The sequence below is a fragment of the Hemitrygon akajei genome, chromosome 5 (assembly GCF_048418815.1).
Source record: "Hemitrygon akajei chromosome 5, sHemAka1.3, whole genome shotgun sequence".
Taxonomy (NCBI): Eukaryota; Metazoa; Chordata; class Chondrichthyes; order Myliobatiformes; family Dasyatidae; genus Hemitrygon; species Hemitrygon akajei.
The window spans coordinates 69,627,225-70,203,940 of NC_133128.1; the positions used below are offsets into that span (position 1 = coordinate 69,627,225).

General features: G+C 41.0%; 1 protein-coding gene and 1 pseudogene across 6 annotated transcripts; one reads left to right on the top strand and one right to left on the bottom strand.

Moving 5' to 3' along the window:
* The first annotated feature begins 61,297 nt into the window (after window positions 1-61,297).
* grik1a (glutamate receptor, ionotropic, kainate 1a) lies at window positions 61,298-424,301 on the top strand. Of its 6 annotated transcripts, XM_073045692.1 has the most exons (18): window positions 61,298-61,701; window positions 269,770-269,937; window positions 271,938-272,195; window positions 285,242-285,423; window positions 296,756-296,809; window positions 302,689-302,862; window positions 326,378-326,521; window positions 331,767-331,874; window positions 338,663-338,707; window positions 339,907-340,020; window positions 340,384-340,587; window positions 346,495-346,718; window positions 365,216-365,334; window positions 370,456-370,673; window positions 393,638-393,863; window positions 410,138-410,388; window positions 413,520-413,684; window positions 423,285-423,421. In XM_073045692.1, the coding sequence occupies exons 1-17, from the start codon at window positions 61,581-61,583 to the stop codon at window positions 413,667-413,669; spliced, it is 2,760 nt and encodes a 919-aa protein (XP_072901793.1). In that variant the 5' UTR covers window positions 61,298-61,580; the 3' UTR covers window positions 413,670-413,684; window positions 423,285-423,421. The 6 variants fall into 6 exon arrangements, with proteins under 6 accessions (XP_072901793.1, XP_072901791.1, XP_072901795.1 ...); XM_073045690.1 differs by lacking the exon at window positions 413,520-413,684 and having other exon boundaries at window positions 423,285-424,301; XM_073045694.1 differs by lacking the exon at window positions 338,663-338,707.
* Window positions 421,812-421,930, bottom strand: LOC140728631 (5S ribosomal RNA; annotated as a pseudogene).
* Window positions 424,302-576,716: the final 152,415 nt, after the last annotated feature.

Sequence of the window (576,716 nt, forward strand, 5' to 3'; positions counted from 1 at the left end):
CATTCAATACCATCAACCTCTCAAAACTAATCAATAAGCTTTGAGATCTTGGCCTCAATACCACTTTGTGCAATTGGATCCTCAATTTCCTCACTTGCAGAACCCAGTTAGTTCAGATTGGCAACAACATCCCCTCCACAATCTCCATCAGGACAGGAGACCACAAGGCTGTGTGCTTAGCCACCTGCTCTACTCACTTTACACTTATGACTGTGTAGCTAAGCACAGCTCCAATGCCATATTCAAGTTTGCTGACAACACCACTGCCTTAGGCCAAGTCAAAGGTGGTGATAAATCAGCATATAGGAGGGAGACTGAAAATCTGGTTGAGTGGTGTCATAACGACAACCTTTTACTCAATGTCAGCAAGACCAAGAGTTGCTTATTAACTTTGGGAGGAGGAAACCAGAGAACATGAGCCAGTCCTAATCTGAGGATCAGAGGTGGAAAGGGTCAGCAACTTCAAATTCCTCAGTGTTATTATTTCAGACGATCTGTTCTGGGCCCAGCACATACGAGGAACTATGAAGAAAGCATAGCAGTACCTCTATTTCCTTTGGAGATTGTAGAAATTTGGCTCAGTAACTAAAACTTTGACAAACTTCTATAGATGTGTAGTGGAGAGTGTATTAACTGGTTGCATCACAGCCTGGTACGGAAACACCCTTGAATGGAAAATCCTACAAAAGTAGTGGATAAGGCCCTGTCAATCATAGACAAAGTCCTCCCCACCATTGAGCACATCTACATGAAGCAATGTCCCAGGAAAGCAGCATCAAGGACCCCCACCATCCAGGCCATGCTGGCTTCCCACTGTTGCCATCAGGAAGAAGGTACAAGAGCTTTGGGACCAGCAGGTTCAGGAGCAATGATTATCCCTCAACCATCCGGCTCTTGAATTAAAGTGGATAACTTCACTCAATTTCACTTGCCCCATCACTGAAATGTTTCCACAGCCTATGGACCTAACTTCCAAAGTCTCTTAATCTCATGCTCTCAATCTCATGTATTGTTCATTTATTTATTGATATATTAATTTGTTAATTATAATTATTTATTTCTTTTTGTATTTGCACAGTTTATTATCCTTTGTATACCAGTTGAACACTCAAGTTGGTATGGTCTTTCATTGATTCTATTATGGTTATTATTCTATTATAATTTATAATAGTCTGCAAGAAAATAAATCTCAGGGCTATATATGGTGACGTACATGTACTTTGATAATAGTTTGATAAACTTTAAAATCTCTCTCATTCTCCTTTGTTCCAGGGACTAAAATCCTAACCTGTTCAATCTTCCCCTATTACATATTTTATGGATATGTAGAATATTTCTATTATATTCTAAGATATCTTACTAACTCCCATCAGGAGTCTGTTTGTTGTTCATTTAAGTCAAAATTCAAGTAGTGTGCTTGTTATCTAGAAACAATCAGAGGAGATGGCAGCAGTGATCAAGAGGTAGCAAGCCGCTAGCTTTAGTAAGTGAAGTATTTCTTAAATGAAGTCAGTTGAAAGAAGGATGCACAATTTGGTTATGAATTCAAATTATCTGCAAGAAAGTGGTACTTGCAATAAAAGAGTGTCTTTAATCAGAAGGTCATGTCCATATCCTTGCTGAAAATTCAGTGTTTTGACTGCAATATCAAAGGCAACTTTATAGCCAAATGTCAAGGCTAATTAGTATGTTCACACTGCAGAGACAAGTACTGTGCACTGCATGCCACAGCTAACATAGCAGCAGATACTCTACCACCTGGATAACCTGCTCAATTATCGACACACGCCTGCCTTCTCATCAGCTTTCACATCAGCATTCCCTAAAACTTAGAAATTTTCCATTCGGAAAGTGGATGACCTCTGAAGTTTTGAAGCAGTGAACAATAATTTTTTGGTTCAGTTGACAAAATTACTCATAATGTAAACTCAAGAAACTATAATGTAATTGACTATCAAGTGACAAAGACTATAGTGGGAGAAACAGTGGCATCGACACCTAAGAGCATGTAATGGTGATAGAAAGGAAATGTCCAAACAGTCTAAAAGGGTTTCCCCAAACCATGATGGCTGGTAAGATCTGATGAAATATTTTCACCCTCTTCTCCACACTCCCTGCAGCCAAGTCACGTTGAGTCACCAAAACATCCTCACTGCCCATCAGCAGTTTTTATACTTCTGAACTCTGCAGAAAATCAATGATTTGTAATTTAGAATGTGCTTTCCTGTGATTTGCAGTTTAGCATGTCCTAAAGACCCCAGTTCACATCCATGTGAACTCTGCTGAATTGCTTCTTCACACAGCAAGACCTGTGTGTGATCTGTGTAGAACCTATTCAGCATGCTTTATTGTTGGTGCGGAGGTTAACAGACTATAGGTTGTATGACATGAACTGGTTTGGTGATGGCAGCCTTTTTCCTCAGGCCAGGAATTCACTGTGTTGTCTTGAATTAAATTGTGGTCGATGTGGTTATGGTGAATGTATAGCAGGTGGTTTTGAAGGATTGTTATGCTGCAGCAGGCTGAAATGGAATGGACCTACCCTAATAACTTTCTGGTGGCAATTTTCTGTTACGTCAGGAAGAAAAGTGGAAGCCATTATATAAGGGTTAACTGAAGATATCCCAAGATGATGCACATCACAGAATATAATTATATGCCATTGGCCCAGTCAGCTGGCTGGAGGTTTATGTCTTGTGGTTTTCATCTTATGGTATTGCATTAGTAGCAACTTACTGTATATATTAATGTATGGGTGTCAGGGAAAATTATGGCCATTGGTGTGGAAATGTGAAAACCAGGCACAGGAGGGACTAATCTTTGTTATTTGGTTCCATTGTTTAACTTGCTTTGCTGCAGTTGTAACAAGAACTTGCATTTAAGATAACTAATTTAATTTTTAAAATAATTACTACTATCTGGAGGTGGGGTGGTCAAGATGGCGCTAAACAGCGACTCCTTTGCTTGCATCTTTGGAAGCAGCTCTATTTTTATCTTTGATATCTCCTTTTCCCTTTTGAAGACCCTGACCTAGAGTTACACTCTGACTTCAGTTCTGTGTGGGAATGGGACCCGCTCTCAGGGCCTCACGTCTGGCTGCTTCTTGATATCCCAAGGACGTGGCCTGGAAGACTAGCACACCTTCAGGGTGCCGGATTTTCATGGCTCTGGAGACGGGCTGATCCTAGGCCGGTGCCCCTGATTGGGGCATCGTGGGAGAACACGGAACATTGGGAGCAGCGAGTTAGTTGCCGTGGGTTGTGCATTCAGAGACCTGAGCCTTTCTGGGGCCGCCTCGCTGGGTGCAGAGCTCAGAAAAAGTGATGCAACAGACTTTTAACATCATATCAGCGAGTTGCTTGTTATGTCTCCCCTCTTGCTGTGAAACAGGGACACCTCATTTTCCCTTATTAGGGAGAGAGAGAGAGAGAGCCTGTGGTGAATTACTGGGTGAACGAGTAGTCTTTGGGGCACTGCAAGTCTGTGTCTTTATTGATGTTTTGCTGGACGTTTGAGTGCTCGGTGGGGGCCCCCGATGCTTTTTCACTGGTGGGGGGAGGGGTGGTTGCCTTGTTGCTGATGCATGGGTGGGGGGGGGAGCTGGGGGGAGCTTTGGGGTTCTAACATTTGACTGTCATTCATTCTTTGGGGCACTTTTCTGTTTTCGTGGATGTTTGCAAAGAAAAAGAATTTCAGGATGTATATTGTATACATTTCTCTGACATTAAATGTACCTTTGAAACCTACTGAACTTCAATCAGTGTAAAAATTGCTAATATCTGTGTTATCCAGCCTGCACACATTTCTGGCTTGCCCATATACTGAATGGAAGGACTAGTTCATCTACTGCTTTTGCAGCATTTTTAATGCATGCCCTCAAATCCTTTTGTTCCCCGGATCTGGAGTAGCTTGTACTGCTATGTAGACCTTTCTGGCTGTCTGGAGAGCTCACCAGCTGTGTATATCCCACCACAGGCCGATACTGATCTTGCTCTTAAGGAACTGTACGAGACCATCAGCACCCTGGAGGCTGTACCCCCAGAGACTGCTTTCATTGTTGCCGGTAACTTTAATCAAGCGTCGCTGACTAATGTCTCTCCGAAGTTTTGCCAACACATCTAGGTGAGCACACAGGGAGATAGCATACTCGACCACTGCTACGCTCCCTTTTTAGGCATCAAGAAACCTCACCTTAGGCATCAAGAGGGCAAAGACCAGCTATACACAAAAAATTCAGGGACACCTGTCCGATAACGATCCCCGGCTCATGTGGCTGAGCATCTAGGGCCTTACTGACTAGGCAAGGGAAAACAGTGTTGACCGTACCAGTGATGCCTCTCTCCCTGTTACTCTAAACAACCTGTACACAGGCTTCGAGCCACTCAACACAATGCCGGCACAAAAGCTACCCCCTCTTCCAGGTGAGTCTGCACCAGCAGCAGGTGTGAGAAGGACCCTGCAGGGAGTCAGTCCCAATAAGGCAGCCGGGCCAGACAACATCCCAGACCGAGTACTCTGGGAATGTGCACAGCAGCTCACTGACATCTTCACGGCCATCGTCAACACTTCACTCATCCAGGGTGCTGCCCTCACATGCCTCAAATCAGGCACCATCACCCCCGTAGCAAAGAACTCCACACCTTCAGAACTAAGTGACCACCACCCAGCGGCACTGACACTAATCATCGTGATGTGCTTTGAATGGCTAGTAATGGCACATCTCAAAAACTCCATCGTTGCCACATCGGACACTCACCAATATGATTACCGACAGAAGCTTACCTGGCCCTGACACACCTATAAAACACTTACATCAGAATGCTGCTTCTGGATTTCAGTTCAACATCCAATAATATTGTCCCCCAGACCTTGGTAAACAAACTCCTATTACTTGGTCTTAATACAACACTGTGCAACTGGGTGTTGGCCTTCCTAACGAACAGACCTCAGATAGTCAAGATGCAGACACACTCCTCTCTCTCCTCATCATCTTAAACACGAGTAATCACCAGGGCTGGGTACTGAGCCCCTTGCTGTACACTCTGCTCACACGACTGCGTGGCCAAACACCCAGGCAATCACATTGTCAAGTTTTCTGTTGACATGAGAGTGGTGGGGCTCATCACCAACAATGAGGAGATGGCCTTCAGAGAGGAAGTGGAGGAACTCAAAGTCTAGTGCCAGGCAAAGAAGGGTAGGGAAGGGAAGAGGATGGCAGCAGTGATAGGGGACTCTATAGTTAGGGGGTCAGACAGGCAATTCTGTGGATGCAGGAAAGAAACGCGGATGGTAGTTTGTGTCCTAGGTGCCTGGGTCCGGGAATTTTCTGATCGCATCCACGATATCCTGAAGTGAGAAGGAGAACAGCCAGAGGTCATGGTGCATATTGGTACCAACAACATAAGTAGGAAAAGGGAAGAGGTGCTGAAAACAGACTACAGGGAGTTAGGAAGAAAGTTGAGAAGCAGGACCACAAAGGTAGTAATCTCAGGATTGCTGCCTGTGCCACACGACAGTGAGTACAGGAATAGAATGAGGTGGAGGATAAATGCATGGCTGAGGGATTGGAGCAGGGGGCAGGGATTCAGACTTCTGGATCATTGAGACCTCTTTTGGAGCAGGTGAGACCCCTGTACAAAAAGGATGGGTTGCACTTGAATCCCAGGGAGACCAATAGCCTGGCGGGGAGGTTTGCAAAGGCTACTGGGGAGAGTTTAAACTAGAATTGCTGGGGGGTGGGAACCAAACTGAAGAGAGAGAGGAAGAGGTGGTTGGCTTACAAATAGAGAAAGCTTAGAGTCAGTGCGAGAGGGAATACAGGCAGGTGATAGAGAAGGGACGCACTCAGACCAATGGTTAGAGATGTATCTATTTTAATGCAAAGAGTATTATGGCCAAAGTGGATGACCTTAGAATGTGGATCAGTACTTGGAGTTATGATGTTATGGTCTTTACAAAGACTTGGATGGCTCAGGGGCAGGAATGGTTACTTCAAGTGCCAGGTTTTTGATGTTTCAGTAAGGACAGGGAGGGATGCAAAAGAGGTGGGGGCATGGCACTGTTGATCAGAGATAGTGTCAGGGCTGCAGAAAAGGAGGAAGACATGGAGGGATAGTTTACGGAGACCCTGTGGGTGGAAGTTAGGAACAGAAAAAGGTCAATAACTCTACTGGGTGTTTTTTATAGACCACCCAATAGTAACAGGGACATCGAGGAGCAGATGGGGAGACAGATTCTCGAAAAGTGTAATAATAACAGGGTTGTTGTGGTGGGAGATTTTAATTTCCCAAATATTGATTAGCATCTTGCTAGAGTGAGGGGTTTAGATGGAGTGGAGTTTGTTAGGTGTGTTCAGGAAGGTTTCTTGACACAGTATGTAGATAAGCCTACAAGAGGAGAGGCTGTACTTGATCTGGTATTGGGTAATGAAGCTGGTCAGGTGTCAGATCTCAGTGGGAGAACATTTTGGAGATAGTGATCACAATTCTATCTCCTTTACCATAGCATTGGAAAGGGATAGGAACAGACAGATTAGGAAAGCGTTTAATTGGAGTAAGGGGAAATATGAGGCCATCAGGCAGGAACTTGGAAGCATAAATTGGGAACAGGTGTTCTCAGAGAAAGGTACAGAAGAAATGTGGAAATGTTCAGGGGATATTTGCGTGGAATTCTGCATAGGTACGTTCCAATGAGATGGAAAGGATGATGAGGTACAGGAACCGTGGTGTACAAAGGCTGTTGTAAATCTAGTCAAGAAGAAAAGAAAAGTTTATGAAAGGTTCAAATAACTAGGTAATGACAGAGATTTAGAAGATTATAAGGCTAGCAGGACGGAGCTTAAGAAAGAAATTAGGAGAGTCAGAAGGGACCAAGAGAAGGCCTTGGCAGACAGGATTAAGGAAAACCCCAAGGCATTCTACAAGTATGTGAAGGGCAAGAGGATAAGATGTGAGAGAATAGGACCAATCAAGTATGACAGTGGAAAATTTTGTCTGGAACCGGAGGAGATAACGGAAGTAATTAATGGATACTTTGCTTCAGTATTCACTTTAGAAAAGGATCTTGGCAATTGTAGGGATGATTTACAGTGGACTGAAAAGCTTGAGCATGTAGATATTAAGAAAAAAGACATGCTGGAGCTTTTGGAAAGCACCAAGTTGGGTAAGTCACCGGGATCAGATTAGATGTTGCCCAGGCTACTGTGGGAGACAAGGCAGGAGATTGCTGACCCTCTGTCGATGATCTTTGCATCTTCAATGGGGATGGGAGAGGTTGTGGATGTTGTTCCCTTATTCAAGAAAGGGAGTAGAGATAGCCTAGGAATTTATAAACCAGTGAGTCTTACTTCAGTGGTTGGTAAGTTGATGGAGAAGATCCTGAGAGACAGGATTTATGAACATTTGGAGAGGCATAATATGATTATGAATAGTCAGTGTGGCTTTGTCAAAGGCCGATCGAGCCTTACGAGCCTGATTGAATTTTTGAGGATGTGATTAAACACATTGATGAAGGAAGAGCAGTGGATGTAGTGTATATGGATTTCAGCAAGGTATTTGATAAGGTACCCCATGCAAGGCTTATTGAGAAAGTAAGGAGGCATGGGATCCAAGGGGACATTGCTTTGTGGATCCAGAACTGGCTTGCCCACAGAAGGCAAAGAGAGGTTGTAGATGGGTCATATTCTGCATAGAGGCCGGTGACCAGTGGTGTGCTTCAGGGATCTGCTCTGGGACCCCTACGCTTTGTGATTTTTATAAATGACCTGGATGAGGAAGTGGACGGATGTTTTAGTAAATTTACTGAGGACACAAAGGTTGGGGGTATTGTGGATAGTATGAAGGGCTGTCAGAGGTTACAGCGGGACATTGATGGAATGCAAAACTGGGCTGAGAAGTGGCAGATGGAGTTCAACCCAGGTAAATGTGAGATGGTTCATTTTGGTAGGTCAAATATGATGGCAGAATATAGTATTAATGGCAGGACTCTTGGCAGTGTGGAGGATCGGAGGGATCTTGGCATCCGAGTCCATAAGACGCTCAAAGCTGCTGTGCAGATTGACTCTGTGGTTAAGAAGGCATACAGTGCACTGGCCTTTATCAATCGTGGAATTGAGTTTAAGAGCTGAGAGGTAATGTTGCAGCTATATAGGACCCTGGTCAGACTCCACTTGGAGTACTGAGCTCAGTTCTGGTTGCCTCACTACAGGAAGGATGTGGAAACCATAGAAAGGGTGCAGGGGAGATTTACAAGGATGTTGCCTGGATTGGGGAGCATGCCTTATGAGAATAGGTTGAGTGAACTCGACATTTTCTCCTTGGAGTGACAGAGGATGAGAGGTGACCTGATAGAGGTGTACAAGATGACAAGAGGAATGGATTGTGTGGATAGTCAGAGGCTTTTTCCCAGGGCAGAGAGTGATGAGTGCGTGCAATGGGTTGCCGGCGACGGTGGTGGAGGTGGATACGATAGGGTCTTTTAAGGGACTCCTGGATAGGTACATGGAGCTTAGAAAAATAGAGGGCTATGGGTAACCGTAGGTAATTTCTAAGGTAAGGACATATTCGGCATAGCATTGTGGGCTGAAGGGCCTGTATTGTGCTGTAGGTTTTCTCTGTTTCTATGTTTCTAAATAGACAAAGGAGATAGTTAGTGACATTAGGAGAATTTGCATAACTCACAACACCCCTCCCTTACATCGGTGGCACAGCAGTGGAAGCTGCAAGCAGTTTCAAACTCCTGGAAGTGCACATCACACACAACCTCTCATGGTCCCAGAACACATCCAACACAGTCAGGAAAGTTCACCAACACCTCTAGTTTCCAAGGAGGCTGAAGTGAGCTTGTCTCTGCACATTCATACTCATGTCATTCTACAGAGGCGCAGTGGAGAGCACCCTAACAAGCAGCATCACTGTTCGGTATGGAAATTGCTCTGCGATGGGCAGGAAGGCTCCACAACAAGTAATCAAAACTGCCCAGTGTTTCACTGGCACCAGCCTGCCCGTCATTAAGGACATATATACAGGAAAGGGCTGGGAAAGGGCCAGTAACATTATGAAGGATTCCAGACACCCTGTTCATGGACAGTTTGTCCCTTGCCCATCAGGGACAAGGCTGCATTGCACCCACACCAGGACCAACAGACTCAGAAACAGTTACTTTCCCAAAGCAGTATGGTTGATCAACAATTCCACCCATTAACTCCACCAATACTTCATTATTTCCCGTCAGCTACCTTATGTATATTTTAGCATCACTCTATGAACATACAATCAATCTATGAATATGAGCTATCTTATATATTTATATTTATTGTGTATTTTATTTATTTTTATTGGGTTCTTTATCTTTTGTGTCTTTTTGTACTGCACCCAATTATTTTATTCTCAGTACCCTTGTGTACAGAAACTAACACCTTGAATCTTCAGTTACCCGGCATTAAAGCTGAGGTAATAATTTGGATTAGATATTGTCTTCCTGGAAGAAACCAAAGAGTGGTAATAGATGGTTGTCTCTCTGAATGGAAGTCTGTGACTAGTGGTGTGCTGCAGGGGTCGGTGCTAGGTTCATTGTTGTTTGTCATCTATATCAATGATCTGGATGATAATGTGATTAACTGAATCAGCAAATTTTGGATGACACCAAGATAAGGATTGTAGTGGACTGTCAAAGCTTCAGAGGGATCTGGAACAGCTGGAAAAATGGGCTGAAAAACAGGAGCTGGAATTTAATGCAGACCAGTGTGAGGTGTTGCACTTTGGGAGGACAAACCAAAGTAGGACTTACACATTGGATGTACACATTGGGCAGTGAGGAGTGATGCAGAAGAGAGGGATCTGGGAATACAGATCCATAATGCCTTGAAAGTGGCATTGCCAATAGATGGGGTCATAAAGAATGCATTTGGTACATTGGCCTTCAAAGTATTGAGTACAGGAGATGGGATGTTATGTTGAAGTTGTACAAGACATTTGTGAGGTCTAATCTGGAGTATTGTGTGCTGCTTTGGTCATCTAACTACAGCAAAGATGTCAATTAGGTTGAAAGAGTACAGCGAAAATTTACAAGGATGTTACCAAGACCTGAGGGCCTATGTTATAGGGAAAGGTTGAATAGGTTAGGACTTTATAATAATAATAATAATAATAATAATAAGTACTTTATTGATCCTGAGTGGGGAAATTATTTTGATACAGCAGCAAAATTTAAAAACATTAGCTACAATAATAAACATAATAATATTAACTAATAATAAAGTACAGAATAATAACAAACACAATAATAAATTTCCAATGTGTAATAATGTGTAATACTGTTCAATAATAATGTACAACATTATAAAACAGAGACTATTGAACAATGATATGGAGAATGAGGGGAGATTGGATAGAGGTATACAAAATTATGAGGGCTATAGATAAGGTAAATTCAACCAGGCTTTTTCCACTGAGGTTGGGGGAGACTAGAACTAGAGGTCATAGATTAAGGGTGAATGGTGAAATGTTTAAAGGGAACATGAGGGGGGAATTTCTTCACTCAGAGGGCAGTGGGAGTACAGCATGACCTGCCAGTGGAAGGGGTGGATGTGGGTTTGATTTCAACATTTAAGAGATATTTGGTTAGGTATATGGATGGGAGGGGTATGGAGGGCTATGGTTTGGGTGCAGTTGAATGGGACTAGGCAGATTCATTGTTCAGCTTGCTCTACATGGGCCAAAGGCCCTGCTTCTGTGCTGCAGTGTTCTATGACTCTTTGACTCTATGATGTTGTGCCAACCTTTTAACCTACTCTAAGATCAATCTAACCTTTCCCTCCCACACACACACAACCCTCCATTTTTCTATCATTCGTGTGCTTTACAATGCATCTGCCTCTATCACCGCCCCTTAAGAAAACAAAGCACAGATTTTTAAATGACAGATAATGTTTATTATGAAGTAGGTGAGAAAGACATGCAAGTTGATGATGCCTGTATGCATTTAAAGAAAGTAGTTGATAAAGCATGACACAGAAGACTGGTTAACAAAACTGAGGTGAGTGAAATAGGTGGGTCAATGTTAATTTAGGTTAAAAAAAAGGCCCAATGGCAGCAAGAAGAGATTTGTGCTGAATAGTAATTGTTTGAACAGGGATGGTACACTGTTACATTCCCTACGAGTTCATGTCCAAAAATCTTTAGCCAAGAGGACATATGAAGCAAGTCTTTAGTAGAGGATGTGGAACACTGAACTTTATAAATAGAGATATTGAGTACAAAAATATGGAAGTCATGCTGAAGCTTTATTAACCTCTATAATCTAGATGCTTAGGCTATAAATAGATACGTATATCCTATTCAGGTCACCATGCTTCAGGAAGAATGTGAAGATCCGTGAGGGAGTGCAGAGGAGATTGACCATAATGGTTCTAGGAATGAGGGATTTTAGTTAGGTTGAAAAGCTGGTCTCATTCTCACTGGAGAAGAAATTGAGGGGACATTTAATAAGATACATTAAAGATTAAATGGTTCAGACAGGAAAAGCTATTCACTTTAGCTGATGGTACAATAGGGGAGACAGATTCAAGAGAAACTGAAAAACAGGGAGAACTTTTTTTACATAGCAAGTAATAAGGATCTGCCTAACACAACTGCGGACATGAAGTTGGTCAATGATTTCTAAAGGAAATTGGGAAGAGGCTTAGGGAACACTAATGTGTGAGTCTATGGGGATAAAGCTTAGGAGTGAATTGCCTCTCTGCCACTATACTGTAGCTATGAATCTGGATGTGCAGTTGAGGTGGAGTGTGAAGAGAATGAGGATTTCAAATGAAAAGTGAAAAGGGTGGAAAGAGGTCAGAGGTTTGAAGAAAGAGTTGTTTGGGAGCAGGAGTAAGATCTAGATGTGACAGGGTAATGTGGAATCTGCTGTTTGGATGGTTGTTGAAAAGTTAGACCAGAAGGCTTTCTGAAGGGAAAATATGAACCACTCCTGAACCAAAGATAAATCATTGAATATTAAGTTTTACTTAATATAAATGCAACATTTAACTCTTTGAATATTTAAAATATATTCATTTTAAGTCATTATTTTAAAATAGTTTTGTTCAGTATCTTAGATTTAGGATACAGACCAATAAACAGATTGTGAAGGAACTAGCCAGAGGTAATTGTTTTTGTTTATTTCTCTGTAGTGAGGCAGGGCCAAGTTTGTCATCTTACAGCTACCTACACAAAAGTGTACTGGCATGGCTATAAAGATCTGAGTTGAAATAAAATCAAAATTAAAACAAAGCAGATGGAAGAGCAAAGTGTATCAGTCAGCTTTTAAGATGAAGGTTAGATTAACATTTTTAGTGTACAGTGTGCAAAAGTATTGCTTTAAAATACTGTTGGGAGACATATGCTTACTTCTGAGGTGTTAGAAATGGCAGTACCTGCTTAGCAAATGCAAAGTCCCATGGCTCTCTTAGTGACCTAGTTAACTTTGTGATGATTGAACAGAATTATATACTCTGAAGTTCTTTTCTGAAGTATACAGTGAAGTTCAATCAACTCATCCTTAACTCTGGCAGCAGAGAAGCAGAACAGCAGACTGGAAGACAGAAAATAGACAAGTTAATCAGCATGCAAAATGAAAAGATAAATAGATATCTTTTATAACTCTATGTTATATGTTATATAACTCTATGTTATACATAACTATATGTTTTATAACTCTAAAGCATAAAAACTAATTGAACGGAAACAAGGGAGACAGGAGATAACTCGTGTACATTTGTTTTTACTTTAAGTTAGACATGTGCATATCATGTGGTAGCATCATAATATGTGCAATGCCTATAACCCATAATAAATAATTTAAACAAATAAAGAATGCTTATTCATACAATATATTTACAATATTACTCAAATATTAACTACACAACACTGCTTAGTGATAAACTCCAACCCAATAGAGAATGCATCTCAACTAGATACAGAGTATGTTATATAATACAACTACAATATACAGACATCCAAGCATAGTAAATTTTAAACTGTCCCATTCAGGCCTAAATATTTAATCCCCGTGAAGGATTTCTCACTCTGTGGGATAATGTCTTTCGTGACCAGGGAGGTTACTCTGCCTGTGAAACCATCTCAGGTTCTGGTGCCTCCTCTGTGGTGTTTGCGCGAGTTGACTCTGGGACTGCAGGAAGGGGTTCGGACAGCTCTGGAGTTGACTATTCTTTTGGATGTGTTGGAATCCTGAACAGTGCATGGCAAGCTTCACTGAATGATGTACTGTAGATCATAATGTGTGAGTACAGTGTCTGACATCACCAATTACTTTACCTTTTGGAGCAGCACCTCACACTGCTTTCCCCATTGCCATTTCTTCCTGATCTGTAGAAATAAGTTCAAGGGGAGGAGCACAGTAATCAGGTTTGGCTGGGACATGTTATGGTAAATAACAAATCCCAAAAAAGGATCTCAACTGTAGCACATTCTTTGGCCTTGGAAAAATCTACCACTGCTTGAATTTTCTCAATACACTTGTGCAATCCTTGAGTGTCTGTGGCATGACCACAGTAAAGTTTAAAGAATTCACACTTGTTGTATCGTGCACTGAGCAAATAATCTTCTAATCTTTTTAACACTGGCTTGAGTATTTGGAGATCTTCCTTGTCAACCTTACCAGTAGCAATGAAGTCACCCAGGTTACACTGTGTGCCTGGGCAGCCTTGCGACACCTGGTCCACAGCTTTCTGCCAGTGTACAGCTGTAGATGCTACTCCAAAAATAAACCTGTTATAGTGATAAAGCCCTTTGTGAGTGTTTATGGTGAGAAACACTTTGGAATCTTCTTCCATCTCCATCTGTAGCTAGGCCTCAGCTAAGCACACTTTGCAGAGGTATCCTGGGCAGAGGGTATTAATCTACTGACCGTACTGGGTTAATGTTGCCTTACAGTCATCACAGATCCTGACTGACCCCTTCTTCTTGGTTATTGGGACCATAGACATTACCCATGGGCTCCACTAAACCTTGGAAAGAAGTCCTCCATACGATCTAGCTCACTGGCTACATTGTCAGGGATGGTATAAGGAACCAGACAAAATTTGCAAAATTTGGGTATGGCATTTTTCATTTAGTAGTATTTTACCATTGATATTTTTGATTTTTCCAATGCCATCCTTGAATACTGCTGTGGTGTCATCCAGTACCTTTTCAATTCACCTTCAGTTGACTTTTTTGCAGTGGACATGGCATGCAAGTTGTAGTTGTCTCAGCCAGTCACAACACCACAACGCTGGCCCTCCTGTTTTAACCATGTGCAAGCCCAATGTGGCTTATTGGTTGTTGTATTTCATTGTTACGAATGTTGTTCCCACAGGAATTATTGCGGTTATTATATGCGGTTGGGAGACTGTAGGTCTGACACGGTGGTCAGCAGCACAGGAGCGCCGCAGGGAACCGTACTCTCTCCGGTCCTGTTCACCCTGTACACATCAGACTTCCAATATAACTCGGAGTCCTGCCATGTGCAGAAGTTCGCTGATGACACGGCCATAGTGGGGTGTGTCAGGAATGGACAGGAGGAGGAGTATAGGAAACTGATACAGGACTTTGTGATATGGTGCAACTCAAACTACCTGCGTCTCAATATCACCAAGACCAAGGAAATGGTGGTGGACTTTAGGAGAACTAGGCCTCATATGGAGCCAGTGATCATTAATGGAGAATGTGTGGAGCAGGTTAAGACCTACAAGTATCTGGGAGTACAGTTAGACGAGAAGCTAGACTGGACTGCCAACACAGATGCCTTGTGCAGGAAGGCACAGAGTCGACTGTACTTCCTTAGAAGGTTGGCATCATTCAATGTCTGTAGTGAGATGCTGAAGATGTTCTATAGGTCAGTTGTGGAGAGCGCCCTCTTCTTTGTGGTGGCGTGTTGGGGAGGAAGCATTAAGAAGAGGGACGCCTCACGTCTTAATAAGCTGGTAAGGAAGGCGGGCTCTGTCATGGGCAAAGTACTGGAGAGTTTAACATCGGTAGCTGAGCGAAGGGCGCTGAGTAGGCTACGGTCAATTATGGAAAACTCTGAACATCCTCTACATAGCACCATCCTGAGACAGAGAAGCAGTTTCAGCGACAGGTTACTATCGATGCAATGCTCCTCAGACAGGATGAAGAGGTCAATACTCCCCAATGCCATTAGGCTTTACAATTCAACCGCCAGGACTTAAGAACTTTTTAAAAGCTATTATTAATGCTTTTTGAGATAGTGATTTAGATGCATATCATATTTTTTACTGAGTTAAGTATTGTATGTAATTAGTTTTGCTACAACAAGTGTATGGGACATTGGAAAAAAAGTTGAATTTCCCCATGGGGATGAATAAAGTATCTATCTATCTATCTATCTATCTATCTATTTTTTCTCCAGTATAAGGTTGTAGCTGAATATCTGCAGGCTTCAGTTCAGTATTTTTGAAATGCTTATTTTGTTGAATGACTGGAACAGCTGAGTTAGTGTCCGATTCCATTTTAATTAATTTGCCATTCACATCTGTTGTAAGCCATTGTGTATGTCTATTGTTAGTTTTCACATATAAATCTCAAGGCTACTCAGTCCAATGTCACTTCAATCATTATAAGATTTTTTTTGTGAACAGCATGCACAGTAGTTCTCCTTTTGAAACTGTAATTTGACTTTTACATTATTTTTCTCTTCCTTGTGCAGTCCATTTACTTTTGTCTGTCCAAAATGCTCTTTGTATGTGTCTTCTTTTGTTGCATATCCTGCAAGTTTCACCTTTAAACCTACAATGGTTTGAGGTATGTGAGCCCCTGCCATAATGGTAACACAATTTGGGCAGGCTGGTTTCTGTTTTGACGTTACTATTTTGTGCATATGTACTTTCATTCCTGACCGTAACTCTATTGTGTCTCTGTCTACTGATTCCATTGATACATTTATTTCAACTGCTCTTTTAAATGTCAGTTGTGCTTCCATTAGGAGCTATTTTTGAATGCTTTCTTGTAAGGTTCCACAAACTAAATGATCTCTCAGTGATCCCACTGCCCCCAATCATCCTGAAACTTCAGTCTTTGAGGCAGACGTGAGAGCATCCGTCAGGAGGGTGAACCCATAGAAAGCATTCAGTCCAGATTGGGTACCTGGCCGAGTACTAAAGGCCTGTATTGTTCAACTGGCTAGAGTGTTTGCTAAGATCTATAACCTCTTGCTTTGGCAGTCTGAGGTACCCGACTGCTTCAAGTAAGCTTCATTTATACTGGTCCCTAAGAAGGACATGGTAACCTGCCTCATCCAGTAGCACTTACATCCACAGTGATTGAGTATTTTGAGAGGTTGGTGATGAAATATATCAAGTCCTGCCTGAGAAGCTGCTTTGATCTGCCTCAATTTGCCTACGGGCACAGTGGGTCCACAGTAGATGCCAGCTCATTGGTTCACTCAACCCTGGAACATCTTGACAGCAAAGATGCATACATGGGGATCCTCTTCATCAACTACTACTTGACATTCAACACTATCATCTGCTCAAAATGAAACAATAAGATTTCAGATCTTAAGACCTTAGCTCAATACCTTCTTGTGCAATTGGAACTTCGATTTCCTCAGTGTAGACCCCAATCAGTTTAGATTGGCAACAACATTTCCTCCAAAATCTCCATCAGCACAGATTCACCACAAGGCTGTGTGCTTTACCCCTTTCTCTACTTGCTTTACACAGTTCCAATGCCATATTTAAGTTGGCTGACAACACCCCTGTCACTGGCTGAATCAAAGGTGGTGACATATCAACATATAGGAGGGAGATTGAAAATGTGGCTAAGTGGTGACATAACAACCTTTTCCTCAATGTCAATATGAACAAGGAGCTGATTATTGACTTCAGGGGGAGGAAATTGAAGTTTCATGAGCCAGTCCTCATCAGAGATGGAGAGTGTCAGCAGCTTTAAATTCCTTGCTGCTCTTCAACAGGTAGGTAGTTGTCTTGGGTTCATTTTGGAAAAATCCCATCCTCATCACTATTGTTAGGTGATATAACTCTAAAACATAAAAACTAATTGAAAGGAAGACAAGGGAGCCGGGGGATAACTCATGGTACATTCATTTTTCCTTTATGAAGCACAAGGAGATGGTTGGGGCTACCCAGCTAGGCCGCTAGGGTCTTGGATGGACAACCCACAAGTGGTCGTCATCTTCTGCAGGTAAGGAGCATCATGAGCTTGCAATGCATGAAATACGAGAGGTAGAAGAAGAGAAGAGGTTAGCTAAAGCAGCTGGCCTGACCAAACAAGGGGCTTGGATCTGGTCGGAAAGTGTTGAACAATGACATCTATCTTGGAATGTCCTGTGGCAGATCGAACTGCTCCTCATTTCTTTTCTATATAGAGCAGTGTATGACCTGCTCCCAACACCTGCCCACCTCAACACCTGGTATGAAGATAAGACAGACAGGTGTGCTGTTTGTGGCGAGAAGGGAACACTTCAGCATATTTTGAGTGCATGCAGAGTCAATCTTTCCAGCGGCATGTATACTTGGAGACATAACAACATTCTCAAAGTTGTAATAGAAGCAGTTGAGCAGAGAGTACTGCAGCACAACTTATCTCATGCCCCATGCTGCACAGAACATCGCATATCATTTGTGAAAGAAGGCTCCAAGTCAAGGGTGTACAGCGCAGGCCCACAATCAAGCATACTTTTTTAAGCCAATGATTGGTGTGTAAAGGCCGACCTGGATGGGAAAGGCCGTTTCCCAGAGCAAATAGTTTTCACCACATTGCGTCCAGATATAATCGTCTGGTCTGACACCAGTAGAGAAGTGGTTATTGGTGAACTCATAGTCTCCTGGGAAGACAACATCGATGAAGCCCATGAGCGCAAGTTAACCAAGTATGCAGAATTAAGATCAGAGTGCAGAGGCAGAGGGTGGAAGGTCTCATTCTATCCATTCGAAGTAGGGTGCCGTGGCTTTATTGCGTTCACTTTCCAGAAGTGGCTGCATGACCTTGGCTTTACTAGAAGAGAGATCAAGTCAACCAGCAGGGCTGTAGCTGATGCAGCAGAGACAAGATCATCATGGGTGTGGACAAAATACATCCAGAGGGACAGATAGCCAGACAGTGTATCCATCTTTTGTAAACTCTTCAGTAGCTGCATAGACACCTGAAGAGTAGAATATCTGTTGGATGGAAGCGACCAACAACTCTGATAGAGGCAGATGCCAAGTTGTTAAGCTCATCAGTGGGAGGTGGTGCTTTAGTACTGCTGGCCCTCCACCTTGAGGGAGTCTTGATCATAAGCGGGCGGAAACTCCTGAGGACAGGTGGCAGGTCAACTGATGATCCCACTGATGATAGCACAGGACAGTTAACATCTTAGTACACATGTATTTTCAATTCTTTGACTTCAGGGGGAGGAAATTGAAGTTTCATGAGCCAGTCCTCATCAGAGATGGAGAGTGTCAGCAACTTTAAATTCCTTGATGCTCTTCAACTGGTAGGTAGTTGTCTTGGGTTCATTTTGAAAAATCCCATTCTCATCTGTATTGTTATGTTATGTAACTCTAAAACATAAAAACTAATTGACAGGAAGACAAGGGATCGGGGGATAACTCATGGTACATTCATTTTTCCTTTATGCGGGGTGTGCGAATATCACGTAGTAGCATTATGACAAACGCAATTCACATACTTTTACATATGATCCACAATGATTTATTTATACAAATAAAATTACTTACTCAAGCAATATATTTAAATATACAGAAATATTAAATATACAGAAGATATCACAGTTATATTTTACCATTACTGCTTGGAATCAGGTTGCTGAAGATATGATCACAGATAGGTTTCTCAATATTTTTTCATTAAGAAGATTTCTCCAAAAAGAACATTGTGTCCAAAGATCCACGAGGCTAGTAAATGCTTTTCTAAAAGCCTTATATTTCAAAGTAAGTATGTTTTATTGATGTGCAATCTTGCCTTGTGCATTTCTATCACGTGCAATTTTGTCTTTTGTTTCCTGCACTATAACAGGGGTTACACTGCTAAAGATACAAAACATTCAGGAAAATTCACAGCAATATCCTGGATCAGGTAAAGTGCTAAATAAATGCAAGCTGCTAAATTTAATAAATTGAGGGTCATGAGTGAGATACCTGTGATTTCCCAAGATGGAGTCTCTGTTAACATAGTCCCATTTGGCTTCAGATCCCAGGGTCACCCTTTTTATTCAAGACATAATTAATATCAGAATCTCTATAGGTTAAGCAGAAAAAAATTTCCTCAAAAACCATCAGGATAGGAAATGCATTTCTGAAGAAAATAATAATGTCATAAATTAGGTCAGTCCTGTTATCTGAGATTGCTGGAAGCCTGGGATACTAATGTGCACTTGGTGAAAGATGACTAGTGACTTTGTGGGACTTGGATAACAATTGTTATTTGCTTTCAATTGCTTCCAAAATATTTTGGAAACTATATTTGAAATAATTTCTCAAAAGAACAAGGTTCCCTGATAACAGAGAAAGCAACTGCTTTGAAAAAGATGGAAAGAATAACTGTATTACGGTGGTGACATTTAAACTAAATTCTTTAAATGCACAGGAAAATGGTGACTATCACTGAGGAAAATAAAAAATATATAAGAATTTGCTGTGAAACTAATGGGAAGACCTATTGTGAATGTTGTCACTAGTGTGTAAATCATTCACCAGTTTATAACAAGTAAAGATCGCGCTATATATATATTCACACACTCACTCACTCTCTCACTCTCACTCTGTTGGAGTTGTGAGTTTGCCTTCCATCCCATGAAGTTGTTGAATTTCACATTATTTTTATACTAATCTGATACAGAAATTTAAGTCTGATACTTATACTGTAAGGACTATTTCAAATCCGAGATTCATATTCTTCCAATGAAATTTAAACCCCTGACCGTGAAGGGTAGTAGCTAAAGTTGTGAATTATTACTCAGGTAGTCAATGAACTATTTCCAGAATTTTTTAAATCAATTTTTTTTAGTTTTTATTATTTTTAATTATTTCTCTTTTCTCTGTCCTTTTTGAAATCACTATTTCTTCCCTGTTTTATTTTTATTTCAGAAACTAATTTAACTCACTACTAATTTATATCCTTCTCTATCATTCCTTCTATAGTTTTGGTTAAGAAGTTGGGCTGCTGGTGTGTCAACTTCACTGCAATACTGTCAGTTCCTACTTCAGTCATTTGTGGCCAGAAAATCTCTTAACAGATTAAGTAAAATGTCACAGTGTGTGATACTATCTTTGGTATATTCTACATTTGTATAACTTCTGGCTTTGCACCTCTTCATCAGATCTCTGTGAATTGTTGCATGAAATTTAGAAGGTCTTTAGAAGAACAAACAGATTTAGTTGGGTAATTTTATGAGGCTAGTCTTTTGTCAACAGTGGCATTGGTATTACAGCTATATACTATATACCCACTAGGATGCAACAATCCATGTGACATGCAACTTGTGCATCTTAACATTAAATTCAAGCTTGCATAAATCACAGTACCTCTATTAGTCAGCAGCAGTAATCGTGCAAGCAGAGGAGTTAATCACATGAAGAGATGGCAAGAACACTTCCATGAGCTGCTGAACAGACCAGGAACCATCACCGATGAAGCGCTGGGCAGAGTACACCCTCGACCCATACTGTTCAAGCTTGATGCTCCCCCTACTCTTCACGAGGTCATCAAAGCCATCAAACAGCTAAAACCCAACAAGTACCAGGGTCTGACGGTATCGCAGCCGAGATCTACCACTGTGGTGGTAACTCACTGACATCATGCCTGAACTAGCTGTTCACAAAGTTGTGGGGAGCTTCGAACTACCACAAGACTTCGAAGACACATCAATCATGACCATCTACAAGAACAAGGCAGACAAGAGAGACTGCAACAATTACCGTGGCATCTCTCTTCTGTCAGTTGCGGGAAAATGCCTCGCGAAGATCATCCTTAGACGCTTGGTGTCCAACATCAGTGACAACATCCTTCCAGAAAGCCAGTGTAGTTTTCGAAAAGGCTGTAGTACAGTGGACATGATCTTCCCACTGAGGGAGCTCCAAGAGAAATGTGTTGAACAGCAGAGAAGTCTCTATGTCACATTTGTTGATCTAACCAAAGCATTTGACACTGTTGGTAGAGATGGAAGCTCCTATCAAAATTCGGTTGCCCCCCCCCCCCCCACGCCTAACCAACATCATCTGTCAGTTCCACGAAAGCATGAAAGGCCGCATCAACATGTGTGGTGAGTTGTCAGACACATTTCCCATCAGCAACCGTGTAAAACAGGGTTGTGTTTTGGCTCCTACTCTGTTTGGACTATTCTTCGCTGCTGTTCTTCAGGATGCCACATCAGACCTGAAGTCAGGGGTCTTTCTACAAACGAGGGTTGATGGTGGGCTCCTCAACCTCGCAAGACTGAGAGCAAAAGCAAAAGTCAGGGACATGGTGGTGCATGAGCTACAGTTTGCTGATGACTGTGCACTGGTTGCCCACTCTCTCGAAGACTTACAGGAGATTGCCAGTCACTTTGCCAGTGCAGCCAAAAGCTTCGGACTGACAATCAGCCTGAAAAAGACAGAAGTTTTGTACCATCTGGCTCCTGGTTCAAGCTACGAAGAACCAACTGTCCTCATTGATGACACTTGTCTCAATGCTGTCAACAAGTTTAACTACCTGGGCAGCAAAATAACATCCTCAGTTTCTCTGGATGTAGAGATTGAGTCAAGAACCAGAAAAGTCTGCTTTGCCTTTGGTCAGCTGAAAGATCGAGTTTGGTCACAGAACATCAGGTTGGCCACCAAGTGCAAGGTATACAGGGCCGTTGTCATATCAGCCTTGCTATACAGATGTGAGACATGGTGCCCATATCAGAGACACTTACGCCAGCTTGACCAACTGTAGCAGCATCACCAATGTTCTCTGATGAAGATCACCAGGCAAGGCAAGGTCTCCAATACCGAGGTCCTCTCTCGAGCCGGAATGCCAGCAGTTTCAACCTTGGTGATGTCAGCCAAACTGCGCTGGGCAGGATATGTTGTCAGAGTGCCTGACGGAAGACTGCCCAAGGACATCTTGTACGACCAACTGTCCAGTGGTACCTGAAAATGAGGAGGCCAGCGACTACGGTACAAGGATGTTCTGCACAGGAACCTCAAGAAAGCTGACATTGTGCCATCAACATAGGAGGATCTGGCTCAAGATCGCTCACAGTGGAGGGGCGCCATCAGAAAAGGTGTGGATGCTACTGTGAACAAGCTCATAGAGGCAACAGAGGAAGGGCACAGGAAGCGCCACAACAGAGCTTCTGCCCCTGCTGCCCTTCCAGGCCGCACCTGCCAAGTATGTGGCAAGCAGCGCCTGTCAGGGATCGGTCTGTACAGCCACTCCAGGACGCACATATCAAACCCCACTAACTGACTGAAAGGAACTGTGTGTGTGTGTGTGTGTGTGTGTGTGTGTGTGTGTGTGTGTGTGTGTGTGTGTGTGTGTGTGTGTGTGTGTGTGTGTGTGTGTGTGTGTGTGTGTGTGTGTGTGTGTGTGTGTGTGTGTGTGAGAGAGAGAGAGAATGCAACAATCCATGTGACATGCAACTTGTGCATCTTAACATTAAATTCAAGCTTGCATAAATCGTAGTACAGTACCTCTCTCAGTCAGCAGCAGTAATCATGCAAGCAGAGGAGTTAATCACATTGGAACACTTTCACAGAAAGAAAAATCCAACAAATGAGATCAAATCAAAAGTTGGAAGTACTATAAGCCTACTTTAAGAAATAGCCATCACTTTCTTATTTCATCATGTTTTAAATAAAGCAAATTTAGAAATAATTCATCTGAGAGCATGAAATTCCACACATAAATTTAGATGAGGCTAGGGAGATAGTTTGAAATTTATTATGACTAGGTATGCCACTTAAAAACTCAAATGCATCTCATTGGTTTTAAAAGTAAGAACATTTATAAAGTACTAACTTCTTTTTTAATTAAAGCTTTCAGATTAATTCTATTAGGAATGCAACAAAGCATTATTTGAGTAAGTATGGTTATCATATACAATAACTTTCAGCAATAGGATGTTTAATTGTGTGATACCAGAATCTAAAAATGTTGTCAATATATCAGAGTGAAAATAACAAATGCTGACACTTCTTCCATTTTTCAGGATTGACTTAATGCCGTTAAATCTGTTTATTGAGTTAGGCGAGCTCAGTGGAGATTGGATGCTGACTTCAGCATACATAGTCTAAGGAAGGAAAAATCCCTCAAAGTTCATGTTCTTATTTACTGTCCAGTTATTTTTTTAGCACGTTTGATGTATGTTGACATCCAGAGAGAAGAATGCTAGGTTAGGTTTGTTGCAGTCTGTGTTAAAACAAAGACAGTATCAACCTGAATATTAATTATTGCGACACCTGTCCACCAGTTCACCTTATTATACTGTGTTACTCTTAAGCTCATAATTGATCTACACTTTAAATAGCACAGAATATAAGAAATGTGAGAATATAAGAAATAGGAGCTGACTGGTCAGCCTATTGTGCTTGTCTTTCCATTCAGTGAGGTAATAGATGAGTCACTGTTAGCTTCAAAGTCAATTTCCTGCTCTTTCTCCATGCCATTTGCCATTTATTTTAAATGTCAATCAGTTTCTGCCTTGAATCCACTTTTCTTTCTGGGTAGTGATTTCCAAAGATTCCTAACCTTCCAAGAGAGGAACTTCTACCCATCTCCATGTGAATTGGGTGGCATAATTTTTCTGAAATTAATCCTCTAGTGCTAGATAACCCTATTGGGGGAGCATTCTCAGTACCCATGTTGTCAATCTCCCTAGAGCTATGCACTGCAGTAAGATCAGCTTACTTTAATAAGCACCAATGAATATGGACCCAATCTGAACCTTTCTTCCCATGTCATCCCTTCCATTCCAGGAATCAAACTAGTGAACCTTCTTTGTATCACCTTCACCGCATGCACAATTTTCCTTAAATATGGAGAGCAAAAATGTATGCAGTGCTCTGTGGGTGACCTTATTTGACATCTGTAGACATACACCAAAATTCCCCAACTGTTACAGTCCATGTCCTTTGCAATAACATTTAATATTCTACCAGCGTCTCTAGTTAATTGATACACCTGTACACTAACGTTTTACATTCCATATTCCAAGACTGCTAGATCTTTCTGTACCATGATATTTGTAGCTTTGATCCACATAAGTATTAATTGGTCTTTTCATTCTTCCTTCCAAAGTGGATAACTTCAATTTTCTCATGTAATACTCCATCTGCCAACTTTTTCCCCGCTTAAATAACCTATATATCGCTGAGGAAGATTGAAAACTTTGAAGTGAGCACAGAAGGCAAGTGAGCATTCAGTGCCATCTACCAGCCTCTTGCTTGCTGCTGCCAGAGAAGGTGTCTGCGTTTGATGCTCGCGCTCTCTCTCTCACTGCTCGCAAAGGAGGATCCCTGCATTCGAATGATCTCTCTCGATGCTGTCAGAGGATGGTGCTGGAGCAAGGTTTAATTGACGCAGTTTCTGACGTGGACTAGTTCACGTTAAGATGCGATTTCTAGTTTCTCTTTCTGCTGCTATTTGAGGTGACCTTGAATCGGGCTGCCTGCAGATAATGAACACTGAGCTGAATTCAATATGGACTTTTTAGTTTTTTTCTGTTTTTGTTTTTGCTCGTTCTTTTTTTGTTGCTCTTTGTGCTATATGTGCATGGGGCAGAGGGTGGTGTTCGATATTTTTCTGTGAACAGATTCCATGGCTTGCTTTGTTTCACGGCTCTCTGTGCAGAAGACAAATTTCCGAGTTGTATACTGCATACATACTTTGATAATAAACATAATTTGAATCTTTGGATGGCGGTTCCTTGTGCCCTCTTTGTAACATGCTGAACCACCTATTTTCTATATCAGCAGCAGCTTTTGACTACAGTACTCTCAATCTTTTCATCCAAGTCAACTATATAGATGATAAATAGTTGAGGCCCACCATTTCTACCCTGTGGCACCCTCGTAGTAATTGATTGCCAACCCAGATCTGACCTATTCATCCCATCCACGTTAGTTACAAGTACAAAAGTAGGAGAAAAAAGAATCACAGGTTGTTAAAGTAATTCTAAATTATTTCCCTGTGTTGCTAGAGTTTAAATATATTTGAATGAAGCAATCTGTAAACAAAGAACCAACAAACTTGCACTTGTCCGTGCACTAAGAAAACAAGACATTACAGAAAAATAAATTGCATTAACCATAGAACACAAGTCTTCACTCAACACCATAATTTAGTTTGAGAAGTGCACTCCAAATTATAGGAGACTTTTTCCCTAAAATAGAGCACTACTCTTCAATTTGTATCTTAGAATTATTTTTATGAAACCTGGTAGTTAGACAATGAAGATGGAATCATTATGATTTCCTGTAATATCAGGAGAGAAAACTGACATATGCCATAACCAATGTATTTTTTATCAATCAGCTATGGGGAGTAGAGGACATAAAAATGTTTTCAATTTCTTTATACTCATAAATATTATCAATATTCCAAAAAAATTCTATCAAAGAAGACTTTTTTGTAGTTCTCTTTACCTCTATTACTCTATCTAAGTAGACTTATTTTAATTCATTGATACAATTGAACATATAAAGGTACAGCACAGTTATAGGCACTTTGGCGTACAACGTTGTGTCAAACTAATTAAATTAATAACTAAATGCCTAACTAACCTAAAAAAAACTTCCTGACTGCAAATTGTCCATATCCCAATACAAAATGCTTCTTCTATAGCAAAATTGCAGTTTAGATTTCTTAGCAGAAGAAGCAAATGGTAAACCAGTGAGTGAATTAAGGATGAAGTCTCGTTCTAAAAAACTTAACTCCTCTTCGGTATCTAACTTAATCATCAATGTAATATCTCCCTACTTTTATTCCTGTGTTATCCAGCACAAGGTTCGGGTACAGAAATAGAGTCATCTTGCTTTCTTTTGTACTTTCTCTATGAGAATATTTTTCCTTTTGGTGAGGAAATTAAGATGGGTATCTTTCACTTTTTGTGATGGTTTTCACTGTCCACAAAGCCCTAAAATCAAAAGGAATTTTAAGCCTTATTCAACATAGGTATTTACAAGTACCCTCATTATATGGAAGTTATACTGCATCAACCTACTCTTCAAAGACTAGCTTATTTTCCTGTTTAGTCTCTGTGGCAAGGTCTAGCTGCCAATACCTACTGTTTGAGTGGTGTATCCCCCTCCTTACAAAGAGCAGATACTTCTAGTTGTGAAATAGTTTAAGTACAGTTAATTTTATGTTTATTGATGTATGTTTACATTTAGTCAAATAGTTCCTAATACTCATTTAAAGCTCAGAGGGTTTCTGATTAATAAAAGATTTCCAAATTACAAAAGATTTAACTGGAGCCTCAGCTCAGAAGGGAAGGAGGGAAAAAAGGAGAGCAGTAGTGATAGGGGATTTGATAGTTCAGGGGACAGATAAGAGGTTCTGTGGAAGAGATCGAGAATCCCAGATGGTCTGTTGTCTTCCTGGTGCCAGGGTCTGCGATATCTTGGATCAAGTTCTCAATATTCTCAAGAGGGAGGGTGAGCAGCCAGATGTTGTGGTCCATGTAGGGACCAATGACATGGGTAGAAAGAGTGAGGAGGTCCTGAAAGGTGAGTTTAGGGTGTTAGGCATCAAGTTAAAGGACAGGACCACCAAGATAGCAATCTCAGGATTGCTACCAGTGCCACGTGCAGGCAGGTTTAGAAATAGTAAGGTAGTGCAGATCAACATGTGGCTGAAGACATGGTGCAGGAGGGCGGTCTTCGGATTTATAGATAATTGGGCAGTTTTCCAGGGAAGGTGGGACCTGTTCTGGCAGAATGGTTTACATCTGAACTGGAGAGGTACAAATATTCTTGCAGGTAAGTTTGCTAGAGAGGCTCCAGTGGATTTAAACTAGATACAAGGGGGGAGGGGAACCAGAGTGTAGGAACAGATGTATGAGAGAAGGAAGAAAAAGATAGTAAAGTTGTTTCAACCTTTAGTGATAAACAGAGTAAGAAGTGGAGAATTTTTAAAATTTGTTTATTTTAATGTTAGATTTCTTAAATGATTTTTTTAAATGCTAGGAGCATTGTAAGAAAAGTGGATGAGCTTAGAGCATGGATTGATACCTGGAAATATGATGTTGTAGCTATTAGTGAAACATGGTTGCAGGAGGGGTGTGATTGGCAACTAAATATTCCTGGATTTCGTTGCTTCAGGTGTGATAGAATCAGAGGAACAAGAGGGGGAGGTGTTGCATTGCTTGTCAGAGAAAATATTACAGCAGTGCTCTGGCAGGATAGATTAGAGGACTCATCTAGGAAGGCTATTTGGGTGGAACTGAGGAATGGGAAAGGTATAGTAACACTTATAGAGATGTTTTATATACCACCAAATGGGGAGCGAGAATTGGAGGAGCAAATTTGTAAGGAGATAGCAGATATTTGTAGTAAGCACAGGGTGGTGATTGTGTGAGATTTTAATTTTCCACACATAGACTGGGAAGCCAATACTGTAATAGGGCTGGATGGTTTGGAGTTTGTAAAATGTGTGCAGGATAGTTTTTTGCAGCAATACATAAAGGTACCAACTAGAGAAGGGGCAGTGTTGGATCTCCTGTTAGGGAATGAGATAGACCAGGTGATGGAGGTATGTGTTGGGGAGCACTTCGGGTCCAGTGATCACAATGCTATTTGTTTCAATATAATTATGGAGAAGGATAGGACTGGACCCAGGGTTGAGATTTTTGATTGGAGAAAGGTTAACTTTGAGGAGATGTGGAAGGATTTAGGAGTGGATTGGGACAATTTGTTTTATGGGAAGGTTATAAGACAGAAATGGAGGTAATTTAAAAGTGAAATTTTGAGGGTACAGAATCTTTATGTTCCTGTTATGTTGAAAGGAAAGGTTAAAAATTTGAGAGAGCCATGGTTTTCAAGGGATATTGGAAACTTGGTTCAGAAAAAGAGAGATATCTACAATAAATATAGGCAGCATGGAGTAAATGAGGTGCTTGAGGAATATAAAGAATGTAAAAAGAATCTTAAGAAAGAAATTAGAAAAGCTAAAAGAAGATATGAGGTTGCTTTGGAAAGTAAGGTGAAAATAAATCCAAAGGGTTTCTACAGTTATATTAATAGCAAAGGGATAGAGAGGAATAAAATTGGTCTCTTAGAGAATCAGAGTGGACAGCTATGTGTGGAGCCAAAAGAAATGGGGGAGATTTTGAACAATTTCTTTTCTTCGGTATTCACTAAAGAGAAGGATATTGAATTGTGTAAGGTAAGGGAAACAAGTAGGGAAGTTATGGAAACTATGATGATTAAAGAAGAGGAAGTACTGGCACTTTTAAGGAATATAAAAGTGGATAAATCTCCAGGTCCTGACAGGATTTTCCCTAGGACCTTGAGGGAAGTTAGTGTAGAAATAGCAGGGGCTCTGACAGAAATATTTCAAATGTCATTTGAAACGGGGATGGTGCCAGAGGATTGGCATATTACTCATGTTGTTCCATTGTTTAAAAAGGGTTCTAAGAGTAAACCTAGCAATTATAGGCTTGTAAGTTTGACATCAGTGGTGGGTAAATTAATGGAAAGTTTTCTTACAGATGGTATATATAATTATCTGGATAGACAGGGTCTGATTAGGAACAGTCAACATGGATTTGTGCGTGGAAGGTCTTGTTTGACAAATCTTATTGAATTTTTTGAAGAGTTTACGAGGAAAGTTGGCAAGGGTAAAGCAGTAGATGTTGTCTATATGGACTTCAGTAAGGCCTTTGACAACCTTCCACACGGAAGGTTAGTTAGGAAGGTTCAATCGTTAGGTATTAATATTGAAGTAGTAAAAGGGATTCAACAGTGGCTGGATGGGAGATGCCAGAGAGTAGTGGTGATAACTGTTTGTCATATTGGAGGCCGGTGACTAGTGGTGTGCCTCAGGGATCTGTACTGGGTCCAATGTTGTTTGTCATATACATTAATGATCTGGATGATGGGGTGGAAAACTGGATTAGTAAGTATGCAGATGATACTAAGATAGGTGGTGTTGTGGATAATGAAGTAGGTTTTCAAAGCTTGCAGAGAGATTTGGGCCAGTTAGAAGAGTGGGCTGAAAAATGGCAGTTGGAGTTTAACGCTGATAAATGTGAGGTGATACATTTTAGTAGGACTAATCAAAATAGGACATACATGGTAAATGGTAGGGCATTGAAGAATACAGTAGAACAGCGTGATCTAGGAATAATAGTGCATAGTTCTCTGAAGGTGGAATCTCATGTGAATAGGGTGGTGAAGAAAGCTTTTGGTATGCTGGCCTTTATAAATCAGAGCATTGAGTATAGGAGTTGGGATGTAATGTTAAAATTGTACAAGGCATTGGTAAGGCCAAATTTGGAGTATTGTGTACAGTTCTGGTCACTGAATTATAGGAAAGATGTCAACAAAATAGAGAGAGTACAGAGAAGATTTACTAGAATGTTACCTGGGTTTCAGCACCTAAGTTACAGAGAAAGGTTGAACAAGTTAGGTCTTTATTCTTTGGGCCATAGAAGGTTGAGGGGGGACTTGATAGAGGTATTTAAAATTATGAGGGGGATAGATAGAGTTGATGTGGATAGGCTTTTTCCATTGAGAGTAGGGGATATTCACACAAGAGGACATGAGTTGAGAGTTAGGGGGCAGAAGTTTAGGGGTAACACGAGGGGGAACTTTTTTACTCAGAGAGTGGTAGCTGTGTGGAATGAGCTTCCAGTAGAAGTGGTAGAGGCAGGTTCAAAATTGTCATTTAAAGTAAAATTGGATAGGTATATGGACAGGAAAAGAATGCAGGGTTATGGGCTGAGTGCTGGTCGGTGTGACTAGGAGAGAGTAAGCGTTCAGCATGGACTAGAAGGGCCAAGATGGCTTGTTTCCGTGCTGTAATTGTTATATGGTTATATGGTTATAAACTACAAAAGAGTTCCAAGCACAGTTTGTAACTAAAAGAAGATACCAATCAATTATAGACAAATAAGTTATCCATTCCAGAATCCAAAGATTGAGAAACGAAATCTGTTTTTCTTTCTTGTCACCACATTGTTCTATCATTCTTCTTGTCATTCCAAACAATCACCAATGCTTTCTACTAGTTGACATTATTTGCATGTGATATGTTTCAGATAACATTTGTGGGACAAAGTAACTTATATAGAGAATCTAAAATCTTTGGGGACTGAGATCCCAGACACCCAAAATTAGAGCAGTGAAGTCTGGTTCTTTAAGTAAGCAAATATCACAAGTATTAGTTGATCAACTATACTTTGACCATGTTTCATGTGCTAAGTGGCAAAATCAGTCTGGTCCATAAACTTACTTGAACTCAGTCACAATGGTGCAAATAACAGCCAGTGTTGGCTCATTTGATGCAGGCCAATTAACATAACCCCATTGTCCTACATTGATTATATATGGGCCTGCAAGAGCTCACTGTTTACTTGTTTACAACCAGAAGCTGAGCAAGGAATATTGGTTAGAAGTTTAATTTTACCAAAGCCAACTCTAAACTTTTGGAAAGATCATTTGCTGTGCTAAAAAATCGAGACTAGAAATAAGGCTTTCTGGTCCTGGAAAGTGTATATTCATCACATTTTAAAATACTTTCCCTGAATTTCCTATCCTCAATTTCATTTGCCAGTGTAATTAGAATAAATGAGGTTTCTGAAAATGCAGAGCAAACTGGATCAGGGCCAGGATGAATGGTCTTTACTGACACCAGCAAATTAAGGAGAGGCACTTGGTTATGAAATTAGTACGTGATAGGTGCTGGAACATCATACCCAAATAGAAGCTAGTAACTCTAGGATTAGAAGGGAGAGAATATTTCCATTGAATATGCAGAGAATAATTACTAATACTACAATTTTAATAAAGTGTGATTTGAATCTATTTTAAGACGTTAAATGGAATTTTCAAATGTTTTATTCACGTTCATCTTCAGTTCCAATTTTGTCCATGTCAAAAGTCTGATTAAAGGATGAGTTTTGGAAGGAACCTCAGGGCTGTACTTACTCTTTCACTCTCTTTATCTATCAGAATTTTAGTATGGTGTTAAGTTACTTAAGGGGAATTTGAGTTACAATGGTTAAAATTTGAGTTAAAATGGTTTTTGAGTTACAACGTTTAAATCTTTAAAAATGCAGGGGAATTAAATGTTAATATGTGTGACTCCTTGTGTAAAGCCTTCAGATATAGAAGGGAATGATGCAAGATGGTAGCTCATAGTCATTCTGGTTATAATATAGTCCTTAGAATCTATGATAAAGTGTGTAAGCCCTTCAGTCTTGTTGTAAAATGGATGGAACCATTTATCAGGGTAAAATTGTGTAAATATGAACGCGAGCAAAATGGTGCCCACTTATAACAAAGCCAGCTGAAATCTCAAGAAAGCAATCTTACTAACATAGACAGGTTTAGATATGCATGCTACTCTGGCAGACCTTCTAGTACCATGAAAGGGGAAAAAAAAGTCTCGTTTGATGAAGTAGAGAATGATTATTGAATCACTTTAATCCAGCTAATTTGTAGACCATAGAAAATTACAAGTTCTGCCTCAGAAACCAAAGGCCAGGTGAGGCCATTAGTAATTATATAGTAGTGTTGGTGATTCTGTTACAGCATTGTAATTTTGGCTCATTCTGTACTGTATTTGTTTGCTGTTTTAACAGGCAGGTAAATTCAATCCAAATAATTGAATTTGCCATGTTTGACATCTGTGCCTGCAAGAAATAGCCACAATAATGGGGGTGGCTTCTAAAAATACCAAAGGATTTCAGGACTCTGCATAAAGTATGTGCAAATGGCAGTGTTACTAGCAGGTGCTTCAACACTAAGCCAAAGCAATAAGAGAAAAATGTGGCATAAAAAGCAAGAAAAAGCTGGCATCATTGCAATAGAGATCAACCATCAACCAGAGTGTGGAATAACCTCAGTGCGTAAAGCTAGATTCAGGATGGCAAACCAGAAGGATATCATCCATGTAAGCTTGCAGCATAAGGGCAGCACTGATAACAGAAAGCCACAGAGGAAAGGCTCAATAACAGAGGCTGATAACAGCTTGAACAATGAAACTTAAACAGCATATATATCACTACTGACAATAATGGAAAATACAATCATTTTAGAAATAAAAAGTGAGTTAATAATTAGCATACACAGTATATTGATGTGAACATCAATACAGCTGCTGTCTGCTTATGCATATCACAGTGCCATTGATGCAACACATGGTTGTCCCTACTCTCAGAGCACACTGAAAGCACTAAATGTGCTCTGAAGTGCAGTTTCCCATAATGGTCAAAAATTAAGCTATCAATCACAGTAGCCAACATCACAAACATACCAATTTCACAAGAAAAATAATGGCTGAAACAATTAAATGTGGACTGGAAGAATGCATTCAGTGTGTGAGCACTTTGCAAACAGTTCTAAGCAAGATTCCAGATAAATTTGCTTCTAGATTGATAATTAAACTTTTAAATCAAGCAGAAAGGATTCATACACTAATATACAGGGACAAAATATTCCATGTGCATTGAGGCTGACAATTTACTGTAGACTTAAACCAGTACCTTACACATAAAAATTAAGCATAGGAGGAGCTGAACAACCAAGAGCACCGTGCTATTGGTCAAAGCTACAACGGAATGGCAGCCAATGCTGCAGTGAACAAAGAGGACAGACCATCTTGCTTTGTTGGGATTATAAAGTAACCCTCAACCAAGTCATGGAAGATGAAGATACCTTTTGCCAGACTGTAGGATCTATATGCTTCATCTGGCAGGAGAGAATGGTAGGTATTAGGGGTGTCGATGAGAATGTGGGGAGAATAAAGCAGGATTAGTGTAATCCTATGAGAATAATGAGAGTATATCCCGAAAATGAGTCCTACAGCTGTTGAAGAAAAGTTAACATAGATCATGATGAATGGATGACAGGAAGTGACAGCTTCCATGTGTCCAGCAAAGGTTGTTAACAACACCCAACAACTGTTGAGACACTAAGATCCACAAAAGTAACATCAGAAGAACAAAAGAAACTTGAAGCTCAATGATTTGGTACAAAGTTCAAATATACATTTGATTAAATTAGTTCTGCTCTTTAACGGAAGAGGCCGTATAATATATGTAACATTCAGTGTTGTCTTTGTGTGACAACTGTGATCATTGCGTGTAATTGTACACAGACTAAGAAGAACCTTGAATAAATTAAATACATGAAGATGGATCTAGAGCTTTCCATGTGTATATGATGAGTAAATACTTCTCGGGCTTCCAGCCAGGTACAGGTGACTTGCACCCATCTGGAAGCCTGACATGGTACAGGTTCAGGAACTCTTTGGCCTTCCTATGTACACTTAGCTATTGACTTGGCTCAAGATCCAAAGGCCAGATACATTACAGAAATCTCAGATTTCAAAGTAAATTTTATTACCGAAGTACATATATGTCACCATATACAACCCGAAGATTCATTTTCTTGTGGGCATACTCAATAAATCTATAGAATAATAAACATAACAATCAATGAAAGACCACCCAACTAGGGCATTCAGCCAGAGTGTAGAAGTCAACAAACTGTGCAAATACAACTGGCACTTAAGGTCCTGGGCCGACCCAGATGGGTTTGGTGGATCTCCTTCAAAATGAAACTGGATGGCACCCAAGACTTCTCCTCCAGGCCATACCTTTTCCAGTCAACCAGGTACCGCACACCCCATCCATGATGATGTGAATCCATCAACTGGTGAATTGTACCCACTGGACCAACTTCCACCATCCTAGGTTCTGGAGATGCAAGCTCAGATGAGTTGAGTGGTCCATGGACAATGGACTTGAGGAAGAACATATGGCAGGTAGTGATCCAGAGGGATGGTGTGTAATGTGAAGAGTTAATTGAGTCACCGGTAGAAAGCTGTTTCCACTATGTCATCATTGTTTGGCCTGTTTGCATTGGCTGACTTTCACTCCACAGCACTGGCTTCCAGTTCCGGGCACAACAGAGGTATAAGAATAATGTGTTTGAGAGCCTCTCCTTCTTTTTGCTGGAGGCTCCTGTTCAGACTGGGTCACGCCCAGGGCTAAAGATCCATTGGGAAAACGTGCTGCAGAGAGATACTTGTTTGTTGAATGTTCTGTGTTGTCGTTGTGTAACTTGGGTGGGCTTAATAAATACCTGTTTGAGTTAGAAGTGTTATTGAATGTTTGGTGTTGTAGTTTTGTAACTTAGAACTTGTTTGACTTAGATGCTTGGTTGAGTGTTTTACACTTTGTTTGTAAATAAATAATTAATGTGTTTATTTGCGACCCGTGTCTTCTGCCCCACTCACTGAACCTGTGAATTTGCTTCCATGTAACATTTGGCGTAGTCAGCAGGATTCAGTGACTGTAACAGGAGTTCAAAATGTTCAGGGGTAGGTGCAAGGAGAGAACCCCTCATGTGAGAAGTGCTGAGTCCCAGGGTGGACTGACAACAGTGCTGGGTTTGGCAGTCTCACCAATCTACCGGCAAGCCACTGGATTGGTTAGGTAAGTTTGACTCCCTTGGCGAGAAGAATGGACACCACCTTGAGTATGAGCTAAATAAGGTAGTGTTTGCAAACAAGAGGAGGAACCAAAGGGGAGCCTTTCGGCTGTTGGCAGCCATTGTAAAGTACCAGCATGAGACAGTCACACAGAGAGGACAGGAGGTGTAAGTCTAAAGAGTGAGCTGGAGGTGCTGTACTACCGTAAGTCAAGCTGCCTAAGAGCTAGAAACAAGGGTATGGAGATAACTTGTCAGTTAGTAAAGATGCTGCAAATAGAGGTTGGCCAACAGGCTAATTGGCAACCAGATCCTGTTAAGGTCCGAGCCTTGACGCTGTGGAGAGATGATTTCAACACATGGAGGGAGGTGGGGATATCTGGCTGGATGGTGAGGATGGGGAAGAGAGAGGAACTCCCTCGGAATTATCAATCTCCCCCTGCTCACCCGGGACAGTACAGGCCAAAGCGGTGACCACACCGTCCCATACGTGGCATAGGAGGGCTTTACCCTGTTGCCCCGCTGACCCTCATGAGACAGGAAGAGGATGATGAACATGCAGGGATTAGTACAATGGACCCCTCTGAGACAACAGAGATGAGTCAGGGAGTTCTCTGCCAAGGACATGGTGGGATAGGGGCAGAATACAGACGGAAACTGGGACAGCCTCTGGCCATATGGTTTTTTGAGGATATGGGATAAGGGAGTCTGAAGTGAATTGAGGGATGGGTGCCCTGGGGGGGGGGGGCTGTTGTCCCGATACATGGTCAAAAACTCCCTGAATAGAGCGATGGGTGCCCTAGGGAGTGATGTCTTCCCAACACCCAGTAAATAATGCCCTGAGGAAGCTGCCCACTCCCCATGAGGGTAATAAATCTTTGTAGGATCAGGTAGTAGTGGTGATCAAGGTCAGGTACCACTCCCTTCTTGAGTGGGATCTAAAGCCTTGGGCAGAGTGGAGCACAGTAGAGGAAGGCACCAGAGGTCTCTATTTACAGGTTTATTCAGTGATAGTGATATTCCATTGGAGGATTCTGAACTAAACTTGGCCATGGTAGGGCATTTGGTTAAGACAGCATCTCCCCACTTAAAAGGGGTGGTGCAGCCTTCAATGGGCCCAGCAGTTGGGGGTATTGTAAATGTAGCGATCCGGTTTCTGGACGGGTTGGAGTATGTGGGAGAAGGAACGCGTAGCTGGGTCCGGAAGCTGGATAAGCGGATGGGTAGTCGAAGATCCCCCATGACTCATAAGGAAATGACTTTGGACCTTGCTACACACACAAAATGCAGGAGGAACTCAGCAGGCCAGGCAGTATCTACGGGAACGCACACATTCACTGACTCGGGTCGAGACCCTTCTTCAGGCAAAAGATAGATGAGGAGTCAGAGTAAGAAAGTGGGTGGAGGGGAGGAACAACATCAAAGTGATAGGGGAAACTGGAGTGGGTGGGGGAAGGGTGAAGTAAAGGGCTGGGAAGTTGATTGGTGAAAGAGATACAGGGCTGGAGAGGGGGGAATCCGATAGGAGAGGACAGGAGAACAAAGAAAAGGGGGAGGAGCATCAGAGGGAGGTGAAAGGCAGGTAAGGAGATAAGATGAGAGAGGGAAGTGGGAATGGAGAATGGTGAAGGAAAGGGCGGGGGCATTACCGGAAGTTTGAGAAGTCTTATGTTCATCCCATCAGGTTGGAGGCTACCGAGACAGAATATTCCTCCAAGGTGAGGTGGCTTCATCACGACAGTAGAGGAGACTATGGATGGATATGTCAGAATAGGACAATAGGGAAGTGGAATTAAAATGGGTGGCCATTGGGAGATTCTGCTTTTTCTCAGCATAGGTGTTCAGTGAAGCAGTCTCCCAATCTACGCCGGGTTCCCTCAATATACAGGAGGCCACACTGGGAACACTGGATACAGTAGATAACCCCAACAGACTCATATGTGAACTGTCGTCTCACCCGAAAGGACTTTTTGGGGCCCTGAATGGTAGTAAGGGAGAAGGTGTAGGGGTAGATGTAGCACTTGTTCCACTTGCAAGGATAAGTGCCAGGGGGGTGGTTAGTGGGGAGGGACAAATGGACAAGGGAGTCATGTAGGGAGTGATGCCTACAGAAAGTGGTGGGGGGGATGTGTTTGATGGTGGGATCATGCTGGAGATGGTGGAAGTTATGGAAAATTATGCGCTGGACGTGGAGGCTGGTGGGGTGGTAGGTGAGGACAAGAGGAACCCAGGTGGGGTGGCAGTAGGATGGGGTGAGGGCAGATGTGCATGAAATGGGAGAGATGTGGTTGAGGGCAGCATTGATGGTGGAGGGACCTATGAGGTTGGTGGCAGTGGATGAGTGATCCCCAGAGTTAATAATATTGGTGATGGTGTGAGAGACAATGGCCTGGTATTCCTAAGTGGGGTCCTGTTTGAGGAGTAAGTAAGAGGAAGTTGTTGCTGGACATCAGCAAGGTAGAGATCTGTGGGCTTGATGGTGAGGTTAGGGTTAGTGCAGAGGGAGTGGAGAGCAAAACGTTCAGAAAGAATGAGGTTGGAATTGGAGAGAAGAGAATTGAAGTCAAGATGGTTGATGAATGAGTTAGCAATGAAAAGATCCAGAGCAGGCAGAAGACCAGAGCAGGGGTCCAGGAAGAGGAGGAGGGTTGAAGACAGGAGAAGAGGGTAATCGGTGTGGGGTGGTGAGTTCTTGCCAAAGAAGGAGGCCTGGAGACTGAGGCGGCTGAGGAAGAGCTCAGTGATAATGACGGGCACAGAACTCACTGAGGTGGGGGTGCAGGGGGACAAAGGTGAGGCCCTTACTGAGGACAGGACATTCTGCCTCAGAGAGGGGAAGGTTGGAGGGAATGCTGAAGACTCGGCACTGAGGAGAACTGGGCTCAGGGCGGGGAAGGCTGTTGGTAGTGTCAGAAGAGAGGTGAAGGTTGGGGTGATCAGGGAAAGTGGGGTGTGAGGAAGATGGAGTCTCCGAGGACCCAAGAGCTATTGGTGAGGCTTGAGAGAGACGGGATTGCAGAATGGTGGTGAGGAAAGGAGAGATGGGGGTTCCAGCAGCAGTGGGTATTTTTCCAGAAAGAAACAGAGGGCTTTGAGGCCTTCCTGGTAGGGGATTTTTCTGGAAAGAAATAGAGAGCTTTGAGGCCCTCCTGGCCTGCTGAGTTTCTCCAGCAATTTGTGTGTGTTGCTTGGATTTCCAGCATCTGCAGATAATCTCTTGTTTGTATTTAGTGCTGCTTAGGGCAGGGATATTGAAGAAGCAGGTCAGTGGGGTTTCTCTTCCACCCTCTTTGTGATGTGGATGGAACACTGCGAGGGGAAGTCGAGCAAGGGAACTGTTAAGGGAGGGGAGCCATTTTCTAAGTCCTCTCCGGTTAAAGGTTTGATCCCAACCCGGATTCCTTGTCTTGCGAACAAGTTCCCCTATATCTCTGACTGGGGGTGGGCCCTACAATGGGAACTAGCAGACCCCTAGTGGCAGCAGGGGTTGGGGGATTGGGTGGGTGTGGCCCTCCTTCCCCACTCAAGTAGGGATATGCATGGTAACCCTTTGAGGTGCAATGGGGGGAAGGGACTTTATAGCGTTAAGTGGCACTACTGGTCAGCAGTGCTGAGATACCATCGTTCAAGGGAACCCCAACAGTCGGCAGGGTCCCCGCTCTACAATAGAAGCTCTTCCCACCTGGGAGGTTATTCTGCAGAAGCCCATTGGACCGGGATGGCTAGTAGCCATGGCTCTCTTGGCAGCATCTCCTGATTGCATTCTGTGTAAGAATGTGCTGAGGGGTAGATCCCTGCAAGCAAGTAAGGGTAATTTTATCTTTGGGGTGGCTCGGGCGAAAGTACCGGTGGGATTGGCCAAGTGGGAGCCTTTGGTGATTCTGCTCCCCTTGAGGGTGGTCAACACTAAACAGTGCCTGATCCCAGGAGGCACCAAAGACATTGAGGAGACTGTAGATGCTCTGATGCAGAAGGGAGTCACTCACCCTGCCACCTCGCCCTATAACAGGCCAGTGAGGTCGGTGCAGAAGGGGGCACGACAGTTGACTATCAATAGCTGAGTAAGTATATACCACCCCTCACATGAGCTGACCATTATTGAGGACACAGGGGGTAGGGAGGGGAAGCATTGGTATGTTGTAGTGAACCTGGTCATTGCCTCCTTCTCCATTCCCCTGAGCCCAGAGTCACAGGACTGCTTGCTTTCATGTGGAAGGGTTGGCAGTACACCCTTTGCCACCAATTCCAGGGGTATGAACACTGTCCCACATTGTGCCACGGCATGGTAGTTCGAAATTTACAGAGGATACTGCGAGACCCTAGCATCTCTGTATCCGACTATATAGATGATGTGCTGTCACAGGACATAGTGAGGCAGGCGCCGGATGAAGGGGTTACCTCTCTGAGGAAGCAGGTTGGTCTGTCTTTGTTTTTGGAATACATCTATCCTAGAAACAAATGCCACTGCTGCTCTGCTCTCATCCCTGGTAACAACTCCTTCCTGCTTACTTTGGCCAACTCCTCTCTCATACCACTGTAATTTCCCTTACTCCACTGAAATACTGCTATATCAGACTTTACTTTCTCCCTATCAAATTTCAAGTTGAACTAAAATTGTGATCACCGTCTCCTAAGGGTTCTTTTAGCTTAAGCTCCCTAATTGCCTCCAGTTCATTACATAACATCCAATCCAGTATAGCTGATCCCTTAGTAGGCTCAATGTCAAACTACTCTAAAAAAACCATCTTGTAAGCATTCAACAAGCTCACTCTCCTGAGATCCATTACCAACCTAATTTTCCAACTCTGGAGGCAGAGGTGGAGGCTGATGGACTTTGTGGGGGGGGGGGGTGCTATGAGTTTGGTGGTCTACCCTAGTAACTATTAGACTGAAAGCACTGAGTACTGTAATTTTGCATTTTAGATGTGATTAGTGGGGTGTTCGCGTAGGTTATACTAGCCCAAGGGTCCAACATCACAGTGTCGCTGCTTTTGAGAGGTGAAATGTAACATGAAGAGTTAATTTACATGACAGTCGAAAGCCACTTTATCATGCCAGCTGCTGATTTGGCCAGTTCAAAGGATGTGGCAGCTCTCTCCCATTGGTTGGCTTTTGGTTCTGGGTACCCCAGAGTTATAAGAATAACACATGCGAGAGACTCGGTCTCTTTTCGCTTTTCAGACTGGGTCACAAGCAGGGCTGAAGGACCATTGAAAAAGTGCGCAGTAGAAAGGAGGGCCCACTTAGACAAATACCTGTCTGTTGACTGTTTAGTGTTGTAGTTGTGTAACTTGTGGGTCTGTAATAGGTAATAGTTTGACTTAGATGCTTGTTTGAGTCATTCACACAAATAGTTCACGTGCCTGCTCACAATCAATGTCTTCTGTTCTCTCACCTAATCCATGAATCTGCTTCTGCGTAACACGTTGGCAGCTGAAAACAGTAAGTGACTGGATTGATGCGATGGGTAATCTTGAAGGGATCAGTGAAGTGGGGTGTGAGCTTGCAAGAGTCTCACCAATATACAGGTTCAGATTCCAGCCAGGCATGATCTTCAAGGCAGAGTAATCTGGCTAAGCGCCACCAGCAGTGGGGCTGGTGGCAGCTTGGATTGCCCTCCGTGCCCTCTTCCAAACATTCTGGCAGCAGTGAACCAGTTAACTGTTGGCTCCTCTGTTTCTTACATTGGAGTTGGTAGCCATGAAGCACTTCAAAAGGTGACATATCCATGACAGAAGAGGTGTGTAGATCATGGGACAGCTCGACCAAGAACAGGTACTTCCTGCGTATGGAGAAGGGTTAAAGAAGGCTGCTGACTGGCTTCTTCTGATTAACCATTGGTCTGCAGGTGATAAGTAAAGGACAACTCACTGTGGTGTGGAGGAGACAGCAGAAGGCTCACCAGAAATGGGAAATGAAAAGTGGTCCCTGGTCTGACACAATGTCCTGAGAAAAAACATGGAGGCGAACTACATTTGGAGAACCATGTTCATCACTGTCATGATCACTGTGGCCCCATTGTGAGGTGGCAAATGAGTGGAGAAATGCTTGACAATGTGGGACCAAGGGTGTTGGGGGACTGGTAGGGGCTGCAGAGGGCCAGAGGGCTGCTGGTTGGAGGAACTGGATTGGGCGTATAGAGGGCAGGCAGCGAAGAACTGTCATACATCTGTGATAATGTTGGGCCATCAGAATCAGCATTGCAGAAAATCCAGAATCCGTTGTGCGTCTGGATGGCTGGAGAAGGGTGAGGTGTGGGCCCACTGGACTGTCTCAGAGCATACAGCCACTGGCACATACATGCAGTTGTCAGGTAGTCAGTCAAAGATCCCAGATGACTGGGGTGAGGATTTGCAAGGTTGGAATGAAGGGATGGGGGTCACTCTCCATTTCAGTTGGGTTGAACTGTCATGACAGGATGTCCACCTTAGTGTGCTTGGAGTTGGATCAATAGGAGATGGTGAAATTGAATTGCTTGAAGGAGAAGACCTGGCAGGCCTGATAGATAGATAGATAGATAGATAGATACTTTATTCATCCCCATGGGGAAATTCAACTTTTTTTTCCAATGTCCCATACACTTGTTGTAGCAAAACTAATTACATACAATACTTAACTCAGTAAAAAATATGATATGCATCTAAATCACTATCTCAAAAAGCATTAATAATAGCTTTTAAAAAGTTCTTAAGTCCTGGCGGTAGAATTGTAAAGCCTAATGGCATTGGGGAGTATTGACCTCTTCATCCTGTCTGAGGAGCATTGTATCGATAGTAACCTGTCGCTGAAACTGCTTCTCTGTCTCTGGATGGTGCTATGTAGAGGATGTTCAGAGTTATCCATAATTGACCGTAGCCTACTCAGCGCCCTTCGCTCAGCTACCAATGTTAAACTCTCCAGTACTTTGCCCACGACAGAGCCCGCCTTCCTTACCAGCTTATTAAGACGTGAGTTGGCGGATCTGTTGTATGGATATGAGGTTATGGTGGTCAGACCAGCTCAGGAAGGCCTTAGTGTTTCTCATCATACTCCAATCCTCCATTGTGAAGTGCTCCCTGTTTCCTACTCCACAACATCACTGTGCAGAGCGGAACTTGTGCAAGAAGAAAGCACAAAGGTGTGTCTTCACCTCTGGTCTTCGCTGGGAGAGCATGGCTCCTGTGCCTGCATCAGATGCATCCACCTCCACCACAAAAGGGCTGGATGGATTCAAATGGCAGAGAGCAGGTGCGGTGGTGAGGCATTTCTTGAGCTCCTCGAAAACATGGTCTGTGCCAGCAGAGCAGCTTATCCATGACGTAGGTGACCTGGTGAGGGAGGTGACAAGGGCAGCAATTTGACTGTAGTTCCTGATCAAACAGTGGCAGAAGTTGGATAAGTTGGAGAAGTGTTGTAGCAGTGCGAGGGAGCGTGGTCGGGACTGTTCAATTACGGCATGCACTTTCTCTGGGTCTATGGGTTGAAAGGGCGTAATCCAGGAAGGAAATGACTGTGGCGTGACATTTCTCTAACTTGCAGTACAGTTGGTTTTTGAAAAGATGCTGAAGGATGGAATGAATCCTCGGAGAAGATGAGAATGTCATTGAAGTAGATGAGCACATACCTATGTAGCATGTCTGAGAGGATTTTGTTAATGAAGCCTCGGAAAATGGCCAGATTGTTGGAAGTCTGGAGGGTATTGCCAAGCATTTGCAGTGGCTAGAGGGCATTATGAATGCTGTCTTACACTCATCCCTGTGGATCAGGGGGCACATACACTTTAGGTCGTTTGGTGAAGGTCTTGACCCTGCGGAATGTTTCAAATGCACTATCCATCAAGGGAAGAAGGTAGTGGTTCTTAATGGTGACTTTGTTGAGTCTACAGTATTTGATGCAGGGATGGAGACCTTCATCTTTCTTTTCGATGAAGAAGAATCCTGCACCAGCTGAGGACAAGGCTGTTTGAATGAAGCTGTGCTGTCGCGTTTCGGTGAGGTAGTTATTTATGGCTTGTATCTGAATGGCTAAGTCATGGCATTCATGTGGGAGTTTGGTGAGGTTGAGGGTTCCCCCCATCTCCACGGATTTTGCAGGGTGAAGTCAACTGAGGTTGCTGGCAGGCGGTCCAACAGGTGGGCCCCCAACTTAGCAGTGAACTGCACGATGAGGTGAAGTGAGAGTCGTGAGTGGAGATCCAGGAGAAACCCAAGACGAGCAGAGTATTGGGTGAGTCAATAAGGAGGAATTGTATGGACTTGCGGTGTTCTCCAATGCTCATGCACGCAGGCCATGTGCATGCCCTGGACATGCCAGACCCCTAGGGATGTCTGACAATGGCTGCGATGCCGAAGGGTGAGAGGTAGGCTTAGTAAATACACAAGTTATTTCTCCAATGATGTTCATGCCCTTGGGGAGAGGGGTTGGTTAGGGGAGCTCTCACTAACTGCACTGCTTCTAGTGTTGTTGCTGATGAGGGTGTTGCATTCTGAAATAGTTCTGGGAATGGAACTGGAGTTCTGGCCAGAGATCTGTCGGGTCACTCTGTAAGATGCTTGTCAATACGGAGGGCCAGAGTGATGAGGCTTCTGAGGTTGGAGAGTGTCTTTCAGGTAGACAGCTTGTCTTTCAAGCATTTTAGAGGTCATGATGGTAATGGGCCAGTGGAGTTTCTGCATTCTAACCATACTTTGCTGCGAGGGTCCTGAATTCCATGGTATAATCCAGCACTGAGCGTGAGTCATGATGCAGGTGACGTATCCAATCCGCTGCCTCCCTTCCACTTCCTGTATGGTCAAAAACCCAGTGCACCTCAGCAGTGAAATCTACATTTTTGCTGCAAATGGTGGTTTTATTGTCCTAGTTAGTGGTGGCCCAGGTCAGAGTTCGCCCAGTCAAGAGAGAGATGATGGAGGCAATCTAGGCTTGGCCCATGCAATACAGAGGTGGCTGTATCTCGAAGTTAAGACGTACTGGGACAGGAAGCTGTGGCATTGAGTTGGGAATCAGTAGAAGCATTCAGGCACTGGAATCCAGGGCTCCGGGTGAGGAGGTTGCTGAATCAGGACAGAGTTGGTTGACGGTGGTGAGCAGATGGCCAGTGGTTTCCTGCTGCTTCTGGATCATGTGCTCATGTCAAGAGAGGAGTTCCTTTAGGCAAGCAAACTTTGTAGGGTTAATCGCTAGTTCATCCATCCTGTTAGGTAATGTTGAGGAGGCCTGATCCAAAAGCAGAGCAGTGGAGATGATTTAGCAGTGAGTAATAACTTTTATAATAAACTGTGGGAGTGGCACAGTGAATTAAAGTGGCAGACAATGACGATTTGCATCACTTCTGAACTCTGAAAAGTCTTTGGTTAATCAGTGTTTGGTTTCTCCAACGTAGAGAAGTCAACATTGTGCAACAAAAGCACCAGGCAATAGCCATTTTCATCAAATGAGAATATATCAGTGACATTACCACCACAGAATCTTTGCTGTCAATATCCTAGGGGTGGTGTTACGGAGATCACAATTGTCCACAAACTGTAATGAACCAGCTACATAATGAAGGGGAAGGTAACAGGTGCATGCAAACATGACCATCTGCTGACCCTCCTCCAAGATGCACTATCATCCTGATTGGAAGTTTATCACTGGTCCAGCATTGCTGGGTTTTAAACCTGGAACTCTCTATCTAATAGCCATGTGGGAGTTCCTTCACTACAAGGACTGCAGTAATACAAGAGGATAACTTGTCAATAACTTCTCAAGGACAATTAAGATTAGGCAACGAATGCTGACCTTGCAAATGGTCCCATGATTGCAAAAACTGAACTATAAAATGCAGAGTGACTGAAACTGATGCTGAACACTCAGTTGTTTGCTGTGATCCATCCAGATGCAGCACTCAAGATCACATCAAAGTGAAAGCATTATAGATACCTTTCAGGAGGTTTCTATTAATTATATTGTTTTCCAGCAGGAATTATGTGCTATTTGCATGTTTATGAGGTAATAACGTATTTTATTTAGTTATGCAATACAATTATTCATTGGTGCATGAATCCTACATGAAAGTTGTAATTATGTCCTTAAGAAAACCAACAAGTTGAGTTGATGGGTTAATTGATCACTATAAGTTGTCTCTAATGTCTAGGTGAATGATAGAATCTGGATAGATGCTATTAATATAGGGAGAATAAAATAGGGCCTGTGTAGGATTAAATGTGTAGGTGTAAATGGGTGCTTGATGGTCAGCCCAGACTCAATGGGCCTTTTCTGTACATGCATAGAAACGTGATTCTATGATTCTCTGTTCAGATTGAAAATAGCTTTAGCTGCCATTTACACTGTTGGTATGAATGGATCCTGACCCATAGTAAGAGATTTGTACTTTTGGGGAAAAGACAAGTTCTGGAATGCCTGGATCATTATGCGGGGTAGAAACTGAGTGGGAGAGTTACCCTCATGCAATGAAGATGGTGTAATGTCCCTGTAGAACTTATTTTCAAATTAGTATTTCTGTAATTTTGTTTTTATTTTCTTCTCTCCAGGCAGCTGATTTAGTCTCTCTGTTAAACAATGGGATACTTCGAGATAGCTGCTATCACCCTGCCTTGGGATTAAAGGGTTTGCACATTACTCCCTTCTCATTATTGTTCTAGTCCAGCAAAAAACTTGTGTTGATTAAGTTCTTTATTATCATGATTGCCCTTCAACAAATATAATTTTTCAATATCTTTCACAGCTACATAATCCCAGAGATATATATTAAAGAATTGTGTCTTAGTTAAGAACAAGGATAAAAAGATAATTTTAGCAAATTAATATTTATGAAGTAATTTTGGATTAATTGTATGTACTATTAGGTGCCCATTAGAGATTCTATAGCACTTCTTAAAGTCAGAGGAAAGTTCTTGCTCACTTTAGCCAACAAAAACAGTGGAGTAGCTAAAGATTCCCGTTTTGTTCAATAGATCTTGCTGGACAGAAATTGCCTTACATGCCTAATATTTTAAAAATGATGATTGCATTTCAAGCATGCTTGTTTGGAACTCAGGAATATCTGAGAGCTTGATAAAAGCTAAATATTGGATATAAATTTTACAGAGCTTTTGGGAATAAGCAAAAGAGTGGAATTAATTAGATAGCAAAGTACTGCCACAGGCACAATAGGCCAAAAGGCATTTTTCTGTATTGTATCTCTCCCCAGCATTATGATTCTATGATATTAATTATTTCTTTATTTTTGGTTAATGCATTTCCATATGAGATTAAGGATCCTCACCATTTTGAACTACTATAAAATTCTTGAAGCTATACAGCCATTTTTTCTGTATTATGTGTAAACTGTCTCTTCATTTACTTCAATTATTATTTTTATCTCTAGGACAACTCCCAAAGATTTTCTGGATTTCCTAACAATATCACCTTTATCACTGATTCTACAGAGCACAGCTTTGGAATTTATCACGTTCCATTTATCATCATTGGTGGAATCACTGTCACTTCTGTCTAGATGTATTAAGTAAAAACTCATCTCCAATCTGTTCATCAATTCATTCAAATGTAACTTTGAAAAGTTGATACTTTGACAGGCTTCAAATTACTCAGACCTGAAATAAGGTTGTTGAGATCATTTATTCATTTCCATGGGATTAATATACTGGACATATCTGGTTTATCTTTAATTTGTATGTTGCATAGCTTAGAGAGAACACTTTGAAGTGCTGAGAAAAACAAGGGAGAAGGCAGCCAGCTTCTGCAGGATGGTCCACTAAAACATGATTGAGGAGGTAGAAAGATAAAGAGAGAATGAGAGGAGTCTGTCTGGGAGATTAATCTGTGCTGTGATAAGACAATAATACCATAAGACATAGAGGCAGAATTAGGCCATTCAGCCCATCGATTCTGCTCTGCCAATACCTCATGGCTGATTCCCAGATCCTACTCAATCCCATACACCTGTTTTCTTGCCACATTCTTTATTGCCCTGACTGTTCAGGAAACTATCAACTTCCATCTTAAATATATGCATGGGCTTGGCCTCCACTGCAGCCTGTGGCAGAGCAAGCCACAGGTTCACTGCTCTCTGGCTAAAAGAATTCCTCCTTACCTCTGTTCTAAAAGGTTGCCCCTCAGTTTTGAGGCTGTGCCCTCTAGCTCTGGATACTCCACCATAGGAAACGTACTCTCCACATCCACCCTATATAGTCCTTTCAACATTTGGTAGGTTTCAGTGAGACCCCCCTGCATTCTTCTAATTTCCACTGTGTACTGGCCCAAAGCTGCCAAACACTCTTCATACATTAACCTCTTCATTCCCAGAATCATCTTTGTGAACCTCCTTTGGACTCTCTCCAATGACAACACATCCTTTCTGAGATATGGAACCCAAAATTGTTGACAATACTCTTTAAGTGAAGCCTGACTAGTGGTGTATCTAAGGGATGGCAGGCATGGCACGTGCCCTGGGCACCACTTGAAGGAGGCAGCCACTCAGCAGTTCCTATTAAAGTCAGACAAGCCATCCTCAGATAGTGAAAAAATAATTTTCTTCAGATGTATGATCTGTCTTTGATTATCATGGGTGAGAAGCACTAGGATGGCCTTATTTCAGAGTATTGTGTAAGAAGACCATGAAACGTTTCTTCACGAAGAAGAAGGAAAGTGGAGTTGAAGGACGGAAGAGACGAAAGTTGGAGGCGGTGGAAGCCAAAAAGTCGAGCAAGTTCTCCATGCCCTTCTTTAAAAAGCCCAGAACAAGTAGTTCGACATGTTCCATGGAGTTGCCTGCACCTGCTACAAGTTTGTTAGAGTCCGAAGATGGATCAAGTACAAATGCGTCACATGCTGAGGAGGAAATCAAGTCAGATAAATCCAAGTACGATGAGACTAAGAGTGAGGCTGCCACAGAGAACACGGACATGACAGGAGGGGGAGATGATGATGATGGTGGTGAATTTGAGTTTATTGATGAGATTTTACCTGATGAGATTGAACCTGACGTCACTGAGCCTAGTGAACTGGATGGTGTCAAAGAGCCTCGAACTGTCATATCAGAAGTGATTGAACAGCATGACATTGGACTTCTGAAGTTCGACAAGGATACTGGAAAAGCAATTCTTCCTGACGTGTTGACAACAGAAATAATAAAGCTGGGTTTGAAGTATTTCCAGAACAGTGTGGGGCTTTTCCTATCAACACATAACCGCTCAATGAACAAAACTTGGTTCAAGAGGAAATTGGGAAATGGTTGTGGTGAGGAAGTGACTCGCTCATGGCTGGTCTACTCCCCTTCTAAAAAGTCTGCATTTTGTATCTGTTGTCTTCTCTATTCCCAGTCATACCATTAATCCTCACTGGAGCAGGAAAGTGAGCACCTGAAAGGATTAGTGTTCATGAAAATGCCAAGAATCATCGGGAATGCTTCACAAAGTGGAAAGAAATGGAAAGAAATTTAGCTGGAAACAGAGGAGTTATTGACGCGGTATTTCAGTCACAGATTGAGAAGGAAAAGCAGAAGTGGCATGATATCTTGACGAGAATCCTTCACTGCATAAAATTCCTTGCGATTCAGAACCTGGCTTTGTGAGGACACAGGGAGTCACTTCAGCTAGACGATGACTCCAATGTGGGAAATTTCCTTGGCTTACTGAAACTACTGGCCATCTTTGACCCTGTCATAAAAGAACATTTCACTCATTTGGACAGTCATCCTGGATCCACGTCTTATCTTTCACTGGGTGTCCAGAACAAATTCATCCACATGATGGCATCCACTGTTCGCCAGAGTTTACTGAGAAGCATTCGTAAAGCAAAGTACTATGGTCTCATGTTTGACTCAGCTCCTGATCAGGCATACCATGAGCAGTTGTCAGAAGTAGTGAGGTATGTGGAAGTTGATTTTGAGAGGAAAACAGTCTGTTAGAGAGTCCTTCCTTGGTTTTATCCAGATAAGATAAAAGGATGCTGAGAGCTTGGTTGAAGACATCTTGAAACAGCTAGAGAAGGACGAAATGGAGCTACAAGATTGTCGGTCACAGTGCTATGACAACACTGCTGGCTGGACACGGAAGTGGTGTTCATCAAAGAATAAGTGAGATAAACAACCTGGCAGTGTTTGTGAATTGCGACAATCACTTACTCAACTTGGTGGGCCTAGCAGGATACAATGATGGTCACATTTTTTTGGAACCATCGAAGCTCTCTATGTGTTTTTCTCTCATTCAACACAGTGCTGCGAAAAACTCAAAAACGCCGTGCCTGTGGTTGTTAAGTTGGAGTCCGAAACCAGGTGGAGTGCAAGGACAGAAGCAGTGAAGCCCGTCAACAAGTACCTTGAGGAGATACTTCAAGTTCTCCAGGACATAATAGACAACGAAAACGAGACCAGTAAAACAAGAAGTGATGCAGGGCAGCTGCACAACTGCATGTTGAGTTATGATTTTCTGATTTTGCTGGAATTTTGGAACAAAGTACTCATTCACATTGACCATATTCAAAAGAGGCTGTAGGATCCTAGCATGAACTTCCACGATGCTACCCTGGATTTGAAAGCCCTCCAAGATCATTTTAATGATGAAAGAGAAGTGTTAGTCAGTGAGTCACTCGAAGAAGGAGTCAGTCAATTACTTATTTAAAACCTTAGAAAATTTTAATTTTGGGCATGATTTTATTCAATGGATTAAATTAATTTATTTATCTCCTTCTGCTTGGGTTCTTACTAACTCTCAGAATTCCAAACAATTTAAACTTCAACATGGAACTAGACAAGGTTGTCCCTTGAGCCCTTTGCTTTATGATCTGGCTTTAGAGCCCTTAGCTATTGCTTTCCGAGAATCTAATGATATCACTGGTATTTTAAGGAGAGGTATTACTCACAAAGTTTCACCTTATGCTGATGACCTTTTGCTTTATATTTCTAATGTTGAGACTTCATTACCTTCCGTACTTTCCTTACTCTCCTGTTTTAGTCAGTTTTCAGGATATAAACTAAATTTTCACAAGAGTGAACTTTTTCGTTTGAATAATTTGGTATCAATTAATACTAACCTTCCTTTTAAAATTGTAAGAAATCAGTTTACTTATTTGGTGTAACAATTACCAAGAATTATAAATACTTATTTAAAGAAATATTTTTTTACCCTGCTGAATTATGTAAAAAGGGCACTATCAAAATGAGTTTTTGAGTTTTCCCCTTTCATTATCGTTGATTGGCCGAATTAATTCTATTAAAATTAATATCTTGCCTAAATTTCTATACCTTTTTCAGGCCTTACCCATTTTTAATCCTAAATCCTTTTTTGATTCTCTTGATTCTATCGTATCTTCATATATATGAAAAAATAAACACTCTCGACTAAATAAAGTTCATCTTCAAAAAGCTAAAAAAAATGTAAGTTTAGTTTTGCCAGATTTTAGATTTTATTACTGGGCAGTCAATATACAGAATCTCACGTTTTGGTTATATTATATTAACCGACAGGACTGTCTGGTTTGGGTTTCTTTAGAAGCTAACTGTGTTCATAAATTTTCTATCATCTCTCTTCTCGGATCCTCAATTCCTTTATTTTTAAGTAAGCTAACTGATATTTTTTGTAGTTAAACATACTTTGAGGATTTGGGTACAATTTAGAAAATATTTTGGTTTATTGAAATTTTCTCTTTCAAGTCCTATTTTTTCTAACTATTTTTTTAAACCTTCTATGATTGATGTAATTTTTAAAGATTGGGATAGACTGGGTATTAAATGCTTCCAGGATTTATTTGTTGGAGGAAGTCTCTTTTCGTTTGAGCATTTGTCAGCTAAATATAGTCTACCAAAAACCCACTTTTTTCAATATTTACAAATTAGAGACTTTCTGTGATCTCAATTACATATATTTCCTATATGTCCTGATAAGAATTTATTAGATGTAATTTTTAATTTGAAACTTTTCATAATGGATCAATTTCTAATATTTACTGTATGTTGTTGGGAATGAGAAACGTTCCTTTAGACAAAATTGAAAATCTCTAAGAACAAGATTTACAGACTTCAATTTCTGAGGAAACTTGGAATAACATTTTTAAATTGGTTAATACCTCATCGTTGTGTTCCCATCACTCCTTCCTACAATTTAAAGTGCCCACATGACTAAAGATAAACTGTCTCATTTTTATTCAGATATATCTCCCTATTGTGACAGATGTAACAATGGAGAGGCTTCATTAATTCATATGTTTTGGACATGTCCAAGTCCTGAAAAATACTGGATGGAAGTATTTCAAACTTTTTCTGTACTTTTTAAAGTAAATTTTAAACCAAACCCTTTGACTGCCTTATTCGGTATTGTTGGAGGATAAGATATTATCTTGGAGACACCTGATTTGCACATTTTGGCTTTTATTTCTCTTACAGCTAGGAGGGCATTGTTGCTTAGGTGGAAGGATGTTGCTGTGCCTACTCGTGCTCAATGGCTAAGTGATGTTATGTCATGCTTAAATTTAGAGAAGATTCGTTGTTCAATTTCTGAATCAAGACAAGACTTCCTAACATTGTGGGGACCTTTAATGAATTATTTTCAAAATCTTTGATTTGTTATCATGTACAGATGTTGGCTATTAATATGTTTCACTATATGATAAGGATTTTTTTCCCTTTTTCTTTTTTTACCAAACATCTTTTCTTGGTAGTGGGTAAAATTATTATTTTTCAATATTACGATTCAATTTAATTTACATGAACATGGAGTATTGAGACTATAAGTGTGATTCAAATATATTGTAATTGATATATGATATATGTTTTCCTGTACTCTGTATTCATTTTTGTAAGAAAATAAAAATATGAAAATATGAAAATATGAAAAAAGAAAAGAAGTAGGAGTCGGTCTCTGTCAAGAATGGAATATTGAAGTTGAAAGACGTCAGACATGAAAGAAACGAATGGCTGGTGAGAACTCGACAGATGCTGGGTTAACAACTAAGGAGAAAATGGAAAGAGTCATGATGGGAACACTCGATCGTCTTCACAGAGAAATGGACGAAAGGGTCGCTTGTTTGCATGACACTGACGCCAAGTTTGGGTTCCTTCTCGATGTTGATGGACTGTGTTACGGCACTGACAGTAACGACCTAAAGAAGAAGTGCAAAAATTTGGGCGAATTGTACAGCTCTGATGTTGATAGACAGCAGCTATATAAAGAAATTTTGGATTGCAGAATGTTGTTATCAAGGCGGGTCAACATGAAAATATCAAGACCTGAAGAGCTTCTTGAATTTATTGTTCGGTATGGAGATGAGAGCATCTTCCCCAATCTTTGCATTGCTATTCAGATAATGCTAACCATCGCAGTTTCCATCGCCAGCTGTGAGAGATCATTCAGCAAGTTAAAACTCATACTTTCATATTTGAGAGCCTCCATGGTTCAAGGCAGACTCTGTGAACTTTCTTTGCTGAGTGTAGAAACTGAAAAAAACTGACTTTGATCACATCATAGACCAATTTGCATCAGTGAAAGCAAGGAAGGTACAATTATAATTTTCATGTTGTGCCATAATTTGTTAATTAAAATATTAACAAGCTTGACTTGTAGTTTTTTAGTATATTTGTTGACATGCCAAATCACTTCAAACTCCTAATAAAGTATAGCTGCTGTCTTGCCTTTTTTATGACTACATCAATATGTTGGGACCAAGATCCTCAGAGATCTTGACACCCAGCAACTTGAAACTGCTCACTCTCTTCACTTCTGATCCCTCTGTGAGGATTGGTATGTGTTCCTTCATTTTAACCTTCCTGAAGTCCACAATCAGCTCTTTTGTCTTACTGACGTTGAGTACCAGGTTGTTGCTGTGACAACACTCCACTAGTTGGCATATCTCACTCCTGTACATCCTCTCATCACCATCTGAGGTTCTACCAACAATGGTTGTATCATCAGCAAAATTGTATATGGTATTTGAGCTATGCCTAGCCACACAGTCATGGGTATATAGAGAGTAGAGCAGTGGGCTCAGCACACACCCCTGAGGTGCACCAGTGTTGATTGTCAATGAAGAGGATATGTTATCACCAATTCCCACAGACTGTGGTCTTCCAGTTAGGAAGTCGAGGATCCAATTATAGAGGGAAGTACAGAAGCCCAGATTTGGCAACTTCTCAATCAGGATTGTGGGAATGATGGTATTAAATGCTGAGCTATAGTTGATGAACAGTATCCTGACGTAGGTGTTGGTGTTGTCTAAGGTGGTCTAAAGCTGTGTGAAGAGCCATGGAGATTGAGTCTGCCATTGACCTATTGTGACGATAGGCAAATTGCAATGGGTCCAGGTCCTTGCTGAGGCAGGAGTTCAATCTAGTCATAATCAACTCTCAAAGCATTTCATCACTGTCGATGTCAGTGCTACTGGGCAATAGTCGTTAAGGAAGCCCACATTATTCATCTTAGGCACTGGTATAATTGTTGCCTTTTGAAGCAAGTGGGAAGTTCTGCCCGTAGCAGTGAGAGGTTGAAAATGTCCTTGAATACTCCCACTAGTTGGTTGGCACAGGTTTTCAGAGCCTTAACAGGTACTCCATCGGGACCTTCTGCCTTGCGAGGGTTCACTCTCTTTAAAGACAGTCTAACATCAGCCGCAGAGACAGATATCACAGAGACATCAGGTGCAGCAGGGATCTCATTCCCAAATGTCAGTCCATGGTCACGATGAGGCCACTCTTATGTTGGAGGAACAATGTTTCATATACCGTGTGGGTAACCTCCAACATGATGGAGTCTAAAGGAGAAGTATTCATTAAAAATGTTTTTTTTTCACAGTGTTCTAGTCTAACGGTTTCAATGTCATGTTCCTTTCAATGTGAAGTGGGATCTTTCATTGACATAACAATGTCTACACATTTCTTTAAGTGTAGAGGAATCCATATCGAGGGATTCCTTTATTAGTTTATCTTCATTTTCTGGGCTGGAGTCTTTCAGTTTTGCTTGGGTGCTTTTAATAATTTCTGCAAGTGATTTTTTGCCTTCCTATGTATCAACATTCATTTCATCTGCAAAGCTTAAGTGGACAGGAACAATCACTTTGCCAGAGGCAAGGATTGCGGGTTCCAGTGTAGTAGTTCACAAATGACTAAGAGGTAAGAGTGATATTTAAATTAGAGTCATCATTGTTTGCAGATCCCCATAATCTTATATCCTCCAAGTCATTAAGTTTTAGAGGTGTAGGAGCCAGAAGAGACAATTTCTGTACAAAATATGATCTTGTCTGCAAGAAAGCAGCACTGAACAATGTTATTATAAGTACAAATATGAAAATTAAACTACAGAAAAAGCAACATTTCTTCCTGGATTTTGAGTTTGCTTTAGCCTGAAAACAGCAATGCCTTCTGGATATATTATAATGGGGTGATGTATCTATGAGATCTTCCCCAAGTGAAAAGGATTTTTTTTCATTGCTTTTCAGATCCTAACTAGTGTTTTATTTTTTGAATGCATCTCAGCCGCCTTCCAGTCAGGGTGTGGAGGTTCCCCGGTGGACCCATGTACTTGTCTAATATAGGGGTTCCACTCATTCTGAGGAAAAAATTCTGCTGGAGCAGGTTTGATGTTATTTATAAAGAAAACTTTACTTACAGGCTTGTTTCCCCTCCCAGTCTCGATTTCCACAGTCCTATTGTTGATAACCTGGTTAATGTGACAAGGAGGTTCCCATCCAGGACAGAAACTAGGATCAGAATTATTTTTATGGTAATTATTTTCTTGAACTGCGTCCCCTTTTAGTGGGCTCCAAGCTGTCTTGTTGGGTACCTTTGATTTATCTTGAATTCCCATAAACTCTCTGAATTCTTAGAGGAGAGTTGTATCAGGTGTAGGCGATGGTTGGCCTGAGTTAGCGATCGAGGTTGCATTTAGGTGGACATTGTGCATTAAGAAATAAGGTGTAACAATCTTGTGTACTCCTATTTTTGCGATTGGCACTTTATTTATGGACATGTGTACTTCACAGACAAGTGTAGCCTACTTTGCCTCGAGAGTACAGCCGTTTTGCCAGGCCTCCTTAATCCCTTGATTTCTTCACTCCACAATGCCACTCGATTATGGCTGGAATGAAATGCTGTACTCTACTAGGTTGGCATGAATACAGGCAGGGATGCCAGCATATGGGAATATGGAGTTTTGGAGTGAAGTGGTGTTTGCAGTCTCACTAAAAGAAGTTGTAGAGACTAACCACATATATCCCATACAAAGACCAATTATCACAAGAATATAACTATCAGTTTCTTATAAGTTGGACTGCCTTAAGCTGCCAGAAATTGGCCTATGTAATCGATTTGCATTTGTATTGGTGTAGTTGGTTTTGTTTGTCTTATAGGAGGTGGTCTTGTGACTGTTCTTTGATTATGGGACAGACATTGTTTGCAATTGCAATGAATTGCTTGTAATTACTCAACATGTAACAGCACCAGTATAACATGGTAAATTTCACATGAGTGGCTTATCCACCACCATGATTGTGTCCAAATCCTGGGTGGGCTTCTTGAATCAGTGCTTCCAACTTGTGGGCAGGAGGGATTTCCTCCTCATCTTTATTTCGGATGGCATATGCAAACCTTAGCTCTTACCTGTGGCTCAAAGCAGCTGTTTGGAAGCGACAGCGGCCACACCCCAGTGTACCAGGTGAGGTTAGCCGGTGAGTTTGGGACATGCCTGTCCCAGCATGCGAAGTCAGCTTCGGCAGACGGGGCAGATGAGGTCTACAGTGGGATCCAGCAGCTCTGAGGAGAGCAAAGGGCATGGCAAGGCACAGAAGGTGTCACGGTCATCCTCTGCAACCAAGGAAGACCCCAGTTTGTGATACTTGTTCACACTACTGTACTCGGACTTCTGAGGTCGTGAAAGTGGAACTGATCCAGTGCAACAGCTTTACCACTTTAAAAACACTCTTGCACACGTTTCCTGTCATCGCTGGACATGACAAACAAATCCACCCAAACCTTACCTTCACCGTCACCTTCGTATTTGTACCGTGCTGGAAATCCTTTGGAATTGGGTTGAGTCGTACCTAGGAGAATTCTCAAAACATCATCCTAGTTATTTAGTTATTTGTTATTACTTACTATTATTATTATTTGTTATTATTTATTATGCTTACTTACTAACAAAGCCCGGCCTCCCTTATCGTAGTATGGTCTATCTTGACAGCTTGTTAACTTGTTCATCGGATAGTTACTGCCATAGCAGTGCAGGAAGCCAGCAGTATCTGTAATATCTGTACTCGTGATCAATAATAATTCATCAATATTCTTCCATGTGGACAAATGTGGAAGCAATTTACCTCTGTGTGTTCTCCATCTGGCAGTTGAGCAGCTGGGAAGATCTCTTTTTATCGTATTTCTAACAAAATCAAAATCAGTAAATATCAAGACTGGTTATGTCTTATTTACTTGTTTTAAATATTTTTTCTGGGGCTTTGCCTTTGCAAATTGAGCTGCATGATTCCCATGAGGCACTTGCAACTCATGTGATTCAAATTCAGTTTCTGATAAAAAATTTCCTTTTATAATCAGGAGCTGGGATTATAACTGAATGGATCTATCTTTCCAGAAATTCATTGATAATAGATCACTGTATCATATTTGAGAATAGTTATCTGAAGGATGTTGTGCTTTATTGGGTCATGGAGAATATGCTTCTGCATCTTCTATGACAGGTAAGAATTGTAAGTCATAGCCCTCAGGAATATAATCCCACTTTAAGATGTCATCTTGTAAAAGTATTTGCTATTCCCCATGTCTAACTATGGTCGTTCTCCATTCACTTGTTGGTAATTTGCTTTCATTTTGTAAAGCTGCAAAACCTGTTTGTATAGTAATTGGTTTGTCCTCTTGCAGTGGTCTTACTTCAATAAGTGTATGGAATACCATACTAAGGCAGTAGTTTCCTGTTCTGTTAGGGTGAAATTCTTTGAGGCTTAGTGGATGGGGGCTTGTGTTTCTTCTCCCTCATTATATAGCTGATAGCTACAGCGGTTTTTGAAGAAATACAAATTTGAAAAAGGAGAGAGTTTGTTAGGTCTCTTGTCCTGAGGTCTGTTGCTTGCTGAACCACATTCATCAATTTCTCTGGTGCCTCATAATCCTCTGGGGGTAAAAACAAAAGGATTTTCATTTTCCTGTGTACTTTCATTCATTCATTATATGCCATGCTGTATGACACAGGCGGTCATGGTCCCATGACCATGATTGTTCTGGGCAGAGTTTTCTACAGAAGTGGTTTGCCATTGCCTTCTTCTGGGCAGTGTCTTTACAAGACGGTGAGCCCAGCCATTATCAATACTCTTCAGAGATAGTCTGCTTGGCATTACCAGGACTTGTGATGTGCACCAGCTGCTCATGTGACCCTGATTGGCGGGGGGGGCTAAGTCGGTGCTGCACTTTACCGAAGGGTGACCTGCAGGCTAGCAGAGGGAAGGAGCACCTCACCCTCTTTTGGTAGAGATGTTATCTTCACCCCACCACCCTTTTGGTGTACATACTATAAGGGCTTTGACAATTGACTATAGTCAGTTATGAAACCTCTAGCATAATTCAATAGGTCTAGGGTTGATTGTAAGGCTTTTAGGGTCTTTGGATATCCTAATCAAGCAATTTTTGTCTAAATTTAGGGACTAAACAATGTCTCTGATTGGTAATTGTTGTGCCTAGGAAATTCATTCAGTATGACAAAGTTGCGGTTTTTTATGTTAATTGCATAGCCTCTATCCCAGAAGAAATATCTTTCTAAGACTTCCTTCCATAAAGAAAAGGGGTGGAGCTAAAGGTTGTGGCCTACACCTAGTGCTTAGCCATCTAGGTTGTGGGTGAAAATTTCTTCCTGAGGCAAGCCATCTCCAGGAAACTCCTTTGATTTGTTGATTACATCTTCTCTGCCACAGGGCTGGTGTAGAAGAATGCTGTGAATGTGATCGACCCGAGGGTTGTGGTTGGTTTGCTAACTTTGTTACTGACCCTCCGTTACCTTCAGGGGGAAAAGGGGACGATCCTGCGCCAGCTCCTCATTGTGCTCCTGTGGGAAAAAGCCACCACCACGTGGGTGTGTAGGGTCCCTTCAACAACCTGACGTTGTTTATATATCAAGTGTTGATTAACGGCTATTCTAAACATGATGTGGAGATTTTCACTAGGATAAAGAGATAACATTATAGAACTAGAACTAGGTCCCAATCTGCCCTTGCTATTTGTTCTCCAATCTTATAAACTGTTACTAAGCCCTGGCTTTTGACTACTTTACTCAATACAGTACTGAGTCCGCTACGTACATCTCCACCATTTATTTGTTTATAAATCCGCGCATATATCTGATATGGATTTCCACACTCGTTTGGGGGAGCTACCGAGGCTATGGGAATAACATTAATTGCTGAATATGTTGGGGAGTATCACTGGCCCAGAAGGACTGTAACCTCCCGGCATTCTGAAGTAGCGAATTCAGAATTACTTCCACATCAGCTGGAAGTAGCACATGCTACTTGCAACTTCTGAGTAGCCAAAGGTCTAAGAAGTTGCTAAGAAGTTTCTACTGGGGAAGCTACAGTGGCTTTTTAGGAACCTGTCCCGGTATTCTCCTTTTACTGGCTATAGTCAACCTTTTTGCTAATTCTAGTGCACATTCCCAAGCCTTCTGTTCTCCGGGCTTCATTTGTATCTCCATGGTTTACTGCTATGGGGGCTACCTCAAATGTGCCTGGAAAATATGTACAATATCCCCATGCATCAGGATTAAGATATGGGTCATCAGGTTCTGTCACAAAAACACTTGGGTGCTTAGTTTCTATCTAAAAAGAGGCCAATTTGTTGTATCCAGGTATGAATTATTGCTGCATTGTTGGGATCTGGTACAAATTGTGATGGCCTGAGACCAGCAGGTTGTACAGCTGGGTTTGGTCTGTCTAATCTGCATTCCACTCTATGTTCTATCCCTTCATCATTCTAGTCTCTGACTTGAAGAATAAAATATTTATCATGTTGAATTTCAGGAGCATTCGGGGTATTAGCTCATATTTCTGCTACACCATTAATTCCTAATATCAACCAGCATTTGCCTTTGTAGTTGTGGAAAGCCAGGATGTCAATCATTTGATAGTACTGGGGGTGCCATAGCACTTGTTGATAGTTCTACGAGTTGGAATACTGCTAAGTAATAATTCTATCTAAATAACTTTTGATATATCGTAACCACATTGGTCACCAGCTGTGATAGTATTATTTTTGCTGACCACAAAGTTCGAAACTCAGATAAAGACCTTAACCCCTTTTCCAATATAAATAGCCATGAGTACTCACACTAAAGGGTGATTATAATGTAACTACCCAATCTTCAAAGACTAGTTCTCTTCCCTGTTTATTCTCCATGGTGAGTCTAGCTGCCAATACCCTCTACTCAAGCTATGGATCCCCTCTCCCTATGAAACAGAAGATACTTCCAGCTAACTAAGTAGTTAAACCACAGTTCATTTATTTTATTGTTGCACATTTAAATCCAAACAACATTCATGAAACACATTTCTATCTTAAGCATTTCCAAATTACAAACTACTTCTAAAACACAAATCATTTCCGAAACACTGATACAATTCCTATAAACTAAAAAGGCATACCAGCAATGGGGTAATAAATTGTCCATCGCTGAACTGAAGCCAGAGGAATGGACTCTGGTTCACCCTGTGTTTCTTTCATGCTTCTTGATGTTCCTTTCCCCATTCCTGATGAGCCCGAACTGCATCTACATTTATACAATGCCTTTGCCACTTGGGGGACTTCACCTGCATATAGTTCCTCAGGTACCTTTTTTACACAAAAAAGTCTAAAAGCTGTTTTGGAGACACAGATTCCAGCTATCCATAATTAATACTGTGAAGCTAACTCCCCTGAATATATAACCTCCTGACTATAAACACATCAGTTATTCGATATGCTAAATGATATTATCCATCTGCTCTGCAAGCTTCTTGAACAAAGCAACTTAATAAGAGTTGTCCGTTTTGAAACAAGACAAATTAACTAACTTAAATGGCTCTGAATAAGCCATTGTGCTATACTACACCTCTTGAGCAGCAAGACTGGATGCTATGAGCCAGCAAGTCTGAGCTATAAACAGAGCTTGTCTGCAAAGCTGCTCTGTAGACAGTACTTTGTTTTAACTTCAAGCTGATTACTGATTTCCAGTTACATTATAAGAACTGAAGACTAGCTCTGAATTACGCCCAGAAGCTAAACAATTGTAGTTTGAAGTTTACTGACAACTGTTTGAACTTGAACAGTGACAGCTGCTGTGTTTGGGAAGTAGTCTTAGCAAAACATGAGGCCCCCGGCCCAGGAAACAAATATCCATCACAATGGCATGAACATCGATTTCTCTAACTTCCAGTAATTTCTCCCCTCTCTCTTTTTCAATTTCCCATTCTGGCTCCCCACTTCTTCCCTACCAATTACCACCCCCTAGAGACTTTCATCTTCCTTTATCCTCATGGTCTACTCTCCTCTCCTATCAGATTCCTTCTTTTTCAACCTTATACCTTTTCCACCTATCACCTTCCAGCGTCTCACTTCATTCACCCCCCCCCCCCAACCATCCATCTTCCTCCTCACCTGGTTTCACCTATCACCTGGCGGTTTGTACGCCTTTCCGTCCCCCTAACTTTTTTAAATTCTGGATTCTTCCCCCTTCTTTTCCAGTGCTGATGAAAGGTCTTGACCTGAAACCTCCAGTCCTTTCCTCTCCATAGATGCTACCTGGCTTGCTGAGTTTCTCCAGCATTGTGTGCGTGTTGCTCTGGATTTTCAACATCTGCAGAACTTCATGTGCTAAGTTGTTCCATGTGGATGGCAAACAAACCAAACTCATCGAATCTGTAACTTATATAAAAAACCTGGAATGTGGTGTCCAGCAGACGCATTTTAGCACGTTCTTTGGTTTAGATTGATTTCCGCACTACAATAACTAAACACCGAACTTCGGGAATACATTCTGAAACCGCTACCTGATGCACTGCTGAATTCAATGGTGCAGAGCTTACTGCTGCAAGGATACATTATAATTCTGAAGTTCATTGCAGCTGGCCATGTTCTCTAAGTGACCACCTCATCGCACAGCCCGATTAAGCAGGGTGTGAAAATCCAAAGAAAGGAGTCTTTGACAGGGGTGGGCTAGAAAGGAGAAGTGGCATCACGACTTCCTTATAAGGTTCCGGACTGCTGCTGCAGACGCCGAGTTCTTCGACCTGGTTCGAAGACCGGTGCAATGATTTGGTGTCTTTCCCGTTCTTACAACGACCCTGTGGTGTTCAGTTGGGAAACTAGTAAATATCATAGTAAAATAAACTATTACTTAATCAGTAAAGGTTTTAACACAAAACAATAAAACAATAAATCCGAAGTATTTCCAGCATTTTCATTGCAAAGTTCACATCTCCAGTTTATAATATCATTATCTGACCGGACATGTGAAAGCCCTGGCATCGCCGGTAAAAATGAGGATTAGATACGAGTTTGGGATTTATCTCTCACTTGCTGGCTGCTTTCTTCGCGTTGCTGCTGTAAGGCTGCTGAGCTTGGACGCAGCGACGAGAAGAATGCTTTCCGACCGTGTGGTGTATCTCTCTCTCTCTCTCTCTCTCTCACACACACACACACTGACAAGAATCAGCCACCGATTCGTGCCGCTACCCAGAGCTCAGCTCTGAGCCAACGGGACACGGCGCTGTCTAACTCCCGCCCCGGGAGAGCTAGAGAGCTGGTGCGTGTGTATTTAATTCTGCCGACTCAGACCGAATGTGTTGTGTTTGGTGCATTAAGGAGGGGACAGGCGGCGAAATAGTCTGGGATTGCTCGGCACTGTAACCTGCCATGGAATGGGGAAAGAGCCGCCGAGTGCTGGATCCCAACAAGCCCTGTCACTTGATTTAGTGGGAAGGGGAGAACGTGAGGACGATGGTAACCACCATGTGCTGCGACTCGACCGTGTTGCCGAGGGATAGGACGCCTGCACTTTGGCTCCTCTTGTATATATTCATCGTGACCTCGCAGAGTTCTCAACAAGTCCTCAGAATCGGTAAGTTTCGTCCCACCTATCTTCACTGGCTGTCGGTGTACATTGCACCCCCTCCCCCGTCAATATCCGCAGAGAGGCTTTCGGTAACTTAAATGTTTTTTTTGTCTCATAGGTAAGTATGCGCGTGTATGGTTTGGTTGGAAACCGATATAAAGTGTGTTGGTGAAACCTCGAGAGCTTGAATTGAGCGCGCAGTATAGGCGGCAAAGCGCTGACTCAGATCTCGAGTGTGCTTTTTGGAAAGTTGGGATCAGAACTATAGTTTTCGTTGTATTTTATTTCCGAACTTGGTTCCGAAACCACCACTTACGATTGGTCAATACTGAGAACCATGGAAATGGGAAATTCAAACAGAAAATGTTCGTAGAGCCTGGGCGAGGCAACAGCTAAAGTTTCAAGTCGATGACCTTTCAATAGAATTGGGTGCAACTTATTTTAAGCCCGGTTCTGATGAACGATCCTCGGACAGAAACATTAACTGCCTTCGCCCCTCTGCAGCCGCTGATCGTCTCGTTGAGCATTTTTAGCGTTTTTCATCCCATGAGAATGCGAATCATGGGGAAAACACCTCGATCAAAGCTTGTATTAGTTCCAGAATTAAAAAAAAAACACTTCCAGGGTGAGAACAGGCCAGTACTGGCCGCATTCCACGGTAGTCCGGCTTTATTTTTAACATTTATGTTTCTCTGTGCGTGACAGCTTCTGGTTCTCGAGCGGGTATTAATAAATATCTGCGATATTCCACACACTGTATTAGCACTGAAGCCGGAATTTAGTGTTCTTTTATAAAAGAACCTTTTTGTGCCTTTTATGAACTGTGCAATCCTCCAGAGGTTAAGAATTAGTACATGCGTACGAGCCACTAGTCAACGTGGACACACATTTCAATTAGACGAATGAAGCCGCAATATTTACCGCTCAAGCAACTCGCCCAGGTGGCAGCGGTAACTCTCTTGCACCACACCTGCTAAGATTGGCAGCCGCCAGAGAAAAAATGCCGAGAATGTGTCTCAATTAAAGCTCTGTGTTTTCTTAATCACTTACCCGCGTGGATTTTTCATTAGTGAAATCCGCTAAATATGTCACATCTCCTGAAACACGTCCCAGATGGCACCGATTCGAATGATCATGTCCTACTTAGTAATTTCAGACTCTACTTTTGATCTTGGTAGATAACATGATTAAATATTTCTCCAAGCTGCCTGTGCAGTGTGCGTTATCTCCTTTCGCCGAATGTCTGATGTGACTAGAAACTCTTTGTGTCCTAAGTTTGACATGAATGAGAGGTCCGTCAGCACAGACCGGGAAGATTGTTCCCATTCAATTCAAGGCATCTGCGATCCCAAACCAATTAAACCGAACTCCCAAATGATACAAGTGTGTTTTCTGTGAGTTTGATGACTTAGCACTTATTTCATAATTAAGATCAGGAGAACTAGTAGCTTTAGTGTGCTCTTCACTGGAATGGAAAATATTGAAGTGGTGGACTGAGGCAGTGTTACCTTATCAAAATAAATACTAGGATTTCAGTAAAGTCTTTTGATCAGTATTCAATCCCTAGTGTATGTGGTGAATGGAAATTGAACAATTTCTCTTTTATTCTTATTTGCATTATACTGTTTTTCAAAGAGGTGACACATTGAACAGATGTGAGTTTTCCTCTTATGAACCTTGTATTAAACATGATAGCCAAAGAAACTGACGATAAAAAGATCAAACATCACTGCTTTAGGTTTAAGTTGGAACTCTGAGTGTTGCTGTCACTATTTTTATTTAAGATTTAAAAGTACATAACCTGGCACTCAGTTCTCATGTGGAAAGGTCGTTCATTTCAAATATATTAGATTTACGGACCCAATCCTGAGTTAGTTCACTTCCGATCTTCTCACATCTACACTCAGCTAGATTGGCAGATCCCTTATTTTACCTGCTTGCTCTTCGGAGATGGACAGTGTAGAATGGCTGGGTAGTATGAGCTATCTGGTTCAGCGTTTGAAAAGCGGGCTGTGATTAATGGCATTGAATAAAGCCCTGTGAATTTGCATTGCTTATGAGAGCTGTTGGTAGGTTGCACGGTAGGCTACAAGTCATTCCTGCCTTCACCACTGCTGATCTTTTATGCGGAGGATCATAGGCAGAATTAAAAAATGGTGCTGCCATCACGATCAGTTCAGCATATGGACCTCCTGATCTCAACAGATTTTGGCAAGAGGTGGGCTGGAAGTGATTGTGATTGCTTCCTCGGGTATGGGAAGGAAGGGGATTGCTGGAGAGATATGATGATATTGGATCGGGTAAAGGAATTGGTTAAGAAATCCGGCAGTAGTAACTTCCCAGCTGTTGATACAAAAAGGTCGCAGCAGACATCTGCGGGCAGATCAGCTTTCTATCTGTTCATTTGCAAAACAACTGAAGATCAGGAAGAAGAATGAAACAAAATATATTGGTGAGCATTGTAGAGTGTATGAAGTTCACTGGAGATGATTGTGCAGTTGGAATGGATGGCCACAACGGAGAGAACCACGATCTGTCTTAGAACTGCGGCCTGCAGATTTCATCTGGTGGAGGAAAGTCCTTCCCCACTGGATTAGTAAAAAGATTTGGCAGAAAGCTATTGGGAACCTAGGTTAATCATATGCTGGAGGCAGATTATAGAACTAGGAAATAATGGAGGGAATAATCTTCTAAAAATAAGCTTTTAGGTATTGGCAGATGTTAATAAAATAGAAAGTAATCAAACCTCAGCAAATAGTTTTCCAGGAAATTGCAACATATTTCTTTCAATAGTGCTTACTGATGTGGTCAATTTGCTATTTCAGTGAAGTAAATTTTAAGTCTCATCCTTTCACTGTTTAATTGTAAATTTAGCAAAAAGGTCAGTGTCACCTTCTGTTATATTTTATGCCCCTTTTCATTTCTTGTTTGCTTTTGTTCCTACAGGCAAAGGCAGATGGCTGATAGTCATGAATCAAAATTCTGGACAATAGCTCTGAATTCATAGTGCATTTAATTATATTTCTACCTTTCCTTTCTTGTGTTAGCGTTACCCAGTGAAAGGCAGTTCAGAAAAGGACATTTACTGATTTTAGCAATAAATTTTTATCCTGCCAGAATGAAATATTATTCCCATTTATACCTCCCCTGGACTCTTTTTATTTCTTTACCACCCACTTCTACCTTGCCACATCATTTCTTCTGTGAATAAGTATTTCTGGCCTTTCACCATATAACAGGCCTAATTTTTTTTCTTCAAGTATTCTCCATTCCTCTTCATTGAAATTTTGTTTCATTTTTAATTTTTTCTAGTTCTGATGAAAGCCTTTTTCCTGATGCACTGTGTATTTTCAGTTTTTTACTGTTTTGATTTTCAATAGCAAATTTGATTCTGCTTTTGGTAGAAATTTTACTTAATCATTTGAAGAATTAAATTAAACATTTTTCCACTTAGTATGATTTTGCTTGCGTCCCCATTTAAAGTCCCACTTTCAAACTTTCTCAATTCAGTTGTCTTTTCTCTCAGGTTGTCTTCTTATTTGATACGACCATACAACCATTAGATATAGGAGCAGAATTAGGCATTCAACCCATTAAGTCTGCTCTACCATTCCATCATGGGTGATTCATTAACCCTCTCAACCCCATTCTCCAGCACTTTTCCTGTAACCATTAACACCCTTACTAATAAAAAATCTATCAACCTCCACTTTAAATATACCCAGTGGATTGGCCTCCACAGCCATCCATGGCAATGAATTCCACAGATTCACCACCCTCTGGCTAAAGAGCTTTCTCATCATTTCAGTTCTAAAGGGATGTCCTTCTATTCTGATGCTGTCCCCTCTGGTGCTAAACTCTCCCTCTATAGGAAACATCCTCTCCACTTCCACTCTATTTAGGCCTTTCATTATTTGATAGGTTTCAATGAGATACCCGCCCCCACCAGTTTCTTCTAAACACCAGCAAACACAGACCCATAACCATCCAAACACTCATATGTTAACTTTTTAATTCCCAGGATTACTCTTGTGAATTTCCTCTGGACCCTCTCCAATGCCAGCACATCTTTTCTTAGATAAGAGCACAAAACTGATCACAAGACTACAAGTGTGGTCTTAAAGCCTCAAACTCTTTGGTCAGGACACTTTTGGAGTATTATAATTGTGTCTTCCTGGTGGCTTCTTCTGAGTTCTGTTTTTGCTGGATTTGCATTCATTGCTAATCATAATGAATGTTAATTTCAATCTGTTCTTGCCTGTAATGGCAAAAACTGAGATAAAATAGAAGAAAAATGCAGACTAAAATTAGCTTTGTACTCAGACTAAAGAGAAGGATGAGCAGAAAGGAAATGGTTTTAAAAACAAAATGATTTTTTGCCACCTGTGCTTCTTGTACATTTTAGTTCGGAAAAAATAAAAGTAGTAAGTCCTGCTAAGAGAGGTAAATGTATTAGATTGAGTCAAAATATGTTTTGGGTTATTCTCTTGATTGAATTAGATTACATTGATTTTATGCTGTCATGGTTAAATTGCAAAGTCACTGATAAATATAGAAGATTTCATTTACCCGGTATTTTAAATGGAGTTTGTGTCATTAATTAGAAATTTTAAAATAATATCTTGGGTAAAACAATTTCTCACAGTTAGCAACCATTTTACATAACTGGATTCATTTGCCTCCTTTCCCTTTAAAGAGAAACAGTGGAAAATAAATAGTTTCACGATCTCATAAATATTTAATGGTGATTGTGATCACTGGGATTGACCTCACACTGCCACCATTCACTGTCTTCTCATTTTGGCCCTTAAACTTTTAAGAATTGATCTTGCCACATTCATGGATTTACACAGGATAGACTCCATGATCTTTCCAGGCCTAATAACTCAATTTTTATGAGGGAACAAAGAAATTATTTTTATTAAAAATTACCTGTCATCAAGCCTTCTACTCATGCTTTGCTCAGCTGTTAAATGAGTTATCCTGATCAAAAAAATAATATCATGCATGGTTACAATCAATTCAGTCGCATGGAAGAATGCAAATCTGAAAAGCTTGCTCCTTTTAATTCCTCATCATTTAGGTCTACTGGCAAGATCAGCATTTATTTACTTAGAAATACAGCATAGTAACCAGCCCGAAGAGTCTGCACTGCCCAATTACATGCATGTGACCAATTAGTCCAATTAATCCATGTGTCTTTGAAATGTGGGAGGCAATTGGAGCACCCGGAGGAAACCCATGCAGTCTTGCGAGAATGTACAAGCTACTTATGTCTTGCCCATCTCTTAATAAAGGTGCAGGTGAGCAACCTTAACTCTTGGCAGAGCTTCTTGGCCACACTGAACGGACTAACAGCCAGCAGTTCCATGGAGAGCAGCTTGTTGTCTGCAGGTTGTCCACAGTACATCTGCGACTTCTGCACTTCCAAATGTGGAAGTCCAAGATGAGCTGGAGGTCATCCACCCAGTGTACGAATAGTGAACTCATTTATTGAAATGGAATTGTCAAACCTGGGAAACAGTTGATTCAAACAAGATTTTGAGTTCTTTTAATTTGACTTGCTTTCAATATTTTTATTGTTTTTTATTTAAATGTTTCAGTTACTTAAATTTATATATCTGTTTTGGTAATTGGATTGTTATTGTAGCGAAGTACAGTAATGAACTTTGTTCTGCATGCTTTACATACAGATTATTTCATCATATCAGTATATTGAGGTAGTACAAAGGAAAAATAATAATGCAGAAAAAAGTTTTATAGTTACAAAGAGTGCATTGCAGGCAGCCATTAAAGTATATGACCATTACAAAGTAGATTATGAGGTCAAGATTTCATCTTATTTTACAAGAGGTCTGTTCAATAGTCCTCTAACAGGATAGAAGCTGTCCTTGGACGTATCAGTAAAGGCTTTCAGATATTTGCATCTTCTGCCCAATGGGAGGGGAAAAGCGAAGAAGTCTGGGGTAGGTGAGGTCTTTGATCCTGTTGTCTGCTTTGCCGATGCAGTAAAGGGTACCCAGAGCTCACGGGGAAAGCTGGTTTATGTGAATTGGATACATCTTTCTGTAGTTTCTTGTAGGGCATTTGCCATACCAAATTGTGATGCATCCAGCTAGGAGGCTTTCTGTGGTGCACCTGTTAAACTTGGTGAAACCAAGTGTAACAGGCTTCTTCATCCTGCTGAGGAAGTAAAGACACATAAGAACACAAGAAATTGGAGTAGGAGGAGGCCATCTGGCCCGTCGAGCCTGCTCTGCCATTCAATAAGGTCATGGCTGATCTGGCCATGGACTCATCTCCACCTACCTGCCTTTTCCCCATAACCCTTAGTTCCCCTACCATGCAAAAATCTATCCACCCGAAGGGATTCCTTGGCCATAATGTCTCTGTGATTGAACCAAGACAAGTGACAGGTGATGTTTACACCTGGGAACTTAAAGCTCTCAAGCATCTCAATCTCATCACTATTGATGTAAACAGGAGTGTGTGCAACTCCCCACTTCCTGAGGTCAATGATCAGCTCTTTTGTTTTACTGAGTTGAGGATAAGGTTTTGTCATGACACTGGACCACTAGACTCTCTATCTCCTTCCTGGATTTCAATTTATCATTATTGAAATTCAGCCCAACAAAAAAAATTAAAAAAGAATTCAAACTTGGAATTGATATAAATATTGGAAAGAAGTTACTAAAGTAAATAATTTGAGTTAACACAACAGAATTTTCCAGTTTGATTTGGTATGTATATTTAAATTGGTTTATTATTATACAGTGAAAAACTTAATGTCCATACTGTCCATACAGATCAACTCATTACAACAGTATACTAAGGTAGTAAAATGTAAAGCAAATACAGAGGGCAGAATCAAGTGTTACAGTAGAAAGTGCAGTGTAGGTAGACAGTTAGGTGTAAGGTCACAACAAGGTAGATGATGAGATCAAAGGGTCTATTTGGTCGTACTCATGACATTGTACATCGTGGGATAGAAGCTGTCCTTGAATCTAGTAGTACAAGCTTTCAAGCTGCTGTATCTTCTGCCAGATGGAAGAGGGGAGAAGAATATCTAGAGCAGGCGGGATCTTTGATTATGCTGGCTACTTCACCCAGGTCTAGAGAAGTATAGACAGATTCTGTGGAGGGGAGGCTATTTCCATGATGAGTTGAGTGGTGTCCACAAGCTGAGATGCATCCAGGTAGTGTGCCTTCTATGGTGCGTTGATATAAATTGGTGAGGTTCAATGGATTATGCCAAATCTCTTCAGCCTCATGAGGAAGCAGAGGGACTGGTGAGTTTTCTTGGCTGTGGTGTGGTTAGACAGTACAAACTATTGGTGATCTCACATGGGAACTTGAAATTCTTAAGACTCTTAGCCTTAGCACCAGTGATGTAAATATCAGTAAGACTACTGCACCCCTTTCATGAATTCTGTTTAGACACTTAGTTGAAAGCCACTGTATGGATTTTGTTAGGATCTTTTGATAATTGTTGACATGGGATATGAATGGTATATATTGGCAAACATTTCCATATTCTATTGGTTAGAATTTAACAAAAGTGTACTGTACATAGTATCCATCGACTTGAACCACTACAATTAAGAAAGCAGGTTATTCAGTTCCTTGAGCCTGCAATTTTAAGTTGAACACATTTGATCTGCCACTGAATGCTAGGTCCAAGGATGAGGAGAATAACTGGGGTTAAAAAAATTTGAAAAGAGGCTGAATAAATGGGGAAGGCAACCAGACTGAGCTTTTGGAGCCCAGAAAGTACAAGAGGAAAATATTAACCTTGTAACACTGTGGAGCATCTCTTTAAAAAGATGTTGTGTTGGATTGAAGTTGGGAGTAGGATTGTATACTGAATAACAATATTACATATCTAGGGTTGTGTGAGAGGAGTTTAGTTTCCTTTGACAGAAAAAATGGCACTTAACTGTTGAAAAGCCGTAAGAATTTAGCTCTGAAGTGCAAAATGCATTTTGCTGGAAAGTGGAAGCTTCACTGACAATGAGTTTTAAGTTAAATCAATAGAGATTGAGAGGCAAAGATTATCACATGATCAGTAAGGAGGCACTATCAAAGGGGTGAGACCATAAGACATAGGAGCAGAAGAAGGCCATTTGGCCCATCAAGACTACTACACCATTCCGTCATGGTTGATTTATTATTCCTTTCAGTCTCATTCTCTTGCCTTCTCTTCATAACCATTGATGTCCTGAGAGACGTTAGTTACTGAATAAACTAGAGAAATGAACCTGAGAAACTTCAAGTATTAGTTGGCAAAGTGGCAATATTAATTACTGTATTCAGACAATTTATATTAAATGACAGTGATTCATCGATGTTATTCTTATTTATTATGGAATCACAATGTGATTCCCTCTTTATTGCCTTTTTAATGGTTGAGTAAACCATTCTGAGTACAGATGGGCAATAAATGTCAACCTTGCCAGCAATTATTTCATGGCAGGAATTAAACTTTTATTTAATGATCTTTGTTCTTTGAACTTGGTATAAATAATGGAAAGAGGTAATTAAAGTAAATAACTTGATTAAATCATTAAAAATGTTTGGCTGTTGACACATTATGTAATAATGATTCTACTTACAGAAATTGTTATTTTCTGAGAATTACATTTGAATACTGCAACACCTACCTTATTGATCTCGTTTGTACCTTTTGATGCAGGGTATCAGGAGAATATATCAAACACTGACAGGTTCTATTGGCTGGATATCAATGACAATTTAAAATACATTATTTGCATAGCCCTGAACCATTTTAGTATTAAATATCCTACGTTTGTAGACCAAGATGTTTACTCCCCAGTCAAGGAAACAGTGGAGAAACAAAAAGAAATGCCTTTCTCTAAAGATGGCATTGCCATTCCACAATCCTGTCTGGCTCTAGAGAATAATTGTAACTTTATGAATTGTACATTTTAATTCAACATTTGCTTTAAAGAGTGTGTTACATTTAGAAATGTTGTCAAGTCAAAACTTTTTGTATAAAGGTAAAACTTAAAACAGCATATCTTATTCAAAACAAGTTTGGATTGGATTAAATTACTTTTGGGAGAGGAAAGTAAAAACAAACAGTCCTGTTTAACCTTAAAATTGTTCTCCCAAGTAGTTTCATGTGTACCCGGTGATGCCACAACAATCCATGAGTGTACCATCAATCTTTTAACTTCTGATTCTCTGAAATAAATTATGCAATTTGAATAATTAATGCTGCTTTTGATGAGCAGGTCAGCCAGAAACTTGTTTTGATGATGAAATGCTCTGTGAACTTGAATTGCCACAAATTAATTGTTGATTTGTGTGGCTCCAAGGTTGCCTTTATTGAAACAACATTTTACATTGTATGTTACCATGACTTTCATGAAGTTGCTCAATTTGCACAGTAATTGTCCATTAAACACAAGACAGAAATTTAACTCTGATAATTATCAGTCTAAGTACATTTTAAATGATGTGAAAATTGTTAATGACGAGCAATAAACCTCTCTTATCCAGAAAGTGAATGATTATTGTAATTCATTCAGTTGCAAGTTGTTTTAAAATTATATTATCAACTTTTACACTCACTCTCTTCCTATTTCATCCATTATTGTCTTAAGATTAAACGTTTGAGCAATTTGTTTGCTAACTCTCAGATGTTCTTTTACCATTTAATAAACTGTTTTATGGAAAAGATTCAGAAGTCTACATGTGCGAGGGGAATGGATTCCTCATGATATCTAAATCTGGAGCCTTTTGTTTTGCAGTGTAACAACATGAGAAGTTTAAGATTCTTGGGCAAATATGCTCAGATCTAATTTACCAGAACTTCAAATGCTGTGAAATCCATGGCTTTAATTTGCATAATCCCTCAACCATTTTGTTATAAATAAGCAAAACAATATAATAGAAATTAGTGTTGGTATTTTGCTCTTAGTATGATGCTGGTGAACCACGGTGATGTTCTGTGGACTGCGGACAATATTTCTCAATATATTTTTAAATATACCTCTTTTGAGTTATCTGCAACATGCAATTTCCCTCTAAGCAATGTACTTTTAAGTCATTTTAATGAATAATCTACAGATTTTGTGACTTTCTGAAGGTCTCGCTGGACCAGGCAGGTATGGCACCATTAAGGAGACGGAAGTTCATCCCCATGTTCGAAAGCGAGGTGGGGGTATTTTTCGAACCAGGCTGAAATGCAGAGGATGAGGCCCCCTCTGCCCAAGATCTTGTTAGTGAACGTGCAGTTGCTGGAGAACAAAATGGAGGATCTAAGGGCAAGGTTGCTGCATTGGGTGAACATGAGGGACTGTTGTATTCTATGTCCGAGCAAGACGTGGCTTCCTGCCAGCATGAACAGATGGGGTACCTGGTCAAGTACTAAAGGCCTGTGCTGATCAACTAGCTGTAGTACTCACTGAGATCTTTAACCTTTCACTTTGGCAGTCTTATTATTTTGGAGGACCTGTCCTGGGCCCAGCACATAAATGCAATTATAAAGAAAGCATGGTAGCCCCTTTACTTCCTCAGGAGTTGTGAAGATTCAGGATGACATCTAAAACCTCAATAAACATGTAGTGGAGAGTATATTAACTGGCTGCGTCATAACCTGGTATGGAAACACCAATGCCCTTGAAAGAAAATGCTACAAAATGTAGTGGACAGAGCCCGGACCATCATGGGTAGAGCTTTCCCCACCATTGAGCACATCTGCAAGGAGTATTATCACAGGAAAGCAACATCCATCATCAAAGGACCCTCACTTCACTGGACCTGCTCTCTTCTCGCTACTGCCATCTGGTGGGAGGTACAGGAGCCTCAGGACTCGCATCACCAGGTTCAGGAACTGTTCTTAATCCTTAAATATCAGGCTGTTGAACCAGTGGGGAGAACTTCAGTTAACTTCACTTGTACCATCATTGAAATGTTCCCACAGCCAATTGACTCACTTTCACGGACTCTTCATCACATGTTCTCGATATATTGAATTGACTTTATTACTTACATCCTTTATATACATTAGGAGTAAAAATCTTTATATTATGTCTGTCTAAATGTGAAATTTATAGTAATTTATATTAAATAGTATGTACAACAGGATAGCCAATATAACATAGAAATACAGTGTGTCAGCATGAGTTCATCAGTCTGATGGCCTGGTGGAAGAAGCTGTCCCCATCCCTGTTGATACTGGCTTTTGTGCTGTGATACCATTTCCCAGATGGTAGTAGCTGGAACAGTTTGTGATTAGGGTGATCTGGGTCCCCAATGATCCTTCAGACCCTTTTTACACACCTGTCTTTGTAAATGTCCTGAATAGTGGGAAGTTCACATCTACAGATGAGCTGGGCTGTCTGCACCACTCTCTGCAGAGTCCTGAGATTGAGGGAAGTACAGTTCCCATTCCAGGCAGTGATGCAGCCAGTCAGGATGCTCTCAATTCTGCCCCTGTAGAAAGTTCCCAGGATTTGGGGGGCCCATACCAAACTTCTTCAGCCGTCTGGTGAGAAAGAGGCACTGTTGTGCCTTTTTCACTACAGCTTTTATGTATAGACCACATGAGATCTTCAGTGATGTTTATGCCAAAGAACTTAAAGCTGTTCACCCTCTCAAACCCAGATCCATTGATGTCAGTAGGAGCTATTTTGTCTCCGTTCCTCCTGTAGTCCTTATTCCTCCTTCCCCCTATATTCCTCCTTATTTATTTATTATTATTTTTCCTTTCTTTTTGTATTTGTAGTTTGTTGTCTTTTGCACACTGGTTGAACACCCAAGTGTGTTCAGATTTTCCTTGATTCTGTTACATTTATGGTTATTATTTAATGGTTTTATTGAGTATGGCGACATGAAAATGAATCTCAGGGCTATATATGGTGACATATATGTACTTGGATAATACACTTACTTTGAACTTTGTTCATGATGGTTGATGCACTTGGAAGTCTCAGTTGTTAATTCTTTTTATCTCTAAGCTAATGCTACCAACTATGTGTTTTAGGACTGAGTATGTTCTGAGTTTGAACAGCACCAAAAAACCTGAGCACAAATATCTTTACAGATACTTCAGTGCAATAGAAGTGGAATTTTTGGAAATGCTGTTTTCCAAATAGGATCTTAAATAAGGCTCTATCTCAAAAGATTGTCAAATGGAATGAATATAATATAATTAATGAGTGCGCAAGTGCATCTTTCTAATACAAATAATGCTAAGTATTTAGAGAAACGTGAAGTGGTCTGGGGAGCTGCTGGAACTAGTGCAGCTCTCTGCTCCATGTGTGTGTTATTCACATCTGTCATACATATGCCAAACAGTTTTCCATACCTATTCCAGCAAACTTCCCCTGGAGTGATTGATAGGGAAACCAATCAGTGGTAACTATGATTCTGAAACTAAACTGCAGAATGCAAACCCTGCTACGTGCCTCTGGTGAAGAGTAAATCTGCAACCTTGAGGGCAATGAGGAAATGGTCGGGGGAGGCTTATGAGGCAACCCTGGAGTGGGTTGTTTTGAGGTGACAGACTGGCAGGCACTCTGTGAGCCACATGGAGGGGTATTGATGGGCTCACAGAGTGCATCACTGGTTACATCAACTTCCGTGTGGACTGCAATGTTCCGGCAAGAACTGTCCTTTGTTATTCAAATAACAAGCCATGGGTAACAAAGGACATTAAGGACATCCTGAACGCTAAAAAGAGGGTGTTTAGAGATGGAAATAGGGAGGAGCTGAGGACAATACAGAGGGACCTGAAAGCCAAGATCAGGGAGGCTAAAGACAGGTATAGGAGGAAGCTTGAGTGGAAACTTCAGCAGAACAACATGAGAGAGGTCTGGAGTGGGATGAGGACCATCACTGGGTTCCGGCAAACTAGCAACAGAGGAGCTGAAGGCAGTGTGGACAGGGCCAATGAACTTAACCTGTTCTTCAACAGATTTGACACTGTGGCCCCTGCCCATCCCCCACATGATTCATCTGTTGTCGGCCCCCAACCAACACATACTCCACTGTCCCCTCCTACCCCTCCTCACAGCCCCCCCACCCTGCTCTCGTGACTATACTCCTCCCTCACCTGAAACCACCACGATGGGCTTCACAGCTGAACAGGTGAGAAGACAGCTGAAATGTCTCCACCCAAGCAATGCTGCAGGCCTGGATAATGTCAGCCCCAGGGTGCTCAAAGCCTGTGCCCCCCAGCTATGTGGAGTAGTTCACCATGTCTTCAACCTGAGCCTGAGTCTCCAGAGGGTTCCTGTGCTGTGGAAGACGTCCTGCCTCATCCCTGTACTGAAGACGCCGCGCCCCAGTGGCTCCAATGACTACAGACCTGTGGCATTGACTTCCCACATCATGAAGACCCTGGAGAGACTTGTTCTAGAGCACCTCCAGCCTATGGTTAGGCCACACTTAGACCCCCTCCAGTTTGCCTACCAGCCCCGACTAGGAGTTGAGGATGCCATCGTCTACCTGCTGAACTGTGTCTACGCCCACCTGGACAAGCCGGCGAGCACTGTCAGGGTCATGTTTTTTGACTTCTCCAGTGCATTCAACACCATCCGCCCTGCTCTGCTGGGTGAGAAGCTGACAGTGATGCTGGTGGATGCTTCCCTGGTGTCATGGATTATTGATTACCTGACTGGCAGACCACAATACGTGCGCTTGCAACACTGTGTGTCAGACAGAGTGGTCAGCAACACTGGGGCTCCACAGGGAACTGCCCTGTCTCCCTTTCTCTTCACCATCTACACCTCGGGCTCCAACTACTGCACAGAGTTTTGCCATCTTCAGAAGTTTTCTGATGACTCTGCCATAGTTGGATGCATCAGCAAGGGAGATGAGGCTGAGTACAGGGCTACGGTGGGAAATGTGAAAAAGTCTAAGGAGCTGGTGGTGGACCTGAGGAGGGCTAAGGCACCGGTGAACCCTGTTTCCATCCAAGGGGTCAGTGTGGACATGGTGGAGGATTACAAATACCTGGGGATATGAATTGACAATAAACAGGACTGGTCAAAGAACACTGAGACTGTCTACAAGAAGGGTCAGAGCCGTCTCTATTTCCTGAGGAGACTGAGGTCCTTTAACATCTGCTGGATGATGCTGAGGATGTTCTACGAGCCTGTGGTGGCCAGTGCTATCATGTTTGCTGTTGTGTGCTGGGAATGCAGGCTGAGGGTAGCAGACACCAACAGAATCAACAAACTCATTCGTAAGGCCAGTGATGTTGTGGGGGTGGAACTGGACTCTCTGATGGTGGTGTCTGAAAAGAGGATGCTGTCCAGGTTGCATGCCATCTTGGAAAATGTCTCCCATCCACTCCATCATGTACTGGTTAGGCTCAGGAATACATTCAGCCAGAGACTCATTCCACTGAGATGTAACACTGAGCGTCATAGGAAGTCATTCCTGCCTGTGGCCATCAAACTCTACAACTCCTCCCTCGGAGTGTCAGACACCCTGAGCCAATAGGCTGGTCCTGGACTAATTTCCACTTGGCATTATTTACTTATTATTTAATTATTTATGGTTTTATATTGCTATATTTCTGCACTATGCTTGGTTGGTGCGACTGTAACGAAACCCAATTTCCCTCGGGATCAATAAAGTATGTCTGTCTGTCAATCAATGCTGATGTGTGTGTGTATACTTGGAAGTCAAGGCCCCATGACTTGTTCAAAAAACACATGAAAGTTTGAGCCTTACTCACAACCTCTGCAAAACCAATCTGCACCTGCTGCACAATATTGTTCTCCTATAATAAAGGTTCATAGTAGGAACTTGGAAAAGATCTGCCTTTCCATACCTTAGGAAGGATCTCTTGCCAATGTTGATGGTGAAATTTATCACTGCCTTTAATGAACCAGCACTATCTTTGGTCAATGAGAGAAAGGGTTTAAAGATCAAGACTTTGACCTGGTATAGAATTTCATCATGAAGTGTTTCGAGAGGCTCATCATGAGGCATATCAAGACCCTGCTGCCTCCCTCACTGGACCCCCTGCAGTTTGCGTACTGTCCCAACCGCTCAACAGATGACGCCATTGCCACCACTCTCCACCTGGCCCTAACCCACCTGGACAAAAAAGACACATACGTTCGGATGCTGTTCATAGACTTCAGTTCAGCATTCAGCACAATCATCCATCAGAAACTGATTGGAAAGCTGAGCCTACTGGGCCTGAACACCTCCCTCTGCAACTGGATCCTAGACTTCCTGACTGGGAGATCTCAGTCAGTCCGGATCGGGAGCAGCACCTCCAACACCATCACACTGAGCACGGGGGCCCCCCAGGGTTGTGTGCTCAGTCCACTGCTGTTCACTCTGCTGACCCACGACTGTGCTGCAACACACAGCTCGAACCATATCATCAAGTTTGCCGATGACACCACCGTGGTGGGTCTCATCAGCAAGAACGACAAGTCAGTTTACAGAGAGGAGGTGCAGCGGCTAACTGACTGGCGCAGAGCCAACAACCGGTCTCTTAATGTGAACAAAACAAAAGAGATGGTTGTTGACTTCAGGAGGGCACGGAGCAACCACTCCCCGCTGAACATCGACGGCTCCTCGGTAGAGATCGTAAAGAGCACCAAATTTCTTGGTGTTCACCTGACGGAGAATATCACCTGGTCCCTCAACACCAGCTCCATAAGCAAATAAAGCCCAGCAGTGTCTCTACTTTTTGTGAAGGCTGAGGAAAGTCCATCTCCCACCCCCCATCCTCATCACATTCTACAGGGGTTGTATTGAGAGCATCCTGAGCAGCTGCACCACTGCCTGGTTTAGAAATTGCACCATCTTGGATCGCAAGACCCTGCAGCGGATAGTGAGGTCAGCTGAGAAGATCATCGGGGTCTCTCTTCCCGCCATCATGGACACTTACACTACACGTTGCATCCACAAAGGAAACAGCATTATGAAGGATCCCACACACCCCTCATATAATCTCTTCTCCATCCTGCCATCTGGGAAAAGGCTCTGAAGCATTTGGGCTCTCGCGACCAGACTATGTAACAGTTTCTTCCCCCAAGCTATCAGACTCCTCAATACCCGAAGCCTGGACTGACATCTTGCCCTACTGTCTTGTTTATTATTTATTGTGATGCCTGCACTGTTTTTGTGCACTTTATGCAGTCCTGGGTAGGTCTGTAGTCTAGTGTAGATTTCTCTGTTTTTTTAAATTACGTAGTTCAGTCTAGTTTTTTGTACTGTGTCATGTAACACCGTGGTCCTGAAAAACGTCTCATTTTTACTATGCACTGTACCAGCAGTTATGGTCGAAATGACAATAAAAGTGACTTGACTTGAATTTATAGTCCACTTGATCGTGGTATCCCCGCCCTTACAAATGCCTAGACTACCTACGTTTGTCATCTCAAGGCACCACCTGATAGACTCCAAATCTGTTGTTAGGGATAAGCAAGCCAATGGATGCCTTCTTTCCTAAGTCAACATTTCCACCATTGAAACTTCAGTTATTCTCAATTGAGTACGCATAAATACTCTTTTCTGAGCAGAACGAGGAGGAAAAACAAAGATGTGCTCAAAATTTCTTCAAAGAAATGTATCATCCCCAACGTCTGGCCAATGCAATTAAAGCAGAAAAAGAGCATTCAGTGTGCTAAGGAGAACAATAAAGTCATACACTGTGAGCACACCGAAGTCCTAAACAAAGAATAGAAGGAGTGCAGTGCCTCATAAACTCCTATCTGCCCACTCTGTCAGCTACTCCCTTTCCTGTCTGTGGATAACTCTCCATTCCCACATTGGGTGCATTAGTCACCTCAGAGCTCACAAAACCAGACTGGAATCATATCAGTTTTGATTCTCAGGCACTGCTGAAGAAAAGGAAAAGACACTCATTTAACCTTTTGACAATTTTTTTCAAAGGTATTGATCTACTCAGAAGAACTTGCGTTGTATCTGTTTCTTGTCCTGAAGAAAGTATCATAATTTGGTTGAATTATGTGGCACTTCTGGTAGATATCTTTTGTAATCTTATCCACTGATTCTTCTGATTGGCCAGCACCAAGAGTTCTATTTTCTTAATGTTTGTGATATTAGAATGTTCACTCTCAAGTCCTTCCAAAATGTATCTTTTATAAGACAATTCTGTTGATACACTCCCCATTTAAAGTAATTTTGTTCAGTTGACAATTCATGCTGTTGGTTGAAGCAGTTTGTCATTTCTTTATATGAACATTTTGTATGCAATCCAGCTTTTTAGTTTTCAAAAACATGTTTCAGAACATCTTATGTCCCTTAAGTTTTCTCATTTACTATAATTGTAAAATCATCCTTTCCAGATTGTCTACATCTAAATTCTTATGCAGTTCCATGACTACATATTTGCAATAGCATACAATTGTAAACTTTTATGTGGCCCATCTTTACATTCTCAATGCCACTATTATCGGTACAGCAAATTCAGATCAAGAATTCCTAACAAAAGTTTATGGTTTGTGGCTGCAATAAAATCTCTTCTCAATGGATTTGATAATCTTTTTTCAATCCAAAGACAATTCCTGATTGAGCATCGTCTCCTTTATTCTTCATAAATACACAATGATGCAAATATCTTTATTGTTCTTCTCGCTGTTAGAGCTTAAAGCTCCCAATGAATTTAAAGCATTGAATGCAAGTTTCAATGTACATGTTCTTTTGTGGTGAATTAACAAAGATACATTTCCTAGGCTTTCTCATATTCCATTTGTTAATCTTTGACCCAATGCATTTTTTTCACTTTTCAATAATTAATGTAATGACACAAGTACTGTTGCCAGATTGGGTAAGAGTCTAGTATAAAACTGTGCCATGTCTCACAATGACCAATGTCCTGTAATGCTTTCCTGCTTCCATGCCTTCCCAATTGCTTAGCTATTGCTTTAATTAGTTGCCATCAATTTGCATCTACTTTTAACCTGAGATGAACTAATACTCTCTGCATAAATACACAGTTCTTCTTTTGAGCTTGACATTGTGCTTGTGTAGCCATCTGAACACCTCCATTATCTGAAGATTTTCTTCTTCAGTACGAATTTAGGTGCATCGTGTTGATTACACAGACAATGATCTATATCCTGTGATACCTTGACCATGGTAGCTTGAAAGACTTTCTGTGATGGTTTCACCAAAATGTACTTTTTATGTTTTTATATGTATGGGTTGTCAAATGTTGCTGCTGTATATATATTTGAATATGTATATATGTGTGCAGAAAGCTTCTGAAATCTTTGCAAGCATTTCCTGTGAAAGGACAATGGTTAGCAGCTCTCACCTCAGACTTGCTACAACCCGTTCACTTGGTTCACTGGGAAATCTATTGCACAACTATGTATCTTTTAAAAAAAAGATGAATTCTAAGACCATAAGACTAAGAAGCAGAATTAGGCCATTCAGCCCATTGAGTGTGCTTTGCCATTCCATCATGGCTGATGGAATTTACTATCTCTTTAAACCCAGTTCTCCAGCCTTTTCTCAGTACCTTTGATGCCCTTACTAATAAAGAACCAATAAAACTCTGCTTTAAATATACCTAATGACTTGGCCTCCACAGTCAGCTGTGGCAATGAATTCCACAGATTCACCACCCTCTGGCCAGAGAAATTCCTGCTCATCTCTGTTTTTAAGGAATGCCCCTCTATTTTGAGGATGTGCCCTCTGGTTCTAGATGCCCCCATTATAAGAAACATCTTCTTCACATCTACTTTATATCAGATTTTCAATATTTGATAGATTTCAATCGGATACCCCCTCATTCAAAACTGCAGTGAACACAGGCCCAGAGCCATCAAATGCTCATCATACATTAACCCTTTCATTCCTGGAATTATTTTTACAGGACTCCTCTAGACCCACTCCAATGCCAGCAGATCTTTTAGATAAGGGGCCTAAAATTGCTCACAATACCCCAAGTGCATTCTGACTAATGGCTTTAAAGCCTCTGTATCATATCTTTGCTTTTATTTTAGACCTCTTGAAATAAATGCTAACTTACATTTGCCTTCCTTGCCACTGACTCATCTTGTAAGTTAACCTCTAGGGAATCCTGCTCGAGGACCCCCAAGTCCCTTTGCACCTCTGATTCTGAACTTCCTCCCCATTTAGAAAATAACTTATACCTTTATTTATCTGTATCTCGGGGACAGACGTAAGTGTAGATGCTATTACTAAGGAGAAGGTACTTGGGAAGCTGAAAGGTCTCAATGTAGATAAGTCATCTAGACGAGGTGGACTACACTCAAAGATTCTGAAAGTGGTAGCTGAAGAGATTGTGGAGGCATTAGTAATGGTCTTCCAAAGATCTCTAGATTCTGGAATAGTTCTGGAGGACTGGAATATTGCAGATGTTACTCTATGCTTTAAGAAGGAAGGGAGGCAGAAGAAAAGGCATTGTAGGCCAGTTAGCCTGACATCAGTGGTTAGGAAGATGTTGGAGCCCATTTATTAAGGATGAGGTTTCGGGATAGTTGGAGGCACAGGTTAAAATAGGCCAAAGTCAGTATGATTTCTTTAAGGGGGAATCTTGCCTGACAAATCTTTTAGAATTTTTTGAGGAAATAACAGGCAAGATAGACAAAGGAGAGTCAATGTATGCTGTTTACTTGGATTTTCAGAAGGCCTTTGACAAGGTGCCACACACGAGTCTCCCGAGCATGATAGGAGCCCATGGTATTACAGAAAAGATACTAGCTTGGATAGAAGATTTGCTGACTGTCAGGGAGCAAAGAAAGGGAATAAAGGGGTCCCCTTTTCTGTGTGGCTACTGGTAACTAGTGGTGTTCCACAGGGGTTGGTATTGGGACTGCTTCTTTCCACATTGTATGTCAATGATTTGGATGGTGGAGTTGATGTTTGCGGATGACACAAAGTTGGGTGTAGGGGCAGGTAGTGTTGAGGAAGTGTGGTGGGGTGGGTTACAGAGCACTTAGATTGGGGGGTGGGAAATAAAGTGGCAGATGAAATACAGTGCAAGGAACTGTATGGTCATACACTTTGGTAGAAGAAATATAAATGTAGACTATTTTCTAAATGGGTAGAAAATTTTAAAAAATCAAAGGTGCAAAGAGACTTGCTAGTCCTCTTGCAGGATTCCCCACAGTTAAGTACTTGTTGAGTCGATGGTAAGGAATGCAAATGCAATGTTAGCATTCTTTTTGAGAGGACGAGAATATATAAGCAAGAATGCAGTGCTGAGGCTTTGTACACATTGGTCAGAATGCAGTTTTGAGCCCCTTATGTAAGAGAAGATGAGCGGCATTGAAGGGTATCCAGAGGAGGTTAAAGAGTCATAGAACACTACAGCACAGGAACAGCCTCTTTGGCCCATCTAGTCGATGCTGAACCTTTAATCTGCTTAGCCCCATCGATCTGTTCACAAACCATAGCACTCCATACCCCTCCCATCCATGTACCTATCCAAATTTCTCATAAATGTTGTAATTGACCCTGCATTTACCACATGCAGATAGCTTGTTGCACCCTCTAAGTCAAGGGTTCCCAATATGTGGTCCATTGATCCCTTGATTATTAGTATTGGTCCATGACATAAAAGAAGTTGGGAACCCCTGCTCCATGTGAAGAAGTTCCTCTTAAATGTTTCACCTTTCATCGTTAACCCATGACCTCCAGTTCCAAATTCACCCAATCTCAGTGGAAAAATTCTGCTTTTATTTACCCTATCTGTAACCTTCATAATTTTGTATACCACTATAAAATCTCCCCTCTATTTTCTATGTTGAAATTCTTAACTTATTCAACCTTTCTCTATATTTCAGGTCCTGAAGTCCCAACAACATGCAGCATTTCTCTGAATTCTGTCAATATTATGTACGTCTTTCCTCTAGGTAGGTGACCAAAACTGCACACAATACTCCAAATTAGGCTTCACCAATAACATATACAATTCTAACATACCATCCCAACTCCATAACTCAATACGTTGGTTTATGAGGAGTGACTTGGATCTGCTTCAATTTGCCTCCTGGTACAAGAGGTCCACAGCAGAATCCATCTCATTGGCTCTTCACTCCACCTGGAACATCTGGACAGCAAAGAAGCATACATCAGGATTCTCTTTATCGACCACAGCTCAGCATTCAATACCACCATCCCCTCAATTAATCAATTAGCTTCAAGACCTTGGCCTCACTAACTCCTTGTGCAATTGGATCCTCAATATCCTCAAATGCAGACACCAGACATTTCAGATTGGCACCAACATCTCTTCCACAATTACTTTCAGCACTGAATTGACTTTATTTCTTACATCCTTCACATACATGTTATGTCTCCATCTAAATGTGCAATGTGCAATCATAGTAATTTATGATACATAGAACAGTCAATGTAATAGAGTACACTAAAGTCAGCGCGAGTTCATCAGTCTGATGGCCTGGTGGAAGAAGCTGTCCTGGAGCCTGTTGGTCCTGGCTTTTATGCTGCGGTACCGCTTCCCGGATGGTAGCAGCTGGAGTAGATCATGGTTGGGATGACTTGGGTCCCCATTGATCCTTTTTGCACAGGTGCATCACAAGGCTGTGTGCTTAGCCCCCTGGTCTATTTGCTTTACACTTATGAATGTGTGTCTAAACACAGTTCTAATGCCATATTCAAGTTTCCTGATGACACCAGTGTCACCAGGCTGAATCAAAGGTGGTGATGAATCAGCATACAGGAGGGAGATTGAGACTCTTGCTGAGCGGTGCCACAACGACATCCTTTTACTCAATGTCAGCAAGACCAAGAGCTAATTGACTTTAGGAGAAGAAAACCAGAGGTCCATGAGCTAGACTTCATTGGAGGATCAGAGGTGCAGGGGTCAGCAGCTTTAAATTCCTCGGTGTTATTATTTTGAGGACCTGTCCTCAGCCCAGTACGTAAATGTAATTACAAAGAAAGCACAGCAGAGCCACTACTTCCTTTGGAGCTTGTGAAGATTCGGCATGACATCTACAACTTCTATAGATGTGCAGCGGAGAGTATATTGACTTGCTGCATCGCAGCCTAGTTCAGAAACGCCAGTGCCCTTGAATGGAAAATCCTAGTAGATACGACCCAGTCTATCACAGGTAAAGCCCTCCCTATCATTGCCACCATTGAGCATATCTACATCAAACACTGTCGCTGGAAAACAGCATCTATCCTCGGGCTCACACCACTCATTACACATTCTCTTCTCACCGCTGTTGTTCGTCCATCGAAGATGTCGATGAAGACCTTGACACCATTAGTCACTTTGAGACTGGATGCGGTGTGTCTGAAGAAGACTGGTCAGGCCAATTTGGGCGTGGAATGTCCTGGCACATGTTGGGCAGACACGTGTAGGCACTGCAGTTGTTGCGCTGGTGGCTCTGGACTTGCGCAGCTCGTGCTTATGTTGTGCTTCAGCAGTGCGCCTTGCTTCGTAAGCTTGACAGCCCTTGTGGATGAGGCCGCAACAGGTAGGGCAGTTTTGTGCCAGCGTTTCCCAGGAGGTGGTGTTTATGTCAAGTGACTTCAGGGAGGCCTTTAGTGTGCCTTTGTAACGTTTCTTCTGCCCTCCATGAGAGCGTCTGATGCACCATCAATAACTCACGCTGAGACTTAGGAAGTGAGATATCGGCTTTTATTGACTGGAAGAATAAACAGCACTACATCCTGGGGAAAATGAGGGAGAGCAGCAGCCCACAGTCGCCTTTATACAGGGGTCTGTGGGAGGAGCCACAGGAGCAGTCAGCAGGGTCTGTGGGAGGAGCCACAGGAGCAGTCAGACAGGTATATCTAGTTCACCACAGCGTCTTCCTGCAGAGAGTTCTCCAAAAAGGAGCTGCTTGGGTATGCGCTCGTCTGGCATACAGATGACGTGACCTGCCCACCGGGTCTGTGCTCTCATCAGCGGTGAGTGGAGTGATGGTAGACTTGCTCTAGAGGGAACTTCAGTGTCTGGTGCTTTGTCTTGCCTTCTGATGCCTAATATTCTGCGAAGACAAGTCATGTGGAAATGGTTGAGCTGTCTTGCATGCCTTTGATACACAGTCCACGTTTCACAGGCATACAGGAGGGTAGTGAGTACCATGGCTCTGTAGACCTTCAGTTTTGTTGCTGGGCTGATTCCTGATGTTCCCATACAGTGGAGTGCAGTCTACCGAAAGCAGAGCTTGCCTTTGCTATTCTGCAGTTAACTTCTGCATCAGTAGTCACTGCTCGGGAGAGGGTGCTGCCAAGGTAAGTAAACTGGTCAACTGCCTGTAGATTCTGTCCTTTGATTGTGATTTTGGGTTCTGTGTACGGTGCATGAGGAGCAGGCTGGTGCATGACTTTGGTCTCTTTGATGCTGATGGTGAGTCCAAAGTTGTCACAAGCTGTGAAGAATTTGTCAATATTGACTTGCATCTCTGGCTGTGAGCCAGCATACAGGGTGCAGTCATCGGCAAAGAGGAAGTCTCTCAAAATAGTCTCCTTCACTTTGGCAATAATTTGAGGTATCCTCAGGTTGAAGAGCTTCCCATCCACTCTGTATTTGAGGCTGATTCCAGCATCACCATCAAGAAGAAGGTACAGGAGCCTCAGAACTCTCATCAGCAGGTTCAGGAACAGTTCTTATCCCTCAGCCATCAGGCTCTTGGATAACTTCACCCAACTTTACTTGTTCTATCACTGACTTGTTCCCACAACCTGTGAACTCATGTTCTCGATATTTACTGCTTATTTATTTGTTATTAATATTTCTTTTTTCTTTTGCACTTGCATCATTTGTAGTCTTTTGCACTTTGGTTGTTTGTCTCGTGTGTTCTTTCGCAGATTCTATTATGCTTCTTGGATTTACTGACTATACCCACAAGAAAATGAATCTCAGGGTTGTATATGGTGACATACATGTACTTAGATAATAAATTTACTTTGAATTTTGAATGAAGGCCATTATGCAAAAAAAGCTTTCTTTATGACCCTATCTACCTGAAATGCCACTTTCAAGCAATTATGAATCTATATTCCCAGATCCCTCTGTTTAACATTCTCCTCAGTGTATTACTGCTCAATGCATAAGAACAACCTTGGTTGGTCCTCCCAAAATGCATCACCTCACATTTGTCTGCATTAAGTTCCATCTGCCATTTTTCTGCTAATTTTCTAGCGGCACTGAACCGCACTGCAAGATTTGATAGCCTTGTTCACTGTTCACTATGCTGTCAATCATGGTGTCATCTGCAAATTTGCTGATCCAGTTCACCACATTATCATACAGGTCGTGGATATAGATGACAAACAGTAATGGACCCAGCATCGATCCCTGCAGCACACCACCAGTTACAGGTCCCCACTCAGAGAGGCAACTATCTGCTACCACCCTCTGCTTTCTTCCACGAAGCCAATGTCTAATCTAATTTGCTACATCATCCTGAATGCCATGTAACTGTACCTTCTTGGCCACTATCCCATCTGGGACCTTGTCAGAGATCTTGTTAAAGTCCACGTAGACAACTTACACTGCCTTTCCTTCATCAACTTTCCCGATTACCTCCTTGTAAAATGCCATAATATTGGTTAGACGTGATCTACAATGCATAAAACCATGCTGACTTATCCCTACTCAGTACCCATCTATCCAAATACTTATATATCTAGTCTCCTAATAACTTTACCATAACTGATGTCAGGTTCACTGGCCTATAATTTTCTGGCTTATTCTTAGTTCTTAAACAAGGAAACAATATTAGCTATTGTCCAATCCTCTAGCACCTCCCCTTGTGGCTAAGGATGTTTGAAGTATCTCTCCTAGGACACCTGCAATTCCAAAGGATCATGAGAATGGATCCAGGAATGAAAGAATTTGATGGCTCTGGGTCTGTACTCCTTGAAGTTTCCCTCATTATAGAAGAATGAGGGAAGATCTTATTGAAACCTATTGAATATTTTGACAGCTTATATAGAGTGGATGTTTCCTATGCTGGGGGAGATTGGGAAAATTAGCCGCGATGGAATGGCAGAGAAAACAATGGGCCGAATGGACTAATTCTGTTCCTATGGCCTGTGGTCCTGATTTCACCAAAGTGCGTGACCATACACTTCCCAACATTATATTCCATCTGTCACTTCTTTGCCCATTCTGCTAATCTGTCTAAGTCCTTTTGCAAACATCCTGTTTCCTCAACACTCCCTGTTGCTCCACCTATCTTCATATGGTCTGCAAGCTTGGTCACAAAGCCATCAAATCTGTCTCCAACTCATCGACATCTATAACATGAAAAGAAGTGGTCCCAACACCAATTCTGTGAAATACCACTAGTCACTGGCAGCCAAACAGAATAGTCCCCTTTTATTCACACTCTTTGCTTCTTGTTGTTCAGCCAATCTCCAATTCATTCTAGTATCTTCCCTGTAATACCATGTGATCCTATCTAGTTCAGCAGCCTAATGTGCAGCACCTTGTTAAAGACCTTCTGAAAATCCAAATAAGCAGCATCCACTGACTCTCCGTTTTCTATCCTGCCTGTTACTTTCTTAAAGAATTTCAACAGATTTATCAGACAAATTCCCGTTAAGGAAACCATACTGACTGTGGCCTATTTATCATGTGCTTCAACAAACCTTGAAACGTCATCCTTAATAATGGATTCCAGCATCTTCCCAGCTACTGAAGTCAGGCTAACTGGCTCGTAATTTCCTTTACTTTTGCCTCCCTCCCTTCTTAAAATGTAGTGACATTTATAAGTGTGTTGATATATCAGAAGGAGCAATCAGTGTGAACATGGAAAATCTGCTAATCTGGCACCACAAGAATCCAGTGATTGCTAGATTGTTGGAGTTTTATTTTGCTTTGCCAATAGAATAACAAAACTGCATTTTTGAAATACCCGTGCTGATCATACTGTATTTTTCTGCCTAGCTTCAATGTTCTTTGTTCATTAATATAGTTCAATCAATTTTACTCAGCCGCAATAATTGGTAGTTCAATAGCAAACATTTCAGATGGATTAATAGTCTTTTAGAGATCATCAAAGTATTTTTATGTTCCTATCCTCTTCGGCAGTGGAACTCAGCTGAATTGACTTAGATGTGTATCTTTGCCAATAATCAAGGAGTGTGCTGCTGTGATATTGATTGCAACTTTTTAACTTGAAGCTATTCTGCTGCCCACCATTTCTGGTGCTGCAAATGCTGTCCAAGCCCAATACAACATTGTTCACTCTGGACTTGCTCCCTGTAGCTTCTTGCTGTGTAAACATTTTTCTTTGTGTTAAAATTGTACCACTAGAAAGGCTTGTATTCACTAACTTGCCTTAGCACTTGCATGTTGAAATATGCATTCATCTGGTATATAAAACATTTTCCTTTTACAATTTGGCATGCATGCATGCAAATAGCTTCTATTGCATCTATAACGGCAATTCATGTCTATTTTACCTTTGTACTTTAGCCCTTGGTATTGGTCTGTAATAATAAATTGTCATTACACTTTGGTATTTTGTATGACACAGCATGCCTCAATATTCTATCTCTGTCTCTCTTTGCAGATACTTATTACCACCATCAGTTATCATCAATTTCTGCCGTGTATGCTACATACATAAAAATTCCATCTACTCTTTTTATGAAATGAATCGTAAACACAAGAGATTCTGCAGATGCTGGATATCCAGAGCAGGTCAGGCAGCATCTGTGAAAATGAATAAACAAACTACATTTTGGGCTGAGACCTTTAGTGTTGGTTGAGTTCCTCCAGCATTTTGTGTGTACTGCTCAAGCTCCCAATCATTTGTACTTCAGATATTTTAATCTCAACAGCATTTGTCCTGCTTTCACTCTTACAGTTACACTGTTTTTAGTTAAGGACTGTTTGGCATTATTTTGCCATTTTTCCTGTACTTTTTATCCAATCACCATCCCTCCTGACTCACAGTGACATCCAGGCTTCCAGGCTCATCCCACAACCTCTTTGCTTGCACTTGTTGTCTGAGAAAGAGATGTTACCTTATTCTGATAGATAGATAGATAGATAGATAGATAGATAGATACTTTATTCATCCCCATGGGGAAATTCAACTTTTTTTCCAATGTCCCATACACTTGCTGTAGCAAGTAACTTGATGAGCATATTGTTGATGCTGTGTTCCTGTCACTCACTTGTATCTGCCTGGAGATATGGTTCCTCAAACCCGAGTACATGAGAAAATATGTTGACACATCAGACTGCAAGAAATATGTAATTGCTTTATTCAGCTCTCTTGCCACATGTAGGTACAAAGTTCAAAGTAAAATTTATTATCAATATACTAGATTGAGATTAATTTTCTTGGAGACATTTAGAGTCATAGAGTGATACAGCACAGAGACAGGTCCTTCAGCCCATCTGGTTTGTGCTGGGCTTCCATTTTGCCTGGTACCGTGGAACAATGCCTGGACCATAGTCCTCCATACCCATCCTATCCATGAATTTATCAAAATTTCTCTTAAATGTTGAAATCGAACCCCCATCCACCACTTCCGACAACCGCTTGTTCCACACTCTCACCACCCTCTGAGTGAAAAAGTTCCCCCTTAGGTTCCTCTTAAAAATTTTGCCTCTCAGCCTTAACCTATGACCTGTAGTTCTAGTCTGACATAACCTCAGTGGAAAAAGCCTGTTTGCATTTGCAGCAAAATAAAGAAATGCAATAAAATTTATGAAAAACTATACATAAACTAAGACCGTCAAACCCCCTGTGACAGAGCAGGTTTGCCACAAGTAATTTCTTCCTTCCTCCCCCATTCCTACCCCCACTTATAGTCCCATCAATCCACTATCCCTGCCTATCTGGCAGTGCTGACATTATACTTGCTGGGTACACACACTTGCCTAATGCACACAGCAAGGACCCTTTTGTTTGTACGTGCACACTCCAGGACAGTGGCATTCTATGATGTGCCCTGTTCGTTGTGGCTTCCAGTTTCAGGGCGAGGACTCCAACAGGGTGGGGTGCCTTAAGAAAGGTGCCCGTTTGTGATGGCACAGGCTCTGTGCTGGCTCAGTGGAGGAGTTCATTTCAGGGGATGGGGATAGTGCTGGCTCCTTGAAAATGGTTGGTTGTTGATGGATTTTGGTTGTGCACCGTCTTTGTGATCTTATTGTGATGAACGTATGTGTGGCCATTTGTGATTGATAGATAGATAGATACTTTATTCATCCCCATGGGGAAATTCAACATTTTTTCCAATGTCCCATACACTTGTTGTAGCAAAACTAATTACATACAATACTTAACTCAATAAAAATATGATATGCATCTAAATCACTCTCTCAAAAAGCATTAATAATAGCTTTTAAAAAGTTCTTAAGTAGTTTACTTAGATACATTAAATACAATCAACCCCGGCACTTTAACATATCTTACTCCTGGCGGTTGAATTGTAAAGCCTAATAGCATTGGGGAGTATTGACCTCTTCATCCTGTCTGAGGAGCATTGCATCGATAGCAACCTGTCGCTGAAACTGCTTCTCTGTCTCTGGATGGTGCTATGTAGAGGATGTTCAGGGTTTTCCATAATTGTGAAGAAAGGATATGAATTCCTTTTTGTGTAATTGCTCAGGCTCCAACTCCACCCCCCCCCCCGCACAACATTCCAAAGGACAGACTATCCTTTTTTCTCCTAGAGGAAGGAGATTCTTACTTAAAGGCTCATTTTGGTGTAAGTGAGGGGGTGGGAGAGAAGGTGTATTACTTCTGAATGATATTTTGGAGCCATAGTCCTAAAGTTCTTATGGCATATATCTGCATTTTCTTTGTCATTTTTTTTCTATTTTGCCATTTTTTGCACTCTTTCTAAACGTTTTTACCTCAGGCATATCATAAACCCTGAATGTGCTGTTGTGGCCTGCTGTCTGATTTTAAAGTCCACTCCTTAATAAGGGCACATGACCCTCATCAAAATACAATGGCGTGACACAACCAATGTGCAGAAGAAGCCAAATTGTGCAAATAAAAAAAAAATACTAAGGGTATAAGTGAGTAGAATCAGTTTAGAGTTGTGGTGAGTGAAGTTATCCACACTGGTTCAATTTCTTGAGCCTGGTCATGGGGGACTTGGGGCCTCTGTTCCTCTTGCTCGATGTTAGTAGTGAGGCGAGAGCATGGCATTGGATGGTGGGAGTCTTTGATGATCGATGCTGTGTTCGTGTGGTAGTGCTCCATGGAAATGTGCTCAATGGTGGGGAGGGATTTACCTGTGATGGGTTGTGCTGTATCTACCACTTTCTGCAGTCTTTTCCATTTCTGGGTAATGGTGCTCCCATTAACCAGGCTGTGATGCAACCAGTCAGTATACTGTGCATCTATAGAAGTGAGTAATATGTTTTTGATGACTTGCTGAATTTTCTAAGACATGCAAACGTCTAAGAAATTAGAGTTGCTCTCATGCCTTCTTTGTGATGGCACTTGTATATGCTGGTCCCAGGACAGATTTTCAGATATGACACCAAGGAATTTAAAGCTACTGACACTCTCCATCCCCAATAATCAGCTCTTTGGTTATGCTAATATTGAGTTGAGAGGTTATTATACATCACTCAGCTAGATTTTCAATCTCCCTCCTAAATGTTGATTAGTTACCACCTTTGGTTCAGCCAACAACTGCTGTTGTCAGTGAGCTTAATATGGCATTGAAGGTACATGTAACCTAACCGTCATAAGTATCAAGTGAACAGAGCAGGGGCTAAGCACACAGCCTTGTGGTGCGCCTGTGCTGGTACTAATTGCGGAGAAGTTGTTGCCAATCTGTATTTACTGGGGCCTGCTATAGAGGAAAATGAAAATCCGGTTTTATAGGGATGTATTGAGGCCCAGGTCTTGGAGCTTAGTGATGAGTTCTGAGGGGATGTTAGTGTTGAATGCTGGGCTGTAGTCAATGAAGAGCATCGTGATATGTTTATCTTCGTTCTCCAGGTGTTCCAGAGTTAAGTGAAGGGTTAATGAAATAGTATCTGCTGTTGACTTGTTGTGATAGGGGGCACATTGGAACCAGCACAGATCAATCCTTGGGCAGGAACTGATCAGTTTCATGACCGAAGTCTTGAATCACTTTATCACAGTGGATTAAGTGCTACTGGATGATGGTCATTGAGGCATGTTCTTTTTAGACATGATTGAAGCTTGTTCAAGTAGGTTTGTGCTTCCGACTGCTGAAACGAGACGTTAATGATGTCTGTAAACATTCCAGCCAGTTGATTAGCACAGGTCTTTAGTACTCAGTCAAATACATTGTCTGGGCCAGGTGTTTCCCATGGATTCACCTCTCTGAAGGATGCTCGTGTTTTGTATTTAATATTTCAGTAATATTTGAGTAACATTGTAAATATGTTGATTCAGCATTCTTTATTTGTTTAAATAATCCATTATGGGTTATAGAACATAGAATAGTACAGCACATTACAGGCCCTTCAGCCCACAATGTTGTGCCGACCCTCAAACCTTGCCTCCCATATAATCCCCCACCTTAAATTCCTCCATATATCTGTCTAGTAGTCTCTTAAACTTCACTAGTGTATCTGCCTCCACCACTGACTCAGGCAGTGCATTCCACGCACCAACCACTCTGAGTGAAAAACCTTCCTCTAATATCCCCCTTGAACTTCCCTCTCCTTACCTGAAAGCCATGTCCTCTTGTACAGAGCAGTGGTGCCCTGGGGAAGAGGCGCTGGCTGTCCACTCTGTCTATTCCTCTTAATATCTTGTACACCTCTATCATGTCTCCTCTCATCCTCCTTCTCCCCAAAGAGTAAAGCTCTAGCTCCCCTAATCTCTGATCATAATCCATACTCTCTAAACCAGGCAGCATCCTGGTAAATCTCCTCTGTACCCTTTCCAATGCTTCCACATCCTTCCTATAGTGAGGCGACCAGAACTGGACACAGTACTCCAAGTGTGGCCTAACTAGAGTTTTATAGAGCTGCATCATTACATCGTGTCTCTTAAACTCCATCCCTCGACTTATGAAAGCTAACACCCCATAAGCTTTCATAACTACCCTATCTACCTGTGAGGAAACTTTCAGGGATCTGTGGACATGTACCCCCAGATCTCTCTGCTCCTCCACACTACCAAATATCCTGCCATTTACTTTGTACTCTGCCTTGGAGTTTGTCCTTCCAAAGTGTACCACCTCACACTTCTCCGGGTCGAACTCCATCTGCCACTTCTCAGCCCACTTCTGCATCCTATCAATGTCTCTCTGCAATCTTCTACAACACCACCAACCTTTGTGTCATCTTCAAACTTGCCAACCCACCCTTCTACCCCCACATCCAGGTCTCTAATACAAATCACAAAAAGTAGAGGTCCCAGAACAGATCCTTGTGGGACACCACTAGTCACAACCCTCCAATCTGAATGTACCCCCTCTGCCTTCTGCAGGCAAGCCAATTCTGAATCCACCTGGCCAAACTTCCCTGGATCCCATGCCTTCGGACTTTCTGAATAAGCCTACCATGTGGAACCTTGTCAAATGCCTTACTAAAATTCATGTAGATCACATCCACTGCACTACCCTCATCTATATGCCTGGTCACCTCCTCAAAGAACCCTATCAGGCTTGTTAGGCACGATCTGCCCTTCACAAAGCCATGCTGACTGTCCCTGGTCAGACCATGATTCTCTAAATGCCCATAGATCCTATCTCTAAGGATCTTTTCCAACAGCTTTCCCACCACAGACGTAAGGCTCACTGGTCTGTAATTACCTGGGCTATCTCTACTACCTTTTTTGAACGAAGGGACAACATTCGCCTCCCTCCAATCCTCTGGTACCATTCCCGTGGACAACGAGGACATAAAAATCCTAGCCAGAGGTTCAGCAATCTCTTCCCTTGCCTCGTGGAGCAGCCTGGGGAATATTCCGTCAGGCCCTGGAGACTTAACCGTCCTAATGCATTTTAACAACTCCAACACCTCCTCTCCCTTAATATCAACATGCTCCAGAACATCAACCTCACTCATATTGTCCTCACCGTCATCAAGTTCCCTCTCAGTGGTGAATACCGAAGAGAAGTATTCATTGAGGACCTCGCTCACTTCCAGAGCCTCCAGGCACATCTTCCCACTTTTATCTCTAATCGGTCCTACCTTCACTCCTGTCATCCTTTTGTTCTTCACATAATTGAAGAATGCCTTGGGGTTTTCCTTTACCCTACTCACCAAGGCCTTCTCATGCAACCTTCTTGCTCTTCTCAGCCCCTTCTTAAGCTCCTTTCTTGCTACCCTATATTCCTCAATAGACCCATCTGATCCTTGTTTCCTAAACCTCATGTATGCTGCCTTCTTCCACCTGACTAGATTTTCCACTTCACTTGTCACCCATGGTTCCTTCACCCTACCATTCTTTATCTTCCTCACCGGGACAAATTTATCCCTAACATCCTGCAAGAGATCCTTAAACATCGACCACGTGTCCATAGTACATTTCCCTGCAAAAACATCATCCCAGTTCACACCCGCAAGTTCTAGCCTTATAGCCTCATAATTTGCCCTTCCCCAATTAAAGATTTTCCTGTCCTCTCTGATTCTATCTTTTTCCATGATAATGCTAAAGGTCAGGGAGCGGTGATCACTGTCCCCCAGATGCTCACCCACTGAGAGATCTGTGACCTGACCCGGTTCGTTACCTAATACTAGATCTAGTATGGCATTCCCCCTAGTCTGCCTGTCAACATACTGTAATCAGGAATCCATCCTGGACGCACTTAACAAACTCCGCCCCATCTAAACCCTTGGAACTAATCAAGTGCCAATCAATATTAGGGAAATTAAAGTCACCCATGATAACAACCCTGTTATTTTTGCACCTTTCCAAAATCTGCCTCCCAATCTGCTCCTTGGTATCTCTGCTGCTACCAGGGGGCCTATAGAATACTCCCAGCAGAGTAACTGCTCCCTTCCTGTTCCTGACTTCCACCCATACTGACTCAAAAGAGGATCCTGCTACATTACCCACCCTTTCTGCAGCTGTAATAGTATCCCTGACCAGTAACGCACTGAAATCCAGGAATATTGAGAATACATCATAATTCCATGTATGTATCCAAGCTCTCAGTTCATCACCTTTGTTCCTGATGCTTCTTGCATTGAAGTACACACACTTTAGCCCTTCTACCTTACTACCTTTATACCCTTTATTCTGCTGCTCTTTCCTCAAAGCCTCTCTATATGTTAGATCTGGCTTTACTCCATGCACTTCTTTCACTGCTCTATCGCTCCGGGTCCCATCCCCCTTGCAAATTAGTTTAAACCCTCAATATATACAAAAATATGTGAATTGCATATGTTATAATGCTATCACATGATACGTGCGCTCCTCACTTAAAGTAAAATGGCTAAATTTAAGACTCGCATGTCTTGGCTCCCTTGTTTCCTTTAGCTGTAGTGTTTTGAAGTCACAAAACATAACAGCTGTCACATCAGCCTCAGGGATTGAGGTTACTGGATCATCGGGGGCTGCGAGGGTTTGTGAAAGTGCCTCATTCTGGCAGACAAAGCAAGCATGAAAGGTGTTATACAGTTATGTTATACATACAGTTTTCTAGGCATTCATGTACACGACAGTTAATCTTAATGGTTAAAATAGTCTACAGATTATCTGGTCATTATTAATTTGTTATTTGTGGGAGGTTTCTGTGTGCAAACTGATTGCTACAACTGTGACTGGAAAGGACTTTCAGATAAGAATGATAAGATAAGAGTAAGATAAATACAAGTTTTCATTCATGTTTTAAGTTTTTGGCAATTGACAGGTTACTGCCACACATTTGCCACTTGCCAATTATCAGTTCTGTGGGGAAGGAGCTTGCCCCACTGTTTTTCAGGAGTGTGTCATACATTGTTGAGAGTGAAATTGTGCCCTTAGTTCATTGTATTCAAAAGTCTACAACTCCGTAATGCCTGGCGAGCTCGTATCTCTCAAATAAACTTGTTCTTGGTTGATTCAGAGGCATGATTACTGTCATTGTCCCATAAATTGCAATTTTTGCATCTAATTGAGCTTGACTCCATTATTAAGAGAAGTATTTGGATTGCTTAATCACCACATCTCCTTCAGAACAAAAATATTTAACTTTCCATCACCAAACGTCATGCGGTGATGAATTATTCTGTTTGCATAGTTGAGTGCAACTGCAACAAAACTCATGGAAAATCAACACTTAACAAACATTCTTTTTGAAACTCCACATCTAACAATGACTTTTCTCTACTGCACAAAATGAAAACAAGTAAAAAGCCTTGCCCTCACCTTCTTGAGAGACTTTGGGATGAGAAATAAATGCTGTCATGGCCAATTTGCCAACTTCCAAGTATTAACCATAAAAAACCTTACGTAACCATTCATTTAAAATCTACTTGATAGTTCCTCAAAATATTCATATCATTACAAAGGATATCTCGATACTTAATAAAAATATTTACATAGCATTTTATCCAAAATTGGAACCAATTTATCATGTCTTGCTGTTGTCTTTTTCATTTATCCCTTTACACTTGGCTGTAAATAGGGTTCTAAAACTGTTGGTCTCTAATCTATTGAAGAGGAGAGGTTTAGTCAGGCATTGATTTCTTAATTTTGTTTTATTTTCTTTCCCTGATCTGGTGCTAGCTCTACTAATTAAGAGAGAAATGTTTCTGAGCGAGAAGGATGCAGGCTTAAGAATTGCACAGCAGAGCTGAGCAAATAAATCTCAGCTGGATATGGAGGGATATACTGAGGGAGTATTGCACTTAAGGATCAGACCATTAAATAACTTGAGTGAACATTTCACTCCTACCCATTGACCTGGCATATGCTTATCCAACAGTCTATTAAAATGTTGTAATTGCTTGGTAGCATTTGAGAACATGCGTCATGGAAGTTGCTTACTGTACCTCCCACAGTGAATATATTTCAACAGTACTCCACAAGTATTTGAAATACTTACAAATTTACTGTTGATATAAAAGAAACTTTTATTGATTATCATTCACACAAGTAAAGTCGTAAAGTTTATCCAAATTTAACAGAGCACACATGTTCCAGTTGATCAGTCATTACAAGCCACAAGGAGAAAAATATCTAAAATTCAGTATGTTATACTTAGCTTTAGTCATGGTTCATGATTTAAAAGTCTACAAATAATGTAAGAAGACAGGCCTTGGAAAATTCACAAATGTTAAAATTATGCTTTTATGCAAGGAGATATGTCAGGTCCCCATTGAAAATCAATTTGTAAGAAGGAACTGAAGGCCCTGGAAAGGCTCAGTGAAATAACTATTTAAAATAAAAATAGCAGCTAGACAAATTTTCTAACTTGAAGGCCAGAGAGAGGTGGGATTTGTTCCTTTAAATTTCCATTAGGCAAGTCTTGATCTTGCCCACAGGTTTTGAAATGCTCTTTCCTTCAAGTACAAAGAATTGGAATCCTTACTGTGAACAGAATGAAGATATTACTTTATTGTAATTAGTGTGTAGCACTCTACAGCAACAAAACAGGCCCTTTGGCCCACTTAGCACATGCTGAAATATTATTTTGCTTAGTCACTTTGATCTGCACTTCCCTACTCCTCCCATCTATGTACCTTTCCTAATTTCTCTTAAATATTGAAATCAAAACTGCTGGTAGTTTAACACTCGTACCACCCTCAAGTAAAGAAGTTCCCCTCAGGTTCAGCTTAAATATTTCACCTTTCATGCTTAACCTATAACCTCCAGTTCTGGTCTCACCAAACCTTACTGGAAAATACCCGCTTGCATTTACCATATCTATATTGTATACATCTCTCTAAGCTTCCCACATTCTCATATGCTCCTGGGAATAAAGTTCAAAACGTTCAAGGTAAAATTTATTATCGGAGTACATGCATGTCACCACATACAACTCTGAGATTCTTTTTTCAGGGTTATATGGAGTGACATGTACAGTATGTACTCTGATAATAAGTTTTGCTTTCCTATCCAATTTCGATCCTATTTGACTTTTCCCCATCAACTCAAGTCTTGGTAACATCCTTATAATTTTTTTCTGTACTCTTTCCATCCTATTGATATCTTTCCTGTAGGTAAGTGATCAGAACGGCACACAATACCCAAAATTAGGTCTGACCAAGCATCTTGTACAACGTCAACATAACAGCCCAACTCCTGGACTCATACTTTGATTTATAAAGTCAAATGTGGCAAAATCTTTCTTTACAACCCTCTCTACCTTTGGTGCCACTTTCAAGGAATTATGAATCTGTATTCCCAGATTCCTGCATTCTACTGCACTTCTCAGTGACCTAATGCTCATTGTACACATTCTACCTCGGTTTGTCTTCCCAAAGTACAACACCTTACAATTGTCTGCTTTAAGTTCCATCTACCATTTTACCAGCCAGTCCAGATCCTGCTGCAAACTTTGATAGACCTCTTTGTTGTCCACTACACCCACAGTCTTGGTGTCATCCATATATTTGTTGATCCAGTTTACCACATTATTATCCAGATGGTTGATATAGGTGACAAACAACAATGGGCCCAGCACCAATTCCAGTGGCATACTCCTAATCACGGACCTCCAGGTCACACACCACTAGGCAGAGAGGCAACTATGTACTTCCACTTTCAGGCTTCTCCCACAAAGCTAATGTCTAATCCAATTTGCTACCGCATCATGAATGTCAAGTGACTTGACCTTCCTGACCAGCCTTGGATGTGGATCCTTGCTAAAGTCCATGTAGGCAACGTCCACTTCTTTGTCTTCATCAACCTTTCTGGTAACTTCCTTGAAAAACTCTATAATATTGGTTATAGATGACCAACCAAGCACAAAACTAAGTTGGCTATCCATTATCAGTCCCTGTCTATCAAAATACTTGTATATCCCATCCCTCAGAATACCTTCCAATAACCTTCCCACTACTGATGTCAGGCTCAGGAGGTTACAACTTCCTTGCATGTTCTTAGAATCCTTCTTAAATAAGGGAACAACATTAGCTATCCTCCAATCCTCTAGCACCTCACCCATGACTAAGTACATTTTAAATATCTCTGTTGGGGCCCCTGCATTAGCCTCCCACAAAGTCTGAGGGGACACTCTGTCAGGCCCTGGGAATTTATCCATCCCAATTTGCCTCAAGCCAGCAAGCACCTTCTCCTGTGTAGTCTATACATGGCTGATTACCTCACTGCTGCAGACTCTTTGTCCATCTCCCACATAAATGCAGGTGCAAAGAAATCCATTTAAGATCTCCCCCATCTGATTTGATTGAACTTAATATTCATTTAAGTAGAATTTCAGTGTATTGAACAGCAGAACCATTTATATTTAAACAGAGTCGGACTGGGTGAATATGTTCTTCATAAATTATAATGTGTTAAAAAATTGACAGTCTCTAATATATTATGAAACTCTGCTTGATATTCATCAAATGATAAAATGAAAGGTGCTGAATTTCTGCTTTTTACTCTCTCCAATTACTGTCATAATTCTAATAGAACTGGTAAAATCCCAGAAAATTAGCATAAGCAGGATAAATGGAATTTTTAGGAGACCAGTGAGATTCCAAGCAGTCTCACCTACAGTAAATGTGTGTGTGTTTTAAGTAACATCAGCTCAGAGTAGCTAACTTGAGCGTGAACTTGAGTGCAGCACCAGGGAAGGTTCGTGGCAAACCTAATCCAGGAGATAGTCACACTACTTTAGTAGCTTGTACCTGGTCAGAGCTCAGGGGATTACATTTTGATTGGATGAGTAAGGATACTGAGGATGTAGTGATGAAGGAATTTTTTGACCTTGTGCAGATGGAAATAAGGACGATGATATGAATAGGGCAGGTGACTGTGGCATTCTGGACTGGAGACCATACAGATAGGCTGTATAAGCAGCTCTTGTTCTCTGCTCCCATGCTGGTAGCCAGACTTACCTGGAATCATTCCTGCAGTTTGCCTGATAATCTCAGAATATAAATGTATTGTGTCTTTATCCTTGGTAAATTACTGAAGAATGGTTATATCCAATGCCATTCTCGAAATTGGATAGAATAAAACTGAGAATATTTTTCTTATCTAATTTTATTGTCCATATTTTGCTGCAATAAAAGATGATAAGAGCAAAAGTTGATAAAAGTTTAGCTTCAGTTGTATTCTAGGTGCCATCTGGCCATTTCCAATGTTGACCTATCATCAACAGATCTAGGTTAGGCAGTTACTATGCAAATGTTAATTAATCAAAGTTTGCACTTTGTCTCCACACAAGTATCAAGTAAACTATGTTAGAGTCAGGCCAATGACTTAAAAACATGAATTCTATTGTTCTTCTGTACCAGTACTTACTCATACCACGTTTCCAATTTATAGTACTGAAATGGGGGATCTCTTGTTTGCCAAATGATTTATCCTCCTCCTTCCAGCCCCTGGGATGGGGGGGGGGGTCTTCCTTACAACAGTTAGTCTCTAGAGGTCTCGCTCACTTTACATTCAAAACAGTGTTCTTATTCTCTTATTCAGTTCAAATGTTGTGTTGTGTTTCTTGTTGGTTCTGGCCTTATCTGGCTAATGTGTGACAGCTTCCCATTGGCTCTGGTTCAAGGCAACATCATTTTATTGCTCTTCTTGCAAGGAGCAACTTGTAATTGATGTCTCTGTTCTGAATCAGAGCAGACCAGCCCGTTGCTAGGCTCGGGCTACTCAGGTCAAACACAAACTCCCATTCATAAACCCACCGTTCTATCTTGCATAGAAAATCTCACAAATAATTTCTTATTTGGAAATTATATCTAGTTCAGCAGATTATTGGGAGCCTTGTGTCTACTTTTAAGTGCTTTGGTACAGCTATTCCTGAGCAAAACCAGTCACGAGACAGTTCACAAAATGGAAGTTTCAGAGCAAGTTCACAAAGTTGTGATCTCCATTCCTTCAACCGCACGGCAAGAATGAAGTCTTCTGGTCTGTCTGTTTCCTTTGTCTTTGACTCATTGATGTTTTCTTCCATACTTTAATTCCTTTATGGGCACCATCAATATTTGTGAGCATCCTTATGTTTTTGTAATGATTCCATTGAAGTTCACTTATGATCATTGTAAATCTGATTTCCATTTCTGTTCCTTAAGTGATTTTAAAGTTTTCAATGCTGATAAAAAGTTTGTGATTTCTTTTTTGTGACATGATCTTGCTGTTGTTATGATCTACCAAGTCACCACATTTGAACTCCATGTGATTTCTGTGAGAAAATAGAGGCTATTACTCATTCTGCTCCAGACAGTGCCACCATGATCACTTGTACTTATTTCTGTCACAAGTGCCACTCAAATAAATAAAATAATAGATGTTTTAGTGTTTTTTTGTGGATTCAAACCATGCATTTACCTTTATGTAATGATTTGTGGATGTGTGCAGCTGTCAGTGGGGCAGACAAATCTTCATGATTTCTCTGTTCTTATTATTGAAAACTTTCAGTGCAATCACTTCTATGAAGAAAATGGAAATGTCACAGGTCTGCAGTGCCAATTGATCTACGGTGCTCAAAGTGAAAACAAACTACTGAAAACACTAAGCAGATCAACAAGAACACGCTATCTTAATGTGCTTCTTTTGACATTATAAAATATCATGAGGCACTTCTCATTAACATTATCAAATCAAATTTAACACGGGGTCGTAGAGGAGATATTCAGCAATGTAACCGAGGGGTTTCTGAAAGGAGGAGAAGGAGAAGCAGCATGGAGAGCCTCAGGAAAGGAGTGCCAGAGACATTCATCGGGAAGCATGTCTGCCAGGGTATGGCTACTAAAATCAGGACATGGATATAAAAGCAGAGGGAAAAGAGATGTGGCAGAAATCTGAAACAACCTGGGAACGTTCAGCAGGTTCAGAAACACTCTTGAAGAGAGATCAGAGTTAATGCTTCAAATTCATTATGTTTCCAAAGTGCAAGGAGTTCAGTATCCTACTGTTCTTCAGACCTCTCATCCCATCTTTATTTTAAACATGCTAATCTCTAACTTGCTGCTGCAGTAAAAAAAATCTTTCCTATCCTTGGATCTTGAATGCCTCCATTCAGCCTGCAAATCTGACCTTTCAGTTGCCTGTCACTTGAACTCTCCATCCAACTTTGCACACTGACTGCTGAATCCATTGCCTAAAAGACTCTTTCATTGAAAGTCAATTTAAGTTTAAATTCGAAGTAAATTTATTATCAAGGTACATATATGGTCTGCATCCCAGAGTGCTTAAGGGAGTAGCCCAAGAAATAGTGGATGCATTAGTGATAATTTTTCAAAACTCCTTAGATTCTGGATTAGTTCCTGAGGATTGGAGGGTGGCTAATGTAACCCCACTTTTTAAAAAAGGAGGGAGAGAGAAACCAGGGAATTATAGACCGGTTAGTCTGACATCGGTGGTGGGGAAAATGCTGGAGTCGGTTATCAAAGATGTGATAACAGCACATTTGGAAAGAGGTGAAATAATCGGACAAAGTCAGCATGGATTTGTGAAAGAAAAATCATGTCTGACGAATGTTATAGAATTTTTTGAAGATGTAACTAGTAGAGTGGATAGGGGAGAGCCAGTGGATGTGGTATATTTAGATTTTCAAAAGGCTTTTGACAAAGTCCCACACAGGAGATTAGTGTGCAAACTTAAAGCACACCATATTGGGGGTATGGTATTGATGTGGATAGAGAATTGGTTGACAGACAGGAAGCAAAGAGTGGGAGTAAACGGGACATTTTCAGAATGGCAGGCAGTGACTAGTGGGGTACCGGAAGGCTCAGTGCTGGGACCCCAGTTGTTTACAATCTATATTAATGATTTAGACGAGGGAATTAAATGCAGCATCTCCAAGTTTGCGGATGACACGAAGCTGGGCGGCGGTGTTAGCTGTGAGGAGGATGCTAAGAGGATGCAGGGTGACTTGGATAGGTTAGGTGAGTGGGCAAATTCATGGCAGATGCAATTTAATGTGGATAAATGTGAGGTTATCCACTTTGGTTGCAAGAGCAGGAAAACAGATTATTATCTGAACGGTGGCCGATTAGGAAAAGGGGAGATGCAACAAGACCTGGGTGTCATTGTACACCAGTCATTGAAGGTGGGCATGCAGGTACAGCAGGCGGTGAAGAAGGCAAATGATATGTTGGCATTCATAGCAAAAGGATTTGAGTACAGGAGCAGGGAGGTTCTACTGCAGTTGTACAAGGCCTTGGTGAGACCGCACCTAGAATATTGTGTGCAGTTTTGGTCCCCTAATCTGAGGAAAGACATTCTTGCCATAAAGGGAGTACAAAGAAGGTTCACCAGGTTGATTCCTGGGATGGCAGGACTTTCATATGAAGAAAGACTGGATCGACTAGGCTTATACTCACTGGAATTTAGAAGATTGAGGGGGGATCTTATTGAAACGTATAAAATTCTAAAGGGATTGGACAGGCTAGATGCAGGAAGATTGTTTCCGATGTTGGGGAAGTCCAGAACGAAGGGTCACAGTTTAAGGATAAAGGGGAAGCCTTTTAGGACTGAGATGAGGAAAAACTTCTTCACACAGAGAGTGGTGAATCTGTGGAATTCTCTGCCACAGGAAACAGTTGAGGCTGGTTCATTGGCTATATTTAAGAGGAAGTTAGATATGGCCCTTGTGGCTAAAGGGATCAGGGGGTATGGAGAGAAAGCAGGTACAGGGTTCTGAGTTGGATGATCAGCCATGATCATACTGAATGGCGGTGCAGGCTCAAAGGGCCGAATGACCTACTCCTGCACCTATTTTCTATGTTTCTATATGTCACCATATAGTACCCTGAGATTCATTTGCTTGCAGGCAATAAAGCAAAATTAATGAAAAACCACACACAACAAGTCAGCCAAACAACCAATGTGCAAATGACAACAAACTGTGCAAAATCAAAAATAAAAAAACAAACAAAATAACAATAAGTAAATAAGCAATAAGTATTCAGACCATGAGATGAAGAGTCCTTGATTGTGGACAAATGAAGTTATGATAACGTCAAGGAATCTAAAGCTACTTACGCTGTCTACCTCTGATCCCCTAATGAGGACTGGCTTATGGACTTTCTTCCTCCTGCAGACAATAATCAGCTCTTCAGTTGCACAAGGAGGTCTTGAAGCCTTGGTTTTGGAGCTTATTGATTAGTTTTGAAGAATGAAGATATTGAGTGCCAAATTGTAGTCAATGAAGAGCATCTTCACTGCCCAGATGTTCCAAGGTTGAGTGAAGAGCCATCGAAGTGGCATCTGCTGTTGACCTTTTGTGATGGTGGTCATATTGGAATGGATCCAAGTTGCTCTTCAGGCAGTAATTGCTGTGTTTCATCACCAACCTCTCAAAGCACTTCATCACAGTGGATATAAGTGCTACGGGATCTTAGTTATTGATGCAGGTTATCATGTTCTTCTTGCGCAAGGTTAAGAAGCAGCATTTCTTCTGCTTTCTGGAATTAGCAAATAATCAACATTTGATTCAGATAGCCAGAATTCACGTTTTGTTTTCTTATGCTAATTTAAAATAATTATTGTTTCCCCCTTCCTACTCTTCCTTCAGACTTACCACTCACTTTCCTTATGACACCTTTTTCCATTTTGCCCCATCACTTCACTGCTTTTGTTTTTACCACATCACATGCTTTTCTTATTCTTTCCCTCTCTCTTTTTATCTTCAATTTAAAATCAGTTTACTTCTCAAATTTTATCCTGTTCACTGACATGTTGTTCGTGTTTCTCCCTGCAGAAAGGCTGCTTTATCTATCAACTATTTATGCCGTTTTCAGTTTTTATTTCAAATTTCTCACTACCCACAGAATTTTGCACTTGTGACCTCTTTAATACACTTGTTCTTTATTGACAATATCTAAAAAGTATTATTATAAAACAATTATTATTAAAGACTTAAAAACTTGGTATAAATAATGTAATCGTATTACATTGAAAGAATGTGGTCATTATTTTTGTCTATTCAAATATAGATGTTGTCAATTGAAATACCTTGGATTTTGAATAAGAATCTGCCATTTGAGGAAGGTGAAATAAATCAGGAAAATAAATAATGGGTTGGAGTAGTTATAACCTTGTCTGGCTAATAAACAAGTCCTCAACCACATTGTTCCAAGGTTCTAGTGAGAAGTGCAATTCAAGTAGTGTCATTTAGGATGTCAATACTTGTCCTAAGAATAGTTATTGCGTGAAGTGGAAAACGTCAAACAATTGTAGAAGGCCAAGTTATGTTGAGAGTGGGGTTCCAGTATATTCTTAGGGATTGCTCTATCCAAGGTGCAATTCTTGCCCAGAATAGACCAATTTCCTGTAAGCAATATTTACTTCACTAACCCTGGCCGTAAAATAATTAATAATATACATTTGGAATTAGTTATTTCTGAGTTTTATCACAAACTCTCTACCTAAGTAGTAATGAACTATTATTGGGGAAATCATGACAGTTTAAATATTCATTATCAATCCATCATGGTAAAATGATTACATAATTTTCTATTTCATAACTAAGGATCATAGACAAACTGTGCTTTTACATGAAAATGAAAACTGCAGATGCTGGAAATCTAAAATAAACACAAAAATTTTTTGAAACACTCAAGGTCAAGGAGCACACCTAGAAAGTGAATCAGCAGTAATGTTTCACATTGAAGATCACTTTACTTGAACCAAGAGCAAGTTTGTTTTAAGTTGCAAAGAAATGCAGACCAATGCTGCAGGAAATGCTGAGCAGATCAGGCAGTTTCAGTGATACAAGCTGAGAAGCAGATTAATTTGATATTGATTCCAAAAAGTTGCACATGGTCAGATGAAAGATGAGGTGCTATTCTGCAAGCTTAATTTGAAAATGGGTGATGAAAAGTTAGATAAAAATGGGAGTGGGATGGAGAATTAAAGTGACAAGCACCTTCGAGGACTAATTGTAGTTGCTCTGCAGAATCCTCCAATGCAGTGTTGTTCCTGTTTAAGAATTGCACTTGTCCAAAATAGAACCTTTCTAAAGCTTTATAACGTCTGGCTGTGAGAGTGTATGAGAGCATATTTGATTATACAAGAAACAAAGGCTTGACTTCTGTAATTGATAGTTCATTGTGGCATTTATTTTACAAGCCACTTGATGCAATATTGTAGCCTGTTATCATGGTTAATTACTAGCCAATACTTTAGTGTGAAAAGTATGGATCGAAGTTTAGGAAATTGCTTATTAATGGAAACATTCAATAGTAGCTTCATATTATTTCCCTTCATGTCAGTTACATCAACTCAATAGCTGTGGATGAGAAAAGAATGCTGATTGTCAGTCATAGGAGCAGAACAGATGTATTGAAAGGGTGTGTGATTTCCATGGAGAAAGAGGCACACCAATAGCATTGGCAGTGTATTGCTGTGAAACCATTTGTTGGGGTGCTCAAAAATTCCCTTGATTTTTTTTCACTATTGTTTATTCATGAACACTGGTGTAAATTTAGGTAAGGAAGATCCACAATACTGAAATCCAAATAGGGTTCCAAATACACTACTTTTTAGTTAGTTTCAAGAAAATAAACCTCCCTTTCTGGTTCATTGGTGAAATAGGCTGGATGGAGTCAAGTTGATGCACTTGTATGTCACTGAGCCCGTGTGCCACACACGCAAGCACGCACACACTCACATGCTATTCAGAGATGAGGAAAAGATGAGTTTTTTTTTTGCTAGAGGTTTTGAGTTAGACTTTCAATATTTCGTGAGGATGTGTTGCAGGGTTTAGGCCCCGGAGCCACGAGAGGTAAGACTGCAGGGCATGAGTTTGTGCTGAGTGGTCGTACGCGACTGTATTCGGCCTGGTGTCTATTTCAGTCCATGCCCTTTAAACAGTGTGCATGGTTTTCTGGTGGTAATTATCACCTACCTGGTAATGAAACGTGTGATGTCTCAGCTCTTCAGGTTTGACGTAGTTTTAAGAAGTAAAGGATGGTTTTTATTTCTCACTTCATTTCTAATAACTTTTTTTCTGTGCTTACTGTGAGATTGCACTTATTTGTTCTTTCTCAATCCCATCTTCTGTAAGTTTCACAGTTCTTGAATGGTTTGGCGAGGAGCTCATAAAAGAGTGAGAGCAGGAAAGGCTATCTGGCTCCTCAAACCTGTCCTGCCATTTCAATGGTTAATCGACTCCTGGCCAAAACACCTCCTCTGAGTCAGTTTTATATATTCTTCAACTCTCAATTTTTCTTGCAGCAAGCTACCATCCTCCTCTTTGTGCTTCCATAGTGTTCTTGCCTTAACTTTTTGGAGCTGAGAATTCCAGATATTCACAGTGGTGGTCATGTTCACTCAGGAGCTTGAGGCCAATTTTTGAAATTTATATGTGCAATGTCAAAACTCAGTATTAGATTTGATATATGAGATAAAATTTGATATCCTGGTTCATCAAACTAAGAGCAACAGGTTCACTAAAACTATTATTGTACCATAGGAAGGAAAGCCATTTTCTAGACTAGCCAGTGACAGCACTAGCAAACTGGGAGATTACCATACGTGGAATTAATTCCAGTATTTCTACAGTTAATGTATTATCTCTGCTCAAATGGGTTTATTGCTGCATTCTGACTTTAGTGCCATTTTGTGACTAATGCAATTTGTGCCTTGGAGTATACTCCATATGCCAGGGAGTGAATATTTCATTTATACATTATTATGCTGTGGCAGGCAAAAAGACCCAGGAACACTTTGTTTTTTGGATTAGCTTCTCATCACATCAAAGCAGAGGGACAGCCAGGAGACGAGAAGTGTTTTTGGCAGCTAATGCATGCATGGGGAACAGTACCAGATGATGACAGTATTTCCATGTGAACACAGGACTAAAAACTGAGACCACTAATAAAGGTTTTATAGGCTGTTCAAACTATTGCATTAATGCAATGCTTTGTAGCACCAGCTGTAAGATCAGGGTTCGATTCTCGCCACTGTCTGTGAGGAGTTTGTACGTTCTTAATCAAATGATTAATTATGCTTAATCAAACAACATACTTACAATATTACTCAAATATTATTGAAATATTAAGTACACTCAGCGATTCAGGAACAGCTTCTTCCCGTCTGCCATCCAATTGTTAAATGGACTTGGAAGCTTTGGATACTACCTCACTTTTTTTAATATACACTATTTCTGTTTTTGCACATTTTAAAATAATCTATTCAATATATGTAATTGATTTGTTTATTATTTATTTTTTCTCTCTCTGCTAGATTATGTGTTGCATTGAACTGCTGCTGCTAAGTTAACAAATTTCACATCACACGCCAGTGATGATAAACCTGATTCTGACTACAGTCCTCCCTGCTTTAGCTATAAGCTCAAATTCAATATGTGTACTGCATTGTGATTTATAAGGAGGAAGTTGGTGACCTTCTGATTCAGTGTCAGTGTAGTGTGTCCTGTGATACAGCTCACAGTGCATTCTTTAGACTCTGGACAAACCTTTCTACCAAGCCAAGATGATACAATGCAGATGAAATGTGTTTTATTCCATTCATTTGCAGAAATAACTGGAAGTGTTCTGCGATAAACTGTGGTTAATTGTCACTAAGTATACTGGAACACCAGTCCTTGAGAAGAAGTTTCTCAGCACATCAGCAGTGTGTGAGGCTGTAGTGGAGGCTATTGGGAACACATCTGCCCTCTTTGTAGGTGCATCCAAGAAATTTGTGTCCATGAATGGTCCTGCAAAATCCACATGAATCCTCTGGCAAGGTAATGCACACCATCCCAGGGATGGAGAGGTACTGCTGTTGGTATCTTCCGGACAATGTTGGCATCCCAAACAATGCATGGCAAGCTGATCAATCTGCTGATCTATACCAGGCCACCAGACAAAGCTTTGAGCCAATGCTTTAATTTTTAACATGCTTCGATGACCGGCATGTAGCTCCTCCAACATTTCAGCTCTCAGCTTGAATGGTACAACGACTCTCAATCCCCACATAAGGCAACCCCTATCAGGGGCAAGTTCATCCCAGCAATGGTAAAAATGTGGGAACTGGAATTCCTGCTGTGCATTTTCACCTTTTTGTTTTGCCATGTAGACATCACATAGTGTGCGATATTTTCTGGTTTCCCTTTGGATCTTCTCTGCTGTAATACGAAGACTTCCAATTTGCATTGAGAAGAACAGTTTAGAAGCGTGTCCTCTTTTGTAAATTTTTCACGTATTTTCTTTTCCAAGGGCTAATGGGACAATTCATCGGCATTCCTATGATAAGTTGTCCTCTTGAATTTGATCTTGTAATTGTGTCCTCCAAGGAAAAGAGCCCATCTCTGCATTCATGCTGCTGCTGTTAGTGGAATACCCTTCTGCGGATTGAAAATTGACACTAGTGAATGATGATCAGTAATGAGGGTAAACTCCCTCCCATACACGTGCTGTTTGAAATGTTTTACACCCTAAACCAGACTCAAGCCTTCTCTGTCAATCTGTGCTTAATTTTTATCTGCAGCATTAAGGGAACATGAGACAAAGGCTGTGGGAGGTCACTTCCATCACTCTAACATGTGACATAACTGCACCTAACTGCACTGCATAAGGCGAGCTGTCACAGACAAGCATCACTGGCAATATGGATCATAATGTGTCAGCAGTGTATGAAGTTACCATTTCCTTTGACTTTTGAAAAGCTGCCTGGCACCGCTTTGCCCATTGCTATTTCTTCCCAAACTGTAGTAATGAGTTCAGGGGCTGGGCTTGGTAGGAACTTGTTATAATAATTGACAAATTCTAAAAAGGACACAACTGTGGCACAATCTTTGGCCTTGGGGCATCCACCACTGCTTGAAATTTCTCAGCACACTCATGTATTTCTTGTGCATCAGTGGTATGACCACAGTAAGTGATGTTTGTTTAAAGATCACCGATGTTGCTCATGGACCTCACTGAACCTGAGAAAGAATTCCTTCAATGTCCATGTGATCTAGCAGACTGGCTACTTTATCATGGATGTTTAAGAAACTGGGCGGGCTTTGTAAAAATTGCGGCATTTTCACTTAACACTATTTTTCCCTTGATATGTTTGCGTTTTTCAATTTCATCCTTGACCACTGCTGTGACATCATCCAGTACCTTTTAAAATTTGTTTTCATATGCCTCTATTGCAGGGGATGCTGCATGCAAATGGTGGATGGATCTCCAGTGAAGTTGTACTTATCTCAGCCAGTCATGGTTGTACAATGCTGGCCCTTCTGTTTATACCACATGTGGGGCCAATGTGGGTTATTGGTTGTTGTATTTCATTGTTACCAATGTCATTCTCGCAGTAGTTATCTTGTCTCCAGTACAAGTTCTTAGTTCGATACCTGCAGGCTTCAGTATCTTTGAAATGCCAATCAAACTCATTTTGTGGAATAACTGAAACAGTCAAGCCAGTGTCCAATTCCATTTTAATTAATTTGCTATTCACTTGTGGTTTAAGCTATATTGCTTGTCTCTTGTTAGTTTTCACAATGTAAATCTCAAGGCTACGCAGTTCTGCATCACATTCTTCATAATCCGATTTTTCACCAGCAGCATGCAGATTAGTGCTCTTGTTGAAACTGCAAATTGACTTTTTAACTTTATCTCTTCCCTTTACATTCCATTTATTTTTGTCTGCTCAACTTGCTTTTTGTATGTCCCAATTTGTTGCATTTTCTGAGTTGTGCTTCATTTAGAGCCATTTTGAGTGCTGTCTTGTAAGATTCCACAATGTAAAGGATCTCTCAGAGCATCATTAAGCCCATCACTAAACTGACAATGGTTGGGCAATTTCTTGAATTTAGCCACGTAAGCTGAAATGGATTCCCTTCCTCTGATTCTGCTTCTGAAACCTAAAGCATTGTTCAATCAACAATGGTTTTGGTTCTAAGTGTTCCTGCATTACATTCATGATATCAGCAAAGCTCATTTCGTTAGGTCTGTTTGGAGCTTTTAAGCTTCTAAGCAAATTGTATGCTTTTTCCAAATATTTCACTCAGCAAAACTGGCATTAATTTCTTATCAGCTTTTCCATTTGTTTTAAAGTACTGCTGAATTCATTCAGTAAGCACCTTCCAGTACAATGCAACACATTTATCTTTCCAATGTAGCATGTTATTTTTGCATTTTTATTATTATTGTTGTCACCTGGTACTCACTGTTTATGAACCTGTGAATTTTGTCTGTTTTCTGCCATTGTTTTAACTCTAACGGCCTCTCTCCCCTTCCAAAGAAAGAGAAGCATGCTGCATTACAACAGATGGGTGGTTGTTTTGGATTCATTTTAAAACCATCTCATCAACACTATTATGTTTTGTAACTCCAGAAACTACTGGGGGAAAAGAAACAAGAACTGGAATATGTTTAGACTACTCTGTTTTAGTTTAGTGAGGAGCTCTCACATATAACATAATGATGAATGCCATGCCGTCTACATACTTCTTACATTTAATTCATAAACAGAATGCTTAATCAAATAATAAATTTACAATATTTCTCATATTATGGAAATATTACACTACAGTAGTGTTACTTTTGTGTTCTCTACATTGTGTTACTACACAACTGTGCAACACATTTTCAGAGCAGTTGTGGATATTTTAAATATGGTGCAATAAGTCTTAAAGCTACGTTAAGTTTGTTAACCTTTGCCACACTTACTTAGTTATTTGAGATTTATTCTTAAGTTCGGGCGGAAAAAGTGAAAAACATTGGAAAATTGTTTACACTTGGTGCTATGTCATCTATTAAAACAAATAACTTAAGCAGCATTGATGTTTAATACTTAAAGAAGTCTCATATGCAATATCTCCTAATTTGAGTAAATAACCTTCCATGTATGGTAATCTCCCCGTTTACAAGTGGCTGCCTACAAAAAGAAACAATTTTCAGTTTCTGGAGTATGATGAGTTTGAGAATTAAATTTATTTGGAATCTTTTCCAAAAGAATTGTTGTTTAGAAATACAGCTGATAATAACTGTCCATTAACATTGATTCAAGTTCAGTTTCTGCTTCTAAAATAAAATATAATTTTTCTTACAGTTCGGTTGGACTGCTCTAATTAAGAAGTTTATTTCAGGATTTTAGCAGCCTCGGGAATTAAGGGTGAATGCAGTACTACTAGTTACAGCAGTGAGTTACTTCTTAAGCACTTGCTATGTTAGCAGTCCCTCAGGAATGAAGATGATTTCAATTTGAGTTCTAATCTGGCTGATGAGCCCACTTAAAGACTGTGCCATAGGTGGGGCAGGAGATGCTTGATGGAATGGTGGGGATTAGTCCGTGAGGCAATATGGTACTTCCACAGGGATTCTGTGTACGAAGTATCTTTGTTGGGTTACTATCTATGAGAATGAAACGTCGTGACATGTTATAGTGTAACTCAAAACACCTGGATTAAGGTTGATAAGCCAATGCTATCTCTGAAGCAAATGCACTTCAGGTGCAATGCAAGTTTAATTTGGAAGAAGAATCACATTTGGTGGTCTAATTCAGCATCTAATCTATTCATACAGTTATAATCTATTTTTAATCTGCTGTATTATTTTATAGAATCATAGACAAGTGCAGCATCTAGTCTAGTCCATGCTGAAACCATTTAAACTACCTCCTCCCATCGACCTGCACTGGGACCATGGCCCTTGATATTCCTACTATCCGTGTACTTTTCCAAACTTCTTTTAAGCATTGAGATCGAGCTCACGTGCACCACTTATGCTGGCAGCTCATTCCACACTCTCATAACCCTCTTAATTAAGAAGTTTCCCCTCATGTTCTCACCTTTCACCCTTAACTCATGACCTCTGGTTGTAGCCCCACCCAACCTCTGTGGAAAAAGCCTGCTTGCATTTGCCTTACCTATACCCCTCATAATTTTGTGTACCCTTATCAAATTTCCTCTCAACCTACTATGTTCTAAAGAATACAATCCTAACCTAATCAATCTATAACTTATAACTCAGGTTCTCCAGACCTGGCATTATCCTTGTAAATTTTTTCTGCACTCTTTCAACATTGTTTACATTTCATAAATAGGTGACCAAAATTATATACAATGCTCTAAATGAGGCATTACCAATGTCTTGTACAACTTCAACATGACAGTCCATCTTCTTTACTCAGTACATTGATTTATGAAGGCCAGTGTTCCAAATGCATCCTTTACGACCCTATCTACCTGTGACACCACTTACAAGGAATCATAGATCTGTATTCCCAGATCCCTTTGTTTTTCCAGACAACTCAGTGCCCTATTGTTCACTGTGTAAGACGTACCTTGGTTAGTCCGACAGAAGTGCAAAATCTTACACTTGTCTGCATTAAATTCCACCTGCAAATTTTCAGCCCATTTTTCTAGCTGATGCAGATCACATTGTGAGCCATGATAGCCTTCCTCACTGTCCAAAACACCTCTAATTTTTGTGACATCTGCAAATTTGCTGACCCAGTTAACCGTATTATCATACAGATCATTGATATAGATAGCAAATAACAAATTATGAGTTCAGGTTAATGTTACAGAACTGGTTTTATGTCTGTCACTATAAATGTTTGTATCTGAACCAACATAATTAGCAGAAGATGTGTGCATGTTCCACATGTGCATTTTAGTGAAGTGTGCACGTAAGATTGAGCCACATACAGTTATTTCTAATATATAAATATCAAAATTTATTTGTGGTCTTGGGATGAGGCAGAATATAATCATTCAAAAAGAATAGATTGTGGGCACAGTTCTATTAAGGGCTGGTTCTGCATTGAAGACAGTGATTTTGAATCTCTCTAGAGCTCTAATGAAGGGATTTTTTTTGCTGTATTCTGTCAACAACCATTTTGTGTTTTACTTTTATTGGTCATGTTGTTTCACTCATTCAGTAACACAGAATGGTTCTCTAATTTGGATGGGAGGCCATGTTAGATTCTGTCATCTGAAACAAATCCTTGTACAGATTCAAACACTGTTAAGCATTTAGGTAGTGAGTTCAATGTCTTTCCTCTGCACATTCTTGTCAGTAAAACAATAGAGAACCATTTGTATGTGACAGTATATCTAGCCTGAGCCAACATTGTTTGCAGAAGCACTGAAGGGAGCAGGGTTGGGCATGAATCACAAGTAAGTGGAGGTGGCAGCAAAGGAGCGGGAAGTAGCTGGTACAGTGTCCCATGCAACCTGAATGTATCTGTATTCAGAAGTAGTTAACAGGTGTGCACACCGATTTGTGATATCTACTTAGGCTGCGTGGAGCATTCTCCAGGGCTTGTTGACTGTAGTATTCGTGCAGCATCATGTAGCACGAATTTATAAAAACAGCAGTGTATCTGAATTATGTTAGCTCCACAACCTCCGGCAGGGTCATCTCCAAGGGCAGAGAAACTCGAAGCTTTGTTCAATATCTTATATTTAAAGACAGCTCCCTCAGTTCTGAGATTCGGTACATTATTGGGTTGTTTAAATGTGCCCATGTGTATGAAGTGTTAAAATAGCAAATTACAGGAAGCATGCCTCTCAGTTCAATGATGTGATTGCAGATTTTAACCTTTTACCTGAAGAAAGGCAGTTCATTTGTGGTAAAGGCTTCTTACCAGATGCTTAAGTGTATGTTTGGCAGCTTTTCCTTTTTGTCAACTTTAAAAAATGCTTAATTATTTTCATACATTTGAGTTTATTCATCATGTACTTTCAGATCAGAATGTACCTCCAGACAGAAATAATCAGATCAAATGGCTTCTTTAAAGAGGCAGAAGAGGAAGATGGTTGGTGTGTTACTAATATTTTGAAACATGCATTTGAAAATTATTTAGTGTTGTTTGTAGGATTTGAGACCTGAAAAATACACTCAGTGGCCACTTTATTAGGTATACTGTATACCTTGTTAATCCAGATATCTAATCAGCCAATCATGTGGCAGCAACTGAATGCATAAAAGCATGCAGACGTAGTGAAGAGGTTCAAGCAACACATACAAAATGCTGGAGGAACTCAGCAGGCCAGGCAGCATCTATGGAAATAAGTAGAGTTGACGTAACCATTTTGGATTTCCAGCATCTGCAGATTTTCCCTCGTTTGTGAAGAGGTTCAGTTGTTTTTCAAAACAAACATCAAAATAAGGAGGAAATGTGATCTAAGTGTCTTTGACCATGGAATGACTGTTGGTGCCTGATGGGGTGGTTTGAGTATCTCACAAACTGTTGATATCCTGGGATTTTCACTCACAATAGCCCCTGGAGTTTATAGAGAATGGTGTTAAAAAATCAGTGGGTGGTAGTTCTATGGGTGACAATGCATTTTTAATGAGAGAAGTCAGAAGAGAATGGCCAGACTGTTTCAAGCTGACAGGAAGGCGACAGTTACAGCATCTCTGAACTCACAACATGTTGAATCTTGATGTGGATAGGCTACAACAGCAGAAGAACATGAACATACAGTCAGTGGCCACTTTATTAGGTACAGGAGGTACTAATTGAGAAACCAAAGGCAAAGTCGTGTTCTGGTGCAGAGTTCTGTGTTTGAAGGGTCACTTGAGATTGCTATCCCAACAGGATTTTCTGTTTCTTGACAACTTGCACATTTACCCAGAAATGTGGCCAAGTGCAAAAATATTCTGTGAATCACGAAGTTTGGGCTGCCTTCCAAGATTAATTAGAAAATGTGGAAACAAAAATGACTTGAGTAAAGAATATTTGCAGAACAGTTCTGACTCATTTGGGATTGATTTTCTCCTTCTGCTTTTATGAGGTTAGCGGCGAGGAGAGTGATTGAAATATGGTTCCCAAATTGATTGTATTGATGCACTTCCTGTTGCTTTGATAGACAATCTCTTGGAGTCGCAACGAATGGTCCAGTTTGAAGGGAAATGGCTGGACAAAGTTTATGTGGGTGGGTAAGGCATCTGGGGGTAGCTTCAGTGTTGAAAGAAGCATTGGTCTAGTGGAGGGGGATGATGACCAAGAAAAAAAATGTATGGTTAAACCCCTGCCACCAAGTTGTCTGGTACATTCATTTTTAACATTATGTTGCTTGGCAACCTTTGTGATGCTTATCCTGTCTATTTCTTGTTCCATGTGGTGCAGTGTGTTTTAGCTCAAGGCACAGTTACAGATAGAGAAGAGGTAAAAAAAATACACGAGTAACTGAAAAGGTGTGTATTCTCCCACTCCAATGATGCATTGACTTTATAATGAAGTGCAGCTTTCATGTAAACACGCTGCAAATATAGATGGCTTGATTTCTGCACTTAGCAGCAGCTGCAAGAAGGGACTTGAAAAAGCCTACTCATTCATCCGTCTTCCACTCAAACTTGTTGTTTACCCTCACTTCAAAATTGGGCTACTTTTCTCTGCACAATACTCCTGACATATATAGAAAATATTCGTTTTCATCTAAAGGGCAGAGCTAAGAGTGAAGCCAGTCAGGTGTACTACAGGTGCACATGATGCCCACAGAATAAAGGTTCAAATAGTGCTGAGTGTGGTCTATTTTGATGGACAATAGGACTGGTATGATAGGACTGGTATGGCTGATATCACATTGGATCCCTGCTCAAAAGTGTAAAATTGATCAAAAAATATCTTTAACTAACAGCAAAATATAGCTTTGCACCTCAACCTATATGGTGAAACATAATCGTTCCCACAGCGAATTCCATGTAAAGCTTGAACTTTTACCTTTCTAAAGATGGGAATAGTGCCACAGAAATGATGGAAAATATTGGCAAAGGGTCTTGTTGTCATCTTCTCTTTCTGTGGGCATCCCTCAGGCAACCATCTTCCTTGATTGAGTCCCATGTTGACAGTGGTGTCACAGCACTGGAGGGGATGGGATAATCATGGGTTTGGGGAGTACAAAACTACAACATACAGCTTTAAAGAGAATTGTATGAAAAGGCTACAACTGAGCAGGTAGCATTGAGTTTTCTGTTATTCCAAGCACTGGAAAATGAGAGTGTAGTTGCTGAGTGACTTAATGAGCAATCTCGTCAGAATGAGTTCTGAGGTTTTTTTGTAAGTGTGCAAAGAAAGTCAGAGATTGGGAATTCTGTTGGCAATTTGTACTGCAAAGGAAGAAAAGTGCAGTGTGTAATTTGGGCATGAGGTGCATGGAAGATGGCAAGAGAACATTGAATGTTCTTAGCTAAATTGTTCATGAAACTACATGGGCCATTTTTTCCTGGTAGGCTCAATTGCAACATGATTATTTGTTAGCATGATTTAACCTGGATAAAATCACATTTATGGTCAAGTCGTACATGAAAAAATGGGAAAAAGTAATAAAATTTCTAGGTTAACTTGCATCAACAGAAACAAAAGAAACCTTTACAACTAAACAGTTATTTCGCTTAAGTCATTTAAAAAATAATATCTGTCATCTCCTATGGGATCTTAATACTAAGTACATGTTTCCCTCCCCCCTCTCTGTTTTCTAAAGGGATCACGCTCTATGTGACTCCCTTGTCCAGTTGTCTCTCCCCACTGATCTTCTTCCTGGCATTTATCCTAACAAACATGACAAGTGATACACCTGCCCCTAAACCACCTTCATCAAAATTCAGGACCTCAAACAGTCTGTCTTTGTGAGGTGACATTTCAGATGTGAATCTACTGGGGTCATTTATGCATCTGGTAGTCCCAGTATAGCCTCCTTTACATTGATGAGACCCAACACAGATTGGGGGACCACTTTCTTGAGCACTTTCACGCTGTCTGGCACAATAGGCAGGATCTCTTGGTGGTTAACTGTTTCAATCCAAAGTCTCATTTCCATTTGGAAATGTCAGCCCATGGTACCCTCTACTATCATGATGAGGCCAAATTCAGGTTGGAGGCACAACAGCTTATGTTCCGTCTGGGTAGCCTCCAACTTGATGTCATGAAAATCGATTTCAAGGTACATTTATTAACAAAATATGTATAAAAGTGTGTATCCAACCTTGAGATCAGTCTTCCCCACAGACAGCTATGAAAAACAGAAAACAATGGAACCCATTTACAGCCAAAGATCAAATTCCCTAACACGCAAAAAAAGAACAAATTTCTTCTCACTCCCTCTTCTCTTTTTCCATTACTCATTCTGGTTACTCTTTCCCCTTCATTTCTTCTCCTCACTTACCTATCTCCTCCCTCTGGTTCTCTTCCTCCTTCCTTTTCTTTCATTGTCCACTGTTCTCTCCTAATTAGTTTCCTTCTAATTCAGCCCTTTGCCTCTTCCACCTTCCGCCACTCAGCTCCTTGCTTCATCCCCCCTCCTCCTACATCCTTTGTTGTTTATATAATTCATTACGAGTTGTATGTAGAAGTACAAGAATGGCGTTGTGGCGGAGCTGGTCCGCCACAAGTAATTTCTCTTCCCACACCCTCCCCCCACTACTTGTAATTCTCATTATCTCTGGCGATTATCGGCTGCACATGCTCAGTGGAAGAGTTCAGCTTGGGGATGAGGAAGAGTGCGGTCTCCTGGAACATGGCTAGTTGATTCTATTGAGCAATGTCATTGAGAGTTTATTGTGATGAAGGTATTTGTGGAGGTTTGTGATTGTGAAGAGGGATGTGAATTCCTGTACTTTGGTTTTTGTGTAATTGTTCAGGCTTATGGTGACAACTTCCCCATAACCCCACACTCCAAAGAATGGACTACCCCTTTTCTCCTGTTATGATACCAGCCCCCTCCTTTGCGAGAATTGCAAGAGCCCTAGTGAAGGGGGGGGGGTCAATGACCCGAGAGAGAGAGACGTGCTGAATAGACACAGGAAATGGGAGAGAGAGGGAGACGTGCTGAAGACCACATTCCCCCGGGAAGCAGAATAAAGCGACCCTGAATATTGTCTCATGAAGACCACGTGTAAAGCCCTCGGGCAACGTGGGCTGGTTGAGAGAGAGATTGACACTGGCGATCCCGTGAGGAAGTATAAAGGAGGGTCTGGGGGGGACGACCCCTTCAGATGCACCAGAAGACACGCTAGGAATCCTGCGACAGCGTTTTGATAGCGACAGCCGGTGGTGGGGTTCGTGTGCGTCTTTTCCTTGCCTGGGATTGGCGACCTCACCACGGAAGAATGGCTTAGCTACAGGGGAGGCCACAAATGAGCGTCCATTTCCCAACGAGACTCCGACGAACCGAACTCCTAAAAGTTGGAAAACCTGTTGGGTAACTGTTTCATTCAATCTCTATCTCTCTCTCTTTCTAACAAAAGTGCACCAACGCGACACCACAACAGACGGCAGCTGGTGGAACTGCAGTGACCGCAAGAGACTTTCAGATATACAGCGGACAATATATACATTACCCCTAGACAATGATAGAGTTTATTTCTTATTGGTTATTACTATACCTGCGCTTTAGATTGAGTATTGACGACTTATGGTATCTGAATGTTTGTATTAACCTTACTTTTGTGCCCCTTTATAAATAAAAACATTTGAAAATGGTACCATCAGACTTCAGCGGACCTCTCTATCTTTGCTGGTAAGTGATCCAGTTACGGGATACGTAACACTACTAACACTCCGTATCAGGATACGAAGACTCCTGATTACATTTTGCTTTTTGTAAGTGAAGAGAGAAAGAGAGGGTGGTGAGGTATATCACTTTCAGACTGAACCTAAAGGTCTGATGGTATTTTTCTCTTTTGACATTTTTGCTATTTTGCTGTTTTCTCTACTGTAAATATTTTTGCACTTTGTCAAAATGTTTTCCACCTGTTGGCCCACAATGAACACTCTTGCACTGAATGGGCTTTTGTGCCCTGTCGTCTGAGTTTTTAAAGTCTACACCTTCATACAACCTTCACCAAAACCTGACAGTGTTACAGGCATACTTTATCACACCACCACAGTATAAGTGTATTGAAAGTAAAAATGAAGTTTGCAAGTATCTTTCAAGCTCCCATGTTTTCCTTTCAATTAGCCATATGTTTTGGAATTGCAAAACATAACAGTGGCATTGATGAAGTTTTAAACAAACCTGAGATGACTACCAACCTGTTGAAGTATGGTGAGGTTCGAGTTTAAAAAAACAAGACGAGATGAGTGAAGAAACAGTATAATATGTGCTTCTTCAGGAAGGTACAGAGACGGTCAAGTTAAAAAAAGGTAGAAAATGGATGAAAGTCTCAGATTCTTAAACAGTGAGTGATAGTACCAGGTGATAATAATCATAAATTTTAAAAAAAGAGCAGAAATGGCTGGCTGCATCAGGAAGATAAACGTGTTTAACTGCACAGGGGATAACTGGATTTTGTATACTCAGTGAATTGAGTAGTTTTTTGAAACAAATTAAATGGTCAATGAAAAGCAAGTGCCAGTTTTGCTGAGTGCATTGGGATTGAAGGCATACAGTTTAGAAGTTTGACTGCTCCAACCAAGCAAGCTGAAATGAGCTTTACTGATACTGTGAAAGTAACGCAGGAACATTTAGAAGTGAAACCCTTGTTAATTGCAGAATGCTTTAGGTTTCATAAGTAGAATCAAAAGGAAGGGTGCCTACTTCAGCATACGTGGCTGAATTGAAGAGATTTTCTAAGCATTGTTTGTTTGGTGATGGGCTTGGTGATGAACTGAGTGACAGTTTAGTTTGTGGAATCTTATGAGAAAGCATTCAAAAGTGGCTCCTAACTGAAGCACAATGTAGATTTAAAAGAGCAGTTCAAACAGCTGTGTGTGACAGCAAATAGAGTTTTTAGCTGGTCAGGAATGAAAATGAGCATGATCAAAATTACAATGTCTTTAAAGAAAAGGTCCTGGCTTAACAAATTGTGTTACCATTGTGGCAGCGGCTCTCATACATAAGACTAGTGAAGCTTGCAGAAAATGCAACAAAGAGGGCATGAAGGGCAGACAAAAATAAATGGACTGCACAAGGAAGAGAAAAAGCTAAAATCTAATTGCAGTTTCAAAAGGAGTACTAATCTGTATGCTGATAATGAAAAGTCTGATAATGATGAGAGTGACACAGAAATGGGTAGCCTTGAGATTTACAACGTAAAAACTAGCAGTAGACAAGCAATATGGCTTGCTCTAAAAGTGAATGGCTGATTAATCAAAATGGTATTCGAAACTGGCCCAGTATTTCAGTTATTCCATAAAATGAATTTGAATGGAATTTCGAAGATACGAAAATGAAGCCTGCAGGTATCTAACTAAGAATTTATTCTGGAGAAAAGATAATCCCTATGGGAATGACATCGGTGATGTGAAATGCAATGACCAATAAACTACATTGGGCTTGTATGTGGTAAAAACAGGAGAGCCAGCATTATAGGGATGTGATTGGCTGAGACAATTACAATTTGACTGGAGATCCATCCAAAATTTGCATGCCACATCTCCTGCAATGGAGTGAACTGAAAGTGAATTATGAAAGGTACTAAATGATGCCACAGCAGTGTTCAAGGATGACACTGGAAAACTCAAACATATTATGGGTAAATAGTATTAAATGAAAATGCCACACCCAAGTTTTACAAAGCTTTCCAGTTCCTTGTACCGTCTGTGATAAAGTAGCCATTGAACTAATATGCATGGAGTCTGAAGGAATTCGTTCCAAGTTTGAGTGGAGTCCATGGGCAATTTCAGTTGTCTCAGTAGCCAAGAAGAATGGGTCTGTCAGGATCTGTGGTCATTTTAAAGTCACCATCATCCAATACTGAAAGTAGAACAATAGCTTCTGCTCAGGATAGAAGATATCTTTGTAAACCTTTCTGGAGGAAAGCACTTCAGCAAAGTAGGCTTAGCTGATCCTACCTACAGATGGAGATGAAGAGTCCAAAGTCAACATAAACACTCACAGAGGGCTTTATAGCTATAATAGACATTCTTGGAGTAGCATCTGCACCTGCACTCTGAGAGAAGACTATGGGCTGGACACTGCAAGGCTGCCCAAGCACTCAGAGTAACCTGGATAAGACTATTGTTACTGATATGGATAAAAGAAACTTCTCCAAAATCTCAAGACAATTTTAAAAAGATTAGAAGATTATGTGGTCAGTGCACAATGCAACAGGTGTGAATTTGTTAAAGCAAGCATCACTTACTGTGGTCACACTATCGACATACAGGGATTACACAAGTGTGCTGAGAAAATTGAAGCAGAGGTGAATGTCACATGGCCAATGGACGTGCAGTCCTTTTTAGGATTTGCTAATTACTGTAACAGGTTCCTGCCAAATCTGGCTACTGTGCTTCACTCCTTGAACTCATTACTACAAATCAGGAAGAAATGTACCTTGGGGTGGCACAGTAGCTTAGTGACTAGCAGAGCACTCTTCAGTACCAGCGATCCAGGTTCATTACCCACCACTATCTGTAAGGAGTTTGTACGTTCTCCTTGTGACCTGGTGCATTTCCCCGGTGCGGTGCTCTGATTTCCTCCCACAGTCCAAAGATGTACCAGTTTATAGGTTAATTGGTCATTGTAATTTGTCCCATCATTAGTCTAGGAGTAAATTGGCGGATTGCTGGGTGGCATAGCTCGAAGGGCTGGGAGGGCATATTCTGCACTGTATTCCAATAAATAAATAAATAAGTAAATTACGAGGGGTGATTGATAAGTTTGTGGCCTAAGGTAGAAGGAGTCAATTTTAGAAAACCTAGCACATTTATTTTTCAACATACTCCCCTCCTATGTTTACACACTTAGTCCAGCGGTTGTGGAGCATACGGAATTTGGACCTCCAGAAAGTGTCCACGGCAGCGGTCATTGATAAGTTTGTGGCCTAAGGTAGAAGATGAGTTATACAGCTCTTGTTACGCGCACATGCAGTTCAACCCTTTGAGTGATTATGCAGAAAGTTTAAAGTTAATAACTCATCAGTTGTGATTGATAAGTTTGTGGCCTAAGGTAGAAGGCGATGAGTTAATAATTTCAAACTTTCTGCATAATGACTCAAAGAGTTGAACCGCATGAGCATGTAAAGAGAGCTGTTTAACTCATCTCTTTCTACCTTAGGCCACAAACTTATCAATCACCCAATGTGAACACTTTCTTGAGGTCCAAGATCCGTATGTTCCATGACTGCTGGACTAAGTGTGTAAATGTAGGAGGGGACTATGTTGAAAAATAAATGTGCTAGGTTTTCTAAAATTGACTCCTTCTACCTTAGGCCCTGAACTTATCAATCACCCCCTGTAAAAAAAAAAATGTAAATAACAAAGCAATGTGAGGTGGCTTTCAAAATGCTAATCCATATTGTCCAGTGAAGCTTGTCTGTGATGTTTCACCTATGGTACAGGTGCAGTCATGTCAGATGTTATGAGTGATGACGTGAACACTTCATAGCCTTTCCCTTATCGCTGCAGTGAAAAATTATACACAGATTACCAGAGGTCTTGAGTCTGGTTTAAGGTGTAAATATTTCAACCAGTACACGCATGGGAGAGAGTTTATCCTCGTTACTGGTGATTAAACACTATTGTGCATTTTCATTCCACAAAAGGGTTTTCCACCAACTGCAGCAGCATGAATGCAGAAGTGGGCTGTTTCTTGGGGGACACGATTCAAGAAGATGACTAATCATGGAAATATTGACGGATTGTCTCGTTTACCCTTGGAAAAGGAAATACTTGAAAAATTTACAAAAGAGAGCATATTCTCCCCAATGCAAATCGAAATTCTCCCTATTACGGCAGAAATAATCCAAAGTGATACCAGAAAAAAAACTCTCAGATCCACATGGCCACCAAAAATGGCTGAAGTGTGCAGCAGGAATTCCAGTTCCCAGAATTTTACCAGTGCTGGATGAAGTTGCCCTCGACAGAGGTTGTTATATGTGGGGATTGAGAGTTGTTGTACCATCCAAGCTGAGAACTAAATGTTGGAGGAGCTACATGCCGCTTATCTAGGCGCTGCCTGGGATTGATCAGCAGATTGAGCAGTGTGTCATGCACTCTATGGGGTGCTATCATGTCCAGAAGATGCTGAGAGAAGTGCTTCTCTGTATCTGAGAATGGCCTGCATTGCCCTGGCAGAGGATTCCTGTGGCTTCTCCTGTATCTTTCATGGGCGCACATTTCTTCGTATGCTGGACTCCCAGTAGCTTCTACTACAGTCTCACACTCTGATGTGTTAAGAAGCCTCTTCTCAATGAATAGTGTTCTAGAACACTTGGTTAGTGACATTGGACCACAGCTTGTTACAGAACAGTTTTGGTTAGTCCTGGAAATGAATGGAATAAGATGTATTACATCTACACCATACCAGCCAGTTACAAATGGCTTGGTGCAAAGATTGGTCCAAAGCTTAAAGAACGCAAGGAAAAGTTTGTGTGGTCCTGAGATCCTGAGAGCAATGCTGTCTGGAGCTATGCTGCTGGTAGGGTCATCCATGGCGGTAAGGTCAAGGGTGAGGTCCCTGACAAAGAACAATCCAACCAACACCTCAACGGTGGATTAGGAGGATGAAGTTGTTTCGACCTCAATGGCTGTGAGGGCGGATGAAGGCTGCAACAAATCCATCAGCTCCAATCATTGTGGTTTCCATGCTATTGGAATCAGTTGCTTGATTGTGTGCTTCTTGGAGTGTAACATCAAGTACACATTAAACAAACACACGCACAAGCGTCTTCGCCCTGTGGAAACAGAATGAAGACCATCATCCTCGACCTGGAGGGATAGCCACGACAACGATGATGAAAGAATGCACAGCGAGCAATGCCAGCAGAACACACTACACTATCACTGAGTCAGAACCTCGCCAATTTCCTCCTTGCATATTGCTTTGCAGCACACTTTATAACCAACAACTCACCAGTTATGCTCTTCCTGGGTCGGGTCTCGTGTTCGCGCTTGAATCTGCTCAAACCCTGTCTCAGAAAGAATATGCAGGACATACATCTGAGACAAACAAAGAGCTTCACTGTTTCACTCCTGGACAAACAGTCTTGGTGAGAAACTGCAGAGGTGATCAAAAGTGGGTACTTGGAAAGATTAGACAGAACTGGACCACTCTCCTATGCAGTAAAGATTGTGTTATCTCCAGACAACATCTCATGCATCGATCGGTTGAGGGGAGCAGAGTCAATCATTAGAGAAGAGAGGTGTTCCGAGCTGTCAGAGTCACTTCCTGCAGTCCCAGAGTCAACTCCTCCAGCCACCACTGAGGAGGCCCCTGTACCTACGCTGTTTCACAGCTACAAATCTCACCGGCCAAACAGAGTGACGACCTTCTTCCTCCCCAAATCAGGAAACGTAACTCCTCAAGGGTAAGAAACACTCCACAGCAATCAAATCTTTAGGCCTGAATGGGCCATCTTGCAGTTTAGTATTCTGTGGACATCTATATAATTACTGTGTTAGATAGTACAGTATACCCAATATACTATATATAGATGTAGAGACTATATTTATATACTAAAAGATCCTGTAGGACTTCCAAATATAGACTGATAAGCAGGTACTGGCCAATCAACCAGACAGTGTAATACTGGACGAGGAACAGAAGAAAGCAATAGTAATAGATGTGGCAATCCCGAATGACAGTAACATCAGGAATAAAGAATTAGAAACATAGAAAACCTACAGCACAATATTGTGCCAAACATGTCCCTACCTTAGAAATTACTAGGCTTACCTATAGCCCTCTATTTTACTAAGCTTCATGTACCTATCTAAAAGCCTCTTAAAAGACTCTATCGTATCCGCCTCCACCACCGTTACCGGCAGCCCATTCCACACACTCACCACTCTGAGTAACAAAATTTACCCCTGACATCTCCTCTGTACCTACTCCCCAGCACCTTAAACCTGTGTCCTCTTGTAGCAACCATTTCAGCCCTGGGAAAAAGCCTCTGACTGTCCACACGATCAATGCCACTCGTCATCTTGTAAATCTCTATCAGGTCGTTTCTCATCCTCCTTCGCTCCAAGGAGAAAAGGCTGAGTTCACTTAACCTATTCTCATAAGGCATGCTCCCCAATCCAGGCAACATCATTGTCAATCTCCTCTGCACCCTTTCTATGGCTTCCACATTCTTCCTGTAGTGAGGTGACCAGTACTGAGCACAGTACTCCAAGTGGGGTCTGACCAGAGTCCTATATAGCTGCAACATTACCACTCGGCTCCTAAATTCAGTTCCATGATTGATGAAGGCCAATGCACCATATGCTTTCTTAACCACAGAGTCAACCTGCGCAGCTGCTTTGAGTGTCCTATGGACCCGGACCCCAAAATCCCTTTGATCCTACACACTGCCAAGAGTCTTACCATTAACACTATATTCTACCATCATATTTGACCTACCAAAATGAACCACTTCACACTTATCTGGGTTGAACTCCATCTGCCACTTCTCAGCACAGTTTTGCATCCTATCAGTGTCCCACTGTAACCTCTGACAGCCTTCCACACTACCTCCAACCTTTGTGTCATCAGCAGACTTACTAACCCATCCCTTCACTTTCTCATCCAGGTCATTTATAAAAATCACGAAGAGTAAGGGTCCCAGAACAGATCCCTGAGGCACCCCACTGGTGACTGACCTCTATGCAGAATATGACCCAACTACAACCACTCTTTGCCTTCTGTGGGCAAGCCAGTTCTGGATCCACAAAGCAATGTCCCCTTAGATCCCATGCCTCCTTACTTTCTCAGTAAGCCTGACGTGGAGTACCTTATCAAATGCCTGAAATCCATATACACTACATCTACTGCTCTTCCTTCATCAATGTGTTTAGTCACATCCTCAAAAAATTCAAAAATTCAATCAGGCCCTTTACAAAGCCATGTTGACTACTCCTAATCATATTATACCTCTCCAAATGTTCATAAATCCTGCCTCTCGGGATCTTCTCCATCAACTTAACAACCACTGAAGTAAGACTCACTGGTCTATAACTTCCTGGGCTATCTCTACTCCCTTTCTTGAATAAAGGAAAAAAACATCCGCAACCTCCAATCCTCCGGAACCTCTCCTGTCCCCATTGATGATGCAAAGATCATTTCCAGAGGCTCAGCAATCTCCTCCCTCACCTCCCACAGTAGCCTGGGGTACATATTATCCGGTTCTGGTGACTTATCCAACTTGATGCTTTCCAAAAGCTCCAGCACATCCTCTTTCTTAATATCTACATGCTCAAGCTTATCAGTCTGCTGTAAGTCATCCCTACAATCACTAAGATCCTTTTCCATAGTGAATACTGAAGTAAAGTATTCATTAAGTACCTCCACTATTTCCTCCAGTTCCATAGACACTTATCCACTGGTACACTTGATTCTTTCACGTCTTTCACATTCTTTCATGTCTTCTCCTCTTGCTGTTCACATACTTGTAGAATGCCTTTGGGTTTTCCTTAGTCTTGCCCGCCAAGGCCTTCTCATGGCCCTTTCTGGCTCTCCTAATTTCCTTTTTAAGCTCCTTCCTATTAGCCTTATAATCTTCTAGATCTCTAACATTACCTAGCTCTCTAAACCTTTTGTAAGCTTTTCTTCTTGACTAGATTTATTACAGCCTTTGTACACCACGGTTCCTGTACCTTACCATAACTTCCCTGTCTCATTGGAACGTACCTATACAGAACTCGACACAAATATCCCCTGAATATTTGCCACAGTTCTTCCGTACTTTTCCCTGAGAACATCTGTTTCCAATTTAAGCCTCCAATTTCCTGCCTGATAGCCTCATAATTCCCCTTACTGCAATTAAACGCTTTTCTAACTTATCTGTTCCTATCTCTCTCCAATGCTATTGTAAAGGAGATAGAATTATGATCACTATCTCCAAAATGTTCTCCCACTGAGAGATCTGACACCTGACCAGGTTCATTTCCCAATACCAAATCAAGTACAACCTCTTCTCTTGTAGGATTATCTACACATTGTGTCAAGAAACCTTCCTGAACACTCCTAACAAACTCCACCCCATCTAAACCCCTCACTCTGGGGAGATGCCAATCGATATTTTGGAAATTAAAATCTCCCAACACGACAACTCTGTTGTTATTACAGCTTTCCACGATGTTTCCCTATCTGCTCCTTGATATTCCTGTTACTATTGGGCAGCCTATAAAATACATCCAGTGAAGTTATTGACCCCTTCCTGTTCCTAACCTCCACCCACAGAGACTCCGTAGACAATCCCTCCATGGCGCCCACCTTTTCTGCAGCTGTGACATTATCTCTGATCAACAGTGCCACACCCCCACCTCTTTTGCCTCTCTCCCTTTCCTTTCTGAAACATCTAAAACCCGGCACTTGAAGTAACCACTCCTGTCCCTGAGCCATCCAAGTCTCTGCAATGGCCACCATATCATATCTCCAAGTACTGATTGACGCTCTAAGCTCATCTGCTTTGTTCACAACACTCCTTGCATTAAAATACACACATCTCAAGCCTTCGATCTGAGCATATCCCTTCTCTATCACCTGCCTATCCGTCTCGCACTGTCTACAAGCTTTCGCTATTTGTGAGCTACCTCCTCTTCCCCAGTCTCTTCAGTTCAGTTCCCACCCCCCAACAGTTCTAGTTTAAACTCTCCCCAGTAGCCTTAGCAAACCTCTCCACCAGGATATTTGTCCCCCTGGGATTCAAGTGCAACCCATCCTTTTTGTACAGGTCACACCTGCCACAAAAGAGGTCCCAATGATCCAGAAATCTGAAACCCTGCCCCCAGCTCCAATCCCTCAGCCACGCATTTATCCTCCACCTCATTCTATTCCTATTCTCACTGTCGCATGGCATAGGCGGTAATCCCGAGATTACTACCTTTGTGGTCCTGCTTCTCAACTTCCTTCCTAACTCCCTGTAGTATTTTTTCAGGACCTCTTCCCTTTTCCTGCCCATGTCATTGGTACCAATATGTACCACAACCTCTCCCTCCCACCGCAGGATATCTTGGACGCAATCCGAACCATCCTGGACCCTGGCACCTGGGAGGCAAACCACCATCCAAATATCTTTCCTGCGTCCACAGAATCACCTGTCTGGCCTCCCTAACTATAGTGTCCACTATCACTACTGCCTTCCTCTTCCCTTCCCTACCCTTCTGAGCCACAGGGCCAGACTCTGTGCCAGAGGTGCGGCCACTGTTGCTTCCTCCAGGTAGGCTGTCCCCTGGAACAATACTCAAACAGTATTGTCAAGGGGTACAGCCACAGGAGTACCTTGTACCTGACTCTTGTACCTGACTCTTCCCCATTCCCCCCTGACTATGACCCACTTGTCCGTCTCCTGTGGCCCCAGTGTGACCACCTGCCTGTAACTTCTCTCTATCACCTCCTTGCTCTCCCTGACTAGGCAAAGGTCATTGAACTGCACCTCCAGTTCCCTAACACAGTCCCTCAGGAACTGCAGCTCAACACACCTGGTGCAGATATGGCCGTCCGGGAGGCTGGGAGACTCCAGTACCCCCGGATCTGACACTGAGCACAGAAAACTGGCTTCACACACATACTTCCTACTTCTCCTCATCCCGTTACTGCCTAAGCCCGTTGAGCCAAAGCCCTACCACTCTGCTGCCCGCTGGATATGGCTGCCTTCTTTTCAAACCTTTCGTGCTCTGCTGGAGAAGGTGGAGTAATACCAGGGCTTGAAAGAGCAGATAGAAAGGATGTGGAAGGGCAAGGCCAGAGTAATCCCGGTGGGGATAGGAGCTCTTGGAGCTGTGACACTTGGACTGGGAGAGTGGCTCCAACATATCCCGGGATCAACATCTGAGATCTTGTCCCAGCAGAGCACAATAGCAAGAACAGCAAGGATACTGCACCAAAGCCTCAAGCTCCCAGGCCTCTGGTACCGGACCCAAGATTGAGGGAAAAATATACACACCAACACCCATAAGGGGGAGAAAAATACATAATCAGGAAGCAATACATTACACATTTGTGTTGAGATGCATTCTATATTAAGTTGGAGTTTTCAGCTAAGGTATGAAGAGTATTGTGTATTTAATATTTCAGTGATATTTGAAAAATATTGTAAAGATATTGTTTGATTAAGCATTCTTTGTTTACATAATTTTTTATGGGTTGTATGTAAAAGAATGTGAATGGCACACGTCATCACACCACCAAGTCACAAGTGCATACCTTGCTAAAAGTAAAATGAAAGTTGTTGCACATTTCTTGGGTTCCCTTGCTTTTCTTTTGATTAGATTTACATTTTGGAGTTCCAAAACAAAACAGTCCACTGTTCTCCCCTAATTAGATTTCTTCATATTCAGCCCTTTGTCTCTTCCACCTACCACATCAACCCCTCCCCCCCCCCCGCCCACCTATCTTCCCCCTCACCTGGTTCCACCTATCACCTACCAGCATGTTCTCCTTCCCCTCTCCCCTCCTCCTTATCCTGGCTTCTGCCCCCTTTCTTTCTAGTAACGATGACATTTTTTTGCCTGAAGCATCAACTATGTATTCCCCTCCATAGATGCTGCTTGACTTGCTGAGTTCCTCCAGCATTTTGTGTGTGTGTTGCTCAAGATTTCCTGCATCTGTAGAATCTATTCTGTTCATAAACAGTTATATTGTCATCTGCTTCCTGCAGAGCTCTCATATTTACAAAAGCATCAGAGAATGTACTACATTGTTACATGAAGGGTTATTAATTTTGTATTTGAGTTCTTTTTCAGTTTGCAGTGAAGATTACATAGTCTGTAATTACCTGCATTATCTCAGCATTTTAACCCAGTTGTGATGCAGTCTCAACACCACTGCAGTGATCCACTGGCTAAAACTGTCCTGATGGATTAAACAGTTGAATTGCTGTGCTGCATTATAATTGGCATATGTTTGTTACTGTTTGCATTTCAGTCCAGTGGATTAGTTGATGTTTGAAGACAGATTAATTGATTCTTTTTAAAGTTGAAGATGTGACAGCACTGACAAGTAGAGTATTTTATAAAATAGACTGAATACATTTTGGGAAGGTTTGGGGAACATAACTTAGTAGCCAAGCATAATACATTGATCAGTCAGTGCAGACTGCACCTCGCTCTGCAATTTAATTCAAAGTTTACTGCTCCAAGACACCATTGCAACTAAACCTTCAAATCTGTTCGATAATTCAAAGTGTTTGCTTTGTGTTCTTGGTGCTTACAATTATGTTAGTAACTATATTCCTCCAAGATGCTAATTTGTTCACTGGATTATAAAGAATGATGTCCTGAACTTAACCCAGTGGATTCTAATTTCTGTTTAAATGTGCCATGTTGCTGTTTCAGTTGTGACAGGATTTTAAGAAGGAAGGTTATGTATCCAGCAGAGTTGGCGATTCAGCCCACCAACCTTTCTCCAGTTCACTGCCAGCAACAGCAGTATTTTAATCCCCCAATTTACCACTCTTGCTCATCACAAAATCTCATCAATTCACTCACATCCATCAATCAATAAACATCTCTTTTGATTCTTTTTTTAATGGTCCTCTGGGACAATGTTTCAGCCCAAGATGCCAGCTCTACTACATCAACTGCTAGTTTTCCTTCTCTGCATGTGCTGTTGTTTTCCAAAAATCTATTCTGATTAAAAATGCAAGGCTCAGCAAGAGGTATTGCCTTGTGTGTCTCGATATCCTTGTCCATTTATGGTGTGGTTGCAGGGCAAGGCAACGAAGACATTGAAAAGGCATTGTGAGACTTTTAAGCCACACACTCCCTGGTTTTCCTGCCTTTAAAACATGTCAAGCTCTTTCACTCTTTCCAAAATTGGAAGCATTCAAAATGATTAAAAATTAATTATTTAAATATTTAAAGTATTTTAAAATAGCTTAAAAGACTGAAGCAAACCAAACCGATGTAAGCAACCTTGTCCTTATCCCTGCAGTCCGTCATGAATACAGCACAGATTTCCAAATGAACTACAGGAGAGTCAGTGTCAGCAACTTGCCAGCAGGAAAAGTTAAGATGTCCTATGTTAATGTTGAAAATTTGATCATGGCGGCACATGTTGATGCCCGCAGATCTCAGCTTGTTACTGCAATCACACTACTAGTAGTATACTGTTGACCTTCATGGAGTCAGCAGAACAAACATTTAGGTTAATTCCTGAAGCATGAAAATAAGTGGAGAAGTTGCAGCAGAGTATTTCAACCACTCTGATAATAACTAGGAGTCAAAGGTGACTCAAAGGAATTGTTGAAATGAAGTCCAGCAAAATTTAACAACATGCAGACTCATTGAGATGGGGAGGAACACTAGACTTTTGGGGTCATACAGTGTGGAAGCAGGCTGTTTGGCTCACAAAGTTTCTGTGGGTCATTGAGTACCCATTTAATATTAATCCTACACTGATCAGTTTATTATGTCACATCACCAATATGGAGTGAAAACCTTTTAAGACACAAGACATAGGAGCAGAATTAGGTCATTTGGCCAATTGAGTCTGCTTCACCATTTCATCATGGCTGATCCATTTTTCTCTCAGCCCCAATCTCCTACCTTCTCCCCATATCTCTTCATGCCCTGACTAATCTATCAACCTCCACCATAAATATACATGAAGACTTGGCTTCCACAGCTGCCTGTAGCAACAAATTTCACAGTTTCACCACTCTCTGACTAATGAAATCCCTCTGTTCTGAAAAGATGCCCCTCTGTTCTGAGCTGTGTCCTTTGGTCTTAGACATTCCCACCACAGGAAGCATCCTCTCCACATCCACTCTTTCAATACCTTTCGATGAAGTCGCCCCTCATTCTTCTGAATTCTAGTGAATGCTGGCCCTGAGCCATCAAAGATTCTTCATTTGACAAGCTGTTCAAACCTGAAATCATTTTTGTGAACCTCATTTGAATTCTCTCCAATTTTAGCACATCCTTTTAAGATAAGGGGCCCAAAACTGTTCACAATATACCAAGTGAGGTCTCACCAGTACTTTATAAAGACTCAACATTACATTCTTGCTTTTATATTCTAGTCCTCTTGAAATGAATGTTAACATCACATTTGCCTTCCTCACCACAGACTCAACCTGCAAATTAACCTTTAGGGAATCCTGCACAAGGACTCCCTTTGCACCTTCGTTTTTTTTCTTGTATTTTCTCTCCATTTAGAAAATGATAAACCCTTTCATTTCGTCTACCAAAGTACATGACTGTACACTTCCCGACACTGTATTCCATCTGCCACTTCTTTGCCCATTCTCCTCATCTATCTAGGTCCTTCTGTAGCCTCTCTACTTCCTCAAAACTACCTGCCCCTCCACCTATCTTTGTATTGTCTGCAAACTTCGCACCAAAGTCATCAATTCCATCATCCAAATCATTAACATAAAATGTAAAAAAAATTGGACCCAAATCAGACCCTGTGGAACACCGGCAGCCAGCCAGAAAAGACTCCCTTTCTTCCCACTCTTTGCCTCCTGCCAGTCAGCCACTGCTAGAATCTTCCGTGTAGTTTGAGTGACATCCAGACATCATGTCCGACTGAAGGACATAGAGGTAATAAATGAAAAACAGAGTGCAGAATAAGGAGTTGCAGTTACAAAGGAAAATGCAACTGTTTCAGCTGTTTCCATCTGGCAAACAGTACTGTAGCTTTAAGGCCAGGTTCAGGGACAGCTTCTTTCACCAGGCCATTAGATTTATCAATGCACACTGATCTTATGGCATATCTGACTGTACAGACATGTACACAAAACAATTACGTATACGATCTTAGTGTTTGGACCATACCCTTCCACATTTCCCTTCCTTATTGCTTGTACATAGCAACTAAGAAGCAACATAAAGGTTTTTATTCCCTCGTGTTGTGAGATGGATGTAAGAAATAAAATTAATTCTAATTCGGTGCTGGGCCTCGATTTCTTGCGGTCTTGGGCAGAGTGGTTGGAAAACAAGCTGCAATGCATCTGGATGATCCTGTTTTTATTTTCTCCACATTGCCTTCAGCTCAATGCAGATACTACCATTTACCTGCTGACCAGGGGCGGTGTATATTGGTGAGGTAACCCATCAACACTCATGATGAAAGGGATAATGTACAGACTTCACATAGCCAGCACTGAAGGTCAGAACTGAATCTGGTTTTCTACAGCTATGAGACAGCAGCTTTATTCTGTCAATGTACCACCAGAAAATAGGGAATGAAATGAATAGAAGAAGGATTGGTCAGAGAAGCATTTGGTTGTAGTGCTTTTAAATCACATCATGGTTATGGAAAATGACAAAGATAAAACAGAAATAAAACTTCTGCACATGGCCGATACCTTCAGGTCTTGCCCATTCCTGTTCAGTATCCTTCTATTCCCCATCTATTCATGTCTAAATGCCTCTTAATCACTACCAGTCCCTGTGCAAGTGTAAAACATGCCTCACAAATCTTCTTTAAACTCTTTCCCTCTCTTATCTTAAATCTATGCTTATTTCCGCCCTGGGATAAAAACTCTGACGACCAATCCTCTATGCCTCTTCTAAAGTTTCATTCTTCTGTCAGGATGCCCCCAATCTTTGACGCTGCAGAGAAACCTTCTCTAATCCAGCCAATCTCCTGACGAACCTCCTTTGTACCATTTCCAAAGCCTCTATAGCATTCCTGTAAGGAGTTGACCAGAAGGGCACACAATGCTCCATATATGGCCTAAATCAAGTTTTCTACTGCTACAAGATGATTTGCAAAGTTTTATTGTCAGTGCCCTGATTGACGAAGGCATTATGTCATATATGGCATTTACTACCCAACCTATTTTGAGTTTTTTTTTATTGCCAAGTGTACCAAGATGTAGTGAAAAGCTTGTTTAGCATCCAATTCATACAGATCATATCGTTACACAGTGCTTTGAGGTAGAATATGGGAATACAATAACAATGTTAAATAATGTGTGAAAGTTAGCAGAAAGTGCAGAGAATGATAAAGTGCAAGATTATAATGAGGTAGATTATGAGCTCATCCTGTTGTACATGAGACTGGAGCAAGTGGGACCAAATGTGCCCTCGACCCTGGTGGTGTATGCTTTCATGCTTTTGTTTCTTTAGCCAGAGGGGAGAAGACAGAATGTTCACGGTGGTTTGGAAGTTTGACCCTGCTGGCTGCTGTGCTGAGACAGTGAGAAGTATAGACCATAGAGGGGAGGATATTTCTCTTGTTGCACTAAGCTGTGTGCACAACTCTCTGCAGTTTCTTGCGGTCATGTGTAGAGCAGTTAACATATCACGCAGCCAGTCAGAATACTTTCTATGGTGCATCGATAACACTTGGTAAGGGTCGATTTATTTGGCCTCCTGAGAAAGTAGAGGCATTGGTAAGCTTTCTTGACTGAGACATCAATGTAGATGGGCCAGACAGGTTACTGGTGATGTTCATACCTCAGAACTTGAAGCTGCCAGCACTTTCAATCTCAGCATAGTTAATATAGACAGGAGCATGTGTACCACCCCCTCCCCTCCTGAAGTCAATGACCAGCTCTTTTGTTAGGTTGACATTGAAGCAAAGGTTGCTGTCATGACACTATGTCAGTAAGCTCTCAATCTCCTTCCTGTACTCCGACTTATCGTTATTTGAGATATGGTATCACCTGCAAACTTCTAGAAAGAGTTAGAGCAAAACCTGGCCAATCACTCATGAGTGTAGAAGGAATAGAGTAGGGGCTGAGGATGGAAGCTTGTGGAGCACCGGTGTTGTGTGGGGTGTTGGTGCCTATCCTCCTGATTGTGCTCTGCTGGTCAGTGAGTCAAGAATCCTGTTGTAGAGGTAAGCATTGACTCCCAGAGTCCAGAGATTTGTGTTGCATTTACTTGGAATAGCAGTATTGAAGGCAGCAGTAGTTAATAAATAGTAGTGTTACTAACTGTAGGTGTTTTCACTGTCTGGATGCTTCAGGGATAATTGTAGAGCCAGGGAGACAGAGTCCACTGTAAACCAGTTTCCATAGTAGACAAGTTGAAGCGGGTTGAGGTTGTCACTATTTTTGTAGACATTTTTGGGGATTTATGATATTTCTCTGTTCGTCCATACACCTAAGGCTCCTGTCATTTACTGTATACCTTCCTCTTACATTTGACCTTCCGAAGTACCAAATCTCATGCTTGTCTCGATTAAGCTTCATAGTCAGAAAGGAAAGATTAATGTTTAGCATTGCTCTGAGCAGATGAAGTTAAAAGTAAATTTACTGTCAAAGTATGTATGCATTATACAGCCTGGAGATTTGTCTCCTTACAGGCAGCCACAAAACAAAGAAACGGAGAAGAGACCATAAAAAAGACTATCAAAGACCCCATTCTGCAGGCAGAAACAATAAATTGTGCAAGCAATACGAGTAAGCAAATAGCATTCTGAACAAAAGTGAATCCATAGACACAAAGCCCAGAGCAGCCCCAGCCTCGGTTCAACACGGAGCCAAGCAAATGCCTCACAGCAGCAAGCAGAACCGGCTCTCACCTTGCCTCTTGTCCTGACACCCTGCCTTTTCAATTAATCTAGCCCAACGTTGAAATTGTCCAATCATCGGATCTGGAAGAAATGTACCTTGTGCTGTTAATAGAAGCAAATGAACAAATAACATGTTCTAATCCTCCTTTTCTAATGGTCTCTGAAGACAAGATTAATGCCAGCAAGCAGGGTTATGCTAGATTTGTACTGCTGTTGAAAGCATAGGGAACAGAGGAGTAGGCGGAATGTCCCCATTTAAGATGTTTGTTATTATGATCAGATGATTAACTAAGTCACCAAAATATTTCACAAGTTTTCATACAGAACACAGTAATTAATTTTTGTTTGAATAAAAGTGTAGCTAAAGTCTGGAGTTATATACTTTTAAGGGAAGCAGCAATTAAGCTAAGTAACATATAGGGATTTAACGATTTTCCTAATTGAATCCTAATGATCAATTACCAGCAGTTTGGAGATTTAAAGAGGTGATCAGTATTCATTCAGAGTTCAAATTATGATGTTGCCACTTTTGAAATAAGTAATTTCCACCAAGTTTCTTCTTTCCTGGTAGCTTTTGCTTGTATAGGTGTTGTTGTCGTCAGCATCTTCAAGTGAGACACTGAAGAGCTTGTGTCTGTGGAATGTGTAGGACCCTACAAAGTGAGTTTTGTCGAAGTGCTTGCCCAAAAAGCAATGAAGAGGGAAAAGATGAAGGATACTAAAAGATTTTTTTCCAGATATATAAAGAGTAAAAGAGAGGTGAAAGTAGGTATCAGACGACTGGAAATAATACTGGAGCGTTAGTAACGGGGGACAAGGAAATGGCAGATGAACTAAATAGGTATTTTGCATTCGTCTTCACTGTGGAAGACACCAGCCAGATGTTCAAGTGTGTCCAGGGGAAGAAGTGAGTGCAGTTGCTATTATTAGGGAGAAATTGCTTTGGAAAGGTCTGATGGTGAATAAATCACCTGGACTAGATGGACTACACCCCAAGGTTCTGAAAGAGGTGGCTGGAGATATTGTGGAAGGATTGGTAATGATCTTTCAAGAATCACTAGATTCTGGCATGGTTCTGGACGTCTGGAAAATTGCAAATGTCACTCCACTCAAGAGGGGAGAGAGATAGAAGAAAGGAAATTTTAGGTCAGTTAGCCAGGCCTCAGTGGTTGGGAAGACATTGGATTGTTAAGATGAGGTCTCAGGGTTCTTGGAGAAACATGATAAAATAGGCCATGTCAGCATGGTTTCCTTAAGGGAAAAATTTGCCTGACAAATCTGTTGGAATTCTTTGAGGAAATAGTAAGCAGGATAGACAAAGGAAACTCAGTGGATTTTGTATTCTTGGATTTTCAGGAAGCCTTTGACAAGGTGCTGCACATGAAGCTGCTTAACAAGATAGGAGCCCATGGTATTACAGGAAAGATACTAGCATGGATAGAGGATTGGCTGATCGGCAGGAGGCAAAGAATGGGAATATAGGGAGCCTTTCCTGGTTGGCTTCTGGGTGTTTTGCAGGTTTCGGTGTTGGGACTGCTTTTAGATTATATGTCAGTGATTTGGATGATGGAATTGATGGCTTTGTGGTCAAATTTGCGGATGATGCGAAAATAAGTGGAGGGGCAGGTGGTGTTGAGGAAGCAAAAGGATGCAGAGGGACTTAGACAGATTAGGAGAATGGGCAAAGCAGTGGCAGATGGAACACAGTGTTAAGAAGTATACGGTCATGCACTTTGGTAGAAGGAATAAAGGAATATAGGTTATTTTGTAAACTGGGAGAAGATTCAAAAATCTGAGGTGCAAAGGGACTTGGGAGTTGTTGGGCAGAATTACCTGAAGGTTAGCTTCCATGTTGAGGAAGACAAACACAATGTTAGCATTCATTTTGAGAGGACCAGAATATAAAAGCAAAGACATAAGGCTGAAGATTTTTAAGGCACTGGTGAAGCCTCACTTGGAGTATTATGAACAGTTTTGGGTACCTTATCTAAGAAAGGATATACTAACATTGGAGTGGTTTCAGAGGAAGTTCATGGGAATGATTCCAGGAATGAAAGGGTTATCATGCATCTCAATGTCACCAAGACCAAGGAGATGGTGGTGGACTTTAGGAGATCTAGGCCTCATATGGAGCCAGTGATCATTAATGGAGAATGTGTGGAGCAGGTTAAGACCTACAAGTATCTGGGAGTACAGTTGGACGAGAAGCTAGACTGGACTGCCAACACAGATGCCTTGTGCAGGAAGGCACAGAGTCGACTGTACTTCCTTAGAAGGTTGGCGTCATTCAATGTCTGCAGTGAGATGCTGAAGATGTTCTATAGGTCAGTTGTTGAGAGCGCCCTCTTCTTTGTGGTGGCGTGTTGGGGAGGAAGCATTAAGAAGAAGGACGCCTCACGTCTTAATAAGCTGATAAGGAAGGCGGGCTCTGTCGTGGGCAAAGTACTGGAGAGTTTAACATCGGTAGCTGAGCGAAGGGCGCTGAGTAGGCTACGGTCAATTATGGAAAACCCTGAACATCCTCTACATAGCACCATCCAGAGACAGAGAAGCAGTTTCAGCGACAGGTTACTGTCGATGCAATGCTCCTCAGACAGGATGAAGAGGTCAATACTCCCCAATGCCATTAGGCTTTACAATTCAACTGCCAGGACTTAAGAACTTTTTTTTAAAAGCTATTATTAATGCTTTTTGAGTTAGTGATTTAGATGCATATCATATTATGACTGAGTTAAGTATTGTATGTAATGAGTTTTTGCTACAACAAGTGTATGGGACATTGGAAAAAATGTTGAATTTCCCCATGGGGATGAATAAAGTATCTATCTATCTATCTATCTATCTATCTATCTATCATTTAAGGAGAATTTGATGGCTCTCGGCCTATACCTGTTGGAATTTAGAGGAATGAGGGGGTTCTCACTGAAACCTATTGAATGTTGAAAGGCCTAGATGGAGTGGATGTGGAGAGGCTGTTTCCTATGGTGGAGGAGTCTAGAAACAGAGGATAGAGCCTCAGAATAGAGGGCCATCCATTTAGAACAGATGTGGAGGCCAGGTCATTGGGTATATAGATCATTAGAAGTTGATAGGTTCTTGATTAGTCAGGGCAGGAAAGGTTACAGGGAGTAGGAAGGAGAATGGGGTTGAGAGGGGAAATGGATAAGCCATAATGATATCTCAGAGCAGACTCAATGGGCCAAATGGCCTAAATTTGCTCCTATATTTTATGGTTTTGTAGTCTTTGGAAGATTGAGCTCGTCAGCCTGGGAAGGCAGTCCATTTAAGAGAGGGAAAACTCTGATTTCAAACCCCCGCTGCCCTGTGGCCATACCCACTCATGGGAAAGGCTTCGGGAGTAAACCCTGAGGACAAATCCGGAGCTGGAGTCCCTAAGGCAGTCTGACGTTGCCTTCAACTTCGTCCTGGCAACTCCTGCTACGACACTGGTGCCAAGCTGTATCGGCCCTTGCCCTTCCCTTGGACAACATTGGTGTCGTGGAGAGGGGAGATTTGCTGCATGGACAACTGCTGGTCTTCCATACAACCTTGCCCAGACCTGCGCCCTGGAAACCATTCCAGGCGTAGATCCATGGTCTCACGAGACTAATGGATGCCACCAGTCTTTGGAAGATATTCTAAAGTGGTCAAACCATACTTAATAGGAATCACAAAAGATCAGGAATTGGAATCCTAGGAAATTTGTTGGTTTGACCATGCAGAAGTTTTGAATGTAATCAACTAAACGAGAACTGACTGAAAATCAAATGTGTCAAACTGGTGACTGATTACCTTGAGAAAAACAATGAACGGGACACAAAATCAATAACCAAAGTAATACATATCTTGTACAAATTGCATTAAAGATATCCCATGAAGAAAGCTGAGCACATTGATGCTCTGAAAATGTAAGTAAGCATTATATTCTGAAATTTTCAACATCCCAACAATGACCATTTCAGATGTAGTTAGACTGTAAAGTGCATTGGGGTGACTAATAGTAATGAAAGGTGATTTATTTAATGCAAGTCATTTTTGTTAAATCACATCTCTTCATAAGCAATTACTTAAGCTTTACTTCTCTGATGATATCCTAACATGTGGTTATAGTATTTTTCTCCGCTGTGCTGTTCTCTCCAAGAGCACATGGATCAAGATGGATGGAAGGCTGTGGTTTAAATGAACTTTGTGGGATTGGCTTCTTGTGCATTGTTGGTCACCTTTGTAAAAGGAGAGTTCCCAGTGAACAGTTTGGATATACAGTATTTCAATTTCACTCATAACCTTTAAAATTTGGATGTACGATACTTTATCTGAAGAGCATTAGTGTCCTGAAATTTGCGCTAGAAATAAGGGTGAGGCCATCTGCATTCATTATCATCAAATCTAAGTGGTAATCTCTGGCATCCATTAAGTACATTTAAGAATGGAAATCAGGAAATTCCCTGATCCTCAACTGTCTTTGCTGCACGGATGCCTTGTCAAGAGACTCAGCACTTACAGAAACTGAGAAGCACAAAGATGTGGTTTTTAACTGATTAATGTCCACTTAACATAACTGGAAAGGTTTCTTCATTTTTGATATGTGTCTTTACTGCAAAATCTCTCTGGCAGCAAGTATTCACTTAAAAGTGCAGTATCTCATCCTTTAGGTTATTGCAATTAAAGGTTTGCTTTCCTTTTTACTTCTATTGATTTTCTCTCTGTCAGTCCAATCTTTCTTTTCCTGTCTTTGCTTTCAAAGTCAAAGTAAATTTATTATCAAAGAACATATGAGGCCCTCCATTGGTAGGGGCTGACCATGGATGTTGTATCCCAATTGTCTGTGATTGGCAAGCTAGTATGCAAACCAGAATAATTATGATATGGAGAGCAAGCTGTTGCCCATGTAGCAGGCTTCTCCTCTCCACGCAGCTGATGAATCCAAAGGAATGGCAGAAACTGATATAGTTTGACACCAGTGGTGTCGTAGGAGTTGCCAATCAGTGTTGAACTCAATGCAGGACTCAGGCTCTGGATTTTCCCTTGGGGTTTACTTGCGAAGCCTTCCCCATTAGTGAGCATAGCTGTAAAACTCCCGAGGTTGAGATCAGAGTTTTCTTTCTCCTAGATGAGCTGCCAACCACGGCTGACTAGCCCATCTGCCTGAAGCCAAAGTGACTGGTTTTAAGGTACCAGGAACCCACCTTTCCTCATTCCCCTGTCAGTAGAAATGCGTCCTCTGGGCTTGGGAGCCAAGCCACACCTGAAGGCCAGGAGGTAGACTTGGTTGTCAGAGGCTATTTGAGATGCACACCATTGGGAGCATTTAGTAGGTAGTGGGAGTTTATTTCCACTGCCCCCCCCCCATCCCCAGCTATAACAACCTTACGGGACCATATAAAGTATACATCTATCTATGTCATCATATACAACCCTGAGATTTATTTTCTTACGGGCAGTCACAGTAAATATAAAGAAACAAAATAATAATAAATAAATAAGCAATAAATATCAAGAAAATGAGATGAAGAGTCCTTGAAAGAAAGTCCATAGGTTGTGGGAACTGTTCAGTATTGGGGTGAGTGAAATTGAGTGAAGTTATCCCCTTTGGTTCAAGAACCTGATCATGGGTAAATACTGTTCCTAAAACTACTAGTGTGGGTTCTGAAGCTTCTGTACCTCCTTTACTCTTCACCACCCATCTCTAGAACTTTGTCAAAGTTTTATAAGACATGCCAAATCTTTGCAAACTCCTAAGGAAGTAGAGTCACTGCCATATTTTCTTCATAATTGCACTTACGTGAGGGGCTCAGAACAGATCCTCTGAAATGATAACACCAAGGAATTTAAAATTACTGACCCTCCCCACCTCTGATCCTCAAAGGACTGGCTCATGGATCTTCTCTTTACTCCTCCTGTAGTCAATAATCAGTTCCTCGGTCTTGCTGACATTGAGTGAGAGGTTGCCGTGGCACCACTCAGCCAGATTTTCAATCCCCCTCCTATATGGTGATTCGTCACCACTTTTGATTCAGCCAATGACAGTGGTGTTGTCAGAAAACTTCAATATGGCATTGGAGCTGTGCTTAGCTTCACAGTCTTAAGTGTAAAGTGAGTAGAGCAGGGGGTTTAAATACACAGCATTGTGCATGATTGAAATAATTATCTTAATTTTCCTGATTTAGAATCTACGTCAGATTTGTCAGTTCATTTGCTTAGGATGATAGGCAGTGTTTCTTTTCATGCCACATAAACCCTGATTATTTCCCCTTCCAAGTTCCGTGTAAAAGCCGACTGAAATTGTGCGTGCCTTTTTATTCACGGTGGTTGCGTTTGGGATTGCATTTCACTCACTGTCAAATTACATGGTTTAAAAATTGTCTTTTAAATAAGGTGAGATTTTTAAAAAGCTCAATTGGACATTTCTACTGCAACTGGTAAACATATCACATTTTAATTTTTCCACTTAACTTCTTAAAATCTCTTGCGTTATTTCTTTATAGAGACCAGTCTCTTAACTCATCAACAAATCACAAAATAGAAATTGAAAACAAATTTGCACCAATTTGTTTAAAAACTGTCAATGTATTATAATTGTTGTTGAGATATAGCAAAGATAGAAATAATAAATAAATTATTGTTTAAAAAGAAGTATCATGATTGGGAGCCAAAACTCAATCAGGTATTGATGTAACTGTCAATTTATAGGGGTTTAAGAATATTAAGTGTAAACCTTAAAAAAGATACAGCTTACTTTAGCTTGTATTTAGTTAACTCTAATTACTGTAAACATTGAAGGGTTCTTTAACATTTCTCTCCCTGCTTGAATAAGGTTGCACTGAAATTCCTGAAAATACTTTTGTTTGAACTGGCTTGTTCGCATGCAGATACAAATGTATTCCAGGATAAGTGTTCTCTTTTCCCAGTCAGTAAATAAGATTAAAGCTGCCAAGGGCAGCTAGTTCAATAATAAGACAAGCATTCATATAAATTGGAAAGTCTGCGAATTCTTGCAACTAAGTGTGAGCAAAACTGCGTCTACATTTATATCACAGGGACATATTTAAACCAGCATGGGTGTGGTGGAAGTGAATAACTGCTGAGTAGTATAGTTGTTATTGTTTTTGAGAATAACAATAATACAGGGATTCCCAACCCTCTCTATTTCGTGGAGCCTTACCATTAACTGAGGCGTCCGTGGACCCCAGGTTGGGAACCCCGGCTCTAATATGTAAAGATAGCCTGAAATCACAGTACAATGTTCACATAGCATGACTCTTTACTTCAGTAGTCAGTCAAATAAGCTGCCTTATTAAATCTATTTTAATGCAATACAGGAAATACAGTGGATTCTGGTTAATTGGGACACATCGGGCCCAGTACATTTTGCCCCAACTAAGCAGGTGCCCCAGTTAGCCAAAGTTTCATGGAAATAGTTTAAAATATATAAAGACAAACTACTATTTAATTGAGTAACAATTACGTGTTTAAATGAAGTACAGAACAAACTAGAACTCTATCAATGCTACTGCAGTACTATAAAACTATTAATTCCTAATATTTGATTTAGTGGTTGTCCGATGTACCCAACAATGGCAGGAAACCTGTGCGGGAGTGTTTTTAAGGTGGAAACGCTGTGGCACTTGGGCGGTTCCACTCTCTAGCTCTCGGAAGTCCAGGTTCAGAGGTACGAAGGTCGTCACACCGGGAGTTCCTTGGTTGCAGTGGTTGATTGTGAATTCTTCTGTGCCTTGTCATGCCCCTCATTCTCCACAGAGCATTGCAGAACTGTTGGATCTCACTGGAGATCTCATCTGCCCAGTCAGCCGGAACTGATTTTGCACGCTAGGTAGGCATGACCCTATCTCACCGGGGTATAAGTCCCACCCGCTACTCTCACTTGGTTTAGCCCGTCTGTTGAAGTGGAGTACTGGGGTGTGTCTGCTGTCACAGGTGAGAGCCGAGTGTACACTGTCGTGTTCTTCTGATCGACTGTAAGCGAACAAAGTCAGCTCAGACACCTAGTGCAGATAATGGTCTGCTTTCATTTCAGTTTTTGATGATTGCACCCTCCAAATCTTCACCTTAGTTGTAATAGTCAAGATGATTTTTGATTGTTGTTTTCCACTTTTGGAGCTCGCTGAACATTTTCGATATCTCTAGGAGCGACCTGGAAGACTTGCACCTTTTGGGCATGGCTCTGCAGCCCTATGGACAACCTGATTTCTCGCCAGTGTCACCAGCTGAAGCGTTGTGGGAGATCGGAACATCGAGATAGTGGGTGCGGCTGTCAGAGGTCTCTGCACGCGAGCAATTGCACGCTCTCGAGTTTGTTCCTGATTCTGGAGTTGGGGAAACTCGAAAGTGACACTGCAGGCTGTAACATTGAAACAACGAGGTGTTGGCCTGTCCTCTCACTGTGGAGGGAGTGACACCTCTCTCTCCCTCATTAGTGACAGAGAGAGACCTTGTGGGATGTTGGGGACAGTGGTTTTTGATGGATTGCAGATAATGGTCTCTTTGGGGGGTTTGTTGTTGCTTGCATGGTGGGTGATGGGGAGGGTGATGCTTTCTGCTGGAGCAAATAGGGTTGGGGGAGAGGGGAGGGTCGATACTTTGTTGCTGTTTGAGCATGGGAGGGGGTGGGGCTTTGGGAGTTCTACGTTTGTCTGTCATTCATTCTTTGAGGGGTTTTTCTTCCGTTTCATGGATGTCTGAGAAGGGTAAGAATTTCAGGTTGTATACTGTATACATTCTCTGATTTGAACCATTGACACCTTCAAATTCTTCATAGTCCCTAACTTGTTGGAGTAGAGAATTACTTTCATTTTCACTCCTGGTCATTTCTGGCATCTCTGCGACTGAATGCTTGATACTGCGGAGAGCAAAACAGATTTGAATTGTCTTGCTGCTTATTTCAAGCCAACTATCAGTGACAAAAATATCTGGTTTTAAACAGAAGCATATGCAATTGATGATAGTTAAAAATTGCTCACTCTCAGCATAGTGTAGTGTCTAACAGCCACACAAGTACACGCATCTGATGTTAGTTAGAAACTGTTCGAAAGCAGTCCCCTGTCCTAATTAAGCTGCATCGTGTCACAACTAAAAGAAGGGAATTCCAGCTATTTTCTTCATTAGTTTTTGTTCTTTCAGAGTTGTCCCAAATAAGTGGCTGTCCCGATTAACCAATGGCCCTATTAACCAGAATCCTATTAACACTCAACAGGTCAAGCAGTATCTCTGGAAAGCGAAATTAGGTTAATGTTTCATTTACTGCCTCATTATGGATTTATCAATCATTTCCTTTTTCCTTACATACGAACATATTTCTCTGCTGAAACCCAGTCCAGTAATTGAATTTTACAGGATGCTGGAAACTCATAGGTAAAGTCAATTTTTAACTGTTCTGGATACTACTTTAATGATTTATTGAGATTGAACTTGCTCTGAACTGTTTGTTTCAGAAGCATGTTAAAGGTTACAGTTGTTTGTTAGTGAGTAATCGTTTTCATAAAATATCAGTTGATCCCTTGTGTGTTCAGTAAATAGCATGCACGTTGAAAAGTCAGTGCTCAGTTAGAATCCCTGTTGTTACAAACCAAGCCAGAAATCGTGGTGTTGTGATGGACTCTGGCTTAAATTTACCTGCCACATTAGACAATTGCAAAGTCAGCCTACTACCATCTTAAAAATATAGCGACGGTTAAAGGGCTTGTGTCTCAGCAAGATCTAGTAAAACTCATCCATACGTTTATTTTTAGTAGGTGTTTTTTGCAGGTCTCTGTTAAATATTCCTCAGACGGCTATAGCTCATTCAGTACACTAATGCTAGAGTCCTCAATATGACCAAGAAAGCAGAACATATCACTCCATTTCTCAGATCACTACACTGGCTTCCTGTCCGTCAGAGGATTGACTTTAAAATATTACTACTGGTTTATAAAGCACTGAATGGTCTAGGGCCAAAATACATCCCCGATCTCTTGCTGCACTGTGAACCACCCCAAGCTCTCAGGCCGTCTGGGGTGGGTCTGCCTACCATCCCTGGGTCAAAGCTAAACATAGTGAAGCAGATTTTACTTACTATGCTCCACATGTCTGGAATAACCTTCCAGAGGATCTGAAGTCTGCCCCACCTTTAAGCTCTTTTAAGTCAAGACTTAAAACTTTTCTTTTTGCTGTAGCTTTTAATTATGATCTCCTGTACTGTAACTTCTATTTATCATATCTATTTTTGTGTGATTTTATTCTCTTGTATGTTGTCTGAAATTTGATTTTGTATTTTTATATCTTGTTCTATGTAAAACCCTTTGAATTGCCTTGAGTTTGAAAAGTGCTCTACAAATAAACTTGCTTGCTTGCTCAGTACTCTAGCAGGTACATGGGAACAGAAGGATAAAAAGATCATAAGATGGCAAGGAGCATTGAAGGCTTGGATGGGGCAGCAGAATTGGACCAGTTGGATGAAATGGTCTTTTTCTGGGCTGGAAATTCAGTAGACTGAATTTTAATATCTAAAAGTGGGTGAGAAGTGGGGGAAAATGTTGGGCATTGACAGTACTTTGAATAGCCATCTCAAACCTATACTCTTGTTTTTGGCTGGCTTTTCATGGGGCTCTGTGCCATATATCTCTCAGAGGTAGGTTGTTCAAGATTTGTTGGTCTGATTTTACTTGGAAATTTTTTTTAAAATATATATTTAAATGTCTGATGTTACAATTAAAAATTGTTTTTAAAAATATACTTCTATGTTGTCAGTTTGGAACCAATATTTCAAGAGCTTTAAGGACTTGTATAGAAGATCCACTGCCTGAAAGACTCAATGACCCTTCTTTGACAACTGGTAATGACAGTCACTATTACACTTTGTTGGCCTTCACCAGGTACCTATATAGGATTGCACTGAGTAACCTACATCTACATATGGAAGGTGATTGATAGCTTGTTTAATCTGGGCAGACTGTGATGCACATTCTCTCTTCAACAACTTGAGTTAGAATGAGTGAGCACTCCGGTTTCCATTTCCGGCAGCAGCAGAGCACTATAGCCTTCATGGATGTGATCAATTACAAGAATTTGCTCTCTGTCAATGTGCAGTTGGTGTGAATATACTTCCGCCACTTCACAACGTTCACTTGGTATAAACAACCAATTATCCTTTTCACAATTCTCATCAATTCCCATTTTACCATTTCTCACGTGAAATGCTTGCTTGCTAGCCTGCTACCAAAAACAGAAAGCGGGTGTAGTTCAATAATATTTATATAATTAGAGAGTATAATAGAAATTTGACAAGGCAAAGTTGTGCCTATTGTGAATGACTTCTAAGATCTGCTTCAAACTCTGGCACAACTTCTACCTATCCTAACTGCTGAGTTGCCTTGACCACCATTCTCTGCGGTTCAGCCTCTGAAGAAGCTCTCTTTGCGCTTGTGTACAGCTGGACATGGACATCATTTGCTGACTGGAGAGGGGTGGCAACATGTAAGGAGTAGAAGTACTCACTTCTTTCCCTTAATAATGATAATCAATGCTGTTATGATTCACCTTTTGTTCCCTGGTAGCAATAGCTGGTACCATTTGCAGGGTGATTGCTTGACTGATGGTTGATCATCCAGATTGGCCATTGCATGGTGTGCAAGCACACATTGGAGGCTGAATCGAATTTGTTTGATACTTCATGCAGTGAAATAGTCATTCCTTGAATGGAGATGTTATTGCAAAAGCCTTTGATGGTAGTTATGCTCAGCATTCAAATTCATTTTGTTTATCACATGTACATCAAAGCATACAGTGAAATTTGTTGTTTGCATTAACAAGCAACACAATCTAAGGATGTGCCAGGGGCAGCTTACAAGTTTTACAACTCATTCCAGAGCCAACATAGCAGGCCCACATGCAGAACAATACAGGACACAACATAACAGAATATAGCAACAAACAAACAAAAAACAACCAAACAAGCCCTGTTCCTCCCCACACACTTACACAGATCTCCATCCCCAGAACAGACGGTCTGCAATCCAGCCTCCAGTGGACATTTGAGCTTCAACTTCCCCAGTGGACTCGGGGCTCTGATCATCAGGCCTCTACTTCCGGACTTTGGGCTTTGATCTTTGGTATTGACCCCAGACCTGCCAATGATGACAAATTGAGGACTCTGGATGGGTGACTGACAGACTCCTCTAGTATGTCTGCAAGAGTACAGTGTGTTTGGAATGTTTACCCGTATAGCACACTTCCCTAGCTGCTGCAACAGGATGAAACAAGATTAACAAAGGTCCATTTCATCATGGCTGGTGACTTCAACCAGGCTAATTTCAAGAATGTGCTACCAAAATACTAATACCAGCACTCTCCTGTCCTCGAGGGCTGAACTCCCTTGAACATTATCATATAACTATCAAAGATGACTACTGAGCAACCCCACACCCCGTCTGCTCTTTGGTAAATCGGACCACCGGACTGTGCCCTACTCCATGCATGCAAACTGAAGCTGAAATGAGAGGTACAGTACAGAAAATTGTACGGTGCTGGTCTGAGGAAACAGACGAGCTTCTCCATAATGGCTCTGAATCGGTAGACAGGTCCGTGTCCAAAGACTCAACTGCCAGTGTAGATGAGTATGTCACTACTTTCAGGGATTTTATCAGCACATGTTGAGGATCCTGTGTACTGAAGAATAAAATCTAGGTGTTCCCAAATCAGAAACCATGGCTGAACCAAGAGATGAGGTCTGGGTCCAAAGTGTTCAAATCAGGTGAGCCTGATGTTTTATCAGAAATCGAGAAATGATCTCCATAAAGCTATATGAGTCAGTACCAGTCCAAAATAGAGTCCTAGACCAGTTGTCATTCTTGGCAGGGCTTACATGGTATAATAGACTACACAACAAAGTTAGGCAGCAGCATCACTGACAACACTTCCCATACATTATATGTATGAACAAGGTAAATCTAGGTATTTCATAATATATGTTTTTAAAAAAACAGAAAAAAGAAAAAAAAAAGATTGCAAAATTGACTAAACTACTAATCTAATCTGTATGGTCCATGTTTTGGGAAAACTCATTTATACTGTAATCATTGCTTATGTATTCTTTCATGTGTAATGGGAATTTGTATGTTTGTAATCCCTTTATTAATATATCAATTGTATTTTGTTCATAATATTATTAATAATAATAAAGAGATTGAAAAAGAAAAAAGACAACACTTCCCTTCCCAATGAGCTGAATGCATTCTATCCAATTTTTTAAACAGAAGAGAATGGATATGTCACCACTCAATAGCCTCTTGTATACCTGAACCCACTGTCGCCATTGTGGATGTAAGATCAGTAAGATTGGGAGTGAACCTGTGAAACCTGGCCCAAATGGTGTCCTTGGCCACATCCTTAGATCCTGTGCAGATCAGCTGGTGTGGGAATTCGCAGATATTTTTAACCTTTCCTTGCTAGTTCTACCTGCTTTAGAAAGACTGCTATCACCCTAGTTCCTAAGGGAAAACAAGGTAATGTGCCTGAACAACTACCTTAACCAGGGTCTCTGACATCTAACATCATGAAATGCTTTAAGGGGCTGATCATGTGATCATCAACACTAACCTTCCAGGCAATCTCAACCCACTGCAATCTGTCTATCACTGAAAGTGGTCTATGGTGAATACCATCTCCCTGGCCCTACATTCATCTCTGGAGCATTCCGACAGTAAAGACACTTACATCAGACTATTGTTTATTGACCACATCAACCTCATAAATATGAAAATTCCAAGCAAACTCATCACTGAACTCCAGACTCTAGGAGTCAATGGTTCCCTCTGCAAGTGGATTCTTGACTTCATGACCAACAGACCTCAATCAGTAAAGACAGGTGGCAACACGGCAACACAATTATTCTATGTTGTGTCCTTACCCCACTATTGTAACTCCCTATACACTCACAAATGTGTAGTCAGATTCTGCTCTAGCTCCATCTACAAATTTGCAGGTGTATCGCAAATAATAACGAGCCAGAGTACAGCAAGGAGATAGAGAGCCTGGTGACATACCAACATGATAATAACCTTTCCCTCAGTGCTAGCAAAACAAAGCAGCTGGTCATTGACTTCAGGAAGGGGAACAGTGGACATGCTCCTGTTTACATCAATGGTGCTGAGGTCAAGAGGGTTGAAAGTTTCGAGTTCCTAGGAGTGAACATCACCAATAGCCTGTTCTGGTCCAACCATATCAACACCATGGTCAAGAAAGCTCACGAGTGCCTTTACTTCCTCAAGAGTCTAATGAAATTTGGTAGGTCCCCTTTGACCCTCACCAATATTTATTAATGCACTATAAAAGGCATCCTATCCAGATGGGGCACAGCTTGGTATGGACTAAGCCTACAAAAAGTAGTGGATTTGGCCTGGTGCATCATGGATAAACCCCTCCCAACCATTGAGCGCATCTACATGAAACACTGTCATAGGAAAGCAGCATCCATCATCAGAGATCCTCACCACCCAGGTCACGCTCTCTTTTTGCTGCTGCTATCACATAGAAGGTACAAGAACAACGAGACTCACACCACTGGGTTTAAGAACAGTTTCTACCCCTCAACCTTCAGGCTCTTGGATAAAAGGGGATAACTACACTCACTTGACCCATCATTGAATTGTTCCCACAATCAATGATCTCACTTTAAGGGCTCTTTATCTCATTATCTCATGTTCCTGTTATATATTGCTATTTATTTATATTTGCTTTTGCACAGTTCTGTGCTCTGGTTGATCTTTCATTGATGCTGTTGTAGTTACTATTCTATAGATTTGCTGAGTACGCCTGCAGGAAAATGAATCTCGCGGTTGTTTATGTTGACATACATGTACTTCGATAATAAATTTACTTTGAACTTTTCAAACTTTGACCTGCTTTGCCTGTCACTGCAAGAAACTACAGAGAGTGAGAACATAGCTCAGACATCACAGAAACCAGCCTCCCCTCTATGAACTCTGTACACACTTCCTGTAGCCTCAGTAAAGCTGTCAGCACGATCAAAGGCCTCACCCACCCTAGGTATTCTCTCTTCTACCTCTCCTATTGAGCAGAAGATACAAAAGCCTGAAAGCACGTACCACCAGGCTCAAGGACAGCTTCTGTGCTGCTGTAATAAGACTACTGCCCTTGTACACTAAGATGGACCCCGGACTTCACAATCTACCTTGTTATGATCTTGTGCTTTATTGCTTACCTGCACTTTCCAGTTAGTTCTGCATTGTTACTATTACCAAGTCCTTTTGGTAACTGGGAGTATGTGTTCTCCATTCAGAGCTTGGATGCGTTATGCTTTGGAGGCTCACTCTCCACTGTACTTAGTAATGATACTGTAAATCTTCTCAGTTACTCATCTGGTCACCAGTGTTCTTAAGGGAAGGAAATCTACCATGCTTACTTGGTTAGGTATGAAGGTTGACTTGGAACAGCCATTCAAGGGTAAATACAGGTATATGGTAGGAATTATTGAACACAGTGTACCTGCAAATTCTTTCTGCCTGGATGTGCCACCTTGGTTTTACCAGAGTGTTTAATCCTCCCATTCTCTCTTTATGGAGTTTAAGAATTCCCAGCATCACTTCAGTGTTGCAACATGACTTCCCCCTCGGTCCACAAATTTGGCCTGAACTGTTGAGCATTCCCAGCACTCTCTGATTTACTATAGGCTCCCACCATCTGTAGTGTTCTATTTTTGTTTATTCTATTTTTATTTCAACAGAGCACAAAAAGATTGTCTTCTTTAATTAGGAGGAGCAGCGGTGATTGGGTAATTTCCTTGTTAATCAAGCTTGATGACGGATCGAGATGGGTTCTGTGCACATAGTTTATATGCAACAGTTGTCCTCTTGCTGCATTTGCTGTGGAACTGGCTCTGTTCTTATTGGAAGAAATTGATGCAGTTCCCATTCCCTTTGTTCATTAAATGTTTTCTTAGTAGATTGACTCATATGGTGTACAATGGATTGTTTATTGTGTGTTTATTAATGGACTATGATCTCAGTGTTTCACCTCCAAATCATTGATTGGCACAGTATTGTTAAGAATTGCATATGTCTGCAAATAAAGTTAGGCAGAACTTGCTTCAGTTCACCAGTAAGTTATTTAAAACTAGCTGAAGATTGGTACTACTGGGTTTCAACAGGCTAAAAACATGTGTCATAAAGACTTCTCTAAAACAATACAGGAAAATAAAGAGAACAGGAAAACTAGTAACTTTGCTTTGAATTTTCACATTTTATAGGTTCCAAAACACAAACAGTATTGTGTTTGTTACATTATTTAAAAGGAAGGTGAAGGATAAAAGAGTTTGAAAGAAATATGTTTATGCCCAACCTCCCTGAGAGATTTTATTATTGTTTTATGATTGTCCATGTAAATAAATTAGTCTTTCAACTATTACTAGAACTGAGAGCAGTTTATTTTATTCTTTATTCTCCTTTTAGGTTTTGAGAGGTAATTGGGACTGGGCAGCGAGCTATTGACAGTGAGAGTTTTATGGGACTCGACAAACCTATCAGAAAACCCAATAGTATGCAGCTCTCCTCATCTTGTGCTGATTTATCACAAAGAGCAATGCACCTATTCTGTATTATGTTTTCTGGCTGTCAGATGTTCCCTTTGCGGTAAAATACATCTAAATAATTTCTATGCAGGCAAACAAACAATACAAGTTGTTTAGAGTTTGTGGAGCATTTGAAACAGAGGTGGCATTTTGTGGAGAACAATAATATTTTGCTTGTCTCACTGGATATCAGTGGAGTCTTTCGTTTGCAATGGAATATAAATTTTTGCTCCCTGATTATTCAGTCAATTTGCTGAGCTTTTTGCACCTGAGCTACAATGGCAGAAGGGCCCCAGAGTTCGATTCCCATCAGGCTGAATTGAAGAGAGCCCTCCAAGTACGTATGTTGTGATGGAAAATAACTGGTTCTTTGAGTCTCAACAGTAGAGGCCTGGACACACACAGTTTTAATAATAAGGAATTTATTTACAAGGGGAAGTCGGGTCACACAAGCAACTACAATATTCTAACAAAAAAACGTTTAGGGTTAACACGTGTGGGGAAGGTCGGGTCGGCTGTACAATACACAGGAAGCGGTGTGGGGACAGGGTACGGTTACACAAACAAAGAACAAGGGAAAAGCACTACGACAGCTATCCCCCTTGACCTTAGATAGCTGCGGCTCCCTTACCAGGACCAACGATAGACCTTCCCAAACATAAATCAATGCACTTACCTTCAATGAGATGGTCTGTGAGAGAGACCGAGCCAGGCACATGTCTCACCTTTTACAGCATGGGGCTGGGCGAGATAATCCAATTAAGGTGACCAATAATTTAGGTGTGCATTGAATACTTGGGAGGGACCAAATGTTGATTCGCGTGTGGTGTGTCCTCCGACCAGCCAGGTGGCAGTGCATCTGTCACGTGGCCGGTATCTCTGGATACAACGTATGTGTATCGTGTGTGTGTGTGTGTGTGTGCATGTGTGCGTGGTGGGGGTGGGAGCAAGATTGCTGACATTTTGGGTTGATCCTGGACCAAGATCAAGAGTGGAGAGGGAAGACGGACAGTAAGAAAGGGAAAGGGGGAAGATGGGACCGATGATAGTTGAACCAAGAAGGCTGATGAGCACATGAAGCCAAGAGGAGGAGGGGTGGAGGTGAAAAATACAAGTGGGAGAGTGATAGGTGTTAGTGCTGGATATGCAGCTAACTACTGATTTTTAGACTTGATTTAGGTAGCTCATCAAGTTTTGGCTGCCTATGTTTTATAATAATTTTGAAGTCTCACTATTTGCTTTGTGCATTGGCTTATAGCCTCAGTGAGGTCTGATTTTGGACAAGAGTTGTAATGGTTATATTTCTGTACTTTACGATGTAGGTGTGGTTTAAGGGGACTTGCAGAGGGCTACAAGAGCTGCTGGCAGGTAGTTTAGAATTGGAATTGCCCTGGAATGATGATACATAAAGGAAGCTTAATCTATGGTTCTCCATTGCTGCACTGGAGACCTTGGTGCAGGATGCAGACAGGAGAAGAGCTGTTCTATTTCTGCAGGGGCTTTGTCACAAAGCGGAGACAGCTGGCTCAGTCAGTACAAACAGCTGAGCCCCAGTAGTATGTCATGAAGTACAGTGACCTTATGCTGTCATTGACCAGTAGATGTATCTTCCAATGAAGTATCACATTTACCACAATATTGACCATACTCAATGTACAACTTGCAAGCAGCCCTATGAAACCATACCAAACTAAATGTGACTCCAAGCCAAACAGAAATATAATGTGACTTACACACACTACTAGTATTCAGCCACAGATATCTATTTAGCTGATGCGTTGGAATACTACCTGCTTTTCCCCAGGGTGCTCTGGAGTTTCTTGACATCAAGATGAGTAAATGAAATTGGCTGAAACTTGGAGTTTAAAAATATTGGTTTTCAATTTAACCACCCACTATGCTAACATAATTTGTTCTGGAAAATAAAAAAAATCTACGAGTTTGTTAAATGTGTCCAGGATGGATCCCTGTCACAGTATGTTGACAGGCTGACTAGGGGGAATGCCATACTAGATCTAGTATTAGGTAATGAACCGGGTCAGGTCACAGATCTCTCAGTGGGTGAGCATCTGGGGGACAGTGACCACTGCTCCCTGGCCTTTAGCATTATCATGGAAAAGGATAGAATCAGAGAGGACAGGAAAATTTTTAACTGGGGAAGGGCAAATTGAGGCTATAAGGCTAGAACTTGTGGGTGTGAACTCGGATGATGTTTTTGCAGGGAAATGTACTAAGGACATCTGGTCGATGTTGAGGGATCTCTTGCAGGATGTTAGGGATAAATTTGTCCCAGTGAGGAAGATAAAGAATGATAGGGTGAAGGAACCATGGGTGACAAGTGAAGTGGAAAATCTAGTCAGGTGGAAGAAGACAGCATACATGAGGTTTAGGAAGCAATGATCAGATGGGTCTATTGAGGAATATAGGGTAGCAAGAAAAGAGCTTAAGAAAGGGTTGAGGAGAGCAAGAAGGGGGCATGAGAAGGCCTTGGCGAGTAGGGTAAAGGAAAACCCCAAGGCATTCTTCAATTATGTGAAGAACAAAAGGATGACAGGAGTGAAGGTAGGACCGATTAGAGATAAAAGTGGGAGGCTGTGGAAGTGAGCAAGGTCCTCAATGAATACATCTCTTTGATATTCACCAATGAGAGGGAACTTGATGACGGTGAGGACAATATGAGTGAGGTTGATGTTCTGGAGCATGTTGATATTAAGGAAAAGGAGGTGTTGGAATTTTTAAAATGCATTAGGACAGATAAGTCCCCGGGGCCTGAGGGAATATTCCCCAGGCTACTCCACGAGGCGAGGGAAGAGATTGCTGAGCCTCTGGCTAGGATCTTTATGTCCTCGTTGTCCACGGGATGGTACCGGAGGATTGGAGGGAGGCGAATGTTGTCCCCTTGTTCAAAAAAGCTAGTAGGGATAGTCCGGGTAATTATAGACCAGTGAGCCTTAAATCTGTGGTGGGAAAGCTGTTGGAAAGATTCTTAGAGATGGGATCTATGGGCATTTAGAGAATCATGGTCTGAGCAGGGACAGTCAGCATGGCTTTGTGAAGGGCAGATCGTGTCTAACAAGTCTGATAGAGTTCTTTGAGGAGGTGACCAGGCATATAGATGAGGATAGTGCAGTGGATGTGATCTACATGGATTTTAGTAAGGCATTTGACAAGGTTCCACACGGTAGGCTTATTTAGAAAGTCAGAAGGCATGGGATCCAGGGAGGTTTGGCCAGGTGGATTCAGAATTGGCTTGCCTGCAGAAAGCAGAGGGTTGTGGTGGAGGGAGTACATTTGGATTGGAGGGTTGTGACTAGTTGTGCCCCACAAGGATCAGTTCTGGGACCTCTACTTTTCATGATTTTTATTAACGACCAGGATGTGAGGGTAGAAGGGTGGGTTGGCAAGTTTACAGATGAGACACAAATGTTGGTGGTGTTGTGGATAGTTAAGAAAGCTTATGGGGTGTTAGCTTTCATAAGTCGAAGGATAGTGTTTAAGAGACGCAATGTAATAATGCAGCTCTATAAAACTCTAGTTAGGCCACACTTGGAGTACTGTGTCCAGTTCTGGTTGCCTCACTATAGGAAGGATGTGGAAGCATTGGAAAAGGTACAGAGGAGATTTTCCTTGACGCTGCCTGGTTTAGAGAGTACGAATTATGATCACAGATTAAGGGAGCTAGGGCTTTACTCTTTGGAGAGAAGGAGGATGAGAGGAGATATGATAGAGATGTACAAGATATTAAGAGGAATAGACAGAGTGGACAGCCAGCACCTCTTTCCCAAGGCACCACTGCTCAGTACAAGAGGACGTGGCTTTAAGGTAAGGGGTAGGAAGTTCAAGGGGGATATTAGAGGAAGGTTTTTTACTCAGAGAGTGGTTGGTGCGTGGAATGCACTGCCTGAGTCTGTGGTGGTGGCAGACACACTAGTGAAATTTAAGAGACTACTAGACAGGTATATGAAGGAATTTAAGGTGGGGGATTATATGGGAGGCAGGGTTTGAGGGTCGGCACAACATTGTGGGCCGAAGGGCCTGTACTGTGCAGTACTATTCTATGTTCTATGTATCAATATTTGTAGTAGCTGCCAAAACTTTCATGATATCACATTAGATTCTTAATCTGAACAGATCTCTTCATACTTAAAATAAACAGAGATTTTGTGTGTAAAAAAAAGTCACCATGAAATGCATGAAGATCGAAATCAAAGTCTCATGGTTTGTTCAAATTGGATTTCTAAAGCTATGAAATTTAAGGAGTTTATCAAAAGGAATCTTATTTATTTTTTGGTAATACAAACTTTTTTTTTCAGTTTGTCTGTCTGAGTTCTTATCTCCATTCATCAGAACAATAAATCTATATAAAAAAAAACAATCTCAATTGCATCTTATTCAATCTGGAACAAAAGCAAAATACTCCTTTTGTTGGAAAGAGCAAAAACTGCTGGAAACATCTAGCAGGTCTGGTAACTTCAGCTGATGAGGCGTATGGGTAGAGAGGTGAAAGTGGTGAGAATGATGGAGGAAATAATGTGTCAATTAAGGGCACTTAAAATCAGATTAATTTCTTTGTCTGTGTAATGTGTCAGTGACATTGCAAAACCTGGACTTCTTGGACCTGTTCAGCAGGCATATCTATGTAGAAAAGAAAAAGGGGGAAAATGGCAGGTAAAAGTGGTCAATTTTCAGAAAATGAGGAAGAAGGAGTAATCTAAAGTTAGAAGAATTGATATTGAGTCCTACAGGAGGCAATGGGTCTAGACAGAAGATGAGGTGTTGTGTCCCTGCACTTGGATTAGGCTTCTTTGTAATAGCAGAAGAGACCAAAGACCGAAAGGTGATGATAAACTAAAATCCATCATGCATTTTAAAGGAATTTTTAAGCAAAAATCTTGTCACAAAGGGTTTATAAATATTGCAGGTAGCAATATTCATGTACTTACAAGTGTGAGTTTTAGACTGTGAAAAGTTTGTTCTTGTCCATTATCAAATGCCATTTTTGGAATCTGCCCAAGCTTTGAGGCGGTGGTGGAACACTGGAGCTTTGTTTGCTGAGTGTATGCATGGAATGTGATCCTGTACATGTATAGTGCTATGCTTGGAAGACATTGTCTGGTCAACATGAGGAAGGATGCATCTTTGGTTTTGTTCAATGATAATGGTGCAACGGTAGAAAGAAAGACCATTTTTAGTAATGCTTTGCGTAATACAGAGCAAGTAATAGTGGAAGTGTGTGATGAATGCTTAATTGCCTTGGAACCTAAAGGAAAGGCAGGTCAACTATGTCTCAGGTGATAAGATGGGCATGGCAATGCAGAAATGGATACAGCTCTGCCACAGCTCTCGGGTCCTAAGTTCAATTCTGACCTGGGATCCTACCCCCGTGGCTAGTATAGTTTTCCTCCACGTGCTCCAATTTCCTCCCACCTGCCACAGGGAGTAATTGACCTTGTGAGTGGGAGTAGTTTCATTGGATATCATTGGATGAGTGGGATTTATGGGGTTGCTCTAAGGGGCAGCATAGATTCAGTGCAATGAATGGCCTCCTGTGCCATGAGAAATATGATTTTTGAGGGAAGTGAGGCAATTCCAATCATATTGGGTACAACCTGTAATTTATGACAAGGGCTTTTCCAGTGATTTTCTAGAGAGGGAAGTATGATTGGTGAGTCTCAGTTGGGATATTACAGCAAAGATGGATGTAGATTAGGGTGACAACAATTCATTCAAGAACTCTGAAGAGGAAAGGAAAGTTGACATTGGTAGAATGGTATTATCTGGTCATTCTCACAGGAGTTTGGTATAAAGCAGTGTTAGTAGAGAGTAGCATAATCTGCCACTAAACCAATTTGTACAATAAAATATGATGCACTTTGATCTAATAACATGGTAAATCTCATTGATGAGATTTGTCACCAGGCTTGAGGTGATAAAATTATGTGCATGGATTATATATAAAAATTCATTGCATGAGGCTGAATCATGCTGGCTGTGGCACCACTAGGTAACAGATGTTAGTGCATTTATCTCTCTGCTCCAAATGTGTATTCAACATGATGTTCAAAAATTTAATTTTTTTCAATTATTCTGGATCTTAACAGGATATAAATATTCTAACATTAGAGACATTTAAATGTCATTGCAGCTCCTGGACTGCTTTAGCAAAAGAGGAGACCATGCCCTCATTCCTGTCTCCTGAAAAAAGGCTTTTACAGCATAGCAAAATGCTGCCAGAGGCCTCTTTGCAACTGATGCCTCACTACATGTCCCTGAAATAACCCCCTTCCCCAAATCTTACCAGGTGCAGCTTGTACAGGTGAGTCTGTAGATATGATCGGTCAACTCACATCCATCCTAGATAACATGGGCAAATGTATCTGCATGTCTGATCAGCTCGTAGGCAATTTAACAGGAAAGACACAAGGACCTTCATCTTGTTTAGAAATGTAAAAAGATGATATAACAAACTTAAGTTGTTTTATGTGTTTATGCTCGAACATTTTGTAAGGATGAGCAACTGGACCATGGCATTGCCCAAAGTTGATTGGAAGGGAACACTAGCAGGGATGATGGTACAGCAGCAATGCCTGGAGTTTCTGGGAGTAATTCAGAAAATGCCAGACCAGTTCATCCCAAAGAAGAAGAAGCATTCTAAAGGGATGATGAGGCAACTAAGGCTGACAAGGAATGTCAAACACAGCATAAAAACAAAAGAGAGGGCATACAATGTACTAAAAAATTAGTGGGAATTTGGAGGATTGGACAGCTTTTAAAAACCAACAGAAGGCAACTAAAAAGGAAATAAAGCAACAAAAGGTGAAATGTAAAGGTAGGAAGTGTATTTAGGTGCAGTCCTTACAGAACTAGAGCTGGAACTGGATGACCTTTGGCTCATTCTGGAGAATGAGGAGATGATAGATAAGAGCTACAGGAAGGTGGTCACAGTTGCTGAAGGCAGATCGTTTCAGGAGGCAGGTATCTGGGTGACTGTCAAGAACAGAAAAATTGTGCAGTGTACAAATGTTTCTGCCAATACATCTCACTCTGTGGTTCGGAAGGGAAGTAGGGAGAATTGGAGAGTGGTGGTGATATGGAATACAATAGACAAGGGGAACAGACAAGAAATTATGTGGATGTGAAAGAGACTCAGATACTATGTTACCTCCCAGGTATCAGGGCCAGGGACATCTCTGACTGGGTCTACAGCTATCTTAAAAATTGTGATGAACAGCCAGATGTCATAGTACATGTTGGTACCAAGGACAAAAGGTAAGAAAATAGATGAGGTCCTGAAGAGAGAAAATAGGAAGGAGAAACGCACAACTTCAAGGGTAGTAATCTCTGATTTGCTGTCTGTGCCATCCGCCAGTGAGAGTAAGAATGGGATGATTTGGCAGATGAATCTGGGCCGGAAGATCCTTCAAGAATCACTAGACTCTGAAATAGTTCCAGAGGGCCAGAAATCATAAATGTCACTCTACTTTAAGAAGGGAGGGAAAGAGGCAAAACACAGGAAACTATAGGTCAGTTACCCTGACTTCAGTTGTTGGGAAGATTTTGGAGTTCATTGTTAAGGATGAGTTTTGGGGGTTCTTGGAGGCACCTGATAAAATAGGTGAAATCATACCTGACAAATCTGTTGGAATTCTTTGAAAAAATAACAAGCAGGATAGACAAAGGGGGGAGTCAGTGGTTGTTGTTTACTTGGATTTTTAGAAGGCATTTGACAAGATGCCACACATGAGGCTGCTAAGCAAGTTAAGAGCCCGTGGTATACAGGAGATACTATTATGAACAGCAGGCAAAGGGTGGGAATAAAGACAACCTTTTCTGGTTGGCTCTAGATGACTAGTTGTGTTCCACAAGGGTTGATGCTGGTTCTGCTACTTTTTGCGTTGTATATTAATGATCTTGATGGCAGAACTGATGGCTTTGTGGCCAAGTTTATGGACAATACAAGGATAAGTTGAAGGGCAGATATATGGTGTTGAGGAAGCAGGAAGTCTACAGAAGGATTTGGATCAAATAGGAGAAAGGACAAAGTAGTGGCCGATGGAATATAGTGTAGGGAAGTGAATGGTTATGCATTTTGGTTGAAGAAATAAAGGAATAGACTGTTCTAAAAATGAGGAGCAATTGCAGAAATCAACACGTACAAACAAGCTGGATGAGCTCAGCAGGTCGGGCAGCATCCCTTGAAATGAGCAGTCAACGTTTCGGGCCGAGACCCTTTGTCAGGACTGAAACGTTGACTGCTCATTTCAACGGATGCTGCCTGACCTGCTGAGTTCATCCAGCTTGTTTGTACGTGTTGATTTGAACACAGTACCTGCAGTGTACTTTGTGCTTACTAATTGCAGAAATCAGATGCGCAAAGGGACCTAGGCGTCCTCGCGCAGGATTCCCTTCAAGATAGCTTCAAGATGAGTCAGTAATAAGGAAGGCAGATGCAATGTTGTCATTCATTTCTCAAGGACTGGAATATAAAAGCAAGGATGTCATGTTGAGTCTTTATAAGGCATTGCTTAGACCCTATTTGGAGTATTGTGAGCTGGTTTGGGCTCCATATCTAAAAAGGATGTGCTGACATTGGAGATGGTCCAGAGGAAGTTCATGAGAATGATCATGGGAATGAAAGGGTTATCATATGAGCTGAGCAGTGTTTAATGATTCTGGTCCTGTACTTGCTGAAGTTTAGAAGAATGAAGGGGGATTCATTAAAACCTACTGAACTTTGAAAGGCCTAGATAGATGGATTGGAGAGGATGCTTCCAGTGTGGTAGAGTCTAGGACCAGAGTGCACAGCCTCAGAATAGAAGTGAAGAGGAATTTCTTTAGCCGGAGAGTGTTGAATCTATGAAATTCATTGCCACAGACGGTTGTGGAGACCAAGTCATTGAGTGCATGTAAAGTGGAGGTTAATAGCTTCTTGATTAGTAAGGGTGTCAAAGGTTAGAGGGAGAAGGCAGGAGATTAGGGTTGAAAGGAAAAATAAATCAACCTTGATTGAATGGTGGAGCAGAATTGAAGGGTCAAATGGACTAATTCTGCTCATATGTCTTACGGTCTTTAGATAAATTATGGCCACCCAGTAGCTCGAGTGTTCTGCATTAACAGAATTAAATTGCTACTTCTATAACTCTATATCCTGATTCATCCTTTAAAAAACTGTTGAATGGATACTTGTCACTTCTCCTGCTTAGATTGAAAAGGTTCCTCTGTGTAGAATGGAATTTGACTGCACTGCTAAAAGCTGAGTAATGTCCATGGAATTGTACTCCAATCCAGTACACGTTCAAACTGTTCTGGCAAAAAAAAACACGTAATTGAGATTTCCAGTTTAAATAAATGTTGAATTACATGTAATGGAAGGTATAACAGATTGAATAAAGAGAAATAGAAATATTATCACGTGTGAAACCCCCAGCAAATTGTCAAAATGGGGGGGGGGGGGGGAGAAGGAATGTGGAGTGCCAGAAAGAAAGAAAACACGTGGAGATCCGTGAAGATATCGTCATATTTCAGGGATCCCCAGAAATAGAAAGTAAAACTGAACGGAATCCGTGAATGCAAGCATAGCCATTCCTAGTCGAGAAGTAGGGGAAATTTAAGAAAGACTGAAGTTTATTTTTAAACAGAATCATTGCAGGATAATTCTCTTAAAATTACATAGAATCACTCTTGGTGTACAGTAAATATCAACAGCATCATACAGTGTACGTATTCAATTACCATTATAACATGTGGCTTCAGCTTGCAGTCGGGACTGAGTTGCCCACGCTGATCTCTGATTGAAGATCCCTCTATTTTTCACATTCTTTCGAGAGCTTGCTGGGCGAAGATGGTTCCAGCCTCTGCAGTGAGATCCTCTGTGTGAATACTGTTGTGTAGTGGGTGGGAGCCTGACAGAGGATGTAATGAGCAGGTTAAAAACAGATTTTTTTCTTTGACATGGAATAGTCAATTCACAATACTTATAATAAGCAGGAGTGTTTGTTAAAAAGATGAGTAAAACATAAGATCTTTATTCATGAGGCCCTAGAAGCTTTGAAGCATACAGATGTAAACTATTAAGGGATATGACAACTTGTTTTTTGGAGATGAGTGAAACCATTTTGGTTGCAAAGTCTTGCTGATAAGATAATTAGAAACAAGTGAGACTAGTTGACATACTGCGTGCAATGTTTCCCGAGGAGACATTGGATTGAATATGGGAGAGAGAGTTCAAAAGAAGCGAGCAGGAGCATGGGTTATAATGTGTAAAACAGTTCCTGAGAAGAAGTTGGATTGTGTAGGAAGAGAGAGAGTTCAAAGGAAGTGAGTGAGAGTAGTCAGAACATTCTGTACAGCACAGTTCTGAGGAGAGATTAGACAGTGCATGATTAGACACTCGGAAAAGGCTAAGAAAGAGAAGTTTAAGCTGAGTGGTTATTATGGGAGTGGCTTTTGTGTGAGTAGGCCAGTGTTAGAGTGGAGAGTTCAGGCTTTGGCTCATAGAGGCTTCAGTGAAGAGAGGCGAAGGCTGTAGATAGATTTTTTATCATTTGATTTTTCTTTCTTTCTTTCTTTCTTTCTTTCTTTCCTTCTTTCCTTCTTTCCTTCTTTCCTTCTTTCCTTCTTTCCTTCTTTCCTTCTTTCCTTCTTTCCTTCTTTCCTTCTTTCCTTCTTTCCTTCTTTCCTTCTTTCCTTCTTTCTTTCTTTCCTTCTTTCTTTCCTTCTTTCTTTCCTTCTTTCTTTCCTTCTTTCCTTCTTTCTTTCTTTCCTTCTTTCTTTCTTTCCTTCTTTCTTTCTTTCCTTCTTTCTTTCCTTCTTTCTTTCCTTCTTTCTTTCCTTCTTTCCTTCTTTCTTTCTTTCTTTCCAGTTAGAGCAGTGGCAATGCCTGGCAGTATTGTGGAATCCCCTGCTGTGGGATGTGAGAAGGCAGGGAGATCTCCAGTGTTCCTGACAACTGCACCTACAAAAAGTGCATCCAGCTATAGTTACTTTCAGACTGTATTAAGAAACTGGAGATTGAGGGGCTGAGGGGTTGATTGATAAGAAATACAGGGAGGTAGTAAAACGCAGGGAGCAGGACACAGGTAACTGGGTGATTTTCAGTGGACAAAAGGGACAGCCAGGACAGAGTACCCCTGTGGTTGTTGCCTCAACAAAAGCTTTGGATTATATTAGTGGGCCTGACCTAGCAGAGGAATGTCAGAGCTGTCAGGTCTCTGGAAATGAGTGAGAGAAGAAACTAACTATAGTGATAGGAGACACACTGATTAGAGGAACAGACAGGAGGTTCTGTGGACGAAAACAAGTTTCCAGAATGGTATGTTGCTTCACAGGTGCCAGGGTCAGCGGCTTCTTGGATCAAATTCACAGCATTCTTAAGTGGGAGGGTGAGCAGCTAGAGGTTGTGGTGCACATCGGTACCAATGACATGGGTAGAAAGGGTGACAGGTCCTGCAAAGTCAATTCAGGTTGTGAGGTGTTAAGTTAAAGGACAGGACCTCCAGGGTTGAGATCTCGGGATTGCTAACTGTGCCATGTGCTAGTGAAGCCAGAAATAGGAAGATCACACAGTTAGCATGTGGCTAAGGAGATGTTGCAGGAAGGCTTCAGACTTTTGGCAATGGGAAGGTCTGATCTGTACAGAAGGAACTGTTTGCACCTGAACTGGAAGGAACTACTATCCTTGAAAGAAGGTTTGCGAGGGGTGGGGGGTGGGTTAAACTAGAGTTTCAGGGGATCCACTGTGTTAGAGCAGATACTGTTGTGGTTGTGGGCTAAGATATTGTTAAGTCTGTGTACAAAGTCAGGAATGGAAAGGTTGAGTGTGGTGGAAATATTGTTCTAAGTTGTGTACATTTCAATGCAAGGAGTATTGTAGGAAAGGCAGTTGAGTGTAGGGCATGGATCAGTATTTGGAATTGGGACATTCGCCATTAGTGAGACCTGGTGGTATGAAGGGAAAGACTGGCTGCTCAGTGTTCTAGGATTCTGTTGTTTTAGACGTGATAGAGTGGGAAGGATTAAAGGGGGAGGGGTGTCATTACTGGTCTGGGAAAATATCATGGCAGTGCTCAGAAAGGACAGACTGGAGAGTTCATCTAGTGAGGTTATATGTGTGGAATAGAGGAATGAGAATGGGATGGCCATATTAATTGAGATTATATTATAGACTACCCAATGTACACAGGATTTAGAGGAGCAAATTTGTAGAGAGATCACAGACTCTTGCAAGAATCATAAGATTGCGATAGTGGGTGATTTTAACTTTCCACATATTGTCTGGGTTTCCCATACTTGTGGTGAACTAGATATACCTGTCTGACTGCTCCTGTGGCTCCTCCCACAGACCCTGCTGACTGCTCCTGTGGCTCCTCCCACAGACCCCTGTATAAAGGCGACTGTGGGCTGCTGCTCTCCCTCATTTTCCCCAGGATGTAGTGCTGTTTATTCTTCCAGTCAATAAAAGCCGATATCTCGCTTCCTAAGTCTCAGCGTGAGTTATTGATGGTGCATCAATTTTATTGACTGGAAGTTAAAACATGGAAACCGTTTTACGCCCAGAATGCTTAGATTTGGACCCCCAAGACCCTGAAGCAGCTCTTGCCTTTGAACACTGGCTTGTATGCTTCCAATCATACTTGGAGGAGGTTCGTGCCACCGACTCAGCTGTTAGGCTCAGACTTCTTCTCTCGAGGGTCGCCCCAAAAGTTTATTCATTCATCAGGGACCTCTCGACCTACGAGGGGGCGCTTGACGCCCTCAAAAGACAGTACCTGCGGCCGGTGAACGCAGTTTATGCCCAGCATCGCTTGGCAACACGAAAACAGCGGCCTACGGAGTCGACTGCTGAATTTCTCCGAGCTCTACAGGCACTCGTGCGGACTTGTGACTGCCAAACGCTCACAGCGGAACAGCATACGGAACTCGCTCCGCACCAGCTCGCAAGGTCGATGATGGACATCCTGGTGGAGGGGCACAGGACTAGCTGCCTGTTTGACACGGGCAGCACTGAGAGTTTTATTGACCCGGCCACAGTGAAACGCTGTGGACTCGTGACACGGCCGGCACGTCAGAAGATCACCTTGGCTTCTGGGTCGCATTCCACAGACATCCGGGTGGGTTGTGTAGCGACATTGGTGGTGCAGGTCACAGAATATCGGAACTTTGCGTTCCTGGTCATGCCTCGACTGTGCGCACCTGTGCTGTTGGGGCTCGACTTCCAGAGCCATCTCAAAAGTGTGACTATGGCATATGACGGGCCCCTCCCACCACTCACTGTCAGGAATCCTCAGTTTGGTGGGACTTCGCCATATACTCCGTTACCACACGCACATACACACCGAACCACACATCCTGCCCAGCACCATGCCGATAGCTGTGCTACTGACACTACTTGCAGCCTCTCCACCCTCAAGATCCCTCCCCCATCGCTGTTCACCAACCTGACCCCCGACTGTAAACCGGTGGCGACTAAAAGCAGGAGGTACAGCGCAGGGGACAGGGCCTTTATTCATTCAGAGGTGCAGCGGCTGCTCGGGGAGGGGATCATTGAGCCGAGCACAAGCCCTTGGCGGTCCCAAGTGGTTGTTGTTCGGACTGGGCAGAAAAATAGGATGGTTGTGGACTATAGCCAGACCATCAATAGATTCACGCAGCTTGACGCGTACCCCCTACCCCGCATCGCGGATATCGTCAACCAGTTAGCTCAGTACAAGGTGTACTCGACAATAGATCTGAAATCCGCTTATCACCAGCTCCCCATCCGCCCAGAGGACCGCCCCTACACCGCCTTCGAGGCGGGTGGCAGGCTCTACCACTTCCTGCGCGTCCCATTTAGTGTCACAAATGGGGTCTCAGTCTTCCAGAGGGAGATGGACCGGATGGTGGACCAGTACAAACTGAAGGCCACATTTCCCTATCTAGATAACATCACCATCTGTGGTCGCGACTGGTCGGATCACGACGCCAACCTCCAACGATTTTTCCAAGTGGCCGAAGCTTTGAACCTTACCTATAACAGGGACAAGTGTGTTTTCAGAACCACCCGACTCGCTATCCTTGGGTATGTCATGGAGAACGGGGTCATTGGCCCTGACCCCGACCGTATGCGCCCCCTGTTAGAACTCCCTCTTCCCACCACTCTCAAGGCCCTCCGGCGGTGCCTGGGTTTTTTTTCCTATTACGCCCAATGGGTCCCCCATTACGCAGACAAGGCCCGCCCCCTGGTCAGGTCTACCACTTTTCCCCTCTCTGCCGAGGCCCGCGCGGCCTTCAGCTGCATTAAAGGGGACATTGCCAAAGCAACGATGCATGCGGTGGACGAGACCATTCCCTTCCAAGTAGAGAGTGACGCCTCTGACGTCGCGCTGGCTGCTACCCTCAATCAGGAAGGCAGACCAGTGGCGTTTTTTTCTCGTACCCTTCAAGGCTCTGAACTTCGGCACTCCGCGGTGGAGAAAGAAGCCCAGGCCATAGTGGAAGCTATTAGGCACTGGAGGCACTATCTCGCCGGCAAAAGTTTCACCTTGCTGACCGACCAGCGCTCGGTTGCGTTCATGTTCAGCAACCAACAGCGGGGCAAAATCAAAAATGATAAAATTTTGCGATGGAGAATAGAACTCTCCACCTACAACTATGATATCCTGTACCGGCCTGGCAGGCTCAATGAACCCTCTGATGCCCTATCCCGGGGAACGTGTGCTAGTGCACAGCTCGACCAGCTGTATGCCCTTCATGCACATCTTTGCCATCCGGGGGTCACCCGATTTTACCATTTCATTAAAGCCCGGAACCTGCCGTACTCCCTGGAGGACATCAGGACGATGACCAGGGACTGCCAAGTCTGCGCTGAGTGCAAACCGCACTTCTACCGTCCTGACACTGCGCAGCTTGTCAAGGCCACCCGCCCTTTTGAGCGACTGAGTGTTGACTTTAAGGGCCCCCTTCCCTCCACCGACCGCAATGTCTATTTTCTCAGTATTATTGACGAGTACTCGCGATTCCCCTTTGCCGTTCCCTGCCCCGACACTACTACCACGTCGGTCATAAAAGCCCTGCGCCAGCTCTTCACTCTGTTCGGATATCCCTGCTATGTCCACAGTGATAGAGGGTCCTCCTTTATGAGTGACGAGTTGCGCCGGTTCCTGCTAGCTAGGGGCATTGCTACTAGTCGAACCACGAGTTATAATCCCCGGGGGAATGGCCAGGTGGAGAGGGAGAATGCCACAGTGTGGAAGGCCACACTTTTAGCCCTTAAGTCAAAAGGGTTGCCGGTCTCCCGATGGCAGGAGGTCCTCCCTGAGGCACTCCACTCTATCCGCTCCCTGTTGTGTACGTCCACTAATGCCACCCCTCACGAACGCCTATTCTCTTTTCCCAGGAAGTCTGTCACTGGGACCACCCTACCAGTTTGGCTGACGTCCCCGGGGCCAGTGCTGCTACGTAAACATGCGAGGAGTAATAAGTACTCCCCGCTGGTCGAGAGGGTTCACCTCCTGCATGCTAATCCCCAGTATGCCTACGTGGTCTTGCCTGATGGGCGGGAGGACACGGTCTCTGTCCGCGACCTGGCGCCCGCAGGAGCAGCAGACCACTACCCCGAACATTCCACGGTAACTATGAACCCTGTACCCGAGGTGACACCGCACACACCGTGCCACACCCAGACTCCTCACGACGCTCATGTACCGGGCATCTTGTACGCGTCTATTCCAGGGACCTCGCTCACGCGCGAGGGATCCCTGACAGCTCCAGTTGGGACAGAACCAACCCACTCTCGGCCTCCGGTGCAAACACCACCTCTGGCACCTGTGCCATCACCACCTCCGGCACCTGTGCAATTGCAGCCAGAGCTACGTAGATCGCAGCGAACGATTCAACCACCTGATAGACTTAACCTGTAAATATACTTGGGGACTTTTTTTTTTCTTAAAACAAAGGGGGGGTGAATGTGTGAACTAGATATACCTGTCTGACTGCTCCTGTGGCTCCTCCCACAGACCCCTGTATAAAGGCGACTGTGGGCTGCTGCTCTCCCTCATTTTCCCCAGGATGTAGTGCTGTTTATTCTTCCAGTCAATAAAAGCCGATATCTCGCTTCCTAAGTCTCAGCGTGAGTTACTGATGGTGCATCAATACTGTAAAAGGACTGGATGGAATTGAGTTTGTAAAATGTGTTCAAAAAATTTTCTTTAGTCGGTACATAGACGTCCCAGTGAGAGAGTGTGCAATGCTTGATCTCCTACAAGGGAATTAGACAGGGTAGGAAGTTTATTTATGAGAACACTTTGCATCTAGTGCTCGTAATGCCATTAGTTTCAGAATAATTATGCCGAAGGATAGGTCTGGTCCTTGGGTTGAGATTTTAAATTGGAGAAAGGCCAAATTGAATGGTAACAAAAAGATCTGGCAAAAGTGTGAATTGGGACAGAGAGTTTTCTAGCAAATGTGTACTTGGTGTGTTGGAGGCCTTCTAAAGTGAGATTTTGAGACTAGTGTTTGTATTGTTACGTACCCCGTAACTGGGTCACTTACCAGCAAAGATAGAGAAGTCCGTTGTAGTCTGATGGTACTGTTTTTAAAAGTATTTATTGATAAAGGGGCACAAAAATAAGATTAATGCAAACATACAGATAATATATGTCGTCAATACTAAATCTAAAAGTGCGGGTATAATAATAATCAATAAGAAATAGCTCTATCGTTGTCTAGGGGATAATGTATTGTCCGATGGAAATATAAAAGTCACTGTCATTCAAGCTTTGGGTTTAAGAGAGACAGTTTTAAACTTGCCCGGGTCTTTTATGATGCCAGTCCTTTGAGTCAGGGGAGTTGATTTCCCCGTTGCTAGCTAAAAGCCGTTTTCCGTGGTTCCAGCCACCAGTACCAAGCAACGGAACTGAACGCATGTGGCCTCCTTCAAATGGCTTCCCGCTATTACGGGATCTCTAGCGTTTCTTCTGGTGCGTCTGAGGGGCTGTTCCTACAGACCCTCTTTTATCCTGACTCGCAGGGTCGAAGATGTCAATCAGGTTGGGGTGATGCAGTCTCTTTCTCACCCAGCCCACTTTGCCTGAGGGCGTTCACGTAGCATAGTATTTCAATCCACAAATGTGTCTCCAAGAGACAATGGCCATGTCCCGTAGTTTTACATCGCCGGGGAACGAGGCATTCTGCACGTCTCTCTCTCATTTCCTGGGTCCACTGACCCAACCCACTAGTGATCTTGCGATTCTCACAAAGGATGGGGCTGCAGGCATAACAGTATGTTCCTCTCAGAATTGAGAGCAAGGATAACAGGTTTAGGGAACCTTGGTTTTCAAGCGATATTGAGGCCCTAGTTATGAAAAATGAGGTGAACAGCAGGTATATGCAGGAAGGAGCAAGGTGAAGGAGAATCCCAAGGGCTTCTACAGATATATTAAAAGCAAAGGGATAGCAAAGGACAATGTTGGTCTTCTTGAAGATCAGTGTGGTCATCTGTGCATGTAGCTGAAAGAAATTGCAGAGTTCTTAAATGGATGTTTTGTATCTGAATTTACTTAGGAAACAGATGCAGAGTTTATGGAAGAGTAAGTCATGGATTGTACAGATTACAGAGGAGGAGGCATTTGCTGTCTTGAGGTAAATTAAGGTGGATAAATCCCTTGGGCCTGACCAGGTGTTTCCTTGGACTCTGTGGGAGGCTAGTGCAGAAATTGCAGGGGGTCATAGTAGAAATATTTAAAATGTCCTTAGCTATGGCTTAGGTGCTGGAGGATGACTAATGTTCTGTTGTTTAAGAAAGACTCAAGTAATAAGCCAGGTAAGTTATTGGAGGTATTCTAAGGGATTGGATATATAAGTATTTGGATAGACAAGGACTGATTAGGGATAGTGAACATGGCTTCGTACATGTTAGATTATGTCTAACCAATCATAGTGTTTTTCGAGGATGCTACTAGGAAAGTTGATGAAGACAAGGCAGTGCATGTTACCTCCATGGAATTTAGCAAGGCCTTTTGACAATGTTCCGCAGGGAGGTTGGTCAAGAAGGCTCAGTGGTTGGGCAATCCAGATGATATAAATTGGATTAGTCATTGGCTTTGTTGGAGAAAGGTTAGATGGTTGCTTCTCTGACTGGAGGCCTGTGACTAGTGGAGTGCCACAGGAATTGGTGCTGGGTCCATTGCTGTTTGTCATCTATGTCAACAATCTGGATGATAATGTGATAAACTGGATCAGCAAATTTTCAGATGACATCAACAGTGGGAATGTAGTGGACAGCAAGGAAGACTATCCAAGCTTGTAACAGGATCTAGATCAGCTGAAAAAATGGGCTGAAAACAGGCAGGTGGAATTTAATGCAGACAAGTATTAATAGTTGCACTTTGGCAGGACAAACCAGGGTAGGACTTACAAGTAGGAGGGTACTGAAGAGTGTGGTAGAACAGAGGGATCAGGGAATACAGATGCATAATTCCTTGAAGGTGGCATCTCAGATAGGTAGGGTGGTAAAGAAAGAATTTGGCCTTCATAAATTAATGTATTAGGTATAAGAGTTGGGATGTTATGTTGAAGGTGTATAAGACAATTGTGAGGTGTGATTTGCAGTATTGTATGCAGTTTTGTTCACCTACAGGAAGGATGTCAATAAGATTGAAAGTGCAGAGAAAATTTACGAGGATATTGCCAGAACTTGAGGATCTGAGTTATAGGGAAAGGCTGAATAGGTTAGGACTTAATTTCCTAGAGCATAGAAGAATGAGGGGAAATTTGATAGAGGCATACAAAATTATGAGGGGTAAAGATAGGGTAAATGCAAGCAGACTTTTGCCACTGAGGTTGGGTGAGACTAGAACTAGAGGTCATGGGTTAAGGGAGAAAGGTGAAATTTTCAAGGGGAACATGAGGGGGAATTTCTTCATTCAGGGGGTGGTGATAGCGTGCAGAAGTGGTGGATGTGGGTTTAGTTTTGATATGCAAGAGTAATTTGGATATGTACGTGGATAGGAGGGTTATGGAGAAATATGATCAGGGTGCAGGTCAATGGGACAAGGCAGATAAATAGTTTGGCACAGACTAGATGGGTTGAAGGACCTATTTCTGTGCTATCATGTTCTATGACTAGTTCAGTAGAAAATGTGAAATCCTCCTTGTACATTTTTCATTCAGGAATAGTGTGAGAATTGCAGCTGCCTGGTATGTTTATATGAGAAAAGCAGCGCGAGTTTCTTGATTACACCAGTATGAGCGGTGAACAAGCTCATCGGACTTGTGTCCTTGGAGCAGAATCACAATCGTTGCCAAGGACCTGTAAGATTCTCTAGGCTTGTCATCATAAATTGGAGTCTTAAATGAGCACAGGGCCAAATGAAAGGGTGCCCTCTGCCACCTTAGCCTCTATTACAGATTCCCACACTGAGATGATAATGATTCAGTCTGGATGGCCCTGAGGTTGTCCTTGTCAACAGAGAAGTACGATCAGAAATAGCAATCGTTGCCTGGTTCTCCCCTCCCCACCCCCACAGTTTAACAACATGATGTTCAGAATCAGATTTAATATTAATGGCATATGTTGTGAAATGTGCTGTTTTGATGTAGCTGTACATTGCAATGCATAATAATGAAAACTATACATTACAGTAAGTATATTTAAAAAGGAAATTAAGTTAAATAAGTAGTGTAAAAATTGAAGGGGAAAATACTGAGGAAGTGTTCATGGGTTCATTGTCCTTTTAGAGATCAGATGGTGGAGAGGAAGGAGCTGTTCCTGGAACACTGAGTGTGTGTCTTCAGGCTCTTGTACCACCTCCGTGATGCCAGCAATGAGAAGGGGACATGTCCTGGATTATAAGGGTCCTTAATGATGCATGCCAACTCTTCGAGGCATTGGCTTTTGAAGGTGTCCTAGATGCTGGGGAGACTAGTGCCCATGATGGAAATGACTGAGTTTGCAACTTTCTGCAGCTTTTTCTGATCTGGTGGCCCCTCCATATCAGATGATGCAACCAGTTAGAATGTTCTCCACAGTACATCTATAGAAATTTGCAAGTGTCTTTGGTGACATACCAATTCTCCTCAAACTCTTAATGAAATCTAGTTGCTATAATACCTTCTTTGTAATTGCATCAACATATTGGGCCCAGGAAATAGCGAATTTTCAAAAATGTTGACACTCAGGACCTTGAAACTGCATACACTTTCCACTTCCGATCCCTCGTTGAGGACAGGTGTGTGTTTCCTTGTCTTTCCCTTCCTGAAGTTCACAATGAATGCTTTGGTCTTACTGATATTGAGTGTAAGGTTGTTGCTGCAATACCACTCAATCAGCTGACCGATCTTGCTCCTGTACACCCCCTCATTGCCATCTGAAATTCTGCCAACAATTGTTGTATCATTGCAAATTTATAGAAGCCATTTGAGCTGTGCCCAGCCACACAATCATGGGTGTGAAGAGAGTATACAGTAGCAATGGGCTAAGCACACATCCTTGAGGTGCAGCAGCGTTGATTGTCAGCAAGGAGAAGATGTTATTTCCGATCCACACAGACTGTGGGGTCCTTGTAAGGAAGTCAAGAATCCATTTGCAGAGGGAGATGCAGAGAGCCATGTTTTGGAGCTTGTTGGTTAGAACTGAGTGTATGATTGTATTGAATGCAGAGCTATAGTCAATGACTAGCAGCCTGACATAGGCGTTATTATTGTCAAGTGATCCAAGGCTGAGTGGAGAGCCGGTGAGATTGCATCCACTGTAGACCTACTGTGATGATAGGCAAATTGCAGCAGGTCCAGATCCTTGCTTAGGCAGCAGTTGATTCAAGCCACGCCTAACCTCACAAAGCATTCCATCACAGTCGATGTGAGTGCAACTGGGTGATAGCCATTGAGGCAGCTCACCCTGCTCTTCTTGGGAACTGGAATGATTGTTGCTCTTTTGAAATAGGTGGGAACCTCTGACTTCAGCGGTGAAGATGAAGGTGTCCTTGAAAACTCCCGCCACAAGTTTTCAGAGCCCTACCAGGTACGCCATCGGGGCCTGATGCTTTGCGAGGGTTCGCCCTCTTGAAAGATGTTGTGGTGTCAGCCTCTGGGACAGAGTTCACAGGTTCACCAGAAGCTGCAGGGATTTGCACAGATGTGATTTTCTTCTCCTTTTCAAAACATGCATAAGAAGCTTTGAGCTCAACTGGGAGTGTAGCATCACTGCTATTCATGAACACAAAGTACACTGCAGATGCTGTGGTCAAAGCAACACGTACAACACGCTGGAGGGACTCCGCAGGTCGGGCAGCATCCGTGGAAATGAGCAGTCAACGTTTAATGTTGACTGCTATTCATGGTTAGGTTTCGCCTTATAGAAAGCAATGTCTTGTATACTCTGCCAGAATGGATGTGTATCTGATTCCATCTCTAATCTCAATCAGGATTGGTTTTTCACTCTTATAGTAGCCTTCTGTTGGTCATACCTGGACTTCTTGTACTCTTCTAGATCACTGGTCTTGAATGCCACAGCTTTGGCCCTCAGCAGATTACAAATCTCCTAGTTAATCCATGGCATTTGGTTTGGATATGTCCGGTATGTTTTTGAGGGCACACACCAGACATTTGTCCACCATTGTCCACTAGACAGTTAATGTCTAATTTCTTCATTTATCTGTCGGGCATGGATTAACCTGCCCGAAGGGGCTACCATAGCAAGAACTGAAGCAGTAGCATGTGTACATTGGATGGTACTTCGATACTGATGTGTGGTTTAATGGTGTCTAAATGCAGAAGGCTTGGCATTGCACAGCATACATTTGTTAATATTGGTTCCTACCCAGTGCTGCTTTAACTTGCACTTTATCCCCTCGTTCAACGTTTTCTTCAATCAGTAGAGTAGGATTCTCAGTTTCAGAGCATAGTTTTGATTGTGATTTTTCTGATTTCTTCACTTTCATGATTTAGTTAGCAAATTTTCTTCCTAGGTATCAGTATGAAAGTACAAACAAGATGTGAAGAAAGAGAAAATGAGATCATAATAGCCGATGGACAATTGAACAATTCCAATGAAATTGATCCCAGAACAAATGTTTGTAAATCACTCTATCTGTTCATAGTAATTTATTTTCTGTGATCTGTCCATATTCATATAAAAGATGGACTGATACATGCAACCCTGAGCAGCTCTTTTCTAAACTGCTTGTTAATGAATTAGGAAGTGCTCCTGGGAAATAATGGTTGTTATGTTGAATATTTGTTAAGTGTGCTGTTGTAAAATGCTATGCAGCTTTTATCTCGCTCTCTCTAAAAGGCAACAATTTTTTAAGCTATTATTGCAGCTTACATTTTTCATAAATGAAAAGTAAACCTGTCATTTCTTGGAACAATAGGGCAAAGTAATCAGGTTATGCTGTCATTTAGATATTCATTTATAAATTTGTCCTGTAACCTGCTCAGATTCTCAGTGAAATAGAAAATTCTCAACACGGTTAGAAAAAAATATATACATTTTAGTTTTTAATTTAGCATAATTTTTCTGGAAGGAAACTTACAGGAGTTGGGCATTTAACTACTCTGACCTCTCCCGTCATAGCTGATGGCTGATCTCCATTTACTCTAGTTCAACTCCATTTACCTGCTTTGCTCCATATCCCTTGATACCATAATCTTTTAATCTCAGTCTTGAAAGCTCTAATTGATCTGGCATCCAAACATATTGAAAGATTTAAAGATCACTACTACTGTATAACTTAGCTCAATTGTTCTGGAATTGCCCACCAGATGAAATTGTTTATCTGCACTCTTCTAATGAAAATCTTACCCAGCTTTCTATTTAGCTGGCAGATATTCTTTTGACTATTTGTATTCAGTGATTATTTATCCTGTGCCCAAAATTATTATAAAAAACAAAACCATCTGACCTATGTCTCAGTGAAGGAGGCAAAATGATCCAAGAGTTTATATAAAATCAGAAGTGTATCTCTCCACAAATATTACAACTTGCAGAACCCCTTTGTAGGATTTTGTGTGTGCCTTATAATAGCCCCTCTTAGGCCACTCAAGACCTTATTCGACATTGTGGACCTTTATTTGCTTGTTTGAGCCTGAATTTTACAGTAGAGTCAGATCTGGTGTAGTGTACTTGCCCATCTACAGACCATTTGGAATATGGCATTTTTATTGATCCTGCTTGACAATCAGGGTTACTACCTCTGGAGGCATTTGTGGAGATCTGATTAGGTGAGAGTCTGAGATTGTGCCTATAACTCTTAAAGCTCTTACAAAAACTTATACCCTTACCACCGAGTATTTCAGTAATGTCCACACTATTGGCAGGAGTTTCAAAGACCCAGGAGGCCACATTGGCAGACAAGATAGATCAGAGCTGAAACTCAAGATTTAAGGAACTTTGATTCTACTAATAATTAATAACGTCTCATGAAAGTTGTATTGATAACAAATAGAAGTACAGTTAATATTTTTATATATTCTCTTAAAAGATATTAATACAACACTGATGTGAAATAATCCAAAGAACGTTTCCTTTGCTACCTAAAACCAACATATTTTCTCCCGTACTCAATACTGTTGTAAGGTCCAAAGTGTGAAACATTTAACTGTTTCTTTTCCCACAGATGTTGCTTGACTAACCGGGTGTTTACAGCATTTTCTATTTTTATTTCAAATAGGCTAGTATCCTTCCTGAAGCTATGATATGCAGTCATTCAATGTGAAACAACAATGGAGACAATTTCCCTTTAATGTATTATGTCAAATGCCCTAGCCAAACTATTTTGAATCTTTCCATTCTGGAGGAATAAGTGTAAGTGTAATCTATTTAGACTTTTCCCACAATTAAATGTGGTCATTGTTAATCTTACTTAATTTGATAATTATCTTCTAGTGCTTGAGTATGTTGCTCCTTGATCTGTTTTTAAAGGATCTGCACGTACTACTTTTAGCAGATGCAACCTCTCTGCTTTTGTGTCATTTTATTAAGTTAGAATGTGATTCCAGAACTGTCTGCACAGCCTTTTGTGGTTTAAAAAAGGGTCTTGTTCTTCTTTTAAATACAATTCTACTCCTAAGCTGTGTGTAATGTGGAATGTGTGATTGACGTTTTGGTATCGTGTTGTCGGGGTGATTGTGCAGTCTGACTCTTCGCTATTTCCAAGGGAGTTCAGTGAGGTTTGGAGCAGTGTGTGCACCACCTGGAGGCTGTGACCCTGGAGACGGGGCACGAGCCCATGATCAATGTCATTTCTCATCGATCTTGCCGATTAAAGTGTCGAGCAAGATTGAAATTGATAAGGATGAGAGCCGAAGGCGAGCGAGTGTTCAATGCCATATGCCTGACTTTGACTGGTTTCTTGTTCACTGCTGCTGGGGGATGGTGCTAGATCCTTGGGTCTGAGGCAATGTTTAATCAACATGGTTTGTGGATTGGACTCTGCAGTTCATGTTATATGAGTCTCTGGTTACTCTTTTTAAAGTTACTATTTTATGCAATTTTGATCAGGGTGGACTGACCCTACAGTCAATGAACAACACAGCGCTAAATTGAACTGAACTGGAATAAACTGAACACTCCTAGACTGTTTCAAAGTTTCTGCAGTTTGATGTTTTATGTTCAGTGTGTTTTGCACTTCTTTTCTGCTGTATGCGAGATTTGATCTTTTTTGCGCGTTGGGTGTTTGTTTTTTTTTTGAACAGCTGTTTGTGGGAAGCAGAATCTCAGTGTTGTATACTGCATAGACACTTCAATAATAAATGTACTTAGAATCTCTGGATCTTTGTTTTCTGCTTTTCTATTCTATCAGTCTCAAATAACCCTAAATATCCTAGCTTTATTTTTGTTATATTATGGTATATTTTCTGTGAGTTTTGTATCTGTAACTGCAGATCTTTGTTTCTCTACCCCATTTAGCTACTCTTTGAGAGAATGGAATCATTGACTTAACACAAATTAGATAGCCACTGAGTATGTTTGTCGTCCTTTATTTCAGTTTAACTTTCCTCTGCATTGCCTGCACCCATACACTCAATCTCAGAAAGATGGGACTTTTACAAGTCTGTAATTTGTGCTTTTTTAAATTTATTCATTTATGGGATGTGGGCATCACCAGCTAAGCCAGCATTTATTGCCCATCCCTAGTTGCCCTTGAGAAGGTGGTGATGAGCTGCCTTCTTGAACAGAGGTGTAGGTACACCCACAGTGCTGTTTGGGAGGGAATTCTATAATTTTGACCCTGTAACAATGAAGGAATGGCAATATGTTTCCAAGTCAGGATGGTGAGTGACTTGGAGGTGGATTTCCAAGTGGTGGTATTCCCAGGTACCTGCTGTTCTTGTCCTTCTAGATGGTGGTGGTCATGGATCTGGACTGTGCTGCCTTAGGAACTTTGGTGTTATTGCAGTGCATCTTGTAGATAGTACACACTACTGCAACTGTTTGTCAATGATGGAGGGATTGGAGGCATGTGGAAGGGATACCAATCAAGTGGGCTGCCTCGTACTGGATGGTGTCAAGCTTCTTGAGTGTTGATGGAGCTGCACTCATCCAGGCGAGTGGGAAGTATTCCATTACTCTCCTGACCTGAGCCTTGAAGATGGTAGATGGGTTTTGGGGAGTCAGAAGGTGAGTTATACGCCACAGGATTCCTAGCCTTTGACCTGCTCTGGTAGCCATGCAGTTTATATGGCTAGACCAGTTCAGTTTCCTGTCAATGTAACCCATGGGATGTTGATAGTAGGGGATTCAGACATGGTGATACTATTGAATGTCAAGGAACAGTGGTTAGAGCCTCTCGTTGAAAATAGCCATTACCTCGCACTTGTGTGGCTCGAATGTTGCTTGCCACTTGTCAGCCCAAGCCTGGATATTGTCCAGGTCCTGCTGCATTTGGGTAGGAACTTCCTCACTATCTGAGGAGTCACGAATGGTGCAGAACATTGTGCAGTCATCTGCAAACATCACCATTTCTGATATTATGATGGAAGGAAGGTTGTTGATGAAGTAGCTGAAGTTGGTTGGTCCTAGGACACTTCCCTGAGGGACTCCTGTGGTGATATCCTGAGAATGAGATGATTGGCCTCCAACCACCACAACCATCTTCCTTTGTGTCAGGCTTGATTCCAACCAGCAGAGAGTTTTCCCCCTAATTCCCATTGACACCATTTTGGCTAGGGCACTGTTACGAACCCCGTAACTGGGTCACTTACCAGCAAAAATGGAGAGGTCCATTGAAGTCTGATGGTACTATTTTTAACAGTATTTATTAGTAAAAATACACAAAAATAATATCAATGCAAACATACAGATAATATACATCGTCAATACTAAATCTACAAGTGCGGGTATAATAATAATCAATAAGAAATAAGCTCTATCGTTGTCTAGGGGATAATGTATTGTCCAATGGAAATATAAAAGTCACTCAGTTCATGCAGGCTGCAGCCTTTGGGGACCGCTGGGTTGCAATAGTTGGAGAGAGAGAGAGGTTTGGGAGAAAAACTTGCCGATTCCTTTTATGATTTTGATCCGTTGGGAGTCCCGTTGGTGTGGCCGTTCACTTGTGGCCTCTCCTTTATCTAAAGCCGTTCTTCCGTGGTGAGCCTGCCAATCCCAGGCAAGGGAAGGACGCACATGAGCCCCCCACCGGCTGTCGCTATTAAACACTGTCACGGGATTTCTAGCGTTTCTCCTGGTGTGTCTAAAGGGGTTGTTCCCCAGACCCTCTTTTATCCTCACTCACGGGGTCTCAGATGTCAATCAGGTTGGCATGATGCAATCCCTCAACCAGCCCACTCTGGTCATCCCCTGAGGTCATCCAAGAGACAATAGCCATTATCAGGGGCTTTTGTTTCGCTGAGGCCAGGACACATTCCAAACCTTGTGGATTCTCTCTCATTTCCTGGGTCCCAGACCCGAATTAATAGCGATCTTGCGATTCTCAAAAAGGAGGGGGCGACTCTGTACCCTTCGGCCCCTCAGAGTTGCTGCACATTTGTAACAGCACCTTGATGCCATACTCGGTCACATGCTGCCTTGATGTCGAGGGCTATCACTCTCACCTCACTCCTGGTATTTACCTCTTTGGTCCATGTATGGACCAAGGAGGTGATGAGGTCAGGAGCTGAGTGGCCTTGATGGAATCCAGACTGGTTACTGGTGAGTGGGTGCTGCATGATAGCACTGTTGATGATCCCTTTCGTTACCTTGCTGATGATTGATAGGGCAGTAACTGGCAGGGTTGGACTTGCCTTGTTTCTTGTGTGCAGGACATCCCTGAGCAATTTTCCACATTACCGAATAGATGCCAGTGTTGTAGCTGTACCGGGACAGCTTGGCTGTTGGCGTGGCAAGTTCTGGAGCACAGGTCTTCAGGACTATTGCCGGGATTTTGTCTGGGCCCATAGCCTTTGCAGTATCCAGTGTTTTCAGCTGTTTCTTGATATCACTTGGAGTGAATCAAATTGGCTGAATCTGGGATGCGGGGGACTTCTGGAAGAGGGTAAGCTGGATCATCTACTCGGCACTTCTGACTGAAGGTTGGAAATGCCTCAGCCTTATCTTTGCACTGGTGTGCTGGACACTTCTATCATTGAGGATACGGATATTTGTGGAGCCGCCTCCTCCAGTGAGTTGTTTGCTCCAGTTGGATGTGGCAGGACTACAGATCTGACCCACTGGTTGTGGGACCACTTAGCTCTGTCTATTACTCACTGCTTATGGTGATTGGCATGTTAGTGGTCCTGTAATGTGGCTTCACCAGGGTGACATCTCATATTGAGGTATACCTGGTGTTGTTCTCAGCATGCCCTCCTGCAATCATTGAACCAGGGTTGATCCCCTGCCCTGGTGGTAATGTTAGAGCGGGGGATATGCCGGGCCATGAGGTTACAGATTCTAGTTGAGTACAACTCTGCTGCTGCCGATGGTACACAGCACCTCATAGATGCCCAGTCTTGGACTGCTATATCTGTTCAAAGTTATCCCATTTAACACAGTGGTAGTGCCACAATGTGGTGGTGGGTTTCTTCAATGTGGAGATGGGATTAGGTCTCCACAAATACTGTGCGGTGGTCACTTCTACCAATGCTGTCATGGTTGGTGAGGGTGTGTTCTTCCCTCTTGTCGGTTCCCTTACCACCTGCTGTAGTTGCAGTCTAGTAGCTATGTCTAGCAGGCCTGAGCAACTCGGTCTGTGGTGACTACCAATCTACTCTTGGTGATGGACATTGAAGGCCCCACCCAGTACATTCTGTGCCCTTGCCACCCTCAATGCCTCCTCTCAACATGGAGAAGTAGTGATTCATCAGCTGAGAGAGGACGGTATGCGGTAATCAGCAGATTTCTTTGCCCATGTTTAACCTAGTGTCACAAGACTTCATGAGGTCCAGAGTCAATGCTGAGAGTTACCAGGGCATCTCTCTCTCTACTGTACACCGCTGTGCCACCATCTCTGCTATGTCTGTCCTGCCAGTGAGACAGTACATACCCAGGAATGGTGATGGTGGAGTCCAGAATGTTCACTGTGACTCTGTCAGTACAACTATGTCAGGCTGTTGCTTGACTAGTCTGTGAGACAGCTCTCCCAACTTTGGCACAAGTCCCCAGATGTTGGTAAGGATGACTTTGCAGGGTCGACAGGGATGGTTTTGCTGTTGTCATTTCCGGTGCTTGGGTCGATGCTGGGTTGTCCATCAGGGTTCATTCCTTATTGTTTTCTTTTTAATGGCTGGATACAACTGAATGGCTTGCTAGGCTGTTTCAGAGGGCATTTAAGAGTCAACCACATTGCTGTGGGTCTGGAGTCACATCTAGCCAGAATTCCTCCCCTTAAAGGACATTACTGAACCAGATGGGTTTTTACGACAATCATGTCAGATTTTTAAAAATTGAACTCAGATTCACCATCTGCCACGATGGGATTCGAACTCATGTCCCCATAACTAGGTCTCTCGATTACTAATCCAGTGGTAATTACCACTATGCCAAATCTCCCCATAATCTTGCTCACCCTGTATCAGAATGTGTGGATCCCAGGTCGGCCTCAATAGCCACCCAAGGACCCACCAACAGGCAACCCCTCGGGAGAACATCACACTTGGCCACACCACTGCTACATTGTTTGTATACTGGGGTAAGCAGTAGATCACCTCACCAAACGCAGCCTGGCCTGCTGAGTTCCTCCAGCATTTTGTGTGTGTTGCTTGGGTTTCCAGCATCTGCAGATTTTCTCTTGTTTGTGATCATCTCATCCTGTTATTTTTGAAAATAAATAAATTCCTTTTCTCTATCCATCCTGTCTCTTGTCTCCTGACTTGGACGTGTACCTCATTGCACCCTCCAAATGTTCATTTATATGGTAACATTCAAGATGATTCCAAATTGTTGAAGGAGTGAAATCGTTTCATTTTCACTCACAGCCATTTCTGGTATCTCCAAGTCTGAAAGCTTGAAATTGCAGTGAGCAAAATTGAATTGTCTTACTGCTCATTTCTTGCCATGTATCAGTGGAAAAAAATCACTGCTTTTTGAGAACAAACACACACAACTGATGCTATTTGAAAAATGCTTGCTCGAAGCACGATGTTGTGTGTAATGGCCATGGAAGTGCATGTGACTGACGCTAGTCAGAAACTGTTCGGTGATGGTCTTTTTTTGTGCGTTGGGTGTTTGATGTTTTTTTTGAACAGCTGTTTGTGGGAAGCAGAATCTCAGTGTTGTATACTGCATAGACACTTCAATAATAAATGTACTTAGAATCTCTGGATCTTTGTTTTCTGCTTTTCTATTTTATCAGTCTCAAATAACCCTAAATATCCTAGCTTTATTTTTGTTATATTATGGTATATTTTCTGTGAGTTTTGTATCTGTAACTGCAGATCTTTGTTTCTCTACCCCATTTAGCTACGCTTTGAGAGAATGGAATCATTGACTTAACACAAATTAGATAGCCACTGAGTATGTTTGTCGTCCTTTATTTCAGTTTAACTTTCCTCTGCATTACCTGCACCCATACACTCAACCTCAGAAAGATGGGCCTTTTAAGTCTGTAATTTGTGCTTTTTTATTTATTCATTTACAGGATGTTGGCATCATCAGCTAAGCCAGCATTTATTGCCCATCCCTAGTTGCCCTTGAGAAGGTGGTGATGAGCTGCCTTCTTGAACAGAGGTGTAGGTACACCCACAGTGCTGTTAGGGAGGGAATTCCATGATTTTGACCCTGTAACAATGAAGGAACGGCAATATGTTTCCAAGTCAGGATGGTGAGTGACTTGGAGGTGGATTTCCAAGTGGAGGTTTTTTGAAAACAAGCACACACAACTGATGCTATTTGAAAAATGCTTGCTCGAAGCACGATGTTGTGTGTAATGGCCATGGAAGTGCATGTGACTGACGCTAGTCAGAAACTGTTCGTTGACAGTCTCCTGTCCCAATTAAGTGACGTAGTGTCCCAACAAAACAAAGGGAATCCTAGGTGTGTGGTGTGTGTGTGTGTGTGTGTGTGTGTGTGTGTGTGTGTGTGTGTGTGTGTGTGTGTGTGTGTGTGTGTGTGTGTGTGTGTGTGTGTGTGTGTGTGTGTGTGTGTGTGTGTGTGTGTGTGTGTGTGTGTGTGTGTCCTTAACTCCTGGTGGAGTCATCGGGGTGCTGTCATGACAAGCTTTTTTGCACCAATCTCTTTGGTGATTGCTCATCGTAGGGCGTGTCTTGGGCATCCCTCTCCAGGTTTTTTTTTATGAGGCCGAATTGCTGGCTCAACACTCAACCCTGGCACGGATGGAGAGCATGCAAGGGAGCCAGCTGGTTTTGAACTCGGGACCTCTTGCCCCGAAGTCCAGCGCTGATGCTACTACGCCACCAGCCAATGGTTAATCCATGGAATCCACTGTGTTACAACCTGCCCTGCTGCATAATGAGGAGGAGTTTCATGATCTAGGCACAGTTACTTTTTATTCTAAAGAAACTACAGCCTCATTGTTACAGAAAGTCATCTCCAAGTTATATAGATGAATTTTGAGTGTTTGATGCATTCAAATAAGTCACAGGGAGGGTGCCATGCACCAGATTTTGACTTGCATAGGGCTTGAAGATAGATTTGGTGTTAGCTGCGCATGGACTCACTTAGAATGCTTAGAGCCATTTATGTGAAAGGGCAAAGAATATTAAAGGATTATTGGCAGAGGCATTATTTAAATTGAATAACAGTCATAGGGTGCAGAAACAGGCTCTTCACTTCACTATGTCCATCAAGTCCTGTCCTTTGCTGGCACATGGTCCGTAGCCTACTACATCTTGGTGATTCAAGTGCTCATCCAGAAACTTAGAATTTGTGAAAATATCTGCCTCCACACCTTCTCAGGTCTATTGCTTTTGTGCCAATGAAGCACAAAGTTGCTAGAGTTATAGTTCTTTTACTAGCATCTATAAAATTTGAAGATATTGGAATTTATTATTTCATTTGCCCACAAATTTTTTTGTTGTATTTTATATTTGTTTTTTTATAGACTTATGGACGTTGTAAGCAAGGCCGGCATTAGTGTCCCAGCCATAATTGTCCTTGAAATTGTTGATGAACCACATTCCAGAACTGCTGCAGTCCTCCTGGTGCAGGTATTCCTGTAATATGATGGATTAAGAGTCCAAATTATTTGATAATTATCACGCTACTCCATGTGGAAGCTTGCTGTATTTAATTTTGGATTTTGTTCTTTCAACAATACAACAGTAGATGTATCGCAGAAGTAATTAATTCACTGCATTTTTGGTCTTTCGAGGTAGTGGTAGTCACAATGGAATTGTGTGTGTTTCTTTCTGCTCCTGTAAACATGATAAAGGTTAGCTTTATTTGTCACATGCACGTCAAAACATAGAGTGAAATGTGTCATTTGTGACAATGACCAAAACAATCTGAGATGTACTTGGTGCAGCCTGCAAGAGTTGCCAACGTAGCATAGCCACAACTTATTAACCCAACCCGTATGTCTTTGGAACGTGGAAGGAACTGGGGCACCCCAAGGAAACCCGCACAGTCACAGGGAGAACGTGCTCAGTCATTATAGACAGTGGCAGGTATTGAACCTTGATCGGTTTTACATCTGGCACTGTAAAGCATTGGAATAATGCCACACTGACATGATGGAGAAATCCTGAATGAATGGGAATGTGCTTTAGTAATTCTTTCACTGAGGTCACTATTCCAATTTGTTCATGAAAAGTGTTCTTCTGTGAGGCGGAACTGGGGCAGAGTACAAACTTATCTTCAGAAGGAAGATCACCAAACTGATTGGAGTAGTTGTTAGATTGAACACTGGCCTTGGGAGAATTTGATAATGTTCGTTTATGAACCTCTGTCACTAACTTTAAAAAAAAATATGCTGAGCTTCAGAAAGATCATCAAGTGATGTAAGCTGTTTCGTATGTATGATCCAATGGCCCTAGAAGACTTGGTTACAATCTACATGCATGAGCAAGGAACAAAAGCCCTGTGGTGTGGTGATTCCTGGACATCATGGAGTAGACCTTACACTGTTATGTGAAGTCAACAGACTTCAGAAGAACGTTTGGTGCTTGCAACCTACTTCTAGATATTAGAACTAATTTAATAGAATGACAGATTGTTGAGCTATATCTCCAGGATCTGAAAGCTTATCATGTTTCTAGTTCAAAATTTCCAAGTACATTTAATATGAGAGTATGTATACAGTATACAACCTGAAATTTGTTGCCTTCATGTAACAAAGAACACCTAGAATGACAGAAGTTCTGAAGCCCCCCCTCCCTTCACACAAGTAGCAGCAAAATTATCAAACCCCCCACCCCCCATGCACCAACAGAACCACCCTCCCCACCATGCAAGTAGCAACAGGCCACTGAGAGACCACTGATCCGGAGTCTGTCAAACTAGTTCACAAACCAGCACTCTATAAAGTCAGACGGACTCTGTCGCTCCTGTAACAACGTGAGTGGAGACCAGCAACTCGCTGTTCTGATGTTAGAATCTGAAGGATCGACGGGCTCTTGTTCTCCACCGAAAGAGAGGGGGATTTCTTGAGTATGGGGTCCTTCCTCCAACAGCCGCTGGTGACTAGCAAATGTGCCACCTGCTGTATCGGTGTTCTAGTCTTGATGTTTCAGTCTCCCACAGTGCTTCAGTCGGTGAAATCAGCAGGGTATGGGGCCAGCCACCGGGACGCTCTCCGACTTCCAAACTCCCAGTCTCGAGGTCGCATGTCTTCTAGGCTGTTCCTGGAGATAGCAAAGTACTAGGCCACACAGTCAGTGTGAAAACCCTCCGCTTGCAAAGAACCACAGTTTGAACTGTAGATCATGGATTCCAACAGAACCACAGCACCTTGAAAAGAAAGAAATACTAGAGAAGAGAAGTAAGCTGTTTTGTGGACCAACTAGAAGAAGTCTCCTGGGTCTGTAGAACCTGCTGGTGCCACCTTTGCTTAACCATTGTAAATAAATCATCACTTCTTTGTCCATCATGCACTGTTGAAGTCGCAATTACTTCATAATGTCGGCAGTGAGTGTGAGACAGTCATCCATTCCTTCAGGAAATGCATCAAAGTTCATCCCAAGTAGTTGCAAAGCATGCAACACTCTGCTCTGCAGACTGTCCCCAAGGGTGACTACTGAGAAAATCATCAACTTGGTGAAAGATCCTCTGTGGTCTGTCTGGAACTTGCTGGCCTTTCAGTGCAAGAGGTGTCTGCAGCCAAATGCAACAGACTGACGCAGTTCTGGTTGGAGTGTCAGTGGTAAGGAACAGAGTGGAGCTTGGTCAATCCATTGCAAAAGGCCACCTAATGAAGTATCCCTGGAAATACATCTGTCTGAGCCACTGGGCCCTGTGCAATAACTTCATGAGTTCATTGCTTTGTTTGGTAATGAAAAATTGATGCCATGTGGAATAATTTAAGAATTATAAGTAAATATCATGATTTGCTAGATAGAATGAGTAAAAGCAATGAAATGTCTCATTGTATAGCTGTAAATTTTTATGAATAAAGAATACTTCTGAAAAATATATCAGTTATTTTGGTGTTCATCTTAAGGCCAAGTGTATTTGTTGAAACGCTATTGCTCGTGAGTTCACAAAGCTCTCTGGGAGAATCCAGAGATCAGTGGGAGAGAAGAAGATTCCATAGCAACGTATAAAACACGCTGCTTTGAAGCAACAGTACCATTCCAAAATGTTGGTGTAAGAAAACTCAGGAAAGAGTATATGTCCTAGGGTGTTGGAGAGGGAGTGAGTGGATAATCTTGATCAGAACTCTATTATTCAGAACACATTATCAGGGAATTTCCTGCCCTATAGATATTTTGAAAAAATGATACTTGTATGTGTGACATACATACAAGTGAAACACAGGAGCTTTGATTCTTGACGCGGCTATATATGTAAGTTATGCTGTAACATCTTGATCCGCTAGAATAGTTCATATGATTACATTATATGTGGCTTAGTTATGGTATTATATCATTAAGCTTAAAGCATTTGTCAATTTAATGCCAATAATCCTTTAAATCTCAGCATTGTGAATTCAATATATTAGCTGAAGTTTCTGAAAAATAATTGAATATAGCAAAATGTAATAAAATGCATCAAATTGCTAAGAAAGTTTAAATTTGCAAAACAGGTTCTTTAATGAGGCTGTTAATGGATAATTTAATGCAGGCTTATGTTTCAAAAATTGTTCAGTAGCAGCTGTGGGCTCCATGGAAATCTCACCAGTTTCTTGGCAAATGTGCACAACATAGAATTTTTCAGTTGCAGTTCTGGTGGTTAATGAAATGATAATTGTCAGTCTTGACAATTGGTCATCAAACCTGGTGAGATTAAATGATGTAAACAAAGAAGATGACTTGATGTGAAAGCCACTTCAAGTTCTTCCCCAGAATCATGACGGGTGCATTTCAATGTCTGTGCAAGATAGGTTGTGGCAAATGATCTGTGACTTGTCATAGGGCTGTTGTTTCTCCCTGCGAAAGATGTGCTTTTTATGCAACATTGAATAGTAAAATACTATAAATTAGACTGAAGGTGTGAATATTTCATCCATTCAGGATTGCTCTTGTAGTTGCTTTTAGTTTGTAGTTTCTACTTGTTAGGAAAATGTTACTGAATGACAAGTAACTGAGCCAGCTATTAAAGCAAGCTTTCACAATCATTATTTACTCTTGTAATGTATACTTTGGGCCCGAAGGCTATTTGATTCTTCCTGCAATGAATTAACTGCATTTCATTATTGGTTACATGCAGTGAACTCTAACTGCTGGTAAGCCAAATTCACTGCAGATTCAGAAACTGACTAATCAAGAACGCCAAAAGCATAAGAAATAAAAGCAAGGCTACGATCATTCGAGCACACTCCACTATTCAAAAAATGATTGCTGATCTGATCTTGGCATCAGTTCCACTTTCCTGCCTGTTCTCTGATGTTATAGTAGACCAACAATCTGACTATCACAACCTTGTAACACAACATCGCATTTCTATTGTCATTGCCCGACTGATAAGGCCAGCATGCCAAAACTCTTCTTCACTACCCTGTTTACCTGTCGCACCACTTTCTGGCAACCCTGTACTCCTTGGTTCCTCCATTCTACAACACTCCCTCAGACCCTACCATTCACTGTGAAAGTTCTACCCTAATTTGTTTTGCTTAAATGCAACACCTTGCACTTATCTGCATTAAACTCCATTTGCTCGTCCTCAGCCCACCTACTCAGCTAATTAAGATCCCTCTGTAATTCTTATTAACCGTTTTTACTCTTTACAATGCTACATGTTTTATTGTCATTTGCAAATTAATTAAAGTGGCATTAGGCACTGGTTCAGCTGTGAATGGCGTTTCAAAGATGGTGAACTAAAGCCTGCAGATATCCAACTAAAACTTACACTGGAGGAAAGAAGACTCCTGTGGGGGATGACATTTGTGCATTAAGGTTATTGCATGAATTTCAAGTGGGAGTCAAAAATCTCCTTGTAGTCTGACATCGGTGGTGGGGAAAATGCTAGATAGTCTGACATCGGTGGTGGGAAAAATGCTAGAGTCTGTTATCAAAGATGTGATAACAGCACATTTGGAAAGAGGTGAAATCATCGGACAAAGTCAGCATGGATTTGTGAAAGGAAAATCATGTCTGACGAATGTTATAGAATTTTTTGAAGTTGTAACTAGTAGAGTGGATAGGGGAGAGCCAGTGGATGTGGTATATTTAGATTTTCAAAAGGCTTTTGACAAGGTCCCACACAGGAAATTAGTGTGCAAACTTAAAGCACACCATATTGGGGGTATGGTATTGATGTGGATAGAGAATTGGTTGGCTGACAGGAAGCAAAGAGTGGGAGTAAATGGTACCTTTTCAGAATGGCAGTCAGTGACTAGTGGGGTACCACAAGGCTCAGTGCTGGGACCCCAGTTGTTTACAATATATATTAATGATTTAGACGAGGGAATTAAGTGCAGCATCTCCAAGTTTGTGGATGACACGAAGTGGGCGGCGGTGTTAGTTGTGAGGAAGATGCTAAGAGGATGCAGGGTGACTTGGATAGGTTAGGTGAGTGGGCAAATTCATGGCAGATGCAATTTAATTTGGATAAATGTGAGGTCATCCACTTTGGTTGCAAGAACAGGAAAACAGATTATTATCTGAACGGTGGCCGATTAGGAAAAGGGGAGATGCAACGAGACCTGGGTGTCATTGTACACCAGTCATTGAAGGTGGGCATGCAGGTACAGCAGGCGGTGAAAAAGGCAAATGGTATGTTGGCATTCATAGCAAAAGGATTTGAGTACAGGAGCAGGGAGGTTCTACTGCAGTTGTACAAGGCCTTGGTGAGACCGCACCTAGAATATTGTGTGCAGTTTTGGTCCCCTAATCTGAGGAAAGACATTCTTGCCATAGAGGGAGTACAAAGAAGGTTCACCAGGTTGATTCCTGGGATGGCAGGACTTTCATATGAAGAAAGACTGGATCGACTAGGCTTATACTCACTGGAATTTAGATGTTTGAGGGGAGATCTTATTGAAATGTATAAAATTCTAAAGGGATTGGACTGGCTAGATGCAGGAAGATTGTTTCCGATGTTGGGGAAGTCCAGAATGAGGAGTCACAGTTTAAGGATAAAGGGGAAGCCTTTTAGGACCGAGATGAGGAAAAACTTCTTCACACAGAGAGTGGTGAATCTGTGGAATTCTCTGCCAGAGGAAACAGTTGAGGCTGGTTCATTGGCTATATTTAAGAGGAAGTTAGATATGGCCTTTGTGGCTGAAGGGATCAAGGGGTATGGAGAGAAAGCAGGTACAGGGTTCTGAGTTGGATGATCAGCCATGATCATACTGAATGGCGGTGCAGGCTCGAAGGGCCGAATGGCCTACTCCTGCACCTATTTTCTATGTTTCTATAGATGCAAAGATCAATGTCTGCCTGTATGAGTGGAAGGCAAACAAGAAAGGAGTCAATGGAGATACGAAAATAGGATTCATCAGGTGATGTTGTGGATGAGGAAACCAAGAGGAGAGATCAGTCTGTAAAGGGGGCAAAAGGAGTATTGATAAGAGATTACTCCACCTTCCCAAGACCAAGATGCACAAACTAGAAGAAAAAAGGAGAAGAAAGGTGTCCAGAGCTGTCAGAACCACTTCTTGCAGTCTCAGAGTCAACTCCTACGACTGCCACAGAGGGGGCCCTGGAACCTGAGATTGCTCTCATAGCCATGTCACACCTGCCCAAGCAGAATGATTCCCCTTGTCAGGAAAGATGTTACCTCACAAGAGTAAGAAATCCTCCACAACGATTACATCTTTAGGCCTGCAGGGGACTATCTAAAATCCACTATGTTGTGAATGTGTGTATATAGTAGATGTATTATATTGTATAGTGTGTATATGGTTGAGATGCATTCTCTATTGAGATGGGGTTTATAATTAATTTAAATAACTCATTATTGGTTATAGGTATAAATACATATATTTATATGTCACCATGCTACCATCTTATACATGCACACTGCTTAAAATAAACACAATGTGATTGCCTCCGTCTCTAAACACATATTCCCTCCTTTGTCCTTGTGTGGTCTTGCCTTCTCCCTATATCCCCTTGACTTTAATGTACTGTACCTGTAGAATGCTTTGGGATTCTCTTTAATCCTATTTGCCAAGGCCTTCTCATGGCCATGCCTGGCTCTCCTAATTCCTTTCTTTAAGTTCATTTCTAACTTCTTTATAATCCTCAAAGGCCCTGTTTGTTTTAGCTTTCTAAATTAAATGGGCTTCCTCTTTCTTCTTGACTAAATTCACCACCTCTTATAATCCAAAGATCCCTTACTTTGCCATCATAAGCTTCCTTACAGGAACCTACCTGCCCTATACACTGTGCAGTTGTTCTTTAAACACCCTCTGCTTGCTCAGAATCAGCTGTTTCCTGTTAACAGCTCCTGGTTCCTATCTGATATGCTTATAGTTTGCCCATTTCAACATCAAGGTTCACAATTACCCTTATTCCTATTTATATTAAAATTTATGGAGTTGTGGTCAGTGTTCCATAACTGTTCTCTTACTAGAAGGTCAGTCACCTGGCCATGCTCATTTCCCAACACCAGGTCCAGTATGGGCCTCATCTTGTTGGTCTATCTTCAAGCTACTTTAAGAAACCCCCTTGGGTACATCTAATAAATTTTATGTGACACACATCAAATAATACTACAGCAACATAGCAGGTCAGGCGGCATATATACAGATGAATATACAATCCATGTATTGAACCAAGATCCTACATCAGGACCTAATAAATTCTGCCCTGGCTAAATCTCTTGTATTCAGGTGGTTTCTATCCATAATGGGGATGTTTTGTCACCTTTCCATAGTCTGCCTGCACACCTGCTCCTCAGTGTTCCAGTGGACAGGGTCTGATATAATCCCACCAGTGTTATTGCACATTTACCCATATGGATGTCCCCATTGGGAGCAGCTGTGATGATGTCCCTTATTTATAGTGCATCTCCTGCCACCCATCCCACCCATTTCCCACTCTCTTTTCTAAAATAGATATGACAAATATAATGTAATAAGGGGCCCTGAAACCCAAGAACATTAAGCATCCATTCCAGTCCCTCTCTCATCGAGGTCTCTGTAATGACCACAGCATTATTTTTGTGTCCTGATGCCTTTGTAGCCCTGCCTTCCTTGTCACTTGCTGTATCTATGATAACTCTGTATTTGATGTGAGCACACCCAGCTCCCTGTACACTGCAGTATTCGTCACATGCCGCCACTTAAACAATGTTCTGTGTTTCTCCTTTTCCTACCCAAATGGATGCCATTAAATTTCCACTTATTACATTCTATTTGGCATTCCTTTGTTTGCCATCTCTGTTGGTATTGGCAGCAAAATCAGTTACAGTGCATTTAGTCTTTTTTTTCGAGTCATTCATATATTGTAAATAGTGAGGCTCCAGCACTGATGCCTGTGATGCCCCACAAGTTATAGCTGGCCAACCTGAAAATGATCCATTTCTGTTGTTTCTTTATTCACAGTTAGTTAGCCAATGTTAATATCTAGATTTAATCCCTGTGCACGGGGCTCTTGCATTAAACATGATCCTGGTCATCTTGTGGAAGTGTTGCAGTGTGGTTTTTGAATTCATGGCCGATGCAGTTGTTGGTGGAAAGTGTCCAATTTTCAGTTTTCAATTTTGTTTGCAGAAAGTAAGGGCTATCTTAAAGTAGTTATCATATAGGACTTGTAATTTTGACTCTGATCAATACGCAGTTCAAAAGACTTACGTAGTTCTGAGATGCATGAACATTATCACTGAACATCCAAGTCCTTTCAATGCCTTTGCCTCTGTAAACTGACTGTTTCTTGACTTGCACCAGGATCTTATGCTGCTCACATATGTTAAAGTTTATTTAAAGTTTAGCAATATGACAAGAATGGTAGGTACAACAGCAATGATTTTTGTTTGGAATTTAAAATAAATTCTATGTACAAACTTGATTCCATTGAACCAGTCCATTACAAGTGTTTCTTTGCTATTACAAACTTGAAAATATGTCTTGCTTAAAATAGTTATGGAAAAGTTCATCCTTGAATCACTCATGTTAGACCTTCTGTTTTACTTCTGTATTACTTCTGTATGGTTAGTTGCTTGAATTTCAGTTGATTGATTGACTTAAGTTAGCCTAAATGGAGATTTCTGTTGAACATGTGGTCTAGGACATAAATGGCTCTTGTCTTACCCACTATGTTTTAACACTTTTCTCCAACTGAAGGTTAACAAAATTCTGCACTTCACCTCATTACTCTTACATCTCATTTCAATCCTGCATGCTATTACTGTAAACACAAGGAATTCTGCAGATGCTGGAAATCCAAGCAAATCCTACACAATGCTAGAGGAACACAGCAAGTCAGTCAGCATCAATAGAAATGAATAAACAATTGATGTTTTGGGCCAAGACCTTTCTTCAAGACTGGAAAGGTAGGAAGGAGGAGGAGGATGGCCAAAATAAAAAAGGTGGGGGGAAGAGGAATGAGGACAAACTTAAAGGTGATAGGTAAAGTCAAGTGGGTAGGAAAGGTGAAGAGCTGAAGAGGAAGGAATCTGATAGAGGAGAGTGGAGCATAGGAGAAGGGGAAGGAGGATGGGACCTAGGGGAGGTGAAAAGAGGCAAGAGGCCTGAGTGGGGAATAGAATAAAAGGGGAGGGAGAGGAATTTTTTTTACTGGTAGAAATTGATATTAGGTTACAGGCTACTCAGATGGAACACAAGGTGTTGCTCCTCCACCTTGAGAGTGGTCTCATCGTGGCACAAGAGGAGGCCATGGATCAACATGCGGGAACAGGAATGGGAATGTTTGGCTACTGGGAAGTTCCACTTTTGGCGGATGGAGCAGAGGCGCTTGACAAAGTGGTCCACCACTTTACGGTGAGTCTCACCAATGTAGAGAAGGCTGCCTCTGGAGCACTGGACACAACTGACAACACCAGCAGATTCACAGGTGAAGTGTTGTTTCTGCAAGGACGTGGCTGGGGACGAACCCAGGTGCAGAACACAGGCGCTGAGACAGAGTCGTTGGCACCACTGTGAACGGAAAGCCCATATCCAGGAGAGTCTTTATACAGAGACAAGATTCACGTAGAGAATCCAGGAGACAATGCAGAACTTAGAACTGATAGTCCTAAATAACCATGAAATGAGGTTACTCATACAAGAGTTGACCAACGAACTGGCAGTTCCTTGTTGTGATTCCAGGGTTTTTATCCTGCATTTACTGATGGGAAGCAGGTGTGTGTAATTTGCTGAATTGGGAACAATTGGAAATCAGGCAAGGGGATTAGGGCCCAATTAAAGAGGTAATGGGGAATTGCCAGATGGGACCATGACAGTTACCCCCCCCCCCCAAACAGGAGCCTCCAGGCTTGTCCGGATGGTCCCGATGGAAGTCTTGGATGAGGGAGAGGTCCAGGATGAAGGAGCAGGGAACCCAGGAACGCTCTTCTGGGCCATACCTTTCCCAGTCGACTAGGTATTGGAGGCTCCTGTCCTGACGGTGCACATCCAGTAGCCGCCGGAAGGTGTATGCCAGATGGTTGTTGATTATCCGGGCGGGTGGAGGGGTTTCGGTCATTGGACACAAGGGGCTGAAAGAAACTGGTTTTACTTGAGAGACGTGAAATGTAGGGTGGATGTACATAGACTTTGGGAGTTTAAGCCGGATTGCTGTGGGATTGATGATCCTTTTGACCTTGAACGGTCCCATGAAGCGAGAGGCGAGTTTCCTAGGCTCATTTTTGAGCAGGATGTCCTTGGATGAAAGTTGGTACTCAACCGCCAGGTTGGTACTCAGGCGTCGGAGTCCGGTGTTGGTCAGCCATCTTCTTATTGCGATCTGCTGATCTGAGTAGGGCCATGCGTGCCTCCTCCCAAACCTTAAGGCACTGATCAATGTGGTCCTGAACAGACGGTACCGCAATCTCCTCTTCTTGCGCAGGGAACAGCAGGGGTTTGTACCCAAGGGAGCACTCGAATGGAGACCTCCCAATGGCAGAACTCACCAGAGAGTTGTGGGCATACTCAACCCACGGGAGGTGGTCACTCCAGGTAGACGGGTTGTTCACTGCAACACAACGTAGCGTCGCCTCCAAGTCCTGGTTGCCAGTTCATCTGGGGCTGGAAGCTGGATGACAGGCTGACCAATGCACCCAAGGCTTGACAAAAGGCCTTCCATACCTGCAAGATGAATTGGGGACCTCGATCGGAGACAATCTCTGCAGGGATTCCTCCGCAGTGGAGGTGGAAGATGTAGTGGACGAGAAGGTCTGCAGTTCCCTGAGCAGAAGGGAGTTTTGGGAGGGCTACAAAGTGCACCGTCTTGGAGGACTGGTCTGCCACAGTGAGGACAGTGGTGTTTCTGCAGGAAGGGCGTAGACCGGTGATGAAGTCTAGGGCAATGTGTAACCAGGGACAGGTAGAGGACGAAGTAATCCCGCCAGTGGCCAATGGGAGGCTTTTCCCATGGGCACAGACGGAGCATGCAGAGACAAAGGAATGGGTATCCACCTCCATGGAAAGCCACCAAAAGTGTCTTTTCAGGAGTCAGGGTCCGCTCACTACTGGGGTTACAGCCGAACAGAGACATGCTCTGGAGAACCTGAGATCTGACGGAATCGGGCACATACAGGCGATTTACTTTGGACTCAATCTCCCAAGTGAGGATTGCCACCACACAGGATGGTGGGAGGATAGCCTCTGGACTGTAAGTGTCCTCCTTGGAGTCGTATTGACAGGAGAGTGCATCCGGCTTCTCGTTCTTGGACCCTGGGCAGGGACTGTTGTTGACAATACACAGTAGCTGGGATCTGCATCTGGGTTTGGGGAACTGAAGGGGAAGTTGTCTGACTCACCAGAACAGCAGAAGCGGGAGCTCTGCGAGGAACAGAGGTTACAGAGAGGTTAGGGCTGGTTGAAGATGGTAAGGTGGGACGTGGGCTGACCCAAGGACTGGTCTTTTCTCTCAGATGCTCCCAAAGTCGATTACCTAGCCTGGTGGCAAGAGAGTTCAGGGAATCCAGGCTGTCCGTGTCATCCCTCGCTGCCAGTTCATCTTTTATCTTATCTGAGAGGCCCTGTTGGAACACCTCCCGTCGGGCCTCATCATTCCACCCTGAGTCGGCCGCCAAGGTTTGAAACTCGACAGAGTACTTCGCTATGCTCTGTGAACCCTGACAAAGAGTCAGCAAGCGTTTAGCGGCGACCTTACCACGAATGGGCTGTTTGAAGACCTTTCTCATTTCAGAGTCAAAGGAGGAGCAAACCTCTGGTCAGTTATCCCATATCGCAAAGACGATGGCCTATGCAAAGGCATCCCCTCGTAACAGCCCCATGTACACAATCTTTGATCTATCTGAAGTGTATGCACGTGGCTGTAGCTCAAAGACCAAGGAGCATTGTAATAAGAAAGCCCGGCACCTCCCTAGGACCCCAGCGTAGGGTTCCGGCTCAGGTACGTACGGCTCTCAAGGGGATTGAGTTGCTGATCCCAGGGGCACAGCCATCCCAGGCTGTGCAGTTTGGTGAGTTGGGGTTCTTGGAGGGAACGGCGTAAGGGAAGCGGACACCCGGTCCACCTGTTCACTGACCTTCCTCAAATTCATGGATAGCGTACAAAGGTTTTCCGTGACCTCCCTGGGTAGTTGGTTGTGGGCGTCCAGTAAGTAGCACTGGCAGGCGAGGGCCTGTTGCACGGAGTCCGTGTCCACTGGGTTCATTCTTGGTCAGTTCGTTCTGTCACAAGGACGTGGCTGGGAACGAACCCAGGTGCAGGACACAGGCACTGAGACAGAGTCGTTAGGTGTTAGCACCACTGAGAACGGAGAGCCAGTATCCAGGAGAATCTTTATACAGAGACAAGGTTCACATAGAGAATCCAGGAGACGATGCAGAACTTAGAACTAACCGTCTTTAACCATGAAACAAGGTTACTCATACAAGAGTTGACCAACAAACCAGCAGTTCCTTGTTGTGATTCCAGGGTTTTTATCCTGCATTTACTGATGGGAAGGTGTGTGTAATTTGCTGAATTGGGAACGATTGGAAATCAGGCAAGGGGATTTAAGGCTCAATTAAAGATGTAATGGCAAATTGCCAGACAGGACCATGACAGTTGTCTCACCTGGAAAGACTGTTCAGGGGCCCTGTATGGAGGTGAGGGAGGTGAATGGACAGGTACAGCACTTAAGCACTTAAGCCGATTGCAGGAATAAGTACTGAGGGGGATGAATGGACAAGGGAATCACGGAGAGAAAGATCCCTGTGGAAACGAGGAGGAGGAGGAGGAGGAGGGGGGGAGGGAGGTAAAAATATGTTGGGTGGTAGGATCCCTTTGAGGATGATGGAAGTTGCAGAGATGAAAGTGGAGACTGTTACTGGGTTATTTGTGAAGCTCATGTGGAACATGTATTTAGCCAGAGAAACAAGTCTTTTTAAGACACAGTGACCTGTGCAGGGTTGTTTCTACAATGCTTCCCATTTGGTATTGCCAACATTTACATGCACTGTAAAGGAATTAATGTGATATGAAATTAAATTTGCCCACGGTGGAGTTGAACAGAGAATTGTTGAGAATTTAAGGACAATTTGTTCAATTGGGTGGAACTTTGTTTTGGATTTGTTCACTGAATTCCAGTTTAGTTTTCTGTCATTGCCTTTAGTGTTGGAGGATGGATGAAATGTTGTAGGTAGAATGGCCAATTAGAGGCAAAGTCAAAGTGGGCTGGGAAGCGGAGGCTGAATTGTAAATTGCATTATAACAGATTTGGTATTAATGATCTATACATTTTGATTAATGCAGAATTTGATTAATAGTTTATTATAGGTTGTTACCCAGGCTGAGCTGAAGTCCCCCTAAAATACCGGTATAGTCCCCTCAATGATGAATACAAGGATCACATTTAAGTTTGATGAACAAGAAATTACATCCTAATAAATGGTGGAAATCAACAAAGGAGTGAAGGAGGTAGATCTGTTTTGAGGTTGAGGATCTGAAAATCTGATTCATTCTGAAAGGATAGTCAGTTTTTAAGTATTTTGGAGTTCTGTTTATATTAGATTGTAGTTTAATATAAACTGGAAATGGGATGTCTGGATTACAAAAACCCCCATCAACAGTACATTCAATCCTTTTCATTATTTCATAAAGGTCATTTTTCTCATTTATTTAAAATTTGATTAAATTATATCATTTAATGTGGGGTGGTGAGACCACAGCAACTATTCATCAGACCTTAGTTATTACTTGATGGTTATGATTTGTGTTTTGTATGGGATTTTTTGATGTGTTGAAGGAAAACATTCACAATAATTTTGTCGTAATTCCAGGTTGGATGGAAAATGAAATGCAATAAATTGCGCTGGGTGTTCTCCCGTTTCATTGTTTGCTCTGCAGGAAAGGAACCTAGTGGCATGTTCCAGAATTTGCTCAGGAGGTTTGAACTAACTACAGCTAGTTAATTCTTCTCCATTTTCTTATGAATACACTTTTAAGTAGAATTTGTTTTAATTACTGCTAAACACCTCTAGCACTGAAAATTAACGATTATAAGGATGCAACACTAGTTCCAGATTCAAGTCAGATTTTGACTGAACATTTAAAAAAGGATTTTTAGCTAATTTTCTTCTCTGCCCTGTTTCTCTATGTTCAATCATTCATGTCCTCTCCTTAAGTTTAGTCTCCAGTCAGATAACTGAAAATAAACACACTCCCAATGCATGCCTTTTCCTTCTCAGTTCTTGCACTGGTTAAAGGTTGTCCCTGGGTAACGGATGGGTTCTATTTTTACAGAAATCTATGTTAATTTTATCTACAAATCTGAAAATGCACAAAAATAATTTAATATGGTGATATTATTTCCACAGTATTGTAATAAATGGCATCACAAACATGTAAGACTGATAACTACGAGTGTTTACTAAAAGTAGAAAGAATGAGAGAGGAAAGAAACTAGGTCTTCCTCTTGAAGGTATGAACATATATTTGTACATCAAACTTCTGAATTTAATAATGTTATGGGAGTTTGTTCCTAGTTAAGGGTGTCTATAGGCCAGGTGTCCTTGATCTGGGACTAGGCTGCATTACACACTCCTTTAATGAGATTGATTTAGGAGAATACCAGTTGCTTGTGTTGTTCATTCAGATGCTTGATTTCCCTTGGTGTAACATCACTAACTAATGTTTTTGACAACTTGCAAAGCAAAATATAATTCTCAATAAATAGGCAGGACATTTTTTTCCCCTCCATTGACCATTGGTTAAAGCTAGTTAGGTATGCCAGCAAGAACAAGAGCAGATTGCTCTGACAACTAATCCTCAGGTGATCAGCATGTAATCCAAAAGAGATCATAAGGGAACAGTTTTGACAAAAGAAAGAAATATTTCACTGTCTCTAGCCAAGAGCTATAATGGAATTGCGGTCAGATCTCCAGGGAATTCAAGAACTGAACATGTAATGTCATTACAGATGCTTGTAAATCCACCTGAAGGGGCAGACAGGAGGGCAATGTAGGATTTCATCATCGCCAGCTTGTTATTTCGCTCTGGATTAAATGCTTGGTTTGGGACTTCTAAACCTTTGTCTCAGGCATGCAAGTTGTGACCACCAATGTTTGAGAGGAAATTTCCTCACTGCCACACTTTATAAATGCATATTTTCTACTTCACAGCTGCAAGAGCTATTTTCTTCAAAACATATAATTATCATAGCAATTTGTTGGATTGTACAGTCTTTAATTATTCTACTTTTGCAATTTACTGAGTAGAAAGTCTTTGTTTATCCATTTAAACAAGTTAGGATTTTTTGGGCTGTAAAAAAAAACATTTTGGCTTTTTTAATGTGGCCCAGATTAGCTCAGTGTACCAATAGTTCTGCTTTATTCATCAGTAATAGTTCTAACTGATAGAGGGTTAAGATGTGAATTATTGAAGTTCAGATTCCAAATGTATGCCTTTGTTATGTATATAAGGTGTGATATAATTTTAAAGAAGCAAATTTAATACCTAGTGTACCCATTCCAGTTGTGACAAGTAATTTTAAGATGTAACTATTTGCCTGTGACATGTTTTTGCTCTCCACAAAGAATGTTACTGAATGAGTTTTAATGATGTTGATGAACTGTTGATCATTGAGAATGGTTTCTATTGCCACAGAGACATTCAATTTTTATTGCTGTCTAGCACTTTAATCATTTTGGGTTGTATCTTAACTCAAGAAGAGGCAGATTGAGATCATGCTCCATGATGAAGTGTAAAAGATCTGAAACAGGAACGTAGCTTGGCAGATTTTTACAATTCTGTTGAGGGGAGGACAACTCCGGTCTCTTGCCAGTGTAGCTTCCATTTCACTGCTTCGTTGGAATCATTTTTTTTTTTTTTTTTTAAACTTTTTTTATTGTTTTCAAATAGTTACAAAATAAAAGTGTATGAGAGAAAAAAAAAAATGTTACCCAGCCCCCCTCCCCTTAACCCCTCCCCCCAACCCCTCCCCCCTAACATCCCTAAAAAAAAAGAAAGAGAAAAAAAAAAAAGGAATGCCTGGATATTGGAAGATCCCCACACGCTCCACGGAGTTCATAATAACTTTGGTGTATGCATTTATTTCTTTCCCCAAGTAACCAATTATTTCATCTTCGGAGCACCTATATATTTAATCCTGTCTTTTGTAAATAAGGGCGCCAAATTTTCAAAAATGTTTCATATTTATCTCTTAAATTGTAAGTGATTTTTTCAAGTGGAATACAGCCATAAATTTCGTTCTTCCAACGATCTATACTTAGATATGTATCCGATTTCCAAGTCACTGCAATAGCTTTTTTGGCTACTGCCAATGCAATTTTTATAAATTCTTTCTGATATTTATTCAATCTGGATATCGGTTTTATCCCTTCAATATTACCTAGTAAAAGTAATGTTGGGTTGTGTGGAAGTTGTATTCCAATGATTTGTTCCAGTAAAACTCTTAAATTTGTCCAAAAAGGTTGAATTTTGGAGCAAGACCAAGTAGAATGTAAAAAAGTACCAATTTCTTGGTTACATCGAAAACACTGATCAGATAGATTTGGGTTTAATTTGTTTATTTTTTGTGGTGTAATATATAGTTGATGTAAAAAATTGTATTGCACTAATCTTAATCGAACGTTTATTGTATTTGTCATACTCTCAAGACATAGTCTTGACCAGTTTTTTTCTTCAATTTTGATATTCAAATCACTTTCCCATTTTTGTCTTGACTTATGGACTCCTTGTTTAATTGCCTGTTTTTGAATCAAATTATACATACAAGAGATAAATTTTTTAATCTTTCCTTTTTGAATTAAAGTTTCTATTTCATTGGGTTTCGGTAGTAACATTGTTTGACCTAGCTTTTCTCTTAAATAAGCCCTTAGTTGAAAGTAACAAAAAAGAGTGTTGTTTGATACTTTATATTTATTCTTTAATTGATCAAATGACATTAATATACCTCCTTCAAAACAATCTCCTATATATCTAATCCCTTTTTGAAACCAATTATATAAAAGTTGATTATCCATTGTAAAAGGAATAAGTCTATTTTGGATTAAAGATCTCTTTGCTAATAAGGATTTCTTTGTCTCATCGTCAACATTTATCTTATTCCATAAATCAATCAAATGTTTTAATATAGGAGATTCTTTCTTTTCCCGTATCCATTTAGATTCCCATTTATATATAAAGTCTTCTGGTATGTTTTCTCCTATTTTATCTAGTTCTATTCTGATCCACGCCGGTTTGTCTTTCTCAAAAAAGGATGCAATAAATCTAAGTTGATTTGCTTTATAATAATTCTTAAAATTTGGAAGTTGTAACCCTCCTAGCTCAAATTTCCATGTCAATTTTTCCAACGATATTCTTGACATCTTACCTTTCCAAAGAAACTTCCTCACATATTTATTCAGCTCTTGAAAAAACTTCTGGGGTAATTGTATTGGTAGTGATTGAAATAAGTATTGTAATCTAGGGAATATATTCATTTTTATGGTATTTACTCTACCTACTAATGTTATTGGTAATACCATCCATTTATCAAGATCTTCTTGAATTTTTTTCAATAGTGGTAAATAATTTAATTTGTATATGTTCTTTATATCATTATCGACTCTTATACCTAAATATTTTATACCATTTGCCGGCCATCTAAACTGGGTTATTGATCGACATTGATTATAGTCTCCTTTAGTAAGAGGTAAAATTTCACTTTTGTCCCAATTTATTTTGTAACCTGATACTTTCCCATATTCTTCTAATCTATAGGATAATTTACGCAACGATTGCAATGGGTTTGTTAGATAAAGTAGAACATCATCAGCAAATAAGTTGATCTTGTATTCTTCTTGGTTAACTCTAAAACCTTTAATATCTGGGTCCATTCTGATCAGTTCAGCTAATGGCTCTATCGCCAACACAAATAAAGCAGGTGATAATGGACAACCTTGCCTAGTTGACCTTGTTAACTGAAATGGTGTTGAAATTTGACCATTTGTCACTACTTTAGCTTTGGGATTAGTATTTAAGGTTTTAATCCATTTTATAAAGGATACTCCTAATCCGTATTTTTCCAATACCTTAAATAAAAAATCCCACTCCAATCTATCAAATGCTTTTTCTGCATCTAAAGCAACTGCCACGCTCATTTCCTCCCTCTTCTGTGCTAAATGAATTATACTAAATAAGCGAGTTACATTAGTTGGAATCATTTTGAACAGGAGTGCAGCTGAAACTAGTGAAGTTGTCAAGTACTTTATCCAGAATATACAATTGATAATGAACAACCAGAAATCCTTAACACAAAGTACACTGCAGATGCTGTGGTCAAATCAACATGCACAAAAGCTGGATGAACTCAGCAGGTCGGGCAGCATCCGTTGAAATGAGCAGTCAACGTTTCAGTCCTGACGAAGGGTCTCAGCCCGAAACGTTGACTGCTCATTTTAACGGATGCTGCCCAACCTGCTGAGTTCATCCAACCAGAAATGCTTGCTTGTCACCACCTTGTTGTCATAGTCAACATCATCTTCAACATTGTGCCCTTGATGTCAGCAGGAGATGGCACAGGTGGGCATAGAAGTACAAAATGCCTTTTCCAGCCCTTAGTAGTACTTAGAAATAAGTTGAGGAGGTCTGCAGGAATCAGGATGTAACATCGAACTTTGGCCAGATTAATATAGCCCAATGATTTATGAGCAATTTTATAGAGAAAATTCACTCTAGCTTCAAGTAGAGATGTCTGCTGGATAAAACTGGCTGAATTTCACAGGAAATATTCAGACATCCAATGGAGTTAATAAGTTATGTCCAATTCATCAGGGCTAGTTATACCAGCATAATAATATGTTCAAGCTACCTACCTCATGCCAGCCTGAAATATTTCCTTCAGTTGGTTAAGAATCAGGTATATTATGACTGACATTTGTTGTGAAATTGGTTGTTTTGCAGCAGCAATACAGAGCACGACATTAAAATTATGAAAATAAATATGCAAAAGAGGAATAGCAATGTAGTATTCATGGGTTCATGGGCCGTTTAGAGATCTGATAGTGGAGGGGCAAAGCTATCCCTAAAGAGTCTGTGTGTGGGTCTTCAGGCTCCTGTATCTCATCCCTGATGGTAGTAATATGAAGATGTCCTCGATGGTGGGGATCGTTGAGCTTGTTGGAGCTGGCTGAGAATACAACCTTTGCAGCCTCATTCGATCCTACAGATTGAAGCCTCCAGACCAGGCAGTGATGCAGTGATGGTTGGTGTCTAAAATACATTGTGAGGGACAGTCATGGAGATGTATTCTGAAGGGAGTTGAATAAGGTTACGAAAAATCTTGCGGACCTATGGGAAAAGGGTTTGAGATCAGCTAGCATAGAGCTAGTATGGACATGGAGGCTGATGTGCTCTTGCTGTGCTGTAACAATTCTATGATCCTAGAACATTTTTGCCTCGTGCATTTTACTCTGAAGTGATGGTAACCAGCATCAACTCCTTGGGCCAAACAGCAGCCAGTTCTGTAAATTTCCATCTGTCCACGAAATCAGATTACAGCATGACTATGAACAGAGCCTTCAAGCCAATATTATATGAGGTCCTCTCCCTTGAATTTTGTCTTAGTTTCATTTTAAAATTTAAATGTTTTTATAGATGTTAGTTAAGGAACAATTTTAATGCAACATTGGGATTTTTAATTGGCTGCTTGTTTATTTTAAATACTGGGAAATGCTTGCTCAATTTGCAACTTAATTTGAACATGTAAATGAGCTATTTATTTGAATTTACTAGGATATAAGCAGTTTGTTGTATCTTGTAAACAATGATGCTAAATAATACATTACATCAGGATTAAATAATACACTGTTTGATTATCCTAATTCATTTTTCATAAATGTTACCAACTTTTACTCTATAATTTGTAATACTGCCTATACAAGATGATATTTAAAATATTTTTTCCCTCAAAGAAGCATTATATTTTCAAATTTTGTCAAACAGAAGCTGCATATTATATTGTTTTTGGAAAATGCACATATGTGTATGAAAGTCAGATGTCTGGGATTGAACTTCTTTTCAGTTCTAGCTTCCTCATTAAATCTAATTGGCACATCTCATTAATTGGTTATTGTGTATTCTATTATGTAGTCAATAGTATATTTTACAAGTCTCTTGTAGTATTGGCATTTTATATTTTCATTTTTCTGACAATTTAAACTGATCTCAGCAGTTCTGAGACAGCTTTTGCAAGCTTAAGCACAAGAGATTCTGCAGATGCTAGAAATCCAGAGTAGCATACACAAAACGATGGAGGAACTCAGCAGGTCAGGCAGCATCTATGGAAAAGAAATAAACAATTGATGTTTTGGGCTGAGACCCTTCTTCAGGACAAGAAGGGAAGGGGGAAGATGCCAGAATAAAAAAAAAACTGGAAGGAGTGAAAGGAGACTAACTAGGTGATGGGTGAAGCCAGGTGAGTGGAAAAAAGTAAGGGGCTGGAGAAAAAGGAATCTTATAGGAGAGGAGAGGGGACCATAGGAGAAAGAGAAGAAGGAGGGGCACTGAGGGGATGATGATAGGCAGGTGATGAGAAGAAGTAAGAGCCAGAGTGGGGAATAGAAGAAGAGGGAAGGAGAAATTGATGTTCGTACCATCAGGCTGGAGGCTACCTGGTTGGAATATGAGGTATTGGTGGTCCATCCTGAGAGTGGCCTTATTGTGGCAAAAGTGGAGACCATGGATGTCAAAATGGGAATAGGGATGGGAATTAATATGGTTGGTGGCCGGGAAATTCTGCTTTTGGTGAATAGAATGGAAGTGCTCTACAAAGCAATTCCCAAACTTACATTGGGGCTCACCAATGTAGAGGGGCCAGATCAGGAGCACTGGATCACCTATCTTCTACTAGCTAGACCCCCTTCCACTCCCCCCTACCTCTTTATTCCGGTGTCTTCCCCTTCTCAGTCCTGAGGAAGGGTCTCGACCCAAAATGGTGACTGTTTATTAATTTCCACAGATGCTGCCTGACCTGCTGTGTTCCTTCACGTTTTGTGTGTGTTACAGCATATTGGAATCTGCTGAAATCCTATTTTAATAATGAAAGGAAATTAAATGTAATTTAAAATTTCTGTATATCGACACCTTTTATTTCTTAAAGCAAATATTTCCAGAAAAAGTAACATTTGTTTAAGCAAATTATTTAATATTATTTGAATCCTATCTAGAGTGATAGGATGAAACACCCAGAGTTGGTCTTCTGGATTAGTTTATACAATTTTAATCCTGTATATGCAATAATGATTCAAATATCAAAAACTAGATGATTAATCCTTTATAATCTCACTGTTGGCCCCTTGAGTAAATTTGACTTCTGTTTATTCATTGTTGGCCAGAAAGAACTACTATTTACAAATCAGCAAATAGGAGTGGGGCAAGGGCAGTGGAAATAGACAAAGCAAAAGTCTTTGTTCTTGTCATATGGTTGAAGGAATTGAGGCAGCCATTTTGAGAGACTGTCCTGCAGCCGCCATCTTGGGAACTGTTTGGTGACCTAATTCTTGCTCCGGGATAGCTTAATCAGAGCAATTGAAAGTAGACACAAGGAGTTTCTGCTGAATATCTGCTAAACCTGAGACCATACTGAAATACAAAGCTTGTAATTATGTAAAGTGGCAGGCAAACAGAAGGAGCAGCTGGTGACGTAGTTATCTGGGTCCAGTGATTGACTGTCCTGGTTGGACTAGATTGAATCAATTTGAGATGGATACAACAATTAAAAAATCACCTAGGGCACAAGGCTGGAAGAAACAGCTATAAAGCAATACTTCTTGTAACTTTGGGCCAGATCAAATGAGGAGCTGAGACAGGTCAGTCAGATGAGCTTGAGCCAAAGAAAATTGTAATGTACAGACTGATCGGATGAGGAAAGGATAAGAATGGAAGATTTTGGGAGCACAGGCAGTGATAATGCTGTGGAGACCAATCATCAAGGAAGTGGATGACACCATGACAGAAATGTGGAGCTTACATTGGGATTGTGAGGAATGCCTGGCCAACTCCTTTCTCTGGGTATTATCTTTTCTCATCTTTGATTGTTTATGGAGGGTCAGAGAATCCTAGTGACTGTGCACACAATTATTCAGTTGTGTAAATTCACGTGCTTGTGAACTGAGTCAATAAAGGCACTTGTCAGTGAGATTCTCTCTGTGCTTAACTGATCATTATTATTGAGGGTTAATACTTGTAACAGCAATTTGAAATAAAATAATTTTAGTCAAGGACAATCATTATTGCTTCCAACTAGAATATGCTCCTTCGGCACCCGTACCTCCCTCTGTAACTGGATCCTTGAATTCCTCATGGGGAGATGATAGTCACTGCAGATCAGAAATAATATCTTCTCCTTGCTGACAATCAATACTGGTGCACCTCAAGAATGGACGCATAATTCCCTGCTCTACCAGCTCTCCACGCCCACACCTGTGTGGCTAGGTGCAGCTCAAACACCATCTATAAATTTGCTGATGACACAACTAATGTTTTTAGAATTTTAGATGGTGACAAGGCGGTATGCAAGAGTGAGATAAATCAGATGGTTGAGTGATGTTGCAGCAACAACCTTGCACTCAACCTCAGTAAGACCAAGCAATCTATTGTGGACTTCAGGAAGAAGTTGAGGGAACACGTATCAGTCCTCAATGAGGGATCAGAAGTTCTTGGGTATCAACATATCTGAGGGTCTATCCTGGGCCCAACATATTGATGCATCTAAAAAGAAGGTACGACAGTGACTATATTTCATTAGGAATTTGAGGAGATTTAGTTTGTCAAATTTCTACAGATGTACCGTAAAGAGCATTCTGACTGGTTGCATCACCATCTACTGTGGAAGAGCAACTGCACAGGATTGGAAAAAGATACAAAAAGTTGCAAACTCAGCCTGCACCATCATGGGCACTAGCCTCCCCAGCATCCAGGACATCTTCAAAAGTCAATGCCTCAAAAAAGTCACATCCATCATTAAGGTCCCCTATCACCCAGAACATGCCCTCTTTTTATTGGTACCATCAAGGAGGAGGTACATGAGCCTGAAGGCACACCCAATGTTTTAAGGACAGCTTCTTCTCCTCCACCATCAGAGTTCTGTGTGGACAATGAACTTTTTTAAGTGCAATTGTGAACAATAGCCAGATCAGAAATGCTGATCAAGTCAACTAGTTCCCAAAGAGAACTCTGATAGGCCAGTCAGATGGTTCACTGCTGCTCAGCGATAGACATTAAAAAAAAACAGGCACAAGGGTCACTAGCCCCTGTACCCCAGAAACACACTTGAGCAGTGCAGTGGAAGCATGTGCTGTGCATGACCTGATCGGAAAGCATCATAACAGATCGTGTTCACGGTGGAACAGCTTAGTCAAGGATGGGGTGATCAGCACAGATGGAGAAATTATACCTCCACTACCCTGATGTAAACTACCTCTATTTTCTTCTTTTTTGTTCTCTTTTTGCACTACATTTAATTATATACACACACTTACACATATACACACAATTATGTTATATTTAATAATATATTTAGTAATTTATATTACAATCATTTTTATGTATTGCAATGTACTGCTGCCACAAAACAATAATTTTCATGACATATGACAATGATATCAAACCTGATTCTGATTCTATTAGGTGTGATGTAAAGAAGACTGCACAGTGGATGGAGTGAAATGTACTTTTGTGAACTTCATGTCCACTTGTGGCCATGCTAATGTTTCTGTTGGATAATGTACTTGGCTGAACTGCAATTCAAAGTCAAAGCTTGAACCCTATTTTCACAGCACAGATACATTCAGTTAGATCCTTGCGAAAATCTTGCTCTAGAAAGAGTTTCAAGAAACACATTCACTCTTAGCAGTTGAAAAATGGGTAGTTCTCAAAAATGGAGGGTAGGCAAAATGTTCAAAAATAGCATGCTATATGCTACAATGTTAATATTGTATGTATATTAACATAATAGAATCTAATTTGAAGAGAAAATTGCATCTAGTTATTTGCAGATAAGGTGTTGAAGGTGAGGACTGATGTTGGCATGCATTGTGATGACTTCACATTGATAGCTGTGTTACAGAGTGCTTGATGGCTAGTTTAGACTTGTGGCTGGCGACACTTCAAGTCACTAACCAGGTCGTTGTGAGCTGTGTGGAGAAACTAATTTGTGACACCTGTGGGAGAAATTGCGGAGATCGTCAAGATGGCACAGAATTCTGAACAGCTAGGAAAGGAATGGCGCTGGGCCAGACCTGAAGAGACCAGCTGTTCACCCTCCAGATCAGAGACTGTTTGTAATGAGAGAGACCCAAGTCCAAATAAAATCAAAGTAATTAATTGATGTTTTCTAAATAGACAATCTTGGTTGTCTGTGTTGAGAAATATAAAATATTAAAATTATAATGAAATTATTGATAATGCATTAGCACACTGCACAGCATGTTTAAATAGACAATGTTTTTTTTAAGAATCAATATTTATTCTGTGAATTATATGCTGTTATGACACATGATGGAAGGTTCCATATTTTAAACTTTCTCTTTCACTGCAATTCGAGGGGAATGAAATATTTAGTTTAAATCTGAATATTGACCTCTGGCATTCTTGTACTTAGTCAGCTTGAGTTCAAGAGGTAGCTGATGTTATTGAAAACTTTTCCCATTTTGCTCCTGGTTGAAAATTGTAGAATTGCACCCTAAATCTCTTAGGTGGGTAAGCCTCCAACTGGGATCCCATCTCTCTCTTTTCTCTTAGTTATAGAATCATACAGCATGACAAGAGGCTATCCACTTCTAACAGCTTACCATGTTTCCTGTAGTTAAAGTTCATTTTACTTGCATTGCAAATGTTGAGTCATTTTAGAGAGCAGTTGATTTGTCTAGATGCATTGATGCTGCAGTTGCTGTGCGCTAATGTCAGAATAAATGTTTAAAGTGGTTAAGTGGGCTGCTTTATGCTGAATAGAACGGGCTTCTTAGGAGTTGTTGGAGCTGCAGTCCACGAGACAAGTGGAGATATTCCAGCATGCTCTTGATTTGACTGTTGATGGTGCAGACCTTTGAGATGTCAAGGGATACTCAGCCGCTGATTAGCTGCTGTAGATGTAATATTTGTGTGGCTAATCTGGTTGCGATTCTAGTCAAAAAGGAAATAAGAGTATGGTGGCATGGGATGCAGCACAGAGCAAATCTAAAGTTCAATAGATTTTAATAGGTACATTTAATGTCAGAGAAATGTATACAATATACATTCTGAAATTCTTTTCCTTCACAAACATCCACAAAAACAGAGGAGTTGCCCCAAAGAATGAATGACAGTTAAAATGTCAGAACCCCAAAGCCCCCCCAACCAGTTCCCCCCTCCCACGCACGAACAGCAGCAAGGCGATGACCCCCCTATCCCCATCTGCAAAAAAGCATCAGCTCCCTCCACTGAGTGCTCAAGCATACAGCAAAGCATCAATAAAGACACAGGCTTGCAGTACCCCAAAGACTACTTGTTCACCTGGTCATTTGCCATACCACAGGCACTCTGTCTCTTTCCCTAATAAGGGAAAAAGAGGTGTCCCTGTTTCACAGCGAGAGACAAGACATAACAAACAACTCGCTGATTTAAAAAGTCTGTTGCGTGGCTTTTTCCGAGCTCTGCACCCAGAGAGTTGGCCCCAGAAAGGTGCAGTTCTCTGGACACACAACGCCCGGCAGCTAACCCACTGCTTCCGATGTTCTGTGTTCTCCCGTGATGCTTCAGTCAGGAGCACCGGCCTAGAATCAGCAAGTCCCCAGACCCACAAAAATCTGGAACCCAGAAGGCGTGCTCGTCCTTGGGATATCAAAACACAGCCGGTCGTGAGGCCCTGACGACAGGTCCCATTCCCACAAATATCCAAAGCCAAAGTATAACTCCAGGTCAGGGTCTTCAAAAGAATCTTGAAAAGGGAAAAAAAGAGGTAGAAATAGAGCTGTTTCTGAAGATGCAAGCAAAGGAGTCACCATTTAGTGCCATCTTGACTTCTCCCCACTTCCAGTTAGTAGTAATTATTAAAAAATGAAATTAATGATCTTAAATGCATGTTGTACTGGCAATAAGATAGATGATCTAACAGCACAGATAACAACATGAGGTATAATCTAATCACTATTATGGAGATGTGGCTGCAGGGTAACCAGGCCTGGGTGTGCATTATTCCAGATTATACCATGTTCCAGAAGACAAGGCTAAAAAGGGAAGGATGGGGCTGGGGTAAAATTTGTTAATCAAGCAAGGTACTATCAGAGCGGTGATGAGTCACGGATAGTAATGCAGATTAAAATCTCCCATTGAGTGATCAAGGCAATGGATAATAATGTAGAATCAGCTTACATTGAAAAAGGGAAAAACAGGAAAGATGACCCCATTGTTATTAGTATATAGACCCCCCCCCCAAAAAAGGGACTTCCCTAAAGTGCAGAGCATTCATGGAGAAATACCTAGTGTTTGAAGGAAAGTGCAATTGCCATGGGAAATTTTAATTTAGATATTGATTAGTTGAACCAAACTGGTAAGTGTTTCATAAAAGAATTGGAGAAATGCATCAGGGATTGCTTCTTTGAATACTGTTGTAGAATATACCTGGGAAGAGACTATTTTAGATTTGGTCATGAATAATGAGGTAGGATTAATAAGAGATCTTGTGTTTTTAAATATCCCTGAGGAGGTAGTGACCAGAATATGATAGAAATCCAGATACCATTTGTGAGGGTGAACACCACAGGTTGACTTCAACTTTAGTAATGACAGTAATAACCTTGTGAGGATGGAGTTGTCTAAGGTGGACTGGGAAAATAATTTAAGAGACAGGTTTGTGGATCATCTATGGCAGATATTCAAAACAGACAGTCCTTAGGATTCAGCAGGAGTTTATCCCATTTAGAAAGAGGGAATCCATGAAAATGAGTCTTGCACTCAAAGTTTTAAATGAAATGACTGCAGAGATAGTATACCCATTAGGTAACAATTTTCACAAATCTCTAAATTCTAGAGGCATGCCAGAAGATTGGAAAACAGCAAATGTGACTCCATTATTCAAAAAGAGGGAGGAAGACAGAAGGCAGGGAATTAATGTTGGCAAGATGATGGAATCAAAAATGAAAACTGAAAGAACTACTCATTAAGGAAAGTTGAATATAATCAAACCTAGTCAACATGCTTTTACGAAAGGTAAATTATGTTAAACAACTTTGCTCAAATTCTTGGGTGTGATGGTTAGAATAGATAGAGTGGGGTGTCTAGATTTAGTGGATTTAAATTTCCAAAAGGCATTTGACAGTTTGCCACGTAAGAGGCTGGAGTATAAAGTAAGAGCCCAAGGTATTGTAAGAAGAGCCACAGAGTGGTACAGCACAGACACAGGCCTTTCAATTTACCAAGTCCACACCAACAATTAACCACATGTTATTTACATCAATGTACTCTCAATGGTCACTTTCTTAAGTACTTTTTATACCTTAAAAAAAGTGGCCACTGAATGCATATTTATGGTCTTCTGCTGCTGTAGCCCATTCACTTCAAGGTTTGACGTGTTATGCATTCAGAGATGCTCTTCTTCACACCACGTGCAATATATGGTCATTTGAGTTACTGTCACCTTTTTGTCAGTCTTGAACCAGTCTGGCATTCTCCTCTGACCTCTCTCATTAACAAGGCAGTTTCACCCACAGAGCTGTCATTTACTAGGTATTTTTTTGTTTATTGCACCACTTTCTGTAAACTCTAGGAATTGTTGTGTATGAAAATCTTAGGAGATCAGTAGTTTCTGAAATACTCAAACTACCCCATCTGGCACCAACAATCGTTCCAAAGTCAAAGTTAAACACACACAAAATGTTGGTGGAACACAGCAGGCCAGGCAGCATCTATAGGAAGAAGCATAGTCGATGTTTCGGGCCGAGACCCTTCGTCAGGACAGAGTCACATAGGTCGCATTTCTTCCTCATTCTGATGTATAGTCTGAATGATAAATGAACTTCTTGACCATGTCTACATGCCTTTATTCATTGAGTTGCTCCCACATGATTGGCTGATTAGATGTTTGTATTAATGAGCAGGTGTACCTGATAAAGTGTCCACTGAGTGTATGAATCTTCACCCTACACAAATCATAGTTTTAAAAATCTCTCATTTTCATCAGATTCTACTTTTCTTACCTACATTAGGGATAATATATGCTGGCGAACCCCACACATCTTTAAGATATGGGAGGAAACTTGGATACCCATAGGACATAGGAGTAGAACTAGGTCATTTGGCCCATTGAATCTGCTCCACCATTCAATCATGGCTGATTTATTTTTGCTTTCAGACCTATACTCCTGCCTTCTCACTTTGCTACACTTACTAAGTGTGTACCCATAAAATTCCACTTTAAATATGCCTAATGATTTGTCCTCCACAGACGTCTGTAGCGATGAATTCCACAGATTCTATTCCTGAAGAAAATCTTCCTTACCTCTGTTCTAAAGGGGTGTCCTTCTATTTGGAGGTGGTGCCCTCTGGTGCAAGGCTGTCCTGCAATTGTAAATAGTTTCTCCACGTTCACTCTATCTAGGCTTCCAATATTCAGTAGGTTTCAATAAGACCTCCCCCTATTCTTCTAAACCTGAACGAGTACAGGCCAAGAGCCGTCAAATGTTCCTCATAATTAACCCTTTCATTCCCGGGATCATTCTTGTGAACCTCTTCTGGACCCTCCCTAATGCCTTTCTTAAGTATGGGGTCCAAGACTGCTTGCAGTATTCCAAGTACCCAAAGGAAACCCACACATTCACAGGGAGAACGTGAAAACTCTGTACAGGTAAGACTGGAGGTCAGGATAAAACACAGTTCTCTGGTACTCTGAGACGTTGACTCAGCCTCTTGCACCAGTGTGCAGTGGGTAGATGTTCTTGATCTTCCCAAAACTGGGAACATTTGTCAAGATCTGTTCCGTGTAGTTCCTTCATTACTTCTGCAGTTTGTCCTTTCACCTTCTTTTCCAAGGAGAACTATTTCCATTTCTCTCATCTATCTATGTAATAAATGTTTTGACATCTTTCTGTGATGCTGAGAACAAGATTCAATACTTAAAATTTGGACGTAATTGCTTTATAGATGTTCATAATGATTTCCTTAGTTGTAATCTCTATCTCTATCTCTAAAGACCTAGATTAGCATGAATTGAAAATTGGCTGTCAAGTACAAAATAAGGAGTTGGAATAAATGAATGCTTTCAGGCTGGATAAATGTGACTGTTGGAGTTCCCTGGGAATCGGTTCTCTGCTCTTATTAGTTTATTGTTTATTTTAGTTATCTGTAAGATTTTAAGTTTTACCCATGATGCAAAAATAGGTGGAAGGATATGTTAGCATTAGGAAACTGATTCTGCAACAAGACTGAGATAGATTGAGTGGGTGAAAACCTGGTGAATAGTCTTTCATATGGGCAATTCATTCACTTTGGTAAGAGAAAGTGAAAAGGTAGATTACTACAAATGAATCCTTCAGCGGACTAGGTATTGGCAGGCAGGTCCTACAAGGCAAATGGCATATTAACCATTATTGAGTTTAAGTAGAAGGAGGTTTTGTTACAATTATATAATCTGTTGAAGAAACCACAGCTGAAACACTGTGAACACTTTTAGTCACCTTATCAAAAAAAAACATTGGAAGCAGTCCAAAGGAAATTCACCAAGCTAGTTCCTGGGATGAGCGAGTTGTCCCCTCAAAAGAGGTGAGACAGTTGGGTCTGTTTTCCTTGGAGTTTAGAAGAATAAGGGATGACCTTATTGAAACATGTAGCATCCTAAGAGGGCATGATAGGATAGATGTTGAAATGCTTTTACTCATGGGAAGCAAGAGGATGTAGCTGGAAAATAAGAGGCTAGTCTTTTAAACTTGAGATGGATAGAAATTTTATCTTTCATTGTGTGGTGAATCTCTATCATTCTCTGCCACCATAAGCTGGTGGAGGCTAGATCATCAGATATATTTAGGGCAGAGGCAAATAAATATTTGGAAGAGAAATTGAAGGTCATGAGGAACTGGCACAGAAGAGGCCAGCATAGATCAGTTCATATTAAAAGCCGGGGCAGACTTGAGGATCCTGGTGGCGTATTCCTGCTTCTATTTTTGTGTTTATGATGGAAGTTTATTGATGAAATGTATGAAAATAATTTGGCCTGGAACATTGCCCTGAGGAGTTCTGGCAGTGAAGTCCTGAGACCAGGATATTTAGCATTCAACAACCACAACCATCTTCTTTCTGAACTATGATGCTAATCATTTGGGTGTCCTTTTTATCTCTTAGTGCTTATTTACCCCTGTTATACTTAGTGTCTTGATGCCATAACCCCTCAAAAGTTTCTTTAGTGTTAAGAGCAGTGACTCTCAGTTCATTTTAAAATTAAGCTCTTTGACCCACCATCTGGATGAGGTCTGGGGCTATGCAGTCCTGGCAAAATCTAAACTGGGTATTTGTTAAGACATTTCTGAATCATTCCTGGGGATAGAAATTGCAGCTGCATGCTTCAGATACTATTTGGCATAAGAAGATAGAAGTGGTAAATTTTATATGTCATATGGACCTGCACTTTGATGTTTATTCATCACAAACAGATTTGCAATCTGGCACGATTTGTATTTGTTGTATTGTTGTTTCTAAAGTCAGGCATTTTGCCTTTTGGTGAGGAGTGGAAGAGGCACAGTGTCAATGGGAGGGTGGAATCCAGCATTTATTAGTGTACGTATGCTTAAGTAGCTTTCAGAGGGTAAATGTTTCTCCTTTTACGTCTGTGCTTTAAGTATTTCCTGACAGTAAAGAGAAAAGTAATACAGTAATGATTCAATTCCATTTGCAGAGCCTGGTTGATTTTGCTTTTATTTAATTAGGAAGACTCCTTTGCTACTCTGTACACTCATTCACATAATCGTTCTGCTCAAGTGTTTGCGTAAGGTACATTTGAAAATAAATATTTAAATTTATTTTTGAATTTCCCTTTACCAACATGCAATGTCTCTGTTTTACCATTTTCACATTATCTGTTAATCCCTTGTAGGAAACATAGTGAAGCCTATACTTTTAAATTATCTTGTGGATTGAGTTCATGATATTCTTTGCTGATTATTTGTACTTTACTAGTTATTTACACAACATTGTTTATCATTGAGACCTCCAGAAATCAAAAGCGGACCACATTAGAAAATAATGAGCTGATTATGCTTTTCATGTTTTCCCTGAATAGAAGCTGTGCCCTTTGTTAGATGATTGAAAGTCACTGAAGCTTTGAAGCATGTACAGAATTTAAATAACTTTTTAACTGGTTGTGGGTTATTCACACTTACGACTTGTGGATGTATAAATGAAATTGTAAACAAGCATGATGTTTCCTTAAAAGTTTGCTGTTCCTTTCCGTGGAGACTTCCGCCCCCAGATTAACTTTTTAGATAGGGAATTTAATAAGCAGCAGTGGCCTGGATGGCTTTTATCTGAATTGGAGCCAGAAGCAAAAACATGGTGAGTTTGAGGTTCTATTTAACTGCTTTCATTGTTCTTGTTTCAGTTCACAAAATTAAGGGACTGATGGGAAATTTAAAATAATGATTCTGCTAACGTAACGGCAATAATTGCTGTTTCATTTTGTGAGGAGTTGGCCAGTGGTGCAGTGGCATCCACAACGGACTTTGAGGTAAGTAGTCCCGGGTTCAGATCTGGCTGGCTGCTAGAACGCTTTCCATCTGTCTTGAGTTGAGCATTGAGCTAACAACTCAGCCTCGTTTAAAAGAAAAACTGACAAATGCTAAAGAAAAGGCAAGGTTGTCACTTGATGCACCACAAGGCACAAAGAGGAACAGCAACAACATTTTGTGAGGGGAAATAAGTTAGCTTGATTTCAAACGTAAAATGCAAGGTTTCCAGGTGTGGTTTGGTCATGAATGAACATGACATTCTTAGTTACAAAGTTAATATGGATCAATTTAGCATGTTAAGGTGCTTTTCTTCAGCTTTCAGTGATAACTTGCTGCTTATTGTCACATGACATTTCAGAATCAGAATCAGGTATAATATTATCAGCATATGTCACAAACAAGAGAAAATCTGCAGATGCTGGAAATCCAAGCAACACGCACAAAATGCTGGAGGAGCTCAGCAGGCCAGGCAGAGAAGCACCAGGTGATAGGTGAAACCTGGACACCCCCCCCCCCACCTTTTAAATCTACACCCCGAATTTTTTTCTCCAGTCCTGCTGAAGGGTTTCGGCCTGAAACGTCAACGGTACTTTTTTCCATAGATGCTGCCTGGCCTGCTGAGTTCCTCCAGTATTTTGAACATATGTCATGAAATTTGTTAACTTTGCAGCAGCAGTACAATTTCTCATAGCTGTGATTTAATTCTACCCTTCAGAGTATAAAAGGTGTTGAGCTCGCCTGGGATTGAACCATCACTGCCATTCATGATGTTAAGTTTCGCTTTGTAGGAAGTAATGTCCTGAAAACCCTGCTAGAGTTGACGTGAATCCGATGTCGCAAGTCATACCTAGTTTTCTTGGACAGACCTGGGTCACCAGACTTGAATGCCATAGATCTAGCCCTCAGACTATGAACCTCCTGGTTCATCCACAGCTTTTGGTTTGGATTTGTACAGTAAGTTCTCAGGCACATATTCATCTACATAGGTTTTAATGAAGTCAGTGACAGCTGTGGCATACTCATTCAGACTCAAAGATAAATCCCTGAATACAGTCCAGTCCACAGACTGTAAGCACTTCTGCACCTCCTTGGTCCTCTCTATTAGTGTTGTGGTCTTCAGTCTCTACCTATACTCAGGGGTTGGAGGTACAGCCAGGCGGTGTGGGATAGCACACATTCATGGTGAGAATGCCTACCAGCAGTCCAGGGTGTTGTTTCCTCTGGTACAAGTGGTTTGTTGGTAATAATTCTTTAGAGACTTGTTCAAGCTGACCTGGTTAAAATCCCCCAAAATGATGGGGAAGGCATCAGATTGTGCTGTTTCATGCCTGCTGATTACACTTTCCTTATGACATGGCAGGAACCCATGCAATTCATTAAGTCTATGCTGGATCTCAGAGCATTACATTAATTCCATTCTGGAAGACCTGTTTTTAGGCTTGTTGGGCACCCATGGGATGACTGGGATACCATGCAACCACATTGGAGGTTGGAATTGGGTCACTGTCACTGTATTCCTACTGTACCACCCTTCAACTAAGTGATTCTCAGGCACTCCACTTTTCATGGATATGTGAATATTTGAATTTATATGATGTATGTACAGCATATATAAATTTTAGTTCTTTCAAAGCGCTAACATATCTTAAAGCTGATTTTTTAAACTTTTGTATAGCAGTACTGTTTACCAATAATATTACATGGATGTGAAAGCTATACTTTATCAAAATAATGACAGCAACAGGTAAGGAGTCCTAGAGAAATATGGAAAGGACGATTGATCAACCATTCATCCCTGAGCCAATTAAAGCTCATTCATTACTGAAAGGTCAGTTGAAAATGACATTTTGGACATAAAAGAAGTCATTAATATATCCTTGCACTAGCTACAAAACGTGGTTGGTGATGAATTGCTTTGGAGAAGGTTGGATCATGGCCACCAAGGGTTGACACTGACTTGTTGGTAGTTGATTGACTAATGTTAAATGGAATTGCGGGTAGAATAGAAAAAACTACAGCACAGTACAAACTCTTCAGCTTATGAAATTGTGCCGACCTTTTAACCTACTTTAAGGTCAATCTCAGCCTTCAATAACAAGCATAGTGATGCAACAACAACACATTGCATCTCTGCCCAAGAGAGAGATTCAGTTCTTCAAAAGTAATCCATTGAGGTATCACTCATTAATGAGGGCTTTTGAGAATAGCATTGAAGGCAAGACTGAAGATTATGGTGACTCGCTCTCTTTTCTCAAACAGTACACTGGAGATCTCCCTAGAGAGCTTGGCAAAAGTTGCAATTGAATCAGTCCAGAAGATGGATATCTGAGGGCTAGAGCTTTACTACAGGAATATTTTGGTGATGAGCAGATAATTGTTGTGGTCTACATGGAAAGGTCCACTCTTGGTCATATATCAAATCAGAAGAGATTAAAGCTCTTCAAGACTGCAGACTCTTTCTTAGAAGGTGTTGCAATGCCATGGAAGACGGGCAGGCCATGCATGAGTTGAACATACCTGCTAATATGAAGATTGTCGTTAATAAATTACCCAATGAACTTAGAAAAGAATGGAGGTTGGTAGCATATAAAAACCAAGAAAGGCACAACCATAAGGTTACTTCTATTGGCGCTATTGATTTTATTGAAAGACCAGTAAAGATTGTTGCACACCCAGTGTTCTGCACAGAGAGCCTCATGAACAAGCTCAACATGACAGGAAAATTAACATGTATTCTCTTACGCACTGTGGGACAACAGAAGGTTGTGAGTGGCTATGTCGTTTCAGGATTGGAAGCGGCTGGAAGTGAAAACTATTGTGAATTGCCTAACATCTATGCATAGGAACGTATGTCTATCTACAAAGGGAATATTCCTCATCAGAGATATCTTCAGGAATGATCTCACCTGAAACATGTTTATTTGATGGAAGTTGATTTGGAAATTGAGCTGCTGATAGGGGTGAATATACCTAAAACATTGGAGCTGTTGCCGGTGATTCACAGTATTAATGCATTCAGAGTGGTGTTGGGTTGGACTGTTAATGGACCATTGAAAAGAGACTGTGCTCGGTCAGAGATGACAGTTAATGGGATTTAAGTTTTGTGCTTGGATGACCTATGGCTGCAGTGATTCAAGACGGATTTTCTTAAAACAAGAGGAGCAACCTGGTTTGGCAGGAGAATAGCACAACCCAGTATAGACAGCTTATCAAAAGAGGACATTTGTGTGAATGTTAAGATTTCCTGTCTCCTATATTTTAGTAGCCTAAAGTTATAATTATTATAGAATAATAATTAGTGGGTGGGAACATAGAGATCTTGTTTCTGTTCTCTATCTGCTTTATATTCTGTGTTACGCATTTATTATGGTAACTAGTCACATTAGTGGGTGCATGGAAAAAGTGAAGGGAATAAGTTATATATGCTAATTTCATGGCAGTTTGTGGCTTGGTCTGGTAGATGTCATATCCTTGCTGACCAAATAATATTGCTTCAAGTTGTTTCAGCCAATCACAACCCACAATGGTTGCCCTCCTGTCTTTATTATGTACAAGCCCAATGTGGCTTATTGGGTTAAGAGTTATCTTTTCTCTAGTATAAGTTCCTTATTGGACATCTGCAAGCTTCAATTTAGTGGATTTTAAATGCTGTTAAAACTCATCTTGTGGAATAACTGAAACAGTCAAGCTTGTGTCCATTTCCATTTTAATTAATCTGGTATAAGCCATATTGCTTGTCTGTTTTTAGTTTTCACATTTTAAATCTCATGGCTACTCAGTCCTGTGTCACCTTCATCAACATCAGATTTTTCGTCAACAGCATGCAGATTAGTGCTGATTTTGAAACTGCAATTTGAATTTTATCTTCTTCTCTTCCCTGTGCAGTCCATTTATTTTTGTCTGCCTGACATGCAAGGTTTCAGACATTGCATTTTTGTTCATGCCCACTTTCATTCCTGATTGCAAATCAAAGCTGTCTGCTGTTTCCATTGATACAGCTGCTGCAACTGCTCTTTTAATTATAAACTGTGCTCCAGTTAGGAGCTGTTTTTGAATGTTTTCTTGTAAGACTCCTAAACTAAATGATTATTCCATGCATCATTAAGCTCATCACTGAAATGACAATGCTCAGACAATCCCTTCAATTCAGCCAGGTATTCTGAAATAAACTTTCCTTCCTTTAGATTCCTGGTATGAAATTTAAAGCATTCTGCAATCAACAATATTCCTGCATTCCTTTCATGATATCAGCAAATCTCATTTCAGCTGGTTTGGTTGGAGCAGTTCAGCTATGTAATCTGTATGCCTTTATACCCAATGTACTCAGCAAAATTGGCACTTGTTTTTCATTGGATATTTCATTTGCTTCAAAATACTGCTCAATTTGTTCCATATACAGCACCCAGTATACCCATCTTTTATGCAATCAAATGCGTATAACTTTCTGATGTAGTTTGCCAGTCCTTTTTTTTTTAATGATTATGTCACCTGGTACTCACTGTTTATGAACCCAAGAACTTGTCTGTTTTCTGCCTTATTTAACTCAAACATTTCTGTCCCTTCCCAAAGAAGCACGTGCTGCGGTGTTCTTTTCTACTCAACTGTTCAGCTTGTCTTCGCGGGTTCATTTGAAACCCCTTGTGACAACTGTTATGTTTTATAACTCCAGGACATAAAACTAATCAAAATAGGAACAAGGGAGCCCAAGAGATGCATGTCTAGATCCTTCTTACTTTTAGGAAGATGCGTGCATATGATCTGGTGGCATATTGACGTAAGCCATTCACATGCTTTTACATTTAACTCATAATGAATTATTTAAACAACAAGAATGCTTAATCAAACAATACATTTACAATATTATTCAAACATTACTGAGATATTAAATACACAACAAACTGTTCTGAATGTCCTCTCCCAAGCTCCTGCCTATTAGCATCATAATACGTCCTCCCCAGTTAAATACTTTCCTACACTCTCAGCTCCTATCTCTATTGAAGACCATGGTAAAAGTCACGGAGTTGTGGACGTGTTCTCCAAATGTTTATCTACTGAAAGATCTGACACCTGACTAGATTATTGCATAGTACTGGATCCAGTATGGACATCCCTCTAATTGGCCTGTCTACATTTTGTGTCAGGGATCCTTCCTGGACACACCTAACAAATTCTGCCCTGTCTAAACTTTTTGCACAAAGATGTGCCAAGCAATGTTAGGGAAGTTATACATTATTTTATCTTTCCAAAACCAGCCTCCCGATCTACACCTCTGTGTCTGTTGATATTTTGGGGTCTATAGAATATTTGCAATAGAATGATACAACCCCACTTACTCAGTTGGCTTTCCCTCCACAATGTCTTCCCTTTCTGCAGCTATGTTACTAGCCCTGATTAAAAATGCCTCTCTCCCACCTCCTTTATCCCCCTCCATGTCCCTTTTGAAACATCTAAAGCCTGGAACATTCAGCAGTCATTCCTGCCCTTGTGACAGCCAAGTTTCTGTAATGGCCACAGCGTTTGTAGTACCATGTATTGATGCATGCTCTAAACTATTTTGTAACAAATATAAGAACCCAGTCTCAATAGAGTCTCCCAAATGGTAATGGGATCGACCGAGTCTGTCCATTTTATAATGCTGGTATTTGCAAGGAAATTGAGAGACATTCCTCTGGTTTTTGTTGAAGTAATACCATGTGAAGTTTTATTCCCAGCAGAAAGAATAAATGGATCTCTTTTTAATGCCTTACCTGGTGAGTTTCAAAATGATTGAATAAGCAGCAATCTACTACCATCAAAATCAAATTAAGCAAGTGTGATGTGTTAGCCTCTAGATGATATTTTGACTGATAACATTAGGCAAACTAGCAAGATTTCAGTTCAGTTTGAAGGGTTTTTCTCCTTGCACGCTGTTATACACTTTATTAAGCATTCCTTGAAATATCACTGGTTCAAATCAATTTTGTCACTCTCAAAAATTATTGCATGTAGATTGTCTAATGTGCACATGGTGACAGTAAAATCATTAGATGATTATGTAATGTGCTAGACTGTATGACTTTTTGCAAGTTTAGCATTCGAGTAAACAGGATTGTAACTTGTGCTGGTGCTACACTTCAGGTTATAGCCTAAACTGTCTCTGAAGTGGATTGATTTTTTCCACCCTGGTTCTACTTCAGAAATGAGTCTGCAAATACTCTTAAATCGAAGATTGTTGTGAAAGGAAAGCATTCAACACACAATGTGCAACTGAAGTATAGAATTCGCCATATATTCTCACCATAAAGATCTTCATAAAATGTTTTATGGATGAGTTGGAACTGATGAAATCCCAGTTTTTTTTTTCCATTTAGCAGGGTGCCTTCGAATACTACCTGGGATTAATTTCTTGATGTTATGAAAGAGATGAAGGATCAATTAAATATATTTTGTGTGTAACAAATCTATTTGTACTAAAATCGTAAATTGTAAGTTGCACTTGTTCTCGTGATGCATTGTAGAAAAAGAAGAATGCCCTTAACTCCTGGCAGAGTCATCGGGGAACCAACGTGACCAGCTTTTTGCACCGTTTTTTTGGTAATTGCTCATCATGGGGCATTTCTCTGTCGTTCTCCAGTTTTTTTTAAAGAGGTTGAGCTGCTAGCTCGCCACTCAACCCAGCGTGGATGGAAATCATGCAAGGGAGCCAGCTGGATTCCAACTTGGGACCATTCGCTCTGGAGTTCAGTGCTGATGCCACTATGCCATCAGCCAGCCACAATGCACTGTGGATCCATGAAATATCTAACCTAGTCTAGTAATTTAAATTATTTTAAATATTTTGATAAGGCTTGACTACAGTAATACAAATTGGATTAGAATCTGCATTAGACCATGGTAAATTTACAACTACATTCTGAAAGTGCTTCTGTGCTCCTGTCAGAGTCAAGTTCATACCTTGGGATTTTGCTTCCACTGCCTCCACTTGCAAAAACTAAGAAGGGGTACAATTAACATGCCTCAATCACTGAAATTAGGGAATAACTGAATTCAATTTTAACCCATTCAACAACAAAACTAGCTACAGTTTTTGTCAGGTAACCTGGGGATTAAATGAGTGAGTTTTTCATTAGGTCAACCCAGCAACAATGCAGGTTGGAATAAGAAGATACAAAAAAACACCAGATCATGAAAAACCTTTGATTAGGGTCATAAGTCCAGCAAAACATTATATAATTTCCTTGCTGTTAGCAGGCAAATTCCAAGCTTTGGCATATTTTATCACCTTCTCTCATGGAATGGATGACAAATTGCCAGATGTAATTGTTTGGGGCCAAGCCAATGAAATCAACACTGTTTTAATTATTCACAATGGATAGGTGGATAGAATCTTAGCTTGGTAGACTAAGTTACTGCTAGATAAATTTCAGATTCTCTTGTCTGCAAAGGCAAAGCCAAAAAAAAACTTCATTTTACTTAAAAGTATTTCAAGGGTGTATCTAGTTTAGGGAATAGAATATCTGTTTTTGTTTGTCAATTAAAGTGGTATTGTCTATCTAGTTGGGCCATAGAAACACTGGAAATCAGTTATCCTGTATTGAACCTGTCAGTCCTTGAGTATCAGAGGGAATGACAATAAATGTGTGTTTGGCATGTCAGTAGCTCATGGGAGTGGTAAATTGGCCTGAGTTGGTGGTGGAATCTGTCTGTTCTCAGGTAGTGCTATGGAAGAACAATTTTGTGATCTTGCAGAGATGAACTAATCCAGAGGCAGGTGCTCTCAAGGGAAATGCATCAGTAACTAGTTTTGGTTTGACATCTCTCTGATGTCTGCTGACACAGGAGACTGTGCAACAGTGATTTCAAATACCTTCATGAATAAACACACACTGTCTCTCTGTGTCTGTTTGTCTCTCACACTGTCTCTCTGTCTCTCTTGCATAGTGAATGAGGCCATTTAGTCCATCAGGACTATGCCAGCTTGCAGTGGGGTATTTTTGTCAGTCTAATTCCCCCTGATCTTTTCCTACACCTCTGCTATTTTATTCTGTAAACAACCATCATCTCCACTTTTTGATTCTTTTCCGCTTACTCATACAGATGAACTTTTTAGATGAGTCAATATTACTACTCACTCTTCCCATTCTGTCACTCACTGTCCTCTGTGCACTTTCTCAGGCTTGCTTGCTCATTTTCTTTCTTTCCTGCACTCAGGATCGCAAAGACTTAGATGAAATTAGTTTGAATTCTCTCTACTTTTGTTGGATTAAAAAAAAGTAGCCATCAATCCTACTATTTAAATTGAATGTAAAAAGCTGTAGCAATTAAATATCAGCATCAGCATGGAGATCAATTGCTTTCAATGTGTTTATAGTCCTTGATAATATTCTCCAGATTTTTGATTAATATTTAGCAATATTTAATATGAAAATGTTGTGTTTGTGTTTCTTAAATGTACAACACGTATATTGTTATCAGAATTGATTGTTATTGAATTTTTAAACAATGTTAAATATATTTAAAAGTATGTTAAAAGTTAATGGCATTTGAGTTTGTGATTCTGTACTTGTGCACTGCAGAGTGAATAATGACTAGAAGATGGAGTATTTTTCTTTTCACAATCAATAATAGCACCATGAATCCCAATGAAATATACAAATATACATTGCCCTCAGTAAGGCTTATTTTTTCCTGAATTGAAATCTAATCAATTGCCTAATTACAGTAGTGTTACTATTGCATTATTTCTCATTAGGCTGAACTGTTTACGTTGGGCTTTCCATTCTAATGCCGTCTTGCCCGGTTATACTCCATCTGAACTGCTGCCAACGATCATACATCCACTGCACTAAATATGCAGCTGTACTTCCCTGTAGCAATATCATGGGATTCATTATAATGGAGTTCTTCCCTCTGTGGCCCTTCAGTGAGGCAGAAGGAGGGGGGAGTGGCATAGGAATCTAGGCTTTAGGCGACGAAACCAGGGGATCTTCTGCAGTAACACTACGATGGCTTCAGAAAGCTTCCTTTTGCAGATGTCATGTTCCAGGGATGTCCTTTTTAGTGCTTGGTACTTAGAGAATTGAAATATAGTTGTAATGAATTACAAAGTCATAAAAGTACTGTAAATAAAGTGTAAATGGAAATATAAATAAGCAAAAACTACTTTTGCTGCTTTCATGATGCAAGTTAGTGATATCATTCAGATGACAGGGACTGTTACTTAAAAATTGGCAATGCCTGGCATAAAGAGACCAGATGTGTGGTACATCTGTTAATGTTTTAAGATACTGAAATTTTTTTGAAGTATTTGCCTACCAAATTTAAATTGTGCAATAACCTTTGACATCTGGCAAATCTATGGTCAGGACCTCACAAATATGAATGCTGATCTGGCTGCCCACTCCATTTCTCTGCCAAAGTCGAGGTTCAGGAAGCTGAGGACAATCAAATCCACGTAATCCATACCAAGTTAGCACCAGCATGGTGAGACTAATGAATGAGTGGAAACTCATTAAGTGATGGATGTTTGTTGACTGAGAAAATCACACAGATTGCTATTCGTTTACCACTTTCATCCTCGCCTGATAACACATAAGCACAAGCTGATCATTATAAACTGCTTTCGGGAGAAATAGAAATAAGCGTTCAATGCATTGAAACAGAGAAACCTGCTTGCATCTTGGGAAGCTCAGCTAGGACTGAGGCAGTGTAGTGTTGGTTTATCAATACAAGTTTAACACTTTGACACATTTTCTTCAATTCAGAAAGGAATTGAGCATCAATTACCACTATTTACATTACCATTTTCAGTAGTATTTCACTGCCAGAAATCCTTTAGAACTGTCATGTAGATTTTCTATTTGTAATGAACAGCCCTTAATTGAAATGGTTTTCCAGTCAATTATTTCAAAGTTCAAAGTAACTTTGTTGTCTGAGTATGTATATATCATCATATACTACCTTGTGATTCATCTTCTTGCAGGCATTCACTGCAGAACAAAGAAATTCAGCAGTATCTTAGAAAAACTACACACAGACAATAATTGACAACCAATATGAAAAAAGACAAACTATGCCAATACAAATTTATAATTAATTAATGAGTAAATAAATAAATATGAAAATATGAATTGTAAAGTCTTTGAAAGACTGTCAGCCTGATATCGGTGGTGGGAAAGATGCTAGAGTCCATTATTAAGGATGAAATAGTGGCATATTTAGATAGCAGTGATAGGATTGGGCTGAGCCAGCATGGATTTACCAAGGGTAAATCATGCTTGACTAATCTGTTGGAGTTTTTCGAGGATGTAACCAGGAAGTTAGACGGGGGAGATCCAGTGGATGTAGTGTACCTCGATTTTCAGAAGGCATTTGATAAGGTCCCACATAGAAGATTGGTGGGTAAAATCAAAGCTCAGGGCATCGGGGGGAAGGCATTGACATGGATAGAAAACTGGTTGGCAGATAGAAAGCAAAGGGTAGCGGTGAATGGGTGTTTCTCGGAATGGCAGGTGGTGACTAGTGGGGTGCCACAGGGCTCGGTATTGGGACCACAGCTGTTTACCATTTACGTTAACGATTTGGATGAAGGCATAAAAAATAACATCAGCAAATTTGCTGATGATACTAAGCTGGGTGGCAGTGTGACATATGATGAGGATGTTAGGAGAATTCAGGGTGACTTGGATAGGCTGGGTGAGTGGGCAGATACTTGGCAGATGACGTTTAATGTGAATAAGTGTGAGGTTATCCACTTTGGGAGTAAGAACAGGAAGGCAGATTATTATCTGAACGGTGTAGAGTTAGGTAAGGGAGAAATACAAAGAGATCTAGGAGTCCTTGTTCATCAGTCACTGAAGGTGAATGAGCAAGTGCAGCAGGCAGTGAAGAAGGCTAATGGAATGTTGGCCTTTATTACAAAGGGAATTGAGTACAAGAGCAAGGAAATCCTCTTGCATTTGTACAGAGCCCTGGTGAGACCACACCTGGAGTATTGTGTACAGTTTTGGTCTCCAGGGTTAAGGAAGGACATCCTGGCTGTAGAGGAAGTGCAGCGTAGATTCACGAGGTTAATTCCTGGGATGTCTGGACTGTCTTACGCAGAGAGGTTAGAGAGACTGGGCTTGTACACGCTGGAATTAAGGAGATTGAGAGGGCATCTGATTGAAACATATAAGATTATTAAGGGATTGGACAAGATAGAGGCAGGAAATATGTTCCAGATGCTGGGAGAGTCTAGTACCAGAGGGCATGGTTTGAGAATAAGGGGTAGGTCATTTAGGACAGAGTTAAGGAAAAACTTCTTCTCCCAGAGAGTTGTGGGGGTCTGGAATGCACTGCCTCAGAAGGTAGTGGAGGCCAATTCTCTGGATGCTTTCAGGAAGGAGCTAGATAGGTATCTTATGGATAGGGAAATCAAGGGATATGGGGACAAGGCAGGAACCGGGTATTGATAGTAATTGATCAGCCATGATCTCAAAATGGTGGTGCAGGCTCGAAGGGCCGAATGGTCTACTTCTGCACCTATTGTCTATTGAAAGTGAGTCCATAGGTAGTGGAATCAGTTCAGAGTTGTGGTGGGTGAAGTTCATTCTGTTTCAGGAGGGTGATGGTTGGAGGGTATTAACTGTTCCTGAACCTGGTGGTGTGGGACCTAAGGCTCCTATACCTCCCTCCTGATGGTAGTAGTGAGAAGAGAGCATAGCCTGGATGGCGGAGATCCTTACTGATGGGCGCTCCTTGTAGATGTACCCAATGGAGGGATGGGCTCTGCCTGTGATGGACTGGCCTGTATCCACCAGTTTTTGCAGGATATTCCACTCCTGTGCTTTGGTGCTTTCTTACTACAGTAGGTCATGACGCAGTCAGTCAGAATATTCCCCACTGTGTATATGTAGAAGTTTGTCAAAGTTTTAGATGACAGGCTGAATCTTCACGAGCTTCTAAGAAAGTATTGTGCCTTTATTGTAATGGGACTTGCATGCTGATCCTCTGATGTAACACCATGAAATTTAAAGTTACTGACCCTCTCCACCTTCTAGCTCCCAACATGGACTGGCTCATGAACTTCCAGTGTCATCCTCCTGCAGTCAATAATCTGCTCTTTGCTTTACAATTTCCAGCCATGCTTTCCATCTGAACTATAATGATTATAGCCTTTATAAAGATGTCACCATTGTCACAATAAGTTGCTGACCCAACCCCAAGTTCTCAGTATTTACTATTTCTATATGGAGTTTGTTTTCACATTTTGCTGTTGAAATTCATCAAATATATTGGCCTTGGAGAGATTCAGAGTAGGTTCATCAGAATGATGCTACAGTGGTGGGGGGGGGGGGAATAAAAAATAATATACAAAGACCAGTTCCTTAATAAGTACAATGAAAGTGTGATGATCTAATTGAGATTTTTTGATGTCTTTAAAGATGTTATAGGCTAAAGATGGAGGAACCATCTCCTTTATAGGAGGAATATTGCACGAAGCATGTTGCCTTGAAATTGCAGTGTGATTATTTGGAAATTCAGGTTAGAAAGCAAAAATATGGATTTCTTTAAAATATTGTTGGGTTTGATTTATTGAAAATTTCAAAACTGGTGAACTTTTTAGATAAGAGCTTTTGATATAGGAAGCAAACATATGTATTTTTATTTATTGGCCATGATCTAACTGAATGGCCGCTCTTACAACCCTTTTGCTATCATGGGTAATATAGTATTGACTACCTGAGCCTATTCAGTTCTGGAATTGTGTATAAGTTATTCTCACATTCATGTTTGAAGGTACTGCTTTCCAAGGCAGGCTGTCCAGTTCCCTAAGTTTCATATTGTCGAAAAATGTATGCCCATCTCCTACTGCTAATTTTGCTCATCTGTGGAAAGTAAAAGAAAAGAAAAATCCACATCTTTCACCTTTAAGCTGCTGCCTGTTCCAAAGCAAAGGAATATTTTTTTAAAAAGTAACTACTAACTTGAAAAATTAATTAATTTTAATTAAAATCACTTGAATAAATCCAGTTAATGCAAACAAATGTGAATTTCTTAACTTCCTGGTGTAGGTGCAATGGGCAAAGCTCACTTGGCAAGTGACAAGGAATTGTAGGAAACTGACACCATTAGAAGTCCAGTGACAGCATAGTAGAGAAGCCATGGGGTTCGGTTAGCAGGAAGTTCAGAATTTGCATGCAATGAAATGCCGATCTACTGGGCAGATACAATGAGAAATTCTGGCAGTTCCAGTTTCTCATGAAGATCCAGACTATTTCTTGATGCTTTATGTTCTAAGTGATTAATGTGTTTCAATTAAATGACTGTTTTAAGGATGAGTGGTTTAATGTATTGTGCTTCTCCAGAAGCAGGCTGTATGAATCTAAGCATCTTTATGCATTTTTTTTGTAATGTGTTGATTGTCAAAAGGATAATTTATTAAAATACATTAAAATAATTATGAATTTTTAAAGTAACTTTCCTTACATGCAGTATGTTCTTTTCCTACCATTTTTGCTTTGTTCTGTTAATTTGCAAAGTTATTTACTTCATTCAGTTGAGAGGATTATGGGTTAAAGTTGCACAACTTGTTCAAGCTTTTGCAGTATCCAGGAGAATCTAATTCTTAATCTCCTCCTCCTGCTCCAACCGCCCTTACTGCGGTGAAACAAATGAATTCCAATCAATAACAAATTAGCCTTGAATGGAATCTTGTAGCAGTAACAAGGATTAAACAGCTACTGAAACAATCCATCTCTGGATGTGCCGATTAGCTGGCTGTCACTGAACTGAGGATGCTTGGATCTAGAACATTACAGCACAGTACAGGCCCAAGATATTGCGCCAACTTTTTAACCTACTTTAACATCAATTTAATCCTTCCCTCCTACATAACCCTCCATGCACCAACCACTCTTTGTGTAAAGAATCTCTGCTACCCCACTGGACTTTCCTTTAATCACTTTTAAATTATGCCTTATAAGTATAGGCCATTTCTACCCTGACAAAATGTCTTTGGCTCTCCATTCTATCTATGCCTCTTATCATCTTGAATATCTCTCATACTCCTTCAATCCAAAGAGAAAATTCATAGCTCTCTTAACCTATCCTCATCAGACATGCCCTATAGTTCACGCAACTTCCTGTTAAATCTCCTCTGCACCCTCCCTAAAGCTTCCACAGACTTATGAGTTATGATGAAGTGACCAGAACTGAACACCAAATTCCAAGTGTGGTGTAACCCAGGATTTATAGAGCTGCAACATTACCTCATGACTCTTGAACTGAGTCCTTTGAGTTTCGACATCTGTCCGCCTAAACCGGGAATGAAGTTTAATTGATCTCAGTACAAAGCTGACTTTGAAACGTTGAGAACGGCTTTGTGTTGGATAGTGAGGTCTATGCCCAAAGCGTAACACAGCATCAGGGCCCAGGACCAAATGCGGGCATGACCCCGGTGTTTGGATATTTAAAGGCTGGCCCAGATAGACTGGAAAGGCAGGATGTCAGCTCCAGAGGCAAGGGTCAGGCCAATTCCACTTGCTCTCCTAGGATATTCACTCCCCTCTACATAGAACTGAGACTGTTAAGATTGCTCTTGCTTCTACCCACTTCCTGTCTGTGAGCTTTGCAACGACTTGCCTGCTATATGATAAACTGAGACTGTGGCTTGGGCCTATTCCAGCTGCTTTAGGATACAGGTTTATGGACTCAATTTGGTTTGGAATGCTGATCCTGGCTTCTATTGTTTGCATGTTTTGTATGTTTTTCTCTTTCTCTGCGCATTGGGTGTTGGCCTTTTTAAAATTGGGTTCTTTAGGGTTTCTTGCTTTGTGGCTGCCTGTAAGCAGATGAATCTCAAGGCTGTATAATTTATACATACTTTGATAATAAATGTACTTTGCACTATGTTCTATGAACTTTAATAAAGGCCAACACACCATGTGCCTTCTTAACAATCCTATCAACTTGTGCAGCAACTTTGAGGGATCTATGTATGTGAACCTCTGTTCTTCCACGTTGCCAAGAATCCTGCCATTAACCCTGTATTCTGTCTTTAAATACAAACTTCCAAAATGAATCTCTTCACACTTTTCTGGTTTGAAATTCATCTGCTGCTACTGAGCCATAATGCTCTGCATTCAGTCAATGTCCCACTGCAACCTTTGACCACCTTGTACACTATCCACATCTCCAACAACCTTTGTGCCATCTGCCCATCCTTCCACTTCCTCATCCAAGTCTTTTATAAAAATCACAATGAGCAGGAGTTCCAGAACAGACCCCTGTGGAACACGACTGGTCACCGACCTTCAGGCAGAATAGTCTCCATCTACCACCAAATACTGCCTTCTTTGGGCAAGCTAATTCTGTATTCATACAGCCAAGTTTACCTGGATCCTATGTGTCCTGACTTTCTGAATGTGATACTATGGGGAATCTTATTAAATGCCATACAAAATCCATATACACCACATTCACTACTCTACCTTCATCAGTGTGTTCTGTCACATTCTCAAAGAATTTAATAAGTCTAGTGATTCATGACCAGCTACTCACAAAGCCATGCTGACTGTCCCTAATCACAATCTACAAATACTCATAAATCCTGCTTCTAACATGATTATTTTTAATTGTTTGGAATATACTTGGAAAAAATTGGCCAAAGTTCAAAGTAAATTTATTATCAAAGTACATATGTATCACCATATACAAGCCTGAGATTCATTTTCTTGCGGGCATACTCTGTAAATCGAAGAACTGTAGTAGAATCAACGAAGGACCGCACCCAACAGCATGGATAAACAATGAATGTGCAAAAGACGACAAACTGAGCAAATGCAAAAGAAAAAAATAAATAATATTAATACTAAAAAAAACAATCTATCAAAAACATGAGATGAAGAGTCCTTTAAAGTGAATCTGTAGGTTGTGGGTCCATTCAGTGATGGGGCAAGTGAAGTTGAATGAAGTTATCCCTACTGGTTTAAGAGCCTAACGGTTGAAGGGTAAGAACTGTTCCTGAACCTGATGTTGTAAGTCTTGAGGCTCTTGTACCTTCTTGAATTGAATTGAATTAACTTTATTTCTTACCTTCTTCACATACATGAGGAGTAAAAATATTTACGTTACATCTCTGTCTGAATGTGCAATGTGCAAATTGTAGTAATTTGTAATAAATAGTATATACAGTAAGATATATAATAGAACAGTCAATATCACTTAGAAATACATTGTGTCACCGACAATTAATCAGTCTGATGACCTGGTGGAAGAAGCTGTCCCAGAGCCTGTTGGTCCTGGCTATAATGTTGCAGTACCGTTTCCTGGATGGTAGCAGTTGGACTTGTTTGTGGTTGGGGTGACCCAGGTCCCTAATGATCCTTTGGGTCCTTTTTACACACCTGTTACTGTATATGTCCTGAATAGTGGGAAGTTCACATCCACAGATGTGCTGGGCTGTCCGTACCACTCTCCTGTGATTGAGGGAAGTACAGCTCCCATGCCAGACAGTGCATCCAGCCAGTATGGTCGCAAGTGGGCCTCTGTAGAAAGTCCTTAGGATTTGGGGACTCGTGCCGAATTTCAGCCGCCTGAGGTGGAAGAGGTGCTGTTGTCCTTTTTTCACCACACAGCCGCTATGTACAGACCAAGTGAGGTCTTCAGTGATGTGGATGCCGAGGAACTTGAAACTGTTCACCCTCTCAACCCCCGATCCATTGATGTCAATAGGAGTTAGCCTGTCTCCATTCCTCCTGTAGTCAACAACCAGCTCCTTTGATTTTATGACATTGAGGGAGAGGTTGCTTTCTTGACACCACTGTCTCAGGGTGATGACTTCTTCATTATTATTAGTAACATCTGCAAATTTAATTAGCAGATGGGAGCTGTGGGTGGCGACACAGTCATGGGTGTACAGACAGTAAAGGTGGGTGCTTATGACACAGCCCCGGGGGACTCCTGTGTTGAGGGTCAGAGGGGTAGAGGTGAGAGAGCCCACTCTTACCACCTGCCAGCAATCGGACAGGAAGTCTAGGATCCAGCTACACAAGGTAGGGTGAAGACCGAGGTCTCTGAGCCTCTTGTCTCAAGCCTGGAGGGAATCATGGTGTTGAATGCTGAATGTAGTCCAAGAACAGCATTCTCACATAAGCATCGCTCTTCTCCAGGTGTGTAAGGATGGTGTGTCGAGCTGTGGCTATTGCATCATCTGTTGATTGGTTGTGTTGGTAGGTGAATTGTAGGTGGTGGTAGCAATCTGCAGATGTAGCCCTTGACCAGCCTCTCAAAGCATTTGCTTGTGATTAAGGTGAGTGTGACAGGACGCCAGTCATTCAGGCATGTTATCCTGGTCTTTTTAGGTATAGAGACAGAATGTTTTGAACCAGGAGGGCACTCTACACTAGGAGAGGGAGAGATTAAAAATGCCTGCAAACACACCAGCCAGTTTTGCCCGGCAAATCCTGAGAACCCGCCCTCAGATGCTGTCTGGTCCCACAGCCTTGCGGCAGCCATGAGAAGTAAGCCAAAGTGAGGGGTTACTTGCTGATGGATGCTGTTTTCCTGTGACAGCGCTCTGTGTCGATGTGCTCAATGGTGGGGAGGGCTTTACCTGTAACGGACTGGGCCGTATCCGTTACTTTTTGTAGGCTGCTCCGTTCAAAGGCATTGGAGTTCCCTTCCCAAGTTGTGATGCAACCAGTCAACGTACTCTCCACCACACATCTAGAGAAGTTAGTGAAAGTTTTACATGTCATGCAGTATCTTCACAAACTTCTCAGGAAGTAGAGGCACAACCGTGCTTTCTTCAGAATTATACTTACGTGCTGGGCCCACGCAGGACAGGTTCTCTGTTAAACAGGCAAACACGTTGGTTAATGGAATAAGTTTTCTTAGAATGAAAACCCTAACATGTAGAGTATGTAAATTTTGATGTAGTGTTGCTTTGTTGTTAAGCAGTATGAAAATAAATTTTAAACATGAGAAAGTCTGCAGATGTTGGAAATCCAAAGCAACATGCACAAAATGCTGAAGGAACTCAGCAGGCCAGGCAGCATCTATGGAAATGAACAGATAGTTGACATTTTGGGCCGAATCTCTTCTTCAAGACTGAGAAAGAAGGGAGAAGATGTCAGAATAAAAGATGGGGAGGGGGAAGGAGGTTAATTGGAAGGTGGTGGGTGGAAATGGTAACGGGCTGGAAAAGAAGGAATCTAATGGGAGAAGAGAGTGGACCATTGGAGAAAGGGAAGGAGGAGGGAACCCGGGGGAAGTATTAGGCAGGTGAGAAGAAGTAGAAGTTAGAGTGAGTAATAGAGGAAGAGGGGAGGGGGAGGGAAACTCTTTTTACCAGAAGGAGAAATTGATGTTCGTGCCATCAGGTTGGAGGCAACCCAGACAGAATATAAAGTGTTGCTCCTCCATTTAGGGCCCTGGATGGAGGTCAGAGAGGAGGAAAATGGGCAGGAATAGCACTTATGGTCATGGAAAGCAGCGGGAGGGTGGAGGTATAGCTACGTTTAGTGGTGGATCCCTCTGGGATGTTGTGGAGGAAATGTGTTGGATGCTGATAGGGTGGTAGTTAAGGCCAAGAGGAAGTCTATTATTATTATTATTAAGGCAGCAAGAAGATGGGGTGAGCGCTGATGTTTGGGAAATGGAGGAGATGCAGGTGAGGGCAGCATCAATAGGGAGGAAGGAAGGAAAAAAGTTTGTTAAAGGAGGAGAGCATCTCTGATATCCTGGAACAGATGTGGCAGAGATGATGAAACTAAGAAAAGGGAATAGCATTTTTACAGGAGATAAGGTGGGAAGAGGTATAGTTGAGATAACTGTGGGAATCAAATAGGTTTATAAAAGATGTCGGCTGACAGTTTTTATCCAGAGATGGAGACAGATCAAGAAAGGAGAGGGAGGTGTCAGGAGATGGACCAAGTCAATTTAAGGGCAGTGTGGAAGTTAGAGGCAAAGTTGATAAAATACATTTGTTGTAATAATTTTAAGTTAATCTTTATTAATAACAGAATAACTGAAGAATGCAAGAATCTGCAGTCCTTTATAAATCCCTATAAATCTTATCTTCTGCAGTAATTATATAGTGATCTAATTCATTTCTCAATGGCTTAAAAACATTAACATTTCTGTTAGGCTGAACAAACTATTAAGAGCAAAGTATTGAAAGGCTTACTTTTGTATAATACTTTAATTCTGTGTTTAATCTTGGTGCTGCAAACTGTGATTCTGACATTAATTGAAATATGTTACTTCATGAATAGATAGGAAGAGAATGAGTTATATTGAGCATTCTTTGGTGAAAGAGATGGAGTATTTTGTTTAAAGGTCTGGGTGTTGGTTTGGAGCTGACCTGTTGACAAACTAATTGAAAGATGGAGGGAGAGATTGAAATTGGGAGATTTAGCAGAAATTCCAGAAAGTGGAAGCTGGATAACTGAAATGACGAGCCAAGTAGCCTAATTCTGCTCGTTCATCTTACAGTCTTGTGTACAGTACCAATACAAATGAGCAGCAAGATTCATCCTTAAAAAATTGACAGTCTGTATTCGGTAAATCTAATTGGAGAGGCCTGTTTTACATTGGATACAGAACTGTAGAATTTTGTGGAGATGTGATTTATACCTTGGAGATTTTCTTCGGTGGAAAGTGACAAATTGTTACTTTCTATGCTGAAACTTGTTTTCAGAAAACTACTGAGATTTATCTGCTAATTTATACAAGAACTGAATGATTCGTAAACTTCAACGCTGAACTGTGTTGTGTCAACAATTCCATTTGAAGAATCAATCTCCTGTAAGATATAACCAGTTATAACTGGTTATCGCCTTAACCAGTAGTTGACCATGTCTAAGATCAGTACAATTAATGACATTGATTTAGAATTGAGCTCATTTATAGCTGATAATGTTACAGCGTTAAACATAGTCTTAAATTTTATTGTACATAGACGCAATTATCAATCTTTTTTTTAAAAAAAACAACTTTTTGAGCTAGTGTGACAAAGTGGTCAGTGCCCACTTATTAGATGTTGTTAACTTTCGGAGATCCTTACACTGGGACCAGTTCTCTTGGATCACTCTCCTCTAATTCACTTTGGCTCACCAAGTCATGCCTCTTTTGATTTTGGGGTAGCTCCCTCATCTAAATGCTACATTTTGCAACTCCCTGTGTATATTTTGTGTCATGTGATTTTAATTTCTGTAAAATCCTTTGAAAAATAATACTGCAAGAAACTGAGAATAAGAATCAGGTTTATTATCACTAACATTGTGTCACTTGTTTTGTGACAGCAGTACAATGCAAAACATAAAAATTACAGTAAGCTACAAAATAAATAAATAATGCAACAGAGCAATAACAAGGTAGTGCATAGACCATTCAGAAACCTGATGGCAGAGGGGAAGAAGCTGTTCTTAAAATATTGAAAGTTGGTTTTCAGGCTCCTATACCACCACCTCAATAGTAGCGTCATGGTTCCTTCAGAACAGCGGCAGGCATCCAAGTTTGGGGCGCTAACTCCTCGGTGTATGGTTAGCTGCTGCTGTCCCTTTAAAACTCATACTGCCAGTTATTGCTTGCCATGCTGCCTCATGGAAAGTCTGTACTTTTGAAAGGCCTCATGATGAGCACTCAGTGCTCAACCATAGGAGTTCATTTCTGGTCCTACTGTTCATAATTTAACCTTTGGATTTTATTTGTCTGGTCTTGTTTATTTTGAGTCTGAGTGTATGCTAGACCTTACTCTGTTCTTGGGTTCACCACCATGCATAGCTCTCTCGTTACTGGTAGAAATGTGAAGACAGCTTGTCCTGGATGGTAAGGGTCTTAAGTGATGGATGTCACCTCTTGAGGCACCGCCTCCTGAGGATGGCCTCATTGGTGGGGGAGGGGGGAGAAGGTGGAGTGTGACAAGGTTTGTGCCTGTGATGAAACTGCCTGAGTTCACAACCCTCTGCAGCCTTTTTGATACTTTGCATTGAAGTCTCTATACATGTACATCTGTAGAAATTTACAAGAGTCTTTGGTGATATAATCAATCTGCTCAAACTCCTAATGAAGTGGAGCTGCTGATGTGCCTCCTTCATCATGCATTCATGCGTTGGGCCCAGGATAGATGTTCTGCGATGTTGACTCCCAGGAACTTAAAGCTGAAGTTCTATTTTGCTGAATTGAATGGAAATCTATCCTATTGATGCAGAATACTGCTCCATTGAATTCTGCATCCGTTTGTCATAGATTTCTTATTGTGATTTTGCTATTGGATATCAGGTGCAAATATTGTATTATGTAGCTTATACGCTACATACGCTATGGTTGCTTTTGTGTTGAAATGCAAGAGTTCTGGACATGAACAAATAATTTATCTTTCAATCCATTATCCTTTCTTTGCAAAGACTGTTAATATTTTGTTTGCTTGACTGAGATCGATAAATTTTCCTTTTGCATTAAGGTGCACTGGTATAACTGAAAACAATAGAAAAAATATTCCCTGCCTAGACTCATATCTCAAACTAAGGAAAATGCTGTTTGAGATCAAGCTCAGTACTAACATCGCTGAAGAAGTTCCTCAAAGCAGTGACAAAAGCCCAGTCAACTTCAGCTTTTACGTCTATAACCTACTGTCCATGTTAAGTCAATATTGGAGATGTTTGTTAAATACAACATTTAATTTCACCCTCAATTCCTCATAATCAAGTGTATGCAAAAGACATGGCAATGTTAAAGCATGGACTGATGAGAAAGCTTTATTGCAGGAGATGGCCATCTGCCCTTTTAGTGCTGTTACCAGTATCAAGTTAATCCACATCCTGATTGACCAGAAACTCCAAATGGACCAACTATGAAAATACTGTGGCTGCAGGAGTAGGTCACGGGCTGAGTACCCTGTGGAAAATGAGTCACCCTTTGACTCTCCAAAGCCTTTCCAACACTGGTGAGGCATATGAGAACTGCTATAAAATGCATAAACTTGCTTGAATAATTACAGCTTCATTAGCACAAGGAACTTGATACCGACCAAAAGAGACCCCTCGGTTGGCATCCTATCCACTTCAAACATGTACCGGCATCATCATTGGTGCCCTGTAACTGGAGTGTTTGCCATTTGCAACAGGGTCAGCAACAACCCTTCTAGTCAACCTCTATAACATTTGCAGCAAGGAAAAACAAGTCATCGCATGAAAGCACCATCACATTCAAGTTCCACTCGAGTTGCACAAAAATATAAAAACATTCCTTAATCACTTTGCATCAGAATCCAAAACTTACCCTACCTAGATGTAGCACTTCATGAAATCAACTACCATTAGGGGATGCCAATTAGATAAAGCCATAACATATGACTATGTGCATATTAAATAGTGAAAAACAGTAGGCTGCAGAGAGCTAAACAATTCCAAAATTAACAGACCAGGTCAACAATAATTAGGAATGGGCAATTAAATGACATTCTAAATGTGAATATTCACATCTAAAAATGGCTTAGAGTCAGCTGTTGAAGTGTATATTAGCAAATATTTTTAAAATTCTGTACATTATAAATGATTTCTAACTGCAGATTAACTGTGTTGGAGTGTAAGTGAGTCTGGAGTTGAGGGTTAGTGTGCAGTTTGTTGCAATATATTGTATGTCCTGTAAATTGTTCATGCATTATTTGAAGATCGGTTCCATTATTGAATTCAAATTGTTTTCCAAAGTTCACGTGTTGGCAAAGTGGCACCATATATCATTTATTGATTTAAACTAATTTATATACAGTATATGTTCTGTGTGTGTTTGTGAGTAATATTTTTCTCGGTAAATGTCACTGCAACCCAAGAGTGCTCTTGTTTTAATGTTAGATTTTGATGTTTTTGAACCGAGGTTGTTCAGAAGTCAAGAATGAAGCATAAAACTTGTTGCTCACAATCATTTCTTAAGAGCTGAGAGAACAAAGGTATTGGGAAGGGGAGTAGTGAGAAAAAAGACAAAGGCAGGACAAGAGAACAAAGAAAAGAGCGAGCCTATGTGCTCTGCTCCTTTTATACCAAATTGTTGATAACAGAGATTCCATTCAAATGTGTAGATAAAAGTTAACTAGTCAGATAACCCTGATTCAACTAATGCAATACCCAAGAACCTTCCAGAATACAGAAGAATGGTAACTACTAGATAACATATTCAACAATTGCATATATGTAGGTAGTTATATAAAAATACAAGCAAGCAAAGGAAAGATCAACTGCAAATAAAATAACAATTATACAGTCTAGTCCAACAATAGCAACACAGATGCAAAATATTTTCAATAACTTTTTTTTCACTACTAAACAAGTCACTTTGGTCAATTTGTATTAGTTAAATGCATATTCATCAGTGTCTTGTATTAACCAACAATGACGTCCTTCATTGGTTGTGGTCGACCATGGAGATTGTGTCTCAGCTGTCTATGTGATACACAAGTTATTACGCAAGGCAGTATGATATGATATGGCGAACAAGCTGTTTCCCATGTGGCAGGCTATTCTCTCAGGGCAGCTGATAAATCCAAAGGAATGGCAGAGGCTGATACAGTTTTGCACCAACAGCATCGCTGGAGTACCAGTCAGCATTATAGCCAGCTGTAGTCGCCAGGAGCATCTGTCCCACCTCCGCCAGCTCTACTCCCGCCTGAGTGATTTCGGCCTCACGATCAACCCGGCCAAATGCCAGTTCGGTCTCGATACCATCGACTTCCTGGGCCACAGGATTACCAAAGACGGGGCAACACCTCTGCCCGCCAAGGTAGACGCAATCCGCCACTTTGCCTGGCCCAACACAGTCAAAGGCCTGCAGGAGTTTGTTGGTATGGTGAACTTCTACCACCGCTTGCTCCCCTCAGCAGCCCGTATCATGCACCCTTTGTACACCCTGATGTCGGGTAAAGGCAAGGACATTACTTGGGACGAGGAGGCCGCGGCCAATTTCGTTAAAGCCAAGGAAGCCTTGGCAGATGCCGCGATGCTGGTGCACCCCAGAACGGACGTTCCGACCGCACTCACGGTGGATGCATCCGACAGCAGTCGGTGGGGTGCTGGAGCAGCTCATCGAGGGGTGCTGGCAACCCCTGGCGTTCTTCAGCAAGCACCTACGGCCACCCGAACTCAAGTACAGTGCATTCGACCAGGAGCTGTTGGCACTGTATCTAGCAATCTGGCATTTCAGGTACTTCTTAGAAAGCAGGCGTTCACCACGTTCATGGACCACAAACCGTTGACCTTCGCGTTCACAAAGGTGTCCGATCCCTGGTCGGCTCGCCAGCAGCAACATCTGTCCTACATCTCCGAGTACACGGCGGACATCCAGCATGTCTCAGGAAAGAAAAACGTCATGGCGGACGCACTCTCCAGACCAGCTGTCCAGGCCCTGTCCCTGGGGGTGGACTATGCAGCACTGGCGGAGGCGCAGCAGGCAGACGACGAGATGCCCAGATACAGGACCACAGTCTCGGGTTTGCTGTTGCAGGACTTTCTCGTAGGCCCAGGTGAGAGGACCCTCCTGTGCTACGTGGCTACCGGCCAACCTCTCCCCATCGTCCTGGCAGCCTGGAGGTGGCGAGTTTTCAACTCCATACACGGTTTGGTGCACCCATCTATCAGGACAACCATCCGGCTGGTCTCCAGCAAGTTCGCGTGGCACGGACTTCGCAAGCAGGTCAGTGAATGGGCCAGAACGTGCGCGCAGTGCCAGACAGCCAAGGTGCAGCGGCACACTAAAGCCCCGCCGCAGCAGTTCGAACCCACCCACCGGAGGTTCGACCACATTCATGTGGATATCGTGGGCCCCCTACCAGTGTCCCGAGGAGCACGGTACCTCCTAACTATGGTAGACCGGTTCACGAGGTGGCCAGAGGCGGTCCCGCTCACCGACACATCTGCCAATTCCTGCGCCCGAGCACTGTTCGCAACCTGGGTAGCACGCTTCGGGGTACCGGCCCACATTACCTCCGACAAAGGCGCCCAGTTCACCTCCAGCCTGTGGTCGGCTGTGGCCAGCCTGTTGGGAACGCAGCTACACCACACAACTGCCTACCACCCACAGTCGAACGGACTGGTGGAACGCTTCCACCGTCACTTGAAGTCGGCTCTCATGGCCCACCTGAGAGGACCTAACTGGGTGGACGAGCTTCCCTGGGTCCTGCTTGGAATTCGCACAGCGCCCAAAGAGGATCTGCACGCCTCGTCGGCCGAGTTGGTGTACGGCGCACCCCTGGCCATTCCTGGAGAGTTCATACCAGCCCCAAGGGGGCAAGAGGAAGAACCTGCAGCAGTCCTGGACAGACTACGCAAAAGGCTCGGCAACCTGGCCCCTGTACCAACTTCACAGCACGGACGGACCCTGACCCATGTACCCAAAGACCTGCAGGACTGTAAGTTTGTGTTTGTACGAAGGGGCGAACACTGGGCACCGCTACAGCGGCCGTATGAGGGGCCATTCAAGGTGATCGGCAACAACGGGTCCACGTACGTTCTGGACATTGGGGGGAAAGAGGAGGTTTTCACGGTGGACCGACTCAAACCAGCCCATGGGGACTTGGCGCAGCCGGTCGAGGTTCAAGCACCGCGGCGCAGAGGCAGACCTCCCAAACAGAGGCTGATCCAGACTGTGGACATTGGGGGGTGTATCGCCGGTTCCGGGGGTGGGGGTTATGTGGTGACTCACTTTTTGCACAGGCGAACCGGCTCACAAATAGCCAGCGCGCGGGGGGAGACTTTGGTAATGCACTTCTGATGTCATTTCCGCCCGGAGAGGGCGGGCGCTAGGGATTAAATGCCAGCGCCGCGAAGTTTAAATAAACTAGTCTCGAAACGACTTACCGACTGCATGTCGTTATTTCAGCGCTGTGTATAGCATATTGCTACAAGGTATTCATTTTTCCTAGGATCTTAAAACTGGTTCACAATATTGAGAATTTTGTTTTTGGTAAATAGTGATTGGTTTTACAAATTTCTAGTGAATGTTTTTGAAGACTTATTATAAAGACCATAAGATATAGGAGCAGACATTGGCCATTTGGCCCATCGAGTCTGCTCTGCCATGCAATCATGGGCTGATCCAATTCTTCCAGTCATCTCCACTCCCCTGTCTTCTCCCCATACCCTTTGATGCCCTGGCTAATCAAGAACCTATCTATCTCTGCCTTAAATGCAACCAATGACTTGGCCTCTACAGCCGCTCATGGCAACAAATTCCACAGATTTACCACCCTCTGACTAAAGTAATATCTCCATAATCTCTGTTCTAAATGGACGTCCTTCAGTCCTGAAGTCATGCCCTCTTGTCCTAGACTCCCCTACCATGGGAAATAACTTTATCATATCTAATCTGTTCAGGCCTTTTAACATTTGGAATGTTTCTATGAGATTCCCCACTTATTCTCCTGAGCTCCAGGGAATACAGCCCAAGAGCTACCAGACGTTCCTCATATAGTAACCCTTTCATTCCTGAAATCATTCTCATGAATCTTCTCTGAACTCTCTCTAATATTAGTATATCCTTTCTAAAATAAGAAGCCCAAAATTGCATGCAACACTCCAAGTGTGGTCTCATGAGTGCCTTATAGAGCCTCAACATCACATCCCTGCTCTTACATTCTATACCTCTAGAAATGAATGCCAACAATGCATTCACCTTCTGCAATACCAACTCAACCTGGAGGTTAACCTTTAGGGCATCCTGCACAAGGACTCCCAAGTCCCTTTGCATCTCTGCAGTTTGAATTCTCTCCCCATCTAAATAATAATCTGCCCATTTATTTCTTCCACCAAAGTGCATGACCATACACTTTCCATCATTGTATGTCATTTGCCACTTCTTTGCCCATTCCCCTAAACTATCTAAGTCTCTTTGCAGGTTCCCTGTTTCCTCAACACTACCCGCTCCTCCACGTATCTTTGTATCATTGGCAAATTTAGCCACAAATCCATTAATCCCATAGTCTAAATCATTGACATATATTGTAAAAAGCAGCAGTCCCAACACTGACCCCTGTGGAACTTGACTGGTTATTCTGGCAGTCAGCCAGAATAGGATCCCTTTATTCCCACTCTCTGTTTTCTGTTGATCGGCCAATGCTCCACCCATGCTAGTAACTTTCCTGTAATTCCATGGGCTCTTATCTTGCTAAACAGTCTCATATGCAGCACCTTGCCAAAGGCCTTCTGAAAATCCAAGTACACCACATCTTCTGCATCTCCTTTGTCTACCCTGCTTGTAATTTCCTCAAAAAATTGCAGTAGGTTAGTCAGGGTCAATTTCCTTTCAGGAAACTATGCTGGCGTAGGCCTAGCTTGTCATGTGTACTCTGTAATCTCATCCGTAACAATCGATTCTAACAATTTCCCAACCACTGATGTCAGGCTAACAGGTCTATAGTTTCCTTTCTGCTGCCTCCCACCCTTCTTAAATAGCAGAGTAACATTTGCAATTTCCCAGTCATCTGGTACAATGCCAGGATCTATCGATTCTTGAAAGATCATTGTTAATGCCTCTGCAGTCTCTCCAGCTACTTCCTTCAGAACCTGAGGGTGCATTCCATCAGGTCCAGGAGATTTATCCACTCTCAGAACATTAGGCTTCCTGAGCACCTTCTCAGTCGTAATTTTCACTGCACATACTTCACTTCCATGACAGTCTTGAATGTCTGGTATACTGGAGATGTCTTCCATTGTGAAGACTGATACAAAATATGCATTCAGTTCCTCTGCCATCTCTGCATCTCTCATTACAATATCTCCTGTGCTACATTTCCTTTCAACTCTCTTTTACCCTTTATATACTTTAAAAAGTTTTTAATATCTTCTTTGATATTAGTTACCAGCTTCCTTTCATAAATCATCCTTTCCTTCCTAATGACCTTTTTAGTTTCCATTTTATGTTAGTAGGAGTTCTTCAACTTCAAATATGGTGTGAGAAATGTAGATCTTCAGCAGAATTTTCTATTAAACCTAGTCACCACAACACTTTGATGAGATTTTTTTCAATGTTTCTGAAGATCAGTAAATGCTTTTGTAAATGTCAGCTTGTTTTAGCAAGAGAAATTGTATATTGTTTAACGTCTGTGGAATTTCATTTTAGGTGAACTGTTAGTAACATAGGTTAGATAATTGAGTCTATTTTCCATTGTGGGCTGCATCATGTTAGAAACAAAGTTGGTACTCAAGGAGGAACTGAATGAGAGATAATCACAAATGTTACTACGTAAAATTCAGACTTTACTTATCTCAGGGGCAGCAATTTGCTATAATTGATTATAGGGAGCGATAAATCAGTGAAGTCTCCTGTTCCTTGTTTGCGCTTAAGGAACTTCTCCGGATGAGGGTTTTCTTTCTGTAATACTTCATTGGAGACCAATAACCCAATGACATTAGGCACAGCCTCTGATAGCACTTGATTATGCAAGGCATTGATTGATCAAGAAGCAGCATCTTCTCTGAAGGAAAGAACAAAATCTGTAAGGAAACCTGACTGAATAGTTGTGAATCATTTTATTTAATTTAGAGATTTAGTATGGAACAGACCCTTCAGGTCCAGCAAGCTTTTGTCACCTATTTACACCCACAAGACCAATAAACCTGCTAACCTGTACTGCTTTGGGATATAGAAGCACATACAGTCACGGGGAACCCCTCACATCACTTCTTACAGAGTTGAACCCGGTTTGCTGGCGCTGTAATAGCAACACGCTAACTGCTACACTACCATGTAGCCCATATTTGTTAATCATTACTGGCTCTGGCATAGACAAGCTGCCGTCTCACTGTAATGTTGGCGTATGTCTGCCAACAATTCTATAATTAAGCAATATTTGATAAATTCTAACATTGCAAATCCCAGTCTTCTGGACAGAAAAATGAAAATTATCATTAGATGGCAAAATGTAAGGAAACCTCTGAGCAAAAATTTTCAATTAAATACACCAACTTGCTGCATTCTATCATTACCGTGTCATGTTTTAAAAGGATTTGCTCCTGGCTGAAGGCTATGGTTACCTCATAAGGTATCTGGAGAATGCACCCTAACAGGTGTATGTAACAAGTTACTATGCTAATTTTACAAAGCATTAGTAGAAAATAACATGTAACGAACCTGATTTTTAAGAGTTGTTTGATCTTACCGAAGTAAAATATTTCTTGGTTTTTTTTAACCAACATCTTGATATTGTGAAATAACTTTAGTGTAATGGTTTATAGTACCAGTGACCCAGGTTCAATTCCCACCACTGCCTGTAAGGAGACAGTACGTTCTCCCAGTGACTGTGTGTGTGGGTTTCCTCCGGGTGCTCCGGTTACCTCCCACAGTCCAAAAGTGTACCAGTTGGTAGGTAATTAGTCATTGTAAATTGTCCCATGATTAGGCTAGGGTTAAATCAGGGGCTGCTGGGCAGTGTGGCTCGAAGGGCTGGAAGGGCCTACTCCACACTGTATCTCAATAAGTACCCGCGTACCTAAACTGAAAATTAGCTCTTTTTCACTCACCCTTACATAAAATGTGACTGTAATTTGCATGGTATAAGGCTAACCTGTGCTTTTACTTTTAATGTTTAATGCTATTTTCATGACAGTCATGTGAGGTAGCATTAATACAATATGTTGCGGTTAAGGATCCCTTGTGAGATAGTGATCATTACATGCTGGGATTCAAGATACAGTTCGAGTGCAAACACTCGGGATCCACATACAATGTCCTACCTTAAATAAGGATAGTTTCAAAATATGGATATGCAGTTATCTAGAATCCTCTTGTAAATAAGTTCAGGGATAGGTCAGTGGATGAACAGAGGCAGAACAAATAATATTTGGCAGGAATTTGTCCCAATAATTAAGAGGAATTCTGTGAGAATGAAGGTCCATCTATGGTTAACAGGGAGATCAAGGAAACTATTAATTCAAACACTAGAGCTTATTAAGTGGCAAAAACTAGTGGCAGATCAGAAGATTGGGAATATTATGAGGACCAGAAGCAAAAGATAGTAAAGCTAGCAGTAAGGAGGGAAATTCATTGAGAGGTAATTGTCAATTAATATTACAATGACCAACAAGGGACTCTATGAACCTGGAAAGGAAGAGATTAATTTATGTCAATATACGATTCCTAGTGATGAGATTGGAGAAATAGTAATGGGAATTGAGGAAGTGGCAGATACATTAAATCACTATCTAACTTCAGTTTTATGGTAAAGGACACTGCAATCCAGGCAGTGTTTTGATCAATCTCCTCTGCATTCTCACAAAACTACTACATCCTATAATGTGTTAGTCAGAACTGCACACAATACTCCAAGCGTGGTCTAAATCCTAATTCATAAAGCTGCAATGTAAAACCTCAACTTTGATAGTCTACGCCCTGACATATGAAAAAGGGTATTTTAAAATGCCTTCAACACACACAAAATGCTGGAGGAACTCAGCAGGCCAAGCAGCATCTCTTCTATAGATGCAGTCTGGCCTATTGAGTTCCTCCAGCATTTTGTGTGTGTTGCTTGGATTTCCAGCATCTGTAGATTTTCTTTTTTCTTATGTCAAATGCCTTCTTCATCACCCTATCTGTGCTGTCACCTTCAGGGAATGATGGCTTTGAACCCCAGAGTCCTTCTGTTCACTAAAATTCCTTTGAGGTTTGTGGGGGTAGAACAGACATATGCCCTAATTCCTTAAGGTGTACAGTATAACACACCTGCCTTTTGACTTCCTAAAATACCTGATAGAATTAAATTCCATCTGCCAATGCTCTGCCCAACTTTCCGGATGATCTACAACCTGGTGTAGCTTCTGACAGCCTTCATCGCTTTCCACAACACCACCAACTTTCGTGTCATCTGCAAACTTGCCAATCATGCATCCTTGGCTCCAGTTCTTTGCTATTTATATTAATAATCAGGAGGAGGCGACTGAATGTAAGATATCCAGGTTTGCCAATGACAGGTCATATTAAAATAAGGGGTTTTGGACACTGCAGCAAGTTGTTAGATTGGCAGTGTGAGTGGGCTAAAACTTGGCAAAAAGGAGTTCAGTGTGGGAAAGTGTTAGAACATGGATGCTGATGAGAAGAATTTAAAGTTAAGTGATTATACAGATAAAGAAAACATGTAGATGAGTGATGTTCAAAGGGATTTATAGTAGGTGTTTTGGACACAAATTACAAATGTTTGCATGCAGGCGCAGTGTCATTCTGAAGGCAACTAGCACATTGACCTTATTTTCTAAGACATTTGAAGTTTAGAAATAAAGAATGATTCTGGATAGATGTCAATATGTTCGTACTAATGGGAGAATCTCAAACAAGGAAACATTGTTAGAAGGAGACAGTCATCAAAAACTGAGGTAGACAGGGTGGGTGATGAATCTGTGGAATTCACTAGAGTCATAGAACAATATGGGACAGATACAGGCCCATGCTGACTACGTTTCCATATAGCTGATTCCAATTTCCTGCACTTGGTCCATATCTGTCCAGGACACTCCCCTCCATGTACCTCTCCAAGTGCTTCTTAAATTATACGATTGTACCTGCCTCAACAACTTCCTCTGGCAGCTCATCCATATGCTCACAAAATGCTTTATCTCAGTTCCCTTTTAAATCATCCTAAAGCTATGCCCTCTTGTTTTGAATTCACCAGCCCTGGAGAAAAAACTGTTACCACCCGTCTTATCTATGCCTCATATAATTTTAACTTCTGTAATGTTGATCGTTATTTCCCTGTGTTCCAAGGAATAAAGACCCAGCCCGGCCGGCTTCCTAGATTGCCCTTTACTTATTGAGAAGAATGGGAGGTGATCTCACTGTGACAGAAGATTAGGATATCAACTAAGAAAATGTTTGCTGACAAACTACCTCCTCTAGTTGATGATTCTGGGATATGGGGCATAAGACATAGGAGCAGAATTAGGCCTTCTGACCCATCGAGTCCGCTCCACCATTCAATCATGGCGGATCATTTTCTTCTATCTCCTCCTCAACTCCAGTTCCCGACCTTCTCCCCATAACCTTTGATACAATGTCCAGTTAAGAAACTATCAATTTCTGCCTTTAATATACCCAATGACCTGGCCTCCACAGCTGCATGTGGCCACAAATTCCATAAAAACACCACCCTTTGTCGAAAGAAATTTCCTTGCATCTCTGTTTTGAAAGGGTGCCCCTCTATCCTGAGGCTGTCCCCTCTTGTCCTCGACTCTCCCACCATGGGAAACATCCTTTCCACATCCACTCTGTCTAAGCCTTTCAACATTTGAAATGTTTCAATGAGATCCCCTCTCATCCTTCTGAATTTCAGCAAGTATAGACCCAGAGCCATCAAATGTTCTTCGTATGATGACCCTTCCATTCCTGGAATCATCATTGTGAACCTCCTCTGGACCCTCTCCAATACCAGCTTATCTTTTTTAAGATGAGGGGTCCAAAACTGTTCACAATACTCTAGGTGAGGCTTCACAATGCCTCAGCATCACATCTTTGCTTATATTCCAGACCTCTTGAAATGAATGCTAACTTGGCACTTGCCTTCCTCACCACTGACTCAACCTGCAAGTTAACCTTCAGGGTGTTCTGCACAAGGACTCCCAAGTCCCTCTGCATCTCAGATTCCTGGATTTTCTCCCCGTTTAGAAAATAGTGTACACATTTATTTCTTCTAACAAAGTGCATGCCCATGCATTTTCCAACATTGTATTTCATTTGCCACTTACTTGCCCATTCTCTTAATCTGTCTAAGTTCTTCTGCATCCTACCTGTTTCCTCAACATGACCTGCCCCTCCACCAATATTTGTATTATCTGCAAACTTGGCAACAAAGCTTTCTATCCCATCATCCAAATCATTTATATACAGTGGTTGTATATAAAGAAGTGGTCCCAACACCGACCTCTGCGGAACACCATTAGTCACGGGCAGCCAACCATAAAAGGATCATATTATTTCCACTTGCTGCCTCCTAACAATCAGCCAGTGCTCTAACCATGTTAGTAACTTTCCTGTAATACCATAGGTTCTTAAGCAGCCTCATGAGTGGCACCTTGTCAAAGACCTTCTGTAAGTCCAAATATACAAAATCGAATGGATCCTCTTTATGTACCTTTAGGTCTTTCAGCTTTTTGAGCACCTTCTCTCTTGTAACAGCTGCACCCATTTTTCTTCTTCACACACTCTTCTTTGGTTGTCCATCGGAATCCGATGATGACATCCGCTCCTTTAACGGTGAGATCTTTGATGACTATACAGTCCTATCCTGGACCCACAAGTTCTATTGCAGGTGGGACATGTATATGTGGTAGTGGTGGTAGTGTTGGCAACCATGGCTGCATTTCTCCTGGCTCTCTTCTGTTGTCTCCTGGTTGTTCTTATCTCCAGAATATGAACCCTGTACCTGCACAGCTGTCGCCACGTAGTATGGTCAACAGCAACATCCTCCAGGTCCTCAGGACTGATCTTGCACTTCCTTAAAGCATTCTTCATCTGATCCTTATAGCGCTTCTTTGGCCCTCCAGCTGAGCGTCGACCATGATGTAGCTGGCCATGTAGCACTCTGCGGGGTAGCTGATATGGGGGCATCCTTATCACGTGCCCCAGCCACTGCAGCTGACGCTGGGTGATCATGGCCTCAATACTTCTGCAGTTGATCTTTACAAGTATTTCAGTGTGAGACACCCGCTCACGCCAGGTAATTCCCAGGATGTGCTGAAGGCAGCTTATGTGGAGGCACTCCAAGGACTTGATATGATGGCTGTAGGTTACCCAAGTTTCACGGCTATAAAGGAGGGTGGTGACACAGACCGCTTGGTATACAGCGACCTTTGTGTAGGGATGAAGGCTCCTGTTCTGAAAGACTCTATGCCGAAGTCTCCCAAAGGCAGCTGATGCCTGTTTAATGCGGCTCTGGATGTCGTTGTCAATGCCGCTATCCTCAGAGAGAATGCTCCCCAGACATTTGAAAGATGGCACTACTGACAGCTTTTCATCACCAACGGTGAAGGCAGGTAGGGTGGGTGGGACACTGGTACTCCACTGGCAAACCACTTCTGTCTTGGTGGCATTGACAGTAAGCCCCATCCTGCTGTACGCTCTCACCGTCACAGCAAGGACAGTCTGAAGATCCTCCGGAGTATGGGCCACAAGAGCACAGTCTCTGCATACTGCAGCTCCTGGACCCGCTCTCAATGGTGTTATGAAACCAGTAACTGGTTTCACTTACCAGCAAAGATAGATATGTCAGTTGAAGTCCAATGGTACTATTTTCAAAAGTTTTATTAATAAAGGGGCACAAAAATTAAGGTTAATACAAACATTCAGATAACATGCGTCAATACTCAATCTAAAACGCAGGTACATTAATAATCACTCAGAAATAAGCTCTTTCGTTGTCTAGGGTATAATACTGAGTCCAATTGGAAATATAAAGAGTCACTCTGAAGTCTGCAGGCTTTTCCCTTTTGGTTTCACGTGTTGGAGAGAGAGAGAGAGATTGTTAGGAAAAGAGAACACTTGCCGTTGTCTTTATGAATCAAATCCTCAGCCTCAGAGGATTTGGCTTCCCTGGTGTTAAATAAAAGCGGTTTTCCGTTGGTTCTAGCCACAAACTCCGCATTCGGAATTTAACGCACGTGGCTTCCTTCAAAATGGCTTCCCGTTCCCACGGGAAGCGGTATCGTGCTTCTCGGTGTCTCCTTGGTGCGTCTGAGGGTCGTCCTCTTTCAGACCCTTCTTTATACTGCCTCACGGGATCTCAGGTGTCAATCAGGTTGCAGGTGATGCAATCTCTCTCTCAACCAGCCCACTTTACCCGAGGGCTTTACAATGTCCCTGCGAGTTGGCACGTCTGCAGTTCCCAGGTGTCTCCTGAGAACAATGCCACAGTCGCCAGCTTTTGTCCCAGTGGAATGCGGTATCCAGCACGTCGCTGTCTTTCCATTTCCTGTGTCCATTCGGCATGTCTCTCTCTCTCTCTTGCTCTCTCTCGGGTCATTGACCCCCCTTTCACTAGGGCTCTTGCAATTCTCACAAAGGAGGGGGCTGGTATCATAACACCTCCCCTCTTAAAGGTTTTTTACCAGCGGTTAAAAACAGAGTGGTACAGAGTCTTACAGAAATTTTGAATCTAACACAATACAGAAGCTTTTCTTTTCACTACAGAGTAATACAGTTATACATTCAAGTCAGCATCTAAACAGTTAACAATTACAGTGTCCCTTTAGTTAATATCTTAACATTGCGTACCGTACTAAAGTCTTGTAACATCAGACTTCAATTCAATAACCACCTATTTATTTATTGTTTTCAGCAACAAAACTGCGGAGGTGTGATCTTAGCTTAGGTGCATCTACAAAAGTTTATGCGAATACTAATCGTTTCGGTCGGTTTACTTCGCCGGCAGGTCTCCAAAGGTCTGTCTTTATTATTCACAGGCTTTGGCGCAACCCGTAAAACCTGCTTTGCTGTTTAAAAAAATGGCATCCCCATTAACCGTCACCTCTTTTCTGGCGAGTCCCCCCCGTTGGGACTTTGAGTAATTTGGCGTGGTGAACTCCCGCCCGCCTCGTTCATCGGGGCTATTTTTTCAACACCATGCCCCAAACTGTCAAGACCCTTCAGGCTATTTGTTTTTAATTCCAACTCCTCTTTCAGGTAGCATTTCGAATGCAACCTCTTCACACCCCACCCTGGCGTAACAATAGAGTGGGGGGCCCCGCTATTTCCCGACTCACTCTGTGAGCGATCTGCCAGGTTTAAAATTTCTTCCTTCGACTTGGGAACTACAGACTTTCCGTTTCCTTCAATAACAATCCTCATTCCCCCCTTAAATTCGGCATTAACCTTGGCCCCACTCTCGAATACAAACACCGTGGAACTCACACTTCCCACGGTTACCAAGGTTAACCCTTTTCCTACTGAACCAACCCTATCTGATCCACAAAGACGGCCGCCCCGTTCCCCTGAATCAAACACCTCAGACTTCCCCTGAGCTCTGTTACCAGGTTCAGCACCACGTGCGCCCCCATCTTGGACACACTCAAACGGGACATTGGCCTCTTCCAGGCTTTCAACACCCGTACCTTTTTCAAATTCTAACGTCCTCCGATCCTTCCAGTTACTCTCTAGGCAGCCCCCCGTTGGGGAAGGCGCAACCCTGCGAGCTGGCACAACCTCCTCGGCCATTTCAGCTGACTTCTCCACAGCAAGGATACCCTTCCTCTCTAAGACTGCCCTCATTTCACTCTCGGGACCATCGAGAACACCTTTAGAACTCTGAACTTCTTCAAACAATTCTGCCAAACCAGACAGATTAACCATGTCCAACTCTGGACATTTTAACAACTTTATCCGTTTCTCAACTTTAGTTCCTACCTCTAGGACCTTTCTCTTCACTAAGGGCAGGGCTATTTCCTCTCCCTTACCCCCTTTTACTTTACTGCTTTCTGTTTTACCACCCTCGGAACCCTCATGGTACAGGGTCGGTAAAAACATCTTGGCCAGATTACTGCTGGCCCGATTTAAACTGCTCACTGCTTTTCTGGACAGGCTGCGTGTGACCGCGCATGCGCAATAGCTTTGGGACTCTAGGGGCGGGGCCACCGCACTCGCCAGTCTGCGGGTCGGCATCATAGCTGCCACCGTTTCAAAAAACAAGAAATAACTATCAACATCCGTCTCTTCGAACGGAGGTACTACTCTCAGCTCCCGACTAACATTAAACCGCTCTCTCCTTAGCTCCTCCCTCTCTCTTTCTCTCCCCGCTGCCGCTCTCTCGGCTGCTGCTAACTCTCTGATCCGAATTTCATGCTGTCTTTGCCTCTCAGCTTGATCCTGCTCGTTTTCCACCTCTAACCCCTTCGCCAAATTTAACAAGTCTGATTTGGTGCTCACCTCTAGCGCCGCCACAGTCGCGTTTTCCATAAATTCACACACGTCCATCTTTGCTGGTTTTTCTGTCTGGCTACCTGCGTACCAGATCCAAATTATTTTTTTTTTTGACTTACAATCCCGATTGACTGACCTCCCCCTTTTTGGTGTCAAATCCCGGACGAGCCCCCACTTGTTATGAAACCAGTAACTGGTTTCACTTACCAGCAAAGATAGATATGTCAGTTGAAGTCCAATGGTACTATTTTCAAAAGTTTTATTAATAAAGGGGCACAAAAATTAAGGTTAATACAAACATTCAGATAACATGCGTCAATACTCAATCTAAAACGCAGGTACATTAATAATCACTCAGAAATAAGCTCTTTCGTTGTCTAGGGTATAATACTGAGTCCAATTGGAAATATAAAGAGTCACTCTGAAGTCTGCAGGCTTTTCCCTTTTGGTTTCACGTGTTGGAGAGAGAGAGAGAGAGAGATTGTTAGGAAAAGAGAACACTTGCCGTTGTCTTTATGAATCAAATCCTCAGCCTCAGAGGATTTGGCTTCCCTGGTGTTAAATAAAAGCGGTTTTCCGTTGGTTCTAGCCACAAACTCCGCATTCGGAATTTAACGCACGTGGCTTCCTTCAAAATGGCTTCCCGTTCCCACGGGAAGCGGTATCGTGCTTCTCGGTGTCTCCTTGGTGCGTCTGAGGGTCGTCCTCTTTCAGACCCTTCTTTATACTGCCTCACGGGATCTCAGGTGTCAATCAGGTTGCAGGTGATGCAATCTCTCAACCAGCCCACTTTACCCGAGGGCTTTACAATGTCCCTGCGAGTTGGCACATCTGCAGTTCCCAGGTGTCTCCTGAGAACAATGCCACAGTCGCCAGCTTTTGTCCCAGTGGAATGCGGTATCCAGCACGTCGCTGTCTTTCCATTTCCTGTGTCCATTCGGCATGTCTCTCTCTCTCTCTTGCTCTCTCTCGGGTCATTGACCCCCCTTTCACTAGGGCTCTTGCAATTCTCACAAAGGAGGGGGCTGGTATCATAACAATGGAGTTTGGTGGTTGTGTGGAGCCTCCTGATGTTAAAGAGGTTGCCATCTAATCTGACGTCCACTGCCACACCGCTGCTATCTTCAGTCTCGTTGTGGTCAAGCTTGGTAACACACAGGAGGAAGATGTTAAAGAGCACTGGTGCTAGCACACACCCCTGCCTCACCCCTGTGCGTACAAGGAAGGGCTCAGACCGTTGTCCTCCTATGGTCACCCATCATGGAACTGGCAGAGGATGTTAACAAATTTATTAGGACAGCCAAACTTGAGGAGGTCATCCCATAAGAGCACAGTGTTGAATGCTTTGGAGAGGTCAACAAAGGCCATTAACAGGTCTTGATGTTGCTCCCGGCACTTTTCTTGAAGCTGGGATGAAGATCGTGCCTTCATGTTAAGGGTGACAAGGCCATCTGCAGCAATAGTAGGGGCACATCACTCCTTTCTGTTGCTGGAAAGGTTCTGGCTAAGGTGATGCTTCAGAGGCTCATCAGCATCACTGAGTCAATGCTGCCTGAATCGCAGTGTGGATTTAGGAAAAACAGGAACGCAATCTTCACACACTACAACATCATGCATACTGCTATTGTCTTCCACAGTGAAGACTGACGCAAATGACTCATTTAGTTCATCAGTCATATCCTTCTCCCCATTATTATTTCTCCCATCTCATTTTCTAGTGGTCCTATATCCACTCTCATTTCTCTTTTATTTTTAACATACTTGAAAAAAGTTTTACTATCTACTTTGATATTATTTGCTAGCTTGCTTTCATATTTCATCTTTTCCCTTCTAATGATTTTTTAATTTCCCCCTGTAGGTTTGTAAAAACTTCCAAGTCCTCTGTCTTCCCACTAATTTTTGCTTTGTTGTACGCCTTTTCTTTTGCTTTTACAACAACTTTGACTTCCCTTGTCAGTCACAAGTGTACTATTTTATCATTCGAGTATTTCTTCATTTTTGGAATACATGTCCCGCACCTTCCTTGTTTTCCTAGGAACACACGCCATTGCTTCTCTGCTGTCATCCCTGCCAGCAGCTCCTTCCAATTTACTTCGGCCAACTCCTCCATCATACCACTGTAATTTCCCTTACTCCACTGAAATACTGTTACATCAGACTTTACTTTCTCCCTGTCAAATTTCAAGTTGAACTCAATTATATTGTGATCACTGGTTCCTAAGGATTCTTTTACCTTAAGCTCCCTAATCACCTCTAGTTCATTACGTAACACCCAATCCAGTACAGCTGATCCCCTAGTAGGCTCAATGACAAACTGCTCTGAAAAGCCATCTCTTAGGCATTCAACAAACTCACTCTCTTGAGATCTATTTCCAACCTGATTTTCCTAATCGACCTGCATGTTAAAATCTCCCATGACTACCATAACATTGCCCTTTTGATGTCTGGAGATATGCTGCTGGTAGGGTCACCCATGGTGGTAAGGTTGAGGTGAGGTCCCTGACAAAGAACAATCCAACCAAGACCTCAACGGTGTATTAGGAGGATGAAGTTATTTCAAACTCAATGGCTGTGAGAGCGGATGAAGGCTGCAACAAATTCATCAGCTCCAATCGTCGTGGTTTCCATGCTATTGGAATCAGTTGGTTGATTTGTGAAGTATCGTGTGCTTCTTGGAGTGCAACATCAAGTACACGTTAAATACACGCACAGGCATCTTCGCTCTGTGATAGATCAACGGAATGAAGACCATCATCCTCGACCTCGAGGGATAGCCACGATGACGATGCCCTTTTGACTCACCTTTTCTATTTCCTGTTGTAACCTGTGGTCCACCTCCCAGCCACATTTGGGAGGCCTGTATATAACTGCCATCAACGTTCTTTTACACTTGCAGTTTCTTAACTCAACCCACAAGGATTCAACACCTTCCGATCCTATATCACATCTTTCTACTGATGTGATGCGATTCTTTACCAGTAGAGCCACACCACCCCCTCTGCCTACCTTTCTATCCCTCCAATATAATGTGTAACCTTAGACATTCAGCTCCCAACTACAAACACCCTTCAGCCACGATTCAGTGATGGCCATGACATCATACCTGGCAACCTGTAATATTGCTACAAGATCATCCACCTTATTTCTTATATTACATGCATTTAGATACAACACCTTGAGTACATATTTGCTATCCTTTCTGATTCTACATCCCTAATGATTTGATACTCAGCCTGTTGGATGCAACTAGGTCCCATCACCTGCCTGCCCTTCCTGACAATCTGACAGCATGCTATCCTTACTTTCTTACCATCCGTCCTTTACTGAGTCCCTTCACTCCGGTTCCCAACCCCCTGCCAAGTTAGTTCAAACCCTCCCTTGCAGCTCTAACAAATCTGCCCACGAGAATATTAGTCCTCCTTGGGTTCAGGTGCAACCTGTCACTTTTGAACAGGTCATACGTCCCCCAGAAGAGATTGCAATTATCCAAGAACCTGAAGCCCTGCCCCCTGTACCAGCTTCTCAGCTATGCATTTATCTGCCACATCATCCTGTTTCTACCCTCACAGGCAGCAATCCAGAAATTACTACCCAGGAAGCCCTGTGTCTCAGCTTTCTACCTAGCTCTCCAAATTCTCTTTTCAGGACCTCATTGCTTTTCCTTCCCATGTCGTTGGTACCAATATGTACCAAGACATCTGGCCACTCCCCCTCCCTCTCCAAAATGTTGTGCACGCGATCTGAGACATCCCTGACCCTGGCACCTGGGAAGCAACATACCATCCGAGTGTCCCGTTGACGTCAACAGACTCTCTCGTCTGTTCCCCTAATTATCAAGCCCCCTATCACTACTGCTCCCTTCTTCTCCCTCTTTTCCTTCTACATCATGGACCCCTGCTCAGTGCCTTTAACCCGGTGACCATGGCATTTTCCCCGGAGGTCATCCCCCACAAAAATAACCAAAGCAGTATACTTGTTTTTGAGGGGAATGGCCACAGAGCTGCTCTGCTCTAACGGCCTATTTCCATTTCTCCTGACAGTCACCCAACTTCTCACCTCAATTATAGTCTCGCTCTCCCGTACAAGCAGAGGATCATCCAGCTGCTGCTCCAGATCCCTAACACAGTTTTCAAGGAACTGCAGCTGGATGCACTTCACGCAGATGTAGTTTCCTGGGAGATGCTGGGTCTCCCAAGACTCCAATATCCGCCACGAAGAACACACCACAGCCATTTAAATGGTACAGTAAGAGAGGAGAAAAAAAAACAAAAAGGAAACCTTAACAGATGCTTTACACAGAGCCAACGCCTCTTCCGAGTCAAAGCCTGTCACTTCTACTCTTGCTACTGGCCGACTGCTGAGAATGGCTGCTCCGCTTACTGCTTCTGTAATTTTATTTAGCTCATAGATCTCTGTTGATGCTGCTGATAGGCCCCGTACAATGGACAAATGCCCTCGAAGCTCCCTTTTTAAATAACCTCCGCCGACCTGTGAGAAATACCTCTTCATAGAGCTCTGTTGATGCTGCTGATAGGCCCCGTACAATGGACAAACGCCCTCAGGAAAATGTCAGGAAAAGAATAACAGGAAAAAATTCCTTCATGGAATTGTTGTAATTCCTTGGATTCTCTACTGTGGGGATCTGAAAATGAATCTCAGAATTGTATCTGGTGACATATATGTACTTTGATGATAAATTTACTTTAAGCTTTGAACTTTTGAAGCTGTGTTTGAGCCTCAAGGCTGATAAGGATCACTGGGTGCCGGGGAGAATCAAAGGATGTGGGGAATAATTGAGTGAGAAATGGACTCGAGTCTTTGTTGTAGAGAGTACAGCATGGAAGTAGGCCTTTTGGCCCACAGAGTCTGTGCCAAACTTCAACCACCCTTTTACATAAATCCTACTTTTATCCCACATTCTCATCCACTTTCCCCACATTCTACCAGTCACCTACACACTGAGTGCAATTAACATGCCAACACACATATCTTTGCAATGTGAAAACTGGAGTACTTAGGGGAAACCAAAGAGATTGATATGTACTCCAAGATCAGGGTTGAACGAGGATCACTGGCATTGCAAGGCAGCAGCTGTTGGAACTGCATCACTGTGCAACTTCAGGCGTAGGATTGACCATGAACGACAGAGGGTGTGTGGAGGACTACAGAAGCATTTACCCACTTACTGTTCCGCTACTTTGGCTTCAACTCAAACTGCAATAACAAATAATTTGAAGAAAGTTTTGTTTAAAAAGCAGCTGCAGTGAAGATCTGATTTTCAAACAGAGAATGGCAAAACCAGAGAGCAAATCCACCAACCATTTTTTAATGTTTTATGCTTTAAATTCTGATCTGTCACAGCTTTTGTACTTGATATTCAATCACCTCTATTTACACCTCCTCCAGACAGTTTAGCAGTAAGAATCAGACTTCACCTTCCTCTCAACTGGTAACATCACCTCATATCAATCAGTTTCTCTTTCTCTCTTACTGTATCACAGATCTCTGCCCCACTTTGCATCTGAAAACATTTGATTTCTCACTTAATTCAATTCTGAGGAAAGGGCAGCAACCTTAACTACTAATTCTCCTGTTTTTTTCCATAGATGCTCTATATCTTGCTGAGAATTTCTGGAAATTTCTGCTTTTCTGCTGTATCTCTCACCTTACTGCTATATACTGACCATAAAGGCCAACATTATTCCTTTCAACCTCAACCAGCTGGCATGAAATACCGTCTTTTGATTACAGAACTATCAGCACTGGGGATGTTCAGTTGTCAGATTTCCAGTCGCACTCCTGTATATGCCAGAGACAAAAGAATGCTGCAGAGCAAAGATTACTCACTCATCATGTTTCCAAGGGAAACACGACAAATGTCAAAGAATTACTGAAACACAGGAGTGGAAGTTTGCCATCTCGTCTGTAAGATTCCTGCAGAATGCTAAATTGTGCAATGCCGGTTTCAACAACAGAGGAATGTCTGCAAAGAAAGGAAGTTTATTAGTGTGCACAAAACTGAAATTGTGCTCCTGTGTCATTTTTTACATTTCTGTTAAAAATTAAAAATAAAAGTTAAGTTCATGAAATTACTAACATACAGAATATAGGAGCATCTGGGTAAGATAAATGGGTTTAGTTAGAGCAATTTAAGAATAAAGATTAAGGTTAAAGGACAGATTCAGATTTTACAGGAACTGAAGGTGTGTGGAATGCCAATAAAGGGTACATCAAAGTGGGTCTTTACGAAAGAAAACCATGAAAGGAAAAGGCAGTCCAAAACTGTTATTTTGAGTCTCTGTCTTATTTAAGCGAAGGGTTTGTGCAACAGATTCTGCTCTGAACTAAATGGGTTATTAAGTGGAATGAAATCCATTAACTGATTGTGCAGCATCCAGTAAAATGTTTCTCAACATGTAAAGGCACAGATCAGAAATGGAATAAAACAGGCGTGTTTTTCCCTCTACCATAGCTCCTTCATGTAATGTAAAGCACTCAATCCTAATTTCAACAGCAGTCATCCTTCATCCATCATTCATGAAAAACAACATTTCTCTTAAAATAAATAAAACCTAATAAACCTCTCAAAAAACACTACCAGCCATACATACTGTGATTTTATTAAATATTTGGATGGCAAGGAGCAGAGGAAATGTGTCTTCATGATTGAGGATGACTGGAGTGGATATTAAAATACTAAAGCTTATAAAAGTTAATAGGTGGAATATATTATCATTAATCAGCATGCCAGAAATGGCACAAATATGATTAGCATTAAATTGATATATAATTGATAAGGAATGGCTTCATTTTGCTCTGGTTGTAGACTGCTTTGAAGTTCATATAATGTTCACATAAGCAATCAAATCCATATTATTCTGTACCAAGGAAAGTATTCAGTAAATGCATTTATGAAAGATTTTAAGAATCTTAAATAAGGATATCATACATACACCAATAGTTGTTCATATTCTGTTTTGGTTGGATAAAGCTAGAAATCAGCACGTCTCAGGCTAAACATTAACTGAAGTGCAACTATTTATCAAAGTATCGATTTCAATAATAATTAATTGTCTTGGTAGCACTTGGGCTAATCTTGGTGCGCTGTAGATCAGTATTTTCTTTTTACGATTACGCTCTAAACCTTGGAACTCTTCTTAATGGAGGACCCAGTGACAGTCTTTTCATTAATTCCTATTTACTGCATCTTTAAGAGGCTCAGGGCATTGTTAGTTCTGAAATTATTGCGGTATGGAATCGATTTTTGACTGATGGCCAAAGATACCTGTAATTAGATGGCCTATAATTGCTTTCTAAGTAGTTGACTTGAAGCACACTACCTCTGAGTAGTAGTGTCACATAGAAGGTTTCACTGTTGCAGAGGTGTTAAGTTCTTAACTCAAAAACATAAAACTAATTAAAGAAAAGCATGGAGCCAGGAGATGCATGAATTAGTAAACAACAAGGAATGCTTAATCAAACAATAGATTTACACTTTTACTCAAGGATTAAATACACAAGTGATAATGTTTTCTGTAGCTACATTTAATTGTTTGACTCCTTTTTCAAAGGAGCACACATTCCTTTGTGTAAGAGACACAGTTTTGTAAAAGACAAAATTTCTGTTTTTGAATAATGTAAAACCAAAAATATTCAAGATGGGATTAGGCAATAGGGCACTCATGGGCAGCGCTGTAAAAAATATCTTCACCATGGAGTTGCTCAGTGATGTTTTAGAGTTGGAAGGTGATTTGCTTCAGTTCAAAATATGTGTTTTGTCAAACCCTGCAACACTGACAATATGGCTGGGACATTGAAGCAGAGTTTAATTTGGTTAGTTTCTACAAGGAAACGCAAGAACATTTCCTACTTTAAATGTAATTTATTCAATAGTTAGCATTGTTGTGTTCTTTAAGTTAATATGTACCGTGGGTTTCTAATAAAGAACCATATTCTGGAAGAATAGAACTTTTACTTAACAGCAGCAACCACACGTGTCTTACAATGCCATGCTTCCAGATCTTTCTATCATTTCTATGCATGCTCAGAACTCTCTTCAATCACGTTCTGACACGTCATATCACCATAAGCATGAATTGGATGCATTTTCTTTTTATTTTCATGCATAATTATTGACCATTTGAACTAATCATTCCACAATTATGACTTTGGGTACGCAACTGAAAATGGCTACACTGCAGTAGCAGCAGTTTGCAATTAATCTGAAGTGATTTAGCTGAGATTACCTTTCAACTGCTTTGCATTTATTTGACATTTAAAACATGGAACCCAGAAAATTGAACTTATTGGCAAAATTGATGGCAAATAACACTGTTTAATGTTAAATTGACAGTAACTGTTGGTCTTTTATGACCGCTGGGACTGACTGCACAATGAATAAATTTAAAGTAATTTGAAGGTCATTGCCCCAGCTTCAACATATTGCATTGTTGACTCATACTGGAACAGTCGCTGCTGCACATACTGCACATCTGGTCTGTAGTTCCCAGTGAGAGAGTGCAATGGAAAGTACGCTGTATGCATTAAGCTGCTAACCAATCTCTGCATTCTCATCTGTGTTTCCCAAATAGAATGCATCATTTCCATGGAAACATAATTATAAAACTCATGGCAAAGTTGCTATTAACTCACTGGAACAGGTTGTACAAATTACCACAAATGCCCCTGAGAACGGAACCAAGAGTTAAACAACCTCTTATTTCAGCAAAGCAAAATTACCATTTTGCAACAATGAAATGAGCATGCCAAATTTAGACAGGTAAAGTTCATTCAGATGAATCAGAATTAGGTAGCATAGCTCAGAATCATAGTCATATTGGCACAGAATAAGGCTAATCAGCCCTTTGAAGTTTGCCAACTCTCCCCCCATATTTCCCCACTCTCTCCCCATATCTCTGCACGTAATTTATCTTCAAATGCCTATCCAATTTCCTTTAGGGGGAAACAAAATGACCCCAGAATATCCTGGAAATGTTTGTTCTGGGGAAAGATCATTAGCCTGAAACATTTACTCTTTTTCTCTTGTCTGGCTGCTTTCCAGCATTGCTGATTTTACTTTCCCCTTTTGTGGGCCTGGTTGGCTGTTTCAATCATCTTTACAAAAGGTGACCATAACCACTCTTGCATCTCTGCCCTCCCCAAATTCTTTTCACAACGTTTGAAATCCGCGTCTCATAGTTCTTGAATCAGCCACGGATGGCTGGATTTCTTTATTAATCCCAACACTCTGATCTCATATCAAAGTCCTTTGCTTCGAGGAGAACATTGCCAGCTTCTCCGATCAAATCTCACAATAGAAATTCCTCATCCATGTGAACACTTGTCTTTTCTGCAACCTGTCTATATCTTACTCATGCTTCCTGGAACGTGCAAAGTGAATTGGACCTAATACACTAGCTGTGCCTTAGCAGCAAGCTTCTATATATCTTCCTGCTTCTGCTCTAAGTGCCTTGATTTAAGAAACCCTGGATCTAATATTTCTCTAAATGGCCTACCAATGTATCCTGTCAGCTTCTAAGATCTGTGCACAGAAAGGCTCAGTTCCTTTGGTAGTAGATACCATTTAGAACTGTGCAATTTAACCAATCTTACCTTTCCTTGTCAGGATGCCAAACGATTTCTGTTTTCTGTTTTATCAGCCCATTCTGTCAGCCTACTTGTGTTCTCTTAGAGTTTATACTTATCCTCCTCCGTGTTTACTAGATTACAAAGGTACTGAAAAATTCAAGCAGGAATGAACCACCTGGCCTTCCTGATCATGGCTGATCTGCATTAAGCCTCACCTCCTCTTTTGTACCAATTTCCCAAAACGTTCATATCTCCAATCTTTCAAAGAAGTATTTATCGCTTTAAATACCTCCAATGATATATGCTCAGGTACCTCCTGTACCTGATAAAGTGGCCTCAGAGTGTATATTTGTGGTCTTCTGCTGCTGTAGCCTGCCCATTCCAAGGTTTGATGTGTTACACATTCAGAGATGCTGTCCTGCACACCTCTGCTGTAACACATGGTTATTTGAGTTACTGCCCTTCCTGTCAGTTTGAACCAGTCTGGCTATTCTCCTCTAACCTCTCACATTAACAAGACATTTTTGCCAACAGAACTGCCGCTCACTGGATTGTATTTCCACCATTCTCTGTAAACTCTAGAGACTGTTGTGTGTGAAAATCCCAAGAAATCAGCAGTTTCTGAGATATTCAAATGACCCCGTCTGGCACCAACAACCATTCCACAGTCAAAGTCACTTAGATCACATTTTTCCCCATTCTGATGTTTGACCTAAACAACAGCTGAACCTCGTGACCATGGTTGCGTGCTTTTATGCATTGAGCTGCTGCCTCATGATTAACTGATTAGATATTTGTATTAACAAGCAGGTGAAGATTAATAAAATGACCACTGAGTGTAGCCAGCCACAAACTTTCAGGATGTAGTGACAAAACTAATCCAAAATCAAATTGCCACTTGCCTGTGCCGTATGGACTTGCATACAATACTTACATGACACACCCACATCTCCAATCATTGCTCCAAAAGTCAAACCCTTTACTCGATCCTTTATTAGCAATTAGCAAACACACAATTAAGTGTTAATGAGCATTATCTCAACAATCAGCAAAAGATACGACCTTTGCTGGTCCCAGGCTACAAACTGCCAGGAAATAAGCAAGAATGCATAATTTATTCCCTTCGCTTCTACCATGGCACCATCCATGAGAATAGTTACCATAATAAACCCTACAACACAGAATACAAAGCAAACACGGTTCCTACATAGGGTAAAGAATTTCAGTAAATGAAAGGCTTCAAGTAAATTTAAAAAGTAATCTATACCAAGGAGGTGGTGCCAAGATTAAGCAATATATTTACAGGTAAAAAGATAGTTAAGTTGAAACAACAATTATGAAACAGGTAGGTGACCCGATGTGCGGGAGATTTACCTAGGAAAATGATCCAGTACATGAACTATATACTTAAGAGATATCAAATGTGGTTTGCAGTGACAGTTTTATGAATGAAGAAACCAAAAGATCAGATGAATATAAAACACAAGAGATTCTTCAGGTGCTGGAAATCCAAGGCAATGCATACATGCTCAGCAGAACAGGCAATGTTATGTCCTTCCTGATGTGGATTATTATTTTATTTCTAATTATGAGATCTCACTGCTTACCTGTAAGTTCACAGCTGTTGTTGATTACTTATAATCGTATTGTTAAGCGAGTAGCTTTGTCATCAGGTCGGCCATTTTATATCATCTGTATATTTCAGTTAGTCACCAGTAGATTGAGGCACTTTGTTAGAAGTTGAAGGATTTTCAATCAATATTTGAATCTACCTTTCATGAGAATGCCAACATGTACTGTCTTTTTACATCAGCTCCTTGCATACTGTAACGTGTTGGTCAATTATAAAACTGCAACCATGCCTTGACTGGAGTTTATCTATCTGCCTAGCTTAAGAAAATGGGGAAACTCTTGAACAACGGCAGAATAGGCAGCATCTGTGGAGGAAATAAACAACCGACATTTTGGCCTGTGACCCTTCAATGGCTCAAACCATTGACTGTTTATTCCTTTCCACAGATAAATTTAAAGTTGGTTTTATAACTGTATATTCGTGCTAACAGCTAACAAAGTGCATACCTTCATTTATGGGTTTTTACACAGTGATCTTAAGTGTTGCTTGGTAAATGCAAGGGTGGTTATTTCTTTAAGCACAAGCCATTCAGTAAAGGTGTAATGAAATCATTTTGTTGAATGGTAGTAGGCACAAGACATTAGCACCACAGTGAGCTGTATCTGCAGGTGTTACATCAGGCCATATTCATTGACTTAAAAACTGCTTATAAGCTGCTGAAACACAAAAAAGGTCAAGCAGCATTTAAGGAAAGAGAAACAATTAATGTTCAGATCAAAGATCCCTACATAACATTAAGGGTGTTTGAAATGACTTGTTTCCTTTGTTTCTCTTTCCTGATGCTGCCTGTTTCACGTTTTCAGCAATTTCTGTTTCAAGAAACACTTACAAGAAGCAGCATCCATCTTCAGGGACCCCTACCACCCAGGACATGCACTTTTCTCACTGCTGCCATTAGGAAGAAGGAACAGAAGCCTCAGGACTCACATCACCAGGTGCAGGAACAGTTAGTAACCCTCAACCATCAAGCTCTTGAACCAGAGGGGATAACTTCACTCACCCGCTCTCACTGAAATTTTCCCAAAATCAATGGACTCACTTTCAATCTCGTGTTCTTGATATTTATTGTTTATTATTATTATTATTATTATTATTATTATTATTATTATTATTATTATTATTATTATTATTATTATTATTATTATTATTATTATTATTATTATTATTATTAATTTATTCTTGTATTTGGGCAGCTTGCTGTCTTTTGCACACTGGTTGAATGCCCAAATTAGTGTGGTCTTTCACTGATCCTGTTGTGGTTATTGTTCTATGGGTTCATTGAGTATGCCTCCAAGAAGATAACTCTTAGGATTGTATTTGGTGACATATATGTACTTGGATAATAAATTTACTTCGAACTTAGAAACAGATTTCAGTAGAGGAGACAATGAGAAAGCAAAATTTTGACCTGTACTGTTGACTTATATTTCCTTTTGACAGTTGTCATGCTATGTGTTGAATGCTTCCACATGTTATGTTTTTATTATTAAGAGTTTATTAAGTTTGGAGAGTAGAATTAGGAAGAGATTTATTCCAACTACTATATGATTGTTTATTGGTATTTTGCATTCTGTGAGAGGCAAATGAAAGTGTTGCCAAAGGGACTTCCATCAGCCAAATGACTGTGGCTGAATTACCACTCTTGTTTAAAGAAAACAATCAGACTTGATTAAAAAGCCATAGATTGTTCATTTTCTGATCTGCCAGTTCTGGTGCCAAATGAGTAAACAAACAAAAATTTGTTCCAGAAATTAATTTGGGAGATAATGGACCAGTGGAAACTGGAAAAGATAGTTTGACTGAAATCATAGACATTAGTTTTAATTTAAGTAAACTGCATTAGGGACAAGGAGATTGGTTTGAAATGTTAAGTTTCAGAAGAATAAGAAACTGTTACTGAAATATATTGAAGTCAAAGGAACCAGAGGTTGCTAACTTTACACAAAATGAGAAATGGAGCCAAGGACAAGCAGGAAAGAAAGGCTGTGTGATTTCGGTAGAAATGCTTGGAAAAAATGCTGTGGGACAAGCACAAGAGGTGAGGCCAGCACTAGTCAGTCTTAATCATATTGAATGGCAGGGCAGGTCTGAGGGGCTAGATGGCATACTCTGGCTCCTGGTTTCTTTTGTTCCATGTCGTAGACGCTGGAATGTTCAATGGCTATCTTTTGGTTATGCTACAGTCACATAATTAGCTTACACCTGTTTACAACTCTTTATACATGGCCACCGTGTTGCAGAATAGTGTCCATTAAGATCGAGCACTTTTAACTTTGGCCTTCTAACACTTTTTAGAATGTTGACTTTGCTCCCTGCCTTTTGTTTCCGCTGCTTGCTTACTTCTGCTCACTACATTTACAAAGTCCACCTCAAAGTTTCTTTCTTTTTCTGGCGTAAGAGGGGCACTGAAAGGGACTTTGAAGATGTTGTAAATGGGAGAGAGGCCAGAAGGGATATTCTGTGAGCCATACAGTGTCAGGAGATTCACTAGGACTGCAATTCAATAAGTCTAGTAGAAGTAGGCAACCTTCTAATCACTTCCAGGAATGAGAATCCCCAGACTATAAAGTAATGCCAGAAGATATTTCATGATCTCACACTTTATGTCAATGTGAACTGGAGAGCAACAGAAAAGCTTCCTTTGATGTTGACATTCACTTTTTTGTGCATACAGCACACCCCAGCCCTTTGTCTTCCCTCTCCCTCAGGTCAGAACTCAACAGGGATCTCTGGAACTTTGAAGCAGTGGCCCGACCAGCTGTGCTGCCCTCTTCTCCTGCAGGACATTGAGTATGCCGCAAATTCCACCCCCACCCCAACCCCCCCACCATGGCCCCAAAAAGAGGGGGAAATATTGCAGGAGGGAATGTGAGAAGGAAAGGAATGAAGATGCTGATGATGACAAAGGACATAATGCATCACCGTGTCCAGCTTCCCACAGTTCCACACTAAGATGGCCACTGCATGGGATATCTGGGAGATTGTAGATGTTGGAATCTGGAGCAAAAAAAAACTAATTGTTGAAGGAATTCAGCTGGTTAGGTAGTTCCTGTGTCATCTATGTCAATGATTTGGATGAAAACATACAAAGCATAGTTAATAGGTTTGGACATGACGCTAAAATTGGTGTTATCGTTGACAGTAGAAATCTTTATCAGGATTTACAGAGGAATAATGATCAGTTGGGTTCATGGGCTGAGGAATGACAAATGGAGTTCAGTTTGGATAAGTGTGAGCTGAGGATAACAGAGACCAGTCATCTGTGTCAGCCATCTTAGCTTTGGGACAATGGTGGAGTAGTTTATATCAAGTTAAGTTGAGTCAATGGTCAAGTGCACACGCTTTCATTGTACCGTACAGTGGGCTACAGTGCAATGAAATAGCTTGTTCACAACAGCATCACAGGCATGTAGGGGCAGACAACACACACAATATAAATTATACACAAATTATACCATCCAGTGGAAATAAAACAGCAACAGCAAGAAAAACATGGTAAACAAAAGCCACAATCAAAGGCAAGCCCATAGTTGTTCAAATAGTGGTCTGTAGTGTACCAGGCTGCTATCTGAAATTGCTTCTACAATTAACCAGGTCCAGGTGTTTGTAGCAGCAATCTCAGGCAAGTGCTTCTCATCGATTGTCAGGACATTTTGTGGACTCAAAGTGAAAGAGTAAATCCAGCTAGCAGCCAAACATTAACTTCATGATAGTTTTGTATAGTGCTAAGACTTGGAAACTTACAGGTAAAGTGGTGAAAGGGGAATGACATCAGAATACATAAAATTACTAAAACACAGTCATTTTTGAGACTTGTAAAACTTGATTTTTTTATTCAAGTGATTCTGACAACTGAAATGCTGAGAAATGTTATTATGGGTAAATAACATCCTTTTTTGTGCAGAGATTATTGGCATGGTGTGTGTGGTGAACTACATATACCTGTCTGGACACGCCCCTCTGCTGACTGCTCCTGTGGCTCCTCCCACAGACCCCTGTATAAAGGCGATTGGAGGCACTGCTCCTCCCTCAGTCTCCAGGATGTTGTGTGATGGTCTCTTGCTGCTGACTGCTCTCTTCCAGCTAATAAAAGCCTACCTCTCGCCTCACGTCTCCAAGAGTTATTGATGGTGCATCAGTGTGGTAGCTGCCAATGGTGTTGTTAACCCTGGCATTCAGCACCTCTGCGAGAGACACTGCATTTGGAGTTTTTACAAATACAATACCACTTAGGAACCTTTTGAATGAGTTTGCTAACAATTGGGTGCTGGGAGAGTCAGAATATAATGGGGATGGGAATTTGTTGGCATATTCACAATGAAAGCACCTGATAACTTATCTGATAGTTCAAGAACAATTTGGAAAGTGTTTGGGCAGTCTGCAGTCGATTCTGAAGATAGTGAGTCAGTGTCTCCTGATGCTAGTAGGGTGTACCTTTATATATAAACTACAACAAAATAACTGCAACGAGCTCCTGAATCTTCTGTGATGTTCCTTGGTGGTTACATCCAAATACGTAAATTTGTGACTGTCAGGGAAGAAATTTGCTGTGCATGCCTTGTGACACCAGGTATACACTGAGGCTATAAAACTGTGTGATGTTTTAAAATGAATTGGACGTGCAAGTGCCCTGTCTGTTGTTTTCACTGTGCACAATTTCAGTGGGGAGTCGATGCAAGGACAATCTGCAAATGAGAAACAGGCACTAATATATCCAGCTTCTAGACTGGAAATTCTCACAGTAGCAGGGCACCAGTAAATCAGGCAGTAACGTAAGCCAGTTAAGGATTTTCGCACTGTTTTGTATGCACCTTTGCCAACTAGTTTCATTAATCTGTCAGGTTGAAAGAGGAATCAATACAGTTGGAAGTCTTGAGTGGTGTGTCACATTAATACTTCCTATTGCAGAAAACTTCACGAGGCAGAAACTCATCCCAAATCACACATGCTAAAAGTGTCAGTTTTTAGAAATGGAGCACGACTCCTGACTTTGTGATTGAGTATGAATCTCTTCCAAAGTTGTCATGCATTTCGGATTAGTTAAAATATGGGAATGCATCTCTCAATTAATTAAAAAGTTGACACGCATAAATATTCGGAAACATGATTCTGTTCAGACACAACTATTTTCAACCATTTATTGATTACATTATATTTATTAATGTAGTGATTACAAATCAAATCAAATCATTGATCTAAATAAACTTGGTAGTGATGGGAAGAAGTATGGGCTAAAATCCAATGTGGGTTTGCCATATTTCCAAGATAGCTCTGCCTGCGCTGAGTAGTATGAGGGTGGATTCTTCCATCTGTTTCCTTCCTGCTCTCCTCCCAATGTGTAAGGAAATCATTGAACAGGGGAATTATGATCTGTTTGGATTTTGTATGCCATTGAGCATGTAACTAGGATTCTTTCTTCTGTGGAACAGAAGAGGAAAGTTTTCTAACATGAACAAAGGACTGCAACATGGCCCATTCCATCTGTAGTTCACAGCCTTTTAGAATTTGTTTGGAGGTTTCAGGTGTTAGCAGACTCAAAGAAGTCTTGCATTTTAAAAAAAGTATTTTATTTTCTTTCAAATAAGTTGGAGGTGGTGGAAGCTGGACTTGCGAAAGCAATTTAGTGGGTGAAGTTGTATGCTGCAACTTTCAGGCACATTCCCACTCCAACTTGTGTTATAATACATATCCTTATAGTTTGGGTTTGGTGAATGCAATCAAGGTACAGTATGTGGTTCTATCTAACTAGCATGTGATGAGAAGGAGAGAAAAGATACATCTCTGTTCTTTGGACTGCTTGGTCAAGTCATACTGAAAATAAATGCTTGACAGTACATGTATATTATACTTTGAAAGAATATTATTCAATGTGAACATACTTCTGATCTGAACTAAACTTCAAAAACCGTGCTAAGCTGTGTGTTTTCTTTTAGGAGGTATTTTTGAAACTACTGAAAATGAGCCAATTAGTATTGAAGAGATGGCCTTCAAGTTTGCAATCACCAGTATAAACAGAAATAAGACTGTGATGCCTAATGCCACACTCACATATGACATACAGAGAATTAATCTTTATGACAGCTTTGAAGCTTCAAGACGGGGTGAGTACTATATATTCCATTATTGCTTTCTTACATTATGGGTTGAATTGTAAATCTCAGCATTGAGTGGGTTGAGTTTGTATCAAGAAACTAAAATGCCTTAATATAGGAGATTCTTTTTTTTCCCGTATCCATTTGGATTCCCATTTATATATAAAATCTTCAGGTATGTTTTCTCCTATCTTATCTAATTCTATTCTAATCCATGCCGGTTTTTCTTCATCAAAAAAAGACGCAATAAATCTAAGTTGATTTGCTTTATAATAATTCTTAAAATTTGGAAGTTGTAACCCTCCTGAATCAAATTTACATGTCAATTTTTCCAATGATATTCTTGACATCTTTCCTTTCCAAAGAAATTTCCTTACATATTTATTCAGTTCTTGAAAAAACTTCTGAGGTAATTGTATTGGTAAAGTTTGGAATAAATATTGCAATCTAGGAAATATATTCATTTTTACAGCATTAACTCTACCTATTAATGTTATTGGTAACATCATCCATTTATCAAGATCCTCTTTTTTTTTTAATAATGGCAAATAATTTTGTTTATATAAATGTTTTACATCATTTTCAACTCTAATACCTAAATATTTTATCCCATTTATTGACCATCGAAATTGAGTTACTAATCGACATTGATTATAATTTCCTTTGGTAAGGGGTAAAACGGGAAATTGGTACTTTTCTACATTCTACTTGGTCTTGTTTTAAAATTCAACCATTTTGGATAAATCTAAGACTTTTATTGGAACAAATTACTGGAGTACAACTCTCGCATAGTCCAGTATTATTTTTATTAGGAGACTTTGAAGGGACAATACCAAAACTTAAATTGAATAAGTATCAGAAAAAATTTATAAAAATTGCATTGGCAGTAGCCAAAAAAGTTATCGCAGTTACTTGGAAATCTGATTTATATTTAACTATGGATTGTTGGAATAATGAAATACATAGTTGTATTCCACTTGAAAAAATTACATACAATCTAAGAAATGAATATGATATATTTTTGAAAATTTGGCTCCCATACTTACAAAAGATAGGATTAAATACATAGGTCCTTTGAAGATAAAATTATAAAGTAATTGGGGAAAGTAAAAATAAATATTTAAATTATTTTGAACTCCATGGAGCATGTGGGGATCCTCCGATATCCAGGCAATCTTTCTCTTCTTTCTTTTCTTTCTTTAGATAAGGGTTAAGGGGAGGGTGGAGGGTTACTATTATTTTTCTCACTATTTTATCATCACATTTATTCTTCGTAATTTTCTAAAATTTAATAAATAAATAAAATTAAAAAAAAAAAATACAAAATTCTGAAACATGGAGACTCCAGGTACCTTATTTTTAGATAAAGGGGCAGATGGGAGAATTGGGTTGGCCATAAATATAATGATATTACCTACCTGCTTTCATTCTAAGTTGTTCTAAGTATATTTAAACTCATGTTAATACCCAAAAATATATGTGGCAGCAAATAGCAAGCGAGAATGTTTAACTCCATTAGCTAAGTGCCTTTACAGCACAACTTGAAGTTTAGCAGGACTAGGGATGTTTCTCCTCCAAGAGTACCTTCACATTTCTGGAAAGTTTACTGACCATGAAAATCGGGGGAGGGATGAAAGAAGAATAAGGATGCATTTAATATTAACATTAAATAAAAAGTCAAAATTGCCTTTGACTCAGTTCAATTGGTTGAGCCTAAACTTGCACAATCCCATTTATACACTTAGTGCAGCTAAACTCTGTGCAGAGCTCACTCTGATGAAGATTCACACCTGACTTGGATCAAGGACTCTATTTGAAGAAGCCCTGTATTTAAATTTAGAATATCTAGGAATCATTATGTACCAGGTCTAATGAGCCCTGTTATTCAGAATTTATAACCACGATTAAAAATCCAACCCTCTTATCTGTTGAGTAAGTCTAACTTTCAATTCTAAAGGTTCTGCATTATCAGTATAAAGTGACTGAATTATTTCTTTACAACCCACTAGCTTGTGATCAGCTTACTCTAGGAGTAGCAGCTGTGTTTGGACCTTCCCACAGTTCTTCAATAAGTGCGGTTCAATCTATCTCTAATGCAATGGAAGTTCCACACATCCAGACACGTTGGAAACATCCCATACTAGATCAGAAGGACTCATTCTTCATTAACCTTTATCCAGAATATACATCTATTAGCAGAGCCATCCTGGACCTGGTGCAGTACTACAAATGGAAGACAATTACCATTGTTTATGAAGACAGCACAGGTAAATGTTCAAACTCCATTATGTTTTAAAGATGCTTCTTTCTGTTATTTGCAATGTTAATTTAAGTTTATGTTAACTTATAGAATCAGAATCATGCTTAATATCACTGAATGCCTGTATGTAGTGAAGTTTGTTGTTTTGTGGCAGCACTACAGTGCACTGCATAATAATAACACCATAAATTACAATAAGGAATATATATATATATATATAAATGTAATGCCTCGCTTCACATCTTTACCCTTATGCTGTAGGTATTTCATTTAGCAGCTCTGTAAGAGCAGTCTGTTCTGCTTTCAGCCCGTTTGGGTTATTGTTGAAGATAAGGGATGATGAGGAATGTGTGCCATCCAGTAAGGATGGTGGAACTGGGGGGAGGTTTTTTTTTTGGTGAGGGTCATTGAGGTTGGTCATGGGGGCTTCTGTTTGGTGGGAGATGAAAAGAGAAGATGCTGGGGAGAACTGGTTGTAGGAAATGACCCGGTGGGAGACCTGTTTGTTTGAGATGGATTCTGAGCAATGTTCGGAAGACAATAGACAGTAGGTGCAGGAGTAGGCCATTCGGCCCTTTGAGCCAACACCGCCATTCACTGTGATTTTGGCTGATCATCCACAAGCAGTACAGCGTTCCTGCATTCCCCCATATCCCTTGACTCTGCTATCTTTAAGAGGTGGTGTGAGCTTTCACGTTTTCCAAGGGCCCAGCACGTGAGTGACTGAGAAGTTCAAGATGAGCTCTTGTGCACGTTTGACTGTTTAAGTAAAATGGGCCCTTTTCTTTTTGTTTTTCTTTACTAACCCTTAAGATTCATAAATGTAATTCCTTTAATTGTATGCAGTGTGCTGAGTGTTATTTCATGGCATTAATTTGTAACAGGGTAGCATATTACATAGCATCCACGTAAACTGGGTGGAAGAGCTGTCTCAATCTCATGAGTTTGGAGGGACCGGAAAGTGCCTTCCCTAGACTTATGCAGCCAAGGAAACCAGAGGGTTCATAAAATCAAATTAAATAAGTAATGCAAAAAGAGAGGTAAAAATAGTGAGGTCGTGTACAGTACATAGATTCACTGTCCGTTCAGAAATCTGCTGGTGGAGGGGAAGAAGCAGTTGCTAAAATGCTGAGATGTGTATTTATGCTCCTGTACCTCCTCTTTGATGATACCAATGAGAAGAGAGCATGTTCTGGATGACGGGGGTCCTTAACGATGGATGCTGACATCTTGAGGGGTTGCCTTTTGAAGATGGCCTGGATGCTGGGGAGGCTAGTGGCCATGATGGAGCTGGCTGAGTTTGCAACTTTATAGATCTTTTTCCAATCCTGTGCCGCGGCTCCTCCAGACCAGACGGCGATTCTCCAGTTAAAATGCTCTCCACAGTACATCTGTAGAAACTTGCTAGAGTCTTTGGTGACAAAATCCTAATGAAAGGGAGCAACTGCCCTGCTTTCTTTGCAGTTGCGTCAATACGTTGGGCCCAGGTTAGATCTTCAGAGATGCTGACACCCAGGAACTTGAAACTGCTCATCCTTTCCACTGGGTGTCGTTTGAAGTGTGCTCAAGTGTGTTCCCTCATTTTCCCCTTCCTGAAGTCCGCAATAAGTTCCTTGGTCTCACTGACATTCAGTGCAAGGTTGTTGCGACACCAATGAACCGGCTGATCTGTCTCACTCCTGTACGTATCCTCATCACCATCTGAAATTCTGCCAACGATAGCGATGTCTTTGCCATTTGAGCTGTGCCTAGCCACACAGTCATAGGCATAGGGAGTGTAGAGCAGTGGGCTAAGCACACATCCTTGTGCTGATGTTGACTGTCAGCAAGAAGACGATGTTATTTTCGATCTGCACTGGCTGTGGTTTTCCAGTGAGGAAGAGGTCAAGGATACATTTGCAGAGGTAGAGAGGCCCAGGTTTTGGAGCTTGTTAACTAGTACTGGGGGTATGATGGTGCTGAATGCTGAGTTATAATCAATAAACAGAAGCCTGATGTAAGCATTGCAGATTTCCAAGTGGTGCAAGGCCAAATGGAGAGCCAGTGAGATTGCATCCGCTATTGACCTATTGTGACAATAGGCAAATTTCATAAGACGTAGGAGAAAAATTAGGCCATTGAGCACATTTAGTTTGTCCCAACATACCATCATAGCTGATTTATTAACCCTTCCAACTCCATTCCCTTGCTTTCTCCCTGTTAGCTTCGATGCCTTGACTAATCAAGAAACTATCAAACTGCGCTTTAAATATACTCGATGGTTTGGCCTCCACAGCATCTTCCCAACTACTGATATCAGGGTAAGTGGACCCACCCCCTCATAAAACACAAAAAGAACATTGATCTTCAAATCCCCCTCCCCTGCACAAACCACAACAAGAACATTGGCCCCCAAAAATCCCTCTCCCCCATACCAAAAAGCTAACAAAACACAACAAGAACATTGACCCCCAGACCCGCCTTCCCCCACACAAAAAACAATACTAAAGAACGGGCAAAAGCACAGAATATAAAAACCCTAAGACTAAAAATGTCCATATACTTTTGTGACTGCTGCTCGCGGTGCTCAGCTCCTCCAGTGCCTGCCGGCGTTGGCAGGGTAAAATGTTGACCGCTACCAGGATAATGGGGGGAAACTCCTTTGACAGATGGAATGGATGACTTTATCACGAAACAGGCTCTGCCTCCTCTACCTTTGAACGTCTGTGCAGTCCTGTCTTTGCAATGGATGGTAATGTACTCCGCTACTACCAAAAAACTTTATTTTCATGGACTTGGTCAATAACCTTGAATAAAAAGTATTTTAATGCTTCAGTACGTAAGGTTAAATTAAAAATAGAGTACTATACTGTATATTTCACCTGATGGGCACACAGCTTTGTACATTACATAATATTCTACTGATTATTATAAGTTGCAACAATTGTTTTAGATGTCTTGAGAAATATTGAATTATTCATATCCAATTGATTTAACTAGAAAACTAAATACCTGATGCTATAATTGTCCTGTTATTAGCAGAACCAGTTTAAACAGTAAGCTGAGGGATGATTTACTTTACTAATAAGGATTGTAGGTGATGTCCAATTAAGATTTAAATGATATGCTTCAGAGCCCATCCCAGTTTCTTTCCCAATCATTACTACATCAATCGAAACTGTTACTGAACTTCACAGTGTTGGGTGTAACTAGAATTTATGTTTTTATTTGTTTCAAGTTTCACACCAAATGTAATCTTAAGGTGATATAAGTGTGGTAGAAAATTAGTACCAGCCCGGCCGGATGTTATCCTGCTATTACTATTTGATTCAGCATCTCTGCGACTTAGGTGGGTTGCGGGATCTGTAACCGTAGCTGTTTGATCTCCAAGACAGCCTTCGTAAGTGGCTTGAGAGGCACCAATGTAATCTGCTACCTTTATGACAGCCATGTAAGAATTGCAGAGGGATAAATAAGATCGTATTTTTCTTAACGTTGCCTGTTTGAATCATTCAGTCATTTAGTTTAGTCACCCTGTTTCCTGGGGTGGAAAGTTGTAAAAGACTTAACACTGTAATTAAACCTGTATTTTTTTGAATAATATTGCAACTCTTACTGCACTAGACCTTGAACCTGATTCATGCCTGAATCATCCTTGGTTAATTAGATACACCTTTTTGAAGGAGCAGTGTTCTGATGCCCACTTAGAAATGATACAATTGCAGAATGCACATTTAGAAGAGGAAGATCATTTTCTGTAGCAAGATGAAGATTAAGGAAAATTAGAAATGATCCTGATTAAATGCTCCATTAAAAATGATGAGTCAGGAAGTGCTGAGTCTTTTGAGAGATAGCTTGTGGAAGTGTGAAACCAAATAATTTTCCGTGCCAAGAGACAAAAGAAGTCAGATACAGTGCATGATGCAGGAATTGTATACTCGTAGATAGAGTGGATCTAATTGAACATAAATTTGTTCCCTGTTCCATTCATTTTTGTGCTCATAGAATCATGGAATGTTACAGGACATTTGGCCCTGCCTATGTTGATGACTTCCTCTGCATGATCAATGGTATAATCTCAAAACACCCATACTTTATGGAGTTGTTTCTTTTCAATGAATAATCTGATTTCCTTTTAAAGAGACTCATTCCCTTGCTTCAGTGATTAGGCAGAAAATTCTACACCATAAACATCTTCACTGTAAAGTTTTCTTCTAGCAGTTATTCACATTTAAATACTTAGCAATTACCATTTTGATAACTAGTTAAACTGTGTCAAAATCTCCTTTTCTTCTAAAGACTTAAAACTTACTTGGTACAGTAGAAAGAAAAAAAACTAATTTGTTACTCATTTGCAGTGACATTGGGATATATTTTTAATGCATCTTCTCCTTTGATTATTGCATTTTTGTAAATGTAAAACACTCTGCATATGACTCCAGCTGCAGAATGGTTAAACATCTGGTGTGTGATCAACTGTGATTCGTTGATTTTGTGTACAAATCAATTACAACTCCAACAATTGAACTTGTATTTTTTTAATTCTTGAAGTCTTCTGATTATTCATGTCCAGCAACTTATTTTAACTGGTGTAATTTTTTTTTTTACTTTTGGTTCTCTTGGTCCTCTTTTACATTTAGGTTGTTGCTGCCAAACCATTGTCCAGTACTTGGGTCATAGCCCCCTATTCTTAAGTGCTTTGCGTGTTCATTAAGACTCACCTTCAACCACTCTCTCAAGGGTGCATTAAAGGCTCTTGGTGATGAACATCCACATCATCTCCTCTCTGAATTTCTTCCCCCTTATATTGAGCCTATGTTCTCTAGGTTTATCTGGTTGCCCCATTGCAGGATGGATGTAGATGTGTGGACAGGGTGCAGAAGAGGCCTACCAAGATGGTAACCTGGATTAGTGAGTATGAGTTTTCAGGAAAGGTTGGACACACTTGGGTTGTTCTCCTTAGAGAATTGGAGGCTGAGAGAAGACGATGGAGATTCTTTTTAAATTGTGAGAGGCATAGATATGGTAGACAAAATCTTTTCCCAGGACTGAAATGTCAAGCACTGGAGGACAGGGGGGAGGGGAGGTTAAAAATGACGTGAGAGGTAATGTAGAGAGTGGTAGGTGCCTGGAATGCATTTACTAAGAGTAGTAGTGGAAATAGGCAGTTTGCTGGAGTTTAAAAGGCTTTTAAATAGACACATAAATAGGAAGAGAATGGAGGGGTATGGATGATACAAAGGAGGAGGACATTGAGTATTAATTGGCTTCAAGATTGGCACAATATCATGGGCCAAATACACTGTCCAGTGCTGTGCGTACTATCTTATGCTCTATATATGTGTTTATGGCAAAAAAGTTTCCTACAGTTTATCCTATCTATTCCCAACATAAATTTATACATTTCAGTCATGTCCCTCCTTAACCACTTCTGCTTCAGAGAGGAAAAAGATAAATCTTCCGCTGCCTTTTCTAAAGATTGAACTGCTCCTTCTCAGGCAAGATCCTGGCAAATCTCCTCCGAGTTCTCTCCGGCGCTATCATATCCTTCCGGTACCTTGGTGACCAGAACTGCGCATAATTCTCCAACCAGGGTCTTATCAAGGTTTTATAACCTTCCTCACTCTATATTCAATGCCCTGACAAATGGGGCTGACGTTCTGGTATAGCTTCCTAACCATTGCCAGCAGCAAGGATTTATGGACTTGAACTCTGAGGTCCCTCCTTAAAATGCTACCCTTCATAGTGTATGTCTCAGTTCACATTTGTCTGTCTGTTTCACTAAAAGATGTATATCTCTCTGCAGGCTGAAACTATCCCCCACACTATCAACAAGCCCAACAAACCTTGTGTTATTTACAAACGTTGTTCTTGCCTCCCACATCTGTATCCAAGTCATTTGTACATATTACAAATGACTAGGGTGCAGGCACTGATCCTTGTGAGACAGCACTAGTGACAGGCATCCAAAAGCAACTCTCTATCATGGTCCTCTGACTCCTATTGCTATGACAATTCTGGATCCAGTTTGCCCTGGATCCCATGAACCATAACCCTTTGAACCAATCGCAAAATTGGGGCTTTGTAAAAGGCTTTACTAAGGTCTTTGTAAATCATATCTACTGCCCTGCCTTTATGAATAGACTTTGCTACCTCTGCTTGGAACTCGGTGACGTTGGCCAGATAGGATCTGCTGTCGACAAAGCCATTTTTGCAGTCAGATTAGTCTGCATATTTCCAAGTCATTATTCATCCTCTCAGTTGTTTCCAATATCTTTCTATCACTGATGTTTAGCTTGCAGGCCTACAATTACCATTTTTTCCATACTTACTTCTTTCAAAAGGAAAACTATACCTGCTGTCCTCCAGTCATCTGATGCCCCATTTGTGTCCATTGAAGGTGGATATATTGTTTCCTCAAGAAGATTGCTTTGCTTATATCCAAAATAATTTTAATTTCCATTCATCTGCTTATTCTGTTGACCATTTTACTATCCTCATGAAACTTCTGGCTATTTCTCATAAATGCTATTTCCTTAATTAATAAATCCAGACAAGAGGTATGTATGAAAGTAATGAGTAGCCCCAGTAGGACATCAACCTTGTCTAATCCTTTGCTTTCTGGCTTTTAATCATATCTTCCATTTCCATAACACTTCTTCCATCCACCGGCCCCCACAAACCCCGATGACAATAGTTACATTGTCTGTAATTCCTAATCTCTGAAAGCTTTACCATAAATCTTTAGTGTATTACTTTGGTAAATGTTAAATGAGTTCATTGAGCTCAGTGATGATTCACTGACTCATCAGTGGATCTGAATGAATACACCACAGTTGTCATGAACTAGATAAAAACAGTCATAGACAAACCTGTCTCCACAAAATCATTCCAAGTCTTCCCTAACCAGAAGTCCTGGATGAACCATGAGATCCACCATCTGCTGAGGGCGAGATCAGAGGCGTTTAGATCTGGTGACTAATTAAGATAGAAGAGGTCCAGATACAATCTCCAGAGAACCATCTCATGGGTGAAGTGGCAATTCAGGATTAAACTTGCATCAATGAAGGATGCACAACATTGGTGGCAGGACTTGAAAGCTATCACCCCTTACAAAGTTAAATTAAGTGATGTAAGTAACAACAGGGCTTTGCTTCCAGATGAGCTCAATGCCTTCTATGCTTGCTTTGACCATCAAAAGGTGGAGAAGAGGAACTCCCACAGCCACCAATAACACTGTGATTTCAGTCTCTGAGGCTGATGTGCGAGCATCCTTTAGGAGGGTGAACCCATGGAAAGCGTCTAGCCTAGTTTGGGTATGTGGTTGAGTACTTAGCCCTGTGCTGATCAACTGGCTGGAGTATTCTCTGATATGTTTAACCTCTTACTTCAGCAGTCCAAGGTACCCACCTGCTTCAAGCAGGTTTCAATTACGTATACTGGTACCTAAGAAGAATACGGTAACCTGCCTCAATGACTATCGTCCAGCAGCGCTTATGTCCACAGTGATGAACTGTTTTGAGAGGCTGGTGATGAAACATATCAACTCCTACCTGAGAAGCAACTTGGATCCACTTCATTTTGCCTACCAGGTCAACAGGTCCACGGCAGATGCCACTTCATTGGCTCCTCAGTCAACCTTGGAACATCTGGATAGCACAGATGCATACATCAGGATATTCTTTATTAACTGAAGCTCTGCATTCAATCCTGTCATCCCCTCAGAACTTATCAATAAGGTTCAATACCCTTGTGTGCAATTGGATTCTCAATTTCCCCATTTGTAGACCACGGTCAGTTTGGATTAACAACATCTCCTGCACAATCTCCATCAGCACAGGTGACCCATAAAGCTATGTGCTTAGTCCCCTGCTCTACTTTACACTTATGATTGTGTGGCTAAGTACAGTTCCAATGCCATATTTCAGTTTGCAGATGACACCTGACTGGAGCAAAGGTGGTACTGAATCAGCATATAGGAGGGAGATTGAAAATCTGACTGTGTGGTGCCATTACAACTGTCAGCAAGTGTCACCAAGACCAAGGAGCTGATTATTGATTTCACAAGGAGAAAACCAGAGGTCCATGAGCCAGTCTTCATAGGAGGATCAGAGGTGGAGAGGGTCAGCAACTTTAAAATCCTCAGTGTTATTATTTCAGAGGACCTGTCTTAGGCACAGCACTTAAATGCAATTTCAAAGAAAACACAGCAGTGCCTCTACTTCCTTAGAAGTTTGTGAAGATTTAGAATGACATCGAAAACTTTGATCAACTAGTAAAGGTGTGTGGTCGAGAGTATATTGACTGGTTGTGGCATAGCCTGATATGGAAATACCAGCGCCCTTGAATAGAAAATCCTACAAAAAAATGGTGGATATGGCCCATTCCATCATGGTTAAAGCCCTCCTCACCACTGAGCACATCTACCAGGTGCACTGTCACAGGAAAACAGCATCCATCATTCGGGACCCCCACCACCCAGGACATGCTTTTTTCTTGCTGCTGCCATCAGGAAAAAGGTACAGGAGCCTCAGGACTTACACGACCAGGTTCAAGAACAATTATTTCTCCTCAACCACCAGGTTCTTGAATCAGTGGGGATAACTTCCCTCAACTTCACTTGTCCTTCATTGAAATGTTCGCACAACCAATGGACTCACTTTTAAGGACTCTTCATCTCATGTTCTCAATATTTGTTGCTTATTTATTTATTTATTCTTCTTATTTATTATTTTCTTTTGTACTTTCACAGTTTGTGGTCTTTTGCACATTGGTTGTTTCTCCGCACATTGGATGCGGTCTTTCATTATTATGGTTCTTGGATTTGCTGAGTATCCCTGCAAGAAAGTGAATCTCAGGGTTGTATATGGTGACAGAAATGTACTTTGATAATAAATGTACTTTGAACTTTAAACTTTTTTTCGATTGGGCTGTACCACAGAATAATCTCTGGCCCTTCTCCTGCATTTTTGTTTTTTCACATGGTCTCCCCGTGCCAACAAGCTGTTCTCCTCCCCACCCCACCACACCACCACTTTCCAGAAACCACTTCATCCTCTAGGTAGCTCTTCATCAACTGAGAAAACAGATTCAATTGCAAAATAGATATCTTCTCAGCAAATATATTCTGAAATTATCTGTATGTCTTCTACATTTTTTAGATAAAAAATCATAAACCAAATTAATATAAAATATGAAGCATTCCAGTGAGGGAGGATCGAGGACAAATTAGCATTGAAAAATTCTGTAAGCAAACAACCTAATCCACTGTATCAGAGGATGAGTTTTTAAGTTTATGGTAAATCTCTTAGAGCTTAAACACTGTGAAACACATAGCTTGCTTCCTTCAATATTTTTGAAAGGAACATAGACCATCACTTCATGTAAGAGATCTAATTGCTCAGATTCTATTCTTCCAGTGGCTACTTTGATGAAATTCAGTGAAGTTATTCCGGGATTTCATTTTCAATTATATTATTCATATTTTACAATTACTGGATTTGCCCAGATACAACAGGTCACTAAATCAAAAAAAATTGTTATGCACAGCACTCTCACACAATTCAAAATGAGCAAAAACAGTTTAATTTCTAGTACAAGACTCACCTGGTGTTTACAGACCATATTGATCAACTCTGCCGCCTGGTCTTGATTAGCTTTAGCTTCTCTAAGTGATTGACGATTTGATCCTTTATTATAAACTCAATTACCAACATCTTCTTCATAGACAGTCCCTCAGATTGAGGATAACATGCATGAGATAACAGTTTTGAGGAGTAGAATTCTTTCCACATGGATTGCCCATTACCTGCCAGCTACTATGTGCTCTTAACAGAATGCTCTTAGTTCTCTCATCCAAAGTAACAAGAGCAAGTCCTTATTGCATAACTACAGCACATAAGTGGTTTCTTTCAAGGCGTGAAAATATAAGTTTGGTGCAATTTGTTTCCTCCTCGGGGTTCTAATCTACTGATACCTTATTTTATGTTGCATCGGTTTTCATAATAAGTACTTTAGAATATCCCAATAACTAAGTGTAGCAAAGGGATATGAAATGTTCCGTCTTGTCCAAATGGTTCAAAACATTTGATGCTGGGATACGGGATCAGAAGCACTGTCTGAAAGTAACAATGCAGAATATATAAAACAACAACAAAAACTTTTGCATGGTAATTATGTTAGTTTGGAAATGTCAGTAGTGCAAGTGAAAATGTATTTGCTGGTGACTAGAGAGATATTGTGGAGGTACAATTTACTGAGCATTTTTGCTTTGAAAACTGCAGAGTGTACTTTGATTAATATTCAATGAGAGTCGACAGAAGGAGATACTGTGTACGTTGATGAACTACTGTATACAGGAAAACGTTTGACCATGAGCTAATCTATGTACGCTCTGCAGAGAAAAAGAAATGGTGGATCTAATCAGATGTCCCCTGAAGAGACGGTCCAGATCATTTGGCAGAATGCTCCACCGCAGGAACATTCAAAGGAGCTAAGGCATTGCTTGATCAGTGATGAGAATGGTTCTTGACCTAATAATTGCACAGCTGGAGTGTCGGCAGCATTGCATGCTGATCTTGAGCAGCTGCTTTGGGGATGAAATGATCATCCATCTACTTGTGGAATGCATATTTGCTAAGCTGGCAAATGGGAAAAGGTTCACTGGTCTTTGTTGAGTTTCATCCTGAATTATGACAGAACTCTAAGCCTCATAGGTTGTTTCCGGGAATGTACACTGAGAAATCCAGCATACAAGTTAGAACAGTGGCACGGCTAGCCAAGCCGGTGCCTCTCTATTCCAGAGATCCTGTTTCGTACCTTTCCACCAATGTGGACTGTGTGGAGCTTTTATGTTCTCCAAGTAGGTCTTCCCTGGGTGCTCTGGATTCTTCCAAATCCTAAAGGTATGTGAATTGGTAATTGACATATAATGTGTAGGTAAGTGGTAGGGTCTTTGAGGTAGGAGAGGAGTGGCGGGCAAGATTGGTGTTGATAAGAATGCAAGGAGAATAGGTGACTGGTAAAAATAGTGGGCAATCAAGATGTGTGAGCAAGTATGAACTTGAGAGGCCAAAATGATCTTCATCTATACTGTGAGGGAATTTGGAAAATATGATTATTCTACAAAGATAAATGAATAATTTCTCCAATATTTATGTTACTTTTCCTACTTTATCAATTCGGGATCCAGGGAATTTAGGACCTACTATGGCCTCTCGGAAGTAAGCTTACAACATTGTCAATTACATTCATCACTATTCACTATTATCAAACATATCTAATCCACGAACTTTAAATCAACATTACATCAACAGATGTTTGAAACTCTTTTGTTTTAGGATAAGGAATATTCAGTTTCAGAATATCTCTAATCTATAGGATGTTTGTCAGGTTTCGGGAATTGGTGACGACCTATACTTACACCTATCTTTTTCGAAGGAAGCTACACAGAATCAAAGATACTTGTTTCCACTCTGTTTTTTTTGTGAATCCTGAAATGGACAGTGAGACCAATGTAGGAACTGCAAACTTCTGACAAATCCTCAAATGTGGGTGGATAGCTGGGTAATTCTTAAGTAGGTGCATCCCCTGTTTCTCAGTCTTATGGTTCTTGTATCACACTGAAGGTTCATTCTCCACTTTGCATATTTGTGTGTCAGGAATTCCCAGGAATAAGTGGGATGTTGCCATTACAAGAAAAATAAAAGCACTTGCTATCCATGAACAAAAGTTCTCAATGAACTTGGAAAATGTTGAGGTGTAAACATAAAATGTGAAGAGCTAAGGCATGGGTAATATGCTACATTGCTTTCTGTGCAAAGGTGAAGCCCTTTATGGCTGAGAACAGGATTGCAACAGAGCCTCAGAGGGTCTATACATAGGCCACCATTGTGTTCAAACATGGGAGACCCTCTTGTAGTTATATCACTGAACTAATCCATCATCTATTTAAACAGGTGCCAAAAGGGTAAATTTTAGACTTTGGAATGCTGGAGAGGCATTTCATAGTACCTACCGTAGATTCCGGATTTTAAGCCGCTACTTTTTTCCCACATTTTGAACAGCTTTGAACTTTGCGGCCAATAATCCGAAGCGGCTAATGCATGGTTTTTTTCATGCCGCCTCGTAAACATTTTGCCTCGTAACAGTAGACCAATAAAATTGATGAGTAGTTCACAGAGGTCCAATGAAATTGTACGATAAATCAAGCGCACTTTCACAATTAAATTATTGTAAATCAGTCATTTGTACTCACCCTCATCAACATGGAAAACACTCGAAGCATTGTGCTACCTACCCTACTTAGTTTAAACTATATTTGTTTTCTGTACTACATCGCGGGATGCTATGACGACACACCCGGTTTCGCGGTGTCTTGTGGGAAAATGCCGTTTGCGATGAAACAGGACGGAGGGGGGAGCGCATTACGCGAGCGGCTTTGGATCCGAGCGAACTCTGCTTTTAAGTTAAAGGTATCAATAACTTTTCCTGGTAGGCTGCAGTATATATATTTTTTACCAGTCGTTAGGAGATATTGGAATGTTGTTCAGTAAAGAAGTATACGCAACGTATATTTAAAAGTAGCCGCGTACGGGCACGGTTCGAAAAAAAGCATTTGCAATATGTATTTGTTTTTGTTACCATATGGATTTAATTAAAAGTTAAAAAAATCCTCACGTGTAATATCTTTCTGTGTAAATATCTCATATTACAACGTGGGACACCTGCGGCCGAAAATCCGGTGCGGCCTAAAATCCGGTGCGGCCTTTACATTTAAAAAAATGATTTTATTTCTAAAATTAGAGCCAGCGGCTTAAAATCAGGTGCGCTCTGTAGTCCGGAATCTACGGTAGTTGGATCAGCCAGTAGCTGTTAGCAGTGTGTAATAGCAATATTCCTGAGTTTGAGTGCCCACAGGCTGCAGGAAGTTTGAAAATGTTTAGCAGTGTAAGTTGAATATTTTAGAAATATGAAAAATGATTGATCATAGTTATTAAACAGAAGATAGAGTGGAATTTGCTGTTTGTGTAATTAATACAGTTTTTATAAAGTATTGGGCTTTTTATTTCCCAGGTCTTATTCGATTACAAGAACTAATGAAAGCTCCCTCCAGATACAACATTAAAGTTAAAATTCGTCAGCTGCCGGCAGGTAACAGAGATGCTAAGCCTCTTCTGAAACAGATGAAAAGGGGGAAGGAATTCTACGTGATATTTGACTGCACATATTCAACTGTAGCCCACATATTGAAACAGGTGATAGAAACCTTCTGTAATCTGCTTCTTATAGCATAACTGGAAATTTTCTTGATTACTGTACTTTGACTGTATGCACAGGATGAATGTGAACATGCATATTTCATAACGTTTTTATGGTAGCTGCTTTCGAACTCTGAAAGTCAGTCTTCCATGTGTGTATCAATGAGTTAACTAGAGGTTTTAGAAATGTTGAGTCGAATCTCCAATGAACTGTATTCTGTTAAAAAAATATCATTACACACAAGCACCTAATCATAAAATGTTCAATGAACTATTATATGTGCCCCATTTTTCTAAGCTTTTTATAAAAGTGCGTCATTCTCTTTTATGTTTTCCTTGACCCTTTCTGTAACAGTATCATAACAAACATATTATTCACTTTGATTCAGTGACTGTTTGCAGAAATCAATATTTCCGTCGTGTATATAAGTTTGATTCATTCTCAAAGATGAGAGGTGGAGAGTGAGGTCTGAAAGACTGAATTTTACAGATTGAAATGGGAAATGCATGGCAGGTGGTACAAATGAATGTAGGGGGAGCCAGAATGGATAGCTGTCACATAGATCACAGCAGTGCTGTTAACCTGGAAATGACAGAATTATACTGTAACAGTGCTGCCAGACTTGAAGAAAAGTGCCAAGGTAAGAAATAAGAATGTATAAATAAATAAACTTGTCATTTGTCAAAATAGCTATTTGTACGTAGGACATAGAGTTACAGAGTCATTCAACATGGAAGCAGGTCTTTTATCTGCAGAGTTTGAACTCAATATCAACCACCCACTAACATAAGGTGACTTTCAATTTCCAACTTGCCTACCAATTTGTGCGTCTTTGTAATGTATGAGGAAATTGAAACAAATTTATCTCTGGGAAAATAATGGAAATGGTGTAAAATTAGGACTAGCAGGAACAAAAATGAGAGACATTTGGAGAAATAAAAGCAGAAAACAAGGAAAACCCTCAGCAGGTCAGGCAGTGTTTGTCGGAAGGAAATCATATTTGACATCTCAAGTTGCTGACCATTCATCAGAACTGGAAACAGTCCATTTCATCTGCAACTGTTCCCAATCCCGATGAAAGCCCACTGAGCTGAAACAATAGCTATTTTTATCTCCACACATGCTTCATAAATTACTTCTGCTTTTCCCATCTATTTTTTTCCTCACATTTCCAGCAACTGCAATATTTTGCTTTTCTGATGAAGCAGTTTAGAGCTGTAAAATGTGGAAGATTAACTATAATCATTCATATGCATAAATAGTCATAGCATGTTTGATGAGCCTCAAATATACTCATTTTCAATATTTTAGTGGAGACCATGAAATGGAGGTGGTAAAACCCTGCTGCTTTCTGAAATACATAGAGCTTCACTTTTATACACTTGGTAATTCCTTCATTCGAAGGCAGTACAGATAGGAAGAGGGAGGTGAAACTCAAACACCTAGAAGATGCCACCACAAGTGTGATTGGCATAAAAGTGTATGGATCACGTGCAGCTCACGTATCTTCTCCACACAGATCCCTTACAGCAGCAACAGACCAGTGATGACATGTTGTGATACTCTCTGTACGATATGTATGTAACTATATCAGTTGTTTTATTGTGCCCGTTTCTTCCTGTTGTAGAAATGCCATAATCTCGGCAGAAGCAAATTTGGATCAGTCTGCGAAAAAAACCCTCTATGGCAACACTTGTCCATTTGTACTCTGGAAGGGTTCAGTGATGTTGCAAGGGGAAGCACAGAGTGAGGTCCTTTCTCATGGATATGGAAGGAGAATGAGAGCTTCTGAGCAGAGACTTGGCTTTGCCTCAGGGTCCTTTGGATAATTTCATGCAGCTAGATGTGAACAAGCAGCACTTCATGAACAGCAGCTGTTTCACCCAAGCGGTACACTAGACATGCCATTTTGTGGTTCCTAATTATCAGTGATTTTACATTGCTGAGGAAGCTTGCCTGCCGGAGCAGGGGACCCTTAGGCGTGTAAGCAAATGAGCTCAGTAGAAAACATTCTCGGGAACTTTCCACAGGCATTACAGAAATCTTGAGGCATGCACTACCTCAGCACCCTGATGTTAACATTTTAAATCATCTAATTTGAGCAAAAATGTTTCAAGAGTGAAAGCGCTGACTGTCTTCAGCATGAGTGGGTACAGACTCCAGGAGTCCACATTAGTGGTGTGTGACAGTCATCCTGCAGAAGAGTAATCAGTCCCTTTGAACTTTAAAGTATCAATGATCTGCACTTGGCAATCATTTTATAGAGAGGTGGCAACTGGGAACATACTGGACCAAGCAGTATGAAGGGCATGATCATCTCCTCTTGCTAGTTTTGAGGACTTAGAAGCAGCTTTGCAACCCATGCTTTTAGCAAAAGAATTTATGTGCCTCATCAACAAATGTTCACTCATGTGCTCCGACTAGAATAAGCATGTTTGGCTTGTCATACTTAGCCCAGCTGTGACAGTCAGAGAAAGGTTGACAGTGGATGTTGATCCAGGGGTAAAAAAATGTTTTCCTGGATAATTCACTGTTGAAGAGCATCCAGTATGATAGTTGACCCTCTGTTTCTTAATGTTCTTCAAATTCCTGGCCTGCTGTTTTCTTCTACAGTTGACTCTGTGAGGTAAACCAGTTGCGTGGCAAGGTTGTGTCAGGATCTTAGAATTAATGGGATCTGGGAGATTCTCCAGGGCAATTACAAGATATCTGCAGAGTTATCCATCAAAGACATGCAAAGACTCTCGGCTGCTTTCCTTGCATTCCTGACAGGTGTCACATCATGGACATTTTGCTAAGCAGCCAGCCTCTGGTGTTCATTGATCTGCTTGAGGAAAAAAATAACAAATTAGGATCTGAATAGGACAAAGGCATAACTATAGACACAGACAATGACGTGCTGGCTGCAATTGTAGCAGTAACTGCATACTTAGTAAAAGAAATTCTCCCCATCATGTTAACTGCAGGTTATTAATTTGAAAAATCTAATGTTATGTGGTTAATATAACTAGGTATTACAAAGTTCTAAGTAAATTTATTAGCAAGGTACATATATGTCACCATATACTAAAAGAAAGAAATAATAATAATAAATAAATATCAAGAACATGAGATTAATTTCTTCAGCAGTTTGATCAGGGCACGACTACGCAAGCGCATGGACATCAGCCAGTGTAAACAGTGAGAATTGTTTAAAAGGAGACACCTTATAGAGCGGATGTCAGAGGAGCAGGCGATGGCTTAGAGGGAGATAGAATAGGAAGGCTTTGGCTCAACTGGGCTTCAGCGATAACGGGTCGAGGCGAGGTAGGTTAACTGTGTAGAATACAAACTGGAAGAATATGTATGAGGCCAGTGTTTTGTGCTGGGTGTCAGATGTGGAAAGTCCGGGGGACTCACAGCCTCCTGGACGGCCACATCTTCGCCAGGTGCGTCGAGCTGCAGCTTCTTAAGGACCATGTTAGGGAACTGGAGATGCAGTTTGATGACCTTCGTCTGGTCAGGGAGAGTGAGGAGGTGACAGAGAGGAGCTATAGGCAGGTAGTCACACCGGGGCCTGGGGAGACAAATAAGTGGGTAACAGTCAGGAGAGGGAAGGGCAGGAGTCAGAAGCTAGAGAATACCCCTGTGGCTGTACCCCTTGGCAATAAGTACTCCTGTTTGAGTACTGTTGGGGAGGGGCGGGGACAGCCTACCTGGGGGAAGCAACAGTGACAGCGTCTCTGACAGAGTCTGGCCCTGTGGCTCAGAAGGGTAGGGAAGGAAGAGGATGGCAGCAGTGATAGGGGACTCTATAGTTAGGGGGTCAGATAGGCAATTCTGTGGATGCAGGGTAGAAGAATGGATGGTAGTTTGCCTCCCAGGTGCCAGGGTCTGAGATGTTTCTGATCGCATCCACGATATCCTGAAGTGGGAAGGAGAACAGCCAGAGGTTGTGGTACATATTGGTACCAACAACATAGGCAGGAAAAGGGAGGAGGTCCTGAAAGCAGACTACAGGGAGTTAGGAAGGAAGTTAGGAAAAAGGACCACAAAGGTAGTCATCTTGGGATTACTGCCTGTGCCTTGTGACAGTGAGTATAGGAATAGAGTAAGGTGGAGGATAAGTAGGTGGCTGAGGGATTGGAGCAGGGGGCAGAGATTCAGATTTCTGGATCATTGGGACCTCTTTTGGGGCAGGAGGGACCTGTACAAAAAGGACAGGTTGCACTTGAATCCCAGGGGTCCAATATCCTGGTGGGGAGGTTTGCTAAGGCTACTGGGGAGAGTTTAAACTAGGATTGCTGGGGGATGGGAACCAAACTGAAGAGGTTGGCTCACAAATAGAGAAAGCCTGGAGACAATGCAAGAGGGAGGATAGACAGGTGATAGAGAAGGGACGTGCTCAGACCGATGGTTTGAGATGTGTCTATTTTAATGCAAGGAGTGTTGTGAACAAAGCAGATGAGCATAGAATGTGTATCAGTTCTTGAAGCTATGGTGTTGTGGCCATTACAGAGACTTGGATGGCTCAGGGGCAGGAATGGTTCCTTAGAGTGCCAGGCGTTAGATGTTTCAGAAAGGACAGGGAGGAAGGCAAAAGAGGTGGGGGCATGGCACTGTCGATCAGAGATAGCGTCACTGCTGCAGAAAAGGAGGAAGACATGGAGTGATTGTCTACAGAGTCTCTGTGGGTGGAGGTTAGGAACAGGAAGGGGTCAATAACTCTACTGGGTGTTTTTTATAGGCCGCCCGATGGTAACAGGGACATCGAGGAGTAGATAGGGAGACAGATTCTAGAAAGGTATAATAATAACAGGGTTGTCATGGTGGGAGATTTTAATTTCCCAAATATCGATTGACATGTCCTGAGAGTGAGGGGTTTGGATGGGGTGGAGTTTGTTAGGAGTGTTCAGGAAGGTTTCTTGACACAATATTTAGATAAGTCTACAAGAGGAGAAGCTGTACTTGATCTGGTATTGGGAAATGAAGCTGGTCAGATGTCAGATCTCTCAGTGGGAGAGCATTTTGGAGATAGTGATCACAATTCTATCTCCTTTACCATAGCACCGGAGAGGAATAGGAATGGACAAGTTAGGAAAGCACTTAATTGGAGTAAGGTGAAATATGAGGCTATCAGGCAGGAGCTTGGAAGCATAAGAGAAGAAGAGCTTACGAAAGGTTCAAAAAGTAGGTAATGATAGGAATCTAGAGGATTATAAGGCTACCAGGAAGGAGCTTAAGAATGAAATTAGGAGAGCCATAAGGGGCCATGAGAAGGCCTTGGCGGACAGGATTAAGGAAAACCCCAAGGCATTCTACAAGAATGTGAAGAGCAAGAGGATAAGACGTGAGAGAATAGGACCAATCAATTATGACAGTGCGAAAGTGTGTATGCAACCGGAGGATATAGCAGAGGTACTTAATGAATACTTTGCTTCAGTATTCACTACAGAAAAGGAGCATGGAGATTGTAGGGATGACTTGCAGCAGACTGAAAAGCTTGAGCATGTAGATATTAAGGAAGAGGATGTGCTGGAGCTTTTGGAAAGCATCAAGTTGGATAAGTCACTGGGAACAGACGGATGTACCTCAGGCTATTGTGGGAAGTGAGGGAGGAGATTGCTGAGCCTCTGGATCTTTGCATCACCATTGAGGATGGGAGAGGTTCCAGAGGATTGGAGGGTTGTGGATGTTGTTCCCTTTTTCAAGAAAGGGAGTAGAGATAGCCCAGGAAATTATAGGCCAGTGAGTCTTACTTCAGTGGTTGGTAAGGTGATGGAGAAGATCCTGAGAGGCAGGATTTATGAACATTTGGGGAGGCATAATATGATTAGGAATAGTCAGCATGACTTTGTCAACGACAGGTTGTGACTATTCACATGGCTGAAGGTAGTACAGTAGATGTAGGATTTCAACAAGGCATTTGTTAAGATACCCCATGCAAGGCTTATTGAGAAAGTAAGGAGTCATGGGATCCAAGGGGACATTGCTTTGTAGATCCAGAACTGGCTTGCCCACAGAAGACAAAGAGTGGTTGTAGACTATTCATATTCTGCATGGAGTTCAGTGACCAGTGGAGTGCCTCAGGGATCTGTTCTGGGACCCCTACTCTTCGTGATTTTTATGAATGACCTGGATGAAGAAGTGGAGGGATGAATTAGTAAATTTGCTGATGACACAAAGGTTGGGGGTGTTGTGGATAGTGTGGAGGGCTGTCAGAGGTTATAGCGGTACATTGATAGGATGCAAAACTGGGCGGAAAAGTGGCACATGGAGTTCAATGTGGTTCATTTTGGTCGGTCAAATATGATGACAGAATATAGTATTAATGGTAAGACTCTTGGCAGTGTGGAGGATCAGAGGGATCTTGGGGTCTGAGTCCATAGGACACTCAAAGCTGCTGTGCAGGTTGACTCTGTGGTTAAGAAAGCATACAGTACATTAGCCTTCATCAATCGTGGGATTGTGTTTAGAAGCCGAGAGGTAATGTTGCAGCTGTATAGGACCCTGGTCAGACTCCACTTGGAGTACTGTGCTCAGTTCTGGTCACCTCACTACAGGAAGGATGTGGAAGCCATAGAAAGGGTGCAGAGGAGATTTACAAGGATGTTGCTTGGACTGGGGAGCATGCCTTATGAGAATAGGTTGAGTGAACTCGGCCTTTCTTTCTTGGAGCGAAGGAGGATGAGAGGTGTAAAAGATGATGAGAAGCATTGATCGTGTGGATAGTCAGAGGTTTTTTCCCAGGGCTGAAATGGCTAGCACGAGAGGGCATAGTTTTAAGGTGCTTGGAAGTAGGTACAGAGGAGACGTCAGGGGTAAGTTTTTTTAACAGAGAGTGGTGAGTGCGTGGAATGGGCTGCCAGTAACGGTGGTGGAGGCGGATATGATAAGGCCTTTTAAGAAACTCCTGGAGAGGTAAATGGAGCTCAGAAAAATAGAGGGCTATATATCACCCTAGGTAATTTCTCAGGTAAGGACATGTTCGGCACAGCTTTGTGGGTCATAGGGCCTGTATTGTGCTGTAGGTTTTCTCTGTTTCTGTGAAGAGTCCTTGAAGATGAGTCCATTGATTGTGGGATCATTTTAATAATGGGGCAAGTGAAGTTGACTGAAGTTATCCCCTTTGGTTCAAGAGCCTGATTTTTAGGGGTAATAACTGTTCCTGAACCTGGTGGTGTGAGTTCTGAGGCTCCTGTACCTTCTCCCTGATGGCAGCAGTGAGAAGAGAGCATGACCTGGATGGCGGGGTCTCTGATGATGAGCAGCTTTCCTGTGACAATGCTTTGTGTAGATGTGCTCAAAGGTGAGGAAGGCTTTACCCATGATAGACTGGGCTGTATGCACTGCTTTTTGTAGGAATTTCTGTTCAAAGGCATTGGTGTTTCCATACCAGGCCGTGATGTAGCCAGTGAATATACGCTGCGCTACACCTCTATAGAGGTTTGTCCAAGTTTTAGATGTCATGCCAAATCTTTGCAAACTCCTCAGGAAGTAGAGGCACTACCATGCTTTCTTCACAATTGCACTTATGTGATGGACCCAAGACAGATGCTCTGAAATAATAACACTAGGGAATTGTTGCTGATCCTCTCCACCTCTGATCCTCCGGTGAAAGCTGGCTCATGGACCCTTGGTTTCCTTCTCCTGAAGTCAATAATCAGCTCCTTGTTCTTGTTGACATTGAGTAAGAGGTTGTTGTTAAGGCACCACTCAGCCAGATTTTCATTCTCCCTTCTATATGCTGATTCATCACCACCTTTGATTTGACCTTCAACAGTGGTTTTATCAGCAAACTTGAGTAAGGCATTGGAACTGTGCTTAGCCTCACAGTCAGAATTATAAGGTGAGTAGAGCAGGGGGCTAAGCACACAGTCTTGTGGTGAACTTCTGATGGAGATCGTGGAGGAGCTGTTGTTGCCAATCTGAACTGATTGGGATCTGCAAATAAGGAAATCGATGACTGAATTGCACAAGCAGATATTGAGGCCAAGGTTGTGGAGCTTTTTGATTAGTTTTGAGAGGATAATGGTACTGAGCTGTAGTCAATAAAGAGCACCCTGATGTCTTTGCTGTCCAAAAGTTCCAGGGTTCAATGAAGAGCCAGTGAGATGGTATCTGCTGTGAATCTGTTCAAAGACCTATTATTTGATGGAGAACTCAATTGGGCTGGGTAACTTATATTCCCAGAAAAATCAGAGTCCAAGCTACTAACTTTGCAGCCTCTGCTGAGAAAAAAGTTACAGGTTCTAACAGACAGAGCATGCAGGTATAACCAGAAGATTGACTAATGTTAGTTGTATCTGATGCAATTTGGAATGAGGCATATAAAAGGTCAGTGATGCTACATCTTAAGTTATCACATCATACACAGCTGTGTGCTGAACTGGAGGTATATATACACAGTATATAGCCTCTCGCTTTAGCTTCAGGCCTGAGGTTTCTCTTGAGTTGCTCTTTAATTCCCCCTGCACATGCATATCCCTTTGCTTTCTGCTTCTGTAGTCATGGCAACATAATGCTAACCTGAAATTTGACTGAATTCCACTGAATAATCAGTGAGGTTACTCTCTAGCAAGTTTAAAGTCACTGCCCAATAACAACAGTTCACCTGCAGCCTCTCCCATTAGGCAGAAGATACAAAGGACTGAAAGCCTGCACCATCAAGCTCAAAGATCACTTCTACCCCACTATTATGAGACTACTAAATGGTTGGCTAGTATGATAAGATGAACTTTTGACCTCACAATCCATCCCATTATGATTTTGCACCCTATCTACCTGCACTGCACTTTCTCTGCAACTGTTGTACTTTATTCTATTTACATTTAAACTTGAACTACCCCAATGCACTGTGTGATGATTCAAGACAAACTTTATACTGTATCTCAGTAATAGAACCATAGAACATTACAGCACAGAAACAGGTCTTTTGGCCCTTCTTGGCTGTGCCGAACCATTTTTCTGCCTAGTCCCACTGACCTGCACCTGGACCATATCCCTCCATACACCTGTCATCCATGTACCTGTCCAAGTTTTTCTTCAATGTTAAAAGTGAGCCCGCATTTACCACTTCATCTGGCAGCTCATTCCACACTCCCACCACTCTGTGTGAAGAAGCCCTCCCTAATGTTCCCTTCAAAACTTTTCCCCCTTCAACCTTTACCCATGTCCTCTGGTTTTTTTCTCCTGTAACCTCAGTGGAAAAAGCCTGCTTGCATTCACTCTATCTATACCCATCGTAATTTTATATACCTCTATCAAATCTCCCCTCATTCTTCTACGCTCCAGGGAATAAAGTCCTAACCTATTCAACCTTTCTCTGTAGCTCAGTTTCTCAAGTCCCGGCAACATCCTTGTAAACCTTCTCTGCACTCTTTCAACTTTATTAATATCCTTCCTGTAATTAGGTGACCAAAACTGCGCACGATAATGTGACAATTATAAACCAATTCCAGTGACACTGGACATACTGGAGGCTGTGGTAGAACAAAGGACCCTACGGAAAATCCTGGCAATTCTGGACATTAGGTTCTATAATGAGTCAACCTATAGGCAGGGAAGTGATGACCCCCTTCTGTTAGACTGTTTGAAGTAACTTATGTTTTGTTCTTTCTTACTTCTCCTAATATTTGTATATTTGTATATCAATGCACTTGTAATGCTACTGTGACACTGTAATTTCCTTTGGGATCAATAAAGTATCTATTTCCAATGTCTTAACCAGGAATGCCTTATGGTTACTGAAAATGGGGCTCTCTCCAGTTTGTTCCCTTGATTTATGTCTGTCTCATATGCATGTGGCTCTGAAATAGCCTTTGAGAATGGAGCTCAGTATGCATAGACGCCTGTCTATTACTGCTGGATGCAGCTACCACCTGAGAGGAGGACTGGCAAAGATAATGACAGCCATGGTATGGTCAAGCAAGGCCAAGAACCTATTTTAAAGTTTTGGTTTCCCTCTAAAAGATGTAGTACAGGAAGATTGCCTTTTCAACGTTAAGGAAATAGCCCTGACTTTTTCTGAAATGAGCACAGTTGAGCTTCTGGTATCGCAGGTTGAATATTACTCAAAATTCTAGGACAATTATTCCCTTATTCTTATAATTACAAATAAATACACAGAATAATACCTGAAACAGTCAATATTTATTTTTTGAAATGAGTAGCCTCATAATGAACAATGCCACAGTGGATCAATTGTTGTGAAATGTATTTAAAATGATGAATGGGTTGTAATATTTAAAACTGCATATTAGGTTCTGTCTATGGGATTATTAATTATAAATATGTCAATATTTGGATGTAGTGCCAATTATACTTGTAAATGTATTGTAATTGGATTGTTCAGTGTTAAATGCCAGAACAGTTAATTTTGTACGCATGGATAATCAATAGTTTACTGGAGTTCAGATCATACGTTAGAGCCCTGAAAAAGGGTGTTGGCCCAAAGCTTCGACCGTTTATTGATTTCCCATAGATGCTGTTTGACCTGATGAGTTCCTCCAGCACTTTGTGTGTATTGCTTTGTATTTTCAGCATCTGCAGAAATTTTCGTGTTTATAAGTTAATTTAGTTGTCTTGTGGTTGTGGTGCCAAATGTGAATCAGTCTGTATAGTCTCACTGCAGTTACCAACAAATGAAGGGGTTAGCACACAAAGTTAATTATTCACAGATTTACATCCCAAACACTTAATAACAGATTTACTTTCACCCTGAAGTATTGGCTGCTATCTCTTCCTAACCCACTTTCTCTGAGCCACCTACTCACCCAACCCATATCTTTGCTCTAAACTCACGTTGTTTCCCTTCCATATCTAGCTACAAATGTATGAGTTCCCCAGTAGATCTACCATGGTCTCCTCCATCGCAGAACTCCCGGTATCACCAGACCCAAGCATCATTGATTGGACACTTGCAACTTTCTCGCTGTTTCTTGTTTTCCCAGTGTTACCATCGTACTCCTGCAGATGAATACAAAATTCCAGCAGTTTTGATTCACTACTCTCAACTAAGTCAGAAACAAAGATCCCATCTTCCAATTCCAGTTTATGTAAAAGTAAAGTCAACAAATCTGTTATGTAAGAAGTGTGGATGAGTCCTCTTGTCGTTTTGGCCAAAATTTGTTTTTGGTTGATCACTGTCAAAACAGAACTGGTCAATTATTACTGAATATGGTATCTTGTAGTGTGCAAATTGCTAATTTTTTGATATGAAAAGAGTGATTAAGCTACAAAAGAAACTCATTAGTTCTATAGCATTTCAGAATATCCAGAAAGTGCAGTAGTTGCCAAGCGAATACAAGGTCTATATTTACTGTTAATGCTGGTTTGTTCTCTTTGCAGATACTTTCGATGGGAATGATGACTGAGTATTATCATTACTTTTTCACCACGCTGGTAAGGTGCCATTTTAAAAACACTTCAGAGGTTGTGACTGATTCAGATTTGTCTGTTAACTTTATGGAACCATTGAGCGAAAGACACAATTTAAAAAGTCAGAAGTTAGAATTAAGGCAGAAAATGGCAGGAATACTCAGCAGGGCAAGCAGTGAGAGAAATAAAAGGTCATGTCTTGGGTTGATGAGTAGGTTAGAAATAAAACTGCAGAAAAGGGGAATAGTCAGAGAAAATGTGGTACGTGGAGACTAAGATAAGTTGAGTAACATAAATGGTAATGATCAGCGATATTGTTGAAGGCTTACAAATCAGCTCATCTATCTGCTGAAGGTGTAAATAGAAGGAGATAGAGAGATCAAAGGAGAGAGAAAGAAAAGTGTGAGATAAATACTGAAGCTGCTACAAGTCTGCAAAAAAAGTGATGGAAATACTCAGCAGGTTGGGCAGTATCTGTGGAGAGAGAAAAATAGAAAAAACATTACAAGTTGAGGACATTTCATCAGAACTGACACTATCAAGGAAATTTGGTGTTCTGAATTTATTGAATTTAGTGATGTTTTAATTGCTGTAGTTGCCTTCTAAGTTGATGAGTTTCTGTTCCTCAAGCTGAATTGGAGTTAGCTTGAACAGAGTAGGAACAGTGGGAGTGAGATAAAGAATTAGAGTGACATGTGACTTGAAGCTTAGGCCATCCTTTGGGACTATATTTTGCAAAGCAGTCCTCCAATTTGTGTATTGTTTCCCCAGTGTCACAGGAAACCACGTCATGAACTTTGGGGAAAAAAGTCTAACACCTGCATTTTTATCACTGGTAAATGAGAAGGAAAGAGATAAAAGGGAAAATATTGTGTATTTATTATTCCAGTAATTTTTGAGCAATATTGTAAATATATTGTTTGATTAAGCATTCTCTGTTTAGATAATTCATTGCGGGTTATAAGTAAGAAGATGTGAATGGCATATGGCATCATGCCACCACATCCTTTGAGAGTGCTTCAGTAAAGTTAAATGAAGTAGACGCCCTTTCCCGTGCTCCCGTGTTTCTCTTTGAATTGATTTCTGGAGTGACAAAACATAACACTCCCGTCATTGCATAAGAAGATTATGTGTTGATGAAAATAGAAGAGCAAACCAGGGAGTTGTGGAAGGAACTGCCTTTTTTTTTGAACACCAGAAAAAGAGTGGAGAGAATTCTATTAATTCACTAGATTTAAATATCCATTGTCCACATTGGAAATTATCTCTAACCATGCAGATATCTGAACATGTCACCTCCTCTGAGATAATTACTTTTCCCCTCACAGAAAAAGCAAATATTGAATCATTGATGTTAAATTTAATTTAGGTTAGAGTTCTGACTATAATGCTGCTAATGCTGCTTCTATCCTTTTTCTTGTTCACCTTGGGCAATATATATGTACATTGTTGTGGCATTTTTCTTCTTGGATTGCAATATTTCATGGTTTAAGTGGGCATCAGCAGCATTTGATGACTATTAGAAGCTGGGAGATGTTGCCACATTTTCTGACAGACTGACAATTCCTCAATAGCAAGTGAGAAAAAGACTGGCCCCAGAATATATTTGTGTTGTATTTTGTTAGCAGTGATAAGTGACCATTTTCCCTTACTTCCTTGGAGCTATTATGCAGCCACTCAACCATAACACAATTCATGAATTCTTATAATGATGTTCCTGAGTCCACATTCAATGTTTTTATCCTGACCCTTTATGTTTTATAATGCTGATTCTAGAATTGAATTCAGACTTCCCACACAAAATTCTGGAGGAACTCAGCAGGTCGAGGTATTGTGTGTGTGTGTTGCTCTGGATTTCCAGCATTTGCAGAATCTCTTGAGTTTATTGCATGGCATCCATTGTTAGAGGTGCTCCACTTGTAGTCCCGAGCCATTCTGGCCACGCTTATTATCAGGTAAAGTTGAATGTAGCAGGCATCCCAATAATCATACAGCTGTTCCATACTGCCCATTTGGTTTCACTGAGCATCTCTTAGTGTTTTCACATACAAGTCAATAAATGATGGTGTTCTATCTCCTTTTGCTCTGTGATTGTAAGTCAATGTTCAGTACACTCATCTTCAGCGCAGAAGCAACATTCATAGTAATCAATCTGGGCAGATAAAATTTGCACCATGTTTCACAAAGCTCACATCAATGCGTGCAACCTCGGTAAATGCAGCTGTATCAACATATTACACTGATATTCACGTAATCCTATTGTCACTCAAAAACTGAAAAAGGTCACTCTTGTTTACATTTGTTTTAAAAGTTATAAATCATTCAGAAAATGTAATAGTATATGATATGATGTTATATTTACCAAACTAACATACCATATGCATAGGATCTCGCTGGCACCAAGTGCTTGAAAGCTCTAAACTGGTTTTGCTCTAAATTATAATGTGGAAGTTGAAATGGCATTATTTTTGGAGAGCATAAGATTGGCCAATAAATAACATGCAGTCAAGCCACAGCCTATTGTGTGCACTGTAACTGCTAAGTGTTGATGATGTGTTACTGGTGCATATGTTGCTCTTAAACCTATTAGTGTGATATATTGATACTCTTCTAATAATCAGCAGAGGCTCAATTTTTCACTCTTTAATAAATCTCTTAGAATGCCAGTCCAAACTCTAGAAAAAACATAAATAATCTGCAGTCCCGTCAAAATGTATGAAAATTGCAAGATGATTTTTGTTTATTATTTATATTTCTGTATCACCTTCAACTGCTTATTTTAGCTTATGACACTCACTGCTGGATTTTTTCACCAGTTATCATAATTCATTCTTAACCCTTTGAGAAATGGGTATCATTTCTGATTTTACTTCTGTTGTGACATATTTCCAAGAATACAAGAAGCTGAATATTTAAGAGTTCTTCACTGTTGCCAATGCATTAAAAAGCTTAAAAACTTTATGTCCATTTTGATCATGGAAAAGAATGTTACATTGGTCTGGAATTTGGATGATAAAATGTTGGCATACCGCCCATTTATTTCTGCAGTGTACATTTGATTCCAGCTGAAGACTAATGAGTTGATTATCTTCTGTTTCAACCAGCCGTAAGGACTGGAAGTGAAATTAATCTAAGCACTCTCCTTGTAGGTGTGAGTCCTCAGCTCAAAGCTGCACAGAATCTGTCACTCAGTTGACAGTCTCACAGCCGAGAGGTTACAAGATTAATTGGAGTGACTCATGGAAATAGTTGTCAGGATTTTTTTTGCTGCATTGTTTATACTTTTGAGCCCAACACTTCAACAGACTGGAGGTTGCAAACTGTTGGTTATAGGAAATAACCTGGACAGTTACACTGCTGAAACCAGGATAATAATTTGTATTTAATGAATATTAGGTTAAAGCAGAGGAGGCATCTTTATAATTTTATTAAATCTGTAGAAAGTGAGTATATAAGAACAAATTGTTTTGTTAGATTAGACAGCTTACCTTAGGGATCACAAAATTTACATCCTTTAACCAAGAGGAAGATGATCTTTCAGTAAAACCAATGTTTCTTAAAATTCTCTTGGCTGAGTTGTTGTTTTTACTTTTTGATGTTACGGTTTGTTTAGCTGGAGGAAATGTCATTGCAAAGCCGGTATTTACTCAGGCTGTGATCCTGGTGATCCTGGTGATCCTGCTGATCCTGGTGATCCTGGTGATCCTGGTGATCCTGCTGATCCTGCTGATCCTGGTGATCCTGGAACTGCACTACCTGGTGCACCCAAGCAGAAATTAGCAGGGAATATGAAGGAGCTCTCAATTAGCCCAGGCAAAGTTATGTATGTACAGTACCTCCACTCTTCACTTGCTATGGATCCTCAAGGTCTCTGCCAATTGTCCAAGAGTCTAGAAAGGGGATTTAGCCTAGGTCCTTTGAATCCTCTTGGGCAATACCTGAAGACTATAGAAATCATAAATGCTAATATTCTTTATCCAAGTTGCCTCTTTGCCCCATTGATCCTAATAGCCTCATTTTTCTGAGATTACTGCCTTTCATGGATGCTCTAGCTTCCCATTGTGTTACTGTAATCAGAATTTCCATTTCATTAAAGTCCCTTCCCTCAGCTTTGCATGAAAGATATCCTCACTGTCAGGGATGGATTAATTTCTACCAAAACACCAGAAAGGCACACTGGTATGTCCTGGAAGCTACTGAGAATTGGCACAATAGCTTTCCTTTCACTGAGTGTGATCAGACACTAAAATGGAATACTGCCTGAAGTGGGCAGAAGCTAGTAGGTAATAATGGTCTGAATAACCAACAATGTAGCACTAAGTAATGTTATAATTATTGGCATCTAAGGAAAGGACATGTTGGTACTATTGCAGAATTTGTCCTATTTGCCATCCTTCTTAATAATACTGGCATGCCACAAACAAAGAAGGTGCCCTTCCTGAGAATAAAAGAGCAGGGAGGAAATCCATTTAATCCATTAGGAAAGTAACCTCATCACAGGATAGGGACTGAAATTATTTGGCAGTTGACCAGAATAAAAAGAATTGAGATTTCTGTCACAAATTAAGAGTACTGTTGCACATGAAAGGGTCAGATAGAGCAAACATGGAGCTCATGAAGTGGTATCTGTACCTTGTTCACGGGTGAGTGTTTGAATGTACTGAAGACCTTGATCTTGAAGAGGTTACTGATCTATTAAGTGCATCATTATTTTATAATATATGAGTTTCAATGTTTATGGCACTGTTACAATCAGTGTAAATCAGCTTTGATAAGTATGAGATTTGGGTCATAAAGCATATCATCCTCTTTTTTGGGGACTTTTTCCTTTGCAGATTGGATGGAACCACTAGGGATTCTTAAATTTTACTGCGAGTGGTTTTTATATCAGCAGTGCAAACATTCGCCACAACAACACCATCTGTTCACAAAGATTTAATACTGTAGAGAAGAAAATATCTTGCAGTCCTTTCTTTGAAATTGCAAAGTAAAGGGAACATGTGCATAAATGAAAAAAATGAAAACATTAAAGTTCCAGCAATAAAATGTTAAGAAAGGCATTCAAACCTCTAATCTCTGAAGCATCATGGCATAGAAGTATCACTTGGATTAGGAGTGTGGCAAACAATACCAAGCAGAAAAGAATTCGAGTTCCTCTTGGCAAAAGCTCTGCCTGCTGAACAAGTCAGGAGTAAATAACATGTGTGGAGTGTTCAGTTATGCGGGTTAATTTATTTGATGTGGAGGTTGGTTTACAATCCGCTCTTGTTTTTATATAAAGAAATCTAAGTGTTTCTACTCCACTCTAATTTGGCTACCATAGTAGATGGAATAACTGCAATTTGCCTGTTGATTCAACAACAGTTCAAGAGATCTCTGCATTGCATGGAAAGTCATTCATACCCTTCCCCACCAAAAATATTGAATAATTTGATTTGGACAAGAAATGGCTAATTGGTGCCAATTACAAATTAACCTTCAATGTTTTGAACTTAGAAGGTGAGAAAGCAACAAAACTATTCCTGGGACAGGTGATGCTACCCTTTGACTTTCTACCAAACAACATCATTCGTTGGGAAGTGAATATACCTTCTCCATATTGGTAACAATCACTGGAGAACGGCGTAGTTGGTGGTAGGCACACAGGTTGAAGCAAATAGATGAAAATTAAGAATGTAATTTCAATTCAAACATTAGTTTTTGGTAATTGTTTATGCTTTGGTAAATTTATAAAACCTGTAACTTTCTTGAGGACATGCACCTGTATTCTGTAATAAAAACAAAGTAAAATAATATCTAAAACCACTTCAAATGGATCGTTCATCGATTAATTAAATTGCTTACATAAAGTGTAAAAGGACAACCTTCAGCTGAAATTCATGACTTGTGCTTTATCGCTGCAGGATCTCTTTGCACTGAACTTAGAACCATATCGATACAGTGGTGTCAATATGACAGGGTTTCGCCTTCTAAAAATTGACGACCCACATGTTGCATATGTTACTGAGAAGTGGTCCATGGAACGACTTCAAGCGCCACCCAAACCTGATTCTGGTCTCCTGGATGGGATGATAACAGTATGTATCTATCATGCACTGGAAGAAGATAAGCTTGCCATACTTATCAATTCACTAATGTAGATGGTGCTTCAGAAAATCGTCTTGGCAATTAATAGCTCAGTTTGTTCTCTCTAAGGTACCAATTACTGTAAACTCTGATTTCTGTCATGTTGAAAGAAATAACAGATTTTAAATCGTGATGCCTATTTAAGTTGTGATGCTTATTTGATTGCCCCTTTTGTCGAGGGGAAATCATTATGCAGTATGTTTTAGTGTTTCACGCAACATTGCCACTGAAACACCAATTTGTTCACTATGGTTAAGTTAAGAAACAAAAAGAGTGAGTATGTGCCCTGATGATGAGGTTCAGACACAGATGCCTCATTAAGCTGCTACTTCTGATGAATTGTTGAATTGCCTAATATGAAAGATATGCATTTGATAAATGAAATTAATTTTGTTTGCCGGAGTCAAAATGGTGCAAAGGAAAGAACAAAGAAACTAGAAAGTCTAATGTACATTTGGAAGTTTGGTTGATTGCCCAGCTGGGAAAAATGTTTGCAGGCCTTTCGACTCCAATCGAGAAGTCATGGTGTAGAATGTGGAATGATTGGTATTGAATGTCTCCAAGAGGTTACACAATATGGAATACTTGACAAACCATGATCCGAGGTGAAATATTATCTTTGCCGAGAGATTCATTGCACCTACTTTTGGTGTGTAAATCCAATCAGAACTCTTTCAAACAATCATGAAATTGGTCAAAAAGATGTTTAAAATGCCATTAGGGCGGCTTACATACATAATCAAAATACTACAAAGGGACTTTAACATTCCCAACTGTGCTTCTGTTGAAGCTTTACTGTACAGGAAAGAGAGAGGGCCTGAGCTCATTAAGGCACGTCAGCTCCATACCAGAAATGCCACCTTGAACGCAACGAAGGACTCAGGAGCTGCAGGAGAGGCGGGCACCTCTCACTTTCACTTGAAGGGGAACATGGCAGTTGATGTGAGAGTAGATGTAGTGGTGTAGTGAGACTGTGAGGAAGGACAGGCAGTCGGTGGGGGGAGCAAATTTGCAGACAGTGGGATGATTTAAAGTGTAACAGAATGAAAATTGTAAATACAGGGCTGAAGGTGTTATATTTCAGTGTGCACAGTACAAGATAGACAATCTTGTCATGTAGTTAGAGATTGGCAGGTATGGTATTGTGGACATTGCTGAGTCATAGCTGAAAGATAATAGTTGGGAACTTAGCATCCAAGGAAACATTACATAGAAAAGATAGGCAAGTAGGCAGAGGGATTGGGGTTGCTCTGTTAGCAAAAAATGAAATCAAATCCTTAGACAGTGGAGATATTGGATCAGAAAATACAGAGTACAGGGCTCTAAACAGCAACCAGACTGGGTTACAAATTACAATGCGAGATGGAAAAGAAATGTAAAAAGGACAATGTTGCGATAGTCATGGAGGATTTCAATATGCAGGTGTATGGGGAAATCAGGTTGGTGCTGGATCCCAAGAGAAGGAATTTGTAGAAATCCTATGAGATGGCTTTTAAGAGCAGCTTGCGGTTGAACCCACTAGGGGAACAGCAATAGAGAATTGGGCATTACCCAGATTTGATTAGGGAGCTTTAAGGTAAAGGAACCCTTTGGAGGCAATGATCAAAATGTGATAGAATTCACCCTGCAGTTTCAGAAGGAGAAGCTAAAATCTGATGTATAACAATTGAGTAAATGGAATTACAGAGGCATGAGAGAGGAGCTGGCCAAAGTTGACTGGAAGGGGACACCGGCAGGGATGACAGCAGAATAGCAATGGTTAGAGTTTCTGGGAGCAATTCAGAAAGCGCAAGATAGATACATCCCAAAGATGAAGAAGTATTCCAAAGGGAGGATGAAGCAACCGTGGCTGAGAAAGAGAGCCAAAGACAGCTTAAAAGCAAAAACTAGCGGAAAGGTAGAGAATTGGGAAGCTTTTAAAAGTGAACAGAGTCAAGCTAAGAAGCCATAAAGAGAATAAAGATAAAATACGAAGATAAGATAGCCAATATTGTAGAAGAGGAAACAAAAAGTGTTTTTCAGATATGTAAAGAGTAAAAGTGAGACAAGAAAGAATATTGGACCACTGGAAAATGGCACTGGAGGGGTAATAATGGGCTCAACGAAACAGCAGAGGAACTTACTAAGAATTTTGAATCAGCCTTCACTGTGCAAGACACAAACAGAATGCCAGAAATTGAGTGTCAGAAGGCAGAGGAGAACGTTGTTGCTATTACTGAGGAGAAGGTGCTTAGGAAGCTTAAAAGCCTGAAGCTAGGTATGTCATCTGGACTAGATGGACTACACCCCGTGGTTCTGAAAGAGGTATTTGAAGAGATTGTAGAGGCATTGGTAATGATGTTTCAAGAATCACTAGATCCTGGAATGGTTCTGGAGAACTGGGAAACTGTAAATGTCACACCAGTCTTTGAGAAGGGAGGGAAGCAGAAGAAAGGAAATTATAAACCAATTAGCCTGACTTCAGTGGTTGGTAAGATATTGGAGTCTAATATTAATGATGAGGAGCACATGACAAAATAGGCCAAAGTCAGCATAAATTCATTAAGGGGAAATATTGCCTGACAGATCTGTTGAAAGTCTTTGAGGCAGTAGCAGGCAGGATAGACAAAGGAGAGTCAGTGGATGTTGTTTATTTAGATCTTCAGAAGACTTTTTACAAGGTGCCACATATGAGGCTTCTTAACAAGATAAGAGCCCATGGTATTATAGGGAAGATATTAGCACAGATAGAAGATAGGCTGACTGGCAGGAGGCAAAGAGTTGGAATAAAGGGAGCCTTTTCTGATTGGCTGTACTGACTGGTTGTGTGCTGCAGGGGCCAGTATTGGGACTACTCCTATTCACGTTATCTGTCAATGATTTGATTGAAAGAATTGATGGCTTTGTGGCCAGGTTTGTGGATGATCTGTAGATAGGTAGAGGGGCAGGTAGTGCTGAGGAAGCAGGGTACCTACAGAAGGACTTAGAGGGATTGGGAGAATGGACCAGGTTTGTGGTTGATCTGTAGATAGGTAGAGGGGCTGGTACAGGAAAGATACCATGGGCTGATAGCTTGTTAAACAGCCTCATATGTGGCACCTTCTCAAAGACCTTCTGAAAATCCAAGTACACAACATCAGTTGATTCCCCTTTGTCTCCTTTCCAACAGATAAGTCAGGGAAGATCTTCCCTTGAGAAAACCATGCTGATAATGGCCAATTTTGTCTTGTGCCTCCAAGTACCCTGAAACCACATCCTTAACAATCGACTCCAACATCTTCTCAACCACTGAGGTCAGACTAACTGGCCTATAGTTTCCTTTCTTCTGCCTCTCTCATTTCTTGAAGAGTGAAGTGACATTTGCAGTTTTCCAATGTTCTGGAACCATTTCAGAATCTAGTGATTCTTCAAAGATTATTACCAATGCCTCCATGATCTCTTCAGCCACCACTTTCAGAACTCTGGGGTGTACTCCATTTGGTCCAGGTGACTTATCTACTTTCAGACCTTTCAGTTTCCCAAGAATATTCTCTAGTTATGGTAACTTCACACACTTCATGCCTCCTGACACCTGAAACTTCCACCGTACTTCTAGTAATCTTCCACAGTAAAGACTAATGCAAAATACTTACTCAGTTTGTCTGCTATTTCATTGTCCCCCATTGCTACCTCTCTGTCATCGTTTTCTGGCGGTCTGATATCTACTCTTGCCTATCTTTTACACTTTATATATCTGAATATATCAGATGCCTTGCAGCATCTGGTCCTTAGATTTCTGCCAGAAAGTAGGTGCAGATGCTACTCCAAAACTAAGCCTATGATAGCTTATTTGTGAACTACTAAACCCTTTGTGAGTGAGAAACACTTTGTACTCTTCTTCTATCTCCACCTGTACATCGGCCTCAGCTAAGTCCACTGTGCTGAAGTGCTTCCATCCAGAAAGTTTTGCAAATATGTCCTCTATCCTGGGCAGAGCTTATGGACACAACCTTCTTGCCTACTGGGACCACTGGCATTGCTCTTGGGTGCCAGTCGACCTTGGAAAGAATTCCTTCAGCCTTCGTGCAATCCAGCTCACTGGCTACTTTATCATGGATAGTATAAGAACCGGATGGGCTTTGTAAAACTTGTGTGTGGTATTTTCATTCAACACTATTTTACCCTTGATATGCTTGAGTTTTCCAATGTCTTCCTTGAACACTGCTGTGGCATCATCCAGTACCTTTCTTAATTCACTTTCAGTTGACTCTGTTGCAGGGGATGTGATATGAAAATGGTGGATGGATCTCCATTAAAGTTGTAGATGTCTCAGGTTCTCACAGCCCCACAGTGCTGGTCCTCCTGTTTTTACCACACACAAGCCCAATGTGGCTTGTTGGTCATTGCATTTTGCTGTTACAAATGTCATTCCCACAGGAGTTATCTTTTCTCCAGTGTAAGTTCTTAGTGGATATCTTCAGGCTTCAGTTCAGTATCTTTAAATAGCCATTCAAACTTACTTTATGGAATGAATGAAACAACGAAGACAGTGTCCAATTCCATTTTAATTAATTTGCTGTTTACTTCTAGTGCAAGTCATATTGATTGCCTGTCAAGACAAACAATATCTCAAGGCTACCCAGTCTATGTCACTCTCAACATTATAAGATTTTTCATCAACAGCATGCAGATTAGTGTTCTTGTTGAGACTGCAACTTGACTTTTTATCTTTTTCTCTTCCCTGTGTAATCCATTTATTTTTGTCTGCCCAAAATGTCTTATTTTTGTCCTACTTTATTGGCCTCTGCTACAGTGGAAGCATTTTATTCTGCCAAACAGGTTTCTGTATAGATGTTACAATTTTGTTCATGGTCACTTTCATTTCTAACTGCAAGTCAATTGCATCTCTGGCTGCTGTTTCCATTGATACAGCAATTTCAATAGCACCTTTAAATGCAAGTTGCGTCTCAGTTAAGAGTCATTCTTGAATGTTTTCCTGTAAGATTCCACAAACTATCATTACATCATTAAACCCATCATTGAACTGACAATGCTCAGCCGAATTTTTCAATTCATCTACGTGAGCTGAAATGGACTCCCCTTCTTTTGATTCCACTTATGAAATGTGAAGCGTTCTACAATCAACAAGAGTTCGGTTCTAACTGTTTCTGAATTACATTCATGATATCAGCAAACCTAAGTTCAGCTGGTTTGATTAGAGCAGTCAAACTTCTAAGCAAACTATATGCTTTTCCACCTGAAGCATTCAGTAACACTCACTCATTTCTCTTTGCAGATTCCATTTGCTTCAAAATATTTCTTATTTCATTCAGCATACACAATCCAGTTATCTGTTGTTCAATCAAACTCATCTATCTTTCCAATGTAGCTAGCCAATTCTGCTGTTATTATTATCATCTTGTACTCACGGTTCATGTTCACTTGTAGCTTGTTATTTTCATCCATTTTCTTCCTTTTTTCTAACTTGGCCCTCTCTTTCCACTTCCGAAGGAACACATGTAGAGCTTTTTTTTTAACTTAAACTTCTCTCTCCCCTTCCAAAGAAAAAACATTTTGTGCTTTACCAAGTAGATAGTCACCTCGGTTTTGTTTTAAAACTTACTCGTCACCACTGTTATGTTTTGTAACTCCAGAAACTGAACAAAAGAAAAACACAGGAGCCAGAGTGTCTAAGTATTTACTTAGGTTTCCTTATAGTAAGGCGCGCACATATGACGTGGTGGCATAATGACGTATGTATTTCACATACCCTTTACATATAACCCATAATGTATTATGTTAACAACAAAGTATGCTAATCAATCAGTATGTTTGCATTATCACTCAAATATTACTGAAATATTAAATACATTATACAAAGAGTCTTCGGTGAGCTCATGCAGGATTTCCTAAAAGTTAACTTGCAAGTTGAGTTGGTGCTGTGGAAGGTAAATGCAAAGTTAGCAATCATTTTGAGAGAGGACCATAATACAAAAACAAAAATGTAATGCTGAGGCTTTATAAGACATTGGTCAGACTGCACTTAGAGCATTGTGAGTAGCTTTAGGCTCCTTATCTAAGAAAAGATACGTGCCATTGGAGAGAGTCCAGAAGAGGTTCACAAGAATGATGCCAGGAATGAAAAGGTTAACATGTATGGAGTGTTTGATTACTCTGGATCTGTTACTCACTAGAAATTAGAAGAATGAGAGGGAATCTCATTAAACACCTATCGAATATTGAAAGTTCTGGATAGAGTGGATGTAGGGTGGATGTTTCCTATGCAGGGGGAGTCTAGGACCAGGGGACACAGCCTCAGAATTGAGCGTCATCCATTTAGGACACAGAAGACAAAATATTTCTTTAGCCAGAGGGTGGTGAAGCTGTGGAATTCATTGTCCCAGATGGCTATGCAAGCCAAGTCATTGGGTATATTTAAGGTGAGGTTGATAGATTCTTGATTAATCAGAATGTCAAAGGTTATGCGGATAAGGCAGGAGAATGGGTTTGAGAGGGATAATAAGTCATCCATAATGGAATGGTGGGACAGACTCAGCAGGCTAAATGGTCTAATTCTGCCATATCTCTTATGGCCTTATAAGTCTTATCTCTCAGTGATGGTGGGACACCAGGCCCAACATTAGAAAACACTGACAAGAAGTATCTCATAACTTCTACATAATGAAACAATGAAGATGACTTTGGCCACCATCTTTAATTGGCAAGCTGGTGGAACGTCCAGCAGAACTGATGTCTGCAAACTCATTGGGCATGTCCTGCAAGGTGATACTATATTAATGAAAGCAATGAAATCTTATCTTCATGGACCATTAATTTTTTTATGATACTTATGTGGTTCTTTTTAAAAATAAAGATTACAAAGATTAAAGATTAGTTTTTGTTACATGTACATCAAAACATACATTGAAATGTGCTGTTTTGCATCAGCGACCAGTGCAGTCCGAGGATTGTGCTGGAGGCAGCCCACTTTGGCACGAGCATAGCATGCCCACAAACCCTAACTATAGGTCTATGAAATGTGGGCAGAAACTGGAGCACCCAGAGAAAACCCACATATTCATGGGGAGAACATACAAATTCCTCACAGATGGTGGTGGGAATCGATCCCTGATCTGTTTTCACTGGCCTTGTCAATGATTGTGCTAACCAATATGCTACCGTGCCCTCTTACTATCTTAATTTATTATCTGCACTCAGCTGTAGTTGGATGGTGGGCTGTAATGACTGGCTAGATACCAGCAGTAACCTTTGCCATTGGTTCCATCCATGTGGGCAGTGTCAACTGCTGAAAATATGTAAGAGTGCTAGATCTCTAAGGTTTCAAAGTCAAAGTAAATTTATAATCAAAGGGCATATATGTCACCATATACTACTTTGAGATTCACCTTTCTGTAGGCAGTTAACATAGCTAAATAAAGTAACATGAGGGGTGATTGATAAGTTCATGGCCTAAGGTAGAAGGAGTCAATTTTAGAAAACCTAGCATATTTATTTTTCAACATAGTCCCCTCCTACATTTACACACTTAGTCCAGCGGTCGTGCAGCATATGGATCCTTTGTAGAAGTCAGTGTCTTGGACCTCCAGAAGTGGTCCACAGCAGGGGTGATTGATAAGTTCGTAGCGTAAGGTAGAAGGAGATGAGTTATTAACTTCAAACTTTCTGCATAATCACTCAAAGAGTTGACCTGCACGTGCATGTAACGAGAACTGTATAACATCTCCTTCTATCTTAGGCCACAAACCTATCTATCACCCCTGCTGTGGACCACTTCTGGAGGTCCAAGATGCCGACTTCTACAAAGAAGGGATCCGTATGCTCCACGACCGCTGGACTAAGTGTGTAAATGTAGGAAGGGACAGTGTTGAAAAATAAATGTGCTAGGTTTTCTAAAATTGACTCCTTCTACCTTAGGCCACAAACGTAAAAATCACCCCTTGTACAATAGAATTTACGAAAAATCTATCTATATACAAAGACTGACCAACAACCAATCTGCAAAAGAAGACAATTTGTGCACATTTGAATAAATAAATAGAAAGATAGAAACTGAGAGCATGAAGAGTACTTGAAAGTGAGTCTGTAAGTTGTGAAATCAGTTCACAGCTTCTACATTGGTGCAGGAAACTGAACATGGTGGTGTGTAACCTAAGGCTTCTGTATGTCTTGCCTGAAGGTGGAAGTGAGAAGACAGCATGTCCTGGATGGTGGTGGTCCTTGATGATGGATGCTGCTTTATTATGGCAGCGCTCAATGAGAATGTGCTCAATGCTGAAAAAGGCTTGTCTTTGATTGTCTGGGCTGTATCTTTCTGTAGACCTTTCTGTTTCTGGGCGTTGTTGTCTGCAGACCAAGCCATGATGCAACCAGTCAGGATACACTTCACTGTGCATTATAGAACTTTGTCAAAGTTTTAGATGACATGCAAAATCTACTCAAACTTCTTTAAAAAAGTTGAGATGCTGTGGTGCCATCTACAGGTCCTCTGGTATGATAATGCCAAGGAATTTAAAGTTACTGACCCTCTCCACCTCCATTCCCCAAATGAGGGCTCTATCACGGACCTCCAGCTTCTTCCGCCCATAGTCAATTATCAGCTTTTTGGTTCCGCGAGAGGTTATACTTGTGGCACCTTCCAACCAGATTTCCAGTGTCCTTCCATTATGCCAGTTCATTGCCACCTTTAATTTGGCCAACAACAGCAGTGTTGTCAACAAACTTGAACATGGCATTAGAGTTGTACTTAGCCACACAATCGTAGGTATAATGGAAGTAGAGCAGGCATCATTACTATCATATCTGCTTCCCGGAAATATTGCATTCTTCTGATGGTTCACAACAACCTGAATGCCATGGGAGTGGCAATCTTTTGGGGAGTGCCTGGTGTAGGTTATTAAAGAGTGTTCTTGTGTGTATATGATTGGTGTGAATGCCTGCCTGTATTGCGGAAGGGCAACAGGAATGGTAAAACCCAGCCTCCGAGATGTTGTTCCCTTCTCACTGAAACCAGCATTTGGATGATCCCTCTAATACAAAAGTGAGCGGAAGATTCTGGTGTTTTATTGGCTGCTTGAGTGTTCCCAAAGGTCACCCTGCAGCTTTCATGAGGTTAACAGCCTTGGATGAGCTGGCCCTACGAACGTGTAGTTCATCAAGAATCAAGTTTATTTGTCACGTGTACATCAGAACATACAGTGAAACGTGTCATTTGTATTAACAACCAACACACCCAAGGGTGTGTCAGAGACAACCCGCAAGTGGATGCCACACATCCCTGCTAATGTAGCGCACCCACAGTGCTGGGCAGGACAACACAGAATGCGAGCAACAAATCAACAACAGCAGTCAAAAAAAAACCCTGTTCCTCCCTGCCATCCACACCCATATAGTACATAGTCATTTAACTCCAGGATACACCTCCAGCCTCCAGTGGACAATGCATGAGCAAGACCCAGTTAGCATGTAGTGCCTCTGAAGACTTTGTATGAGTAATCTCTTCACAGATGGGCATGGCTCTGCCTCCTGCTATGAGATTCCCACACAGCCATGATCTAAATGATAAATTGTACACTCTGTGATGCAAGGCAGCCAGCAGTGTTACTTCAGAATTTCTTAGCAACTAAATGATGGATAAAGTTCTCCCTGTTAGGTTGAGGGCTAAATCATTGCTTAAAAATAAGGAGCTGGCTTTGGAAGACAGTGAAGAAAGATTTATTTTTTTTCTGAGGTTTGAGAGCCTTTGGAAGTCTTTTCCTCAAAGTCAAAGTTGTCTTATGCACACGTGTACATATGGACAGGCGCAATGAAAAACTTACCTGTAACAGCATCAGAGGTGCATAGCATCAAATGAGCAATGTTCGCAACAAAAACCAACATAAATTATACACAATTTTTACAAGAAAAAGCATTGGAACAAAAAGAAGTTGTCCATTTTAGTTCAGAATGCTAAGCTGCAGTGGATATGGCTTTGCCTGTCAGTTCAAGAACAGCATGTTTTGAACGGTAGTAGCTTTTCTTAACTTTGATGTGGGACTTCAGGCCTCTGTGCTTCCTGCTGAATGGTAGTTGCAAAAGAGCAGCATGGCCTGGAAGGTGGGGATCTTTGATGATAGACATTGTCTTTTTGAAGCAGTGCCTCCTGTAGATACTACCAATGGTGGGAGAGATCTATTGGGCAGAGTCCATTATTGCTGCTTCGTATGTGAATTGCTGTACAGGGCTGTGGAGCCCTGTATTTGAACATTTCTAAAGCAGAATTCTCAATTCAGTTCTGCTGTGATCTTACTGAATGGCAATGTAGTGAGGGCCAAGATGCCTCTTCATTCTATTTCTTTTAATAACAACCTGCAGATAGTTCTGAAGTTCTCTAACAAAATGCACTATTAAGTAGTGAGAAAAGCAACAAACCAGTGCAATTTTTTTTTCTGATTCTATTTATACTATGATGGATCTAGTGTGATGTTTGCTGTTTCACTTTATGTCAGTACAGATGGAAGTATCAACAATTGGAATAGTGTTATGTGGTGTTCCCGTAACGCCAGATCAGGTAAAGTAGTAAAGAACACTAATGTACAATGTGCCCTGAAGTACCCAGCCTAATTATCCAATTGGTGAGATTCTACCCAGAAATATTCACGATCATTGTATGTATTGAGTAAAATCAAAATTCAATCTCTTGATGTTTTTGGAAATGGAATCTTTATTGGAATTTCTTGATTCCTAATAAACACTTCATTACCCAATTTAGAGGTTTTGTTTAAAAGTTCAATGGTACAATTTAATATCAGAGAATGTATAAAATATACAGCCAGACTTCTTACTCTTCACAGACATCCACGAAATGGAAAAAAACCCGAAGAATAAATGGCAGAAACATCAGAACCCCAAAGCCCCCTATTCCCCTCCCACACACAAACAGTAGCAAAAACATTGACCCTCCCCTCCCCCATGCACCAGCAAAAGCTCCTCCCCCGCACCACCATGCAAGCAATAGCAAAAGCCCCAAAAGAGACCTTGATCTGGAATCCTTCAGAAGCTACAGTCTGTCCCAGCACTTTGGTATCTCAGACAGGCTCTCTCTCACTAGCGAGGGAGGGAGATATCACTCCTGCAACAACAAGAGCAGGACACCAGCAGCTTGCTGTTTCGATATCACTTCTCCAAGGTCCCTGACTCAAGGACTGACAGGCTCTCACTCACCATCAAAGGGAAAGGGACAGGATTGCTCAAGTGCAGAGGTCTTCTGACAGCAGCGCACACCGCCTGCTGTCTCGATGTTTCAGTCTCCCACAGTGCTTCAGTCGGCTACATCAGTGAGGAACCGGGTTGTCCACAGGAGCGTACCATGAAGGCGCATGTCTTCCAGGCCACTCCTGAAGATATTGAAGCGCCAGGTTACATGGCAAGCCTGAGAACCTACTGCTCGTGGAGAACTGTAGTTTGATCATGGACTCTAACTGGACCCCTGCCACCTTGAAAAGAAAATAAAGACATGAGAACAGAAGAATAAGGTATTTCACAGACAAACTGGAAGAATTTGCCTAGGTCTGCAAAAACTACCGGCACCATCTTTTTTAAGTTGAGTGGTATACTATTAATCAGGGTAAATATTTTTGTGTTTACCCTATCTATTGCCCTCATTATTTTGTATAAGTCTATCAAATCTTCCTTCATTCTCCTATGCTCTGGAGAATAAAGTGCCAACGTATTTAATATTTCCCCATAACTCAGGTCCTCAAGTCCGAGCAACATCCTTGTAAATATTCTCTGCACTCTTTCACTCTTATTGATATATTCCCTGTAAGTAGGTAACCAGATTGCGCACAATACTCCAAATTAGGCCTCACCAATATATTTTAAATCTTCAACATAACATTCCAACTCCTGTCCTCAGTACATTGATTTATGAAAGCCAAAGTCTGTTTTCAAGACTCTTTCTACCTGTGCTGCCACTTTCTAGGAATTATGGATCTATATTCCCTCTGTTCTACTACCATTCAGCATGTAAGTCCTGCCCTGGTTGTCCTCTCAAAATGTAATACCTTACACTTGCCTGCATTAAATTCCACCTGTCATTTTCAGATCATTTTCCCAGCTGACCCAGATCCTGCTGCAAGCTTTGGTGGCCTTCCTCCAATTTTGGCATCCTCTGCAAATTTGCTGTTCCAGTTTATCACACTATCATCCAGATTGTTGATATAGGTCACTAATAACAATGGACCCAGCACAGATTTCTGTGGCACATAACTAGTTGCGGGCCTCCAGTCCGAGAGGCAACTGTCTACTAACCATTCTCTGGGCTCTCCTGTGAAGCCAGTGTCTAATCCAATTCACTGTCTCATCCTGAACGCTAAGTGACAGAACCTTCTTGACTAACCTCCCACATGGGACCTTGTCAAACACCTTGCTAAAGTCTATGTAGACAACATCCATTGCCTTGCCTTCATCAACTTTCCTGCTAACTTCCTCAAAAATCTCTGTAAGATTGGTTAGGCACAACCTGCCACACACAAAGTCACATTGACCGTCCCTAATGAGTCCCAGTCTACCCAAGTATCTGTATCATTCCTTAGAAAACTTCTGAATAACTTAACCATTATTGATGTCAGGCTTACCCATCTATAATTGCTAGGCTTCTTTAGAGCCTTTCTTGAATAATAGAATCACATTAGCTATCCTCCAATCCTCCAGCACCTCACCTGTGGTTAAGAGTATTTTAAATATCTCTGCTAGGGTGACTGCAATTTCTGCACTGGCCTCACTTCTATAGACTCTGCGTCCATAAATGTGGAAGATTGTAATATGGTCTGGATGATTTGATCAATATTGTTGAAACAGAAATTCCTGCTATCTATTATAACAGCATTAAAAAAGCAGAGAGACAAAATAAGGGAAGTAGATCATACGAGTGAAGAGCAAGGGATATTATATGTCAATTTTATTTTTGTTGCCTCTCAACCAGATACTGTTTTCACTAGCTTAGAAACTGGCAGCTCTAATGCTTATTGATGAGTCCATTGTAGAAGCAGGTGAACCAAGTTCTCCACTCTCCTGAGCTGTCAGCAACCACACCTGTCAGCACAGAGAAAATGGAGTCATTTGAGGTTCACATAACACTTTACAATCGCTGTCTGCAGCTCGGTTCTTTGGACTATAGAACTGAGCCAAGCAGCATCATCTGACATTTCATAAAGAAGCCTGGATTCATGAAAGCAGGCAAAGTGAGCAGAGATATTCTAAAATAAATATGGAATAAAAATTAATATGTTACAGTGCATAGAGAACCAGTTTCTGGGATATCTAATTCCTATATTTTTAACCTACAAAGGACACTGTGGAGAACAATAATTCCTGATCTTAGCTGCACATATTGGATATTTCAAAACAATATTGCACCTTCTGCAAAATGCAACTTGAATTAGAGCTGTTGGGCTAGAAATTTATGCTGTTGCACAATGTGGCCCACGCAATATAATTTCTAAGAAAGAAACAACCTTTACAGAAAATTGTTAATCCTAGATCATTGATATGTCTGACACTATTAATGTATTAAGACACCCGGATGTGCACAGTAGCATCTAAGAGTTGCAATGCAAATGTAATTATCATTTCTATGAATTCCATGCACTTGTATGTGGTCCTGGGATGGCTTCAGCCTCTCATGCTGAAGCAGGACTTCACAACATGTGAGGCTTGCTCGCCATTCATTAAAGGGATCTGCTATTTCTTTGACCACGGAGTCCAGCGCTTGCAGTTACCCTGTCTGAAATTCATGCTGCTCCTCATGGCTGCCCTGCTTCTCTCTGCATACTCATCAACTAATCACACTTTCCTCCCTAGGACCTGGCCTGACCCTCAACCTCCTGCAGCCTCTCTTCTGTGACTATAGTGGCCAATTCTAACCGAAAGAATTGCTGTTGCTGGCAACCCCACATATTTGTTATACTTGCATGAAGCACCCTCAGCTCCAGTAATAATTGTTCCAAAGTCGAAGATATGTATTCCATCCTTTATTAGCAGTTAGCAAACATACAATCTTGAGGCAATGAAACTAGCAAAACTAAGCATAATTGAGCAGTCAGTAAAAGATATAGCACCTGCCACTCCCCAGCCCCAAAATGCCATGAACAAAGTGTGAAAACGTAACTTATTCCCTTTGTTTTTACCACACCCCCACTAATATGACTAGTTACCGTAATAAACATAATAAACTCAGAACACAGAAATACAATGCCAATAGAGAACAGATGCATGGCTTCTACCTTCCTTCACAACCCAATAATGGGTAACATGACTTGCCTGTATTTCTCTCCTGTGCTCTACCTTTGCTAGAAAATTGTACCATAAGCCTTACGTAAAAAATATTATTCAATCTACTCTACATTTCCAATTTAATACTCCTTTCTTGGCATAGAAAAATTTTCAGATCAGGAATCTAAGTAGAAAACAGTTGTATTGTCTGGTCAAATTTCCAGATCTGCATAGTTTTTTTTTAATTGTCAAAAACATTACTTCACTCCTGGAATTGAAGTTTTTTCTCACACATGGCGCTAAAAGTAATTTCTGTTTTCCTACATCATCCATCTCATCTACCTCACTGTCAATTGTTCTCATCCCTAGTTGTGATCAGAACCAATCCCAATCCCTTCCAGATTCCTGACCAAAGCTCTTGATCCCTAACCAACTCCACCTCAACCCTCCTTCCAGACTGTGCTAATATTCTGCCTCTGCACCCAAGCCACTTCTCAGCTGACTGGAAGTACAGCCTCTGCATTTGTGGTTGCTTGTGTGGAAGAATGGCTTTTGTGTGCACGGCGTAGAAGTCCTGCATTATTGTAGACAGAGCAATGGAATATTATCTGAGGGGTCTCTTGGGACATTGGCACAGGTTGCTGGGCAACACCACTCAAAACTACCTCCTAAGATGTGATACAGGCAGGATGTTTTAAACAATCATCGAGGAAGTGGAAGGAAAGGTACGGCATGAGAAGAATGGGAAGAAGAGTAAAGGGAAGGTCTGTAATAGATTAAAAGGCAGCAGATTTTAAACAAACAGTAATTTCCAGCAGCTCCTGTGTGAGAAAATGGAAAAATTAGTCATTATGTGAAATTACTGAACTACAGGATATCATCATATACAAACCCCATTTCCAGAAAAGTTGGGATATTTTCCAAAATGCAATAAAAACAAAAATCTGTGATATGTTAATTCACATGAACTTTTATTTCACTGACAAAAGTACCAAGAAAAGATTTTCAATAGTTTTACTGACCAACTTAATTGTATTTTGTAAATATACACAAATTTAGAATTTGATGGCTGCAACACACTCAACAAAAGTTGGGACAGAGTTAAAATAAGATTGAAAAGTGCACAGAATATTCAAGTAACACCAGTTTGGAAGACTCCACATTCAGCAGGCTAATTGGTAGCAGGTGAGGTATCATGACTGGGTATAAAAGTAGCATCCATCAAAGGCTCAGTCTTTGCAAGCAAGGATGGGTCGTGGCTCACCCCATTGTGCCAAAATTTGTGAGAGAATTGTTCGTCAATTCAAAAGGAACATTTCCCAATGCAAGATTGCAGAGAATTTAGCTTTCAACATCTACAGTACATAATATTGTGAAAAGATTCAGAGAATTCAGAGACATCTCAGTGCGTAAAGGGCAAGGTTGGAAACCACTGTTGAATGCGCGTGATCTTCAAGCCCTCAGGCGGCACTGCCTAAGAAACTGTCATGCTACTGTGACAATTATAGCCACCTGGGCTCGGGAGTACTTTGGAAAACCTTTGTTACTTAACACAGTCCATCCCTGCATCCAGAAATGCAACTTGAAACTGTATTACGCAAGGAGGAAGCCATACATCAACTCTATGCAGAAATGCCGGTGAGTTCTCTGGGCCCGAGCTCATCTCAGATGGACTAAAAGACTGTGGAACCGTGTGCTGTGGTCAGATGAGTCCACATTTCAGCTACTTTTTGGAAAAAACGGGCGTCGAGTTCTCCGTGCCAAAGATGAAAATGACCATCCTGATTGTTATCAGCAAAAGGTGCAAAAGCCAGCATCTGTGATGGTATGGGGGTGCATGTGCCCACGGCATGGGTGAGTTGCATGTATGTGAAGGTACCATTGACTCTGAGGCGTATATTAGGATTTTAGAGAGACATATGTTGCCTTCAAGGCGACGTCTCTTCCCAGGACGTCCATGCTTATTTCAGCAGGACAATGCCAGACCACATTCTGCACGGGCTACAACAGCGTGGCTTTGTAGACACAGAGTGCGTGTGCTTGACTGGCCTGCTGCCAGTCCAAATCTATTTCCTATTGAAAATGTATGGCGCATCATGAAGAGGAGAATCAGACAACGGAGACCACGGACTGTTGAGCAGCTGAAGTCTTATATCAAGCAAGAATGGACAAAATTTCCAATTGCAAATCTACTACAATTAGTATCCTCAGTTCCAAAACGATTAAAAAGTGTTATTAAAAGGAAAGGTGATGTAACACAATGGTAAACATGCCTCTGTCCCAACTTTTGTTGAGTGTGTTGCAGCCATCAAATTCTAAATTTGTGTATATTTACAAAATACAATTAAGTTGGTCAGTAAAACTATTGAAAATCTTTTCTTTGTACATTTGTCAGTTAAATAAAGGTTCACGTGAATTAACATATCACAAATTTTTGTTTTTATTGCATTTTGGAAAATATCCCAACTTTTCTGGAAATGGAGTTTGTAGACCAAGTAAGCTTTTCGTACCTGAGTCTGTAATGGGCCACATATTTCTCTTCCTGGCTGTACCACTATTAACAGTTTATATTCCTAGTCCATGAATCAAGTTAATTTTTTTGACCATTGCCTATTTTTGACATAACTGCATAAAATCTACAGCAGAGAGAATCACAAAGTTAACCTGCTAATTAACATTATTAGTACACTGCAAATTCTCTTGCTGTTCTACTTACCACATCAAAGCCTTTCAGGGCATCCTTCTTTATTCCTCTCTCTCATTTGCTCTCAGTCTAGTTTCCTTTTGAAAACAAGTAAGCTAACTTATTTTTAATTTTTAAAAGAACATTCCGGTATTCTCATTCTGATATTTAACTGGTGTACCAGAGAGCAGAGTGCTCAAACTCTACAAACATGGCTGAAAGATTTATGAGATGCTGTGGCAAACTGAAAGATTTATTTAAGTTAAGCATGGTTGAGAAACTGTTTATTTAGTTTAGTGATAAATGTGCCAGTATATTTCATTGCAAATCACATTGAGAGTGGATTGGACCCTCCAAATCATATGTCGTATAAAGAACAGTGATTGCCTTGATTTAACTCATGCATGACAAGAGTTATATGTTTCAGTGATTTAAGATCTGATTAGTTACTTTTTCACAATTTTTAAAATTGGAAAATGAAGAAAGTCACTGCTTTACTGTGCCCTGCTGATGATTAGCATTCTATTAAATACTTAAAATATGTAAGGTTTTCTGATCTTATGCTGTTAGGCCTCATCCCATTTGTTTTTCACTGAAGCACATTAAGACTGCTTTTAATTTTCAACTGGTCCATGACTACATATTCAACTAGAACTGCATGTCAACATTACACCTAATTATCTTTTAATGAGATTTTGTGTAGTCTTCTTCTCAGAAGAATATTCTACATATAATAAACAAACTATTTTATAATCCTCCACAGCACACTAACGTTCACCTTTGCTGGGCTCTAAATATATGTATCTCCTTTATAAAGTGAAAAGAAAGAAAAAGAAAGAGAAATAAATGCTCATACTGTATCTTTTTAGTACCAAGCCTTATTTAAATAGATTTGCAGAATGGCAGCAGGAACTTAATAAAAGCATAATGGTAATAAAATTGCCATCATAATTGTAATAAAGTTGCAATAAGTAACCATAGAAACCAGATACAAGGCAGATAGATCTTATTTACTTGTCAGAATTAATTGGATATGACCCAATATCATTTAGTTTCAAAGTCTCCGTATATCATGAACATTTTCTTAACCTCGGGTTATTCAAAAATAAATTACTTGTCACTTCTGTAAGTTCCATTTTTAAAGAAAATTTCTTATGTTTAAGTTGACTATTTTCAGCAACTACTTGGGACTTAAACTGCTGAGTTTTATTCAAAGTCTGGTCTTTTTTTTTAACCTCTTTCTAATTTCCACAACCACTGAGTGTGACCAATACCACCACTTGAATGCAGGAATGAGCTGGTCTGCCAGCTGACCTTTACTTCTAGCCCAATAGAGCCATTCTTTATCTGTAGCCAAGTTGACTGTGAAGAATAGTCTAGCTGAGCTCATCTTGTCCTTGTCCCACTAATGTCCAGCGTGCACAGCAGGGAAGAAACTCGTATCTTTTACTTTCATCCCTCACAGCTCAGATGTTTTATTTTACACCTGCATTGTCATTTTGAACATTTATCTATTCTGCAAAAGATGTTGGGACATTCAGAACTGCAAAGGACAGCTTGCCTGTACACTTGAATGGACGGAGAGTGGCTTATGTACGATGATGCCACATTGCCCACCGCCATCCACCATCTTCCTTAAATGTCCATTAGATTGCCCTTTGTTCTGACTGCATGGAATTGCCATTAGTTTCATGAGGTGAATATGCCTCTGGTTATCACATAGGACTTCCCATCTTCCATCACAGACAACCAAATCTGTCAAGTGACTTTCAGCCCCCATTGCTGCCCTCCCTGCAGAAATGAACACTTTTAGGCTGTTGCTGTGGATTTCTTACAACTGCAGTAGAAATATCAGAAATGTGGACATTTAAAAGCAGAATGGTCAGTGTGTTTGGGGGTACAGTCTGGGTTCTTTCATAAGAATCTGTAAGTGGACACAATTTATAGTCTGTTGCCTTAACAGATTGGTTTGTAAATATGTGATATCTTTGGTAGCATATTATAAGCATTTGTGTCGTAATCTAGAAGCAAGATGATGCGTTGCTATCAACTCTGCTCCTAAATGCATTGGAGCTAGAAGGCAGGGTGGTGAGCAGTAATACCCTTTCATGGTTTATGCCCTGCCTTGAGTCTAGGATGGCAATCTTCTCTGCCTCTGATCTGTGGAATAAGGCTGGTCCATCGCAGTCCACATGTGAAAAACCAAAGGGCTTCACGGTGAAACCATCTCATTCACAAACGATCCAGCCCAGAAGAGGTATAATAACGGTGAAGGATGATTTGACTCAAACCTTGCACAAAGAAAAATGGCTGCTGTTTATAGAGGTCGACTATCCCAATCCCAGTACATCTTTGCAGGGCAGTGGCCATCTTCAGCTGATTCATCAACAAACTTCACAGAGTTAGAAGTGATGACTTTAATTTTTGATTAGACAACGTTCAATTCCATTCACAGCTCCTCAGCAAATTATGCATTTCTTGCCTTCATGCAATAATGCAGGCACAGTTTGATAAGCTAGAAACAGCATTCATGCCACTGAAGTGTAAGATAATGACCATCTCCATCTACCCATGACATTCAGAAGCAATGATTCCTACACAATCAATATACCCAGGGGTCACAAATGAGCAGAATCTCACCTGGACTAGCCACAGATATGCTGTGTCCACAATAGCAAGTTGTATGCCCAGAAATGGTATCCCTTTCTTCCTGACCAACCAGTGCTTTTCCATCATCTATAAGGCACAAATTAGGAACATGATGGGATACTCTCTCCACTTGCCTAGAAAACTGCAGGTAAAACCCTTAGGGAGCACAACAACACCATCCAAGACAAAAAAGCCAGACTGACTGCAACCCCATCCCTTGCCCAAAACGTTCATTTCCTCGACAAAATGGTGTACAGTAGCTGTTGTGTGTACCATCTATAAAAAGCTCCACAATTACTCATCAACACTATTCTAATGACACCTCCCAAGCTATCAACTTCTACCACCAAGAAAGACAAGAGTTCTGTGCACGGCAACACCACAAGCTACTGATTACCATTCGAGTTGCATACCATCCTGACCTGGAAGTTTACCACAGATTCTTCATCATCACTGGATGCACAGCACTGGGGAATTACCTTCACCAGAAGGACTGAAGCTGTTGAAGATGGCAGCTCACCACCGCACACTGAAGATGTTCCAATATTCTGAAGATCATGCCCTGATGGGTACTAGGAAACAAACTGATATATCAGAATATTTACATATCCTGAAGAAAATGATGCCAATGAACAAGGCGATTAAAGGCAACAGCCTCCAGACAGATCATGAAACTACTTTTAAGTTTTTTTCACCTTCTTTTGCTTTCAAATGTGGTTCTGCTACTGTTGGAACCAGTGATCAACATTTTGGTGGTGTGTTATCAGGCCGATTGACTGATATGGTGCTTTGCTGTCTCTGAGGATGTTTTGAGTGAGCCTGAAGATAGGGCTGAGCCCAAGATTGACTCCATTTCTCACCGTTCTCACCGACTAGAGCACCATGGAAGACTGAAATCATTGAGGCTAGTGTGATGGCCATCACAAAATGGTGTTCAGCGCTGTCTATCAACTTCTTGCTCACTGCTGCTGGAGGAAGGTGTCTGCATGTGACAGTTTCTCTCTCCCTCTCACTCGCTGCTCCTCAGGAAGGTCCCTGTGTTCAAAAGGTCTTTGTCTCCCTTGGTGCTGTTGGAAGATGGTGCCAGAGTGCTGGATCTTGGGCAAGGTTTAGTCGATGCGGTTTGTAAACTGGATTCTGTAGTTCATGTTATAATGTGTTTCTGGTTTCTGGTCACTCCTTTTTGTTGCTTTTTTGGATCATTTTGATCCATGAACTGCAGATAACGAATACCAAGCTGAACTGAGTATGCCTGAACTCTTTTGATTTTGTGTTTTATATATTGTGTTTTTCCACTTTTTCCACTGTTGCAATTTGGTTTTTTTTTTGCATGTGGGGCTTTTGATGTTTATTCTTTAAAAGGGTCCCATGATTTCCTTTGTTTTGTGTCTATCTGTGGGGAAGATAAATTTCAGGGTTGTGTACTTACTATGATAATAAATGTACTTTGAATCTTTGAATCTTTAGTACCTAAAAATAGATTGGTTGTGTGGATGAACATTGTAAAAGTTGAAGAACAAGTAAGGGGGCAATTGATTGGATGCTTCAGAAGTATGGAGAATTTTTATACTTAGCACTCTCATAACAAATACAACATAAAGGAAGAAGTTTCAAAAGATGTTATCAGTTGTAACATTTGAGAGTAATTTAGAGGGTAGGGTGTATTAGATTTAAAATATAACTTGATATGAGAATTTTCTCAATTGGAATACTTACCTTGTATCAGACTTACAAACAGTTCTAGTGCAGCTTATCTATTTTACTTAGAGTTTTATAATTGTATTTGGAATCTTATATAGAACCATGTTGTTTATTCAGACTATTTAAACATGTAATAAATTACATGTAATAATGTTTCTTAAACATTAGAGAAATTCAAAGATTTGCCATCCTTAACTAGCTAGTCTTTCAGATTAAAGGCTGAAAATGATTTGGGTTTGGAATTGAGGGTTGCTTAAAGTAAGCCCATATGAAGGGAGTATTTACAAATCACCCTCCCAGAATATTTAAGCTTAAAGGAGACATTTTGCAGTCAATGAATTTATGATATTCAGAATTTCTTTGTATTCAATATTCACATGGGTGCCTGTTATTTGAAACCAGTTAGAAAGTAAAACAAGCTGACAGGGTTGAATTGCATTGTCACAAGGCAGTCATTTATGGATCTATTTCTTACACCTTCTTTGCGTTTTATGTTGTCTTGAGCTACCTGTTGAACTTAATGGACTGCATACCCTAACAAAACTGAGATTGTTCTTCATCAAGAAGAAGTAGTTGAGAGGAAATTTACTGTGAATCATTTTGATAAGTGTAGAGAGAGAAACTGTTTTCACTGTTTTGTGGATAGGTAACAAAAAAATTAAAAGTGGTTAAAAATGTGAAGGGATGAAAGGCAGATAGGAAGGTGGGTAGAAGGAACAGGAGCAGGCTGTGATATTAGAGAGATCTAATTGCAGACATTCATATATTTCAAAAAATGTTCATTTTAACATTTTTGTCTCTTTGGGATACAAATCTTTTTTTTTTGCTTTAACAAATAATGCCTGTCACCGTCGAGAGATTCACTGCACCAAATCCATAATGAGTTTTGCCCAGCTTTACCAGTATACAAGGTGTTGTTTAATGAAGTGCTTTCCATGAATACATTAAGGAATGGCTGTAGTGAGATGAACATAATGCGAGCAGTTTCAATAGGAGCTTTCACAAGGAATTGAAAATGTACATAAAAAGGAAAACAAAAATTGCTGGAGAAAAGTAAAGAGAACGTGAGTAGGTCTACTTGAACAGTTGTAGCAATGGTCCTCGTTTTATATTTTATAAACCTGTTTTCATCCAACAATGATGGGACTTCAAGGAAAATTATTTTGTACGGCAATGGAGAAAAGAGAAGGGGAATGAAAGGAGACTTGGGTGTTATTTTTCCACATGTATGGGTACTATTTTAGGTTTCTGCAGATATTTTAGTTATATGATATGCAAGTGTAAACCCTTGATGAAATAAAAAGTGTTGCAATCTGAAATTGAAATCCCATCCAATTTATCAAATGGAAGTTACATATTTTGAAGCTGAAATCTGAAATAAATGTGTGGACTTTTAGAGTATAGTAGTTATATGTTTGAACAGTTCGAGCAGGACAAGACTGTTAACAATTTATGATCTAATGATCTCATTGAGAAAGACCTAGGTGATTAGTTTTGGAAGATCTGGAACATTGTACCAAAGTAACTGGAGGTGATTTCTTATATTTGATTGACGAGATTTCAAGAAAAGAGATGGTTTGCCTCTGCAAATAATTGCATGCCCTCGAGATGTAGTGATTCATGCAGATGAGTGCTACCAGATAACAGATAAATATCTCTCATGATGATAAGCACAAATCTCAGAAGTACAAGAAAAGCAATCATAGCATGGAGGTATGAAATTACTTAGAGTAAAAATGAGCTACAGTTTTACATTGTTGGGAACCAATAACCCAAGGAATAGCAGAACATCATATAGACAATAGGGACCTGCAAAGATCATGACACCGATGCGAATAAAATCTGTAAATTTAAAAGAGCTACTAGCATTCAGATGAGAATGATGCACGGGTGTATAGTATTCGGTATTCTTTGTTAATCACAGAGTATCTTAAAATAATTTTTGCACGGTACCTTATTTAATCATAATAAAATCACATTTCTTGCTAAATCTGAAGTATGTTAAGTAAGTGATATAAAATGTAAAGTGATGTACTTTTAAAAAGTGATATTTCATACTGTAGTTGTACAAGAACGGTGTGGTCGTCTTAATCAGATACAACAGAGTGGAAGGAATGATCTTTTTCTGAGTTCTGACTATGTCTTCAAGCCCAACAATTACTCTTTTTTCTCTCTCTATTTACTGCTTTGGTATTTTCTGGCAGACAGATGCAGCCCTGATGTATGATGCAGTGTACGTGGTATCTGCAGCTTTCCGACAAGCCTTTCAAATGACTGTCAGCTCCTTGCAGTGTCACAGGCACAAGCCCTGGCGATTTGGATCTCGGTTTATGAATCTCATCAAAGAGGTAAGAAAGATCCTCTCCAATGGCTTTCAGGTGGCCATTTGTTCTCTACCTCAGTTTAAGCAGTTAGAGGAAGAGTATTGAGGGATATCTCCAAAATTAACAACTTGCAGCATTTGTGAGAATATACTAGTATACAGATTATTAACATATTTTTATTTTCATCTATTAAGTATGTTACTGTTGTACCGTGAGAACACCACAAACACCTTATGAATGTCTTTTGTTTTTATTTACATTGACTACGTATTGTACCGGAACTAAATTTACCCAACAATATAAACTCCTCAATGTAATATATGGAAGGAGATATTTTGTGGAAGGAATAACAGATATATCAAGCAAGTAATATTGAGATATGCTATCTAAAAATATTATTGATATTATTGTAAATCTTTCTACTTATTATGCTCAAATGCTAAGTATGGTGAAGAGGAAATATAGGTAGAGCAGTTTAACAGCAGTTTAACAGCAGCAAAATCCCACCCTTGGATTTTTGGGAGTGGCCATGGCTTGTCTGGGAAGGAATACGCCATATCTGCAGGGGATGAAATTTGGGATCTTCTGGCCTCATTTTCCTTTAAGAGCACCCAAATTTGGGAATATTCTGACAATTTAGCTTGCAGAAAGATTTGACCCTGTAGAACTGAATGACCTGTAGGGACTATCCAACCAAAGAATCTTCAAGGTTGATTCCCTTTCTTTAGTAAAATGATCTTTGGATCTTGGCAACGCACACAAAATACTGGAGGAACTCAGAAGGCCAGGCAGCATGTATGGACAAAAAGTACAGGCAATGTTTTGGGCTGAGACCGTTCGGCAGGACTGGAGAAAAAAAGCTGAGGAGTAGATTTAAAAGGTGGGGGGAGGGGAGAGAGAAACACAAGGTGATAGGTGAAACCAGGAAGGGGAAGGGTGAAGTCAAGAGCTGGGAAGTTGATTGGTGAAAGAGATACAGGGCTGAAGAAGGGGGAGTCTGAAGACAGAAGGCCATGGATGAAAAAAGGGGGCAAGAGCACCAGAGGGAGGCGATGGGCATGCAAGGAGTTGGGGTGAGAGAGGGAAAAGGGGATGGGGAAAGGGGAAGGAGTAGGGGTGGGAATAGGCATTACCAGAAGTTCGAGAAGTCAATGTTCATGCCATTAAGTTGGAGGGTAGCCAGATGGGATATAAGGTGTTGTTCCTCCAACCTAAGTATGGCCTCATCACGACAGTGGGGGACGTCATAGATTGACATATCTGAATGAGAATATGAAGTGGAATTACAATGGATGGCCACCGGGAGTTCCCGCTCATTCTGGCAGACAGAGAATAGGTGCTCGGTGAAACGGTCTCCCAATCTATGTCGGGTCTCACCGATATACAGGAGGCAACACTGGGAGCACCGGACAGAGTATATGACCCTAACAGACTCACAGGTGAAGTGTGGCCTCACCTGGAAGGACTGTTTGGGGTGCTGAGTGGTAGTGAGGGTGGAGGTAGGGACAGGTATAGCACTTGCTCTGCTTGCAGGGATAAGTGCCAGGAGGGAGATCAGTGGGGAGGGGCGAATGGACAAGGGAGTCACGTAGGGAGTGATCCCTATGGAAAGCAGAAAGTGGTGGGGAGGGAAGGATGGGCTTGGTTGTTGGATCCAGTTGGAAGTGGCGGAAGATGCAGAGAATTACGTGCTGGACACAGAAGCTGGTGGGGTAGTAGGTGAGAACAAGAGGAACCCTATCCCTGGTAGGGTGGTGGGAGGATGGAGTGAGAGCAGACATGCATGAAATGGAAGAGATGCGGTTGAGGGCAGTGTTGATGATGAAGGAAGGGAAGCCCCTTTCTTTGAAGAAGCAGGACATCTCCTTAGTTCTGGAATGAAAAGCCTCATCCTGAGAACAGATGCAGTGGAGACAGAGGGATTAAGAGAAGGGGATGGTGTTTTTACAAGAAAAGGGGTGGTAAGAGGTATAGTCCAGGTAGCTCTGAGAGTCAATGGATTCATAATAGACATCAGCAGATAAGCTGTCTCCAGAGATAGAGACAGAGAGATCGAGAAAAGGGAGGGGGGTGTAGAAAGTGGATCAGGTAAATTTGAGGACAGGATGGAAGCTGGAGGCAAAGTTGATGAAGTTGACGAGCTCTGCATATGTGCAGGAAACAGCACCAAAGTAACCACTGATGTAGCAGAGGAAAAGCTGGGGAGTGTTGCCACTGTAGGCCTGGAATGTAGACTTTTCCACGTAGCCGACAAAGAGACGGCCATGGCTGAGACCCGTGCGAGTGCCCATGGCTACCCCTTTTGTTTGAAGGAAGTGGGAGGAGCCAAAGGAGAGATTATTTAGAGTGATGACAAGTTCCACGAGGCTGAGGAGAATGGGGGTGGAGGGGATCTGGTTGGGTTTGGTGTCCAGAAAGAAACAGAGAACTTTGAGGCCTTCCTGGTGGGGCATGGAGGTATATAGGGCCTGGGCATCTGTAGTAAAAATAAGATGATGGGGGCCAGAGACCCTGAAATCCTTGAAAAGATTAAGTGTATGTGAATGGTCACGGATGTAGGTAGGAAGGGACTGAACCGGGGGGATAAAACCAAGTCAAGGTATGCCAATATGAGTTCAGTGGAGCAGGAACAAGCTGAAACAATGGGTCTCCCTGGAGAAGCAGGTTTGTGGATCTTGGGTAGGAGGTAGAAATGGGAGGTACAGGGCGCGGGAACTGTGAGGTCGGTGGTGGTGGATGGGAGATCCCCAGAGTCGATAAGGTTGGTGATGCTGTGAGAGACAATGGCTTGGTGTTCCTTAGTGGGGTCCTGTTTGAGGGGTAGATAAGAGGAGCTGTCTGAGAGTTGGCACTGGCCTCAGGAAGGTTAAAGTCAGTAAGCCAGACTACTATAGCACCCCCCTTTATCTGCGGGTTTGATGGTGGGGTTAGGGTTAGTGCAGAGGGAGTGGAGAGCAGTGAGGTTGGAAATGGAGAGAGGCACTGGAGATGGTTGATGTCCCTTAAGCAGTTGGCAATGAAAAGGTGCAGAACAGGCTGAAGACCAGGGCGGGGTGTCCAGGAAGAGGAGGCGGGTTGAAGACGGGAGAAGGGGTCATTGGTGTAGGGTGGAGAATTCTTGCCAAAAAAATAGGCTTGGAGACGGAGATGGCAAAAGAAGAGACCAGTGTTGTGGCGGCTGCTGGACTGACTGAGTTGTGGGTGCAGGGGGACAAAGCTGAGGCACTCACTGAGGACAGAATGTTCTGCTTCAGAGCGGGGAAGGTCAGAGGGGATGTTGAAGACCTGGCACAGATGAGAGCTGGGATCAGAGGGGGGAAGAGAGTTGGTTGTGTCTGAGGAGAAGGGAGGTTTGGGGTGTTCAGGGATGGTAGGGTGAGAGGATGATGGAGTCTCCGAGGACCCAAGAGCTGGCAGTGGGACCCGAGAGAGATGGGATTGCAGAGTGGTGGTAGCACCTGCCCTTACACTTCCTCCCTCACCACCATTCAGGGCCCCAGACAGTCCTTCCAGGTGAGGTAACACTTCACCTGTGAGTTGGCTGGTGTGGTATACTGTGTCCGGTGCTCCCGGTGTGGCCTTTTATATATCGGTGAGACCCGACGCAGACTGGGAGACCATTTCGCTGAACACCTACTCTGTGTCTGCCAGAGAAAGCAGGATCTCCCAGTGGCCACACATTTTAAAGCCACGTCCCATTCTGATATGTCAATCCATGGCCTCCTCTGCTGTCGAGATGAAGCCACACTCAGGTTAGAAAAACGTAACCTTATATTCCGTCTGGGTAGCCTCCAACCTGATGGCATGAACATTGATTTCTCTAACTTCCATTAATGCCCCTCGTCCCCTTCTTATCCCTAATTTTTAATTTTTTTCTCTCTTTCCCTCTCACAATAACTCCTTGCCTGTGCTCCCCTCCCCCTTTCTTTCTTCCAAGGCCTTCTGTCCTATGAAACTCACCCTTCTCCAGCCTTGTATCCCTTTTGCCAATCTACTTCCCAGATTTTAGCTTCATCCCTCCCCCTCCTGTCTTCTTCCATCTTTTCGGATCTCCCCCTCCCCCTCCCACTTTCAAATCTCTTACTATCTCTTTTTTCAGTTAGTCCTGACGAAGGGTCTCGACCCAAAATGTCGACTGTACTTCTTCCTATAGATGCATCCTGGCCTACTGTGTTCCACCAGCATTTGTGTGTTAATCAAATATTGTCCTTGAGTGCAGTACTTTAGGCAACAATGTGTGGAACGTATCTACTGTGGACATGGGTCTGCTTCGTTCTGTATTTGTTTAAGGGTTGCATCATTATAATGTAAAAATGATTCTCAGGGGGATATAGCATATAACCAGAAGTTGATGTTCTGGATTGTCATTGATTTTCAATTTTGTTTTTATTGTCTTTATTATTTAAATTTATGGTTATTATCTCAGGTGCTAGTAACCATAAAAATAAATCAATAGTTTTCATGCTGGAGCAGAAGGAAGATATTCAGTGTTCTACACTAAAGAGTTCTTTGCTTTTTGGTGACAACTTAATCTTTTTGACAGCCTGATGCTGCTGATGTCAGTGAAACCTTCTGCAGGTTTGTTATGTGACTGGCATTGAAACTTAAATCCAGAGCTTCTGTATAATTATTGCTGCTGAAAGGATTAAGGGCCGATTAAGTAATGTGAATGGGTACCAGTAAAATCACTTAAAGCATTTTATTACTCAAGATGCTGGAGGAACTCAGCAGATCAAGCAGCATCTATGGAGAGGAACAAACAGTCAATTTTTCGAGCCTGACCTGCTCAGTTCGTCCAGCGTTTTGTGTTTGTTGCTCTGGACTTCCAGCATCAGCAGAATCTCTTGTGTTTAAGCAATATGCAAACTGTATTTTTTTGGTTTTTTTAAGTCCTCTTTTGTGGCAAAGTTGGGTGATAAAATTAAAAGACAGATTATTTAAACATTCGTGGGTAAAGAAGAAAATGATGATGCTGTACATAATTGAATGTTGTGAATAAATTTCAAAATATGACTCTGGCTAAGAATTAATATTGAAAAAATTAAGCAACTTTCAAATTCATCAATCTGTCCTCTGGGCCTGAATTGAAAGTTCCCATTGCTTTAGAATGAGTGCATGTGCTGCAAGCACTAATTCATAAAGCAAAATCCTTCATCAAGGTTAAATTGATCCAAATCCAGAGCCTATCTGCTTAATCTGACCATGCTACTTTTCAAACTGGTGATAACTAAAGTGAAATTTAATGTGTTTTATATTCTTGTCCTTTTAGACTCAGTGGGATGGCCTAACAGGTCGAATTGCCTTCAATAAAACTGATGGGATGCGGAAAGATTTTGATTTGGATATTATAAGTCTGAAGGAAGAAGGCCTGGAGCAGGTAAACAGCACAATGTTACACCAACTGGGTAATTGTAAGAAAAAAATCATTCTTGCTCAATTTCTTTTGTTGATTGAAAACCTTGGGCTGCCAGTTACATTAAAAGAATATTGATCAATGCCAAAAGTGTTGCAACCTTCAATAGAGCCCTGGCTTTCATTGATCTTGAAAATCTTTGTTGCCTGAAAGGATATTCCGTACAAATAGTCTGAGAATGTGTGCCTGTGTAAATCAATTTATAGCACTCTTCCTTCCATTTCAGCAGCTTGTGGTTTTTTTGTACCAATTTGTTTCCAAGAATGACAAACCAATGCCATGCAGAGGGATTACTGCATTATCAATGTGTTGATCATTGAGTCAGCCATTATTTTGAACTTAGTGTATCTCTTTCAGAAGTCCAGCAAGATGCTATTTCCCATATTGCCAGTGAAAGGGCTGTGTTCCAGCTTAATGTGCTATTTGAACACTACCAAAACGATCACATTATAATTTATTAGAATGCCACTGTGATATCCTGCACATGATTTACACACATTAAAATCATTATGTATAAATATTAAGTATCAGATAGTCTTTTTTTCTGGGGCATGCTGAAAAACTATGCATTTCGCATTTCTCCACATACAATAAATCTTGTGTAGTTATTATCATTGTGATTAACTAGAACATTTCTGTTTATTAACAGACCACTACTTGATAGCACAAACATGAGATTAATGTCCATGACAATTAATTAAGTTATTAACCCAAAATTAATGTATGAGATAAACTATTGCATCAGTAGCTTTAATAAACCATTCCTCTGGACCTATGTAGGTTTACTAATTGCTTCAAACATAAATCCTACCATTCATTTTGGCCCAGAGTTGATCCCTATTCTAATAAAAACAATGCTGGAACCCTTTGTCCTTAGTGGAGAAATTTGAGTTTGATACTGCCATCGGTGTCATGTAGTCCACCGTCACAATGCATGGGAATTTTCCTGGGGTTTAAATACCTCACTGCCTATTCCTGTATTTTAAAGCCGGCCTTATTGATGAAGGCACTTAATCAGCAAAACAAACTTCCAGGCAGCAATTGTCTGTCTGAAAATGAACAAGACAGTTCATGGTCCAGGCTTTCAACTTTGTCTAAGTTCATTGCCACAGTTTTTTTTTCTGCCTGCACCTCGACCCTGTGCTGCAAGAGTGTGTTAGGGAAGGCTTAGAGCATATATGTCAAACTCAAGGCCATCGGGCCAAATCCGGCCCGCGGTGGAATTATCTTTGGCCCGCAAGATAATATCTAATCACTATTAAAGCTGGCCTCAGTAATCGAAGCGCCTATGGCGTATGATATGGCTAATGCTGAGTTTATTCAGGTACCAGGTTTTCAGGGTTTTTAGTGTTTATTCGGCAGTCTTGCTCAGCAGTCTTCTTCATAAGAAACGGAATTTGTAAAGTGAAACACTTTGTAGTTATAGCAGAGACTGAGACACATGAGAGCAGGCTGAAAAAACGGAGGCAACGAAAGCTGCGTTCGCACGCGTCCGACTGATCCGGCCCGCATGAAGCTGCATTTTGCTCAATCCGGCCCGTGACCTAAAATGAGTTTGACACCCCTGGCTTAGAGAATAAGTTCCCATGTACAGAGCACTGAAACACGGCCACCAAAATAGGAGAGATTAAAACTGGAGATGCAGAAAAGTCTAGTATCTGAAGGTAGTTCTATCTGGAAGTGACAACACAGATGAGAATAGGCAATGCCTGCCACACCAGGTTTGAAACCAAATATGAGAAATTTAAAATTAAAAAGTTGTTTATTTGGGAGTTAGTATCAGTCTGTGAGCACAGGATATGGTGCAATTAGCACATTCCCAACAGAAACGTGGCTGACTTTGAGTTTATGGTGAATAGAGCTAAGAATTGCTGGGCGAGAGTGCATTGGGATAATCAGTACTTGGAGTGGCAACAGAGTGGGCAAAGATGTGAGCAGCAGATGAGCTTCAGCCAAGGTGAAGATTACTGAGGCATAGTTCAGAAAATTGTCTAGATAAATAGTGTGAAGAAATAGAAAGATCCTTCTCAACAAAGTTAACAACACTGGAATCAGAATCAGGTTTAATATATGTTGTGAAATCTGTTGCAGTACATTAGGATACATAATAAAAACTGTAAATTACAATAAGTATATATTTTTAAAAAAGAAAATTAAATTAAATACAGTAAGTAGTGAAAAAAGAGGAGAAAAAGCCCTGAGGTAGTTTTCACAGATTCATTGTCCATTCTACAATCTCTTGGCAGTGGGAAAGAAGCTGTTCCTGAAATGTTGAGTATGTGCCTTTACCTTCCTGTAGCTCCCCTTTGATGATAGCAATGAGAAAAGGCCATGTTCTGGGTGATGGAAGTTCCTTAATAATGGATGCTGCCTTTTTGAGGCATTGCCTTTTGCTAGGGAGGCTAGTATCCATGATGGAACTAGCTGAGTTTACAATCCTCTGCAGCTCTTTCTGATCCTGTGCAATGGCCCCACCATACCTGACAGTGATGCAACCATTCAGAATGCTCTCCACAGGACATCTGTAGAAAGTTGCAAGTGTCTTTGGTGACATACCAATTCTCCTCAAACTCCTCATGAAATATAGCCGCTGTTGTGCCTTCTTTGTAATTGCAACAGTATGTTGGGCCTGGGATAGATCCTCAGAGATGTTGACTCCTAGGAACTTGAAACTGCTCACCCTTTGCACTTCTGTTATTTTGGATGATTTTCTGGCTATGCTAAATACATTAAAAATGTCAGTGTGGTCCCATCAAGCTGGATTATAATGGAAACGTACTTTAAGAGGATAGTGTGGAAAAACGTTGTCAAAGACTGCACAAGACTAGAGCCAAGAAGGATTAGACGACTACAGCTGCGTTTATTCACTTTGCGACTTTGTTAAGAGCCCTTTCAGCACTGTGTCAAGGGCAGAATCCTGATTGCAGGACTTTAAACATGAAGTTCCAGGAAAAAACTACAAAAATTCAGCTACAGATTGGCAAGTATGACGTTGTGGCCATGTCTGAAACATGGCTAAAAGATGGTTGCCATTGGGAGCTGAACACCCAAGGGTATATCGTATATTGGAAATTTAGATTAGTAGGGGCCCTGTGTATAAGAAATATTATTAAATAATTAGAAAGGGAAGACATAGGATCAGAAGGTGGGGAGTCTCTATGGGTTGAGTTAAGAAATGGCAAGGGTCAAAGGACCCTAAAGTCAGTGGTATACAGGCCTCCAAACAGCAGCCAGAATGTGGATTACAAATTACAGCAGGAGAGAGAGAAGGCATGTCAGAAGGGCAATGTCAAGATAATCGTTGGGGATTTTAACATGAAAGTGGATTGGGAAAATCAGGCCAGTACTGGACCTCAAAAGGGAGAGTGTGTAGAATGCCTAAGGGATGGCTTTTTAGAACAGCCTTTTGTTGAGCTCACTAGGGGATTGGCTTAGGTGTTGTGCAATGATCTGGAGGTGATGAGAGAGTTTAAGGTTAAGGAACCCTTGGGGAACAGTGATCACAATATGCTTGAGTTCACTTTGAAATTTGAGAAGGAGAAACTAAATTCCAATGTGTTCGTATTTCAGTGGAATAAAGGAAATTACAATGGCATGAAGGGGGAACTGGCCAAAGTTGACTGGAAAGGGACACTAGCAGGAAGGACAGCAGAGCAGCAACGGCTGGAGTTTCTGTGAAAAATGAGGGAAGTGCAAGACAACTATATTCCAAATAAGAAGAAATATTTAAATGGAAGAAAGACACTACCGTGACCGACAAATGAAGTCAGAGCCAAAGTAAAAGCAAAAGAGAGGACATACAAGGAAGCCAGAGCTAGTGAGAAGATAAAGGATTGGGAAGCTTTTAAAAACTTGCAGAAGGAAACTAGAAGGTCATTAGGAAAGAAAAGATGAATTATAAAAGGAAGCTGGCAACTAATATCAAAGAAGATTCTAAAAGCTTTTTTAAGTATATAAGGGGTAAAAGAGAGTTGAGGGTAGATTTAGGACCAATAGAAAATGACACAGGAGATATTGTAATGAGAGATGCAGAGATGGCAGAGGAACTGAATGCATATTTTTCACCAGTCTTTACAATGGAAGACACCTACAGTATACCGGACAGTCAAGTGTGTCAGGGAAGTGAAGTATGTGCAGTGAAAATTACGACTGAGAAGCTGCTCAGGAAGCTTAATGGTCTGAGAGTGGATAAATCTCCTGGACCTGATGGAATGCACCCTTGGGTTCTGAAGGAAGTAGATGGAGAGATTGCGGAGGCATTAACAAATGATCTTTCAAGAACTGATAGATTCTGGCATTGTATGAGATGACTGGAAAATTGCAAATGTTACTCTTCTATTAAAGAAGGGTGGGAGGCAGCAGAAAGGAAATTATAGACCAGCTAGCCTGACATCAGTGGTTGGGAAATTGTTAGAATCAATTGTTAGGGATGAGATTACGGAGTACCTGGAGGCACATGACAAGATAGGCCAAAGCCAGCTGGTTTCCTGAAAGGAAAATCCTGCCTGACTAACCTACTACAATTTTTTGAGGAAATTACAAGCAGGGTAGACAAAGGAGATGCAGAAGATGTGGTGTACTTGGATTTTCAGAATGCCTTTGGCAAGGTGCCGCATATGAGACTGTTTAGCAAAATAAGAGCCCATGGAATTACAGGGAAGTTACTAGCATGAATGGAGTATTGGCTGATCGGCAGCAAAGAGAGAGTGGGAATAAAGGGATCCTATTCTGACTGGCTGCCAGTTACCAGTGGAGTTCCACAGGGGTCGGTGTTGGGACTGTTGCATTTTACTATGTATGTCAATGATTATGTATGTATGACTATGGGATTAATGAACGTGGCTAAATTTGCTGATGATACAAAGATACATGGAGGAGCAGGTAGTGTTGAGGAAACAGGGAACCTGCAAAGAGACTTAGATAGTTTAGGGGAATGGGCAAAGAAGTGGCAAATGAAATACAATGTTGGAAAGTGTACGGTCATGCACTTTGGTGGAAGAAATAAATGGGCAGATTATTATTTAGATGGGGAGAGAATTCAAAATGCAGAGATGCAAAGGGACTTGGGAGTCCTTGTGCAGGATGCCCTAAAGGTTAACCTCCAGGTTGGGTTGGTGTTGCAGAAGGCGAAAGCAATGTTGGCATTCATTTCTGGAGGTATAGAGAATGTGAGCAGAAATGTGATATTGAGGCTCTATAAGGCACTTGTGAGACCACACTTGGAATGTTGTGTGCAGTTTTGGGCTCCTTATTTTAGAAACGATATTCTGACATAGGAGAGGGTTCAGAGAAGATTCACGAGAATGATTCCGGGAATGAAATGGTTACTGTATGAGGAATGTCTGGCAGCTCTTGGGCTGTATTCCCTGGAGTTCAGGAGAACGATGGGGGAATCTCATAGAAACATTCCAAATGGCCTGAACAGATTAGATATGGCAAAGTTATTTCCCATGGTAGGGTGTCTAGGACAAGAGGGCACAAATTCAGGACTAGAACAGAGATGCAGAGAAATTACAGAGGGTGGTAAATCTGTGGAATTTGTTGCCTAGAGCGGCTGTGGAGGCCCAGTCATTGGGTGCATTTAAGGCAGAAATAGATAGGTTCTTGATTAGCCAGGGCATCAAAGGGTAAGGGAAGAATGCAGGGGAGTGGGGATGGCTGGAAGAATTGGATCAGCCCATGATTGAATGGCGAAGCAGACTCGATGGGCTGAATGGCCTACTTCTGCTCCTATATCTTATAATCTTATTGTCTTATGGTCTTAAAATTAGAAAGTAGCGAGATGTTCAATGTCTTTAAAGAGGAATAGGGATTTGGCATAGGGATGGAATGGATCATGGGCTTATTTATTGTAGAAAGACATGATGACAATAGTGCTGAGAGGGGAAAATACCTGGAAGGGGAGAGACAACAACATCATCTCACATGAAATCTTGGAGAAGAGTGTGTTGGTCTGAAATTTAGTGGAAATGGAAACAAGCAGACAGATTTAGCTCCCATGGGCAAAATGAGCTTGAAACCACCATGAAGTGATGGAAGAGAAATTGGTAACGATGCAAGCTCAATTTTACAATAAGAGTGTGGGCCAGTGTCAAAGGAAAAGAATGGAATTATCAGAGGAGGGTGATTCAATGCTGTCAGTTTTGTTGGCAGGGATGGAGAGATGTTTATGAAGAGTGTTTCCATAAAGAAGAAGAAATAAGAGTTATCTCAGCATTTGAGTATTTTCTTGGAAAAGAGTAGATGATACTTCCAAAAGTGTATCTGCAAGAAGTAATCAGAGACATTCTTAACAGTGATTGAGACAATGAGAGTAGTAAATCATGTGAAGGCAGTAAGGAAAATAATTGTGTAAAGAAGCTAGAGTCTTATTTAGGGGAGAAAGGAAGGGAGAATGTGAGAACAATGAAGATCACAATGACTTCAGATGGTGCTTGAAATCATCAAACTGAGGGAGGATATATGGTATAGGAGTGGAGAGTAAATTATATTTTTGAATAAAGTTTTAGAAAGAATGATGCTAAAGAAGAGCAATGGCTGGTGCACAAGATGAAGCAGACATATAGCATTACTTTAGAATCCACTTCACTGATGAATGAAACATCGTCCTGTTATTTTTGGAAAACATAGGAAAATGTGGCATAAATGGTTTATATAAATTATGCAAAACAATTTGTTATTCTTTCTTTGGTTTTATTCTAATACATCAGTAAGATTTTGTTATTTTAACAAAGTATTTTATTTTTTCCAAGCCTTCTGGTGACACTCCTTATTACTACAATAAAATATGGCGGAAGGTTTGTACTGAGAGAAGCATCATTTATTTTATTTTGTGTAGTTTTTTATAAGTAGTTGTGCTTAGTTTAGTTTTAGTGTGAATTTTTCCCATTTAATATAATACTTTTATTTGATTTTAAGAATAAAATGTTACACTGAATGAAAAGTGTTGTCTGTTATGCATAAATTGACTCATTCCTAAGATAACTCTACAGATATCACAGCACTTACGGAACATTCCACTGCAGAAAACATACTTTCAAGCTTATTAACATTTATTCTATTCTAATTGAGCTTTGAAGAACTGCAAGATCTCCTAAAGAGTGAGGTGTTTCATTTCTCCTTCTCCGTCACTCATTATTGTATATAGATTTTAAAAAAACAACCAGTGTTCCAAGCCCATGTTTGAATACATGACCTCATCTCTACCATCCAGTAAAACTGTATAAACCATGCCTTGCATTAGAACTTATCTTCATAATCAATTGGTGTTGCCAATCTGTTTCCAACCTATATGTGGTTCAACTAGTGAGTTTGCAAAACAGAAGGATATACCATCTTGCAATCCTTTTATTGGTTATATGACAGGTTGAATGGATTTCTTGTAGGGATTTTGCATACTCCAGTCAGCAGTGCAGATTTAGAACAACACATTTAGCAGTGTTATTCTGCATTGTTTATGAGTCAGTTGGTTATAATGTTTAATTCATGTACACTTGTCCGTCAGTCTATCCATGAGTTCAATGTTGTTAAATTGGTGTTAATGTTAATGGACCAGCTCTCTTCAGGATGATTATCACTAACAAAATCCCAAAGCTGCTATATCAATTGCTGCTTTGATCTCAACCGTCAACTCATTCGCTATCTTCATACTGCTCTTTTCTACTTCATGGATAATATTTTTCCCATTTCTATTATTTACCCATCCAATATATCTAAAACATACAAGCTTTTGATTGAGTCACATGGCCTTAAGGGAACGAGACTGAAGGATTGGCTCTTCTTTATCTGCAGTGATATTGAGGAGTCTTCTCTAACACTACACATCAACTGAGTCAAATTTCTTGAATTCTTATCATGAAAATCCAGCCTTCACATCTGCAACACTTGCAATGAAGCCAAAACAGATTGAAACTTGTTGGGAAAAGTACATTTCAAATAAAAATAACATGATTTATTTAAGTTTTAACATGAAGATTATATTGTCCTTTGATTGTAGATTGGAATCTGGAATTCAAACACAGGACTTAACATGTCAGCCAGTCTGAAGGACAAGCCCTGCAATATCACTGACTCATTGGCCAATAGAACTCTCTTGGTTACCACTATTTTGGTAAGCTTTCTTTTTTATTGCAGAAGTGCCTCAAAACCTTATTAGCATGTTCATGCAAACAAAACAAACTTATAATGTTAAAAATTGCCTCTTATTATTGGTTAAAATCTACATCCTTTGGGAGGGAACATCATTCAATAACTATGAAGTTCTGATGCTCTGTAGGTTATAAGTGGGAAAAAAATTAAATGTGGACACAAGATTGTAATTATCAATCAATATCTATTACTGAACCTGGTTTGGCCTTCAATAAAAAATTCTGCACATTTTGTTCCTTTATTACTATTGTCCATCAGAGGAAATAGATTAATTCAAAATGTCATGTAATATTCTAAAAGATTTTATTCATTATTTGTCCTGTAGGAAGATCCCTATGTGATGCATAAGAAATCTGACAAGCCCCTTTATGGGAATGATCGCTTTGAGGGTTATTGCCTTGACTTATTGAAAGAATTATCAAATATTCTGGGCTTTACCTATGAAGTTAGGCTGGTAGCTGATGGAAAGTATGGGGCACAGAATGAGAAGAGTGAGTGGAATGGAATGGTTGGAGAACTCATCAACCATGTAAGTGAATATACTCAAAACTATTTAAAAACAGAATTGCTTGAAATTAAGATTGTTAGCTTTTCCTTTTCAAATCTGTGATATCTTGCAACATTTACTTGAAAAATGGATTCTCTCCACCATTGTTGACAGAACTCTCAACTGGTTTATTTCCTTCCTTCATCCCTCCTCCTTCCAGCCAATGTAAGGATAAGGCTCCCCTTGTCCTTTCCTTCAATCTCATTAGTCTCCACTTTTAATATTGCAACTATCTTAATTTCTGCCAACGAGATTTCACCACCAAACACATCTTCTCCTTCCTCTTCCCTTTCTCAGCATTCTGAACAGGCCATTCCCTGTTTCTCATTCAGTCTTCCATTTCCATCAACCACTCCTCTCCTCACTGCATTTTCCAATCCATAGTGACACACACAAAAAGCGGGAGGAACTCAATAAGTCAGCCAGCACCTATGGAGAGGAATAACCAGTCAGTGTTTCAGGCCAAGACCTTTCATCTGGACTGGAAAGGAAGGAGAAAGAAGCCAGAATAAGAAGGTGGAGGGAGGGGAGGAGTAATAGCTTTCAGGTGATAGGCAAAACCAGGTTAGGGTGTAGGTAGTGGGTTGGGGAGGGGAGATGAAATGAGAAGTTTGGAAGTGATAGGTGGAACAGATAAAGGAATCTGATAGGAGAGGTCATGGACCATGGGAGAAAAGGAAGTAGAAGAGGCATCAGAGGGAAGTGGTAGGCAGGTGAGGAGAAGAAAAGGGGTAAGAGGGGAGCCAGATTGGGGAATGGAAAAGAGAAGGGAGTGGGGGAGAAATTACTGGAAGTTAAAGAAATTGATGTTCATACCATCCAGATTGGAGGCTACCCAGGCAGAATATGAGATGTTGCTTCATCAACCTGAGAGTCGCCTCTTGGTGACTGTAGAGGAGGCCATGGACTGACGTGTCAGTATAGGAATGGGAAGTAGAATTAAAGTGGGTAGCTATTGTGAATTCTCAACTTTTAAGCCAGACAGAGTGAAGGTACTCGATGAAGATGTTTATGACTTTCCTTTCCATGTCAGGAGATTCAATGTCTGCTGTTTTCCTTTTCTTCCCTTCCCACCATCCGGGGATTCAGACAGTCCTTCCTAGTAAAAAAGCAATTTGCTTTCAATTAGCGTATTGCATTTGGTGCTACATTGGAAGAACCAACACAAATGGGTGACTGCTTTACACAAAGTCTCCAGTCTCCTGTCACTATAATTCTTTATGCCTCTTTTACCTTGATATCTTTGTGCTCAACTACCAGTATTGTACTAAGAATGCCCAATATAAAGGCAAGGAATTGCACACCATCAATCATCTAGGTATACTTTAGAACTTACTAATTTTTGATAGTCTCCTTTCTCCCCTACAGATGTAGATGTAGTCCTGTATCTCAATTTTTCATCTCAATTTTTCTTCTCCATTTGTAGTTTTTAAAAATAATTGTGACCTTAACAACTCTGGTCTGCATCTCATCAGAGGCATTATCATGGTTGTCTCCATCCAACCATGTCTCCTTTTCCAGTATTAATGAAGGGACCTTGAAATGAAACATTGGTGGTTCTCCATCCCCACACCTCCCCCCTCATCCAACAGTGCTTAACCTGCTGAGTGCTTCCAGCATTTTAAGTTTAATGTACCTTTAGAATGTGTCTTGAAGCATTCTCCAATAAATGAAAAGGTATTATTTTTACTAATCCTTTCTGCATGTCAAATAAGTAGTTCCTCCTCAATAGCAGTGGGGGATATGTCAGCTGTGCAGTGATCTGTGAGACTCAATGAACATACCTTGTCAGAATAACTGTCATTGTATTTCCTCATTCTAGTGTAATTCTGAATATGCCAATTGCAGGCTTTGCCTGCAGACTATTAAATAGGAGTTAATGAAGTTTGAAGGGAAGGTGCTGAGCTCTTTTTTTTCCCTGAGTAATGTCCTGCTAATGTGTTGAAAGATATTTATTCATAACTTAACTGATTAATCAAATGGATTTCTCAAAATGCAGCATAAATTTAGTAAAATACTTGAGCATCAAGAACTATTGACAGCATTGGATCTTAACAGATCTGGTTCCTGTGGAAAGCAGATAAATGTCCAGTGGTGAGATTCCATTTTTATTTATGACTCTTTAGTTAATACTCACTGCTTTCTGTTTATCAGTTTACTTTTAACTACCTAGATATCTTTAAAAAAAATCTTTGTTAAAACTTACCACATAATCATCTTCATTTATGGCTATGAAATTGTTCAGCTGTGGAAGACCTAGATGGACAGCAACTCGTGGAGGCAAAAGCCATCGTAAAGCTTTGACTTGCAATGTATTCCCTTTATAAGCCAAGTGTGTATATAATTCAGGCACTGTAACACAGAAAGCAAGTGCAGGTAAAGGTCACGTGGACTATTGAGGCCCTTCTGTCTTGTGTCACAGCAGTACCCACCACCACAATATACCCTCACAACCTTTCCATTCATTATATTGATCATACAGTCTGTTACGATGAAATAAATGGAAGTTGACATAAAAGAAAAATTCTAACATATTTTGGACACATGAGAGCAATTGACTAAGCTCTTAAAAGGCCATTGCCTCATTCCCATCTATTTCATTGAACCACAGCTGTAACTCTCTCTCTCTCTCTCTCTCTCTCTCACACACACAAACCTCTCTCTCTCTCTCTCTATCCCTCTCTCCCCCCTTTCTCTCTCTCCCTCCCTCCCCCCTCTCCCTCTCCCTCACATTTCTGTTGTTTCTATTGTTACCCTCTTTGATTCTTGCTGGTGTTTCTACATGTACTTTAGCTCAAATAAGCTGACGAAGGATAACATTATGATTTACATTATATCAAAATTTACATCATAAATCTTTTGGAATTTGCAAATGTTCATTTTCTCCCAATGCTTAATATTGAGCAGAACCTTCTTTGAATCTACTGGAACATTCCCATTTGTGTGTATAACTGAGTCTCTTTCAGTCACTGAGTTACTTTCAAATCAGTGATCGTGAGGCATAAATTAAGGGAAGGATGGCAATCAATCCTTAAGTGAAATAATATCTGTTCAAAAGGCTTATAGTTGAAGTGTCTGCATTTTAAAGTTCTGACCAGCATTTTTGATACCACTGTCAGATTCTTAAAAAAAAAGGTATTTAATTGCTCATTCAAATCAACTAGGGTGGGTCACAGAAGTTACTGTTCCCAAGCTGGTGTGAAATACACATGACAACAGAAAGACAGAGATGCAACAGACCAAAACCAGAGAGGAAATTTGTGACTTAGGTCTGGTGTAGTTTTCTCCTTCTTTTCCTTAAAGAGTAATAGAATAAATGTTGTGGGCATATACAAAAAGCAGGTTTCTTCTGAGAACAGTTTCATTTGAAGTTTTGAATTAGTGTTTCAAACCCCTTACAGCTCCAATGTAAAAAGAATCATTTAGTTAACCATATTCAGACCAGTAACTATCTTCCACTGGATGGCCCTTATCTTTGTACTCTATACCAAATCCACCTATTGGTATAGATTACAAAGCAAGATATGGCTGCACACTAGCGATGGTACATAAGGCAGAGTGGTTTCTGTATCTTGAGGCAGGAAGCAGTCTTTAATGTTCTGATACTGTGCACTTCCACTGAAATTGTGCTGTCTGCCAACAATGAAGGCTAAAGCATAGCTGATTTATTTTCAGCTTAGCTGAAACATTCATATTGCTTCAGGGCTTCACATCCTAAAGTTACCAAAGTGGTAAACTAAATATCAGCTAAATGGCCATTATTGTAGTTTAATTGTTTACAGTAACTTTGCCAATTGTAAACAAGATTACATTTCAGCACTTCTTCCTCTAGGTTGTAAACTTCAACATGTAGAAGCCGCCAACATGTTAAACCATGCCAGGGCAGTTCAGCAGGCTTACCAGCAAGTGTCAAATGGCAAGTTTTTATAACAGCCATTTTACATTTAAAACTTGTCACAGATGAGGATTAATAGTTTTAACAACATTGTAATTTCATCTTGCTGCCAGAAGACCAGCAGAGCTGATCAAAATCTTTCTGTAGAAGTATCTTACACCAGAAATATTATTTGCTTAAAATATGATTTAATAACTAATATGACCATTAAGAAAATACATACTTCTGACAATTGGATTGCAAGCTTTGAATTATAGCGAAGTGCTTTATGCAGCCTCTTCACTCCTTTATTATTCATTGTAGTTCGATTTGTTGCTATTGAATTCAACAGCATGTAGATGTGATGCGCCTCTTTACATTGTAAATCATGTTTAATTGGTAGGACTCAACTTGAGTCATAAGGTGCAGGTTCCTGTATGAGTCCTGAAGCATGAGAATAATAGGCAGTGGTACTATCTTGTGGGATGAGGTGTTAAACTAGAGCTTTGCATGTCCTCTTACATGCAACATTGCACTGTTTTGAAAAGTAAGCATAATGGAAAAAACATATATGATATATATGTACAATGTCTGAAATACATCTTATGGAAATGTTTGTTTGATGATGAACTTCAATAAAAAAATTAATTACAAAGAAAAGTAAGCATAAGAATTTCAGCAATTACTTGGCCAATATTTTCTTTTCTATAAACATCATCAAACCAATGAATTTCTGTTTGTGGGAGCTTGTTGTGAAGAAATTGTCTGCACCTCTTCTCATATAAAGTAGTGATTCCCTTTTTTTAATTATTCATTTGAGGATTTTCACAAGACATGAAAACTACTTTCTAATGAAGTTTTTTTTAACTACGGTTGAACTTCAAATAATTATTTCTCCACAACTAGTCTAATGTTTTTATCCAGCTCTTTATCAATTGCCATCTTTTACCTTAAATTACAGATTTGAAAACAATGTGGATCGTGTTTAATTTCACAATCAGGTTATTTGTGAAAGTTTGGCTTTGTTGTCAGTGTGCTTAATTAGAATTATGCTACATCTCCTGTGATGACAGACTGGCTTCTTAATAGCAAGTGTCATTGAAGTTTAGATCACAGCACGTTTGTGTTATGACAGAAACACATTTGTTTTTCTTTCCCCTACTTGTGCATCTAATTAAACAGAGTAACACAATGATACTCTTTCTGTTAAGCAGATGTTAAAATGAGATTTTTCCAATTTGACATTCTTCAGTATGAAGATATATTTAGGTTAATTTGATTGGGATTAAAATACACTGCTTTTGATGCATCACAAAACACTATTTCATGAAGTGATGCCCTTACTGCTGTCCTGCAGATATTATAAAGGCAGTAATTATTTTGTTTTAAATTTTAATAGAATTTTGCTTTCCAATAACCAAATTAACTCAGACAGCTAGATTAACTCAATTTAGTTGAATTGATTAATCTGTTATCCCTAATGACCTGACAGTTATAGTCAGCCTTTGTAAAGAGAACATTTTGTTTTCTGGGATGCCAATGGACTGTGAAAATATCAATGCAACTTTAATTTTTTCTATTATCATTCTGGTTGAAAGAAAAATAAAAGATGAAAAGTTATTATGTGAAAAATAGAGAGCATCATTTCAATTCATATTTGTCCTTTACAATGACAAGTGTTATTCATTAACTATACTATATAAGAACACAGTGCCAACTTTTTTTTGCTGTGGTTGGATGCTATATGAATTACCAATCATTACCAGTCACTATTGTACGAAGATAGCTGCCTACATAGTTTTTTTCCCTAGCCAATTTCAGTTAAATATAATCCAATACAATTATGTCAAAAACATCAGATAGCAGTGCTTTTGATACTGTGCCTCCACTTCCAGGCAGTTATCTAGCTATTTGTCAGAGTTGCCAAATTAAAAGTATTGCTGAAGAGACTACTTTTGTTCTTTTGGCATCCTATTCGGAACAGTTGTCAATTCCTTCTTCCTTTTTTTTTGCAGAAAGCAGATTTAGCAGTGGCTCCTCTAACTATTACCTACGTGCGGGAGAAAGTGATTGACTTCTCAAAACCCTTCATGACTCTGGGCATTAGTATCCTCTACCGTAAACCCAATGGCACCAACCCCGGTGTTTTCTCCTTTCTCAATCCATTATCTCCTGATATTTGGATGTATGTGCTACTGGCCTGCCTTGGGGTCAGTTGTGTGCTGTTCGTTATTGCCAGGTAAGGAGTAACGATTGTGACTTTGGCAAGCAAGTGGAAAAAGAATGAGAAACATTACTGTAATAATTTAAATCGATTTTCTCTCTCAAACAGTGCTACAATGTGTTCAACAAAGGTGATTCTTTTACACTGAGATGGTGTTCCACTCTTATACTATTACACATTTATTTTCTGTTTCTTGTTATTTACAGCCTAATTAATATAATGAACATTTATAGTTCAACATACCTAACATTGGTGTTGATGTTTAACACTCCCTATCAGCAACAGTGGCTTTGTTTTGATCTTGACACTGAATGATTTTCTAAGGGATAGATTAATGTATAATTTCAGTCATCCCTAGGATGTGTATTATTGAGTTTAAGTGCTCATTAAGTCAAGCAGAGATGAATTTAAAAAAGAGGGGAGTTTGTTTTCCTTGGAGTGGACAATGTTGGGGACAGGGGCTGTGTGCTGTATAGAGGTATACAAAATTATGAGGGGCATCGATATCGTATATTTAGGAAGCCTTTCCCTTAGCTGAGGAATTGAACAATGGAGAACGTAGATTTTGGGTAGAGGGTAAGAGGATTTGATGGGTTGCAGTGGGTGATTTGACTGTGGAGCATACTGTCTGAGTGCATAGTGCTTGTGGGCATTCTCATGACATTTAAAATGTATCTGCATGAGTATTTAAATCATTGAGACATTGACATGGAATGCACTGCCTCAGTACTTAGTGCTTGTGGGCATTCTCAAGACATTTATAATGTCTCTGGATGAGTATTTGTACTTATGGAAGCATAGAACTCCTCAAACTAGGTGCTGGTAAAGAGGATTAACAGCCATAAGTAGTCGGTAGTTGTTATACACATGATTGATAAAGAGCTTATTTCTGTACCTATCTACTTTCTGATTCTGTGTCTCAGGAAGAAATGTGGAAGTTATTGCCTTTGTAGAAGATCTGTTACTCCACTACATCCTTTACCTTTGTTAATACCTCAGTGAAATGGAATTTTCATAATGGTCATTCTCTTCTAAAAATGGCAACTAAGGTGACTGAGGTCCTTAAAATATCAGTTTACAAGTGTTAGGCATGCCGCTTAAATGCATTGAACTGAAACAACAACTTTCTTTGGCTTCAGATACATAATTGTAAGGCAGGATTCAAAGCTGAATTGTCTTTGTAGATTTGATTCCCACTATTCCTGCCTCTAGAGTGAGCACACATTGGAATTGTTGATGATTTGAATTAAAGTCTTTGAAGACTATCTACAGTGAAGTTAGTGGCTGTTGCACAAAAGGTGTGCAGATCTCTTACCTTCTCACATGATTCTGTAATCAGCAGTTCATTCAGTTGATTGTTTCCACTCCTCTGCCTGCTTATTGACTTGGATGATAGAATGGATGGCTTTGTTGCAAAGTCTGCAGACAATGTGAAGATAGACGGAGGGACAGATAGTCTTGAGGAAGTTGAGAGGCTATAGAAGGACGGACAGATTAAGAGAATGGGCAAAGAAGTGGCAGATGGAATATAGTGTCAGGAAGTGTATGGTCATGCACTTTAGTAGAAGAAATAAAAGGGTAGACTATTTTCTAAATGGAGAGAAAATTCAAAAATATGAGGTGCAAAGGGACTTAGGAATCCTTGTACTAGATTCCCTAAAGGTTAATTTGCAGGTTGAGTCTGTGGTGAGGAAGGCAAATGCAATGTTAGCATTCATTCCAAGAGGACTAGAATATAAAAGCAAGGATATAATGTTGAAACTTTATATAGCACTGCCGAGGCCTCACTTGGAGTATTGTGAGCAGTTTTGGGCCTTTTATCTTGGAAAGGATGTGCTGAAACTGGAGAGGGTTTAAAAAAGGTTCATGGAAATGATTCCAAGATTGAACGGCTTGTCATATGAAGAGCGTTGGATCGTATTCACTAGAATTCAGAAGAGTTAGGGGTGACTTAACTGGGACCTGTGGAGTGGTGAAAGGCCTTGATAGAGTGGATGTTTCCTATGGTTGGAGAGTCTAGGACCCTTAGAATAGAGGGGCATCCTTTTAGAATGGAGATGAGGAGGAATTTCTTTAGGTGGAGAATGATGAATCTATGGAATTCTTTGCCACAGGCAGCTGTGGAGACCAAGTCTTTATGTCTATTTAAAGTAGAGGTTGATGGATTTTTCACTGGCCAGGGCATAAAGGGATATGGGAAGAAGGCAGGAGATTGGGGCTGAGAGGAAAAATTGATAAGCCATGATGAAATGGTGGAGCAGGTGCAATGGGCCAAATGGCTTAATTCTGCTCCTATATCTTAAGGTCTTATGGTCTTATGTGGCTTGACCTAGAGGGTATGTGCTATAATGAGAAGTTGGATAAACTTGCATTGTTTTCTTTGGAGTGGCGGAGAATGAGGGGAGATCTGATAGAGGTTTGTAAGATTTTCAGAGGCCTAGACAGAGTAGACAGACAGTATCTTTTTTCCCGGGGTTGAAGTGTCTCATACCAGAAGGCATGCATTTAAGGTAAGAGAAGGTCAATTCAAAGGAGACGTGAGGGGCAAGTTTTTTACATAGAGAGTGGTGGTTGACTGGAATGCTTACCCGCGGTGATGGTAGAGGTAGAAACACTGGGGACTAAGAGATGTTCAGATAGGCAAATGAAAGTGAGGAAAATGTAAGGATATGGATATTGTTTAGGCAGAAGAGATTAGTTGGCCATTTGATGACTAATTTACTTAGTTTGGCACAACACTGTGGGCCAAAGGGCCTGATTCCTGAGCTGTACTGCTCTGTGTTCTGTGTTCTATGTTCTATGAAGGCAGAGGCCTAGGTTCTCAGAACATAAACTTTAATTTTTTTATGCTTTTGGCAAAATGATCTAGCTGAAACCTTTAAAAACTGTGGCAAAGATGTTGATAATTTCAACCTTCTCCACTCTTTCCTACCTCTGAGTGCTCAGTTCTCTGACAAGGGATAAATGGTTTCTTTAAAACAACTTCAGAGCAAGAAAGATATACATTATAAAGATTCTTTCATGGCCTCTGGTCCACCTAGAGTACTTTACAGGCATTGACTGTACTTTGATCATCTATTGTCCAATTGCACAGAAATCTCAGTGACGTTCCCCCATTCCCTTTAAATTTACCGGCGTTTGATTGCCAGATTCTCTTTTAACTCAGCTAGTTCTTTGAAAAATTGATTACAACACTGAGTAACAACTAAAAAACAATCAAAAATGGATCAGGGTATTAAAAGAATAACGTCCAATGTTCTGGAAAATCTAACAGTGCTGGCTATCAGCAATTTACAGTACATGTTTTTGAGTGATCCAGATTCACGTATCATCAAACCATACAATGAAATATGTAATTTGCATTAACTATCAGGATCCTAAGGATGTTCTGAGCACAGCCTGCAAGTGTTGCCACGCGTTCTGGTGCCAACATAGCATGCCCACAATGTTCAGCAGAACAACTTAAGCACCAACGACAACATCAAAACAAGCTTCTTTCCTTCCTCCCACCCATTCACACAAGTATACAGATCACCAAACCCAAGACAGTACACTCTGGGCCACCAGCCTCCAGTCCCTGGCCCAGGCTCACAGACAACGGGCCTCCGATTACCACACACACCCGATCGGCCCTTTGACCTTCAGGTTTCAACCTTCATTATCGACCCAAGGATTCACCAGTCATGGGATTTTTAAGTCCTGGCCTTGAACACTAGAAAGCAGACATTAATTTGGACTAACTAATACTGAGCAGATAGTCTGTCAGATAATTAGATAGTGTTCATTGAAATGGCCAAGTTCCCTACTTTCCTGCAGAGCAGGCAGAGTTAATCTGAAATGTCTGACCGTGCTTTGTTTTCAAATCTCTGGAATGTGAATACCACAATCGTACAAACAGTACTTGCTGAAGGCTGAAGAAGTTTGTCCTAATGACCATTCTCCTATCACTCCTAAGGATATTGGATAATCTCAAATGTTGTTCACGTTGAGATCTGATAGAACATTGAACTTTATTAAAGTTAGCCAAAGGTATTAAGAGCATTCTTGCCTGCAGTTCTAGATTTTTAATAAGACCCTTTATGTATTATGTCACACTCTACTCAAAATGAAAACTTCCCATTCATGCAAAATATTCTTCTCTTGATATTAATGTAGAAAACTACTTGACAATATGAAATACTATATCAGAACTAAATCTTGATGTCACCTGTTGTCTGCCAGCTATTAATGTACTGTGCTGAAGTCTCAGGATTGTATATATAGTGAGGATGCCTAAGACATACTGCTGTAGTAATTTTATGTATTGCACTGTAGTGCTACTGCAGAAAATAAACAAATTTCATGACATGTGAGAGATGATAAACTTGATTCGGATAATGGTTTCAGTTGCAGGCTAAGAGTGGCGGGGGGCAGAGAGAGAGTATTCATGGTTCGGAAAAGGGGAAGGGAGAAGGGAGGAAGCGGAGAGCACCAGAGACATTCTGTAATGATCAATAAACCAGTTGTTTGGAACGCCTGGTGTCTCAGGGCTGGGTGAGTCTGCGCTCGTGCCACCCCTTGCCCTGGCTCTCCTCTTTGCCGCCTGTGGGTGCTCCTCTCACACCATTCCCAACATCCTTTGTCCTGCCAGATTTACAGACTCGCTCCCTGCTGCATGTTGACAAATTCAGTACCGTACAAAAGTCTGCGGCGCCCTGTGTGTGCCCAGGACTTTTGCACAGTATGGTACGTCCCAACAGAAGCCCCAGCGTGGTGAACGGCAGTGGCATGCATACTTCACTGAAGGTGATGGGTTGAATTACACTGGTTAATGCCGACAATTCCAAGCAGAACAAATGCTGTTTCACTATTTAACCAATTAGTCTGGGACAACCCCTTGGCATTAGGATCTGGTAAAGCAACAGACTGTAGTGTTGTTGGGTGCCATGCAGCAAGATGGCTTTGAAATGAAGCATTCCATGAAAGTCCCATTCACTGGTTAAACTGGATGTGAAAAAAGAGCAAGGGAGTTTCCTTAGCCAATATCTGTCCCTGAATTAACATGTAACACCAGATGAATTTATCTCATTGGAGTCTGTGCGGCTGCAAAAAAAAACTAACTGCTTTTCAAAATCATTTCATTAGATTTAAAAGCTTTTTGGATATCATGAAGTCTGGAATGTGTTATTGAAATTGTGTTCTCTTTAGTTACCTAAACTGACAAGACAGATACTACTTGTTAACCCACAACCACTGTGGCTGCATATAAAGTAACTTTTTCTTACTAAGCCAACTAATATGTGATTAAATGAGATGAGATTATAGGAGGTCTGGTCTGGTAAAATGCAAATTAGCCAACAGTCTAGCAAGTTAGGTAGCTGGATTAAGATCAACCTGAGATTGTCACCATCAGTTAACACATGCTTGTATTCTGATTAGTGTTGGCTGCAGTTGATGTATACTGTCCTTCGTACTTTGAAAGATGTTAATGTTGTGCATTCAAAAATGCTAACTGTGTATGTCACAGCATAATAGACTGCAATGAGCAAATCCAGGTGAATATCCAATGATACTTCAGACACACTCAGGAAACTATCTTTCAGACTTTGATGAAGTAAATGAACTTGAAGCTGGTTTCAAGTTGACCTCTTGTCTGCAGAGAATTTTACGTGTTAAGTTGGTTCATATCAATTGCTGGACAAATGGTTTCAAAGAATAAGTCATCTTAAAAAAGCACTCTTAGGCTACATCCACACTACGCCGGATAAATCCATAACTGAAGCTTTTTCTCTTCGTTTTTACCCTCCATCCACACTAAAACGGCGTTTTCATCCCCCGAAAATGGAGCTTTTCAGAAACGCTTTCCAGGTTGGGTTATTTTTGAAAATGCTGCTCGGGCAGATCAGTGTGGACGGGGTAACCAGAGACTTCTGAAAACACTATCAGACGGCAGCACGCTATTTCATTGTTTTCTTGAACGCAACCTAACAATTTCAGAACAGATGGCAAAGAGACTGAAGCCAGAAGAGTTAGAAAAGTACTCACCAATTACTTTGACCCATAACTTACTGAATAAATAAGTATACTGTACTCACTTTGCCCTGTTTTCTGTCCTTGCTCGTATGAAGGTGGTTTACCTATTTATACAAGTACTTCTCTGACAATAGAAGTGTAACAGCCTAATGTAACATTGTATGGAAATACAAGATAACACTGACGCAGACATGTTTTATACATTTAACAAGGTGCTTTATTAATACAACAGGGTTAGTCAGTTTTTCAATGTTCATCGTCAGCCTGGTCAATCTGTCCGTCGGTTGCTGCCGTACGCTCCAGTATTTGTTTTTTTTAGTTTTAAGTTCTCCTGCGTGAGAGCCAACAGCTGTCCATCGTTTTAAGTTTTTCTAGTCTGTAACTGCACAAACGCGCACTTTTACGGCGCAATTCGACACCAAACATGTCGCTTGTTTACAGTAGATGTGTCCTGTGCATGTGCAGGAGGAGGAGAGTTGCCAAAATCTCTGTTTCAGTGTGGATAGAGATATTTCCAAAAACACATCGTGTGGACGCCTATCGTTTTCACTCAAAACCAGCATTTTCAAAATTGTCTGGTCTAGTGTGGATGTAGTATTAAAGGAAAAGGAATGATTATGTATATGGTGTAGTTAACCACTTTAAATGGTGCAACAGGGGTCCACCATTTTATTGAATTTTTCTGTCCAGGGCTAAAAGACTATTTACAATAGCAACAAATTTAAAATTTAAAAACTTTTATCTTAAGAAATTGCGAAGTGCAGTGAAGCAGAAAGAACCAGAAGGATCTTTCATTTTCTATCGTATGCAAGGACACTTGACCTCACTTGGTTTATTGGTGATTTGCCATTCCTTGTACCTCCAGATTGGAGGAAGGACAATTAAAGAACTTATCTTTTACTGATCATTATTTATTTATTCAAACACAGCGCAGAGTGGACCCTTCCAACCCTTCAAGGTGTGCTGCACAGCAATTCCCCGTCTTAATCCTAGCCTATTCACAGGACAATTTACAATGACCAATTAACCTACCAACTGGTACGTCTTTGGACTGTGGGAGGAAACCGGAGCACCCACGGAAACCCACGCGGTCACGGGGAGAACGTACAAGCTCCTTAAAGGCCACAGCAGGAATTGAACCCAGGTCACCTGTACTGTAATGTGGTGTACAAACCACTATGCTACTGTGTTGTGTTGGCGCGTGGCCAAGTGGTTGAGCTGTTCGTCTAGTTATCTGAAGGTCGCTAGTTCGAGCCTTGGCTGAGGCTTGTGTGTGTGTCCTTGAGCAAGGCACTTAACCACACATTGCTCTGCGACGACACTGGTGCCAAGCTGTATGGGTCCTAATGCCCTTCCCTTGGACAACATTGGTGGCGTGGAGAGGGGAGACTTGCCGGTCTTCCATTAAAAAAAAACCTTGCCCAGGCCTTCCAAGGTGCAAATCCATTGTCTATCAAGACTAACGAAGGCCTACCTACCTACCTACGCTACTGTGCCACCTGGATTCTCATGAGGCACATGCAAAATATGAAAAATAGGGTTCCCCCCTCAGTTGCTATCTATAACTCCTTCAGGAAAATAAATGACTGTAAGAAACCCCAGAGATTTATTGACACCAATTTCATCTCAAGTCCCAGATCTGGTTAGGATGGGAGTGGTAAATTTGTTTTATTTCTTGAGATAAAGGCTTTTTCCTATTGTTGCCACTGTTTTTTTCATTTGGAAGGAAGCCCAAATCTCTTAATAATTAATAGTAACACACACAAAATGTGGGAGGAACTCAGCAGGCCAGGCAGCATCTATGGAAAAAAATACAGTCGACATTTCAAACAGAACCCTTAGGGCTGAAACCCTTAACCCTTATGGTTTTGGTCCGAAATGTTGACTGTACTATTTTTCTTAAGTGCTGAGTTCCTCCAGTGTTTTGTGCTTGTTGCTTGGATTTCCAGCATCTGCAGATTTTTTTCTTGTTAATAATTAACAGTAGTTTTTTTCTTGCTTTTGAACATCTATGAAGACAAATGGAAAATTAAAATATTCAGAATCATAATTATGTTTAATGTCACTGATGTATTTTGTGAAATTTGTTGTTTATAAGCAGCAGTACAGTGCAATAAATAACAACTATAAATTGCAAGAAGCAATATACCGTACATAAAACATTAAATTAAATAAGTCGTGCAAAAAGAAAACACAAATAGTGACGTAGTGTTCATGTGTTGGTTCATTGTCCGTTCAGAAATCTGATGGTGGTGGCAAAGAAGCTGTTCTTAAAATGTTGAGCATTTGTCTGCAAGCTCCTGGACCTCCTCTTTGATGCTAGTAATAAGAAGAGAGCACGTACTTTTTGCTGGGTGATGCCCCCATTTTGAGATATTGCTTTTTGAGGTCATTATTAATGCTGGGGATGCTAGTGCCCATTATGGAACTGGTTAGGTTTATAACCCTTTGCAGCTTTTTTCAATCCTGTGCGGTGGTCCCTCCATACCAGACAGTGTTGCAACCTGTTAGAACACTCTGCATGGTACATCTGTGGAAACTTGTTAGAATCTTCGGTGACATATCAAGACCCTTCAAACTCCTAGTGTAATATAGCCGCTGACGTGCTTTCTTTGTAATTGCATCAAAACATTGGGCCCAGGACAGATCTTTGGAGATGTTGGCATCTAGGAATTGAAACTGCTCACCCTTTCCATTGCTGATTGCTCGATAAGGATTGGTATGCGTTCCCTTGACTTCCCCTTCCTGAAGTCTACAATCAATTCCTAGGTTCCACTGATGTTGAGTGCAAGGTTGTTATTGCATCACCACTCATCCAACTGATCTGTCTCGCTCCTGTATGCTATCCTATTCTTTCTCATATTGTTGCTCTTCATTTGTAAAAGAATACTAATAGTAATAGTTAAGTTCTAATGGTTAAATGAAGAAAGTGTCAGTTCATTTATATAAAGTATTATAGAAATAGAAATGCCACAAGACATAGGAACAGAATTAGGCCATTCAGCCCATCAAGGCCATTCCGCCATTCCATCATGGCTGATCGCAGATCCATTCAACCCCATACACATGCCTCTCACCATATCCCTTGATGCCCCAACCAATCAGGAATCTATCAACGTCCACTTTAAATATTCCCACGGACTTGGTCTCCACTGTAGCCAGTGGCAGAGCATCCCACAGATTCACCAGTCTTTGACTAAAAAAATTCTCCTTCCTTCTATTCTAAAAGGTTGCCCCTCAATTTTGAGCTTGTGCCCTCTACTTCAGAATACCACCAGAGGAAACATCTTCTCCACATCCACCTTATCTAGTCCTTTCAACATTCAGTAGGTTTTAGTGAGATCCCCCTATATTCTTCTAAATTCCAGTCAGTACAGGCCCAAAGCTGCCAAACACTCCTCATATGCTAACCCTTCCAATCCCAGAATCATCCTCATGAACCTCATTTGGACTCTCTCCAAAGACGATACTTTCTTTTTGAGATAAAGTGTGCCCTGACTAGTATCTTATAAAGCTTCAGCATTACCTCCTTGCTTTTTATATTCTGTTCCCCTTGAAATAAATGGCAACATTGCATTTGCCTTTTTTACCACAGACTGAATCTGTAAATTAACTTTCTGGGAGTCTTGCACGAGGACTCCTAAGTCCCTTTGCACCTCTGGTGTTTGAATTTTTTTCCCATTTAGATAATAGTCTGTACTATACTGACATTGGAGAGGGTTCAGGAAAGATTCACAAGAATATTTCCAGGAATGAGAGAGTTACTTTATGAGGAATGTCTGGCAGCTCTTGGGCTGTATTCCCTGGAGTTCAGGAGAATGAGGGGGGATCTCATAGAAACATTCCAAATATTAAAAGGCCTGAACAGATTAGATATGGCAAAGTTATTTCCCATGGTAAGGGATTCTAGGACAAGAGGGCACGACTTCAGGATTAAAGGATATCCTTTTAGAACTGAGATGTGGACTAATTTCCTTAGTCAGAAGGTGGTAAATCTGTGGAATTTGTTGCCACGAGTGGCTGTGGAGGCCAGATCATTGGGTGTATTTAAGGCAGAGATAGATAGGTTCTTGATTAGCCAGGGTATCAAAGGGTATAGGGTGAAAGCAGGAGAGTGGGGTTGACTGGATGAAGTGGATCAGCACATGATTGAATGGCAGAGTAGACTCAATGGGCCGAAAGGCCTACTTCTGCTCCTAAGTCTTATGGTTTTATTGTTTCTTTTGCCAAAATGCATTATCATACATTTCCCAACACTGTATTCCATCTGACAGTTTTTTGCCCATTCTTCCAATTTGTCCAAGTCCTGCTGCAATCGCATTGCTTCAACACTACCTACCTCTCCACCTATCTTAGTATCATCTGCAAACTTTGCACAAAGCATTCAATTCCGTTATCCAGATCATTGACAAACAATTTGAAAAGTAGTGGTCCTAATACTGACCCCTGAGGAACACCACTAGTCACTGACAGCCAACCAGAAAAGGCCCCCTTTATTCCCACTCACGGCCTCCTGCCTGTCAGCCATTCCTCTATCCATGCCAGTATCTTTCCTGTAATGCCTTAGGATTTTATCTTGTTAAGCAGTCTCATGTGAGGCACTTTATCAAATGTCTTCTGAAAATCTAAGTAAATGACATCCACAACCTCTCCTTTGTCCACCCTGCTTGTTACTTCCTCAAAGAATTCTATCAGATTTGTCAGGCAAGATTTCCCTTTACAGAAACTATGCCGACTTTGACTTATTTTATCATTAGTCTCCAAATACCTTGAAATCTCGTCCTGAAGAATGGATTCCAACACTTTCCCAGCCACTGAGGTTAGGCTAACTGGCCTATAATTTCTTGTCTTTTGTCTTCCTCCCTTCTTAAAGAGTGGAGTGACATTTGCAATTTTCCAGTCCTCTGGGACCATGCCAGAGTCAAATGATTCTTGAAATATCATGACCAATGCATCTGTTACCTCTTTAGCAACCTCTCTCAGGTCTCTAGGATGTAGTCCATCTGGTCCAGGTGACTTATCTACCTTAAGACCTTTGAGTTTGCCTAGCACTCTTTCCTCTGTAATACCAATGGCACTCACTCCTGCTCCCTGACCCTCACAGACCTCTGATATACAGCTAGTGTCTTCCACAGTAAAGACTGAAGCAAAGTACATACTAAGTTCATCTGCTATTTCTGTGTCCCCCAATTCCTACCTCACTGGCATCATTTTCCAGTGGTCCAATATCAACTCTCACCACTCTTTTACTCTTTATAAAATTGCCATTACATTTCCAAAGAGGTCTCCAAACTTGTTAGTAATGGCATGTTTAGTGGAACAGCAGCATTTGGAAAGGATAGAGATTAAAATATATTTCAGCTTTTTAGTCAAAAGGTTACTGTTGGATGTTCATTCGGGATTTTCATTACAGTCTTTTTGATACGCTTAGAATGTGTTTCAAATGTTAATTCAGATCTACAAAATATTCCCTCAAGAATTTAAAGATAAGCATCAGTTTGTGGGTGCCAGAGGAAAGGATGAGGTTATGTGATTTACTGTTCAGGATCATGCTCTGTGACTTCCATGTCACAACTGATTACAAATTTACAATTCACTCTTCACCAGCAATCACTGAAATCAGTTAACAATTCATTATCTGAGGAGCTTTAAAGATATATATAATTCATTGTGGTTGGGAAATCGCGAGCTGAGAACTGTGACAGGTTAGTATTGATCCAAGGATCAGTGTTTTGAAAGTGAGTTTGACAGATAACCCAATTTGCAGAATTTCCCCTTGTAGTCCTGGGTCAATCTGCCTGTCCAGAATGTGTATAGATTCAGATTGATTTACTTATCGCGTGTACATGTATCATTTGCATTAACAGTTAACATAACCTGAGGATGTGCGGGTGGTAGTGTGCAAGTTTCGCCACACATTCTGACAGCAAAGTAGCATGCTTGCAACACTGACCAAAACAGCAGCAACGAAACACGCCCCTTCCCGGCATCCCATCAAGGAAAACCTCGCCTCTTTTAATGCTGCCGTATGCTCTGCAAGAAGAGCACATTTTTCCAAGACTATTACAGACAATAGAGGCAGATAAAGAATATTGTTCTCAACTGTAAAATGACTGTTGAACCTTGCTCCAATGTGTAATGATCTCAGTCAAGCATCTGCCACAAAATGTGAGGAATTTGCAGTATTTTTAACAACAAAATTTACTTCCAATAGTGAGAGCATAGCTACAGCTACTGATAACTGTTATAGCCAACCTCATAAAAAGATGGCAACCATGTCAAAATATACAAGTATTTCCAATTTAGAACTCTAGACGATTGTAGTGAAATCACCCACTTGCTGTCTCGACCCTGTCCCTACTACACTTATTAAGGACTCCTTTGATAGTGTTTTCCATTTTGTTAGAAGCACATCCCTTGAAACTGGAGTTTTTCCAGCTATCTTCAGAATTGCAGCTGTCAAACCCGTACTTAAAAACCCAAACCTTAATAGTGAGGTACTTGCTAACTATTAAATATATCCAATCTATAAGGCTTATATTAAGTCTTCCCTTTCTGTGAAAAATTCTTGAGAAAGTCATTTTCAACCAACTCAACAACTTTTTGAGTCAGAACGATATTCTAGAAAAGTTTCAGTCAGGTTTTAGAGGAGATGGCCCTTATCAAAAATGACCACAACTCGGAGATGGCCCTTATCAAAATTGTCAGCAACCTTGGGCCCAGCACTGATGCCTACAGGGTCTCAGATCCTGCCCTGGACATAATTTTCAGCAACTTTAAATTCCTTGGTGTTATTATTTCGGAGGACCTCTACTGGGCCCAAAACATAAATGCAATTACAGAGAAAGAATGGCAGCACCTCTACCTCCTAAGGAGTTTCCAAAGATCCTACAGGACATCTAAAACTTTGACAAACTTCTGTAGGTGTGTAGTGGTGAGTATATTTACAGGCTGCAACACAGCCCGGTACAGAAACACCAATGCCCTTGAACAGAAAACTCTACAAAAAGTAGAGGATACGGCCCAGTCCATCAAGGATAAAGTCCTTCCCACCATTGAGCACATTGACACAAAATATTGTCACGGGAAAGCAGCACCCATCATCAAGTACCCCTGCCACCTAGGACATGCTCTCTTCTCACTGCTGACAGCAGGAAAAAGGCACAGGAGCTTCAGGACTCACACCACCAGGTTCAGGAACAGTTACTACCCCTCAACTATCAGGTTCTTGAACCAAAAGAGATAACTTCATTCAACTTTACTTATCTCATCATTGAAATGTTCCCACAAGCTAAGGACACACTTTCAAGGACTCTTCATCTCAAGTTTTCTGTATTTATTGCTTTTTTCACTGTTCCGGTAAGATGGCAGTGCATTCAGATGCAGCAGCCTCTCATGGTCCAACCAAAGGAGTTTTTTTCTGTGTTAAATGTCTTCTTAACGACCACAAGACAATGCTGGACTTCAAGAACTTTAGGTACCGCACATCTAACCCATCAGTGAGCTGCTCATTGATTGGACGAAATGGAGTGTGTGCTTTTTTTGCATGACTATGTTTTTTAGCTTGCTATTTTGAATGTGCTGTGTATGTTTTACACCTTGGTCCCAGAGGAAAGTTGTTTCATTCAACTGTATTCATGTATGGTTGAATGATAATTAAGCTTGAGTTTGATTTTATATTATTTATTTATTATTATTATTATTTCTTTCCTTTTGTGTGTGCATAGTCTGTTGTCTTTTGCACATTGGTTGAACACCCAAGTTGGTGCAGTCCTTCATTGATTCTATTATAATTATTAATCTGTTACGGAGTTATTAAATATACCTGAGTTGTATATGGAGACATATGTACTTTGATAATAAATTTACTTTAACTTTGAAATTTGAATTGACTACAGCATTCTCCTAAATTTTCTTGAGAACTGGGTTGCCTCTCTGGCAGTGCCCTTAATTGGCTGGTTGCAATAAACAAGTGGATGAGCAATATTTTCATAAAACTAAATGAAGATAAAACTGAATTACTTATAGGTCGTCTCAAAGCCAAAAGAGATAAACTTTTTGATAAACTTGGGAACTTAGCTCCCCTTGTAACATCAGTAGTTATCCTTGATTCAGATTTGAATTTTAAATCCCACATAAAGAAAATGACCAGAACAATATTTCTACACTTAAGAAATGTTGCAAAGGTATATCTGTTTCTGTCGTTTAATGATGCTGAAAAACTAATTCCTGTCTTTATATCATATAGACTAGATTAGTGCAATGCATTTTTTACTGGTCTTCCAAAACAATTTATTGACAAACTTGAACTCATTCAGAACACCACTGCTAGACTCTTAATTAAAACCAGAATGAGGGAGTTTATCACTCCCATCCTAACTACTCTACATTGTCTTCCTGTCTCTTTTAGAATTGATTTTAAAGTTCCAATTACTTGTTTTTTAAAGCTCTCAATGGTCTGGGACCAGAGCATATCACAGAACCACATTTATTTTGTAATCCTGCTCGAGCTCCCAGGTCTTCTTCCACCAGTTTCTTAAATTTAAACAGTCTCCTTCAAAAGATAATTAGCAGGTCAGCTTTTCTGAGCTATGCTCCTAAACAATGGAGCTCAGTACCCAAAACAATAAGGGCTGCAGACTCAATTAATACTTTGAAACACAGGCTCAAAGCCTATTTACTTACAGTAACCTTCCTTTTAACTAACGTAATTTTGTCTTTTATTTTCCTGTTTCACCTTGTCCCATTTGAACTACATCGTTTGTATGAAACAGTCTCCATAAATAAGTTATTGTTATCATTCTAATTATTATTATCCACCCACTGACCCATTCTCAGACACAGACAGTCCTCCAACTCCAGGATAGATCAGGCTTCCAGCCTCCATTGGACTCGAGGACATCGGATGAAACAAGAAGAAGCAAGCTTATGATATTCTAGTTCTTGAACCCCATATTTAGCAGTTTTCTGACCATTTTATACCTAATTGGGATGGTTTTGTTTAGGAAATAAAATTCACTCAAATAGTGTACTAAGTAGATGAGGGATTTGCTCTACTGTTCAATCTGGTGAATTTCACAAGAATAGTAAAACCTTGGTACTTCACTATTTCAAAAATTGTTAGGAGATTCTTTCTCCCCATTTTAATACTTGTCACTTGGGATTCCTAACAGCATATGCCTATGGAGCACACCAAAGCTGCTATTTGTAACATTTAGGATCATAGAAATGCTTTCCCATGGATGCCTATTGCACATTGTGGATAATGGGAAATGCAGAAGTGAGTGGACATATATTTTCCCTCCAGCCATCATCTACATGATCACTCAATCATTTGAGTGTCCCTAGAGGCCTCTATTCTTTAGAGTCGTGGAGTCATCGAGCATTACAGCACAGAAACAGAATCTTCAGCCCATTTAGTAGGTGCAAACTGTTATTCTGACTAGTCTTATTGACCCATACCTGGACCATAGCCCTCTATACACTTCCCATCCATGTATCTGATGTACGTTGATCTTCAAGTGGACTAGTTTTGTCCCTTGCTATTAATATATCTGTAGAAGTGCTTGGGATTCTCTCTTTGCCTTGTCTGGCAGAGCAATTTCATACCTTCTTTTAGTGCTACTCATCTCCCTCTTAAGTGTTCTCTTGCATTTCATATATCCTTCGAATGGCTCATTCGCTCCTTGCTGCCTATCCCTTCAATGCACCTCCTTCTTCTTAACCAGAGCCTCAATATTTCTTGAAAACTAAGGTTCCCTAAAGTTGTTAACCTCGCCTTTTATTCTAACAGGGATGTATAAATCTGCATTCTCAATATTTCACTTTTGAAGGCCTCCCAATTACCAAGTATCCCTTTGCCAGAAGACAAGCTATCCCGGTCCACACCTGCCAGATCCTTTCTGATGTCATCAAACTTGGTCTTTCTCCAGCTTAGAATCTTAACATGAGACCAGTCCTATTTTTCTCCATAATTATCTTGAAACTAATGGAATTACGATCACTGGAATCAACATGTTCCCTGACACACATTTCTGTCACCTGCCCTATCTCACTCCCTAACAGAAGATTCAGTACCACCCGCTCTCTGCTCAGACCATTATATATTGACTAAGGAAACTTTCCTGAACACCCTTGATAAACTCTGTCCCATCCAGCCCTTTTACAGAATGGGAGTCCACCAATATGAGGAAAGTTAAGATCACTTACTATCACAACCTAATTTTTCTTGCAACTGCCTGGTACCTCTATAAATTTGCTCTGTTAAATCCCACTGCTCTGTAATATAATCCCATTTACATGGTCACCGCTTTCTTATTCCTCAAGCTCCACCCATATAGCTTCAATGGACAAACCCTCCAGTCTCTCCTGTCTGAACACTGCCACGACATTTTCCCAGACATGTAATGCACCCCTGCCCCTTTAATACCTCCTCTTCTAACATACCCAAACCAACGAAACTCTAGAACATTGAGCTGCCAGTCCAACCCTTCCTACAGCTAAGTCTCATTAATGGTCACAATGTCATAATTCCATGTGCAATCCAAGCTGTAAGCTCATCAGCCTTACCTACAGTACTCCTCGCGTTAAAATAGACGCAACTTAGAACATTAGTTCAAACATGCTCAACCTTTCAGTTCCTGACTTAGTATGTAAGTTTAACATCTTCTTTCCCTACAACCACTCTACTAGCTTTTTTTTGCATCCCCTGTAATTCTAGTTGAATCTACCCCCCCCCCCCCCCCACCAGAGTGCAGCACTAGCAAACTATCCCACAAGGATATTAGTCTCCTTTTGGTTCTGGTGTAGGTGTTTGTACAGGTGCCATCTTACCTGGAAGAGGACCCAGTGATTCAAAAGTCTGAAGCATTTCACCCTGCACCATTTTCTCAGCCACATGTTAACCTGTATAATTTCTAGCTTCAGTGGCCCGTGGTGTAGGTAGCAATCGTGTGATCACCACCCTGGAGGTCCTTTCCTTTAACTTAACACCCAACTCCCTGAACTCACTTTGCCAGGACTCATCACCTTTCCTGCCTATGTCATTGGTACTGACATGGACCACGACCTTTGTTTGCTCACCTTCCCCTTAAGAATACTACGGATTCAATCCAAGACAACCCTAACCTTGGCACCTGGGAGGCAACGTACCAATTGGGAATATTGTCTTGTCCACAGAGCCTCCAGTCTAGTTTCCCAAAGCAATGAATTCTCTATAACTACAGCTCGCCTCTCCCCCCCCCCCCCTCCCCACCCCCAACCTTCCTTCCAAACAGAGCCAGACTCAGTGCCAGAGGCCACATTGCTGTGGCTTTCCTCTGCTAAATCATCCTCGCAGCAGTATCCAAAACAATATACTTATTACTGAGGGGAATGGGCACAGGCTGTCTGTCTCCTGACGGTCACCCAGTTACCTGTGTCCTGCATCTTAGGTTTAGCTGCCTTCCTGAATCTCTTGTCAATCATAGTGAGGCGCAGAATCTTAATGCAGAGTGATCTGGCAAAGTGATCTCTGCAGTGAAAAGTTCCTGTGGCCTGTCAGATTCACAGTACTTACCTGTTGTATAATAGGGTAGGCACATGAGGGAATAAAACAGCAGTGAGTGAAACATGCACCAATTTCGATCATTATTGGATAAATTAGTATGATGCATGTCAACGACATTTTCACATAAGTATGACACTGGGGAAACTGGGTGAATTGTGCCAATTCTAATTTCCCAAAGGGTGCAATTTGCACCAGAAGTGAACTGAATTGTACTGATATGTAGGCAAGGTAGTTTTGTATATTTTACAAATTAAAGCCTTTTTACAAACTAAGCATTTTCAGTGCTTTGAATTTTTGGAAAATTTAGTGACAATAAACTAAAATTTACATACTTTTTAGATCATGAAGTTGGCAATTTTGCATGTCCATTTCAGAATAGGGCATACTTTTGCAGCAAGCTCACTGAAACCTGGATAACACAACACTAATATGTTTGTTAATTTAACAGAGATTTAACATGGCATTTAATGTGCTGTTGCATTGTGAATATAGATTGGAATCTGTGCTGTGATGACATTGGATGGTAGAACAGCCTGAAAGGGTAGAGTGGTCTACTCCTGCTCGAAACTTCAATGTTTCTACCTCACAACATTCTACACTCTGAATGTCACTCACAGAAGCACTTTGAATCTGAAAGCAATGCTCCAAATGACCTTTCCCTTAATAGTTCTACTGGAGCCTTGAGCAACTATTACAGAATACTTGAGGGCAAAAGCTACTGGGAATACTTGCTGACCTCTATTCTCAGAGTTAAACACTACACCACAGTTGCAAATTAAATACAGCCATAAATCTATTCAGATCTATTAATGAACAATGTCACTTTTGAGTATTTCAATGGCAACTAATCCATTTGTTGATTTTTTTTCAGCACAGTTGGATGGTTGACAGGTTTGCTGGTGCACTGTGCATTCATCCGAAATTTGAAGACTATTTCTGTTAATTACCACAGGTTTACACCATACGAATGGTACAATCCACATCCTTGCAATCCTGACTCGGATGTAGTGGAAAACAATTTTACTTTACTAAATAGTTTCTGGTTTGGAGTTGGAGCTCTCATGCAGCAAGGTACATAGGTCACATGTCATTCCTACACACATCCCACAGTGTGCTGGGGGCCTTTGTGCCTGGTAAGCTCCACCCTCTGCAATTATGCTTCATACTGTAAAACCTAGCAGGGATTAAAAAGAATAATTCTAAACAGTACAGAAAGTATACGTTGGGTGGCACAAAGGTATAAGAAGCTACAAAAAATAACAAAGGAATTTGTGTCTTAGGATGATTAAGACTGAAAGCTGAAAATGCAATAAACAGAAGACATACAGCTGTTTTGCCAGAGGTTAGTGGACCTAAGTATTTATAAAACATAATGTGGTCATTTGGTGTAGTAATCTGAATGAACTCTACCACCTGATGTATAAATTTCATATTTTAACTCCCTGCCAAGATTCCTCTATATTTGAGCCTCATTTTCTACAACAGAGTTTCAACAGGTCAAGTTTTAAACAGGGCTATAATTTGACATGGATAGAACTAAAGTTTTAATATATGTGAAACATGCTATTTTATGGATTGAATTTGGATGAATGTTGACCAAACATGATAGGTGAAATGATAAGAGATCCAGAAAATTTAGATACTTGCATACATAGGTTTTTTTCTCTGAGGAAATTCTGCTCTGCTTCTGCCAAAATGTGCTATTTTAAATAACATATGCCTAAAAACTACTATAACTATTGTATGATTGCATTATGTGCAAAACATATGCAATAAGCAAGGCTCTAAAATTACAAGGATGTGCAACCACTATTGTAGGTTATTTTATAGGTTTGGAACTCTCAGTTTTACTAGATATGAAATTTTGTTATAAAAAGCATCATAGTTGTGATCTCCTGTTCAAATCACATTAACACTTCTTTCCTGTGGGTGGTGGGGACTGCAGCTTTGTCTAGTTAAGATCAACAGAAACCTTGGGGATAATAAGCTCAAGCCAGGTGACACAAATAAATAATAGTCTATCTTAATTAGGAAGTGCAGCCAAGAAAATAAACCTGGGTGTGTCAGTGAATAAATCATATTTAATCCCCAATATCCAATATTTAAGAAAAAATTATACAACAACATTGCAACTCCTGTAGAGAAAAAAATGTTTTAAGGTTTTCAGAGTCAACTCTTCATCAGAATTCCTGAATTAAAAAATCTAATTTTAGAAGTGAAAACAGATGCATAAGATTTAAATAAATTAGGCTGATGCATTAAATGGGAATATTATTTTGATACTCCATGATGAAATTCAACAAAAAGTACTGAATGTAACTGTGAGCAACACACACAAAGTGGTGGAGGAACTCAGCAGGTCAGGCAGCGTCTATGGGGAGAAATAAGCAGCCAACCTTTTGGTCCAAAACGTCAACTGTTTAGTTCTGTCTATAGACGTTGCCTGACTTAGTGAGTTCCTCCAACACCTTGTGTGTGTTGCTCAAGATTTCCAGCATGTACAGAATCTCTTGTGTCTGTAAATATAACAATGTTATATTTCACTGACAAAATTGTTTTCATGGTTTCTGAATAAATCTCCAATAACAACAGATAACTAATTTAACTACCTACAAATTACTACTCACTTAATGATACTTCAAATGCCACAAGCTAATAATCCTTACTGGGATAGAGAGCAGGCTATGTTTTTAGACACTGTTACCTGCCAAAGCTGAATTCAGCAAATACTCTCCTCGGGTTTTACAGTATAGCACTTGTGTGTTTGTGATGGTTGGATGTGTATGAGTGCTGATGAAAGTTAGTTTTATTCTCTATTCACAATGGTGGTTGGTAAACTGCATGTATACCAGGCACTCATGGCAAGCAAGCTGGAGTTTACCATCACCCACAACAAACTGTGGGATGTCGTGTCTGATAGTTGCCATTACCTTGGATACATGACAGTCAGCCCCAATCAGGCTCTGCTCTATTTTTTAAAGAGAACCTTAAGCAAATGTTTGCACATACAAACTTGTGGTACTTGCAGACAAAAGCTTAGTTTCTACTAAGAGCTACAAAAAACTCGTCGAATGCCAACATCTGTGTGGAAAATCTGTGATATTTGCGTGAGAGCCATCTGTTTGATTTTTTTTAATGTGATGATCAGAGTTTCTCTTTCCTACAGCCCATGTGCAAAGTCTGGATCAGGATTGGCTGTCATGTCTGCCCTAAGGCACTAAAGAGACTTCAGCAAGTATTGTCTCTAAGCAGATTTTACCCTAATTAAATTTTAATTTGCTGACTCAACTAGAATTCAGGCATGCCAATAAACTGTCAAATGGGATGAATTTTTGCATTAATCATCTTAAATCAAATGTATTTGGTGAGAATAAAAGGAAACAATCTCAGTACTAAGTGTATCAGATAACCATGTAAAAATCCATGATGATGTTGCACCTTCAAAATCTTCCTAAGGTGAGAGAAGAAAGTTTTTAATCATTCAGTTTATAATCTTAAACAAAATGGCAACCATCAAAATCTGAAAGTATGTTTCGGAGTAGGTATAATCATATAATGCTTTCTTTGACTATTGTGGATTACCAAATATGAGTGCTGTCTGACTCTTTAACACTGAATCAAATACCAAGGTAATAAATCCAACAATGATGCATAACGCTTGCATTTTACATGTTCTATTTTTATTAATCAATCCAAATTGAGGATTACAATAGCCTTTTATATATAGCCTATAAACTTATCCAATCTGTAAATTCATCCAATCAAAATTTAAGCTATTAAGCAAAATTGGAAGTGTAAAAGCTTTGCCCCAGACCACTTTCTGCTGTGTCGAGTCATGTGCAACTTGGACTCAATTATGAATCCTCTGTTTACTGCTGGTTTACTGTAGTCCACTGGAGCAGGTTGTTATAGTTTGAAGCCATTATTTCAGCTCCCTGTTGTTCAGGTTGTCTGGTTTACTAACATGTCCTGTTAATTTTAACTGTAATGGGTATTTCTGTTTAAATGGGAGAATATGGTATGTATGTTTATGGAATTATATGATTAGGGCCAAGAGAGGTGCTGTTGTTTGTCTTGTTAATGCAAACGTGAAGCTTCTGGACAATCGCTGATTATAAACACGAGAAGATCTAGATGCTGGAAATCCAAAGCAACACACATAAAATGCTGGAGGAACTCAGCATTTATGGAAATGAATGAACAGTCAATGTTTTGGGCCAAGACCCTTCTTCAGGACTGGAAGGGAAGGGGGATGATGCTGGAATAAAAAGTGGGGGGAGGGGAAGGAAGATGGATGGAAGGTGATAGGTGAAACCTGGTGGGTAGGAAAGATAAGGAGCTGGAGAGGAAGGAATCTGATAGGAGAAGAGAGTGGACCATAGGAGAAAGGGCATCAGGAGGCAGTGATAGGCAAGTGGGGAATAGAAGAAGAGGGGAGGGGAGGGAATTTTTTTAAGCAAGAGGAGAAATCAATGTTCAGGCCATCAGGTTGGAGGCTACCCAGATTGAATATGAGATCGTGCTTCTCCATCTCAGGTTGGCCTCATTTTGGCACAAGAGACCATGGACTGACATGTCGGAACAGGAATGGGAATTAAAATGTTTGGCCACTGGGAAGTTTTGCTTTTGGTGGATGGAGCAGAGGTGCTCGACGAAGCACGGATTATAATTAGTTTTCAACATAATGTCCTCAGGAGTTACTGCACCCCACAGAACAGGAAGATTTGATCTGTTTGGAACTAGCTAATCTCATTAGTGCCATTAGCAAGAGTGTGCTATTTGGTCCTGGTATTTCTGGGCAAGAGGATTGAATAATTGGTGAGAATTCCCACAGTGATCACTAGCCATTGCCTCCAGCTGGGAAATGTGCAAATCTTTATATTGGCATTGAATTCTAATGGTGTTCCAATTGTCTACTGACTATATCTGCACATGAGGATTGACACTTGGGAAAAGTACAGGGAATCTCTCAGCAGCCTGTGATCTGGATCTCAGCAAGAGTCAGGGGAACAAAATAAAATTTGGAGAGGAGGCAATGAGAAAGAGTAAATTGTCTGTTTCATAGGGTAAGTACATGCACGGCCATTGAGTATAGGTAATGACTGGCCAGAGTATTCTCTCATCTGTATGCCTTAGAATTGTTTAGGACTGAATTGGCCTTTCTGAGAAGGTGCTTAATGTATCTTTTTGTTTTAAAATAGAAATTAACCCTTAGCCCACTGTTTTGAAGATGCAATAATATTCCTGCTTTGTTTGATTCAGTGAATGAAGTGTCTATTTCCCTTCTTTCCGTTCTAAATATCTCTGTATTTTTTTACCTTTCTGTGTTTATTATTTGTGCAGATGAAGCTGCTAAAATTCATCCAGTCTCTGTCTTGTGCTTTCTTATTTATGTTATATTGTAAAACTTATGATGAAGCTGGAGTAAAGAAACTAAAAGTTCAGTTGTCTGAAATAGAGCTGCCCAACCAGTACTTAACTTGATGGTTTTCCCAAATATTTAAAATTGATCACCCATTTTTATATTCATTTACTTCCATTTCCCATGTTGAACTTTGCCTTGGAACTATTGTAATTTATAACATATGAAACCTTTTAAACCATCATATCTGTATAAACTCTTTTCAAAAGTAAAGCAGAATTAAGCTCTGTTCCCCAATTCTCAATGCCCTGTGACTCGCTCTGCTTGAACTACACTTCTAAATTTTACTTGCTTCAGTGGTTTCATTATATAACAAGCATTCAGGCCTCTCTATGAAAACACATTTTTGTATTGTCCCTCTTCACTTTGAGTTAATGGGCTATTGTTAACTCCCTGAATTTTCTCTTAATTTTCAAACTAATCACCTCTACTGTTGTCCAAGTAGTGCCCAGTATCCTAAGCATTTCATAACCTCACCTCAACAATCCTGGTATCGTCCTGTGGAATCGCATATCTTTCAATGCCACACAGCAGTATAATGTGATGTAAGGTCTCTTTTAAACTAGTGCTGAATTGTCTTTAGTGATAGTATTGATCACTTCAGTATTTTGAGTATTTAAACAGATTTTGTCCTGTGCTGCCTGGCCCATCATGTTTTACATAAGCTGTGGATTCTCTTTCTTTGTTCGTGGATGGTTTAGTGTTTGTCTGTCTAGAAACCTTCAATCCCTGAACTTAATAATATTTCCCTATTGCTACTGTTGTAACAGGATCAGAACTGATGCCCAAAGCCCTCTCCACAAGAATAGTGGGTGGAATCTGGTGGTTTTTTACATTAATTATAATCTCTTCATACACTGCCAACTTGGCTGCCTTTCTAACTGTGGAAAGAATGGATTCCCCCATAGACTCTGCGGATGACTTGGCAAAGCAAACCAAAATAGAATATGGTGCTGTCAGGGATGGATCCACAATGACTTTCTTTAAGGTAGGATTCTTCTTCTCTCTACAGCCTTACCACAGGCAGCCTCTGTGTGGCCATGCAAATGATACTGTACAGATCCAAATGTACTTCATAAATATTTAAATCCCTTTTTACCAACCTATTGTTCATAAGTTGCAAACAGGGATTCTGATATTAACTGGGACTCATGGCTTCAGGAATTTGTCTTATTATTTTTTTAAATCACTGAGTAAAAGAAATTGAACTTAATTATTCCTGTAGTTAGCTCTGCGGTTTGCTGTTTAGTTTAATTGCTGCCTTGATTAATAACTTGGTGGCTCTTTGTGATCATAACTTGTCTGAAGTAATCAGAACATGGTACAGATCTCTGATTATGGTGAATAGAAATTACTGCTCAAGATAGGAGCAAACTGATTTTTGGAACATTTGTATGATAATCCTCTGCAGTTAAAACATGGAGAGTTATATGTCTTATGAATTGGTTATTTAGTCCATAAAATAACCCACTAACAGCGTTTTAAAAAAGAATATTGTTAGTCTATTGATAACATCTGGGCTGTAAAGATACATCACTAGTTTTTTTTTATTATAGTAAGAGAACTCTTATTCCAGGAACAGAACATCATGCAAAGAATTCATGTAGTAGAAAATCTAGGGCTTTTCAGAATCAGAATCAGGAATGTGTTGTGAAATTTGTTAACTTGCTGGCAGCAGTTCAATGCAAAAAAAGAGTAAAAAAACCCTGTGAATTACAGTATGCAGAGGTGTGTGTGTGTGTGTGTGTGTGTGTGTGTGTGTGTGTGTGTGTGTGTGTGTGTGTGTGTGTGTGTGTGTGTGTGTGTGTGTGTGTGTGTGTGTGTGTGTGTGTGTGTGTGTGTGTGTGTGTGTGTGTGTGTGTGTGTGTGTGTGTGTGTGTGTGTGTGTGTGTGTGTGTAAAATAATTAAATAAGTAGTGCCAAAATAGAAATCTAATGAAGTAGCGAGGTAGTGTTCATGGGCTCAATATCCATTCAGAAATTGGATGGCAAAGGAGAAGAAGCTGTTCCAAAATCAGTAAGTGTGTGCCTTCAGGCTTCTATACTTCCTCCCTGATGGCAGCAATGAGAACAAGGCTTGATCTAAGTGATGGTGTCCTTAATGACGGTCACCACCTTTCTAAGGCATTGCTCCTTGAAGATGTCCTGGATACTGCGGACACGAGTGCTTATGATGGAGCTGACTAAGTTTACAATGCTCTGCAGCTTACTTTGATCCTGTGCAGTAGCCGCCCCCAACCCCACACTAGGCGGTGATGCAGCCAATTAGAATGCCCTCCACAGTACATTTATAGAAATTTTCAAGTACTTTAAGTGATATACCAGTTCTTCTCAAACTCCTAATGAAATATAGCCACTGTCATGCCTACTTGGTAGCTGCATCAATATGTTCAGTCCAGGTTAGTTCCTCAGAGATATTGACACCCAGGAACTTGAGGTTGTTCACTCTTTCCACTTCTGAATCTTCTATGAGGACTGGTGTGTGTTCCCTTGTCTTACCCTTACATCCTACCAAGATTTCCTGTCCATTTTGTAGAAAATCCTGTGATACCTGGTGACTTTCATGCTTATGATGCACTGTAAGTAAATTCAGAAAGCCTATGTGGAATGGCTTGCAAGCCATATAAAACAATTGCTTAAAATACCAGGTGCTGATCTTCATATTTTATTTAATATAAAGCAAAGGAAGAAAACACTCTGAGCTCTACTGGGATCCTTGTATAACATCTGTATGCACCACATGTCCAGCTATCACTCCCTTCACTCAAATGTGTTACTAAATGTGGATATTAAACTTGTCATTTTGCAATATTTATGGCTATTCTTATTCATTTGAACAGACAGAGATGAAGTGGTTGTTGTGTTTTTGGTTTGCACTCTGAGGCTGTATTCATTGTGTTGATATAGTGACTCCCTCAGTGTTAGTGGCACCTAGAACATTAATCAGTGCCTAAATGTCTTCAGTGACGGTATTGAACATTCCTGTATTTGGGATGAGATGGGAGTGACTGGCTTTGCCATCAAGGCAGTATTTGAATGAGTGTGGCATTAAGATGCACTTGTCAAAAGTGCACAATGGTTCGGCACAGCCAAGAAGGGCTAAAAGGCCTGTTTCTGTGCTGTAATGTTCTATGGTCCTATGTATCCTCAATACTTCAGTGCTGAAGGTCCTCAGGCCAGTGTCCTTCATCTCGCTATCTTCAACTGCTTCAACAGTGAGTGTTCTTCAATCGTGAGGTCAGAAGTGGGAATGCTCACGAAATGATTGTACAATTCTATTTAAAACTCCTTAGCAAATGAAGCAGTCCATGCCTTCAGGCAGCAAGACCTAGACAATATACAGATATTGGCTGATTGGTACCAAGACACATTAATTTGGTGGTTGCATGCGGAGGAAATTTATAAACGACACTCAGGCTAATTAATTTGTATGATCAACTAAACCGAAGTATATTGTTAAATAGAATTCTTTATTGAAGGCAGTAATTCTTAAATGAACAATAGTACATGAATACATCAATTTATTAGGAGTACTATAATTTAATACAAACCTGCCCCATACAAGTGACAGTAATCAAGTACTGTTGCACTGTGTGTGAGTACGCGTTGCATAGACCTAGTTAATCCACTGTTAAAGATTTATGCATTGTTTATACCCAGGAAACTGTCAGTCCCTGCAGAGTAACTAAATTTAAGACTTCCACTGCACCTGTTGTTAAGAAATGATTACCAGTGTAAACTCTCCTACGCTCTCAGAGCACATTTTGTGAAAGCTGTAGGGGTGATGTTACACAAGCACAGTTTCCTTCAAATCACAAAGATATCACAGGTTAACAAAGATATCACACATCAACAAAGCTAAGTATTGCATGCAATTATGCACCAATTGATAATATTCATTTAGATAATAATTAACAGAACATGCCAGTGCATTTTAAAATCATAGCCATGTTCTTCCTAAATTGAGAATCAAAATCAGAATTGGGTTTAATATCACTGGCATAAGTAGTGAAATTTGTTGTTTTGCGGCCCCAGTACATTGCAATACTGTACATAACAATAAAATCTATAAGTTACAAGAAGTGTACTGCATTTAAAAAAAGAAAATTAAATTAAGTAACAAACAAGAGAAAATCTGCAGATGCTGGAAATCCAAGGAACACACACAAAATGCTGAAGGAACTTAGCAGGCCAGGCAGTATCTATGGAAAAGAGTACAGTCAATGTTTCAGGCCAAGACCCTTCAGCAGAACAAATTAAGTAAGTAGTGTAAAAAGAGATAGTGTTTATGAGTTCATTGTCCATTCAGAAATCTGATGGCGGAGGTGAAGAAGCTGTTCTTAAAACTTTGAGCATGTGTTCTTATGCTCCTCTACCTCCTCCTTGATGGTAGCAGTGGCAAGGGGGCATGTCCGGGTGATAGGGTCCTTAATGATGAAAGCTGCCTTTTTGAAGCTTCGTCTTTTGAAGGCTTCCTGGATGCTGGAGAAGCTAGTGTCCATGATGAAGATGGCTGGGTTGTCAATCCTCTGCAGCATTTTCCAATCCTGTGTAGTAGCTCCTCCATACTGCACGGTGTTGCAACCATTTAGAATGCTCTCCATGAACCTCTGTAGAAACTTGTGAGTGTCTTTGGTGAAATACCAATTTTCCTTGAGCTCCTAATGAAATCTAGCCGCTGCCGTGCCTTTTTTTGTAATTTCATCAATGTGTTGGGCACAGGATAGATCTTAAGAGATATTGAGATCCTGGAACTTGAAACTGCTGATCCCTTGATGAGGACTGGTGTGTGTTCCCTGAAGTCCGCAATCAATTCCTTAGTCTTACTGGGTTTGAGTGGAAGATCATTGCTTCAACACCACTCAACCAGCTGATCTATCTTACTCCTGTAAGCTTCCTCATCACCACCTGAAATAATGTCAACAGTAGCTGTGTTGTCGGCAGATCCATAGATGGCATTCGAACTGTGCCTAGCCACACAATCGTGAGTGCAGAGAGAGTAGAGCAGTGGCCTATGCAATCATTCTTGAGGAGCACCAGTGTTGACTGTCAGTGTGGAGGAGGTGTTATTTCCAATAGGCACAGACTATGGGGCTCCCAGTGAGGAAATCAAGAATTCAGTTGCAGAGGAAATTAAAGAGGCCCTCATTTTGAGCTGTTGATTAGAAATGAGGGTATGATCATGTCGAATGCTGAGCATGGGTATTACTATTGTCCAGGTGATCAAAGGCCAAGTGGCGAGCCCATGGGTTTGCATCTGCTGTAGACCAATTGTGGTGATAGGCAAATTGCAGTGGGTCCAGGTCCTTGCTTAAGCAGAAATTGATTCTAGCCATGATCGACCTGTGATGGCACTTTTTCCACAGTAGATGTGAGTGCCACTGGACAATAATCATTGAGGCAGCTCACCCTGATCTTCTTGGGAACTGGTATGATGATCACCTTTCTGAAGCAGGTGGAAACCTCTGACTGCGGCAGTGAGAGATTGAAGACTCTCTCCAGCTGGTTGGAACAGATTTTCAGAGATCTACCAGGTACACCATCAGAGCCTGACTCCTTACAAGGGTTCACCCTCTTGAAGGGTGTTCTGACGTTGGCTTCTGGGACAGCAATCGCAGGATCACCAGATGCTGCAGGGATTCACACAGGAATAGCTTTATTCTCTCTTTCAAAGCATGCATAAAAGGTGTTGGGCTCTCCTGGGAGTCAAACATTACAGCTGCTCATGATGTTAGACTTCACTTTGTAGGAAGTGATGGCCTGCAAACCCTGCCAGAGCTGCTACCCATCTGATTCTCTCTCTAACTGCAACTGGAATTGTTTTGCACCCTTAAAATAGCCCTCCGTAGGTTGTACCTGGACTTTTTGTATGGTTCAGGATCACCGGTCTTGAATGCCACAGATCTAAGACCTCAACAGGCTACAAATCTCCTGGTTCCTCAATCCGCTTTTGTTTTGGGTATGTCCAGTATGTTCTTGAAGGCTTTCACTCGTCCACACAGGTCTTGATGAAACCAGAGACGACTGTGGCGTGTTCATTCAGACTCAAAGATGAATCCCTGAATATTGTCCAGTCCACTGACTCGTAGCACTCCTCTGCCTCTCTTGATCCTCACCTCGAGTGCTGCTGTCTTTGGTCTCGGTCTGTATACTGGGAATAGAAGTACAGCCAGCTGATCAGACTTCCCAGAGTTTGGTGTGGGATGGCACAGTGAGCATTCTTGATGGTGATATAACAGTGGTCAAGTGTGTAGGTTTCTTTGGTAGAACAGGTGATGTGTTGGTGGTAGTTATTCAGAGACTTGTTCAAGCTGGCCTGGTTGAAATAACCCACAACGATATGGAAGGCATCAGTGTGCACAGTTTTGTGTCTGCTGATTACATTGGCCTGAAGCGGAATGTACACTGCGACCAGTTTGATGGTGGAAAACTCCCTCGGCAGATAAAATGGATGACATTTGACCGCTAGATGTTCCACATCAGGTAAGCAGAACTGTCAGGTTTGACCACCATGATGAATTAATCATAAAGCATTCTTCCCTTCCACTGCCTTTAGAAGACCGAATTGTCCAGTCTTTGCAGAGAATGGTGAATGTAAAGCTGTCAGGCTGCAGTGCTGGATGTGAAATAGCAGGGGACAGCCATGTTTTCGGAAAGCAGCGTACACAGATGCCTGCCCTTTAAATGTTCTGTGCTCTGAGAGAAACCAGTGCAACATACGCATTGGTTTCTCTTGAGACTTTGATTCATTACTATAAATTGGAACAGAGGACAGAAAATCTGATCTGTAATGGTTATGTTCAAAGCCACAGGCAAAACAGCTTTGGAGAATTCGTCCTTCTGCCTTTTGTTGCAGATTATTATGTGACTTTAGGTCTTAAATTGTAAAGGAATTGTTTGGTTTTATAGATATTTTCCATTTTATAACCTAATTCTATCCCCCCTTTCTTCTCCAGCATCCTCACACATAAAATACTTCCAGTTCCAGTGTCCATCTGTTTCAAAACTCCTGTTATAATCCTTTACATCTGGTTCACGATGCTCAGTGCACCATTTTGCAATCCCCTCTCCATTTGGATTCTCTGTATTGAAACAACTTCAAAGCTCAGCCACCTGTCCCACTTCCCAATCATTTTTCACGCCAGTCCACACTGAGCTGCAGCAGTGACCTGTCCTTCAACACCGTGAACTTAAAATCTTTCCATAACCTCATTATACACATGACTGTTCCCTCTAAAACAACTTCTGCATCTTCACTTTGGTCATTGTGGAATTCCAGGAGGGGAGGTCATAAGACCAGACATCCATAAGACACAGGAGCAGAATTAGTCCACTTGGCCTTTCACGTCTCCCCCACCATTTCATCATCCATTTCCCTCTCAATCCCATTCTCCTGCCTTCTCTCAGTAACCTCTCACACCCTGACTAATCTATCAACCTCCACTTTAAGTACACCTGGCCACCACAGCCACATGTTGCAATGCATTCCACAGATTAAGCACCTTCTGGCTAAGGAAATTCCTCCTGACGTTCATTCTAAATGGACATCCCTCTATCCTGAGGCTGTGCCCTCTGGTCCTAGACTCCTCCATTATAGGAAGCATTCTCTCCACATCCACTCGATCTAGGCATTTCAACATTTGAAACGTTTCAAAGAGATCCCCCCTTCATTCTTTCAAATTCCAGCAAGTATTGATCCAGAGCCATCAAAGCCTCTTCATACAATAATCTTTTCATTCCCAGAATCATGCTTGTGAACCTCCTCTGGACTCTTTCCAGTATCAGCCCATTCTATCTTAGATAAGGGGCCCAAAACTGCTCACAATACTTAAAATGAGGCCTCACCAGTACTTCATAAGACCTCAGCATTACATGCTTGCTTTTATATTCTAGTCCTCTCAAAATGAACACTAACATTACATTTGCCTTCCTCATCACCAACTGAACCTACAAGTTAATCTTCAGGAAACCTGCATGAGGACTCCGAAGTCCCTTTGTACCTCAGATTTTGAAGTTTTCTCCCCACTTTAGGCTACACTTTTATTCCTTCCACCGAAGTGCATGACCCTACACTTCCTGACACTGCCACTTCTTTGCCCATTTTCCTTCTGCCATCTCCCTGCTTCTACAACACTACCTGCCCCTCCACCAATCCATAAACTTGGCCACAAAGCCATCAATTCTGCCATCCAAATTATTGATATATAACATGCAAAGTAGCAGTCCCAACACCAGTCCCTGCAGAACTCCACTATTCACAGCCACCCAGAAAAGGCTCCCTTTATTCTTAGTCTTTGTCTCCCACTAATCAGCCAATCCTTTATGCATACTAGTGTCTTCCCTGTGATACCATGGGCACTTGCCTCGTTAAGCAGCTTCATGTGTGGCAGCTTGTCAAAGGCCTTCTGAACATACAAGCACACAACTTCCGCTGAATCTCCGTTGTATATCCTGCTTGTTAATTCCTCAAAGAATTCCAACAGATTTGTCAGGCAAGACCTCATCCTTAACGATCAACTTCAACACTGATGTCAGGCTAACTCAATAGGTTTCAACAGGTACATTTAGAGTCAGAAAAATGTATACAATATACATCCTGAAATTCTTCTTCTTTGCAAAATCCACAAAAACAGAAGGGTGCCCCAGAGAATGAATGACAGTTAAATGTTAGAACCCCAAAGTACCCCCCCATGTATACGCAGCAGCAAAGCAATGACCCAGCCACCAGCAAAATCCTACTAATTTTTTTGCTCATAACAGAGTGATAATCATGCCCTCTCTTTAGGTTTTCTGTTGGCTTTGTCAAGCACAGTTGTGTCATCCTGCCTTTAGAATACTTCTCTTTGGGATATATCAATCCTGTGTACAAGGGATGATTGATAAGTTCGTGGCCTAAGATAGAAGGAGATGAGCTATACAGCTCTCGTTACATGCACATGCAGATCAACTCTTTGAGTGATTATGCAGAAAGTTTGAAGTTAATGACTTTTGTGGTATTTCTGTTTCAGATAATTGAAAATTGCAAGTAAGCACTGTCTGAGAAAATGGACCTTAGGCCACAAACTTATCAATCACCCCTCATAGTCCTGGATGTTCCCAGAAACTCCAGTGTTTGTTGTTCTGCCATCAACCCTGCTAATGTTCCCTTCCAATCAACTTTGGCCAGCTCCTCACTCATGCCTATATATTTTTCTTTACTCCATTGTAATACTAATACATCTGACTTTAGCTTCTCCATCTCCAATTGCAGGGTGAATTCTATCATTTTATGATCACCCCCTCCTATGGGTTCCTTTACCTTGAGCTCCCAAGTCAAATCTCGCACTTTGCACAACTCCCAATCCAGAATAGCTCAATCATGAACTGCTCCAGAAAGCCATCTCATATGCATTCTACAAATTCTCTCTTTTGGGATCCAGCACCAACCTGATTTTCCCAAACCAAGTCAAGTGAACACACTCTGGCCCTCAGTGGCGGGTCACTGGTTTAAAGAGTGAGCAGCTTCAAAGTCCTGTGCATCAACGATCTACCCTGGGCAAACACATTGATGCAATCACAAAGAAGGCACTCCAGTGGCTCTACTTTGTTAGGAGCTTGAGAAGATTTGGTATGTCACCAAGCACTCTTGCAGATTTTGATAGATATGCCTCATGGTAGTGGTGAGAAGAGAGCATGGCCTGGTTGTATCATGGGCTCCGGTGCACAGGATTGCAAGAGGCTGCAGAGAGTTGTAGACTCAACCAGCACCACCAGGCTCAGCCACCCCACCTTTGAGAACATCTTCAAGGAGCAGTTCTTTGAAAAGGAAGCATCCATCACAAAGGACCCACACCATCTAGGACATGCCTACTTCTCAATACTACCATCGGGGTCACTCAGGAGATGGTTGGTATGCTTCATGACCAATCTCTCGAAGCACTTCATTACAGTGAATGTAAGCGCTACTGGACTATAGTCATTGAAGCAAATTGTCACATTCTTCTTGGGCACTGGTATGATAGAAGCCTGATTGAAGAGGTTGGTACCTCAGTCTGTTGAAGTGAGAGGCTGAAGATGACCATAAACACCTCTTTAATAAGTAATTAATTATAAAGAATATTATTTATACTGAATTGGATGTTCTTTTGTTTTTGTTGCTTTGTCTACTTGTCCATTTCATAGACACGTAGAAAACCTACAGCATAATATAGGCTCTTCAGCCCACAATGCTGTGCCGAACATGTACTTACTTTTGAAATTACCTAGGGTTACCCATAGCCCTCTGTTTTTCTAAGCTCCATGTACCTATCCAAGAGGCTCTTAAAAGACCCTATTTGCATCCGCCTCCACTACCGTCGCTGGCAGCCCATTCCACACACTCACCACTCACTGTGTAAAAGACTTACCCCAACATGTCCTCTGGACCTACTTCCAAGCACCTTTAAACTGTGCCATTTTTAATTTGTTTTCTCTCCTTTTCTTACCCATGTATCCCTACCTTGATATTACTTTCTGTACTGAAGGGTTATTTTTGTAACATGCTACTGACCAATCATCTGCATTAAAATATATTTGAATTGCCATTGGATCTTCATTCTATTAGTTCTAAGCTTGTAGGCAACATACATTAAACACCTGGACTAATCTAGCACATATCCCCTCAGACTCTGTAGCAAAAGGCAATCAATTTCTTTGACGAACCAAGATCTGATATTCTGCACTCTGCAACTCCCAGATAGGTGATGGATGTAATTGAATGTAGAAGCTCATAAAAGGTCAGTGGAACTAGGCTGATCTGGGAAATGGTGTGGTTTCAAAGAAACATAATATATCAGGCTGCATTAACAGAGGGTTGGAATATAAATGAGAATGTTCCTTTACTACATATAGTTAGGACTGATATAGTTCTGGTCACTTAAAGGAGGATAGTATTTTAAAAATGCGTATCAGGATTTAGGTGCAGAAGCGATATCAGGGTAGGTTTTCTTACACAGAGAATGGTGAGTACGTGGAATGGGCTGTCAGCGACGGTAGTGGAATCGGATATGTAGAAACATAGAAAACCTACAGCATAATACAGGCCCTTTGGCCCACAAAGCTGTGCTGAACATGCCCCTACCTTAGAACTACCTAGGCTTTACCCATAGCCCTCCATTTTTCTAAGCTCCATGTAGCCATCCAGGAGTCTTTTAAAAGACCCTATCGTTTCCGCCTCCATCGCCGTTGCCGGTAGCCCATTCCATGCACTCACCACTCTCTGTGTTAAAAAAAAAAAAAAAAAAAAAAAAAAAAAAAAAAAAAACCTACCCCTGACATCTCCTCTGTACCTACTTCCAGGCACCTTAAAACTGCCCTCTCGTGTTAGCCATCTCAACCCTGGGAAAAAGCCTCTGACTATCCACACAATCAATGCCTCTCATTATTTTGTACACCTCTATCAGGTCACCTCTCATCCTCCGTCGCTCCAAGGAGAAAAGGCCGAGTTCACTGAACCTATTCTCATAAGGCATGCTCCCCAATCTAGGCAACATCCTTGTAAATCTCCTCTGCACCCTTTCTATGGCTTCCACATCCTTCCTGTAGTGAGGCAACCAGAATTGAGCACAGTACTCCAAGTGGGGTCTGACCAGGGTCCTATATAGCTGCAACATTACCTCTCGGCACTTAAACTCAATCCCATGGTTGATGAAGGACAAATCATTGTATGCCTTCTTAACCACATATGATAGGGTCTTTTAAGAAACTCCTGGACAGGTACATGGTGCCCAGAAAAATAGACGGCTCTGGGTAACCCTAGGTAATTTCTCAGATAAGGACATATTCGGCATAGCTTTGTGCGCCGAAGGGCCTGTATTGTGCTGTAGGTTTTCTATGTTTCTAGGATCAAAAATTTAAGGTAATGTCTTCTCTAATCTGAAGAAATTAGATAAAGGAAGATATCAATGTTCTCTCATTAAGTCTTAAGTAATATAAACAGAATTCATACAAATGATGAGGCGAAGTTATTGGTCGTTGACAAGTTTTCCCCAGCCCTTTTGCAAGAGATGGGAAGATGGGGGCAAAAGTCAAAAATTTGAAACAAGAAGAAAATCAAACCAAACAATTTCATCTGAACTGTAATAGAGTTGTGCAGAGTGAACCTTTGAAAGTAATTTATTCCTTTCTGGTAAAAGAGAAAAAAACTTCTATCATCTTGTGTTGTTGGGATATCCAGCATTTATTGCATGACTCGCGTGCCCTTGAATGAGAGAGCCACCTTTTAGAAGCACCACAGTGTTTGTGATGAAGCTACTCCCAATTGATTGAAGGGTATTACCAGAAGGTAAGATTGTATTTTAAAGGAATTTGGGGCTGCAATATTGTACCAGCAAACTCTTAAGTTGACTGGAGAAAAACCGGTTAGATGAAATTGTTGAAAAGTTAATAAAATGAATGCATCAGAATATAGGGAAATCCTGATACATTCTGCAAGAGAGCTGTGACTTGGGAGAAGATTTGTTTTCCAGCAAAACAATGACCCCAAAGCTACACAAGAATGATTTAAAAACATAGAAACATGGAAAACCTACAGCACAATACAGGCCCTTCAGCTCACAAAGTTAGACAATAGACAATAGACAATAGGTGCAGAAGTAGACCATTCGGCCCTTCGAGCTTGCACCGCCATTCTGAGATCATGGCTGATCATCTACTATCAATACCCAGTTACTGCCTTGACCCCATATCCCTTGATTCCCCTATCCATAAGATACCTATCTAGCTCCTTCTTGAAAGCATCCAGAGAATTGGCCTCCACTGCCTTCCGAGGCAGTGCATTCCAGACCCCCACAACTCTCTGGGAGAAGAAGTTTTTCCTTAACTCTGTCCTAAATGACCTACCCCTTATTCTCAAACCATGCCCTCTGGTACTGGACTCTCCCAGCATCTGGAACATATTTCCTGCCTCTATCTTGTCCAATCCCATAATAATCTTATATGTTGCAATCAGATGCCCTCTCAATCTCCTTAATTCCAGCGTGTACAAGCCCAGTCTCTCTAACCTCTCTGCGTAAGACAGTCCGGACATCCCAGGAATTAACCTCGTGAATCTACGCTGCACTTCCTCTACAGCCAGGATGTCCTTCCTTAACCCTGGAGACCAAAACTGTACACAATACTCCAGGTGTGGTCTCACCAGGGCCCTGTACAAATGCAAAAGGATTTCCTTGCTCTTGTACTCAATTCCCTTTGTAATAAAGGCCAACATTCCATTAGCCTTCTTCACTGCCTGCTGCACTTGCTCATTCACCTTCAGTGACTGATGAACAAGGACTCCTAGATCTCTTTGTATTTCTCCCTTACCTAACTCTACACCGTTCAGATAATAATCTGCCTTCCTGTTCTTACTCCCAAAGTGGATAACCTCACACTTATTCACATTAAACGTCATCTGCCAAGTATCTGCCCACTCACTCAGCCTATCCAAGTCACCCTGAATTCTCCTAACATCCTCATCACATGTCACACTGCCACCCAGCTTTGTATCATCAGCAAACTTGCTGATGTTATTCCCAATGCCTTCATCTAAATCGTTGATGTAAATCGTAAACAGCTGTGGTCCCAATACCGAGCCCTGTGGCACCCCACTAGTCACCACCTGCCATTCCGAGAAACACCCATTCACCGTTACCCTTTGCTTACTATCTGCCAACCAGTTTTCTATCCATGTCAATATCTTCCCCCCAATGCCATGAGCTCTGATTTTACCCACCAATCTCCTATGTGGGACCTTATCAAATGTCTTCTGAAAATCGAGGTACACTACATCCACTGGATCTCCCTTGTCTAACTTCCTGGTTACATCCTCGAAAAACTCCAGTAGATTAGTCAAGCATGATTTGCCCTTGGTAAATCCATGCTGGCTCGGCCCAATCCTATCACTGCTATCTAGATATGCCACTATTTCATCTTTAATAATGGACTCTAGCATCTTCCCCACTACTGATGTTAGGCTGACAGGATGATAGTTCTCTGTTTTCTCCCTCCCTCCTTTCTTAAAAAGTGGGTTAACATTAGCCATTCTCCAATCCTCAGGAACTGTTCCTGAATCTAAGGAACATTGGAAAATGATTACCAATGCATCAGCAATTTCCAGGGCCACCTCCTTTAGTACCCTAGGATGAGACCATCTGGACCTGGGGGTTTGTCAGCTTCAGTCCCATTAGTCTACTCATCACCGTTTCCTTCCTAATGTCAATCTGTTTCATTTCCTCTGTTACCCTATGTCCTTGGCCCATCCATACATCTGGGAGATTGCTTGTGTCTTCCCTGGTGATGACAGATCTAAAGTACTTATTAAATTCTTCTGCCATTTCTCTGTTTTCCATAACAATTTCACCCAATTCATTCTTCAAGGGCCCAACATTGTTCTTAACTATCTTCTTTCTCTTCACATACCTAAAAAAGCTTCTGCTATCCTCCTTTATATTCCTGGCTAGCTTGCGCTCGTACCTCATTTTTTCTCCCCGTATTGCCTTTTTAGTTAAGTTCTGTTGTTCCTTAAAAATTTCCCAATCATCTGTCCTCCCACTCACCTTAGCTCTGTCATATTTCCTTTTTTTTAATGCTATGCAATCTCTGACTTCCTTTGTCAACCACTGTGGCCCCTTTCCCCCCTTTGAAACCTTCCTTCTCCGGGGGATGAACTGATTTTGCACCTTGTGCATTATTCCCAAGAATACCTGCCATTGCTGTTCCACTGTCTTTTCTGCTAGGATATCCATCCAGTTAACTTTGGCCAGCTCCTCCCTCATGGCTCCATAGTTTCCCCTGTTCAACTGCAACACTGACACCTCCGATCTGCCCTTATCCTTCTCAAATTGCAGATAAAAACTTATCATATTATGGTCACTACCTCCTAATGGCTCCTTTACTTCAAGATCGCTCATCAAATCCTGTTCATTACACAAGACTAAATCCAGAATAGCCTTGTCCCTGGTCGGCTCTCGTACAAGCTGTTCCAAGAATGCATCCTGTAGGCACTCTACAAACTCCCTATCCTGGGGTCCAGCACCAACCTGATTCTCCCAGTTCACCTGCATGTTGAAATCCCCCTTAACTACTGCGACATTACCTTTGCCACATGCCAATGTTAACTCCCTATTCAACTTGCACCCAATATCCATGCTACTGTTTGGTGGCCTGTAGACAACACCCATTAGGGTCTTTTTGCCCTTACTGTTCCTCAGTTCTATCCACACAGACTCTACTTCTCCTGATCCTATATCCCCCCTTGCAAAGGACTGAATCTCATTCCTCACCAACGGGGCCACTCCACCCCCTCTGCCCACATTTCTGTCCTTAATATAGCACGTATACCCTTGTACATTCATTTCCCAGGTCTGATCTCCCTGCAGCCATGTCTCCATTATCCTAACAACATCATAGTTACCCATTCGCGCCTGAGCTTCAAGCTCATCCGCCTTATTTCTGACACTTCGTGCATTCAGATATAGAATTTTTAGCCCATTTCTCCTCTCTCTGTTTAAATCGCTGCCTATTGTGCTTAACCCAGCTCCCCGAACTCCCATCGGGCTATACGCCCCTTGAATTTTGTTGTCCTTCCTAAATTTACTTATTCTTTCTGCACATTTAACTCCATGTTCCATCAGATCATCCCTCTGTACATGTGTCCTCCTTATCACTTGTTCCGCCTCACCCTTCTCTACTACACACTTAATATTTCAGAAACGTGTAGTTCCCACCTGTCCTTTATTCTTCATCTCGCTATCCTCTCTCGCATTCTGGATCCCTGCCCCCTGCAAATTTAGTTTAAACCCCCCCAAGAAGCACTAGCAAACTTCCCTGCAAGAATGTTAGTACCGCTCCAGTTCAGGTGTAAACCATCCCGTCGGAACAGATCCCACCTTCCCTGTAACAAAGCCCAATTATCTAAAAACCTAAAAGTTTTTAGATAATTATCTAAAATTATCTAAAAATTATCTAAAAACCTAAAAATTATCTAAAAGTTGTGCCGAACATGTCCCTACCTTAGAAATTACTAGGGTTACCCATAGTCCTCTGTTTTTCTAAGCTCCATGTAACTATCCAAAAGTCTCTTAAAAGACCCTATCATATCTGCCTCCACCACTGTTGTCAGCAGCTCAAAGTTAATGTCTTGGAGTGGCCAAATCATTACTTAAGCTCTTATAGATAGCCGGGTCAAGGGATATGGGAAGAGGGCAGGAACGGGGTACTGACTGTGTATGATCAGCCATGATCACAGTGAATGGTGGTGCTGGCTAGAAGGGCTGAATGGCCTACTCCTGCATCTATTGTCTATTGTCTAAATCAGAGTCCAGACCTCGATCTAATTGTGAATTTGTGGCTAGACTTGAAAAAGGCTCACAATCCCTGCGCAATCTGACAGAGTTTGAAAAGTTTTGTAAAGAAGAATGGGGAAAAATTATAGTGTCCATACATGCAAAGCTGACAGAGATCTATCCACACAAACTCAAGGCTGTAATTGCTGCCAAAGGTGCATCTACTGAATACTGACTTGAAGGGGTGAATACTTATGCAATCAATGATTTTGTGTTTTACATTTGTAATTAATTTAGATCACTTTGTAGAGAACTGTTTTCACTTTGGCATGAGAGTCTTTTTCTGTTGATCAGTGTCACAGAAAGCCAAATTAAATCCATTGTGATTCAATGTTGTGAAACAATGAAACATGAAAACTTCCAAGGGGGATGAATACTTTTTAAAGGCATTGTATTTATTCTAGAGCAATAACTCCCCCCCCCCCACCCCCCTTAGCACTACATATTGACCTGTGGTCTGCACATACATTGTTGTCTACACATACACGTTGTTCTCTCTCTCTTTCTCACTGCAATCTGAATACACCAGTTAAAGCCATCACCCATGTATGTGCTTTTAGTTAATTGCTATATAGTTGTGCACAGGCGCAACAAGTTGGTGATGAGTACCAACCTGAATGTCAGAAAATATCACAAACTGCACCTACAGTTACAGAAAGAAACAGTGAGAGTTAAACAACATGAGAAAGCCATTATGGGCACTAACAAAGGAGCATGTGAGTAACAGTGGAAGATGCACTGAATTTAAAGTGAACATAACATGGCAATTGCTTCATGTGGGAAAGTCGATGAATTTGATAGTGCTAATGAAGGATGGGGGCTGTATATTGAGAGGATTGAACTGTATTGTAACACGAACAATGAGGGGGAGCAAAAGAAAGCCTCTACACTTCTTAGCTTAATGGGTGCAAGGACGTACAGTCTCTTGTGCAACTTAGTAACCCCTGAAAAGCCAGCAAGCACGATGTTCGATGAAATTGTTACAATTTTACAAAATCACTTCAACCCTAAACTGTTAGTAATAGCTGAGAGATGTAGATTTTACAAAAGGAACCAGTCAAAGATGAAAACATTTCTGAATACATTGCAGAACTATGCAAACTTTCCCAGTACTGTGACTTTAGAGATGGACTTTCTGATACATTAAGGGACAGGTTTGTATGTGGCATGCATAGTCAAAGCACTTAAAAGAGGCTACTGTCTGAAAGAGACCTAAATTTAGAACGGGCATTGACCATTGCAATATCGTTAGAGACTGCAGCAAAGGATGCAGCAGAACTACAGAAAAGGTTAGAATGTGAAATGCACAAAATGTCCCTGAATGGTGCAAAAAGCCAAAGATGTTATCAATGTGGCAAATCCTACCATGATGCAAATAACTGTTGGTTCAAAGAGAAAGTCTGCAGAAAGTGTCACAGACAAGGTTATGTAGAGAGAGTGTGCAAGGCAGTCAAAAAGCACAACTGAGTGAAACTCTCAAACACAAAACTGAGCAAATGCATAAAGTTACTAAATGTAAAACAGAATCAGACAGCATAGAGTCTGACAAAGGTGAACTGTCATGCCTAGAAGTGCATCGTGTTACTGAAGCAGATCACTAAATCATCTGGATCACAATGTGTCCAGTGGAAAACTGAAAGTGGAGCCGGATATACGGTCAGCTTTGTCCATAGTTCCAGAGACTGGTTTCTAAGATATTATTAGAAAAGACCTCAGTGATGGTGAAGACCTACGCAGGCTAGAAAGTGTCTCTGAAAGGCAAACTGAAAGTAAATGTGACATATGGAGGCCAAATGTAACAGATAGAGTTTTATGTGTTGAAAAGTAGAGAGCTGGCACTTTTCGGATGTGAATGGTTGAGAAAAATCCAAGTTGACTGGTACGCAATCAAACCTCTCAATGTGACATCAAGAGGCAATTGCAGCCCAAATGGTGGCACTAACCAGAGGCTGTCACAGCTGCTTAATGCTAATGAGAAGGTGTTTGAGGAGGGAATAGATAAACAGATCGAGGACTTGCCAAAAAGTTTAAAAATACTCCCTCACAGGCACTGTTACACCCTTGGGAGTGGCTGTCTTCACCATGGCAAAGAGTATGTATTGACTTTGCTGGGCCATTCATGGACTCCTACGTTCCTGAACTCTGTGGATTCTCATTCAAAATGTCCAGAGGTTATACCATTGAAGTTAACCACCTCAGCAAAGGCTGTCTTCACTCTGAGGACTATCTTTGCCAGAAACGGCTTACAAGAACAAATTCTGAGTGACAATGAACTGCAATATTTCAATCAGCTCCTCACCACCCAGCAACCAATGGGTTCACTGAAAGGTTGATCCAAACCTTCAAGAAGTCCTTTAAAGCGATGGACAAGGAGGACATTTCTCTACAGCACAAGCTGGACAACTTCCTTTTTGTGTACCGGAACTCTGTCCACGTGATGACAAATCAAACACCCGCAATGCTGTTCATGAACAGGGATCTCAGATCTTGCATAGACCTCCTGAAACCAGACCTCTGGAGGGAAGTACAGAATAAACAGTTCAGCCAGTTGCCAAGTGAAGCAGGAAGGAGCTTTGAGATTGGAAAGGAAGTCCTAGCACATGATTACCGAGAAGCCGAGTGGACACCTAGTAGGATAGCTGCAAGAACTGGACCACTGTTGTACACAGTGAATGTTGGAGATCGGACATGGAGACATCATTTGGAGCAGATACTGGATTCTCAACTGAAGGACACACCTGAGTTGACTGCATCCAACAAGATGGACACATTACAGCTACTGGACTTGCCTCTCAGTGATGATGTCACTGACAGCAACGTGATACTGGAAACCAAGAACGTCATTTTAGGCAAGAAGCTTACCAAACTGACTCCACAGGTCCAGGAGCACTATCCTGAAACAGAGCACCACCCAAAAGACTTTTCTTTAGAACTGTGACATTAGTTATTGTGAAAGCATGTTTATTTGGAATATGGGTTTACAAAAGGGAAGTTCCTTTTTCACGCCTATCAGTCACCTAGGTTTTCCTTTCCATTGTTTACATTTCTCCTCCCAGCCCATTATGTATATTTATTGTCCATCACCACACACTTAACCACCTGGGTTTCTTCTCCTTTGACCTACCCTTCCTGTTCCATGTGTTGATCGCCCTTCCCTTACTTGTTTCCATCCATCACAAACCAACCTCTTTCTCTAAATTACAATCTTCCCTCTGCCCCACCAGTCTGACTTCATCCGACCAGTGCCCCATCTGGTTCCAGTTATCGCCTACCTGCCCCTGTCTAACTTTGCCCCTTCTCCCCTTTATATTCCCTCTGCACTCTCAGTCCTAACTCAGGGTCTCTACCTGAAATGATTATTCCTTTGCCTTCACAGATGCTGTCATGCTGCAGTTTGTTTTTCACTCGTGATTTGAGCAACTTCTGTCTCTTTTCTTGCCTGCATATTGTGTATGGCTTTGGCTATTGCACCTAAAGGAACATATACCTTCATTGGACATGATGTAATATAGATTTACTGAATTGATTCCTGAGATGAAGTCATTGAGGTGAACAGCACAAAAAGGGGCTTTACACCCCATCAAACTTCTTACCTTTCTGCTCTAATGCCATTTGCCTGCATTTAGTCAATATCCATTCAATGACTTACACTCTCCATTTGAAAGAATAGGTATCTTATTGCACCACCACCACCTCTGGAACAAGTTCCAGATATCAACAACTGTAGTATGTATAAGTTTAAAAAACAATCTCTGAAATCAAAACTAGAACTTCTACCTCTTTTAAAACTATGCTCTCTAACCTTGGGGGGAAAATACTTCCCTATAAACCCTGTGACTTTTATAATTTTATATATCTCCTCAAATCGCTCCTCAGCTTCCTATGCTCCAGAGAAAATAAACCCAGCCTGTCCTTTTTCATTCCAAAACTAATATTCTCAGATATAAGCACCGTCTTAATGAATCTCCTTTGTATTTTCTCCAGTGTAACCACATCCTTTCTCTAATTTTGTGACTAGAACTGCGCACAGTATTCTGAGGTTAGCCATTGCTTCATAAAGGTGAAACTTAATGTCACAACTTTTATATTCTGTGCTCCTCGCACACAAACAAGCTGAGCGTGACAAAACAGGTTAATAGGGACTATGGACGAGAACACCAAAGTCCCTGTTTATCAACATTCCTTATTTCCCCACCATTTACGGTGTATGTTCTACCTGTTTTCCACTTCAAAAGGCATCATTTCACTCTTGTTAGGATTAAATTCCATTTGCTTGGCACAGCTTTCCCTTTGATCTACATCCTGAAATAGCCTTAAACAACCTTCCACACCAAGTTTCATGTCATCCACAAACTTACTAGTCACACCTCCTACATTCACATGCAACTCGTTAATACATATCACCTCACCTGTGCCTAACAAAGATGCAAGAAAATCTGTCAGGGCCATTTGCTTCTCAAAGCAACCTGGGAAGAATGTCATATGGTCCTGGGGATTTATCTATCTTTATGCATCCCATAACATCTAACAACTCTCCCTCTTTAACACTGGCTTGCTCCAGATAATCCACCTACCCTTTCCTGAACTCACTATATTCCAAGTCCTCTTCTTGAAGGAGATGAGAAGTGTTCACGCCCGGAGCACTGGACTCCACATTTAGATCACTCCTTTGGTCCCTAAGGAGACTCATTCCTTCCCAGGATTCCCTCTTGCTCCCAATATATTTATATAATATTGTGAGATCCTCCTTAATCTTACTTGTATGGATATTTCATAGCCCCCTTTTTGTTTTCCTAATTTTCTTTTAAATTTAAAGATACAGTGCCAAATAAGCCCTTCAACCCCTCTGAGCTGCACTGCCAGCAACCCCCGATCTTTAACAGAACAATTTTCAATGACCAATTAACCTTCTAACTGGTACACCTTTGGAATGTGTGAAGAAACCGGAGCTCCTGGAGGAACCCATGCATTCCAGGGGGAAACGTACAGTGTCACCATTCCCAAAGTGTTTCTCTACCAATATAACTACCTTCCCAGTTTCTTTTCCTAAGTTAAGGTTGTGTACAGCCCCATCTTTATTGGTCTCAAACATATTTCTAGGCTGCACTTAACCATTCTGCCCTATGTAACCCATTTGTGCTAAAACAATCATAATCAATGTTGTGAAAGTTAAAACTCACCATGCTATGTTTCAATTGCTTTTCTATTTCTCTACTTCACCTTGACTATTGTGAGACATGTAGTTTAACCCCAACAAGACATGTTCGGCACAACTTTGTGGGCTGAAGGGCCTGTATTGTGCTGTGGGTTTTCTATGTTTAAGACGTTCACCCCTCTCTTATTCCTAGTTTCTACACGTACAGCTTCATTGGACAACCTCTCCAAGATATTGTCTCTAAGTCATGCAGTTCTGTCCTCCCTAATCCATAGTGTGATTTTCTGTTCCCTTTTGATTTCCCCTCTCCCATGTCTGAAACTTCTGCAATGCAGAGCATTAGAAAAAAGAAACTTGGATGAGAATATACAAAGCATGGTTAGGAAGTAACAGATGACAGTAAAATTGGTGGTGTAGATGTTGAAGATTGTTATCAGAAATTACAAAGGGATTTTGATCAGGGATGGAAATGGGTTGAAGCACGGCAAATGGAATTTAATTCAGATAAGAGTGAGCTGTTGCATTTTGGGAAAATAAACTGGTGTAGCAATTTCACAGTAGGGACCTGGGAGTATTCATGAAAGTGATATTGCAGACAAGCTGGTGAAGAAGGCTTTTAGCATGCTGGCCTTCATCAGACAGGGCTTTGAGTGTAGAGTTAGGTTGTTATGTTGCAGTTGTATAAAACACAGGAGTGAGGCTGCATTTGGAATATTATGTTCAGTTTTGGTCACCCTATGTATAAGAAAGATGCCATTAAGCTAGAAAGAGCACAAATATTTACAAGGGTTATTGCTGGGACTGAGTGATGGAGAGATTGAATAGGTTAGGACTTTATCCATCGGAGTGTAGCAGAACGAGGGATGATCTTACAGAGAGGTGTATAAAATCACAAGGGGCATCGGCAGTGTGAATGTGCACAGTCTTTTTCCTCAGGGTTGAGGAATTGAGAACTAGACAGCACAGGTTTAGGGAGAGGAGAGAGAACATGAGAGGCATTAACTGCTTGCACTTCTGGCTCTTTCTTTCTGTATTTGCTGTGTGATCACTCACTAAACATGCTATCCAAATCGTTTCTGCATCCTGGATTCTCTATAATAAATCCAACTGTAACTCCATCGGCTCTAAGTATCAGATGAGTGCTGTAACAGCACGTACCTGCCATAGATTTAGCCATCTTCCTGCAGGAGGGGAATACCAATGCCCCAGCTTCTCTATCCTTTATCCAGGTCCCTTTTACTAAGGAAACAGAAGGAAAAAAGTAACTTCTTACCAGATTACTTCACCAAAGCCAATGTTCATCAGACTCCACACTTTTGACATCAAAAGCAGCTCTTCAGCCTCACAACCTCTCTCAAAGTGGCTGCTCCCAAGATAAGATGGTAGTTTTATGAAAAGAAAGTGGATTGAATAATATTGGCTAATTAGAATTTTGTGGAATGAGAAGTGATCTCATTGAGATGTTCAGGCTTCTGAGAAAGGTTAACTTGATGGATACTGAGAAGTTGTTACCTCTGGCTGAATGAACGGAAACTTGGGGGCAATATTCAGGATAAGCTTTCATCCATTTAGGGCAGAGATAGGAACTTTCTTTAAACACATTGTATATATTTGCAATTTTCCACTGTGAGAAACTTCCTGATCCTCAGCTGTTGAGTAGAAATATTGGTAGACAAATAAAACTACAGATGCTGGAAGAATTCAGCCAGTCAAGCAGCATCTGTGAAAGAAAAACCTATTAACGTTTTGGGTTAATGACCCTCCTCTTAACTGGTTTCTCTTTCTACTTCTGCTGCTTGATTGGATGTGTTCTTCAGCATTTCTCTTCTTGTTTGTGGAAAATGGGAGGTTTTCAGACTCTGTGGAGATAAGACAAGAATCTTTGAGGAAGAAGAACCATGAACTTGCTGAATGGCAGAACAGGCCGAAGGACTTTATGGCTTGTTCTTGCTGAAATTTCCAATGCTCTTGATGATGAAGCTGTTATAAATACAAGCTTGTATACAGTGTTGTAGAAAAAAACATTTGTTGTTGTAAGTAGCTGCCTTCAGTTTGAATTATCGCTTTCCCTCTGATGCTGTTATTCCAGGTGATTAGCAGAACTACAGGAAAGAAATGCAAAAAAAGCATCAAAAACTGACTAATAGCTGATTGATATTCTATACCATATGCTAGTAAAATGGAATTTAATTCAGAAAAAGAAGGAGCCAATATATTTATCAATCCATCATATATATTTAAGGGGAAAATAGGAAAACAATCATTTACGATAAAACCTTTTTGAAGGAGCAGAAAATCTGAAAAATGTAGGATTGAATGAAAAGTCAGTGGATAATAATTATCTGATGTTTGAATGAAGCATATTGTTAAAGCATTGTGGGCAGAAAAAGATGATTCCCACTATGTTGAACTTCAGTCAAAGACTGGGATCTCACAAACAAACACTATATTTTACAGAAGTCAAAAATTTCAACCTATGAGAAAATGTGGGCATTCATGAACAGTCGAAAACAAACTGCTTTGTTGAAGAACAATGACGAGGGAATTCAGCGTGTTCTCACCACTGACTATGCCCTTCTGATGGAATCAACCAGCATTGAATACGTCACTCAGCGCAACTGCAACCTGACCCAAATTGGCGGGCTCATTGACTCCAAAGGATATGGTGTCGGAACACCTATAGGTAAAATAATGTTTTAACCTTTTAAATTTCTTATGATTCAAAATGCAATGACTTAAGAGAAATCTCACAGGAAAACACACACACCTACTTATTTCCACATGGCATTTCTGTTGGTGGTCTTGGGTTTAAGAAGGATAGGGGTTGGCTGTGATCTGACGTGTGACCAACAGTGATCAAATGAATTTTTAAAAATGCCTTCCTTCCAGAGAATGACTGCCCAGATTTTCATTGTACTTTTTCAAACTATGGGGTTTTTTTTAGCCATTGGTGATTGTAAATAGCATTGAAGCATTCCAATAAAAGGGTAACAACACACACAAAATGCTGGTAGAACACAGCATCCTGATGAAGGGTCTCGGCCCGAAACGTCAACAGCGCTTCTCCCTATAGATGCTGCCTGGCCTGCTGTGTTCCACCAGCATTTTGTGTGTGTTGTTTGAATTTCCAGCATCTCCAGATTTCCTCGTGTTTACCCAATAAAAGGGGACCTTGTACTCAACGTGAAGTAAGGGAATGCAGAAACATATCCTTTGGATCATGACATCCTTTGAATCATTTTTAACTCATCAATTCCTCTCCAACTGGATTATTTATTATATGCTGTCAGGGCAAATTTGACAATGTAGTGCTCCAGGCTGACTAAAAAGAATATTGTTTTTGGCATATTCATCCCTTGAGTATATTAATATTGGATTAATGTTCATCAATAACTCTAGCTATTTTTGTCAAGTTATGTTGTAACTTCATGGTGCTAATTATGTTTCTACCAATGGTTGGACTGCCTTTTTCTCTTTGGGGAATTTTATCTTAAATTCATGTTAGCTTTACTGATGCTAGCTTTGAGTCTAGAGATCTTTATTTACACAAATTCAAATTCTGGTTACTGTGGTGGGATTTAAACTTGCATCTCCAAATTAATAGCTTAAGCCTCCAGCTACTGTTCTAGTTACATAAAAACCAAAGTAATCATATCCCTGAATGTCAAATATACTGACATTTATTTTTTGTTAGACAAAAATCTACATTATTAGAACCAATCTTACTTAGATCAACAATAATGTTTTCAACTGTATTAGCAATTTGCTTACTGAAATAATTTCCCTGTGCAGTCTTCATTTTATATCATTTCTGTTTTGAAATTAGAAGTTTAATTTGTGTTTTTGAGGCATTGTTACCGAAATTTCACTCCAAGCGAAAACAGAATTTAATAGCTTAATTAAACATTTTATTTACCAGATCAATTACTATATAAAGTTTGTTTCAGTTTGGTGATTTTTATCAAGTGAGTTGTGTTGATGATGTTGTATAGAGGAAGTTCAATTTCTTGCCTGTAATAAAAGTAAACATAAAGTATGATCAAAATATTAAGACTTGTGATTCTATCTTATTACTAGATGTTCCCCCGGACTTCAGTAAGCAAAACTGAAGCATTAAAATGGCAAAAACAAGGCAGGACAATTCATTCATTGCTCTCCTGCTCATTGAATGACTTTAAAACTTGGTGTGGAAAGGCCGAAATTTTAACATTTATCTTTGCTCTAATTTTCTCCATTCTCCCAGTTTCTGTAACCAGCCCTAGCACTACAATCCTTCAAGTTTTTTGAATTCCTCCAACTCCACTCTGTTACTTAGCTCTGATTTTCTTAGTCCTGATACTGGCTGGCAGTGACCCAAGGAACCAAACATCTTAATTCCCTCACCAACTTCCTCAGTTATTACCCCTCAACCATCAGACTCTTGAACCAAGGGAAAACTTCACTCAACTTCACTTCATCATTGAAATGTTCCTGCAACCTATGGATTCACTTTCAAGAACTTGTCACCTCATGTTCTCGTTATTTATTGCTTATTTATTTCTTATTTTTTCTTTATTTCTTTTTGTGTTTGCATAGTTTGTGTCTTCTGAACACTGATTGATCACCTAAGTCAGTATGGTCTTCCATTGACTCTATTACCATTATTATTCTATTATGGATTCATAGAGTATGCCCACAAAAAAATGAATCTCAGGCTTGTACACAGTGACATATATATTCTTTGATAATAAATTTACTTTGAACTTTGAACTTCCTTTCCTCCAGCAACCCACTTGAAGAGCTAAACTAGATTGTACTGGAATCAGGCAGAAATAACTTACACCATTTGATTTGCTGCGAGGTGTACACAGAAATTATGCTATAACGTCATTTCTACCAATTCCATATCTGGCCAGCAACAGCTCCAGCTGGTTAAAGCCACACTTAGATTTTGTAAAGAGGATGATTCATGACAGGAACTGGCAGTGAATGTTATTCAAAAAACCTTTTGGAGAAGTTAGTGGGAGCAGTCGGCCTGATTTTCTAACATGACTCTGTAAGGCAAGGTAAGGAAGAAGAATTTCCTAACAGAAATCTGGCAACAACTATTGAGAGCAATGGGTGAAACCCAGATGCAGAATAACAAGTTTAATTACCAAACGTACAGCCAAGGTCAGTGAATACATTAGCACTCGCCTTCTTCCACCACCGTGACATAACTTTGGCTGGCTTCCAAAGAATCCCCTTCAATCAAACAGTGCTAACTACTTTGAACCAGTGCTGGCAGCTCTGGACCCACCCAAAATCAATAAGCATACATTTTGTGCTATTCTAACATTGTAGGCAAGTCACACAAACATATTACAGTAGCATGGACAAATACTGACTAATATTGTAGGATCACCACAAAGGCCATGGTCAGAAGTGGTCCAGGGAATACTCAAAGTCACAATATGCTTGTATGCAGCCCTCCTTCCCATTTCCCTGTCATTCCACATGTCCACCTGTTTCTTGAGCTTTTGATGGTATAAACATGCACATGAACATAGAGGATCCATTGTTGGATTGCCAAAGTCATATTTAGCAGCGCTGAAATCACATCAGCATTGCCCAAGAATTAATGTCACAATCTGTCTATTCAGCATGCATCTGTTGTGTATTAGCATCTAGCACTCCTGCCTTTTTGAATATGGCAGATGGTGCAAATATGTTAAAAGTGTACATGTGCACATTGCAAGTTAATCCTACACTTACAGCTCCAAAAAATAAACCCTGCAGGGCCAACTTTCATGGCCAAAGTCATTGACAAGGCTTTTGGTCACCTGCCCTTGTGCATATCTTGTTTAATAACCCTGTGCTGTTGGTCATCAGACATCTCACAGCAATAAAGGCACTGGATAATTTCAGTTCTGTCATTACCCAGTGGTGTTTGAACTTTCCACCTCATGAGGAATCATGTGCTCAGAGAAACCAAATCATCCAAGCGGAAGAGGAACACATGAGACTTTCCAGATGAGCCTCCGCTACCTATTGATGGGGAAAAGGCTTGCAAAAAGTCATAATTTGTGACTTGGTGATGCCTAGGAATGGGATAATATTGTGGTCCATTTTACTTTTACAAAAATTATTTCATAGCCAAATCAGGGCGCATGATATGCTGATAAAAATTGGCTCTTTACTCTATCAGAAATAATCATTACATGAAATTCTGAAGTACCATTACATGAAGTCATCAGACCATTTTCATCTTGTTGTTCATTTACTCCTAGCTGAATTAGAAATTGCCCCAGATCTCCTCCAAATGTGTTGCAGGAGTTGCCAGCCTACTTGATAATTCTCTTACAAATAAGTAATGAATTCATTCATAAAACATAGTTTAACTGTTACTGTTTTGAAATATAATTGCATTGTGTAATTCTTCTTTCTTACAGCACATAATGGACTAGTAACTTTTCAATTAACTTTATCTAACAAGAAGCCACTTCTGCCTGATCCATTTTACCAATCCACATTTCCTGTTCCTAAACCCACTTTCTTTGATGTGAATCCATTTCTCTTACTGGCATTTTATCTCACTCAAATCCCAGTCTCTGTTGTACTTGTCCTGCTCAACACTGACTTACTATTTTATCTGCAGTTGTGCTCTTCCTCAGTATCTTTTTTTTTGCAAATGAAAACTGTTTTCTTGATATTAACTAAAATATGGGTTTTCTTTGTTGACTATTCTGAACTATTTTTCATTGCTTTTTAAAAACACTTGTCCTTTCCTAGGCAAAATAGATTTCGGGGTTCTTTTTGCGATGTCTGACTTCCTTCTGTTTCAGCTCATCCCACAGACATGGGCAGATCATTCGAATGGTGGGGCCAGGTGTTCTAATACATATTATTGCAACTTAAACTATTTTACTAGATTCAAAATCAGATTCATTTATTTATCATGTTTATTGAATCTTACAGTGAAATGCATCATTAGTATTAAGAGCCAGCACAAGTGAACGATGTGACGGGGGCAGCCCACTGTTCTGTTTTATTACTCCAGAAACTAATTGAAAGAAAAGCACAAGAGCAAAGGAAACTCAAGTATTTAGTTTCTTTTCTTTAGTGAGGCGTGGTGGCTTAATGACGTACGCCGCAGGGAACCGTACTCTCTCCGGTCCTGTTCACCCTGTACACATCAGACTTCCAATATAACTCGGAGTCCTGCCATGTGCAGAAGTTCGCTGATGACACGGCCATAGTGGGGTGTGTCAGGAATGGACAGGAGGAGGAGTATAGGAAACTGATACAGGACTTTGTGATATGGTGCAACTCAAACTACCTGCGTCTCAATATCACCAAGACCAAGGAGATGGTGGTGGACTTTAGGAGATCTAGGCCTCATATGGAGCCAGTGATCATTAATGGAGAATGTGTGGAGCAGGTTAAGACCTACAAGTATCTGGGAGTACAGTTAGACGAGAAGCTAGACTGGACTGCCAACACAGATGCCTTGTGCAGGAAGGCACAGAGTCGACTGTACTTCCTAAGAAGGTTGGCGTCATTCAATGTCTGTAGTGAGATGCTGAAGATGTTCTATAGGTCAGTTGTGGAGAGCGCCCTCTTCTTTGTGGTGGCGTGTTGGGGAGGAAGCATTAAGAAGAGGGATGCCTCACGTCTTAATAAGCTGGTAAGGAAGGCGGGCTCTGTCGTGGGCAAAGTACTGGAGAGTTTAACATTGGTAGCTGAGCGAAGGACGCTGAGTAGGCTACGGTCAATTATGGATAACTCTGAACATCCTCTACATAGCACCATCCAGAGACAGAGAAGCAGTTTCAGCGACAGGTTACTATCGATACAATGCTCCTCAGACAGGATGAAGAGGTCAATACTCCCCAATGCCATTAGGCTTTACAATTCTACCGCCAGGACTTAAGAACTTTTTAAAAGCTATTATTAATGCTTTTTGAGATAGTGATTTAGATGCATATCATATTTTTTTTTACTGAGTTAAGTATTGTATGTAATTAGTTTTGCTACATCAAGTGTATGGGACATTGGAAAAAAAGTTGAATTTCCCCATGGGGATGAATAAAGTATCTATCTATAACCCATAACCTGAATTACTTAAACAACAAATGCTTAAACAAACAATATATTTGGCCCATTCAGGCCTAAAGATTTCATTGCTGTGGAGGATTTCTTATTCTTGTGGGCTAATATCTTTCCTGACAAGGGTGTCACTTGACTTGGCAGGTGAGACTTGTGGCTGTGAAACAATCTCAGGTTCTAGAGGCCTCCTCTGTGGTGGTTGTGGGAGTTGGCCCTGCCACTGCAGGAAGTGGTTCTGAGAGCAGTGGATACATTTCTTCTCTAACAATTGGCTCTTCTCTCCTCAACTAATCAAAGTGTCATCTCCAGATGAGATCAGACACAATCTCCACTGTGCAGGAGAGTGGTCCAGTTCTGTCCTTAATCTTTCCAAGTACCCACTCCACTTTTGATCACCTTTGTAGACTCTTGCCTGGACTACTTTCTCTCATAAGGTATGGTTGAAATGTTTTACACACCAAACTAGACTCAAGGCCTCTCTGACAATCTGTGCTTAATTTTTCTGTGCAGCAGTAAGGGAACATCATACAAAGGCAATGGGGCATTCACTTCCATCACTCATAACATGTGACATGACTGCATCTATTCCATATGTAAGTACAGTGTCTGTCATCACCATTTCCTTTGTCTTTTGGAAAGACACCATACAGTGATTTGTCCAATATCATTTCTTCCCAATCTGTAATATTGAGTTCAAGGGACGGAGCACAGTAGCCATCTTTGGCAGTAAACTGTTACAGTAATTAACAAATCCTAAAAAGGGCCTTGAGGCATCCACCACTGCTTCAGTGTTCTCATCACACATGTATAATCGTTGTATGTCAAAAGTATGACTGCAGTAAGTGAAGCTTGGTTTAAAGAATTCACATTTGTTGCATGATGCTCTGAGCCCATAACCTTCTAATCTTTTTAACACTGTCTTGAGGTTTTGGAGATACTCCTTGTCATCCTAACTGGCAACAATGATGTCATCCAGGTGCCTGGGCAGCCCTGCAGCACCTGGCACAAAGCTTTCTGCCAGAGTGCTGGTGCAGATGCTACTCCAATAGAAGCCCATTGTAGTGATAAAGCCGTTTGTGAGTATTTATGGTCAGAAACACTTTGGACTCTTCTTCCATCTCCAGCTGTAGGTAGGCCTCAGCTAAGTTCACTTTGCTGAAGTGTTTCCCGCCAGAAAGGTTTGCAAAAATATCCTCTAATCTACTCTCAGTACTGTATTGATGATGACCTTAAAATCATCACAGATCCTGACAGACACATTCTTCTTGGCTACTAGGGCCACAGGCATTTCCCATGGGCTTCATGCAACCTTGGAAGGAATTTCTTCAGCTTCCATGCGATCTAGCTCATTGAGCACTTTATCATGTTTGGTATAAGAAACAAGACTGGCTTTACAAAACTTGGTTGTGGCATTTTCATTTGACGCTATTTTTCTGTTGATATGTTTGAGTTTTCCAATGCCATCTTTGAACACTGCCGTGACATCATCCAGTACCTTTCTTAATTCACTTGCAGTTGACTCTATTGCAGGGGGTGTGACATGAAAATTGTGGATGGATCTCAAATCAAGTTGTAGTTGTCTCAGCCAATCACATCCCTGCAATGCGAGCCCTCCTGTTTTTACCATACACAAGCCCAATGGGGCTTGTTGGTTGTTGTACTTGACTGTTACAAATGTCATTCCCTCAGGAGTTCTCTTTTCTTCAGTATAATTTCTTAGTTGGAAATCTGCAGGCCTCAGTTTAATATCTTTGAAATGATGTTGAAACTCATTTTGTGGAATGACTGAAACAGTCAAGCCAGTGACCAATTCCATTTTAAGTAATTTGCCATTCCCTTCTGGTATATGCCACAATGCTGGTCTCTTGTTAGTTTTCACATTGTAGATCTCAAATCTACGCAGTCCTATGTCATTCTCATCATTATCAGATTTTTCATCAATAGCATGCAGATTAGTGCTCATTTTGAAAATCCAACTTGATTTTTTATCTTTTCCAATTCTCTGTGTAGTCCATTTATTTTTGTCTGCCCAACATGCTCTTCCTACGTGTCCAAATTTGTGGCATTTTCTGTAAGTTTTGCCTTTAAATCTGCATGGGCCTGCTGTATGTGAGCCCCACCACAGCTGTAACACAATTTGTTTGGTCAGATGGGTTTCTGCTTAGGTATTAAGTTTTGTTCACGCTCACTCTCATTCCTGGCTGGAACTTGGTTGAGCCTCTGTCTGCTGTTTCCATTGATACAGCAATCTCAACTTCCAAATGCTTCAGTTAGGAGCCATTTTTAAATCTCTCTCTTACGATTCATCAAACTAACCGATCTCTCAGCACATCACTGAGCCCATCACAGAACTGAAAGTTCTCAGACTATTTCTTCAATGAGCTATCTAAGCTGAAATGAACTCCCCTTCTTTTTGATTCTTCTTATGAAACCTAAAGCGTTCTGCAATGAACAATATTTTTGTTCTAAATGTTCCTACATTACTTTCACGATATCAGTAAAGCTTATTTCGTTGGTTTGGTTAGGGGAGTTAAACTTCTAAGAAAACTGTGTGCTGCACTCAGTAACATCTATTTCATTTACTTCAAAATAGTGCTCCGTTCATTCAGTATACATCATCCAGTTATTTGTTTGCAATCGAATGCATCTGACTTACTGATGTAACTAATCATTTCTGCTTTTTAAAAATGTATTATTATTATTATCACTGGGTGCTCTCTTTTTATGAACCCACATCCATGCATCCATTTTCTGCCTTTTTCCTTAAGGTTGTAATAGCTGGGAGTAGTAGTGGAGTCAAGCTACCACTACCTATTAAATGCTCCCAATAGCGTGTGACTCAAATAGCCTCTGACAACCAAGTCCAGTTCTTGGACTTCAAGTGTGACTCAGCTACTAAATCTGGCGAAACCATTTCTACTGACAGGAGAAGGGGCTAAACAGGCCACTGGCGCCTTAAAACCAGTTGCTTCCGGCAGATGGGGCTCATCGGCTGTGGTTGGCAGCTCATCTCGGAGAAGGAAAACTCTGATCTCAAATCTCCACATTCAACACTGACTGGCAAGTCCTGCGATTCTGCTGGTGTCAATCTGTATCGGTCTCTGCTGTTCCTTTGGCTTCATCAGATGTGTGGTGAGGGGGAGCTTGCTGCATGGGCAACAACTTGCTCTTCACGTTGTGCTGCTCTGGCTTGGGGATCTGGACAGCTAGGACGCAACATCCATGGCCGACCCTGACTGACGGAGGCTGCATCATCTGCTTTTTCTTTAACTCAAACATCTGAAGGAAAAAAATGCTGTGATTCCACAGATAGGTAGTCATCTTGGGTTCATTTTAAAACTTCCTCATCACCACTGTTATGTTTTGTAACTCCGGAAACTAATTGAATGAAAAACACAGGATACTCGTGTACTTGGTTTCTTTTCATACAAATGATGTTGCAACATAATGACATAAGCCATTCACGTACTTCTTACATATAACCCGTAATGAATTATATAAACAACAAAGAATGCTTAATCAAACCATGTATTTAAAATATTACTGAAGTATTAAGTACACTAGATCTGCAAGTGTTGCCACACATTCTGGCCCAAAACACATTCAGGAGCCAGCTATGCCTACCTTTTTGTTGGCTTTGTGGAACAGTCCATGTTCCAAGCCTATACGGGTATCCGTCGCCCTCTTTTCCTTTGCTACATCAACGACTGCATTGGCGCTGCCTCCTGCACTCATGCTGAGCTTGTTGACTTCATTAACTTTGCCTCCAACTTTCACCTTGCCGTCAAATTTACCTGGTCCATTTCTGCCACCTCCCTCCCCTTTCTTGATCTTTCTGTCTCTATCTCTGGAGATGGCTTATCTACTGATATCTACTATAAGCCTACTGACACTCACAGCGACCTGGACTATTTCTCTTCCCACCCTATCTCTGCCATTTCTGCTCTGAGGATGAGGCTTTTCATTCCAGGACAAAGGAGATGTCTTCCTTTCTTGAACAAAGGGGCTTCCCTTCCTCCACCATTAGCTGTGCTCTCAAACGCATCTCTCCCATTTCACGCACATCTGCGCTCACCCCATCCGCCTGCCACCCCACTCGGGATAGGGTTCCCGTTGTCCTCACCTACCACCCCACCAGCCTCCAGGTCCAACGTATAATTCTCCGTAACTTCTGCCACCTCCAACGGGATCCGACTACCAAACACATCTTTCCCTCTCCCCCCCTTTCTGCTTTCTGCAGGGATCGCTCCCTACACGACTCCCTTGTCCATTCGTCCCCCCCCATCCTTTCCCACCGATCTCCCTCCTGGCACTTATCCTTGTAAGCGGAACAAGAGCTACACCTGCCTTTACACTTCCTCCCTCACTACCATTCAGGGCCCCAGACAGTCCTTCCAGGTGAGGTGACACTTCACCTGTGAGTCGGCTGGTGTGGTATACTGCATCCGGTGCTCCCGGTGCGGCCTTTTATATATTGGTGAGACCCGACGCAGACTGGGAGTCCATTTCGCTGAACACCTACGCTCTGTCCGTCAGAGAAAGCAGGATCTCCCCCGAGGCCACACATTTTAATTTCACGTCCCATTCCCATTCTGATATGTCTATCCATGGCCTCCCCTACTGTCAAGATGAAGCCACACTCAGGTTGGGGGAACAACTCCTTATATTCCGCCTGGGTAGCCTCCAACCTGATGGCATGAACATTGATTTCTCTAACTTCCGTTAATTCCCCTCCTCCCCTTCTTACCCCATCCCTTATTTATTTATTCCCCCCCCTATTTTTTCTCTCTCTGCCCATCACTCTTTGCCTGCTCTCCATCTCCTTCTGGTGCTCCCCTGCCCCTTTCTTTCTCCCTAGGCCTCTTGTCCCATGATCCTTTCCCTTCTCCAGCTCTGTATCTTTTGCCAATCACCTTTCCAGCTCTTAGCTTCACCCCTCCCCCTCCTGTCTTCTCCTATCATTTTGGATTTCCCCCTCCCCCTCCTACTTTCAAATCTCTTACTATCTTTTCTTTCAGTTAGTCCTGACAAAGGGTCTCGGCCTGAAACGTCGACAGTTCTTCTTCCTATAGATGCTGCCTGGCCTGCTGTGTTCCACCGGCATTCTGTGTGTGTTGCTTGAATTTCCAGCATCTGCAGATTTCCTCATTTCTGGAGCCAACACTGCTTTTGCCAAGTATATTGCTTTTTGAGCAAAGCTTTTCTATTATTACTTAGTCATTTCATTACAATATAGTTACATGTAATTGACCATCAATCATAACTGTCATAAAATTAATCCTTTCTTATCCACACATTATATCTAATCAATTTTCAGCAAACTCACTGAGAATGATTTTATTTGCTAATACTTATTTTAAATTAAAAATGAGAAACACAAATATTGGAGCCAATTTCTATTGCAACACTTTGCAAGGCATATACTTTTAAGGAGACCAGTTACTGAAGTTCTATTAAATTTACCTACTGCATATAAAAGGACCAAGATAGAAAGGACCTGAAGAGAAGATTTCAACAGTTGGAGAGTCTAAGACCAGAGACCACAGCCTCAGAACAGAAGAACATCCCTTTTGAACAGAGATGAAGAGGAATTTCTTTTGGCCGAAGTGTGGTAAATCTTTGAAATTGCCACGGATGGCTTTGGAGGCCATATCATAGGGTATATTTAAAGCAGGGATTGATGGGTACCCAATTAATAAGGATGACAAAAGTTACAGGGAGAAGGTAAGAGAATTGAGTTCTCGTCCTTCTGCTCCAATACTTTACGACCTAAATTTATCATTCAGAGCCTTTTTATACTGTTTAAAAATTGCAATAACATATTTGAAAAATAACCATCAAGATCTCTGACTTGTTAGATGCAAACATGAGAAAATCTGCAGATGCTGGCGATCCAAAGCAACAGGCACAAAGTGCTGGAGGAACTCAGCAGGCCAGGAAAAGAGTAATCGGTCAACATTTTGGGCTGAGACCCTTCATCAGGACTGGAAAGGAAAGAGAGAAGTCAGAGTAAGAAGGTGGGGGGGGGGGAGAGGAGGAAGAAGTACACAGTGGCAGGTGATACTAGGAGAGGGGGAGGGTGTGAAGTAAAGAGCTGGGAGGTTGATTGGTGAAAGAGAGAAAGGGCTGGAGTTGACAGAATCTGATAGGAGAGAATAGAAGACCATGGAAGAAAGGGAAGGGGGAGGGGCACCAGAGGGATGTGATGGGCAGGTAAGGAGATAAGGTGAGAGAGGGAATCAGGAATGGCAAATGGAGAAGGAGAGGTGGGGGGCAATTACTGGAAGTTTGAGAATTGATGTTCATGCAATCAGGTTGCAGGTTGCCCAGACTATGTATGAGGTGTATGCTCCTCCAACTGAGTGTGGCCTCATCGCAACAGTAGAGTAGATTATGGACCTTTTCCATAGATGCTGCCTGGCCTGCTGAGTTCCCCTGGCATTTTGTGTGTGTTGCTCCTATTTGTTGGTGCCTCTTCTCAATATGTAACAAATTCAGTTACCTTCATATTCTATCTTAATGTTGTATCGAAGCCCAGATTTAGAAGTATGACCAGTAGTTGTTCAAACAACAACTGGGAGGGAGGCAGAATAAGGGAAATTATAGGCCAGTTAGCCTGAACTTGGTAGTTGGGAAGATGTTGGAGTCCATCGTTAAGGATGTGGTTTCGGGGTACTTGGAGGCACACGATAAAACAGGCCAAAATCACCATGGTTTCGTTAAGGGAAAACATTACCTGACAGATCTGTTGGAATTCCTTGAGGAAATAACAAGCAGGATAGACAAAGGAGAATCAGTAGATGTTGTGCACTTTGATTTTAAGAAGGCCTTTGACAAGATGCTGCAGGTGAGGCTGCTCGGCAAGGTGAGAGCCCATGGGTCCCCCATGATGAAATGGCGATGCAGACTTAATGGGCCGAATGGCCTAATTCTGTTCCGATGTCCTATGGTCTAATTCCAAAGCATGTTCCATTTACGCACTTCACACTTGTTTAATTTACATGTCAATTAGCATGTTGAAGATTCTTCCATTTATATTTGCACATTTTTCAGTTACTACTTTCTTCCAAAATGGTAAGTTGTAAGTATAAAGTTTATAGAAAAGAATGGTCAGCAATATATGTTGCCAGTAACTTGTTTACCAAAAGCATTTGATGATTAAGAAATACTGCAGAATATATTTTAAGCAGTTTCTCCCACTGTAGCATTTTTAAATGTTCACACAACCTGCTATATTGCTAAGAGTCATTGTGATGAACACCCACGGCATTCTGTCTAACGTACATTATGATTATGGATGGCTGGGTAACTATACGTTCATCCATTCACTGATTTATTGGAGTTGACCTTTGAAGCATCTAATTTTTTTCTTCAAAGTTTCAGTGGACAGCTAGCATTATTTCTCATGGAAGTCAACTCCTGGTGGTAAACACATTGCATAAGGAAGCTCATAATCACAGTGCCAAGCATCCAATCATGAAAGTAGGTTTGAGATATATTCAGATTAGGTTTTCCATTCCTTTATGATCTAATTTAACATTTCCTCACCATTTTTCTAACCTACAATCTGATTACCCCCACTTTTATCTCCCTGTAGTTGTTCTCTCTTAACATGACCACCATCTCCACCTTCTTTTCTCATCTTACTGATGCACACTAGGGGAAATTTACATTAGCCAATTGACCTATCAAGCGGCATGACTTAGGAATGTGGGGAAAAATAGCACACGCGGGGGCAAATCAGCCAGCACCAGAGTTCAGCACACTTTGATCCTGATTTTTTTCTCTAGTTTTGGTAATATAGTGTGATTTCTCAATGGTTTCGCTGATGGATACACCATTCTGAAAACCAACATTGCCAACATTTTTTTTAAACTTTCCACTTGGCTAGTTTATCTTTATCCACATTACATTTTATTTTTTATGATTCTGCTTTTTTATACTCTTTATCGCATTTACTCAATAATGCAGCATCCTCTGAACCCAATGTAATTGTTTGGTGTCATCGCACAATTTGTTCGTTGTATCTTCTGTTTTCAGTTTTAAATCATTCTTGCAAATTAGAAACAATGAACCCGACAATTTCAAAAAAATCCCAGATGTAAATAAGTTTGTGTTTTTACACAGTATCTTTGAAATGTTTACCTCAAATATAGATTTTGATAAGAATTCATACAAAATCCACTTTTTGTCATATGTGGTTGGGAAGTGATCAGCTGTTAAGTCCTAGAATCACAGAAACAGCAGTACAGCACAGAAACAGGCCCTTTGGCCCATTTAGTCCATGCTGAACCATTTAAGCTGCCTGGTCCCATTGACCTGCAGTGGATTCATAGCCCTCCATACCTGTGCCATCCGTGTATCTATCCAAACTTCTCTTAAATGTTGAAATCAAGCTCACATGCACTACTTGTGCTGGCAGCTTGTTCCACACTCTCACAGACCTCTGAGTGAAAAAGTTTCCCCTCATGTTCCCATTAAACTTTTTACCTTTCACCCTTAACCCATGACCTCTAGTTGTAGTCCCACCCAACCTCAGTGCAAAAAGATTGCTTGGATTTACCCTATCTGTACCCCATAATTTTGTATACCTCTATCAAATCTCCTCTCAATCTTCTACGTTCCAAGGAATAAAGTCCTAACCTTCCCAATCTTTCCATATAACTCAGGTCCTCCAGACCTGGCATCATCCTTTTAAAATTTCTCTGTACTCTTTCAACCTTATTTACATCTTTGCTGTAGGTAAGTGACCAAAACTCCAAATTAGGCCTCACCTATGTCTTATACAACTTCAATATAACATCACATCTCCTGTACTCAATACCTTGATTTATGGTCAGTATGCCAAAAGCTTTCTTTACAACCCTATCAACCTCTGACGCCACTTTCAATGAATATGGGCCTGTATTCCCAAATCCCTTGTTCTTTGGCACTGCTCAGTGCCCTACTGTTCACTGTGTAAGACCTACCCTGGTTGATCCTCCCCAAGTGCAACATCTCACACTCATCTGCATTAAATTCCATCTGCTATTTTTCAGCCCACTTTTCCAGCTGGTCCAGATTACACTGCAAGACATGATAGTCTTCTTCTCCATCCACTACACCCCTAATGTTGGAGTCATCCACAAATTTGCTGATTCAGTTAACCACATTTTCATCCAGATTGTTGATATAGATGGCAAATACCAATAAACACAGCATCAATCCCTGCAGCACTCCACTAAGTCGTAGGCCTCCAGTCAGAGAGGGAACCATCTCCTACCACTCTCTGATTTCTCCCACAAAGCCGTGTCTAATCAAATTTACTACCTCATCTTGAATGCCAAGTGACTACCTTCTTGGCCAACCTCCCATGTAGGACCTTGTCAAATGCCTTGCTGAAGTCCATGTAGACAACATCCACTACCTTGTCTTCATCAACTTTCCTGGTAACTTCCGCGATAAACTCTGTAAGATTGGTTAGACACAACCTACCATGCACAAAGCCATGTTGACTATCCTTCATCAGTCCATGTATCTCCAAATACTCAAATATCCAGTCCCTTAGAAATACCATTCTGATCTTCCAGAGGACCAGTTTTGTCCAATGCAACCTTTCCTTGTCTGTTAAGGCAACCTCATGCCTTCATTTAGCGCACCTATTTTCATTCTTAAGTGTTCTCTTATACTTCTTGTCCTCCATAAGCACCTCATTTGCTCCTAACTGCTGATACCTGCAAAGCACCTCCTTTTATTTCTTAACCAGGACCTCAAAGCTCTTGAAAACCAAGGTACCCTACACCTGTTGCCTTTACCTTTTCTTATTAGAGGCACATGCAAACTTTGTACACTCAAAATTTCACTTTTGCAAGACTCCAGTTACCAAGTACACCTTTGCCAGAAAACAGCCTGTCCCAATCCCCACTTGCCAGATCACTTCTAATACCATCAATATTGGCCTTTCTCCAATTTAGAATCTCAACCTGAGGACCAGACCTATCCTTCTCCATAATTATATTGAAGCTAATGGCATTGTGATCACTAGATGCAAAGTGTTCCCCTACACAAACTTCTGTCACTTGTCCTGTTTCATTCCCTAACAGTAGATCAAGTATCACACACTGTCTGGTTGTGACTTCTAGGTACTGACGAAGGAAACTTTCCTGAACACATTTGACAAACTCTATCCCATCTAGTCTTTTTACAGTATAGGAGACCTGTCAATATGTGAAAAGTTAAAATCACTGACTGTAACAACCTTATATTTCTTGCAACAGTCTGCAATCTCTCTACAAATCTGTTCCTCTAAATCCCCTGGACTGTCGGGTGGTTTGTAATATAGCCCCATTAATGTGGTCATACATTTCTTATTACTCAGTTCCACCCATAATGCCTCACTAGATGAGTTTTCCAGTCTGTCCTGACTAAACACTGCCATAACATCTTCCTTGACTAGTAATGTCATCCCTCCTCCTTTAATTCCTCCTGCTCTAAAACAACAGAAACCCAGAATGTTAAGCTGCCAGTCCTGCAGCCCAGTCTCACTAATGACTACAATATCAGAATTCATGCCCATGCCCTGAGCTCATCTGCCCTTCCTATATGATACTTCCTGCATTTATTTATTCACAGCTCAGGACATTATTTGCTCCCTGCTCAACCTTTTGAATCCTGACTTTGTCCGAGGTCTTAAAAAAATCTGTCTCCACAACCAGTCCACTGGCACTCTGTGATTTTAGGAAAATAATTTTACAGCACAGTTTGAAAGAAAAATAATAATTTAAGGAAAATTAGGTTCTACAGCTACAGAACAATGAAATATAATTTCTTGGCAGTTCCCGGTTTGAGCTGCTTGATGTTCTATTTCTATTACTGACGTACCCCTTTAACCTGCATGTTTATTCACTTAAGGGTCTCCGTACAGAGATAAAGTCACAATAGCAATCCTGCAGCTCCAGGAGGAAGGAAAACTGCACATGATGAAGGAGAAATGGTGGCGTGGCAATGGCTGCCCAGAAGAGGATAACAAGGAAGCAAGCGCTCTTGGAGTTGAAAACATAGGAGGAATATTTATTGTGCTTGCTGCGGGGCTAGTGCTCTCAGTCTTTGTAGCTATCGGTGAATTTATATACAAATCCAGAAGAAACAGTGACGTTGAACAGGTACATTGGTGTTTATGTTATGTGTCAATATGAAGCATGCAGTTGTAACATTTGCCACATTAAGCAAATAAATATCAAATAATGATACTACTCATAAGATAGGGATACAGGCTAGGCTCTGTTAAAACGAATGAGGAAAATACCAGAAAGGAATGAAAATGGAAAATAACCTGCAGCCCACTCTTCAAGCTAAATACACTCTTATTCACTGTTTGGTGCAAAAGGACAAGGATTGCAATGAAAGATGAGGTGAATACATGTACATCAATTTTTGTAAATGACTTATTTATGTTCTGTGGATACATTGGAAAATCATGTATAAGATTTTTAAAATTTTACACAATATAGTTCATTTTTCAAAATACACTGATGTTTAAAGAGTATACAGCTAGTCTGCTCTAAAACTTTAATTAAAGAAGCAATCCGGCTTCAATAAATTCACTTCATAGGGAACAATAGAAAAAGAAAACAGATATTCCCTTCGCATTTTTTAGATTGCTAAATGATTTGCAGCTCTCTTAATATTAACCTGTAACTTTTTCTTTGTTACAATTCCACTCATGCTAGGAAATGGCCCATCTGTCAGTAGCAATCACTGAGAATCGAATAGGAGGGCAGCAATTGTTAACACAAATGAAAATGGAACAATAGTCTTGAGAGTTTCTGCTTTGAATTTGTTAACACTATGATTTTGCTTTCAAATACTCTGATAGAAGACAAGATCACCTTATACTCGTACTGCCTCGTTTGTTTTCTTTGTCCCATGTTATTCTGTGTGAAATGTTCATTGACATTAAAATAGGTTTAAAAGTACTCAAATAACCAGCTCAAACACTGGCCATTTTTGTATTACTAAGTGTTTATGTTTGAATGTCTTGCAGTATTGTGTTGGTCTGTCTGTACTGAGTTGTAAAATTGTAACAGATTTCCATGTATCCAAACAACTCTTGTTCTCTCAAATGATTAAGTGGGGGATATATTGGCCTCATTACTAACCGGAGAAATAGTGAAGGAGGTGCTATATACAAACTGCTTCAGCAATACAAAGTGTGCATTTTAACTGCTATTGATGTGAAACAAACTTATCCACTTTAATATTAATTATAAATCATATCTCCAAGAGTTAACAGAGCTTTGTGTTCCCTTGATTTGATAGCACTGCTGCCAATTCTTTTTTTATATAGTGAACATTCTCAGAAGGTAGCTCCAGATGTCAGCAACTGATAGTTAACAGATAGCACAGTTGCAGCCAAGAGCCCAGACTATAAATAGGGATAATCTAATGGAACAAATTTCTGTCAAGCAAAAGCCAACAATACTCAATGAATTTTAATTTCCAAACACATCCCAGTAATGGTCATCACGACCCTTTAGCACATCTCTCCCCAGACACCGGTCTAGAGAATATTAAAAGTCTTTACCATTATGCATTGAATTTCATATGAGTACTTAGTGTCAGGCCACTGATGGACAACGTAATTCCTGCTGGTGACCGAATGCTTCATCACATTGAACGGTACAGGCATGTAATGAACTATAGGTGGAAGGCTACAACGTCCAGAACACCGTGTGGCTTGGGAGAATCATTACTGGAAATGTATCTGTCCACCTTCTCCTCCAAAGGCAAGGAGAGAGAAATTTTTCTTCAGTCACCAGTGCTAAACAAGTGTTTTCACGTGACCTGCTGGATGAAATTCACTCCCATTACTGAGTGAAGTTGCCCTCAATGGAATTGTTCGTCATCCTAGTATCTCAGGCACTAATAACAAAACAGGAACAGCTTCAGCAATACTGTGAGTGCACAAAAACAGGCCAAATGCAGGGCTTTCTGCTGCAAGTGACTCATCACCTGACTTCCTAAAGCCTTTCCACTACCATTAAAGCATGACTCAGGAGTGTAATAGATCACTCTCCACTGACAAAAGTAGGTTCAATTTAACACCACTCAAGAAAAAATTACATAATTCAGGAAAAAGCAGTCCACCTGACTGGCCCATCCACTTCCCTAAGCTCTTATTTCCTCTAACAACATACAGTTTCTAAGACAGTTTGCTTCAACAGGATTTCAGACACATGGCCCCTAACTTGCCAGTTAGTGGATGCATGGGTACGTAAAGCACACTTCCCATCTAAATCACACACCTCCCTGACTTGCCTGTGAATTGCTATTTGTTCATTGCTACTAGGTCAGAATCCTGAAGCCCTTTTCCTTAGCTGTTGTTTACTTAATATTTCACTAATATTTGAGTAATCTTGTGCATGTCTGTGCATATACAAATATATTGTTTGATTAAGTATTCTTGTTCATTCAGTGGTAACTTCAAAACATTAAACTAATTCAGAGGAAGACATGGGAGCCCAAAATGCGGGTCTAACTTTGTATTTACTTTAAGTGAGGTACATGTATCATGTGGTAACATGGTGGTGTAGGCTATTCACGTATTTATACATATAACCTGTAATGAATTATTTAAATGAACAGGAATGTTTAATCAAACAATATATGTACAAGATTACTGAAATACAAAATACACAATGTTAGCAGCACTGAACTACTTGCTCTACATGGAGTACATTTGCTCACCCCCACCTTCTAAAGGACAGTCAGGGAAGAGCTTAATCCCATAAAAAACACTATGATTACCTCTTCAATAGAATTGTCACTTACATTCATATAATAATTTTCAAGTTGGAAATGCTCCAATTACAACTAATTAATATGTAGCTTGATAACAGAGATTGCTTTTTCTCAAAATGTAATGTTTGCACTGCAGACCCCTGTTTCGCAAAATATTTTCTCATCAATTGCTCTTTAACCCCAAAAGTTTTAAATACTATTTCCACATTCTCTCAGCTTCATCTAAATTTTGAAATAACTCAATATAAACTGTTGTATATTTGCATTGCAAGATATTTACGATTAGCTTCAAATGATGCATGCTAATTGTTTGAAATGTTGGTTGCTGCATGGTTCATTACCACCAATCAAATGTGCTCATTTATCTTACCTCAACCTTGGGTTAATGTCATTCATTATTTATTTTCACTTTTAATTTTCTCTACAGCACATGTAATTTATTTGCAAGTTCATGCGATTAAAGTTATTTCTGCGCTTTTTTATTGCATGCAAGACCTTTTGTTCCTTTTATGGATCACAGTGTCAGCAACCTCATCCATCCTACTCCATCTCGGGAACCACCCTTTCCACTGAGTTAGAGTGTGGCAAACTAATCCGGGAGGAGAGGGGAATGCGACAACAGTCCTCCATCCACACTGTGTAGATAAAGCAGTGAAAGGTTTGTGCATAATGTATTACTTGGAGTCATTAAGAAACTTTTGTATACGTTGTTCTTTAGAAAGTTTCTTTTACACTTGGCAGATCAGAGTTAATATTGATAAACAAAATGCCTTACCTTCCAAATCACATTTTCTCAGGTAGTCTGCTCCAGCTGCTCTGTCCATATGGTCACCATCATCACTTCACCAATTTTATTTCCAGCAGGTGGTTAATTTATTTCCAGACAGTCGTAAAACTAACAACAATTAACTGAATGGCAGCAGTGGGTTCAGGGTGATTTTCTGGGGCTTCATGAGGAAGGATATATTTGGAAATTTAAAAAATACCTGTCGAACTCAAAGATCAGAGTGTGAACCTGTTTTTCAAAATGAGGTGCATTGTCAAAAACTTGTAATGCTGCACAGATTTCTATGCTTTTACTATTATTGTGTGTAAAATAAATATTTTGAAGATCTGATGTTGCAAGAATTGAACCAGGTGTGTGTTAAGATCCTTCACAGGGTACTTATTCTAATATTGATGCACAGAGATTTAAATAAGTTGGTTGAAGTGAGATAATTCCACATTACGGGTGTATTTAATTTTCTAAACATGTAACTGTGTGTATTTAACATAGTTCATACAGGCTGTTATTAGTCTTAACTGTGGCGATAGGCCCATCATTCCCATGCTGGTGCTGGTACTTCCAGACCTGTCTCAATCCTTTCTTCATTTATATTAAAATGTATTAAGTAAGACATTTCTTACATGTAGTGTGACAAAAAAAGATGTTTCTCTGAAACTAATTGGTGTATATATTATGCAGTTTTGAACATTTTCCTGTGTGTTGCAGAATCCGTGTTGAGATATCATTTGTATGTCTGAGGCCCTTGAACGCACCATGGTCCAGTGATTCTCCTACTAGCTCCCTGATGCTGTAGCTAGTGGAGATAGAGTCTCAATATATTTTCACATGCAAGGGCTTTCTGTCATGTCCAAGTTGTATCCACTGCACAGCACTATTTAAATGTGCCATTTTAGGCATAGAAAAGGTGATCTGCAATGTTGCAACAGTCCTCCAAATGAAAACATATCTCACATTCAGGAAACGCTAGCTACAAAAAACATCCTTTCCTTACTTGCTTCCCCAGATCTTCTACTAAATATTCACTTTCTCTGCTTGCTTGCTTGCTTTATATTAATTTCCTTCTGTCTCATTGTCCCATTGAATCTTCTTTGTAACTTTTCTGTGTATTCTTTCTGGGTAGGCTTTGCAAATGCATCTTGTGCTCAAATAGCATTTCTTTGCTTTTGTTCTCAACAGCCTTTAAATCCCAGAAACCCACACGCCCTATCTCCTTGTGTTCCCTTTTCTTTTCCTTTCTTTCAATTAGGAATTTTACCAGTTTGAATATATTACCCCTCATGTGCTAGTAAATGGAGAACATGTTTGTTCTTTATTAGTTTATCAGCTTACAATTCACGTGTTTTCGGAAGCTTTATAAAGAATCTATTACATGGGGTCACAAGCAAAATTGTTCTATTGATCATAAAAAAGAGGGCATTTTTGTTACTGCTGATAGAAAACAGATTTCTATAACTTGTTTATACTAATTGCTGTATTTAAAATTTCTTTTAAAAAACAAGGAAGAATTTTCTGTTATAGGAACAGTTTATCCTATAATCCCATTTATCCTATATTTCTAACCACAGCTTTCTCAGGGCAAAATCATTTGAGAGTACAGAATTATCACATTTACAATGCCACACATTGCCCTTTGACGTTTGTTCTGATGATCCGTCAAGCAGAATAAAATAGTTCACTTGTCTCTGCTACAGTAATCCATTCACGTAGGTCATCAAACTAAAAATGCTAAAGCTATAGGTGTTAGAAGCACATATTCCGATTTCAAAGGACATCAAAAGTGGTAGTAACACCAGTGCCACAACAACAGTGGTCAGCACCTCAGCACCAGCAAGTTTCTATGATTTGGTGAGGAATATGACAACACATGCCAAAACCAGACAGCCATGGACCACAGTGTCAATATTGGATAAGCCTGGATATCTGGTCAGATACTTGCTACCCATTGTAATAGGTAAATCAAGACCAATTAGTTTAAAGGTGCTTGGAAGTAAGTACAGAGGAGATGTTAGGGTAAGTTTTTTTACGCAGAGTGGTGAGCGTGTGGAATGGGCTGCCGGCGACGGTGGTAGAGGCGGCGGATACGATGGGGTCTTTTAATAGACTCCTGGATAGGTACATGGAGCTTAGAAAAATGGAGGGCTATGGGTAACTCAAGGTAATTTCTAAAGTAAGTACATGTTCAACATTGTGGGCCAAAGGACCTGTATTGTGCTGCAGGTTTTCTATGTTTTTATAAAATTCATTCTAGAAATTACATTAAGCCTGTGTTGGGTAGTGCAGATTGGACACAGTTCTATTCTGTAGGACTGGAATGGAAAGTTTCCAGTTCACAGAGAAAGAAATTTCAATAATAGCAAGCTTTAGAAAATACTGCACAATCAACTGACCAATGACAAAAAGTTCGAAGTAGACATCTAGAAAAAAAGTCTTTCATTTACTGTAGTGCCTTTCATGACTTCAGATCACCTCAAGACATTTCATCAACAATTAAGTATCCTAATTGTAGTAAAAGCAGTTGAGGGAGGAAAGGGAAGAGATGTTCTGACATAATCATCTGTGCATTAGGATTGACGATTTTCCATGGCTACTAAATGCATTCAGATGAGATCAAATAGAAAGAACCCGAGCCAGGTTTGCTACAAAGATAAATTATTTTTCTTAATGTGTTCAAACGAGATCATCTAGTTAAAGTACATGAGACTTAAATAAATAAGTTCCAAACAATTTCAGACAACAACCAAATAGCTTTGTCCACAGACAATGAAGGCAAAGTTCATGTTTCATGGATATGTAGGAGCTTCACGTTGTTGGGGTTGCTAGGCAGTGCTTCTGGAAGGGATGAAAGGTCCTATTCTGTGCTGTATCTCTAAATAAATAAGCTTCAAACCATAGAAACTGCTCAATAAGACAAAGGAACTACAAGCACTTAATAGAATGAGCTTTGATAGGGAACTTGATTGTTAGCTCACACCACTTCACAAGCATTCACTTAATGAATGCTTTTGGATGTCAAGGCAATAGTAAGTAAATGAAGATACTGTACATATGAAATAATTACCAGTGGGGCAATAGATGGAAATATCATAGAATATTAATGTTATTTGAGAACTCAGTCGTAATTATCTTTTGCCAGAAAACATGGTACAATCCCTGCATTTTATCAGAGAAAATGTCTTCTTTTGAGGTTTTAAATATCAAGCTTTGGCAATGAGGCAGTGGTGCTGATTTGTTGAGACAAGTTACATGAACCTCTGTTACTCTGACTCAAAAAGATAGAAGTTTCATTTGATGGGGTAAGGTTTGAAGACCAAGTGGAAGTATTAATTCTCTGCCACCTGCAACTTCTCTAACCCCCACTTGCACTTAAACCCAGGAATTTGCTTCTAAATATAAAGCTAAGAATAGGTAATCATCCCCCTTTCACATTTATTCCAGTTTCCCAAGGATATGTCTGTCTACTTATATTGGCCTCTTATGTTTGGTCCACACAATTGGTTTATCTTCTCACCCCAACTGATTTTTTTAAAATTTTCATTAGCTTTCTGAAATACTACTATCATCCTGAAGGAATTATTGTAGTATGGATTTGTAAAATAAATGAATATAAAAATTAATATTTCAATGAGATCTATGTTACACAATGATCTGTGCCTTTGTTGCAAAGTGCTTTATGGTCAACTGTTTCATTTGATGTTCAAGCATTATTGTAATATAGAAAACATGGAAGCATATTTATACACTGTGGTGTTCCATTGGTAGTGGTAAGCTAATGACTGGATAATCTTTTGTAATTACATTGGTTATACAAACCTGCCCTTTTTTGAAGTATTACTATGGATATTTCTGCATTCAATGGAAAGGGTAGGTTCGGGCCTCATCTAGTCTATGTTACCTCCACCTGTGCAGCGATCCTTTCATACTGCATTAAAGTTCCAGCGTCAACTTTGAGTCAGAGTCTGGAGTGGGGATTGTACCCGGGCTTTAATTCACAGGCAAGTGTTCTAGCACCGAGCCAAGAGAATAATAGCACACGCTTTCTAAAATTATCACTTTTCCTTTCTTTATTTATATTTCTGATGTTATATTTTTGTGTTGTTTGACAGTCTACCTCATACAAGCCAAATCTTGATGAAGAATAATGAGAAAGAGATTGATCACATAATGATTTAGTGCAATAATCTGTAAAAACTTGTTCTGAAAAATCCCTTCTGGCTAGTCTGATCTGGGGTCATTTATAGTACAGATCAATTGATACAGAGAACATTGCTTCATACAACTTGTGAAACAAGATTATTAAGAAGATAGAAAATTATTGTTGCATTCTTAAACCAATATTTAGAGTTCTCTTGAATATGTCAGGATTTTTATATTGAATAACATTGAAATCCAGAGAAATCTAAGTAGATCATATAATAATTATAATAATAGGTTTTTGGCTACCGAATGGTAAAGACTTCCTTAACTGATTTGGTATGGTAGCATGGCATGGTAGCGTAATGGTTAGCACAATGCTTTAGCAGAGGCGACCTGGGTTCAATTCCTACTGCAAGGAGTTTGTAAGTTCTCCCCATGACCATGGGTGTTTCCTCCAGGTGTTCCGGTTTCCTCCCACAGTCCAAAGATGTACTGATTGGTAGATTGTAAATTGTTCTGCGATTAGGCTGGGGTTAAGTTGGGGAATTGCTGGGCCACATGGCTCGAAGGGCCAGAAAGGCCTATTCCAAGCTACATCTCAATAAATAAATAAATCATTTTAAAGTGGCTAGCTTGCACTTTCCGAGCAACGGATAATTATTAGTTGCCTTTGCTTGAAATCTGAGGCCTTTGATTTAATGCAATGCATATCAAGATTCACTAGAGTTATCCCAGAAACCATTAGGTTAGGAAATCTCACTATAATAATGTAAATGAACAACGCCAGTGAAATCAGTGCTACTACATCTAATTGTTGTCCAAACATAAACAGGGTAAAATCATTCAATGGTTTCTAAAGCTATGAAACCTGAAATTCTAGTTTTACATTTAATTTTAGTAGATGTGCTGTTATATTTGAAACCTTTAAGAGGCATATTTAAGATCTATGATCTATTAAGACAGAAATTAATTTCGTTTGGATGTTGAAGGAATCAGGTTAGCTATGCTTAGCTGGATTATCAGAACAATGTACTACTATTTTAAAAGTCATGTGTACACTATAGAACAAACGTTACCATCTCACCCTAAAGTACTGAACCAGAGTATTAGTGTTTTTACTCCAGAAAAGTGTACCTAAGTATTCAGCATTTGCCTCAAAGAATCAAATGTCACTAACAGAGCCAGACATATCACTGTAAATTCATTAGACTGAATTAATAAATAATAAAATATTTTCCATTTAAATAAATACACAAGCACCAAATTTGTACAAAACTGGAATTTTGATAATTGCCATTTAACATTATTATTTTTTTCATGGAGAAATATAATAAAAAGGGTACAAATGATTATACTGTATATTGAATGAACTGAGATTTGGTAGTGTCATACCTTGATTACTTGGAAAAAGATAGGCAACTGTGAGGAAACAATCCCTACACACCACTTACCTGAAGTCAGGTTTCCATTTTATATAATGCTTGCATCCTTGAGATTTTGCAAGTCTAGCTAATAAAATCATTTCTTTTTAGGTAGGTGTACATGGTGCCATAGACAATCTCAGATTTTCATCTTTTTTCTTTCTTCCTTGAAAGATCCTTTAAAAATTAGTAAAGCTAAGATTTTTTATTCTTTTAACATGCTCACCACAGAAAAAGGCTCAAATTGTCGTAATGCCAATTTGGTAGATCAATTATCAATCGAACAAGATCCTCATCAGTTTTTAACTAAACAATTTGAAGTTAACTACAGTATAACCAATTATTTCACTTGCAAACTACAATTATAATCACCATCATCTTCTCCACAGTAAATATATTTCTACAAATGTTATTTCTTTAAAGTTAATAGACTTTGATTACTTTTTGTACTTTCTTAAGCATCTAACAATGGAAACAATATTTGATTTTGTGTGAAACTTTGTGTGATTTTTGTTTTCTCGACCACTCAGTTTCAAAGAAATCCATCATCTGATATGTATAAATACACAGTCAAAACTCTTAGCTGTCCCAAATGTTCGACTTTTTACTTTGCCTCCTTATCTAAAATTATATTAAGCACTTAATTATTAATCAATGCCAAAATGTCAAGTTCATAATGATGGCAATTCTAATAAATACTCTATATGCTCCTTAATATACTTTGAACCAATGATATTGCAAAAAAAAACTTTGAATAATAAGTATTGACATAAATGTTTTTTCATGCCTTACAAGGGAAACATTTTTGTGACTCTTTAAGTTCACAGGTTGAGGATTCATCGCATGGTTGAGGCCAAAAAGTCTTGGCTAATAGTTCAGTACAATACAGAAGAAATAGTCAAAGTTTGCAAGCAGAACAAGTGCTACACCTGCCCCTATCCCTCCTCCCTCACTACCATTCAGGGCCCCAAACATTCCTTCCGGGTGAGACGACACTTCACCTGTGAGTCTTTTGGGGTCATCTACTGTATCCAATACTCCCGGTGTGGGTTCCTGTACATCAGTGAGACCTAACGTCGTTTGGGAGACAGCATCGCTGAGAACCTTTGCTCAGTCCTCCACAGAAACCAGGATCTCCCGGTGGCCACCCATTTCAATTCTACTTCCCATTCCCATTCTGACATGTCAGTCCATGGCTTTCTCTACAGTCACGATGAGGCCACATTCAGGTTGGAGGAGCAACACCTGATATTCCATCTGGGTAGCCTCCAACTAGATGGCGTGAACATCTTCTTAATCTTCCGGTAATTGCCCCCTTCCTCTCGTTCACTATTCCCCATGCTTCTTTCCTTCTTAGACCCTCTCTTCTTACCTGCCTGTCACCTCCCTCTGGTGCTCGTTCCCCTCCTTTTCTTCCATGGTCTTCTGTCCTCTCCTATCAGATTCCTCTTTCTCCAGACCTGTATCTGTTTCACCAATCAACCTCAACTCTTTACTTCAACCCCTCCCCCTCTCCCGGTTTCAACTATCACCTGCCACCTTCCTCCCCTCCCCCCACCTTCCTATTCTGACTCCTTCCCCCTTCCTTTCCAGTTCTGATGAAGGGTCTTGTCTTGAAACGTCGACCGTTTATTCCCATCCATAGATGCCGCCTGATCTGCTGAGCTCCACCAGCACGTCGTGTGTATTGCTCTAAGTTTCCAGCATCTGCAGAACCTCTTGTGTCTCTGTTCAATGTTTGGAGGTGCCTTCTCTCAGATGATACCTTCATCCAGCAGCCAATTAGCTCTCCTGGGGAAGAAGAATGAGGCAACTATCACTCATGTCCTGGACGACGTTTATTGCTCAATCAAACAAACTAATTATCTGGTCACAATTTCAATGTCATTTTTGAAAGTGTCCTGTGCATCAATGGACAGTTGACTTTCCAAGCAGCTAGATTTCAAATAATCTTGTTCTCTTTAAAGTCCTTTGGGATTTTCTAAGGTAATGAATTAAAGGAATCAGGTGGGGGGGGGGGGGGCGGAAGGATTGAGGTATGGAATTAGACATGACACTGTTGAGTGGCTAAGAAAGGTTATGGAGCTGTACTCCTGCTTTTACTTCTTAAGTTACAATTCAGTATTATCCTCAGGAGCAGTCTTTAGTCCATGGAAAAATTCTGCAATGAATCCTAGACTTCTTTTTATTTTTATTTATTTAGTGAAACAGCTCAGTAAGAGGTTCTTCTGGCCCAGTAAGCCCACACCACCCAATTTCACCCATGTGACCAATTAACCTATTAACCTGTAAATATTTGAAACCAGAGCACCCAGAGGAAACGCACGGGGTCACAGGGAGAACATGCAAACTCCTTACAGACAGCTAGCGGTGGGAATTAAATTCAGGTTGCTAGCACTGTAATAGCGTAATACTAACCACTTCTCTACGGTGCCGTCCACTAAGCCTACAGCACCTGCTACTCCCAGACAGTCTCCCATCCAGGTACTTGCCAGGCCCGAGCCTGCTTAGCTTCCAAGATCAGCCGTGATCGGACATTTTAAGGCTGGTATGGCTGTAGACAATTCCTGACGTTGTTGCTCTAGATTTCCCTATGTGAAAGGGGTTCAGCTTTCAGCCATCTCACTGAGCACCGTTGCACAGAGAAGTGAAAACGGAACAAAGAAGGCCACTTTGCTCTACTTCCCAATATGAACCGCAGATGGTCAAATGAACCAACTTTAGTGTATCGGTGGGATTTGCAGTTTTACGTCACTGTTCCACGAGAAGATGCAAAATGAGTATGAAAGTAAAGAGTAAAATTATGAGTCAAATTGTTTCAGAATTCTGCCACAGAAATGCTGATACTTCCTAGGATAAGTATTTCTGTATCAACACACAACCTAGATATACATGCCAAGCTCAGCCAGTCATTGCCTGGTAGCTGGGCAGGACCTTACCAAGATTATACTGAACATACACTAGAAAGTACCTTTTACTTCCTGTGTGAAATTAGCCCCAGTCCAGGATCCACAAAGCTATTGTTTGAGTAGGAATGGTAGGAAAGAAATTGAAGAATAAGGTGTTACCATCAATTAGATAGAACAAATAATGTTAATCATTTTCAGTTATGTTGCCGTGATTTTATTATTTTATTTTTAATCATTAATTTTCAAATGTTTTTCAGGGCTTTCTGAATGTCTGAGATAATTAAAAACATTGAAAACTATGACAGGCAGCAAAGGCTGCCATACATTTGTGGGTGGGGCTTGTTCAAGCCCAGCCACGTCACCCTATAACTCCGTCAGTATTTCTGGGCCAAGTCAGTCCAGTGACATTCTAGATCTAATGAAGAAACCTTTGGAGAAAATGGGGAACAGGCTGTGGGTCTGAATCAGGAAAATACATGTCCAAGTTAAACAGTGCTCTGAACATTTCATCTAAAAATACTAAACATATGCTGCCATCCTTTTTGCATAATTATCTAATTGCTGCATTATCAATGCTTTGTTTATTTAGATATCCGCCAAACACAATCCTGTAGTCCAAGATCAAAACCCTTATCTCCAGTACAAAACTACCTGGAATGAGATTTGAACGCATAATCAGCCTTGGAATATTCTCTCTGAATTAGGATCATTCCAGTGTTCTATCTTTAATTACAACTAGGAGAAACTGGTCGATTTTGTGTGACTCTAGTCACTAGAAGTCGGGTTTCTCTGCTGCTCGAGGATGAGGAATTAGAATGTGCACCATAATGCCAACACGGATAGGAAAATGCAGCTACACACTGTAACAGCTTCAGATACTCGGCTTCCAGTAGAGTAGTGGCTATGAATGATTGTATTAGAATAAAGTGACAAGAAGTTTTAGGCAGACATTAGACTTACTTTACAAAAGCTCTGCAAAATCACACGTTCCTACTTTTATTTCCTAGTGCTTTACATTCAGCACCGTGATTGAGGAACTCTGTATCTCACTTCGCTGCCACAAAAAGGTGAACAAAAATTCCAGAACCAGGAGAAAATATGGACTGTCAAGCATCCTCATGTGTCATCAAAGACGGATTGTGCGAAAAGAGACTATAACATGAAGTTGAAACCTGCAAAGAGTCCTCGAAACGATCTGCAATTATGCTGTTACCTCATGGAAAATTTGCCAGATTATTGGACCCCCTGACAAAAGATAATGTTGGGATTAAAGAACTCTTTGAACTGATTGTTTTTTTCTAAGTCATTGTATGATGGTGAAAAGTTTTGTGATCAATTGTTTCTTCATCCATTTGCAGAACTGGGTGGTTTAAGTGGTTACCTTTGTACTTAACTGATCAGTGCAGCTGAAACAGTCCCTTGCAGTATCTTTGTAGCACGAGAATCTTCTAAAGAATAGTCATTTTCTCTTGGTGCTTACTGTTCAACTAAACGCATTTATTAAAGTCTAAGTGGTGAAACATCTTAAAAGATCCAATTCTTCTTCTCCATAATCATTGCTATGCTGTAACAGCTGCAGCAGATAGTTGATTAAAGAAAAACAGGGCTTTATTTGAGTTTAATTTATAAAAATTCCTGCTGAATTCACCACTTAGTCTATCATTTTGCTACAGATCATTTGGCTAGATCCTCATACTCAATCTCCTCTTCTGTTCCCCTGAAGCAGAATGTTTTGCTTCTGCAATGCACATAACCTCATGTATGATACTGTTGGAAGCCCTGCATTGTGATAAATAGGTCCATTAGTTTGTTGGATTTCATTTCATTGTGGGCACTTGTAGACAGTGAATAAGTTATCTACAGACTAAATAATCTGCTGTGCTTCATTAAATCATTTTAAGTTAAAAAAAAAATTTCAGAAGGACCAGGACTGATCATTTACAAGTTTTCGCAGTTCTACCATTTAAGACTTGATTTAATCTGTTTTTATGTTTCTCGAATAAAACATTGAAAGCTTTTTGAAACTGTGGCTGCATCATCTCAATATATCTTAGAACTTAATGAATGCGCACAAGATCAGAGATTGCTACAACACCAAAGGGAAGAATTTAAGATTCAAGGTTGTTTAATGTCATTTCCAGTACACAAGTGTAAAGGAGATCAAAATGACTATTACTCCAGATCTGATGCAGCACGAAAAATAACACAACAAATATAAATATATCAGATAGCTTATACACATAGATTGATTGTATGTACATAAAGTGATGCTAGGTACAGGAATGCCTGTACATAAGGTGACTCTGACAGGAAATGATAAAGTAGTGGATGTGGGGGGAGTTGAGTGGTGGGTTAATGGATGGAGGTGTTGATCAACTTCACTGCTTGGGGAAAGTAACCGTTTTTGAGTCTGGTGATCCGGACATGGTTACCGGTAGCCTCCTTCCTGATAGGAATGGGATAAACTGCCCATGAGCTGGGTGGGTGGGATACCTCATGACATTACTGGCCTTTTTCCAGCACCTTTCCATGTACATGTCCTCAATGGCAGGTAGGCTGATGCTGGTGATGCGTTGGGCAGTTTTGACTACACGGTGTAAAGTCTTTCGATCTGCTGTAGTGATGCAGCACGTTAGGATGTTGTTCATCTGCATAAGTAGATGAGTATTGATGGGCATAGTCCGGCTCTCTCCAGCCTCCTCAGAAAGAAGAGGCATCGGTGAGCTCTCCTGATTGCACAAGCTGTGTTCTGGGACCATGAGCAGTCGTGCATGATGTGCAGTCCCAGGAGTTTGAAACTGTTCACAGTTTATTGAACAGTTAATCCAGAAAATAAACATTAACATGAAACATACTCTGGATGAGATCAGTTTTCTGCCTGACTTCCTTCACTGAGACTGAACTGAATTTAAAAAGATTTGTTTCCCTGGGAATGCAGGAAAATATTTGTTTATGGAACTCAAGTAGCTAATGACCAGAGTTGGTGAATCAAGTTGTTTTTAAGTTCGTACCTTATTTGCATGTAGTGAGTTAGAGTCATTCAGCTGTAGTTTTAAGATACTATAACGCCACTCACTGTATTACTCAGCCAGTAAATCAGTCTGGAGATGATACAGGGAGAACGAGAGCTATTCCTTGGGGACAAGCGCAAGCCTGCCACAGATTTGTTAAGCTTGTCCACTTTTCGGTGAAATTTAAAGACAGGTTTGTGCATGTTAAAATTCCTAGATTTCTGCCCAAATCAGCTAGACCTATTGCTCACCAATTTATAGACCCACCTAAAAATGACTTTAAGTAACCTTAGGCATTTATCTTACACAATGCAGTTTCTTTCAATGATTCCAAATCCTTTGACATTTTTTGCAGGACTGTTTTAACATAAGTAGTTCAAGTGCTGCCATTCCTGAAGTGGCTGAATGAGCTAAAGTACATGTTTTATGTTGGCTTGGTTGCCTTGGCAAGTTAAAACAGAGCAATAAAATGACCAAAGCGGAAGTCCAGTTGCAGTGAGGACACAACAATGGGCTCTGTTATGCTTTCAGTATCAAGGTTTTAGATGTAGGACTGTTAAAGCCATCAACAATTCCCCCCCCTCCCCCCACACACACACACACACACGCACACACACACACACACACACAAAATATTGGAGGAATTCAGCAGGTCAGGCAGCATCTACAGAGGGGAGTAAACAGTTGACGTTTCAGGTTGAGGATCGCACTCTGAAATGTCAATAGTTTAATCCCCTCCATAGATGCTGCCAAACCTGCTGAGTTCCTGCAGCATGCTGTGTGTGTGTGTTGCTCTGAATTTCCAGCATCTGCAGAATCTCTTGCTTCATAATAACTTGCCACCTTTGAATTTAGATATATTGGATTGCAAGGAAATCGAGATGCATGTCAGCCTCTGAACATAACTGCTTCTCGAACTGAGCTCAAGGCTCTGGAATGTACAGTGTGTGTGGCTGCATACATAAGACCAGGCTCCAAAGGAAGATGGACTGTATACACCAAAACTTGGAATCACCATCGCATATGCAGATAAAAACATTGCAGTAATCTCTAGGTACTAATTCTGTTACTAGAACAATAGTTTTATTTCTTTTGGTGTTTAAAAACTATATTAAAAAGATCAACAAAATTCCTATTTTCATTTCAGCAATTTCAGATACTGTCTGTTCAAGAATAGAGAAGAAATCTGACCTCAACAAGAGAAATTTCAACATCTAAACTAAGGTTTAGAGAAAGCATTGTTTGAAAATATGCACATATTTCACAAGCAGAAAAGAACCTATCCATCTTCGGTTCTGACTTTTAATATCTCATCACAATTATTTACTTTAAAATGCATCTGGGTTGGTTTTGGTTTTGGTTCTGTCAGTTGAAAGCAGATTGAACACATAATGTATACCTAATTACTCAGAATCCATTACTAAGTTTTAGTCATTTGAGCTCAGTCAATTTGTGACATCAACTTCCAACAATTAAAGCATGTTTGACTTTTAAAATCATTCAAAGATCAAGTTTGAATGTTAAATGATTCTTCAGGTAACTCATGTTAGGTGCTTGTTTCTAAACAGATTGTGAGAGAAGTTGTAAAGATCCATCACTGAACTCACTAACTGGAAATTAGTGAATTCCCTTGTCCAATTATCCCTCTCAACTTTCACTCCCTCCCACTTTTTGCTTTCCACACGGATCACTCCCTACGTGACTCCCTTGTCCATTCATCCCTTCCCACTGATCTCCCTCCTGGCCACTTACCCTTGCAAGTGGAACAAGTGCTATACCTGCTCCTACATCTCCTCCCTCACTACCATTCAGAGCCCCAAACAGTCCTTCCAGGTGAGGCAACACTTCACCTGTGAGTCTACTATGTCCAGTGCACCCGGTGTGGCCTCTTGTATATCGGTAAGACCCAATGTAGATTGGGAAACCGCTTTACCGAGCACCTATTCTCCGTCCATCGGAAGAAGCAGGATCTTCTGACGGAACTGGCCACCCATTTTAATTCCACTTCTCATTCTCATTCCAATATATCAATCCAGGGCCCCCTCTACTGTCACAATGAGTCCACACTCAGGTTGGAGGAACAACACCTTATATTCTGTCTGGGTAGCCTCCAACCTGATGGCGTGAACATTGACTTCTCGAACTTCTGGTAATGGCCCTCCCCACCTTCACCGTTCCCCATTCCCATTTCCCTCTCTCACCCCATCTCCTCACCTGCCTATCGCCTCCCTCTGGTGCTCCTCCCCCTTTTTCTAACTTCCACGGCCTTCTGTCCTCTCCTATTAGACTCCCCCTTCTCCAGCCCAGGATCTCTTTCACCAATCAACCTCCCAGCTCTTTACTTCACCCATCCCCTCTCCAGGTTTCACCTATCACCTACAACCTTGTACATCTTATCCCACTCTCCCCCATCTTCTTACTCTGAATTCTCCTCTTTCTTTCCAGTCCCGATGAAAGGTCTGGGCCCAAAACATTGACTGTTCACTCTTTTCCATGGATACTGCCCTGCTGAGTTCCTCCAGCATTTTGTGTGTTGCTTGGATTTCCAGCATCTGCAGATTTTCTCTGGTTTGTCACTGGAAGTTATGTCAGTAACTGCTGAGATTTACCAGTATCAGGAGGGGTGGTGGATTGGGTTTTGTGTTCCCATGTGCCTGCTTTCCCCATGACCCCATTTCTCAAGGTGGTAACAGCCATGAGTTTGGAAAGCCATGGAGACTTGCACCTTTGCATTTTGAACATGGAACGTTACAGCACAGTACAGGAACCATAAGATTGTACTGGCCCTTTAAAGATAAATCTTACCCTTCTCTCTGTTGTGTGAAATCAGGTTTGCTGGCTCAGTGAATGGTGATGGAAGGCACTCACTACCAGTAAGTGAGTTAACTATTTACTTACAGGACAAGACTGGAACTAAGCATTTAGCAAACCCTTCAAATTACAACCAGATACAAGAACGTATCTCTAGTGTGTACTCAGGCCCTCTCTCACTGCCGCACACTTCCACTGTTCCTGTGGCACCAGTCATGAACCAGTCCATCGGCAAGCCCCCGAAGCAAGAGACAGATTGCGTTCAGCGCTAGATTTATACTCCACCAGGGCCGTGACATCATCAGCTGGCAGAAGGGCCGCAATGCTCCTTAAATGAGCAAATCCCTAGCTGTCATAGGGGAGGGAGGGGCAGCTTTTGATGAACAAATAAGATTGACACATACTGCAACACTCCATCTCTCAAAATATGCAATATCGTGACATTTGACCCATAGGATAGTATAACCCTTGCAGACTATGCTACCCATAAAATGTTACACTATGATACCCAGTATTACCAGCCCACCATTTGCTGCCCAGAAGACTACAATAGGCCTCCCAACACCCCAAAAGGCTACCAACTTTCCCCCAGGGAAATTTATGGAGCTGGACCCCACTTATCTGATCGTATTTACTGACAGCTAGAAATGATCAGCCAACTGAGTCAGTTCGCAGACTCTTTGGGGATGTGGGTGCAGCACTCCAGACCAATCACAGCACAGGTACCGTCTTTCTCCACCAGCAGGTAGTGCACGGAGGAAAGATTTTGCAAGGGCCACCATCTCGGCTAACACTCTAGTCAGTGTATCCTTGATCACTGCGGCCATTGTCTCCTTCACAGAGGGCATGCATATCAGTTCCTAGAACAGCCTGGCTGTACCATACAGGGGAAAGGATATCATTCAGAACCTTTCTGCCCCTATGATACACCTCTTACTGTACCGACCCTCATGGGCAGGGGGCTCATCCAGGCAATTAAGGTGGTGTATGTAAGGTGCCATGTACCCTGGATAGCAGCAGCCATACCAACTGTGGTGAGCCACCTGGTATGCCTGGGAGCCACATATCTGGTACGTACCGTTTAGCGTCTAGGAGGTGCTCACCTTGACAGCACCATTCTGCATTAACACAGTTGTTCCAAAATGCTGCTCCTGCTCACTCCCATTGACCAATTGGGACCTAAACATAGAAACATAGAAAACCTACAGCACAATACAGGCCTTTCGGCCCACAAAGTTGTGCCAAACATGTCCCAACCCTAGAAATTACTAGGCTTACCTATAGCCCTCTATTTTACTAAGCTCCATGTACATATCCAAAAGTCATTTAAAAGACCCTATCGTATCTGCCTCCACCACCATTGCTGGCAGCCCATTCCACGCACTCGCCACGCTCTGAGTAAAAAACTTACCTCTGACATCTTCTCTGTACCTACTCTCCAGCACCTTAAACCTGTGTCCTCTTGTGGCAACCATTTCAGCCCTGGGAAAAAGCCTCTGACTACCCACACAATCAATGCCTCTCAACATCTTATACACCTTGATCAGGTTATCTCTCATCCTCCGTTGCTCCAAGGAGAAAAGGCCGAGTTCACGCAACCTATTCTCATAAGGCATGCTTCCCAATCCAGGCAACATCCTTGTAAATCTCCTCTGCTCCCTTTCTATGGTTTCCACATCCTTCCTGTAGTGAGGCGACCAGAAATGGGCACAGTACTCCAAGTGGGGTCTGACCAGGGTCCTACATAGCTGTAACATTACCAGTATGATTACCTACATTCATCATACAGCCTGCACTAACACTCCTTCCCCTTCCCTGCTGGCAGAGGGATTATTCACACAGTCAGGAGCTCGGGATTAGATAAATTATAAGTAGGGAAGCACCAGCCCTTAAAAGACTTACTCCACTCGGTACCTTCCTTAATTCACTTTCAGTTGGCTTCATTGTTGGAGATGTGGCAAACAATTGTTGGATGGATCTCCAATCAAGTTGTAGTAGTCTCAGCCAATCATAGCCCTACAATGCTGGCCCACATACAAGCCCAATGTGGCTTGTTGTTTGCTGTATTTCACTGTTACAAATGTCATTCCCACAGGAGTTATCTTTTCTCCCATTTAGGTTCTTAACTGGATATCAGCAGACTTCAGTTCAGTGTCTTTGAAATGCCATTTAAACATATTTAGTGGAATGACTGAAAGAGCTGGGTCAATTCCATTTTAATTAATTTTCCGTACACTTTTGGTTACTTGTCTATTGTTAGTTTTCACATTGTAAATCTCAAGGCTACTCAGTCCAGTGTCACTCTCATCATTATCAGATTTTTCACCAACAGCATGCAGATTAGTGCCCTCTTTGAAAATGCAACTTGACTTTTTATCTTTTTCTTTTCCCTCTGCAGTCCATTTATTTTGGTTTGCCCAGTATGCTTTTTGTAGGTGTCCTATTTTTTGTATTTTCTGCAAGTTCGGCCTTTAAACCTGGATTGTTCTGGTGTATTTGAGCCCCTGCCACAACAGTAACACAATTTGTTCAACTGGGCTGGTTTCTGTTTTGAAGTTGCAATTTTGTTCACACTCACTTTCATTCCTGACTGCAACTCAATGTGTCTCTTGCTGTTGTTTCCATTAATACAGCAATTTCAACTGTTCTTTTAAATGTGAGTTGTGCTTCAGTTGAGAGCTGTTTTTGAATGCTTTCTTGTAAGATTCCGCAAACTAAATTATCTCTGTGCATTATTAAGCCCATCACCAAACAAACAGTGCTCAGATAATCTCTTCAATTCAGCCACATATTCTGCAATCAACAATGGTTTTGGTTCCAAATGTTCCTGTATTACTTTCATGATATAAGCGGAGCGCATTTCAGCAAGCTTATTTGAGCAGTCAAACTTCTAAGTTTTGTGTACCATTCAGCAAAACTGGTACGCGTTTCTCATTGGCTATTTCATTTGCTTCAAAATGCTGCTCGATTCACTCAGTATACAACAACAAGTTATCTTTTGTGCAATCAAACTCATCTACCTTTCTGACCATATCTGTTTTATTTATTTATGTATGTATGTAGTTACTTATTTATTACTATCACCCAGTGCTCACTGGTTATAAACTCGTGAATTTCATCCATTTTCTGCCTATTTTAAAACTCAAACATCTCTGTCCTCTTTTTGAAGAAAAACAATGTGCCATGCTGTCTTCTCACCATCAGGACAAAGTTACAGGAGCCTCAGGACTCACACCACCAGGTTCAGGAACATTTATTACCCCTTAACCATCAGGCTCTTGAGCCAGTGAGGATAACTTCACTCATCTTCACTCGCCCCATCACTGAACTGTTCTCACAATCTGTGGACTCATTTTCAAGGGCATTTCTCTCATGTTCTTGATATTGTGGTAAGGATTATGTCCATAATGACAGATGAGGAAGCTCTTTAACTCAACAACCACTTTATTGTGATAGACACAAAACAGACCGGGCACCATGACCCGGAGAGTGAACCCAACCAGTCTCATACAGATGGGGAGGTGACCATCACACACCCCGGTTAAGGTCAGGGTGACCCACAAATACACAAGCAAATAACTGTATAACACAAGCTAAAATGTAACAATAAACAAACTGGAAGTTCCCACCATAATCCCACAAAAGCATTTTAACAGAAGGACAATAAACAGTACTGGTCATTAGAAATGCAGAGGCGGGTTGTCAACCACACCCCGCCTCAGAACGTCACAATATTTATTGCTTACAGTATTTATTTATTATTATTTCTTTTTTTTCTCTCTTTGTATTTGCACAGTTTGTGGTCATTGGCACAATATTTTGTAGTCTGTGCTGTTGGATGCACTCTTGCATTGATTCTATTGTGCTTCTTGTACTTACTGTGAATGCCCACAAGAAAATAAATCTCAAGGTTGTAAATGCTGACATATATGTACTGTGATAACAAATGTACTTTGAACTTTGAAGTTGAATTATTTATTTTCAGAGTAAGATTCTAAATATTGAGTAAACCCTTCCAGTTACACCCAGTTACAAATATTCACCTAAATCTGCGCTTGGAACTTCTCTCGGTGCAGTACACCTCCACTGTTCCCATGGCATCCGTTACAACCCAGCCCGTCAGTGAGCCCATGAAGCAAGAAACGGAGTGTTCTTGGTGTGCTAGATTTATACTCTTCCAGCACCATGGCCTCATTGGCACGTGGCCTGGCACCAAACTGTGCTAGGGGAAGGACTGCAAAGCTCCTTAAACAAGCCAATCCCTGGCTAGCATGGGGGAGCGGCTTTTGATGAATAGGTAAGTTTGACACTTACTGCAACACCTTCCCACGTAGCCCACCATTTTTCTTTCATCCATGTGCCTATTTAAGGATCTCTTAAATATTCCTAATGTATCTGCCTCTCCGACCACCCCAGCAATGCATTCCACACATCTATCCCTCTCTGTGAATAAAACCTACCTCTGTCATCCCACTCCTATACTTTACTTCAAACACCTTAAAATTATATCCTCTCATATCAACCATTTCCACCCTGGGGAAAAAGGTCTTGTCAGCCATGGTTCCTACATCCTACCATCCTTTCCCTGCATCAGTAGGACAATCCTATTCACAAGTGCATCCTAAACATTTACCTTTCCATTATGATTCACCTGTGCATTTGTTCCGAATTTATGCTACCAAATTTCTGCCTAATAGCATCATAATTCACCCTTCCCCTATTAAATACTTACCCATAATGTGTGCTCCTATCCCTATCCAACGCAATGGTAAAGGTGAGGGGAGTTGTGATCACCATCTCTGGAATGCTCACCCACCAAGAGAGTTGACATCTGCTCAGATTAATTGCCTCAGACCAGATCCACTATGGCTGCTCCTCTAATTGGCCTGTCTATATTAACCCTTCCTGGATTCTACCCCATTTCAACCTTTTGTACAAAGGAGGTACCAATCAATAATAGTGAAGTTGAAGTTAGCCATGAAAACAACCCTGGTTTATTTTTGCATCTTTCCAAAATCTACCTCCTGATCGACACCTTAGCGTCTCTGTTGCTACTGGGGGACCTATAGAATATCCCCAATTGAGAGATTGCTCCCTTCCTGTTTCTGACTTCCATCTACACGGATTCAGTAGACAATCCTTCCACAACATATTCCCTTTCTCCAGCTGATTAGCAATGCCGCTCTTCCACCTCATTTATCTCCCTCCCTGTCCCTTTTGAAACTTCTAAACCCCAGAACATCCAGCAACCATTTCTGCCGTTCATTATGGCCTCAACATCGTAGGTCCAAATATCAACCCATGCTCTAAAATCATCACCCTTGTTCCTGATAACCTCCATCATTAAAACAGTCACATTTCAACCGATCCAACTAACTGCAATTGCGCCCTTTCCATGGCCTATCCATCCTCACAGTCTCTTTACATGTTACATCTAACTTTACACCAACTGCTCCATCTTCTGACCTATCATGTTAGTTCCCATCCCCTGGCAAACTAGTTTAAACCCTCCCCAAAAACTCTAGCGATACTGCGTGCAAGGCTATTGATCTCATGCGAGTTCAAGTGTAACCTGACCCCTTTGTTCAGGTTATACCGTCCCCAGAAGAGATCCCAATGAGCCACAAATCTGTACCTTTGCCCCCTTTTGAGAAGTACAATTAAATTAGGAAAGGCATTTCCTTTTACCCCCTAATGGGCCTCATCCCTCATCTATCGCATACTGCTTTTGTCTGCTCCTGTAAACTGGAATGTGCTTTGTTCTGCATTCCATCCCAAACCTCTTGGGACCATTACTGAGGGAATTCAGCAGTGTAGCTCATTGCTGAATCCTGCACTAATTGCCCAAGCTATTGTTAGTCAAGTTTGTTAAGCTGATGACAAATTCCTTTATTTAGCAGGTAACATTTCTCAGCTGAGTCGTTTCTCAGGATAGAGCATGGGTAAAAGGCCAGTCATTCCCCACGCAGTAAAACAACTAAGTGAGCTGTAAAGTCCAGGGATCACTCTGGATTACTGGGAGGAAAGGGGAGCTTTTAGAAATTTGTTGTTTGTCTTCATTTTAATGAAGTTTGCATTTACTATGAAAGATATTTGTGATATGATCATTACTGGTGCAGATCTCTTTAGTGATTATAAAGGAACTGGCTGCTGATCTTTGTACCAAAAACCTTCTGTCCACCACCTCTCCAAGTCCCAGACTGAGGCAGAAAACTTGATCCTTCTTGGAGCTCACTTGGCCTGAGGCATCCCACCATTCAACAGTTCAGGGGCTCCAAAGCACCTTGGTGCTGCTTGGTTCACTGAGAGCAGTTGCGAAAGTCAAGATCAGCAACAACGGACTAACATGAGGCAGCTGGAAGGCTGGGGTATCAGTGCTGACATTCCAGGGGCTTGCAAGGTCCAGACCATTGTTTAACAGCTGCCTGAGCTTTTATTTCTGTCCTATAAATTTCAGGAAATAAATAAGGGAAAAGAAAGTACATTTCCTTGTTTAATTGCACCTATTTTTCAAAATGCTCTGCAGTTTCCAAGCTCCAAGCTGTTCCCTCCTTTAGTTACAGGGCAGCAGATGCATGAGAATGCCAAAATAAACAATTTATACATGTCGCTGCAATACACAGCAGTTCCTACATCTTTGTGGATTCAAAATCCTGGAACCCCATACCTAACTCAATGATGGGAGGATCTTCACCTCACTCATTGTAAAATAGAGGCAGAGACACAACAAATGTTCAACGCCCACACATTTGTGTAAAAGGAAGACCACGGTCTGCAAGTCAAAGGCAATCCGCAGTGTGAAATATTTAATAGGACTACAGTCGTGTAATAGGATACACTCTGACAACAACTATGTAAAACTGTATTTTGTCCCATTCATCCTGGCTACTAATAATTTTTTTCATGATTCTCTCAAATTCACACCAATACAATCCAAAATGGAAAGTTGACCTTTTTACGAAAATTCCAAGTAGTATTGTGTTGCCCTTAAGGCATTTGTTTAGCTTTATTACATTTTCGCTTTAGTAATTTGTTTGTAATTATTTTCTAGTTAAATTTAAGGCTGTTGAAAGTAAATTCGTTGTCTGTGATGTATCGCGGCATGCGATGACGTCACACCTGGTTTTGCTGCATCTTGTGGGAAAATACCAGTTTGGAGAAAGGAGGGGGCTTGTGTGTGCAGGATCAGAGCGAGAAAAGTTTCTTTCTACGCACTAAGAAACATCATAGAAGCAACACCGTAAGTTCATAAGATAATCGATATGTTGAAGTAAAAATGTTAACGCTGATTCTGTTAAAAGTAATGACAGTTGATAAAGTTATTTTCTTGACCTATTTAAAATGTTACTGGATAGTTTGTGTTGAAGTATTTAAAGCAGTTGATGGCGTAGGTAGATTCTGACTGTATGTCGTATTTTAATGTAATATAGTTTGTCGTAGTTTTATTTTTGCAAGTATTTATGATGTAAATGTGATGCCAAGAAGGAAACAAATACTGTATATATTTTGTATTGTTTTCTCAACAGTTTTCACCTAACGTTAATGTGGAAGAGTGAACAGTAAATGGTTAATCTTACTGGGATCGTGCCCCATTGACTACGCTTTATACTTGGTGTTTAGTTCAGAGTTTTTACACCTGTGCGAGAACACTACAAGTATAATGTACAATGAATTTTAAGTTTTCTACACTCCCCTGATATTTTTATTAAAATATTTCTTAACGTTCAAGAAGAAAAGCTCTCAAGTCAGTTGAAGTTTGTGTTTGGTATCATTTACAACAAGGCAATGGTTCCCTTTGGTTAACAGGGTAGAAAGAGAGCATAAAAATAGTATCAGGAGTCGGCCACACCTCCCTTCAAGTCTGTTCACAGTTCATAGTTCATCTGATCTTTAGCCGAAACCTACTTTCCTCCATGAACTCCTTAACCTTTAACCCTCAACTCAAAAGTAGTTCTAAAATATACCTCCTTGAATATGTTTGATGCTTCTGTATCCACAGACCTCAGGGGTGATGAATCCCAAAGATTCACAATCTTTTGAGAAAGGAAAATGCTCTAAGTTGTGCACCCTCTATCCAGAGACTCTCACCTAATTCTAAATTTAGCCATCACAGAAATGTGTTTCAACACTGAGGACCCTCAGACTCTTGTACACCTCAATGAAATCATCCTTTATCTCCAGAGCTTATAAGCTTGACCTGTTTAATATCTATCATAAGGCAACCTCTAATTTAAGGAATAAAATCACTAAACTATTGCTATCCTTCTTCAAATAAAATCAAAATTTAATGCAGTACTCTAGATGTGCTCTCACCGATATCCAGTATAACAGCAGCAAAACTTTCTTAATGTTGTTCTTAATTCTTTCCTTGCAATTTCCTTTTTTAAATTACATAACGTTGCAGCATGCTGACCTTTAGTGCTTCTCTGCCTCTTGATCAATCCTCTGTGCAATTAAATATGAAACTCAGCACCAAACTCCCTTATTCTGTGCAGCAGAAATCTTTTATATGTTACCTCATTATGTACCTCATTGAAATCCAAATCTAGTACATCAACTGGGTCACATTTACCCAACTTGCTTCTATGACAGTCCAATGTGTCTCCAGTTCTTTCCTTCAGGAATCCGCTGCTTCTATTGTACTTTTCTTAACCGAGTAACAGCGACATTATTTGTACGTGAGTTATTGTTCATCTAAAGCACAGGGGAAGAATTACATCTCACTACCACATCATTTATGTCTGTAAACAGAGAGGGTAAAGTAAATAATAGTTTTTTTGTCTGAGTACTTGCTGTGCACTTTGATTCACAGAATGTTGGAACAGAGTGGCAGTGGATTGAAGTATTCAGATGGGTTGATTGATTTACCAGCTCCTCCTACACATGCCACTCAAATCTGCCACAGGCACTCCCTCAACATACTCTTGAAGCCATGGGTAGCACAGATAAGGAAGCACTCACATTTACAACACTGCTTGACAGATCATTAGTTATAAGGAAGCTGGAGGCTGAGTCCGGTATTTCTGTTTTAAATCAAGAAATACTTGCATTTATATAGAGGTTTCCAAATCCTTATGAAGGATTACGAAGTGCTTCACAATCAACAAAGTCTGTTTGAAGTGTAGTTATTGTTGTAACGTCAGAAATTACACAGTGCACATGCTCAGAGAAATTCCTCTCAAACAGCAACGTGATAATCAACAGACCATTCCTTTTAGAAATACTGATTCAAGGGTTTCCGGGGACGTCATCGTCGAGAATGGCAGCTTAAGTCACTAGCTCCTCTGGAAAAATGCGTATTAAGCCCTGTTATCCCATCAAATATAATATTTTTCGAAAAATATTTGAACTGAAAAGAGGGGCAAGAATGGGGAAAAAGAATGGAAATTTAAAAAGCGACACTGCGGAGCCTGCATCCGAGAGGAGAGCAGCGAGCAGCTCTCCTACCCGACCGCGTGCTAGCGAGGCGGACGCCAGGCCTCGTTCAGGCAAAGCGGTGAATATGTTCGAAATCCTGAAAGAAGTAATGGAGGTCCAGAAAGATATAAAGCAGCAGCTCCGTGATATCAATTCAGAGCTCGCCAGTGTCAATCAAAAAATAGCGGTGGCAGAGACTCGAATTGAGAAAGTGGAAGACCACGTTCAAAACGTGGAACAGATACTGAGTAAGACAATAAAAATATTACATCACCAAGAGGGTAAACTGCTTGACCTGGAGGGAAGATCACGGTGGAAAAATATCAGAATCTACAACGTTCCCGAAGGAGCGGAGGGCCAGTCTATGACGGAGTTTGTCCTACCCAGGATAGAAAGCCACGCTCAATAATAATTAACTTCCTTCGGTACAGCACCAAGGCAGAGATTCTTCAAAGGGCCTGGGGTAAGAAGAGAGTGTTTTTAGAGGATAAATTAATATAATTCAACCAAGATTACCCACCCCCCCGCGGTCCTCCAGAAACACAAAGAATACTCCGAAGTAAAGCGAGTACTAAAGCAAAATAAGATTAGATTTCAAACTCCGTACCCTGCTAAACTTCGAGTGTTTTATGACAACGGGACGCGGTTGTACCAGACGGTGGAAGAGGCGACTACATACATGAAGACATGAGGGTTGCCCGTCAGCATGACCAAAACGAGGGAAAGCCTGGCTGAGGAATTATCCCGCTCCGCTTGGGAAATAGTGCGAGAAATGAGAAGGCAGGAGACGGGAGGAGGCCGAGAGAAATATATCAGGAAGAGACCAGGACTTTCCCAAAGACAGTCCTCACCCCCTTCAGAAGAGCCACAAGGTTTGGCTAACTTTAAAAATGTTGAGAAGCTAAACGGAAGCAAAAGTACATGGTGATATACCTATCTCGAGAAATACTTATTATAATGTAGATTTTATATTACTTAGTTGTTATTCTTTATTCGCTCACTTACTCCTTTTTCCCCACCAAAATGAGAATATATATTTATATATGTGTGTGCATATATCTGTATGTATGTAATGTGTGTGAGTATATATATATTAGTGTGTGTGTATATATATATATATAGGAGTACACAGGGAAATCTTTTCTGTGTAATGGATTTGTTCACTGACTTTTATGAATACTGCAATGGGGGCCCTCAACTCACAAGTAGGAGGGGTTATCCCCCACAGCTAGACATTTCCTCTAGCTCAACGCAGGGTCATCTACTAGAGACCTCAGCCTTCGAATCACACATTCGTTGCCATTTTTGTTATTATTTGCGTTTCTTGGTTCTTATTTGTTCAGGGAGTAGATCGATTAAGTTTTATTCTAATTTCAATGATATATTGACAGATAAATACAGATGGCTGGCAAGGTAAAATTCATTTCTTTTAATGTCAATGGGCTATTAAATCCAATCAAACATAAAAGAATTTTAGCCAAAATGAAAAAAGAACAAGCCCCTGTAGTATATTTACAGGAAACTCATTTAAGTGATCGTGAGCATAAAAAACTAAAGAGAATGGGCTTCACTCATCTGTTTTTCTCCTCATATAAATCAGGACATAGGAGAGGAGTTGCTATTCTTATCTCAAGTAAGCTAAATTTCGAAAAAGTATTCGAAATGGGAGATAAAGAGGACAGATATATCTGGTAAGGGGGAATATAGACGACAATTCAGTTACTCTATTGAATATATACGCACCCCCGGGAAGTGATATTGGTTTCTTTCAGAAAATTACTGATATTATGGTAATGGAACAGAAGGTCTCCTGATATGTGGGGGAGACTTAAATTTACAATTACAACCAAACTTAGACTCTTCCAATAGAAAAACCTATGAAGCAAAATCTTTACATAAGAAAGTTAATACACTTTTTGAGGATGTTAGTTTAATTGATATATGGAGGGACCTTTTCCCTGACAGAAGGGATTACACTCATTATTCTGCTCCGCATTCTGTATATACAAGAATAGACTATTCCATAATATTTGGAAAAGACAAAGACAAAATAAACACCTGTGGAATTGGGACAATAGATGTAAGTGACCATGCACCTGTATATTTATCTGTTGATTTTGACCTACAACCAAAGAATACTATTTGAAAGCTAAATTCAAGTCTACTCAATGATCCGTACTTCAAGGAACAAATTAAAAAAGAAATTGGTCTCTGCTTAGAATTTAATGATAATGGACAGGTTTCACCTCCCATTTTATAGGATACTCTGAAGGCGGTCTTAAGAGGGAAAATTATAGTGATATCTTCATATAAGAAAAAAATAAGGAATAAAACATTAGAGGAATTACAAAATAGGCTGAAGGAACTAGAGAAAAAAACACAAATTGAATTTGGCACAGGATACGTTAGGGGAGATTAAAAGAATTAGGAATGAAATAAATAATTTGGCTATGCAAGAAATCAGGAAAAAAGATAGCTGAAAATACAATTCATAGAATTAGGGACCCATGAACGAAAATGATAAAAAATAAGCTAAGTGAAATTCAAGAAGCTTTTGAAATGTTTTACAAAATTCTATATTCCAAATTTCCAGGGGGAAGCATAACCCAAATTGACACATTTTTGAATTCTCTAGAGTTACCCACTTTAAGCGAAGAACAAAATAGAAGGATGACTGCTGACATAACTGAAGTTGAATTAAAAGCTGCAATTAGTAGGCTTAAATTAAACAAGTCACCAGGATCAGATGGGTATACGGCAGAGTGGTACAAAGAATTTAAAAATGAGTTAATTCCTGTTTTACTCCCCACACTGAACTGGGCTCTTAAAAAAGGCACAAATGCCACCCATTTGGAAGGAAGCGATAATCTCAGCTATACCTAAAGAAGGCAAGGATAAAATGGAATACGGGTCATTTAGGCCAATATCCATTCTTAATGTAGATTACCTCCATCATGGCCAAACGATTAGAGGAGTTTCTACCCATACTGATACATAACGATCACACAGGTTTTATACGACCATGCCAGACTCAAGACAATATATGAAGGACACTTCACATTATGGATCATATACAAAAAAATAAAATCAAAGCAATAGTGATAAGCATGGACGCCGAAAAAGCATTTGATTCAGTTGATTGGAATTTTCTTTACAGAGTTTTACATAGATTTGGTTTCCAAGACACAATTATTAAAACTATACAGACACTATATGACAATCCTACTGCTAGGATTAAAATCAATAGATATTTATCAAATAGTCTTACCCTAGAAAGGGGCACGAGACAGGGTTGTGCATGGTCACCACTACTCTTCGCGTTATATCTGGAACCATTAGCTCAATACATCAGACAAAATGAAGATATCAGGGGAATTACTATAAAAGGGACAGGGCATAAATTGGCTTGTTATGCGGATGACATTTTGATCTATCTAGGGCAACCAACATACTCTTTGCCTAAATTGATGCAATCCTTTGAACAATATGGTTAATTATCAGGATACAAGATCAACATAGATAAAACCCAATTACTTTCATATTACTATAGCCCACCAAGAGAAATTGAAAGTCGATATCCCTGGGCATGGCACACAGAGTCTTTCAAATATTTGGGTATCACTATGCCAAAAGATTTGGCAAAATTATCAGAATGTAATTATCAGCCTTTATATAAAAAAATTAAGAAAGATGTGGCAAGATGGAACCTGATTCCTTTTTTCAGTCTCAGTTCAAAGATTGAGTCTATTAAAATGAATATACTGCCCAGACTGTTATATCTCTTTCAGAACCTACCGATAGAGATTAATCAAAATCAATTCAATGAATGGAACAAGATGCTATCAAGGTATATTTGGCAGGGTAAAAGGCCTAGAGTTCGTCTCAAAACTTTGCAATTAGCAAAGGAAAAGGGGGGATGGGGCCTCCCTTCTCTTAGAGATTATTATTTTGCATCACAGTTGAGAATTGTGATATGTTGGTGCAACCCATCATATGACGCTCAATGGAAAAACATTGAGGAGCGGGTACTTCCCATCCTCATACAAGCAATTTTGGCTGATAACCTGCAAAGGTACATAAATACTATTGATAACCCATTGCTGAAATTGACTATTAAAATATGGAAAACTACTATCAAAGAATGTAATCTGGAGGGAGATATTGTTATTCTTAAATGGTGTGCATATGACTCGGATTTTACACCAAATAAATTGGATGCTAGATTTAAGGACTGGACAGCTAAAGGAATAACAGTTCTTTACAACATATTGAAAGAAGGAACACTGTTCAGTTTTGAAATGCTTAAAGAGAAACACTTATTAGAAAAACAAGATTTTATCGGTATTTACAGATGCGACAATATGTTAATAAGATGCTTAAAAATGTAACTAAGGCAAATACATGCTTGATAGAGCTCTTTAGAAAAGCATATAATTCAGATAATGGTAGTAGAATCATTTCAAGCATGTATAAGGGGTTGTCAAATCTTAAAACACATTCAACTTCATACATTAAAACAAAATGGGAGAAGGAAGGAGAGATAATTATATCTGAGGAAGAATGGACAACAATATGGAGATATCTATGGAAGTGTACCAGTTCACAGAAATGGAGGGAGTTTGGATGGAAAAACTTGATAAGATATTTTATTACACCCTCTCAGAAATCCCATTATGTTAGTAACCTCACACACAAAACGCTGGTAGAACACAGCAGGCTAGGCATCTAGCTGCCTAGCCTGCTGTGTTCTATCAACATTTTGTGTGTGTTGTTGTTTGAATTTCCAGCATCTGCAGATTTCCTCTTGATAGTAACTTCCCTGTTTGCTGGAGAAATTGTGGAAATCAAAATGCAAATCATTATCATATTTTTTTGGGACTGCCCTGTTATCAAAAACTATTGGAGGGGGATACACAATGCCCTACAAGACATTTTTAAATGTGAAATACCCTTCGAGAGTAAGACCATATATTTTGGATATATACCTCAAGAATGGTTGAAAAGAGATAAATACTTAATGAATATACTGCTGGTGGCTGGTAAAAAGACTCTTACTAGGAAATGGTTATCACAAGAGAGCCCAACTTTAAATACATGGATGGAAATTACAATGGACATTTACAAAATGGAGAAGATAACAGCATCTGTTAATCATAAGCTGGAACAATTTGATTCATACTTGGAAAAATGGTTTAACTACATAACGCCTCATAGGCCTGATTTTATTCTCACAAATCAATGAATATGTTGTAAAAAAAAATCACTCCCTACTTGTACATAGTTCTTTCCTTTTGCTTGTTTTTTTCTTTCCACTCTTTTCTATAAGTGTATACCTCAGATAAATACTTTGTGGAGATTTGTGATATATATGATTATATGATATATATGTACAATGTCTGAAATACATCTTATGGAAATGTTTGTTTGATGAACTTCAATAAAAAAAATCACAAAAAAAAGAAATACTGATTCAGAACCAGGATAATTTCCATGCTTTTCTTTAAAATAGTGCAATGAGACTCCTTCCATCCACTGAGGAAACTACGAGGCTTGGTATACTGGGTGCTTAAAAGACACCATAGCTCTCACTCGGTGTTGCACCTGCTCGCCAGCCTGGATTTTTGTGCACAAGTTACTGAAATGGAAATTAGGTCCACCTACCTCAGAGACAAAGGCACTGACAACCGAGCACAGTTGACACAACTTTCTCTTGTCATTTCGAAAGCTTTAAGTCTCCCCAACTTCATTAGTCTTCTAAACTTTCCCTGGGGAGGTAGGGTAATACCGCAGTTCCACTTACCCACACCCCATTATTTTTTCAAAAAGTTGTCTGTCTTCCCCTTGAAGATGTTGAAGTGGGCTCATGATATAACTTACATCAACCATACCCTGGCAGTTGGCAACCGCCAGCCATGTGCAGAAGAGACCGAGATCAGTTGTGCCTACCAGCAATGCGTCTCAGCAGGAAGGCTCTAGTCAAAATGCAGCCACGACCATTCATTACGATATTGACTCCATTATGTCTTAATATCGTACCCAGCTGAACAATGTTGCTTATGGATGTTATTACTCATTGCATTGCTTCATTAAATTCAAGGATCAGTAAAACTAGGAAGTTATCATTTCATGCGATGCAGCAGCACAGTGAGGTACAAGAAACTCAAAATTTACATTCGACTAAGACACCTGTCACTTTCTTACATCTGTTTCTTACATCCCTTTTCTGTTTTTTCCGGTTCTACTGAACCTTTGATTCTCAGTGCTTCTCTAAGCTTTTTTGCCTTGTAAGAGCACAGACACATAGTATTATTTAATTTCTCCACTACTTCCATTGTTTTTTCTTTAAATTCTCACTCTGCTTGTCTAAATCACATTGGAGCCTGTATGCATCCTCATTACCTTTCTCTTTCCGAATTAGTTTAGAGACGTAAATGTTTCCGTCATTATCCATAAGGGACCTGCAATAAACAGAGCAGAGTTTGCAATGGGCAGCAGAGAAATAATGGAAAAACTGAACAAAATGACATTAATATTAAAAATACTGCTGGAGAACCTAGTGAGCTTGAAAACTGACAATCCCAAGGGTCTGATAATCTCTCTCTCTTTCTCTCTCTCTCTCTCTCTCTCTCTCTCTCTCTCTCTCTCTCTCTCTCTCTCTCTCTCTCTCTCTCTCTCTCTCTCTCTCTCTCCCTCTCTCTCTCACCTTTTGAAAGAGGTAGCTCCTATGACTGGATACTTTGGTTATCATCTTCCAAATTTTTATAGCTCCTGCAGTTGCTTGTGCAGGTTGGAGGGTTACAAGTGTGGTGTCATTATTTTAAAAAAGAGGGAAATTATAAAACAGGGAATTATTAATGAATTTCCTATGGAAAGTCTTGGGATCTAGAAAGAAAAAAATAGCTAAGATACTTAGAAAATAATTAAGTGAGCAAAGTCAATATAGATTTATGAAAGAAAAGTCCTGCTTGATTAATCTGTTGGAGTTCTTTCAAGATGTAAGTCATAGAGTAAGCAAGGAGGTATTAGGGAACGTGTTATGTTTGGATTTTCAGAATGCTTTTGATAAATCCTGCACATGGAATTATGAGTAATATACCAGCGTGGGTTTCTTTTGTTCCCAGCACTTCTCCTGGAGTTGACGGAGTGAGCCTCCAGGAGAAGTGCAGGGAACAACAGAAACCCCTCTATGTTGCTTTCATCAACATGACCAAGGAATTCGACCTTGTCAGCAGGGATGGGCTCTTTCAGATTCTCCTCAAGATCGGCTGTCCCCTGAAACTCCAAAGTATCATCAAGTCATTCCATGATGACATGAGGGTACTGTTCAGTACAATGGCAGCTCATCAAAACCCTTCGCTATTCGTAGTGGAGTCAAACAAGGATGCATGTTGGCTCCAACATTATTCAGCATCTTCTTCTCTCTGCTATTGAAGCACACGCTTGGGACATCGACAGAAGTCACACCAAGTCTGATGGGCAGCTGTTCAACCCTGTGCGCCTGAGAGCAAGAACAAAGGTGCTAAAGATCTTAATACGTGACATGCTCTTTGCCGATGACGCTGCTATAACCTTGCACACCAAACAGTAACTACAAACTCTCATGGACCGCTTCTCTAAGGCATTCAAGGACTTCGGGCTTACCATCAGCCTAAAGAAATCAAATGTCCTTGCCCAGAACATAGTGGAGACACCAGTCATTACCATCGACAATTACAATCTTGAAGTGGTCCACGAGTTCACATACTTGGGGTCGACCATTAGCAATACTTTCTCCTTCAATGCTGAAATCAATAGGCATATCAGCAAAGCAATATCGATCCTTGCTCGACTCTTCTCGTGGGTCTGGGAGAATCCAAAACTTGCTATAAAGACCAAGACTGCTGTGTACAATGCATGCGTTATTAGCACCCTCCTGTATGGTAGCGAGTCTTGGACCATCTACTCCAAGCAGGAGAGGAAACTCAATGGTTTTCACCTGCACAGCCTTTTCCGAATCCTTGGCATCACCTGGAGAGACAAAGTCCCAAACTCTGAGGTCCTCTCCTGCGCTGGACTTCCCACAATGTTCACGCTTTTGAGACAACGCAGACTGCGCTGGCTCAGCCACGTCTGTCGTATGAAGGATGGTAGACTGCCAAAGGACATCCTCTACAGAGAACTAGCAACAGACAAGAGGAACGCTGGTAGACCCCAGTTTCGCTTCAAGGACCTCTGCAAGCATGACATGAAAGCCTTAAAGACCAACACAGAGTGCTGGGAGGATACAGCAGATGACCACAACAAAAGGCGAGGTACTCTTCAGCAACACCTAGAGAAAGGCGAAAGAGTGATCCTGAGTCCGTTTGAGGAGTGGAGAGCTAAGCGGAGAACACAGCGGACAACGAACAGCGGACAACAATTCCACAACACTCTACACATGCAGCAACTGTGGCAGACCCTACCATTCCAAGATCTGCCTCAATAGCCACAGTCGACACTGCTCGACAAACCAGTGACTACCAGAGGCACAGTACCCATGGTTGACCACAACCGATGGAGGCCACACCAGCATGGGTTGGGACGGATAGAAAAAGAAGTACAATTAAGCAGGCCCTGGTCATGTTGATAGGCTATGACTAATGGGAGATTGCATGAGCTCATGCTTGGGTCTCAATGATTCACGTTTTATATCAACGACTTAGGCGAGGAGACCAAATACAGTATTTTGAAGTTTACTGATGCCATAAAACTAATTGGGAAAGTGAATAATCATGAGCATGCAAACAGGCTCCTGGAGGATTTAGACAAGCTGCTGGATTTTGATGCAGACAAATGCAAAGTTATCCACTTGGGAAGAGAAATGCTCTAATACAGAACAGTTTTTAAATGGGGAGAGACTGGAACATGTTAGTATTCCAAGAGACCTGGATATCCTTATACATAATTCATTGGAAGCTAACATGTAGCTGAAGATGGCAATTAGGAAAGGAAATGACATGTTAGTTTTTATTCCTAGAGTATTTGAATACAAGTGTAAAGATGTCTTTCTGCAATTATACACAGCCTTGGTGAGACTATACCTGGTGTATTGTGCATAACTTTGATCTCCTTTCCTAATAAAAAAGACGTAATTGTTCTATCTTGAGGAAGCACAACAAAGACTCACTAGATTGGACCCAGAGACGGTGGGTCTGTTATATAAAGTGATTAGGCAGATAAGTTCTATACTCTCTAGCGATTAGAAGAATGGAAGGTAACAGTACATTCTTACATGGCTAGACAGGGCAGAAATGGAAAGAATGTTTTCCCTAGATGAACAGTCTAAATTAAGGGTCATAGTCTCAAAATTAGGGATCGTGCTGGGATAGTGCTATGTGTGACTGAAATCAGATGAAATTTCTCCACTCATTTGGTCATGAACCTTTGAAATTCCCTACCACAAGGATACAATAAGACTCTTAGAGAGGCACATGGATGACAGAAAAATGGAGGGTTATGGGTTGTGTGGAGGGAAGGGTTAGATTGATCATGGAGGAGGCTAATAAAAGTGAACATAACATCACAGGTCAAAGGGCATGATCTGTTCTATACTCAGAGAGATATGATGAATTAATCATTGGTTGCATTGAAAGCAGAAGTCAGGTGTTTCCCTGAAACTCGAGGTTAAATTGATGAGTGTATTTATTATTGTCACATATATGGGGAAGAGTGCAAAACTTGTGTTCCAAACCATCCATACAGTTTAGTTCATTACAATGTGCATTGAGGTAGTACAAGGTAAAACAAGTGCAGAATAAACTGTTACGGTTACAGAGAAAGTACAGTGCAGGTAGACAATAAAATGCAAGATAGATTATAAGGTTTATCATACTGTGGAACCAATCAATAGTCTTGTAACAGTGGGATAGAAGCTGTCTTTGAGCCTGTGGGTGAGTGCTTTCTGGCTTTTGTATTTGCTGTTTGATGGGAGGACCTGAGGTGGGTCGGTGTCTGATTATGCTGGCTGCTTTACTGAGGCAGCAGGAAGTGCAGACAGTCTGTGGAGGGGAGGATGTGCTGAGCTGTGTCCATAACTCTGTACAATTGTAGACATAGCTCAGCAATTTATATACAAAGCTGTGAGGCACAGTGGTTTTCATCCCTCAGTTGTGTGTATAAAAATAACTTACAATACCATTCATAACATTTCAGCTGTGGATTTTGCCCCACGGCATTGGTATTAGTGGGTAAAGTCAACAGAAACTTTCACCAAAGGTGGAAAATAAAAGATAAAGAGATTATTTTAAGGATGGTTTCAAAAGGAAATAACTAAAATCTACTTTCTAGAACTTCAAAAGGTAATCACTTTGTCAAATTTGATTTAGATTGGAGACAAACTCAAAGAGACAGAATGGGGCAAAACGTCCATGGCTTTTGGTTTGGCAGGTTTTCTGCATAGATAAGAAAAACAGATGGCCACATTCAAATCAAGAGATGATTTAATCTTTGAATTTTCCCACCATTTTAATGGGAAAGCAAACTTTCTTCCTTCTTTTTCAGATATTTATTCATAGTTATCTGATTTTTTGTTTGGGAACAATATGTTATCAACAAGAGAGAATTTTTGGTATTCAATGTCAGCACTACATCCTGAGGGCCACCACTGGCCAGAAACCCATGCAGACCAGCTGCATACATACATACGTGCTGTGACTGCAAGGTGAGGTCAAAGGCTGTGTATCATGCAGTGAGTGATCCACCTTTTAACACTCCCGAAGTCTTTCTACCATCCACAAAGCGCTGGCCAGGTAAGTGATGGAATACTGTCTGCTTGTTTGAACGAGTGTCATTCCAACAGCACCCAGGATGCTCAGCACCATCCAGGAAAAAGCAACTACCTGTCTCAGGTGCAACTTGAGAATTGCTTGTAGAGTTTAAGCACCAGATTTTAAAAGCGAGTGGTGCCTCACAGGGCTTTCTCTAGAGCCTGAGATCGTTTGAGTCATTAGGTACTTTGAAAGGGCAAAAGTAAGTTAGATTTAAGTAGAATGGCCATTGCTGGAGCGGGACAGGGTTAGAGTGGGGTACCAAGGCCTGGCTTAAGAGACTTTGGTGAGGTGACGAGAGGCGGAGGCTAGGGCGAGGTTACTGTTAAGTTTCTCTTTCCTGATCTATTAGTGTCCAGTTAGAGTAGTGAGAATGGCTCCCAGGTCAGTGGTGTGCTCATCAAGCAGGATGTCCTCCGGTCTTCCTGATGGCTCTAGCTGCGGAAAGTGTACCTAAGTTCAGCTCCTTACAGACCGTGTTAGGGAACTGGAGCTGGAGCTGGATGACCTTCGGCTCATTTGGGAAAATGAGGAGGGAATAGATAGGAGCTACAGGAAGGCGGTCACACCTAAATTGCAGGAGGCATGTAGCTGAGTGAGTATCAGGAGAGGGAAAAAGAATAGGCAGACAGAGCAGAGCCCTCCTCCGGCTATTCTTATTCTGATTAGGGATAGTCAATATGGATTTGTGAGGGCCAGGCCATACCTCACGAGCCTGAGTTCATTCTTTGAGGAAGTGGCAAAATAAATTGATGAAGTCAGAGCAGTAGATGTTGTGAATATGGATTTTAGTAAGGCATTTGACAAGGTTACACATGGTAGGTTCATTCAGAAAGTCAGGAGGAACAGGATCCAGGGAACTTGGCCGTCTGGTTTCAGAAATGGCTTGCCCACAGAAGGCAATTGATGGCAGTAGATACTACCCAGAAGTCAGTGACCAGTGGTGTTCCACAGGGATCTTTTCTAGGACTTCTGCTCTTCGTGATTTTTATAAATGACTTGGATGAAAATTTGAAAGGCTGGACTAAAAAGTCTGCCACTGACATGAAGGTTGGTGGTGTTATGGATGGTGCTGAAGGTTGTTGTAAGTTGGAACAGGACACAGACAGGATGCAGAGCTAGGCTGAGAAGTGGCAGATGGAGCTCAATCCAGAAAAGTGTGAAGTAATTCACCCCGAAGGTAGAATAATGGGTTAATTGCAGGATTCTTAACAGTGTGGAGAAATAGAGGTATCTTGAGGTCCCCACCAGTAGAAGTAGAACATACATCAATATAGAACAGTACAGGTCCTTTGGCCCATGATGTTGAGGTGAATCTTCCACATCCTTCAAGTACAGCACTAGTTGATGGGATTGTTAAGAAGGCCTTCGTGTTGGCCTTCATTAGTCAAGGGATTGAGTTCAAGAGCCAAGAGGTAATGCCGCAGGTCTATAAAACTTTTGTTAGACCACACTAGGAATATTGTATTCTGTGCTGGTTGCCTTATTATAGGAAGGATGTGGAAGATTTACCTCAATATCATGGGCCAAAGGACCTGTACTGCTCTGTATTGTTCTACATTCTACTTGACTGCTACCCTTTCCACTATCCTAAACATTTATTCCCTCCATTTCACCATAGCTCCAGGGTGCAACATCTACACAATGCATATTCATACCTAGGCTGATCACAACATCACAACCAAATCACCAAGAAGAAGGGCAGAAGGTGCATAGGAATATCGCTTTTCTAAGTCACACACCAATATGACTTGGAAATATATCATCGCTGAATCTAAATGCTGGAATTTCCCACCCAGCTGTACTGCAGTGGTATCCTCACTGGAGAGACTGAAGCAATTTACATTGGTGTCTCATCACCCCCTTTTCAAGCACAATTAGGGATGGGCAATAAGTTCTGGCCATTCCAGCAACAACCACATCCAAAAAAAACCACTAAAAAATGAATATGCTTAATTTTATGTTCTAAGTTATGTATATGATTTTAACTGAGACTTTTATATAACTTTGCCCATTTCCTGTCTTGAAACTTCCTTCCTAAAAATATCTGGAATAGATTTTTTTAATCTAGCCATTAAAAGAACTCTTCTAAAAAGTTTATTAACATTGATCTAAGATGTCTAACATCATGGTATAATCATGGCTGGATGTTGATCTGATATTACAAATGAAGGGCAGGTTCACTGGGCAAAGCAACATGTAAGTGGGTTGGTGTATTTGAAGTATTTTTTGTTTATTATTGTCATATGTTCCATATACAGTAAAGAGCTTGTCTTGTGTATACTGTTTGTACAAATTAGATCATTGAGTTAGGACAAGGTAAAACTATAACAATGCAGAATAAAGTGTAAAGGTGCAGAGAAGGTGAAGCACGAGAATAGATTAAGGTGCAGGGTCATAATGAAGTAGATTGTGAGGTTATGAGTCCACCTTTTTGTAAAAGGGAACCACTTAGTAATCTCATATCAGCAGGGTAGAAGCTGGCCTTGAGCCTAGTAGTTCATACTACCAGGGATTTTTATTTTCTGCCTGATGGGAGAGGGGAGAAGGGAAAATGTCCAGGGTGGGTGGGGTCTTTGATTATGCTGGCTGCTTTACTGTGGCAGTGTAGATGGAACCATAGAGGGGAGGCTGGTTTCCATAGTATGCTGAGCTGTGTCCTCAACTTTCTTCAGTTTCTTGCAGTCATGTGCAGAACAGTTGCCATACCAGGATGTTAGGCATCCAGACAGAATGCTTTCTATGGTGTATTGATAAAAATGGCATGGATTGATGGGGACATGCCAGATTTCTTTAACCTGTTGAGGAAGTAGAGGTACTGGCGAGCTTTCTTGGCTGTGACAGCAACATGATTGGACCAGGACCGACTATTGGTGACCTGAGAAGAACTTGAAGCTCTTAACTTTCTCAATTCCAGCATCATTGATGTCAACAAAAACATGTGCACTGCCCCCCCTCCCCCACAATCAATAACCAGGTCTTTTGTTTTGTTGATGTTGAGGGATAGATTGCTGTCATGACACAATGTCACTAAACTCTCTGCCTCCTTTCTAATCTCCTGAATCATCAGTATCTGACATATGGTCTACTACAGTGGTATCATTTGCAAACTTGTAAATGGAATCAGAGCAGAATCTGGCCACACAGTTATAAGTGTACCGGCTATACATAAATGTCTCTGGAGTTCTATCAAATATCACTGCATTTATCCAACAAAGCCAAACCAGGTCCGTGGTGCGACATCCTTGCAAGCTTCAGCTGCTTGTACCAACAGTGCAATAGCCATATACTGATGATGCTTCAAGCACTTCACCAGCAATCGGCCAAACATTTACACATTTCACCTTAACGACAACTAGTATTTATGTTCACATAAATGTAACAGGTTGTGTGCAATAAATGGGAAAATTCAGTTTTGATTGATAAATTAAGCAAATAAATGCAACAAGTTGTTTTACTACATGTAACATCATATTATATAGAAAATACAGCACATTACTGAGGTCTTTTGGTATTTGCTGTAGCATCTTCTGACCATTGTAAATGCCATCTCCTCACTGGACTTAGAACAGCACCTGGACATGAAGTCAGTGAAGTTTCAACTGTTGCTGATAAAACTCACTGAAGGTAATTTACCTCAAGAGAGTGGAAGTGTGTTTGGTATCAAGGTCATCTCCTACTGAACATGGCACTAAAGATCCCTGGCAAAATTAAAGTCACTAGGGAATCATAGGGACCAATCATCAGGTTATCAAAAAGAAATATGGCTGTAGATGTTGGAGACCAGGTTTTAGAACAAGATTCTAATCACTTGAAACTGTTTCATCGGTTACCCTCTTTCCATCATCAAAATAAGAATTATAGCTGCCTGTTGACAATTCAAATATTTATTTTGATTTACATATTCTCTAATAATGACACAGTCCATACTAGCCTTCTGTGCAATCTGTGTAACATCAAAACCAAGGGAGAAAACACGTTCAATATTGAAAGATATAGAATGGCTATTCCAGTGAAAATCAGCCACAGATGCCCGTTCTTTCTCCTCAGCTGCTCCATTATACCTAATGCCCTGGGGTAGAGGTTTGGGGGCGGGGGTGGGGTGTGAATAAGATGGCACAACTAATCAGACCTGGACCATCCATGTCAACAATGTGCAGCAAATTAAATGGCGTCAGTAGAGTTTAATCCTGAAAACAAATTGGACCCTCCCACTGACTGTGACATTCCCTCCTTACCTAAAGTATCATAGTAAATTCATCAAACTTAGATGAACATAGTCCCCCTCAGTGGCTTTGACAGACCCATGCAGTAATGTAATGAGAAGCTATCAATCTCCTGGAAGCATTCAGCAGGTCAGGTAACTTCCGTGGAAAGCAACACAAAGTTAACACTTGAGGCTGAAGATTCTTTTGACAGTTCTGATGAAGGGTCTTTAACCTAAAATATTAACTCTTTTTCTGTTTCAGATTTACACACTTGCAGTGTTATAGATTACTGTACCTTTGATCTTCTGTATTTTTCCTCCACTTACAAAACTGACCACAATACTCCATCCTAAATCTGCTAAGCCAATCTACAAATTTGTCATCACCTCTTTGTTTTCCACAATTTCTGAAAAAGCACGAGGCTTTCTTGTGGGCTCTTAGTTTGTGTGCCATCTTAAATGACTTGTTTATCTCCTCTGCTCTGTTTAAAATCTCTTAATTAAATTTCATTTTTGGCCATCTTATTGTCAGAATATATAGCATTACACCTGTGAATTGAAGAGTATCTGGCGTCTTTCCAATACCACCCATCAAATGTCAAATTTTCACTCAGGGCAGCAGTACTCCTCTGAGATTAATCAAGAACCTAAGCCCCATTTAAAACAGAGTGTAACTTGATCACTAGATCCAATGTTAAGAGAAGGTTGCATTGTTTCAAGGGCTAGAAGGGACATGAAGTTGAGCTTTCTTAGTGTATTCAGACTGACATTAAGCACAATGGAGACAAAAGAAACTGCAGATGTTGTAACCCGCAGCAAGAAGCAAACTGCTAGAAGGACTGAAGTTGCATTTGTGGAGATGGAAGAATGGTCCACCTGGAAAAATCCTTCTGTCTCCACAGATAGTGCCTGATTCACCCAGCAGTTCTTCTTGTATGAGACATGGAAACATTCACCTTTAACTGGGGAATTCCCCAAGATCCTAGTTACCATTCCTTTGTCAACCCATAGCGTGGGTTATTTGTCTATTGCCCATTGCAATGTGCTTCCCTATTTTTGAACACTAAATGTACTTGTTGATTGTAGAACACTTTGGAACTTTCTGAAAAAGAGTAAATGCATTGTCTTTCAGTTTAGGCAATTCTGTGATCATTATGGTCATTGGCACAATCCCCTGTAAATTCCCTGTAAGTTCTATGCTTATGTAAGATCAGAAATAGACCAAGAATAAGCAACTCTAAACACTGCTGTTTCAACTTTCCCATTAAAGACCGTTCCTTTAATCCACTGTATTCCATTCAACCCTAACCATCTGGCCACAGTCCCTTTAAATAGATTAATGCTTTATTCATTTAGAGTTTTTTTATGTTGCTAAAAGCCTTTATATAACTAATAAAGTGTTTTTAAACATTCAACTAAACAACCACTTCAATATTTTCTTTATCCATTCACTTTGTTTTATCCGCAGTGAATCAATTAAAATTGATTGCTGATGACAAATCTTTTAGAAATTTGGGCTAGAAATCTATGCTGATGCATGAAAGTTTCTCTAGAGACTTTCATTCAATATTTAGATTTTCAAAAGTCTGTCATTCTAATTATACTCCCCCAGTGTAAGTTCCTTTCGGCAAGGCCAGCAGTTATTCTCCATACCCAGGTTCCTTTGGGAAAGTGATAATGAGCTGCCTTCTCAAATCACTGTAGTCCTTCTGCAATGTCCCAGGATTTAGATCCAGAGATAATGGATCTGATTACAGAAGAAGGCAAGATTTCCCAGTGGCTACCCATTTCATTATAACTTCCCTTTCCCAATCATGTGCGCTGACAGCCTCCTCTACTGCCATAATGAGGCCAAACTCAGGATGGAGGGTCAACAGCTTTAAGTCTGTCTGGATAGCCTCCAACCTGATGGCATTAACATTGATTTCTCCACCTTCTGGTAATTTTGCCTTTTTTCCTTCCTTTTCTCTTTTTTCATTCCCCACTCTTCTCCTTACCTGCCCATCACGTCCCTATGATTCCCCTCTTCCTTCTCTATATGTCTTCCACCTAACCCCTTCCTGCTTCTTACTCCATTCTCCTCCCCCACCCATCCACCTTCCTCCTCATCTAGTCTCACCTATCACCTGCCAGCTTGTACTCCTTTCCCTTCTTCCCACCTTCTTATTCTGGCTTCTTCCCCCTTCCTTTCCAGCCCTGATGATGATGCCTGACTTGCAGAGTTCCTCCAGCATTTTGTGTGTGTTGCTCAAGATTTCCATCCTCTGCAGGATCTCCTATGTTAATTGTTATACATTTCTGAGCTAGGATTTGATCCGGTCTGGAGAGGAACTTGCAGGTTGAATGCACACGCAACCTGCAAATTCTTCTCCAGACTGGATCAAATCCGAACTTGGAAATGCATAACTAACACACACAAAATACTGGAGGAACTCAGCAGGCCAGGCAGCATCTATAGAAAATATTACAGTTGACGTTTCAGGCTGAGACCCTTTGACAGGACTGGAGAAAAAAAGCTAAGGAGTAGATTTTTAAATTGGTGGGAGGGGAGAGAAGGGTTTCAGCCCATAACATCAACTACATTCTTTTCCACAGATGCTGCCTGGCCTGCTGAGTTCCTCCAGCATTTTGCGTTATTCTTCAGATTTCCAGCATCTGCAGATTTTCTCTTGTTTTTGACTGGAGTACGCAACCAAGTTGCATGCACACACAGTGCTTTTCTAAGTGGTTGAAGCTGTAGATTTGAGAGGTAGCAATATAGACTAGTGGTCGCCAACCAGTTGATCGCGATCGACCGGTCGATCTTTGAGACTTTCCCGGTAGATCCCGAAAAGAATGAAAAATAAATACACAAATGCATTATGCCTGATAAACCTTCTGAAGCAAATGTGTAGTAACTTCTACTTTGAAAAACGACCACTTGACAACTTCAAGCCCAAAAGGAACAACTTTATCTGGGACGGTAAAGCGATATTCACAGATGGAGGTTATCATTAATGCGCATTGAGCAGAAAAGACCGGAAGGGAAAGCCCGCAACCCCGGAAACAATCTCTCTTTACAAACAGTTTTCCGTAGCAGGAGTATTGCTATATTACCATGATCCTAATTGGTATTAACTTATCTTTATGATATTCACATTACGATCCTTCTCCCCCTTTAACTTGCAACATTCCCCAAATGTACAAGAAATGGGAAACAAAAACAGTGGTGTCATTAGCTTGCATACCCCTGAAACTTGTACTAGTGTCTCAGTAAGTTTACCAACACCAGGAAAGTTGAGGAGCTGAAATCGGGGTTGAAGGCCCAGCAAACATGCTGCTCAGAGGACATGGATCAACAAGTGTTAAAGGACTTGTCACTCTGAATATTTTTTCACGACAGTTTGATGATCCCTGGATGTAATGCAAACAGCTCAGCTTGTTGTATTTGTCAGAATGGCTTTCCAGGATTTTACAACAAAGGAGGACTTGCTCACTCTTTTGCACTTAAAGGAGAGAACAAGAGGTGAGGATATTTACAATGAGTTTAAAAAAATGTCCGTGAAAATGACATCCCCATTCATAAACTGGTGGCAATTACTACTGATGGGGCCCCAGCAATGCGCGGTGTGCGTGTTGGTTTTTATAGCACAGTGCCGTAATGACCCAGATTTTCCCGACTTTCTAGATTATCGCTGTGTGATTCATCAGCAGGCCTTGGCGGGAAGGTCGTGGACTTTTCTCATGTAATGACACTGGTGGTCAAACTGATAAACTTGATTCGAGCAAAAGTGCTTCAGCACCACTTATTCAAGGCGTTATTGGATTAGCTCAATGCTGCTATGGCCTGTTTGATATGCTAGGTACAGTGTTTTCTTGGTTAAATTAATTTAATTTAATTACATAAAAGCATTTTAGTACAATCTGAGCTGTTCTTTCCCTAAACGATTTAGTAGGTCGATCTTGCCTTTCACTAAGACGGAGGTAGGGGATCTTGGGCTTAAAAAGGTTGGTGACCACTAATGTAGACCATTTGTTACAGAGAATTTCACTCCTGGGAAGTGGTCAATATTGCCATTTTCTATATTGTGAAGCCACATTATCTGCACATGCATCAAGAAGTGCAAGTTGTACACAATTATTTGTAATTGAGTGTAGTTCAGTTTGATTTTCTCTGTTTTTATTTATCATGCATTTCATTGTACTGCTTCCATAAAATTAAAAATTTCACAACATATGCCGGTGATATTGAACCAGATTCTGGTTCTGATTCTGATTACTTCTTTCCACATAAATTCCATAAGAGTGATTTAGTAAGTCAAATTTTGTATAGTGATTATTGAGTTCTGTAAGGGTGAATTTCCATTTGACAGTAGCATGGAGGCTGCCATTATTGAAGTGGACTGGACAAATAAAGATCATTAAGTAGATGGTAAACATTGAGTCATCAATAATCTTCCAAAGTTGTATAGTAATTAGTTCTGCAAGAGTGAATTTCCACTTGACCATAACATGGAGGTTGCCATTATTGAAGAAGATTGGATGAATAATTAAAGATGGTAAACATTGAGTTTCTGGTCATCAACAATCTTCCAAGGTTGTATAGTAATTAGTGAGTTCTGTAAGAGTGAATTTCCATTTGACCATAACATGGAAGTTGCCATTATTGAAGAAGATTGGACGAATAATTAAAGATGGTAAACACTGAGTTTCTAGTCATTGACAATCTTCCAAGGTTTGTGGTATGAATCCAATTATTGACTTCAGAGCTCCTTGACGCCACATTTGATCATCAGAACTCAACCCTAAGATTGCATTAATGTGTTCACATTAACAGACACCTCGATAAGATTTTCTGCATTCACTCTTTAATCTCAAATCCTTCTTGTCTGTGATGCCTCTGCCATTTGTTCATTCTCACTTACAAAATGGTTTATCTCTTCTCTTTGTAGTTCTGGCTTGGTGATCCATTTACAGCTAAAGTGCCTTTAGGAAACCTCTTATTGATATTTATCTTTCATTTTTCTTTCAAGACTGATACTTCTGAACAAATTACTTTTGGTTGGTGATTCTTAAATCCCACGGCGTGTTGCTTGTTTCATGCTTGGTTATCCAGAGGTATCCAAGTGAAGTTCACTGACAGATGGCTTTTTCCCTTACATATCAGTGTATTGAGCCTCCAGACAATAGTGATAAAATTACAATGATCAGTGTAATAGATCAGGTATGTAATCCCATATTGCCTCTTCTTGATTAATGTGTTGAAACTCCAATTTACTTCAGAAGCCATGTTAAACCATGGTTTATTTACTCTTGTATGAGCGCTTAGAACAGATTCCATGTGAGTTAACCTGAGGATTCTTGACCAGTATATTTTATTCTATTCCACTACAATGCATGACCTGCCCACTACATTATTGTGGGTTTTCTTTCTACAAAAACTGGCTGCTATTATTTCTGGCATCACACTAGTGAGTACATTTCAGACCACATTTCAGATGTAAAAGTTTACTGAAATGTCCAGAGGATGTGTAATGACCTCTATTAATGGCATCCTAGTAATTCAATATCATCTCCATCTTCCACACCAGAACAGCCTGAGGGTCCTTCGCTTTTTCCTTGAATTGAGAACTGACCAGCCCCCTCCACTTAATGAAGGATTTCCACCCAAAACATTGACTTGTTTATTCCCCTCCTTAGATACTGTCTGACTTGCTGAGCTCCTCCAATATTGTGTGTGCTCCCCTCTCCACTTCCAGTTTCCTTTCCCTGGCTGAACATCACCCTCACACTCAACAGCTTTTAACTCTGTCCACTTCCAGCAGATCAAAGCTATAGCAATGGAGACATATATATACAAGCTACAGCCAACTCTTAATGGGATTTGTGGAACATTCAATGCTTCACTTACTCTTCCTTCTCACCTCGTTTTTCTCATGTGTAAATAACTGTATCAATACTGCATCCTGCTTTGGTATAGAATTCAGAGCCTCTACCTTACCCTTCCAGTCTTCTCTCATTTTCACCAGATCCTCCTCTGACTTTACCTTTTCTTTCTTGACGTTTTAATCTCTATTTGACTCTCTTCGCAACTGGTTCTTTGCCGTCTTGACTAACAGGCTGCAATAAGTAAGTTTAGGCAGCAACAACTTCGTCATGATCATTCTCAACACTGGCTCTCCATAAGGATGGACCCTCAGCCTGCTACTCCACTCCCTGTAGACTCATGACTGCGTGACCAGATTCTGCTCGAACTCCGCCTACAGGGTTGCAGATGGTATCAACATAGTGAGGGAATCTCCAATGACAATGAGAGGGAGGACAGAAGGAAACAGAGCACTAAGTGGCATGGTGTCATGATTACCCTTCCCTCAATGTCAACAAAACAAAAGAGCTTCAGTAAGTTGGTGGGGTGGGGTCTCTGCATGCATTCCTGTTTACAACAGCAGTGCTGAGGTCAAGAGGTTCCTAGCAGTAGACATCACTGGTATCCTGTCCTGGTCTAACCGCAGCCAAGGAAGTGCAGAAACAAATCTACTTCCTAGTCAGAAATTCATAGAGCAATAGATACAGGCCCTTCAGTCCATGACAATCTCAGTGCCCACCCATTTAGTCCCAATTTCCTGTCTTGTGTTCAGCCCCTATCCCTCTGTGCCCCAGCCCTCCATATACCTATCCAAGTGTTTTTAAATGATTCTATTGTAGCTGCATCAACCAATTCGTCTGACAGCTCGTTTCACGTGCTTACCACTCACAATGAGAAAATGCTATGTCTCAAGGGCCTTTTAAACCTCTCTCATCTCACTGTAAATCTTTGCTTGCTACTTGGACTCCCTTATCCTTACACACCATACACATTATCTATTCCACTCATGATTATGTAAGCCTCTACAAGGTCACCTCTCATCCTCCAAAGCTCCAAGGAATAAAGCTGGCCTGGCCAATATCTCACTATAGCTCGGGCCCTCGAGTTCTGGAAGCATCCTCATAAGATCTTTTCTGCAATCTTTCCAGTTTAACCACATTTTTCCTCCAACAGGGTGACCAAAACTGTGACTTCACCAATGACTTATACAACTCCAACATTATGTCCCAACTCCTATACTCAACACCATGACAGATTAAAGCCAGTGTGCAAACTATCCACTTATACTCCCAGGTCCCTCTGTTTCATTATGCTCCCCAGTGCCCTAGCATTCATAGTATACATCCTACGCTGGTCAGACTTCCCAAAATGTCTCATGCTAATCCAAGGTTATACGTTATATCAGAGGGATAGGGAGGTAGGCAGAGGGGTGGTGTGGCTCTGCTGGTAAAGAATGGCATCAAATCAGTAGAAAGATATGACATAGAATCAGAAAATGTAGAATCCTTGGGGGTTGAGTTAAGAAACTGCAAGGGTAAAAGGACCCTGATGGCAGTTATATACAGGCCTCCTAACAGTGGCTGGGAGGTGGATCACAGGTTACAACAGAAAATAGAAAAGGCAAGTCAAAAGGGCAATGTTGTGGTAGTTATGGGAGATTTCAACATGCAGGTCAATTGGGAAAATCAGGTTGGTACTGAATCTCAAGAGAGTGAGTTTGTTGAATGCCCAAGAGATAGCTTTCTAGAGCAGTTTGTCATTGAGCCTACTAGGGGATCAGCTGTACTGGATTGGGTGTTACGTAATGAACTAGAGGCAATTAGAGACGTTAAGGTAAAAGAACCCTTATGATTGTGTTCAACTTGAAACATGATAGGGAGAAAGTCAAGTCTGATGTAACAGTATTTCAGTGGAGTAAAAGAAGTTACAGTGGTATGAGAGAGGAGTTGGCCAGAGTAAATTGGAAGGAGCTGCTGGCAGAGATGACAGCAGAGCAGCAATGACATACGTTTCTGAGAAAAATGAGGAAGGTGCAGGACATGTGTATTCCAAAAATGAAGAAGTATTCGAAGGATGAAATAGTACAACTGTGGCTGACAAGGAAAGTCAAAACTAATGTAAAAACAAAAGAGAGGGCATACAACAAAGCAAAAATTAGTGGGAAAATAGAGGATTGGGAAGTTTTTAAAAACCTACAGAGAGCAACTAAAAATCATTAGAAGGAAAAAGATGACATATGAAAACAAGCTAGCAAATAATATCATAAGCTAGAAAATGAGGCAGGAGAAATAATAACGGGGACAAGGAGATGGCTGATGAACTAAATGAGTATTTTGCATCAGGCCTCATTGTGGAAGACACTAGCAGTATGCCTTATGTTATAGTATAAGAAGGAAAAGAAGTGAGTGTGATTACTGTTACAAGAGAGAAGGTGCTCAAAAAGCTGGAAGACTTAAAGGTACATAAAGGAAGCATTAAGAAGAGGGACGCCTCACGTCTTAATAAGCTGGTAAGGAAGGCGGGCTCTGTCGTGGGCAAAGTACTGGAGAGTTTAACATCGGTAGCTGAGCGAAGGGCGCTGAGTAGGCTACGGTCAATTATGGATAACTCTGAACATCCTCTACATAGCACCATCCAGAGACAGAGAAGCAGTTTCAGTGACAGGTTACTATCGATACAATGCTCCTCAGACAGGATGAAGAGGTCAATACTCCCCAATGCCATTAGGCTTTACAATTCTACCGCCAGGACTTAAGAACTTTTTAAAAGCTATTATTAATGCTTTTTGAGACGGTGATTTAGATGCATATCATATTTTTTTACTGAGTTAAGTATTGTATGTAATTAGTTTTGCTACAACAAGTGTATGGGACATTGGAAAAAAAGTTGAATTTCCCCATGGGGATGAATAAAGTATCTATCTATCGATCTATCTATCTATCTATAAGTCACTCTGACCAGAGGAACTGCACCCTAGGGTTCCGAAAGAAGTAGCATTAGAGATTGTGGTGGCATTAGAAATGGTCTATCAAAAATCATTGGACTCTGACATGGTGCCAGATAACTGGAAAATTGCAAATGTTACTCCACTCTTTAAGAAAGGGGGAAGGCAGCAGAAAGGAAATTATAGGCCAGTTACCCTGACCTCAATGCTTGGAAAGATGTTAGAGTCAATTGTTAAGGATGAGGTGATGGACTACTTGGTGACACAGGACACGATAGCACAAAGTCAGCATGGTTTCCTTCAGGGAAAATCCTGCCTGACGAACCTGTTGAATTCTTTGAGGAGATTACAAGTAGGATAGATAGAGGGGATGTGGTGGATGTTGTATATTTGGACTTTCAGAAGGCCTTTAAGAAAGTGCCACACATGAGGCTGCTTACCAAGTTAAGAGTCCATGGTATTACAGGAAAGTTACTAACATGGTTAGAGCATTGGCTGACTGGTAGGAGGAGAGAGTGGGAACAAAAGGATCCTTTTCTGGTTGGGTGCCAGTGACTAGTGGTGTTCCGCAGGGGTCAGTATTGGGACCACTTCTTTTTACGCTGTATATAAATGATTTAGATGATGGAATAGATGGCTTTGTTGCCAAGATTTCAGATGATACAAAAATTGGTGGAGGGGCAGGTAGTGTTGAGGAAACAGATGGGCAAGAAAGTGGCAAATGAAATACAATGTTGGAAAATGCATGTTCATGCACTTTGGTAGTAGAAATAAATGTGTGGACTGTTTTCTAAACGGGGAGAAAATCCAATAATCTGAGATGCAGAGGGACTTGGGAGTCCTTGTGCAGAACACCCTTAAGGTTAACTTGAAGGTTGAGTCGATAGTGAGGAAGACAAATGCGATGTTAGCATTCATTTCAAGAGATATAGAATACAAAAGCAAGGATGTGATGCTGAGTCTTTATAAGGCATGGCTGAGGCCTCACCTCGAGTATTGTGAACAATTTTGGGCCCCTCAACTTAGAAAAGATGTGCTGGCATTGGAGAGGGTCCAGTGGAGGTTCACAAGGATGATTCCAGGAATGAAAAGGTTATCATATGAGAAATGCTTGATGGCTCTGGGTCTGTACTCACTGGAATTCAGAAGGATGATGTGGGATCTCACTGAAACCTTTCGAATGTTGAAAGTCTTAGACAGAGTAGATGTGGAAAGGATGTTTCACATGGCGGGAGAGTCTATGACAAGAGGGCAGAGCCTCAGGGTAGAGAGGCACCCTTTCAAAACAGAGATGCAGAAAAATTTCTTTAACCAATGGATGGTGAATTTGTGGAATTTGTTGCCACATGCAGCTGTGGAGGTCAGGTCGTTGGGTGTTTTTAAAGCAGAGAATGATAAGTTCTTGATTGGACATGGCATCAGAGGTTATGGGGAGAAGGCCAGAAACTGGGGTTGAGGAGGGGATAAAAAAAAGGAATAGTCATGATTGAATGCTGGAGAAGACTCGATGGGCCAGATGGCCTAATTCTGCTCCCATATCTTATGGTCTTATCATCTTAATTTTACCTGTATTGAAATCCAATTGCTATTCCTCAACACACTTCTTTAACTGATCAAAATCCCCTTATAATCAATGATAACTTTCTTCACTATCAATATCTCTTAACTTCATGTCAACCACAAGTTTACTGATCAAGCTTTGTGTATTTGCATCCAAATTATTGACATCATCTCTGCGACACATCACTCTTCACCCAGCCTAGAAACAACCTTCAACCACTACCCTCTGCTTCTTATCTCCAAGTCAATTTTTAATCCACCTAACCAGCTTTCCCTGGATTTGATGGAACCTAATCAGCCTACCATGTGGAAACTTATGAAAGGCCTTGCAAAAGCCCAAATAGAAAGCATCCACTGCCCTACCCTCATTTACCTTTTTGGTTACTTCTTCAAAAAACTCTAAAATGTTTGTCAAGTACAACTTTCCATGAGCAAACTATGCTGACCCCTTGTAGTTAGACTCTATTTATCCAAATCCTGTTCCTCAGATTTCCTTCTTGTAACATCCCCACTATTGAAGTCAGGCTGACCAGCATGCAGTTCCCTGGCCTGTCCTTGCTACCCTTCTTAAACAATAGACCAAGATTAGCTACCTTCTAGTTTTCAGGAACCTCACCGCTGGCTAACAATTAAACAAATATCCCCACAAGAGCCTCCACAGTTTCTCTTCTGGCATCTCACAATGCCCAAGGATGCACTTGGTCTGGCTGTGGGTATTTATCTACCTTAATGCACTGTAAGGCTGCAAATACCTCCTCCTTAGTAATGTGAATGCTCTCCAAAACATCTCCACTTGTTCCCTTTATCTCTTGAGCAATCATCATTTTCTCCTCAACAAACAATAAGGAGAAATCATTATTAAAAATCCCACCTATCTCCCTTTGCTCAGTCATAAGCAGACCTGCTGATCTCTAAGGTAACCAGTCATTTGCCCTTAATACAGCTCTCTTGCATTTTTCCTTAACCTTATCTGCCATATCCAACTGATACCTTCTCTTTGCTCTCCTGATTTCCCTCTTAAAAGTATTCTCAAGAAGCTAATGTACACCATAGAAAGCATTCTATCTGGATGTATCATGGAATAAATTGGTATGGCAACTGCTCAGCCAGAGAGTGCAAAAAATGCCGGGAGGTATGAACATACTGTAACTCAGCTCACCACAGAATCAGCATCCAATCCATGGGCTCTGCACTTCTTGCTGCCTTGATAATCAAAGACCCCACCCACCCCGGACATTCTCTATTCTCCCCTCCCACTGGGTAGAAAATACAACAGCCTGAATGCATGTGCCACCAAACCCAACAACGTCTTCTATCCCACTATTATAAGACTACTGAACATTCCCCGGTGCTGTAATTTGCTCTCTTGACCTCACAATCTACCTTACACAGCTTTGCACTTTACAGTCTGCCTGCAGTGCACTTTCTGTGTAACTGTAACACTTTATTCTGCATTCTGTTATTGCTTTCCCTTCTACTATCTCAATGCAATGTTGTGAAGAGATTATCTGTAAGGATACCATGCAAAACAAGTTTTTCACTGTACATGTGACAATAATAAAACAATTTACCATTTCAGAGGATAGATCATTGAGCAGCACCCACTGTAAACTTTGTCAGGACTTCCTCTCACTCTGCTTTCATTATCTCATTTTCCCAGTTTCTTCATCTTGTCTATATTTCATCGAGTTCTACATTAGTACTCTGATCGGCCTTTCTCTCCAACCATAGACTCCATTGCTTACAGAGCTCTCAGACACATCTTTGCTGTTCCCTGTACTTCTGTTTCCTCTTCCTCTCCACTCTCTAGAGTGAATCAGGAGAAACGTTCACCTTATTCTCACCTGCACATGTTCAATCAATCACCTTCTAGAGTTCCTGATGTCACCAATGAGATGCTGTTACCTGACATATTTTTGCCTCAACTACCAGTTTATCGATATTAAGGGACAATCCTCTCCACAACTCCCTGCTTTCTCTTCCTTCTCTACAAACACCCACACTCTTTCTCATTGTACCTTTCCATTACCAGCAGAAAAGATGGAACATCTTCCTGTTTTAATTTCTCATTTCTTTATGTCCAGATCTCAACACCATTCTTGTAGTTGAAGGAGTTCCATAACTCTTCCAATCAGGGCACTGTATTCAGTGCCTGTGATGTAGTCATCTCTGTTTGTGGACACCAAAAGCAGATTGGATAAACACTTCACAAAACACATTCAGCCCTCAACAGCGACCATGGATTTATCAGTTTTCTTTCTCTTCAGATTCTCCATCTCTCAGCACTCTAAACTCTCCGTCATTAAGCTCCTACTCTGTTCCTGTAGGCTCATCCACACCTCACCTTTTCACTGGACATGTTATAGCCCTCAATAGTCAATGTTGAATTCAACAATTTCAATAATCAGCTATTTCAGCTTTGTGTCTCACAATTCCAGCCTTTGTTTATATATTTTTATTTCTCTGATATTTAAGATTTCATTCACCTCCTCCTAGATTCCTTTACTACCTTCTTCCAGGGACTAAAACCAACAATTCTGTCATTTAAACTCCCCTGGTTTCCACACTTCATTGAACGTTCCTTTTGTTCCCTCCCACTTTTCTCTGAAAATGAAAGTGTGTTTCTTTTCTAACTTTGCATAGTTCTGATGGGAGGTCCTCAATGTGAACACTATTTTTCTCAGCCTGACTGCTGAGTGTTTCAAGTATTTATTGTTTTTAGATTGAATTCTAAACTTTGAACTGTTCAATTTGTAGGCATCTTTCCTTATTCAAAGAGTAAATTCCCCTTTTCTACTAAAAGAATAGTGTTAATGAATTTTCATGAAATGCAAATCTTGACTGAAATTGCATAACTAGTCACTTGATGTAAAACAGTCTCCTCAAGCTAGACCATATTGATTCAGAAATTAAAAGCAACAGCTACCACAGTGACTCTGCTTACAGACATCTTTCATTATGCAAAGCTTCATGCACTTCAGTAATCTTGGGTTCACTCATATAGGTGTCAGAAATATTTCCCTTACTCTCAAATGTTTTATTTTCTGGTTTTAAATACAAAACCTATCTCAGAATAACTCAAAAGTAAATTCCCCTTTCTTGAAAATATTTGCCATTTATTAAAGTACACCTCACATTTCTACTATTCTTGCAATTTTGCTATAATTTATACAGTTCTGTACTTGTTAAAATTATCATTTTCAGTGAAGTTCTAAGATCATTGCATTCTCTACTGTAACAGAACTTTAGAAATGGTTAAAATCTACAAACTTTTTTTTCTTCTGCTACTGCTACAATAAATCAGATTGAATAGTAGAATAACATGTTATTCTCACCTGGTATTAAATTACATATCATAGTCATTGGAAATGTATCCCTTTTCATGGACAGCAATTGATAAACTAGGGAAAGTGTTTAATGAATGATTGAATGCACGATGTCCAAATTTAAGTACAGTTTTGTGCAGAATCAAATACAAGTTTATCCCAAGAGTCTTGCAGGTGTATCAAATAGCAGAGATGAACAGATGCTGCCTGCTTCCATTGTTTAGCATTCTCACCTGCAGCTTTCTATATTGCTTCTGGTCGGAATCTGTTGTTTTAGGTCCAAAATGACAGATGACCTTTTTTTCAATGCACGCTCTCCACTATCCCCTCATGGATGCTTTTTTTCCCTCAATGTGTGTGGCCGATCGATGGATCATCTCAGCAGACTAGATATTTTTGTGTGATGAAAAGTGCCAAATTCAAAGTGAAAGATCTTTAGATTTCTCACAATTCTCACAAAGATACTTACATTCTGTTAATCCCACCATTCCTTTGTCTCTGCTCTTCCTAAAGTTATAAGATAAAGATTATAGATTAGCTTTATTTGTACCGGTATATCGAAATATTGAAAGATACAGTGTTTTGCATCACTTATGTCAATGACCAACACAGTCCAAAAATGTGCTGGGGGCAGCTCACAAGTGTCACTATTTTCCCGGCACCAACTTAGAATGCCCACAATTTACTAACCCTAATCCATTTGTCTTTGGAATGTGAGAGGAAACTGGAGTACCTGGGGAAAATCCATGCGACCATGTACAAGAACGTGCAAGCTCCTTTCGGGCAGCAGCAGGAAATGAACGCTACTTGGTGATCGCTATAAAGCGTTTTGCTAACCATAGCGCTGCTGTGCTGCCCACAATAGGATGAGGACTCAGTTCGGAACACCTTTAAAAATTCTGAGGTCTTTGTGTATCAGGGCTAAAAGCCTGATTATAGATCAGAACGACAAGAAGAATATCTCTGTAAGACTTCTAACGTTACGCTTTTCCTGTGGAATGAGAATGTGAACTAATCCTCAGTGTAAAACATAAGAGGAAATGAATAAATCACACTGATGCATTGTAAATCTTAACACGGTGGGATTAAATTTCTATAGTGCCTCCCAAAGGTGTCGCTATGACTTTGATATAAGTCAAGCAAAGTCTCAGAGGAATGAACACATCCAAGGGCCATCCGCTACATTATTAGAATCAATGATCAATGATTTCCCCATGTAATTTCAGTCCTAGTTTCCAAGATAAGTACTTCCAACCTGTGATTGATACATCTGATGAGAGATGAGTGATGGTTATTGTAAATTGTATTCAAGGGCCTTTATATGCAGATTGAGGAGATCAATGGCAAGTCAGTAATTTATTACTGAGTCAAGAATTCTATTCTAAAGTTAGTGATAAGCCATATTATTTGAGTGGTGAGGACAATGATGCTGAGAAAGGAATTCTAGGATCTTGCCCCATGGTTAATGAAGGAATACTAACTAAACCAAGCTGGGGAACTTAGACATGCTGGTGTTCCCATGTGCTTGCTGTCTTTATCCTTCTTAGTGGTAGACTTGCTGCTGGAGGAACCTTACTGAGCTGTTGTACGCACTGTGGCCAAGATGTGCCTCTAATGGACTGCATGGAGTTTTAACATGGTAGTTGGGGTGGATTGAACCGGGTTACTTTCTTCCTGAAAGTTTGAGCATGGCTGCTGTTGTGTCTGTACAACTACATATCAAATAAATAAAAGCACGCATTCAGTGGTGAAGTTAACCTGCACTTTCACTTTTCAGAGAAAGCCACAAAAACAATGCACATGCGAAAGCTATCAGTCAATAAGTAGTGCTAAGAGGAGTATTGTGCTAAAAGAAATAGAACCATATATTACACTTACTCCCTCTTTAGATCAATGTAACATAAAACTGTATATGTTACAAAGCATTCAACGTCCCTTTAACAGACAATATTCAGATAAACATGCTATCTCAACAACGGTCCATAGCTAACTTTAGTATACTGAAGTTTCAGTCTTTCGGGTGGCACTGGGTTTCTTTCAGTATAATGCCTTTGGACCTATGGAGTGACATCAGGTTTGACCGGTGTCTTGTCAAAGACAACATTCTCAGTTTCTGGTGTCACATTGCTGCCAGTGACATTATCACTGGAGGTAAGTCCGGTGGTCATAACGTGTCTGTCTTGTTGCATGCAATCGACTCAGCTGTGTTCTTCGGTTGAGCATCCAGTGTCTGGTCCATGTATGATCTCCAACATTCACTGTGTACATCAATGGTCCAGTTCTTGTAGATATCCTACTGGGTATCTAATTGTCTTCTCGGTAAACATGTGCTAGGACTTCCTGTCCTGCCACAAAGTTCCTCGCTGATTTACTTGACAAGTGGCTGAACCGTTTATTCTGCACTTCACTCTGTAAATCTGCTTTCAGGAGGTCTATGCAAGATCTCAGGTTCCTGCTCATGAACAGCATTGCAGGTGTTTGATTTGTCATCGTATGAACAGAGTTCCAATACACAGAAAAGAAGTTGTCCACTTTGTGCTGTAGAGAAATGTTCACCTTGTCCATTGTTTTATTGGTCCTTTGTTATTCACTATTTGTTCTGGTAAGCCATTTCTGGAGAAGATAGTCATCAGAATGGAAAAAGTGTTTTCTAATGTGATTGACTTCATTGGTGTGATCTCAGGCCACTTCGAATGAGCAATCAGAAACATGGAGTTCATGAATGGCCCAACAAAGTCAATATGCACTCTTTGCCATGGTGAAGACAGCCACTCCCATGGGTGTAATGGTACCTGTGGGGGTGTATTTTGAACTTTGTGGCAACCTGAGCAGCTTTTGGTCAAGTCCTCAATCTGTTTGTCTATCCCTGGCCACCACATGTAGCTCTGGGTGAGACTCTTCACCTTGACTGTACTCAGCTGTCCTTCATGCAGATTCTATAACACTCTGGTACACAGTTTACAGGGAACCACAACATGAGATCCACACATCAGCTGGTCTTGTCTCATTGAGAATTCTAGAAACGTAGGGTTACCATGAACTGGCCATCCTTGCAGGGTGACGACCTTGACTTTTGACAATGTCGGGTCATTACTTGTTTCTCTTTGTATTTCAGAATTTGTTAATGGCAGCTGGCTCACCGATGCTCTGTGGAACAACTCTGCTGAGTCACAGACTGAAGACTTTTTTCTTTAGTTGTCAACAGTGGAAGATATGACGAGCCTTCAGCTTTGCTGTGGTGTTTGGAACCCTGGAACTCTATGTCATAAGAATGGGCTCCTTGGAAAAGTGCCCAACGTTGCAATCGGGTAGCGGACATCACTGGGATTCCCTTCCTGGGATGGAAAATGGACTCGGGGTCTGGAGGTCTGACACTAGAATAAACTTTTGTCTATAGAGGTTGTGGTGGAACTCCTTTACTCCACGTACTAGACTAAGGGCCTCTCAGTCGATCTGTGTGTAATTGTGTTCTGCATTCATCAATGACCTTGAAGCAAATGCAATCGGATGTTCAGATCCACCTTTCATAGTGTGTGACAAAACGGCAGCAATGCCATAAGGGGACGCATCGTCTGTTGGGCAGAGATGGGTCATGATGGGTGAGCAGATCATCTGATGTGATTAATCTCTTCGATTTCTTGAATGCTTTTTCACATCTTTCTGACCATTCCCACTTTGCTCCTGTCTGTAACAGTGTGTTCAATAGATGCAGACCATAGCAATGTTTGGGAGAAACCAATGGACGTAGTTTTCAAGGCCCAAGTATGACCTGAGATGTGACACATTTTCCAGTTTGGTTGCCCACAGCACTGCGTCAATCTTCTCTTGTGATTTATGTGACTCAAACTACCTGCGTCTCAATATCACCAAGACCAAGGAGATGGTGGTGGACTTTAGGAGATCTAGGCCTCATATGGAGCCAGTGATCATTAATGGAGAATGTGTGGAGCAGGTTAAGACCTACAAGTATCTGGGAGTACAGTTAGATGAGAAGCTAGACTGGACTGCCAACACAGATGCCTTGTGCAGGAAGGCACAGAGTCGACTGTACTTCCTTAGAAGGTTGGCGTCATTCAATGTCTGCAGTGAGATGCTGAAGATGTTCTATAGGTCAGTTGTGGAGAGCGCCCTCTTCTTTGTGGTGGCGTGTTGGGGAGGCAGCATTAAGAAGAGGGACGCCTCACGTCTTAATAAGCTGGTAAGGAAGGCGGGCTCTGTCGTGGGCAAAGTACTGGAGAGTATAACATCGGTAGCTGAGCGAAGGGCGCTGAGTAGGCTACGGTCAATTATGGAAAACCCTGAACATCCTCTACATAGCACCATCCAGAGACAGAGAAGCAGTTTCAGTGACAGGTTGCTATCGATGCAATGCTCCTCAGACAGGATGAAGAGGTCAATACTCCCCAATGCCATTAGGCTTTACAATTCAACCGCCAGGAGTAAGATATGTTAAAGTGCCGGGGTTGATTGTATTTAATGTATTTAAGTAAACTACTTAAGAACTTTTTAAAAGCTATTATTAATGCTTTTGGAGAGAGTGATTTAGATGCATATCATATTTTTACTGAGTTAAGTATTGTATGTAATTAGTTTTGCTACAACAAGTGTATGGGACATTGGAAAAAAGTTGAATTTCCGCATGGGGATGAATAAAGTATCTATCTATCTATCTATCTATGTTAGCCATGCTTGTCAATGACATGTCCACAATATGAGATTTCATTCTTGACATACTCACAATTCTCTCTCGTTGTCCACAGACCATACTTACTCAGCCTGGTAAACCCTTCATCATTCTTGCCAGTCACAATGATATTATCAAGGTAACATTGTGTTCCTGAGATATCTCGGAACTCTTGGTCCTTTGCTCTTTGCCAAATTGCTGGAGCTGATGTGACACCAAATACAGGAACAGTCCCTTGTGAGTGTTGATTGTGAGAAACTTTTTGATTGACTCCTCAGTCTCCATTTGCTGATAGGCTTGTGACAAGTCAATCATTGAAAACCTCCCCCTGCCTGCTAAAGATGCCAAGTTGTTTTCTATTTGTGGCAAGGGATACTGCACAGTACGCAGCACCAGGTTGATGCTCACTTTGAAGACCCCACATAGAAGCATAGAAAACCTACAGCAAAATACAGGCCTTTCGGCCCACAAAGCTGTGCTCAACATGTCCTTACCTGAGAAATTACATGGGGTAACCCATAGCCCGCTATTTTTCTGAGCTCCATGTACCTGTCCAGGAGTCTCTTAAAAGACCCTATTGTATCTGCCTCCACCATCTTGCTGGCAGCCCATTCCACGCACTCACCTCTCTCTGCATAAAAAACTTCCCCTGACATCTCCTCTGTACCTTCTTCCAAGCACCTTAAAACTGCCCTCTTGTGCTAGCCATTTCACCCCTGTGAAAAAGCCTCTGTCTATCCACACGATCAATGCCTCTCATCATCTTCTAAACCTCTATCAGGTCACCTCTCATCCTCTGTCGCTCCAAGGAAAAAAGGCCGAGTTCACTCAACATATGCAAACAGCTCCGGCTTTCATTTTGTTTTTGATCACCAGTACAACGGGCATGGCCTAATCACTCCACTCAACCTTGGAGAGAATGCCAGACACCTCCAAGGTTTGAAGTTCAGCATCCACTTTAGGACATAGTGCATAAGGCATTTGACACGCTTTATGGAATCTTGGTTTTGCTGTTTCATCCAGTCCAATTATGGCCTTCATGCTTTGAGTTTACCAATACCCTTCTCAAACACCTTCTCATTAGCATTAAGTAGCTGTGACATTCTCTGATTAGTCCTGCTGTTTGTCCTGCAGTTGCCTGTTGATAACACATTGAGAGCTTTGATTGTGTGCCAGGCTAGTTGGACTTTTCTCAACCATTCATGTCCAAAAGATGCTGACCCTCCACTTTTCACCACATAAAGCTCCAACTGCTGTGTTTTGCCTCTGTACATCGCGTTCACTTTCAATTTGCCTTTGGGTGACAGTTTTTTGCCTATGTAGGTCTTTAGCATCACCGAGATCTTTTCCAACGGTAGCTTAGAAAACAGTCTGTTGTAGTCAGCCTCTGAAATTACAGACAAAGCTGACCTTGTATCCAGCTCCATTTTCAGTTTTGCACCAGACACGTATATTGTGATCCATAGAACCATAGAACACTACAGCACAGTACAGGCCCTTCAGCCCTCCATGTTGTGCCGACCCATAGAATCCTTAAGTAAAAAGTACTAAACCCACACTACCCCATAACCGACTATTTTTCTTTCATCCATGTGCCTGTCCAAGAGGCTCTTAAATACCCCTAATGTTTTAGCCTCCACCACCATCCCTGGCAAGTCATTCCAGGCACTTACAACCCTCTGTGTAAAAAACTTACCCCTGATGTCTCCCCTAAACTTCCCTCCCTTAATTTTGTACATATGCCCTCTGGTGTTTGCTATCAGCGCCCTGGGAAACAGGTACTGACTATCCACCCTATCTATGCCTCTCATAATCTTGTAGACCTCTATCAAGTCCACTTTCATTCTTCTATGCTCCAAAGAGAAAAGTCCCAGCTCTGCTAACCTTGCTTCCTATGACTTGTTCTCCAAACCAGGCAATATCCTGGTAAATCTCCTCTGCACCCTCTCCATAGCTTCCACATCCTTCCTATAATGAGGTGACCAGAACTGAACACAATACTCTAAGTGCGGTCTCACCAGAGATTTGTAGAGTTGCAACATGACCTCTCTATAATCATCCATATAATTTTGCAATTTGCTTCAGTAATGCTACACAGTTCCAGACATGTCAGCTCACCTTTGTCAGACTCTGTTGTCTGATTCAGTTTCACATTCAATCATTTTATTCATTTGTTTAGTTTTGTGTTTGAAACTTTTCAGTCTGTATGTTTTTTCCCTTTGGTTGTGCTTTATGTCTGACTTGCACACTCTCTCAATGTGACACTTCCTGCAAACTTTTTCTTTGAACCAACAGTCATTTGCATCGTGGGAGGATTTGCCACATTGGTAACATTTTTGGCTTTTTTGCATCTTTCAGGGACATTTAGTGTGATTCATATTCTAAACTTTTTTTCAGTAGTTTTGCTGCATTCTTTGCTGCAGTCTCCAATGATATTGCAATGTTCAATGCCCATTCTAAGGTTTGGTCTCTTTCTGACAGTAGCCTCTTTTGAGTGCTTTGACTATGCATGCCACATAGAAGCCTGTATCAGAAAGTCACGGAGAGATTGCGCAGTTCTGCAATGTATTCAGAAATGCTTTCATGCTTTGACCGGTTCCTTTTGTGAAATCTAAATTCTCAGTTATTACTCGTAGTTTTGAGCTCAAGTGATTTTGCAAAATTGCAACAATTTCATCAAATGTCTTACTTGCTGGCTTTTCGGGAGTTACTAAGTTGTGTGAGAGACTGCGTGTTCTAGCACCCATTAAGCTAAAAAGTGAGGAGACTTTCTTTACTTCATCTACATTGTCAGCATTACAATACAGTTCAACCCTCTCAATATACGATTCCCAGTCCTCAGGAACACTATCAAATTTGTCAGCTTTCCTGACTAAGGCCATCATCATGTTATTTTGACTTTAGTTTTGCTAGTTGTGTGACTCTGCTGTGGACTGTGCACCGTTACTCATGAGCCCTCTTACAGCATCTGGGACCGCCTTCTCTGTACTTGTTCAGTTCACACTTTCCTCTTGCTGTCTCTCTCCATTCCTCCAAATTCTGTCATCTTGTAACTGTCAGTGCCGTTGGTGATATTCCCTGATATTCAAGTTCATACTCATCGCCAATTTGTTGTGTCTGTACAACTACATATCAAATAAATAAATGCACACACTCAGTGGTAAAGAAAATGTGTATATTCACTGCAGAGAGAGGCAACAAATTAATGTGCATGTGTAAGTTATCAGTCAATAATTAGTGCTAAGGAGAGTCATTGCTCTAAAATAAATAGATCCATCCATCCATACTAAGCACATCTTTCCCTCTCTACCCCTCTTTGCTTTTTGTAGGGATCGTTCCCTCCGCGACTGCCTGGTCCTCATGTCCCTCCCCACAGATCTCTCACCTGGTACTTATCCCTGTAAGCGTAAAGTGCTACACCTGTTCCTACACCACCATTCAGGGCCCCAAACAGTCCTTCCAGATGAGGCAACACTTCACTTGTGAGTCTGTTGGGGTCATCTATTGCATCCGGAGCTCCCAGTACGGCCTCCTCTACATCGGTGAGACCTGACGCAGGTTGAGGGACCACTTCATCGAGCACCTCCGCACCGTCCGCCACAACAGACAGGATCTCCCGGTTGCCACCCGCTTCAACTCTGCTTCACATTCCCATTCGGATATGTCCATACATGGCCTCCTCTACTGCCATGATGAGGCCAAACTCAGGTTGGAGGAACAACACCTCATATACCATCTGGGTACTCTCCAGCCCCTTGGTATGAACATCGAATTCTCCAGCTTCTGGTAATTCCCTTCCTCTCCCTTCCCCCATCCCACTTTCACTCTGCCTCCTCTCCCAGCTGCCTATCACCTCTCTCATGATTCTGCCTTCTTCTACTACCCATAGTGCTTTCCCCTTAGATTCCTTCATCACCTCTCCTGCCTATCCCCTCCCTCACCCCTTGATCTTTCCTCTGATTGGTTTTTCACATGACACCTCCCACCCTCCCCCCACCTTCTTTATAGGGCTCCTGCCCCCTCCTTCTTCAGTCCTGACGAAGGGTTTCGGCCCGAAACGTTGACTGATCATTTCAACGGATGCTGCCCGACCTGCTGAGTTCATCCAGCTTGTTTGTACATGTTGAATAGATACATACATTACAGCTGGAGCTGCACTCATTCAAGCCAGCACGAATATTACATCTTACCTTGTACCTTGTTGATGGCAAAAAGACTTCCAGGACTCAGGACTTTAGCCATTTTCTACAGAATGCCTTACCTCAGTGAAGATGGTTGCAAATGTATTAATATTTCATTTAGAAATGTAATATGACTGAGGATGGGAATTTTCATGCAGACAAAAGAGATTACAGATACGTGAATATAGAACATGAACACAACACTCATGTAACAGGCAAAGGGTCCAAGTAGACATTTTGGGTCAAGACACTGTATCAAAACTGTAAAAGAACAGGAAACATTGCTGGTATATAGTGATGCATTGTAGGGTGGGATAGACATGGGTAAATGATAGTTGGAATCAGATGGGAAGGGGGTAGAAGGAATAGGTAGGTAGGGTAGGCCTCCGTTAGTGTCGATAGACCATGGATTTGTGCCTTGGAAAGTTTCCAGGATGCAAGCCTGGGCAAGGTTTTTTTTATGGAAGACCAGCAGTTGCCCAAGCTGCAAGTCTCCCCTCTCCACACCACCGATGCTGTCCAAGGGACGGGAATTAGGGAAGGAATAAACAAAGGGAGAAAAGATCTAGATAGACAGGTGTAAGGAGAGAGGGCATCAAGGATGGGGTTTATCTGAAATTGAAAATTTTCAAATTGAATATGAAACGTTGTTCTTCCAATTTACATTTATCCTCCCTGTAGCAATTGAGAAGGCTGAGGGCAGACATGTCGGAAAAAAAATTAAAATGGCATGCCACTGACTTAGAATTGTCACTTTCCTTCCTTCTCACCATTCGTACGTATATAATACAGAGCTTTGATCTGATCTACTGGAATCAATTAGTCATGCCTATTACCTTCTGCTTAAGGTGCTTAGCAAACACAAAATCCCCTGGTGTATTTTCTCCAGTTTAATTATGATAAAGTGTTCTGTATTTCTGCTGTTAATGATCCCACATCACTTTATAGTTGCCTAAATTTGGATTGTTACTTCTGGTCTGAATCTCTGTCAGTTAGCACTGAGCTAGTTGAACAGAACAGTGGAAGGAGTGGTAGCTAGCTTAGGTCTCTGTTCGGGTGTATTTTGGAGATGCAATATAGCAAATATTAATTTCACCAGCATCCAGTCTTCAGATCTGAATATGGATTGTAGATTGCAGCTACATTTTAGAGTAAATTGTAGAGCAGCAAACATCCAATTGACTGATGTCTGCACATCCATGAATATAATCTCCTCTTGAACCAGCGGGGATAACTTTACTCACCCCAACACAGAACTGTTCACAACCTATGGGTTCATTTTGCATGAATATGTTTCAGAGACCACAATAATTAGCACTCACTCTGGGAGCAGGAATTTGAAAATTTTTCTCTCTCTCTCTCTATCAGCTGTATCTCTTCAGCAGCTTATTCCTGCTAGAACTATCACATCGATGAACACCTGTAATAGCTACGTTGTTAAGGAGATTGTTTTCCTTGTCACGACCTGCCAAGCTACAGACTGATAGCTTTATACATAAACACTCAGCTATATGAGTTAAAGTTCAATGATGAATTTTAAAGACATCCTTGCTGTTCTCAAAGTTGAATGTTCAAAGTAAATTTATTATCGAAGTACATATATGTCAGCAAATACAGCCCTGACATTCATTTTATTGTGGGCATTCATAGTAAATACAAAGAACAAAATAATACTAATAAATAAGCAATAAATATAGAGAACATGAGACGAAGAGTCCTTGAAAATGAGTCTATAGGTTGTGGGAACAATTCAGTGATGGGGCGAGTGACGTTGAGTGAAGTTAACTCCTCTGGTTCATGAGCCTGATGGTTGAGGGGTGATCACTGTTCCTGAACTAGGTGTTATGGGTCCTAAAGCTCCTGTACCTTCTTCCTGGTGGGGGACTTTGATGATAGATGCTGCTTTCCTGTGACAGCTCTCCATGTAATGGTGGGGAGGGTTTTACCCGCAATAGAATGAACTGTATACTCTACATTTTGTACGCTTTTCAATTCAAAGGCATTGGTGTTTCCATACCAGGCCATATACAACCAGTCAAGATACTGCACATCAATAGAAGCTTGTTAAAGTTCTTGTTGCAAACTTCCAAGAAAATAGAGGTGCCGTCTGATTTTCTCCACCTGAAGTCAATAATCAGCTCCTTGTGCTTGCTCACATTGAGGGAGAGGTTGTTGTTGTGGCACCACTCAGCCAGATTTTCAATCTCCCTGCTATATGCTGATTCATCACCACTTTTGATTTAGCCAACGACTGTGGTGTTGTAAGCAAACTGAAAATGTACATGGCATTGGAGCTGTGCTAAGTCTCACAGTTGAAAGAATAGAGCAAGTAGAGCAGGGGGCTAATCACACAGCTTTGTAGTACTCCTGTGCTGATGGAGATTGTGGAGAAGCTGTTGTTACCAATCCAAACTGACTGGGGTCTGCAAGTGAGGAAATTGAGGATCCAATTGCACAAGGAGGTATTGAGCCTAGGACTTGGAGCTTATTGAATAGTTTTGAGGGGATGATAGTATTGAACACAAAGCTGTAGTGGTGAAGAGCATCCTGATGTATGCATCTTCACTGTCTAAATGTTCCTGGGTTGAGTGAAGAGCCAATGAATTGGCATCTGCTGTTATTCCTGTTACGATGGTGGACAAATTGGAGTGGATCCAAGTTGCTCTTTGGGTAGGAGTTGATATTTTTCATCAGCAACCTCTCAAAGCACTTCATCACAATGGATGGAAGTGCTACTGGACGGAAGTCATTGAGGCAGATTATAGGCACCGGTAAAATTGAAGCCTCCCTGAAGCGGGTGGGTACTTCAGCCTGCCGAAGTGAGAGGTTACAGAAGTCAGTGAGAACTCCGGCCAGTTTAGCAGCACAAGTCCTCAGTGCACAGGCAGCTACCCCTTCTGGACCGGGTGCTTTCCGTGGACTCACCCTCCTGAAGGATGTTGTCACGTCAGCCTCAGAGACTGAAATCACAGCGTTGGCATGGCTTGGGAGCTCATGAAGGTGCCTCCATATTTCGACAGTCAAAGAAGCACAAAAGGCATTGAGCTCATCTGGCAGTGAAACCTTGTTCAAGTCAAGTCACTTTTTATTGTCATTTCGACCATAACTGCTGGTACAGTACATAGTAAAAATGAGACAACGTTTTTCAGGACCTTGGTGCTACATGAACAATACAAAAACTACACTGAACTATGTAAACCAACACAAAAACTACTCTAGACTACAGACCTACCCAGGACAGCATAAAGTAACACAGGACAGTGCAGGCATTACAATAGATAATAAACAAGACAGTAGGTTGTTGTCACCTATGTCACTTGATTTCACTTTGTAGAAGGTGATAGCATTTAAGCCCTGCCACCGCTGTCCAGTATCCTTCAGTGATTCAAGTTTGATTTGGAATTACCACTTCGCATGTTAGATGGCTTTCTGGAGGTCGTAGTTGTTTGGTCACCAGACCAGAATGCTATTGCTCTAACCCTCGGCAGATTGCAGGTTTAACCCGCCCTTCTGGTTGGGGAAGAATGTAAATGATTTTGTGGGGACACATTCGTCTACAACTGTTTTTATAAAGTCTATGACAACCATTGTGTATTCATTCAGATCCTCTGATGAATCCTTGAACACAGCCCAGTCATCCAACTCAAAGCAGTCCCATCACTGTCCCTCTGTCTCCTCTTTGTTGTCCTTATCTCTGGAGTCTTGCTCTTCAGCCTTTGCCTGTTTGCAGGTAAGAAGAGGACAGGTGAGACTTGCTGAAATACGGTCTGGGGATGGAGCGGTAGGCATTCCTAGTCATCGTATAACAGTGGCTGACTGTTTTGGGACTCCCTGAGTTGCAAGTGCTTCGCTATGCTTCTTGGTGTTTCTTCCAAGTTTTGTTTAAGAGTGAGGAGTGATAATTCAGCAGCTGAATGAATATTTTGCATAATATATAGCAAGAGGCTTGTTGTGCATCAGCTGATGATGAGCTTTTGGAAGGTACAACATCAAAGGTCCACTCCCTGCCACTTGCATGCTGTAGTCACGTCCTCTGTTCGACTTTCCTCTCAGTGCTGGGATTATGATGGAAGAGACATTGTAAGATTTGAATTTATGAATGTCAGGCTTGGTGCTGATTCATCTCAGGGTAATTCTCTCAGTTTTGGCACAAATCTCTTATGTTATTGAGGTGGGTTTTGCAGGATCAATTCAGCTTAGTGTAGGCTTGCCATGTCTCAAATCCAATACAATGATTAACGTCAAATTGCTTGTTCAGCTCCTATTTTGCTGAGCTTTACCAATAAGGTTTAGTTTAACTCAGTGGCTTGCTAGGCCAATTAAACTTTCCATGTAGATTTGTTTGATCATCTTTTAAGATTTTATTCAATACTTCACATGTTCCTAAAATTGCAAAACTACGAATAATTTGAGCAAATGATGAGTTTATGCAAAAATGTCTTCTCTCAATTTTCAGCTAATGGGGTACACCTTCCTTCTCTGCGCTGGAATGGAACTGGACACAAAGAGTTAACTTTTTGACAGTGAAGTTGATAACAGTATTAAGCTTGACTTGCTATTTAAGTTTATTTGTTTGAGCTTTAATTCCTTGATTAGAACAGAAAGAATATCACTGAGCCAGCTGCATTAATGGTAGTCTTCCTACCAGTACAATTTCCATACCAATATAGAGTATTGCAATTCAATAGTCGTTATATAAACATTAGATAGAAATACTGTTAATTAATCTATCCTATAACTATGTTAATTTCAAAAGCACTCATGTCTTCCTCACCATTTTCATGAGTTACAATCAAAGGTGCTGAGATCAGCATTGTGCTATCTGCTTCTATTGGTCAGAGTAAGTCACAGAAAATGTCAGATGTCCAATCATTTTCATGGTCTGTCTTCAGAGGAATTCCACAAGCAAATTATTAGTACAGCAAGTGAGAAGACAGGAAAATCAGCTGGCTTTTTGTCAGGGCAGAGTTAATTAAGAGGAAGGTGGCTGAAAACTAGGTTTGTTAATGTGTAGTAATAATACATTTGAAGTGAGGGGAAGAGTATTAAACTAATAACTAAACCTCGGCAAACTACTAAAAACCCCCTTCTCTTTCACTTTACTGAATAAAGTGTGGTATATATAGTGGTTTCATATATTTTAATATCTATGTTCAACTCACTTCTATGGTTTCAAAGTTCTTTCAGTGTTTATATAAAATTCTCATGCTATGATGACACTTTCCTAAATGTGCCTTCATACCAAAATATTAACTATCTCATGAAGCAATACTACGTCTAAAATACCATGTTCTTTCAACTGTTATTCAACATACAAATCTAGAAAACTTGCCAAAACTCAGCCACAGCGGTCAGATCTCTGGCACTAAGCCTGGACCTGTGGCTCAGCAGGGAAGGAGTAAGCTGTAGCGATAGAGAATTCATGGTTATGGGAACAGACAGGAGGTTCCGTGGACGAGAGCAAGATTCCCTGATGGTAAGATGCCTCCCTGGCGCCAGAGTCAAGTGCACCTTGGATCGAACCGTGGCATTCATAATTGGAGGGCGAGCAGCCAGAGATCGTACTCTGCGTCAGTACCAATGACATTATAGGAAGGTTGTTGAGGAGGTGCTGCAAACTGATTCAGGGAGTTAGGTGCTAAGTTAAAGGACAGGATCTCCAGGGTTGTGATCTCAAAATTGCTTTATGAGCTATGTGGTCCTGAGGCTAGAAGTAGGAAGATAATACAGTTTAACATGTGATGCAGGGGATGGCGCAGGAGGGAAAGCTTCAGATTTTGGGCTCACTGGGCTCTCTTCCGGGGAAGGTGGGACCTGTATGGTTTGCACCTGAAATGGAGAGGGTCTAATCCTTGCGGGAAGGTTTGTTAGGGCTGCACGGGTGGGGGGGGGGGGAGTGGAGGTTAAACTAGATCTGCGGGGGGTGGGAACCAGAGTGTAAGAGCAGATAGTTGAGTGTTTGTGGGAAATAATGTTGATACGTCCAATTTGTAGGGAGATCGCAGACAGTTGCAAGAAACATAAGGTTATGATAGTATAAACACAAAACCATAAGACCATAATACATAGGAGCAGAATTAGGCCATTTGGCCCATCGAGTCTATTCCACCATTCCATCATGACTGATTTATTATCCCTCTCAACTCCATTCTTCCCGTAGCTTTTCATGCCCTTACTTATCCAGAATCCATCAACCTCCACTTTAAATACACTCAATGATTTGGCCTCCGCAGCCATCCACAGCAATGCATTCCACAGATTCATCACCCTCTGGCTAAAGAAATTCTTCCTCATAGAAGAACAAAGCCACAGAGAAGGTATTGAGGAGTCTGAGTAAAGGAAAGGCTTTGGCAAGTCCTGCAATTAATAGAGAAGTGATGAGAATCATGGGAGGGTAATTTGGGTGCCAAGGTGGAATGGCTAATGGAGCTGCTTTCTCACTGCTCCAGTGACAAGGGTTCGTTCCTGAGCTCTGGTGCTGCTGTCTGCGCGGAGTTTGCATTTTACACCTGTTATACACACAGGTTTCCTTTGGGTCTTTTGTTCTCCAAATGGGTTAGCTTAGTTAACCACTGTAAATTGGCCCTATGCATGTGGTGTGAGCAGAGTACTTTATAGAAAAGTTCATGGAGAAATTGGAAGGTTTGTGAGCAGAGATAGGATAGCCTGAATGGCTTTCTTCTACATATCTGGTCACATCTGTATTTGATTCTTGAATGGCCAAGCAAGTTATTCAATTCATGTGGAATAAATGCTGACATTGCCAGTGATATACTTGAGGAAAACACACACACACACACACACACACACACACACACACACACACACACACACACACACACACACACACACACACACACACACACACACACACACACACACACACACACACACACACACACACCACCACCACCACCACCACCACCACCACAAAGGGCAATTACTTCCTATGGGCAAACTAGCTGCATTGGGGTGGGGGTAATTTAGCCTGTGTTATTTGGTAACCTTGTCAGTTTTGTATTAGAAGTCATTAGACAAGGGTAGGAACATCTGATTCATCTGCACTTGCTTGTTAAGGCTACCAAAGTCAAGAATAACCATATTGGTAATAGAGTCCCCCATTCTTACAAGCCTCCTCCTTCCCTCCTCCAGGTTTCCCTAGTCTCAAACTCCACTCACTCTTCCTCACTCCCTCTTTCCACCACTCTCTCTTACCTCCATTCCCCCCTTCTTTTTCACCGCTGTCTGCCCCTTCCTTTTTCCCCTCCCTTTTTCTTCATCCCTCTTCAGCTTCTCTCCATTCCCCCTTCCCCTTCTCCCTCTTTCCTCCTTTTCTCTTATCCTCCTTCTCCTCTTCTCTATTCTCTTTCAATTTTTCTTCTGTTCTTTCATCCTCCTCCTTTCTCCCTCCTCCCTCTCATTTTTGCAGATGCTGAAGATCCAGAGTAATACATACAAAATGCTGGCTGCAGGAACTGGGCAGATCAGGTAGCATCCATGAAAATCAATAACAATTAATGTTCCGGGCCAGGACCCTTCATCAGGACTCATCATGTCACTGGTAGGTGACGTTAACTTTCCACATATTGACTGGGACTCCCATACTGTAAAAGGGATAGTGGGATAGAGTTTACCAAATGTGTTCAGGAGAGTTTATAGATTTATAAATTTATAGAGGTTCACTTAGAGAGTGTGATACTGGATCTCGTATTAGGAATGACTTGGGCAGGTGACAAAATCAGAATCAGGGTTAATATCACTGGCATATGAAGTGAAATTTGTTATTATGCGGCAGGTGTACATTGCAGTACAAAACAATAAAAGCTGTGAAACGCATCTCCTTCTACCTTAGGCCACGAATGTGTGTGTGTGTGTGTGTGTGTGTGTGTGTGTGTGTGTGTGTGTGTGTGTGTGTGTGTGTGTGTGTGTGTGTGTGTGTGTGTGTGTGTGTGTGTGTGTGTGTGTGTGTGTGTGTGTGTGTGTATGTATACACACACAGTTGCAGGATAAAGTTTGTGAACTCTTTGCAATTACATGGTTTTCTGCATTAATTATTCATAAAATGTGGTCTGATCTTCATCTACACCACAATAATAGACAAATACAATCTGCTTAAACTAATAACACACAAACAATTGTACTTTCTATGTCTGTCTGTATTGAACACATTGTTTAATCATTTACAGTCCAGGCTGGACGAAGTATGTGAACCCCTGTATTTAATAACTGATAGAACCTCCTTTAGCAGCAATAACCTCCACCAAACATTTCCTGTTGCTGCTGATTGGACTTGTACAATGGTGAGGAGGAATTTTAGATCATTCCTCCATACGAGACTTTTTCAGTTCATCAATATTTCTGGGATACCTTGCATGAATAGCCTTCTTGGGGTCTAGCTACAGTAGCTCAGTTGGGTTAAGGTCTGGACACTGACTTGGTCATTCGAAAACACAACATTTCTTGTTAAACCGTTCTGTTGTTGTATTGAGGCGGCAGAGCAGCCCCAGACCATGATGCTCCTTCCACCGTGCTTCACGGTTGGGATGAGGTTTTGGTGTTGGTGAGCTGTGCCCTTCTTTCGACAAACGTATTGGTGTTTTTCTTATAGTGGACACATGAACTGAGACTTCAGCAAGTTCTAGAGATTTCTGCAGGTTTTTTGCTGTTACCCTTGGGGTCTTTTTCACCTCCTTCAGCTTTACATGTCGTACTCTTGGTGTGATCTTTGCAGGACACCCACTGCTAGGGAGAGTAGCAACAGTATTGAGTTTCCTCCATCTGTAGACAATTTCTCTTATTGTGGACTGATGAACACTCAGGTCTTTAGAAATACTTTTGTAGCCTTTTCCAGCTTCATGCATCTCTACAATTTTCCTTCTAAGGTCCTCTGAAAGTTGTTTTGATCACAGCATGGTGCACATAAACAGATCTTTCCTGAGAGAGAGCAGGCTCTGTCAGTAATCTGACTGCGTGTCTTTTTTTATAGGGCAGGGCACCTCTACAACCCACACCTCCAATCTCATCTCATTGATTGGAACAGCTGTCTCCAAATAGCTTTTGTAGAAGGTATTACCACAGAGGTTCACATACTTTTTTGAACCTAGACTGTGATCATTTAAATGGTGTACTCAGTATTAACAAGAAGAACAATTGTTTGTGTTATTAGTTTAGACAGATTGTGTTTGTCTATTATTGTGACTTATATGAAGATCAGACTACACTTTGTAAGTAATTAATGCAGAAAACCAAGTAATTACGAAGTGTTTATACATACGTGTAGTTAAATTAAATAAGTTGAGATGTAGAGTTCATGGGTTCAATATGTGTGTAGGCGAAAACTTTGGATCTAGTGATCATAATGCCATTAGTTTCAAGATAATTATGAAGAAGGATAGGTCTGTTATCGAGTTGAGATTCCAAATTGAATAAAGGCCAATTTTAATGGTATCAGAAAGGATCTGCAAGTGTGGACTGGGACAGGTTGTTTACAGGCAAAGGTGTGCTTGGTAAGTCGGATGTTTTCAAAGATGAAATTTTGAGAGTAGAGAGATTTTATGTTCCTGTTAGAATAAAATGAAATGACAACAGGTTTAGGCAACTTTGGTTTTCAAGGGATATTGAGGCCCTGGCTGAGAAGAAGGAGGTGCATAGCAAGTATAGGCAGGAAGGAACTAATGAGGTATTTGAGTGGCTAAGAGATTGGGTGCCTCAGTAGTACAGTGGTTAGCACAACGCTTTTACAAATCAAGGCATACTGGAGTATAGAGTTCAATTCCAGCACTGTTCTGTAAGAAGTCTACGTACTTCCTCCCCGTGGAATGTGTGGATTTTTCCCAGGTGCTCCGGTTTCCTTCCACAGTCCAAAAATGTACCGGATAGGTTAATTGCTCATTGTATATTGTCCCATGATTAGGTTATGGTTAACTCTAGGTTGTCAGGGGTTACTGGGATGATACAGCTCCAAGGCCTACTTTTTTTATTTACTTAGAGTTACTATTTACTCAGAAGATAGACACAGAATCTGTAGACATATGGCAACTCAGCAGTATGGTCATGTTACTGGAGTATAGCAGTTACTCAGCAGTTACTGACAATTAAGATGGATAAATCCCCAGGGCCTGACAAGGTGTTCCCTCAGACCTTGTGGGAGACAAGTGCAGAAATTGCAGGGATACTAACAGTGATATTTAAAAAGTCCTTAGTCAAGGGTGAGGTGCCAGAGGACTGGAGGATAGCTGATGGTTCCCATTGTTTAAGAAAGAAGCTAAGTATAAGGTGGAAAATTATAGACCGATGAGCCTAACATCAGTAGTGGGAAAGTTATTGGAAAGTATGCTAAGGGACTGAATATTTGAATAGACAATGGGTCAAGGATAGTCAATGTGTCTTTTTGCATGGTAGATCATGTCTAACCAATCTTATAGAGTTTTTCAAGGAGCTTACCAAGAAATCTGATTAAGGCAAGGTAAAGGATGTTGTCTACTTGGACTTTAGCAAGACCTTTGACAAGGTTCCACATGGGAGGTTGGTCAAGAAGGTTCAGTCACATGCCATTCATGATGAGGTAGTAAATTGGATTAGACATTGGCTTTATGGGAGAAGCCAGGGAGTGGTAGGAGGTGGATGCATCTCTGACTGGAGGCCTGTGGTAGTGGTGTGCCACACGGATCAGTGCTGGGTCTGTTATTGTTTTCCTGATCTGGATGATAATCCGATAAACCGAATCAGGAAATTTACCAATTACATCAGGATTGAGAGTATAGTGGGCAACAAGGAAGACTATCAAAGCTTGCAGTGGGATCTGGATAAGTTAGAAAAATAGGTTGAAAAATGGCAGATGGAACTTAATGCAGAGAAGTGTCAGGTGTTGCACTTTGGGAGGACAAACCAGGGTAGGACTTACATAATGAATGATAGGGCACTGAGGTTTGTGACCAGACATATCTGAGAATGTAGATCCATAATTCCATGAAGTAGCATCACAGGTAGATAGAGTTGTAAATAGAGATTTTGGCATTTTGGCCTTCATAATTCAAAGTATTGAGGACAGGAGTTGGGATGTTATGTTGAAGTTGGGTCTGGATAAATATACCACAGTTGTCACAGATTTTATAAAAAGAACTTGTAGGCAAGTGTGTCCCCACAAAATCATTCAGAGTCTTCCCCAGCCAGAAGCCTCAGATATAACATGAGATCTGCAACCCGCTGAGGGCCAGATCAGAGGCATTCAAGTCTGTCAACCAGGAAAGTTACTTGAGGTCCAGGTACAATCTCTAGAAAGACGTCTCCATGGACCTAGTGGACTAAACTTGAATCAATGAATGCTGCTCGACAGTTGTGGCAACGCTTGAAAGGTATCACTTCTTACGAAATGAAATCAAGTGACATAGGTGATAACAGGGCATATGCTTCCTGATGAGCTGAGTGCCTTGTATGCTCACTTTAACTATCAAAGCATGGGGAAACCATCACAGACTCCCACAGTTCCTGATTTCCGTCTCTGAGGCCGACATGAGAGCATCCTTCAGTAGGATGAACCCACAGAATGTATCCAGCCCAGACAGGGTGCCTGGTCAAGTACTAAAGACCTGTGCTGATCAACTGGCTGCTGTGTTCACCAATATCTTCAACCTTTCACTTCGGCAGTCTGAGGTACCCACCTGTTTCAAGCAGGTTTTATACTGGTGCCTAAGAAGAATCCAATAACCTGCCTCAATGACTATTGTCCAGTAGCACTTACATCCTCAGTGATGAAATGTTTCAAGAGGTTGGTGATGAAACATGTCAGCTCCTGCCTGAGGAGCAACATGAATCTACTCCAATTTGCCTACCAAAACAAACAGCAGATGCCATTTCATTGGTCTTCACTCAACCCCGGAATATCAGGACAGAAAAGATGCACATGCCAGGATGCTCTTCATTGACCACAGCTTGGCATTCAATACTATTATCCACTCAAAACTAATCCCTAAGTTTTGAGACCTGTGCGGTGGAGAGTATTGAACTGGCTACATTACAGTCTGGTATGGATACACCGATGACCTTGGATGGAAAGTCCTACAAAAAGTAGTGGATATGGCCCAGTCCATCATGGGTAAGGCCCTTCCCAGCATTGAGCACATCTACTCTTAGCATTGTTGCATCCATCATCAATGACCCCCACCACTCAGGTCATGCTCTTTTCTCACTACTGTCTTCAGGAAAATGGTACAGGAGCCTCAGGACTCACACCACCAGGTTCAGGAACAGTATTACCCCTCAACCATCAGGCTCTTGAACCAGAAGGGATAACTTCTCTTGCCCCATCAGTGAACTGTTCTCACAACCTATGGACTCACTTTCAAGAATTCTTCATCTCATGTTCTCGATATTTATTGCTAATTTATTTATTATTGTTATTATTATTGTTGTATTTGTATTTTTTCTCAGCTCATGCTGGTAAAACCTGAAGTATGGGCAGAGCCAAACACAATTTCTCAATTACAAGGAACTTTCAGACTATTCTAGTGGTGTTTATATTGTGGTTTTCTGGAAATTTACATTGACTTTGGAATGATTCCAGTTGTACATATTACTATTAGGACAATGTTCATGTTCCATGTTCTTTCAATTTCCTCTTTTAATACGGCATACTTCTGGTGTTTATCATTATTGATTACTGTATGTGACATGTGTTTGGAATGACTATACCTATTAAGTTAGTTGTTCTTGCTTGTTTATCCTGTAATATTATATCTGGATGGTTATTATGGATTGTTCTGTCTGTACTAATGGATCAGTGATAGTATAACTTGTAGGACTCTGACTGGAAAACGGCATCAGGCTTGTAGTTACAGTAAGGTATGGTGTCACTCATGAGTTTGTATTTTAAAACAAGATTTTTTTGAATGATGTTTGCCACTTTTTTGTAATTAATCCAATTGAGTTAAACTGCTGCATGATCATGTAATGTGTTGGATCGTTTCTGGTTTCTCTTGTTATTTTATGCATTTATTATCTTGAATTTGTCAGTCTTTTATTATGTCTTTTTGATTTTTTTTATTTGTTAACCACCTGGTCCTTTTGTGTCTGGCAAGAGGTCTCCAACTCTGATCCGGGCACTTGACTCTTCCTTGTTGACAAATAGTCTGCTCAGATTGTGGGGATGTCTTCCATGGAGGGTCATGCTCTTCCACTGGTTAACTTTTTCTTCTATAGAGATAATTTCTTCATTTTTCTGGGTTGTGCTTTCATTTAAGTTTAGTGGTGTGTACTTCTTGCCAGAATTGCAATATGCTTGTACGGAGTGCTGTATTCTGTTGTTGTTAGTGAAAATATGTCCTTAGAAGCTCTATCTGACTGTTCTGTAAATTTTACACCTGCTATTCCTCTTTCTCCTTCTGTCCTAGGCAGTGTTAATCTCAGTGCATTTGAATATACATAATTTTAGTTTGACATTCCAGTTCTTATTTTTCTTCGTAAATTTTCCAGATTGGATTGGGACCAAGAAATGCCAAAAGAATACTATAATGTGAGTACAGCAGAGGTGTTTATTGCCTTTGTTACATTTTTATTATTGAGCGCTGTGTGGCAGATTTTCTCAAGCATTGAAATAAATTCTGTCAAAAGTTTTCCCTTTATCGCAGTATGATCTATTCTCTTTGCTTGTTGATATCCCAAATACTTATATGTTTTTGTATATAAGTATATGTATGTACTTATATACTTACATCCGTCAGTTGTATTGTATCCTGCTGCTCTTTTTCATACTCCACTAGCTCAATTGCACCTTTAATTATGTTTAATGGTCTGTACATATCTAGTCCAAAGTTCATGTTTATATCTTTCAAAAGTTGTTCTACTATTTGAATTAATTGCTCACGAGGGAGCATAAAATTTCAAATGGTCCATGAATAGACAATGTGTTAAGGTATAATTTGTTTAGTCGTCTCTGATTTGATACCATATTTTCGACTGTTTCAGAAAATTAAAGGGTGGATTTAAAACTAGACAAAACCATAGCGTGCTTAGAGGATTGCTCTGAAAAATGCCTCTGTTTATTTTGATAACAGTGGTTGTTCTTTTTTGGTTATTAAAAAGATGGTTATATTATGTCAATGCTTCATCACATGTTGTAGAAATTTCACAAGTATTGGGGGTAATATATATATTAAGAACTTCTATTAACCATGAGTGTGGGACAGAATCAAATGCTTTTAGGTAGTCAATATAACAACATGAGAGATTTTTGCTTTTCCTCCGGGCTTGATTTAGAATTACAGACTCTATTATTAGTTATTCTTTACATCCTTTTATAGCCTTACGGCATCCTTTCTGTTCTCCTTTAAGTATATTGTGGTTATCTAAGTGACTGGTGATTAGTTGTGAGATGCATGATGTTACAATTTTATATATAAATTGTAAACAAGAAATAGGATGATATTTTGATGGGTCATTTTTGATTTCTCTTTGAGGTAAAACATATTTTATATCTTTTTCATGATTTTTCAAGATTTTTAAGAAAATTGTTGCTATGTATTATGTACAGATGAAGACAAGTAATTTTTTATACCAATAACTATGAATATTAACCTTACCGCTACTTTTCCAGTTATGGGTATTTTTATAACTGCTTTTAGCACATCCAGTGTAACTAAAGGTGTTTGCATTTCTTCAACTGTGTTTGTGTGCTTTCTTTTTTCTCCCTGATCCAGCTTTCTTCTTGATGGTGCATCACCCTATTTGAACAGATATTAGACCAAAAATTCATTTTCTCTGTGCTTGTTGATAATTCTGTGCTAGGATTGGTGACATTTTGGTGCATCGAATTTTGTTTCAATGTCTTGTATAAAACCTTTTCATTGTTCCTGAACTGATAATTCTGCTTTTCTCATCTGGAAAATTTCATGTATCTGTTTAGTCTGACCTTGTATGCACCAAGCTTTTGTTTTAGTGTATCTTTTAATTCTACAAAGCTTTTGTTAGGTTGATTACATCTTGTATGGACCTTATATTTCTTTAGTATTTCCTTAGCTTTTCTCTTAACTTTCTTGCTCGGGTTATCAATTTTATACTCCATTAGTTGGGCTATTCTGCTCTTTAGGTTTATATTTTGTTTCTTAATCTCTTCTGCCATTTGAGTGTTCCCCTTTCATTACTGAGTTTTGGGTTTCTATTATTGAGTACCTCTATTCTGGAGCCATTGTACTGTGCCACTGTTAATGCTCTGCAGTACATTATTGTGTGTAGCTCTTCAAATGTTTCAAGGTTTCCTAAATATTGTGGTAATATAATATTAACAATTTTTGCAAATTTTGATGAGATATTTTGTTTTGGTATGTAGAGCCTTTTTGTTGGATCAGTGTCCATATATTTTGTTAGTGTATTGTTAAATGTTAGGATAATTTTGTCTGTAAGCTCAGCTTCATCATCAGCAATCTTTGGAGGCTCTACATTTGTATTGTGTGGCAGATGTTGATGTAATTATATTTTCATCCGTACTTCAGGGTTGGCAGTTTCATTATTTTCTTCTATAGCATTGCTGTGGTCTTTAGGTTGGTTTAATTCTAGCTCTTGTGCAATTTCATGTCTTATTTGGTTTAATACATCTATAGGGACTAAATTATTTTTTTAATTAACACTTTGCTATAGATCTGCTATTCATTGTGCATTTACTTGCATGAAGGGATATTGTTCTGTAAACTGCTGGTGAAGTTTGTCCCTGTACACTGTCATGTCAGTCACAGAAGTAAATGTGTTTACTTTTAATGACCATTTCATGCATGTTTTTCTTCTCTTATCTGCTTGAGTGGGCTCAGTTATAAGAGGACTGCTCGCCTGATTACTACTGTTATTTATTTTTCTCCTTTCTTTTTGTATCTGCACAGCTTGTTGTCTTTTGCATATTCGTTGTCCACCCTGTTGGTGTGGTCTTTCATTGATTCCATTTCGGTTATTGAACTTATTAAGTATGCCTGCAAAAGATGAATCTCAGGATTGCATATGATGACAAATACAATATGTACTTTGATAATAATTTACTTTGAACTTTGAACTATGAAGTAGTTTAAGACATTGGAGAGGCCTAATTTGGAGTACACATACAACACACTGGAGGAACTCAGCAAGTCGGACAGCATCCGTGAAAACGAGCAGTCGACGTTTCGGGCTGAGACCCTTCATCGGGACTGAAGAGGGAGGGGGCAGGGGCCCTATAAAGAAGGTGGGGGGAGGATGAGAAGGAGAAGGCTGGTAGGTGCCAGGTGAAAAACCAGTAGGGGGAAGGATCAAGGGGTGCGGGAGGGGAAGCAGGGAGGGGATAGGCAGGAAAGGTGAAGAAGGAATGTAAGGGGAAAGTACTATGGACAGTAGAAGGAGGCGGAACCATGAAAGATGTGATAGGCAGCTGGAGGAGGAGGCAGAGTTAAACCAGGATGGGAGAAGGGGGAGGGAGGGAATTACCAGAAGTTGGAGAATTCAGTGTTCATTCCAAGGTGCTGGAGACTACCGAGACGGTATATGAGCTGTTGCTCCTCCAACCTGAGCTTGGCCTCATCATGGCAGTAGAGGAGGCCATGTATGGACATATCTGAATGGGAATGTGAAGCAGAGTTGAAGTGGCTGGCAACCGGGAGATCCTGTCTGTTGTGGCGGACAGAGCGGAGGTGCTCGACGAAGCGGTCCCCCAATCTGTGTCGGGTCTCGCCGATGTAGAGGAGGCCATACCAGGAGCACTTTATTTCCTGGAGTGTAGGAGAATGACGGGAGATTTGGGAGATATACAAAATTATGAGGGTATAGATAGAGTAAATAAAAGCAGGGTTTTTCCACTGAGATTGGGTGAGGCTAGAACTAGAGGTTATGGGTTAAGGGTGAAAGGTGAAATGTTTAAGGGAAATACTAGGGGATCTTCCTCACTCAGAGGGTGAGAGAGTGGAACGAACTGCCAGCAGAAGTGGCGGTGCAGGTTCAATTTCAACACTTAAGAGAAATTTGGATAAGTACATGGATGAGAGGGGTATGGAGGGCTATGGTTCAGATGCAGGTCAGTGGAACTAGGCAGATTAATAGCTCAGCATGGACTAGACACACCAAAGGACCTGTTTCTGTGCTTAATGTTCTATGACTCTATCCTGTGACTCCAACTCAATAAATTCATCCTTCACACTGTTGATGTTAATTTGATTTATCCAGTTTACATGTAGATTACAATTCCCCGAGATTTGGCATTACCCCTGTTACATGCAACACCGCTGGCAATTTCCCCCAATGTTAACTTGGTCTTCATTTGCTCCACCCACTCTGATTCTATTGCCTGATTTTCCAGGCTATGATCCTTTGATTTTATAATGTTTGTTTTAAAGGCCAATTCTCCTCTTTTTATCATTTTGTTTTTCCGTTGTAAACATTAAGCACCCTAAAATATTTATTCCAAACAGGTTCACTTTGCAACCATATCTCTGAAACAGCTATTAGATCCATTCAGATAATGTCATTCTTTGTTTTCCACAACATGCATTCAGGTTCATTTATATCTTTATCATATTTTCTCTGCTCTTGACTCTAATCGAGTGTATACTGGTGTGTCCAGTCTCTTCCTGGCAGATTCTGGCTGTCTTTATCCTCCAGTCAAACTCTAGATATTATTATCCATTTCAGCTGCCTGCATTATTGTTTTGTCTTTTTTCCTTAACTTTTGATATGTTGCTCCCAAATGTTTACTTTTAGGCTTTCCAGCCCTAGTTATTTGATTTGCTCGGATGCAGGTCACAGCCTAATTTAAGTGGTCCATCTCAACTGAAGAGCACTCTCTTTTCCCAGTACTGGTGCAAGTGGCTGTGAATCAAAACTCATTTCCCCGACCAGTCTCGGAACCTTGTATGAGAAAATCTGCAAATGCTGGAAATCCAAAGCAACACACACACAAAATACTGGAGGAACTTCACAGGCCGGGCAGCATCAATGGAAAAGAGTAAACAGTCAAAAGTTTCAGGCCGAGATCTTTCATCCTTCAGCATTTTGCGTGTGTTGCATTCAACTCTCTGGTCATTTCCCTATGCCAATCCATGTAAACCCAAACTATTGTAACTGAATACCAACTACAGTAGATCAGGAAATCAGTCAGCCAGAAGGATCGTTATCCTTTACATTTCATCTCATTATAATTTTCATAGATAATGCAAGGTTGCTAAGCAACTGATTTCTCAAATAAATGCTTCATACGTTGAGTCCAATTTCTTCCCTTCTCTTCCCTATTCTTCCCCTTAATGTTTCCTTGCCCTCAAGACGGAATTATAAAATCAAATGAATGTAAATACCACTGGCAATAAAAAGCAACTAATAGTATTAAATGGTTTAACTCCTGGCAATTTCATTTGTCTTCACAATGTATTTTTAGTTTCAGAAAACAATTCTGCGTTCCTATCACCAAATTACATTACAGCATTAATTTATCTTAAATGTATCAAAACAGGGCATTAGCTATTAAATTGATTATAACAATGCATCTCACAAAACTGAATATTCACATTAGTTCCTGTTTTTTTAAAGTTATTCCACAATATGTAACCTTCATTAATACTGAAGGCTGCTGTCAGCCCATTGTCCAGTCATAAGTCTTGAAGACTGACCTGCTTCACAGGTGCCTGGCAATATTCGGTGAACATCAGCATCTTACTATATTTATTAAAACATGCCCTGAGGATCAATATAGCTCAGGCCTCAGGCACATCAGTTTGGTCACAGGATAATGACTGATTCACAGACCATAATAAATACAGAATTTGAATAAAAAATAAGGTCAACCTGGAAAAAAATGTGACAAGAAGTCAAATGAATCAAACTACGTTGCTCAGCTGCAAGAATTTACATGAAATAAAATGAGAGAGAAAGGAGAAGTGAGACTAATTATGTGCCATCGACCAGTTGTTTGTCTTTCTCAAGTGCTGCTTGCTGTCTGCTCTAATTACACAGAAGGGGTTTGCTCACAATAAATATTAACCCCATTCATTATGTCAAATTTGCTCCTTCAAATCTCTTCTAATCTGGAGTCTATTTTTAACTAGGTTCAGCATGGGTAACATTTCAGTTTGGATCTGAAACTGAAAGGTTTTAATTTAGATTTTGCTTTCCTTCTTTTCCTCTACACACCACTGATCTGAAAGATGTTTGACTGTGAAGTCAAAGTCAGCCCAACGTCTACCGATAGAAGGCACAACTTAAGTAAAGCAAACAATATGACCTGGATTCCTATCCTTATTTTATATAATATCTCATCCCAGTTGACGTATTTCACAACCCGTTCAAGGACAGGAAGACCAATTCAAGAATCTCTGTAGTATGTTGAACATGCTACCTGTAAAGTTACTGTTTTTCTTAAATTACAGCAACTTTACTACATATGATGCAGGCATTATACAAACAAGGAAAAAGATAATAGAAAGAAAAATCATTTGTAAATGATGTACTAAATTTCCTTGGAATCGTATTGTGCCATGGAATTCATCTGTTTAAACAAAAAAAATCCCTATGCTCTTTTTACAAATTTGTGGCAGGGCTAATCCTCGTTGCCAACAACCAACTACCTTTCAAAAGTTGGCGATAAATTGCTTTCTCGAAGTATTGTCATCCATGTGATAAGGGTGCTCCCCTGCATTCAGAGACTTCCAGATTGTTAGTTATTTATTAATAATGAAGGATTGACGATAAACTTCCAAGACAGGATGAACAGGAGAGAAATTTGCAAGTGATGCTGGGCCAATTCTTTCCTTAGATGTTACACAGGTGTTGAAGCTGCTGTTCATTTTGGGTGAGAGGCTGCAGTACATCCTATTCACATAGGACCTCGGGTGGAGGGAGTAAATAACAGAGCAAACTCCAGACTGAGGTATCAAGTGTTCTAAGTAAGTCTGAGAACTTTAGATCAGTACTTACCCATGCAATGGAAAGCATTTCATCAGTTTGTGCTCATGTCACGGAAAGGCTCTCAAGGGTAAGCAGAGAAGTCACACATCAAAGTTAGGGTTAGAGTCTTTGATATTAGGATCTCCGATGTGCTCTCATAGCCACAGTGTTTAAGTGGCTGGTGCAGTCGAGTCTAGGTCAGTTGTGAACCCAGGATATAGATAGAAAGGGACTCAACAATGTTGCACACCACAAGAAAATGGATGCATTCTCTTTTGTTGGAGATTGCCACTGAGTAAGTCACTGAATATTACTTGCCAAACAGTAACAAAATCCTGAAACTGATTGATTTTTTTTTTACTATCTGCTATACTGATTGCTTTAGTATCTGACCTGTTAGGATAGAACCAAATGTTGTTCAATTGTATCTGCTATTGACCTTGTGACAGAGGGGAGGTCATTGATGGAACTGCTGATGTTGGTTGAGTTTGGGACACTACCTGATGAAGTCCTAAGAATTCCTTGAGTTATAGTGAATAATCTCTGATAAACTCAGGCAGCTTCCTTTCTTGTGTCAAATGTGACTCCTAGAACCAGAGTGTTTCTCCCTGACTCCTTCTGGTTTCAATATGGAACTCCGATACAACACTAGAGCAGGTAAATACTAGTTTTCAAGAAGTGAAAAAGGAACCAGACTTACTTAGGGAAGCTTGCAGGAAAAATGACAGAGACCTTCCAATTAGGTTGAATGGTGAAGAAAGCCACATACAGTATACTGAGGTTTGGAAGTTCCAACTTGTGTTCAAGTGCACATGCACATGCGCATGTATACAAGGACACACAGGTAAAAGCGGAAACCATTTGCAAACTAATCTTTATCATCTAATCCCAAAGAAAATATATTTTCTTCATTTTCTTAATTCATTTGTTCCTAATGTATTTAAATTTTCAGATTGTTTTTGAAAAATGTTTGGTTTCAGCTGCTTATGATTTGACACTGAGTTCATACATGTTTTAATGTACTTAATGCCCAGCAGCGGATGTATTTCCTGCGGCTCTTGAGGAAATACGGTCTGCCTCAGGAATTGCTGCTGCAATTCTACACTGCAGTCATTGAGTCTGTCCTGTGCACCTCCATCATTGTGTGGTTTGGAGCCGCCACCAAGCAGGATAGAACCAGACTACAGCGCACAGTGAGGACTGCCGAGTGCATCATTGGAGCCTCCCTGCCCTCTATTGTGGACCTGTACTCTTCCAGGTTGAAGAAGAGGGCGGGGAACATCATAAAGGACTCCTCCCATCCTGCGTACGGACTGTTTGATCTGCTTCCGTCTGGTAGGCGCTTCAGATCCCTCCAGACTAAGACTAATAGGCACTGGAGAAGTTTTTTCCCTACTGCGGTCACTTTGCTGAGCAGTTAACTGCCAGTTAACTGTCGGCTAACTATTACTTGGATTGCACTACCTGTATGTATAATCTATATTTTCATTTATATTTATCATTATTATTGTTATGAGCAGAGAGACAACATCTGCCGGAAGTAAATTCCTTGTATGTGCATAGGTACTTGGCGATTAAAGTCTGATTCTGATTCTGATTCTTCTGGGACTGAAGCCCAGAATGTCTCCCATCAGTTCCTACCTCATACCAGCATTCTGATTTCATTTGGGAAGTGGAGGACTACATTTAAACTTTTGTATTTGCTTTCATCTTCTACATATTCAGATATTTTTTTAAGAATATTGGATTAATTCATAATTTGACTAATTTCTAGAGTTCAGTTTCCTTACTCGTTTTATCTATTTTTTCCACCTCTTGTACTTTAAGTAAATCATAAGAAACCGTTTACCAGAATTATTTCTTTTTCATCATCTACTAATTTAGAGAAATGTTTAACTTTCAAGCCTGGACGTAAACACAACAAATCTGAATTTCAAAAAGTTGCATCTTAATGTTAAAAGAAAGATATGCATACACAATAATTAAGCAGACCTTACTGCCCCTCTATTCAGTTTTCCCATCTATTTGTGTGTGGATGAAACATATCTTGCTTCTGGTGATCACTTAACCAGTCCAATGTGTTTGTTTCAGAAAGGTTCTTTCCCCATTCCCTCCTTATTCTTGATATTTTGCTATCTGCGCACAATGACACGTACATGATGTTCACAAGGTTCGCAAACATTCTTCCGGATTCCTTTGGGTGTCAATGTACACATGGCTGGCTAACAGTTCTGCAAGTCTCCATTTCTTTTTCTCAGGCAGTTCAAACGGGGACACTCTCCAGCTGGTCCAGGGTCTATAGGAGCCTTATCTTTGTTAGACAAACAGGTATTATAGAAAATGAATTCAGATTTTAACCCCACCCCACCCCCACCAAAAATAGGCGGTATCTCTACAGGTGATGCTGGTTGGTGTAAAAACAACAATAACTGCCAATTAATATTATAGAAAGGACTTTTGTTCTCTTTACCTATTTTCTTCACCAGCTCTAAATAGCTTCTGAAAACCTATAGTTTGGCCAAGTCTCATTTATCTTCTACTTAATTTAATCTTCATTTTGTTGTTTAATGAAATGTTGTATACTTCAAATACAAGACTGATGTTGTTAACATAACTTCCATCCAATTTATTTTATGAAAGAAGAAGCATCAGTCAGCCTGTGCATGCTGAATTTAGAACAAATGTTTAGGCACTGATGAGATCACCACATACTTTTTTATTGTACCATTCGAACTATAATTATAATGCAATTTAATTTCACCAAGCTTCATTGGTATATACTATAATTTACTGGCTTTGTTTCATAATAGGCATCATCTAATGTTATACTCATTTCTTTAAGGAAGCAGCTACTTTCAATTTCTCTTAATCAAATGTTCAGACATATTAGACTATACTACATTCTGACACTGCAATTAACTTTATGAGTAACCTCCATGTATAAATTAACCCACAAGTATCTTTGCCCTCAGAGTTAATTCTTTTTTAATTATTTTGCAGTATTTTCTGAACATCTGTCTCTTTTTCACATTTTTTGAACTTGGCCATCATGAGCCTTTTTCTCCTTTTGATAATTTCATAAAACTACTTTAAGCCTATTTTACTTAGAGTAAGCCCTGCAAAACGGGTGTGGTAATATAACTTCAAGTGGTAATAGACAAAAGTTTGCTTTACTCCGATGTTGAGTTCTTTTTCCACAGAAGCTGTTTAGACCTGGTGAGTATTTTTCATATTTTATACTTAATTCCAATGTGGAATTCTTACCTATTTTTGCAAAATTGGGGCTGTTTCAATGCTTATAACTCTCTTGCATGGCAAAAATAATTTTATCCAAAGCTCTTAATGCAATGTGTTCTTTCAGCATAGATTGCAGAGTTTCCAAAGTTTATTTCTGGGATGTGGGACTCATAAGCACAGAAACAACTGGGCATGCACAAGAATAGACAGTGATTACAAGAATGTCTCACAGTTCAGAACAAGTCCAGAGCTCCCAACACAATGCTGTTCTCCTTCATGCAGTTATTCATAGGGTATTCTGACCTTCAGTCCCTGTTAGTCAATAGCAAATTCCAATCTTTCTGTAATTTTTCATGAGAAGTGAGTGAAAAGGGAAAGCTATCAAATGTAGTCTGTTGTTATTCAAGGAAACCTGGCTATTCCCTGCTATGACAGACTCACAAGTGGTAAGAACATCTGTGGCTACATCAGTAGTCATTGTGCCTGAAGTAGATGAAATTGTGCAGACGACAAAGTGGTAAATGATGAGTAAATTGGGCTACCTACCTCAAATGATTTGTATGGTATGTGAGCAGGAACAAAGGACTTCTCTCTTGGCTACACAAACTGAATGGCTTCAATTATAATCAGCAGATCCTGTCCATCAATGCATACAAAGGTTTCCATTCAAACGCAAAATTGTCTTTTGGAATCAAGTCATCACATATGATTTTCCAGGACAGTGTGAGCAAAAGTTTTCAAGGAGTTGGTAGCTGTTGTGCTTTCATTGATTACTAAGAGCCCAGAGGAGGAAAATCTCCTGATTTTGAAGCGTTCAGAATCAGAATCAGAATCAGGCTTATTTTCACCGACCTGTGACGTAAAATTTGTTGACTTAGCACCAGCAGTTCAATGCAATACATAATATAGAAGAAAAAGAATAATAAATAAATAAATAAATAAGTCTTATTCAGTATATATACATTGAATATATTAAAAATCATGCAAAACAAAACAGAAATACTATATTTTTTTTAAAAAGTAAGGCAGTGTCCAAGGGTTCAATGTCCATTTACGAATTGGATGGCAGAAGGGAAGAAGCTGTTCCTGAATCACTAAGTGTGTGACTTCAGGCTTCTGTACCTCCTACCTGATGGTAACAGTGAGAAAAGGGCATGCCCTGGGTGCTGGAGGTCCTTAATAATTGACACTGCCTTTCTGAGACACCGCTTCCTGAAGATGTCCTGGGTACTTTGTAGGCTAGTGCCCAAGCTGGAGCTGACTAGATTTACACCCCTCCGCAGCTTCTTTCGGTCCTGTGCAGTACTTCCTTCATACCAGACAGTAATGCAGCCTGTCAGAATGCTCTCCATCTATAGAAGTTTTTGAGTGGATTTGTTGACATGCCAAATCTCTTCAAACTCCTAATAAAGTATAGCCGCTGTCTTGCCTTCTTTATAACTACATTGATATGTTCAGAGCAGGTTAGATCCTCAGAGATCTTGACACTCAGGAACTTGAAACTGCTCACTCTCCACTTCTGATCCCTCTATGAGGACTGGTACGTGTTCCTTCGTCTTACCCTTCCTGAAGTCCACAATCAGCTCTTTCGTCTTACTGACGTTGAATGCCAGGTTGTTGTTGCAGTACCATTCCACTAGTTGGCATATCTCACTCCTGTGCACCCTCTCAACACCACCTGAGATTCTAGCAACAATGGTTGTATTGCCAGCAAATTTATAGATGGTATTTGAGCTAGACCTAACCACACAGTTAGGGGTATATAGAGAGTGGAACAGTGGGCTAAGCACACACCCCTGACATGCACCAGTGTAGACCGTCAGCGAGGAGGATATGTCATCACCAATCCGCACAGCCTGTGGTCTTCCGGTTAGGAAGTCAAGGATCCAATTGCAGAGGGAGGTACAGAGGCCCAGGTTCTGCAACTTCTTAATCAGGATTGTAGAAATGATGGTATTAAATGCTGAGCTATAGTCGATGAACAGCATCCTGACGTAATTGTTTGTGTTGTCCAAGTGGTCTAAAGCTACATGGAGAGCCATTAAGATTGCACCTGCCATTGACCTATTGACCTATCATTGTGGTGATAGGCAAATTGCAATGGGTCCAGGTCCTTGCTGAGGCAGGAGTTCAGTCTAGTCATGACCAACCTCTCAAAGTATTTCATCACTGTAGATGTGAGTGCTACTGGGCAATAGTCATTAAGGCAGCTCATGTTATTCTTCTTAGACACTGGAGTAATTGTTGCCTTTTTGAAGCAAGAGGGAACTTCCGCCCATAGCGGTAAGAGGTTATAAATGTCCTTGAATACTCCCGCCAGTTGGTTGGCACAGGTTTTCAGAGCAATAGTAGGTAATCCATTGGGACCTTCCACCTTGCGAGGGTTCACTCTCTTTAAAGACAGCCTAACATCAGCCTCTGATTCGGAGAGCACAGGGTCATCAGGTGCAGCAGGGACCTTCACAGCTGAGTTATATTCTCCCTTTCAAAGCAGGCATACAAGGCATTGAGTTCATCTGGTAGTGAAACATTGATCCCATTTATGCTATTGGGTTTCGCTTTGTAGGAAGTCATGTCTTGCAGACCCTGCCAGAGTTGTTATGCATCCAATGTTGCTTCCAACCTCATTCAAAATGGTCTCTTGGCCCTTGAAATAGCCCTCTGCAAATCATACTTGGTTTTCTAGTACAGGCCTGGGTCGCCAGACTTGAATGCCACAGATCTAGCCTTCAGCAGACAACATACCTCCTGGTCCATCCATGTCTCTTGGTTTGAGAACGTGCAGTAAGTCTTTGCAGGCACACACTCATCCATACAGCTTTGAATGAAGTCAGTAACAACTGCAGCATACTCATCCAGATTCAAAGATGAATCCCTGAATACAGACCAGTCCACCAATTCAAAGCAGTCCTGTAGGTGCTCCTGTACTTCCCTTGTCCAAACCTTCTTGGTCCTCACTACTGGTGCTACAGTCTTCAGTCTCTTCCTATACTCCGGGAGTAGAACTGCAGCTAGGTGATCAGACTTCCCAAAGTGAGGGTGTGGAATAGCACGGTAGGCATTCTTGATGGTGGTGTAACAATGGTCCAGAGTGTTGTTTCCTCTGGTATTGCAAGTGATCTGTTGATGGTAATTGCTTAGTGATTTTTTCAGAATGGCCTGGTTAAAATCTCTCAAACCAATGGTGAAGTCATTAGGGTGTGCTGTTTCATGCATGTTGATCCCATTCCTCAGATCATCTAAAGCCTGACTGACTTTGGCCTGAGGTGGAATGTCTACTGCTTACTAAAATGACCCTGGACAACTCCCGTGGTAGGTAAAAAGGACGGCACTTAACTGCTAGATATTCCAGGTCTGGTGAGCAGAATTGGGACCACACTGATACACCAAGAAGAACTGTTCATGAGGCATACTCCTCCACCTCTGCTTTTGAGAGACTTTATAGATCTATCCTGACGATGTATAGTAAACCCATCAATCTGAATCGCTGCATTCAGTACGGAAGGGGTTAACCAGGATTCTGTGAAACAAAGGACGCACCCGGTCCTAGCTCTGAAATTATCGATGTTATTCACCAGAGACTGCACATTTGCCAGCTAGATAGTTAGTATTGCGAGTTTAAAACCCCATTTCCTTAAAGACACTTGTAACTCCAATCTACAGTTATGTTTCTTCCGTGGGCGCTCCTGTCCACAGTCAGAGTTGTTTCCATCAGTTTTAAGCAGCGATATTTTGTTTAAACATTGTTGACTGTACTGACCTTGGAAGCAGTTATGCTTTTTAGCTGTAACAGGTTGAAATGAAAATATTTACTCATATCCATGAAGAATACAATACTTGCAACTCAAGTCGCCCCTAGGTACCCCGAAATTCAGGAGAATATGTGAACACAGTAAGTAGCCGAAATAAAGCAATTGTATGATTTATAACTGGAAGTGATGTATCTTGGTTAAAAATGCTGATGCCAATGGCTATCAAAGTTGAAGGAGAAAGCAGAATCTAATATGTCAAAGCCATGAAATACAAGAGTTAAAGTGGTTCCAGGGAATGGTACAATAGTAAACACAATTCCTTCCGGGTTTTGTGATGGTACATAATTATTGCATCACTTACTGAAAAAATGATGTCAAGTGGATGTTTGGCAAGAACCAACAAAGTACAGGTTGAGTACCCTTATCTGAATGTTAGGGGCCAGAAGGGTTTTGGATTTTAGATTTTTCAGATTTTGGAATACATAATGAGGATAACTTGGTCTCACCATCTTTCCAACTCTGAATTTATGTGCTACCTCTAAGCAGTCTTTGTCATAAACTTGCTTATAACACATATGTACTTAACAGTAAAATTTATTACATACCATTAATATAATGCGTGCAGGGTAACCAGCACAGCAACATTGGGAGAATACCTGAGTCAGCTGTTGAACAACAAATAGCAGCAGGCTTTCAGTCTCCACCTTTGATGCAGTTATTTGATTACAAGGTTACAGTAGACCGTATTTGTAGTTTGCTTGCTTTAAGTTTTATGTAAGGTATAAAAACAATCAGCATTGTAGACTTGTTCTGGTGTTAGATTTTCATCAGCAGAACTTTAAAAATTTAATGCCATTATGTAAGCTATCAAAACAATCAGCATTGTAAACTTGTTCTGGTGCTAGATCTGTGTGATCAGCAGATGCTTTAAAAATTTAACACCATTCTACTTAAATTTTTGCCATCAGCCTGCTGAATATTCTCAATTATTTTCAATTTTCAGTTTGTTGTGATAGATCTGTGCTTGCTTCAGTAGATCTTTGCTTACTTCATGATCAGCATACCATTAAGTGGCATATATTCACTCCGGTGCTGACAGTACACGATCAAGACCTTCACTTTTCACTTTATTCAGCATTTTTTTTCTATTTTTCATTAACTTCTGTTCATTACCTATGTGAGGTCACTTCTCAGAAGTGTCTGTGGTGTGCAGAGACCTGTACATTGCCTGGGAACCTTCCCAGCACCCTGTGGAATTTTCCATTTGTGACATCATGTCGGCACTCAAAACAAACTTCTGGATTTCAGAGGTTTTCACATTTTGGAATTTTGGATAAGGAGTACTCAACCTGTAATAAAATGACTGCCAGTCAAGCTTAGCAAGTGAAACCATATTAGTTCATTAAGGTACCGCATACCAGTTGAAGCTACCATGTGATATACCATATCACGTGATAGCTTCAACTATATAATCAGCTACGAATGTCTGAGAAGGAGAAGTTGTGGAATTCATATCATGTTACCACGTAGTCAAAGTAATTCCACAACTTTTTCTTCTCAGATATTTGAGGGGAGTTAAGTGCAATTTTGCACAACTTGAGAGCTCTTAGGATAATGTTTGAAACAAAATGTTTAGACAGTAGACTTTTACTATTCATACGTCAGCACTAGCAGCAACACCACTAGGACAGCATCAAGGATACAAATTCTGTTGCTGCAGTACGACTAAATTGTCAAAAGCAGAAAGCCAGGAAGCCATTGTGAATGATTTATCACAATTGCCATACGAGGCCCCTAATACTGGAACTTTATGCCGTATTAGACTGGTGAATGAGGTCTTTCCAGTAACAAGGACAAGGAAAGGTCTGCTATTGAAAAGTGTGAATAAATAGACCTTGAAAGAATGAATAAAATAGTGTCAAATGTACTCATGCCCCTTCATATAATTTGGCTTCATGTGGAGCCATCATGAAGTGAGAAAGAATAGGGCTAAAGGCGCTTACGAATCTTGCATGGTACACTAAAGGGATCACAACTGTTTGTCACCAAATGCATTCCCTTCCAGCTTGAGTCAGATAATCTTTGGCCAAGTTAAATCCTAGCATCAGCTCCTTTTCCTTGCTGAAATATTATCGAGTGGTTATCTAATATGACAACATCAAAAGAGAATGATGCAAAAGATAGTCATGTGCCCTACACAGGTGGTCTCAAGTAGTTCCACTTGCTTCCCTGAACCTGTAGCACTTTATGCAAACTGGATTATTTTAGATCAAAGATAACTTTGCATAATGTGATCTGGGGAGTGTGTATACTGATATTGTATTGGTATAATGTATAAGGGGCTACATATCAGTATAATGTATAGGGGACAATATATCTATACATAGAGACATATGGTGATCTTAGTGGAAGAGCTAAGATATTTTGGGGTAGGAGAGTCATGTGGTCCTCTACATCGGTGATACCTAACGCAGATTGGGGAACTGCTTCGTCGAGCACCTACGCTCCGTCCGCCACAGCAGACAGGATCTCCCGGTTGCCACCCACTTCAACTCTGCTTCACATTCCCATTCAGATATGTCCATACATGCCCTCCTCTACTGCCATGAGGCCAAACTCAGGTTGGAGGAGCAACACCTCATATACCGTCTCGGTAGTCTCCAGCCCCTTGGCATGAACACTGAATTCTCCAACTTCTGGTAATTCCCTCCCCCTCCCTTCCCCCATCCCACTTTCACTCTGTCTCCTCTTCCAGCTGCCTATCACCTCCCTCATGATTCTGCCTTCTTCTACTACCCATAATGCTTTCCCCTTACATTCCTCCTTCACCTTTCCTGCCTATCCCCTCCCTGCTTCCCCTCCCCCACCCCTTGATCTTTCCTCTTATTGGTTTTTCACCTGGCACCTTCCACCCTCCCCCCACCTTCTTTATAGGGCCCCTGTCCCCTCCTTCTTCCGTCCTCACGAAGGGTCTCGGCCCAAAACATTGACTGCTCGTTTCAACGGATGCTGTCCGACTTGCTGAGTTCCTCCAGCTTGTTGTACATGTTGCTTTGACCCCAGCATCTGCAGTGTACTTTGTGTTTACAAGTCATGTGGTTTGCATGTTCTGTAATATTGCAAAATTGCTTAACACCTAACATGTACTTAAGTGTGCTAGCTGTAATAAACCACTGCTCCTCTGATGTATAATGCTAATATCTAATTCCACGCAAGTTAAGGAATTGCCATTTCTCCTCATGAAGTAGCTGGAACATCTGCCCAAATCTCCCATTTAATATGCAAACTTGTGCAGTATGACGCATCCTGGCTCCTGCAGGAAGACCCAAAGGGAAACCCAGACCTCATTGTGGGGCAAGAGGAGCACAGATCCTTCTCTGTACTTCACAAAAACTGCAGTTGCCATACTACGTTCCTCTAACCGGTGCCCTCTGCTCAACTCCATGGGGCCTATTTTCTCCCTTCTTCAGACCACTGGTTGGCTGTCAGCCCAAGTTGGCTAGCACTAGATATAGCAGCCGAAGCCAGCTGAATTGTCCTTGAAAGTTGCCAGAATTATGGTAACAAGAACTGATTCTTGAAGTAAATGATCGCAGTGAAGCCATTGTTTCTAGTGATACAGAGAAATGTACTGCAGTCCAAAAAAAAAGCCTTACAGCACTGTAATTGTAGAAATGTACTACTGAATTGTACTTGGTGCAGATCAAGGTTCTGTTTGTAGGTAAGTTGAACAAATTCAATCAGACTTTTATTTTGTTTCATCCCTGTGAAGATTACAGCCTCAAAGAAATGTTTTTTTCTAAATTATTTTTCTTTAAAATTAATGAATGCAGGCATCATTTGATGTAATAATCTTGAGGAAAAAAGCCACTTGAAAACATGGTTTTCATCAAAGTAGAATGAGGATGCTTACAATTTAATCCAATTGAACTAGAATTCTAATTATCCCATCAGTTAAATCAGCTGATATTTAAATATAAATAATTAAACACACATTGAGATATTCAATTGTACATGGCACAAACAGTCCGAATTACACTAATCTAGTATAACGTGCATGTCGATAGTGAATTTGTAATGGGGGTGGTTGCCAGGTTGGGCTTGAACAGGAGTTGTTACGGTTAAGTTCCAAATTTTTAACCTGTGGAGAGACCTAGAGCAGATGCATGGGAGACCAGAGACAAGAATGGAGTTGAACAAAAAACCTTTGCTTGTGGATTGGTTTGTAGAGAACATAAGCTAGGACTTGAAATCTCTACACACAGAGCAAGTAGGCTCAAGACTGAACAAAAAATGTACAAAACAGAGGAACTTAAATAGGCAAACAAAACAAGACAACTAGAACACGGCATGGATAAAAATAATCAACTGGTACTCAGGGCATTGGAGCCTCGAGGGCTCTGGCGCCCACAGGTGGTCAGATTGAAGCACAGCAGGACCTTCGCTCCGACAGCCAGCACCTGATGGCCCAGAGTGATCCTGCTGGTGACAGTGGAAGTTTGATCAGGTCCAGGAGGTCACGGGAGGGAACACACAACCTTTCCTCTGGGCTGTAACTCTCCCAATTCAGTACCAGAGCCAGCCGTGAACCAGATGGGGAGTCCAGGAGCTGATGGGCGGTATATATCGGTTGACCATTGGTGAGTCAGGAGCCAGCAGACTGCACAGGAGCTTTCGGTGGGAGACATGGAAGATGGGGCTGATACGCGTGGTGCATGGAAACTGAAGACAGCAACTGGCTTGATCCAACAGAGAAACTTGAAAGGTCCAAAGCAGCATGATGCCACTTTCTGAGGCTAAACCTGCAGGGGAAGGTCTTTGGTGGAGTCAGAGCCTTTGACCAGGATGGAATGAAGGCCCCGGCTGCCTCCAATGGTTGACTTACCATTGTTGTTGCAGAAAGGCTTTCAGCAGGGCTGTCCGAGCTTTCCTCCATTTCTGCCAGCAATGATGGGCTAGGTGTTCAATAGATGGGACTCCCACCTGTTTGGGAAACAGAGCGGGTGGATAATCAAACTGACTCTCAAAGGGAAATATACCTGTAGAAGAATGGTGCAGTGCATTATGAGCAAACTCTGGCCAGAGCAGGTGGTTGGGTTGCCTCGGAGTCTTCTCCAGGTCCGGGTTGGTTCATTGGACTGGGGGGAAGCAAACTGTAGCTTCAATGAGCCAACAGAAAGCCTTTCAGAACCAGGAGGTAAACTGAGGGCCTTGGTCAGAAACACCATCCTGGTGAAAGCCAAGTACTCTAAACACGTGTTGCAGCACAAGTTTGGCCATCTCCTGAGCTGAGGGAAGCTTGGGTAGGGGCACAAAAAGGTAGTCATTGAAGGAGCAGTCCACCACTACCATAATCACCATGCTACTGCACAATGATGGTAGACCAGTAATGAGGTCCATGGTGGTAGGGAACCAGGGATGGGAAGGAATGGGCAGTGTGTTTAGCAGCCTTGGGTTCCTTGTTCTGGACCAGATACAACAGGCTGCCATGTATGATATGACATCCCCAATCATGCTTGCCCACCAGAACTGCATCTTGATGAACTCCACCATTTGAGCAGTGTCTGTACGTCCTGTGATAATGCAATGCATACCTCCACTATAACACATTTGAAAGGACAGTGTTAGGGACACCAAGGCAACTTGGTGGGCCGTTCCCTGGGTCAACCTCCTGCTATTGTGCTCTGCTAATGATAGTCTCAACCTCCCATCAGATTGGTGCCACCAGCCTGGACCTAGAAAGGACACTGACCACCAGGTCTATTGGTTCAGGCTGTTTGGAGAGGGCATCTGACTTCAGATTCTTCAAACCTGGATGGTCATGATGATAGAAGCAAAGCTTTTAAATAGGAGGGACTGCTGAGTCTGATGTGAAATTTACTGCTTTGCCTCGTGAATACAGGTCAGATTCTTGTTGCCTGACAGACTTTAAACAGATGTTTAGCCCTCTCCAGCCAACCTCTCCACTCCTCCAGAGCTAATATAACGGCCGACAGCTCTCTATTCCCTATGTAATAATTCCTCTCCACAGCCACCATTGTGAAAGACCAGCCTCAACCCCAATGTCTAAGGCATCTACTTCAACAATGAATGGCAACTCTGGGTCAGGGAGAACAAGGACAGGAGCCATTGTGAAGCAAAGCTTCAATTCCAAAAAAAACCTCCTTGGCTTCTGGGGTCTAGCGAAATGGGCCAGAGTTTCTGTTCACAAACAAGAAAAAAATCAGCAGATGCTGGAATTCCAAGCAACGCACACAAAATGCTGAAGGAACTCAGTAGGCCAGGCAGCTAAAGGGCCTCAGCCCGAAATATCAACTGTACTCTTTTCCATAGATGCTGCCTGGCCTGCTGAGTTCCTCCAGCATTTTGTGTGTGTTGCCATAGTTTCTGTTAGTCAAAGCAGTAAAATGTTCACCTCCAAAATGCATAAAACCTGGTCCACATTCAAGAGGGTGACAAATGAAAGACCATTATTAACACCCCTACAGGCCATTACGAATATCTCATTATGCTGTTTGGTTTAGTCAATGCCTTGGTCAACTGCCAGGTTCTTATAGATAGATAGATAGATACTTTATTCATCCCCATGGGGAAATTCAACTTTTTTCCAATGTCCCATACACTTGTTGTAGCAAAACTAATTACATACAATACTTAACTCAGTAAAAAATATGATATGCATCTAAATCACTATCTCAAAAAGCATTAATAATAGCTTTTAAAAAGTTCTTAAGTCCTGGCGGTAGAATTGTAAAGCCTAATGGCATTGGGGAGTATTGACCTCTTCATCCTGTCTGAGGAGCATTGTATCGATAGTAACCTGTCGCTGAAACTGCTTCTCTGTCTCTGGATGGTGCTATGTAGAGGATGTTCAGAGTTATCCATAATTGACCGTAGCCTACTCAGCGCCCTTCGCTCAGCTACCAATGTTAAACTCTCCAGTACTTTGCCCACGACAGAGCCCGCCTTCCTTACCAGCTTATTAAGACGTGAGGCGTCCCTCTTCTTAATGCTTCCTCCCCAACACGCCACCACAAAGAAGAGGGCGCTCTCCACAACTGACCTATAGAACATCTTCAGCATCTCACTACAGACATTGAATGACGCCAACCTTCTTAGGAAGTACAGTCGACTCTGTGCCTTCCTGCACAAGGCATCTGTGTTGGCAGTCCAGTCTAGCTTCTCGTCTAACTGTACTCCCAGATACTTGTAGGTCTTAACCTGCTCCACACATTCTCCATTAATGATCACTGGCTCCATATGAGGCCTAGATCTCCTAAAGTCCACCACCATCTCCTTGGTCTTGGTGACGTTCTCCGAGAGATGCTCTATCACTTGTCTTTGTGTACCTGGATGCTATACTCATCTTATCTGAGACATACCATGAACATGTCCAACATGTTCAATAGGCTCCTTGCAGCAACTCAAAAGTCATGGGCATCAGTGGCAAGGGGCACCAGTTCTTCACTATGATCTTATTGAGGCCTGGACAATCTATAAATGGTCAGGGTCCACCATCCTTTGTTTTTGACATGAAGAAGCACAGGCTAGGACTCAAGAATTACTACAAATAGAGTAGAAAGGCTCAAGACTGAGCAATGTCAAACAAAGCAGAGGGAACTTAAACAGATGAACAAGACAAGACGCAGGTGAAAATAATCAGCTAATAATCGGGGAGGAGGAGCGTCGGAGCCTGGAAGACTCTGGCGCCCCCAAGTGGGCAGACCGAGTCTATGACAGAACTATTCAGCCATTCACACCAAAGCAGAAGACTGTTACTGTATAATATTTTTGTTCTTTACGAAAGCTCCATGTTATGCCTGAGAGATTTAGCACAAAACTGGTTGCCCAACAGGAAACGATGCTGGACAACCTGTGAATAGGAACTATGTAAAATTGGGATTTAATGTAAACCAATTGTGTATGGGTGACTGTGCACAAAGAAAGCACACCTGACCAGTCATTAACAGGGAAGAAGAAAAAATGTCATGAGTGAATTGGGAAGTCTGGAGGTTGGGTGTGGGAGCGGTGATGGGATTGGGGGAGTTGGAGAATAGTGCAGCCTTCCGCCCTTTTCTATTTTATTGCTTGTTTGGTTACTCACAATTTGCCTGGAATGGAAAACAAGTCCAACAGCTCATTATCAGTGGAGAAATGGACACCATGAATAAAATAAGCAATAGGGCAGATGAAATCAGTCAATTATCCAAATAGACAGCATCAGATCATCATGGAAAGGAATGTAATTCTCAGATTTCATCTTAACATTCCCGCAATATGTAACCTCTATACAGAATATCTACAAATTCTTCACCAATGATTTACTTCTGTTGCCATCGTTATTTTGCAAGCGACTGACAACCAACCAGTGCACAGCAATATCTCAACAACAGTTATGGGTAAAGCAGGCAAGGTATTATGTCTAGTGCTTACTAGAGACATAGAAGACTGAATATCTTCTTGTGATCCAAAAGGGATTTTAACATCATTCTGCTGATTATTTATTGTCAAACCCACAGGACAATAAACCCTCAACATTGTGATCCTATCCTAATCAGAGGAAATCTGCAGATGCTGGAAATCCAAGCAACACACAGAAAATGCTGGCCAGGCAACATCTATGGAAAAGAGTACAGTCAACGTTTTGGGCAGAGACCCTTTTTCAGGAAGGGTCATTCCTGAGGGAGGACATTTTGGTCCTCCTCCATTAGCTCAGATCTAACTTTCAAAAGTAGGAACATATTGCTACTTCATTCATGCATTTCAATGTGTCCACAAACAATGCACACTCTTGGTGGCGTCCTGCAATTTATACTAGAAAGGAAGATATCAAATCATGTGAAGTCTTATTTTTAGTCTCTTATTCGCCATGAATTCTTGTTCCCTTTGCAATGTTTCTTTCTCCATTAACCTTTGATAATAAGATCACCTCTTTACTGGATGGGTGTAAAAGATGTCAGTGTCAAGAATTTTCCATTATTTTAGTTTGAAGTGGAGTATGGTTACTCAGCCTGAAGCAGCAAGACTGCATGTGTCAGAATGGGGTTGGGTGCCAAAACGATCATTGATCCTCAGGCTTGGTTTTCAAACTTGGTAAAGGTTTTAATTTTATAACTAAAGTTTAAATCCATCTCAGCATTTCTCTGGCAAATGAAAGAGGAAGTATCAAAGGAACGAGGTTTAGAGTAAAATAGCAGTGAATTATGTTCAACCTAGCCACATTTGAAGTAGTTTTGGTCAATGCATATTAGGAAAGATGTGAATATCCTGAAGGGGGCACAGAAAAGATTTACTGGATTGATTCCAAAGTTGAAGGATTTGAAGTCAGAATGGAGTACTTAGGATTATTCCCCTTGGATAGACAGGATAGATAGAAGGAGCAGTTCTCTTAACAGTTGGTTCATAAACAAGACAGCATCGAGTTGAAATTCTGGACAAAAGATCTAAAGAGAACATGAAAATCTCTGTGGAAACAGGCATATTCTGGAATTCCATGTCCTTGGGTGAGTGGAAACAATTCACAGTTGCCTCCAAAAGGGAATTAACCAGGTACTCAAGAGAGAATAATTTACAGGGACGGGGCAGATTTTATTTATTTATTCAGATACAGCACAGATAAGGTCTTTCCTGCACTTCGAGTCACGCCACCCAGCAATCCTCAGATTTAATCCTAGCCTAATCATGGGACAATTTTCAATTTACCAATTAACCTACCAACCTAGACTGTGGGAGGAAGCCAGAGCACCTGGAGGAAACCCACGCAGTCATGGGGAGAACGTAAAATTCCTCACAGGCAGTGGTGGGAATTGAACCAGATCACCAGTATTGTGATAACTATTGTGCTACCATGCTGCCCTAATCAGCTGAATAGCTTCTATCTGTGCCGTAGCAATTCAATTAGTCTATTCAATTGATGATGGCAGACCTGAGCTTAGTACAAAACAGCTCAAACGTCACAGCTGGTTTCCTGTCAATGTTTCTGCCAGAATCAACTAAAGTCATAACACCTCCTTCATTTTGACATTTCAGAGCACAGCAGGGGTTTGAAGAGTTGGGAATTTTAATGTGTAAAACCATGCCTTTAGTACCAGCTAAACTGTATTGCATAGCTAGTAAGAAGGCAGGGCAGGCACCCACCACCGCATCAGCTGTCACAGAGATGAGCATAAACGCTGGCAAATTGCCCTGCCTCTATTTCGGCTGCAACTCACCTTTGCTGCCTTTTTCTTCTCTTTGCTCAATACAGCACCAATTGACAAGCCAAGCCTGGCTCAGCAGAACGAGTAGGATGTCCAGCTGTTAGTCTTTTTACCTTGCTTCACTCTTTAGGAATGGCAACGAGGGGTCCATGGGGAAGAAAATGTTGTGAAAATGGCAGAGGCTTTGAATAAATGAGTTCCAAAACAAGGGGTACTATTTTATTAGTTTTGTATTTTCCATCCCTTTGGAGAGGTTTGCTTTAAGACGTTGTATACACTGCACCTTGTGACTGAGGAAGTAAAAAGCATTCCAGGAAAATCAGGCCCCAGGTCACTGTTGGAAAAGATACAGCCACAACCCTTCAGCTTGCTCTGTAGTTAGTATGAAACTATTTGCTGAGTGCTTCACGCAATGCATGGACATTCCTTCTTACATTGAACTTCCCCTTCAACTTTGCCCTCACCTTCAGAACTCAAGTTTACCCTGATGAAGTAGAGACTCACTTGTACTTCTTCCAGTCCAGTTTGGTACTCACAATCTATCAGAGGAGCTGAGTGGAATACCTCCACCTACATCTTCTTGCTGTGATTCAAGAACATTTAGAGTTGGGAAATAAATACTGGCCTCATCAACAAAGCCCAGATCCAAAAAACAATAAAGTAAAAACTTATATAGATAATTTTGTTATAATTTTTAAAACTTATTATAGATAATTTTACCACCTTTATATTATGTTATTTTTTTCCTGCATCTATTCACAAGACTTCCAGGTCATGTCTGAAGTCGACATGCTACACTGCAATTACATGCGCTGAAATGCCGAATACATGCCAAGTTGCACAAATTCCAGTTTACATTGTTAGCTAATCGGACCTGGTTCTCTCCCTCTCACTGCCCACCCTGCTACCATCCACCACCATAACTATCCCATGCATACTTGGATCTGGAGCTGGAATCACAACTGGTTTATTATTGTCATACTGCATACTGTTCATACAGATGAAATCATTACCCTCTGCAACGAGGTAGTACAAGGTAAAACGGAATGCACAACCAAGTGTTTCAGCAACAGTGGAAGTGCAGTGCAGCTAGACAATAAGGAGCAAGCTCATAATAAGGTAGATTTTGAGGCTGAGAGTCCACTTTATCTTACTAGGGAGCCATTCAATACTCTGCTTACAGTGGGGTTGAAGCTGTCCTTAAGCCTGGTGGTACATGCCTTTAGGTTTTTGTATCTTCTGTCTAACAAAAGAGAGGAGTGTGTGCTGGCTGCTTTGCTGTTTCAGTGAGAAGTACGCACAGAGTCCATGAGGTCCCGTGATCTGGTGAATTATGTCCATAAGTAGTTTCGTACAGTCACAGGCAGAGCAGTTGCCACACCCAAGCCATGATGCATCCAGGTAGACCCCACCCATAAAATTTGGTAAGGGTCAACAGAAGCATGCCTTATTTCTTTAGCCCCTTGAGGAAATGGGTGGGGGAAGGGGAGAACAAAATATAGATAATACACCTTTTGCATTCACTTTTGGAATCTGTGTGTCACCAGTAAATACAGCATTTACTGCACATTTCTAATTGCCCATTAGAAACTGCCCATTTACTGCCTATTTCTAATTGCCCATTAGAAACTGCCCATTTACTGCCCGTTTCTAATTGCCCATTAGAAACTGCCCATTTACTGCCCGTTTCAAATTGCCCTTCAGAAGGTGGTGATGGGCTTGTGCACTTTCAAGAACCACTGCAATCCTTCTATTCCGAAGAATATAACTGCCAAACTTTTGTTATAATTAAACTTTTCCAGTCCTGGCATTATCCTTGTGAATTCCCTCTTCTCCTACATCTTTCCTCTAAACTGCAAACAGTCTTCAGACTGTGGCAAACAAGCACTATATATAATTGTAGCTTTTAACACCTATTCCATGCTTTGGCTAAGAAAGGAAAGCATCTTATACTGCCCTTTTAATCACTTTTTCTTACTTATACTGAGATCTTTAAGCATTTGCGCATATATACAGATATGCCAATTTCTCAATATCCTTTCATTTGTTCAATATTCCTGCAAAAATTCCTGCTTTAAATTCCACTTGTTACTGAGGGAAATGAGATGGCTTAGATCAGGTTATTAATGATATACCTCCAAGGCAGGATAGTAAGGGAGTGTGGTAAATAACTGAAGTGGGACAAACTGCATTGGTGATGGAGGGAGTAAATGTTCCGCTTTGTTCTGAATACTGTTGAACTTCTTGAGTTGTTGACACTGGATCCATCCGGCAGGTGGGGAACATTCCACTTCAGCTCTGATTTGTGCCTTGTTTAGGGCAGAAAGATTTGGCTCCATTGAATTTTTAGTTAATGGTGAACTTCAGTTTATTGATGGTGAGGGACTCATTGATTCTCACTTGTTGTGGAGTTTGTCACAGTCTGGCACCAGTATGATGTGAAAATGACTTGACATTTATCACCTCATGTCTGTTACAGGTAAAGATTATCTATTATACTTAACAAATAATAGTCATTATGTCAAAGATTTATACAGCATGGAAACAGGTTTTTCAGCCCAATGATTATACTCATCCTATGAATTTTCACCATATTTCCACTCCCCACTTTCTACAATTCTGCTACTTACCAGGCATAATGAACTTACCAACCTGTATATTCTTCCAGAATAATGTTTGTTTCCACAATGTAATGGTCTGTAAATTTATAGTCAGGATTTAGGAACTGAATCTTCAATGAACCAATGAATATGCAGACCTATGGCAAAGGTTTAATTCACACAGAAATACATGTATTAAGTGTGGAGTATATGCAATGATTTCCATGACTTTGCTATAAATAAATTCTCATGGCAATCTCAGTCCTGTCATCAATTCTGCTTCCTTAATGAACTAACCCATAACCTGATAGAAACCCAGCAGAATCAGAATTTTGTCACTGACGCAAGTTGTGAAACTTTTTTAGTGATTGCTGTACAGTGTAAGGTTACCAAATTACAATAAGTTACGGTAAAAATAAATTAATAATGTGAAAGAGGAATAGAGAGGTTCATAGGCCATGGACCCTTCAGAAGTCTGCTATCAGAGGGGAAGAAGCTGTTCTAAAAAATGTTGAGTTTGTTTCTTCAGGCTCCTTTACCTCCTCTCTGATGGTAGTCATGAGAAGAAAGCATGTCCCAGATGCTAAGGGTCCTTAATGATGGATGCCACCATCTTTGGAAGATGTCTTTGATGGTGGGGAGGCCTGTGCCCGAAATGGAGCTGATTGAGTCTATAATTCTATGAAGCCTCTTTTAATCCTGTGCATTGTAGTACAAGCAGTAAAAATGCTCTCCACAATATATCTGTAGAAATCAGAGATGTTCTTTTGCACACCACTGTTGTAACATATGTTTACTTGAGTTACTGTCGCCTATCTGTCACATGAACCAGTCTGGCCATTCTCCTCTGACCTCTCCCATTAACAAGGCGTTTTCACCCACAGACTGTCTCTTCTGTTTTCCTGACATTGAGGGAAATGTTGCTGTCATGAAACCATAATACTAAGCTCTCTATTTCTTCCCTGTGCTTTGAGTCATCATTATTTGCGGTAAGGCCCACTACGGTACTACCATCAGCAAATGTGTAGATGGAGTTACAGCAGAATTTGGTTATGCAGTTATGAGTGCATTGGGAATAGAATGGGGTGTTGCTACCTATCCTTACTGATAGCAGTATGTTGGTCAGAAAGTCAACAATCCATTTCTGAAGGGAGGTGTTGACTCCCAGGTCTTGGAATTTGGTGATAGATTTACTTGGAAGTATAGCAGTAGTCAATAAACAATAGTCTTACAGAGGTGCCTTTATATTGTCCAGATATGCTCGAGATGAATGTAGGGCCAGGGAGATGGCTTCTACCGTTGACCTGTTTCAGTGGTAGGCAAACTGCAGTGGGTCAAGATTGTCTGAGAGTGGAGTTAGTGTGTATGTGTATCATGACTAGCCTCTCGAAAGCACTTCATCTTCATGAATGTCAGAGCTACTGGGAGGAAACATTAAGGCATGTTACCTGGTTCTACTTAGGTACTGTGATAACATTAGCCTTCTTAAAGCAGGTGGGAACCTCAGACTAAGGCAGCGAGATGTTAAAAATGTCTGCAAATACTCCTGCCAGATTATCTGCATAGGATCTAAAGACACAGTGAAGGAAACCATCCAGGCCAAATGTTTTCCCAGGGTTCACTCTCAGAAGACTGATCTTATATCTGCAGCCATGACTGAGTTCAAGTGCATCGGAGGCTATCAGGATGGATGGTGACAAACCAATCCCCTTCTGTTCAAAACATGCACAGAATGCATGCTTCAGAGAAGCTTGTGAATACCTGCCAAGTTTTAGCGAGTACTTAATGTTCAGAGCTGTTCAAAGTCAAGATTCACAGAAGACACATGGGTGAAGTATCAAAATAGATCCAGAATTATTATCTTTTTAAAGAGCTGGAGGCTTCACAGAAAAAAAAAATAACAGTTGTGGAAATAAGAAAGATTGTTCATCATGATCAAAGAAATTGAATCTCATAAACTCAGTTCGCACAATAGAACTCATCTGGCAGTTGTGTTTAAAATCAAAGGAAATACTAAACTGAACCTGGTCCAAATGCTGAAGTCCAACCTCATCAGGCTGAAGCATGCCAGCCTTCCATGGTGAGCCCCAAGTATGGTAGGGCTTCTAGTAATGCATAGAGTAAACCTTTAAAAATACTCTTAAATGCTTTGACAGCAGGCAAAGCTCTGCCTCCAGCTTTGCCTTCTGTCACATCTCAAATATATGTCAGATATTTTTAAAATATTAAAATTGAAATAAAAATCAACAAAATATTAAAAATATTTGAAAATTTAACTGAAATCACTTAAAGATAGGTATAATTAACAGTCAATAAACTAAATCAAGATATTAAATGAAATGACGGATTCCTTCACAACCAATCCCCTTACCTCATGGACACAATCCTACAATTTCTGATCCTACACCATCTAACTTGAATCAAGATGCAAAAAGTAATCCCTCAGCACTCGATTCAGTTCTGAATATGTCAGTTAGTTCAACAATGTGGGCAGCCAACGCTTGATTCTATATAAAGAGAAAAATGCCATCATTCCACTTGGAACTGCTGACATTTCCCAAAATGACCTGATCCATTGAGGTGAAGAATATTCATAGACTGGAATATTCACACGTGTTAAAATGAAGAAAGATCATCTATCTTGATAAGATTCATGTTCCTATAGATAATGCAACCTGCTGCAGGTGATAGACCAACACTCCTCCCGCTCACAATAATGGCAACTCGCACAGAGATAGACATTTGCAGAAAATCTCCTTTATTCCACGTAACGATCAAAAATGTTTCAGGAAAACATAGCCATCCATGCAGCAATATTAGGAATTGCAATTTATAGATTACAAGTCTAAAAATGATTAGTATTTCAATCCATGCCAATGGAAAAAGCCTGGAGTTAACACCTGTTACTCCCACTCATAGCTCGTTTCCGCAAATACATATCAGAGCAGCTGGGAAAATGTCTTGCTTTGTCTCTGTGCAAACCATATTGATTCCAGCTTTAGCTCTCATTCTTATCATTCTAATAAAAAAAACCTTTGTCGAAGCCTTTCCTATAAAGTCTGTAAGGCAGGGGTTCCCTACCTGACATGCATGGACCCCTTGCCTAATGGTATTGGTCCATGGCATAAAAAAGGTTGGGAACCCCCGCTGTAAGGACATTATTTTAAGAATAATGGGCATGATTTCTATTGTGGGTACAAATTTGAAAATATTTTTCTAGCTGGAGGCAAACAAGTACAAATTTGTTGATGTGTTATTGGCGTTTCTTGACACATCCTAAACTTTTAATAACCTCAACAGTTATTTCAGGTCAGTTTGCTTTTGATCCATTCATGCAAATGTCATTCTGCATCAATCAGTGATAATAACTACCATGTTATATACAGAACAGTGGTCAGATAGGTTTATACAATCAGTAATAGATAAATAATACAATAATGACACTACTTCTGGTTCTGCAAGATCATCTCTTAGCTTCCCTAATGATAACAGTGGCACAGCCTCATTCTTACATCTTACCTCTGAAACCAGGGCTGCATCTATGCTTGAGCATAGCTTTTGTAAGAATCCTTCTCATTATCATTCCAGCCACCTATTATTCTTTAATAATTGAGTTTAGAATAGATTTGCCTATTCTTCCCCAGCAAGTGTCATTGCCCCTGTCTACTGGTACAATTGCCAACTGTCAACTTCTGCCTACCCCTTCTCCTGGTTGTTATATCCCTCTTAAAAAAACAATGCCTTGTGATACGTTCTTCTGCTGGTCATGAAGTCGTATTTTCTATGGTTTATAACACCAATAATGAGTAGCAAACTTTCTCTTCCAAATACCCAATCTATATTTAATATATCTATTTTAAGAAAAGTTATGCACTACATTCTGACGCTGTAAAAGTTAAAACAGATTAGATAATCTGAGAGGGAAATGGATCATCATGATGAAACGGCAGAGCAGACTCGATGGGCCACATGGTCTATTTCTGCTCCTATATCTTATTGGATAATTACATGTAGTTATACACAGTGGACACTCTTTTAGATACATCTACACACCTGCTTTTTAATGCATTGTCAACCAATGCATAAAAGTACGCAGACATGGTCAAGAGGTTCCGCTGTTGTTCAGATGTTCAGACCAAACATCAGAATGGGGAAGAAATGTGATCTAAGTGTCTTTAGCCATGGAGTGACTGTCGATACCAGACAGGATGGTTTGAGTATCTCAGAAGCTGCTGATGTCCTGGGATTTTCACACACAACGGTCTCTAAAGTTTACAGAAAATGATAAATGTCCAGTGAGTGGCAGTTCTGTGGGCAAAAATGCCCTGTTACTGAGAGAGATCAGAGGAGAATGGCCAGACTGATTCAAGGCAGCAGTAACTCAGATAACCAACCGTTACAATGTTGGTGTGCAGAAGAGCATTCCTGAACGCATAACACATCAAAACTTGAAGCGGATAGGCTACAACAGCAGATGACCAGGATCATATGCTCAGTGGCCACATTATTAGGTTCAGGAGGTGTACACTAAGTGTATTTTTCTCTATACAAATGTCAGCTAGAATGGAGCAAGATCTCTCACTCAGCAGAGAACAAAGGAGAATGGTGCACAGACAGATTGATAAATTAAAGAGTAAGCATTTGCCTACGGCAAATTCAATTTTGACAGAGCAGAGTTTGGTGAACAGGAAGAGCAAAGTTTTGGTCAGGAAATCCTGAAGTTTAAGTTTCCCTGCAAGCCGTGAAATTTCACCTTCACAATGGTGGACTTTGAACATGAAGCCTGAAGTCAGCCTGATTAATGTGCTTGGCTTACTTTTGTTGGGAGCTACTCTGAGAAAATGACACTCACAGGCAAGAAGTAAGGAGACCAGAACTGCTGTGGGAGGATTGTGAAACGCTACTTTTCCTTAATTGTTTTTGAACATGTGTGGGTGGTGCCTCATGTTACTTCAACTCATCTGTCAGAGGGTGTTAAAATAATCTGCATCATTTCAGTTAAATCCATGTCCTGTTACAAGAAACCACCACTCTCATTAATATATAATCTTTGTCAACAGTACAAACCACATGAATGACAATATTAAAATTAAATAATTAAAGACATTATTCAGGAGATTAAATTCTTAATTTTTTGATGCATAAACATTAGGGGAGGGTATAATTTACAAAGTTTACAATTTCAGATTCAGATTCTACTCAGTATTCTCTCCCCACCATGTAGATGTAATAGACTAAATAAATTAATTTTCAAAATAAATGTTCCACCTCTTTGAATGGAGATTATATTATGTACAGTTCCGTGAAAACAATCCTACATATATTCAATGCTCAAATGTTCATCTCTTCTCTTGGACACTGTGCACATGTATAAATGTAGTTTTAAAAACATTCTTTCAATGAAGTTGAGACTCACTTATCTGAAATTGAACCCATAAGCCATGTGCATATTAGCCTTTCCTTTTTCAGTTTGTAAATTGCTGGGATTTTGATGATCAACAAGAGATTCATGTGCAAATTACAGAACAATTGAACCAGAATGCGAGGATCCTTCATGCCTGCTGTAGGGAAGCCCCTTGCAAGCAAAGGTCGTGCTGTAATAGATTGCATGCTGATGTAGAGCTGGCATTTCTGAGGAGGAAGAAGGGGCACTCAGCAGAATTTTGGTGATTCATTATCATCAGTGGGGGTTTTTCCAGCTGATACGGCAAACTAAGCATGAAGAGTAGCGCCTCCATCAATCTAATTTAACAATAAAGTTAAGATTAATGGTGCCGTGAGCGACTAGGTGCATGACTTAAAAGGAAATACGCAAACCCGCAGGAAAAGGAACCAGCATAGAACAAAAAAGTAATACAGTACAGGTACAATATTATTTACACGTTGGTGGGAGATAACTCCCTTTATTCTGGTACAAGGTGGAAACAAAGAATCATTCTATTTATAACATTTGACTAAATTTATCATCACTTTGAAACGTATAGCATGACTGACATGTTTTAGAAGAATGCTTATCGAATCTGAAATGGTATAACAAGTTGTTCATTTAGAAAAATCTTGTTACATTTTCAATTATAGAATGGCTTATGTCTACTTAAAGAGATTAGTATGTATTAATATTGCTTAGGCTCTAGGACATAATATAAATATAAATTAAACTAGTTAGATTAGCTGAGCAATTAATATAAATGAATTTGCAATGCTTGGAATGGATATATGACGGCAAGACAATGTTTGAATATAAAAAGGCATTTTTTATTGTAGATTGTATTTTCAGCTCTTGGAACGTATTCCCGTCTCTTGTCTCATAATCCTTTACCTCTCTCCTTGTAATATTAATGGAGTTTTCCTCATTATGCCCTCTCAACTCAAACACTTTGTTCTACCATTCTGGCACTCATGTCTGCATTTCCAGTCATATAAAATCCCTCAGCCAATTTTTCTTACAGCTATTGAAAGGTGAATTTTTCACCAGAATGACAAAAGATAACAGCCATATCTGGAAATTCCTGCTAAACAAGTGGGCTTGTAAATGGTTTGTTCAATGGTGGTTGCAGGATTGAAGGGGGCCTCTGACAAAAAAAAATTCAGTGTTGCCAGGGGCTCAGGATTTAAAGGCTTTACACATTTTCATTGGAACTGAGAATAGAAGCCAGATCTTTGGGATGGTAAGTATTGGGAATTGCAAAGTGGGAGAGCGGAACTTCAAGAGGCCATTGGAATTAATTGGTGTCAGGTAGGTAGGTAGGACAAGTGGCCAGAGAAGGAGTAGAAGTGGCAAAGAAGGGATGGCTCTGAAAGAGTAATTAATCTGGAGAGGGCTAGAAATTGGGTATTGGGCAAGGCTGGAAGGTCACAGTGGGTGGAGCTTGAGACCTCCATCATGGGGCCAAAACAAGATCGAGGAAGAGGGGAGAGAAAGAATGGGAGGTCAGGGACTGAGTTTTGTGGTCAGGAGTGCAATCTATTGATCGGTGCAGATGGAGTGCCGCATCTGATGGAAAACTAAGGGAGTTCGTAATCAGCACTGTATTGTAAAGACCTAATATGTAACAATAATTGTTCCCAGAGCTTTTTCATTTATTCATTCATGGATGTGGACAAAACCAGCCAAGCCAGCATTTATTGTCCATCCCAGTTGCCCTTGAGAAGGTGGTGATGAGCTGCCTTCTTGAACCACTGCAGTCCCTGAGGTGTAGGTACACCCCCAGTGCTGTTAGGGAGGGAATTCCATGATTCTGACCTAGCGACAAGGAAGGAACGGCAGTATGTTTCCAATTCAGGAGGGTGAGGAGGGGGATTTCCAAGTGGTGGTGCTCCCAGGTATCTGCTGTTCTCGTCCTTCTAGATGATGGTGGTCGTGGGTCTGGGAGGTGCTGCCTTAGGAAATTTGGTGTGTTGTTGCAGTGTATCTTGTTGTTAATACACACCGGTGTAACTGTTCATCGAAAGCGGAAGGAGTGGATGCTTGTGGAACGGGTACCAATCAAGTGGGCTGCCTTGTACTGATGGTATCAAGCTTCGTGAGTGTTGATGGAGGTGCACTTCTCCAGGCGAGTATTCCATTACACTCCTGACCCGAGCCTTGCAGATGGTGGACAGCGTTGGAGAGTCAGGAGGTGAGTTACATGCCACAGGATTCCTCATCTTTGACCTGCTCTGGTAGCCACAATGTTTACATGGCTAGACCAGTTCAGTTTCCTGTCAATCGTAACCCCCAGGTTTGGTCTAATTTGATCGAATTGTGTCTGCATTGCTCCAAAATATTGACACTCATCTACAGTTATTAATGGTGAGTTATGCCTGGACCGTGCCAGAATGAATGTCCAGAATGATGCAAAACAACCTGGAAATGGCTAGTATCTCCAGGAAATATCAACAAAAAGCCAACATTTCATGATTAAATATTCATATTTTGTAGCTATACACTACTTGTTGTACAGTTAAATTTCTGTAATTTCTTTAGTGAAAAATCTTCTATCAGTAGTTACTTATATTCCTTTAAGTTGATCTATTCGCAGGAAATAGTTTGCAATCACAGGAAGCCAAGCCAACAACTAGAAAAGAGAGCAACTCACAACTTTCTAACCATAGTTCCATTTCATGGTTAAAATAGATCAAATTATAGTTTTTGGTCATCCAGCTTTTCTAAATTTTCTTCCTTCATTACTTAATAATGATTCAAACCAACAACTACCCTGAACTGCTCTCCCTTTCTCTGGCCAATCTAGTTTCATTGTACCACATAGTTCATTACAAATAGACAATGCTGCCACCTACAATGCGGATTTAGTGATTTTTCAAATATCTTTCCCAAACCTTGATCAACATGTAGAACTTCCTTGAGGAAATCGGCAGGTGAGGCAGCATCCATGGAGGGGAATAAACAATCAACTTTTAGGGCTGAGACTCTTCATCAAGACTGGAAAAGAAGTGGGCAGAATCCAGAATAAAGAGATGGGGTGGGGGGGGGGGGGGAAGGAGTGCAAGTTGGCAGGTGATAGGTCAGATAGGCGAGAAGGAGGATGTGCGGAGGGGTAAAACTTACACAACAACCTTGAAACCTTCCAGTAACAAAGTGAGATTGTGGACATTTCAACAAAAAGTTAAAAGCAGCAATACTTTCTGGGATGTCAGTATGTAAAGATTGGCAGGAGCACATCCTATAAAAGAGAGTTGGATATGCATTTTAAAAGGATATATTTAACACATTCAGTAAAGGGAATAATTTGCCGGCAGAGGTCCAATTGACCAAAGCACCATGTTCTACAAAGGAAGCACTTATGATTCTATTCCAGCCTTGGAGAGGTTATTGTGAAATTCATAAATCATTTGCTGTCTTTCAGCTCGCCTGCTTTGTTTTACATTGAACTCTTTATTCAGCATTTGTCTTCCTTCGGTCCACTGTCTTCTCAGCTTTGGGGAACTTGAAGAACTAGAAATGACACTGAATTACCAGAACTTGCATTGTGCATGAGATTTCATATACAGTAACAACCACACAAATAGGCCTCTCTCCCATCAACATAACTGTCTATTTCCTTTCCCTTTGTACGCTTGATAAAAGTCCCCTTAATTTATCTACTTACTTCCACTACTGTACCTTCTCACACTCTTCTGAATTCCATGTTATCAGTGGAAAAAAAGGCCAATGTCATAAACCATTTCCTGATATGCATATCTTCGCATTTCCAGTATCGACTTCGCAATTCTTCCCCGTGTGTCTCAATAACCTTTATTCCCAAAACTGTATGCATGTCCCAAGTCTGGTCTAAGAAAGGTTCAATAAAAGTTTAGAATAACTTCCATTTTTATCGATTCCATCCCTCCACAAATGAACAAAATAACCTTAAATACTTTATTTGCTCTTTCTAATGGCCATGCCAAACTGTGGTTCTATAATCAATACTTGGTACATTTATAGACTGAGATCCTTTGGTTCTACTATATTATCTAGAGCTACATCTTCCTGGAAATAAGCAACTGTTCTATTCTTCCAAGTCAAAGTTTATTACCTCACACTTATCTACATTGAACTTTATTTGCCAAATAGTTGATCATCCTGCAAATTTGATAGTGTCCCAATAAAATTGTGCTTCTTGATTCCTAAGTCTATGTTGTGACATCAGAAAATATCTTTCAAGAGGGTGAATCCTCACGAAGCTTAAGTTTCCAATGGTGTACCTGGTAGGGCACTGAAAACCTGTGCCAACCAACTGGCTGGAATGTTCAAGGACATCTTCAACATTTTACCGCTGAGTTGGAGGTTCCCACCCATTTCAGAAGGGCATCAATCATTCCAATGCCCAAGAAGAGAAGGGTGAGTTGCCACACCAACTATCACATGGTAGCACTCAGAGCTGCTTTGATGAAATGCTTTGAGAGTTTGGTCAAGGCTAGAGTTAGTTTCTGACTGAGCAAGGGCCTGGTCCCACTGCAAGTTGCCTAGCACCATAACAGGTCTACAGAGGATGCAATCTCTCTAGCTTTCCACTCAGCCCTGGACTACCTAGAAAACAGTGATACTTACATCAGGCTGCTGTTTATTGATTACAGCTCAGTGCTGAAAGCCATCATACCCTCACTATTAACAAACAAGCTTCAAATCCTGGGTCTCTGTAGCTCTCTCTGCAACTGGCTCCTTGACTTTCTCATCGGGAGACAACAGTGATTGTGGATCAGAAATAAAATCTCCTTACTGACAGTCAACGTAGGCACACTTCAAGGTTGCATACTTGACCCAATGTTCTACTCTTTGCTGATGACACACCTGCTGTTGGCAGCATCTCAGTGTGTGATAAGGAGGCATAAAGGAGTGAGATAGATCAACTCGTTGAAAGGTGGTACAATACCAATCCTGTACTCAACATCAGTCAGACCAAGGAATTGATTGTGCACTTCAAGAAGGGGAAGTTGGGAGAACACACACCAGTCCTCATTGAGGGATCAACAGTGGAAAGGATGAGCAGCATCAGGACCCTGTATAACAACATCTCAGAGGATCTGTCCTGGGCCCAACATATTAATACAATCATGAAGAGGGCACAGCAGTGACTATCCTTCATTAGGAGTTTGAAGAGATTTGATGTCACCAAAGACTCTTGCAAATTTAGATGGTGATATGGTGGACAGTACTCTGACTGGTTACATGGTAGCCTGGTATGGAGGCTCCAGTGCCCAGGATGGAAAAAGCAGAAGAGGTTGTAGACTCAGCCAGCTCCATCATAGGTACTAGCCTGGCCACCATGAAGGAAATCAAGGTGCCTCAAGAAAGCAGCGTTCATCATTAAGGACTTTCACCATCCAGGACATGCCCTTGTCTCATTGCAACCATCAGGGAGGAGGTACAGGAACCTGAAGACACACACTCAACATTTTAGGAACAGCTTCTTCCCTTCTTCCATTAGATTTCTGAACAGTCCATGAACCCATGAATTGTACCTCACTATTTTGGTCTCTTTTTACACTATTTACTTATTTTTTTATTCTTCTTGTAACTTTTAGTAATTTTGTACTTTGGCTCAAAAAGACCTTCTGAAAATGTAGACCCAGTGCATTTACTTTCTCTAAAACCCTTTAAAATTTCAAGGTTGATCAAGTGATACCTTCCCTTTTAAAATATTTTAAGAACAATAAAAAAAAGAAAAATATTTGGACTGAAAAGCTTTTATGTGTTGGGGTGAGGGAAGAGACAAATGCTTCAAGGAGGAACAATTTCAACCCAATCCGGAGACAGATGATTCATGTGTCACCAGAGGTGGCTCCATGCATGCTCCACAATCATTTGCCACCAGACATCAACACAGTGCCTTCCCTTCACATCAGTTTTTCCTGAAATATTAGCCTATCTGCTTTTATACAGCTGTGGTTAATAATAATGAATGAATGAAATATTCAAAATTGTAGGAGGAAAAAATAATCCCCACAGCTTTTAGCATAAACCGCTTGGGTAATGAAAAACATATAAAAGGTGCATACTATTTTATTGCTCTGACGTGACTTAGGGGCAAGGCCAATGTTTATCTCCCAGAGCTAACAATCCTTGAGTAAAAGATGGGAAGCAGCCTTCTTGAACAACTGCTGTCCTTGTAGGGATGACCTTAACGTTAAGATTACAAAGGAAGTGCAATTCATTTCAAAGTCGAGTGCAAAAACAGTGCCACAACATTGTACAGTGATACAATGTAATAAGACACCTGTCTCGATTCCTGTTACAAGCGGCAGTTGGCTTCATTGCAAACTAAGCTGAGCCACAGATTTGAAAGAATAACTCTTGTTTCCACAGGAACCTGGATTTGGCACGGATATACAGAGGTGCTGGAAAGTTTGTGAACCCTGTAGAAATTTTTCCTACTTCTGCATAATTATGACCTAAAATGCGATCAGATCTTCACATATGTCCTAAAACTGGATAAAGAGAACTCAGTTAAATAAATAACACAAAAACATTATATTTCTTCAAATGTAATACTGGATTATTTTTCTCAATAAATAAATGAACAAGCATAATGTTTTTCTGTTATTTATTTAATTGGTTTCTCTTTAGCTAGCTTTAGGACTTACTTGAAGATCTGATCACATCTTTGGTAATATTTATACAGAAATAGAAAAAATGCAACAGCATTCACAAGCTTTCTAGCACCACTGTAGTCTAAATGCACCATTAATGCAATTCCACTTTTCTACTACTATAAGACAACATGAACAGGCATATTTAATAAAAGGAGAAAGTGCTAGAAAATCTCATTATGCGTGCGTGGAAACCGGTCCTTTGGACCAACTGGTCCATGCCAATCAAAATTTCCATCTAAAATAGTTGCATTTGCCTACACTTGGCCCATATCTCTCAAAACCTTACCTATCCATGTACGTGTCCGAGTACCTTTAAAATGTTCCTAATGTACCTACCTCAACAACTTCTTCTGGCAGATCATCCTATATACCAACCGCCCACCTGGTGAAAATGCTGCCTCTCAGGTTCTTATTAAATCCCTACCATCTCATCCTAAATCCATTTGCTCTTAATTCCCTGACCAGGGGAATAAGACTGTGTGCATTTACCCTGTCTGTGGTCCTCATGATTTTATATACCTCTGTAAGATTGCCCCTCATTCTCCTATGCTGCAGTGAATAATGTCCCAATCTCAAGAGCTCAATCTCTCTCCCCAAGTTAGGTCCTTGATCCCAGCAATATCCTTGTAAATTTCCTCTGCATTGTTTCCTGCTTAAAGTCACCATTTCTATAGCAATGTGAGCAAAACTGAATGCAGTGTTCCAAATTTGGACTCATGACGTCTTATACAACTTCTGTACTCACTGCCCTGATTTATGAAGGTCACTGTTCCTTCTTCACCATCCTGTCTACCTGTGTGTGTGAAGGCTGTCAAAGGTAACCTACACACACACACACACACACACATGCACACACACACACCACACACCTACACACACACACACACACTCACACACACACTCACACACACACTCGCACACACACACACACACACAGACACACACACACACAGACACACACGCACACACACACACACAGACACACACACGCACACACACACAGACACACACGCACACACACACACACATGCACACACACACACACAGACACACACACGCACACACACGCACACACACACACACACACACACAGACACACACACGCACACACACGCAGACACACACGCGCACACACAGACACACACACGCACACACAGACACACACACGCGCACGCACACACAGACACACGCACACACACATGCACACACACACACACAACTCAATAGTAAAATATATCATGTATATGCTTTATGCATTTTGAGTAAGCAGCTGACGGCATTTGACCACCAGTCTGCTAGATTAAATGACACAAAAGTACAAATATATTCAAAATGAAAAACATATTACACAGCATAATGTATTGAAGTAAATGTGGTTAAATTAAGTTATTGATTGAGGTACTTTTGAAACATTGATTTTGTGGTCACGTTGAACACTGCTATTTTCCAACCTCTCTTAACAGTAACACCTACCCCAAGAATCTACCAAGACACTGAGGCACAACTGATCATTCACTGTAGATTAATACAAAATTACAAACTATACAGGGAATACTAAGGCAACAAATCTGCTTTCATAGATGCATAATTACCTATCCAAAAAACAGCATCAGTCTAAACAACGTTACACAGCTTATGTTGTGTATTTAATATTTCAAAAATATTTGAGGAATCTTCTATATACTGTATATATTGTTTGATTTTGGCATTCTCGTTCTTCCACCTAATTAACTATGGGTTATATGTAAAAATACATTAACTATATACATCATCTTGCTACAACATAATACATTCATACTTCATTTAAAGTAAAGTTTGAAGTTAGACTCACATTCATGGATACCCATGTCTTTCTCCGTATTAGTTTAATGTTTTGAAGTTACAAAACATAACAGCTTGCATTTAAGATTGAACCCAACATAATTATTTGCATTTATATTGAGCATTTTACAATTCTATGACATCCAAAAGTCCTTTGCTGCTACCAGAAGTAGGCTTTCCCTGCAGGGATGTTACAATCAGGGCACCAAATAAATCCTTGGTGGAGACAATGGCGCCTAACGGCGACTCCTTTGCTTGCATCTTTGAAAACAGCTCTAGTTCCATCTTTAATATCTCTATTTTTCCCTTTCAGGGTTCTTTTCAAGACCCTGACCTGAAATTACACGCTGACTTTGGTTCTTTGCGGGAATGGGAGCTGCTCTTGGGGTTTCACAACTGGCCGTTATTCGATATGCCAAGGATGCGTCCTAAGAGATTAGCTCGCCTTCGAAGTTCCGGGATCTCGTGGCTCTGGAAACAGGTGGACTGAAGTTCGGTGTCCCGGCAGGAAATTGGTGTGTCGTAGGAGTCGGAAGATCTCTGGCTGTGAGCCCAGAGACCCGAGATCTTTGGGCACAGAGCTCAGAAAGAGTGACGCAACTGACTTTTAGCGTCGTAAATCAGCGAGTTGCTTGTTCTGTCTCCCCTCTCACTGTGAAATGGAGAAACCTCTTTTGCCTTTATTAGGGGGAGAGAGAGAGAGCCTGTGGTATGTTGAATACTGGGTGAACGAGTACTCTTTGAGGTACTGCAAGTCTGTGTCTTTGCTGTTGCTTAGCCGCACGCTTGAACGCTCGGTGGTGGGTGCCGATGCTTTTTTTTGCTGGTGGGGCGGGGGGGGAATCATTGCTATGTTGCTGCTTACATAGGGGAGCTGGGAGGGCTGGGAGGGAGAAGCTGGGATGGCTGTGGGGTTCTAACCTTTAACTGTCATTCATTCTTTGGGGGCACTCCTCCGTTTTCATGGAGGGTTACGAAGAAAAAGCGTTTCAGTATGTATATTGTATACATTTCTCTGACATTAAATGTTACCTTTGAAACCTTTGAAACCTTGATGTCTATCCGAAGGTTTAAGTTCAATGTAATTTCTAAAAGGACAGCATTTCCAATAGTACCACTGACAAGCATCAAGCCAGATTATGCTCTGTCCTTGAGTGGTTCTTAAACCCAAAACCTTCTGACTTGGAAACAAGGCAGATAGTTCATAACACTACCTTAATAGGTAGTATTAAAACCTTCTGCCTTGTTTCCAAATGCTCCCAAAGGTGTGTGCCTCAAGTAGCCTCTGACAACCAAGTCCAGCTCCTGGTCTTCACATGTGGCTTAAACCCAGCAGAAATGTTTCTACAGACAGAAGAGAGGGAAAAGGTGGGTTACTGGTGCCTTAAAACCAGTCGCTTTGGGCAGATGGGGCTCATCAGCCGTGGTTGGCAGCTCATCTAGGAGAAGGAAAACTCTGATCTCAAACCTCCGCTGCCTTGTGGCTATACCACTCATGGGAAAAATCTGGAGCTGAAGTCCCTAAGGCAGTCCCACATTGAGCTCAATGCTGACTGGCAACTCCTGCAACGCTGCTGGTACCAAACTGTATCGGTCTCTGCCATTTCTCTGATAGGTGAGTAGAAAAGGGGAGCTTGCTACAGGGGCAATAACTTGCTCTCCATATCGTACTACCCCGGCATGCACGTCTAGACAGCTAGGTTGCAATATCCATGGTCAGCTCTGACTGACAGAGGCCTCAGAACTCAGAACTTCATAGCAAAATGATGAAGCACTAATCATGCAATTTAGAGGTTTTCATACAAACATTTAATATTATAACCTATGGCACAAAAGAGCAGAAGTCCCCAGGATATTTTAATCTCAGAAAAATTTATTCCAAAATATTCTAGCTTTCCTACTGCTTCATTTTAAATATGTCTCCATCCTTTCAGATTCAGAGAGTTACGGTAATATGAACAGAAGCAATTTTTTCATCTGTGTGTAAAATGAAATGTTATTAAGTTGTCATTATAAACAATACACTATGGGCATTGCATTTATTTACCTTATCCTCAGTTTGGCTGAAGAAATCAAGAAAATAGTTACATCAATCAAGATTTTCTCCCTACTAGGTTTACAAAACAAGAAATTTAAAGTAATCAATATCAGTAACAGGAAAGTAATGAAGGAACAAGGAAACTATAAGCTAATACATCTACTGGACCAACTGGATGGTCTTGTGTTTCAAAAAAGGTCGATGTGTAGATTCTGGATGCATTAGGGATGATCTTCCAATATTCCCCAGATCCAGGAATTGTTCCAGGAGATCAGAAGGCAACAACTGTAACAATTTGATTCAATAAATGATGAAGAGGGGAACAAGGGAATTATGCTATAGATCAGGTTGGCTGACATCCACAGCCTGGAAATTACTATTAAAAATGTGAGAATAGGATGCATGGAAAATGATAACGTCAGGCAGTGTGAACATTTTGTAAAAGCAAAGATCAGTTAATTTTGAGAGAACAAGAGGACGCATTTGATCTGGATTTTCAAAAGACACATGAAAAGGTGTTACACAAAAGTTGTTAAATGAGTAAAGACTTCAGCAATTAGGAATGCCCAATTTGCATGAATTGAGAATTAGTTAAAGGACAGAAAGAAGAAGGATGAATAAGTTTGGTCACGCTTGGGTTGACAAGGTGTTTAGGGTGGATTACAAAAGCCTTGGGTTTTTAACAGTCTAAGGAGATTCAAGGACAGACTAGAGTGTCTACATTTTCCAATAAAACACAGAAAGTTGGGAATGTGAGTTGTGAGGAGACATAGAGATTGCAAGGTGTATCAATAGATTACCTGAGATGGAAAGAAGTTAGTATTTTTCTCTCCGAAACACAATGAGATTCTAATAATACCATTTTTTCCTCCAAGAACCAACACTGATTCTCATTTCCCATCTGTGGGCACAGAGGATATTTGGAAATAGTTTTACTACGTGCTTGGAGGATTCAGATAAATGGTCTGCAGTAAAGTGAGTGAGCAAGGCAGGAACTAGAATTGGTATTGGTTTATTATTGTCGTGGGTATTGAGATACAGTGAAAAGTTTGTCTTGCATGGTGTTCTTACCAATCAAGTGATTACACAGTGCTCTGAGATAGAACAAGGTACAACAATAACAATGCAGAACAAAGTGTAACAGCTAAAGAGAAAGTGCAGTACAGGTAAACTACAAAGCACGAGATCATAACAAGGTAGATTGTGAGTTCAAGAGTCCATCTTATTGTACTAAGGAACCATTTAGTAGTCTTATAACAGCAAGTCCTTGAACCTGGTGGTATGTGCTTTCAGGCTTTTGTATCCTCTGCCCACATGAATTCAGAGCAAGACTAGGCTGCTTTAGTCCTTGGGCCTGCTGCATCATTTAATAAGTTCATGGCTGATATGACTAACCTTAATTCTGCTTTCTCGTCTATCTCCAGTTACCTATCACCCACTTACTTATCAAGTGTCTACCTTTGCCTTAAAAGAGTTCAAGGACTACGCTTGCACTGCTCTTCAAGTCAATATATTTACTACATCAGCAATATCCTTCTCCATACTAGACTGCACAAAGCAAAGATAGACAAAGAAACAGATGTGCAAAAGACATCAAATCGTGCAACTACAAAAAACGAAAAGAAAAACAAAATAATAATAATAATAATAAATTAACAACCAATAAATATTGAGAACATGAATTGTAAAGTCATTGAAAGTGAGTCCATAGGTTGTTGATTTGGGGTGAGTGAGGTTACCCACTCTGGTTCAAGAGCCTGATGGTTAACAGGTAATATCTGTTCCTGAATCTGGTGGTATGGGACTTAAGGCTCCTGTACCTCCTTCCTGATGGCAGCAGCCTGGATGGTGAGGGTCCTTAATGATTAATGCTGCTTTCCTGTGACAGTGCTCCTTGTAGATGTGCTCTGTGATGGGGAGGGCTTTGCCTGTGATGGACTGGGCTGTCTCCACCATATTTTGTAGGCTTTTCTGTTCAAGGGAATTGGTGTTTCCATACCAGGCCATGATTCAACTGGTCAGTATACTCTTCACTGTGCATCTATAGAAATTTATCAAAGTTTTCAGTGACATGCCAAATCTTCAGTAACTTTTAAGAAAGTAGAAGTGCTGCCATGCCTTCTTTGGAATGGCACTAACATGCTGGACCCAGGACAGATTCTCTGAAATGACAACACTGATGAATTCTGAATTACTGTACCTCTCCAGCTCTGATCCTCCGAAGAGGACTCTCATGGACTTCCAGTTTCCTCCTGCTCTAGTCAATAATCAGCTTTTGGATTTGCTGACGCTGAGGGAGAGATTGTTGTGGCACCACTCAGACAGATCTTCAATCTCCCTCCTATATGCTGATACGTCACCATCTTTGATTTGGCCAACAACAGTGGTGTCATCAGCAAATTTATATGTGGCATTGGACCTGTACTTAGCTTCACAGTCATAAGTATAAAGCAAGTAGATCAGAGTACTAAGCACACAGCATGGTGGTGCCCTATGCTGCTGGTGATTGTAATATAATATTATATTGCAATATAGTAGAACCATAAGACCATAAGATATAGGAGCAGAATTAGACCATTTGGCCCATCGAGTCTGCACCACCATTTCATCATGACTGATCTAACTTTCCTCCCAGCCCCAATCTCCTGCCTTCTCCCTGTATCCTTTCATGTGCTGACCAATCAAGAATCTATCAACCTCTGCCTTTAATATACATAAAGTCTTGGCCTCCAGAGCTGCCTGTGGCAAAGAATTCCACAGGTTCACCACTCTCTGGCTAAAGAAATTCCTCATCATCTCCCTTCCAAAAGGATGCCCCTCTGTTCTGAGGCGGTGTCCTCTGGTTTTAGACACTCCCACCATCGGAAATATCCTCTCCACATCCACTCTACCAAGGCTGTTCACCCTTCAATAGGTTTCAATGAGATCACCCCTAATTCTTCTGAATTCTAGTGTATATAGGCCCAGAGTCATCAAATGTGATAAGCCATTCAATCCTGGAATCATTTTCATGAAGCTCCTTTGAACTCTCTCCAATTTCAGCACATCCTTTCTAAGATAAAGGGCCCAAAACTGCTCACAATACTCTGCATGAGGCCTCACCAGTGCTTTATAAAGTCTCAACATTACATCCTTGCTTTTATATTCTAGTCCTCTTGAAATGAATACTAACATCACATTTGCCTTCCTCACCACAGACTCAACCTGCAAATTAACCTTTAGAGAATCCTGCACAAGGACTGTCAAGTCCCTTTGTGCCTCAGTTTTTTGTATTTCTCTCCACTTAGAAAATAGTCAGCCCTTTCATTTCTTCTATCAAAGTACATGACTATACGTTTGCTGACACTATTCCATCTGTCATTTCTTTGCCCATTCTCCTAATATGGCTAAGTCCTTCTGTAACCTCTCTGCTTCCTCAAAGCTACCTGTCCTCGCTTACCTTTATATTGTCTGCAAACTTTACAATGAAGCCATCAATTCCATCATCCAAATGATTGACATGTGTATATCAATGTTAAAATCATAATATTGAAATATGTAACATTATTTTTAACTAGGTATATATTTGAAACAGAATCAATAGGTGCCAAAAAGGGATTTTATGCCTTAAATGCTGGCCAGATATTTTTCTCCGTACATAAGATCTTTAAATTTTACTGCTGATGAGTTCTATTCTTCTATGTGAATATATCACAGCCGTCTATTGTTATCACCCAAGTGAAAAAACTGACAGCAAATAATTAGGAAAGAAATGTTAGCTGTAAATCTTCACATCTTTTTCAGCTATTAAACATAACATTTGATAGGATTAGGATCTAATTTATATTGTGTTTGTCATTCCTTCAGGGTACCCCAAATCACTCTATAGATTTTATTGACTGTTGTGATGCAATTTACATGAAGCAAACTCCCAACGTGATGTAACCAGATATATTGTCCTAGTGATTGTCCAAATGATCTAGGAGGTCTCCCTGTTCTTCTTGGAAATAACGCTCAGGTGATCTTTTAAGTCCACCTGAAATTGTCATTTCACCAAATAATGCATAATTCCTCAGTAGCACCCCAGCCCACTCCACACCACACCCCCCACCATCACTACTTTATCATTTCCTGTCAAAGTCACCTTATGTACAGACACTCCTGTGCTTAGCAACACTTTATGGACAGACATATATGTAAGCTATCTTATATTTATTGTGTTTTTTTAAATTATTGTGTTCTTTATCTTACCGTGTTTTTGTGCTGCATCCGATCCAGAGTAACAATTATTTAATTCTCCTTAACACGTGTGCACTGGAAAAGACATTCAACAATCTTGAATCTTGAATGTTAGCTTTTTTTTTTCATGCTTGATTCTCCAGATGTCACTATATAGACAGATACAAGACAAAGTCTCAGTAAATAAGGAGATCCTCAGTGGAAGTAGACACCTGTTCAGATTAATGGAAAAAAGGCACCAGAATTGCCAATGAGACCTATTAACCTTATTAAGTAATTGCTATTTTCTCTTGCTTAGCCTGTTTTACCACCGAGCCAGCACTGAATCTGGCCTGGTTGGGAATGATTTATATTAATTTTTTAACTATTAATTTTTTTCTGATATATATGACCATGATTTACTGTTTTACCCAGTAGGCCCCAATAGGGTTGATAGGTTATTCAAGTGTCAGCTACATTTGTGGGTCTGGAATCATATTCAGGCCAGATCAGGTAAGAATGACAGATTTCCTCCCCTGAAGGACGTTATGATTCAGATGGGGGGGCGGCGGTTACAACACAAATAATTTTAAAAATATATCAGAAGCTCCCAGAAGGTCAGGAAGAATTTCTGACGAGAGAAACAGGTTTGATGCTTCAGGGCAATAATTCTTCATCTGAAATGGAAAAGTGTTGCAAGTTGCAGGAAGGGGCAGTGTGGAGACAACAGGGGAAATGTCTGTGATGGGTGCAGGCCACAGTTGTCACGGTAACCATTGCTTTAAATACCAGCAGTCAGAGACAGAAAGGAGACAAAGGAACAATTTGAATCTGAAACTTTGGTCAACGTCTATGAAGTAAAAAAATAAATTGGTTACCTGAAATTGATAAGATCAATATTGGGTCCTGAGGGCTTCAAGGTGGCCACAAAGAGAGGTGCTGTTTCTGTTTGTTCATCATTGCAGCAAGTTCAGAAGCCAAAGGCACAAAGGTCAGAGTGGAAGTGGGATGGAGAATCATGGTGGCAGGTGACAAGAAACTATGGATCATCCTTGCAGACAGAACTGCTCTGCAGAGCAGTTACCAAACTGGCTTCCTCCATGGAGAGGCTATAACATCATAAACACCAAACACAATTATACAAATGAGTCGCTGCTTCACCTGGGAGTGAAGAGCTAAAAGGGCAGCTGTTGTATCACCCCCATCTGTTTGAGTACCTGGTGTGGAAAGGGCAGTGGTCAGTGGAAATGGAGGAGTGAACAAGGGAGTCATGGAGGGTGAGGTTTCTTTGAAATGCTGAAATGGAGGGAGGAGAGGGGAGGGGAGGAAAGATGTGCTTGATGCTGAAATCCTGTTGAAATGGAAGAGCTTATGGGAGTTGATCCTTTGAATATAGAGGCTGGTGGGTGGAAGAGTGATGAGGTCAAGGAGAACTTTATCCGTGTTTCAGAGGGAATGAGTGCAGCTGTGCGCGAAACAGCGATGGAAGTTTTACAAGCATTTGATCACTTTGTACTTAATATTCCATTCTGTTTTAATTTCCAAATTATTACCTGGATTTTAACTCTATAGCTGCTACAGTAAGATTTTATCTCGGGTTTCTTGTTAGTCAGTCTTGTCACTGGATACTTGTCTGCTACCTTAAGCACTAATGCCACTACCAAAACACTTAAAGACATATTTTCATATTCTTCACTGAAGTGGATCAATGATAATCCTACAGGAGGCCCATTGGATTTTGCCTGATCAGCCTGTGTTCAGATAGTTGGATGGTTTCCTAGCAGCAGACACAGTGCTTGCAATCTGCCATCTCCAATTATCTCCTTAATCACATCATTGGAATTTAATGAAAAGACTTCGAGCTCATCGAGGTTGAACACAAACTCTTTGACATCTACTCCATTTAATTTAATCTTCCTTCCTGCAGTGGATACATCTTCCACTGAAAGTATTCTGCTCCTTTTATTTTAGGTCGTATTTCTTAATGCAAATTTCAAGTTGCAAAGATATTTTCACAGTATTTTCAATCATCCCTGATACTTGAAGTTTTGGGGGAAGAATTATATCCCAGACATCTTGATGCCCACTTGATTTATACATTAGATCATCTTTCATTTCTGTTCATTCTTTAATTGAAATAAAGAGCACAGACTCGTTAAAATGTGACTTACAACCTTGGTGACGTGCTGTATACTTCCATTACCTGCATTCAAAATAAAGTCACAATCATAAAGGTCAAGTGGCATAAATGATAAATTTTCTGTAATTAAACAGTTTAATGTTAATGCTGTTATCTATCATTCATTTATCTAGCTTGAGCCATCATTAGCAGTAAATTCAATCACAAAAGGGCGGCAAATCACGCATTGTTTCTTGCTCACCATTGTGGGCACTTTCCCAGCTCCAGCAATTTTACTGGATCTCACATATTACCAGAGTTAATGGAAAGTTAATGAAGCAGGCTGAAATATATAGCCAAATACTGATCCAAGCTATCCTTTTTAATTTGTACTTCAGTAAGTGAGAGGTCAGTGACTTCCAGGTGGATCACCCTAACTGACAGGAGGCTGTAAGCTTGGGTTCTATCATTTGAACAGATGAAACTGCAAAGACTAGTACTTGCAAACTGACCAAACATGCTCGATATCTGAAAAAAAGTATATAATCAAACAACAGAAAAGCTCAAAAAAATTCCACCTATTTCCTGCTGTTGAAGTACAATTTTGCTACAAGTCCCATGCTGTGAAAAAGTGATTTTCCATCACTCTTGTGCTATGGTGAACACTTTTCCCCCTCTTCCTTTGGCTAATTCCATGCATTTTTCAGTCTGACCTTTCGAGCTCAGACAAAAGCTTCCCAATATGAGACAAACAGAAGTGCTTCCTATAGCCCCATCAATCAGGCTTTTACATGATTTCCAATGTGAATCATCAAGCAATTCAGCTCTCATACATCCAGTGTGTGGCCTCTATAGTGCCAGACCAATTTTGTTTTTACATTTATTTCACATTCTAAAATAAACTGCAGAAAATGGAAGCTGCCAGTGGGGATAAAGTCTCTAATAACAGTTTGAGTTTATTCCTTGTCCAAACCAGACAGTCAGTAAATGTTTTGTATTTTACCTGCTGGAAGTAAATAATTCATATGCACGCTACTGTTCAAATTTAATCATTTTTGAATTAATACCTATTTATTTTCTCAAAACGTACTTACAAACATAATTAGTTTTTTACAAAGCATCCAGAAAATTCTTCAAACTCCCCAGCACTTCTTAAGCTGTTTTGAGTACTGACAGGAGCCAATGCATGCACGGTCAAACTTAAGGAGCAAACTTCTCCATAAAGCTTATGGAGCAGCTTTTGGGAATTTCATCTGAGAAGTCTGTATATGTGGGGATCTGTGTTTTTAAGAAATAATAGCCTCAAGTGTTGAAAAAATCCAATCCATATCAGACCCACGTGCTTGATGATGAACCTATGAAAAACATCAAGATAAAATTAAGAAGTTTAAGTCAGAATAGAATATCAATAGATGCAAATTTTGGAGCATTTACAATGGTAGATCTGCCATAATGGACAATCTAGCCATAAAGCAATATTGGCCATATTGGCAACCTGATGTTATTCTTCAGAAATTTTACAGTTTTACATGTGACATAGAATTGGCTTCCAAGGAAGACTGTAGCCAGAAATACCAGATTGTTAACTTTCATATTAATACGTTGTTCTGAGTGCTTTCAGAAGACAAAGTCACAAGGCAGGAATGAAGCAACATCACATTCAGTAGGCCAAGTACTTGCCAAATTTGATTAGTATTAAGATACTCTATTAGTAATGCCTGAGGAGAAGTGAATAAATTAATAAACATATCACTCAGCTGGATCCCCAGCTGAGTTTAGAAAGCAAGTTTTTTTATGGAGCATCACATTGATTTTAAATGAATAGCTGCCTGACTTCAATCAAGATTTTTATCGGATACCCTTGCAGCCTTTTTACATACCAAACTCTTTCAAACTTATCAGTCTGTTTCCACTATCAAAATAGTTACAACACTGCCTAGCCAATGAAGTTCCTTCTTAGCAGATTTTTGCCTTCTCCATTACATTTCAACATTGTTACAATGCATAGAAAGAATAAAGAATCTTACAAGATGGATTTGATCAATATTGAAGCAAAACTTTAGGTCCACAATGTGTGAGAAACAGTTTCAATCAAATTAGCTTGCAGAAATATACAGTCAAACTGTGATGGTATTGGGTTGCCTGTCCACAAAGCCCTAAACTCAAAAAAGATTTTAAGCCTTATCAAATATAGATATCAACAGGTACCCTTGCTATAGGGAAGTCACAGTGTACCCACCTACACTTCAAGGAGCAGTTACCTTCTGATGCACCATCAATAACTCTCCGAGATGTGAGGTGAGATATATGCTTTTATTGGCTGGAAGAAAGAACAAGCAGCAATTGATCACCACCCTACACCCTGGAGACTAAGGCCAGGGCTCAGGCTCCAATCGCCTTTATACCGGGGTCCGTGGGAGGAGCCACAGGAGCAGTCAGCAGGGGGGGCGTGTCCAGACAGGTATATGTAGTTCACCACATTCACCCCCCCCCCCCTTTGTTTTAAAAGAGAGTCCCCAAGGGGCGAAGTTTCTTACAAGTATATTCACAGGTTAAGTCTATCAGGTGGTCAAATCTGTCGCTGCGATCTACGTAGCACTGGCTGTGATTGCACAGGTGCCGGTGGTGATTGCACCGGAGACGGTGGTTGTGCTGGTTCCGGCCTAACTGGAGGTGTCAGCCCACTAGGTGTCAGTGATCCCTCATGCGTGTGTGAGGCGCCTGGTATATGCGCGTGCGAGACGCCCGGTATAGGAGTGTCGTGAGGAATCTGTGTAGGGCTCGGTGTGCGCGGTGTCACCTCGGGTACAGGGTTCATAGTTACCGTAGAGTGTTCGGGGTAGTGGTCTGCTGCTCCTGCGGGCGCCAGGTCGTGCACGGAGACCGTGTCCTCCCGCCCATCAGGTAAGACCACGTAGGCTTACTGGGGGTTCGCATGTAGAAGGTGAACCCTCTCGACCAGCGGGGAGTATTTATTGCTCCTCACATGTTTCCGGAGCAGCACTGGCCCTGGGGATGTCAGCCAAGCCGGTAGGGTGGTCCCAGTGGCAGACTTCCTGGGAAAAGAGAATAGGGGCTCGTGAGGGGTGGCATTGGTGGACGTACATAACAGGGAGCGGATAGAGTGGAGTGCCTCAGGGAGGACCTCCTGCCATCGAGAGACCGGCAACCCTTTTGACTTAAGGGCTAAAAGTGTGGCCTTCCACACTGTGGCATTCTCCCTCTCCACCTGTCCATTTCTCCGGGGATTATAGCTCGTGGTCCGACTAGTAGCAATGCCCCTAGCCAGCAGGTACTGGCGCAGCTCGTCACTCATAAAGGAGGACCCTCTATCACTGTGGATATAGCAGGGATATCCGAACAGAGTGAAGAGCTGGCGCAGGGCTTTTATGATGGACGTGGTAGTGGTGTCGGGGCAGGGGATGGCAAAGGGGAAACGCGAGTACTCGTCGATAATGTTGAGAAAGTAGACATTGCGGTTGGTGGAGGGAAGGGGGTCCTTAAAGTCAACATTCAGTCGCTCAAAGGGGCGGGTGGCCTTGATAAGTTGCACCTTTTCAGGACGGTAGAAGTGCGGTTTGCACTCAGCGCAGACTTGGCAGTCCCTGGTCATCGTCCTGATGTCCTCAAGGGAGTACGGCAGGTTCCGGGCTTTCACGAAATGGTAAAATCGGGTGACTCCCGGGTGGCAAAGATCTGCATGGAGGGCGTATAGCTGGTCGAGCTGCGCGCTGGCACACGCTCCCTGGGATAGGGCATCAGGGGGCTCATTGAGCCTTCCAGGCCGGTACAGGATATCATAGTTGTAGGTGGAGAGTTCTATTCTCCACCGCAAAATTTTATCATTTTTGATTTTGCCCTGCTGTTGGTTGCTGAACATGAACGCAACTGAGTGCTGGTCGGTCAGTAAGGTGAACCTTTTGCCGGCGAGATAGTCCCTCCAGTGCCTAATAGCTTCCACTATGGCCTGGGCTTCTTTCTCCACCGCGGAGTGCCGAATTTCAGGGCCTTGAAGGGTACGAGAAAAGAATGCTACTGGCCTTCCTGCCTGATTGAGGGTAGCAGCCAGCGCGAAATCGGAGGCATCACTCTCTACTTGGAAGGGAATGGTCTCGTCCACTGCATGCATCGTTGCTTTGGCAATGTCCCCTTTAATGCAGCTGAAGGCCACGCAGGCCTCGGCAGAGAGGGGAAAAGTGGTAGACTTGACCAGGGGGCGGGCCTTGTCTACGTAATGGGGGACCCATTGGGCGTAATAGGAAAAGAAACCCAGGCACCGTCTGAGGGCTTTGAGAGTGGTGGGAAGAGGGAGCTCTAACAGGGGGCGCATATGTTCAGGATCAGGGCCAACGACCCCGTTCTCCACGACATACCCAAGGATAGCGAGTCGGGTGGTTCCAAACACACACTTGTCCTGTTATAAGTAAGGTTCAGGGCTTTGGCCACTTGGAAAAACCATTGGAGGTTGGCGTTGTGATCCGGCCAGTCGTGACCACAGATGGTGATGTTATCCAGATAGGGAAATGTGGCCTTCAGTTGGCACTGGTCCACCATCCGGATCATTTCCCTCTGGAAGACCGAGACACCATTTGTGACACCGAAGGGGACGCGCAGGAAGTGATAGAGCCTGCCGCCTGCCTCGAAGGCGGTGTAGGGGCGGTCCTCCGGGCAGATGGGGAGCTGGTGATAAGTGGATTTCAGATCTATTGTCAAGTACACCTTGTACTGAGCTATCTGGTTGACCATATCTGCGATGCGGGGTAGGGGGTGCGCGTCAAGCTGCGTAAACCTAATGATGGTCTGGCTATAGTCCACGACCATCCTATTTTTCTGCCCGGTCCGAACAACAACCACCTGGGCCCTCCAAGGACTTGTGCTTGGCTCAATGATCCCCTCCCTGAGCAGCCGCTGCACCTCCGACTGAATGAAGGCCCTGTCCCCCGTGCTGTACCTCCTGCTTTTAGTTGCCACAGGTTTACAGTCGGGGGTCAGGTTGGCGAACAGCGGTGGGGGAGGGATCTTGAGGGTGGAGAGGCTGCAAATGGTGTCAGTAGTGCAGCTGTCGGCATGGTGCTGGGTGGGATGTGTGGTTCGGTGTGTGTGTGTGGTCAGTAGTGGGGTATATGGCGAAGTCCCACAAAACTGAGGATTCCTGACAGTGAGTGGTGGGAGGGGCCCGTCATATGCCATAGTCACACTTTCGAGGTGGCTCTGGAAGTCCAGCCCCAATAGCACAGACGCGCACAGTTGAGGCATGACCAGTAGCGCAAAGTTCTGATATTCTGTGCCCTGCACCACCAATGTCGCTACACAACCCACCCGGATGTCTGTGGAATGCGACCCAGAAGCCAAGGTGACCCTCTGGCTTACCGGCTGTGTCACGAGTCCACAGCGTTGCACTGTGTCCGGGTCAATAAAACTCTCAGTGCTGCCCGTGTCAAACAGGCAGCTAGTCCTGTGCCCCTCCACCAGGATGTCCATCATTGACCTTGCAAGCTGGTGTGGGGCGCTTTGGTCGAGGGTTACGGAGGCCAGAGTTGAACCGCTGTCTTGGTGCCCGGTAAGCACCGGTGGGTCGGGGGCGAGACGAGGTGGCGCCGACAAAGATGGCCGCCCCCATGCCTCACATGAGGCGGGCAGGCAAGATGGCGGCCCCCAGGCCTCACACGCAACGCTGCCTGACCCCGCTCGTGGTTCAAACTTACAGACCTTGGCAAAATGGCCCTTCTTTCCACAGCTGGAGCAGGTCGCTTCTCGGGCCGGGCAGCGTTTTCGGGGGTGCTTTTCAAGTCTGAAGAAGTAACACTGCGTGGACTTGCAACTGGCAGCAGCTGTGGTCGGTTTCGGGGAGTTCATGGATTCGCGACTGGCAGTGGCGGTGGTGAATTCCGGCGGGGATCGCGCGGCTGGACAGCGTCAGTGTTGTGCAGAGCAGCCTCCAGTGTGTCAACCGTCTCGATCGCCAAGCGTAAGGTAAGATCGGCATTTTTCAGCAGCCACTGGTGCACGTACACTGACCTGATCCCTGTAACGAAGGCATCTCGTACTAGCAGCTCCGCATACTGTTCCGCCGTCAGTCCTCTGCAGTCGCAAGTTCGCACAAGTGTCTGTAGGGCTCGGAGAAACTCAGCGCTCGACTCGTCGGGTCGCTGTCACCGCGTCGCTAAGCGATGTGTTGCGTAGACGGTGTTCACCGGCCGTAGGTACTGTCTTTTGAGGGCGTCCAGTGCCCCTTGGTAGGTCGGCAGGTCTCTGATAAGGGAGAATACTTTTGGACTTACTCTGGATAGTAGTATTTTGTACATTGTGGCAGGCTTAGTCACGGGAATCTGTTCCAAGTATGATTGGAAGCATGCAAGCCAGAGTTCAAAGGCAAGAGCTGCTTCTGTGGCTCGGGGGTCCAAGTCTAATTTTTCCGGACGTAAAATATTTTCCATGTTTTAAAACTTCCAGCCAATAAAATTGATGCACCATCAATAACTCTCCGAGACGTGAGGCGAGATATAGGCTTTTATTGGCTGTAAGAAAGAACAAGCAGCAATTGACCACCACACTACATCCTGGAGACTAAGGCCAGGGCTCAGGCTCCAATCGCCTTTATACCGGGGTCCGTGGGAGGAGCCACAGGAGCAGTCAGCAGGGGGGGGCGTGTCCAGACAGGTATATGTAGTTCACCACACCTTCCCTGTCTCATCTCTGTGGTGAGGTCCAGCTCCCAACCCCCACTGCTTGATTGGTTGGTTCCCCCTCCCTATCAAGGAGGAGATAATACTTCCAGCTAGGGAGGTTTTAATACACAATTTATGCTATTTTTAATAATACATGTTGAAATTTAGACAAATGGTTTTTAACACAAATGTAAGAATTTTTTCATTCTCATAAAAGATTTCTGAATCACAAAAGATGTACAACTACAAAGGATTTCCAAACACAAGTACAACTCTTGTGAACTAGGAGAACATACCAATGAGTTGAAGACGAAAGTCCATTTTTGTCACCCCTTCTTTCTATCATACCCCTTTTTATTCCCTACAATCTCCTATGCTTCTGATATTTATACTTTTTCTTACTAGGTGACATCATCTGCATGTGATATTTTCCAAATGCCTTTTCTGGGACAAAGTAACTCACATGGATGGTCTTAAAAACTTCTGGCAACAACCCAAACATATACAATTAATGCTGTGAAGGCTGGCCATCTGACTTCACAAATGACCCAACATGTAACCATGTTTGATATGTTCATTGACATAACCCCATTGTCTTGCATTTGGCTAATGCAGACAAGAAAATCTTCTGGTTGTTTCACTTTGCAAACCAAACCTCTTAGCAGCCAACTGCCTTTTACTTCAAACTGATTACTGCTTGTGATTTACATTAAGAACTGGAGAGTGGTCCACGTTTATAATAAAAAGCTTAGCAAAGAACTTTAGTTCAAAGTTTAACTTTATCACTAAAACTCTGACCCTTTGGAAAGGGCATGCTGCTGTGCTAGAAAGTGTCCTCGGGCCGTGGAAAGTGAACATCCATCACAAAACATTTCCTAATTTGATGCCACAAAGTACGATCAAATTATTTATCAAATTCTGTTTGGACATAATATCTGAAGGCAGATCATAGGTGTACCTTTTACAAGTGAGCTGCTAAACAAGTTGGAAAATAAATCAGAGTTATAGTTATAGTCAGTAATTCTGAAAATTGCTAGCTCTGCTAGTTGCACATTCAAGGCCAAAATCAATATTCCAGGCTTGACATCCTGATTGCATTTCAATGCTAAGTCAAATGAATATGGCATGGATATATAGGAACTGAGAGGGTAATTTTATTTCCTCAACTTTATTTCATTATTTAATAAATTCAAATCTGATCTGTCATCTTATTCTATATGCCTATTATTTCCCCATAATAACTGATGAATAAGAATCTAATAATCTTAAAATTAGTAAGAAAAAAAATCCATTTGGGGAAGTGCATTCCAAATTTCTGTCAGCCTCTACACACAGAAGATTTTTCTTCCTTTATTCAATGAGGACCTAGTTTGAATTTTTAGATTACCATTCCCCAATAACCAAAATGGTTCCCCCTCATTTACCCTAGCAGTTCCCCATAAAAATGTCAGATCAACGATTGACCTTCCAGTTTTCCAAGAATATGACCCTAGATGCTGTAGTCCATCCTTACAAGTTAACCATAGTTTTTTGGCAGTTACACAGCCAGAAATCTAGTCAAACTAGTATTTCAGATATCCGCAGTATATTGTCCATCATCTTGTGGCTGAGTCAGTTTCAGCAGATCAATATGCTACTCATCATTCTAGATTCATTGTGAGCTACACCTCACTACAAGGTGTGACATGCTGTGGGTCTATAGCGGGTCTGCAACAAACCGTTCAGTCCCTCTTTAGCTTCCGTGTGGCGCAGGATTTCTCTAAGTTGCATTCAAAAGCAATCACTCCAAGTCTTGTAGACGTGATTGCTTTGAACAGATTTATTATTATCCAAAAATTCCTGTATTCTGCAGTTCAGACACTAAATGTTCTTTGCCTTAGCTTTCTTTAAGTTACTTACATTTTATAGATAAGTCAGTCACAAAAGATTTATCACAAACAAGAGAAAATCTACAGATCCAAGCAATACACACAAAAAGCTGGAGGAACTTAGAAGGCCAGGCAGCATCTATGGGAAAAAGTACAGTCGACATTTTGGGACGAGAAAAAAGAAGAGAAGCAGATTTAAAAGGTGGGGGCGAAGATAGAGAAAAACACAAGGTGATGGGTGAAACTGGGAGGAGGAGGGATGAAGTAAAGAAGTGGGAAGTTGATTAGTGAAAGAGATACGGGGCTGGAGAAGGGGGAGTCCACAGGAGAGGACAGAAGGCCATGGAAGAAAGAAAAGGGGGGGAGGAGCACCAGCAGGAGGTGATGGGCCAGCAAGGAGATGAGGTGAGAGAAGGAAATGGGGATGGGGAATGGTGAAGGCGGGGGGGGGCGCATTACCGGAAGTTTGAGGAATCAATGTTCATGCCATCAGGTTGGAGGCTACTCAGGCAGAATATAAAGTGTTGTTCCTCCAGCCTGACTGTGGCCTTATCGAGACAGTAGAGAAGGCCATGGATTGACATATGGGAATGGGAATGGGAAGTGGAATTAAAATGGGTGGCCACTGGGAGATCCCATTTCTGCTGGATGGAGAGCAGATGCTTGGCGAGGGGGTCTGCCAATCTACGTTGGATCTCACTGATATACAAGAGGCCACACCAGGAGCACTGGACACAGTACAGGACCCCAACAGACTCACGGGTGAAGTGTCGCCTCACCTGGAAGGACTGTTTGGGGCCAGGAGGGAGATCAGTGGGGAGAGACCTACCACCCACCAGCCTTCATGTCCAGCACATAATTCTCCAAAACTTCTATCATCTCCAATTGGATACCACCACCATGCATATCTTTCCCTCGCCCCCCCTACTTTAGTGAGTAGTGAGAGGGATAGATATGCTTGGTGGTGGGATCCCTCCCCACTGATCACACCTTTCCCTCCCCCGCCCCCAACTTTCTGAATTTCGCAGGGCTCACTCCCTTGTCCATTGGTCTCTTCCCACTGATTTCCCTCCTGGCATTCATCCTTGCAAGTGGAATAAGTGCTACACCTGCCCCTACACCTCCTCCCTCACTACCATTCAGGGCCCCAAACAGTCCTTCCCGGTGAGGTGACACTTCACCTGTGAGACTGTTGGGGTCATATGCTGTGCTTGGTGCTCCAGGTGTGGCCTCTTCCACTTTAATTCCACTCCTTATTCCTATTCTGATATGTCAGTCTGTGGCCTCCTCTACTGCTGCGTTGAGGCCACACTCAGGTTGGAGGAGCAACACCTTATTTTCCACCTGGGTAAACCCAACCTGATGGCATGAACATCTATTTCTTCAACTTTTGGTAATGGCCCTGCCCCTGCTTCGCCATTCCCCATCCACATTCCACTCTCTCTTACCTTACCTCCTTGCCCACCCGTCACCTCCCTCTGGTGCTCCTCCCCCCTTTTCTTTCCTTTCCTATAAGACTCCCCCTTCTCCAGCTCGGTATCTCTTTCACCAATCAACTTCCCCAGCTCTTTACTTCATTCCTTCCCCTCCCAGTTTCACCTATCATCTTGTGTTTCTCTCTCCTCTTCCCCCACCTTTTAAACCTGCTCCTCATCTTTTCTTCACCAGTCCTGCTGAAGTTCTCAGCCCAAAACATCAACAATACTTTTTTCCATAGATGCTACCTGGCCTGCTGAATTCCTCCAGAATTTTGTATGTGTTGCACAAAAGGTTTATACAATTTTACAGAGAGTAATGCAACACTAGAAATCTTTTTAATTACTAAATCTTTACTGTCTCAAGTTTACATGAAATACTTCAAGTACTGAAGCACTATTTTACATTCAAGCAAATTTTCACTTAACGCTACTTTTTGCATTATTTTAAGCCACACCTGTTAAAAATGATGACAAGCTCCCTGCTTAGAAATAATACTCCCTACCCAGAAAGCACTCACGTGTGACAGACAACTAGCTCCTGATAACTATCTATTTAATTTGCAATTCCATTAGCAAATGTTAAAGTTCTGTGTATTATCATGAATGAATGAAACTAAATTCAATATATATATTCACCTACTACTGCCCTGAAAATTTGCTTTCCCACTAAATCTTCTACTTCATGATCGATTGAAGAATAATTTGCTCTATGTGAAATGTGTCAAAGACCTTGCCCTATGCCTGGTGCTTTTGGCTCTATCTGGCAGGCTGCAATCAGCGTGAGAGGTTGTTCATTGGTGACACAACACAAGGTTTAAAAATACTCCAGTTCTTTCGGCTCCTTTCAGCAGGCAAATGGTGTGAAAGGTCATTCACTGGTGATGCAGACTGAGGTTTAATAGGAGCTCCAGTGCTCTTGACTCATTTCAAAGGGCTGCAATCAGCACAGGGCCAATAAGTGGAAAAGAGGTGTAGGCCGTTGTTGGAGTGAGCATTGTTGTGAGTGGGCGAGTGTTTGAGTGGCCAGGCTTTGGCTCAACAGACTCTGGTGAGAACAGGCTTGGGCAAGTGCAGGCAGAGGTTCTAAGAGGGTAAGTTTCCAATGAGATTTTCTTTTCCTGTTAGTACATAGCTATGCACTGAATATGGCTCAGAAGGGAAGCTGGGGGAAGATTAGTGCAGTAGTGGTAGGAGATTCCATAATCAGAGGATTCTGTGTAAATGAATGGTGCCTCCCAGCTGCCAGGGTATGTTCTTTGTCTGAGATGTGGGAGACCGCCAGTCTCCTTCATAACTGCGTGCACTGTGGGAAATGCACCAAGCTTCAATCCTTAGACACAGCGCTAAGGAGCCGGAGCTGCAGCGGGATGACCGTTGGCTCATATGGAAAAATAAGGAGGTGATTCAAGAGAGCTACAGGGAGGTAGTCACTCTGCAGGAGGTAGGTGCCTGGGTGATGATCAGGAGAGGGGAAGGGAAAAGGGAGCCAGTGCAGAGTGCTCCTCAATAATAAACAGATCACTTCGGATGCTGCTCAGAGGACGAAGCTGCAGCTCTCTGGCCCTGTGGCTCTGAAGAGGAGAGGGGAGAAGATGAGTGCAGTAGTGATAGGGGATTCCATAATCAGAGGAGAGGAAAGCAGATTCTGTGGACATGAGAGAGACACCCAGATGGTTTTTTGCCTCCCAGGTGCCAGGCTCAAGGGTGTCGCAGATGGGCCCACAGCATTCTAAAGAGGGAGGGTGAACAAGCTGAAGTCGTGGTACATACTGGTACCAATAGCATAAGTAGGAGACAGGAGGCGGGTAGGAAAATGAGATTAAATCCTTAGAAAGAGGTGACGTAGAATCGGAAAATATAGAACCCTTTTGAGTAGTGTTCAAAAACTGAAACGATAAAAAGACCCTGATGGGAGTTACTGTACATGCAGGCTTCCGAACAGTAGCCAGGATGTGGGCTGCAAATTACAACAGAGATAGAAATGGCATGTAAAAGGGCAATGTTACGATAATCATGTGGGATTTCAATGTGCAGGTAGATAGGGAAATCAGGTTGGTGCTAGATCTCAAGAGAGGGAATTTGCAGTGTGCCTTCAAAGTGGCTTTTTAGAGCAGTTTGTGGTTGAACCCATTAGGGGAATGGCAATTCTGGATTGGGTGGTATGTAATGACCTAGATTTAATTGGGGGCCTTAAAGTAAAGGAGCCCTTAGGAGACAGTGGTCAAAATATGATAGAATTCACCCTGCTGTTTGAGAAGGAGAAGCTAAAATCAGCATTACCGTGGAGTAAATTGGAATTACAGAGGCGTGAGAGAGGAGCTGGCCAAAGCTGATTGGAAGGGGGCACTAACAGGGATGATGGCAGAACAGTGATAGCTAGAGTTTCTGGGGTAAATTTGGAACGTGCAGGAAAGATACATCCCAAAGATGAAGAAGTATTCTAAAGGGAGGATAAGGCAACTGTGGCTGACGAGAGAAATCAAGGACAGCAAAAAGCAAAAGAGAGAGCATATGATATAACAAAAATTATTGGGAAGGTAGAGGATTGGGAAGCTTTTAAGAACCAACAGAAGGCAACTAAAAAGCCACAAAGAGAAAAAAAGATGAAACATTAAGGTTAGCCAGCGAATAGTATAAAAGATGATAACAAAATTTATCAAAAATGTGAAGAGTAAAACAGGTGAGAGCAGATATCGGACCACTGGAAAATGACGCTGGAGAGGGAGCAATTGGAGGCAAAGAAATGGTGGAAGAACTTCATAATTATTTTGTGTCAGTCTTCCCTGAGAAGGACACTGGTAGTAAACCAGAAATTCAAGAGGGTTGGGGGCTGAAGTGAGTCTGGTTGCTATTACTAAGGGGAAGGTTCTTGGGAAGCTGGAACATCAGGAGGTAGATACGTTACCAGGACCAGAACCCAGGCTTCTGAAAGTGGTAGCTGAAAAGATTTTGAGGCATTAGTACTGATCTTATTCTGGATTGGCTTTGGTGGACTGGAAAATCGTTTCAAACGTCACTCCACTCTTTAAGAAGGGAGGGAGGCAGAAGGAAATTATAGGCCAGTTAGCCTGAATTCAGTGGTTGGGAACATGTTGGAGTCTATGAGGTTTCAGGGTACTCAGAAAAACATGATAAAATAGGCCAAATTCAGCATGGTTTCTTAAAGGGGAAATCATGCCTGACAAAACCAACTAACTGTCAAGTCCCCTATTACTACCGCTCTGCCTGACTTTACCCTTCCCTGCTGAGCCTCAGGGCTGGCCACGACTGTTATACCCTGATGGGTCAACCCCCCCCCCCCCCCCACCAGCAGTAACAAAAAGGCTATACTTGTTGCAGAGGGGAATGGCCACAGGGGGACCCTTCACTGACTGCTTACTCCCCTTGCTTCTCCTATCTACTATCTGAAGTCTCCACACAGGGCGCGACCAACTCAGTAAAAGACTCATCTACTAAGTTTTCAGCCTCCTGGATTTTCTTGAGTGCATCCAACTCCAACTCCAGTTACTTGACCCTGTCAGTCAGGAGCTGAAGTTGGGTGCTCTTCCTACAGATGTAGTCATCGGGAAGACTGTGAGGTATCCTAAACTCCCACGTCTCACAGAAGGAGCAATACACTGCCTGAACTACCAACCTACCTACACTTGTTATGCCTCTAACTTCTCAAACCTAAGCTCTAGCCTTTGCCTGTTCTCACCCAAGCTGATTGAACCTAAGTCTGACCACTCTAACAGTGTCTACTCAGACAATGGCCGCTCCAACCATGGGGAGCTACAGAAGCCCAGCTTGCCTTAATCTGGTTTCCCTTAAGAGGAAATCTTGCCTGATCATTCTGTTGGAATTCTTTGAGGAAATAACAAGCTGGATAGAGAAAAGAGCGTCAGTTGATGCTGTTTATTTGCACTTTTGGAAGGCCTTTGACAAGGTGATACAGATTAGGCTACTTAACAAGATAAAAGTTTATGGTATTACAGGAAAAATACGAGCATGGATAGAGCAGTGGCTGGAATTCATTGGCACAGACAGCCGTGCAGGCCAATTTTTGGGGTATATTTAAGGTGGAGGTTGCTTGACTCATGTTTAATCAGGGCAACAAAGATAAGGCGGGGAAGGCAGGAGAATGGGATTGAGAGGGATAATAAATCAACCATGATGGAATGGTGGAGCAGACTCGATGAGCTGAATGGCCTAATTCTGCTCCTATGGCTTATGGACTTATATTTGACAATGATTCCAAGATCTTTGCCTTTTCTATTATTTGACTGAGCCTGAAGTAATGGAACAGACTTTCACCCAATTTCAGTGCAAATGCCAGAATATCTCCAGGTATTCCCACGTGTCCCTAGGTTTCAGAATTCACAGCAGCTGAACCAACGGCAGCATTTTACTTCTCGGCACTGCCACTATTGTGATTTTTTTTCTTTTCTCTTTCTGTATTTGTACTGTTTGATGCATTTTGCACGTAAGTTGTTTATCTGTCTTTGTTGATTCGATTGTGTTTCTTTGCATTTACACCACTATCAAGAATGCCCACCGTGCTATTCCACGCCCTCACTTCGGGAAGTCTGACCACTTGTCTGTACTTCTACTCCCTGAGTACAGGCAGAGACTGAAGACGGCAGCACCAGTAGTGAGGACCAAGAGGTATGGACAAAGGAAGCACAGGAGCGCCTACAGGACTGCTTTGAATCGGTGGACTGGACGGTATTCAGGGATTCATCTTCGAGCCTGGATGAGTATGCTGTAGTTGTTACTGACTTCATTAAAACCTGTGTGGATGAGTATGTGCCTACAAACACTTACTGTGCATTTTCATACCAAAAGCTGTAGATTAACCAGGAGGTAAGTCCGTCACCTGCTGAAGGCTAGATCTGTGGCATTCAAGTCTGGCGACCCAGGCCTGTACCAGAAAACCAGGTATGATTTGCAGAGAGCTATTTCAAGGGTGAAGAGACAACTTCGAATGAGGTTGGAGGCAACATCAGATGCACGGCTCTGAAATGCTCTGAAAACCTGTGCCAACCAACTAGCAGGAGTATTCAAGGACATTTTCAAACTCTCACTGCTATGGGCAGAAGCCCCCACTTGCTTCAGACAGGCAACAATTATACTAGTGCCTAAGATGAATAACGTGAACTGCCTTAATGACTATCGCCCGATAGCATTCACATCTACAGTGATAGGTTGGTCATGACTAGATTGAACTCCTGCCTCAGCAAGGACCTGGATCCATTGCAATTTGCCTATCATCACAATAGGTCAATGGCAGATGCAATCTCAATGGCTCTCCATGTAGCTTTAGACCACCTGGACAACACAAACACCTATGTCAGGATGCTGTTCATCAACTAAAGCTCAGGATTTAATACCATCATTCCCACAATCTTGATTGAGAAGTTGCAGAACATGGGCCTCTGTACCTCCCTCTGCAATTGTATCCTCAGCTTCCTGACTGGAAGATCACAGTCTTTACAGATTGGTGATAACATCTCCTCCTCGTTGATTATCCACACTGGCGCATGTCAGGGGTGTATGCTTAGCCCACTGCTCTACTCTCTATATACCCATGACTGTATGGCTAGGCATAGCTCAAATACCATTGATAAATTTGCTGATGATACAATCATTGTTGGTAGAATATCAGATGGTGACGACAGGGCGTACAGGAGTGAGATATGACAACTAGTGGAATGGTGCCACAGCAACAACCTGGCACTCAACGTAAGAAAGATGAAAGAGTTGATAGTGGACTTCCGGAAGGGTAAGATGAAGGAACACATACCAATCCTCATAGAGGGATCAGAAGTGGAGAGAGTGAGCAGTTTCAAGTTCCTGGGTGTCAAGATCTCTGAGGATCTAACCTGGTCCCAACAAATCGATGTAGTTATAAAGAAGGCAAGACAGCGGCTATACTTCATTTGGAGTTTGACAAGATTAGACATGTCAACAAATACACTCAAAAACTTCTATAGATGGAGAGCATTCTGACAGGCTGCATCAGTGTCGGGTATGGAGGGGCTACTGCACAGGACCGAAAGAAGCTGCAGAGGGTTGTAGATCTAGTCAGCTCCATCTTGGGTACTAGCCTACAAAGTACCCAAGACATCTTCAGGGAGCGGTGTCTCAGAAAGACAGCGTCCATTATTAAGGACCTCCAGCACCCAGGGCATGCCCTTTTCCCACTGTTACCATCAGGTAGGAGGTACAGAAGCCTGAAGGCACACACTCAGCGATTCAGGAACAGCTTCATCCTCTCTGCCACCCGATTCCTAAATGGACATTGAATCCTTGGACACTACTTCACTTTTTTAATATATATTATTTGTTTTTGCACGATTTTTAATCTATTTAATATACGTATACTGTAATTGACTTATTTATTTATTATTATTATTTTATTTTGTGTTTCGTTTTCTTCTAGATTATGTATTGTATCGAACTGCTGCTGCTAAGTTAACAAATTTCATGACACATGCTGGTGATAATAAACCTGATTCTGATTCCGTGAATGCCTGTAAGAAAATGAATCTCAGGGCTGTATATGGTGACATATATGTACTTTGAGAAAGGATCTAGTGCTTTCCCGGTGTACATGACAAAAAATCTCTTCTCGGGCTTCCTATCTGTACCAGGCTGGAAGCCCAATAAGAGTTTTCGATATATGTACTTTGAGAAAAATTTACTTTGAATTTTGGTGAGAGAGAACTATGATTTTACTGTAAGCAGGAAACCTACTTAGATTAGTTTCAATATTTTAATTGATCTGTATTGCTCACATTTGTGGTGCTTTAATGCAGTTTTCAAAACAAATATTTTCAACTGCTTTAACAATTTTTAAACAGATATTAGGTGTTTCAAACAGTGAGTGTCTAAACTATTCACGGTAACTCTGATAGTTGTGAGTGCAGGTGACTGCTTATGTTTGGTGATGCTTTCATTGAATTAGGGCACACAGAAGGTGAGCAGAGAACTGTGTGAGGGCCATACTGGAACAAAGTGTGTGGCACATCGCCACTCAGCCTGTGACATTGGGACCTATTACTCTCAGGCAACTGTTATGACCCTGACCTGTAGCACAAAACCATTCCCAAGGAAAACAATATAACTGTTTATTTTTGTTAGTGTAATTTCCGACAAGGAGACCCTGGCCTGGAGTTACACGCTGATATTGGTTCTTTGCAGAAATGGGACCTGCTCTCGGGACCTCGGCCTGGGAATCTAGCGTACCTTCAGGGTGCTGGATTTTCATGGCTCTGAAGATGGGCTGATCCAAGGCTGGTACCACCACCTGAGACGGAAGATTGGAAGCACCAAGCTTGCTGCTAGCTATGTGCACAGAGACCTGAGTCCTTTAGGCACAGGGCTTGGAAGAAGCAACATAACGGACTTTTAACATCATAAATCAGTGAGTTGTTTTGTTATGTCTCCCCTCTCGCTGTGAAAGGGGGACACCTCTTTTTCCCTTATTGGGGAGAGAGAGAGAGCCTGTGGTATGTTGAATTACCAGGTGAACGAGTAGTCTTTGGGGTACTGCAAGTCTGTGTCTTTATTGATGCTTTGCTGCACGTTTGAGTGCTCGGTGGGGGGGCCCCGATGCTCTTTTGCTGGTGGGGGGGTCGTTGCTTTACTGCTGCTTATGCATGGGAGGGGGGAGTTGGGGTCCTTGGGGGTTCTAACATTTAACTCTCATTTACTCTTTGAGGCACTCCTCTGTTTTCACAGATGTTTGCGAAGAAGAATAATTTCAGGATGTATATTGTATACATTTCTCTGACATTAAATGTACCTATTGAACCTACATACCTTGTAAGCATATAATGAATTTCAGGCAGCTATCAATTTACTATTTTGCTTGTATGCACTGTCCGATACTAAGATTTGATCTCAGCTTTTTCAGGACAAATCCCTGAAGTTCAATTATTATCTTTTGGCTCTTCTTGCTACTAAAGAGTTGAGTGAAGAGTGACCTAATAAAGGTTGTTAAACTTATGAAGAGATTTGATTGGGCAGGTGTAGAGATGTTAACAATTGTGGGTCTTCCAGAGCAAAGGTTAAGATACAAGACAATAACAGGCATGAGGTGCATATGACAGGCCATTTAGACCATAACGGACTACAAATCCACCCTGCAGGTCAAAGACATTGACGCCTCTCTTCCTGATAGACTGAATGTCTTTTTATGCTCAGTTTCATGCACGGAATCAGTCAGAATGCTACAGTAAATGAAAATGTAAAAAAAAAACAACTGTAGACCCTGGAAATCTAAAATTTCCAGTGAAATCTAAATTTCCAGTGCCGGTGAAGAAGGCCCCCTCCCACTTCCCCTGAGGAGTAGGCATTCTGTCTCGTCGCAGCTGATGTGAAGGAGGCCTTAGCTAGTGTCAGCCCACATAAAGCTTGATAACGTACCTGGTCAGGTGCTGAGGACCTGTGCAGCTGAGTTAACAGAGGTTCTAACTGGCGTCTCCAACATCTCTCTGGAACAGTCCACTGTCCCCTCAGGCTATAAGGTGGCCACCATCATCCTGCTGCCCTAGAGGGCAAAATCAACCTGCTTCAACAACTACCGTCCAAAAGCACTGGCCTGAACAGTAATGAGTGCTCTGAGCAGCTGGTTATGGATCGTGGTAAATCCCTGCAACATTGTAAGCAGGAGAAACTCTGCAGATGCCAGAAACCCAAAGCAAAGCACACAACATGCTGGAGGAACTCAGCAGGTCCCAAAGTGTCCTAATTAACTGTATCAGCAGGTCAGGACCTTAGATTGAAACTTCTTGAGGGTAGGCATCCCTTGAAAAGACTTTGTACTTGAGCAGCAAATCATAAACACAAGAAAGTCTGCTGATGCTGGAAATCCAAAGCAACACTTATAAAAGGCTGGGAGGATTTTTGCTCCTGGGGAAGGTCTTGGCCCAAAACAATGACAATCTATTCATTTCCAGAGATGTTGACTGACTTGCTGAGTTCCTCCAGCATTCTCTGTGTGTTCCTGCAATATTGGATCCTTTTCAGTTCATTTATTGCTCAAATCTGTCCACTCATGATGCCACGTGGGTATGTGGAATGAGCTGCAGGAAGAAGTGGTACCATTACAATGTTTAAAAGACATTTAAACAGGTACAATAATAGGAAAGATTTGGAAGGATATAGCCCAATGTGGGAAAACGGGATTAGCTCAAGCCGAGAATTTGGTCAGCTTGATCAGGTTGGGTCATAGGGCCTGTTTTCGTTCTGAATGATTAAGACTCTGTGAATATATCTTCAGTGTTAACCTTGAAAAGAAGCTTGTTCCAACAGCCAGTTTCTCTGTTGTGGTGCTATTTAATTCTGTGTAAAGAATGCTAAATTAATAAGTTGAAGCAGTAAATAAAACTACCATCCATAATAAATAGCATAAGTTATATAAAGCTATATATTTTAAGATGATCTAACAGAACTTTTAAAAATGTTTTCTTTGCAATGTAGCAGTTCTCACTCATCCATCTTTAAGTGGAAGATAGTGGAGAAGTCTAGTCTGGTTTTCATTTTGAGTGATTCCGTGGTTTATATCACATCAGGTGTCAAGGTCTGTGTGACACCTTTACCCTCTGCTGCACTGGTAAAATTAAACTCAGCAAAAACTGCAAAGAAGCTTCCACTGTAAACACAAATGGGAATGCAATGGGTTCCAGTTAATTGAGACAGCTACTTATTTAGAACAACTCTTGAAGAATAAAAACTAATTGAGGAAAAAGCTAGGACTCCCTTCATTTATCTGGGACACCATGCCGTTTAATTGAGACAGAAGGTTATCGTCAGTTTCTAACTAGCATCAGTCACATGCACTTGTGCAGCCATTAGACACTACACTGTGCTTAGAGCAACCAGGTTTTAACTGACAGCAGTTGCGTGTATTTGTATTTTGTCACTAATTATACGAATTATTTTGCTCACTTCAGTTTCAAGCATTCAGGCTTTGAGGTACCAGAAACGACTGGGAAAGAAAATGAAATAAATTCTCTACATCGACAAGTTAGGGACTGTAAAGAATTTGAAGGTATTGACAATCATCTTGAATGTTAAAATGAAAATGAAGATTTGACAGATGCATTTATTAAAAGCATTGTATGAAGGCAATCTATAACCTCAACTAGGTGTCTACACTGTCTTTGTTCACTTACAGTCAATCAAAATAACATAGCAGTGTACACTAAATTAATTCCTCCGCCAATAACTATTAGGAACTAATACACAGTTTTATAGTACTGTAATCGTATTAGTAGTGCTCTGTTTTGTTCTGCACTTCATTCAAGTACTTATTTTGTTACTGAGTTAAACAGTAGTTACCTTTTTAACTATTTCCATGAAACTTTGACTAATTGGGGCAGCTGCTTATTTGGGTCAAAATATACTGGTCCCGAAGTGTCCCAATTAACTGTATATAATTTCTTTTCAATATTCTGTTTAATTTAGAAGGCACTTTTGATTAATGGGTATAGAAAATCCTTTCTCTGTGGTGCCATGAAAGCAAGGGCAAAAGCTTTGGAATCAGCAGCTCATTGAGACTCAGCAGCCTTCACAGATCAGACACATTTTGACTCTTATCTAAATAAAGTGCATTCATACCCATCTTCTCAATTTTATACTGAGAATTTATTTCCAATTTTCTTCAGTGGGTTCCCAAATTCATTGCTTATTTTATAAAGTTAAAAGGACAAACATAAAGAAAATTGGTAATCAAAGGCTGCAAATCCTGACTGATTTAAGGGAAGCATAAATCTTGAAACCTATAAACAATTGTTTCACCAGCAATATGAAACCATAAGTCCTGATTTGATTTGTGAACTATTTCTGGACATATGTGCAAGACACAAATTATTTTCACAAAATTAGGGCACTGATTTAAAACTGAGGTCGACTTCTTGCCTATTATATGCAAGCAGCATAAAAAATGCATGGGCAAGTTATATGAACCAGCTGAAGATTATACAATCAGGCATGAGCAGGCTTGTGGCAGAATGAAAATTACTTAATGTCCTTACATATTTTGTGGGTGCAAGATGTGTAGGTATTGGTTTGCTACTGGTCTTCAGTTGTTATTGTCAAATGTATCAAGATATAGCAAGGTAGTAAAGAGTAAAACAGAATGTAGAATATAGCGGTACAGCTGTCAAGGAAATTGCATTGCAGGTAAACAAGTAAACTATGAGGACCATGGTGAGGCAGATTGGGATCAAGAGTTCACCTTTACAAGAGGTCCATTCAAAAGTCGAATAACAGAAGGGTAGAAGTTGTCCTTGACTCTACTGGTACATGCTTTCAGGCTTTTGTATCTTCTACTTAATGGGCGGGGGAGAGATGAGAGAATGACCATAGTGGGTTAGAGCCTGGACTATGTTTCCTGTTATCTTAAGGCACCAGGAAGTGTAGACAGAGTGAGCAATGGGGAGGCTGCTTTGCATAATTGACCGGTGCTATATTCACAACTCTATGCAATTTCTTGGGGTCTTAGCAGAGTAACTGTTACACCAAGATGTGATGCATCAGGTCAAATTTCTTGGAATCTTGGAATCTCAGGTTCACGCAGATAATTAACTAAAATCTTTTGTTAAGACATCACCTTGGGCATCTTCTAGCCCCCACTTTCTTTCTCATACAAGGAGAAATCAAGTTGTTGCTTTTTTTGGGCTTGAAGGAGCACTCCACATCCTATAAGCCCTACAAGGAAATTGATGAAAATATTTTGTAACCAATAACATCCTATCTCTTTGGATGATCTGCCTCACAGTTGAATCAGCAGGAACTTGCTGCTGTCTTGTAGTGAGTTGGACACTAAGTCAGAAGCACCTTTTGGGAAGGTTACAATTGCAGAACAGTCAGTAGTTTCAAAGACTCTTTACAACTAATATTCTTTGTATTATTTTTATTTGCTCAGTTTGTCTTCTTTTTGCACGTTGCATATTGGAGTTTGTTAGTCTTAGTCTGTTTATGTACAGCTTTTTGTGAAATTCTATTGTATTTCCGTTTTTCCTGGAAATGCCTGTAAGAAAATTAATCTCAAGTTAGTATGTGGTAACATATATACATACACTTTAATGATAAATTTACTTTGAACTTTAGACTTTGATCTGCTCAAGATTTGGTGAGCAATTTTTGCCTCTTACTTTCTTCTGTCAACTAGGTTGGGTTAAACATCTGATTGCCAGCCATTAAGTGGAAATTTGGTGCCTTCAGAATCTGGTTGGTTTTCCACTTCAAATATAAACCATTGGAGTTCCCTCACTCTAGTGCTGAATTGCACAGAAGCCCATATTGTGAGTAACTGCATGCACTTTATTTATAACTTTATCTGATGAACCATACTATTGCCAATGGTGCCTTGTTTAATATTCCCCAAAGGAACATTGAACCACTACCATCATATTGTTAAATTTCTCAAGTTCATAAATTTTTCTTCACCAGAAGAAGTTACAAATTCTTTAGTAATTCAGGTTAAAGTTACTAGAGTTGCTTCTTTATTCTCTGAACTTTGATCCAGAGGAAAACATATTTTACATAGAAGGATAAAGATGGAGCATTGGATTGCCCTAGAAAGGAAGGCAACAAATCAAGGTTTGGAGGGGATTTAAAGTAATCCTATGTTGTAATGGCATTTTCAGTTCCAGTGATTTGTTGATGAATCCTGAGATTGAATCTTAAAGCTCTTCAATTTGATTTTCTGGTACTTAATCTTTTAACCTTGTATTCATAATTACAATTCAGAATAAATCTCAAATCTTCTTCCTGATCCATATGAGATTAAAGATTGACCTTACTTTAACTGCAAATCTGTTTCTCCCTTGATTCACTATGTCCATGTGGTTCTCCCATTATTCCACACGCTGACTTTTAGTAGTGACTGCAAATCCAAACATTTTAAATTCAAGATTGCTTAGCTCTTTGGAGGTATCCTATTTAATCATGTATTGCTTCTTATATCCACTCACTCTAGGCACCAAAGCATCACACAAAGGTGTTGCATCAGTAAACAGCTTCAGCCAGGCCAGACCTAAACTCGCTTACTAGAAAGGTGAGAGCCAGAAGTAGAAATAACTTTTGAATGACTATCAGTCAGAAAGTTAATTTCAAATGTGTCTGAGGCTTTCCTATAAGTCATTAATGAAATACATTTCTGAGGAATTGACATAATTGAAAACTACAATAAATATTAAAGTTAGATTGCCTGCCAACTCAGATTAGCAAACACCATCTCCATGACTCTTTTGCTTACTTGCTACAGCTACTCACTGGATCCACACTTTGACACGCAAGATGGACTTGAGACATCCAGATGACTCCTAATTGCTCTCTCAAAAGAGATTCTGAGTTGGGCCACAAATATTCATGTAAACCAACAAGACACAAATGTCCAAAATGTCAGAAACTATAGCAGCTTCTCAATCTCTTTGCTTCAGATTCACTGTGAGTGAGAACTAGAAAATAAAGATGATTGGACATTGAATGATGGAAGCTTTATTGGAGAGTGGTTCAGCTTGTATGGAGGTTTATGTCAGATGTATTCAATACAACCTCCACGATCTCAGGAAAACATTGTAGAAGTAGATTCACCATCCTCATGAGGATGGCTGACATAGTGCTTGGTACTGTACCTATCACTCATCTTCATTCATGAATAAAAGTAGAGGGAAATCTGCAAAATGTTGAAAACCATTCAATCCCTGAATAAAAGTAGAGGGAAATCTGCAAAATGGTGAAAACCATTTCAATCAACAATTGCATAGAATTATTACAACCTGTTCCAAGAGCATTACCGGTTTTCAAATATACTTCATTAAAACAAAGGGAAAAAAATCAAAAAATATGCAGATGCTGTAAATCTGAACTAAAAATTGAAGATTCTGGAAGCAATCAGTAGGCCTAACAACATTTGTGGAAAGAGAAGTAGACTTAACATTTCAAACTGAAGGCCTTTGGTCATTCTTCTTCATTTTAATTCTTCATCCCACACTGGTCTTTCATTGATCTTGAGTGCTGATTTCACATGGGCTATCAAAAGCCTGAGGAAGAGCATTTCAGTTTTTCTATTATGACTGACATAGCCTGATCTTCTGGACTTGTATTTCACAACTCCCACATGTTCCTTTAGTTTTTTTGTTTCTCCCTTACCTCATGAACATATCAGTTAAATGGCTTCATTAACAACAACCATGGCCTCACACAAACAGAGAATTCTTCTTTGTCCTATCAATTCCTTCTACAGCCTTCCTGCAATTTAAAGCCTTATTTTCTCTTTCCCAGTTCTGACAAAGGGTTTCAATCTAAAACATTAACTAGTGCTTTATCAAGTTTTTATAGCATTTTGTGAATTTTCTTAATCAAAAAATAGGGATCCAACTTCATGTTTCCTCACTCAAAAAGCCCCTGTTCCAGTTGTTACCCTCTTTAACAAATAATCACCTGATGGATTACCACTGGAGAATTCACAGCCTCAGAGCAAAGTAAAAGTAGCTATAAAATTCCTAAGAAGACTTTCAAAGCACTGAACATGTTGGTGAGTGAGCTCCGGTTACAGTATGCAAAATGGCTTCCTTCATGTGGTATCCACCTCAGGATAACACTGAGCCCCTGCGTTACCTGCATTCATTACCTGTGACCCAATGGAGCTCTGGCAAACAAGAGGACTGATTCTCTATGTGAGGTTAATTCTGCTAAAGGTATATTTTTTAGGCAACTATTTGGGAATGGAAATCTTTTAAGTGACTTCTTAACCTGATCTGCATCAACACATGTAAGAGTTCACAGGGAAGCCGTTCCTTCTCGACAATGCTCCTGAACCTAAAAGTTTCATAATTACTTTATGATAAAAACAGAATAATTGAAACATTCAGACCTACTCATTCACTGTAAAAAAAACTATAGATAGGCCAGCAATTTAAAAGTTATCTATATTGGATCAGTCTCATCATCCAGGTGTTCACAAATGATGTCGTTGTTCAGTCATTAAGTCAAGTCCGACTCTTCATGACCTCATGGACCATCGGGTCCATAGAGTTTTCATGACGAGATATGGAAGTAGATTGCCAGGCCTTTCTTCCTCACAGATACTGCTGCTGCCCAGGTTGGGACCTGGCTGGGCTTGAGCTCGGTAGTCTTGTAGTTCAGTGCTGATACCACTACACCACCAGCTGCTAGTAACCACTGAATTGTCTATGGTTTTTAGAATAGCCATAGGTAATTGTAATGCAATTTTATTATGCATGAGATGCAAATTGGTTTAGCAAAAACAAATGGCATCAAGCTAATAAATAAATAGATAAATATATTGGATACAGGACCAGGTAACCAAGAACAAAAAAAATGTAAAAACCATCAACGACTCACTTCCACAGGTTTAGTGAAACTATAGGCAGTAATCTGCTCAATATTTACAAGAAATAGACTAGTTAATGAGCATGTGTTTTGAGATATTATTCATGTCACTTTAATGAAGATAAATAAATTACTACAACAGGGAAACATCATCCAAAGATGCATAGACACAGCCCATTTCAAGTGGAAGCAGATTGCTTCAATACAATAGTGTAATAACTTTACTCTTCACTTGGCTCATTAATCAACTCACAGATCTGTAATAGTTTGCCAACGTCAAAAGCAAAAATAGAGCAAGTTTATTGATTATGCTTAAGAAAACCGCAAATTAAAAAATGTTATACACTTCCTTGTAATCTCCAATCTTGCTTCCCTTAACATCAAGCTGCAGGGATGTTTTTCATTTTGTAAACTCCAGAATAGGCTTGTTCTTAGAAACACATAGGTTATTAGGAAATTATTGGCTTACGCTCCCCTCCTGCACCAGCTGATCTGTTTGCATTTGCTTGATGCACCAGCCAGGCCATGGAAGTATCAGGACTGATTCCAGGTCTAAGCAGAGTTCATCGTATGGTGTTGGCTATATATCCACCATCTCTGGAGTTCTGAGTTCTGAGGGCAACTGAGGTTCTCACTCAACTGATATTCCAAAGAAAACCCTACTGGAAGAGTGCAAACAAAGAAGGGGTTAAACCTGGCTCCTTCAAGGTTACTCCTTGGAGCTCAAAAGCCTGGTAAAACTCATTATCATAACCTCTTTCTTTATTGGTGTACAAGAAGCCATACAGAACCAGAGGAAATGTAATACAAACAAGCACTAATTTTATCAGGGGGACAAGAATTTTGCAAATAAGGACATACTTCATGCAAGACTCGGTGTCCTCAATCAGTCATGGATTGGGTTAAATTCTGTGAGATCTGCTAGAAAATTACAACCTCTTGAGCAGGCAGCCTGGATGAGAAAACTAAAATTTACCATCTGTATTGAAAGCTTGATAATATATGACATGACAGTTACAACCAAATCAAGATGGCAATCATTTTTAATATGCAAGAAGGTAAAGTTGAAAGCATTCCATAATTGAAGAATCTTTGAATCATTCTTTGATTTCAAATAGAGTTTGAGGTTGGGCTGCCTGTAACTTACTAAAAAAAGTTTGAATATGCAGATCATTCAAGGCATAAACCTGCAATGATTAAACCTTTGAATATAACAAAAATAAATTCATTGTCAGCTTATTTTGTGCAATGATGTCAATAATCAGTTCTTTGAATGATACTCAGAAACTAAATGTTGGGAGTTCACTGAAGGAGCAGCAAGCTGAAAAGGCATTCAACTAGAAGTCGAAATTGGTTTTACCAACTTGTTCAGATTGGGCCTGGGGAAAGTCTAGGGGGAGATGAGGGAACATCCTAATCTCTACTAGGTTGGTTCTCCTGCAGAATGTAAACCAAGTTGGTAAAATTTGTGAAGCATCTTGAAAAACATGCATCAAGTTACTTGGTCATTCCACATTTTACGAAGTCTTACTCCTAAAGTTTTAATAATTAATCATAGATCCAAATCTCACAGCCAGTGACACAATCTCATTGTTCATTCCAAAATATCATTTCCACTAATTTAAATACCTCTGTCAAATCATGCTTTTATCTCATCTGCTACATTCCCAATATTCCCAAGCACTTTCTTAAAGGTGATTCCCCTGCAAACCAAAGAAAATTGAACTATCATACTATCTGCTAACTCAACATATTGTCTATAGTAAGAAGTCCAAAACTATACCCTCCTCCAAACATGCTTTTAAGAGATCTAAAATGGATGTAAAATCAATAAAAACATAAGCATTCCATTTGCATATTTTGAAAGGTAGTCTTATTCACTTGAAATATTGATTTTTACCTTAAGTGGGAATAGATCTTATTTTGGAATAAGGTATATCATAAATATTTATAATAAGGTTCATATGAGTTGATCACACATTTTCACTATGGGATTGAACAGTTGGAACAGGACAGACTTCCTGAAGTTCCTAATAATTTGCCAATTTGTAATTAATGCAATTCATTAAGATTCCACTGCAATCATTTATATACATGCCAGGATGCAGAAACCATTTGATATATTAAGTTGGTTCATATAGTAGCACAGTAAAGCTTTGAAGTGTTTGAAGAAGGTTAAGTACTCGTAGCCAAGTTGACCTGAGAAACAAAGGAAATCATACCTGCTCGGTTGGTCTTTTAATGCTGTTACAAGTGATGAGGCAGCACATGCCCAGTGACAAATAGCCACATAGGGTTATAAATACATAAAAGTTTACCTCAGGGCAGCATTACTTTCAGGACTAGCTCCCACTTTTGGCCTCAGATGTAATTGTATGACTGAATAATATCATTGGGTAGATTAATACAAAATGTTGGAAACACTCAGCAGGTCAGGCAGCGCCTGTGGAATGGGTTAATGCTTCAGGTCAAGAACCCTTCATCATAACATGGAAGGTGAGAAGGCAGTTGGTGTGATGCTGTGAAGGGGGGGCATGTATATAAATATGACAAATTAAATATTTCTAATGAGACTAGGGTTGGCCAGATGTTTCCAATATTTACATAGCTGTCTGATTAATACATTGATGGTGGACAATAGAAAAGAGAAAAACAAACACATGCTAACAATGTGAAATGCGAGTTAGAGCAAATGTTGAAAACCTAAATTCAGAATGGGAAAGTTGGAAATGCCCAGTCATACAGGCAATGTTTCTAAAGAGAGAAAAACTGAGTTATCGATTACTTTACTTTATTGTCACTGAACAATTGATACTAGAGCATACAATCATCACAGTGATATTTGATTCTGCGCTTCGCGCTCCCTGGACAACATATGTAATATATTATTACATATGGGTAACCTCTAGCAGAACTGGTCAACTTTGATACAAAGAGAAGTTATTTATCTGAAATTGTCAATTTGATGTGGAATCCTGAAGTCTCCAATGTGCCCTCACAGAATATGAGTTATTGTCCGTGGATTATTTTATGATCTATTTGCATAAAATGTTAATCCAATCCACATTTGCATAGTATAGTCTGCCACAACAGCAACTTCTGTGAAAGCATTTTAGAAAAATATTTGAAAATTCTCCTTATTGACATTCACTTTTGTTTTTCCATCCATGATCCTGTTACTTGCTTCCTTATTATTGATTTGCCAAGCAATAAAAATGATCTTTCACTATTGAATGTATCAAAAAAATTTCTAATCCTGCAAACACGTTTCAATTCCTGTTTTAATTTCTTTGATGCAGGGAATGCCATTTCTTTCTGCATTGCTTCCTTTAATTATCAATACATTTGTATTCCCTTGGTTTTTCTACCCTACTGAGAATCTTGATATTTCACCTACCTCCCTTTCAATCTTTTTGAATGACATAGTCCACCATATTGCCTGCATTCAACTCCATCTGCAGCCTAAGGCTTTCCAAATGTTCTGGATGATTCCTGCAAATACTGTAAAGAAAGTGAATTTCAGGGTTTTATATTGTGACATATATGCACTTTGATAATAAAATTTACTTTGCACTTTAATGCCTAATTCGTATACTCAGCAAACATCAGCATGTGTCTTGCTATGTCCATATACAAATAATTTGTGATAACATGGGATATTGTTACATTGCACTTCCCAGGAAAGGTTCATTCACCTCTTTTCTTTCTGTCCTTTATCCAGCCCTTCAATCCATGTGAATACAACGCTATTTTAATATAAGGTTCATTCATGTTATTAATGGTTTTTTTCTATGACACCTATCAAGTGTCTAAAATAATTCAGAAATGTTATGATACCTGTTCCAAGAAGATGATTATTCTTGGAGTTTCTGAATTGTTGTACAGCTTTCAGGTAACAATCTGACTCATCAATCGGTTCACAGTTCACTATTCTAATGTGCCCTGAATAAACCTCTCCTCTCACTAATCCACTAAGACAATCTCATATCATCCATGGCATAAATCCCACAGAGCAGTTTTCAGATTTTGCATTTGACATAGTCCATGATTAAACACAGGAAAGCAAATGTTTGCCTTGTTCCAACTTTCAGAAGCTTTCATTAAGATAAATCCACAAAATATGTTACAATTGTTTCAATCACTGCCTTGACATTCACACAGGGTGAAGATAATAACGTTACCTTATGCCCTACACCCTTCGGGTAAAAATGATAATAGGACAAATATTCACACCCAAAGACCAAGATATTCTGTAAATAAACCCTCAAGTCTCCAGCACAGCAAAGCAAATGCTACAAAACAGGTCTATGCATAATTGGGATTGTTAACAAGACTACATTGTAGTAGGCTGCTTCAATCAACAACACTTATCAATAGGAAAATTTTTGGCTCCTCTCATTACAATACGCATTATGAAAATAAACTAATTAACCTCATAATGGCAAAAAAAAAGCTGCTAAGAGAATGAGGAAATTAAGATGCAGGTTTGCAGCACAACTTGTTTTCCTCTGTTACCACTCACACAGGCTCCAGCAGAGAGTGTACATTTACAGAAAACTGACCAGCCATTTCTTGTTTCAGTGTCTTGATTACACGCGTATAAGACCAAAATTACCAATAATCCAGAAAAACTGAATTATTACCGCTGACATAGTCCATCAATCTTCCCTTCCAAGAAGCACAGGAGTCCAATTAGTTCCTTACCCACGTGCTAGGTCTTTTACTTTTTTCCCCAATGTTTCATAAGATCTCACTAAACATTGAGCCCTTCCTCTACCATTTAAGCACAAAGGGGTGAATCAGAAGAAAAAGTGTCCACAACTTTTATTTAATTTGTGCATTGGAAAGTGTTGATCAAGATCCATTCACTAGAGGCTTTTCATCAGATACCTGAAGCTTGCTTTCATAACCCCAAACAGCACAAATCAACATCACTAATGGATGAACGAAGACAGAAACTGAGATAAAAAAAACCAATTGGGCTTGAGATTCAAAGTAAGGTGGGAGACGACATTGAAGTGCTTAGTGAAATGCCCCTATTTCAGTGAAGAGCACATTTTGGAGGAGGGGAGAACAGAAAGTGTTCAGAAGATCAAAGGGCATAACAGCAGCAATTAGATAGGGAAAGACAAACATAAGTCACTGTTAAAAATAAATATCAATGTTTCTTTCAAATTAATTTTATATCTTGTCCAGTGAAAGGATTATATGATATGGGTGGCTCTGGACTGTACACAGAATGAACGCAGGGTACAGGTATGTAAGTTACAAGACAGACACTCTCGTCCAATGTGCTAAAACAATCTCCAGGATGGCACTCGTAATGAATATCTTGAACTCTGCCACAATTGTTCAGATGAACAGTACAGAGAACCTGGACATGTCAGCAGAAGGACAGTCGTTGACTGTAGCTATGCAGTCAGCTCTCACGCAGCTCCAAGCAGTAAAGGACAGCTAGCAAGCTGATTCCTAATTGAACCCAGGATCTTGTTGTGTCTGTGCACAACTACATATATATTAAATAAAATCACGCACGTGGGAGATGGATTTAACTGGCGTATTCACGTTGCAGCAAGAGGGGGAGAGAGCAATGTGCATGCGCAGGCAATAGGTCAATACGTAGTGCTAAAGGGGGGGTCATTGCTCTAAAAGAAATAGATCCATATGTTACACTTCATCCCCCTCCCCAGTTTAGATTAATGCAAAATAAAACTGTATATATACAAAACATTCAATTCACTTTCAATAACCCATATTCCAAATAAACATGTTTTCACAATAACAATCCATAACTAACTTCACAGTTCTAAAGGTTCAGTCTTTTGGGTGGTGTTCTGTGTTTTTCTGGATAGTGCCTCTGGGCCTGTGGAATGGCATCAGGTTTGGTCGGTGTCTTGTCTAAGACAATGTTCTCGATTTCCGGTGACATGTTTCTTTCAGCGACATCATCACTGGGAGGTAAGTCCAGTGATTGTAACGTGTCCATCTCGTTGGATGCATTCCACTCAGGTCTGTTCTTCAGTTGAGAATTCAGTGTCTGGTCCACTTGACATCTCCATGTCTGATCTCCAACATCCACTGTGTATGTACATCAGTGGTCCAGTTCTTATAGCTATCCTACCAAGTGTCCACTTGTCTTCTTGGTAATCACGTGCTAAGACTTCCTGTCCAATCTCAAAGCTCCTTCCTGCTTCACTTGGCAACTGGCTGAACTGTTCATTCTGTACTTCTCTCCAGCAGTCTGGTTTCAGGAGGTCTATGTGAGATCTAAGAATCCTGTTCATGAATAGCATTGCAGATTTCTCGTTGCATGAACAGGGTTCTGATACACAAAAAGGAAGTTGTCCACCTTGTGCTTTAGAGAAATATCTTCCTTGGCCATCACTTTAATGGACTTCTTGAAGGTTTGGATAAACCTTCCAGCTAACCCATTTGTTGTTGGGTGGTAAGGAGCTGACTTGAAATGTCTGATGCCATTTTTCTTTATGAACAGTTGGAATTCTTCCTGACATGTATTGTGTTCCGTTGTCACTCACAATTTGATAGGGTAAGGCGTTTCTGGTGAAGATAGTCCTCAGAGCAGAGACAGTCTTTTCTGAGGTGGTTGACTTCAGTGGTATAACCTTCAGCCACTTCGAATGAGCATCCACAGCAATCAGGAAAATGGAGTCCATGAATGGCCCAGCAAAATCAATATGTACTCTTTGCCATGGTGAAGGTGGCCACTCCCACATGAGTAATGGTGCCAGTGGGGATGCATTTTGTACCTTTGTCATCCCAAACAGCTTTTGGCCAAGTCTTCGATCTGTTTTACTATTCCCTTCTCAGACACCTTCTGATTAGCATTAAGCAGCTGTGACTGCCTCTGGTTAGTGCTACCACTTAAGTTGCAGTTGCCTGTTGATGCCACTATGAGAGCTTTGATTAAGTTCCAGTCTAGTTGGATTTTCCTCAACCTCTCATGACCGAAGAGAGCTGGCTCTCCACTTTTCAATGCCTAAAGCTCTAACTGCTGTGTTTTGCCTCCATGCATCATATTTACTTTCAGTTTGCCTTTGGGAGACACTTCTTTTCATCTGTGTAGGTCTTTACCATCACTGAGATCTCCTCCAATAGTATCTTACAAAACAGTCTGTTGTAGTCAGCCTCTGGAATTATGGACAAAGCTGATCCTGAATCCAGCTCCATTTTCAGTTTTGCACCAGACACATCTATTGTGATTCAAATGCTTTTGTGATCAGCCTCAGTAACACTATGCAGTTCCAGGCATGACAGTTCACCTGTGTCAGACTCTGGGTTGTCTCTTTCACATGCAGTCGCTTAGTTTTGTGTGTGACAATTCACTCGGTGTATTTTCCTCTCTGGTTCTGCTTTTTGTCTGACTTGCACACTTTCTCTATATGACGTTGTCTCTGACACTTTCTGCACTCTTTTTCCTTGAACCAACAGTCATTTGCATCATGGGAGGATTTGCCACATCAGTAACATTTTCGGCTGTTTGTACCATTCAGGGACATTTTGTGCATTTCACATTCTAACCTCCTTTTCTGTAGTTCTCACGATATTGCAATGCTCGATGCCTGTTCTAAGGTTAGGTCTCTTTATGCCAATGTCCTCATTTGAGTGCAAACCTGTCCCTTAATGCATCAGAAAGTCCATCTCTAAGGTCACAGTACTAGGAAAGTTTGCACAGTTCTACAATGTATTCAGAAATGCTTTCACCGTTTGACTGGTTCCTTTTGTAAAATCAAAATCTTTCAGCTATTGTCAGTGGTTTAAGGCTCAAGTGATTTTGTAAAATTGTAACAATTTCATCAAACGTCTTGCTTGCTGGCTTTTCAGGTGTTACCAGGTTGTGTAAGAGACTGTACGATCTTGGGACCAGTAAGCTAAGAGGTGTAGGGGCTTTCTTTTGCTCCTCCACGTTGTTTGTATTACAATATAGTTCAACCCTCTTGATATAGGACCCCCAGCCTTCAGTAGCACTATTAAATTTGTCAACTTTTCTGAAAGCCATTACCATGTAATTTTCACTTTAAATTCAGCGTGTCTTTCACTGTTACTCATGTGTTTCTGTGATAACATCCGTGACAGCTATGTCATGCTGTTTTGTCCTAGAACTGTTGGTGCAGTTGGTGATATTTTCTGACATTCAGGTTTGTACTCATTTCCAATCAATGTGTCTGTGCACAACTACATATTGATTAAATAAAGGCAAGCACACTGGTGTTGTTGTAATGTGAGTATTATTAAAAGTAAGTTAATACTAATCGGGGAGCTGTGGGTAGCAAGAGGCGGGATCTGGGGTTGGCGGGGTCTTTACTTCCGCTCTTTTTACTCCCAGTATGCATTGTATATCGTTCCTCCACCCATGCCGCACGAGGTACCTGGAAGCCTCTGTATTGTAAATATCATTTGCCGTCCCAGATAAAGATGCTCTTCTGGCCATCAAGTTGTTGAGTGGTCTTTTTGTAAAGTACGGTAGGTGTATTCATGTTAGAGTGAGAGAAGGGGAGAGCAATGTGCATGCACAGACAACAGATCAATATATAGTGCTAAGGTGGTGGGGGGGGGGGGGTGGACAGTCACTGCTCTGAAAGAAATAGATCCATACATTACAGATCCCACTTTTGGTCTGGACTGACCTGTTATTAGGCACGACAGAAACAACAGCTGAGAATGAGTGCAGATAACAACTAAAAAGGTTTTGTTTGTGTTTCAGAGAAGGAATGATAGTTGGTGTTGGACTGTGTGACAATACTTGTGGGCTGCCCAGTGCAGCGACACATCCTTGGCTGTGTATGTTGTTAACGCAAATGACACATTTCACCGTATGCTTCGATGTACATGTGATAAATACAATCTAATCTGAATCTGACCGAAAGCAAACAAGTGAGATCGGGCTGGAGAATCTCACCGAAGTTGGTCACTTACCATCCATCTGTCAAAACCATGTGTTGAATTTGAGAAAGGAAAAGAAACATTTGCCATTGGGTTAATGATGCCACTTTCAGTAAACATAGAGGAGGCATCCTGATCTCGTCTTCAAACAATCCTGCCTTTGCAATAATATAGCAGTTCCCAGCATAATTCACACCAAACTGAAAAATAATGGGGGAAGAAAGTCAGAAAAGGTCATACCAAGATAATCATCATCAATTATCATTAATTGAGGTTGTCCATAAAGTCAAGGTCTTCTAAAGAGTAGAGTCCACTTAATGCTTCTGCTTATCTTTCGTTATTTGCCTCATAACCAGGTTAAGTAATATCACTGACATGACACAGCCTTGCCTGATTCCTGTCTTGATTTCAAAGTTCAAATTGCAGTCTCCAACTCTGCAGCTGAAATTACCACAGAAACTCTGGATAAGCTGGACAATTTTGGAAGGGATCCCATATCATCTGAGAATTCATCAGAGGCCCTCCCTGTGGATGCTAGCAAAAGCCTTTTCAAAGTCCGCGAAATTCACCAACAGTCGTCTCTGCCTCTGTGTGCGCTGTTTTATGATGTTATGCTGCATGAAGATCTGGTTGACACAGCCTCTGTTTCTCCTGAAACCAGCTTGCTCTTTCCTTTAATAACTCCCTTTGACCAGGCCTTGGGTACTTGTCCCCATTCCCAGATGATAGTAAACAGTGGCTGCAGGATACCTGCTGCAACGTTTGGTTCAGCTTTGAGTTCAGCATTCAGATTGTCATGTCCTGGAGCTCTGCTGTTCTTTAATGATTTAATCGCAGCAACAATCTCTTCTTTCTTGTGTGGATCTGTGTTGATGTCAACATCCTCTTTCGCCTCGTATGCAGGTTCTTCATTTAGTGGTAGTCTATTCAGTGATTCTCTGAAATACTCCATCTGTCAAGCTTCTTTCTCTTCCTCAGCTGTCAAAACGGACCATTCTTATCTCTCACTGGATCTGGCCTGGAACTTACTGCATACCAATTTTGAAATTATGATTATATTTCCCTGATCCCCTCAGTTGGCTGCTGCTTTGGCCTCCTCTGCAAGGTCTTCCTTGTAGACCCTCTTATCCTTTCTTACAAGTCTCTTCATCTTCTTGTTAGCTTCAGTAAATGTTAGATGAAATTTCTTCTTAATTCGTGTTGACTTTCCATTTAACACTCTTTTCTAAGACTGTCCATATTTACTGCTGTATCCACTCTTTGTTCTTCTTCTTTCCAGCTCTGTGTCCTAGACAAACCTCATTGCTTTCCTTGAAAACTGAGGAAATGTGTTTCCACATTGTGTCAATCCTGTCTACTGACACATCCTTGTCAAGTTCTTGCATGGCCTGGAACCTGTTCTTCAGCTGAATGGTGAAGGCAGATCTCACACTGGTGTCCTTGAGCTTTTCAACATCAAAATTGTCTCCACGTACATGTGGTGTGGTCCCAGTGGTTCTCAGCTTGAGTTTCATCACTGCTACACCAAGATGGTGATCACTTCCTGTATCTGTTCCTCTCTTCACCTTTACATCCTGCAAGGATCATCTCCACATACCATTAACCATTAAATGGTCAATCTGGCTCTTGTCATGTCCATTGGGTGAGCACCATGTTAGTTTGTGGATTTCATGCTGTGGAAAGAGCATCCCTCCTGTGTCCAGATTGTTCATGGTTCTGAATTCCACCAAAAGGGTGAGCTGCCATTTCCCACTTCCACGTTTAGATCTCCCGTGGCAATGATTATGTCATGGCATGGAGTTAACTCTACCTCCAATTGCAGCTGTTCAGAGAAAGCACCCATTTCTTCAATGTCACTATCGTTAGTTGGAGCATAGCGCAGGATCACACTTGCTTCCCTTTCAGCCTGCTGCTGATTGGTTTCCACTCCAGCAAGCACTTCTCAATGACTTTCTTCAAAATGACAGCTACACCACCTTGGTGCTGACCATCTTCCCTTCCGGAGTATAAAACTGTTTCACCAGTTGCTGCCTTTAGTCTGTCCATCTGCTTTCACTGACGCCCAGTATATGTAGCCTGTAAGGACGCATTCCTGCGGTTATTTGTGCTAGCTTGCCAGTGTGGTGCATGGTTCATACATTCCTAACCCTAACTTAGGTCTTGATATTGGCAGTGTTCGGGATTCCTTCATCGTGCCAGTAGATTTCTCTTGGTTTTCACTACTGTCAGCCATGCAAATCCTGGTGGAGACTCAGGAATACCATCACACACAGATACAGAATTTTTCATTGCTGTTTCCATAACAATCCTTTTGACCTGTCAGGGTTGGTAACCCTGAGCTGAGCCCCCAAACCTGGAGGACCAGTGGACCTCTCTTAGTCTGACCTCTACCCTTTGACCTGTCTGGTATGGGTGACCCCACCAAGAGTCAAAGCACAAGGCCCTGACTCCAGCCAACGTAACCCTCTGGGTCATTAAGGCACGCAAGCCTCCAAATCCTGTGACAACTTCTTGGAGGATACCAAGAGAACAATGGGGAAATAAGCAAGGTTAAAGCAAATATTGTGTTGCTCATCTGGCAGCATGTGCACCAGCATCAAAACAAACATCAAAACAAGAGCCGCACAGCAAATGAAAGTGTATGATGCCCGAAAGGCAGAGAGGGGGCACAAAAACAACCCATGACTCAGTTGATCAAGCTCCAGAGGGCTCAGAGCTTAACTTCCAATGAATTGAGAAGAAGGGTGCAGATGCAGAAGTAGGTTATATTTAAATCACTGAAAGAACCTCAAGATATTAACCCATAATACAAGCAAAGACGCTCAGCTGCAACTAAATGTGGTGGTTACTATGGTGATTTTAAATATAAAGAACCCAGCATATGAGAGGAGCAAGTGTACTATCTGAGACCTGCTCAAGCACATAATGGGATCCACTAATTTAGTAAATAGCTCTTCCACACAACTGGTGTGCAGGTTCAGTGTCACGGGCAGCTCAGTCAGCTTGAATGCAGGGTGCTTTCTGAATCATTGCCTTATTAAGTGGGCACCTGTTTCTGAAAAGCTGAAGTACTACAAAACTCAAAGCCCATTTTATTATGCTTATGGAGGGCAAGCAATCAGTAACCTGTTCATAGCTTCCATCACCCAGGCACTGTGAGCAAAAATCACAGAAGGTGTAGCAGATGATCCAATCAAATGACAACGTCAGTTAAAGTGCAAGTACTTTTTGCAAATACCTTTGGCATTTTTTTGAGTTATTGCGTTCATAAATCCAGTCGCTCAAAGTGCACAATAAAATTTGCCTGCTAATTTAAACAGTGCTGTATTTTAATGAAAAAATAATAACTGTCTGCGAGTTAGGGTTGTTTGAGCTTATCTGCTCGACTTGGTCTGGCCTGTGGAAGCAAAATCCCAACCTTATTTAGAAATGTCAGAGTTAGTATTTACACAGCAATAAAAACGTATTAATTCTTCAAAAAAAAAAGCTCTGGGCCATAGAGCCTCATTTTCAATCTGGCTTAAGGCTAAAAATCCATCTGTTCACTTAAAAAAACTCATCACCTCTGTGGATGGATGATGGGAGTGATTAGATTTCCTGAAATTAAATTCAAAACCAAACATTTGCTGTGACAGGAACCAGGTAAATTTTGGATCAGAAGGAGTTTTATAGGTTTCCATCTGATAGATAATGAATCTAGCTTACTTAGTCAAAGGATTTATTGAATATATATAACTTATTTGATTTTGAATTCAGTGTGTTCTGGCCTCTAGAGGCGCAGTCCGTTTTGTATGAACATCACCTCCGGTACATAAGTTGTTTTTTTATGTTATCTACTGCGCAGATTAATTTTGATTTCAACTTGAATTGAAGCAGATAATGGAAAGACATCTATCTCCATCCACGTTTTATTTGCTCTTGAAACAGCAGGATCTTTTCAATAGTTCAATAATTCAATAGTTCCATTTAATATCATATAATGTATTCAATATAGAAACATAGAAAACCTACAACACAATATAGGCCTTCAGCCCATAATGCTGTGCTGAACATGTATTTACTTTAGAAATTACCTAGCGTTACCTATAACCCTCTATTTTTCTAAGCTCCATGTACCTATTCAAAAGACCCTATCGTATCCGCCTCCAACACCATCACCAGCAGCCCATTCCACGCACTCACCACTCTCTGCGTAAATAAACTTACCCCTCTCTTACTTACATCTCCTCTGTACCTACTTCCCAGCACCTTAAAACTGTGCCCTCTCATGTTAGCCATTTCAGCCCTGGGAAAAAAGCTTCTGATGATCACATGATCGATGCCTCTCATCATCTTATACACCTCTGTCAGGTCACCCCTCATCCTCCGTCGGTCTAAGGAGAAAATTCTCACTCTCCACAGACATCTTCAAAACAAAGAAAAAGGCCCAAGAATGAATGACAGAAAAAAACATAAAAACCCCAAAAAGTCCCCTACCCCATCCCACGCACAAGCAACAGCAAGCAGCATCAAACCCTCCCCTACTTATTCTAGTATAAAGCACCAGCTTTCCCACCACCCAACAGCAAAGCTGACATAGAGAGACCAGGATCTACCGTACATCAAAAACTAACTGTTCACACCAACATTTTTGACATCTTACAGGCACTAATATGCCTAACAAGGGAGAGACAGGCCTTGCTCCTTCCACCTCGACAGAGGATACAATGATCATTATTTCGATGTTCAATTCAGCCCAAAATGTTGCCTCTTATTTCGAGTTCCCCGACTCAAGAATTGGCAGCAAACTCTCCCTCACCATTGAGAGAGCGAGAGAGTGAGGGAGAGAGAGATCGATCGATTACCAAATGCAGAGCCCTCCCACAGCCTCTTTCACTGTCTTCAACGTTCCGGCTCCCACTTCACTTCGGTTTGCGACACCAGTGAGTCCACGGGGCTGTACAAGGCCCCGAAGTTACCCAACTTCAAGCCAGACCTGAGCATACCAAAACGCAGCCAACTGGCGAGCTGCAAGAATAGGAACACTCCGTCATGCAGAAATGCAGTTTTGAGTGCCACTGAAGATCAAAGACACCAGCCACCCTAAAAAGGAAAATAGAGACATTTGTCATGAATCCCGTGACAAGTTGAAAAGGACCAGCAGAAATGGAACACAACTGGAGTCTGGTTTACTATAAATTAAGACTATATTTATTACTAATACGAATTAATATCATTTAAACCCGATAATACGATACAGGTTATAAACTATTATATATATATCTCCGTAAATGTGTGTGTGTGGATACAAAGATAATAGTCCCAGAGGTAGATATCAGTCTTACGGTGTCAGGTAAGCTTAAGCAGTTCAGTTCATTTTGTGTTGCGTCGAGTTGAACTGATGGAGAGAGAGAGAGAGAGTTAATTGAGTTGATGTTTACGTTGGCAGCTTTAGTTATTCTTGCTTCCAGAGTTTTTAGAGTCACTTCATGCGAACCCCACACAGACACA

Coding starts and splice junctions, on each gene's coding strand:
- grik1a (XM_073045690.1), top strand. CDS start 61,581: ATGGTAACCACCATGTGCTGCGACTCGACCGTGTTGCCGAGGGATAGG. Junction 326,522..331,766: donor TTATGAATCTCATCAAAGAG/GTAAGAAAGATC, acceptor TTGTCCTTTTAG/ACTCAGTGGGATGGCCTAAC. Junction 338,708..339,906: donor ACAATAAAATATGGCGGAAG/GTTTGTACTGAG, acceptor CTTTGATTGTAG/ATTGGAATCTGGAATTCAAA.